Source organism: Drosophila subpulchrella, chromosome X (genome assembly GCF_014743375.2).
Source record: "Drosophila subpulchrella strain 33 F10 #4 breed RU33 chromosome X, RU_Dsub_v1.1 Primary Assembly, whole genome shotgun sequence".
NCBI lineage: Eukaryota > Metazoa > Arthropoda > Insecta > Diptera > Drosophilidae > Drosophila > Drosophila subpulchrella.
In genome coordinates, this window is record NC_050613.1 from 7731115 (window position 1) to 8307830 (window position 576716).

General features: G+C 37.9%; 48 protein-coding genes and 1 long non-coding RNA gene across 94 annotated transcripts; 23 read left to right on the forward strand and 26 right to left on the reverse strand.

The window, feature by feature from the left end:
- Positions 1 to 513: 513 nt before the first annotated feature.
- Positions 514 to 140843, reverse strand: LOC119558173 (high affinity cGMP-specific 3',5'-cyclic phosphodiesterase 9A). The gene is made up of 11 exons (XM_037871439.1): positions 140298 to 140843; positions 127101 to 127169; positions 108187 to 108217; positions 51265 to 53999; positions 26158 to 26483; positions 18189 to 18340; positions 18017 to 18124; positions 5216 to 5342; positions 4858 to 5153; positions 3299 to 3728; positions 514 to 2292 (listed from the first exon to the last, which is right to left on the reverse strand). Exons 4-11 carry the CDS (start codon positions 53291 to 53293, stop codon positions 1081 to 1083), a joined length of 4680 nt encoding a protein of 1559 aa, XP_037727367.1. The 5' UTR covers positions 53294 to 53999; positions 108187 to 108217; positions 127101 to 127169; positions 140298 to 140843; the 3' UTR covers positions 514 to 1080.
- LOC119558175 (neprilysin-3) lies at positions 11072 to 13163 on the forward strand. Its single transcript, XM_037871441.1, has one exon. It carries the CDS (start codon positions 11106 to 11108, stop codon positions 13068 to 13070), a length of 1965 nt encoding a protein of 654 aa, XP_037727369.1. The 5' UTR covers positions 11072 to 11105; the 3' UTR covers positions 13071 to 13163.
- Positions 84414 to 86920, reverse strand: LOC119558174. The gene has a single exon (XM_037871440.1). It carries the CDS (start codon positions 86843 to 86845, stop codon positions 84716 to 84718), a length of 2130 nt encoding a protein of 709 aa, XP_037727368.1. The 5' UTR covers positions 86846 to 86920; the 3' UTR covers positions 84414 to 84715.
- A 2155-nt stretch (positions 140844 to 142998) lies between the features above and the next one.
- On the reverse strand, positions 142999 to 144242 carry LOC119557065. Its single transcript, XM_037869619.1, has one exon. The coding sequence runs from the start codon at positions 144151 to 144153 to the stop codon at positions 143104 to 143106; it is 1050 nt and encodes a 349-aa protein (XP_037725547.1). The 5' UTR covers positions 144154 to 144242; the 3' UTR covers positions 142999 to 143103.
- A 1751-nt stretch (positions 144243 to 145993) lies between these two features.
- LOC119557431 (atypical kinase COQ8B, mitochondrial) lies at positions 145994 to 148471 on the reverse strand. The gene is made up of 2 exons (XM_037870183.1): positions 146890 to 148471; positions 145994 to 146831 (listed from the first exon to the last, which is right to left on the reverse strand). Exons 1-2 carry the CDS (start codon positions 148323 to 148325, stop codon positions 146279 to 146281), a joined length of 1989 nt encoding a protein of 662 aa, XP_037726111.1. The 5' UTR covers positions 148326 to 148471; the 3' UTR covers positions 145994 to 146278.
- Positions 148472 to 149774: 1303 nt separating this feature from the next.
- On the reverse strand, positions 149775 to 153060 carry LOC119557822 (probable FAD synthase). Of its 3 annotated transcripts, none has more exons than XM_037870764.1 (3): positions 152882 to 153060; positions 151940 to 152578; positions 149775 to 150322 (listed from the first exon to the last, which is right to left on the reverse strand). In XM_037870764.1, the coding sequence occupies exons 2-3, from the start codon at positions 152504 to 152506 to the stop codon at positions 150017 to 150019; spliced, it is 873 nt and encodes a 290-aa protein (XP_037726692.1). In that variant the 5' UTR covers positions 152507 to 152578; positions 152882 to 153060; the 3' UTR covers positions 149775 to 150016. The 3 variants fall into 3 exon arrangements, with proteins under 3 accessions (XP_037726692.1, XP_037726690.1, XP_037726691.1); XM_037870762.1 differs by having other exon boundaries at positions 152886 to 153059; XM_037870763.1 differs by lacking the exon at positions 152882 to 153060 and adding an exon at positions 152696 to 152832.
- An 864-nt stretch (positions 153061 to 153924) lies between these two features.
- LOC119557632 lies at positions 153925 to 157062 on the reverse strand. The gene is made up of 2 exons (XM_037870462.1): positions 156705 to 157062; positions 153925 to 155216 (listed from the first exon to the last, which is right to left on the reverse strand). Exons 1-2 carry the CDS (start codon positions 156871 to 156873, stop codon positions 154399 to 154401), a joined length of 987 nt encoding a protein of 328 aa, XP_037726390.1. The 5' UTR covers positions 156874 to 157062; the 3' UTR covers positions 153925 to 154398.
- Positions 157063 to 158665: 1603 nt separating this feature from the next.
- Positions 158666 to 159413, forward strand: LOC119557716 (probable 39S ribosomal protein L49, mitochondrial). The gene is made up of 2 exons (XM_037870598.1): positions 158666 to 158810; positions 158875 to 159413. The coding sequence occupies exons 1-2, from the start codon at positions 158754 to 158756 to the stop codon at positions 159355 to 159357; spliced, it is 540 nt and encodes a 179-aa protein (XP_037726526.1). The 5' UTR covers positions 158666 to 158753; the 3' UTR covers positions 159358 to 159413.
- A 473-nt stretch (positions 159414 to 159886) lies between these two features.
- LOC119557715 (breast cancer metastasis-suppressor 1-like protein) lies at positions 159887 to 161844 on the reverse strand. The gene is made up of 3 exons (XM_037870597.1): positions 161481 to 161844; positions 161174 to 161418; positions 159887 to 160531 (listed from the first exon to the last, which is right to left on the reverse strand). The coding sequence occupies exons 1-3, from the start codon at positions 161668 to 161670 to the stop codon at positions 160184 to 160186; spliced, it is 783 nt and encodes a 260-aa protein (XP_037726525.1). The 5' UTR covers positions 161671 to 161844; the 3' UTR covers positions 159887 to 160183.
- Positions 161845 to 162457: 613 nt separating this feature from the next.
- On the forward strand, positions 162458 to 165551 carry LOC119557851 (protein YIPF1). 2 transcript variants are annotated; one of them, XM_037870839.1, is made up of 4 exons: positions 162461 to 163048; positions 163985 to 164191; positions 164249 to 164341; positions 164855 to 165551. In XM_037870839.1, the coding sequence occupies exons 1-4, from the start codon at positions 162575 to 162577 to the stop codon at positions 165152 to 165154; spliced, it is 1074 nt and encodes a 357-aa protein (XP_037726767.1). In that variant the 5' UTR covers positions 162461 to 162574; the 3' UTR covers positions 165155 to 165551. The 2 variants fall into 2 exon arrangements, with proteins under 2 accessions (XP_037726765.1, XP_037726767.1); XM_037870837.1 differs by having other exon boundaries at positions 162458 to 163048; positions 163985 to 164341.
- A 7866-nt stretch (positions 165552 to 173417) lies between these two features.
- Positions 173418 to 204033, forward strand: LOC119558348 (ELAV-like protein 2). Of its 8 annotated transcripts, none has more exons than XM_037871832.1 (8): positions 173418 to 173718; positions 174507 to 175525; positions 197535 to 198614; positions 199255 to 199299; positions 199373 to 199630; positions 199924 to 200167; positions 200688 to 200732; positions 201672 to 204033. In XM_037871832.1, the coding sequence occupies exons 3-8, from the start codon at positions 198416 to 198418 to the stop codon at positions 201994 to 201996; spliced, it is 1116 nt and encodes a 371-aa protein (XP_037727760.1). In that variant the 5' UTR covers positions 173418 to 173718; positions 174507 to 175525; positions 197535 to 198415; the 3' UTR covers positions 201997 to 204033. The 8 variants fall into 8 exon arrangements, with proteins under 8 accessions (XP_037727760.1, XP_037727757.1, XP_037727761.1 ...); XM_037871829.1 differs by having other exon boundaries at positions 173419 to 173580; XM_037871833.1 differs by having other exon boundaries at positions 173419 to 173576.
- A 3003-nt stretch (positions 204034 to 207036) lies between these two features.
- On the reverse strand, positions 207037 to 228547 carry LOC119558346 (calcitonin gene-related peptide type 1 receptor). Of its 4 annotated transcripts, none has more exons than XM_037871825.1 (10): positions 228376 to 228547; positions 213034 to 213252; positions 211816 to 212119; positions 210781 to 210871; positions 210626 to 210717; positions 210421 to 210547; positions 209836 to 209937; positions 209445 to 209563; positions 208670 to 208743; positions 207037 to 208609 (listed from the first exon to the last, which is right to left on the reverse strand). In XM_037871825.1, the coding sequence occupies exons 2-10, from the start codon at positions 213239 to 213241 to the stop codon at positions 208230 to 208232; spliced, it is 1497 nt and encodes a 498-aa protein (XP_037727753.1). In that variant the 5' UTR covers positions 213242 to 213252; positions 228376 to 228547; the 3' UTR covers positions 207037 to 208229. The 4 variants fall into 4 exon arrangements, with proteins under 4 accessions (XP_037727753.1, XP_037727752.1, XP_037727754.1 ...); XM_037871824.1 differs by lacking the exon at positions 228376 to 228547 and adding an exon at positions 216137 to 216320; XM_037871826.1 differs by lacking the exon at positions 228376 to 228547 and adding an exon at positions 216076 to 216320.
- LOC119558347 (flocculation protein FLO11) lies at positions 218773 to 220793 on the forward strand. The gene is made up of 2 exons (XM_037871828.1): positions 218773 to 219058; positions 219389 to 220793. Exons 1-2 carry the CDS (start codon positions 218776 to 218778, stop codon positions 220315 to 220317), a joined length of 1212 nt encoding a protein of 403 aa, XP_037727756.1. The 5' UTR covers positions 218773 to 218775; the 3' UTR covers positions 220318 to 220793.
- Positions 228548 to 229606: 1059 nt separating the features above from the next.
- On the forward strand, positions 229607 to 236462 carry LOC119558392 (mucin-5AC-like). The gene is made up of 6 exons (XM_037871920.1): positions 229607 to 229840; positions 230015 to 231357; positions 231428 to 231753; positions 232472 to 232728; positions 232804 to 232962; positions 233507 to 236462. Exons 1-6 carry the CDS (start codon positions 229615 to 229617, stop codon positions 236362 to 236364), a joined length of 5169 nt encoding a protein of 1722 aa, XP_037727848.1. The 5' UTR covers positions 229607 to 229614; the 3' UTR covers positions 236365 to 236462.
- On the reverse strand, positions 236359 to 237141 carry LOC119557670. The gene is made up of 2 exons (XM_037870533.1): positions 237039 to 237141; positions 236359 to 236979 (listed from the first exon to the last, which is right to left on the reverse strand). The coding sequence occupies exons 1-2, from the start codon at positions 237057 to 237059 to the stop codon at positions 236659 to 236661; spliced, it is 342 nt and encodes a 113-aa protein (XP_037726461.1). The 5' UTR covers positions 237060 to 237141; the 3' UTR covers positions 236359 to 236658.
- An 824-nt stretch (positions 237142 to 237965) lies between these two features.
- Positions 237966 to 238803, reverse strand: LOC119557523. Its single transcript, XM_037870296.1, has 2 exons — positions 238673 to 238803; positions 237966 to 238613 (listed from the first exon to the last, which is right to left on the reverse strand). Exons 1-2 carry the CDS (start codon positions 238691 to 238693, stop codon positions 238098 to 238100), a joined length of 537 nt encoding a protein of 178 aa, XP_037726224.1. The 5' UTR covers positions 238694 to 238803; the 3' UTR covers positions 237966 to 238097.
- A 492-nt stretch (positions 238804 to 239295) lies between these two features.
- Positions 239296 to 241323, reverse strand: LOC119556757 (mucin-5AC). The gene is made up of 3 exons (XM_037869178.1): positions 240948 to 241323; positions 240209 to 240373; positions 239296 to 240091 (listed from the first exon to the last, which is right to left on the reverse strand). The coding sequence occupies exons 1-3, from the start codon at positions 241321 to 241323 to the stop codon at positions 239391 to 239393; spliced, it is 1242 nt and encodes a 413-aa protein (XP_037725106.1). The 3' UTR covers positions 239296 to 239390.
- Positions 241324 to 258819: 17496 nt separating this feature from the next.
- On the forward strand, positions 258820 to 259341 carry LOC119557506. Its single transcript, XM_037870279.1, has one exon. It carries the CDS (start codon positions 258909 to 258911, stop codon positions 259257 to 259259), a length of 351 nt encoding a protein of 116 aa, XP_037726207.1. The 5' UTR covers positions 258820 to 258908; the 3' UTR covers positions 259260 to 259341.
- A 9593-nt stretch (positions 259342 to 268934) lies between these two features.
- LOC119556455 lies at positions 268935 to 384489 on the forward strand. 8 transcript variants are annotated; one of them, XM_037868695.1, is made up of 19 exons: positions 268935 to 269517; positions 320443 to 320815; positions 321318 to 321423; positions 323133 to 323660; positions 324562 to 325487; positions 326296 to 326399; positions 342838 to 342947; positions 343860 to 344025; positions 372992 to 373211; positions 373388 to 373651; positions 373749 to 373860; positions 373927 to 374119; positions 374462 to 374670; positions 375152 to 375282; positions 375376 to 375974; positions 378683 to 378906; positions 379830 to 380136; positions 381487 to 381699; positions 383866 to 384489. In XM_037868695.1, exons 2-19 carry the CDS (start codon positions 320745 to 320747, stop codon positions 384462 to 384464), a joined length of 5082 nt encoding a protein of 1693 aa, XP_037724623.1. In that variant the 5' UTR covers positions 268935 to 269517; positions 320443 to 320744; the 3' UTR covers positions 384465 to 384489. The 8 variants fall into 8 exon arrangements, with proteins under 8 accessions (XP_037724623.1, XP_037724624.1, XP_037724627.1 ...); XM_037868696.1 differs by having other exon boundaries at positions 379830 to 380130; XM_037868699.1 differs by having other exon boundaries at positions 375376 to 375557.
- On the reverse strand, positions 287369 to 288152 carry LOC119556458 (V-type proton ATPase subunit F). Its single transcript, XM_037868704.1, has 3 exons — positions 287958 to 288152; positions 287818 to 287896; positions 287369 to 287768 (listed from the first exon to the last, which is right to left on the reverse strand). Exons 1-3 carry the CDS (start codon positions 288117 to 288119, stop codon positions 287542 to 287544), a joined length of 468 nt encoding a protein of 155 aa, XP_037724632.1. The 5' UTR covers positions 288120 to 288152; the 3' UTR covers positions 287369 to 287541.
- LOC119556459 lies at positions 309705 to 310500 on the forward strand. Its single transcript, XM_037868705.1, has one exon. It carries the CDS (start codon positions 309767 to 309769, stop codon positions 310217 to 310219), a length of 453 nt encoding a protein of 150 aa, XP_037724633.1. The 5' UTR covers positions 309705 to 309766; the 3' UTR covers positions 310220 to 310500.
- LOC119556457 lies at positions 351622 to 354203 on the reverse strand. The gene is made up of 2 exons (XM_037868703.1): positions 354050 to 354203; positions 351622 to 353388 (listed from the first exon to the last, which is right to left on the reverse strand). The coding sequence occupies exons 1-2, from the start codon at positions 354201 to 354203 to the stop codon at positions 352022 to 352024; spliced, it is 1521 nt and encodes a 506-aa protein (XP_037724631.1). The 3' UTR covers positions 351622 to 352021.
- A 27-nt stretch (positions 384490 to 384516) lies between the features above and the next one.
- LOC119556460 (homeobox protein B-H1-like) lies at positions 384517 to 386183 on the forward strand. The gene has a single exon (XM_037868707.1). The coding sequence runs from the start codon at positions 384546 to 384548 to the stop codon at positions 384915 to 384917; it is 372 nt and encodes a 123-aa protein (XP_037724635.1). The 5' UTR covers positions 384517 to 384545; the 3' UTR covers positions 384918 to 386183.
- A 3335-nt stretch (positions 386184 to 389518) lies between these two features.
- LOC119556065 (dual specificity mitogen-activated protein kinase kinase hemipterous) lies at positions 389519 to 404457 on the reverse strand. 6 transcript variants are annotated; one of them, XM_037867875.1, is made up of 10 exons: positions 403344 to 404457; positions 399111 to 399598; positions 398862 to 399041; positions 398159 to 398379; positions 397929 to 398084; positions 394899 to 395413; positions 394259 to 394711; positions 391851 to 392414; positions 390827 to 391334; positions 389519 to 390642 (listed from the first exon to the last, which is right to left on the reverse strand). In XM_037867875.1, the coding sequence occupies exons 1-10, from the start codon at positions 403780 to 403782 to the stop codon at positions 390504 to 390506; spliced, it is 3663 nt and encodes a 1220-aa protein (XP_037723803.1). In that variant the 5' UTR covers positions 403783 to 404457; the 3' UTR covers positions 389519 to 390503. The 6 variants fall into 6 exon arrangements, 5 of the variants coding, with proteins under 5 accessions (XP_037723803.1, XP_037723804.1, XP_037723806.1 ...); XM_037867876.1 differs by having other exon boundaries at positions 390827 to 391259; positions 403344 to 404456; XM_037867878.1 differs by lacking the exons at positions 397929 to 398084; positions 398159 to 398379; positions 398862 to 399041; positions 399111 to 399598; positions 403344 to 404457 and adding exons at positions 396334 to 396355; positions 396605 to 396856.
- Positions 404458 to 405374: 917 nt separating this feature from the next.
- LOC119557036 (dual specificity mitogen-activated protein kinase kinase 6) lies at positions 405375 to 408457 on the forward strand. The gene is made up of 5 exons (XM_037869583.1): positions 405375 to 405768; positions 405841 to 406231; positions 406315 to 406447; positions 406508 to 406710; positions 407639 to 408457. The coding sequence occupies exons 1-5, from the start codon at positions 405713 to 405715 to the stop codon at positions 407855 to 407857; spliced, it is 1002 nt and encodes a 333-aa protein (XP_037725511.1). The 5' UTR covers positions 405375 to 405712; the 3' UTR covers positions 407858 to 408457.
- Positions 408458 to 408730: 273 nt separating this feature from the next.
- LOC119557037 (probable alpha-aspartyl dipeptidase) lies at positions 408731 to 412059 on the forward strand. The gene is made up of 3 exons (XM_037869584.1): positions 408731 to 409378; positions 410603 to 411163; positions 411767 to 412059. The coding sequence occupies exons 1-3, from the start codon at positions 409278 to 409280 to the stop codon at positions 411825 to 411827; spliced, it is 723 nt and encodes a 240-aa protein (XP_037725512.1). The 5' UTR covers positions 408731 to 409277; the 3' UTR covers positions 411828 to 412059.
- A 94-nt stretch (positions 412060 to 412153) lies between these two features.
- LOC119557461 (ATP-sensitive inward rectifier potassium channel 11-like) lies at positions 412154 to 425267 on the reverse strand. The gene is made up of 5 exons (XM_037870226.1): positions 424993 to 425267; positions 424498 to 424690; positions 423737 to 424129; positions 423554 to 423660; positions 412154 to 412678 (listed from the first exon to the last, which is right to left on the reverse strand). Exons 1-5 carry the CDS (start codon positions 425196 to 425198, stop codon positions 412285 to 412287), a joined length of 1293 nt encoding a protein of 430 aa, XP_037726154.1. The 5' UTR covers positions 425199 to 425267; the 3' UTR covers positions 412154 to 412284.
- LOC119557463 lies at positions 415681 to 418257 on the forward strand. 11 transcript variants are annotated; one of them, XR_005220077.1, is made up of 4 exons: positions 415687 to 416221; positions 417434 to 417550; positions 417615 to 417920; positions 417980 to 418257. It is a non-coding gene; the product is annotated as an uncharacterized LOC119557463 (long non-coding RNA). The 11 variants fall into 11 exon arrangements; XR_005220082.1 differs by having other exon boundaries at positions 417717 to 417920; XR_005220083.1 differs by having other exon boundaries at positions 417733 to 417920.
- An 895-nt stretch (positions 425268 to 426162) lies between the features above and the next one.
- LOC119556881 (chondroitin sulfate glucuronyltransferase) lies at positions 426163 to 448252 on the reverse strand. The gene is made up of 6 exons (XM_037869357.1): positions 447488 to 448252; positions 433366 to 434019; positions 429969 to 430124; positions 428764 to 429366; positions 428210 to 428705; positions 426163 to 427786 (listed from the first exon to the last, which is right to left on the reverse strand). Exons 1-6 carry the CDS (start codon positions 447896 to 447898, stop codon positions 427449 to 427451), a joined length of 2658 nt encoding a protein of 885 aa, XP_037725285.1. The 5' UTR covers positions 447899 to 448252; the 3' UTR covers positions 426163 to 427448.
- LOC119556882 (soma ferritin) lies at positions 442303 to 443556 on the reverse strand. Of its 2 annotated transcripts, none has more exons than XM_037869358.1 (2): positions 443313 to 443556; positions 442303 to 442777 (listed from the first exon to the last, which is right to left on the reverse strand). In XM_037869358.1, exons 1-2 carry the CDS (start codon positions 443445 to 443447, stop codon positions 442352 to 442354), a joined length of 561 nt encoding a protein of 186 aa, XP_037725286.1. In that variant the 5' UTR covers positions 443448 to 443556; the 3' UTR covers positions 442303 to 442351. The 2 variants fall into 2 exon arrangements, with proteins under 2 accessions (XP_037725286.1, XP_037725287.1); XM_037869359.1 differs by having other exon boundaries at positions 442303 to 442785; positions 443313 to 443447.
- Positions 448253 to 449643: 1391 nt separating the features above from the next.
- LOC119557063 (protein maelstrom-like) lies at positions 449644 to 455076 on the reverse strand. Its single transcript, XM_037869617.1, has 6 exons — positions 455059 to 455076; positions 452396 to 452491; positions 451961 to 452055; positions 451077 to 451196; positions 450827 to 451016; positions 449644 to 450397 (listed from the first exon to the last, which is right to left on the reverse strand). Coding segments are annotated over exons 1-6 (564 nt in total). The 5' UTR covers positions 455060 to 455076; the 3' UTR covers positions 449644 to 450335.
- Positions 455077 to 458963: 3887 nt separating this feature from the next.
- On the forward strand, positions 458964 to 469352 carry LOC119557174 (phospholipase A(2)). Of its 9 annotated transcripts, none has more exons than XM_037869782.1 (6): positions 458964 to 459100; positions 466388 to 466779; positions 467413 to 467529; positions 468103 to 468389; positions 468445 to 468604; positions 468945 to 469352. In XM_037869782.1, the coding sequence occupies exons 2-6, from the start codon at positions 466571 to 466573 to the stop codon at positions 469105 to 469107; spliced, it is 936 nt and encodes a 311-aa protein (XP_037725710.1). In that variant the 5' UTR covers positions 458964 to 459100; positions 466388 to 466570; the 3' UTR covers positions 469108 to 469352. The 9 variants fall into 9 exon arrangements, with proteins under 9 accessions (XP_037725710.1, XP_037725712.1, XP_037725711.1 ...); XM_037869784.1 differs by having other exon boundaries at positions 458977 to 459106; positions 466385 to 466779; XM_037869783.1 differs by having other exon boundaries at positions 458977 to 459106.
- Positions 469202 to 476791, reverse strand: LOC119557175 (type-1 angiotensin II receptor-associated protein). Its single transcript, XM_037869789.1, has 4 exons — positions 476215 to 476791; positions 473743 to 473889; positions 470042 to 470111; positions 469202 to 469944 (listed from the first exon to the last, which is right to left on the reverse strand). The coding sequence occupies exons 1-4, from the start codon at positions 476260 to 476262 to the stop codon at positions 469730 to 469732; spliced, it is 480 nt and encodes a 159-aa protein (XP_037725717.1). The 5' UTR covers positions 476263 to 476791; the 3' UTR covers positions 469202 to 469729.
- A 972-nt stretch (positions 476792 to 477763) lies between these two features.
- LOC119558397 lies at positions 477764 to 478660 on the reverse strand. Its single transcript, XM_037871925.1, has one exon. The coding sequence runs from the start codon at positions 478658 to 478660 to the stop codon at positions 477764 to 477766; it is 897 nt and encodes a 298-aa protein (XP_037727853.1).
- Positions 478661 to 481908: 3248 nt separating this feature from the next.
- On the forward strand, positions 481909 to 486230 carry LOC119558161 (regulator of telomere elongation helicase 1 homolog). 2 transcript variants are annotated; one of them, XM_037871423.1, is made up of 7 exons: positions 481909 to 483016; positions 483424 to 483971; positions 484039 to 484702; positions 484766 to 484908; positions 485386 to 485518; positions 485580 to 485789; positions 485853 to 486230. In XM_037871423.1, the coding sequence occupies exons 1-7, from the start codon at positions 481967 to 481969 to the stop codon at positions 486063 to 486065; spliced, it is 2961 nt and encodes a 986-aa protein (XP_037727351.1). In that variant the 5' UTR covers positions 481909 to 481966; the 3' UTR covers positions 486066 to 486230. The 2 variants fall into 2 exon arrangements, with proteins under 2 accessions (XP_037727351.1, XP_037727352.1); XM_037871424.1 differs by lacking the exon at positions 481909 to 483016 and adding an exon at positions 483300 to 483360.
- An 892-nt stretch (positions 486231 to 487122) lies between these two features.
- Positions 487123 to 489016, forward strand: LOC119558165 (general transcriptional corepressor trfA). The gene is made up of 2 exons (XM_037871427.1): positions 487123 to 487285; positions 487475 to 489016. Exon 2 carries the CDS (start codon positions 487480 to 487482, stop codon positions 488254 to 488256), a length of 777 nt encoding a protein of 258 aa, XP_037727355.1. The 5' UTR covers positions 487123 to 487285; positions 487475 to 487479; the 3' UTR covers positions 488257 to 489016.
- Positions 489006 to 490400, reverse strand: LOC119558166 (protein lin-52 homolog). The gene is made up of 4 exons (XM_037871429.1): positions 490244 to 490400; positions 490018 to 490188; positions 489836 to 489940; positions 489006 to 489328 (listed from the first exon to the last, which is right to left on the reverse strand). The coding sequence occupies exons 1-4, from the start codon at positions 490281 to 490283 to the stop codon at positions 489174 to 489176; spliced, it is 471 nt and encodes a 156-aa protein (XP_037727357.1). The 5' UTR covers positions 490284 to 490400; the 3' UTR covers positions 489006 to 489173.
- An 865-nt stretch (positions 490401 to 491265) lies between these two features.
- LOC119558164 (N-acylneuraminate-9-phosphatase) lies at positions 491266 to 497344 on the forward strand. The gene is made up of 3 exons (XM_037871426.1): positions 491266 to 491890; positions 495566 to 496051; positions 496119 to 497344. The coding sequence occupies exons 1-3, from the start codon at positions 491741 to 491743 to the stop codon at positions 496518 to 496520; spliced, it is 1038 nt and encodes a 345-aa protein (XP_037727354.1). The 5' UTR covers positions 491266 to 491740; the 3' UTR covers positions 496521 to 497344.
- A 637-nt stretch (positions 497345 to 497981) lies between these two features.
- Positions 497982 to 502956, reverse strand: LOC119558163 (MAP kinase-activated protein kinase 2). Its single transcript, XM_037871425.1, has 4 exons — positions 502819 to 502956; positions 500215 to 500799; positions 499211 to 499626; positions 497982 to 498805 (listed from the first exon to the last, which is right to left on the reverse strand). The coding sequence occupies exons 2-4, from the start codon at positions 500771 to 500773 to the stop codon at positions 498707 to 498709; spliced, it is 1074 nt and encodes a 357-aa protein (XP_037727353.1). The 5' UTR covers positions 500774 to 500799; positions 502819 to 502956; the 3' UTR covers positions 497982 to 498706.
- A 772-nt stretch (positions 502957 to 503728) lies between these two features.
- On the forward strand, positions 503729 to 535177 carry LOC119556125 (centrosomal protein of 162 kDa). Its single transcript, XM_037868011.1, has 7 exons — positions 503729 to 504762; positions 529287 to 529920; positions 530486 to 530699; positions 530769 to 531442; positions 533232 to 533422; positions 533492 to 533644; positions 533805 to 535177. The coding sequence occupies exons 1-7, from the start codon at positions 504079 to 504081 to the stop codon at positions 533928 to 533930; spliced, it is 2676 nt and encodes an 891-aa protein (XP_037723939.1). The 5' UTR covers positions 503729 to 504078; the 3' UTR covers positions 533931 to 535177.
- LOC119556126 (carboxypeptidase B) lies at positions 505215 to 510862 on the reverse strand. Its single transcript, XM_037868013.1, has 4 exons — positions 510485 to 510862; positions 507167 to 507596; positions 506946 to 507099; positions 505215 to 506233 (listed from the first exon to the last, which is right to left on the reverse strand). The coding sequence occupies exons 2-4, from the start codon at positions 507570 to 507572 to the stop codon at positions 505456 to 505458; spliced, it is 1338 nt and encodes a 445-aa protein (XP_037723941.1). The 5' UTR covers positions 507573 to 507596; positions 510485 to 510862; the 3' UTR covers positions 505215 to 505455.
- LOC119557172 (zinc carboxypeptidase A 1) lies at positions 514457 to 518194 on the reverse strand. The gene is made up of 4 exons (XM_037869777.1): positions 517792 to 518194; positions 516145 to 516483; positions 515442 to 515805; positions 514457 to 515255 (listed from the first exon to the last, which is right to left on the reverse strand). The coding sequence occupies exons 1-4, from the start codon at positions 518192 to 518194 to the stop codon at positions 514457 to 514459; spliced, it is 1905 nt and encodes a 634-aa protein (XP_037725705.1).
- On the reverse strand, positions 519272 to 524741 carry LOC119556124 (microtubule-associated protein futsch). The gene is made up of 5 exons (XM_037868010.1): positions 522195 to 524741; positions 521944 to 522132; positions 520649 to 520790; positions 520054 to 520579; positions 519272 to 519565 (listed from the first exon to the last, which is right to left on the reverse strand). The coding sequence occupies exons 1-5, from the start codon at positions 524644 to 524646 to the stop codon at positions 519272 to 519274; spliced, it is 3603 nt and encodes a 1200-aa protein (XP_037723938.1). The 5' UTR covers positions 524647 to 524741.
- LOC119556127 lies at positions 535177 to 536599 on the forward strand. Its single transcript, XM_037868014.1, has one exon. The coding sequence runs from the start codon at positions 535255 to 535257 to the stop codon at positions 536338 to 536340; it is 1086 nt and encodes a 361-aa protein (XP_037723942.1). The 5' UTR covers positions 535177 to 535254; the 3' UTR covers positions 536341 to 536599.
- A 1241-nt stretch (positions 536600 to 537840) lies between these two features.
- On the forward strand, positions 537841 to 540394 carry LOC119557795 (trichohyalin). Its single transcript, XM_037870698.1, has 2 exons — positions 537841 to 539981; positions 540040 to 540394. The coding sequence occupies exons 1-2, from the start codon at positions 537925 to 537927 to the stop codon at positions 540089 to 540091; spliced, it is 2109 nt and encodes a 702-aa protein (XP_037726626.1). The 5' UTR covers positions 537841 to 537924; the 3' UTR covers positions 540092 to 540394.
- Positions 540395 to 556483: 16089 nt separating this feature from the next.
- Positions 556484 to 557367, forward strand: LOC119556861 (larval cuticle protein A2B). Its single transcript, XM_037869332.1, has 2 exons — positions 556484 to 556495; positions 556945 to 557367. The coding sequence occupies exons 1-2, from the start codon at positions 556484 to 556486 to the stop codon at positions 557365 to 557367; spliced, it is 435 nt and encodes a 144-aa protein (XP_037725260.1).
- Positions 557368 to 563546: 6179 nt separating this feature from the next.
- LOC119556943 (fibrinogen-like protein 1) lies at positions 563547 to 564852 on the forward strand. Its single transcript, XM_037869435.1, has 2 exons — positions 563547 to 564487; positions 564547 to 564852. The coding sequence occupies exons 1-2, from the start codon at positions 563556 to 563558 to the stop codon at positions 564680 to 564682; spliced, it is 1068 nt and encodes a 355-aa protein (XP_037725363.1). The 5' UTR covers positions 563547 to 563555; the 3' UTR covers positions 564683 to 564852.
- Positions 564853 to 566151: 1299 nt separating this feature from the next.
- On the forward strand, positions 566152 to 568370 carry LOC119556945 (proteasome subunit beta type-7). Its single transcript, XM_037869438.1, has 3 exons — positions 566152 to 566331; positions 566388 to 566567; positions 567468 to 568370. Exons 1-3 carry the CDS (start codon positions 566237 to 566239, stop codon positions 568171 to 568173), a joined length of 981 nt encoding a protein of 326 aa, XP_037725366.1. The 5' UTR covers positions 566152 to 566236; the 3' UTR covers positions 568174 to 568370.
- A 6800-nt stretch (positions 568371 to 575170) lies between these two features.
- Positions 575171 to 576159, reverse strand: LOC119556721. Its single transcript, XM_037869119.1, has one exon. It carries the CDS (start codon positions 576091 to 576093, stop codon positions 575443 to 575445), a length of 651 nt encoding a protein of 216 aa, XP_037725047.1. The 5' UTR covers positions 576094 to 576159; the 3' UTR covers positions 575171 to 575442.
- Between the last annotated feature and the right edge of the window lie 557 nt (positions 576160 to 576716).

The window sequence follows — 576716 nt, forward strand, 5'->3', positions numbered from 1 at the left end:
TTTTTACAAGGAATTACTAATATCTCTTTGAAGATATTTCCATTTCCCTCTGAAAATGATGTACATTGGCCGTATATTAATTGAAATACACGTGTGGCTAAGATAATGCTACATTATTTGAAGTCCCTGTTTGGGCGCCATGTACAGTAGTGTTTTTTAAAAGAATTTACAAAACTCTCTTTGAAAATGAGTATAACTAAATTTAATTTGTGTTACTCAAAATCACTGGGAAAATGATTGAAAGAAATTGAAATTGAGTTGAATACTAAACCACGAGCTTTAGTTATTTTAAGTGTCTATCTCAGTAGTTCCTGTTTGGGCGCCATGTTTATAAGAAATCGTTGATTTAAATACTTTTGAACAAACTTGCAATATATAAAATACTTTTGTTGGCTTGCCATGTTTAGCTAAATACATAAAAAAGATTTAATCTCTTTGGCAGCATAAATAACCGAAATATTCGCTCTACTTGCTTGCCACTTCGTTTTGGACCACAAAAATAAATGCAATCAATACTAATAATATGTATATATTTGTGTGTGTATGTGCGTGTACATAAATAAAAATACTTAAAAGGTAAACAAGAGAAGTATATAAAATAATAAAAAAAAAAGAAAAAAACAAGAGAGTAAAATCTGTGGAAACTTAGTGTAAATAGTTACGAGCTAGGCTTAGACTTAGGCTACCAGGCAGAGACAAAGTCTGTGGGAGCCAACGAACCACCCGCAGCTGCTAAAGATGATGGGGGGTAGGTGCTTTATAGCAAATCCCCCCTTTTTACCATCCAACCCCACCCGTTTAGACATTTTCCGGCTCTGGTAATTTGCGTTCGCAGCAATGACAGACGAGGGCGTTCAAACGTTGGCCAATGGCCGACCACACGGTCATCGACATGGAGGACACCTCGCAGCTGGAGGTGGCATCTGGTTGCTGTTGCTGCTGGTGGTGGTGCAGCTGACGGTGCTCCTCGTCGCCCACATCCCCATCATCGTCCTCCTCCTCCTCCTCCACCGGCTTCTCCTCCTCAACGTGACCATAGCCCTTGGCCACCGTTGCATCCTCCCTGGTGCTCCCCTGTTGTCAAATCTTTGGGCCCGCCTCTGATGGCGATCCGCTGGCCAGGCCCAGTTCCACACTCAAGCTGGGCGGCACTCGCTGGGCGATGACCTCTAATCCGCCAGCTAATCCTGCGGTGCCAGTGCCTCCTGCTCCACCTCCGCCTCCCGCACTCTGCAGCGTATTGTTGCTGGGATGGCGACTGCTGTCGTTGGAGGAGTATCGCATCATGCCGGGCACATCCAGGCTGTAGGCGCGATGTCGCTGATGGGCATCATTGCCGGTGGTCAAGGTTCCTCCTACTCCTCCTCCTCCTCCTCCTGCGGTTCCTCCGCCACCAGTCTCACCCTTTCCCGCATTGATGGTGCAGCATATACCCGGCTTGGCTCCTCCCTCCTGATTTTCACCCAAGCCATTGGCATTGTTGTTGGCCCTGCCCGAACTGGAATTGGAACCGGGACATGGACTGCTCCGTGTGCTGCCAAAACGCTTGTTGCTCTTATCGAAGCTGAAGCTAAAGTAATCGGAGAACTGGCGCAGTCTCGATTTCCAGGAGCTGCCACCACCAGTCGAGGGTCCTGCGACACCACTACCACCACCACCACCACCTCCGGATCCAGATCCTCCAGGCACTCCAGAGCCACTGGCACTGCTCCGTGTACTGCCATTGCTGGGCAGGATTTGCTCGATGACCACCGGGGGCGGCGATATATTACCATTCGATGAGGTGGCCAATGGCAGCAACGGCATGGCGGTCAGCGGCATCATCTTCTTGCCATCGCCCTCGCCCTCCGAGTCCGCCTCGGTCCTGGCCAGCAGCTCCTTCAGTTGACATCCGCCCGGATGATTGGTATTGGCATTGGTGTCCTGCGGAGCACCAACCACTGCACCACCGCCGCTGGTCTCCATGCTGCTGCGATTGTGCCGACCGTAGAAAACATTGCTGTCCGAGATCACCTGAGGCAGTCCGTCCGACAAGCGGCGATTGTTCCCCCCGCTACTGTACTGATCCAGGCTGACCGCCCGGTTGTTGCCAAAGTGACAGCGATTGCTGTGATAGCCATGGATGTTGCCATACGAGTTCCGGATCCGCTGGCCGCCGCCGCTGCTGCACAGCTCGCCGATCATCGAGGGACGCTTCTCGCGCGACGACTTCCGGGAGGTCGAGTGCGAGGACTTGCTCCGGTTGCTGCTGCCCTCCGTGTCCACCTTGAACTTGGACGTCTTCTCGGCCACCTGGTGGGGAAAAACGGAAGCACAAACAGAAAATTAGCTTGATATCATATGCGGAACAGCAGCGCTTTTCTATGGTACCTGCCGGCGCTCTGCCGACGCGCACGGTATACATTTGTGGTGGTCAGCCCACGCACTCGTGTGTTAGTCAGGAATTTCGAAATAAATTCTACTTATAGGGTTTCAAGAAGACTAAAAAATGAAATGCAAGAGCATTATTACACTTTAAAAAAAATTACTTTTCATTGCATTCCATAATCTAATAATGACTGTATTAAAAATTTAAAAAAAAATTTTACTGGAACATCATTTGATTTTATATGAATATATTAATATTTTAAATTGCTATATCAACTATTTTTGTAGATATCTTTTAAACATTTATGAATATAATATATATAATTGAACCAAACATGGGCGTTATTGCACTGGGCGTTATTACACTGGGCGTTATTGCACTGGGCGTTATTCCATGCAGCCCTTAAATTACAGTAAAAGTTTATTTAATATATATTAGCTGTTCAAAATAATAATTAAAATTTGTTATATGATTTTGAATGGGACTTTAAGTAAATCAAAACTTATTTAAAATTTAATAAATTTATATTATATGTGTATATTATGTTATATTTTTTAAATCAATATTTTGAAAAAAAATTTGCTGTTCAAAATAATAATTACAATTTGTTATATGATTTTTAATGGGACTTTAAGTAAAATAAACTTATTCAAAATTTGATATATTAATTGTGTTATATTTTTTAAATCAATGAAAAAATCAATATTTTGAAAACAAATTTAACTGTTCAAAATGATTATTACAAATTGTTATATGATTTCGAATGGGACTTTAAGTAAATCAAAACTGATTCAAAATTTGATATATTAATTGTGATATATTTTTTGAATCAATGAAAAAATCAATATTTTGAAAATATTGAACGCAGAAAAACCTATCTGAATAAATATCTCTATGAATACATAGAATGGCAAGCCTTGGCCCACTTACATCCACTTCGGTGGCCGTTTCCGAGTCGCCGCTCTCGCTGCCCTCCGGCAAATCGTGTAGCTCCGCCGCCATTCCGCCGGGCTCATCCACGGACGTCCTCGAGGCGGACTTCTGTGAGGGAATGCTGCGACGCGACTTCACACTGATCCCGGACCCGGAGCGGGGCATTTGTGGCGAGACGCTTCCGGCGGCATTGTTGCCACCGCCGCCGGATCCGCCGCCCCCTGCCCCGCCCCCGCCGCCTCCTCCTCCGCCGGAGCCCTGCGAGTTGCCCTGGGTCTTGTCCAGGCTCAGCTTGTCGCTGGCCCCGCCCGGAGTGCTGACCATCGCCGCATTGGAGTCGATGGTGCCGCTGTTGCTGTCCGAGGTCGCCGACGTGTTGCTGTCCGCCACCGATTTGCGCGTCTTTGTCTGGGCATCGTTGAGGCGCCTGCAATTGGGTCAGAAAATTATTATATAAAAGATAATACAGAAAACAAAAGTGAAATTTGGGTATCTCTATAAAATTGTATAGTAAACTTATTAATCCAATGAAAAAAGCTTAATGTTGTACCGATCCCTAGGCAATTGTATAGCACATCTAAAAAGTTAAATATGATGATACATTTGTGGCAAACATTTTATAAACAGATATATTTGTACTTCTTTTTAAAGCTTTATAAAAATTATAAAAACTATTATTCAGCTTTATAAAATCCTAGAACATGAAGGAAGTAAATTAAAGTAGCCTAACATATTTTCAGTTGTATTATTCTGATAGTGTACCAATTTTAAATAGATAATAATGCTAATACCTTTTTGGAAATTATAACTTTTTTTAATTACTTGCATTAGTTTATTGTACGTAAATTAATAAAACAAACTATCTTAAACAGATCTATCAAACCCTGGAAAGTAAATTACTCTATATATTTGAATGGTTGATTGACCTAACAACTAGTACTTTAAGTTCCTATGTTAGTTTTAGATTTGTAAACAGTCCGAACATAAAAAAAAAATAAAATAAAAATATATTAGCAATGACTTAAAAAATGTAAAGTTCAATATGTAGTTGTAGAATGTTTTCTAGATTGTATTACAAGAAGCTGATTAATAATTTTGTAATGTATGTATAATTATGGCCGGTTTCACGAGTGTTTGCTTACATTTTTGGGACGTATAAAATCCCTGTTAAGTAATCTTTGGTTTTCTCGAGTGACAGTCAAAATGATAGTTTGCTCAATTTATATTTTTATGATTTGACAAATGCTCAATAGGGTTTTTTTGACCCTATTGGACTTAGCTTTCACATAGACATTCTGGAAAACCAAAATTTTGTTAACAGGGACTTTATTTGCCCGTGATATGTTACCCGGCACTCTAGAAACTAGCCCATACCCTTGTCAAACGCTTTCAAAAATGTATGATTTGGTGTTGTGCTCGAAAACGTTTCATATTTTAGGTTACATATTGTTTTTATATGATTAAAGGAAATACCTACATGTTTTCTTTAAAATTAAAATGATGGTATAACATGAAAGAAGCACTTCCTTATTTTCTGTTATTTAAGAGACTAGTACCTGTAGTACTCCAGGGCGATGCGCACGGGTATGATGATGAGGTCGGTGAGCTCCGGCACCAGTTCGCCAAGAGCCTCGAAAAGTGGCAGGAGGACGAGTCCTATGAAGCGGACCTGCGAGCCCGGCTTGCTGACCTTGTCCGGATCCATGAAGGGCGTCACCGGCAATCCTTCGGACTTCTCGGCGGCACTCTGGGCGAAGAACTCCTGGAGCAGGCGGTCCAGCCAGGGTTCGGCCACGTCCATGGGTCGCGCCTCGTTCGAGATGTCCGCCACCTTGATTAGGATCATGCAGAGCTGCAAGATGAATTCCCAGCGGATTAGTGATGGTCCTTTGGCAAGGGATCCTTGCACCTTACCAGATTGATGTGCGCACGGTTGCTGTAGTCGAAAACGGGCGTTATCTCCATAAACTGGGTGAGGATCTCATTGTGACGGGCCATGTCCGTGGCCAAAATGCACCGGATGATGCCCTCGCGAATGTTGCTGAAAAGATATAGACATAATATAGACATATTATATATAATATAGATATAGACATAAGTAAGCTTCATACTTAATGCTTTCTAAGACTAGCAACATTATTAAAACAGGAAAAAATTCCCGTAAAAATGTAGTTCTTAAATATTCCTGTAGGGTTTTATTTGACTGTAAGCTTTTAACTATAGGTAATGCTCTGGTTAAATTTGTCAATCGAACGAATTTCCTACGGAATTGTGTGATAACATACCCCCTAAAGATTTGCCCTTCGGATTATTAACAGCACATTGAGAACACGGTTTTGTCTCTTGGAACAATTTAGCTTTATGTTAACTTTCTCTGGCAGATAACAAACTAAAAACCCTAACATGACATTGAGAAAGCAGACCAAACTTCTGAAAAATGGGTCCAACTTGTTCAAAGCTTTCCAATTTTCTAAGAGTTATTGTATTTGTTTCCACAACAACCTGGTATTTAGTTGTTCATGCTTATTCATTTGCTTAGATCCTTGATTCATTCAAATGAAATTGTGTAGAAGATGCCTTAAACTCACGAATAATGAAAACTCATTTCCCTAGAGTGCATCTTAATTTCGAGCATTTCTCCCCGGGAATCAAGTTGTAACAGTTTCAAAAGTTCTGCCCTTTTGTTTTTGCTGAAAATTGGTTTGCCCGCCGGCGAGCTGGAACTCTTCAACTCGAGTCGAGATTGCGCCTTCAATGGCCAAAAGGTGCCTCTCATGTGGGAGCCGGAAAGTGTTTACGGGGCGAACAAGGCCAATGAAGTGCTTTTCTGTTTTTCCCCGGAAAAACAGGCCGGGAGACTGACAAATGCAGCGCGTAAAATATCAAATTGCATTTCGTTTTATTTGAAATCGAGGCACCCAAGAAGACAAGAGTGTCGGGTGCAGCGAAAAAGAAAAGCGAATGGAAAAGCGCGCTGCAAATTGAATTTTTCATGTCAAGCTGCATTGACGTGGAAACTCCAAACTCCAGGTGGAAAATTCAACACCGCCTGCCACCTGCCGCATTTAAACTGCAAATAGAGCAACGCATTTCATCCGACGCCGCCTTCTGTCACGACTTTATATATATTTATTTTTATTATTATTTTTCCATTGGAGGCGACATCAGGCGGATTAATGCAACATTTTGCAGTGGGGTGGAAATTCGTGAAAGTTGAGCGGAAAATTGCATCTCCATCAATAACTAAACAATTTCTGACATTTTGAAGGCTTCAGGTGGTCGTTCTCATTCCTTAAAACGGAAAAATAGACACTGGTAATTGAAAAGCCTTCACAAAAATAAACAAAATAGGTCACCTAGAAAAGTATATGGTTTTATTGCAATTAAGTTGTCGCGGACTTAGTTCAGTCACGAATTTCTCAGGTTGCTCAAGCATTCCATGGTCGTGCTGCCCATTAACCATTTATAACGCCCTTGATTGTCCGTAAAATAATGCAGGTTGTTGGATTAAAAATCTAACAGCAATGAATAGAAATTTTAAACCACTTATAAAAGTGCCTAGAAGTATGCAATAAAAATGATAGTATGAAAAAAGTAAGTCCGATGGCGTTATTCTGAAAGACAATGGTATTTTTACTGCATACTTTTGTACAGCTTAATAAATGATTTGTATGTTTTAGTGATTTTTGTGCAAATCCCGTGTATTTAGAGTGTAAGTAAATTTAACGAATTTAAATTTAATTTAATTTTAACGAAATTTGACATAATAAAATAACAAGACCCCTGGTTATTCCTTTGTGGCAACAAAGTACCTTGCAATTTCCCCAGAAAACCCTCATATGCAACATTATCATAGAACTTGGAATAACCTCGGAACGAACTGCTTCTTGTAATGCCTTTCACTTAATTAATATCTGATGCATATGTGTGTGCCCCCTTAAATCGAGATTTAATTAATACCAATGAAAATACCTGGAATTTCCAAGCACTCAGAGTTTGGAACTAGACGGAAAATGATTTGTGACAGCAAAGGATTTACGAATGCGGTAAGGACTCGGGTTTGTGTGTTAAGCAAAACAGACAGCTACCGTTCGTGGAAATTCGCTTCAATTAATGTGGCAACTGCAGTGATTATCTATTGCCGGCATTATCCTGCCACAGGAGCGGCAACTTCTTCATTCTGGCCGCCGTGATGATGATGAATTGTGAAAATGTGAAACAGCAAAATGGGAAATGGCAAGTGGAAAGTGGAAAATGGCGCGAGGACTGCCAGATGAGCAAAGTTTTGTGCCAACGAAAAACGGCAACTATTATGCGCTAATTATGACTAAATAATTGCATGAAATGCGCCAAGCGCCAACCAAAACTCAACTCGAAACTAATTTGCAAAGCGTCGAGTGCCGAATCTGCCGCCAGCAGATCCTTCTTCTTCTCGCACACTATACACTGGGGAAAATGTGGGGTGGGTATGTTTTGGTAATTGTGATTATGATGGTTAAAAAAACAGGATAAACGGTAAGCAAAACGTAGAAATCTATTTATAAAATGGTTGTAAGTATTTACAAAGGTGCATGTTACAGAAAATGATGTAGTGACTAGAGACATGGCTTCATTTCTTAGCACTAGGAATATTAAAATAATTATTATTTAGCTACTATGTATTATTATAACGTCATTTCAATTTTAAACCTTTTATTCTGGTAGTTAAGAATGTTGAAAAATATTATTTTTATTATTATTTTAATTATTTTAATACTTTAAAAAATTTCAAAAGACTACATTTTTTTGTTGTGTATATAATTATGTGTTTAATGTACTATATAGTATTACACATTCCAATCAAACTTCTTTGTTTAAAAACTTATTTAGAGAAGACACATAGCCCAATAAAATCAATGAATTCCTAATTTTTTTCAGTGCATCATCCTTATCTTGCCCCTGCCGCCTGCCATCTCCTTGATGATTTATTTTTGGTTCAAGTGAAGCAGCTGGCTTCAAGCTTATCGCCCCGCCCCCTATAAATTTCGCCCACTGTTTGGCTTCGCACATCCTTCATCAGTTTGTTTGTTGAATTTTAATTGAATCTGTATTTTTTGATTTGATGCCACAAAACCGGCGATGGGCGGTCAGAACTTGATCACAGAGCAAACACTCCTTGTGCAGATAGTTTACTTACTTAACAGGCATAAACAAATGGGGAAATCCCAATTAGCCGAAAAGGAAAGTTGCAAACGAAATGCAAAAACCTATTTTCCACTCAGTCCCTTTGCAATTTCTAAATGCATGTTATACCCTAATTGCAATGGGATTTTGAGACTGGCCAAATAGCAACTAAATAAAGAACGCCTCAAAGGAAAAATAAGTCAATGTAGAAGGTCTCTTTCTCGTTTAGAATTGTGTGAAAGGTAGAGTGAATGCTCTACAAAGATTTTAAAGAGCTATGTTTATTTTAATTGAATATATTAAATAATTAAATGGTGACGACCTTAAATTAATTTAAAAGAAGTACATGTATTTTATAAAATAATGTAAAAAGGTTCATGAAACCATCATTTAGTTATATTTCAATTAAATAAAATTCCAAGGATCTCTACAAAATAAATAGAAATCTTAGAGTTTCCGTTAATTTTAATCCCAACTTAACCATTAATTGTGATCCAATTAATTTCCCTTAATTTTAATCACAAATTCAACAAGAAATTGTAATCCTCTTAAGTGAGACAAAACTTCCCTCTACTTTGTTTAGTTTATTTAAATTCTTATATTTCACACAGCTACAATCGAACTGTAATCAATCGAAAAGCTAATCTGTCGTTCTCCCTCTATTATTCTGTATATTTTATTTTCCTCTACCCTCTCATTCATTTCCGTGCCATTTTATCTCCTTCTCAGGCAGTGTACACTTGACTCTCAACATTATTAAAATCCCGTGCTTTGCTCACAATCAAATCAGAGGGCAGAATACGTCCGCCCTACACAGAGAATTTTCACTTTAGAATTTGAGAACAGAATGTTCTTGAAAATATTATTTAAACTTTTTTTTAATGGTATGTTGAATTGCTCTAGCATTTATATTTTGGGTAAAATGGAACACAACAAACTGAATCGAGCTTTTGACAAAAGACTTTGGCCAACCTAAATAAGTTTTAAATATTTAATAAAATGGTTTATAGTAAAAATTTAAAAAAATATGTAGCAGGTATTTTAAAAATATAAATAGTTGCTTAAATAGGTAATTATATTTAAGCGGCTAGTTATAATTTTAAAGATATACCATAAAATATTTTATTTATTTAGATGCTACTTGAGTATATTTTTTTTCATTCCATTCTTGAAAAATGTAATTTAGAATATTATTTTATAATGATGTGTATCAAATCCTTCTTCAATCTGACGAAAATTGAAAATATTGCACTCTAATATTGACATTTTTCATACATTATTGTTTAGGTATTTTTGTAAACTTAAATATATCTGTTACATTTTTTTTCAGTGTACCCATGCCTGTCTTTGTAAGAAGGGCGATTCATTGAAGGTGGTCGGCTAATTTGGTTTTGCATGGCAAATTCAGTGAACGCGGGTGGGGGGAGAAGGGGATTGGGGGAAGATGATTAATTGATTACGCGTGGGCTCTGATTTAACGGTAAATGCTAAGCCCAGTGACTTTTAAGAATCGGGGTAAAAGTCGGGGGTAAAATCGGGGGGCGCCTTATCTCCGGTTTCATCTTAATGATTTGGCCTTGTGACGAGCTCATTTACTACACACGTTTTTCGATTCCATTGAGTGGAAATTAAAGTTTGCCTCGGGTTTTCATTGTATAATCATTCTTCATTGAAGACTTAAGTCAATGAAATAGAACGCAGGACCCTGTGGAATTCCTTTTCAAAATAAATGGTATTATTATGTTTTAAATAGAGTATTGGCTTATTTTTAATAATTTAAATTTACTTAAATCATTTTTAGCATGTAGTATTTTTACTTATTCTTCAATTTGTAGAGGAATACGTAGGTAGAAAAACACGATTTATAATAATTAAGTGACTAATTCATAACATACGTTTTGTAAAAATTTCATCATTCCATCATTGCTAGAAGACGTACGACTTGGGATGCTCTCTTTTGAAAAAATTTCACTTTTCCAATAAAAGAACAATTTTATTTATTTTCAGAAACTAAACTTCTGAATATATTATACGTTTTTCTATCGGTTGTGTTAGATGAACTTATGTTTTAAGAAAAATATATTAGAAAATTTAAGATCCATTTTATGAACGTTCTAGAACATTCTTATATAGTCTGTATTTTTAAAATTTGTTGCATCTCAAAGTTCAAAATTATTGGCAAAGTGCTTTATAATTTTTTTATTTTGGTTTTTATATCTTAATACATACACATATAATCTATCTAATCCAAACTAAGAATCATCCCTTTAAATTACACAAAACCAAATTGCGTATCATCCTCGACGGACCACTCTATATGGATTTGCTAAGGGAAATTGGGGAAACCCAAGACGACACAATCGCCTTGAGGTGCTCAAAAAACCATTCAACGGTTATATACACTTACTTGTTTAGGTATACAATCGCATCTTGGCATTGATTATTTCTATGGGGTTTTTGGGATTCTGGGAAAACATTAAAGTCACCCCTCGTTGGGCTGACATCGGCGGATTCACGTTGAATGTCAGGCGCGGTTATCGGCGGCTTATCAGCGCCCCGGACTTGGGTTCGGAATAGAACTTGTACTTGGTTGGGAGAGGTGAGAGCGAGGGATTCAGTAAACAAACGTCGCTGGGTAAAGATGGAGCCACCTTCCTCGATCACCTGGCTGGTGGGTGCCATCCTGCTGGCCCTGCTCCTGGAAAGCGGGCGAAGCCAGGACTGTCAGCTGATCTCGGAGAACGACATGGATGCGGAGGAGGAGCCGTGCGAGAACTTCCATCAGCATGTGTGCGGAAATTGGTATGCCACCAGTGCGCACCGGAATCTGGGTGCCCATGATATGCGATCGAAATGGGTGGCCAGCCTGAAGCTCCAGCTGATCCGGCATTTGGAGTCGGAATCGGAGTCATCATCCTCATCCTCCTCCTCCTCCTCCTCCTCCTCCTCCCAGCTGGCCACCTTCTATAGAAGCTGCCTATCCAGTGGCCAATCTGTGAGATCCTACACCGATGCCCTCGCTAGAAGTGGTGCCAACTTTCCCGTCTTAACCAACACCACTGGGCCCTTCGATTGGGTTCTGGCCAATGCCGCCCTGCGAACCTACGGAGCTCAGGGTCTTTGGCGACTCTTGGTCAAGGAGAACTGGCAGTTGGCCGATCAGAGAATCTTCTACATCCTAGCACCCCATTTTGACTTTCTCGGGCAGAATGATGAGATGAATGAGTTCCTGTACCAGCGTTATCTGAAATTGTTGCTCATGGAAATGGGCCTGCGAGTGCGTAGAGCTGCTATGTTGGCCCAAAAACTGGTGGAGTTCGAGAAGAGTCTACAAGATCTGCTGCCCAATGATGTGGAGAACACCTTGGTGCTCCGGCAACCTCAGAGTCTGAAGGAATTGGAGCTGCAGTTTCCGGGATTGGAACTAAAGAGATACTTTGAGACCATACTGCAGGGTGTGGATTGGGACCCATCGACACTTTTGCTTGTGGTGGACTTGGACTACCTGCAGGCCTTGCAGAGATTCCTGGCCAGGAACACCACAGATCCACTGACCCTATCCACCTGGTTGCTGCTCCAGTTGCCCAGCCACTTTGAATTGCGGCTCCATGATGATGATAAGCTAAGCAGCCAGCGAGATCATTGCCTGGAACGGATGAGGATACTAATGCCAGGACCTTTGGGTCGACTGCAAATGCAACTGGTGCTGGGTGAAAACTATCAGGATGTTTATGATACCAACATACAGCAGATAGCTCTACTATTTAGGGATCTCAAGCAGCAGTTCGAGTTGATGCTGAATGAAACAGAGGTGTTTGAGGTTGAATTGGCCACCCGGAATTTGGCTCGCGATAAATTGAGGGCCATGCGATTGCTAACGCCTCGTTTGCAGGATCCCACGGGGAGTCCCTTGGGCACGCCCCTACTGGGCGAAAATTTCGATGAGAACCTCATGCAGTTATCGCTGAACCAGGCCAAACTAGCCTTCCGGCAGGTGTTCGGTGAACCCGTGACCTCCGTGCCCTCGGATCCCCTGGCCGTGAATGCCTACTATCGCCTCAAGTTGAATCGCATCGAATTGCCGCTGGGCTTGATGGCCACGCCCCTTGTCCAGCTGCCCCCGTGCTCCAAAGAGGCGGATATCAGGGCCAAATTGTCCGCCGGTCTGGGCTACATACTCGCCCACGAAATCCAGCATGCCTTCGACTACGATGGCATTAATTACGATGCCAGCGGCCAGTTGGCCAACAATCAGTGGCCAGCACGGGCCATCATACGTTTTGGCCTGAGAGCCCAGTGCTATTTGGGCGACCGGTACAGTAATGCCACGCTAACCATCAACGATAATATCGCGGATAGCGAGGGCCTACGCCTGGCCCTGGACACCTATCGCCGGCGAAATAGCACCCAGGACCTGAGAACATTCTTCGTGGCCTTCGCCCAGAACTGGTGTGGCTTGGCCAGCTCTACGACCGGTTTGGGCCAGCATTCCGGCCATGCCGAGAGGGTCAACAACGTGCTCGGCAATCTGCCGGAATTCGGGGACACCTTCCAGTGCAAGGCCACCAGCCGGATGAATCCCGCCGACAAGTGCCGCATTTGGTGAAGGACTCAATCGACCATCACTCTATAATTTGTATTTCTATGTAAACTAATGTAATAAACAAGTTACTGGAAAATGTTCTTAATTTTAACATGACATTAGCATTTTGGTTCAAAATTTGTATATATACAAATTTACCTTCCTATTGATGTGCGCCTTAAAAATTATTAAATATTATATAAAAATTTTACGAAAACTTGAATTTTTATTGATACATATTTATAAAAACCTATCGCATTTGGTGAAGCACTCAATGAAGCATCCAAAATATAACTTTTAATTGTCATGCTAGGGCCGAGATAACTCTTTCATAAATTTTAAAAAGAAACATGTTTAAAATCTATACAGATTTAAAAGCAATAATATATGGCAATCCATTATTTTGTAAAATTGGTTGAAGAAATTTTGTATTCAAATTAGGGTGCTTAATTAGTAAAGTTAATATATTTCCAAATATAAAAAAAATTTAAAACTATAAGATATAATAATATAATTTTACATATATTTGAATTTTTTGAAAAAAATAAAAACAGTAGAAATTTTCTTTTGATCGCATTTTGTGAAGGACTCAATCAACAGTTTATGTATCAATTTTAATGGCTATTTTAAAAAATATATATAATAAATTAGACAATCGCCTGAATGTAATAAAGAAGCTATTGGAAAATTGTTGTATATTTTGGTTACATGGTTTTTTGAATATGTTGATTTTTTGTATAAAAATTAAGACTTACTTTAGTTAATGCCTTTATTACTATCTATTCTTTATAGATGCAATAGAAGGCTTTTTAAAAACATTAATGAAAAGAAAATATTTTCTATAAATCTTTTCAAATTTTAAAGCCTAGATGTAAATATTATATGAACTAAAAAAAACATGATATTTTTATGCAGCTTGATTTAAACAAAAAAAAAAAAAAGTAAACTTTAAAATTGCTTAAAGTTTATGTTTCAATAAGAACCGCAATAGATTTCAAACAAAATGTTTGAAGGAAAATTGTGTTGTACAAAAATCAAATATGTTCGATTTAAAAAAAATGCTTTAAGTATTTAAAACTATTTTAACATAACGTTCTTTTTCAGTTGTTTGGTACAAATCGATATATATACAAAATCAAATGTTATTTTAGACTTTTATTTAAAGAAATATTTAAAGTTTGCAATTGAATTATAAGCAAGCTACAAATATTTACAATGTTATGGCAACTTTAGGATTTATCATTTTTTTAGAAAATCGAAAAATCTGTATTTATTCTCTCTTCATTTGTTTGCCGTTACTTGCTTTTCCATCAATAAATATTGGCATTACCGACTTTTCAGCCAATCCTTTACATTTTCACTATTCTTTTCAGAAAATGCAAACAAGTGTAGCGCTTTTTTGATGAAATTTGAGTTTGGCCGCAATCAAATGAAATGAATCCCGGCCAAAACAGGCTTTTTTTATTGCCACGCCAACATCCCTTGACTGTATCGCCCACATGGGTGAAATTGAAGTGTCTGTTCATATATGGTATATATGTGCATATACACCAGCAATTGGAGAATCTGCCCAACAATATGCAATAAAAATGGTAAAAAATCAAATCATTGCATTTCATCACAGTGAGGTTTTAAAAATGGAAAAAGAAGTACACAAAAAGCTAACGAAAAAATAGGGACTATCAATCGGGGATTTGCCAGCTAAAATGCACTTGAATTTGCGTAGAATTGTAGGAGATTTAAGGCCGATTAAATAACTGGTTAACATTATTGCTTTACATTTTCTAGCTTTTCCAGACCAATGCAATGCAGACTATTAAAATTGGCCGTTTTTTAAGCTCTTGACTAAATTGATACAGCTTGGAAACCGTATTTATTTATTTATTTAATATATTATATATTATAAATTCTAGACCAATGCTATTCAGACTATTAAAATTCGGTTCATTTAATCTCTTAACTCAATTGATACAGTTTGGAAACCGTAATTAGTCCTTTTTTTAATATATTGCATAGGGAAATAAAGTAAACTAAATGCGTTTGTTTTAGGAAATGTATTTTTAATGGTTATATTTCTCAAAAGGATTTTAAAGGTCTGTTGATTAAATGCCTTTCTCCACTATTTTTAAGGTTTTACTTAGTTTAAACTATAACTTTGATCGCAAATGGAATTTTAAGGATGTGAAAGTTCTTTAATAATATATTTTTGAAACTTTTGGAAATTGCGTAGTCTTTAAAAGCAATATTAGCTGTTTTGTTGACTAACATTTTTATTTCATTCCAGAATTTCCCAGTTAATTCTCATTAGCAAGTCAAATGAAATAACCATATTTGCCAATTTCAGTTGGATATTGCACGAACAATGCCCAAAATTTATGCACATGCCCCATTCAATTCCCTGGTAATAATCATGCTTAATAATCGCAATGACAACTGTCTTCGAATTGCTGGCAAGGGCCAACATTTTCCCATTTTCCACCACCCACTTTTTCCCGCCCAGCTATGATGATGATGCCTGGCATATTGTGTGCATTTGCCGACAAGTTTTGCCATCAAAAACTCCCAAAAGTATCCAATAGTTTATGCCCACAAACTTGCCAAAGGAAAATGTTGGGTGGGGGAAAGTGGGTTTTTGGGATTTGCAATGTAGCGCAAGGTCGCGACTTTCCGTTGATTGCGTTTCTTGTGCATAATGAAGCTTGTCATCGGGCTGATGATGATGATGATGAAGATGCCCCAGCCTCCCATTTTCCATTTCCAACTTCGCATTCCTCACGATTTTCCGCATGCTTTTCCAACCCACATCCACGCTCATCCGCAAGTCAAAGTCGAGAAAAGCATTTCGCCGGCTAATTCACTTAATTAGTGTTTGTGGAATATTTTCCAGTATAAAATGCATACGGGATAAAAAAGTACGAGGAATAAATGAAATTGCGAGAAAAGCCGTGGAAAATGGGTAAACGCTGCTTAAAATGCGAAAAGCCAGTTGCGGGGGGTCAGTTAATCGCGGGAAAAGCTTCTCTAAGCCATCAAATAGCTTTATTATATAAACGTATAATCTGCGGAAAGCAAACAGCACGCTTTTTCTCAGCAGTTTCATTAGTTAATCGAAAACAGCTAAGTGGTATTTCATATATCTAGCCAAGAAGTGATATGAAATCGGGCGAAAAATCTCGATCATATGAGTTTATATGGAATTAAATTAATTATAATAAATAATAAATAATTGTAATCATACATATTCAAATGGAATAATGCAAGGTAAGACTTTATATAGTATTTTATGAAATATAAAAAAATTAAAAATAATTTTAATCAAACAGATTCTTTATTTTCTGAACCACAATTAAAGGATGATGGAGTTGGTTATATTAATCTTAAAATTGACTTTGTATCTAAGAATCTTATATTTTATTTCGCGATACAGGAAATAAGAAATTGCAAAATCACTCGTATTTTCCCTGTTTTAAGATGATGATCAATATAGCTTTTAGCAAATGCTAACTTTAAATGCATTAAAATTATTAAAGCTTTCAGTTTTTAAGTCAAGTACATATAGTCATTTTCTGCAGACATTTTACAGCAAGCGAAACCAATGGAGATTTATTTTAATTACACGATAAATCGATTTGCAATTGTTCGATGGATTTTTCAATTGCCCTCGATTGGCGCATTTTCTCGAATTAAGTAAAGTTATAAGCGAGCTGAACACTGGGATTATGTCGTGTCCGGGCCAATTACAGCTTAATCTTCATTGCACTGCATTCCCGGCTGCATTTGTAAGCAGGAAGCCCAGAAATACTCAGGAAAAACCAGGAAAAGTCCAGGAAAAAACCAGGAAAACCATGGAAAACAACAACAGCAATGACATTCGGTGGCGAACTGTGCTCTGTTTCTGTTTCAACTTTGTTGCTTTTCCGCGCTACTTATTTTTATACCCAGGGATATCGGTGTGATGGGGTCTATAGGTATTTATAAGTAAACAGGACCCGCCATATAATAAATAATTTCATTATAATAAATAGTTTCATTATTATTATATGGCGGATCGAAAAAAAATCTTATTGAGCAATAAATAATATCTTAATAACTTATTAAATATTTATATAGAGAAGAAATAGGCCTGGCTTATTAATACTTTAATTTGTAAATATTCCTAACTAATTATGTGTATTATTATCATTATTTTAAATGTCTTCATGTTTTCTCTTATTTCAAAACCCACGTTGGCTAAATATATGTTTTTGACTAGTGCTAGAGAAAATATTGTTTGAATTAAAGAACAATAATTGAAAATATTTAGACTAGAGATGTATAGTTTAAGTTCTTGACTTAGGAGTTTCTTAAAATATTTATAAAAAGATATTATGAAAATATTTAGATCTGGATTTGAAACATAACTATATATTTCATTAAGATTATTTTATTTGAGATTAAGGATAAAGATATGCGAAGAAGTTCTTGAAATGCTTATGTAAGATTTAAGATCAAATCGTGGGAAGATGTTTCTGAAATGTTCATCTAAGACTGAACCGTTCCCATTTTTATTCAATGATTTATAGTTATTTCACTCGTTTATCATTTAGTTACTTTATAGAGAGGTATCCCCCGGTCGAAACTTTGCCAAGTTCAGCGGAATTCCTCTGTTCCTCGCTCTTTAAATACCAAATCAATGGATTTCGCAGTCGTGCCTTGGCATGGATTTCTGGTTGGGTCAGGACAATGGGCGGGTGACGGTGGGTGGCTGTGGGGTTGGAGGTCAAGTGGGGTGGCAATGGGCGGTGGGCGAGGTGCGAGGTGCGAGTGCAGTGCAGCTGGTAGCTGTTAATTACCACGGCAATGGGGCGAGCGTTTAATGCAATGCCATTTGGTACGTGCCGCGCATAAAGTGGATGCTCGGCAATTAATTGACCCACCGTCACAGAAACCAAATCCCCGGCAAATAGGACCTTAAATCGAGGTGAACTCACTTGAAGGTGTCGCGGCTGAAGTTCTTGAATATATTGCATTCGGGATGCTCCAGCAGGCGGAATGCTATCGAACAATGGTGGTTCTCCAGCGGTGAGATGTCATTGTATCTGCAAATGATTGGTCATATATAGTTATGTGTAATGAACCTGGTTTGCCAATCGATTTACCCACCTGAGGGCCAGCTCGGTGCGGGCATTGATCTGGTAGATATTGTTGTAGCCAGGATGGTCGAGGTCGTGGCAGATGCAGGACACCAGCAGGATCAGACACTCCAGGTCGCCCAGGCGGCTCAGAAGATTCGCCTGGCGCGTTATGGCATACATCTGTAAATAAGGTTTTAATCGTACATTAATGTTTGATTCTATCTTTCAGTTTAAAAAAGTAAAATATGCATCACATCCAACCAAATTTACCCTTAAAGCAAAACTTGATGTCACAAAAATCGTTCCAAAATCAAGTAGACGATTTACAACCAGCCAAATAAAAGGCTTTCAACGAATTGTTAATTTTAAGTTGATTTCATTTAATTTGAAACAAAAAACCAAATTAAAAAAATCAGTCATGAATCGAATATCAGACCAACCGTCCCGAAAACCTTTGGAGATTTTTGTGGCACTAGAGAAAACACAAATTTTGTAGTTTGGGCATTTATAAATTATTTTGAATTTAGACAAAGCTAAAAAGATACGAGTATATTTGAAATATTAAATCTCACTCCATTTTAAACAGGGTTTGTATGCTTTATGAAGTAATAAGTAAACGTATAGCAATATTTTCTCTTAAGATCATTTTTCAGAACAGGAAATCGTTGTACAATCCTACCATTTTATAGACAGTTCTCTATTTGTAATGGCTTTTTTTTTCTCCAGTCTGACAAACTGCTTTTAGTTTCCCTTTTGGATTCAGTATTCATCCCCGCAAACATTTGCCATTTTTCTATCCCTTGAAAGGATGCACAGCATTATCTGACGCTTGAACATCATCGATCTAACCATTTATCTTGATGCTGGCAATTAGTCTTCGTATTTTAACATTTAAACTTAGCCGTTCAGCTAAGGCAATTGAGACTTTAAGCTGCCTTGCATTTCCCACCGGGTTTATTTTTACCTATTTCTACACCCATTCGATCCGATATGCCATCTAAGCCCCTTATTCCCTCGCGCCTTCTCCCTTCTTTGGGCCAACTCAATTTGTCTGCTGCGAAACCTTTGCAATTACCAGCCAAAGGACCTCCTCCAACTCAAGTCCCCCTCCTCTGGCCGCACTTTACCCTCTTTTTTATACCCTTGCAGAGGGTATATTGATTTCAGTCAGAAGTTTGCAACGCAGTGAAGGAGACGTTTCCGACCCCATAAAGTATATATATTCTTGATCAGCATGACTAGACGAGTCGATCTAGCCATGTCCGTCTGTCCGTCTGTCCGTCTGTCCGTCTGTCCGTCTGTCCGTCTGTCCGTCCGTTTCTACGCAAACTAGTCTCTCAGTTTTAAAGCTATCGGGCTGAAACTTTCCCAAAAGTCTTATATCTTTTGCAGGTAGTATATAAGTCGGAACCAGCCGGATCGGACAACTATATCTTATAGCTCCCATAGGAATAATCGGACAAAAAAATGAAAAAAAATTATATCTTTGGTGTTTTTTAGCATATAAACTCCTAAGCTTGGAAATAACAATTTTTAAATAATTTTGAATTTTGAATTAAATTTTATCGAAATCGGACGACTATATCATATAGCTGCCATAGGAACGATCGGAAAATTTGTGGAAAAATAATATGAAAAAAATTTTAGCTTCGGTGTTTTTCAACATATAACCTCCAACGCTTGGAAATAACATTTTTTAATTAGTTCTGAATTTCGAATTAAATTTTATCAAAATCGGACGACTATGTCATATAGCTGCCATAGGAACGATCGCAAAATTGGTAGGAAAATAATATGAAACAAATTATAGCTTCGGTGTTTTTTAACATATAACCTCCTACGCTTGGAAATAACATTTTTTAATTAGTTCTGAGTTTCGAATTTAATTTTATCAAAATCGGACGACTATATCATATAGCTGCCATAGGAACGATCGGAAAATTGGTAGGAAAATAATATGAAACAAATTATAGCTTCGGTGTTTTTTGACATATTATCTTATACTATTGGGAATATCATTTTTTGAGTTTTTAAATTTAATAATTATAGCTGCAAGGGTATATAAGCTTCGGCTTGCCGAAGCTAACTTCCTTTCTTGTTTACCTTTAATGCTTGTTACTTATAGTGCAAGGTATATAGTGCAATAACGCAGTACTACAAATATCATTTTAATAAAACAAAAAAACAAACATTAGCTAATTTTTGCAATGCATACCAAACTAGGAATAGACATTTTTACATAATACGAATGTTTTTTTAAATCGAGGTGAATATTGTAAAAAATTATTTTTTGGTACGAATCATTTCCGTAATATTTCTTAGTGTTTACTTATGAACTAATTCGGAATTTCGGTTTTTGATTTTAGATTTATATGTCCAACCATTTTTACTGCAGACTAATACCGCCCAAAAAAGGTGTCTTTCTTTTATAATTATAACTAGATGTAGGAAACTGGTAAAATAATACATTTTTTAAATAGTCATATTCAACTTGGAATGCAAGATATATCCAAGTACTAGGTATTCCATAGTTGGATCCCTGGATTATTGAGCTGCCTGTCCTGTTGGACCTGCAAAATCGTTGGCTGCAAATGAAGATGACTAGGCGGCGGAGACCCTCGAGGAATTTCAACAGCGTTCAATTGAAGCTCTTCGGAGTACGAAAGCAGCACAAACTTTACTCAGTCCTCTGTATTATAGTTGCAAGTGGGTGGTGCAGGGTGGTGCAGGGTGGCTCAGGGTGGTGCTGGGTGGTTCTGGAAGGGTGAATTCCTGGGAGGTGACACTTTGGGGTCTCTGGTCGTAAAAGTTGTTGCACAACTTTCGCCGCCATTGCGTTTACTTTGGCATTAAGTGCGAGTGAAAGGGGCGGCAGAATCGGAGTTGTGAAAGAGAGAGGGCCATATATATATATATATATATATATATATATATATATATATATATATATGTATGGTGTGAAAACACAGTCTATGTGGAAGAAAAAGGGGGGGGGGGGCTGCATGGGGCGCTATAAATTTATGCAAATGCAAATGCTATTTGCGTTTCGAATTTCGCAAGTTTATCTAAATTCATTGTCAACAAACAAACGCAGACAACTAACCCCCCCAAATTCCAAATCCCGAATACCGAACCACCCACTCTCGAGGGTGGGGAGCTGTTTGTGCATTTTCCGCTTGCTGGAAAACTTTTCAGCGGACTAAAATACACCAAGGAAATCAACTGCAGCGTCAGATGAAAAGTGCAGCCAATGGAAACTAGTTAAAGTGTTTGGTCACGCCCCGTTTGTGGAAGTCGGGCAAAATTCTCGGAGGAAAATGAAGTACAACAAAAAAGAAAAAAAATGGAAATGGGGTTTTTGGGCGGCTTCCGTTCAATAATTTAAATTTACGCTCTTGCCGCCGCCGTAATGCTCAGTTTTTGTTTCGCCTGTTTGTAGGTTGAACGAAAGCCGCTTAACGGCTTGACTGTCATGTCCTGCAAACGGCTTTTGAGTCCTCGCACACGCACACACATGCCAAATCACACACACCAGCGGAGGCAATTACACGCACTATGTGCACTAACAAGTACTCACAGTTGCGGTGAAATGTATAGTACTACTATCAGATTATAAAAATAGAATCAACATTTTTATCAAAATAGTATAAGGGGGTTTTGGAAAATTTGGTATTAACATTTTTATCAAAATAGTATAGGTGGTCTTGGAAAATATGGTATTATGGAAAATATAACTAAAGAAAAAGTTCATCAGCCCGAAAAACCTTTTTGAATATATTCAGAAATATTATATTATTAAAGATTGTTCGTAATATATTTTGTAGTTTTCTTAAATAGTCAATAAACCATATTGAAAAAAAACGTTGCGGTGAAATATATAGTACTAATATCAGGTTATAAAAATAAAATCAACTTTTTTATCAAAATAGTATATGGAGGTTTCGGAAAATATAACTAACGAAAAAATTAATCAAACCGTAAAACATTTTGGAATATTTTCAGAAATATTATATTATTATAGATTGTTCGTAATATATATATTATATATTATTATTATATTATTAAAGATTGTACGTAATATATTATGTAGTTTTCTTAAATGGTCAAAAAACAATATTGAAAAAAAACGTAGGTTAAGAAAAAACCTTGTTAAAATGTACTAATAATTGTGCATGTTATTAAAAATTCTAAAACTGATGGGGTATTGCTGTTGAGGTATTTAAATATAAATTTAACATAAAGTTTATGTAATAAAAAATATATTTATTTCTAGTTAGAGGTCAGAGAGGTCCTATTTCATCCACCGCTGCCGTACCGCCTATGCAAATGGGTGGCCCCATTGAATTGTAAAATACGTAACAACGCATATGGATCGCTGGAAAGCTATAAAAACGGAATGAGTGGTGTGGGGGAATTGGGAGAAATCCGCTAGCCGGAGGTCGAAATTCGAACATTCTGCAATCGACTCATATTTAAAACGGAATTTTTGCATAGCCAATAATACCAGAAGATTTTTAGTCCTTGTGGGAATAAAAATATTAGTCGCAGGCTTTCGATTTCAAACCATTCGTCGACGGTTATTTTATGAAGGACCAACAATTAAAGTCGTATTAAAAACAAAACAGCTTTTCGTTTTAAAAATAATCGGGTAGATGGGAATGCAAATTTAATGGATTATAAAAAATGAGTGGTTGATTTTAATAACTATTTATAATATAGTTGAGAGTTATTTAGCTTAAGAGTGATTAAATTATTTTATAAACAAAAACAATTTAGACAAATTATGTCGAAATACATTTTCATGTGGATAAGTTTTTATTTTTATTTATTTATTGAAAAAATCTAAGTCTAATCTAAATCCTAAGACTGTCATGATTCATAATGATTTACAACATTTAATAATATACGAGGTGTCATTGAAATCACTTATAAGTGTCTAAAATAAAATAGTTGAGAGTTACTTAGCTAAAGGATGAATAAATTATTTTATAAACAAAAACAATGTAGACAAATTATGACGAAATACATTTGTATGTGGATAAGTTTTTATTTTTATTTATTTATTGAAAAAATCTAAGTCTAATCTAAATCCTAAGACTGTCATGATTCATAATGATTTACAATATTTAATAATATACGAGGTGTCATTGAAATCACTTATAAGTGTCTAAAAGTATGAAAGAATATTTTTTAAATTCGAAAGTGATTTCTTGTTGCATTCTTTTAGTCACCTTTATAAGTGATTAAAAACAGTGACTGTTAATTAGCACATTTTCTTAAGCCCAAAGTGATTGTGGGATATTTTTCGCGCGTGTCCTTCGGGCAGTGCAACGCAGTTACGTGGGCGGAATAGTCATAAAAATAGTGCACACAGGTGAAAGGCAGGTGAATGGCAATGACGTGGACACCGATGGCGAGGACGATGACAATGGGCGCTCCCCTATGTTATTTTTTTGTCGGTTTTTATGGCCATGGTTTTGTTTTTTTTTGTCTGCCACATAATGCGGTTTATGGCAAACATATTTAACAGCAACAACGGCAAAAATAATAATGCGATTGTCATAGTTGCGCTTGTGGCAGCAATTTTGCAATGGGGCAACCGTGCGTATACTTGATGCCTCGACTATCTGACTTTCTCCCGTCCTTTTGTCGTCCTTTCCCCCGCCCCTTACTCCCCCCACCCCCTCGCATATTGTTGACTTCAACTTGCAGCCTGCCATTGTTGCCACGCCCACCCACTTTCAGCCGCCCTTTACCTGTTAGCCTTTGTTGCCTGGAAAAATAATTTATTAAAGTTTTCGTTTCGTTTTTCTTGTTATTTTTGCATTTTTTCCCTCTGTGCCAAATGTATCTTTGTCTTAGTTAGTTCTCGAAAGTTGAGCTACAGTGGAGCTCGACTAAGTGCAGCTCTTTTTGGCAAACTTTGCCATTGAAATAAGCTGGGAGTGACAATGCATTTCAATTTATTTCAACTTATATTTATGTCGGACCTTAAAACGAGCAGCTACGAAAAATTGTGGTATACCTAATGAAAATGGAGCGGGATCTTATGGGTATAAAGTAAAGAAAATGGAATATACCATACTGCAACAAATAGTTAATAAATAAAAGGATAGGGAATTTGTTATTTAACAAATCCTGAATTCACAAAAAACTTAAACCTAACCTAACAATGCAGGGGTGTACTTTCTCCAACTTTCTGATCCTGTGGCTTATACCCAGAACTAATGGATGGCTGGGTGTATTTTGGGAAAGTAAGTGAAAAGAACTCGCGGTGGAAGATGCAACAACACCAGGCAACTTTCATTTGCCAAAAATGTAGGTTAAAAAATGTTCCGCTGGCACTTGAGCAGCCAAGTGGGTCGCTGTTCTAAGTGCTCGGTGGGTGGTTTTTGGTGGATTCCCCTTTTTTATTTCTTCCATTTTTTTGGACAATGTCGGGTGAGTGACCAGTCAGTAGGTTCCTTTCTCTCTCTCTTTTCCATGGCCAATGTGTCGCTACTTAAAAGAGAGATACAAATTCCTTGTATCTTTCGCTTCTTGGTTGTATCTTGGCAGCTAAAAATAGGTCCTGCTCTAAGCCACATTCGCACACAGGGCCATTCAGACGCGTTTGCAGTTGTATGCGAGAGCGTTTTGGGTGGATTGCCCTTTGGCGCTTTAGTCTATTTTTGCACTGCATACAACTGGGCGTCGTTTATTGTGCGAACTCACACACAACCGACACACACACAGCATACACAGCATAGAGATTCGTATAAAGAAATACTCATGTGCTGGCTTATAAAAATTCGCACACTATATCGATTGCATGTTTCTGGCATCTATTCACATTAACATGCATTCATTGTGAGCATACACGTCCGTTATAGATATTGTAATTATATTATATGCATACATACATTATTTGTATAGCTGCTACGCTCAAGTATTTTATTAATAAAATGCGACACGAATTGGCCCGGACAATGGTAAAATATTAGATCACAACTTATGTGGCCCAAGGGGAGCCCATTAAGAAAAAAAAACCAAAGCGTATATCCGATTTCACTTCAAACTATTTATACTTGCTGGCAAAAAATACCCACAGACGAGCACAAAAGACGAGCACAGCTGCCCTCTGTTGGAAACTTAAGACCACTTACGTTGAAGAACTATTATATTTTTAGCAATCAATCAGAAACCAAAATATGAAAAGGATGTCCAGCAAGCTTTTGTTTGCCTGAATGAAATGTTTCAAATTATTATTAAATAAATTAAAAACATGTACGGCACGCTTGGTATACTAGTGAAATAAAATATCCAAACAAAAAGTCAGTCATCTTAAGAGATCTTTATATTTTTGAAGGACTCAAAAAGATTGTGATGTTTATGTTTTTTTACCACTCAGAGTCTTAAGGAAACAGATGAGAATTAGAAAAATAGGAAAGCATATGATTGCATAGACAAGGGATTGAAAAAGAAATCAATATAATGTACTTGTGGTAATTTTTGCAAATCAAATAAGTTTGAATTGAGTAAATATGAAAAGTATGTACAAATGGTAATTTATGGGATTTTATATAATATAAAATTTAAAAAAACAAACGTTCTGTAATTTTTCGGATATCAAATAAGATTAAATTAAATAAGTTTTCCTCTTTAATAAATTTAAGAAATAAGAAAAGTAAGTTTCCGAAATATTTACAATTTCTGCACACACAAAAAAATTTGATTTTGTAAAATTTACCAATATGGATAGTTATGTAACTATACAAAATAGTTTGCATTTATAAAATGTATTTTACTACTATTAAAAATAGTAGTACGTATTTTTTTGTTGACTGGCTTACTATTTATTAGCAAAACCACTATTTAATTGTGAAGTGAGTGTGTTTAGTTTTCGTTAGAGCAACTATTTCATTGGTGAAATTGACAATTGCAAGGGTTGGTTGAACAATTACCTAGGTAAATTTTACCAAAAGGGTTTTTTAATTTAAAAACGAAAACCAACTCACCATTTGGGCAACGCAGAAGCAGTGCCGAAAGTTGTGGAAGGGCACCTCGTTGTAGTGCTTGTAGACCTCGTAGAGCCATTCGCGCAGCGTGTCCACCGGGATGCTGAACTTCTCGATGAAGCCCAGCTCGACGAACATGGTCTGCATGAGGTGGATGACGTCGGCGTCGCCCCACTCGTAGGAGTCGAAGGCCGGCAGGCGCAGGGCGGCCCTCACCTCCTCCGAGAAGGTCGTATCACAAATTTCCAGGAAGCGGCGCTTCACCTCCTGATGCTTTGGTAGACTGCTTTTACGATGCGGCGGGCCCAGCGGTCGTTTGGAGAGACCTACAAGGGAAACAAGAGTTACGGCTTTTAGCAGGATGCGCAATTTTCTTAAGAGATCTTGAGCCTAAGTTACACTATGCCACATGAGAACATTCTGGGATGAGAGGTATTGGAGCTTAGAAACACATTACCTATAACTGATATTTGAGACCACATGCTGTTTTGTATTTATTTTAAAATAGTTTTCTCTAAAGAATATAATTGACAAGTAAGTACAGCTATGAGTGACCAAATACTTTACACAGAGAAAACCAAATAACCGTTTTTATTGCCATGTTCAGAGTATGATTTTATCAATTAAATTACCTAGTAATTTATAAAGGTTTAATTTATAGTTTATTAAGAGTTTGTCAAGCCATTTTACAATATTAAACTAAATATTTCATATATTTATAATATTCTAAACATTGCATATCCTAGCTTAAATTTGAAATAGTTTTCAGAACTTGACACACACTATACAACATGAAAATAATCTGGGATGGGAGTACGTAAAAGACTATGAAAAAGGGTATCTCGTTCAGAATATGCTGAATTTATCTATGAAAGTTTTTTTAACCTAGTTTTAAAATGTTTTACTTATGGTCTATAAAGCCATTGATATATATTATGTTTTAAACATTAATATATTAAATTTTCTTATTTTTAATACTGCTACTTACTTAATTTCTAATATGTTTTGGAACTTTATTAAAACTCAACTGATTTCCCTAAGTTAACATTTAAAAATATTATATTGTTTATTAAAACTACCAATTTTTAAGACCAAGTTGAGATATATTTTGAATTTCAACTTTATTATATACCTTTAAGTCTCCACCTGCTTTTTAATCCCCATCACAATTTGTTCTACCCCAGACTGACAGAAGTCAAGTGGAAATCTGTCGAGCTGCTCGGCTGTTCAATAAATAAATCAGGCAGTCGAAACCGGAAATACAGTCTGACGAATCGACCCATGGCAATTTGGATTATTGCAAATAAAGCGGTGGAGAACCAGTCCAAATCCGACTCCAGATCCGAATCAAAATCCACTTGCCGGAGCTCGAATATGAACGGAAATACATTGGCCTGCTCTAAACCGGGGGCACAGCTTCCTTTTCACCATTTCCCTCCACCTAAAGATTTTTTTTTGATTCTGTTTGGTTTCGGTTTTTTGTTTTTATTTCAACGCCATAGGCGGGAAATTAGATTTTCAATCGGTGGCACGCTTCAATGGCTGAAAATGAAGCACCGACCGACCGCCGACCTGTGGACCTCTGCCAGATAGTTCACCTTCACCGGCGGAAGCTGCCACGCCCCCTGCCGCACCGCCCTCGGGCCAGGTGCGATCCAGGAAAAGTTGAAATGTTTTGCCTCAATTTAGCTTGCAAATGAATCAAAACATTTTATGATTGCGGGCCACCCTTGAGAGGAAAGCGAACTAGCCTTCATGTTTCGCCCGCCTAATGAAGTTGGCCAGCAGTTCACTTTTAGCGTATTTTCTCGGGCCCAAAGGAGGTCAAATGCGAATAGAGTTTGTATCGATTAGATAGCAATGCTGTAACATGTATATATTAAGGATACCATAGGAGTTATTTTTGCAAAACAAATATTATGCTTCTTAAGGTTAAGATATTTCATCTAAGCACTAACTACAAGTTGTTGTAGGAATTTGTAGCATTACTATAATATTTTTACATTAAAGATACTTATATTTTTAATTAGTAGGTACCGCAATGCATACATTGATTTTCCTTTACTTCTTAAGATTAAGATATATCATACGAGTATAAGCATTTATCTCTAGCAAAATAAGGCTGTATATAAAGCAAATCTTTAGAGTTCAATCTTATGTGCAGGGAATTTAAAACTATTTGATGTTATACTTTAATTTTGAAGTTAAGTAAAATTGTAATATTTATGAAATGGTTCCTTTTGTTTGTATACATCGATATACACTGGTCGGCATATGTATTTTGACAAAATAAAAGTTAAGTATACTCATAACTTGAATTTACTTCTTGTAAACTATAGGCATCAATGGAAAGGTAATTTCAATGCCGTTTGAATGATACAATACATTTCTTTACCCATTCAGTACTTATTGAAAAGGACGAATTTGTGTAAATCAACTTTGAAATTTTTAAAAAAAACTTTTTTCCTCGACTTGAAAACTTAAACTTTTTGATGCAAAAAGTTTCTTCAAACAAAAATAATAGTAACTGCAAAAAGAATTTTTCAAATATCATTTTGCTTATATTTTTTATGATTTTTTGAAGGTGACAATGTCGGAAAAAATTTGTATGAAAAAGACAAAAATATGGCTCAAATGCCTGTTTTTAAGCATTTTCAAAAATTCATAAAAAATATAAGAAAAATGATTTTTGAAAAATTCTTTTTGCAGTTACTATTGTTTTTGTTTGAAGAAACTTTTTGCATCAAAAAATTTAAGTTTTCAAGACGAGGAAAAAAGTTTTTTTTTAAAATTTCAAAGTTGATTTACACAAATTCGTCCTTTTCAATAAGTACTGAATGGGTTAAGAAATGTATTATATCATTCAAACGGCATTGAAATTACCTTTCCATTGATGCCTATAGTTTACACGAAGTAAGTTCTAATTATGAGTATATTTAACTTTTGTTTTGTCAAAATACTTATGCCGACCACTGTATGTGCTAAATACCTATAAGTATATATAGTAATATACTCTAAAAATTGTTTATAATCAGCCCACTTAAATTATAAATAAAAAATGTGGTGCTACTCTTAAGCTCATCCATGAAACCTACTTTAAACCTTGAAGAATGGCCAACCTATACCTATATTTGAAATTCTCGGGGGCTTAGCATGGCGTTCCAGGGTGATTTCGAAATTGCTTCCTTCCCATCGGGCGACAAAAGAATGTCGCCATCAAAGGCCGTTCCTTGAAGGCCTCTTTCATTTGTCGTATTTCCAATTTCGAGGTTCATCGCATGGACCATGGATTATACCTATACAATGCCGGTTGGGGAGGGGTTGGTGGGGTTGGATATTGGGCATAGACCCCCCTCGGGTTAAAAAGTATATGTTATATGTATTTTATTCCAAATTTAGTGATATCTACTAACAACTACTACTAACAATATTTTGTTATATCCCCCCTCCCCACACGACCAAATTCTGGATCCGCCACTGACCTATAAATAGATCGCTTTTGGGACAAGGGACCCAACCTGTCTACTTTCGGGCGCCGCAATTTTCAAGGATCTCATTGTAATGAGAGCTGACTTTTCTGACAGTTTTGCCACACCCCTGCCCCCTTCCTTTCCACTGGCTGGGGGTTTTCCTCTATTCGGTTTCACCCACATCACAAGCGGTGCCACTCTTCGAAATTTGATTAAAACGGTTCCCTTTGAAGTGCACATCTACCCCCCAACCGCCCCGCCACTCACACACAGATACTCGCTCACACACACACACACACAAAGTAGTGGCTGGGCCACGCCCCCCGCTGACGACCGCCCACATGTGCTGCAAGCCAAACACTTTGCGGGCAACGGTTATAATTAATTTACTGCCACTTACAATTTTTAATTAAGCCGCCATCGCGATTCTGATATGCTGTATATATAGACCAAGTACACTGGCCGAAAAAGGAGTTAAAAAAAAAATAGGTGACTCGTTTTTATTGGCTTACAGAATTTTTTTTATGCTGCATTAATTTCTTTAAATTTGTTTTATATACTTAAGATTATGTTTCTGATTCATTTAGAAAGGGTGTTAAAATTGTTTAAAAATTAAGATATAGTTTTTATAAACTTTATCGATGGAATGGAAAATGATGTTATTGAGTTATAGAGATTCTGTGTCATTTATGTTCAAACCCTTTTTTTGGTCACAATTAAACATTTATTTTTAAGTTTTTATCATATGTGTAATTGTGAAATAATTGTCAAGGCTTTTATTGAATGATTTTTCATTTTTTATTTTGAGTCTATTAATTTTTAAGTTTTCCCTTTTCACAAATATTTTTTTACCTAAGTTTAAAAAATTATATTGTTATGATTTCTACATTCAAATTTGAGGCTTATAAATTTTTATAATATTTTTTTTTTATTTTTTACTAGCTTAAAAAATGCAAAATGGTCTAAATTTATAATATATATTTTTTTCTTTGGTAAATGATTTTTACTTTTTAGTTTTAGGTCCATAAATTTCAAATTAAGAAAAAATTTTGTTTTTAAATAATTTTGCTTGGTATTTTCAAAGGTAGTATTTTTGTAAGATTGCTACTTTCAAACACACTTATTTTTGCAGTGCCCATTTTGTTTGTCCGCCTTTCTATTTGCACACGCTTATTGCTCGCCCACAGAAAGAGAAAGTGGAAGAAAGTGCGACGGCGGCGAGGAGAAAGTCAGGTTCTGCGAAGGGGTAATAAAAGGTTGCTCCGTTATTAACTGACAGATTGATTTACAATGAGTCTGGGGTCAGGAAAATAGATGGATAATGAAACTCTCCTGCTGCTAATTACTCATGACGAGCGATTCGGGGTAAAATTCAGCTGAGGAAAGGCCATTTAGAAGGGGTAAAATAGTGTAACGAAAATACTGAGTGGGAGTAATGGCAGGTTCGACTGGTAATTGGCTAATTGGACGTGTGCATTTTCAAGAGCCAATAAACAGCTAATTGGCAAAGATGTGCAGTGATAAATCAATGGATGCATCAATTAAAAAATGTTGATTTTCAGATATTTGATAGCTAAGCAGGCTGCAAAAAAAATAACAAGTGTTGAGTGAAATTAATGGAGGGGAAGCAAGTGGTGCGAAAAGTTGAATTGAGTTGGCGAGTGCACTTGTATGTTTATCCAAATTTCTTTTCTGTTTGATCAGGAAGTGAAATTAAATTAAAATTTTTCCATATCCGGAGACCTTTTCCTCTCCATTCGGCAGGTGACAGCTTGATCGATGAGTTCTGCCAGCGACTTATCCCAAAATCCTTCACCGGAAAGGAAGTGTCTTTCAATGCAACTTTGATGCATCGGAATATGCAAGTATAAAATTGAAAATATCACTGGGCTTTCCTCTTATTTCCCCATACATTTCCTTTCGTTTTTCCGGTATATCCGTCATTTTTCCGCCCTTTTTTTTTCCCCCACAGCAACGGCACAGTCACAATTGCAAAAATATAAGCTGTCATTTGTGTTTGCCGCACTGACAATAATTCTGTGATGATTGATTGAAAAGTGACAATGAGACAAAGAGTAATGCTTATTGATAGTTCTGGTCAATATCCGGTTGATTAGCAATCAAAGTAATTGTGCCAAAAGCAAGGTTTTTTGCAGTGGGGTTTTTTTTTTTTTTTTTGAGGGGGCAGCAGTTTCGTTTGCCAATTTTCTGGCAGGACAGGCCGCCACACACACAGAGGACCTGATAAATGAAGTCGATATTTTGTGCCGGGCCGAGTGGGGCAATAAAATTTGCTGCCAAATATTGCAATTGTTGCAGTGGGCGGTCGTCCTTTCGTCCTTTTGGTCCTTACGGGTGCTCTCACATTGCGCATACGCCGTGTGGCCGGCAGCTGCACTCCACTTTCGCTGGGCGACCACCTCTTGATGGCCATTTATCAGACCAACGCTCCATTCCTATCCACCCTTTGTGCAGTTCGGCCAAGTGACGCACATTCTCCTCACCAGGCCCATAATTCAATTGTTTTTACTTGGCTGCGGCCTTCGGTGCGAAAAGTTTCCCCCCTAACCACGAAGTTCAGCATTAAGCCATTCCTGCCAATAGCCAATCGCCAATCGCCAAACGCCAATTGCCAATTGAATTTCATGGCCAACGTTAAGCAAACCGACAGTTTGAATTATGCTTTGACGCATAATCGATGCCGTTTGACAGTGGAGAGATGCCGTGTGGAGAGATGCTGGCTGTGGAGAGTCGGGGTCCAAAAATACAAAACTGTCATTGGGGAAAATGTCAGCGGGTGGCCCGCTGCCAACTGAGAAAATGTCCAGGCGAAAATGCATCACATGCATTTATAATGCACAATGGACGGAAGGTATTTCCGTGACCCTAATAAATATTCAATTTGATGGGGATGAAATTAGATGGTAGACGGCACATCCATGTGCATACGAATGCGAATGTAGTTTGTCCAAAAGTTTGAGCAAGTTTTCCGCTTTCGTGGTTGCTGAAGTTGAAAACTTGGACATTTTTCAACTCATGAATAAAATAAAATATAGGGTCAATTCTTAGATTCTTAATAACTATTACAAAACAAATCCATTCACTTTTTTATTAATATTCTTTAATGCTTTTATATTAATAAACATTTTAGTATTATTTTTAAGAAGTCTTGATCAGCATTAAAGGTTGTCCTTGTAAAGTTTAACTAAATAAATTGTCTTAGATTAAATAACTAATGTTTTTGTATCCAAATGTGTAATAAAACAAATTAATCAAGCTTTTATATCAATAAAGATTAAAGTGATAAAACAATGTGTTAAGTTCAAAGATTTTATATTAAATTTAAATATTTGCTTGCTATGTTTTTCATTCATGTGTCATATTTGTAAACATGGAAATTTAACAAGTATAGTTAATTTAAAGATATTAATCTTTGATTTTTGTATGAAATTCTTTTCTCTAATGACATACATTTTTTTTGGTAGACAATAATTTTTTCTATTATTCTTTCTATAATAATTCTAATATTTTCAAATTAAATCATTCAATTTAATATGTTCAGCTTGAAACTTTGAATACAATGTGCTGATATATATTTTAACAATTTTTTTTTTTTGGCGAAGGATTCCACCGATTAGCTAGCGAATATTTAGCCCAGTCAACAGGTGGGATTTATACCTAACTAACTTTCTCTGTCGAATTCCGGATGTCAAGTGGTTAATTCAACTGCCAAAGGGATGTGGGATTATAAATCAATGCCCATGAGGGGCAAAAACTGGCCAGGACTTTCGACGAATGCCATTAATTATGGCAACTGTTTGGGAAGATAATTTCACGCCTAGCAGGATGCAATAAAATGTGAGTACTGCCCCCTTTTTGGAGATACAATGGAAAAAAGGGGCCAAAAAAAGGGGCAAAAAAAGGCTGTTGATTATGGCCGCATTATGTGTACAAGCTGTCGTATCAAATGTTTTTTTTTCCCCTCAGTCTTTGTTTTTTTCACTCTTCTGGTTTATTTTTTCTTCAGCTTCTCCCAGTGTCCTTTGTCCTTTGGCCTTTTGCCCCCGTTTTCGTGGCGCTGCTTAGCCTAATGACCCCCTCCCCTCGCCTGCGTTGTCTAATTAATTAATGGATTGTAATTAATTATTTAACACAATGCTCCCGGAGTCGTGCGTACGTGTTCTACAAGCTCCATTTTTATGGGGACCTCTCCTATCAGGCCCCATTCAATATGCATGTTAAACGCACAACAAATGACAAATTTTGGCCACAATGCGACACGTCGACAATCCACAATCCGCCGAGTCCCGAAATGTGGGGGCGTACCAAAAACCAAATAATAAAAGGGGGCGGGGCAATGCCAAGAAACAGATTAGGGGGATGCAAAGAAGGAGTGGGAGATTAATGACGAGAGTGCCTCCCAGTCGTCTCCCCACATTATTTATACCCATACTCGTGTATATACTCCCAGGAATTACGGAGCGCGAAATAATTAACCGAAAAGGATCATCTACGAGAGCAGCGAGTGAATTAATTTTTCACCAACCTGCTATCTGTAAGCCCCAGACCAAATGATTAAAGGTTCTTTCTTTTCCCATTCTTTATTTCCTGGCACATTTTATTGGGTCCCTGCCTGTGCATTTGTGTAATTGCCATTCATGGAATTACCTCATGATTGATTTCAGAAACTGTTAAATAATTTAAGGTCATTTTTTTAAACATCTGTGAATATCGGTGTGTTTACAATGTATTTCAATAAAAATAAAATCTTTATGAGGGATTTTGGGAACTTGTAAATTGTTTGTAGCGATTTTTTTTTATGTCTGTGAATTTTGGTCTAAAAAAAATTAGATTTATGAAAATATCTTTTATGGTTAAGTTAAATATAAGTATAAATTATAGTAAATTATTAATTAAAATTTTAAACAATTTAAAAGCATTTTTCAAAATGTCTGTGTATATTGATATTTAAGATATCTATTTTTAGATAAAAAAGGTTTTAAACTATTTTCACCAAATATTATAATATATAACTGTCTTTGCTAAAATAATAGCTTTAAATCTGTTTAAATTCTATAATAGAACGCAGAAAATATTAATGCTATTTTAAAACTCCTTAATCACTTAAAAGTATACTCCTAAGTTTAAGTAGCGGGGTTAATTTATTAAATCAACTAGAAAGTTTAGAAGTTTTTATTGTTACCTTTGACTTAAATTTTGTAATCCTAAGTCTACTTTTGTGATAAAAATAATATTTATAATGTTTAGATGTACTGGTGAAACTGACAGTTTTAAAATATTTAGCTATTTGAATATACTTTTTATTGATAACAATATTTAAACGCTTAAATATTCTTTTCCAATTCAAATTGTTTAAATATTTATAAATATAAATAAATATACTTTTCCTTCATTTTGGTGGATCTATTTGTTATTATTGGCTTATTAAAATATTTATTTTTATAATAACGAAAAAACCGCTGTGGCTAAAAAAGTGATTCAACAGATGCGGTGAACGATGACCATCTGCTTAGCGTATGCACACAATCGTATTGATTTTCCACTAATGGTGATCAATATGCTTGCCTTTCCTGCCACTAAACACTCGAATGTGTAGGGGAAATAAATCAGAGCACACGCATGATATATGAGTGGGATATGCAGGGGCATAAATGTAGCTTAAAGGCCCTGTTGCAGGTCTGTGGCCAAAGAGAAGTTTCAATTAGGGGCTTAGGCAGGGGCGCACGGGAAGAGGGGGCATGGGCCCAGGAAATTGGCAATCGTAGTTCGCTGCTGATTCGTTTCCCTTTCATCCTCGTTTCATCTTCACCTGCTTCTGCTGTTTGTCCATCAATTTGGCTCGCCTGTCTTACCTGTGTGCATGGATGTATGGGTGTGTATGTGTGTGGCGGAAATACACTGCAATTGATTGGGAGTCTACTTCTAATTGCATGTCCCGAGTTCATGTACAAAAATCAAAAAACAAAATAAATTTTCTAAATAACTTGTATTGTATTAAAAAGAATTCTTAATTATTGTTAAATAGATATGTATTGACAAAAATATATATTTGGTATATTTATATTTCAGCTATTAAAAAAAGTGTTTACATTTGTTTGAACAGAACGAATTAAGGAAAAAAAATATAAATATTTTTAAAAATAAAATAATTAATTCAAAGAGATTCCTTTACTTAAAAATATACATTTAATATTTTACAAAATTTCATATTAGATTTTTCATTGTACTTAAATATTGCAAAATATATTTTATATATTTGTGTTGAAAATATACAAAATATTTATTAACAATTATTCTTTAGACAGCTATTAATTTAGGAACTAAATATATATAGTTTAAAAAAAGATAATACTGATTTTAAGAGGTCCCTTTTAATAAGGTTAATATTTTTAGTAATTTAAAAAAATGTCATATACTTTTTTAATTGTAAACATTGCACCCTAGGATTAAGGCTATACCTAAATATGCAACAGCTACCTCAGATTTCCTTTTTGTAATGTTTATAAACCTTCTGACTTAATGGATTTCGGTTTTGTATTATATTTTCTCTTAGAATCATGATGATCTAAGGGTTATTACAGCCTTGAAGTAGAGTATCCAATGAGGGCACTGGTTTTCGGAACTCTGCGCTTTCGCCGTTCGCACCGCAAAAGGGTTTTAATCGCCCAACCGCAGACGAAATGGTCTTGCAGGCTGCAGCGAATTGGCTACGGATTGTCGCGTGCAACGCGTCGTATGCGTAATGTGCGCCTCGCAATTCCGCGCCACACGCAATTCCATCCGAAATGCAGCAGTGCGGCTGCCATAGCAATCATAACGGCTAATACAAGGTGAAAGCAACTGGGGTGGGCTATAAATAAATACCACAAATATACACGGTGTGGAAATGGGTGGGTCGAAATGTGGCCCATAAATAGCCGAAGGGCTAACGCCATGGGTAAGCCCCACCATTGCGAACCCAACTCAGTACTTCGATGATTATGATGATGACGGGGAACGTTGGCATTTATGGGGATCATCGGATTGAACGTCATTAAACAAGCAAACAAACGAACAAACAAACAAACAACAAAGTGACCAAACCGGCAGTACCAACATCAGATATTAATTACACGTCAACGGAGGTCAATTAAAAATTTGTGGCCGATTAAATGGGTGACACGGGGCCAGGTCACGACATGGAATGGATAAAAACAGGACGAAATAGGACCAACAGGACAGTATCCCTGGCTAAAAGGGTGGTGGGTCAGGGGAAATTGTAGGCGATTTATTGGGTAATTGGGGACAGGTCAAGCTCGAACGTATTCTAAATGGAAAGTGGGCGGGTGACTGCAGGGGTCATATTAAACGAGGCACACATAACATGCAATTGGGCCGAAAAGCGTTAAACAGGGCGCTTAACAAAGATGTAATTGTAGGTGGAAAAAATACAACAAAAATGTAAGTATATTTTAAAATTGCTGATTAATAAAACAAAGCTTCCTTGATTTTCTATGGCTGTATTTGATAGTTTTTACTGCTACAGTTCTTAATTTTGCTAAAGTATTTTGTGAGATACTTAGGTGACACAAAAATCTCATTAAAATTTGATTTGAAGTGTCTAAAAGTATGCAAGAATATATTGTAAACTTAGAAGTTCCAAGAAATCATTCAGAATGGCGACCATCAGTTGTTCACCTCATGGTTTTAGACACCAAAAATAACATTTAAAGGGAATCTCAAAACATATCTGTTTTGTGTGACATGCCCCATATATAAATTTATTATTATATATATTCTAAGCCTGCTTAACAAATATTAAAATTTTTTTGATTTCGCCTGACTTTTTCTTTGAATAATTATAGCAAGATAACCAAGAGTGGGCCTTCTATTTACGTAATTTCATAACCAGTATCTGTTTTTACAACCTCTTTGCAATATGGCAACTATTATTTAATAAGGAACTACCTTATTTGAAAAAAATTAAAACAAATTACCATGTATATCTGTTTAAATTTAAAAAGACTTTGAATTCTCGCCTGACTTTTTCTTAAAATAATTATAATGGGAAATCCTTCATTGTTCTACACCCATTTAAGTTCATAACCAGCTACTGCTATTACATTCCTTGGTTTCAAAATCCGTTGTTCCCGCTGCTATTTTGCCCACCCTGTGATTTATCGCAGTCTTTGTGCTTTTTGCTCGGAATATTTGCGATTTACATTCCATCGATTGAATTCGAACTGTGCGATGTCATTGGCAGCGTGCGCATCCTTTGGATTCCTATCGAGTTTTTCAAGATATCTCGCATGCCTCGGTTTACAGTCGTCGTGCTCTTTGTTTTTGCTTTGTAAATATTCAATTGACTTGTGTAAATTGCTCTTGCCGGGCTAATACATTTTACATGCCTGTCATTACTTACTTTTCGACCCCACTCCAACGGAATCCTAAGGCTTTTCCACCCTTCGAGCCAGAGGAGAGTCCATTAAGACCATGATGAAGTGCATTATAACTGATTAAATTTGCACGGTGGTTGCCAGGATACCCAAGCACACACACACACATGAACCCGGTGTATATGCTGATGTACTGTGTATGTAAACGGTCAACACTGATTGATATGTGCCCGCACCTTTGCCCTTGTGTGGGTTTCATACGTTTAGCGAGATTAAACGCTTTGTGCTGATTAAATGAGTTTAGAGAGCATCCAGCCGGCCAGCCTCTGCAGTTTTCCCTCGCGTTTTTCACACAACCACACACACGCACACACAGGGGCGGTTGACATTTTCCGGTTAGCCTCAGACTTTCCCCCCTCGCCTCGTCTTCATTCTTGTAAATTAATAGCTTTGCGAAAATGAAGTTTCGAATTAAATACCTTCCAGCGGTAAAATTGGATCTTTGATTTAAAGAATTATTAAGTATTTAAAATGCTTGCTTTATGGTCTACAATATTTTTCTGAATCGATTTAAATTATAAATAAAGTATTATAATATATTATAATAAAATATAAATTAATAAATATTATTATCTAATTTAAATAAAGTATTATAAATATTTTTTTATTTGCTTTTAATAATATTAAATGCTAAAAGTTATCCTTCTTTAAGCTAACCTGTTCTAAATACATAAATAATACACTTTCAAAAATCCGTTTTTCTAATTAAACTCCCCTAGTTTTAAAGATTGGTAAATCTATTTCAATAATATTTTGAAACGTTTATTTAAATATACATTACTTGAACTTTAAACTACCTAAATTAATTCCTAATTGACGTGTGTCTTTAGACAAATTTTCTTTCAAGCTAAGCACAATATTAGGGTTTATATATAATCTAAAATTTAACTAAAATCCAATTTAATGCAAATAACCGTACAAGAAGTCTCCAAATGGGTCGGGGACCTTGGGTTCGGGATGTGGGACTCAGTTTAATTGCTTTAACTGTCAGTAAATGAATTATTGACGCTCTGCTGGGAAGTCGGTTGTGCAGTCAAGTTTTGACAGCTGTCAAAATTTCGTGTTGAGCCACCAGGGCGGGGAAAACAATTGTTTTATTAAATACTTTTCTGCTCGTTCTGTGCTCCCCAAATCCCTCAATTGTTAGCAATTCTCGCAGCGTGACACAAACAAGGGAAAGCCAAAAAAAAAAAGGAAAAAAAATTAGCGCAAATTTCTCCCATTACATCAATGGAATATATATATGTATATCTGCCAAACCTCGTATATATCCTTTTGTGACTCGACTTTCTGGCTCGTTCTGTTCATCAAAGACCATTTCCTTGTTGATTTTTGCTTATTTGCGCATCTAAATGGATTTTTATCGCAATGTTTTGCAATGTCCCTCCGGCAGCAATCAATACACATAAGGGGCGTGGCCCGGCCCTAATTTCGACTGATTTTCGTGTCCGCATTATTATTATTATCATTTCTCCTGTTCGACTTGCCCGTAATTTGTATGTGCAAAAGGGCAGATGATTGGTAAATCCTTCGTCAGCAGTTAATAAAAACAAACTGGAGAAAGGCTGCCAAAGCATCTCGGCCAGGATAGCAGCCAAGGATAAAGTGGCCGGAATATTTTTGTCACACAGAGAAGTTGAAGATCCGGCTTATGTGACTGACTATCTCATGTCATCCGGATTTATCATAGCACAAGTGTCAGCTATGTGCAATGACTTATTTATTAGCTTTTCAAACTGCTTGTAGATCTGGGCAGGCTACAAATAAAATTGTCTCCTAAGCGGTTTTTAAGAATATATAAGACTCACAAGATTTATGCAATTGATTATTACTAAAACAACAATACATTTTCCACATTCCTAAGAATGCCAATCATGAGCTTTTAAAACAAAGTAAATTAAATTTGCTAATTTACTATTTAGATTTTTTGTGAAAATATTTCGAAATCGGTAAGACTTTAATACAAATATCGATAACGAGCATGTATTGTCGATAAGTTCAATGTTCTTACAATCATCTGCATATTCTAACAGAAGAATTTTGCCTTACAAATATGCTAAATGTAAAATATTCAGAGTTTGAAAGTACTTCAAAAAGAAGGTTAAGTTACTAAGCTACTTTGCAACCCATCTCTGGCTTAGCGATGGCACTTTGCGGCATATGTTATCGATAACTTCGATGGGCTTACAATCATCTGCATATTGTTGCCGCCTTTCACTTTTGCCACTTTCTCCCCATTGCGCTTGTGTGTGTGCGCCTCTGTTTGCGTATGCACAGTAATTGGCAACGTATTGGCTTGCCCTCGGGCTGTGTGAAAGGGGGCGTCAGGGCGCTGGAGTGGGCGTGGCAGGCTAGCAGTAAATTAAAAAAAAATATACATAAGCCACGTACCGAACGCTTGAAATTCGTTGGGTTTCCATTGCTTTGCTTGCCCTTCCCAATTTTCAACGCCTCTGGTGCAGAAATTGGAAGAAAAAAATAATGAAAGCCCAATGCCCCAGAAAACACACACACACCCAAACAAAACATACAAACATATACGTAAAAACGCCAATGGCGTAAATACCTGCAAAAAAATAAAATTTGATTTCTCATCGTATCGCGTTTTTTTCTTTCATTTAAACGCTAAGCGAATTTTAAACTACAGTTTGAGTTGGTGTATGGTATATGTATTCGAAAAACCAAGCAATACATTTGGATCAGCTAAGATTTATTAAAGAAATATTAAAAGTTTAATAGATAAATATTTTTTTAAGTTAATTTGATTTGATCGCCTCAAAAGAGTCTAAATTCTTTTATTTAAAAGGGAACATCTTTATCGTGAAGATAAATGCTTAAGTTATACACACACAAAAATTTTTTATTTCTGATCGAATGATTATATTTACATGAGAAAAAAAGCTTAACCATCGCAAGAAAATAACAATATGATTTCTTTTTAGCCAGACTACTTTTTTAAACAGAAGTATTTAATTTATTTCGGTGTAAGGCTTATATTACAAGGGTTGCCCTATAATATTAGATCATACAAGATTGATGGCCTTTAATTAACATTTAAAATATGTTAAGTCATTGTGAGGAATATTAAAAACGTGATATAATTTGAACTAAAATACACCTTTTGACAGAAGTTTTAATTATGCTTCTATGAAGAGTTTATATTAAAAAAGTTGGATAGTTCTGAAGATGTTTTCCCACCTCAATTGACCAATTTAATTGGATCCTATGAGTATATTTCAAATTGTCGCCCTTCTTTTGTTTTTCCTATTCCAAGATATTTCTTTGAATCGCTTCATTTATGCATCTGAATTAATCCCATTGAGCCCTCTGGATGCTAAACATTCCCCAGTAACCCTCTTCGATATCCTTGGCTTTTTTGCTCGCAGCCTGAATAATTGGCAAGGACATCGTTGAACGAGACATCCAATCCGGCAGCTGGGAACTTTTTGTTCATCGGGGGAAAGTGGGAGAAATTGGGGAGCTCTGTATATACCCAGAGCTTTTAATTAATATACTAAAACGATTTTATTGGCAGAGTTTTTTTTTTGGGGGGGAGGGATGTGCGGAATTTTTGTCCGCGAAATTTAAATTCAAAACCGTTTGCCGAGCACCTGAAGTCGAGACCGCAAACAATTTTTGCCGTTGACATCTTCAAAGTGTCTAACAGGATCTTCTTTTTTTTTTGAGTGGGGGCGAAAAACCCGACTTTGGCATCCAGCTGGCTGGTATGAAAATGAACAAGAAAAAAGAAAATCGGAAAAGCAAACTGGCAATCCGGCAGCTGCTGCGAAAAGTTTTCGTAGAAGCGGGTGGAAATATGTTAATTTTCAGCCGGGCCAATCCATATTTTTGCTCTCTTTTTACCGATTCATAATCCTTTATGATTGATATCAATGGACGAGATGGTCTTACAGAGTATTTTCTTATTTTCCATTTGAAGTGCAAAGCGTCCAGGTTGTGGAATTCATCGGATATGGGATGTACATAAGTGACTGGGCGCTTTTAATTATTTACATTTACCTAGGCAACGGAAGTGAATTTCAACTTTTCTTGCGACTTTGCTGCCTTATTGCTTCTGCTCGGCTTGGCTTTCGTTTGTATCTGATTCTTATTTCACATTATTTTCATTTTATTTGGCTTTCTATTTCGTTTTGTGTGTTTTGCATCTTCGGTTGCCAGGACATGGCCTGAATGGTGATTAAAATGTGTGGCTGAAATGCCCAGGAAAGGTGTCTCCCCCCTCCAACGGCCACAAATTCCATCCTGATAAATGGAATGCTTTGAGCCACTGAAAGTGGACTGATCTCTTTACAGGCAAGTGAAGTGCAGGCCAGGTATGCGTTTCCCTGCTGGTTTTTGCAGGAATGACACTCGAATTTATTACTGCACCGCAAAAGAGGCGTGGGAAGAGCTCGGATATTTCCCTTGAATTTATTTAGTGGCAAATGCCACATATAGCAGCGATATATATAAAGGTAATGCCATTTGTAGCAGCTTAAATGTTTTGACTTAAAAATCTGAAATCTAAAACATAAGGTCGAAAATAATTAGTAACTTTTAATAATTAATTATAATGTATTGGCCTGATAGTGTGAAAATGATTATAATCATTTATAATCAATCATCAAGCACTGCTAAGCTAGTATAAAATAAAGCTAAACAGCAAACTACCTGTTATAGAATTGAATATGAAATACATTTCAAATGTCATATTAATCTTTATAAATTATGTTTTCCACCTTTAAAGCTCGTGTATCCCAAGATCTCCCCTGTTGACTTTAAGCCAAATAAAATGATAAAACTTTTTCTGCTGCTTCATCTGGCCAACATCTTTGTATCTGTATGTGTATCTACCATCTGAACGTGACTACATGTCAAATGTTTTAGTCCAAACATCCACAAACACTCACATGTGCATATATAGTTGCATTAAATTGGTATAAAATAAACAACACGTATAAATTACAACACCAACAACAATACATCATGTGTTGTTATGAATAAAACAAAAAGCCAAGGTAAGTACGAGAATAAACCAAAAAAAGAAAACAGAAAGTAAAGCGAAATGATAATAAATAAAATTTGTTGTATGAGCTATGAGAAATGTGGCAGGTAAGAGAAAGAGAGAGGTATATATGGAGAGAGAAAGAGACGGCACGAGCCACACTCCACATGACACGGCAATAAAAGAGGGAGACAACCAGGGGTGTGAGTGAAAGAGAGGGTCCGAGGTGCGTGCATAACATAAATACTCACTTTACGCATATTACACGGCAGAAATATTAAAAATAACTGACATTTCGGGGGGCTCTTTGGATATGAATACACCCGTGAGTGAATGTGGGCTCAGGCGGCCAAATCGGAGGATTGCAAATGACTGGGCCTTAAAAAACCTTAATCTGGGTGGTTAAAATACCCACTACTTTTGATTCTAAGGAGTTGCACTCTAGTCCTAGATTTGTATAATCTTACTTTGTATCTTAATTGTATTTTTTTCTGGTATTCTGTAAAATTGTAAATCTTAAAATGTACTAAAATGCATTATTTTTTACTTATACAGGTTACGCAATATTTCAAAGAAAACTACAGATCTTTAATATATTGGGAACATTATGTGAGTTTTTACTGTTCTATACATACGAGTGAGAAACATTAATAATATTTTTGGATCTGAATATGAGAGTGTAATGTTAAATTATAAAAATAGGTTGTTTATTGGTTTCAATTTTATAAAATTATTAAGGTAGATTTCATGTTCTCGTTATCAAGTAAAACGGTCATATCAAATTCTTATAAAACTATAACTAAATCATATATTTTCTCTTCACATAACCGAATTATTTATAATTTCGGATCTGAATATGAAAGTATATAAATATATAAGTAAATACTGGTTTCAATTTTTAAAAAATATTAATATATTATTTCTTTTTCTCGTTAGCAAAAAAAAACGACCTTATCAAAATGTGATAAAATCATCACAGGATAATATATTTCCTCTACACATATGCGAATGCCATGCCACACCGATATTCCGATTAAAATACAATGGAAAATTCCGCCAGGAGTGGCGAAAGTGCTGGCCAAACCAGCAGGTGCTAGAATTAATTCTCTTTGTGAAATGCCATCTGGAAAATTGACACAATTATTTATCTGGGCAGCTTCGTTTGCCGCACATCCTGCAGTTGCAATTGTTGGCTCTGAATTATGTCCTGCTGTGAGTATCTGTGTGTGAGTTTCCTTTGCCCCCAACTCCTTTTGTTCTCCGCTCACCTGACGGCCTTATCTTTTTGGCCTTTGGCCCTGGGCCCTCTACACCAACCTTCCTTTCGACAGAAACCCTTTCTCGGTGGCGAAAAAAGAAAGTTGGAAAAAGTTTGCTCATTTTTCAGGAATAATTCAAGTTAAATGCCTGTTTATCAACAGTCAAACAATGAACAATTTTCATTTTTCAAGGACGCAACAAAGCATTATAACCGCTCTTTTCCAACACCCCCTCCCGCCTCCCCAAAAGAAAGTTGATTTTTGTTTGGCAAGTTTAGAGCATTAAGCATCTCACACAAACACCTACACACACACACACACACTTACGTCCATAAATATACAAATTCGTTTGTGTATATGCTCTAGTTTTTCCTTATTTTTCTCGCCACCATGCGGTCGCTATTGTTGCTTTTTTACTTTTTGTCGCAGCCGCCGAATTTCCCACGTTTGCCCTCTTAAGTATGCAACACTTTATTGCTCATTAAAATGATTGCTTAAACACGGATATGCTCACACACACAGGAGGATTTGGTGTGTGTGTGTGTGCATTTGACACGCCCACACATATGTAGGTCAAAGAAAAAATATGCGAATGAAGTAAACTCACTGATTTCACTTTTTCATACAGTCAATAAAACATGAATATGTATTTTGAAATAACATTTCATTACCTAATATCTTAAGGTATTAAGAAATATGTAATATATGCATTCAATAAGACACTAATTCTTATTTTAAAATGCCATTTCAATACATTATATCTTCAGGTACTTTGATAAATGATATATTAGTTTAATATTTCGAATTTATTCGAATCGCAGACTTACTAATTGATTTCGTAATAAATATTCCAGATAAGCATTCAATGAAAAATTACTTTGTATTTTGAAATATAATTTCCTTTTCATTATATCTTATCCTATTATCTTAAGATAAATGTATATTCCTATCACAGACACAGACTGATTTCGTAATAAGTATTCCCGATAAGCATTCAATTGCATCAATTGAATTTCAATCCCAATCAGATTAGTCTCATCGGAGCTAATCAAGGCAATGCTGAAATCGAATTGAAACATGATTGATGACATTTAAAAAGTCAATAGGCCAAGGTATGTATGTATATCCCTTGCTATATAATGATATTCTCTGTCATCAGCTGCCTGATTTACCACTGAATCTATCTATGGCCAATAATCTCGTTGGCCTGGTCTGTCAATCTGTCAACATGCCAATATTCGCCATCGCACTTTCCAGGATGCCTTTGTGTGTGTGTGTGTGTGTGTAAGGACGAGCAGGAGTTGGTAGTGGTGAAGAATCCAATGCTAATGCTAATGCGCTTAATAGACAAGTCAGACAAATTTCCAACACAATCGGCTGTTGGCAGATTCACTTTGGTTCTTTTTCTATAAATTAAATTTATAGCGATCAAGGAAGATTTAGAATGAAAGTCATTAGATACTTTGGATAAAGAATACATGGTATCAATTTTTATATGGATACCAACCCATCTCTTTTAAACTATACAATTATGTGTTTTTAAACTAATTTTACTTAATTTTTTAAATCATTAGATTTTTATTTAAGAAGGATTTAAGTTTGTTAGTAGATTATATCTAAAAGTTTCAAGATTATGATTTAATGGTCTGAAGAGAATTTTTCTTCATAAACTAAATCGATAAATGTGAGTAAAGCTGCCTACTTAAAACTAAGAATGCACAGTAAAATAAACTAAAAATACGCTGTGTTTAAAACTGAATATGATTAAAAAAAATTTTAAAATATTTGCCTTCAAAAGCAACTTTTTAATTATGTAGCTGGTTTAAAAATTAACTTAAAAAACTTTAACGACATTACCAGGTTCGTGCACAAAAGTTGTCTCCTTGCGTTGTCTCACTTTAATTTGGAAATAGCTACACTCAAAGAAAAAATTACTTTGTGCTTTAATTAAGTATTTTCAGTGTCAAAACTTCACCAAGCAAGGAAAATCAAAATCTTGAGAGCAAAGTACAGCTTTCAGGTACGAATTTCTCAGACAGGAAATACTCGATTTCAGTAGGTTTTCAGAGACTTTCGGTCTACAATCAAGAATGAATAATTCTTAAATCTAGTCAAGTACGATTTATTAATAAAGTAAGAAAGTTGCAGGCATGATTTAAGGACGAATAGTTCATGCTAAGTTCAATATGCTGAATGTAAAACCTTTTTCAGACTTCAAGACTGTTTGTACTTGATTTTAGCAACTCCTTGAGTGTACACCTTACTAGTTTCACCCCTGGATTTTCTCTAGACCAACTCCCCCCCAACAAATTTTCACCCCCCTCTTTGCCACTCGACGACGAGCGAGTTATTATAATTAATGGGGCAAGAAAAGTTTCGGGTACCGCAAAATTTTCTCTAGTCTGGCGCAGAAATTTCAATTAGGCGACGACCTCGCCTCATTAGCATGGAGGATATATGGCATACAAACGAACATATAGAAAATGCAGTGACACGTGCGGTGAGTGGAAATAGAAATGAATTAATTTCCACCTTTTGTTGGGCAAATATTATCCACTCACCGAAACTCGAGTGGATTTCGAGGTCAGAAATGGAAATGGAGAACCTTCGGCATTCAAAAAAACTGCCATTTTGAAATGTCAAGTGCAGCCGATGATGATTGGAGTGATGATGACGATGATACAGCTCGTCCATCAACTGACAGGACATCATTTGACCATCTGGACGAAATTTGATTTGATTTCCGTTCTCAGAGTACTGATTTCAGAGTCGTGAGTCCAGACCCATCCACAGGACCTCGTCTCCTGGACGAGTCCTGTCCTTGGCGAGTCAATCGTTTATATTCGCCAAACACTTTATCACTTAATGTTCGTTTGTGGCAATTTATTCTTTGTACAACAGTTTAGCTACACACCGATATGGTTGCACTGGAAAAAATCAGCGATTTTAGTTGGCTTTTGCCAAAATTACAGAATTTACCCTGTACAAGTTTATAAAAATCTCTAAAGCTAAAGAGATTTAGGTTATTGGTTAAGTTTTCTATGTTATTATAATTTAGTACTCCTTTTTTTATAGTATCTTTTACATAGTATCTCTTAAGACAACGTTTTTTTGGTATTTAGCACCATGTATATCTCATATTAAAAAAAAAATCATATGCCTTAAGATGATAAACCAAATGGGCGTTATTTCACTGGGCGTTAAAGCACGCACTCCCTTAAAAAATATTTTTTTTTTAAATTTAATAGATGGGCACTCTGTGAAACTTTTTCTCCCAGTGCTCTCGAGTCCATCTTAGCCGCTTATGTACGCAGAATCTGTCTGTCGTGTTTCCCTGGCTTTGTGGCTGCGACTTTGGCCCGGCTCTTGTTAAGTGAAACAATTGAATTGTTAACCGAACAATAAAGTATTTTATTATTATTAGATTTTTGCTGCCTGCCCGCCAAGCAATCCCATTGCCATTTGCCTTTTGTCACATCTCGCTTGCGGTCTCTGGCATTTTCCTTTGATTTTTCCGACTTTCCGACTCTGCGACTCTCCCTTTCCCTTACCATTTCCCTTATCCAAAGTCTTAAGTGCCTTTCGAGTCTGATATGGCTGATATGGCTCATGGTCGCTTGGCTTTTTCGGCGACTGTCTCGAGTAGATTTCCGACATATTTCCCAACTCCTGTTATATGTGATTTGTACGAGTATTATGTTCGGTGCTTTTCATTCCCGCCTCTTTCCTCCTATTCCAGGGCTTTCACTTTCTTGGCCGGCCTTCTCTGGTTCCTGGTTCCCCTTTGTTTGGATTTTGAATCAGTATTGCCAAAGCCATTTAGGTTTTTGAATTTATGACCATTTTGCGTTTTGTGGCTCCTTCTCAAATGGCTGGGCAATTTATGATTCTTGGCCTTTTGGCACACCCTCTACTCAGTGTCTCGATGCTTTTGATTTACGATCCGCAAATATGGGAGGCCGAATGGCCGGAAGAGGCAAGGTTGGCAATGTTGGCACCCAAAAATCAAAGTCAGGCCATTTGTCTCCCAGTGACAGTGTTGGGCACGCACGACGGGTAATAAATAGTGTTGTGAATGGCAAAGAAATTAAATGGAACAAGTTTGTTGATGAATACATATGATTGGAGATGTTCGTTTCAGGGTGGTCAAAATAAACAGCGAATGAGTTGATGATGCGGAATTGTAGAAGCCAAGGTTTTTACTTTTTTTGTACTAGCATAGTGTTGTAAAATTTGATTAGATTCACATAGTGTTGGCTAATTAATTTGAGACTTTAGAACTCTTAGGGCAACTCAAAGTACTTCCTTGATTTAGGTTAGTGTCAAGTCAAACAGAGCTGTCAGACGATGAACAGTGCATAGTGTTGATAATTACAAAAAATAATTTTATTTCTATAATAAATCAAAAATACAATTTCTTGGAAACATTGTTATCAACTGGAAGGACTAACGGAAACTCTGAGGGGTATGTGTGGAAAAATCCTAGCAACCAATTGAACGGAAGGCAATCAACAGGCGCTTAAAAGTGGGACAAACATTGTGGCAGGCCGGCTACAATTTTATTGAAATGTTTAAAATGCGACAGTGTGGAAAAAGGCCAAAAGGCACCAGCGCACTCACACACATACACTCTTTCGGCAGGGAAAACCAGGGAAAACTTTATAAGTGCAAGGACGTATGGCAAACAGAGGAAAAGCGGCGAAAAAGCAAAAAGAAAATGCAGCAAAAAGCGAAGAAAAACGTGGCGTCGATACAAAGACAACTTTTAATGCCATTCAACAAAGTTGTGATAGTTTTTGTACACTGGAAAATATGGTCGGCGGTTTGATCATCGGAAAAATTTGAGAAGATTGTTGTTGAAGCTTGACAATAACTAGCTTTATAACCTGACTATAAGCAAATAAAGATTTTGAAAGAATACATACTTAAATTGAATTTAACAAAAACTTTAATTTATTCGCTTTTCCTTGCCATGAAAAATTACAGACTGCTCTGCAAATACTTTTATGAATTTGAAGTTGGAAAATATGCAAGGGGTTTTATCCAGCCGTTTTTTTAAGTGCAAAATAAGGTCTTATATTTTGTATAGTCCTTTGCAGGTCACATAGTACACATAAAGGGCGGATTGCCGTAAAGGACCACAGGCGTTGGAGCAATCAAGATGCCGAGGAAAGTGCAGAAAGTCAGTCGAGAATTGAAAGTTTTGATGGGTTCGAGGAGTGCCAGGATCTATGTCCTTGCAATAATATTTGGAGCACGCTTTTCCTGAGTTTTTGCACTCTATTGGACAATCGGCTCTTACTTATGGCATTCCATATTTCATATTTAGTTTACAGAAAAATCAATCAAACACTAATCCAGCTGCAGTCATAAGTTATTCATTTACGTTATACAACATTTGTTTGCTCTGGAGCTTTGCATTCATGCTGGAATATGCAAAATGTGGAATTGTTGAATGCCTCCTGCCGTTGCATTTTATATTTTACATCGCCAGTCGACCCGCACACACACTTTTCCGGTTGGAAAAGCCAATGCCCTTCTAACCCATCGCATTTCGTTTTGAAATGATTTTTCCATTCCATTGTAGTTGCATTTAAATTTGTCCATTTGATTCCATCCCATTGTTGCAATTGCTCATGCCTCATTTGAGGCGATTACACGCAACAAAAAGGCAGTGACGAGGGGGAGAAAGTGGGGAAAGCAGAAAGCAGACCGGAAGTGGAAGTGGGTGAAAGTGCGGGCTGGGCAGAGGGCAAAGCACTTGACCATTTGCCATCGCCATTTGTCGGCGCGGGATCAGACCATCAATTATTTCGGTCAAATGAGTGCTGCAATAATATCGCCCTTTTCGCAGGAGAATACCCGGAATTGCATTGAATTAGCTACCGAAACAGTGAACAGAGTTAAGTATTCAATTAAAATTTGTAAAAAATGCCCTAGGCACTATTTGAATGAAATTTACACCGGTTTTTGGTGAGTATCGTATAAATAGTAAACTTGTATTTCCAGAAAATGAAAGCTAACAAATTAGCTTACTTGTTCTGGAGCAATGGGAAATTATTATTATTACTGACATTACAATGCATGAAAAAAAATTCTTGAAATTGTCAAAATACGTGGAGGAAAAGCTTACTGATATAAGTTCTTAAAATGTTTTTGAAGCTTAGTTGGACCTAATATGTTGGGCAAAATTATCTTAATTTCTGAGATTTTAGTGAAATATGACAAGTAAATAGACAGAACAGAATATTGTAGGACATTGTTTTGTAAATGTTTTGGTATGTTAATGCTTGAGTCAAGACTTAAAACCACGACAAGCTTGATAATCAAATGTACTCAGCAATTTTTCGATATATTTTTTGTTTTAACTGCCGAAAAGACAGGTCTTTAAGGGCCGTTAACGGACTATAACTGTCGGAAAATATATAATTTATTCGAAGCTTAAATTGGTTTAACACAAGAAAAATTAATATTTACTTACTGACCTAAGACTTAAGTTTTCTGCCATTACAATGTCATGAATTCGCTCGCCTACGAAAGTTTGCTTTAAATCATAATCTGGTCACTCTGTAAAAACTAGGTGGCAACGCCGATCGCAAGAATTAAACAAATTCGCCTTGCCGTCAAGAGGTTGTTTCTCCATTCAGAGAGTGATGATTATTCTGATTATTCTGATTGCTTAATAACAAACCATTTATGAAGAGGTATATATTTACTTTAAACATTATATGTCATTAAAAAAAGGGTTTTAATATTAAGATCAAAGTTTAAAATCTTCAAATGAACTATAATTGTTAAATGTAATATTTCCTTGGTGGAAAGTATTTAAATTGATATGAAATCTTTGGACTAGCTACATTTTTTTATCAGTGTGTTTGGTAATAGTAACGATAGGGTTATGCAAACGATCTACTCACATAGCCAGTTCATGCGCTCCGTGTACTCGACCTTGCGCTTGAGGTCCTTGACGAGGGCGCGGAAGTCGTCGTCGTTGAAGTGGCACTGGATGATCGTGTTGTTCAGCTGCAGGATGCTGTACTCGTTGTTGCCGTTATTACCATTATTCCCATTATTCGAGGCGGCCACAATGGCATCCCTGGCCGCCCCATTTAGGGCCATATTCGTCGACTCGATGTCGGTGGCACTGGCCCGCATTTTAATACTACCCCCGATGCCAGCTGGAGTCAATGCCGCCGAAGCGGCGGTGGTGGCTGCTCCTGCCACATCGCCGTCCACATTGCTGCAGGACTTGCTCAGTATAATGGTGGCCCGATTGGCAATCGAATTGGCGGCCAGCAGATGCTCACCGGCGGCACCGCAACTGCCGCGATGGAAGGGCAGTGCCTTGCCGCAGTTGTTGTTCTTCAGCGTGATGCAGTGCAGCTGATTCTGGAGGGCGGCCTGGACCGCCGAGCAGTCGCTGGCCCGCCGGCGTCGGGGATTGTCCCGATTATCGCTGCCATCGGGCAGGGCGGTGGGTTGCAAGTGGGTGGTGGTTGTGGTGGTGGTGGTGGTATTACCGCTCGATGTGGCCGGTTGTTCAACGGTTGGCATTGTGGTTGTGGCTGCTGCCGCTGCTGCAGTGGCACCGCCTGAATTCGACATGTTGTTGTTGTTCTGTATGCTGTTGCAATTGTTGTTGTTGTTATTGTTGTTGGTGATCCGCTGCTGCTGCTGCTGCTGCTGTTGGTGTTGCTGATGTTGCTGCCTGATCACGGTGAGATTGCTGCGGTGATCCTGCTCCTCGTAGAACTTAATGAGCAGCTCCTCGAGCAGATTGATATTGTTGGAGCAAAAGGACTGCGAGGCGGAGGCGGAGACCGAAACGGAACCGGAAACGGTGGCCGCGCCGCTGATGGTCGAGCTGCTCGACGACTTCCGGCGCACGGTGGCCGTTGTGGTGGTGGTGGTGGTCACGGCAATCGCCGGCGGTGGCTCCTCTTCTGTTTTCTCTAGCTTCTCCTGGTGATCCTCCTGCTGATCCTCCTCCTCCTCCTCCTCCTCCTCCCGCTGCTGCTGCTGCTGCTGCTGCTGATCCTCCTGCTCTGGCTGATCTTGCTTATCCTGCTGGTCCTGGTGATCCTCCTCCAGCTCACTGCTGCGACTCCTGCTGCTGACCGCCTCTAAACTGATGCTGCTGCTCCCACAGGCGCAATCCAATATGGCCGCCGTTGCCGCTGCCAGGACAATCGCCCGCTGATGCTCCTTGCCAGGATCGAAGATCGAGTGCCGCAGCAGGATCTCCTGCAGCTGGCGCCTCTGCCGGCGGGCACTGTAGGGATTCACCAGCCGGAAATCGCCGTAGAACTTGGCCAAACAGCGCACACGCGATGCAATATAGCCGATTTTACGCAACAATCGCACGTCCGCCTGCTGCAGCTGCAGTTGCAACTGTTGCTGCTGCTGCTGCTGCTGCTGCTGCTGCTGCTGCTGCTGCTGTTGCTGTTGCTGCTGCTGTTGCTGTTGCTGCAGCAAGGCCGCATTGCCGCTGCTGCTGGTGGTGCTGCTGCTGCTCGGCGAGGTGCCCTCCTGGACGGTCGTCTGGCAATCGATCTCGATGTACTCACACTCGGCGGACTCCTCGCTCTCCACCGGACTGCTGTCCTCGATGTCGCTGGCGTTGCCGGTGTTGCCGCTGGCAAGTGTTGCTAGTGTGGCTAGTGTTGCTGTTGCCGCCGTGGTCGCCGTGCCGCTGGCTATAACCGTCGTGGTTGTGGTCGTCGCATGGATATCGCTCTCGGTGATGGTGGTCGTTATAATGGTCAGGGTCTCGAGGGTTTCCTCGTCGCTGCTGCTGGTTGTTGCTGCTGCTGCTGCTGCTGCTGCTGTTGCTGCTGCTGCTGCTGCTGTTGCTGCTGCTGCTGCAGTTGCTGCTGTAGTTGTTGCTGCTGCACTGCTGCTGCCGCGTCGACTGCTACTGCTGCTGCAGCCGCTGTCCTGGTACATTTATAAGCAACCCTTGCTAACCGGTTTTTCAACACTCTGTTTTTCTGATTTTTCTCAATTATATTCGCTGCACTTTTCCCCGAGCTTTTCCGAGCTTTTCCCCTCTTAATTGTTACGGCCTGCGTTTACTTTTTATATTTCTTCCCTATTCGTATTTGATTTGCTGCATAAATTAATTTCAGCGCTTGGTTTTTTTTTGGGGGTTGGGTGTAATTTTTACGTATTTTTACGAGGCTGGCGCCGTTTTTATGACCGTTGTTTCCCTTTGTTACTTGCAATTTGTTTTCTGATGTTTATGCCACGCCAGCAAAGTTATGCAAATTTTCCAAACAGCCGCTCCCCCGGCGCCCAACACCCCCTTTTGCCCTGTAGTAGTACCCTATGCCCTATACCCTATATATCGCGTATACGTATATCGCGCATACGCTCCGTATGCCAGCGTACTGGCTGAAATCGAATCAATTCAGTGGAAAAGTTGCCGCCACTCGCATTTTTTGGCCTGTCATACGGTTCGCTTTCGCTTTCGCTTTCGCTATTTCTTGCTCTTTTTTCACTCCGTACGCTCCTTTCGCTCGGTTGTCATTTGTGTTTTACATTTTATTGTGTTTTAATTTGCATTATTCAGCCGTTTGTCCTGCCCCTCCGGCGCTTCCTCTTCTTCCCCCGGGGCGTCACTTCCGTTTCCGTCGAAGAGCGTTGGGCGAATCTGCAAGGAAAACAATAGGGGAAGCTTTATGAGTCTCCAGTCGGCATTGGAAAGGCCAAGGAAAGTGTTTCCTATGACGATGCGAAAAACTGACGACATATTAAGGTGCTAATTTCACAAACTTAAGGGGGAATATAATGGATATGGTTGGTTTAATTACCCTTTGGCTGGCACAGATAACAAAGGATTTTAAAATATCAGTGTATGGTATATCATGAAAGCTACATTATTGTAAAAATTTCCATTTTCGGTGTATATAACATATGTTGAATCGCTAGAGGACCACTTCTTTAAATGTTATCAACTCAAAAAATTATTATTTTAGTGACGGTTATAGTAATAGTTAATTCAAAGAGCCAAAAAAGAAAAGAAAAGTATTGAAATAATTTTAAACATGGACCGAGAAAGTAATAATAATAACAAGAAATTGCACTTATCAAATTGTCTGATAAATGATAAAATATCACCGCTTTTACCTGCAACCAATTCGATGGCTGTCATTTTTTTGTTTCTTTTTTGATTTCAGTATGTTTTTGATTTTTGAAGAAAAGGAAAAAAATATCCAATTATGTCAAATATGGATTATATTTTATAATATATGTTAGTAACATTTTAATTTGAAGGATCTGCAAGTGTATTAAATTTTGGTTTGCCGGAGTTAGCTTTCGTTCTCGCTTTAATTATGTTTAACATTATTTTAGAATAAATGTTTTAAAATAGTTTAACCAAATTATATCGAAACAAGTAAATTTTTGTTATAGCGAAAAACCCACTTTTTTAGCTTTATAATTCCCAAAGTGCTGAACGAACTTTATTCCAGATTAAATCTTAAAATTGACTTTGGTATTTATTAATCCAATTTAAAACATTTCTAGTGCTCTTTAAAAACAAAATTCCAAAACCATAGGCAACTCAAAGGAAATAACAAAAAGGCCATAAAATTGCCTTTTACGTTTTATTATTTTAAACCACAAAAATCCTTCAAATTTGATTGCTTCAATGAATTTGGTTTAGATAAACGAACTGATAGAGCTGTTATTACCAGCAATTTGCAAAGATTGAATCAAAAGAGATATACCTAAAGTTATGTGCTCCTTAATCTGTGGAATTGGTCAAGGATCTCCGGTGCTTGAGATACTCTGACTGCAGAGTTGCTCTAATTAATACAAAATCAATCGGGCTGGCGGCCAAGGAGAAAGCCAGAGAGAAAGTACAAGGACCAACAAGCAAACAAATGAATGAATAGGAAAACAGCAGCAGAAGCAGCAGCAGCCACACAACATTGTAAATATTTTATGAAATATTTTTACTACTTGCTCGGTACTCTACGTTCTGTTTTGTTGTGACAATCGATTGCAGTTTGTGTGTGTGGTGAAAGTGGGTGGCGTAGTGGGGTGGTGTAGTTGGGTGGTGCAAGGTGATTTGGGTGGCCACTCGACAATCCCAATAAGCAGACTTGCTCGACCGCAGAGACAAAGGCGTTGTCCACTGGCGGTCAACCTTGCGACCCACTGATGTGGGTGGCTCTCTGGGTGGCTGGGTGGGTGGTTAAGCGGGTGACCTGGTGGGTGGTGCAGTGGGTAAACAGCGCGCAATTGCACAAAGCAACGGCGGGCGGTGACACCACCAACATCAGCGACTGTCGCCGACGTTGACAATGACGGCAAATGTCAAACAGTCTTTTCCACTTGCCCACCCACTTGGGTGTACCACCCCCCCCCCCCCCCCCCTTTTTGGACCACCCACTGCCCCATTAAGTGCTCTGCCTTCTGTTCATCTGTCAATCAGTTTATCTGTCTTTTTTGTTTGGCCGGCAGCAACTCGTGTGCAACTTCCACAATGCGCCACCGAGACAAAGGGCTGCAACATGGTAATGGCATTGCCGGGATACGAAAGAACCCAGGACCCCAGGATACCAGGATACCAGGCTGGGAATGTCCTGTGGCAGGGAATACAACCACCACCACCACCAAGCATTCAACCACTTGACCACGGCTTAAAGGATTGCAAATGGTCAAGGGTGGGGCTTCCGAATCGAAGAGATTCCGCGGATATCAAGTCATTTGCCAATTTCTAAGATGTTTTTAAAGGAAAGATCGAAATTCTTTTTTAATTTTTCAATAAAAAATATCATTTACTTATAATAGCCGGAAAACCAAATAAAAGTATTCATTTTGTAACTAATAAGATAGGCTTTTCAGAACAAAATCAATAAAACAAAATAAATATCCAGAATCTTTTGAAACAATAATAAATCAAATAATATAAAATAAATAATTAGAAGACTCATCAATCAAATTAAAATTAACAAAACACTATAAAATCTAAAAAAATCAAACCCAAATTTAAGGTAGGATAGTGGTTTGTAAAACATTTAAAGTAATATACCCTTAAAAGGCTTGATCTTTTTGCTGTATAATAAGAGTAAAATAAAAAAAAAATCTTATGAGAAATAATATATAAAAATATATATATAATGATATATATAATATTTGTCCAAGGTCCAAAACAAATAAAACCTCTACCTAAAATTACAAAAACTTGCAGAAGCTATTTACATATTGTCGTTACCTTTATAAATTTTAGCTAAATTTATTTGGTAGTGCTAACTTACAGACCGTCCTAAGCTATAGATTTCATTCCTAGAAACAAACCAAACATATTTATACTCTATACTTTAAGCCGAAAGCGAGCTCTTTTTAGAAAGTTGAAGCTAAACTAAAAGATTTATATAAATTGCCACCCTGAATTCCCGATTTTATAACATGAGCTGAACATCTGTTATGGGGCCCCAGAAGCGCTGACCTTATAAATTCTTAGTTTCCATTTTGTATTGCCCGAATTGCTGGCGTGCTAAATTCTTTATTTACACTTGTGCTCCTGCTAGTTTCACACCGTAGCCTTCTTAGTTTCCTTTAAAAGGATCTGCGACACACACACACACAGAAATATATATAGTTAGCTACCATATATAGATACATACACATCGAATTGGATTTTTCCAAATTCCAAACGCATTGCGAACAGCTAACGTGGCGTATCCGTTCGTGCGTTTCTGGTATGCTGACGATTCCGGCACGACAGGAAGTGAAAATGGGGAAATGGGAAAATTGGGGTGGGGCTTTTGGGTGAGCGGAAAATGGAAACCGAATGGTGTGCTGCTGGTTTTCAAGAGACCAAGAAACGTCCAAAACGAAAACGCTTCAAAAAGATTCAACTTTGTAGCATCTAATTATGGGCAATTTGATTAGGGCTCATAAACAAACAAGGTCACACACATTATATAGACTTGGTTGAAAACCCCCCCCCCCCCCCCCCCCCCCATACTAACACACACACAAGTGTCAATATGGAGCCGCAGGTGGCGCAATTGCCAACGCTGTCATGGCTGACAAAACGCAAACGCAAACAGAAACCGCCGCGGCCTTGTCCCAAAACCCCCGCCAAAAAACACCCATCACCCCCAGAAAAAAAACACCCGAAAAACCCCCACGAAGCCACCCCAAAACCTCCCCGAAAATACCCAAAAACCAGACCGAATCGAAACGAACCAAGACAGCCACCAACTGTTGAATGGTGGCAACAGTTTCTGGCCACCATATTCGCTGAATTTCATTTATTCACAGTGACAGCAAGCAAAATACAGTCACTTAAATATGTCAAAAACTTCCAAGGATCCGTAAAAGGGAACAAGGATTTATTTAGATAGCTATAGGTACTAAAAAACGTTTGGAAATAAAGTCATTCTATAGAGACCACCAGTTCAACTTTAAATATTATTTTTTAGAATTATGTATGCCCATCAAGAAATTGATAATTTAAGATCTATTTCAATTGTTGATTGCAAATGGAATTTTTAAAATTATATGTTAAGTGAATAAGCAAAATAAAAAGCAATAATTTTAAAATATATTAAACAAATACAGCATTATTTTTATCGCAAGTTCTCAAACCCCATTAGTTTGTTTAGTTAGTTTATATATTATAATCGTAAGTAAACTTTATACAAATAAATTAATATTTTGATTAAAAAACTAGCATGAAGTTATTTTTTCAAACTATGTACCTACGCCAATCAAAAAAGCGTAAGTTTCAGATTTAAACTTTAAACCTTTAAAAGTTGTAAGCCAAGTATAAAATAGTATTTATTTTTATACAATAACCATAAAATTGTATTTTAAACCCTTCCGTTACGTTTTGAATAATAAAATACTATTATTGAATAGGTACACACAAAAAAATGGTATGGGTAAAATTGAATGTAATTGTAAAAAAATTCAACGTGTATTTAGATGTTGTTTTGGTTACTATTTAATTGTAGAACTACTCTAAAAATATTTTATTAGTCACGTTTAACTATTATATTGGCCAATTTTAACAAATAGTTTTATTGTATACATTTTGAAAAGAATAAATGGTTTGAAATATTTATTTAAAATGAAACAAGCTTTGAAATTTGTTGAAAAAAGGTAAAAAAAAAAAAAAACTAAAACAATTGCTTAAGTCTTTTGTGTAGGAATTATTTCATTTTTTGAGAACCATTTTGAATTACACCTATTCAATTGTTTTAGTTCAAACAAAGGCGAGTAAATCAAGCCAAATATGGCAAGCAGCATATATTTTTGGGCATTATTTAATTGCAAATGGACAAAATGCAGGCATAAATAAGTGAACTAACTTTAATAATTCACGGAGCTGAATCAACATGTTTATGGATATTTGGGATTTTTGGAATTTTTGGGTAAATAATGTTGGTTGAGAGGGGTTGTTTTGGCCCCCCGGTCGTTTGGCCATTGTTGGCGTTGACTTTTCACAATGGATCCAGGCGTTGGAGAATAAATAAAATTAAAATGCGCCGCCGCCGTCGACAAATTGCGAGCACATGTTGTCCGTGTCCCTGTCCCTGTCCCTGGCCATGTCCTGCCTGCTCCTTTAAATGCATCAAAATGTGCAGCCTACTTTTAGGCCTTCGCCTGCTTTTCCGGTGGAAAACGCCACACCCATGCCTCTCGATCCCCGCAAAAACAATACCCAGGGAAGGGAAATAAAAAAGGCTGCTACAACGACAGCGACACACATTTTGCGGTTGATATGAATATCGATTCGACCCGTTAACTGTGCCAGCTTGCTGCCCCCTTTTTTGCCCGCCCCTGCCCCCCAAAACGACCCCCTTTTTAGCCTGGTATGTAAACTAGAACTTTGTATAAATTTATGTGCACAACAATGTTTATGTTGTTGAATAAACGAGCAGTTTTGCATGCGGCGAACGCCAGGACCACTTGTTCTCCCCTCTCGCTCACTCCCAGGATACATGTGTGTGTGTGTGTATTTACGGGTGTATAAGTGTGTGTGTCCCTGTGTCTGTGTAATGGCAGGATGCAACATGAAAATGGCGTGTGGCTAGCAACGTTTTATTTGCTCGTTCTCTGGTACTTTCCCCGCGCTCCTTCTCTCCTTCTGACTCCATTTTGCCACACTCCCTTCCTTTGATTGTGTGTGGTTGTGTGTGTGTGTGTGTGTGAGAGGCTTGCACTTTAAATAGAAATATGCCACACACACACACTGGCACTTGGGGGCAGTGAAAACATTCAATTTCAGTACGGAAATCGCTTAACAGCCCTAAATAATGGTCAATATCTGGGCTTTTGGCTCACGAAGCGATACTTTCCCCATCCTGATTTTCCTTTGGCTTATAACGCCAACTGCCAACCCATCCCCCTCCCTCCTCAACAAACCCAATTAGGCACTTACCACATTTACCATTTGGGAAAAGGAGACTTTACGCACTGAAGGAACAGACATAAATAGAGATGCTCTTGTATGTAAATAAAAACATATTGCATGTCTTGTTATATTTATTTATAATTGTACTAATTAACTAATCAGAATTTATTTTGATAAAGTTAAAAAAAATGTTAGCCTTGGCAAACTTAACTTTATTATAAGAGTTTTAAAAAGAGACTAAAATTTATTTAAAAATTAATTTCATAAATTGTATCTTATAGTTCCATTATTAAAGTCCAATTTAATATTTTAATATTATTATAGTAGGTTTAAACATAATCCGAACATTTTTCCTGTTCTGTAAATAAAACGAATTCTTAAATCACTTAAAAAAGCGTCTAAAAGTATGCTATAAAAACAGGAAAGTTGTTTTTTGGCAAGCGTTCAACGGAAGTCATGATTCTAAATATGTATATTATAGCATACTTTAAGGTATCTATCGAAACACTTGTGATTTCTTCGATACCCTTGAATATACGGTAAAAGCTTAAACTAAAGCATTTAAAAATGATCTTGAAAAATTTGACTCAAAATCAGATAGGTGTGTTTTTTTTAGAACTTATATTTTGGCATCCCAACGGGAACAGCAATCTGTTGGCTGGCCAATGACCAACATCCAGACGCAATGTCTGATCCTTTGATTTAATGGAGCCCTCACACACACACACACACGGAAATAGGGGGGGAGAGAGATAGATGGAGCCACATACTTACGAGCGTTCAATCAAACTAAGCGCAAACAAGCCTAGAGACATGAGACAGGACGGAAGGACGCAGGACGTCAGGACGACAGGACGAAAGAGCGGAAAACCAAGCCAACGAAGCGTACGAAAATAAACAAAAGCGTGGGAAGTCTGAGGATTTTCGAGGGGGTGCAAGTGAGAACGCTGTACTGAGAGTGAGCGAGATGGCATGAGGTGTTAGGTTATGGCCGCCAGGACCCCTCTCACACACACACACACACACACACACGTGGAGAGAACTTACTTAAGCGAGTGATTTTCAGATTTTCCGCCTGGGCTTGTGTGTGTGTGAGAGTGCCCCCAAGTGCCTTGGTGTGCGTAAGGGGCCCATTGTGATTTTAATTTTCATGGCCCGTAAATAAAGCATTGATCATGCCATCAGAAGTTATAATCAAAATGCTGAACAAATAGGTGATCCAAAAGCAATTAGGTTTATAATCTAAATTGCATTTTTGATACTGCTCAAATTTGTTTAGTTAAGCTTAATTGGAATTTTGGCTTGATTGTAGGCATGCCAATATAATCTTATTTATTCATCATACGTTTTAGTACTTGGTTAGTGTTTCTGCTAATGAATAATGTTTTATGTTAATAAAGAAATAATTTTATTCAAATTATATTTTTGGTTTGAGATATTTAAATACTAGTAATACTAATTAGTTTAATGATTTATTCATTAACTTATAAATGTATTTACTTATAGATATTTATCGCTGATTGTCTCAGCAAGGAAATACATAACTTTTATAAATAGTATGTGTGTGAGAAGTTAAATAATATAATTTTTTCCTTTGAGATGACTACCATTCCAAGACAAAAAGCTAAGCGTAGGAATTTGAATGCTGATGAGCTCTGGGCATTCGTCCTTTGTTCCTTTATTCAGCACGCGGCTGTGTGTGTTGGTTACCTTGGTGCTAGTTCGGAATCATTCATCATTCCCCGACAACATAGTTGTAAATAATGTTACCCACAAGGATTCCTCTCGGCGATTATTATGGCGATAAATCAAAGGCAACCCCCTCCGCCTGCCGCCCACCTTTCTAGCGACTTTCTCCTTTTCCAATTTACATTTTCCCTGCTCCACCTACAAGTTTGCTCTCTCTCGCCCCATCAAATCCTGTGACAATATTCCTCACCTATGGCCACGCGTTTTGTTTGCTTTCGTGGGAGGGGCACAGTCCATGGATGGGAATATGCAAATTACTCTGGTCCAGCTTTGTGGGCTGAATGACCGAACGACCAACTGACTGACTGACTGACTGACTAACTGAAATACTGGCGAACTGACGTCGGGACAATTGCCAATGCTATTAAGCTGGCCAAGTTGATGGCATGCTCAAAGCCCTCTGTGGGCCAATCTATAAATAAGTTTAGCAAACAACAAGAGCGCATTGGAAGACTTCAATCTACATCCGCCACCGATATGGAAATAAGGGGTCGCCTACGCAAGTGTGTGTCTGTGTGCGGAAAACAGGCACACAGCAAAAAAAGAAAAAAATATATATTTATATGAAAATATCAATGAATCAGAAATATCTAGCGTTTTGAAATCCATTACAAGAGTGCCTAAAGGTATGCTACAATATTATCTTTCGGGAATACAACGTTCTGATTTCACTGCATACTTTAAGACACTTTTTATTAATTTAATTTTTTTCATTTGCATTTGTTAAGATAGTTTATCATATTTGCTATATATAATTCAAAAAGCAACTAAATTTTAAAATGCAAAGTATTTTTTTGTTCAAGAATTCTAGTTTTTAAAATTCTATAAAACGTTTTTCTTAATGTTGCCACTTTTTTGACAGTGGACATGTCCTGCTGACCGTCAGCCCACGACAATGAGCTAATTCATTTTTAATTCATTTTTTTCATTTAATTAACAGCTGATAAGCTACAAATAGCCGAAAGTTTAGAGATGAATTCATAATATTTGCGATGTTTCAGATTCAATAAATAATTTATTTTGTGACAAATTCGATGCATTCTTTTGCAATTGTTATAGCTGAAAGCCCTCACCATTTACTTTAAGGATTCCTTTTTTAACCCAAACTGCTCACACATTTGTTCATTTAATATTAAATGCATTTGTAACTAATTCAAGTAAATCTTCACGCAAACTTTCTATTAAATAAGAGCAGTATTAATCAAAAGATCCCTGGGGCGGGGGAAAAAAAACACTGAGGGGAGGGGGTGAAGGGTCAAGGGTGAAGGGCAAGACAGATGGCCGGAGATGACAGGTAAGCAGTTTGCGCTTGTGTGCGGGCACACACGTGTGCAAATAACAATAATCAGGACAAGCACACACACACGCGCACTCGGTGTCATCGGACAAAACAAATGATGATAACTGCGAGTCAAATGAAATGTCCACGAGAAGGGGAAAAGCCCAGGAAAAACAAAAAAGGAAAATGCAAGAAAAAACGAACCAAAATGAGGCAAAAAATACATAAAAAAGGGCATTGAGTCGAGCAGCCAGAAAATAAAGATAATATTTGTAAGGCACACACACACACACAAGCTTTATACGTGGGCAGAAAGTGTGTGCAACAAACTTCAAGAAAAAAATTCAAATTGGCGATAGCCGGATACGGAAATGGACCCTTAGACAAACCAGTTTGAAAACCCAATCCTAAAGCTAGAACCAACCCCATCGACAATTGAAAAACTATTCAGTGGCAGATGATTGTGCACTGAGCGAAACCGTTAAAATAAAATAGATGTAATTTTAAATTTGAATGTTTATATGGTGCCAAAATAATAATGAATGTAATTTTTCTTTTATTAAAAATTATAATATTTTTTAAGAAAGTGCCATTAATTTTACATGTGCTTATAATTATGCCACAAAAAACACTTGATCTTTTGGAATAATTCCAGAAAGCTTTCTGATTGAACAAAATCTGTTGCCTACTTTTAGGCACCTTCAAAAATGCCATAAGTATGGATGTTTTAAAAAAATTTCCATAGACAACTTTATTTTAATTTTCATTAGTTAATACGAATAGTATATATTAATAATATAATATTATATAATATAAAAGTATTTAATATATTTCCCCATCTCAATCAAGCAGTTTTAAAAATATTTACATTTATTTTTGTAATTTTTCCTGGTGCTGGAAAACGCAATGGATCAAATCGAACAAAGGCCAGCATTTGGGAAAAGGAAAACCCTTGGCTGCGGATGGGGTTAAAAACATATTTGCGAAGGACGTTGGTCGGACGTTGTGACCGCCGAGCAAACAGTCGGCCTAATCAAAAGTCACAAGCACAGTCAAACACACACTCACACAGATACAGAAGGGGGCAACCGACACACAGACAGGCGCACAACGTCTTGGCCAGAAACAGAAAGCAAGTCAAGCCAACCAAAAGCAAACTATTTGTTTGCCAACCTACGTGTGCCAGTGTATGCGTGTATGCTTTTAAGGCACCCATTTTCCGCCCAATTTTCCCTGTCAGCCAATTTGACAGTTAGCAGTTACAACATAGTTACAGCCAACCACACACACACACACACACTCTCACTCTCTGGCAAGTGTACACTGTACACAGAGTGCGTATGTGTAAGTGAAATTGCTGGCAATTTAAATTATTGTTTAGGCCATAATACAAGGCATTGTTATGGGATCGTATCGAATTCCAGTTCAATATGCTTGACCCCTCCTTTCAGTCTATTGCCCACGGAGACAATGGCATTGTTAATATCGCTTTTAAATTGGTAATCACTCTAAGTCCAATTATGAATCTACAGTGGTCGGCATAAGTATTTTGACAAAATAAAAGTTAAGTATACTCATAACTTGAATTTACTTCTTGTAAACTATAGGCATCAATGGAAAGGTAATTTCAATGCCGTTTGAATGATACAATACATTTCTTTACCCATTCAGTACTTATTGAAAAGGACGAATTTGTGTAAATCAACTTTGAAATTTAAAAAAAAAACTTTTTTCCTCGTCTTGAAAACTTAAATTTTTTGATGCAAAAAGTTTCTTCAAACAAAAATAATAGTAACTGCAAAAAGAATTTTTCAAATATCATTTTGCTTATATTTTTTATGATTTTTTGAAGGTGACAATGTCGGAAAAAATTTTTATGAAAAAGACAAAAATATGGCTCAAATGCCTGTTTTTAAGCATTTTCAAAAATTCATAAAAAATATAAGAAAAATGATTTTTGAAAAATTCTTTTTGCAGTTACTATTGTTTTTGTTTGAAGAAACTTTTTGCATCAAAAAATTTAAGTTTTCAAGACGAGGAAAAAAGTTTTTTTTTTAAATTTCAAAGTTGATTTACACAAATTCGTCCTTTTCAATAAGTACTGAATGGGTAAAGAAATGTATTGTATCATTCAAACGGCATTGAAATTACCTTTCCATTGATGCCTATAGTTTACAAGAAGTAAATTCAAGTTATGAGTATACTTAACTTTTATTTTGTCAAAATACTTATGCCGACCACTGTATACAGGTGCACAAATAATCTCTCACCTCTCATTGAACTCAACTTATTGCGAAGATATTGAATTACTGTTTCCTCGGCGTGAACACAACAAAAGGATTTTGGTTAATTCAAATTGTTCAAGAATTCCATAGAAATAAGTAGGGCCTTAATATAAATTGTGAAGGCGTTCAAAAGTATGCAACAAACTATTTTGAGCCAATCATTTTGCTGCATACTCTTAGGCGCCTTTAAAAGTGATTTCAAGGCACTCATAAAAAATATCAGGATAAGGAAAAAATCTTATAGACCTGAGTTTATAAGATTTATTTAAATTAGTAAAATATACACATATACCAATTATTTGTTGGCCCTTAAAAAATGTTCATTGCGGAATACTTCTGGGAATGAAACTGTCAAAAAGCGGACCCATCCACAAGAAACAAAATATGAAACATGAAGGGGATTTTTTTGATTATGCAACACTGGAAAACCAAAAATGAATTTCCATTGAAATCGTTGAGGTGTAAAAAAGAACAAATTTGTTATTTTATGTGAGGCCGGCACAAACAAAGGACGACAAAGAAAAAACGAGCAGAAGCAATGATTCACTCCCAAGATATTGAAATAATGAAGGTGGATGTGTGTGCTGGGATGTGGCAATAAATAATATTTTTTTGCATCAATTTGTCAGACGGAGGAAGTTGCCCCCGCCACAGAGATAGCTCTGAAATACAGAGACGCACTGACGCACACACACACACACACACGCGCGCGCAGGACATTCAGGACACATGAAGTTGACAGTTAATGGTCTAATGAAATGTCTTTGGGTTATCGCAGCTGTTTACCTGGCTGACCGAATCAGGACTTTTAGCCACATTAAGCTTCCAGCTAAGTCCCGAACAATGTCCTTGCCATATGTCCTTTCCCCAGCCCTCTGTCCCCCTTTCCGCGCAAAATCCTTAGCCCCTGCAGTTTGTATTACACTTTAAAAAGATTAAAAAATACCTAAAAAACAAACTTTGTTACTTTGTAGTTACTACAGTATAGTATTATTCATTACTTTTCCATTTTATAAAATACCTCAAACCTTTATTTTTATTTTAATTACACTTTAAACTCAATCTTTGTGAATGCATATTTAATATACTTCAGTCTAATATCTTCATATTATTCCTCTAAGAAATCTAAGTATGTAATACATTTTTAGATTTCAGTGTGATTTGGTAGTACTTGAAGATATTTTCAGACTATTTATCACTTATGATATTATTCTCAGTAAAAAAAGTTTAGAACCTGTAGATGAATACTAGAATATATTGTTCTTATTTATTTGACTACTACAATTTTCATTGCGGTCAGGAAAAAGATAGCTTCTATTGAATAAAAATCAGCACAAAATATATTTCGAGGATGCTGGGTCTTAAACAAAAATATTTATAGACGGACATGGAAAATACAAAATTAAATTAAAATAAACCAATTATAAAATCTTGTAAGACAAAAACTAATTTTCAATAAAATGCAGAAAAATATTTAAAAATTAAGATGTCAATATGATGCCTCATGATATTGAGGATGCTAAAAATATTTTTTATATACTTATAGACAGGTTGTATCATTGAAAATACAACTATTCCAATTATCAATTTTTGGGGATATTAAATTATTATCCAGAGAAAAAATGTTTCAAAAATACAGGAAAATGTGTAAAACTTAAGATGACTTTAAGAGACAGATGTGGAAACCCTTTTGGCTCAGTGTGCTATTGTGTAACTGTGGGGGGTGGGGGGTAGGGGGGGTGAGGGCAGGACTCCACGACACACACAGAGGCACACACGCACGCACACACATACCCATGTCGGGCACACTCCGCAGAACAATTTACAACTGCAGCTACAAGATGTGACAGCTGCAGCTGCAGCGGGACACTGGGGCATCCGAACTCAAGTTGTGGCACTTGCAGATGATGACCGGCAATTGCGGTGGATAACTGGGATAATCGCACCGCTGGCCAGGAAGAGGACACCCTGCGCCAGATCAATAAGTCCTGGCATTAAATTCAGCCCACTCGACGATTTTTCCAATTAAAATGCTTTATGGCCCGGTGAAGTTGCGCTTCATGCTGGCTCTGTTTGTTTAATCTATCCATAAATATGTATAAAATATTATGCATTTGATAAGAGAGTGAAAAACAAATAAAAAAAAGTATTAAAAAAAAAAAACGGCAATGGAAAATCAATATCAATATCAATATGCCACAGCCACTTGCAGGCGAAAAATGCAAAAATGTTGAATTGGCCACGTGGTTCGTGTATACGTATATACTTATATTTGCACAATTCACAAAATGGGGAAAGCCAATTAAACTGGCCAAGAGCTGCGAGGAAGACAAGAACAAATTTGCATAACTGATTAAAAACTTTCACCCCCCCCCCCCCCCCCCCAACCAGATTTTCCGCCCGGCGAAAGGTGAAAGCGGAGTGGAGAAGTCAAAGTGTGAACATAAATCCAATGCCCAACTTTAAGCACTTCGGCAAGGGACCAAACTCAAACTGAAATTCAATTATTAATTTAACTTTTCATTGAATTTTCCTGGCCCGTTTCTGCCTTCTCCACTCTCCATCAAGCTTATTCTAGCCATTGTTCAATCTATCAATCTAAGCGCTTAGCAAACTGAAAGGAGGCTAACTGGCTTGTTATTAATTTGCAGCTAAACTTCTCTTTGACTCGATTATAATCTAAGGTCATTCTTGGAAAATAGATTGCTCTGCAGTAAACTGTATTTTAAATTGGTACGTAATTAGCTAATACTTTATCTTATACTTAATAGTAACTGGGTGGTTTTTATTAGCCTCGATTTATTTTAAGAACCTTTTATATTTAATGGGACTATTATATGATTATTAGTTTTTTTACTTGACATATCGATCTAATTATCTCACTAGCTTATTTATTAATAATCGACTGTTATTCACGTAATATTTCAATATATTACCTAATACAACAGCTTTTATTTATTAGTAGCTTAGTTTTATTTTTAAATTCTTCTACTATTATATGAATAATACTACTTTTACTTGACACATCGAATTCATTTCTCTCACTATCTTATTTTTCAATCATCTACTTATTTAGCGTCAGTGATTCTTAAATATTATTTCAAGATCGTTGTATAATGTTCTAAAAAAATCCATATTTTCCAGTACTACGATCATCGGTATTATTAAGGGTAGAAGATTTTATAATATTATTTAAAGTGTGTAATTTAATATTCCCAAAAAGAATAATTCTATTTAAATTCTTAAATATATTTTTTTGAATTATAAGAAACAAATTTTGTTTTTTTCCATTACTAAGTAATCGTTCGATAATGTAATTTCAACGTCTGACCTTCAGTAAGCATTTGCCAAAGGTCCCTTTGTCTTTATAACGACCTCAAACCTGCAGGATTAGAGAAACCCTATCGCCTGATTTGTGTGATTCCTATAATTTCCCATAATTTCCATCGACATTGTCATCGCTGAACTTTGTCGCCTTTGAAAGGCTTTGGAAAAGTCAAAGGCCAAGGGAGAAATTCATGGCACATCAGCTTATTAAAAATCAAATTCCCTGGCAGTGATTGAATTGACCGTCGATTGAGAGCTCTAAAGGAAGTCCGGGTGAAATCCTCTTAGCTGGCAGCCAGGCAAAATGCAATAAAATCGATTAATGCCATGAGCATAGCGTTTCGGCTCGGATATCACAATATTCCGCGCCATCGGCCATCGATCCACCAACTACTATCTACTATCTACCATCTACCATCCTGCATAAGACATCGTCATCGCAGGGCGACTTCCTGCCTGCCTTCTCCTTGTGTAATCCAAAACCAAATCCTCGCTAAAAAATGCATTGTTCGCTATTAGCGGAAATAATCGGTGGAGGCACTTCTGGATTGGATTGGAGGGCTTGGGTGTACGTACGTTTATAGCATTTTCCATAGATATATAGCCGCCCAGGGCTGTAAACCACTAAGCCCGCTCCCTTGGCGAAAGCCAACTAAAATGGCGGATTAATTTCAAGTATGGCCAAGAAAGGTCGCATTATAAATGGCATCATTTAAGCCAAACTCAGCGATAATTTGCCAGAACTTATCTAGCAGGTAAGTATGGAAAAAGTTTTCAGACTCCGGAAACCCACATTTACAGTAAATGGCCCAAAAGTTGGCAATTAAATCAGTTTTTGGGATTGCCACAAGCAAATCGGAGCTCTTTTTAAGCTTAGGATTGCACTAAAAAGCTAAATCCCAAAAAGTTTTAGGTGCTTCCACTTCAATTCAATTTGAATTCAAAAGTTGAAAGTCCAAACTTTAAGAAAATAGTAAAGAGTCCTACAAAAAATGTCATGCCACTTTTACATAAATATTGTGAATGATATATTATGAGTACGAATGTAAATATAAGTTTAATGTTTTCAGATATTTGTATTTCTCAGTAAATAACTATATATTCTACTAGGAAATATGCAATTATTTTCGGAAATTAGTTTTCTGAGAAGAGTAGAAGGTTTTTCTAATAAAATCCAAAACACATCAGATAATATCCAAAAGGTCGAGCCTAATAAAAGACTTTATGGCCAGCGGTGTCTCAGTGGGATAAATCATAACCCATCCCGAGAACTGGAAAGTTTTCCTTGGCCGGAACTAAGCTTTGCTCTCGGTATCTTGGTATCTGAAATCTGTGGTAAATCGATAGAGAGATTAAATGTCTCCATGCCGCCCAAGCACTTGACGGATTCATTGCCCGCTCGTGTCAGCCACTTGTACTTGTCCTTCCACTCGCAGTGTACTTGTACTTGTAGTTGTAGTCGTGCTTGTCCTGTCGCCTTCAAGGACTAGGGCAGCAGGGAGGGAAAGGGGGAGGAGGGAGGGGGTCGGGAGAGGGTGAAGGAGTCTATGACTCAATCCTGCTGTCGACGGCTGTGGCGATGTTTAAACAGAAACCAGTTAAAAACACTAAGCAATGTGGCTAGAATGCACCGAGAAAAATGCTGGGATATTTCCTAAATATGTTACGGGAATTTTAACAACAATTCAAAGTTACTTCCAAAAGAAGTAATAATATGATATAGTAATATATATAATATTTTTATATAATAATATTTTTATATAATAATATTTTTATATAATAATATTTTTATATAATAATATTTTTTTTTTTAAATATTGCAAATCTTTTTTTTAAATTTTATATTTGACTCGTTTTAGTTTTGTACTTCGGTGAATACTTTTTAAAAACCTTTCTTAGTGATTAACTACTAGTTGATTCCAAACTTACATTTTTATTCTAAATAGCTTAAGCTCAGGACTGAACTCGCAGAAAATATTAGTTACTGTTTTATAGTTTTCAATAAGTTTACAATCGCACTCAGCATTATTGCTTAGTATTTAATATAATTGAAATAAAAATCAAAAAGCTCTGCTTAAAAATTCTTGTAAAATCTGAAATAAATAATATCCTGGAATTCCAAACATGAAGTTGAAAAAGAAAAAACCAAACCTCACTAGAAATATTTATGAACAGACTTAAAAACTCACACACTGCCACTTTAGCACACTTTTCTCGTGTTATCTAAACAAAAACTATTTCGATTCGCTAGTTTTTTTCCCAGTGCAGGGGGAGGGTGAAAAAACAGGGATAAAAAGGGGATCGAGGCGGCAAATGGAGGCGGACGAGGAGGCGCATAACGAGGCAGGAGATGAACAGCAGTTGCAGCCATAAAAAGGCAACCCGCCATGTTGTAACAGTTGTAAGCTGACAATGACAACGACAGAGATGGCAATGGTCGGCCAGAAAGAGACGGCGGCACAGAACTAGAAAGAGACAGCTGCAAAGAAAGCAGCGTAGACGAAGCACGCACAACAACAACAACAACAAGAGCCAGTGAGTGCAAAATGTAATTGAATTTCTGTTGACAGATTTTAACGCACAATATCCTGCAGCGACATTGTCGCCAAGGGCAATAAAAAAAAAATACGCAGACCAAAAAAGAAATATAGAAAATCAAAAAACGAGAGAAAAAAAAAGATAAGACCGGCGAATAAGTTACGAAAACCGAAAATAAAAATCGCAAGAGCGTGAAAATTACAGGGGAAAAAGCGAAAAAATCACAACAGCATGAACGCTCGAAATTCAATATAGACGTTCTATACAACCGATTCGGGTCAACATCCACGCTTTATGCTTTGTTTGCCACCAATAAAAAACTGCATATTGCCAGATTCCTTGTGCTGATTGCTAGTTGCCACTACTCATTCAATTATGGATGACAAAAGATCGACAAAGGAATAAAAATAGCTGTGGCCCTGCGGGTTTAACCGTATTAAGTGGTTTTGAGTGGATGCCAATAAATTTATGGGACTCGGTTTGAACATAAAAAAAATGGACATTAATTGAAAAAACACTCTTACAAAGGAATTTTATTGGCAGGAATTATCAAAATTGACTTATCTGACTAAGGGGTTTTGCTATACAGCCTTTATAGTTTTTCAAATTCTTTATGCTATTGATAACTACTGTTAATAATATTCTTTAATGCATTTCAGTCATTGAATAAACAAGAATACTCGTACATATTAATTGTAACTCAATAGTGAATAATAATAGGTACCAAAATAAGTTATTAATTAATAGCAGTTCATAAAAAATTAATATATAATTTAAGTCAAAAAAATGATTTACTTTTTAAATAATATTAAAATATTAATTCCGATTTTTTTTTTAAATATTTAAATCAGCGATCTTGTATTTGTGTATTTTTTTCTGTGACGACTGCTGTTGAACTCTGTATGTGTGCCGGCAGAGGCTAAGCAGAGCCATTCCCTATGCCCACCCACCGCTGATTTAAATAAACGATAGGTTCTTTTTATAACACTAATTGTGAAACAAATACAAATATATAAATAACCAAGTAAAGTTATAAGTAACGACGAAATCTGCAACATTTACAGCAATTAAAACTTTAAAACTGCATTATTTCAAAATGTTTTCCCTACCATCTGTCGTGTAGTTTTAAGAGAAAGTTTCGACGACAGTCGCGTATTTGTTGGGGATATGGAAAATGACAAAAGTTTTCCCGCGGTAGGCAGCGATGTTTTTCACTTCCTGTTTCCCCTGCCTTACCCGCTTTTCCTCTAAGATCCCCCACCACACCCCCACCAAAAAACACACTCGCTAAAAGTTATGCAATTCAATTATGTCCTTTTGATTGTTTTACAGTTTTTCAGTTCGACAAGGAACGAAAAGTAAAATAAAATGAATACTTTGCGTCTTCGCCATCCTCCATTTAACTTGATGAGACTTAAATACACACACAAACACACCCACACACACACACACTTGAGCGGCGGAAAAACGATTTTCCATGAAGCCAGCACTTTTCTCTGGCCGAGCACACAAGTTTTCATGTTGTCCTGTAATAACAGTCATGGAAACTGCTTGACTGCCTGGCTGGCTGGCGGGCTAGCCTGACTGACTGATTGACTGATTGACTGATTGATGAACTAACTATGTGAGCCACAGGCAAATTGCGAAAACACTCTTAATGTGCTTACATGGAAAATCAATTCGCTGCGAGACGTCGAGGACCCAAAAAATAAACGAGAAAAGCGCGCCACACCAGCAGCACTAAATATTATAGTTCATTCGGGACGAAAAGGATTTTTTGCAGCAGTCGCTTACACCGAAAAAAAATATTACTTTATTGATTTACTAACTCCATCTCTATTTCATCTATATATATTTCTCAACTTTTTATTAATTATTTAATTATTGCATTTTTGATTTATAAACAAAACGTTTATCTCTCTCTTTCTCATCTATAACTATTATTTTTCTAAGGCAGTGTAGATAGTACAAAATAGTTAGGCAGAGAAATTAAACTGAGCTAACAAGCTCCCGGATACTTTTTCCTTTTCAGTCAGACTTCTTTTTAGCTTTAAGACCTTGCCAAAATTAAATTGAATAATTATTGTTGTGGCGTTGAAATTATATTCTTTATTCGTATATATCCCAATAAATTGTTTGATTTATTTTATTATATTATCAAAGTACCTCTCGAAAATTTTTTGTTTTGGGATTTAGCCAAATAAATAACAATAATTATAATTATTGTTATTATTATTATATATATTTATTATTATTATTATAATTATAACAAAGATAATTATTTTTGTTATGTTGAATTTATATTCTTTTTTAATATAAGTCCCTATAAAATAATTGATTAGTTTGTTTATATTATTTTTCTAATCACACATATTTTTTTAAGTGCACTCCCACTTTGTGGTCCTGGAAAATGTGTGGCTTGCTTTAAGTTCGACATAGAAAAGATGGATAAAGTTCAACGCAACGGGAGACTTCAATCGATTCGCCTTCAATTTCTCTTTGGTGGGAAAACCGCACAGACTTTAAAGGCAGCGGGTAGGTGGGGGGTGCGGAAAATTGGCGGGGGGTCGGGGAAAACTCAGCTGGGTGCAAACGACAAACCACTTTGATCCAAAGGCGCCGCAAATATGTGTGATGTACGCCATAAATGTGACAGCGAGAACAGCGGGATGTCAGTAAAAATTACAGCATTTGTACCGCTTAAGCGATTGAAACTAAAGTGAATTTCCACTCACTTCAATTACAGATTTTATTTTGCGAAAAAACATCAAAACGCATTAAGTCCTTGGCAGTTAATCAGTTGTTTATTTGATGTTTTTTTCTAGAGTTCCCTCATTTGCATGCAATAACCAAATTCTCAGCTCATTGCATTACACATTCCAATGATTGCATTGCAATGTGATTTAAAATTTGATTTTTCAATTATGCTAATAGGTAGAAAAAAGCAATGAAAATATGCCACTTTTTGTCAGGTGTATTTTATATTTAAGTGCAATTGAATGCTGATTAACAGAAAACATTGAGATGTGTAATGGAATGGCATGAAATAATTTATGTAAATATAAAATGGTAGCTACAGGGGATATTGGAAATTACATGAACATTATAGAATCAGATTAATTGGCAAAGGCTTAAATAAATGCAAATAAATGTTGAATTTCTTTTTAATTAAATTAATTAAATTAAATGTTAATTAATTAGTTATGAGCTCAAAGGAAAATAAAAAGAAATAATTAGTAAGTAATTTTATTGAGAAATACTATCAAAATCAAAGGAGAAAAGAAATGTTGGTTTATAAAACTGTAATAAAACATTAAGTGATGCTTAACGCTTTAAGGATATGGTAATCAGTGTACCCTGAATACATGTAAACAATATTATGGTTTCCACTCCATCTGACTTCGGTTTCAGTTTCTTGCTTGAAAATTTAATACATAAAAGCTGGAGAACGAAAAACGAAAACTTCGCCAAGGGGGGTGGCAAAATGATGTGGGTGGCAGTGGAGTCCAAGGCCTTTTCCATCCTCTCAGTGTGCGTGTGTATGGGTGTGTGTGTGGCACTTGAGTAAGGTCAGTTTAAGCGTCTGGGGAAATTGTTATCCTTATTGCATACTTTGGCAACAATGTGTGTGTATTATGCGCGAATACGAGGATACGAGGAGAGTTCTGTGTAAAAAGTCGCATATCAGTTGCCTTGGAGGCTCTTGCGATGGTCGCCTTGTTCTCAAAGATAATCCCAAATCATACTAAAATTTGTGTGCTTTTGGAGGCATTTGAACTGCCTTGGAAATGCTAAGTCTTAATGATTGGGAATAATTTAAAAGGTTTTTACATTATAAAGAAAATGAAACGATTTTCATGTGTGAACAGCGCCTAATTCAGTATATACTGAAATATCGATAGTGTGAACGAACCACTTTTTTGGTAGTGTTACCAGATTCTTTTCTAAGTCCTAGCCAAACACCAAAACGATAGCATGAGCAGAAAAATAATTTTTCAATGTAAAGCTATCCAACTCTATTATCCTAAATAATAAATAAACCTACATTTCACACTTGTCAAAAAGTTATCAAAATAGTCAATTAGGGTATTCAATTGCGTTGCAAACGTTGGAAAAGTGTAAGCAGTTCCAACAGCCATTTGTATACAAAAAAGTTTTCAAGGCCTACAACACCCCAGCCTATGTATACAAATCTGTTATACTTGTGTAGAAATAGGGGGTTAATAATGGGTATGAATTTGATCTAAAATACTAAAAATATACTGAAAAGTTGGGTTTAAATCCATGGTAATGGCAGTGAAAGGAAAGAAACAAATTGAATTTTAAATGCAATAGAAAAAAATTTGTCTTCTATAAAGCAAAATCATTGAATAACAATTTCAATGGAAGAAAAACCCTTAAGGAAGCGAGCCAAGGAGGTCGAAACTAAGCGATGGTCTGAGAGCGAAGTTAATAAAGTCCTAGATTATATGTTGGAGCAATACAAACATTTTAAAGTTATCTTTCTTTTGTACGTCAATTTCCTGCAACGATGTTTTAAAATAGAGGGCGTTCACAATTCTCGTCTGGCAAACTTACACTTTTGCAACGCAATTGAATACCCTAATTGACTATTATGATTAGCTTGAAAATATTTGTAGTAAAGTTAAGATTTAAAAAGAAATTTCAAATATTTCCATTGATAAAATTTATAATAAGAACTCTTCAATTTGCTATTCAATGCAAACTTTTCATTGGAGTACGGATTGTTTTGCATCGTAAAGCTTAAGCTATTGTACTGAATTTTCCGGCAGCTTAAATATCCAACAGAGGCAAACGAGAATTGAGCCAGTTACCAGGCTTCTCTGAATGCCACAAAACATTCTGTCCCGCCTTTGCCCTTTTTTATGGAGGCAATTAAAATTCGCTTACTTGCCGAACAATCGCGGGGAGAATACATAAATGAAATCAAGTGGAGAATAAAATATGTACGACAAGCGTTTAAATACGCATTTTCCTCGGCTCCCATAATAAAGGAATTTTCTTTGCTCTTATTCTGAGCTCTAATTAAATTCTGTCCGGCTTTGTTCTGTCGTCTGGCAAAAAGTGGCATTTTGAAAATCTCTGTTTGCTCATGGCGAATATGATACCATTTATTTTTTTCCAGACAAGGACAGCAAACAAAACGTTTCATTTGACAGCAAGTAAATTTTGGAAATTTACAAAGATTTTCGGCTTCATTTCCAAATGCACAGAATCCTACATTGATAATCTTTGGCCCTCGTATTACTTTGTGCAATTTTTGGCAGATTTTTACCTCTATACAAATCCAATTTCATGTGTGTGTGTGTGTGTGGGTGTGTGGGCATGTGTGCTTGTGTGGGTGTAGCATTTATAAGCCACAAAAGAAATAAAAAGGACGAAAGCCCCAAGACCGTTTCAAGTTGCTGAATGTGTGCTTCCTTTTTTTCTGGTTCACTTTTGTGTATGTCCGTTTGAATTAATATTACAATGTCCTTAAGGTTTATTTGGCTTGATATTCCTTTTTATCTTTGTATTTGCTGGCCCGCCCTCCTGATGCTGATTCTGATTCTGATGCTGATTCGGATTCGGATTCGGATTCCGATTCCTTTTCGCTTTTGGCTGTTTGATATTTATGCTTTCTTGGCTTCTTGGCTCGCATTGTTGTTTTATTCGTTGGCATATTAAAAATTCATACAAATGTAAAACGAAAATCCTCAAGACAATCATAAAAAAGAGCAGACCCGGCAAAGGGTTTCCCATTTTCCTTGTATTTTTGATTTTTTGATTCAGTGGGAGTCGCAGTAGCACTTGCAAGAAAAAAAAGGAAATATAATTTCAGCTCGCAAATCCACGTGTTCTCTTTTATTTTTTGTATCTGTGTGTGTGTGCCTGTGCATGTGAGAGTGTGCAAGTATCTAAGGGAACTAAATCAAAGCTGCTGCCGCAGAAAGCTGCTTAAAAAGCGAAGGCCAAGCCGTGCATTCGCCTGGGCCCAAAAAAGTAGGCAACGATTTTCGCTCGGCGCAACACACACTGCGTATGCGTGATATTGGCCTGCGCAAGTGATGCTAAAAACCTCTTGCTGGCAACGGAATGGCAAGGCCCCTTGGCTTCTGGGACATACAGTCCGTATCGAAGTGCATTTTCGAATGCATAATCTATGACTCCCAGAATATATTCAACGATTTAACGCAGGGTCAGTTCATTTCGTATGATAAACTCGAGGAATGGCTAAATAAATCGTTGAAAATGAAAGAAAAATTATTGCTTAGCCAAAAATGCTATGAAATTATAAATCAAGCAAGGACAGAAATTTTTAGAGATATGTCATTGCAAAAAAAAAAATATATATATATTTATTTTCAAAACGGACATTTAAATGGCTAATCTTACATTTAGTGGTGCAAACATTTAGGCAATTGTCGGTTTTGCTTGTCCCATGTTATTTTGATGTTAGCCATAAAACATATTTATCTAATCTGGTTCCGCCAGCAATTAAATCGACTCACTCTCAGCTAGTAGGCATGAAACGCACTGTACTGCCAGCAAGGCGTATGCGTGATTTGGTGAAACGATTTTCGTGCCCACTTGGCGACGAACGTGCCAAGCGTTTGGCTATTGATCTCTGGCTTTTCCAGCCCACCCTCCTCTGTTGTTTTTCTTTTTTTCCGCTCGCTTGAGAGGAGCTCATAAAAATTCTAAAAACAATAAACGTCAATTTCTGCTTGGCAGCTAATTCGAAGGAAGCTGCCTGCGGGCAGCATAAAGTGGCCTTCCACGGGGGAAAATCTGTTCAGTGGGACGGCTTTTAGGGGGTCCTTCGGAATGAAGGATAAGCGTCGGATGTTTAACTAGGTTGACACTTCATCCAGCCCCGAGCCCTAACGATTCATACTTGTCCTCGAATCGCACACCGCTTACCTGTAAAAAAAAAAGAAGAAAATGAGATGGAAGCTGGATTAGACTTAGTATATATCAACTGGAAATTAAATTAGAAATTTGTATAACATCCAAGAATGAATATCAAAACAACTCAAAGATCTTACAAGCTATACAATCCTCCCAAAGTTAGGTCAAATTAATATATTGCTCCTTATTTATTATTTTAATTCATATTATAGAGAACAAAAAACGGCAATAAATGTATTTATGCACTACTGACTTTTAGTCGTCAAAACAATCCCTTCACAACTATTAAAAAAATCGAATGACAATGATATCTTGATATGATATACAAACGCATTGGCATTTTTTCGAGTCCCCAATTAAAATCAGCAATATGTGTAGGCAAATATAAAAATAAAAATGCCAGCAGTGTGGGTTAAATTAATTTATAGATACAATTACGGCAATTATTGTGGCAGAAAGAAGGCATACGTCTGGATCCATGGAATAAATAAATCAAAAACATATTGCCAACAAATGCGCGTGTGTGTATCAATTAAGGCGGAAAATAAAATCAATTTATTTATTTATTTAGTGGCCAATCGCATGTAAAATGCATATGAGGCTATGCACCTGGATTTGTGTGATCCATTTATTATTTATTCGCTCCCCACTCGCTTTCCCCACCCATTTTCCCATTCATTTCTCCTTTCTACCCACCACTTTAATACTGTTTGCACTGCACCCACACCTAATTAATGCGAGTCCTTGTGCAAGGGAGTGCAGGTTTTCCACAGGCGGTGAAAGAACAGGTAAAAAGGGGGTGGAATAGGGGTGGAAAACGGACAGACAGACAATTATTGGCGAAGGTAACTATTGAATGCTTCGGGAGGGTGAGTAAAAACTACAAGGGTTAGCCAAGGGTTAAGCGGCAGACTGGCAAGTAAATTGGATGAAAAATTGATTCGGAAGGGTGGCCAATTTAAAATCGCTTTGTGTCAATAGTGGTTATAGGATAATTGGAGCATGATTTGAACTAATTTTGCATATTGGTAATAGTGAAGACATTAAACTTGCTGACAATCACGTCAAATCGTTAGGTTTAGTTATTTTTGAAGGTAGTTAGGATTAATACTTTGGAAATGTATGTCATGCACAAAGGATTTTTATTAGTTAGGCTGAATTTATTTATATTATTTGTAGGAATCAAATTCAACCTTAAGATATTTTAGAAGTGGCCTTATACATTTCATTTAATTTAAAGATAAAGTAAAATACCTATAGATATTTGATAAAGTTCAGGCCTTTTGAAAGATTTTTGAATAATATTTTAATTCAAAAAAATGAAATTCATTTGTTTCCGAATATTTTACCTATTAATTAAGTTCATAGATAATATTTAATTATTATATTTGTAGGAATCAAATGCAATCTTAAGATATTTTACAAGTAACCCCATCAATTTAGTTATATTCAGGCGTTGACAGCATTTGAAACAAGTTTAATTCCAATACATCTGGACATATTACTTGTTATTTAAACGAATACATACTATACCTAACCGAAATAAATCAATAAAAATCAAAAATCAAGTGCCATCCTTGTTTGTGTCTACGATAAACGAAATCATCAAGTGCTTTTTAGCTAAATCCCCGTCCATGCAATCAAATCAGTTTGTATGTTTTTCCATCCATTTTCGTTGCTGAGCTCAATTAGTTTTGTTAAAGCTTTCAATTTACACACAATTTTGACTGGCAGCAGAAAGTGGGCGGTGGCGAAGGCGGGGGCGTGGCAATCTGGTAGGTGGATAGCCAAAGCTGCTGTCGTGGCAAGTTGCCAACATCTTGTGCCCGTCTGTACAACATAATTAAGTTTAATTGACAACCGCTGACTGTTTGATTGGCTTCACTTGTTTTTTTTTATTCGCCTTTCTTAATTTCTGTTTTTTGCCGTTGCTGTTGCTGTTTCTGTTATTGTTATTGCCCCTCATTGTTTGTTGTTATATTTTCATTACTGTTGTTGTTGCTGTACTTCTCCTTGAATGAGCGACTGCCTCCATTTGTGCCACTTGGCCAGGCTCAACAATGATTCCCCCCCCCCCCCCCCACCATCCTCCACAAACTCATCCCCACTCAACTCGACCACCCTCATTATATACATCATTTTCGACCAACATACGTCTGTATGTTTATCATCGTATTAAGTACAATATGCAATTGTTGCTGTGGTCACACGGGGCGTATACTTAATGTGCGCCACTGAATGGAAATGATCACTGAAAAGCAGGGGCGTGGAAGCGGACGGGGATGGGGGCGGAAAGACAGCACTTAATAAATCATTCGGAATGAGCTCTGCTGCACGTTAATCACAGAAACAGCACCGGCATCGTACAGTCCGTATCAGAACAATAGGGCAGTTGAGAGGATTAAAGTACACGAGTAAATACTATAGTTTTCAGAACCTTGTTTCGTTGCGAGACCCCTAAAATGTATTTACAAAATATTTTAATCGTCTGAACAATAAAATTAACAAAACAGTATTATCTTGTATCTGCAATCCGTATCAGAACAATAGGGAAGTTGAAAGGATTAGAGTATTTCAGAACCTTATTTCGATGCGAGACCCCTAAAATGTATTTACAAAATATTTTAATCGACTGAACAATAATATTAACAAAACAGTATTATCTTGTATCTGCAATCCGTATCAGAACAATAGGGAAGTTGAAAGGATTAAAATCCACGAGTTTTCAGAACCTTGAATCACTCGATGTAAAACCCCTAAAATGTTTTTACAAATTATATCAATGGATCCTTTTATTAAAATTGTGAAATGTATAAAAAACTATTAAAAACTTCTCAATACCACATATCAACACTAATATTAATTGAAGAAAAAATTTCTTTAAAGCTAGTTTGTTATTATATAGCCATACCATATAAATAAATCAGCTGGTATATCTAGAATTTTAAACTGAGATGTTAAGATAATATATCCCGTTGAATATTTGCGATTAATTAAAAGTTTGGACAAGCATTTTGTATTCTCCTTTCTGCAGTAAAATGAAAACTTTTGCTAGACTTTGGATCCCTGTGGTCACAGTTTAAAATTTTAGCCGAGCTAAAGTTTTTGAGCATTTCCCCTGCCAAATCTAGCACTTGTGTTTAATCAATTAAACTGGATAAGCCGGCGAATTGTAATGGAAATCCACTAGATTTGGTGCTTGATATGTGGAAAAGTTCCACCATTCCCACACCCATTTTCCCCATCCCTGCCTTTATTTTTCCTTTTCCCCGTGGAACCAACACGATATCGAGGCGAGGCCATGTCTTCTGATGAATCAAGCGAACCCGTTGCGCTGACAGACGGAACATTGTTGAGTGTAACAGAACAGAACAGAACAGAACGGAGCAGAAAACTTTGGAATGGATTAAATGACAGGAGAGGGGCGACTTGGGCCAAGCCCACAGTTCAATGCACGATTTTCATTTCGCTTGCGGTAGACAAAAGTTTCTCCTTTATCAAAGTTGCGGCTTGAGGGCAGCGGGGCGGGAATAATCGGGGAGCTAAGGGGTAGTTATATCGCACCGAGCTGCTATACATTACCGCTAACGAGAAATATCAACTGGTAAATTGCAAAAACTGCCACAATGCGATGGCGGAATAAAGGGATACGGGAACCAAATGAAAATAATCAGCAGTTATATATAATCCTCATCGAAATAATTCACAAAAAACTCTTTGAAAAACCCTTTAATAAATCTCCAAAGGGAATCCTAACCTCGATTCGCTATGATTTTCAAATCCAAAAGCTCTCTTAAGATAAAATATATCACAGCATGCTTTTAGGGCATAAAAAAGGTAGAAATCTATATCATTTAGGACTCCCCTGAGCACTCTACTCAAAATGAAGAGTCCCAAAGATGATCCAAGTGTAAGGCAATAGAAAATAGTCAACAATTAGAACATATACTTATCCAAAATATTTCACGACAAATCTTTCAAAAAAACCCTAGAATAAATACCCAAACGGAATCTTAGCTGCAATTCCCTATGATTTTTAAAAGTTAAGCCTCTCTTAAGATACAAAATTTCATAGTCCACTTTAAGGCTATAAAAAAGTTGAAACTTAAATCATTTAGAGCTCTCCTGTGCACTCTACTCAAAATGAAGAGTCCCAAAGATGATGCCAAAATACTCAATATACCCAACACTTTACGAGCGAGTAATGAGTATAAAAAACTTGTCTACAACTTTCGTGTGGATTTTCATAAGCAACGGCAATGGCCAAAAACGAAGCAAATGATTTCGAAATGGAAACAGACGGACGGTTGTCAATTGGCGGTTGGATCAACCTGTTGCCCCGCAAGTAATCGAAGTTCATTCTTTACTTTTGCCGCGGGTCACGAATAAATTCGGGCATTTAAGGTGCTCACGCGATTTGCCAGCAATAACAAAAGGAGAAGACGTACACGTCCGAAATAAAACAAAAATCAACCCAGACCACGGGGCGTATGCGTGTTACAGAAATAAAAATGGCTGCTTCACATACACATAAAGATACAGATACAGATACAGCTACAGCTGTAGCTACTGCTACAGATACAGATACACGTGCACACAAGTGCGTGTGTTTGCCATTGCTTCATTATGATGGCGTCGTTAGGTCTATTAAATTTCCCTTTGTTGCACTCGCCCGACGTCTTTTATATTGTTCTCCATAATTTTAGTTACGTATAAAACAGTCGGATCGGGTCCTTGAACTCCACGCGAATGGGATTTTAGTGGGGCTTCAGCAGCGACAATTGACCCAAGGAACGGGTATATATAGACCATTATTTAGTGAGTTTAGTGGAAAGTTTCCATTAGTTTGGCTTACAAGTTAGTGATAAGTAACTACGCATATATTTAGTAAAGATTACATTTTTAACGCAAATAAAATAGTATTAGTTGGTGTCTAATAAATGCCACAAATTTTAATTGGTATTTTCCAGCTCGTTTTTAATATTACTAAAGGCCTCTCTAGCTTAGTTTTAAAAATAAAATGAAATATGTAAAATCTAGTTAACTAAGCCAAAATATTATTTCTGTTCCCTCCTAAGTGCTCAGATTTATAAAATTATTATAGAATAAAGGCGAGCAAAGAAAACTATGCGTTTAAATGTACACAAATGTAAAACAATAGGTTTCCATTATAAGTTAAATGTTGTTAAAATTTAAGTAAATAGAGGTAACTAAGTAAAAATATTATTTACGTTTCTTCTTGAGTGGTTAGACTTTTTAAAATTGTTATAGAAAAAAGGCTGCTCAAGAAACCCTTACTTTAAAATGTATTTATTTCACATTCCACTAAGCCAAGGAAAAACAAAAGTTTTCCATTATAGATTAACCCGAAACGTATGGATGCCATTTGAAAAGAAAATTGCAGGAAAGTTTGAACAAACAGAAGAAGACCACACGTTCGCAATGCGATTGACAGTGGGAAAACTTTGTTTCCCAGCCACTTCTCCGAAAACATTGGCCGCGAGCAAATCTCCTTCGAGGTGCTTACCACACTGGCTAGTGTCCTGTTTGTTGTCCTTTTTGGCCTCTCCTGCTTAACGGCTTATGTGCAAAGTCGCTAAAAACTTGAGAACTTGAAAACTCGCGGCAATGCCATCTAAAATTAATGCGGCATGACCTTTTCAACAAGCCAAACAAGTTGTACGAAAACTTTCCTCGCCAAACGGAGAATGAGTACGAGAAAGGCGGAGAAAGTTGTGGGCGGCAAAGGGGGAGGAAGGTAAAACAAATGGGGCACTACCTGAACTTCGGCCCATTGATCTGAGGGAAATAGGTGGTCGTGGGCATTTAATGTGCGCATAATTGGCTTGCTGCATATTTTATCGCTTAATTGCCGCACATCGGTTGTGGGGATAGTCGACATCATTCACCACCGCCCACTCGAACAGCCAGCATCCCTGTTACTTGGCAGGTGGTTCCTCTTAATTATGCCCCAGCAGCACTGAAAACAAAATATAGTGTCTATGGCTCCCGCAAATAGAGCTTGAAAATATCGATATCTTAGTCTATCTATATTTTCGATATTTTACTCTATCAATATTTTTGATATTTTCACAATATCGTATCGATAGTATCGATGTTTTCTAGGAAAACACAGAATATTTGATTTGTCATTCAAGAGTTCTCAGAGATCACAGTTGATACCTTTAAAATCGTTATTTTGGGTTGTGAAAATTGGCATAGAAAAGATTAATAACATATATATCATAATCATTAAAAATGTGTATATATTTTAATTTTAATAAATTCTATACGAAAGGAAGCATATAAGCATAACAGAATATATGTAGAATTAAATATATGTTTATTTTTTAGCATACTTATTCAATACATATTTAAACTATTAAACATAATAACAATAACTACTTGGAATTTTAACATAACAAAATATGAATATACCAAACAACATGATTATATTTACTGTTTACTAAATATATACATATTTTCAAATGTATTTTACATGTTTGTTAATTTTTTAATTTATAAAAATATACGTTAAAATATTTCTGAAACCGTATTCATAAAATGTCCCCAACTAAAATGTATTATTTCCAGTGCCATATTAAACCAAAATGAGTGTCCACCGTGGCTTTGGTCGAGTAAAAGTTGCGCTGCCAGCGGATTAATCAACTTTGAGGTGTGCGTCTTCTTAGCAGTTTCCAACCGAGGTCCTCGCATTTATTACGCAATTAAATATATCGTTAAGATGAATAAGCAACAGGCCAACCACACATGAACCACAACACAGAAAAAACACCGATTGTCGAAATGAAATGAAAACGAAACAATGAAACTGAGAGGTTTGACAAAAAAACTAGTGTACAAAAGCTCTCTATTGCCTTTACAATCCAAGGGATTTCGAATTAAAACCTGGTGTGAAAACAGTTCTGGTGGTGGCGATGTCTATTGGAGCAGAGTGGGGTCGAGGTCTCGATGGCGCAAGGACCTTCAGTTCTTCGTGCTGATCGGATCCTGGACATCTTGTTGGGACCCAGCAGCAGCTCCTTGTTGACCGCAGCAAAAGCTGGACTTTCTCGCTGCGGCCTCAGATGATTCGGATTCGGATTCGGATACCTCTCCTGCGTCATTATCTCCTGGATTCGCGGACGATGGTTGTCCAGAGTTTGACGCACGCCAGCCAAATGTGTGCGAATCTTCAGCATGATGCACCTTTCCGTGCGAGTCCTTTGGGCCATCAGCTCGCCAAAATGATGGGTGGCCAGCAGGGTCAGCGAATCCACGCCCAAATAGTGAGCGGCCAGGATGAGCTCCACCAACTGGTAGAGTTCACTGCCCAACAATCGCTGCTCCCACGAACTGAGTTCAGAGGCCTCACTTTTTAAATTCTCAACGATGGGAACTTTTTGTTCACTTGCATTCCTGTTCTCGTTTGCATTTCCATTTCCATTTAGATTTATTTCACTGAAATTTGGCTTCCCACTGGTACGAAATATATTTTCACTTAAACTACTGCCTTCGATAGTGCCCTTTTCTTTGCCATTCTCAATACCGTTTCCACTGTTCTCCCTGAAAATTCCAGTATTTTTGGGACTAATTACAAAACGATCTTGACTGTTGTTTTCATATATATTGTGAATAGTATTTTCCTTGTCACTACAGCTGCCATTTGCATTTTGCTCATTTCCGCTTTCCGTATTGAAGTCATTTCCGGTTCTGGCTTTCATCTGAGTGTTCCCAGTGTTTGAGGTTATGTTCCCTGCATTTCTGAAATGCATCCCATTTGCAAGGTCCGCAATTTTGCATATATCATTTAGTATACAGTTCTCGACCTTTTCATTTCCGCCTTCTGTGTAGCCATTAAGTTTCTTGTATATTACATTTTCAGCATTCTCGTAATTTTCACAACTATTCTCGGCAGTTTTATATCCTCTTTTATTATAGACCTTAACAATTCGATTATGCAATCTTTCTGTCCTTTTGCAGCTGTTCTTGGTATTCTGATATCCGTATTTTCTGTAGCCATTGCTCATTTCAAAGTCGATACTATCGGCACTATCATTTTCCTCACTGCTCTCACTGCTTTCAGAACTGCTCTCAGTAGTTTCATCCTCGCTATCGCTGTATGCATTAAACATTTGGTTTATTATAGATTGAGCATTTATAGTTATGCTTGCATCATTTTCTTGAATGTTCTCAGTGATTTCACAACTGTTCTCGGTGTTATTTTCATTTCCGTTTCCTTTTTCCTGGTTGGCGCAAATGCAACTCTGCTCGAGTCCGGCAGTCAGCACTTCACCGTTTCCGTTCAGGCTCTTCTGATGCATCCACATGACCACCCGGAGCAGGGTCACCGATCGGATGGCCCGCAGCTCGATGGGCTGCTCCTCCATTTCCAGGTGGCACATAATTTCCGAGTAGCGGTACATCAGGCGGCTGGGCACATTGATCAGCCGATGATCGCTGCACAGGAAGCGCATCATTTTCATATCCGGTTGCCATTTTCCGGCCACCAGTTCGATGAGGCTCTTCGCGGACACCACCTCGTCCTCGGTGCGCTTGCGTTTCACCACCACCGGGGCAACGGGCTGCTGCACCGTGTGGGGTTTTTGGGGCGGACTCAGTGCGCTGGCATTCTGCCATCGGTTTTGGGGCTTCATCGTCAGCGAGACACTGGCCACCTGGGGCGAACAGTGGGCCAATTGGATGCGACGGAAGGAGGTGCGATTGCCGCGTACCGCCGGCGGAATCGAGCATCGCACTAGCGAGCGGATCACCGCTTCGGTTTCCCTTTCCGTTTCCGGTCTCCTGCTGCTGCTGCTGGTGGCCGCTGCCGCTGCCGCTGCTTCCGGCGGTACCTCCCTGACCAAAGCGGTCAGCATCCTGATCGGCAGCGGCAACTTAGAGCGGTACAGTGTACAGCGATTCGGACGAGCGATGCTTCGCGAGCGCGTAACCCGCGAATTTGGCCCATGCAGCGCCGTCAGCGAGTGCTTAACGCGCTCCGGAATTCTCGACTTAAAGCTGGTTGACATGTTTTTCGGGTTTTCCGGTTTTTCGGGTATTTTATCTCTTGGCTTAGATTCGGGCTCGATATTGGCTTGTCAGTGTGAGTGTGTGACTATGCTGAACGATTTCCCTTCGGCGGCTCGATCGAGGGAAAAGCGAGTTGATAAGGACCAAAAGATGTTATCGAAAATATCGCACTTCAATCAATATCAAAATTTAAGTTATCGAAAAAATGTCGTTGCTAAATTTAAAAAGGGCAATAATATTTTTCAAATATTTTTTATTTACTAAATAATATTAATTAAAATATAAATATATCGGAAATGTCTCATCGCTATGTATACATGTATATATGTATGTCGTCCCAAATTTAGAAAACCAATAATATTTTAAATTTAACAAGTAATAGTAATTCAAATAAAACCAGAGAAAAGGCTATAGTCGAGACCTTTAGCTGTTATAACTGTTATAATTATCGAAAATGTCCCATCGCTATGTGTATATATCGAAATATATCGTTTCACATTTTTATGAATTAATTAGTTATCGTTATCTTCAATGAAGAAAAACCAAACTGAACTTTGTATAATAACAATATCAAAAGTGGAGTTCAATAACATAATCGATAAAATACTATTTATATTATCTTTGCTATGTGTGTATCGAAAGTATTGCTTTTGAAGCAAAAATATGTACAATAACAAACCATAATAATTAGTTGGAAGTACGAAAAAATATTAGTTATTTTAAGGTTGTGCAATTTTTTATTACTTACAGTTTCTTACGAAACAAATTAAGCTTGCTTGAATTAGCAATTAAAAATAATTTTCTTAGATGCTTACTTAGGGGAAAAATACCTAAATATAAACAACATTTATGCCAATTGCAGAATCCCGACTCGGCTAAAATGTATTTAATTAGCTAACACATGCAATTATCTGTTCAAAGTTAAATTATTATGGTTTTCGGGTTTCTGCCAAATTTTTTTTCCTTTAGGGCATGAACTTTTATTATAGCCAGCATGCCACTGCATTTAGGTAATCACTATTGATCGAAAAAGTATGGGAGTTAAGCAGAATATATGTACTTATCGCAAGGCGGCAAAGGCGAGCAAATAGTCAAACGAATTCTGTGAATAAACAAATCTGCCCTTTGGCCATTCGGTTTATTCCTTTGCAAGAGTTTTGCAAAAGGACGACGTTTGACCCAAATTAAATGCACTTTTAAACAATTTTCCAGCCTTCCCTTGGTATTTGTTTGCTGTGGGTGTGTGTGTAGATGTGTGTCTGTGTGAGCACAGGACATTAAAAAGTAATTTAAATTGAATTTCTTGGCGCGCTCCACGGGAATCCGAGGAATGGGTTTTGGAATCGAGGCTGGAATAAAGATGGGCGACATTCCCACGCACAGTGGTGGGCACTGCCTTATTGTAATTAGAGCGATGAGACAATAAATCTCAATATAGGCGAATCCGTCCGTTCAGTTCCGCTTCCGTTTTCCGTTTCAATTCCATTTTGTAGCCGGGTGCGTGGATTTAAATTGCAATGACAAAAGGGTAGGGAAAGGAATCCGCGAAACAAGCCGAGCACCATGGCAATGCATAAATCTAGCTCTGTTCCCCCCTGTTTTTCCCGGAAAAATCAAGCAAGGTGTGCCGAGTACAGAGATAAAAAAGCTCTTAAAAGAATCTCATGAATGATACAATTTACTGTCAACTTTAAATATTCTTTATTGCCGTTTATCAAAATGCTGCCTCCAAAGTTAAGTTGGCTGCGCTTTCTCGATATCTCTTGCTTAACTGATATTTTACAATCGATAAGTTCACATATTATATAAATTATATATATTCAAAAAGCTATTTTAGTTCATGAGTGTTTATTTTATCGATATTTAAATCTATATGCAAGTTTATTAAATTAACCCTTTAAAGATTTACTTAGTTTTAAGTTTTTAGGTAAAGCACGATATCTTTTGCTTTGCTGATATCTTACAGTCGATAAATAACATGAAGTAATTGTCATAAATAAGTTTTAAGCTATTTTGTTTGCACAGGATTTGTTTGTATATGTATAATGTAATGCATGAATGTATAAACCTTTCAACTTTTAAAGAATTTGTTAAAATTAAATAATCTAAAAAATCATGTTCTTAAAAAGAAATTCCATTTTTAAGCAGAAGATATAGTTTTTCCATTTTCACATTTTCCGGCAGTGTATAAAGTACCAACTAACGATAAAAACTGTTAGGGGAATCGTGGCAAGGGAGGTGAAAGTGGAGAAAGCGGCTTCGTCGTCGCAGGAATTAGCTCAAAATTGCAAAACTTAAGCCAAAAGCTGGCGAGGAAAAGGAGGAAAAAAGCGAAACGGAATCGGGCTAAAAGGAAAAGCACAGAGGGGGGAAAAGCGAGGGGAGATCAGGAGAAGGGAGGTATGAATGTAGGTGCAAAAGGGAAAATCAAAACCACGAAACCAGACGATGGAAGGTGGCCCGTTCTTTGTTTTATACCATCTACATAATAGATGGCCCAAGGAAGTAATAGAGGGAGATGGCAAGTGCAAGTGAAAGAGACGGCTGGAGAGGCAGAGAAGGAGACGGCTAGCAACGGAAACAAGTCAATTTGCATTCCGGCTTAAACGAACATCGCCGGGTTAGTTAATGTTGCAAAAAAGTTCGGATTAAAAAGGGCAAGAATCTAAGGCTAGCTGAAGGATTTCGAACGCATCAGCAATTTCGAATCAAACACTAAAACTATACAAAAAAACAGCAGGCCAATCATTATCGCTTGTACTGGCTGTCCAAACTTATTTTATTCATTCAAAATTAAATTAGCACCCGACCCCGGTACTAATCAATCAACTTACGTGAAAACTTCGACTAACTTTCGCCTGGACTTTGCTCGGCAGCAATTAACCTTAACTTTGTTAATGAATCGGACAACAAAACAACTTTTACTAGGGTCAATCGCAACATGGGGTAAAACCAGGGCATTCTAAGGACCGTTTTCTCAATGTCAGGTTAAAGTTCTAGGTTGTTATCTGCCAGACGAAATTAACATGAAGTTAAACTGCTCGGGAAGACATAATCGTTTTCTCAGCGTGTATATGACAAACCTATAAAATAAAAGTTGGCGAACTTTTTGCTGTCGAACTGACCGACAAATTGAACTAGTACATTTTCTCTAGTTAAGAGTTTTTAATTAGGTGACAGGAAATAAACTCAATAACAAAAGTTAAAATGATATCGAGAATTCGGCCGCATAGAATATTTAAAATTTAAATACAAATGAAATACTATTATCAGAGTTCTCATTAAAATCAGCAGAGGTTATGTAAATTATATGGTACTAAACCAGATTATTTGTTTGAAAATGTTGCATTTTAATTAAAGAGTTTGGCTGCTTCGACTTTTATTTTTTGCCTTGGTAACAAGAATATTTGATTTCCTCATTAAATAAATTCAATGCAAATCAGCAAATCGATAAACAAGAGTCAAATATCGCTGAGGGATTATTTTATTTATTGAAATACCTATGAAACTCCCACAGAGCCCTTAGAATAAAACTGCGAAACTCATTAAAACGCAGCTAAACAAAATACCTACTGAATGGAATAAATAAATATTATTGACTCTGGTTTATTGCTTTCAGTTGTGTAACCGGCAGGCTATTATAAAATTAATTAAATTACACACTTGCACGGATGCAAAACATAAAACCCAAAGAGACGGCCATAGGAATGGAGATAGAGATAGAGAGATAGAAATAGAGATAGAGATGCACACATGCCAATGGTAATTATAAAACCATAATTCGCACACGCAAATACATATGTGTACACTAATTTTTTGGCTCTGCCCCTGGCTATCGAAATACAATTTAATGCCAACACTTTAACATTAGTTGTACTAGTCACTAATTGAGCGGCATGCAAATGCATGTCAAACAGCTGGAAAACCAAAGGGAATGTATCGACAACCGATAAAAGTTTAATTAAATTAGAGTGAACAATTATATCTGTCTAATACGAACAGGAATTTTCGATTTAATTATGACTTATCGGCATATTATCGGGCATATTATTCACTTCAAAATATTTGCCAGACAGCTAATGGATAATATTCAATGGACATCAAATGCAGTACCCCTATTAATTGGAAAAAGTTTAAAAGAAACCCCTTATAATAGAATAGAAAATATAAAGACTGTTACTGTTTAAAAAAAAACTTAGAACTTGTATTAGTCATGAGCTTTTATTGTTTTTATGTATTTCTTTTACATTTTGCTTTAGAATTATTGGTAAATCTCTTGCCTATGGCCAGCATCTATTTTAGGCCCCCATTAAATCCGCCTTACAGCCATGTAAGACACTGTACTTGAGGGTTGTTACCCCGTTAAAGAAGTAAACTGTTTCTAAGCCCCCAAAAGGGTTCGAGCCAATCCTTTCGAGTGAATTTCATGGACCCCAAGGCAAACATGGGCCACGGCTAATAGTGTGAAAACAAAACAAACGAAGGGAAATAAAAAGGAAAGGAAACGAAAATACAAAGTGAAAGCAGGGGGAAAATATCGTAAAATGCTTAGGTAAACAAACATTTATAAATAATGAACATTGATTGCTTATTTGAACAATATGAAGGCGGACATGGATACGGCTAGGGTTACGAATTCACGTTCAAGGATGAATAAGCAGGCGGAAGGCGATGAACTGCACTCCATAAATGTAATTGTGACTGTGAATGGGTGTCTAATCATTGTGGCCTGGAGTGGGCAAACTCATCAAGGGACTTAATTGATTTGGGTGTGCGAAACTATCGGGAGACATGAATAGCCTCAAGTACAGGCAAACCAAGTGGAACTGAAGGTGCCTAGGCTGTTCCTTAAATACCTGAATAATTTAAGTAAAACTGAAATACAAATATAAATGAAATAATAGGTACTGAACAATTTTATTAGTAATAATTATTACTCACAAACAAATTAATTGCTAAATCTTTAATTGTTTTAATATGTTAGGTTTTAAGATTAAACAAAATATTTTTATCTTTGTCTAATACCTATTATTATTTTAATTAAAAATAAAAAAATAATTTTAAATAAATTGTAAATGTTAAGAACAGCCATTAAAAATTGAACATTAAAATTTCAGTTTTAATTTAATTTAAACGGTTAAATAAAGAACTCCAACTTTTAGTTATACACTTTTAATTCTCCTATAAAAAACTAAGTTTTAAATGACATCAAAACGATATATGTAGATACAATTTCATAGAAAAATCCCCACAAAATCCCCACTATGTTATGAGAAATAAATAAATAAGTAAGAGTAAATATCATACATTTCAAATCCTGCAGCTTTGGCAACTGTTTGAAATTATATAAAATAAAACAACATACTCGCATAGCATTGAGCGGGCTTAGGATACCATTAGTTCACTTTCTCCGCCTGGGAGAAAAGAAAGCTGCGAATGTGTTTGCTCCATTACTCCGTGTCTCCGCTCATTTGGCCTTCATTGAGTTGGGTTTATGGCTTTCAATTTGAGTGTTTCTGGGGCCTCCTCTGTCATGCATACGTCCAAGGTGCTTAATAATTTAGAACAGGCATCCCACACCCCTTGGCCGCCCACACGCACACAGGTGCAGCTGCACGTGCATGTGCATGAGGGAGAGAAAGCCTTTCTCCGTGCTCCACCCATACAATCAATGGCATTATGCGCGTGTGTGTGCCGTGCGGTGTGCTATGCGAATTTAATGCACTTCTTGATGCAGCTGTGCATAAGAAATCAGGTGCGACCTGCGAGATGTCACATAGTCTTACATTTTCCACATCTCAAATGACGGTGGAGACATCTTTCGCCTTGGATTTTGCACATTTTCTCGGATACTTTTCCGCTCATCATATAAACAATGCCACGCCCACAGTTCCGAGTGGTAACACGCAAAAAAATATTGGTCACGAAAAGGATAGTTAGTTTCTAATTATTAAAATATGAACTGTTTTAGACAAATAATAACCTATTTTATAGCTTAAGGCCACAGTTGTTAAAGCTACAATAATATTTGCTGCAGATAATTTACACTTGCCTTTAAACAAAATAATAAATAAATAATAACCTATTTTACAAAGTAAGATAATTTAAAATTCACAAATGGATTGTAAGTTCCTTAACAACGAAAATATTTAATATTTATTGCCTAAAATATTATAGTATTAAACAACTAAGCAAATTATAAAATAAAATATATCTTTAAAGCGAAAGCATATAAAGAAGTCTTCGAAAAAAATAAAAATTCGATGCAAGTCATATAAATATGTTAATATATTATTACCCATAAATACATTAATGTATTATTTTTATTTCACTTCTCTATAGTTGTATTTCTTTGTGTAAAGGGGGTACATTTATGTGAAGTTTCTGGGGCACCAGTTTTTTTTTCTGTGCCCTGAACGTTGACAGCCGGCAAATGCAAATGCGGTTTTAACATTTGCATGACGTACCGTACGTTATTTACAGAATGGCTAAAATGGCAACATGGCTGCCATTCACAGCTAATGACATTTTAAACAAAGACTTCCGATCTCCCCTGCTCTTTCGCACCCACTCGCCCCATCCTTCTCTATTTGCCCATCTCGTTGAGCTGCTGGGGTTTCTAAGGGTTTTTTTTTTTCAAAATGCTTTCAGCGTAAAATATGAAAATGTTATTAGCATTAATAAATGCTGGGGAACGAAATGGGATTTTATGGAACAGCAGGGATCGCCACTAAGTACGCAATGCCATTTGCCCAGCGCACATTTTCTATTTCCCATTTTCCACTTGCCATTTACCATTTCCCATTTGCAAAGGGCCACTCTCCGCCAGTGACACATTTCAATGTAATAATTGCCTGCGACAGAAACACTTTCACAGCATACTTTTAAGGGCTAAAAACGTTAAAAAATTAACAAATAATAAAATAGTTATAAATAATTACTAAAAAATGTATAAGCCATTTTAAGAATCGCTTATAATAGAGAAAAACATTTTATTGATTTACAAGAGCCATGGTTTTTAGCTTTATTCCTACACAGCACTACGCAACGCTACACAACACTACACAACACTACACAACAATTCAGAGCACTACACAACAACGCACAGCACTACACAACACTACACTTTCTCTCCACTCACATATTTGGCTAATGGAAGCAAACATTTGCTAAGCCATTTAAAGAAATCCTTATAACGGAGAATTAAATTGAATTATTTTACTAGCTATTATAACAATTTATGATATCTATGATTCACAACACTACACAACACTGCACAACACTACAATGACCCTGCACTAACATGTTTGGTAAATTAAAGTAAGAATTTTGGCAAGCTCACAATTGAAACACTTCAAAAAAGAAAATAAAAAAAACCATTGGCAATAAACAGACAATGCCAGCGCCTAATCCACAATCGACATAAATTCATCCGAGTGCACAATCCATCTACGTGTACCCTTAACCCGCCAGTGCCCCCCGGAAGCGGCGTGACCCACCTTAACCCACCTCTTAACCCGCTTTTACACCACCACATGCAGTTTGCTCCACATGGAGAGCCAGCGAAGCGAACAACTTGCGCTGTTTTCTCATTATTTATGCGCGACCTTGTTTTGTGCCATTTTTATTATTTTGCTAATTTCGCGCATTATAAAAACAGGAAAAAAGAAAACCCTAAACCAAGAGCAGCGAAAAAAAGAGAGATAAGCATAGCCCAAGCGGCAGCCATGTTGGTTGTGGAAGATTTGAGCTCGTTTAAAACCAAATAAAAGTACCCACTCAAATCTGGGACTCGTAAAAACGCATTCAAAAAAAAGTGTTGAAAAAATATATAAATATAAACGAAATATGGAAAAAATACTCCTAATTAAAATGCTATGGTATAGAAATTAAAGCAAGTGAAAAGCTCAATAATGGTTTATAATTTATCAAACATCTTTTCTTATCTATTCAATCTTTAGATAAGATATTTTTTTATATTAATTATAAATTTAAAAAAAAACATTCTTATTTTTTTAATTCATTAATTATTATTAATTTATTTATATAATATTGTATTATATTTTAATATTTGTATTTAATTTCTGCAAGAAAGAGTATTTCTTAGGCGACTTCAACTGGATTCCGTTTTCAATCTTCCGCTTTATTATTTTTTCGTCGGTTCTTTTTCGTGGCTTAATTTTTAGAAGGGAAACTTATGGTTTTGGTCGTCGTCAGTTGAGGGCTTTTAACCTATTTTCCCATTTTGGCGCAATTTATCAACAAATTAATGTAAGCATGACGCCTTCCTCACCCTCACACTCATACACACACACACTTCTGAGTGTGGGTGTGCACGTGTATGTGTGTGTGCGGCGTTGTCAAGAAAATTTGCATGTTCTCCCACAGAGACGAGTCCCCATTTTTGTTTTGTTTTTGATGCATGTAATTAACTTGAAGCGGGTCTTTGCCTTCTACTTATGTAGATCTATGCTGATGCGAGAAGGTGAGGGCAGCTATTCATGCATGTGAATATATATATAATATAATGTGTATATTATATGCGAGTGTGGGCGCAGGCCTATCATGTCCTTGTAAATTCAAAGAAAATGTCCTCGCTGTGGGCAAAAGATCACAAGTGCCAACTTGTCTGGGTTTTTCACAGCGACGGTTCAATTTTGGGTTCCACAAACTCTACCAAAAATCTGCTTTTACCATATATATATTTATATATATATATATATTTATATATTTTTAAAAATTGTCTGCACGATTTTAATTTTAGAAAAGTGTCATATATAAAATATATTTGATTGGGTTAAACTAATTTTCCTCTTCATGTTGTTTAATGGGCTTGATAGCCATTAAATGTGACCCGAATCAGAATATTTTTTGCTAACCAACTCCATACTACCACTTTTTCTGGGAAATCCCTCAGCTGCTCTGTTAACAGAATGTTTGCCGGAAAAAAGAGCGCACTTTGTAATTAATTGCTTCGTCGAGCAATTATAGAAAACTATTAAAATACTCACCGAATAAGTTAGTTTTGAAAAAGTTTCGAGTTCGAGAGCAGCTGGAAATTAATTTGTACGAGTGGTGGGAAAACGCAAAAGTGAGTTGGCACTGAAAAGCAAAAAAAAAAAAAAAATGTGCTGAGGTGCAATTAAAGCATTTTACGTTCTTCAGCTCATTTGGGAGCCGAACGCACATTCTCGCACCCACTCAATGCAAACTTTCGCCTTTCCATTAACATCCTTTGGAAATAACTATTTTAGTAGCGAAACTAAAACTTTGTACGCACTCGTGTGCATTTCTGTGACTGCTCTGCACGGAAGTTAACCGCTTTCGCCCACTTGTCCATCACCTGTCCCCACAATGTTTCCCCGTGTTTCTGGTATTCTGGTATTTTTGCTTATTGGTTTTGTCATTTATTATCTTTGGCACAAAAAATTCACGCTTGACAGGTCCTGCAGTCGCAGTCGCAGTCGCAGTCGCCGTCGCGATGAAAGTTTATGACAAAGCCCTCGGCCACGCCCCCGCCCTTGCCACCGCCCACAAGCCGGGTGATTGAGCCCACCTGTCAGGGGGCGTGTCTTCACCTGGCTGGCATCATTCAAACGAAGGGCACTGCGGAAAATGCCTAGTTTTCGAAAAAGGAGTCACAGTGTCTCAGTTGACAAGACAGTGTTGGAAAATAGCATATTACTCAATAACTTAACAGGGTATAAAATTAAGAGATCGAAATCCGACTCAGTGTAATAGGGTTTTGATTATAGCCAGAGATCTCTTAAGAAAAAGTCTTTTTTCCTAGTAGTAAAAATAAATTACATAAAAAATGTCTAGTTCTTGAAAATAAGTTAAAATGTCTCAGCTAACTAGACAGTGTTGGAAAATGAAATATTACTGAATAGTTAAACACGAAATAAAATTCAAAGATCGAAATACCCCTGAACGATTGAGGTTTTTGATTATGGCTAAAGATCTCTTAAGAAAAAGTTGATTTTCCTTGTGGTAAAATATCATACGTATATTTTAGCTTTAAATACAAATTAATATTCAGCAGTGTTGATAAGGTGTTATAGATTTTGTAAAGATTGCAGACTTTAAATTTTGAACGATCAAATTTTAGTTTCTAACTTTTTATAGCATTTATGAAATGTAGTAGATTGAGTAAATAATTTTTAAAAGTAAAAAATGTAAGTGTTATTTTTAATACAAAATTTAAAATTTAAAATTTGTAAATAACTATAATTTGTTTGCATTATCCCTTTTCTCCCGGTGCCTGAATACGTTTAGTTAAGGTGGCGAATCGAAGTGAGCCGCAAAATAGAAACAAATGCAAAACTTTTGATTGGCAGTTGCCTTTGTTTGTTGGCCGGGAAATTTAGAAAGTTTGGCAAGCCGCAACTTTAGACAGGTGCAAAAAAATGGGAGGGAAAAAAAAAGGAGAGTCTAACCGCATTGAGGCCCCTTATGCCCAAAACACCTTTCCATTTTGGGTTTACAGCCTGGGAAAAGTGACACCACGATGCTATAACATTAAATGCCTAACAAGTTACTCAATTTCAATGGTCAGTGGATGTGGATGTGGATGTCTGCTGGCTGGGCCACCTGACGATGCTCTCTCGCTCTAATGGCCGGAAAAGGGCAAGAAAATTTCCATAATTTTATGGGCTTGACAAGCTCCCAGCAACACGGACACTGGGCCGTAAAGTGGAATTTTCAAGAACATCGGAAACCACACGGACCTTCTCGCTACTCGCTGGCGTTTTAATATTTATGCATAAAAATTTATAGGTGCTAAAGTACGCATCAGTACATACATATGTATATGGCTGTAGGTTCGGCAACACCCTACCACCTCCCCCACCAAAAAAAAATACTGGTGACTACGTTTTTCGAGCCACATTTTCCCAGATCAGGGACACCATCCTCCGGCTTGTCCTCCGGTTTTTCCCACCGTTTTCCCCACTCGATTTTCCGCCAGCAGAATAGTAGAACTATCATTGCAGCAGATCGAAAGCTTTTATGTGTCAAGTTAATGAAACCGGAGGAGCAAGTGTCCACCGGGGGCAGGCATCGGATGGATATGGGGGGCAGGATGGCGGGATGGCGGGATGGCAGCGGGGATTCCGACAGCTGATTGCATTGGATTCCCTCTTAAGGTGACACTTTACACAGGGCTGCCTTTAATCGGGGATTTAACTTTATGGCCCCGCCTTGGTCTCATTAAATTTTTATGTTTTCTGTGCGCTCTATTCCGGGTCTTAGATTTTTATACGGATTTTAAGGAGGCGGCAATGACGTCTGGACTTTAAGCCTAACATCTTTTGGAATTTCAGGATTTCAATTTAAATATAATATATATAACAAAGGTTTGTAATGGTTTCCTGGTCTTATATTAACTTCGGTTTATTGTATATATGTTTTTTATATTTAATCGCACTTAAGAAGTGCAGAATAATACAAATTTAATATCAGCTTTTGTTTTCACAGAATAAAAATGAAACTTAAATAAATTCATTAATGCTTTTATTTGCATTTAAATGGTCACAAATGTATAAATGTCGGACTTTTAAAGATCATTTTAGTGAAAAATCCACAATGAAAGGCAAACAAAATAAAAAAGCTGCTCTCAATTTAAATCGAATTTTGGCATTTCTGGGTCGCCGCAATTGTGTCGTTCGATTGTCGCTGCAAATCGAAAATTTGCCATCCATAAATTGAGCAAAATAAAGCGAAAGAAAATTTGAAACAAGAAAACTAAGCCGCAGCCTAAATAGAGAAAAGCTAGTGCTTGCCATATCCTCAGACACAGATACAAACACACACAGGCGCGTATGCATTTTCATTTTCATTACACAAATGAAATTTTTATGCTAGTGTGTGTGTGTGTGAGTGTGAGCGACATGGTACTGGCGCAAAATCATAACTTGAAATGCGTTAAAATGCATATAAAAAATTTATAGCCTACACTTAGGCGCACATTAAATGACATGCCTGTCAAAGGCTTGTCCAAAAGCAGGGGGTATAAAATTGGCCTCGAAAGGGTGTTACAAGGGGTTTTGGCAGTTGGGCTTACAAGGACCTGCACTGAGAAAAAAATCATCGTCCAATGATTGCAAATCTCTTAACATCGCATAAATTCAATTAACATTTCTCTACATTCCGCTTCAAAAAGATATCAGCATTTGTATTTTTTCAAGCTCTGTTTAATACTAGTAAAAAATCTACAGACCCAAGCAATTTCACATTATTGTAATGAGTCTAGATAAATAATAAAAAAATTATTCGTAATGGATGAAATATGAAAAATGAATTTTTCAATACCAACAAACTTTTTATAAGATGGTTAATTGCATAATTATTACCAAAATATAAGGCTGATTACAAACATTGTCCCTCTTTTGGTCCATTTTTGCAAAATAAAGAGTATAAATGGTCACCTCATCCACAGAAGAATCCCTTTTGGCTAAATCTAGAATTTCTAGCAGTGTGCTCTGATTATTTAGTGGCCAAGCATAGCCTGTCTCTGATTGCTCTTGACAGCGCTGACCCCAAAAAAAGAAAGGAAAAATATAAGAGCAGCAGAGAAAAAAAAAATTATGAACCAAAACGTGTGTAATGATGATGTGTATTTTAATGTACAATTTGCGGCCTTTAATAGCACTCTCTCACACACACACACCCACCCACGGAAACACGCAAAATGTCCCCCTATTTCCATGGATTTAAGAACGTAATCACAGCCTTTCATGCCGTGCATTTCATACCTTCCACATACCACACATAACTCACACTCAACCCAATGCCGAACAATATAAAATGGATGGAAAGCAGACATAATAGATTCAGTTTTTCTGATTAAATCAATTTTGTTAAAAAAAAATAAAAGTTTTTTATTCATTTGACCTGTCAGCGACAGCAGCAGCGGCAGTAGAGTGTGGAAAAACCATTAAAAATATTATGAAAAAGTTTGAAGAACTCTTTGGCCATAAAGAGAGCGTTCGCGAATAAAGGGGGAGCAACCAGGTTCCGTCGTCAAAATGCAAATTATTTGTTAATTATTTGCGCTTCGAATAGCTAAAGCGAATTACATTCTGCAAAATTCAGTGCCTTTGTCTAAGGATTTTAACCTTTGGCAACGAGAATAATGGCTAAAATATTAAAAGAGTTTTTTCGAAAAATGCACAGCAGCGCAGATGTGGTTGAATAAATCTTTAGCATTTTTAAAACCATTTTTTTGATATCGACATATGCACAATAAAATACTTTATATATATATTTATACTTTAAACTTTATTGCCAAACAATTATTCAAAGACTGCTAGTGTTTTTAGTTTTATTTTAGTGACATGGTGACATATCAACATTGAAATATCAACCCAATCCAAAGCCTTAACCTCTTAACTTTCCACAAAAGATCTGCTTGATTTCCTTGAATCCTTTTTACATAGAGACCTAGTTCTAGACCTAGATCCCGCACACATAGTATAGCATGTATTCTATATACTAAGCACAATCTAGAACTGCCGCAGCACTTGACTTGAATTTCTTGTTCTCGTTTTTGTTTGCGTTTGTGTTTGGGCCCCTCGCCTTTGTTAATTTCTGTTGTTTGCCTTTAACCCCAACAAACAAAGGGCCAACCGAGCGGCGAGCAAAACAAAAACCCAAAAAAATGGGTTGGGAATACGTAAAAATAAAACGAAAGTGAGGAATATCAATTGTTAGATGCAGTATATATTTATATATATATATATATGTGTTACTCATACGAAGTGTGGTCACTTGCCTGTTTATTTTTTTGTGGTAATATGATTTGAAAAATTCTGATCGATGGTTCTGCTGCGGATTTCAATTCCGATTTCGATTCCCGATAATGATCTGTCTTTCTTCCCAACTTCCGGTCGATGGTCTCGCACACTTTCCGTTTTGTAGCACTCTTCGCTCAGATATTACACATACGCACTGTGGTTGCACCAAAAAATAATTCGCAAAAAAATTGAACAATTTAAATATCCGATATGACAGCGATTTGAACAGCAATTGCCTGACAATATCAATTATTATTTCCCATTATCATTTATCTTTACAATTTTTTATTACGGTTGCCGACGCTTTGTTTTGTTTGATTTCGTTTAAGGACCTTCGGTCCGCTCCTTTGTAAATATATGTATGTGTGCGTGTGTGTGTGTGTGTGTACGTATGTTTGGTGATTCGTATTTGTGTAAGATACTGATATATGTGAGATGTACGCGCGTGTGAATAGTTTTTGTAATCCGCGCAAATCCGCTGGTAAATTTGAACTGACTGAGTTCAAAAGCTAAAATGAGTTTGCATACCCCAAAAACGTACTATCCAATGCCCGAGACCGATTTGCCCAGCCGAAGCCAAAGCCGAATGCCGATTCCGAGCCGAAATGTAAACCCGAGGGCCTCGAGATGGGAAAGTTCGCTCACAGTTGCGGCAAGTGAAAGTGTCCTAAAAGCGAAGCCCAAACTGTGCGAAAAGCTTTCACATAGCTGGCTGTTGAGCTTGAAGGATTTTCAAAAATCTTTACTTTACTTAAGGTCTTTTGAAGGCATTTTGAAACTTATTTCAAAACCAAAAGGTATATATTTGAAGGATATCAAAATATCACTAAGGGCTTATTTTAAAATTTCGGTTTTAAAAGCCGGCTCTTGGCGAATCCTTTGATGTTATACCACATATGTAAGTAGCACAGTTTTAAGCCTTCGACCAGTTTTCTTGGGCGCAACATTGAGAACCTTATTTGAAAATTGAAACTTGAAAACTTGAAATATATTATTTTCCATATCCTTTAAGAAAGAAATCCAGGAATACTTTATTTTATTTAAATCAAATACCTATTCCATTTTAATAAGCAAGCCGCTTCAAACATTTTCAGTTTTGAAAAAACTCTATCAATTTATCAAGTAAAAATATTTTAAACATATTTTCGAAACACGCATACACACACACACATATATATCCTTAGACCCAAACAAAAACAAACTCAATTCGCAATGGCTGTTCAATTTTCAGAAAAACACTTTTCCAGGGAAATATATTCGAGACCAACCGCTTCAAAACTCAATCGAACTGAACAGAACTGAAGTGAAGCAACAACTGACCGAACCGAGCGATTTCAAAATCGTGAAAAGCCAGCGTATAACGGTTATCCAGTCAGCTGAGAGCCCCTCGAAAGGAGAGAGAGCGAGAGAAGAGCTTTCGCATCGCATCCTGAGCTTACAAGGCTGAAAATGGCAAAAAGGAAGTCGTATGCATATAAAAAATATAATGCTTGATAAAAAAACTCAAGAAAATTAGTCGAAAAAAATATTTTCGGAAAATCTAAAGCTTTCCCCGCTCTCTTGGCGCCTGCGCGAAAGAGAGAGCATGAGCCGAGTGAGAGAGAGAGAGAGGGAGAAAGATGATGGGGGCGATGAAGTAGTTGCCTGCTTATGTTGCGATACCCTCTCAAGGGATGCTGTTATCTTTTAAGATTCTTTAAGGTATCCTTAAATAATTATAGTATTTTTTAAAGATTAAGTTTGAGTTCACAATTGTAAATGTTAAACAAGGAAGAACGCCTCAACCATCAGATACCCGTTACTCAGCTAAAGGAAGCAAAAGGGAGATGGAGATATACAAGCAGCAAAGCGAGATTACAATGCGCCACCTGCGAGATTTAAGAGTTTTGGGCGTTAAAGTGGGCGGGGAAATTTATTTTAAAGTAAATCTATAGGTTTTGACAAGACTAATACATTTCAGTAAACATTTTTTTTCTAGCATGAAAATTGTGGGCGCCATAGTTTTGAGCGGTTTGAGGTCGTTATAGTGGGCGTGGCATGTTCGCGTAACAAACATGCACTGCGTACGAAAATAAGGAATCTAAATCTGAAATCTCAACCCTCTAGCTCTTATAGTTTCCGAGATCACAGCGTTCACGCGGACAGAGGAACATGGTTAGATCGACTCGACTTGCTGATCAAGAATATATACTTTATGGGGTCGGAGACGCTTTCTTTTACCTGTTACATACTTTTCCCCTAAGACAATATACCCTTTTACTCTACGAGTAACGGGTATAATTAGCAAACCAAGATTATCTTAAATGAATTTCGTTATTTCTTAATACTACTATATCTTTTTTCTACAAATTTATGCATTCCTTATAAAATATTTTTTTATAAAGTAAAATAATTTTTAATGGCAAATAAAAAAAAAATAAAACAATTGACCTATTAATAATCTAACATAACTTTTAATGGCTAGAAAAAAAACATAATAAGTATATGTATGTATTTCTGCTTTGCATCTCTATTAGTACTAACTAGATTTTAAATAGAAAGTACAAATACATAATCTACAATAGCTTAAAGCCTAGGACCTTGTGACATTTGCCTGATTTTTGACTGGACTCTGACTGGATTTGTTCGAAAAAGTCATGGCAATCAAAACATAATTTAATATATCAATTCATACAATTTAATTAATCTATGTTGCCATGACTTTAAAAAAAAATCCTTAACTTAATCCTAACTTTTGTTTTTACAATGGTAACAAAAGCCAATGGGATTTCAACAGAAGAACATTTCTTTAATATTATAATAATATATATATTTTTTAAAATTTTTTTAGTGTTTCTAATTTTGTTTTACATTTTTCTGTTGATGTAATTACAGTTTGTTTCTTTTTTTCTATACTGAGTGTAATTTAATACTTTATTTAACATAGTATGCAAGACATTGGAAGGGTATTCCTTGGTTGCCCCGAAATAAGCTATCCCTTTTGGTTTTTTGTCGGTGTTGTTGTTGCTGCCGTTGTTGTTGTTGGCGCTCCTGTGGCCATTGTTGCACACCTGTGATTTAGCGAGGACGCCGCCGAGGACGAGGACGCTTTCGTGGCTTCTTGCCGCTGGCAGTCCTCGTGTGCCAGCTGATATTTACCTTATTCCCCACATACCAGCTAACAGCTAAAATAACAGCAACAACTACAACAACAACGGCAGCCAAGGCAAGAAAATGGAAAACTGAGAAAGGAAAAGCTGGAGAAACACTAGACATGGCAACAACAAGGAACGCACTTAGAAATGATAGCCCAGCTTTATGCTAATGTTTGCCATTGCTTTAAGTACTCACTCAGTTGGTGAGTTAGTCAGTCAGTCAGTCAGTGAGTCAATCAGTCAGTCAGTCAGTCAGTCATTCAGTCAGCCATTCAGTCGGTCAATCAGTCAGTTGGGTCAGTCAGTTTTTGGCATGCAGATGACAATACTATCGGGGTTGGCTCAACTCTCAAATAAAACCGGATTCATCGGAAATGGCTGAGCCCACACATCTCCATGTCCTTTTTTTGGATATCTGTGTGGGTTTTGTGTTTTTGTGTGTGTCGTGTCCATTTCATCAATTCCACTTGCTGGTTAATAAAGCAACAACATTGGCCTTACACAGGAATCCAATGGCCAGGCAAGATTTAACATCGAGTTTCTTGGTCCCTCTTGAAATAAATCAATCAGGTTTCGGGTTATTTAATTAAAACGTTCTCTAGAAATAACCAGTTGAAAATACAAAGTCAATGGTGTCCAAAAAGTATTGTGTTTGTTTTTCATTTTGTCTTATACAACCAGTAAAATGATGGACTACATTTTAAAAAATTTAAAATTGATTAAAAATGTAATTTTGGGTTATGCACTGCCTAAAGATTTCAATTTTTGTACTTTTTGACCCACTTCTTAGGTCATTACTGCATCTTACCTAAAAATATTTGACAGCTAAAAACCTTTTAAACTTAAATAGTCTTTTATATATTTCGGTTGGACCTAACCAAATAAAAATTTTACTGTTTATAATTATTTAATCAATTAGGTACTATTTTAAGAAAAATGAACTGAGCCGTATTATAACAAAATTGAACATTTTAGGCCATATATGGTATGCCCTATAAATTGTGTATTTTCTAAAAATAATGTTAAATGTTTACTCATGATATTAATACAACTTATTTATTTTAATTCGATATTATAGTGAATATTAGAATAAGTTATTATTTTATCTCCCTAAAAAAACTATTTTTATTTTGTGAATCAATCCGGGGGTCTTCCGCGTGAGAGTCCAAAGCGTCATGACGATGACTTATGCCATTAGATGCCTAAAATTTGAGGTCATGGAATCCTAAATTTTAGGCCAAACATGGACTTAGCTCCAGGTTTAGGCAATTCAACCTAAATTCTAAGCAACTTTGGACATTTTAAGTATTTTCCAACGATTCTGGTATACTCTTTTACTCTACGACTAATTATAATTATCGGCTTTACTTCAATGTATGAAAAGTATTTCAGTTCCAGCTATACGCCTTGAATCCTATATTATCTATTAGTATCTGCTCAGTTGTTTATGAAGCCAATGAACTCGACACTCGAACACTCTATAAAAGGCGATAATAGTCGAAGCCCATGAAAATGAGTGTTATACGGTAATAAGGCAGCGTCAAGTATTCCGACGACAGCCACATAAGAAAATTGTGATCCCGCCGTAAACTCGGTCCCGTGTTAATTACATGAACTCAAGCATGACACCATTTTCCTTAACCCCCCCTCCATCTCAGAATTTCCCATTTTCCAACCCCCTTTTTTGGGCCTCGTGACAGAGCCTAACGACAGAAATCGACATCCATTGCGGGCCCCAACATGCAAATCAAATTATTTTGGCATATAAAATGCTTATTAACAGATTATATGCTCACTCAATATTAACTGACTGACTGATTCGGCTGAATGGCAGTGGGTGGAAGGGCCTTTCCCCCCTATTTACCACCCCCTAGAATTTGCGAAAGGGTGGCGGCGTTCCTCCTTTGTTTTGGGTCTTGGATTTTAATACCCTTTGATGGTATCGTGGGCGCAATGAGTGCCAAGCACTTTGGCTCGCTTATTTATATTTATGGCCGATAACAGTCGACAGTCGACACTTGGCCATCAGCAAACAGACAATGGTGAGCCATCCGCGGATTTTAATATTTGTCAGTGTCTTTATCTGTATCTGAACGATAGCGGCAATAGGGTGTCACTGGTCTTGGGTTCGATCAAATGCCTTCGATTCACCCCCAAGGCGATTAAATAATTTACAAAAGGTATTATAAAATATATATTTACATACAGGTCTATTTGCTTATGGTATTTCAATTGGATTATTGTGAACAATGTTTGTACAACAAAAATATCAAATCAAATATTGGAGTTCAAACAAATTTCTGCGATTCACCTCGGGCAATTACATAATTTAGTATAGGTACTATAAATACCGCATATATTAACTTTAAGTTTTATTGGAGTGTGGTTTTTCCGGTTGTCTCAATTAGATTATTGCGAATAATGTTTACTCCCCAAAAAAATTCAATCTTCGGTTCATTCTAGGCGATTAAATAATTTCCTAAAGGTATTATAAAATATATATTTACATATAGGGTCTATTTGCTCATGGTATTTTCCTGGTATCTCAATTAGATTATTGTGAATAATGTTAGTACGATTATAGGAATAAGTATAGGTATTATAAATATTATATAGCTATATTTACTTAAAGATTTATTTGTGTGTGGTTTCTCCATTAGAATATTATGAGTAATGTCTACTCCCCAAAAATATTCAATAAAAGTCTTCGGTTCATCCCAAGCGATTTAATAATTTTATATAAATTATATATAGGTATTTTAATAAAATTATGAATAATGTTAATTCCCAAACAACATTTATAATAAGTAGTATTTAATAATATTCTTTCATTGGTTACTTAGTTGAGGGAATAAGGGTATACACTAAATTAAATTTTTACTTTATGCATTTGTATCTTTAGAGAACACTAAATTGGCTGATCTTAAATTAATAAATGGTGTCAACTTTATTTTTATATTTAGATGCCTTTTCTGAACACAACGATTTAAAAAGAATTTACATTGACCTTAGCAAATAATTAAATTCCTATCCTTTGCTTGTTTTGCCCCTCTTTTCATTGTTTTTCCCAGCAATTTCTTCAACTTAGTTTGCTGTTTACCTTCTAGGTATTTTTCCCATAAAAAATGCGTGTTTAGTGTCTAGAAAACTATTTCATCACATTTACTCAAGAGCCCTCCATTCAAGTGTACTCTTCAATTGCTTTCTTTGAAATCTGCCCAAGAAAGGTGCGCACCGTTTAGGATTAAGTTAACTTTGTTCTTATAAAAATCTTACATTAAACTAAACATATTTATTTACACACTTTGAGCAACTTTATGCCATAAAATAAATTAGATTCTTATGACCAATTGCTATTTGGCACTTCTCTTTTATTATTTAAGATATTTGGCCAATGCGTAATTTAAATTTGATGGACGGCAGGTCATAATAATAATAATAATAATAATAATAATGATAATAATAAGCAAATACCCCCCGAACTTGCCCTTCTCCATTAGGCATTTCATTTGCAGACAGCCACGCAAAACAAACCTAATTACACTTTACTTTCACTTTCTTTGCCAGCAACAGGAGCCAGGAGAAAGTCGAGGTGAAAGTGGGGGGAGAGAAAGTGGGAGGGGGATTTGACTTTGGTGAGAAAAACTTCAAAAGCTTCTGGTCAAAGCAAAGTTTGTCCGCCTTGGCATATTTTGCGTAAAATAAATTTTGCTGCCGGTTTATGTGCAATATTCTTGGCCTTTGGCCAATTTGAAAAGCCAATAAAAGCGTTTAAAGCGTTGTCACAGATTCTCCACCAATTTTCCACTTTTCCTTTTTCATATTTTTTTTTGCGCTCGCAAACAAACAATGGGAAAATAAAGAAAGGAATCTGAGAGGCGGCATTGACATTTATTGTTCATTTGACAACATAATGAACATTTTTTTATGCAAATAATGCTGGGCGTGTGTGTGTGTGTGTGCGAGAGAAAGTGTTATAAAGCGCTTTTCGAGCGCTTATTTGTATGTTTTTATTTAAATAATAAATGGGCAACCACAACCGCCTTGTTTCGTTCGAGCCGCTCATAAGTAGGCAATGATTTTTGCTTTGCTTCTGAAAGGTAACCACCCTGGAATCACCCAGTAACCACCCCATCCCTGAAAACGATGGCCCGTAATGAGCGTGTCATTAAGCGTAATTTCCCTTGATTGTTATGGCACTACAACAATGCCCAAAGTACAATACACACGCACAACAAAAGGCGCCGAAGAGTGTAGAAGTTTATCTTATCATCGCAGGCTCCGCTCCTGGAAAATTCACGGATAATTCGGTAGGTAAACTGCGGGGTGCATATGCATAAATTATGAATGGCCGAAGCATTTTGTTGCTTTTTTCTGAAACGCTTCTCTTCGATTTTCTATACCAAAACTCACCTGTTGTATTGGAAAATGTTCACAAGGCCTCCTGCAAACAAGAAAAGGAATCGCGTGTTATTTATATTTATTTATTCAAGAGTGATCTATACTTTAAAAAGGTTTTAACATATTTCTCCCTTGAAAATCGTTGTACATTTTGCCATTGTCTTTTGAAACAGTTAGAAAACCAATCGATCTGCAGAACTAGTGAAAAATTGCTAAGAAATTATGGCTTTAAATATATTTTGCAATGAGGAGAATAAATTATTTTCCTTTTTGCCTTTTTAAAACTGATTTTCAATATAAGTTATTTGCATCATTGTAAAATAAAGGTGAGTGAGTATATTTTTCTTTCTTTTCTTTTCTTTTTTAAATTGCCCCAAATTATTGGTTGATGCTAAAGTAAAATTGTAATATCAACGCATTCATTTATTAAGTTGCCCCTATTGTCAAATTTAGTTCCAACAAAAAGCATTTCAAATATGAATATATTGTATACACACAAAGAAAGTAGGTTAGATTTAAATAAAGGAAAAAAAGTTATGTAAGTTCTATCAAAAAACATATATCTTCTAGCCTTTTTACCACTTGAATGACAATTGAAGTTAAAAATTTTGTATACACACAAAGAAAACTGACTCGTTCTTAATAAATTAAAAGTTTTATATGAATTCTATAAAAAAACAGCCAATTTTAATGATAAGTATTTGAGAAATAATCAAGTTAAAATATAAAATGTCTTATAATATATTAATATATAAGATAGCTGAAAAAAATATAAATTTTTAATTCAGATAATTGAATTTTTACCATTTTAATTATATATACCCGCTGAAGATGCTTCTTTGCTTATACCCGTTACTCGTATAGTAAAAGGGTATCTGTTAGTCGAGGCACTCGACCATACCGTTCTTCCCTGTTTTGTTTTTCTTTGTGTAGAGTTGACCGAATTTTGTGCTTAATTCACATAGAAATATATGACTCCTCCATTATGATTGACTAATTTAGTTGAGTGTCTGTCTGCTGGTGCATCTACGTGTCCATTTAGCCTCATGTTATATAAGTATGATATATGTTAGGCAGTTGTTTTGTTTGTTGATTTTTCCAATTCGTTAATTTGCCGCTGCTGTTTCGCATTGTCACCAAATTAATTGGCTGCTCCTGGAGCTGCTCGTGTCCTTCTTGCTGTTCGCTTAAGTGAATATTTCAGACACACACACACTCACACACACACACAATGGCACTCACACACTCTCGTGTTCACCGATAGGCGTACATGTGACCCGTATTAAGCCATCAATGGGATACAAGCAATTTCGTTTAATTAAAACATGCCAATACACACATTGCCGTCCGAATGATTATGGCGACGGGTACTTTTGGGTGATTTTGGCCATATTCAGAGCCAAAGAGCCAGCTGCCGGATCGAAGAGCATATATACATAGAATAGAACGGACTAGCTGCAAAATGCACACACTCAAATTTTATGCACGAATTGCAGCAAATGAAGCGTTCTGCAGCTTCCGAGGAAACGGAAACGGAAACAGGACCTCAAAAATCAACTGAAACCGAATCATAAACAGACACAGAAACATACTCAGAGGTAAATGCAAAAGCAGAAGAGAAATCAACAATGACAGCCTCCTCCATTTTCATCACACACAGTTGAAGGTTTGTCACCTAAAAGTTGGATTTTTCTGAATTTCAACAGTTTTAGTTAGATCCCTACCATTGGATATTTTGTTGAAATGCATTTTAAACTGCTTTATAGGAGTTTTTTCTAGTTTTTGCCACGTTTCTTTAGTTAGTTAAAGATATCTTTTAAGGTTTATAGTGGGAAACTAGTATCAATTCTTAAGAAAAAAAAATTATTTTAGTTTTATATTTATTTTATTAAATATTAATATTTACTATTATTAAAATAACCAAACTGTGACTTTTTTCATTATATCCACAAATCGTATAGTTAAGCTGTCCAAAAAATCTACCCACTTTCAAGCCGCATTCCTTAAGTTAGTTAAGGATAACTTTTAAAATATATAGCTTAAAATTAATACCAATTCTTAAGAAAAAAAATATATTTTAGTTTAATATTTATTTTGTTAAATACTATTATTTACTCTTATTAAAATAACCAAGCTGTGAATTTTTTTCATTATATCCACAAATCGTATAGTTAAACTGTCCAAAAAATCTACCCACTTTCAAGCCACGTTCCTTAAGTTAGTTAAGGATAACTTTTAAGGTTTACAGTGGGAAATGAATACCAATTCTTAAGAAAAAAATATATTTTAATTTAATATTTATTTTATTAAATATTAATATTTACTATTATTAAAATAACCAAGCTGTGACTTTTTTCATTATATTCACAAATCGTATAGTTAAATCTACCCACTTTTAAAACAAATGTCATCAAATAGTTCCAAAAGAATCTGTCATCATCTAATTACAAAATTCAAATTTTAGTTTCCTTACCGTCAGTTTCTGGCAGCAAAAGGCTAAATGGGGTTACATTGAAATAAAAGGTAAATGGCAGAGGGCCAAAAGCAATTTAAAAGTATGGCAAAAAGAGCTGAAAGAGCCAAGAAAAGAGCGTACTCTGCCATACCCATTATGACAATTTAATCGACCGGAAATAAAGTTCTTAAGCATCATAAACAAGATTTAATGTGACAAAAAGGCAAATCACGGTGCCAGACGAACGAAACGCGAAACGCATTTTGGGAGGGGGGCGGGGGTGGCAGAAATGTCAAATGGTGTTCGCCTCGAGGGCGACAGAAAACCCTCCGTATAACCCAATTTCAGGGCCCCATCCCATCGCAAAAAAAGGTATCACGAATTATCGCGGTCTAGTTACAACTTCAAGCGTTTCCTTTTGGATTATGAAACCGTAAAAAGTCGCCCTAATCTTCATTGACTGGATTCCCTTACACAGGTACACTCGCATATACATATATTCTATATATACGTGTACTTATTCTTGGCTGTGTGAGAATGTATATATTTGCCAAATACTTAACACATTCACCGAACCCCTTGGTTATTCGTCAAATATGTATAAGTACATCAAATAAAAAGGGGATATCAGTTGGAATTAGCCTGTAATGATATGACTGTGAGGGTAAAAGATTTTTGGGATTTCTTTTTGCAATATTTTAGTATATATGTACATATGTATCACATAAAAAACCATTTCTTTTTTGCTTTTAAGAATTATGCTTTGCAGAATTATCAATTAGGATCCACTATTAACTATTTTTTATTATTTTAATAAATAATAATAAAAATAAATAATTAGAAATAATAAATAAATAATATTAAAACCAAATATTTAAGAAATAAGTTGGTGCTAAAATTTAGAAAGCATCGATGGTAATAGTAAATAATATTGTTTAAAAAATTAATTTTTTTTTATTAAATTTAAATAACAGTAAATATTTGGTTGTTTTCTTTAATAAGTTAATTTAGATTCCAGCATTAGGATTCTATTTTTCTCATTTATTTTATATTTTCACTGATGTTAAACAATTTTCGATAGTATCGATAATATCAATGGTGCTCATTATCGATAACCAAACTTTTCGATTGGGTCCACAATTGTTATATTCCAAACTATAGTAAGAAATGAAATAAATAAATAAAATTTAATTTGAATAAGATGTTCTTCATGTTGTCTGCTATAAGACTTTAAGCGTCAGAAACACAAGCATTAAACTATTTTACACAAAATGACAGAATCGATAACTTCAATAGCGAGCCAAGAGGTACAGGCAAAATCCATTCGATCCAACATTCCGTAGCCCGAGTTTCCCAAGTGTTTTGTGGTCGACACCTTTCCGGCTCATCCCAAATATTTGCGCTGGCAGTGTCAATAAGGCGGAGAAGAAAACAAGGGACACGAGCACGGGAAAAGTGCGGAAAATGTGGAAACTGTGGCAAGATGAATGCCTTGGATGGCCGACACGCTGGGGCGTTTGGCAATTAGTGCGGCTCCGCTTCCATTGGAATTTAAACCCGAAGTTACACGCCTGCCTCCGACTTTTTCGAGCGAGATATCAGCCGGCAATTAATCAACGGCAATCAAACCGACGACTGCGAAAATTACGCAATGTCTCGTCGCTGCGACAAGTAGCTATCTAAGTAGTGTCATCAATAAAAGTCCCACCCAGTCGGGCACTCCATCAAAAAAACCCACTATCAACAGTAGCTGAAAAGGGAGAAAAAACCAAAAAAAAAAAAAAACAAAGGAAACAATGGGTCCCCCCGATGTTCAAATGTTCCGATATCGAAGGCAAAATACGGGGCAAAAATCAGCAAATAAGACATTAGAGCAAGGGAAAAGTGCAGGCTGTCAATCGGCTTATCGCAAATGCAATCAAATCAAATCGAAATTGAGCAAAATATAAAACTTAAGGCGAAGAGGTCTTATCGGCGATAAATCAATCAAATCAAAGTCAATGATGGCAAATAACAATTAGGCTCAACTTGACTTAATGACCTGTGAAAAAAAAATAAGCCGGTTCGTTTAGTGCTAATATTTAAAGTTGTATTTTTTTATAAATATATGTCAAGAATATAAGTTTTCCGAAATAAAATTCTGATATAAGAAAAACACTATTAAAATTCTGATTATGTAAATAAATCTTAACCTTAAAAAACATATTTAAAAGTTGTTTTAGTGTGTTTAATTTGAAACTTTTTTTTAAATATAATTCCAAAAATTTGAATTTGCATAATAAAAAAGAATGCAACAACTATTATGGTTCCTTTATATTGGTAAGAATATACATTCAATTCACTTTAAGTTTAATTTTCCCTTTAAATTACTCTGCTGGAAAATCTAAAACCTGAAATAAAAAATCTTCTCTTACTTAATTATGTGAGGCTTTTAAACAACTTGTACACTTTAAACTCAAACTAAAATGACAATTTAGTTTCCATTTATTTGAAAATTTAACCTGGTCGCACAATCAATAAAATCGCCAGAGATAAACATGATATTCGGATTAAAATTATACAATATTTATCAAAGAGCGTGTCAATTAAGTGCTTGGCCGAATGGCAGAGGCAAATACAAATTGCCGGAGCATAATTAGAGATTGTAAATTAAATTGTTGGCCATGCCGGACAATTAACAAGTCAGTTGACTGATGTTGATTTAGCGCAAATCGTTTGGGGTGTAAAAATACATCCCCCCCCCAGTTTTTCTCTAATCGATGGCAATTAGAAGGGGCTTGCTTAAGTCGCTTATTTGCATATGATTGATAGGCAACGATATGTGTGAGGGGTGTGGAAAAATGAAGACATTTACATGACAACATTTGCTGCTCGTCACTGTCCCATTTCTCAGTGTGTGTGTGTGTGTGAGTATCTGTGTATTTGCATTTGTACCGCTGACAGTGCCTAAGCGGCCATTTTATCATGTCTTCCTTTCAACACACTCATACACTCACACCCCAACACCCACACACTCACATAACTCACATATGTGGCAGTTTTATATGACAAATGACTGGTGACACATCGTGTCTTGCCTCCTTTTCCTCCACTTTCCCTTTCCACTTTCTCCCCCCACCCCTTTCCGCATTTTCCATTTTCCATTTTCCACGCCTAAGCAAACAACAAACCAAGCGAGTTGCAGATTTAAACAGGAATCGGATTAGTGGCCAAATGGCAAGGATAAAAAAGTTGAAATGGGTAAGACGAAGGGGGAACAAGTTGTTGGATTACCCAGAATTTATCATTACTTTGAAGGCTAGCAAAAGTGTATATGTTAACAAAAAGAAGATTAAAGTCATTAACATACTAATTAGTTAGGAAAAGAATGAAAGAAATGACCTACAATAATTTCAGCTCTAAATGTTTACCTAATTTTATATGAATCTCATGTTTAAAAAAACATGATATAGCTCAAATAAATAATTAACATTAATCTATACAGAACATAATTGTATAGGTAAAATTGACCAATGTGGATAGTATACATATGTAGACGTAACTGTAAAAAATGTTAAAATCTATTAAAAATAGTGACGTATTATTTATTGATTCGTTGGTTACTATTTAATAGTACGACTACCATAATATTGTTAGTTAGGTGTATTTTGTTATTGGAAGAGTAACATTTAACTATTATATTGGTACGTTTTACATAAAAGTTACTTTGCTTTAAATATATATTTCGAAAATACTAGTATTTTAATTACAAACACATAAAAAAGTCTGTTAATTTAAATGTACTGATAAATAAAGCAATATTTATTTAAATGTTGGAACTCGAACTCAACCTCAAAAATTTAAAATGCTGAGCTCTAGCGATGTTTAAAAACTATTCTTTTGCGTTTTTCAAACATAATAGACTTTAATCGCATATTGTGTGGCAATTTCCTGACCTTCAATGGAAATTCTCTTCATAACTGGAATGGGGATATATTCAATGTCATATCAAGTCTGAAAAAATGATGCTCAAAAGAGAACGTATTTCGCATATAAGTTGAAATGCCTTTAGTTTGTCACATCACTTGCAGCATTCACCGGAAACTGGGAAACTCGGAAGATGAATGTGAAGGAAACTTTTATTTTTCCATATCCTGAATGGCATAGCCTTTGACATTTTTCCCCTTGCCGTGTTTTTATGTCACTTTCCAGGAAAAAATGATTGCAGCACCTATGGGTCACTACACACAAAAAAAATCGATTAGTAAAATTAGTTCCCAACCATCGAATTGTCAATTTTAACCATGAAATAGTTACGCTTAAGTTATACGTAAACGTAAGGGTTACTGTAAAAAATCAGTATGCAACTATAAAAAGGGTAACCAACCCATAGATTGTAGTTAAGTAACTATTTTTATTTATTATTATTTAGTGAATTTTTTTTAAGCAAATATATATCTTTTAAATTGTTCAAATTAAATTCATTGATACGTTACTATAGCATGGTAACTTATAAGCAAAAAAACAGGAATTTAAAATTACACCATGAAATTTGCACAGTGACTTCCAGCTATTGTGGAAGTATACTAAAGAATATATGTTTAAAGTAAAGTTTTTAGTTTTCAGAGACGCTAGACCCAGTTGGGAATTATAAACATCACATTGGAGAACATTTTTAAAGTTATTATTGCATACTTTTGTGTGGATGACATTACGTTAGGATAACTATTTTTGATAGTTAATCAAATATGTACTATTGCACTACAGAATACACACATCACGTGAACGAAACTATGTTAATAGTGGCTTAACTATTAAATAGTAAGCAGAGCAAAAACAAATACAAATACAATTATTTTTAATAGTAAAGTACAATTTTTTTATGGTTTCTAAACTATCTGCATTGGTCATCTTTTTTTTGTCTGCACCGTTTTTATATTTCTTTTTTTTGCCATATGTGTTCCCCTTTTGATATGATATTGCTGGCCAGATACGGCTGCTTTTGCAACTTTAATGGCGGTTTAATAAGGTTAGCCGGCGGAAATTATTGAATTTTACATGAGTGCATTTTCGATTCAATTAAATGGAGAAGGATGTGCCAGAAACGCGGTGCGACAAAAATAAAATCGTGGAGAGCCGCGAAAGATGCACTAATTAAATTGGACCCCACCATTAGTGCAATGACAATGTACGCGCCATTGGAATCACCAACAACTGGTCATCTGCATGGGTAGAAATCGGGGAAATAGCCAGCTTTTTCGGATTCATATTTATCGTATATTATTTCCTTAAAAATATAAATATTACAACCAGTGACTTAAAACAGATTCTGAAAAACATTTAAAATAATTGACCAAGAACTTGCAAAATAATCATTTTGAGTTTAATCATGTTTAATTTGTTGTCACACATTGACATAAAGTAAATTATTACTATACAAGAAGTTTCGTGCAATTTGTTTAAACTAAAAGAGCGAATTTACTTAAACTTAATAAAAGTCTTTCAATACTAAAAGGAAAGATGGAAAAAAAAAATTATTTAATTGGATTTTTATTAACCTTTACCAATGTAACAACTTCTTAAAATACATTTTGATACATTAATATTCCCTTTCGAAAATTGTTAAGTAACCACTAATCAAAATCATTAAACTAGTATGTCTCTAATGTTGGCAACAGTTCATGTTTGTAAGCGTGTAACCTCCAAATTACCAAGAATAAACCAAAATCGGACAACGGACGTGGTCCTGGCAACGGAAAATCGCATTTTCAGATTTATGCCTCTGGGTCCAATGCAACGAATAGCCCCATCAACACTGCAGGTGGCATCTTACCGTAATGAGACCAAAATCCATCAGCGGGGGATTGTCGATTTCCCGATTCAAATCAGCAAATCTGCCTGCCGTGCAAAGTAATAATCTGTTGGGCGAAATTCGCCTGAATCAATTATGAATAGGCGGGAAAAGCCTGCAACAGGATTCGAATCGAATTGCTATCCAAACATTAGTAAATATAAAGGAGCGTGCATTTTGTACATTTTCTTTCTTTCACAAAGCACTCAATTTGAAATACATTTAAGTACATACTAGATAAAGTATGGTAAGCTTAATCTTTAGGCTTTAGAATTCCTTTTGTAAAGGTACCCAAAAGTATGCAGGTATTTATCTATTGGACTTTCGGACTTAAAATATATTCTTGCATAGTTTTAGACAGCTTTTGAGTGATTTTAAGACCCAACATTTTGCGAATACATATTATTTAGAAAAAGAAAAGGAGTAAAAAAAGTTTTAAATAATTTTAACAGTCAAGGATTAGGTTGCCAACGTAAAAATGCTATTTTGTAAAGAAGCCTAAAAGTAAGCAGTTAAAAAAGGATGTTAAATTTATCGAACTTTCGGACAGCTTTATTGGTGATTTCACTACCTTTGTAATTTTTGTGGCACCTTCAACATATTATACTTTTCAACAAACAATAAAATATGCCAGAGAACAACATTTAAAAAATAATTAAAGCAGCCTTGCGTATTTTTAATAACAATATTCGAAAGATCCTTGTCTAAAATATGCCAGAGATCAACATTTAAAATATAATAAATTGCAGCCTGACGTATTTTTAATAACAATATTCGAAAGAACCTTGTCTTAAAGCCCTTGTTATATTTATTTATTTTTTCGGTGAATGTAATAAACGGAATAGATTGCAGCAGTGCAACGCGATCCCGGGTGGAGTCAACAAGTCAAGTTGCAAGGACCTCCAATTAGAAATAGTTAGCTGCTTGTGCATGTGTTGGTGTTGGTGTGTGTGTGTGCGAGTGTTTGAGGGTGTGTGTAGGGGATTGTGTGAAATCTAGCACGCCACACAAACACATGGAGAGATACCGATTTATGCCAGGCCGTTAGCAAGGAGCCAATGGAGCAAAAAAGGAGCAAGGTGCAACAGTTTCACCTTTGCGCCATATTTATGTTTGGCACCGCACAAACACACATACAGCAACACACACTTACACACACAAGCACAGATACACCAAGCGGTGCAAAAGAGACGGGTAGCACAGGTGCGAAAAGGAGAGGGCAACCTTTGCACGCGGTGACGTTGCTTTTGACCTAGTAAAATGCAACAGCGTTAAAGTCAAAGTGCAATGCTGTTGCTGCCTGTAACAAATGCAATCCCCACCATCGCCACCAAAACCAAGCACACCACCCAAGCCACCATATTTACACACACACACCGTGGTTGGAAATGACAGCAAATGCATGTGGCAGACAATGGAAAGTCCCTTTCTCCATTCGATATGCATAATGTGACTGAGGACTTGCCAAAATCAAGTTAAGGGAAAATGGGAAAAGCGAAAACTTCAAATTAAAAAGAAAGGAAGTTGCTGAGAAAAGTATGCGGACATCAAGCAGCCTTCAACTCACATTATATAACAATATTTTATACAATACAAGTATTGAAAAAAAAACATTTCCCAAAAATCAGACCATCTCAAATGTATCAAAATTACAAATATATAAGTCACAGACTTTGAATATGTCTATTATATTTTAATTTTAATTTGAATTCATGAGTTATGTCCTTCAATTTTAGCTTATATTTGAATTTCAAATACTTTTACTTTACTTTTAATGTATATTCAAGAAATATTTCTTTCCATTTTATTTTATATTTGAATTTAAGAAATACGTCCTTTAGTTTTAGTTTGTAATTGAATTTAACAAATATTACCTTTACTTTTAATTTATACTTGATTTTATAATATGTTTCCTTTAATTGTTGTTTATAATTGAATTTATTAAATATTTTACTCAATTTTAATTTATATTTAAACAATTCACCATTAATATTACAAATTAATATTTTAATTTAAGAAATTTAACTAATTTTTATAAATATTTAAACAATTTACAATTTACAATAACAGTTAATATTTTAGTTTAAAAAGTATAACCGATTTTAGATTGGGTATTATCTTTAGTTTTAATAAACATTTATAATATACATCCTTCAATTTACTATAACATTTTTTATAAAATTTACCAGCATGAGGTTTGATGTGGTTGAAAGTATTTTATTTACCAAATAAAACCTTCTCAGTGTTTTCTTTTACATTTATAAAAGTGTGTCAAGAACAACCTCTACGACGTCACATGAAATATTAAGCCCTGTTGGAGGAAAATAAAAATGAATAACTTATGCTAGACTTTTTTAGGCAACCAATTATCTCGTCAACTAATCGAATAAATAATTTAACAGCATTTGTTGTCCTTTTGGATACAATTTGTTGCAAAAGCGTGCTACTTTAGCATTGCCATTAACTTTATTAATTGTTCACATGCCTATTCTGTCTTTCTAAGTATCTTCCTACTCGACTTCCAAATGCAGTCATTTTTATACCCGCTACTCGTAGAGTAAAAGAGTCTACTAGATTCCTCGGAAAGTATGTAACAGGTGGAAGGCAGCGTTTCCAATCCCATAAAGTATATATATTTTGATCACAATCACTAGCCGAGTCGATCTAGCCATGTCTGTCCGTGTGAACACTGCGATCTGGGAAACTAAAAGAGCTCGAGGGTTGAGATTTTAGATTTAGATTCCTTATTTTCGTACGCAGCTCAAGTTTGTTACGTGATCATGCCACGCCCACTCTGACGCCCACTCTGACGCCCACAAACCGCCCAAAACTGTGGCTCCTACAGTTTTCATGATAGAAAAACAATTTTAACTGAAATGTATTGTTCACGTCAATACCTATCGATGGACCTCAAAAAAAATGTTGCCACGCCCACTCTAACGACCATAACGCCTAAATTTGTCTGCCGCCCAAAAAACCGTATACTGAAATCGGGAGTAGGTGGCGCTATTCAATCTCGGCTTTTTAGCTTGCATTTTTCATCTCCCTTTTGCTCCCTTCAGCTGAGTAATGGGTATCTGATAGTCGAGGCACTCGACTATAGCCCTCTTTCTTGTTTTTTTTGTTAATTTCCCTTTTTTTGCAAGTCGCGTGCGGCAAGGCAACCATCTTCAATGTGGCACTAACTAACTAGTTAGACACTAACAGCTGCCATTGTTGCTGCGCCTGGTGGAGCACATGCAAATTTAAAAATGCATTACATGTGAGTGTTTCCACCGCCGAGTGGGGCAGGGTTGGGGGTGGGTCAGAGGTCAGATAGTTGCAATATATATCCAGCGAAAGTGAGGAAGGAGCCCGGTCGAAAGACTACAAAAAAAGTAGTATAAAAAGGGTAAGAGTGAAGAAAAACAACAAGGCCACTTTCTGTGTGTCTTCATGGGTCAGGCAAATAAAAAGGGTTTCCTTGTGAGTGTGAGTGGAAAAGTGCCCGAAAAGTTAAAGGAGGGAGGAAAAGGCGGGGAAAGGGCGGCCGTAAGCAACCCTGACACAATGCAATGAACTTTAAACCCCACAGAAATGTTTGACTTGGCCCAATGTTTACCCATGTCAAAGCCAAACGAAACCAAAACAACAAAATATTATTCATTATGAAAATGTCCGAAATGGGAAAAAACTACTGCATGTTTGCGAACATCTTTTTCAGGGGGAAAAACGGGGAAATCCTGCAGAAGACTTCCACATAAGCCCGAACTTTTCCAAGAGAATATAATAAATTGACGAACAATTTCAAGCAAACAACATAATACCAAAGTGAATGAAATAAATGGAATAGTAAGCAACTTTAAATGCTACACTATAAACATTTTATGTTATATGTATGTCTTATAGGACTTTTACAAAAATACTAAATTTTTTTTGAAAAATCCGAAACAAAACAAAGTCTTGTTTATACTTTCCTTTGATAGAATAAATAAATATTACATTAATTTAATGACCTGATTTAAAACAAAACAAAGTCTTGTTTATACTTTCCATTGATGGAATAAATAAATATTACATTAATTTAATGACCTGATTTAATGACCTAATGAAATATTGGAAAACCTTTTTGATTGAGGGTATAAAGACTCTTTTTGAAAACTACGAATAAAATCAGATAAATTCAAATTGCAAAAAAAAAAACATGAAGTGAAAAAGTGTCACAAATTATAAACATGCTGTGAAAAATACACTAAAACTTAAAACAAACTTTATTTAGTGATTTGAGATAGTTTTTTTGTATAAGTCAAGGTAGGAAGTTATCGAAAAGCTCGCTGTCAAAACCACAACAAAGGAAATCTTTGATAACGTAACTCAATTAACACACACATAGGCGCCAAACACACACACACCGACAGACTAACATTGACATATATTAAAATAACCTTTTGCATGTCCTGTGACAGGCAGCAAAAATTAACCGAAACAACGCTCCGGCTTGGTTCCTTAAATGTGAGTGTGTGTATCTGTGAGAATGTGTATCTGTGTGAGTGCGAGGGCAAGTGTGAGTGTCGGCAGTTAGTGCTGTCTTTGTTGTTAACACAATATTTCACCTGCTTTGCATGCAATCTCAGAATTAAACCGAAAATAAGCCTATCAAATCAAAAACATTGATCAAAAACACAATCCTTGAATAATAATAAACCTATTTAGAGTCAGAAATAAATAGATTTTATAGGAAACTGACGAAGAAAATTTGTGCTATTCCTCAATTACCAAATATTACAATTTTAATTCGAATCTATAAGTACAATCATTAAACAATAACATCTTTAGTGTTAAAATGTTAAATAAAAACTAAAAAAAAATTACAACCAAGTACTTCTAACAATTTAAGTATTAACAGTTTAAATTTAAATGTAGATAAAATCTTTATACAAATGCACTGCATAAGTTATTAAATTTGAATCTGTTTATCTGTTGGTTTTTATAAATTTCTACCAAATAAATTCAAAAACATAATATAAATATTTAATATATTAATATATTTAATATAAAATATTTTTGCCAAAAATGTAAAATGATTCTATGTCAAAAGCTTAGTAAATCAAACTTAAAACCGTAAAATAAAAAAATCTTTGTGAAACTGCACAGCATAAATCGATTTTATTTACCATTTGATATTTGTTATGCTTATTTACATAGCTACGAAATGAATTCAGAAAAATAGTCAAAGATGAAACAGCACCAGGCCAAAATTCAATATGATGCTGTCAATATATATTCGTCTACAATATGCAAACTAAATAGGATAAACTACGCATTAAATAAATGTAAAAACTAGAATATCATCAAATTAAATTTCAAAGAAATGGCACAGCATAAGTTATTAAAGTGAATTCATATATTCATATATTGACATTTTGAGTATTTACCTAGCAACAATATGCATTCAAGATAATATCAAAAAAATAGTAGAAGAAAAATAACCTTGCATTAAATTCAATATGATGCTGACGACAAATAATGAAATCCGTATAAATACTCGTATGATAAACTATTTATAAAATAAAAGTAAAAATGTGAATTTCATCAGATTCCATGAAATTGCTTACCAAAAATTAAAGGGAATTACATTTCCTTAATAAATATGTACCTAACTACAAAATGAATTCAGGAATATATTCAAAGGAAATAATTCTAGCAAAATATTCCGGAGCACAGGCGAGGCTCAAATACTGCCTTTGAATTCCTATGTTCTGGTATTTGCAACCCAATGGAATCGAATCACATCGAATCGAATTGGTCAGGGAAAGTGGCTTATTAAACTCTCATTGACTTTGCCCTATTACAAATTTTGGCTAATACAAACGCACACAAACTCACACACACACACTTTCACAGTTAAGTACACAAAAGTCAAAAACTATTTGGGCCAAAACATTTTTGAGCTCGGTATTCTGAGCTCTGTTTGACTGCATTTCTTCTGCCCCCCCCACAACAGCCCCTTTCACTTTGGCACTATTTCACTTAGTCAGCTTTCTCCGCACACCCACACTCTTACGCACACTCAAACACAGCCATCCTGCAATATCCTTTTTGCAGCATTCACAATCAAATGGCCGGATAGAGAGATTGCATCTCCTGTGGCACAGAAATTGCGCATACGCAATATTGTCACTGTCGTTTTTCCACAAAGATAGGTATCAGCAAACCCTAGTATACATTTATGCCTTTCAATTGTTCATGATGAGCACACAAATACACATATTCCTTCACTTGTGCAATAAAATATTTTCGAAATCAACGCCAACGGGAGAATTCATTAGCCCTTTAATATTTCCTGTATATATAGCTAATTATAATAACCATTGGACATATTTAGCACGGTTACTGTGGGAAACAACTTTCAATGTTCTTAGGTTGGAAGGAAAACAAAAGAGTTTTTAATAAGTAATACATTTTTCGTAGTATTTAAAAACAAGCTCAGAACTTAAGAGTCTATTAAATGAAAAAAAAACCAGCTTAATCCTATCTTTAGAGTTTCTTAAATGTACATATAATAATAGTTTTTAAATAAAATAATATAATATACAAGTTTTCAAACTCATTACTATAAATGCTTTGTATATTCTTTTCCAGGAATTAAATACATGTTTTTAATAAAGATATATATATTTATTTATATCTAACCATATGTCCAGAAGACGTGAATCTTTCTGTAATAATTATTATACTATATTTGCCTAAATCATAAAATTATGGTATCCATAATAATCTCACAGCAGATTTAAATGATATATGATATATCAAGAAATTGTATTTTATATTTGATTTTTTATGAATATTTATTCGATATTTTATTTGCTTTTAATTCTAATTTGCTTGTTATAAAAAAGTAATATTATAGCTATTATATTATATTATTGCAAAATGGATAAAAAATACAGTATTTATTTTCTTTGCGGAAATAAATGAGAAAACATTTTTTAAGGATACTAGAATAGAAATACAAATATGTTAATAAAGTACTTCCGATTCGTAAGGCCTGCTTTATTGACCTTACCGCGTTCCCCGGGCATTATCATCTGTCATTTGCGGCGCATCAAGGAAAACACGAAGGCAGGGGTGGCGGTGAAAGGGGGCAAAAGGGGGCCACAGAGGGGTGGCTCAAAAACCGAAACCGAAATGCAAAACGTGACTTTTCCCGGAGCCGTCGACTGAGGCGTTAACTGCCAGACTTGCTGACTACGGACGGACTGACTGACTGACGGACGGACGGACAGCCAGTTTTGTAAATTTGTTTGCTTTTCCTCGCGCGGTCTTGGCAATTATTAGAGGGGCAAGTCAACAAGCCGCACACCGTGAAAAAACCGGAAGGGGCATCCCCATTTCCATACCCATTTAAGCCCCAAAAAAAAAACCACTTTGATATCAATAAGCTAGAGAACAAGGGAAGTCCCCAGTTGACTGATTTCGGTTTGAAAAATAAATAGCAAATAAAAAAATATTCATTTTAGCTTCTATATAAATAAAATAATAAAATAAGCAACACTGTTACGAATTTAATTTATAACTATATATATTTATATATAATTGTATGTACATATATAATTTATTGGAGATAATTTAAATAAATATTGCGCGATGAATATTTAATCAGTCTTAAATTTCAATATCATATATCAAATAATAAAATCAAAATCGTTGTAAAAATACATACAACAAATATAAACAACTATTGTAGATGGCTTAAATAAATATTTTACCATGAAAATCAAATCAATCCTCAATTTCATAATGAAATATTCAAGTAATACAATTAAAATCACTCTAAAAATGTAATATAATTAAGTCTTGGAGATAATTTAAATATATATTTAATAATTTTACGATGAAAATCAACTCAATCTTAAAAATAAAATTATAAAACTAAAATCATACTAAAAAATATGATTAATATAGTAACTACATCTAAAATTTTAAAATTGAAAATTAAATAATAAAACTAAAATCATACTAAAAATATAACTTATATAACCAGAGATAATTCAAATTAGAATTTAAAGATAAAAATTAGGTGAATATTAAATTTCAATGTTAAATATTAAAAAATAAAGTAAAGATAATTTAAGAAACAACAAAGATCTTTGATTTAACTTGACATTTGATATTACGAAAATAAAGATACTTTTATATCTTTAAAGCAAATCATTTACAAATGTTAAATACTTTTTTATTTAATACCATAAAAATGTTATTTAAAACTATTTAAATTTTTGTGATATGGTTAACGATATTGTTTTCATTTTAATTGGCTCTTTGTGGAAACGAGAACCCTGTTGGTAAATTATTGACTGCGGTCCAAGGATTCGGATGCGGATTCAGCTGGGGTCCTCCGGTTTCATCTGCAGCTTCTGCTTCATGCATATTTATTTATTTATTTATTTATTGGCTTGTTTGCCAGTGCTCTCCGCTGGCAAATGTATTTGGTTAATTGAAATTGATTTCTTGGTCACACAGAAGGCAACACCTGGACGCCAGGAGACTTTCATGAAAATCAATTTCAGTTTTCATCCAGCGGAAAGTGTGCGAATTGAATTGCATAATCGCGGGTTTGGGCCTGGGCTTGGGTTTAGAGAACTCGAACCAAACCGCAGGCTGACCGAGTTGGAGTGTGGGTGGTGTGCAGATGGGTGGTGTGCAGATGGGTGGTGTGCAGATGGGTGGTGTGCAGATGGGTGGTGTGCAGGTGGGTGGCTCCGTTCAGGTGGTGGTGCCTTCGAAGTGAGTTAAACCGCTAGAACCGCTGACCTGCTTACTTGAGTGCTGGACTTAAAGTGGGGCCACCATATTGTTTGTGTGTGCGTGCAACATGCAACACCAGCACCACCCCCCATCTGCCCCATCCCCCCACCCCCTGTGACGTCAATGAACACGCAACCCAACGCTGACAACAATGCAACAGACACAACCGACAACAGCAACAGCAACAGCAACAAAAGTTGCAACACAGCAGCAACATCAGACAAAGACAGCGACAACAATGGCAAAACTTCGGTGCAATGCTATGACAAATGATTAAATACCAGGGTGGAAAATAAAATACATAAAAAAACAGACTAAGGGGGAAATAAACTGCGAAAACAATGCAGTTTCGCTTAAAGTTTTCCCCCCTGCCATCAGCAAAACGCTGCGAATTTATTTTCAATAAATGTTAGCCAGAAACACATGGATGTTTAAGAATATTAGACTAGGGATTAAAAATAAAATAAAAAATAAAAGATTAAATATATGTCGAGAGAAAACGCTATAGTCCACGGCCTGGACTATCAGATACCCGTTACTCAGCGAACAAAAAGCGCCACCTATCATTCATTCCTATCAGCTGATTTCAATAACACGCCACTTGGCGCTAGTGAAATTTTGACGCCAATTTTCTGTATGAATTTATCTCCATCCCTCTCGCACTCTATTGAGTTTGCTTATTATTTAGTATTGTTTGGTAATAACTTTTTAATGAACGGTCCGATTTGGAAAATGTATGGCATCTAGATGGATATTGATAATAAGAACAAAATCTCATTTAAATTTTTACTACATACTAAAAAATGTGGGCGCTAGATGGGTTTTAGTGTTATGGTCGTATGTGGGCGTTAGAGTGGGCGTGGCACCCTGCTGAAAGAAACTTGCGATGCGCAGGAAGCTCAAGAATCTACATAACAACATTCTAGATCCTAAAGATTGTGAGATCTCATGGTTCATACATTCGGACATGGCTAGATCAACTCGGCTAGTGATCCTGATCAAGAATATATATACTTTATGGGGTCGGAAACGCTTTCTTCTACCTGTTACATAATTTCCGACGAGTCTAGTATACCCTTTTACTCTTGCTCTTCTACGAGTAACACATTTCACATTTCCAATCCCCATGCTTTAAAATGATTTATAAAAAACGCTTCCAAAATGTTACCAATAAAATAACGTAAAAACCTTTTATAATAACTTTTCAAAGGTAAAAACCTTTAAAAAATTAATTTAAAATTTTTCCCCCATCGATCAACCAATTTGCTTAGTATATATCTTATAAAGATGAATGTTGCTTTGTTTTTCCACCTACTTGTATCTCCATTTTCACATCTCTCATTGTCACAGGTGAGAACCTTATCGGACATATTCAAAGCGAATTCGAAAACGCCCTTGATAAATGGGTGTATTAAGGTGCATTACCACCCGACCACTCGATGTATTTGCTGTTATTGTGGGCGCAACTATGTCAATCGGCGGGATTTACTTGCTTAACGTATGCATTAGCCGAACTTAATTAATTACTTTGTCCGCGCGTAATTACATAGTCAGTTTGAAGGGTGGTGGCTAACCACAAAACTCAATTTAACTGTTGTCGAAGGCGGTGAACCAAAATTGAAGGCAAGCGGAGAGTTTCTATTGAAACCAATTGGCTTAAGGAATGTTCAAGTACTGATTTTAATTCGATTAAGTCATCGCAAAATAAAATTCCTTCACAAAGTATAGATAAGTGCTTCACTCAAATTTGGTCCTTCGAACCGGATATTCATATGGATATTTATAAATAATGCAAAGTAAAACAGTTAGGCATTTTAATAACGCTTAAATCACAAATGTAATAGTCTGACTCACCTCTAAATGGTTTTCCAAGATACCATCTTTATGTGCTGGCAAAATTGATAAACCCCTTCAAGGTGTTAACTGAAAAAAGAAGAAAAACACGTTGAGTGTGTGATTACAATGAGCAACAACAAGTGTGCAAATAGATATCGATTCTATTTGATTAATTGTTACAGACAATCGAAACTGTAAACAATATGTTAACAGCTTGATTATCGCACACGCATTCCGATATGGGGGCTTTTTGGGGGTGGTAATTCAGGTGAGACCTCTATAATTCCCGCGGTAATTAGACCAACAGTTCAGTAGTGCAGATAAAACCAAACAAAAGCGGCAGAAAAAATAACAATTTAAAATAAAAACATAAAATGTAGAAGAAAGAGGTGAAAAAAACCCATTTGCCATTTAGCGAATGCGACGATGCCGGCGTAATTAAAAAATTCTTATCAATTTCAATTGTTAATTGTTGTGGCTTATTCTACACACTGTAAGTACCGTGTTCAGGTATCTATATCTATTGTACATAAATTTATATGGGGGCACATAGGTATGTACTATATACAATGTACATATACTGTGCTTTATGGGGCTGAATACGGAAAACGAGGGACTAGATCGATAAACACCGAAAAAATCCCCTTAATGCAGTTAAACCTTGGCACGGGCTCTTAAAACAAATACAAAGCTAAATTACACAATATTTTGGTAATATTAGTTCAACTCGGTAAATTTAATTACATATCCATCGAGAAAATTGATTAGAACCTTCCACAAGATTGCATTTCAAGAGCTGTATCGATTTAAAATTTCTACAGAATCCGGAAGAGGCATTTGAGGACACAAATTGGGATTGGGAATGCCAGCACCCAAAATGCAAATCAAAATCATAACGTTTGTCTCTCTTTTTCCCAGGTAAAGTAGCCCCCACATTCCCTCAAAGCTAGCACTATACACGCAAAAAAAAATTAATTTCCTCATAGGAAAATTCCACGAAAAGAGTTAAAGAAAATTAGTTAATTAAATCTATTGGTAAATGCCAATATTAATTTGTTTTTCTTTTTGGTAAAAAAAAACATTTATACATTTTATAAGGTTCCTTTTTAATTAATTAAAAAATGTTGTAGGGAAATATAAAAATATTATCGGTATTTGAAACATCAAAACATCGGTATTTTAAACATCGAAGTATCGATTTTATATATCGAACAATATTTTCAACCAATAGTGTATTTCAAAGAGTAACACATATAATTTATTGAATTTGTACGTACAAACGTCTTATTTTCAATTATAAAATAAATAATATTTATCGATTATTTAAATATAAATCAATAATATGTCTATTATTAAACATTAAAAAATTACTGATTAATACATACAATAATACAACAATAATACTCTCTATTATTAATAATACACATATATTATGAGGCAACCTAAAGAATAAAAATTGAGAAATCCTCTATGGTGTAGAATATTTTTTCAGTGCACCAAATAGTGAGGATTATTAGTAGCCTTGTCTTTGGCCCGACCCCTGGACTGAGTCACCTCCCCGAGGCTAGCAAATTGAGCTGGATGTTTTCACTTGCCATTTCCGGGCTCCGACAACAAACCACAAGCTCCCACACACTCGCACACTCGCACACTCGTGCACTGGGGGAAAATGAAAATTTAGGAAGGACATGTCATTATTCCAACGAATCCTGTTGTGGCCAACAGAGAAGCCATGAGAGCTGCACTCAAATGGCATGCGTATTCGGACTCGTATTCGTTTGCGATAATTACTATCATCATCTGGTTGTTATGGAAGGACTTATCGCATGAAGGGGTGAAAAGGTTGGGCGCATTGTGGTATATTAAATTAATTCAAAGCCAAATGGAGGCTCTCGATTGGGATGTGTACTTATGTAAATTGAAGATTACATGTATGTTTTCCCTACTAATAAACTGGCAAAACAGGGCCACTAAGCTATAACAATTTAAAGGCATATTAAGCTGATATTACTGTTAAGTATTTTTTAAATCACGGATAACGTATGTAATTTTAAATTGATATTTGATAATTTATAGTTGATATTTAGGTACATCAAGCCCATTATCATTTATATTTAAAAGGAACATGGTAGTAATTAAAAAACATTTTTTTTAATACTTTGTGTTCTTTCAAAGTAGTATAAATATATAATTTGTATGGTATAACATAAATTTTTATCGTTTATTTCAAGCACTTTAAAAATATGAATTTCGGATATAGAATATATAACAAAAAGCATTTGTTGGCTTATTTAAATAAGAACTTCCCCAAGCTTCCCCGATTTTTTTTTGGCAGCAATTCCATTTTATTGGCAATGACAATTGGGTTTTAAAATTGGTTTGCGATTTTCGTTGTTTTTTCGTATTAATGCCAAGGCACTTGTCACAACATGTTGTGCATGCCAAAGATCTGGAGATCGTATCGGATCGGTATGGGGCATTATACAACTTCGATTCCAGAGCGGCACGCGACTTTGCGCCTGTGCATTTGAATAAAAACAAAAAAGGCAATAAAAGCCCGGCGTATTATTTGGGCAATATAATGCCAGTCATGTAGCGACGTCAGTGTGAATTCGTTTATTTTATTTGTGCCGTATTTTTCAGCCGCTGACAAATTAAGCCAAAATGATAAAGCAAGCGTAGAGGTGTTAGCGCTCAATCGAATTCCAATTTTTTTTGTTAATGATCACAATAAATTCAATGTCCGCATGTGTGATCCAGACTTCTGGGTTTTATTTTTTTATGATTATTTCTCTCGTGTTTTTTTTTTTTTGGCGACAAAATTGTTTTGTGGCGCTAATTGGTTGGTTAAAGATTCGATATGTATTGAGTAACCCATAGACCGTGTATCTCTTAGTTAGCCAACGAATCAATTATCTTTCGGGCCTGTTTGCGTGGGGCAAACAATGGAGAAGTATGTAGGGGTAAAAAAGAAAGAAATACGATCACCACCATTTGGCCCAAATTAAGTTCTGTTCAAACACCGCTCAGAAACCTGTTATTCAAAAGCTGTTGACAACCTGTTGCCCGCGGGCAAACAGCGCTAATATTTCCCAAGAATGCGAGATCACCTGTTGCCACCTCCCACACACATTATCCGTATCTTTATCTTCAGCTCTATATCTTTTTATTAGGGATATTCCCCCTGGCGCAGAGTCGGCTGCTTTGAAGCCACGGGGTAATCATTGGGAATCATCAAACAATCCACTCTATCTCAATTCCAACAATTTGTGACATTCCGCAAATATTTACGCCTTCATTTGACCAGCTCCAGATCCACGGAATATGTTTGTTTTTATTCGTTTATTTTAAAGATAATAAAACGAAAACGCAATCTGAACCTATGGTTCGATTTCGAGTCAAATGCTTACAGTCAGTTCGTTTGGATTGCATTTCATAGGGATCAAATGCCAGCATTTTTTACAGATACCCCATTGTATATACCATTACCAAAAATAGCTGATGATAATATCACCTGGCATTTGTTTATGCCTATTAATTTGAAACTATTTCCATTTGATTGTTTTGTTTTTAGGGTCAAACGATCGTCAGCAATCCCATAAATATTCATATTAAATACTTTTGGCTGAGCTAGTAATAAACTTGATCCATAAAATTAGTTTTATGCCTCTCCTACAAGTTCATTATTAGTTTTAGCCTACTTGATTTGACAATGTCTTAAGTTTTGTTAGCATTTGTTGAGTTTATTGCTATCGTAAAAGCATAAAAATATAATCTTATAAAAGATTCAGGATTATTTATTTCTTTAATTACCCTTAAGCAACGTGATATTTATATAAGCCCATTAGAAATACTATCTAATTTATGTTGTGTTGACAAAAAATTAAATCTGATTGAATTGACACCTTCGAGAAATCTGCAATACATATTTCCCCATTTATCGCTCGGATTTACTAGATCGCGAAGGCTTCTCAAACGAATCGTACGACGTAGATATACGTATATCTAGTTCAAATTCGATTCGCAAACAGGTCGGCGACGAAACATTTGTGTGATAAAACCTTATCGGCCATGGGGGTCTCTGACACCCGAATAATATTACCACAATGGAGAAGTCTGGGGAATGGAGTGGTAAAACGTAGCTGGAAGTGGAGATGGTCTAAATTTGGCAGCGAATTTTTGACAGTCCATCGTAGCGTTACGTTGATAATATGATGATTGTGTGTACTTGGTCTGGTTTTTTTATCATTATTTTCCTATTTTTGGTAGCCAGTTTTGGCCGGCTTTAGCCAACTTCTTGGCCACTTTTCTCTTCGATCCCAAGTCGCAGCACGTGCAACTTGCACTTGGGCCTACTCTTTCTCTGGACGTCTCTCTTTCCCCGATCCTCTCTTCGGGATCTTTCTCTTGGGAACTCTCTTTTATGGGCATGACCAGCAGACTTGTTTGTTATTCTCGCTCGCGGGCAAAGTCCACCAAGTGATGCCAAAGTTCATCGGCGATCTTAACTTCTTCTTCACTATCTAAACAAAAGAAAAACTCCCTAAGCAGGGGCTCAAATCACAGAAGAAAGTCATCAGTTCGATAAAAAAAGAACAAGTAAACTTAAAATCACTCAAAAAAAATCCTTACCTATCTAGCAAAAATATGTTTATAAAGATTATACAAATACTGAAGCTCAAAATATTTGAAAATCCAAAAAAAAAATTCCTATTTTTGAAAAAGTTTATAAAGATTTATAATACAAGCCAAGTAAAATTTTTATAATAGATGATATTACTGTTAGTTCAAAAATCTATCATTAGCATCATTATTATATCATCTATACTGGAATAAATATTACACATTACTAAATACTAAAGGTAAACATATATTTTATTAGTATAGTATATGATATAACGATATTTTTCCATGTCCAAATATTGTTTTCTTTATTTTTGGTGACGCCCGATCTCTGTAATCTTTGTCTTCCAAGGATGATTGCTTGAATAGTTCAAGAACAAATACTCTTAATTTTCGCCTGCCTCTTCGCACACTCTTTTTTTGAAAAATTTGTTGAACTCTCCGCCTGTCGGTCTTATCAATAACGTTTTTCTGGTTGACTTTTTATACTTTTTTTTTGTATATTTTGTTTTCATTACGTAGAACTGATATGAGACGACCGGGCGTAATCAAGAGTCAAAGCCAGTCCCCCACTGGACGACCTTAAAATGCGGTAAGTGAACTTTCGTAGGAATTATGGCGAGTTTAGTGCCTCCATTCGGGTGACCCCCTGCATTAATTGAACACAATCAGAGCCGAAATGCTGAAAATGTTAGAAACGTGTAAATATGAATTCGCCTTATGTAAGCCGCATTTCCAGCGGAGACTGCACCGATCCAGAGTCACGAAAATAGCAACAGACCAAACCGAACCGGTTGGGAAAAAGGAGAAAAAAACCGAAAACTATGCGGCAACAGGTCCGCAATATGGAGCTGGGCGATTGAAAAGCATAAAATACACAGGGAGAAATAATACATAAATATTTCACTTACTTTCAGGGCTTTTTGAACAAGCTTTGAATGCAAAATATTGTATTATCTTTAAGAACTGTATAAATATTTGTTTAAATTTCTTGCCACACATAATTTAGCATAAACAACAATTTCAGATAATATGAATTTGAGTGATTCATATATAATTTGAGCCCAATTCTTTGTTTTTCTTTTATGTTATTCCACAGAAAAGTTCTTTGTTATAAAAAATAATCATCAAAACTACATACATATATGAGTAATTTGAAATTTTTTTTTTACTTTTTGTATTACATATTTTATCATGAAACATAACCAGTCACCTTATCTTTATTTTAAAAAGACTAAACTAATTCTCCATATCTTTAGTGATATCATACTAAATTACTCAACATGTAGGTTGACTTTTCGCGAGGTGTACGAAACACAAAATGTGGTTTGCTCCAGTCTCCCGACTGGCCTCCCAATTCCCCCTCTTAAGGTCGTCTGTAGAACGGAACCCCGGAGACAAGAGTCCGTACAAAGAAAATAAAAGATGAAAAAGAAACGTATACCTATTTAAAAGCTGGCAGCCAGCAACCGGCACAACAGCTTTGGCATTGCGTTATGCCAAGGCAAATCGCGATCATCATCGAGCCGGGCTTATGCCACTGGAACCCCATCATGACCATCTTTAATATGATCATCATTATTATCATTATCAGCATCATCGATGACGCCGGTCGAAGAATGCAACCAAAAACGGGTTTTCCCATCCCCAAAGCCAGAAATATATGAGCGCATCGCAATGCGCTCAAGTTCACCAAGATCGGAGGATTGGAAGATTGGAGGATGGTATGGTATTGCATAGTACGGTATGGTATGGTATGGTATGGTATGGTATGGTATTGTGTGGCATGGGGTATGTGGATTGCATGTGATGTGCCATCTGTTGCCTGCTCGCAGGCTAATGCAGTCAATTATGTGGTACATAGGCGGGCAATCAGGTTTAGGTTCGAATCGCCGATACTACAGTGATTTCGAACGAAGATTTCGAAGAAATATATAGGGTTACAAAATTATGAGTTTGCCTTATATACTTGGTACCCTAAATCAAAAATTCATCAATCAAAATTAATCAATTATAACCAACCATGACCTTGAGTTTACCAAGCCTTTTACAATTTAATATTTTTATTATATTATTATAAATATATATTATATATATTATTTTGAAAACTATAGTGTTTTACAATGCATATGAATAAGATTTTAATCTTATACACGCAAAAGATTTTTATGGAATTGGAAGAATTGACCAATACGGATGGTTAGGTTACTGTTAAACAAGGTTAACAACTATTAAAAATAGTAAAGTGTATTTTATTGATGCCTTGGTTACTATTTAGTAGTAAAACTACCATAAAATGGTAAGTTTTGTCTGTTTTGCTTTTAGAAGAGTAACTATTCCTTGATAAAATTGACATTTCGATGGATTGGGGCCATTTAACTATTATATTGGTCAATATTACCCAAAAGATTTTTTGTGTGTAGAGTATTCCAGTTTATTTCATAATAGTTATAAGTCTAAAGCGACAAACTCAGCAAAAAATTCAATCGTGCCTGTGGCGAATTCTTGAATATTTGCCCAATATTTGGGAGGGAAAAAAGTAAGCATTCTGCTAGAGACTTTAGTGCCTCATTGTTTAAACACTTCTTTGCAGTTAACTAAAAACAAAAAAAAACCAACAACTAAAAAGTATAAATATGAAAATCTAAAACGTATTGGCAAAAATAAAAACGTTGCAAACAAATTATTGTTATTAGTTTTACTAAGTAATATTTCAAGAATAAATTCGGGATTTGTTTTGTTTCAACTTTGTTTGTTTTTCTTGGTGCGGCTAAATGCAAACAAAACATGAATTTTTATTTACCATTTAACCAGCACAGATCAGCAGATATATTTTTACAAGCAATGTGTGTATGCTACACATCGGCGTACATATGTGCATTTATGGAAACTAAATTGTAAAATTAAGAAAACATATGGTATTTGGAAACGAAAGTCGGAGTTATCAGACGAAATGATTAGCCAATTAAAATTGTTTAAATTATATATTTAATTCATTATGTTTGATCCTAAAAAATATTTAAGCTATTAATACTATAAACAAAATATTTGGATATTTAACAAAATATTTACAATTATAAAGAAAATATTGTTTCAAATTTAATTAAACCTGGTTTAAATATAATTTACATATTTTCTTGATAACGTTTATCTTAAAAAATATTAAAACTATTAACAATAACAAGAAAGTATAAGGATATTTAAAAAAAAATATTTAAAATTGTCAGAAAAATATTGTTTTAAAAATAATAAAATATTTTCTTGATAACGTTTATCCTAAAAAATATTTAAACTATTAACAATAATAGGAAAGTATAAGGATATTTAAAAAAAATATTTAAAATTGTCAGAAAAATATTGTTTTAAAAATAAACAAGCTTTGCAATTTTCTTTTTTTCTTTGAAATTTAATCAATTTTCCTTTCACATTTTTTATTAAGTTATTTATTGTCAGAGAAATATTGTTTAAAATTTATACAAGCTTTACAATTAATACGTATTTTCTTTGAAAGTTAATCAATTTCCTTTTAATATATTTATTTCATTTGTTTAATAAGATATTTATACCCGTGGAAAATAAATGCAATATTATTTAGAAATGGGATAGTATTCTTTTCCATTTAAAAAAATTATTATTTGGTTTATATATTATTTAAGAGGTATTAAAAAGTCGCGATGACGAACATTCCACTTTCATAGAACTATTTTTGCGTATCTTGGCGCCAGTTATCTGACCACATAAACCAACAGCAACAATAATAACAAGAGCAAGAACAACAACAACGCAAGGCACTATTAAAAACATAATTTATCAACAATTTACATGCCAAGTCCAAGGCGTTTGTTAAGTGTTATTAAAAAATTACAAGCGTCGTCGGCCAACGAGTACATGTGTACATAGGCCCCTGTGCGATGGTATCATATGGTATCATTTTGCCATCTCATGAATATGCAAGCGGAGTGCCGAGGACCGGGGAAATTGCAACTAATAGCAGGCCAAAGGATCCAGCGGTTTCAAATGCGAGCCACAATTATATGGGGCCATTGCACAATCCCAAGAATTCCACAATCACAATTACGGATCTCCTATCTCAAGACCCGGCAATTATCGATGGGCAATTTGTGTCCGATTCCAAATCCAAATGCGAATAACGATCGTATCGAACAACATCTCAATTCGATTGGTAAACTTTTCTCTTTATTTTTAATTCGAGTGCCAGAATAAAGTAAACAGAGATCCGGCTGCATGGAAAATTTCACTGGTGGGGTTAAAAGTTTCCGAGAAGTTTCACTTATCTCTTTTCAATGGCATGGAAAAGTTTCCGAAACAAAGCAATTTTTGATACAAGATTAATAATAATCATTCCGTTCGTATGCGCAGCATAAATTATACCTATCAACACCTTATCGATTGAGCAAAGTCATTGCAATATGGGAATTTCTTTCTTAAAAGGGAATTCCAAAAAGATTTCAAGCCCTACCAAGATTTTGAAAATAAAAATTTTATTTTAATGTACTTAATATTCCTAACCCTAAAAAAACTTTATGTTATTTTTACAATATTATGGTTTTATTTTATTAAAAATTGTTTGTTTTAATTTTATTTTTATTTTTTTTTAATAGAATTGTTTGGCTGCTTAGCATTTTAAAAATATTGATTAAAAATAAATGCAAAGCAATTTTTATTTTTTACACATTTTTAAAATTTTTCAAAAGCTTAAAAACTTAAAGTTATTTTTACAATATTTTGGTTGTATTTTTTTAAAAATGATTTGTTTTAATTTTAAATTTTTTTTTAAAAGTATGTTTGGCTGCTCAAGTTTTTAAAATAATGAATAAAAAAAAATCAAAGCCATTTTTAAGATTTAAAAAAAATTTTAAAATTTTTTTTCAAATTAAAATTATTGTTTAAGCTGATGCATGTACTATTTCAACATTTTAATGAAGAAAAACCAATGTTCAATACCAAATCTTCAAGGAAACTCTTGAATATTTCCCCAATGATTCTGCCCAAATTGGGAATATCTTATCTGCAATCGCATTCCTCACAGCCACTTGACGAGCGATCGCTCTTTATGGGGGGCAGAGATTGAAGATTCAAGATTTTTGAGAACTGAGAACTGAGATTCGAGATACGTATCTGAAGCATTTGGCACGTGGGTGGCCGGCAAATGCGGAAGCGTCACTTGACGATGGCCAATCTGGATCTGAATCGCGCGGTGAGCATCTGCAGTGCCTCATAATCATTCAAGTGGGTGTCTTCAACATGAATGAAATGGAATTGGATTTGGAATCAGAATTGGAAGAGCAGCAGTGCGGCTACAAAAAATCTCGTTTAGTCACTTTGCGAAAAGCACAAAACAGAACAGCACCGACACAAATGTGAATGTATCTTCGCATCGGTATCTGTATCTGTATCCGTATCTCTATCTGTATCTGTATCCGTGTGCCTGCAGAGCAATCGAATCAAGAGACAAACTGGGTAATTGGTTCATTATATAGTAGAAGCCAACGACATCCGCTCGTTAATGTAAATTACACAATAGTTTCGAATCATTTTTTTTTTTCGTCTGCGCTTAATTTATCATTTCATGTTTCTCCGGCTCTTTTGAGGCGATAATAACCTGTGAATAGGGATGTATTTTTGCAATCGATAGTATTAATATCGAAAAAATCGAAAACTAGGTAAAACTGTTATCAAAGAAAGTAATTATGCCAAGAAAGTAATATAATGGTTAATATATGAATTATTTGTAGTATTCCTAACTTCAAGATTGGCAAAATATAAACGGAATATTTTTGTTTTGAAGGTCTTTAACTGGAATTACGGTAAACATAAGCACAAAGATCTCAAGTTATAATAGAGGTACATGATTAATTTTCTAGGAATTTGCTTGTGACAAATACCTAAGAGGGTTGGCTCAACTTCATGTAAACACAAACAAATTGATCAAGCAAAACTATTCAGAAACAACAGGGAACTTTAATTTCCTCAGAAACTGAAACCACTAGGCGCCTTTAAAATTCTTTCACAAAGAAGATACACATATCATAATCGATTTATTTGTCTAGTGATCTTAAATTTCTCTGGACTGGGGGTCTAACACCATAATTTTCTCCCTATCAAACAAAAGGGAGCTCCGATTTCCTTGGAAACTCAAACAGCTAGGCACCTTAAAAAAGAAGATATATCATAATCGATAAATAAACAAATCGCGAAGGGGTTTCTAATTTATTTGCCCAGTGATCTTAAGTTTCCCTGAACTGGAGGTCTAAACCATAATTTCCTCTCCATAATCCCGCCCGATGTAAACACAGTCTGGAAACTTTCCATTAGTCCGGGGGATCGGAGATAAGGGCAAAGTAATGCGCAGAGATCGCAGAAAATTGGAAATATAATAGGACATTTCTTTTTTTTTGGCTGGGGTATGAAAACCTCTTATGAGGCCCCACTGTGGTCTAAATTTATTAAACAATTATTGGACATTTTTTGTGTGATCTGTGTTTTTATTTATTATTGTTTTAACCACCCACACCCCCCAAAAGAGAGTCGGCGATCGCGAAAGAGAGGCAACGGAAGAGAGAGAGAGAGAGAGAGTGATAAAGAGAGGGGCTGATAAAGCAGGAGCTACAACAACAGCAAACAAATACAATGCGAATTATCAGTGGACTGCGTGATATGATTATCAAAAGGTTTCCCATTGCTGTTGTTGTTGTTGTTGTTGCACTGGCTGCTGGCAACGGCATTTCTTAACATACATACATACACGCACATACAAGTGTGCATATATATCAAGAAATATATAGATGGACATACACACGCACATTCCCATACCTGCGAATTCGGAACAGTTTATTCATCCAATCCATATATAATTAAGACGATTCCAACGTGCTTGATAGCGCCCAAAAATCAGACAACAAGCCGCAAATACTTAAGGAAATATTTGAATGCCAAATAATGAAATATGTTAACTGAAATCCATGCTAAATAAAGTGTAAATGTTTATTTGGGTGCGTAAATCAGTCAATTAAATCATATTTTTACTAGTCTACAAAATATTATCTATTTTGTAAGACAAAGGCACCCAACTATCCAATTTTATATTAGTTCTTTAGTTAATTCCTATTAAGTAAGTATTACTATAGTTGGTTTATATTTGCTTGCAGCTTATAAGAATCATACAATTCGAATTTAAAATAATACTGTTGAAATAATTTATAATAAATAATTATTTAAAGAAAGATCAACTAAATCTTGGACCGTTAATTGTATAAATGTCATATGTAAAAAATGCATAGTCCTAATCCAAATCGTTCGTTTCTAAATAAACTGTCTTGCAAATATGTATAAATATCTAGTTTCAAGATTATTATTTAATTACTAATTTCAAAATATAAGATCATTTCAAGCGCCTTAACGTAGGCAACATTTTTGGTCTGGTCTCTTTTTTTGCTTTCTGGGTTTTTCAACTGGTTAGGCCACTTAGTTTAATAACAGGATAAATAATGATCTTCTTTATGTCTTGTTATCACCTTAAATTTTTCCAAATATTTTTTAAAATATTTTTTTACTTTAAATGTTATTTTCCCCCCGCAGCATCCTTACAATGAAATATTGAGACACTAGAAACTATTTATTGTAGGGCTTACTAATTTGCTGGTGAATAAGATGATAAATATATTTTGGGGATATGAAAATATAATATCAAAAGAAACTATTATTAATAATAATTTCGTAGAAACTATTTTATGAGGGGGTAATAATAAGATGGTAAATTTAATTATATATATTATATTGGGTTATAAAAAAGTTACAATATTGAAAAGTTTATAGTGTTAAACTGTGGTATTGAATCGATATTGCTTGATATGTAATATTAAGATATTTCAAGTTATATGGTAATTTGGCCAATTTGTAATCATTTGTTGAATAGTAGAAACTATTTTATGAGGGGCTATGAATATATTTTAAAATTTAAAAGTTTATAGTGTTGAACGGTGGTATAGAATCGATATTCTTTGATATGTAATATTAAGGTATTTCAAGTTATATGGCAATTTCGATGTTTTGTTTTGTAACCATTTGTTGAATAGTAGAAACTATTTTATGAGGGGGTAATAATAAGCTGGTAAATTGGATAATATATATTATATTAGGGTTATGAAAAAGTTGCAATATTGAAATGTTTATAGTGCTAAATCGATATTGTTTGAAATGTAATATTAAGATATTTTAGGTTATATGCCTATTTCGATGCTTTGTTTTGTAACCATTTGTTGAATAGTGCATTCTAGAGGGGGTTATTAACCCCTATTTCATATATATGTAATTAATATTTCCACAATGAAAGTGAGTTCTTTTGACAAGTAAGAGTTTGCTGCTTAAAGGGGAGTGGAAATTTCGGTTAATTTCCTCCTTTTTTCGGCGGGGGGCTGTTAACCCCCGGAACCCCCCTTGGGCTGCGCCACTGCCCACCCACACACACACACACACTTGGGAACGGAACAACTCCCACAGTTCACTTTCATTGATAAACTCGGCTCTTCGCTCTTCTTCTTCGCCATGCAAATCCAATTGTCTGCTACTTACTTTATTTTTTACCGTGGTGTGTGTGACATCAATCAGCATCACTTTGTTGTTTTTGCTATTGTTGCTGCTGCTGCTGTATTATTTATTTTTCTTTTTTTTTTTTAATTTTTTGTGTTGCTCGACAATTGAAGCTAACCAACATTAAACTATAACTTCCTCACAAACACACACACACACACTGCACTCTCAACAAAAACAACAAAAAATCAATTTAAAATGCGTTTTATCATAGCGGTTAAAATATTATTTATTTTATATTTAAATTCTAGCAATTGAATTTATTAATTTATTTGTTTATTTTGCCATAACACTAAAAAGAGAACCCCAAAAGTGCGCAATTTAATTATCCGATTTACTGCGATCACCAGCACTTTATGAACTTTATAATTCAATTAAATAATTAACGCCCGATTTGATTTGTTTTTTTTGTCATCCCCGCGATATTTGGTTTTTTTTATTTTGCGTTTCTTCCGATTCCGGTGCGATATTCAAAATTCACCTGCCGGCGAAGAATCGAAGAATCCGAAGAATCGGACAGAGCAAACACAATTTTCGAAATGATTCAAAAGTCAGAGCGAGCAGATACAGATATACCGAACAGAGTGAGCGAAATTCTGGTATTTTTACGAGAGAAGCGCCGAATGAGAATCTGCTCTCGGAGAGCAGAGCAGAGCCTCGCGTTTTTAACACAAAAACGTAACGTAAGTGTCGGCAAACGTAAGAGTCAGTGAAAAAGGGAGATAGCCTCAGCGTAAGTGTAGTGAAAAAGGGAGATGCAAGATCAGAAAGAGGGCGCAAAACAAATTTGATAACCGACACAGAATGAAAATGAAAATGAAAATGAAAATAAGCGTGCGTGCGTTCAATTCTTCAATTCGGCGCTGATATGATACTCGCTCTTTGCCCTCTCTTCCGAATCGGCTCGCCCTCTTTGGCTCTCTTCGGCGTGCTCTTAGCTCATTAGGCGACGCGTCGTTTCGTCGCTCTGATTAACGATAAACTCTTAAACTAAAGGATCGTCGCAAAGTCACGGTAAAATGTCCCCTGTGCTGTTGAGCCCATGTTAAAAAGTCCCTGTGTTAACCAAAAGCCAGGGAAATGTGGGATAATGTTAAGCAACATATTCAAAGATATTTGCTTTGTACATATATAACATAAATACTAGATTTAATAAACATTTCCGTTTACAATTGTTCATTACAAAAATAAAAGTTAAAAAAAATGTTTCATTAGGGATCATGTAAAAGTCATCTTAAAAAGTCCTTAATAGTACTAAACGCAAGTTAAAAAGTCCCTGGCATGTTAGCCAAAAAGCAAGGGAAATGTGGAGTAATGTTAAGCAACACATTCAAAGATATTTGCTCTGTATATACTAGATTTTATAAGAACTTCCATCTACAATTGTTCATAAAAAATAATACAATCTTAAAATTAAGGATCATGTAAGAGTCATCTTGAATAGTCCCTTATATTGCTGAACGCATGTTCAAAAGTCCCTGGCATGTTAACCAAATGCAAAGGAAATGTGGAATAATGGTAACGTATTAATATATTCAAAGATATTTGCTCTGTGTATACCAGATTTTTGCGATCATTTTCTTTTACCATTGTTCATCCAAAAATAAATAAAATCTTTAGCATAAGGATTACTTTAAAAGGTCCCTTATATTGCTGAACCCCTGTTAGTCCCATGTTAACCAAAAGTAAACGAACCATAGGATCATGTCAGGTCTCTCAAAGAATGAAACATACTTAGATAAAAAGTATTTCATTCAATGCTATTTGCTATTTATATGTAAACTACATCTTTCAAATCATTTCCATGCACTTTTATTTAATCCAAAAAGATAATTAAGGATCATCTTAAAATCATGTTAAAGTCCCATTTTTAACTAAGAGCATGCAAAAATTTTGCAACAAATATGTATGTTTAAAGTATTCTATTTTCTTTTAAATCATATCTATCTACTTTTTGTTGATTGAAAAAGTAATAACATTTTTTAAATCAAGGATCATATAGGTCATGTCAAAAAGTCCCAAATATTTGAAAGAAAAGCAATGAAACTATAGGATAATGTTACGTCACTCTCAAAAAATCAAACATACATAGATTAAAAGTATTTTATCAATTTTTCTTCTAAAAACACAATATTTATGTAACCATTTTAATCGCTTTCACTTAATCGAGACAGAAAGGGACTACAATTAAGGACCACGTCAAAAAATATGATCAGGGATGTTTAATGATTGTTCAAAAAGTCCCCGATATGTTAAAAACAGGGAACCTAATGATTGTAAGTTGTATCAAAAAAATTGTCTTCTGGGGACTATTTTTTGAGTTTTATTTATTAATCCAAAAACAATTGTTAATTTTTTTAGGTTTATATAAATCTAAAGAAATAATGGTAATATATCCAGGTTTGTTTTTAAATCTAGAAGTAATGATTATTCTACGAGTAACATTTTCCGCTTGACAAATAACGCTAACCTTTTGATATTTATTTTCTGATTAAAAAATTAAAACTCATTTCTTGAGTTTAACTTTTTTGATTGAAATTTAATTTAATTTTTTCCAATTTAAGACCGATGACTGTAAAATCGGGGAATATTTATTATCGATTTACCAGTCCTTAATTCTAAGATGCGGTCTGTAAATGCCAAATATTTAAGTTTGTAATAGTAATAATTTGAATTCCCTTAATACAATTGTAAACCACTTTATTAATATTTAATTGCATACTTTTGAGTGCTTTTAAACCCCCCTTAAGCAGGGGAAAACCTAGGATTTCGTGATGAACTGTGGAAATCATCTAGCCTTCGGTGGGTTGAGCAGCATGAAGCGCATCTTGCCGTACCAGGTCTTCTCCACGGGCGGAACGAAGATCGGCAGACGGAGCAGCTCACCGCGGGCGAACCGGACGGTGCGGAAGGAGCGCCGCTGCCAGTGATTCTCCATCACGATGACGGGATGAACCTGCTCCTCCAGCCGGTGGATCTCGCTGCCGGCCCCCGTAACCGCGGATCCCTGGCTGTCCTGATGGCGGGAGGCCACCGACTGGACCCGCGAGAAGCCCAGTGGGGCCAGGCCGAGCTCCACCTCCCGCACCCGGGTCAGCAGATGTCGCGTGGAGCCCAGGCACTGCTCGTGGGCCACCGTAATCTCGTCCAGAGCCCGCCTCTTGAACTCCACATACTCCAGCCGGGACTGAGTGCGCTCCAGGGTCTTCTTGTAGGCCTCCTTGAGGTGGCGACCCATCTTGAAGAGCTCCCGCCAGCTGGCATACAAATCGCGAGCATATCGATACCGCTGGAGGCACTTGCCCGCCTCCAGCTGCTTGGTCAGGTGAAAGGAGAGGACGCGATCGTGCTGCTGGCGACACATGACCAGATCCTTCTGCTGCCGGGAATACAGCCGATCCAGGGCCAAGATGCGTCCATCACCCAGCTCCGAGCAGCGAAGTAGGGCATCCAGCTGGCGGTGAATGCGAAGGTTATTCAGTTGCAAGTCCCTAACACTGGGATCCCGGCTGCCGTGTAGCACCATCCAGCGGGAGTCCTCCGGCTCCAGGCCCACCTTCTCCGCCGCCGCCTCGTCCGCTTTGGAGGCACGCTCGTAGGGATCGATGGCCAGGTGGGCCTGCATCTCGTCCAGGGTGCGGTTCATGGCACCCATCTCGCGCCTCATTTCCTCCCAAGGAATCTCCTCCACGACCTCCGGCTGCCCATCGCCCTCCTCCTCCTCCTCCTGCTCCCCCTCCTCCCCCTCCGAGTCCTTCCACTCATCAACTTCCGGTTTGCAATCACGGTTGAACACTTGGTCCTTCCTCTCTTTCACGGTTTTTACATGTTTCTTCATGTCTGGACTTGCAAAAAACAAGCAAAAGTCTGTGGAGAATGTGTTTCTTGGGGCTCAAACTAAAATATATGTGAATGATACATAGTAAGTGTTCCTTGAAAGCCTACTGAGGGTTTTACAAAGCAGTTTATTAAAAAATAAATTTAGAAAAAAAATTTCTTATTCAAGGAAAGACAAAAACAAGAAAGGAAGTTAACTTCGGCAAGCCAAAGTTTGTATGCCCTTGCAGTTATAATTTTTAAATTTAAAAACACAAAAAAATAATGTTCCCAATAGTATAAGATAATATGTCAAAAAACACCGAAGCTACCATTTGTTTGTTTTATATTATGTTCCCTCCAATTTTCCGATCGTTCCTATGACAGCTTTATGATATAGTCGTCCAATTTTGATAAAATTTAATTCAAAATTCAAAATAATTAAAAAATGTTATTTCCAAGCATAGGAGGTTATATGTTAAAAAACACCAAAGATATAATTTTTTTTAATTTTTTTCCGATTCCTATGGGAGCTATAAGATATAGTTGTCCGAACCGGCTGGTTCCGACTAACATATATACTACCTGCAAAAGAAATAAGACTTTTGGGAAAGTTTCAGCCCGTTAGCTTTAAAACTGAGAGACTAGTTTGCGTAGAAACGGACGGACAGACGGACAGGCGGACATGGCTAGACCGACTCGTCTAGTCATGCTGATCAAGAATATATATACTTTATGCGGTCGGAAACGTCTCCTTCACTGCGTTCCAACCTTCTGACTGAAATCATAATACCCTCTGCAAGTTTATAACAATTTACTGAGAAAAAACATAATAAATTCAATGATTTCATAGATACTCAGAGAGGGCCATTTACTTACTAAAAATCACACTAAAAAAATGTTTTCCTCATCAATAAAAATTGAAACCATTAACTGATAAAAAAAACATAATAGCTCCAATAATTTTTTATTTGATTTAAAGACTCAGAGAAAGGTTTTTAGTTTAGTTTTTAGTTTTAGTTAATTAAGAAAAGCAAAAACCTATAACTCATAAAAAACCAAGTTAAATCCAAAGATTTTATATTCAATTTAAATATTTTTTACTGTTTTCCATTTAGTTTTATTTAATGTAAAAATAAAAATAATAAACTTTTTAACTGAAATAATTTAATGACATAAAATCTTTAAAATAAAAACAACAAATTCAACAACAATTAGTTTAAACCAGGACAATTAATAAGAATATTTCAATGACATATAATTTTATTTGTAATGCTTCTAAATAAAAAATATCCACAAAAAAAATATACACCAATTAGTTATAGTTAAGAAATTAAACAGGAATATTCCAATGACATGGAACTTTCATTTTTTTATGCTTTTCAATAAAAATGTTCCACAAAAAAGTCTCATTTCCTTATTGTTTTACTATGATTTTTGTCCAAAAAGCTAAAATGAGGCGTTAAGTGTGAAAGTTCAGTTTAGGAAAACGTAATCTCATACCCTTTTACCTAGGATACACAACAAAATAACCAGTCGGACGATAGTGGGAATTATAGACATCTTCACAAGGGGAAAGATACAACTGAGAAACATACTAAAAATCCTGACACTCCACTCAAAATCCTTTTTTTTCTTCTTATAAATTGTTATTTATAGTTTTATCTTGATGTACATTTGCACATTGCTTGGACTCATAAAGAATAAACCAGGATAATAATAAAATAACACATATATAATATGGTATCTGATAGTTAGTACCTATATAAACAGATATATCTGCTAGTTAATAACAAACTTTAAAATCCCTTTTGATCCGATTTCAAGAAATCCCTAAACCAGATCACCAAGTTGCTTCAATATTTTTTAGGTTTATGTTAATAGATTTATTATACCATTTCGCAAAAAAAAAAAATTAAAAATAAATCAGCATCCTTAACTACAGAGCTTGGCCCATTGTGCTAAGTGTTAGTATATTAATTCAGTAGGATATGGAGGATCTATGGGTGCCATTTCGACAAAGAGTCCTCATCCAAGGATTAGCAATCCAGTTATTATATCAACATCTGCAAATTGCTTTCACAAACTAAGCGCACTTGAGTGTAACCACTGGGATGGGATTAAGAAAACCAAGTGAAGCCTCCCCGTTAGTCCTTGAATTTGCCCAGAACGATGTCCTTGTAGAAGGGAACGCAGTTCATGCGCACATTGAGTCTCGCGCACAACAGGAAAATGCCCGAGAGCTTGCGGTGAATGGAGTAGATCTCCTCGGGCGGCGGGCACAGACGATGCGCCACCATTGTGGGCACCAGGGCGGCCAGCCGCTCGGTGGTGTTCTGCTTGCCGAAATCGAAGTCCCCGTCGTAGCGGAAGATCTCGCCCAGAATCATCACGGCGTCCACGTGGGCCTGCTCCATCTGCTTGGTCTCGTAGCCGGTGAGGAAGCCCATTTGCCGGGACATCTCCAGGACGCCCTGCCGGTTGTCCTCGGCGGCGCTCATGATCACCTGCCGGTAGTTACGGATGAACTCGTGCCGGTAGAAGCGCGTCGAACCGAAATCGATCAGCATGAGCCGGCGACTGGGCGCATCGTACAGGAAGTTGGACCAATTGGGATCCGTCTGCATGCACTCGATCTCAAAGAGCTCCCGCAGACAGAGCTTCAGCACAGAGGCGGCTATGTGGGCACGATGCTCGTAGCTGTAAGAAATTAGACTTAGAACAGGGGTAAACACCAGGAAAAGCTTGATCCCCTCACCTTAAATCAAAGCACTTGTCGAGCGGCACGCCGGGCACCAGTTCGGTGGTCAGCACACTGGAGGTGGTCAGATCGCGCACCACCCGCGGCACATAGTACTCCGGATAGGGCGAGATCATCTGGCGGAACTTTTCCGTATACTCCGCCTCGCGATCATAGTCCACCTCCCACTGCAGCTCCCGCTTGGCCACGCGCACCACATTGTCAATGAAGAAGCCCTGCGGAAAGACGTCCCACACCTTCAGCATGCCCACCAGGTTGTCAATGTCGCTCTCAATGCTCTGGGCCACGCCGGGATACTGGATTTTAATGGCCACATCCATGCCATCGCTGAGGGTGGCCCGGTGCACCTGGCCAATGGAGGCGGCCGCAAAGGGTTTGTCCTCGAACATACGCAGCCGCTGTCGCCAATCCGCACCCAGCTGGGTGTTCATCACCCGTTCCACCTGCCAGTCGGGCATGTAGTCCGCCGCCTGGCGCACTCTCTCGAACGCCTTGGCCAGCTGCGGCGACACCACGCTGGAGTCCTGGATGCTTAGGATCTGACCGATCTTCAGGGCAGCACCTCGCACCTTGCACAGGGTATCCACAATGCGCTCGGCATTGGCGGGACTCAGCAGGGCCTCGCGCATGGTGGTGGACCCGCCCAGACCCAGGGCACCCTTGGTCAGCTCATTGAGCGTGCCAATGCCCAGGCCGGCGAACAGGCCACCAAAGGAGGCCATCCTGCCAATGCGGGAGGAGGGAACCTTCCGCTGTTTGGCCACTTTGCTCAGTTCGGGGACATCAATGCCCGGCTGTGCCGTCTTCTTCTTGACCTCCGTATCGGGTTCCTCCTGCGCCTTGGCTCCCGCCACAAATCGCAGCACATTGTTGACATATTCGGTGTCCTGGGTAATGATTCCCGGATCAACCTGGCCTTCCTTCCCTTTTTGGGGCATACTCTGGCTGCTTTTGGTGGCCGCAGTGCGAAGACTAACACTGCGATCCTTGTTTCTACGCGAGAGTATGTCCTCGAACTCCTGGAGCGTTATGGAGGATATGTCCAGGTTGGCGGCGTCCCAATTGACCTGGTTTTGTGCTGTGGCTGAGGTTTTTCGCGGACCACTGGCTGGTGAGGGATCAGAGGTGGCGGATTCCTCGCGTGACATCTTGATTTTGGTCTCCAGCAGCGAGCAGAGTCCTTTGGCCACCACGTAGCCCCGTTCGCCGGTTTCTTGAAGGGATTGCTGCAGTTTCTTCAGCTCCTCGGTGGGATTTTTGCTGGAATTCCTCACCAGCTGCGAGGTGTGCGCGGCATTCTCGGCGATTAGCTCACGAATGCTCGAGTTGCTCCACAGATGGCGGCCGTGGGCGAGTTGCTCGCGCCCACACGCCTCCACCAAAATCCGCAGTCCCCGCAGCAGCGCCGCCATTTCTTGAGCGGATCGCGACATCGCCGCCGAGGAAATACTGGTTTGTTGAGCGCTCGCGTGGGTGATTCACTGGCGATCTTCGTCTCGCTGCCTCCGAGTCTCCGGATTACGTAAATCGCGTACAAAAGTCGCAGAGAGCAACCAAAAAAAGAAGCAGCGCGCAATGTTGTGAAAGTGCGGCAAAAACAGCTGTGCAATCAGCTGACCGACCAGCTGAGTGCTGCCATTCTAGACTTTTTGCCATTGACATTGCTGAGCTTTCGGCGATTTCAACCCATTACTAGCTTTTTAACTGTGGTTTGCTGCTGTGATGAGCTAGCTTTTCATCAATAAAAGTACCTTCACTTTGGCTATTTCAAGCTATTTCTAGCTGTTTTACAGCTGACTTTACCAGCTGAGTGCTGCCATTCCGGACTTTTTGGCCATGACAGTGCTGAGCTCTCGGCGACTTCAAACCATTTCTAGCTTTTTAACTGTGGTTTGCTGCTGTGATGATCTAGCTTTTCATCAATAAAAGTACCTTCACTTTGTCTATTTCAAGCTATTTCTAGCTGTTTTACAGCTGACTTTACCAGCTGAGTGCTGCCATCCCGGACTTTTTGGCCATGACAGTGCTGAGCTCTCGGCGACTTCAAACCATTTCTATCTTATTAACTGTTGCTTGCTGCTGTGATAAGCTTTTTATCAACAAAAGTACTGGCCATTTGGCAATTTCAAGCTATTTCTAGCTGTTCTATAGCTGACTTTACCAGATGAGTGTTGCCTTTCTGGACATTTAATCAATGACAGTGCTGAGCTCTTGGCGTTTTCAAGCTTTTTAACGCTTGAATGCTGTTGTGATGCGTTTTTTATCAATGATTGTGCTGCCTCCTTTGGCGATATCAGCTATTTCTAGCTGTTATACAGCTGATTGGCCAGCTGAGTGCTGCCATTCTGTCCTTTTTAAGAATGGCAGTGTTGAGCTCTTGTCGTTTTCAATTTGGCGTAAAACGACATTGCACTTTTGGCTGTTTTGTAAGCTTTTCCTAGCTTTTAAATACTTAATGTATGCAGTTGTATATTTTATAGATCTGTCCTTTTTAGCGTTTAATAGCTGATTGATGCGGTGCTTTAGCTTTTTTTTTAAATAATTAAAAACTATACATATATAAAAATATTTTTAAGTTCATATCATTCAATTTTTATGTAAATTGTTCAAAAAAAATTGTAAAGCTATTTTTTGAAAAGCTTTAAAATTGTTAAAATTAAAAAAAAAACCGAATAGAGTAGATTTTGGAAATATATCCATGGTGTATTTGAAGTACTTATTTCAGCTAATCTTCAGGTATGCCGATTCTTTTTAAAAGATCACCCACATTTACGAAGATAGTTTGCATAAATTTTTTTTAAGCAATTGGATGGGTGTATTTTTTTGGCTTTACGAAACTATTTAAGTTAGACCCCATATTTACCACATGCACTTGCAATCACTTCAAAACACAGTGAGCCCTGCTTAAGTGGTCCGATGACAGGGCCCACGTTTATTCGGCAGCCTAGCTTAGGTCGTAAAAAATATTATAAGATTAAGTTTGTATACCGATAACCAAATCACACGCGAATATACATATCTTCTATATACAATTTGTGACTAACTAGAGATTAAGCTATAAAATTGCACTACAGCCATGCGACAGGCACTGCGATTTCCTTGGGGATTCCGAGTCCTAGTTGTCCTACTTCCTGGGCAGGCGACCAGCACGTTCCAGGGCGGGATCCTCCAGCTCCCAGGCGGGTCTGAAGCCACCCGGATCGCAGGAGCAGGCTGGATCGGAGCTGCAATCACAGTCGCACTGGGAATCGGGGCGTCTGAGGTGCGGATTGGGAATTGTGTTGGAACGGTTGCCGATGGAGGTGTAGCCCCGGTCGTACAGACTGCAGTAGGGCACCGAGTTCAGGTGGATGTAGTGCCAGACGTCGTGGTAGCTCCACTCCAGCAGGGGATTCAGACGCATCATCGGCGGCCAGTCGTTGTCCGTGGGCTGGAAATGAAAAGAACATTCATGTTATTAATTCAACTTCAAATATTTCGACGTAAATTACAATTAAATTATTAAATTTAAATAGGTAAACTTTTCCCTTTAAATAATTCCGATACGAAACATATTTAAAATGAGTTTTGATGAGTTATAAAATCATTTTGTATATAATATATAATTAACATTGTTTTCTTTTGATTTTAAATTATGTTACCTAGCTGTATTTTAAACTTGTAGTATTAGTTTCTAAATAAAATCCAATGAAAAATATTTTCTCAATAAAATAGTTAGTTTTATAAAGAAAAAACTTGTGTACTATAATCATATCTTAGTCAAAATCCTCATTAACAATCGTCTTGTTCTCAAGCTTAAATTGTTTCCCTTAAAAATATATAAGTATTATTATACAATGTATTAAAAACTAACTATAAGAGAGTATTTGTAAGTATCTTGCTCGATAAAAAAACTAGAAGTCTTTAAAAAGTTTAAATAGTATTTGGAATACTAAGAGATTGTTATTCCAACTACATAGTTTCTTTAAAATATATTCTACTAAGAAAATTACCGCATAAAAAACTGCATTTATTGATGACCCACAATAAAGTCATTAACCTTGGAGGGTTCTCAAAAATCAATTAGTTCTTAAAACGATTATAACGCAAAAGTGTTGTTAAAGCAATTTTTGTTGTATAAGATAGTTGAGCTGATTTTACGTGCTAGATAGGCAATAAACCACAGACCCTTGAACTAGGTAATGATTACGCCCTTATCTGCAACTTGGTAACATGACATTCTGAAATTCTTATCAGTTTGATATTCGAAAAAGGGAATATACACATATTTTTAATATTAATTATGGAAAACTTTGGAACAAAGGGCTATGATTGTTTTGATGTATGCTAATTCTTTTAGAAATTTTCTGGGTATTTTAAATTGGGTTCTATTACTGCTGTTTTCTAGATATTTAAGTACAGACAGATATGTGTATGATAAGGTCCATGTTTCATCATAGAACATTCGAGTATGGTCAAGGTTATAAACATATTTTCCTATCTATTATTCGATAGTCTGGATAACCGGAATTAATTTATATTGTTTCAGATATTTGACTATTTCTCATAGAATATAATTGAGTATAGACCTTTACGTGTATGCTATTGCCCAGATTTTATTATAGGACATTCGAGTCTAGGTTGCTAACAATTTAGCCATCTATTTTTCTATTCCATATGCTTAGTCATTTCGAAATATTCTGGATATCTAGTAAGGGAATTACTGCCTTTTACGGAGACTTTTTTAGATATTTGACTAGGTTTTCAATAATTTATAAATGAATAGTGAAGGTTACTATCATATTATCCTATCTATCAATCTATTATATATGCTTATTCATAAAGAAATCTTCTGGATATCACAAATTGGTTCGTCTTACTAACTTCTACAAAGAGTTTATAAGATATTTGACTATTTCTCATGGAACATAAATGAGTACACACAGATATGTGTATGATATTGTACAGATTTCATCACAGAACCTTCGAGTATGGTCAAGGTTACTAACATGTTTTCCTATCTACTATCCTATGCCCTTATCACTCGACTATGGCTTTGTGGCTTCACCTGCATGGGCGCCAGGTGCTGGCAGTAGGGATCCGTGTTCCGGCTGCCCACGAAGACGGCCCGGATGCGCGGCATGTCCGCGGACATGTGGGTGAGGGCCTCCTTGAGCGAACCCTCGTACTCCACCAGCTCCACGCGATAGTTGCGTACGCAGCGCTCGACAAAATCGTCGATTTCCGTGAACGAGTCGCCGGACTTGATGTACAGCATGGGAATGTCACCGCTGGAGATGTTCTCCTGGCGGAGGAAACGCATGAGGAGATCGAGCAGGACGGTGCAGTCCTTGCCGCCGTTGAAGCAGAAGATTAGCTCCTCGACGCCGTAGATTTGCAGGGTTTGGCTGAAGAAGGTGAAGGCCTGGCGTTGTCGCTCCTCGATGGCCAGTCGCTCCTGGGGGGTGATGGGCGGATAGCTTGGGCCATCCTCAGGGGTCACCACATCACCGGAATCCTCGCCAGAACGTCCCGACATGCTCCTTTGCTCCAAAAACAAATGCTTTTTGCTCAATGTTTTGGTGGCTATTATGGTGTTGCTGGATGTTTGGTTGATTTGGCGGCATTGGTTCATGGTGCTCAGTGGGCGGGTCGATGGCAGGAGGCGTGGCCTTGCCCTGGCCAGCAGAAACGATGACGTCACAAGCTGTTGAAGGAAAGTGATTTAGCAAAACAAACAGAAAACTTTCTCTCGAAATGTATGGGCGCTTTTGTGTTTGTGTGGCTGTCTTCTTTATGTAACTTTGTTTGGCCAGAAACTAACTTAAGCCTTGTTAATAACGTGGTAAATGCTTCAGTGGTTGAAGTGCAACTGATTTGGCTTATCAGCCAGCCAAAAATTACATCACATTCGTATCGGAAAAGTAAGCAAAAAAAAAGCCAAAACCTCAGCCACACACACACACATGCGAACTGAACACATGGCGCTCTTAGACACACACACACGCACTTACGTTCGCCCAACCGCGCATGTATTTGTTGTTGCCGCGGCAATTACTGGCACATTTAACTATTTTTTCGCAGCGACGATAATGCAATTATTTCATTTTGTTAATTGTTATTCCGCGCCAGTGGTTTTCCTTCCTTTTTTCGCCCTTTAAATGCAACAACAAGAGAGCGGCGACCACAACAACAAATGCTCGAAGCTTCGCGGACTATCGGAAAGTCAGCTGTTCGCGTGGGACTATCGATAACACGCGGCGAGAGCGGTAAATAGCTAGATATTCAAACAAGTAGCTAAAAGTATTAGGTGTACTTAGCTAATAAAAATGTGTTATTATAATTATTTAACGATTCCTGCAAAATACTTAAACAATATTTATATTAATAGCTTTAGGGATGAAATTTCATTACTAGCTTTAATTTAAAATGCGCTAAATTGTTTATTATAAGGGACCAAAATAATAAAAAATTATTTTAAAACTATATCCAAATACTAATTTTATCTTTTCAGTTAGAAGCCCAGTTGCAATACTATTTAAAATCGTTTTGTAAGTTGTTATAAGAAATTAAAATTTTACAAGAAATAAACCCTTTTTGTTCATATGCATTGGCACTAAAGAATTTACCATGAATTGTCTATAAGCTTTATAGTTATGTACAAAATTCTAATTAAACTAGAACCTAACACAAAAATTTTAAAATTCATTTAATTCTAAAAAAATGGAACCGAAATGTTCCAAAAATTTTTATAAAATCCAGTTTACCCCGCCTTTCATTGTTAATATAAATCTTAAGAATGTTTCATTTTTTATATTCTTTATTTTACAAATAACAAATTGGTTTGTGTGTTTAACAACAACAAAAAGCGCAATAAAAATACGCTCTATACATTCAATAAATGGGCACTGTTGGCGTTTTCCTGGGTGTGTTTTTTTCAATTCATCCTTGTTTTTGTGGTTTTTACTCAGTGATAAAATATCACAAAATTGGCGTTTTGTTAGCTTATCAATGTGGTTCTCTTAATATTAAAATGATGTTTTTTTGTATAAATTTCCAATTTAGTATCAGCGAATAAGAATGAAACCCATTTAAATTCACTTATCTTAGACATAAATAACTAAAAACTAAGTGTTTTTTCTAGAAGGTAGAATTATAATGGCCAGCAACTCCCCAAGAATATAATTTGAAACCAAAAATATGTATGATTCAATAGATTTGATATTGACAAACAGGTATTTCAAACTGATCAGAGTATAAATTGTTCATCTTTTGATGGGTCTAATAGTATTAGGTCCAGAAAGATCTTAGCTTTGTTGTGCAAACATTTAAATATTTTAAGTGCTCTTGAAACCGATTAAGATTTCCTTCAGGTACCAGCTGATTGTCAGCTGTTTAATCAGTGTGACCTTGCTTTCAATTAAAGCAAATTCCATATTTTTGTTAATGGTGTTTTGGATTTATCATTTTTAGGCTTATCACTGGGACCAATTGTAAGGCATTCTTTTGGAGTAGATCCACCCGAAGTTAAAGATCTATGTTATCCAGGATATTGTCGATGAGACCGACGACTTTCTGGCGAAATCGTCGATTTTGCTTGCCGCTCATTTCCTTGAGGTACGGATGCAGGCTGATCAGAAAGGAGTAGTCGGCATCCGGTGACGAGCAAATGGCTCCCGATCCCGTGCCCAATCCTCCGGTTAAGGCTGGCGTGGCCGGCGGTGGCGGTGGTGTGGTTATCTTGTGGTTCAGGTGGCTGCTGTTGCCCTTGAACCACTGCGACAGATCCGTCCAGTCCAGGTGGCTGCCCAAGGCGGCGGCGGGCACGGTGACCAGCGACTGATGGTTCACGATCCTCTCCAGCTGCGGGCTCGTATTCTGATTCGCATTCTGGGAGGGCTGCTCCACTTTGATCGCCTGAAGGCGGAGCGGCAAACAGGCGGTGGGTTGCTCATGATTCTCATTCGGATCCTGCTCCCGATCTCGCCCTGGGTGATTCAGCTCCTCCTCCTCCTCGGAAACCTGCACATCCAGTGGCATTTCGCTATCGCTCTCTTTGGCCTCCTCCTCGTCCTCCTGCCGATTTGAATCTGATGGATAGCTGGGCAGACTGGACGTGGCATTCCCGGGTTTTCGTAGCACCATTCCCGCCGTGGGACTGCCAGTGGTGGCCATCGCAGGCAGCTGCTTGTGACAGGATCGCGACTTGGTGTAGGGAATGAGGAACTGCAGGTACTTGGACAGGTAGTATTTGCGCTTCCCGCGGCCCGTTTGGGTGCGTGCCAGCTTCAGGGATCGGAGGAAGCTGCTCCTTATCGTGCGCCACCTCTCGCGACAGTTGCGCACTGAAAATGTCAAGCGGAAGTGTGTTTTTCTCTTCAATTAATCGGTTTAATATATATTTCGAGGCTAGAGCAATAATCCTGAAATGCGAGCACTGCAAAGGGATTTACATATATATACTTTTTATCAGAACTTTAGAGCGCACTCAAGGTGACTTTTCGTAATATTATAATAATTGATAGAAAATGACTGTAGTATAACCTTTTTGTTTTTTTATCATTATACTAAGCTACTTGAGATTTATTCATTTATTTTTTCTACAATTTTAAAAACACTGTTTTAGTTTTACAAATCTTTAAAATAAATATCACTGATGTAGAAACAACCGGATTAGTACACAAATCAAGATGTTAGGGCAAATAGAAAATTTTATTTCGTTTATATCTGGGATTTACAATGGGTCCTACAATTGGAGAAAATGTAAAGTTACTGTCTTTTATTATTAAAGCCCTTTAAAATTGCACTGATATAAGAAAATGTATTTGTAAATCTTTGCGAAGTGCATATTAAAATAAACATGGGTTCGATATCTAAATTAGGTTCAAGCTTTGTACATTGAAATATTCAATTGCACTTAACCGATATGAGTAAAAACAAGCCTTATAAAAACAACACAAAGACACCGAAATTGTTCAATGACAAACCTATTGAAATTGATAACGTTCATCAAATGGATTTGATAAAAGGAAAAATAAACAAAAACTTAGATCAATTGTCGGTGCTATTATTTTGACAGCAATGGTACTATGCTTACAAAAAGGAATGTATAAATTGGGAATTTTAACATATTTGATAAGATTATATTAATTAAATAAAAAAAATATATGAAAAAACAGTTTGTAACCAAAAACACAAAATACCGAAATTCAAACCTATTTAAATTAATAACGTTTATTGAATTTAACTGAGCTTATTATTAACTATTATAAAAATGTGAAGTTTTGATTAGTTTTTTATTAATTTGATAAAATTATATTAATTTAATAATAAAAAATATATGACAAAAACTGTTTGTAACAAAAAACACAAAATACCGAAATTCAAACCTATTTAAATTAATAACGTTTATTGAATTTAACTGATAGTAAAAATTAACTATTAACTATAGTAAAAATGTGAGTTTTTGTTTATTTTGCTGAGTGTATCTTCGCAGTGCAGCAATTGCTGGGCAAAGGCAAATGACAAATGCAAAAGCAACAGTAAACCGAAAGGCAAACGCAAAAGCAGCAACAAATTGCAAGTAAAAACTGCGCGACACAGTGACACACCTACACAAACAGAGCGAAAGCAACAACAAAAAATCAGCAAAAGAGCAACAACAACATGCAGTTGATGCCAATACCAGTGCACAAAAGCTTGCATCATAGACACACACGCACACACACACACACGCACAGCGAAATGAGCACGCAATTGGCGGCGTAGAAGAAGAAGAGTCATGCGGAAAATGATTTGTGTGTGTTTTCTTCTCTTTTTCAACGGCAATTTACCCGAGTCCTTGATCTCATTGGCCACCTGCTGCCACGCCCTCTGCACCTCCTCCTTTTTGCTGTACCCCGGATGCGTGTAGTTCCACAGGCAGGGCTGATTCTCCACGAACTGCACGAACCGCACGTTGAAAACGGGATCGTCCTTGCGGGCCATTGTGACCCAGCACATGCCGTCCCGCTCGCACGCCAACGGTAATTCACGCGCACATGCAGCCTCTCCTCCTTCTCCTTATCCTCTTCTTCTCTTCTATTCTCCAGGGGCTCAGCCCAAGGGGGGCTGCTAATTAACACAGGGGCGCCGAAAAGAGGGTGAAGCAGCAACAACTGCTCGCAACGGACGCGCAACCAAAACTGAGCGTAAAAAATCCCATTGCGCGCAAATTGCAAATTGCAAATAGCAACAAAAGCTGCAACGCAAACACTTTATGCTGGCACAAAACAGCAGCAACAACAAGTGGTAATAGATTTCGCGAGGGGGAGATCTAACGACCAAAAAATACCCTACACGGAAAAAAACTAAGCTAGCTGGGATCTACAAACATTTACAAAAGAGATACCTAATGGCAATGGATTTTTAAATTAAAGAACATATCACATTCTTACATTTGCTTAAAAAAATGATCAGTCATTTTAAAAAACATTTTTCTGACTGTTGGAATAATAATCATCTGAAAAATAAGACTGACTCATTGGAAGTTCCCCCATTTATCATATAATTTTGAAATGTAAATATTTTTAGTTGAAGTTTGTTAATTTTTTTACTTTAAAAAATACAGTTTGCATTTATTAATAATCACGTTTAATTGTTTGAAAGTATAAGCTTATCCTATTTAAGGTATCAAATCAAATTTGCCATATAACACGTTTTCTTTCAGTATGCTTTTTAAATGATTAATTGTGGACTTAATATTATAATTGTTCTACCAAACTCTTGCGTTAAATATAAATAAAGGTTTGTATTTTTGCTTGTTTGTTTAGCAACTTTTATAGATTTTTTACAAAAATGTTATTCTTTGCTTTGGGAGTAATTTTCAACAAAAAATATAAAAATCTGGAATAATTTAGTTAAAGAAACACCCGTATTTAAAATATATTTATCGAGAGGTTTCAAAATGAGTTCCGATACCAAATTTCCGACTATTTTGATATACCCCGATCACACCGCGATTACCGCATATCGAAAAAATCAACGGCAAACAACAGCTGCAGCAGCGCAATACGAATTGTATAAGCAATGCAATTCAAATGCAGCACTTGCAGCGTATGTGTGTGTGCGGGTGTTTTCGTGTGTGTGCGAGATGAAAAGCTTTGCCCATGACGTCACATGCTGCATTTGTTGCATGCGACGCGAAATATCACTAGAAAGCAAAAATACAAATATAAAAGGCTGTAAACAGAATAGGAAAAAAGTTTTCTCCTATGATATTTGCACTCAATTATAAGCAGCATATAATGTAGTAATTTCCCAAGGACAGATTCTGAATAATATCAAAAAAAAAAATTACATGCAGAACAATTTAAGAAATTATAAAGGCTCAGTATTCAAGCAAACAAAATTCCTTGTTGACAACAAAAACTTTTTATATGAAATGGTTTTATTTTAAATATATTATTTAATTACCTTTTATTAGTAGCTATTCATTATGATTTTTGCATGATTTTAAAAGTAAAGTTATAAAGTTATAAATGTAACCAATTTGATTGGAAACTGAAAAATGTTTTAGAGAGATGTCTATAAAAAGTTAAATTATTACCTGCAAGAAAGAACAATTTTGTACATCAAATCTAAGTAACCATTTTTTTTATTTAAAAATAAATTTTTGAATTAAATTTTAATATATCCGCCTTTAGTTGTATCTTATTTTAAAATTCAAATAATTTTTAGCTTGAAAATCGAGAATTTCTAAAATAAAAATCGATACTTCCCCGCCAAGTTGAACAATCGAAGTGTATATCGATGCATTTGCGCATCTCTAGTTGCCCGGAGCATATGTAACAATTGGAAGTTTTTATTTTTAGGGAATAACACTTGATATTCTCACGAAAAACATGGCAGCCAGCGGAAAACTGATGCTGAGCAGCGGCCTCTGCCAAAAGCTGAGCCAGGTGAGCAGTTATCACCATCTATTCCAGTGAAAAAACCCCTAAAATCATAAATTTTTCCACACAGTTCACCAGGCACATTCACATGCAACCGGCACTTCTGTCCAGTTTTCGGTCATCCCGCGAGGTTCAGGAGCTGGACAAGTATCCCGACGTGGAGGTGGTGGCCAACCCGCCCGAGTGGCGTTTCGTGGAGCGTCTGCTGCCGGCGGAAACAGTCCCAAAGCCGGTGGAAAAACCAAAATACCCATCCGGCTGGCGGCCACAGAAGGAGAACGGATCGGAAACTGGGTACTTCGTGGCCAGGACAAAGAATCACATGGTGCCGGTGTATCTGCACACCCGGTTTCGTGGCCAGCGCCGAATCACGGTGGTGCGCCGCGTCCAAGGGGACATCTGGTCGCTGGAGAAGGACCTGCGGGCGGTGGTGGAGCAGTCGCGAAATGGCAAGCTCTGCGCCACGAGGATCAACGAGCTGAGCGGACAGATCCACTTCCACGGCGACCATGTGGACGTCCTGCGGGACTATCTCAAGGAGAAGGGCTTCTAAAGATCCCCAATATGTCCTTTCTGTGCCGCAATAAACTCTGTTCTGTTGATTTAAAAGGGTTCTTTGCGTTATCACTAGTTAAGGTTCAATGAACTATGACTAGATTTACTTATGTATGTCTAAACGGAAAGACAAGCTTTTAGGATACCCTTCAAAAACATAAAACTTGCCTTGTATTTGATTTTAAAGAATTTTGTTATTCGACATGAAAACACAACTATTTTTTGGATTTTGTTGAGACATCTGTTTATCATTCATTATAAACTAGATAGAAGAGAAAATCTACAGTTTCTTAGTATTTAGTTTGGGATGCGTAAGCTTCATAGATAATTATAGAATTATCCCAAGGAAAGTCCACTAGCGACACTTAATAGCAATAAATAACTAAATTAATCAAAATTGTGAGTCTAGGCCAATAGGGATTTTCCATTGATTGTTATTTACAAATCAGCATCATATCTTGTTTATCTTCTAAAAATACATCGTTCTTTACCATCTTTGCGTTGCCAAACACACACAACTTGTAGAATTAATTTCTGTTGACCGCACATCCACTTGGCTGCAGTTCTCTTTTATTTAGCACTTAACGTTTAACATAAATTACATCGTCCGGATGGGGGCATTAATCTGAGAGTGGTGCGCGCAAGGCTCTACAACTAACATCTAGAGGAAGAAGGTGAGGGGCCGAACTCAGCCACGTAAGTTTAATAAGTCTGGTTCGGGCTCTGGGGGAGCTCTGCTACAACTACGTCTACGGCTGCTGCTTCCTCGGCCGCGGCCGTCAGGTACGCGTCAGGTGGGCGTAGGCAGCTGCCACGCCCCATCGCTATCCGCTGGCCCCGGCCATTGCCGGCAGTCCGGCCAGGCTGACGCCGACGCCCACGCCGGATGTGGGCGTGACTGTTCCGGCGGTGGCCGACGAGGAGGATCGCTTGAGGGCCTTGCGTATGATCGTCCAGTCCTCCATGATGTCCTCCTCGCGCAGCATGTACACCACATAGGGCCCTGTGACGGTCACCGCCTTCTTGCGACCCGGTCCGCGCACCTTGCTCTGCCGCTTGTCGGAGCCCCAGTCGGCCCACGAGATGTCCACGTTGTGGCGGTCCTCCTCCAGGCGGCGGATGCGGTCCACGAACTCATCGCGCAGATTGTCCAGTGCCATGTGTTTCTCGCTCTGCAAAGGGAAGGGGAGTTATTCGAGTATTCTTTAACTATTCTTAACTAAAACGATAGTTTAGTTTCGGGTTTTGGCAAAATGTCGAGACTTAGACCACTAAAACTTCTTTCTAACAATAAAAAGGTGGTATATAAAGCCAATCCTTGGATAGTTTGGTGTTATATATGGCTTATAAGCATCAATAACTATGCTAATAAAAGGGTTTAAAGTAATGTTAATGAATTAATCAATTTAGTACTCATTAAAATAAAGAAATTCTTAAAAATCTATCATACATTAAACAAGGAAGGTAATTAGTAAACAAGATATCACTTTTTTAACTGTTTTGTAAAGTCCCTTATCAACATAACAGCTTAAGTTGGAATAATATAATCATAAAGTAGCATTAAAAGATAAACGATAATCATAATTACTCTAATATTAAAGCAATCTTCAAAGAATAAAGCCTAAAGTTTAACGCAAAAGCTAATCTTTTGCTGAAACCACAAATCTTGAAATGAAATCTGCCATATTCTGTTGAAACTAGCACCTAGGTTACACCTAAATTCCTTATCGACATGAAGGCTAATCAGATTCTAGCAACATGATCGCCAATTTGCCCTTGCAGTTTTTGGCGCCAAAAAGCGGGGTTGGATGTACCTCAAAGTGCTGGACGGCTGCCTGCTCCTCGGACTGGAACTTGTGCTCGATGTTCTGCAGGCGGTACTTGCGCAGGACGTCCGCCACCTCGATCCGGGTGCGATAGACCTTGTCCAGCTCCTTTTGCGGCTGCACAAACTCCTCGGAACGGCCGGAGCGCACCTCGGCCAGCTGTCGTTCGATGAGATTGATGCGCTCGAAGTAGTACTGCTCCCGCAATATGTTGAACTGCCGCTCCAGGCTATCTGCAAGGGAGGATGTTCATCATCAGAATCGTAAGAAGGACTAAGCCCCACTTGGTACCCACTCAAATCCTCCTGGTGCTCCGCCCGCCTGCGTTCGATCTCGCTGGCATCCAGCTCCGAGGAGTCGTCCGAGTCGCACTCGTTGGCCTCCTCCTCGTCGGAGGTGTCGTGTGCCTGGCTGGAGTTCGAGTGCTCCGATTCTCCGCCAGAAACGTCGCCTTCGCCATCGGATTCTCCGTTCTTCACGGGCATCTTGGCTGGCCTATTGCGGTTCTGCAAGCTTTCGGGGATTCTGGTTCGTCGACGGTCTGCAGGTGGCCGCCGGATTGAGCGCAAATCGTTTTTTGTTTACTCTGGAGCGCCAAGGAGTGCGGAAATTGTGGAAAACTTTGCGGAAAAACACAAACTACGAGCTGTTTGCAAAAATTAGAGATGTGTAAATAATCTATCGATAAGTCGCTTGCTCAGGTTTGGGCAACATTATCGAATACTTTTTTGAACAATATCGAATATGTGCGGGTACAAGCAAAAAGTCCTGTGAATTAACGCCCATTTTGTTTAATCTTTCAATTTTAATAAAATAAATATCACACATTTTAAAATGAAAATCCCAACAAGCATTATTTCAAGCAATCAATTGTGGGATAATAACAAACGTTAAATCAGCTTGTTTTTTTTCTGGAAAAATAAAATATTTTGTAAATAGACAACTTTATTTTATTAACTTTACAACTAAAAAACTCTATGGTTTATAATTTTTAAAAATCTGAGACTTAAATATAATCAAAACTAAATCAATAACCTTTGTACTCTTCATTGTAAAAAACCTTTGTAATCTGTTGTGTTAGCAAAAAATCGTTTGAAATAATAACCTTAGTAAACTTTTTCCAAAAACTTAATTTAAATGATTTAAAAATATATATTAAGAGTTATTTGATTTGAATATAAATTTGCTAGCTAAAAATAGCCAGCAACTATTCTGCCCCACTGCCATCACTAGCTGACGAACGCAGCCGCCAGCTGATGTGTGGCCAACTATCGATAACCGATAGCCCAACGTTGCCAGCAGATATTTTTTTTGGGGCCAAGTGGTGGAAAATACGTGTAATATTTACAATAAGCGATCCGAAAACCATATAGTCCAGCCGAAATCCCAATGGAGACGCCCACGGCCGACGATCTGTTGCAGTTCCGCGACTACAGCGGCGGTGCCCCGGCCCAGATCAACGTGAACTCCCCGACCCACTCATCGGGCGGCGGATCTGGTGGATCCGCTGGTGGCGGTGGTTCCAACAATGCCAACGCACAGCGTCAACGCGGCGATCCGCTGGCGGACCTCATCTACGACATGACAACCTCGGCGCAGGGCCTGTCGGGGGATGGGGGCCAGCAGGCGCAGAACTCCTCGCTGGACGGATCCGCGGGAGGTGCAGGCGGTGCCGCTGGTGGCGCACGACTCTCCTTCCTCACCATCGAATACTACCAGCAGTTCTTCAACGTGGACACCTACATGGTCCTCGAGCGGATCGCCAACTCGATGATCCCCAAGCGGGCCGCAGGAAACTATCTGCGCATGAACATCGGCGAGAATCCGGATCTGTATGGACCCTTCTGGATCACCATCACCCTGGTAAGTGGCCAAAAGTTGGGCCGGATATTCTTGAGGGATTTTCGGGGTCTTTATAATTAAGTAAAATCCAATCTTGAGGGATGTTTTAGTTATATCTTCTGTTTATCTTACTAATTTTGGAGTTCAAAACTACTTTTAAAAGTGCTCTTTTGCTTATCTAAGTAATTAGTAATCAAAACTACGTTTTCAACCTTTTTTTGAGTATGCTATCTGGTTAATTTAATGATTTTCAAAAGCTACCTTAATTCTAAGCAAGGTTGCAAAAGGAAATCCTCTATTAAGCAACTTCATAGATAGGGAGACACCTCATAAGATGGTAGTTATTTGCATATTTACTACACCTTCTTGGAAACAATTACCTTTTGTTCAGCTTTTAAAGGCCTATTTTAAAATCTATTTTGTATAACCTCATATTAATCAACAAATTTATATTTTATACGCTGAAGCCCCATAGGAAGGTAGTTTTTAAACATTTTACTAGATTTTCTGAGAAAACACATCCCTTTTGTGCAGCTGTCTTGAACTTACGAAGTCCATAATATTCTTTATAACTAGGTAACTAATAATACGTTTCCTGGCATCATTGGTCATATCCTGTATAGCTTCTAGTTTATAAAGCCATTTTAATGAAGTTGATTACTTTAAAAAGAGGAATATGAGTTTAGAAGGCAAATTTCAATCAATCTCATATAAAGAAACCGTTTTAAAACTATTATTTGAGCATGGATTTCTTTGCAAATGACTTTGAAGAGAGATATTCTATATCAAAATGTTTTTTTTTATTGTGTTAGCATTTTAAAGGATATATTTTGAAAAGAAGAAAACAATTTTTTAGATCATCTAAGGAAGAAAAGCCACATCATCAGTCAACATCTAAGCAGTTTTATCAATTTGATTGTCTCTTGATTAAACTCTATCTCTCCGTTTCCATTTAAGATCTTCTCCATAGCTATTAGTGGCAACATAGCCAGCTACTTGCACCATGCCACCGATAGCTACCGCTGGCACTACAACTTCCACCTGGTCTCCTATGCGGCCACCTGCATCTTCCTGTACGCCAACATCTTGCCGGCCGTTCTGTGGGCCTTGTTCAAGTACAGCCTGAAGCCCGTGGACTCGGCGGACGCCATCGAAACGGATAGCGTAAGTTTGAGTGGCCTTCCATCCATCTATCTCGCTCACATTCGCGTCTGCTTGCAGGCCACCTACACTCCGAGTCTCCTGTCGCTGATGTGCATCTACGGATACAGCCTGGCCATATACATACCAGTATCCATTCTCTGGGTGATCAATGTAAGGAATTATCTGAGTAAATGTAAATTATAATATGGGATTTATTTGGGTAGAAGTGTATTGAAGCTAACTGGCTTAAATTTTAATCTAAACTGTAGATTTTTAGAACTTTTAATAGATTTTTATACCTCTTTAAAATGTATCTTATATTAATAAGGTTGTTTTTAAGGGCTTCAAAGGTAGCAGCATTTTTAAATTAAGGTTTAGTAATTAAGATTTATTTTTTATTTAATTTGTAATTAGTTGCATTCAGGTTTGCTTGTCTGCTGAAGGTTAGGAAGCTAAATGTTTACTCTTCATTTCGATGGAAATTATAAGAGAATGTTAAAGAGGATGTTTGTCCTTCATATTGCTTACTGCTTAATAAGATACAAAAAAAGAGTTGTATAAATCTAATCAAAGCATTTTTAAGATGTTTATGGCTTATTATGAGTTACCATAACGTATTTACTTATGTTATATTTTATTGCTACCTCAGTATTAAAGATATTAATGTTTATTAATTCCCCACAGATCTCTTTGCTGCAGTGGATCTTGGTGATCACCGCCGCCCTGCTCTCGGGCACGGTTCTGATTGCCGTGCTGACGCCCGCTCTGCGGAACTCGCAGTTCTCGCTGTTCCTCATCATCGGAATACTGAGCGCCCATGTGGTGCTGGCTGCCGGATTCATGCTCTACTTCTTTCACAATCCCTCAGACTCGCTGGCTGCTGCTGCAGCTGCTCCGGCACCAGCTGCGCCTGCTGCTCCGGCTGCCCTGAAGGCCGTGACCCAAGCGGTCCTCAACGCAGTGCCCGTCAATCAGACCCACTAGGAAGCATTCCGCAACAGCCAGTTCGTCAACGTCGCTGACATTTGTTGTACCTTAAGTTGTCCCCATTATAATATTCGTTAGAGAGCTATGCTAGGGCTCAGATGCTTCGGGATTAATCCAATTCGTAAACCCCTGCCACATCTGAGCCCAAGCAGTCAGCGTTTCGTGCTTTATATTGACTTTCTTTAACATTTGGCGACTGTATATTTATATTAAATTAGCGGTAGAAGTACGTGTAATACCAAAAATGAATCAAAAAAAAAAAAACAAAAATCGATAGAACTTTTCGCTGGTGTAGTAAAAAATGTAAAATTTGTGTCCAAGATTCGAGGAAGACACAAAAATATGATAATCATGCCATCATTAAAATTGTAAATATAATCCAATGTACTTAAAATGGTTCTTTACTTACTTCTTTACTATTAAGGGTATTTTTTTTTAGAAATTTGTTTAATTTGTGATTAAACTATCTATATACATTATATATTTACCCATCATTTAGTGGTATACTATATCAACTTTTCCCGATAATAGGTTTCTTTTTTGGCACCCGCTATCTTGGCTAAAATAAATTATTCATTTCCCACCATCATCCATATGGTGAAAGTCCTTTCAGAGGAAGAAATGGAATAGAAAAGGTGGTGTGGAATGGGGATGCAGCGTTTGGTTTGGGTTTGTTTTTGGTTTTAGGTTTTCGGGGAAGTTGGGTGGTTTTTACGCTTGCTTTTTTGGGTGGCTGGACGGGTTTTTGGCCAGTCACTGTCGTCACATACACAGGCACTCGTACATATATCTATATGCTGGATTATGTGGACAATATCGAGGACCTCGGGGGCTTTTCATCGTTCTTGCTGCTGTTTTTCATGTTTCGGGCTTGCTTTGAGTTTCATGCGCTTGGCGTATTTATTCGGGCAATGTGAAAATTATTCGAAGCGGAGGATGCTGAGAACAGGGTGATTTTTCAAAATGGTTTTGAGTTATCCTAACACGTTGTAGAGAGATAAATGTGATTAGATCTAAAACATTTAAGGTATTATGGAATTTATATTTGGTTTAAATTATATATTTAAAATATTCTTAAGTCCTTTAAGGTTATATTTATTTAAACAAAGCTAAAATGTTATTTATAATCAACTTTAGTTACCATTTTCTTTGCTAATTTATATGTTTGGCAACTTGGGGACACCCCTTATAAGGTTTGGTATGTAATTCACGTACATAGGACTCTATTACACATGTGTGTGTAGTATTTACGCATGTATGCGGGCGTCTGTTTTTGTGTGAACAAAACATACAAACGTATGTATATATTCAGAAGGCTTGCACCCACGCACATTTATAGAGAGAAAATTTCTCAATTTCAAATGCAAATATTCGCATAACGCATCGTTAGATTTGACATTTTATTTATTCGTTTTATGCAAGTGAGATGGGTGTACATGGCTCATCTCTCTCACACCTTTCGGCCATTTCTCTGTGTAAAAACAAAACCCATTTACTGACGGCGTCAAATACATATACTGTGTTTATGCGATGCCGAATTCACGCTTTCATTTCGCGATTTCAGCCGATTCGTGTGTGCATAAACGCCATTTCGTGAATTCGGCAACACACGAAAGTTGACTATGAATTCAACCTCAAAGCGTGAATTGGTGACAATTAAACTCCGGTAACTCTATATAATTATCGGAGTTGCCATAACGATATAAATACATAAATACACCTTACATTTAACAAATTATTTGTTCATTTAGTGCCAATGGAAACTAGTTTTCATCTTTTATTTTGACGGTAAATAGATGTTATACTGGCTTCCACATACTTTATCTTTAATATTAGCAAGATTATTTCATGCGAATCGAGAAAAAATAATCGGTTTAATAATCGCTGACACCTTTTTCCACCGGTCCGGCACCTCTGTCAGCTGAGATTGATAGAATGCATGAATTCGGCGGTGTCGCATAAACAGGAGCAAATTTTATTTCACGCTTTTAAGAAATCATGAAACCCTTAGCATAAACATAGTAATAGACATGGTGGGCCATAGTTTGGAGTTCGGGGCGTATACTTGATGTCAGAAAAAGCTTTAAACACGATATTTCTGGTGCAAAAATTATAGAATTTCCATATTAATAGAAAACAATTCAGCGAAATTGTGTGATCTACACTTTTATGTTCAGTTTTAAATTTAAAAAAATTAAATATGAGAAGTTCTTTTGTTTTAAAAGGAAATTGTTAAGAGTTTTATCAATGAAAATAAAATATTATATAATTGTTTTTTCTTTCCTAACTCGATATTTTTATTTTTAAACATTTTACTTAATGAGTATATCTTTCATTGAGGAATAAATAACAACGTTTCATACGTTTCTCGCAGTGTATGTGTGTCGGAATGCATAAATATCTCTTTGCCGTAATATATATAGCCACTGATTCGATCGATTTGTGGTGGCATATAGATTAACTGATTTGCCATTCAGCTGATTAGCATTCAAGTGGTTGGAAGCGGGCGCCGGAAACGGAAGTCACTCGATGGCTGTTAAAAGTTTTTCGCCTCGTTCTCTGTCTTTTGTTCCTTTTATTTATCCGCTGGCACTTTTCTTTTTTGGGAAGGAGTGGAATTAGCTGCTGTGCAGCGACTTGTGTGATTCCTTTTTTGTTGCCTCTTAATGCAATTACGCCATCCTTTAAGCTCTCCATCCCTTTAAAATTCCTCTTTCTCTTTCCACACGGATGTGTGCACTGCAAAAAATTGTGTACAGCTTTTTTTTTATTTCTTTGATATTTCTTATTTAAAATCTTATAATGTTTTGGGTGATTTAAAAATCTTCTTAAGCTTAAACTAATTTACTCAAGTAAATAAATGTAATATGTAAATACTACATCACTTGATTTGGAAGTAATAAACCATTATCTACAAAACTTTAAGATCACATATTTTTCCCGCCGTGTACTCTTATGTAAGATTTAGTGTGTGTGAGTGACTTAGCCCTTTTGAGCCGCCCTCGTAATGCATTTGGAGCGTTAAAACGCCACTTGAGTGAGGATGTTTGGTACCGGCAAGGAACTGCACACTGTATGGACCCGGGGATGTTGGGTGTTAAGGGGCTGCAGGGTCAAGGAGGAGGAGGGTTAAGGGTGCCTGCAGAAGTGCATATGCTAATTGGTAAGTGCACGGCTCAACGAGCACCTGTTGAAGTCAGCATCGCTCTCCTTTAGAATTTTACAAGCAGATACGGACTTGAAGAGCTTATATGCACACATCCCCCAGTTGAAAAAATCTTTTAATAGAGATTTCCCTTTACTTCACCAGTGACCAAAAAATAAAATCGAGAAAATGGTGTTCTATAGAATGCAACTGAATATTATATGTACCTGACATCTTTTTTGGTTACGCTTTGAACAAAATAAAAGCCCAAAAAGTAAAGTTTCAATTGACCAGTGTTAAATAATATTATAAATATTGAGAATAATAATAGCTACAGTAGCTATGTTTTTCAGAACAAAAGTACAATTATTGTTGGTTTTGATAAGACAAAATTGTAAATATACTAAATCAAACTTGAAAGGTACATTTAAAATGATTTTACGTTTTTAATCCTAAAATTAAAATATAAATAAATATATATTTATTTTTAAAGGAAATTACAGTAGAAAATTTATAGTAACCTAATTAAAAGTTATATATATATTGCTATAGATATTATAACATAATATCTATATAAAATATATGAAATACATATTTAAAATAACGACATTTCTAATTAATTGTTTTACTTTTTCCTAGTTTTCCTAGGGTAAATATGGTATCACGAAAGACTTGAATATTACGAAGCATTTTATATTGAAAATTTGTACCAAGAGCTTACGTTTCCTGCCGAACGATTCGTAACCGAAGTGATTTCTTTATGGGATAAGGAGTCCTTTGAATCATGTAAGATTATTGATTTATTGTGTTTGCGTTCGGCTTAAAGGAGCTTAGTGTGTGGTGAGAGCCTTAAAAAGCGGGGGATTGGATAAATAGTTTATATTTGGGATCCTTGTTACCGGTTGTTATTGGGTTAATTCTGCAATCCGTTTTCCCCATCCTCCCGTTTTTCCACCTTCCCTTTTCCCCGGTGCCAACGTGACTGCTCGTTCTTATTTCCATCTATTTTGTGAATATCCTGGGGCCTCACCACCACATGCACACGATGCTCAGCAGGATGTGCTGTGCCACGCCCCCATGCACTCAATTAAGTGAGTGTGTGTGGGTGGGGAGTCCTCTGTTGACTCGAGAACTTGGCACAACTTTTGCGTACGAGTTGGCCGACTACGTGACAGAGGTCGCAAGTGCCCCTTTCTGGGCTTTCAAGACCCCCCTTTGCTTACCCAACCAGGCCTGCTATTTGCACAACCGACACACCCCAAAAAATAATAGTTGTTATGATAGCAAGACTCGCAACTTGTTTGCGTAAATATGCTCTCTATTAAAGAAAAACAATTTTGGAATTTAAGTAAATATCTTCAGTAAATTTCGAATGTAAACCAATGTTAGCCAAACTAAAGATATAAATAAAATATTTATTTATTCGATTGGGGCGTAAGTTGAGTAAGTTAGAGTTCTATATTTGAGGAATCTTTTTGGAAATCAGTTTAAGAATCATTTTATATAATATAATATATAAAATATGCCACACAAGGCACTAGGGCTATGAAATCCCTTTTAAATGTCATTTTAGGTGTCTAAAAGTATGCAGCAATATATTTATGACTCAAAATACATTGAATTCCTCCAGAAGGAATGCTATAAACTATTCACTGCATACTTTTAGACACCTAAAAATGACATGTTAAATAGATTTTAAAACCATAGTGATTTGTGTGCCACCCCCATAAATAAATAATGTTTTTTTTTATGAATCTGTATGAAGCTAAATAAAATAATTATAACTTTTTAATATTAGTAAAGAGTTTTCAACGTAAAATTTTTAATTTATGATTTAAGATAGCTATACTTATATACGTCTTCAATTTAATGTTGAGAATAGAGTTGATCTATATTTTTGTAGATTAACTTTAAACAATTTTCTCTAGTTGAACATTCACCGCAGAAGTTTTATCTACTTTTTTAAGGGCAGTCGATTAGTATTTTCTAATTGTTCTTAAATAAACTGAATGAAATAAATATAAGTGGTCAGTAATAATATAGTAGATAACGATAATATCGGTATAAGTATTTTGTAAAGAGAGTCCTAGATACGATTTAAATTTAATGTTGAGAATAGAGTTGTTATATATTTCTGTAGATATTCTCTAACCCATTTTCTCTAGGTGTTCATTCCCCCCTAGAACTCTTTTTTATTTTGACTTTAAGGCAGTCGTCTTAAAGTCGTTGCCCCCACCTCCATTGCCATCTCCAATCTCCGATTGACCATTTATGGCTACATATCTATGTCTATAACTCCGGGGGTGTGTACGTGGGCAAAGTACAATCTGCCGGCCGGCCGGTCTCTGTGCTTTTGGGGCGTGTTCGGCGCCCAGTTTGACACAATTTCGAATGCCGCCGCCCATATGCAGAAATTGCTCCATTTTCGCAGCGTTGGATAAGTCTACACGACCCCGGGAAAATTCTCCAGCGGGACAGCGCCCCTACGAGAGCTTTTCCTTCGCGAAGAGCTTTCTTCGGGGATGCCCAATTGTCCCACACACATATATCCCATATCCCCATCCCTGCTGTGTATCCAATTCGGGATTTGGCTTAGATAATCACGGGGATTTTCCGAGTATGGGCGTATGGTGGGGGCACATGCACACATAATATCATTATTTATTTTAATTAATTGAAAATGTTTAAAAGCCGCCGCCCTGCGATGACCCTAATTCAAAGTAAGCTCACTAATTGCAACTCACTTTGAGGGAGCCCTCAACTTTAAGTGGTATAGTGCAAGTGGATTGTCTGAGGATGCAATCCATGTTTATATTTTCGTAGCTAAGTACTCGGTAGTTGAAGATTATAAGTATAATTGTATAAGTTTCATTTATAAGATAAATTGCAGTTACTAGCCCAAGCGTTTGTGTTTCATTTGTATATGGATGAGGGCTTATCTATTATTTTTATACATTTTTAAGGTTATAAGTTTATCTATTATTTTTATACATTTTTTTTGGTTAGAAGTATTTTAAAGCGCTCTTATATCTAACTAACTCATATACCATGCAAATTTAATATGAGTGCCACAAAAATCGCTGGGGCTTTAAAAAATTTTTTAAATTAAGTTTTAGGTGTCTAAAAGTATGCAGTGAATAATTGATAGTCGTCTTTTTGAATGTATTCATTGCACTTGTAAGTTGAAAATATATTGTTGCATACTTTTCGACACCTAAATATGACACTTAAAAGTAATTTTAAAATCCTAGCGATTTATGTGGCACTTTTGTATAATAATTTATCTTTTAGCATTATATTTTAAATTTTAAAGTTATACTTTTAATTCTAATGCAGGTTCTGTTTTTATTATTATTTTTTTATTAAATATAAGAGCTATAAAACTTATAACAAATACCAGAATAGAATTTTTTAAATTATATTAAGAACATTTCTAGGAACAATTTAAGTGTTGCATTTGAATCTTAAAAAAAGGGTTGTACAACATATATTCCCATAGTATAAATACATTTTCAACTTGAATTTCTGCGGGTATAACCATTTTGCTGTTTAACCTAAGCCAACATTTTCCAATTTGTTTTGTGGTATATCTCACAATTTATTTAATATTGCAATATTCTGTGGCAAGACTGTTAAAATCCAGCACATTATGAATTCATTTGTGAATATTAATATTTGATCAGCTTCTATTTTGGCAAATTGAGTCCTCGGATGAACATGAATTGCACAGCAAATATTCGCTCTGTCACCGTCTCTTTCTAAACGCATCAAGCCGTCTCTTTTTACTGCGCCCGTATCCTGAGACAAAGTCTTTCAATTAATTTCAAATGGGAATGCACCGAAGCTCAATGCAAACATTTGCACAATTTCAAATCGCTTTTGCCGCTGCTTTTGCTCTGCTTTATTTCCCACCCACTGTTTTAACTCCCCACCTTCGTTTCCTCATTTCTTGCACATAAAATATATTTCCTGGAGCTATTTCGGTTGGAAATTAAAAGATTTTAAGCACGAAAATAAAAACTTAATTTCGTTTTGGTCTTGGAAATAATAGTTTTATTATATTTCTTGCAGGAAAAATAAAATAGAACTATTTAAGTTAACATTTTACAATTTTATATGTGTAATATTTTATTTTTGGATAAAAATCTTAGATGATTTAAATGTTTTTTTAAAAAAGAAGATATCAAGTAAAATAATTAAAATTAAAAATATTCTTTGATTGAAAACTATAACTAGTTACTATTATTACCATTTTTGAATATTATAGCTCTTATTTAAAATTAAAACTAATAAATGTAATATATAGTTAGCAAGAACTATAAAATATAGTAATATGACTATAATTTCGAATTATTTTAAATTTTTTTTCACGTTCTCTCCAATTTTTCCTCATATATTTTTGGTTGGTTATTGTATTTACATACCATTAAATTAGCTCAGCTTTTCGGTTTATTTTTTTGAAAGATCTTACTTTTTAAATTAATTTTGGCTCATTCCCGTGTTTTTAATTATAGGAAACTGAAAGCTCGACTCTATTTTGCAAGTGTTCTATCCTGTTGTTTTTGAGAGTTGCGAACAGCTGCAATTACACAGATTACAAGGGATATAGACGACGAGCTGCTGGCACACATTCTGTAAAACCACCTCGTTGCCACGCCCCCCGGTGTTCGAGGAAAATGCATTTTCAAATTATTTCAAAGCCGCGCTTTTGGAGAGAATTTTCCGCTGGCCCGGAGAGTTGGAGCCGAGTGGGAAAATCGGATCGAGGAGGTGGGTGGGTTGGTGGGTTGGATTGTCGGAAAAGCTGTGCCGAAAAGCTCTGCTCCCGCTTGAATTGTAGGTGCGCTGCGTTTTCCGTGAAAAGTCTCCTCTAAACAGGATGCGTTGGCTTCGCTGCCGGCGTCGCAGTCGCTGCGGAAAAGCGCCTCTCTCTCTCTCACATTTTCCTGGAAAATTCAGTACGAGTCAAGCAGTCTTCGGCGCATCCAGCAAACGCGGTTCTTTTTTAAGCGCGTTTTCGTATTATTCTACTCATATGATTTATCATTTGCGTCGCTATATGATTTCTCCTTGTTTCCGTAGTATGAAAAGCCATTACTACTAACAAATAAATCAACCAAATAAAATCCAAAAAAAATATTAGGCAAGAGTTTAAGGATTGACGAGGACGTAGACGAAGAAGGCGGAGGAGCACTAAACACGACCGGCTTGAGAGAGAAATATTCCTGGGGAATACCGGCCTACAAGGACCTCCGTTGTCCATCCTGTCAGTCAGTCAGTACGTCCCCAAGCACTTTTTTATATCTTTTTGTATATGTGTGTGAGTGTGAGAGTGAGATCTGCGATCGCTAAGATATATGTATCCCAAAAGAACCGGCTCTTAGAGATCACATTACTTTGATAAGCTCAAGCTAAGGTTAGTAAGATCCTTGAAAAGGTAAAGGGAAATAAATTGAAAGTCGATCAAGTGAGTAAAAAATGGTTCACCGTAAAAGAATTTCCGCATTATTACACAGCAAGAAGAGTATGACTACTTATACAATTACATTTTTATTATAATTACTCAAAGGGGATTTAAATTTCAATAGATATAACTTCTTAACTTATGTAAAATGAGTTTAAAGTTAGTTACATACTTGAAATTCTTTTCTAACTCATACAAATGTAAGCAAATTGTAGATAATATTTTTAGGTTCAGCAGAGGTAATTGCTAACTGAAACGAATTTAAAAGGATTTAAATCTCATATAAAAGGTATTAAAGTAATATTTATTTTTATTATAAATATTACGTTATATAGATAATCTAGCTTGAGCTTGAACCTAAGTCTTGTAATTTTTAAAAATATCTGCCGGTATGGATTTTTTGTGTCGCTCAATATATATTTTATCTCTAGTTGTAAAAAATGTATCCGTTTTGTACCCAAGTTACCATAAATCTAATGTGTAATAGAAACATAACAAAAAATATTTTACTTGAAAGATAATAGATGAGAGCTTTGGTTTTGCAAATAATTAACATTTTTGTTAAAACCTAAAAATACAGCAATTTACTTATTCAAATTTAGGTTAATTTTGATTTGTTTTCTTCCAGTGTACTTATTTTGTGTGCACGTGAGAAAGGGTGTGGCATCGACCTAATTACCTGTATCAAAATTTTGGGTACCTAAAATTTATAAAAATGTTTACTTCTGATTTCTTTGCAGCCAATTCAGAGCGTATTAACACAAAAGTCTGCTGGCAGCAATCAACTTTAAGCCAAAACTAATAAAATTCTCAAACAAAATTGTTAAACAAGAAATTGCATACAACTATCATCACAATTTTTCAATGTTTTAATTTTTGTGTTGTTGACTGATGCAAAGATAAAAGACCAAATTCGTTAAGGAAAAGCAATTCTCCCACAGTATATTAAAATACAAATAAACAAGTATAAAGTAACTAATTTTTATTCAAATATAAATTTGGTTTTGGTAAATGTGCGCTAGCTAGAACCATATATATATATATAAATATTATATATCTAGTCGAATAACATTTGATTACCTTCGTCGGTGAGTGTCTAGCCAATCAATCTATACCCTATAGGAACCATATATACCACAAGGTTTTATACTGAATTTATAAAATTTGGGTAAGGGCGCAGTGCGCATCGAAGGCCCCATCAAAAGCAGAAACACCAAACTCAATATAAACCAAGAAAAATACCATAAGCAAGTGTTTTTTTGTCGTAAATAAATAAATATACATATTTACACTTAAATGAAAGAAGTTAAACAAAAGTAACATTAAAATAAAGACTTGAATTTCTCAAAGAAATTAATATTTATACAAGAACAAGCGAAGAAGTATAAGAAAAACGGACTTCCAACGATTTCAAAACACGACGAAATATTTTTAGAGCAAGAACCCTGCAACAAGCTATGATAACGAAAACAATTCAAATCGGTTAACAAAATATTTGCCAAATCCATGTATGAATCAAAAACAAACAAATAATACGGAATAAACGCAAACTTAATGAAAAATCAAACGTCGAGCTACAAGAATTTATATTAAAAAATAAAAACAATGGAATAAAGAAATTGAGAAGAACCAAAAAAGGACGAGTGCAAAAAGCGGATTTAGGGGAAAAGCGAGGGAAGGATCGAGATCACCATAGATCAGCTGTAAAGTGATATTTTATAAAAACCGAAAATATCAGTTAAGGACAACGACTTATAAGGTAAGATTTAAATTTAATATTAACAATATTTGAAAATAACTAGAGGTATTTTATTAAAAAACTTTTTGTAGAGACTTAAAACAAAATCACGCTTAAGCCTAAAAGCCTAAATGGAAATCCTAAATTCAAACATCATTATATTAAAATTATTACAAATTTTAGGAGAGTTATAATAGTTGTGCCTAAAGGCAGGACATCGAAATGTATAACGTTTTTGAAATCTCTTATCAAGGTGCCTAAAAGTATGCAGCGAAAAAAAGAATGTGGTGTTTCGAAATGCTTGCATACTTTTCCGTGTGGCTTCCTCGTCATTGTTTATGACAGACCGATAATGAAATAATCAGCGATTGTTTAATTTTCGCTTGTAACAATAGACCCAAAACAATTGAAATTGTGAAAATTGCGAAATTGGCAATTGCAATTTCCCCCATTTTGCGGCGGCCTGTCTATCGCCATTCCACTCTCTCGCATCGCTGTTTACACTTGAGCTCTTCGACGAGCAATTTGTGCATTAATTGTGTTCGCTGATTGCATTGTTGTTTCATTGATGATGATTGCCCCGCCCCACCGCCTACCCGCCACGCCCCCACTCAATCAATCATTCCCCCTCCCTCGCTCCCCACCCGCTGCCATGATTGCATCCACACGGACACGGGCCCAGACACACACATATATATCCTCGATATCCTGACAGGAGCACAATCACATAATGGCCGGGCCGCCATTTTCCCACACTCTGCACCCTCGCAGATTTCATGGCAATTTTATCGATTTTTAAATTGGCACAAATTAATCGAGAAAATCGCATTTGTGCACTCGGAACTGGCAGTCACGTTGAAAAATTGCATATTGCATGTAGCAACATCAATAAGTAGATTTTCTAATTTTTAGGATTTCAATTTTATACCTTTACAGAGGGTATTTTGATTTTAAAATGAAGTGAAGGAGATCTTTCTGACCCCATGAAGCATATATATCCTTTCCGTCCGTTTGTCCGTCCGTTTGTCCGTCCGTTTGTCCGTTCGTCTGTCCGTTTCTACGCAATCTAGCCTCTCAGTTGTAAAGCTATCGGATCGAAACTTCCTTCTATTGCAGGTAGTATAAAAGACAGATCAAGCGGGATCGGACAACTATATCCTATAGCTACCATACAAAAGATCGAAAATATAACGGAAGAAAATACTAGCTTCGTTGTTTTCCATCATATAGTCTTCCACTAGGGGGAACAGCTTTTTCTTAAGATTACAAAAGTTTGTATAAATTTGTTTTTTAATCAAACGGCTAGATCATAAGTCTGCCATAGGAACTAAAAAAAAATTAATGAAAACAAATATTTAAAAAAATTCTAGCTTCCTTATTTCTGATCATATTCTTTCCATGCTTATTTTTTTTTATAGTAATTTTGTTTAGTTCTTGAATCTCATTATTTATTGGTCTCTTGGACTGTTGTTATCAACTGCACAAAAATGAAGAGACACGCCTCTTCATTTCCAAATAGAGTTTAGAATTTCTTGTCTAATCCCAAAATGTATTAAAGTAAAAATCATATAATAATTTCCCTTTTTTTTTATTAGTCGTTTGCCAACCGCCGACGTTTAGGGGGCTTACGTGTGGGATAGTTCGATTTTGATTAATCGAAAATTCTTGAAAATCGTGCCAAGTACACCACTCTCCGCAAAGGCTCTAACTCAAATGCTTCCAACTCGGCGGCTTCCAATCCAAAATTCAGATGGCACAATTGCGGGGTTAAAGTCGATTTGCAGTTTCCAAAACATGAATCTAATTACATGCTCATTTCTCATCAAGTGCTCTACGTCCTCGGCGGGGACATAGGTCACTATCTCACAGTTCTCAACATTTCTATAGACTACTTTCCGCACGTATTCTTCACCGTAAGGTTTTAAGGCGGTATGCTTGGCCAAGCACCATTTATCCACATTTAAGCCCTTGTTTTGGTTTTGGATTATCTCAAAGGACCGTTTTAGATCTCCTTTATCCAACATCGGTATTACAAATGATATGGCCTTTAGTTCGATGTAACGAACAAATTCTTTCGAATCACTGGCGTTGAGCGGCTCCATTGGCAAGTGTTGATCAGAAAATTTTGAACCAAATTATATTTGTGATGAAAAATTTTATCGAAATACAAGTTACAAAAATACTCTTGAAAATTTGTAAACTTAAACACACAAAAGTATAATAGTACAAGTCTGTACGGATGCTTTTGTAAGAATGAGCCTGAAAAGTTCACAGCCTAGGCAAATAGGGAAACGGTGAAGTCACAGCTTACTTTTCACAAAACTCTAAAAAGTGTAAGACACTTGGGAACTGAATAAGACTTGGGACTATACGTATTTTTTCTGAATTCAAAGCGGGTATTCTAAGTGTTAGGAAACCGCTATTAATCGAAAAGGATTTTTACAAATTGGCTAGTACCTTTTTGGATACCAATTTGTAGTTTTAGAAAAATGAAAGATGTGTATACTGGTCACGCGAATTCTTGAGAAATCGCCGTCCATGGACCAAAAAACACAAGAAAAATGGGTCCGTTTTGGTCCGAGGCTCTTAAATTTTAGATAAAAAGTGTATATTATTGGTCGCGCGAATTCTTGAGAAACCGCTGACCACGGAGAGCATATTAGAAAATTTACATTTTTCACGAATTTCATATTTCAAATATCTATACTTCTAAAGCGAGTCGTAGCGGAAGCGATCATTTATTTTTCGATTGATCTATATTTCCCTTTATATTTATTGAGCCGCATAACTAGTCTCTGCGTCTGAAAATATTACAGACTTTTATATTTGGAATTATCTGAACAAAGGTGTCAAATTTTCCAATTCAGTTCCAGGTTTTTTGACTCTGGTCCCAAAGAGCCCGAAACTGATTGCCCAAAATATAAAACTAAAATTCAATAAGAAATAAGTTCTTTTATTATTAAGCGTTTGCCAACGGCTGACGTTCGGATCGAATTAGATTTAGTGAAAACTTTTGAAAAACGTGCCAAATAAGCCGCTCCGCAATCTCTCCGCATCAACTATAAGCTAAAAACAATAAGTTTTATTATTTATATTATTTTTTTAATTAATCGTTTACCAACCGCTGACGTTTAGATCGATTCAGGGGGCTTCCGTGGGGGACAGTTCAAATTTGAATAATCGAAAATTCAGGAAAAACGTGCCAGATACACCACTCTCTGTAAAGGCATCAAAAGTTTCCAACTCGTCGGTCTACAAACCAAAATCCAGGTGGATCATATCCGGGATTATAGTCAACTTTTAGTCTCCAAAACATGAATGCGATAAATCCTTCGCTCTTCAAATGCTTTATGTCATCGGCGGGTACGTAGGCTATAATCTCACAGTTCTCGTAATCTGGGCTAACTACTTTTCGCTCATATTCTGGATCGTTAGGATCTAAAGGGGTGATCTTCACCAAGCGCCATGTATTCACATTAATGTTCTTTTTTTGATTTTGGATGATGGTAAAATAACGGTATAGGGCTGCTTCTGTGACCATTGGTAGGACGAATTTAATGGCCCTGAACGCGATATAACGAACAGTGTCGCCCGCAGCATTGCTGGTGAGCGGATCCATTGGCATTGTTAGGCAGAAATTTGGAAACCGAAAATGCGTAGAAAAATGTTATCGAAATAAAAGTTACAAAAATACTCTTGAAAATTTTGTACCTCAAAAACACACAAAAATATTATAGTACTAGTCTGTACGGATACTGTTGTTAGAATGAGTCTGAAAAGTTCACAGCCCAGGCAAATGGGGAAACGGTGAAGTCACAGCATACTTTTCACAACATTTTTGAAAATGTAAGACACTGGGGAACTGTCTAATTCAGTTCCCCAGGGTCTTACATTTTTGGGGTATTACGTATTTTTTCTGGATCTTATCATCCACACATTCAAAGCAGGTATCTTAAGTGTTAAGAAACCGCTTTTCATCGAGAAGGATTTTCACCAATTGGTCTTAGGACCAAAAAACACAAATGAGAAGTGGTTCCTTTTTGGGCCGTGATTTTTAAAGTTAAGGGTGAACATTTTTTATCCCGAATTTACCCGAATTCTTGAGGAATCGCTGTCCATGGAAAGTATTTTAGAAAAATATTAATTTTTCACGAGTTTTATAATTAATGTTGAAAAGTCCATATATTTAAAATATATATTTTTAAAGCGAGTCACGGTCACCTAAATTCTTTATCTGATATCCCAACTCTCTAGCAATATAAATCCCTAATAAATCTAAATAACATTATTGATCTAAACCTTCTGAAAACCATTTTAACTCCCTAAATAATATGAAATTTAATAGAAAGCACTCTTAAAAATTAGTTTAAGCAAATATAATCGACCTGATAGTGGATATTTGTGTTTTTTAATAACATTTATCCCAACTTTTATGTAGAAAGGAAGGAATGGCAAATTTCCCCTGTCCTGTCCTCGAAAAAAATCAATTATTTAAATGCGACTTTGGCTGAAAAGCGATAGAAAGGGGGCTCGAGTTACGTTCGGTACTTGCGATGACATTAAATTAAAATAAATTGGGTGTTGTTATGGGTTGTTGGAGCTGGATTATATCACAAACGGCAACTGACAATGCATATATTGTGCAGCATCCATATTTTATACGTTATACGTACATATAATTGAAAATGCAGTCTGTATCCCTTTCCCCCTGACTGTCTATGTTTATCAACCTGCGAATGGCATATAGAATTTATTATATGAATGGCATATAGAACATGTAAATGCTGGCAGAACTTTGGATGAGTGTCTGCAGTTTTTATGCCCATCCACCCTCGAAACCAGATGGAACTGGCCACGAGCCACCACCAGTGGCTTGGAACCACCACGTTCCCCACGTGCAATATCCATATATCCATATACCAGCAACGGCATCGAGCATCCCCACCACTCAAGTTCGGCCACCCACCATCGGATATCTTTTAGCCGACTGACTCCAACAGGCAAAATCAGCTTTAAGATAAGTTCCCCGGATTAGTATCTAGACTCTTGATGAAATACGCTTAGGACTTCCTGCAAAAAGTAGCTCAAATAAGAAAAAACCACTTAGATATGAAACTCTTTCAGTTCTTAAAACAAACCAATATCTGAGGTATCAACAAAGTTGTTGTTATATCTTTAGGTTCTATAGAAAATCACAATCTTATAAAAAATAAATAAAGGTGTCTTAAAGTATGCAGCAATATCTTGTAACATATGACGTTATATTTTTACTGCATACTTTTCGTCAGTTTTCATTTGTACTCACTACAATTTTTAGATACAATGAAGAATATAAGATCTATTAGATATAACTTTAATACAAAACAGAATCTGAAAGCTCATAAATATATTTAGGTTTATATTAAAATAAAATATGTTGAAATTTGATAAATCATGAAAAAATGTACAAATTTTTTAGCTGTAAATTTCTTGACTTCTTATTTTTATTCTGCCATGATATTTTTTTGCCAACTTTTGCTAACTTTGTAGCTTATAGCAACTCTATGTGTGCAGTTACATATACACATCTGCAGCCCAACGGATTTTCTTTCTCGTCACAAATTGAATTTCCTTTTTCCACTTTGCTGCTTCCATAGTGAAATTGAGAGAAATTCCATTCAACGCTCACTTTTCTTGGGGAAAAATCTTGAGATGAGTTTCCATTTTCCTTTTTCCATCTGGTGCGCTCTATTCTCTGGCCATTTTCTTTTGCGGATTCTGTAAATTAAAACGCGTTGCCACGCCCACGCCCACGCATCCGCATCCGCATCCGCATCCGCCGCCTACCAGCCAGCACTGCACTAAAGTGAAGTAAAATTCTATTAGAACTTTTGCGTCGAACAAAAAGCCGTCGAGGTCCATGAAAATTAAGGCTTTCAACGGAAGAAATTCAATTTCCAAAGAGTTATTTTCCTGTTTTCTCTGCCACCCCCGGAAACCCCTTTTCCCTATTGTGTTTTCCCCCATTATTTTCTCAACTACACTTTGTTTTCCTATTCTTTGACATTTTTTTTTCGACTTTCTAGGTTTCTGTTTGCGATTTTTACTGAGCTCCTTTAGGGCTTATGGCTGAGTTCTCTTGTCAATAAAATTTGTGTGCAATTCCCGGAGGAAGGCAAATTGCATTCCATTTATAGAGAAATGATTTTATTCCGAATCAAATTGTTACTCATTAGTTGCCGTTTCCATCAATCACTCTTTGAATGGAAAATTGAACCGAATAATTGCCTAATTTTGCAATACAACTCGTAATTAAGTTGAGGGGACAATTTGATGGGCACAACGTGGCGTATGAGCAATGCCCATAGACCGTATTCAATTTCATAGACCATTTGGCCGGGTCAAAAAGTTAAAGGAAAACTCCTAGATGTGTGGGGCCAAATGGATGGCCATTTCGGATATTGCATTTTGGCAAATTGGAGGCTTCCCTTTGAAGTTGCGAGCCGGAAACGGCAATCGGCAATCGCAGGCGGAAACAAAATCAATATGACGCATGCGCTGCGTTTTTCACGCCTTACCACTGCCACTTTTTTGTTTGCCAGCGGGGAAAAGCAGCGGGAAAATTGCCACGGAAAAGTCGGAGAAAGGCAAAATGCAGCTGCGGTAAATGGCACAGATTACACACAGCTGGCAAGTGGATGCAGGCGGGCCAGAACTTTCCCGATAATGATTAATTTTCGCGGACATATTGCATGGGAAAAGCGCTGCAATATGTTTCCGAAACCGGATCATATGGGAAAATAGTTATTGGCAGGTATAGTTAAGGTTTTAATAACGAAATACGAGGTAAAAATTTCTTTAAAAATGGTATCTGTATTAAAAGTGGTAGTAAAGTATCAAAATATAAATTAAAATAATAATGATTTAATAAAATCCAGACTAAAAACTGCACAGAATTTTTTCAAATAGAAAATATTGTAGCTTAATTATTTATTTTAATAATAGCAATGCGTTTTTCAATAACCAAAATTCAGATTTTAATATATGAAATGACAATGATTAAATATATTTATTAGTCTAGAAGTTGTTTTTCTAACAAGATACACAAAACCGGCTGAATAACTAAACTACTTCAGTGCTGTTTTACCTATCCAAAGCCATACCCAAACAGGAAAAATACTTAACTAATCCTCGGATGACATCAAAGAGGAGGGATTTACACATCTGCAAATTACATTGAAAATGTTCAGCTTAAATCCCCGCCCATAAAAGTATGCAAGCGATGCAGATAAAAAACTGCATTGGATTCTTAAAATATAATAGCTTAATATTATTTAATTTAAATAAACGCAATGAGTTATTTAATAACCTAAATTCAGATTTGAATGTATAAAATGTTAACGATTTAGTTTATTCAGAATTCTAGAATTCATTTTCCCAACAAGATACTCAATATCTGCTGAATAACTAAAGTACTTCAGTGCTTTTTTACCTATCCGAGTATGCCTTTACCCAAAACAGGAAAAATACATAACTAATCCTCGGATGACATCAAAAAGGAGGGACTTACGCATCACAGAAAAGTGAATTCTGCAAATGAAATTGAGAAGTTTCTGCCGAAATCCCCGCCCACAAAGGTATGCAAGGGATAAAAGTTTATTTGCGAGCCGCTTTTGCTTTTCTTTAATTAATGCAATTGAAGTGCACTTCGGAAAAGCGTGGTTTCCACCACCGAAATACACCACCACCAACAAATACACACGAAAAAATATTGATATTTCCTATTATTAATAGAATGGTTTGGTTTTCCGTAAGCAAGAAAAGCTCCTAAGAATAGACACAAAATCCTATAGTTTAGTTCATAAAATAGTGGGAATAATTTAATTAAGAAGTAATCCTTTGCGCTTTTGCTTTGTAATTATGCCTAATTTTTTCCTGTGCATCTGGCGGCTAACTAAAAAGCGGAGTGCAGTAAACCACCACCAAAACCGAAAAAAGTTGCTAAAAACAAACCGACCACATGGAAATCCATAAACAAATATTTCAATCGCCGCTAAGCTTCGGCCAGACCCTTTGGGCGATGAGCTACACACGAAAAAATACTTATTTACTTCTACAAAATGTTGTTATTTTATTTGATATAAATAAAGGTAATGGAATAGATAAATGGTGTAGTAGAAATGTATAATTTAAAAGACAACAAACAGAAAAATGAAAAATAGTTATATTTTTTGTATTTGTTACTAGTATGGGTTTTAATCGGTGGGCGTTGAACTACACTCGAAAATGACTAAATTACTACCATTAATTTTTTTATTTTTAATTTACTTGATATACAAAAGTATAAAACAGTTTAATAAAGTGACGACATTTAGTATTTAAAATACAAATTAGCAGTAACATTTCAATTAATTTTATTTTGTATAATCGTTATTAGTATGGATTGTAATCTACGAAACTAAAAAAAAGTTTTTGTTAATGTTTAAAGTTATGTATTTAACATCAAAATTAAAGGTGCAAAAAATTTCTTTGAAAAAACAACGACTAAAGATAAAATTTTAAAATTTTGAGAAAAGATTTCAATGAAAAGATAAATTTTTTTCAGTGTAAAGCTGCTGAGCTATAATCGCTCAGGTAGAGCATTTTCTTGGCCGTTGCTATACCCTTGCAGAGGGTATAATTATTTCAGTTAGACTATATCCTATAGCTCCCAAAGGAATGATCAAAAAATATTAAGAAAAAAAAATTTGAAGAAATTATAACATTGGTGTTTTTTGACATATTAACTTTTACTCTTGGGAATATCATTCTTTTAATATTTCAACATTTTGAATAAAATTTAAAAAAAATCGGATGACTTTATCATATAATGCCATAGGAAGGATCGGATAAATAATATCTAAATAATACAATGACCGTAATATTTCGTTTTCGGTAAAGATATACGGTAGTAAACTAAAATTAAATATTGTCTTAATATTTCTATAATAAGATTTTAGTTTTCTAAAAATCTGAAAGCTTTGTACAATGTAAGGGTATAGAAACTTCGGCTTGCCGAAGTTATCCTCTTTTCCTGTTTTTGTAATGCCTTTTGGGAGCATCAAGTATTCACAAACTGACAAACAGCAAAAAAATAGCCAGCGGAATACACAATGGATGTAAAAATTCAAAATTCAAGCACCACTCCAAAGGGCCCCGCGTACGATAATTGAAATGGACAGCATCCGCTTGCAGCGAAAAAAAAGGGGTGGGATTACTTGGGAGGGGTATTTTGGGGGGTTTTAACCATCAGACGATGTGTATACAGGCGGGACCAGTTTTTTGTTTTTTCGTTTCATACCCAGCGAAATGTGTATAGAACCAATACTACGCTAATCCGAACCATATACACACATAGTACATATATATCATGTACTTATCCCTACACCTGTTTAGGCAATCAACGGGGATGGGGGCCTTTTCAAAACAGATGAAGTGCTAAACAATTAATTAGAAAAGTTTTTGCTTTCTTTTTGCCGCGATTGGGGGTTGTGTAAAAAGCAATTTTAAAGTTGGCAAGCATCAACAAAAAACAAAAGCCACCACCCAACATCGTTTATTTGGTTTGGGTGGCGGGTGAAGGAACTCCCATGACTCTTTCTATTATTTTTGGCTCGGGGGTGGTTGGGAGAACTCGAATTTAAGGTTTACTTAAAGTAATCTCTTGCAAAATAATGCTGCAACAGCAGTTCCATTCTCGTAATAAAAAAAAATGCTTTTAGGGAGATCAAGTTTCATGGCGGAAACGCTAGTTTTATTTATTTTTTGTCACAGCTGGAGACAACAATTCCTAATGTAGAAAGTAGTTAATGTTTTAAGAGTTTCTAGAGAAGCACATCTGCGGTCCAGCTTTAACAAAAAGTATTTTCTCCAATTTTTATAAGAAAATATAAAAATCCAAAGTTTTGCTATATTAAAATTGGAAAATTGTAAATTATGTAAAGATGGTTCCTCATTTGTTACAAGTGTATCTTCTTAGTCACAACATTTTACAAAAGTGATTAATCAAATAAAATTAGTTACAATATCATATGTACATCTTGAAAAAACCTTAGAGGTTGAATACATTAATATTTCCATAGTCTGCGGCTTAAAGAATCTATATTTCATTTTTAAATACAAAACCTTATATAAAACTTTATATTTTGAAAGCTATTTACATTTAATCTTAAAGAAATATGAGTGATTCCTCGTGAAACGTATCGAGATTTTCTTTATGGTCTCAAAACGGTTTCATAGTTTTATCACGATATTATACCATTTATATAGGATTTAAAATTTGACAGAAGCAAAGATATGGCGATGCCTTTTTTTTGTTAAGATTATGTATAACTTTAAATTACATGGTGTCAAAAAAAAATACTCCTTAATTATTATTTTTGCCAACCTTTCAGATAAAAATAACTCCCATAACAGTTTCCAAGCAACTTATAGTCCAAACTCATAAAAAAAAATGTTTAAAGTATTCTACGATTTTTGATTATATTTCAGTAATGCACTATTTCGTAGCACTTTTATTTTGATCTTCCTTGAATGGCAAAGCCATCCGCAACTTTTACAGGGTGACTCGTTATCAGTCTCAATTATGCAAATTAAGCTTTAATTTCTCTTGCTTTTGTTACATTAATGCCGGCGTTCCACTGCTCCCTCTCTCTCTCTCTCTTTCTCTTATCCCTTATCCCTTTGTCTCTTTCTATTCGGTATTCCTTGTCTCTTTCTAATCTCACTTTGCTGTTAATGTCTGCCTGGACAATTAAAATCATTTCTATTCAGCTGATTTTGCTGTTTCCCATTTCAGCTTATTTTTTTTTTGTGAGTACAAAGATGTGTACTTACTAATACCATTTGTTATGGCATGTGAACACCTACACATAAACAAACTCATACATACAAAACGCAAAAAAAAAATATCTGTTGCAATTTATGGAAAAAAAATATTAAACAAGGGAAGAGGAAGAGGGAGAAACATCAAAAACCATTTTATGTGCTAACGGAATAACAAAGCCAAAGCAAAAGCCGGTCGTTATGCTACACACACACACACACACACACACACAGAATCCTAAAAGAGAGAAACGCACACACATGCGTATGTACACACATAATGCAATGGAGCAGTTTTCGTTTTTTTTTTTTTTGCTTTTTTCCTAGTCCTTTTTGCCGCAAATTCAATTTCCGCGCTTTGTGCGCAGGACTTAGCCACCCACAAAACCACCCACTTCCCCGCCCCTTTTCTCACCCACACACATGCAGGCCAGCAAGGGAGCACACATACATGCGCAGTAGAGAGCGAGCTCTCTCTTTAATTTCGCATTTCCTGGTGTTGGATAAAAAAAAGCCGAGTTCATGGATTGCGCAATCTAGGAAAATCAAAACAACGCCCCACAAACACAGACAAACGACCAGTCACACGTACACGCGGAAAGAGAGAGAATAACGTTTAGGAAAGAGAGAGAACAAAGGGGAGAGCATGCGAGAGAGAAAAGGACTTGGAACGGAGTGCAGTGAGGAAAACCAGTTTTCCTGAAACCAACTCCATTTGGTCCTTTGTTTTAATAACGCAATGTTTTTCCAATCTAAGCTGGAAATATTTGTTTTTGGGTGGGGTGAAACCGACCCGAGCTTATGTCTATAAATAACATCAACAACTGTCATTTCTGATACAGAACGTTAATATCATTTTTTGTTATAGTAATATAACCTTTTGCAAATTGCTTTCAAAGGGTTTTATTTATGATAACATTTATTCGTTTTCTGAAGGTGACAAAATATTGCCATCTTTTTGGGGCAAGAACTTTTTTTACCTTATTTTTACTGTGAAGAAAAGTTGGATAGTACTGTATTTTTTTCTTATAGCCTACTGTTACTATAAATAGAAATTATGATACAGTGCGAATGAGGGACACCAATAATAAAAGAAAAGCAACTGAAAATGATCATGGTATAGTGTACAAAAATGTATCAAGTGTTTTTTTAATGATTGACCTTAAAATTCAGTCCTATTGCAGAAGGTAAGCCTTTTAAATTGTTTTTTAAATTGTATTATTATCAGATCATTAAGACCTCGTTAGAATAAGACGATAAAAATAAGATATTTAATAAATTTAAAAAAAAACTGAAGGGAATTTTTAGTTTTAATAGTTTTTAATATACTTTATGTACCTTTCAATTTGAGGGTCGGTTTTCCCCACCGATCCTTAAAAATTAAAACTTAAAATAGTGCATATTTTTCGCCAAGTGTGTGAATGGGTGGTAAAGGATGCAGGACCGCATGGCCACCGGCCGGCAATTGTTGTTCGTGTATGTATAGCATTGTGTCAGAGTTCAATATCCTACACAGACACACGCGAGATAGAGGGGGAGAGAGATAGGTATAGGGAGAGGGAGAGGGAGAAAGAAGCAGTGCGGAGCGAAAGAGACGGGCGAGTGCGAGCGAGAGGCAGCCAGCATGCAGGTGGTGCCCGTACGTGTATTATCCTTGTCTGTCGTTGTGGTGGTGCGCTGCTGCGCTTTTCCTGCTCCTTTTATCTCGTTACGGTTAGGTGACAAAACGGTCCACATACATGGACAAAAAAAAATATGGCTGAATATATAGATGGATATGTGATGATATATATATTGCCATTTATGTTGGCCAATTCAGATGGGGTAATTCATTTATCGCAATAATGTATTGTTAAGCATTTTTTTTATACAAATTGAATTTACACTAAAAAGAGGTCTTTAATTTTGAATTTTTATTATAAATGCTTTGTATAAACTGCCAATTAATTTTTTGGTTATTGAAGCATATGTATTGTACTTTTCATAAAATTTAAAAAAATGCTAAGTACCATTTGGCTTTCCACACATGCATTTTTTTCACTGGACTCAGCTTGTGGTTGGAGAATTTTCCTCATTTAAACTCGTTAGCTGCATTAATTAACCCCAGACTGGCCGATTGTCCAATTATGAGACGAGCGGTTTTCGTAACGTCTCATTTGATGGCCACCCTTATCGTCGGGACATTGGATATGAATATGTATGCACCTCACGGATATACATACCTCGCACAAGGCGCACGCACAAATTACCAAAACTGACCAAGCTAAAAATGTTACATTTGATGTATTTGCTTAATATAAAACAAATATTTTATAGTATAGTATTATGAAAATATAGTATACTTAATATACATACAAAAAAAATATTTTAGCAATAGCTTTTTTTTTTAATTATTGAAAATATCACTGGTCGACAAAATCTTATTAAAATGTTTTCCTTTTCCGTTGAATTTTACGTCGATGAGTCCAAAATTTCAATAAAAAAGTTATAAAGGGTTATAAAGTTAAAATGGGTACCTTGGCATTTTTTTTAAAGACAGGTTTGCGTAAACTTCCTCTAGATTATCATACAATAAATACGACAGAATGTTAAGAATGTTGGTAAATAGACTTACAATATTAACCATTTGTATTTTATCTGGGCATTGCCATATTCTGGACATTAAAAAGCCAATTTATCATAATGACACAATTGGGGACCTCGAACTACTTTACCTGACTGGAATAAGAATGGGATAATTTTCAATTCCAATCTCGAGTCCAATTGAATGCCGGGTGCAATGAACCCTTTAAACAATGCCGATCATTTGTAGCGAATTCAGGGTGCAAATTAATTTGAGGGCAATCGAAAATGCAGCGCCCAAGGGCGTGACATCCCATACGCCCATTTCCCATTTTCCACATAAAAGGAAAAGCCCGTACAAAAGGGGCTAACGAGTGAAGGAACCAATCCAGCATGGTAAAATGCTTTAAAAGTTAACAAATGCCGTACTACTCGAATAAATTTTATTGTATGGCTTTAAGTTGAACGGACGATTAATTTAAATGTGCTTTCATAAAATTTATTTTTTTTCTTAAAAAATAAATTATACAATTTACTTCTTTCATTTTAATACCAATAAAAAACCTTTGTTTAATATTAATAATAATATAATTTATTACAAATTATTTGGTTCAAATGTAGCCAACTGAATGACTTTTTTAAAAGTTCCCCTTTCCTAGTGAATTATAAAATTCTAAATTTTCTCTTAAGCCGTTGTCTTTGAGAACCAATTTTCCCTCGGGCTTGGAAAAACGATTTTCCGGGCACAAATCAAACCCACCCTCTTTGAGGCTTACACACCGGGATTACACGACAATTTTCTCAGTGTTTCGTTGCGTGTGTGTGCCAAAACAAAAATGATTTTCCAAACGCACGAATGTGCAAAATTCTAGACGGCAAAACCCCTGCGAAATCACAATAATGTCAATAAGTCGCCAGAGCCATAAATTGCAGCGAGTCGAACCAAAGTTCAAGATCCTTTTGGAACAGCAGCTGCAAGGATAATGATGCTCGATCGCATTGGTGGTGGTGCCAAGCTGTGGTGGTTGGACCTCCCCCTTTTCCCGTTTCCCTAACGAAAGTGTTACATAACTTGGGAAACGGGAAAATGCAAATCGATTGGTTCTGGTTCTGTTTCGGTTTTTTTTACTTACCTATTGTTCCCGGGAACGGGTTAGCTTTCTGTGCGAAACGGGTTATACAGGTTCTTCGGACGAGCTGTCCAAAAGTTTTACAACATTTTGACACATCCGTGTATACTTTAGAATTGGAAAATATTTTACGAAAATTAAGACATATGGCACCATATTCATAACGAAGGGTTGACCTGTGTTTTGGGCTGACTTTTAATTATGTGCACGGAAAAAAATGGAACCTACGGTTTTTGTAAGTTAAAATGATCTCCATACCTTAACCAAATATTTTTACTGATCTTGAAATCTGTAGGTTAAAATAATACACCGAACAAGTATTTATTTTTCTTTATAATACACATTTGTATTCCGTCTATTATAAAACACATATTTGGAACTTCAAATAATTAAAATATTTCAAAATGGTACTGATTATAAAACCACGATATATACCATTCCAATGTTTTATTTCTCAGATCGGAAAATTAAACAAAAGAATGTTACATTTTACAAAAGACTTTTGATAAGCATTTAACAACTGTGCCACCTTTAAAAATATTATAAGTACCGAACTCGTATCAAAATGCTTAAAATAAACCTTTATTTAGAATTAAAGAATTTTTAATATGTTCAATAAAATAATGTTTCAGTAGGTTGAAACTAGTTCAGCGCAATATTTTTTCTTTGGCAAAAAATTATCTGTAGAAATAACTCAAGGCCCAGCCACGCCCAAACGCCCACTTATAATTTCCCCAACTAAACTCGGAAACCGTTTATCTCTAGCTAGCAAAAAAATAACGAGCTCGAAAAGTAAAGCAACAACATCAACATCAACTCCCATCAAATTAAACGAATTGGGTCAAAGGATAAACAGAATTATCTTCAAGAGCCTATGCAAAAAAAAACAGAAAAAGAACGCCAGCCAAAGGAAATTCAAAGAAAATAAGGAATAGGGCGAAAAAGTACACAGAGTCCTTAAAAAAGAACGAAGCAAACGGTTGCCACTCCAGTGAAAGCCACCCAACCACCCACTCACCACCCACTCCCCGCCCACTCACCACCCACCCCTTGCGAAAAAAAACACCCAAAATTTCTCTTTGCTGTTGTCAAGCGAAATGTTGAAATTTCATTATTTATAACACGGAAGCTGTGTGTGTGAGCGGAATTTGCACATGTGCTTGTGTGAGAGAGAAAGAGAGATGCTGCATGTGTGTGTAAAGGACCCTTTGCCGCTGTGTGTGTGAGAGGCAAGTGTATCTGTGTGTGCGCCTGATTAATATTCCTCGGTTGCAAGGTGCTCTCTTTATTTTTTCTCCTCCTAACCTCAACCCCCCGAAAAGTTACTCTCTCTCCCTTCCTCTTCTTCTCTCTCACTCTCCCTTTATCTTAAAAAAACAGGAAAAGTGGGAAGGGAAAGAAAAGCCCAGCAGAAGGGGGAAAAACTTTTTCGTCTGTCTGAGTCTGTTTTTCCAGAATTTATCTATAAAAGTTGTCTATCAAGTTGTTTTTAAACTCGATGCTAAACTTATAACGATTTATAGATCTCATCAAATAAATTATTACAAAATAACGGCTGTAAATCGAAATCCGTAAGATACTTTTAGTAATTATATTATTTTTATAAATATGTTGGTAAGCCTGGAACTTGTTATTTTTAATTTTATAACGAGCATCTACGATTTGAATATGTTAAAAAATTACTTTTACCTCTTTAGTGAAAACAAAACTAAAGCTGCGGCTTATATGCACAGAAATAATTCATATACTCCAGCTTAAATTATTGGAAGTGCATATTTTCGACCGATTATTTTAAGCTAATCCTTACAATATAACAAAGCCCAGATATATATGACCATTAAGTCCCACACTTTTACATGTTTTCCTTGAAGCTCAGACAAAAACATTGGGTGAGTTTTTCGTAGGGTGAGAGTCCTGTCCCATTATCTCAGCCTGATATAATTTGCATCATTCACATTGAGTCAAGTTTTCGAGCCCCTGCTCATACCAACAGCTAAAAGTACACTTCAAGTATTTTCTAGAAATCATATATGAAGTAAAATTAAATAAATATGATTTTTATATATTTTGGGTTAAAATAATAATATTATTTCTAATAAAATGGATTTTATAAGCTTTGGGACAGCTTTAACAAGTTAAATAAAATCTTTTTACCATTCTTAGTAAATCTTGAAACTTATTTATTTTAAAAACATATTTATAAGCTTCTCATAAAACCTTGGATTGCATTTTTTATATCCCAAGACAAAACAAAAAACTTTAGAAATGAATTGAAAGCTGGCAAGGAAAAATATTATTTCTGCCAGTTTGAAAATATACCCGTTACTCGTATAGTAAAAGGGTATATTGTATTCGGGGAAAAGTATGTAACAGTTAGAAAGATGCGTCTCCGACCCTGTAAAGTATATATATTCTTGATCAGCATCACTAGTCGAGTCGAAAGTATAAGAGCTAGAGGGTTGAGATTTTAGATTTAGATTCCTTATCTTCGAAAGCAGCGCAACCTTGTCACGCGAACATGCCACGCCCCCTCTGACGCCCATAGACCGCCCAAAACTGTGGATCCTACAGTTGTTACGCTAGAAAAAAAATTTTAACTGAAATGTATTGGTCTCGTCAATACCTATCGATTGACCCTAAACACGCCCATAACGCTTAAGTCTGTCTGCCGCCCACATAACAAAATATTGAAATCCGAGGTAGGTGTCGCTTTACAATCTCGCTTTGCTGCTTGCATATCTCCATCTCCCTTTAGCTGAGTAACGGGTATCTGATAGTCGAGCAACTCGACTATAGCGTTCTTCCTCCTTTTTTGTTTAGGTACAAGGCAGTGGCGGATCTAAAATTTGGTTGTGGGGGGGTGAACAAAAAACATTTGTTAAGAAGAAATAAAAAAAAATAGAATAAAATACATACTACCTATACTTTTTGACCCGAGTGGGGGGATCTGTTTCCTATATACCGCCCCCCTTTGGATCCGCGCATGGTGCAAGGACTCTTTCTGCCCCACCTCGCTTAATGATCCACCCCATCAATTTTTCGCTCTCTCTTCGCTGTCTGTGTGTGCGTCCTGCGCTCTCCCAAAAAGGGTGTGTACCGGCAGGACTTTAGAGAGGGACAGGGATAGCGATAGAGAGAGAGAGAGAGAGAGGAAGAGGGGGAGACCGGTGCAAGGACATTCGGTGGTGGTAGTGTCCTGTGCTCTCGTTCGTTCCGCCGGATCGCTCTGTCTCTATTGCACCCATCGCTGCCTCTGGGGGCCGGCGACAAGGATGCAAGGTTACCAGGATACATCTATATCACACATATATGTGCGGATTTCGGGCTGAGGCCCAAGTCCTGACGCCGTATTCCTCCATTCGATTCAGTCGTACGTGTTCGTTCGTTGCTTTCGTTCGGTTTTGATTCCATTCGGTTGTGTTTCTCGTTCGAGAACATTCATTTATAATTTTTTACTCCTCTGCACCGGTTTTTGTGTTGTATATATACTTCTATATATGTATGTTCAGTTACGAATTTGTTGTGTTCTCGGTTTTTTACCCAAAACTAAAAACTATATGCTAAAAACTAGAAACTAAAAACTAAACAAAGCAATAAAACCGTGCAATTTCCCGGGACTCGACTTCGATAATCGTGCAATATATTATAGAACACTTGGGCAAGTCACTCACAGACCCTAGTCAAATCCCAATTTCTTTCCCAATTTTTTTCGAGTGTGTGCCTCGAGTGTCTGACCATAAAACTACGCGAGATTTAGATCCCCCCAATCGGCCATATAAGTTATATATATATACTATATAGCCAGGAAATCGTTGGACAAAGGAGCGTGCAGGCCAAATAAAGAAAGAGAGAGAGAGAAAGCGAGTGAGCGAGTCGACGCGAATGAAAGTTTTTTTGTGCAATCAATATACATCTATTATATAGTCAGTCCCCCCCTCAAACTCACTGTATGACAGTGCTACTTCTCAACCGCACCTCGCTCACCGAATTTCTCGATTCCGCCTCGCCGACAAAGCACGTAAGTGGTAAATGCCATGATCTAATCAAGTTTATCAAGCCGTCTATATTTATTCCTAGCCAAAATAAATCGATAAGGGGGCGCCATTGAAAATTTCCATGACATCTTTTATTTGTTTTTCTTTCGTTCTCGTTGCGCTGCAGAAAATGGCAATAAGATACTTATTGGGTGGCTCGAAAGACTTATGGAAAATGTTTATAATTTATTTTAAAGGAAAACACAACAATTATAAGCTTTATTTTTATAATAGCCTATTAGTATTAAATGTTGGAAAGATTTTTAAAGCTTATAATAATGACTGATGAAACATAGGTCGAGAGTGTCTTAACCTTAACAGTACATTATATATTATTATAATATTATATATTATTATAGAATATTATTATTATATATTATATATATAATAATATTATATACAGTATTATATAACTGAAATTAAAAACAAAGATATGATAATAGGTCGTACAAGATATCACAAGTATTTTAGCAATGAAATATATGTGTCTTAAAATTCTAGAATTTCATCATATCTGCCTTATAAGTATTTCTCTTCAGGACTCCCCCATGGGACGGCAGGGCCTCGAGGAGTCATAAGTGTATCCTGACCCTCCTCAAGGCCCTCGACAAATGCCAACCGACACACATTCGCAAATGAGGTCACAGATATCGGCGCAAAAGTGTCAATTACACATTTTTTGCTTCTCCTTCGTCGTTTTCTTTTCAGGGGGTTAACCAAGTTGGGGGGCGGGGAAGATTGAGGGGGCGGTAAGCATTATCCAGTGTCACGCCATGCTGTGAAATTAAAGGATGTCCCCGGCTTGAATCCTGCATCCTTGTGGGCGAGGCGCCGCCCTCTGCACTGCCAATGCACTTCCTTTTGTGCGCGCTGCCTTTTGTGCAATTTTCTTTTTATCTCGGTCCTTAACTTCAGTACTACACAAGAAAAAACCGACAACGTTAAAAAATATTCAGCAAACTTGAGCATTTTATTGCCACTTAGCAAGAGCTGATAAATAAATTACTTGGATAAATTTATACCGTTCTTAAAACACATTTTTATAAAATAATATATTAGTATATATTATATTAATTATAAAAATGAAATAATATTATTTGAAATATTTATTAATAATATTACCGTAGAACAATTCTTGGAATAATTTCGCAGTATAAATGTTATTACCCTGATCAGGTTAAAAATTATAGGCAACCGGCCAAATATCCTACAGCTGCGATAGGAACAATCGGTTGGAACATAACAAATTCCATTATTTTTAAGGAAATTAGGAAAAAATGTATTTTTTATGTATTCCTTGGTCGTGGTAAAAATTCTAACCGTTCGGGTGACTATATCCTATATAATAAATATATTATTTAAATTTAATTCATATTATTTTAGTCACATTTTTCATTCGTGTAAATGCAGGGGTATTAAAACTTTCTTTTTAATTTACATACCCATGGTATTTAGTCCATATCCAACACTTTTTCGCTCAGTGCTTTTGGCTTTTAACCCAGTATCGCACCTTTTATCGGGTTCAACGAACGCGCAAACAGCTGTTGGGAGCCAAACCTCAATTAACGTGCCACGATCCTTGCACAGAGCGAAAAAGGCAACCGAATGGGAGCGGGAAATGTGGAAAGGACACGGGAGGAAAACTGGGAAATCCAAGCCTAAGCCCAAAACACAGGCACACGGGGGTTCAATGAACCCGGACAGGACAGGACGTTATGACAGGACACGCGGCCCGTTTGTTTGTTTTTCGCGTCAGGTTTTTACCCTATTTTCAATGCAGTCCTTTTACACACACACAGATGCCGAAGGCCAGGATCTAGGAAGTCCTTTTTTTTTGCTCTTTCAACCCCTAAAGAAATTCCAATTGGAAACAAAAGTATACAAATTGGAAGAATGTTGTTCTACTATTCCAATGTGAACTAGGAAATTCACTATTGTAAAAATTAAATAAATAGATTAATTTTAATTTTGGACAACCAATCAAGCTAAACTTTAATTTTTGGATATATTAACACTTGTATATTTTATAAAAGTAAGCCCGAATCAGATTTTTTGAAAATGCCATGGCCCATCGAACTTTTTTGTTAGCTAAAATAAAAATTTATGAGACTGATTAAGAAAACACATATTTTTTTAAGTCCTACAAAGAATACACCAATCTTGAAATATATTAAAATGTAAAAAACATATTTTAAAATTCCTAAAAATATACAGTAATTCTAAAAATATTTCTGTAATTAAATTAAACATTTTTGGTTTCCCATGTCACATTTGAATCATAAATGATTCAAGCTTTAATCTTCGTTACAAATGTAATTTCCGCAATGTTGAAAGAAATATGCACGTGTGAGGCATTTCCCCCGTTTTGTAATAAACGCAAGTTGCCATTTGACACGTATTTTTTTAATGCGATTCGGTTGCCATTTGCCATTGTTCCCAGCCGTTGAAGGGATCGCCAAATGTGCAGGGTTAGCATCTTTCGATTTATATCATATATCACATGGGATTCCATTTGGCATTTACCTACAGCGATTTAATTAAATTCCAAGCCATTAGGCGAATACTTTGTGCCGACAAAAAGTGGAAGAAAAAAATCGAGTTGAGTTGCTTTGTCGTTTGATAAACAGATTTCGGCGCTGACTTACCCTTGTCTGTGGTATGCCAGTGGGGGTGGGGGTGGTGTTCACCGAGGGTGCTCACTGTAGTGGTAAAGGTGGTGATTATGGTGACAGTAGTCATTCGATGTCCTTGCCAAGTCGTGTGTGAAACGCGCTTATCGGGCACTTTTCATCGGGATGGCAAACATATTGTCAAATTGCAGGGTCCGCGAAAATGAGATGGCATTTGAAAAGGTTTTCCAGCTAAAAAGTGCTAAAGTGCTAGTGTTATTACCCTCGGAAAAGATTACACAAGTTCGCAGCTAATTTACAACATTTTTTTTGGAAGTCGAGCGAAATCAATCGAGATAGAGAGGGCTATCCCATAACCCAATAAACTCTTAAAACTATATTTTTGTATATTAAGGGGAACTTTTATTCAACAAATCTATAGTATAAACAAACTGTAAAAATCTCTGAGTTAAAACAAAATTAAAAATGGTATAATACAACAGCTATTTACTGAAATTAACCATATAGGCTAATTTACTTTTTGTAAAAATCAATATGTACTGATTGTCTACTAAATAAATAGGGCTATTCCATAACCCAATGGGAAGAACTTTTAAAACAATTTTGTTTTATATTTAAGGAAACTTTTATAAAACAAATATATAATATTAGCTTTCTGTAAATATCTTCTAGTTAAAAAAAAATAAAAATGTTATATCACAACAGCTTTCTTCAGATATAAAACATGTTAGACTTACAATTTTTATTTCATTTTTTAATTTTTTTAGAGAATAAGTAAAAGTCAGAAGTCGATCTTTTACAAAACTTGAAATTTTCCCATTCTTTCTTGCAGATTGAGTGAAAACGAGCGAGCAATCGAACAGCCATCATTTATCAAGGAAAAGACACGGATCACCCTCAAAAAAGGCAGATTTTTTAACTGAAGAGGAAAAAGCAAACAGACGAGGCAAAAAGAAATAGGACGGAAAGTAAACAAAAACCAAACACCACCAAATAAAACCAACTACTATAAATTTAAAGCAAACATAAACGAATAATCATATTCAAGCGGTATATGTACTTATATACAAGAGGATAACGGATAACACAACTAACTATATATATACGATATATGAATGTATATTTGAAAACCAAAGCTAAGTTCCAGTCAAAGAAAAAACCAAACACCAGCGCAAATTTAGTAAAAGAATAATAAAAGGAAAAACCAAATTATTGCTATCTTTTTGCATTTTTGCAATTTTATAAAAAATAACAAAGAAAACGAAAAAGAATACCAAAAAAAAAAAAAAACTACAACTAAAGGTCATAATAAACTTTAACATTCGGAGAAGCAAAAAAAAAAGAAAAAGTAAACACATTTAGCAAAATTTACTCTTTTATCTAAACGAAAACCAAACAAAAAACACAAATCAAAGTAAAACCTAACTCAAGCATAAATAAAATTTTAACGTTTTAGACAGAGAACGCTCTAAACTTAACATAAAAAAGCAAATACATTTTTTTCGCGATCGTAGTTGATCTAAAAACCCCCCCAAAAAAAAAGAATAAAACCAAGTAAGATCGGCGGGAAAAAGCAGTTGTGCAAAGCGCAGGAGCAAAAAAAAAAAACGCATAAGATACCCCGACAAGCAGCCCCGTAACTTTTAAGCGAAAAACCAACCAAGCAGTGAGATTAGCTACTAACCAAGAGGACTAAATCAGGACAGGATCAGGATGACCAACGCCATGGACATAGTGAAGAACGGCAGTGCCAATGGCTCCGTGGACGGCAGCAATGATGAGTCGCGCACCAATTTGATCGTCAACTATCTGCCGCAAACCATGACGCAGGAGGAGATGCGATCGCTCTTCTCCAGCATCGGTGAGCTCGAGAGTTGCAAACTGGTGCGTGATAAAGTCTCAGGTAATTTGGGTAAATATTGACCAATGCTTCTACCACTACTTTCCTATTTTTCGGCCCCTTTGGCTGGCTGTAAACGGTGCATGGGCAGCGCAGAATTTCTTAAAAGTATCTCGGCCTTGCCATCTCTAAGTACCATATATCTAAATGTTTTTTTGTAATTGATTTTATAAGAGATTATCCCAATTTTCGAAATTTCGCGAGGCTGCCAATGCACCGTCTACTTCCAGTTTTTAAGGGTGTGTTTCTCAAATACTATTTAAGATGTTATTTTAAAGTTATACAATTTTTTACTACTATATTTTGGCCAATTTTAATGTGTTGATGTCTTAAATAAATCGAACAATTTTGTTTTTAATTATATGTTAGTTCTAAAATATAAATATATTTTAGTTGTATGCTTGTAAGAATTTGAATAACAAAACTTTAACATTAAAAAGTACATCAGTTACCCTTGTAAGAATTTGAATAACAAAACTTTCACATTAAAAAGTGAAACTTTTAGTACATCAGTTACCCAAATGCTTTTTTTATTTATATATACCTTATTTAAACCTTTGACTAATTATTTTAAATGAATACCATGCATGTTTTGTTCTAAAACTGACTGTATAAATATTCAAAACTCATGTTTTTGTACACTCACTTTCAGTCTTGCCAGCATCGTTGACCGCTCTCAACCCGGCACTGCAGCAAGGTAAGTACTCCGAAATAATCCCTAAAATATTTGCATTATCATGTGCCTAACATTTATCTTCGTTTCGATTTAGGTCAGAGTCTGGGCTACGGCTTTGTTAATTACGTACGGGCCGAGGATGCTGAGAAGGCTGTGAACACCCTGAACGGTCTGCGTTTGCAGAATAAGGTTATTAAAGTATCATACGCCCGTCCAAGCTCAGAATCCATTAAGGGTGCTAATTTATATGTATCGGGTCTTCCGAAAAATCTATCACAACCAGACTTGGAGGGGATGTTTGCTTCGTTCGGCAAAATAATTACATCTCGTATACTCTGTGATAATATTTCTGGTGAGTGTTGGTGTTCATATTAACGATAGTTAAGTAAAAATAATGGTTGATATGATATCATATGGGACTAAAATATATATTATAATTTAATGCAGATCAACTTATTATTATAATATTATTATCATAATAAATCATAAATCAAAATCATATTAGTTTTATGATTATAATAATGAGATTGAAAACATATTATATAATTATTATAATATTATGATAATAATAATTCATGGACCCTTTATAATACATATATGTATATATATATTAGTTTCATAATAATAACTTAATTTAATTTCTAGGTCTATCGAAGGGCGTCGGTTTTATCCGGTTCGATCAGCGCAACGAAGCCGAGCGGGCCATCCAGGAGCTGAATGGGAAGACCCCGAAGGGCTACGCCGAACCGATCACCGTTAAGTTCGCCAATAATCCGAGCAATAGCGCCAAGGCCCAGATCGCCCCGCCCCTCACCGCCTATTTGACTCCCCAGGCGGCAGCGGCCACCCGACGTTTGGCCGGAGCTCTGCCCTCCGCCGGTCGCATAAGGTTCGTATTATAACCCCAGACAAGGAGAAACTGAGTGATACTATATAGGGAAAAACATATCGTAGGACTCAGTATTAATGCTAACAAAAATTATATGTATGCAAGTATATTTTGCGAACAAATAAATTCATCATATCATAATTCTTGAGGAGTGGTTAATCAATATCATCTTTATAAAAAAAATGTTTTAACGATATTCAGTACTTAACTAATTGAATGAAGAAGAAATCTATAAAATTTAACTATGGCACAATTTCTTGTGAGCATAAATACTGAGTTCCTTATGTACCATAGAGATAAACAATACGCTTAAAACTATTATATAATTAATCCTGATGGAATATTAGTTTCCCGATTATATTCATAAGTAAAAATTCCTAAGTTAACATAAAATAAGTTCTTAATTTCTGTTGGTGCGTACGTATATTTTGCCATTTCGTTGACTAATTAATTTAATCTTATTATCCAAACAATTTTGCTACTTCTTTTTTCTTTCTTTGTCTATTATCATCATTTTTAGCATTGGAAAGAGTTCCTTGTTAGCGATTAACAGGGGTCTGCGAAGGTGAATTATTTGATCTTGTTTATTTTATCTGTGCGAGTTGCTATTTTGTTAATCTATTAATTTGGCTGAAACATAGAAATATATTCAAAAATATATAAATGTCTAGCAATATTGTTGATACATATATACAACGTTTGTATATATTTACACTTATAATTTTCTTTCATTTTCGTACACAGATTTGGCTTCTTGTTTGTTTCGTTTGCATGTGAAAGTTACCTTTGATTCCTAAACAATGTTTATTATCCTGATTTAAACATTCTCAGTATGATAAATTATTATCAAAACATCATATTTATAATGTTATTTTAATTTTGTTAAAATCAACTTTATAATTATCAGTTTTATTTTAGCATGTTCCATAAAATGAAAGATGTCAAAGGGGCTAAACCTTGAAATTTTATTGAACTTTAATAGGAGGGAAAAGAAATATATTATTTATATGGTTACGTTTTTATCTGTTAGTTACATATATGAAAAGGACACCAACATTAATATTTAAAAAAAATACCAAAATAAATTCATGTGTGCATGTACCTTAAACATCTAGAGGTAAGAGTATTGGGTGTACAAAATTTATTTTTCATCGCTCATACTGGAAGCTCTAGGACTAAACAATTGAATTTTTTTTTCAAAGTTTAAGTACAATGTAGGAAAAATACTAAAATTAGTACCTTAGGTACTTTAACGAATACATTTTTAAAGTTTTTTTTTTAAATTCTAAGAAAAATATGAAAATGGATAGAAAGTTTTTACCATGTAACTCAGCATGTGCCTTATGAGAAACCCAAAAATCGAAAGACAACCCATAGTTAAGTGTATAGGAGGGCATAGGAGAGTACCTGATATTCATATTGATGTAATGCAATGGCACCTAATGCACTCAACTAATTTAATTTGTTTATCTCACCACCGGCTTGAATCGCAACTGCACTTTAGGTACTCACCGCTGGCTGGCGACCTACTGGCCAACTCAATCTTGCCGGGAAACGCAATGACCGGATCGGGATGGTGTATATTCGTCTATAACCTGGCCCCGGAGACCGAGGAGAATGTGCTGTGGCAGCTGTTTGGTCCCTTCGGGGCCGTTCAGTCGGTGAAGGTGATCCGGGATCTGCAGACCAGCAAGTGCAAGGGATTCGGATTCGTTACCATGACCAACTACGACGAGGCCGTGGTGGCCATCCAGTCCCTGAACGGATATACCCTGGGCAATCGGGTGCTCCAGGTCAGCTTTAAGACTAACAAGACCAAAACCACTTAGGCGAACCCGCCAATCTGGACTAGACCTTTCCAATACTCCACGATCTGTTTGATTTGACGACACCTAGACTATAGATCGTTCTGATCTGATATGATATGATCTAATATGATATGGGACAATGACAGTGTAGTCGAAATTGCGAAAATTAGCGCGAGTTATGATACGTCTATCATTTGATTTGTACGCTAAACGAAATTATTATGATTGTAATTCTAATGAAATCTTAGTGAAAATTGATTTATTTCCATCTATATAATTTAATTTAATTGACTAAAACAAGAAACCAAAAAACAAAAACGAACAAAAAAAAAAAAAAACAAAGCTTGAATGAGGCAACCAAAAAACACAACACAGAAACTAAGGCAAACTTTAGAAAAAAGATGAGCAAGACAACTGTCTATAAATTGACAAATGAGAATTATGAGAAGGTAATAGGGTCAAGGGAAAACAAAACAAAAAACGAAAAATAAAAAACCGCAAAAATATGAATGAAAATGATCTAAGTCGCAATATATAGTAACTATTTTTTTTTAAACTTATGTATATGTAATTCAATTCGATTATATTCAATTAAACAAAGTATTTAAACAAGCTAACCAAATGATTTAATGTCTATTGATTTAAGATTTACCTACATAACTCTCTCAGCTTACCTAAGTACTTATTATAATGGATATGCATAAATATATTGTATTGTATTGTATTGTATTTTGTGTTCGTTTCGCAACCTTACCTTACATTACATTACATTACATTAATTCTAGTGCTATTCAGCTCTTATATTTAATTCGATTCGCCATGATTTACACTCGAAGACGAAACGAAAATCGAAGATAAAGCCGCGATATATTCTCCAAACGTAACAACAAAAAACCCCAGCACCCATACCCACTCACACGTAACCATTATTATATATATGTAACCAGATTTAATTACCTTTTTTTCGTCGTCTAAGATTCGTATTCGTATTCGTCAAGTGCAAACCAAAGTAAATGAAACCAAGAAAACTTATTATATTATATTACATTATATATTATTACGCCTACTTATTATTCCATTTTTATAATTATTATAACTTATTGAATGCAACCAAGCGAAACCAAACAAAACCAAACAACAAAAAAACATTACTACAACTAAAAATATATATTTATTATTAAATAAATGTGTGACTTATTCCAAAAACTATGCAAAAAAAAAGAAAAAAACACAAAAAACTAAAACACAAAAAATTGTTTTCTTTTTTCCTCACATATCCACACACACACACCTAAAATAGAGCTGGCAAGATATCGATTGTTCTATTGGTAGCATCGATTGCGATTTCTGAAGCCAACAATCAAGGTTTTTCTGTCACAATCGAAAATTGTGGTTGTATAACATACCTGATAACTTATTAGGACCAGATTTCTTATCTTTAAAGTTTTCGATAGTCCGTTCGATATTCCCGATGTTTTCGATAACACTATCTATTTACTGTCGATGCTCTGTCAGCTCTAATCTCAACCCACCTGAAAATTGGCAATATTGCAGGAAAAAACGCTTTCATAGTTGAAGTGATCATTGAATAATTGGATCGGATCGAAGGTATATCGAATTATAGCCAGCCAAAATCGGAACTTCAGCCGTGCAAATCGCTCCACACCCCATACCACACCGAACACACAACAACAGCACTCGCATTTATACAAACATAATTAAAATACAAACTATGTTTCAACGCTCTCTAAAGTATAACTAAGTTTTAACTAAGTTTTACGCCTATATAAATAAATATCTAACTGAACACGAACTATATGTACGCGCATCTATATAAATTCGATTTCCCAGTCCGATATTCTAGTTTTCAAATCCGAGATTATTTAGTAGAGTCCACTAACAATCAATGTGTGTGTCTGTAGTTTAACCGATGGCGAGAAATCCAAGTGGAGATATGAACATTTTTAGCAAGCAAAACTTTTTTTTGTGTATTTAGGGCTTAAGGGTCAGGCCACATCTACATGGCAATCGGCCATGAGGCGATAAAACACTACAAAATAATAAATACAAGAAAAAAATAAATCTAACTTTAAACTAGGGAAAACCAAGGAAAACCAAACAAAAGCAAGCAACTGAAGTTAAGAGGTAGTTGCGAACGCAAATTGAAAACACCAAATTTTTAAATATATAATATAAATGATGTAAAATTTTTTAAACAAAGATTTATAGTAAAATTTATTAAATATATATATACATATATATATTTGTATTAAGTATGTATAACGATATACACAAAATACACATGGATAAGAGAATCACGAGGATCCACTACGGAATCACGAAATTCAAAGGAATATGAGCAAAGTAAAATGTGAAATACATTAAAAAAATACCTAAAATTACCTAGAAAAGAGAAATCAGCAGAAGACCGTAAGTCCTCGAAATAGAACTGCATGCAAGCAGTTAACTGCTCGCTAGCATAAGCAGTTCGCCGTTGTGACTCAAAGCGACAGAGAAAATAAAACGATCTTCAAACGAATGCTGATTCGTTTTCCACTTCCCGGCGACTAGTTAACCTACTTAATACTCAATATGGCATATGGAATAATCAAGTAATCAAGTAATATCCGCAAAATAACCGCCGCAACGCAGCTGCGCAGGCGTGTGTGTCATTCACAAAAGCAATATGGAGATGTGACGCGAGTTGGCTGTTTTGTCCCATGCTGACTTACTATATATATATATTTATATATATATATATCGGATGGAGGGAGGCGAACGGAACGCAGTTGTACAAATCGCAACTCAGCGACTCGGTCACATTCATTCATGGCACTTACGCCGCCACTTACAATTTACCCAAATAAGAAACAAAAACAAATAAGAGACCCATATTAACCGAAGCATATTAGTTTAAAGTCAGCTAAATAAAAACCGAAAAGCACACGCAGAAATATGAAAACCCACACACCGATCAGTTGACAAAAGTACTTCGATATTAATTTTAGTCAAAAATAAAAACAAAACAATAAAAACAAACAGCAGAATGCAAAACTAAAACTGAACCCAACAATGAAAATCATCAACTAAGCATGAAATGCATTTAAAAATTAAATACAACAAATACATATTTATATATATATAAATGTACATGTCTATTTGTATGGCCAGGATAGCGAAAATATGGAATTATAGCCCCGTTAACAGAATCGAAAACCGTAACAGAGCAACACCAAAACGAAGAATTTGAAGATAGAAAACCGTAAAAGACCCGAAAGCGAAAGTGAAGCGTTTTAACAACGCCCAAAAAAGCTACACCCGAAAATCAACTTCCAACATTTTTATTGATATACACTAAAATCTAGACACGTAAGACGATTTCATCGATACCAAAATCTAAGCTAAGAAGACGATTGCATGCATATTAGCGAATATGAAACTTCAATCTAGTGTGTAAGCATCGACAAAACATGCGACAGATTATGCAAAAATACAGAAATAAGCGAAAAACAAGCCAAAAAGCGTTAAGAAACCAGAAATACAAAAATATTATGGTCGCCTAAGGCAAATGACACGGTAAGCAGTGCAAGCAGTGCAAGCAGTCAAGGGACTTTTTACAAGCAGTTGGCACAATGGAAATTGCTTTAGATTTAAACAGTAAAAAACGTTGAATTATTTGCAAAATTCAAGAAATTAGTTTAAAAAAGTAATAATATTAATAAGGAGAAGACAAAACAAACATACGTAGCCGCTTTGTCAGACGGAACGCGCCCAAACCAAACTAATTAACTAAGTAAACAAAAATAAAAGTAAAACAAAAAATCGAAAGAATATTTAAATAAATTTTTTGCATAAGAAAATCGATAACCGTTATGCATATATATACATACATATATATGTAAGCCAACTTTATATATATGTGTGTGCGGAAGAACAAAGATCCATGAATCAAAATAAAAAAAAAAGTCAGAACTCAATTTCAAACTTAATTAATTATTATCTATTTGATTGTGTATGCTAATTATTATTGTCTATAGCGTATCGTACAAATATTAATATACTTTTCGTGCAAATCCAAGGGCAGCACCTATTTATGCATTACCCTGCGATCGTACTTATCCAATTAGTTAACCATATACCGCATACCCATGTACTTACCTTACTTTATATATGTATGCTTACTTAATCACATTTCGATATTGTATTCGTAGTCCCTGAGTAGAACTGTTTACATTTTTTTGTACACCCTCCAAGTCACACAATCCACAACCCAAACACCACCCAGCAGCAAAAACAATGCTCTAACTTAATAAGTAATATATAGTAGAGGCCAGCATGGATCTAAAGAGGTTTCGATCAGAGCTAGGTACTCACGAAACCTTCTAACTTTTAAATTTCGCAAATTCGAAAAACAGCGCGAGTTCTTCAGATCCAGGAGAATTTGTTATCGAAAAAGATTTCTTATTTATAAATTAAAAGTGTTGATTACTAAACAATCATGAAAACAATTTCCAATTGCCTGGGTTATTGAATCGTTCTGACTCAAAGCTCTTTCGATTCCTGCGTCTCAGATAAATCTAAATGGATAGGCGCATATTTGTATGTATTTACCATAAATATAGCTAACTTAACACAGACACAAACAGATCACACATACACCCACTCACACAGCAAAGGAAATGATACCGAGGAGACACAAATTTAGATGCATATTATTATATAACTTATATTGGAAAACAAAAGCGATAAAATGAAAACGTAAATTTTACTATACTCGTACATATAAATTATATGAATGTATGTAAATTATTATTATATTTGTATTTTATTGTATGAATTAGTTTTGTTCTACGCTCTTTTGCTCTTTCATAAAGAAAAAAAAAACAAAAACGAAATCCAAACGAAACTCGATTACAAACTAAAACCAAACAACAAAAAGCCGGCAAGCAATGGTATACAAAATAAAATAAAAATATGACAAAAGAAAATCGAAAAAAAAATAAAATAAAATTGAATGAAAAATTTACCAAAACAAAGAGTTGTTTTTATTCTGTGGATCTCTGACAATTATACAATTATGATTTATTCACTACGTATTTATTGGTTAAGTGGGATAAACACCATAAATATCTGACATTAACAGCATCAAAACATTACATATGTTTATTTATAAATATCATTATATCATATTTATCTTAATGAAATATAAAAAAAAAACATTTCTTTAGGTACGCGGGTACGTATGTTTCATTTTGTGCCTCTACTTATATCCTCTCAGGACTTGTATTTGACTATATATCATATCATAAAATATTACACATAGTATTTTGTGTTAAAATCGTTTGGGGAACATTTATATTGTTGACACTTGATTCCCGTAATTACTCTGGATATGAAATAAACAGTTTTCTTTGTTTCATCAGGGATAGCTGCATGAAACCTAGAAGGGCAACCCACTATTTAATAATTTATATGGCTTATATAGACATTAAAAACTTTAATGTTGTTATCTATTTTTTTTTGGAAAGTCCAAGCTGTGTATTTTGTATGTGTATTTGTATATTTTATATTTAAAATAAAATAAGTTTAAGTACTGCCTTATACATTTACAACTTGTTTAACTTTTTCATAATTAATTTGAAATTTTTGAAAAAGTTAAATTTGTTTCCGTAAATTTTTTTGAGGTATTTTTGAGGAAGGTGTAGTAATTTCTTAAAGCGTCTTAAATTTTTTTTTTCAAACTTTTTAACATTTCATTTTAAAGCAGCGACTAGATTCTTTCATGACAAGAATGCCCATAGGGTAATCTGGGAATTTATCTGATTATATGTTTTTAAAAATTATAAATTTAGGAGTTTAACAGTTTTTACTAAATTTAAAAAAAAAAACTTATAATAATGCTTACAGTAAGCATTTATTACCATTATTCAATTAAAGTACTTCATCAGTATTTAAAAGGCAATAGAAAACAATTTGATTTGGCAATCATAAAAGCACAGGTAATGAAAACTCGTTTCTCCTTTTAAATATTAATGCCCAAAGTGATTTTTTTTACCATTGTAAAAGGTAATAAAAATTAAATTAGATTCCATTTGACAAATTACTTGACAATTAAGTCAACCACCCTAATCTGTTCTGAAGTTTTAAATTATTTTTTAAAAAATACTGAAAGCATCTCTATTTTCCTGCGAGCTGTTCAAAATCTTTGCGTGGCAATGTGATCGACATTTCGATCGACCCTGGAGCGGTACGTCTTAAACGCCCAACTCGCGGCTGGGCGTGGTGGTGGCCATCTGTCCAGTATTACTCCCGGCCGGCGGTGGGGTCACCAGGCTGGGCAGCAGCTTGTTGAGCAGGGTGCGAATGGCAAAGGTGACATCGTGGTTGGCGAAGCAGAACAGGAAGGAGACCACGAAGCCCTGCAGACTGACCAGGATCACGGATAGCATTTGGTAGAAGTGATCCAGCTGGGTCCCGGCATCCGGCCGGTAGGGCAGCAGGAAGTGCTGCAGCCCGAAGAGCGGTACCAGGATAATGGTGGCCCGTACCGCCTTCCGGATGGCCAACGGAGCGGGCTGGGCGGACTGGGGATGCAACTTCCTCACGATCACCCGCAGAACGTTGATCAGAAAAACTGGCGGAGATATTAATTGGTTAATAACATTGTTGCACTTAATAGACTTCTATATATTACTGAAACTAGCCAGCAGCGAGAGGGTTATGGGCACTGAGAAGATCCACAGGTAAAGACAGTCATTTATCCAGCAGCTACAATTGGTCAAATACATTTATTTTAATTATTACTATTATAATTTCAAAGTATGTTAATGTATAGATAAATAAACTTTAAAAAATGTGTGAGTACTGCTTAAGTATTTCTGTAGAAAAGAAGGAATATCGTTGGAGTAATATTGGAATAATTTTGGTGTCATTTTGGAGTAATGTTGGAGTACTGTTGGAGTACTGTTGGAGTACTGTTAGAGCAATGTTGGAGAAATGTTAGATATATGTTGGAGTAAAGTTGGAGTACTGTTGAAGTAATGTTGGAGTAATATTGAAGTGTTGTTGGAGTAATGTTGGAGTAATGTTGGAGTAATGTTGGTGTAATTTTAAAATAATATTGCAGTCGGGTTAATGGCGGCTAAGCGTTTTCTTAAGTAAGGGTAAGCTAAACCAAAGTTTTATGCAGTGGGGTCATATTGTTCAAGTTTCGTTACAAGCATTGATTTAGGTGTTGATTATTTTAAAAAACTTCCCTAAAAAGTTGTAAGTGAACTCAAAAGAAAGAATACTGTATTAATAATTTAATAGAATAATTTTAAACTTTAAGTGAAACTAAATCAGGATTCTTAAATGATGCTAACGCATGGACTTGTTATTATTCATGAAGGCTTGTGTAAGCTTAAGGGGAGCTACTCGTAACAATAACACCACATATTGGATTGCGAAAAACTTTCTCAACGGCTCACTGTTTATTGTCCGGGCTGCTGAAATGCCTGGCCAATCCGTAGACGAGGGAAATGGGAATCGGCGAGAACCAGCTGATGACCATGAACCAGCGCATCACAACCGTATCCTTCACAAAGACCTGCAAAATAGATGGGGGTTCGGTTAGTGAGTCGCCGTACACTCCTGACATCTCAGCTTGACGGATACGAAAGGCAGTTGGCCAAAGTTGCGATTTCCTCTCAGACAAATTGCTAGGGGAAAACCATTGCCATGTCAGCGGCTGCTGGGAATCACATCTGCCATGCACAGAACTCCCTCATAAAGAATGCAGACTTATACGGCAATTACAGAGATTTGCATGGCAATGTAAGAGGAGAACGGATGACTTGAGTGCAATTTCGGCTGACTTACCACAACGAGCACCAGGTGCAGGTGTAGACCCTCGCAGAACATCCAGAAGTAGTTGACCAACATGAAATAGTGCACCACCAGATGCAAGCCGATGCACCAGAGCTGCAAAGTACATTGTAAGCGAACAACACGAAGCGAAATAAGTAATTCTCAAAGTATTTTAATTCCAGACTAGAAAATATAATTTAAGTGCTAAAATAAGAAAGAGTTTATAGATTACTGTGATATATTGGTTGTTCCATTACTATTGCTTGTGTAAATTTTAAGGAATGATGAAGAATTGTTGGAATACAATTAGTCTTGTGTTGAAACACATAATTGGAGTACTGTTGAAAATATGTTTTAATATAGGAATTATTTCTATAAGCTATTAAAAACGGTGAGGTACTATTGGAGTAATTTTGGATTGTTGGTGAAAGATTGTTGAAGTGCTGTTACTGCTTTTTTATTGTTATTGAATTGTTATTGGAGTACTGCTTAATTTTTACAGCCCGAATAATAATGAAAACCAAATCTCTAATTATAATCTAACATCAGGGTAGCTGTAGTATTGTTTTTACAGAATTTTTTCTCCCTGCAGCTTACCGGATTGTCGGCTATGATTTCAGGACGCTCCACCACAAGGCGGTACCACAAAATCCAGGCCACACAGGTGCAGGCCAGCGAGGCGAACAGATGCACATGGATCCGAATGCGGGTGCAGCGCAGGGATCTGTCAACGGGATATCCGCACATCAGTATCAGAATGGAGAACGGAATAGCCCCATGCAGAGCAATGGCAAACACTTACTTGAAGCCCAAGAAGATTATAATCGATATGAGTAGGGCCAGCAGGGAGAGGGCGTAGCCCCTCACGTACAGCTCGTTGACGAACTGGCGAAACTGCAGTGGCAACTTTCTTGATTAATGTCCATGTTCCCCCCGTCATGTCGACGGTGCACTTACCTCCAGGTCCTCGTAGTCCACGCAGTTGGTGTAATTGGACCAGGTCTGATTGCTCTCCGGATGACGGAACCAGGAGCCATTTTCCAGGCAGCTATGAATGCGAAATGCTTACGATAATTGTGACTGACTAAGTGCGAGCACATGGGGGTTTTCAAACAAAGTCCCCGACAAAGCAAAAGTCACTTAGCTTGGCCATGCTCAGCTGGTGCGTAAAGTGAGTCTCACATAATCAACTTGGTTCGGAAAATATAAAGTATCGAAAGCCTATAGAGAAACTTAAAAAATGCATACTGCTTAAAAAAAATACTTTATTTTAATGTGATGTTGTAGTTGCGGTTATTGTTGGAATAATTTTTTAACAATTTGTTAGATTCTGAGGTAATGAAAAATATTTAAAAACATCTTAAACTTACTTTGTCAGAAAAACTGAATTACGTTCGTGAACAATAAAGTAATGTTGGAGTTTGCATACTGTTGGAATTATTTTATAACACAGTGCGAGATTTTGGAGTAATGGAGTAAAATTTTTTACAATTTCTCCAACAATACTTCAATTAGTATTGTCGGAGAAGCTACAATTATTTAAAGCAACGTTATTTAAAAGTCAGAATAATTCTATAGCACTGTGTAAAATTTTGAAGTAACGGAGTAAAATATTTTTATATGTACTCCAACAATAGTCAATTAAATTTTGTCTAAGAAATGTTGTTACGAAAGCGGAAATGTCTCTTTCAGTGTGGTACGAGTATAAACTTAAATAAAATATGTGTCGATTTCAGGGTCACAAATGCTTTTCATAAATTTTAGATCAATTTGTAACCCTGAACGGACTTACTGTGGCTGTCTCATAAATAAATATTGCATCTTGTAACACACGAAAAACATTGTAGTAAATGTCAAGGAATTTCCGCATTTGTGCCTTGAAGAATATTACGAATTGTGGAATGTATTTGACCATGCAAGACCAGGCACTGAATGAAAATCTATCCTTTCCCGGAGGCCGTAATATTCAGCCGTTTTGCGCATTTAACTCACGTCTTGTGGGCCAGAAATTTTTTGTTGAATCCCTCGACGAAATCGGGACAATATTGACTCAGCACGGTGCCGGCCGGAGTCCTTGGCCAGCAGAGATATCCGTCAAAGTTCAGGGGGCAGAAGAGCCGTGGCTCCGCCCGCTGATTTGTGGCCATCGTGGCACTGACGACGGTGGCCACCAGCTCCTCCTTCTCCGCCAGCTCCGCGTCCACGTTCCGCATGTCAATGGCGCCCTCGTTCAGTGCGGCGTTCTCCAGATAGCGCGGCACCGGGCTGAAGCTCTCCGGCAAGTCGAAATCGTAGTCTGTGCACGGCAAGAAATGTCATGAGGATGGGATTACTACATAAAATATTATAGAGTTTTGTGGAATTCAAAAAATTGCTTATTCAGGTAACTCATCTGAATTTTACGAAGCCTCATGTACTTTCAATAATTTATGTATAGTATTAGATTTATTAAACTATGCCATTTGATTATAAATTTTATCATTTATTGGAACATTTTGTTACGATCTCACAGTTGAATTAATGAAAACATTATGCACAATACCACAAGATAATAATATTATATTCCACAGAAGGATTTGTGCTTTTATAATATTCATATATTTATTTATAATAAATCAAATGGCTTGGCCACAAGACACACATATCTGGCTTAAGAATACATGTTTTGTTTAATTTTTAAATTAAATGATAAAGTATTTAAATAAATAATAAAATGATTAAGCATTAACTGTTTAAGCAACGTAGGTGATTTAAATAAATTTAAATTAATATATTTAAGTGCTTACAAAAATCCAAATTTGAATTCTAAAGGAGTAACATATTATATGGACTTAATGCATTAAATGGACTCAGATGGAATACAATTTAAATTAATTTCATTTTCTTTGTGCTTATTAATTTATGTCTATTTAGCACCAATTTAATTACAATTATAACGTATTGCCTTTCTTACTTAAACGAAATATTAAAAAGATTATACCATAACTGCGGAACCATTCATTGACAGCAGCAATCCAAGTTTTAAGCATTCCAAAGGGGTAACTTATTGTATCCCTTTAAATGTATATTTATAAATGCGTTAAATGAAATCAGTTGGGGTCTAATTGAATTTAACTGGATTTTTCTTTATGCGCCTGCTGTTCTTCTTTTATTAGCTGTGTGCACACGGCATGCGGCAAATCACGTATACGCCCGGTGGCAGCCACTCACCTGTTGCTGCCCCCAGCGAAAATGACGGGTCGTCCGTATCGTATGTGACATTCTGGTATCGGTACACGCACTCCGCATACAAATGTTTTAAAAATATGCGCAGATTATCCTGCGTTTGGGTCTGCGATGCCACTTCCACATTTTCCAGCTCTGAATCCGAGGCGGCTGTTCCCATCGTGGGTGTTTCAATGGGGCTAGCTCTGGTCATAGGTTAATGTACTGAAAAAAATACCAAACCAAAAATTATTACTGATATGTTTACAAAACAGAAATATAAGTAGTAATTTTTAGGTTGTATATTTAAGTACGTAAATCTATTTGGTTTTCGCATAGAAAATATGAAAACTTTGTGCTTCCAGCGTAAGCAAATTATAATTTAAAAGTACTACTATATTACAATATTATTATACTTACATAAAATTAAATTTTTGGTGTCATCGTAAAAATATTAAAATCACAATATAATATTTTATAAATTCAAAATTTATTTTAAATTCTTTTAATCAAATCTGTAAGGACTATTTAAATTGATCCTTTATATTTTCTTTTTTAAAACGTGGGATGCTCTGTTTCTGATGCTTTGAAGACCAATTATATATACAAATTATAATTTTTTCAAAACTTCTTACTTAATTAAAATATTTAATGTTAATATTTAATAAATTTAATAAAAATTTAATTTTATAATCAGTTAGTATTTATATATTTCTAGCAGTATTTCGCGATAACGATGGGAATTTGAGTGGCTTGTGGCTGGCCATTCGTGTGTGCATTTCTAATTTGGTTGGGCTTCAAAGAGTTGCCTGAGTCGGCTTCGTATTCAGTGGGGAGATGGTGCCAAAGGTAATGGAATACACATGTAGGGAATAGGGCATATAGGGTTCCTGGGATGGAATCAATTCCAGAGCGATGACAGCCTTCTGGGAGTGTGTGCACCTATTCTCCCATGTTGTAAATCAGTTTATTGTCTAATTAATGGCGATGCTTAACTGTGGCGCTGTTTTTGCAACCATGGTTGGGCGAACTTAATTGCATTTCGTCACAGAGTGACAAAGCAAATGCCACGAGGCAAAAGCTCAAATGAAATGCACATCGATCGAAACCGAGAAAATGGGAAGGGCACATGTGGCAGTAGGCAGGATGAGCTGCAAAGTCCTTGCCTAACTTGGTTATATTTTTAATCAAAACTCATTTCGCTTGATTGAGTTTCCACAGAGTTTCCTGACTGCACAAAACACAAGCTGGCAAAGTAAGAGGATTTTCCCGGGCCCCGGAATAAACTTTAATTTGCGGCATTAATTTATTACAGAGAGAGCTGGGACAGTTTCCATGATGGAAATGGCGCCTGGCTAAACATTCTTGCATGTTATTTATTTTTGCAAGTGCCTGGGCCAGGCAATTAGTCCTCAGGTAAGGAGGACAGGACGATGGAAGGTTGAGGCAGGGGCAGGCCCTTTGTTGGCCATCAATTCAAATGCCTGTCCCGAAGCACTAATGAGCATTAATTGCATTTACAGTCTCAATGGCCGGCGACCCTTCCTTTGAGTTGAATCCGCTGCAATATGGTTGTCATGCCATTCTATCGCGGGCGATATGAAAAACGCTGGTTGTCATAACTATATGGGGGTTGTAGTTGTGTTGATAACAAAATCTCCCATACAGCAAGCTCGTGCTTCAAGAAAAAATTCCAGAATGAGAACTTCTCCAAAGAATTTAATATAAATAAATTAAAAAACGAAAAAATATATTAAAAAAAGGGAATTCACGCTGCTTGCAATAATTAATCATAAAGTTTAAGGGCTGCGTTGAAAGAAAGAACTGCTTTAAAGGATATTGTTTCCAAAAAGGGATATACGCCGTAATAAATAATTATAAGCTTAAAGAATTGATTTTCTCAGCAAAAGAAGCTAGTAAGCAAAAGCTAACCCATTTTTTATTATTATTCGCTGTTAATAAAGCCAGTGTCAAAAAAACTGGGTTCCCTAGCCATATAAAAGTGAAGACGCGAATTTTCTCCGTCCTTATAATTTTACGACTCCTGAGTTGACGAAATAAATCTGGAACGCACTGTACGTTTCCCCCAAAAACTAAAGAAGCCCTACAAGAAATACGCTAGCATCTGCAACATTCTTGGCAAACTGTTTTGTTTTGCATAGTTTTGTTGATACTTGATACTTGGAAAAGAAGGGGAGTCACACGAAAGGGGGCTCTCATGTTGAAGAATCCATAAAACACAAATAATTGGAAAACGTTTGCCTGCATAAATTATGCACGAAATTGAAATTTATTGTCAACAACGGGTGGGAAAAGAACAAGGACTCTTCTTATTGGTTTTATTGGGAAAGAAAGGACCTCCCGCTGCATAAGATAAAAATGGCCAATCAACGGGGGTGGGTGCAAAAAGCTGGCAAAGGAATAATTATATGTACAGTGTACATTGTACACATGCTGAATATTGATGATGAATTGTTTTGTCTAACAGCCCAAAAAAAAAAAAGAAACAAAGAAAAGAAATTAATAGAGGCGCGGGAGGGAGGATAAAAGCCGTCAATGCGGTTAATGATGCCAGCGCCATTTGCAGGCCGGAAGCGGAAATGCCACGCGCCCACACAAAGGCGGACATGCGAAATAATGCCATATTATTCGGTCATTCTTGTCGGATCAATTATAATAACAAATTACTTCAGCCACAGCGTCCGGGTCGCCAAATGCAATTACCCACGCCGGACTAGCCACGAATCCTCCGGAATCCCCCCAAGGATTTGCTGGGCATAAAAGTTGCCAACCTTGCGAAATATTGCATTCATTTCCCGCCCATCACACCACGCTGTTTTCCTTCCCTTCGTAGCGCACAAAACTTTTTGCATGAGCCAAACACAATTAGAGTGCGGCCAGAAATCGAATTATTTATTTGCACTGTGTAGGCAAATATTTAATTTGATTGTTTACTTAATATAACCAGCGATAATGAGGTCTCGTGTGGGGCGCTAATTATGTGAAATAATAATTTTTCTAAAATATATTTTGCTTTAATATTTTCACCTGATATTTATACAGTTGTAGTCTAGAATTTTCGAAAAACAGGTCCCAAAAGATCACTTACTCGGTCGCCACCCCAGCCAATTCAATTCATTGAATTGTTTGCCACTGCCATTCATTGAAAATTTCAACAATTGATTCGATTTCAGTTCACCGCTCGTCACGTACAACAACAAGACACAAAAAGCATTCGAAACACGGGCAAAAAAATCGCGTTCTGTTATCGGCGGGTAAAAGATGACGCTCCACTCCGCTTTTCGCACCGCTCTGCTCTGCGTTCCGTTGGAAAATGGTACGGCATCCAGCGAAAATTGCCTGCCGAGGCTGCTGGGCGACCCCCCACATTTTCCCCCATTTTCCCGTCCTTGCACACACCGCACACTGGAAAAAATACCTTGTAAGGCGCTTAAAATCGGGAATTACTTATATGTTTGCAACAAATCATACTTTATATTTAAAGGTTTTTAAGAAAGTCCCGTTGTAGTATTTTGATAAAATTTTTGTATTTTTAAAAGTAATATATTATTAATAATAGTATAAATACTTCCAATAAATAAGCTTCAAATATACTTTTAATAAATTACCGTTATCCCTTAAGGTGGTGTTCACAAAATCATACATTTAAAACTTGTAGAAAATTAGTTCAAAAATAAATAAATAAAAATGGAGCTTGAACATTTAGATTAGACATACGAATATAACCCAATAATTGATTAAACAATAAATATTATTGCAACTTTTTTTAAATAATATAATAAATAAATAATATTTTAAATAATATTTTAAACTACTTTAATCCACAGATATGGTGAGCATAATCGATGTAAGTAATATTAAACAAATATATTTTTGCTCAGTGCACTAGCACTGCTTTCATAAGCACAACTTGTCAGCAACAAGTTGTTGGTGAACTGCTTGCACGCTTTGTATGCCAAGTAAATTGGTTGTTGTGGGCGTATATAACAGTTTTCCCGGTGGGCGTGAACCACACTGCTGGACCCACAAATGCTTAAAGATTTTGGGATTAGTAGAGAAAACTTATTTAACCCAACAGGCACATACGTTTTCTATAAAAAAACACTTATTAAATTTATATTATTTTTAAAGACTTAACAAGGATATTAGAAACAAAAGTTAATGTTTCTAAGAGATAAAAATATTTTAAAAATGTTGAAAAAGGACACAATTTAAATACATTTTACGGAACTGATTTCCCTTCTATTAGAAAATGCCAACTGATTTAAAAGATATTTTTGCCACTTGGAATTAAAGGGTTAAGACCCCGTAAATGCAAAGGAACTCGAGTTTGTTTCACTTTGAAACTGCAGTTAAGAGCATTTGATGCGATTGCAAGACAACTTTTTTTATTATCCTGAAAAAACCTCTAAGATTGAGCTACATGGAATATTTCCTCCCACTTCAATATTTTTTCACTTCAATGTAAACTTTCTCCACAAACTTCCATAAAATTTATTCCTGAATTTCTGATGTTGCATGGCGAACGAGAATAAATATTTTATGCGGTTCTTTGACGTATTTCAGAGAAAATTGGCATCGACTTAGAATTGATAAAAAATTCGTTACAAAATGTAAGAGAATTTCATATAAAATGCATTTTGCAATTAGCAGCACTCTGTGGTGTGAAAATTCCTGGGCTTTAAGCACAAGCCAATGTGTTTAGCTCGGAAAAACCCATGCCCATAGAGGTGACTTTAAGGAAAACTGCTTTTGCAATATAATTTTCTGCACATGTCCGCAGATATATGTATGTTCGTGCATGTGCCTCCTATCCCTTTGGAGTTTATTTTATGAAAGGCCAGGAAAAAGCACCAGAATGGGTGAAAGTTTACACAAGGGCTTACACTTTTTAATTGTTTCTTTATTACATACTATTTCTTGGTTACTTGGCTCGAAGTAAAAGTAAATTGACTGCAACTGCCTTGGCTGACTGTATAGATGATTTTAATGTAATTAATTAGTTTATGTCTGCATAGACTTCAGAATTGCTACCAATTTTAAAGGACCCATTTATTTATTCGATTCGTATTATATTTTATCTCCAAATAGCTTAACCGGAATTTAATAAAATTCAATCATATTTTTTATACTTGCATTTAGTTCATATTTTATTTTTGTTGAAAGACTAACTTTAATGGAATAGAAAAGAATTCTTTTATAATTTTTTTTTTTAGGAAATTTGACTTATTGTTTATTTAATTATATACATATATTCTGAATATATAAAAAAGCTATAAGCTTATGTATGTAGTACCTAACCTGTAACTTTTTCCCTTTTAAGATTCTTATTAATTATTTCTTGTACTAAAGTTATATACCTTTTTCGCCACGATTTCGACATGCTATCGGGTTTTATCAAAGTTATTCTAGTTATACACGAATAATAAGAACAATCTGGCGCCGGCTGATAGAGTTTAAGCTAAGTTAGTTCGAGATTTAGGCAGTGGCGGATACAATGATTTTCTTATTAGGTAATGTCACTTTATTATGGTATAATGCCAGCGCTCTTTGGTCGCACGTTCTGGGTCGATAAGGTCCAAAGAGACGGGCTTTAAAAAAAAAAAGACTAGAGAGTGACGTAAAGTCCGCAATCACATGCACGTTCTAGACCCCATTTCGCAGTCGAGTCGCTGACCCATAAAAGCGGAGATACCCGTGGTCAGAGGCATCAGTTCCATCGACAACATGTTCCACTCCAGGCCTCAGTCGCAATCCAGCTCCTTGGCCAAGTTTGCTCCACTCCTGACCTTTGTCTTGACTTTTGTCGGGGCCAAAGGGGACTACGACTGGTATGGCGACTATTCGGGCTCTGAATTGGACTACATTTTCGCGGATGTGAACTACGATGCCGTCTGCCCACCGGGTGGCCATCCAGCTTGTGCCTCCGATGGCTACAACTACCATCCGTTTTCGAGCAAGTGTCGCCTGGACTCGCAGAACTTGAAGCTACTATTCGCCGGCAAGAAGGGTAAGTTCTGGTCTCATATTATATTATATCATGTTTAAATCATATAGCTATCCAGCATTTTTTGCTTTCATTTGGCCAGGTTTTCTAGGTGAAAACAAATAGTTCACAACTAAAACCAGCCATATTATTTGAATTACAATATTTCAATGAAAAACATTAGATAAGTATTTTTTTAAAGATAAACATTTTGTATTTTTTGATTAAAATAGGTTATAGGTAATTTGCAATTGCCTTTTGACCTGAGGATAAATATATAAGAAAATTTTTTGATTTAAAAATCTATGATTTATCTTAATATTTTGTATTACACTTTCTTCCTTTGATTTCCAGAACTTATCCAAACCGATCTGAAGTACTGTTCCTCGCATCCCGGCCAATCGTATGGGCCCCCTGCTCATGCCCAGGTTTACTATCCCAAGAACTCGCCCGTCCAGAGCTATGCCCCGGTTCAGTATTCCTCTTCGTCTGGCCAGAATTCGTTTGCCTATGCCGCTGCCAGTGGTCCCTATGGCGCCAAGGCATCGGCCGAGGCTCCTGGTCCGTATCCTGTGGCTGCTCCTTCCTACTCCGTTTCCTATCCTTCCGCTCCTGTTCCCGTTCCCGCTCCCGTTCCCGCTCCCGCTCCCGCTGCCTATGCCCCACCCCCAGCCAAGTATCCTTCCCGTCCAGCCAAGTACCCCGTACCATTCTCCTCCTACCCCGCCTATGCCGCTGTTCTAAGCTTTGAACCACCAAGCACCACCAAGGCGCCATCTAGCGGATCGACTGCGACCTCGGCCACCAGCTCCACCACAAAAGCCAGCAGATATCCAGCATACCCCACAACCACTGCAGCAACAACCACGGCGGCAACAACCACCGCAGCAACAACCACGGCAGCAACAACCACGGCAGCAACAACCACCGCAGCAACAACCACGGCGGCAACAACCACGGCAGCAACAACCACTGTGGCAACCACCAAAGCGGCAACAACCACAGAGGCAACCACCAAAGCAGCAACAACCACAGAGGCAACTACTAAAGCAGCAACAACCACTGTAGCAACAACTAAGGCGGGAACAACCACAGTGGCAACCACAAAGGCAGCAACTACTGCAGCAGCAACAACCAAGGCGGCAACCACTGCAACAGCAACAACTAAGGCAGCAACCACTGCATCAGCAACAACCAAAGCATCAACCACTGCAGCAGCAACAACCAAAGCAGCAACCACTGTAGCACCAACAACAGCAGCTCCTTCTGTAAGTATACCCTAAACCACCAATCCGACCATTTCAGAACCCCTAAAAACTGAATGGAAAACACATCGATCAGCACCACCACCCATGAACGCCACACTTGAAGGCCTAGGAAAACCACCGAGAAATCACTTAAAGATATCACCCAACGAAATATTAATTTTAGCCTCAGCAATGTGTAGAGTGTTCAATTTAGCCAAAATGAAACAATCAGTACAGCACATAAACAACTTGATTCGATAGCATCTGTTGTTTGGATTTTTGGAGCACTGAGAGAAAGTATTACTACACAAATATATATCAAAATGTGTTTGATCTTATTTAAAAGATAAAATATCAAACTTTTAAAAGGTATACAACATTTTTGGTTTCATACCTTATTAAACCTTATATGGTTTTTTGTTATTTAATTCTATGATGATTTTACAATATTAATAAAATCTAAAAGCCTCTAGTTTCAAACTAAATAAATATTTCAAACACCACAATGTTATATATATATATACTAAATTTTTTTCTTAAATATTATTAAACAACATTAAATTGTAATACATTTTTTAAGTGTGCAAAGTTTTCGAAGCCTCTAGTTTAAAACTAAATAAATATTTCAAACACCACAATATAATACAAATAAATAATAAACTCTTTTCTTAAATAATATTAAACAAAATTAAACAGTAATAAATTTTTGAAGTGTGCAAAGTTTTCGCTATGAGACGTTCAAAGCTTTACAAAAATGTTTTACTTCAGTAAATTCTTTAACATCCCATTACAAAAATGAGTTTAAAGGGATAAGGCTTTTCGCAAATACCTTGAAGGGATGTTGTTAGATATTTTCTATGTGGTGTCTAGATATTTGGGTGGTGGGTGTGGGTGGTGTGGGCGGTGTGGGCGGTGTGGGCGGCACTTATCAGCGCCTCTCACCCCACACACGCGAACAGGTGTTTGGCATTGTTTGCGGGCTGCATAATTTTCGCTGCGGCTTAATAGATTTTTTAAGCAGTTTTCCGCTTTTGTGCTAGCCCCTATCTTTTGACAATAAAACGGCATTAGGAGCGGTTCGGAAATCGGTGGCGGAAGGGTCGAAACAATGGGCCACAATGGATGTGGGTGGGTGCCCATGCCTGGCGGGAAAGCGGAAACGGAAATTAACAAATGCCCCAGGCAGCACTTGGCATGCCAAACAACAAGGACAACCGCCCGGCTAAAATAGCCATTTATATTCAAATTGTCTTAACTTGGCTCAGATTTTTGTGTACCCACGAGCCAACATTTTTTTGACAGTATTTGTGTTTTATTTTTTCTGCCTCCGAGGGCGGGCCAAAGTTTAATGTGGAAATCTGTTTAATTAAATGATAAACATTTAATTTGGGGCTCCAACACTTTATTTATTTTTTCCAAGATAAAAGATGTAAGATTGGAATTTATTACAAAAAATGTTTAAAGGGGGTTTTTACCAACACTTGAAATACAGCCGAGGGTAATTTAATGTTTACTTTATTGCTTAAAGTGTTGAAAACTGAATATGCTTTTAAATTATATACAGTTTCTTTATAATCTTTTGATAAGAAAGAATTTTATTTTATTTAAACGATTTGTAAAAGTATATTTTTTAATTACTAAAAAATCATATTTAATAACTAAACTTTTTTTCAGTTTTCATTTAATTGCAGAGAGTAGAAAAATATCTTTAATCATCTGAAAGTAGTAAACGCTGACGGAAACGCTTTTTCTTGCTTCTAAAAAGCTGTAATCAAACCAGACTAAAATGTAGTACACCAATAAAAAGTGTAAGATAGCTGTTCGGATTAGTAACTTTAACATTAAAGTGATTAGGTAAATTTGACATACAGGTGTTTCTCAGTTAAACGATGAACTGCTAGACTTGCTAGAATAATTTTACTGCTGAGTTTTGTATGTTTCTAAGTTTTTGTCTTGCCAAATTATAATTTTGCCGCCCCCCCCCAAGCTCGTGCAAAAACATTTCACAACTTGCGCATATTTTGTGTAAAATAATTTGTAAAATTTCATTTACTTGATGTGATTTACCCAGCCAGCAATGTTGTTTTTTCCCCGGCAACTCGGTGTTTTCGCTTTGCTCATTAAAAGTTTTCACCGCGTGTAGTGAGTGTGAAAAGTGCTGAGCAGGCGAAAAGATCCGGCACAATTGAATGAACTCTTTCTTTATGTTTTTTTCAACATTTTTTCCAAGCTGGCGCCGTAAAACGCTGAAGTGAGACTTGAAAGACAGCTGTCCGGGAAAACTCAACCACCCCAACTTCAGATGGCCGATAGCAGATGGCAGTCCCAGCATCCTAAGCCAATTATTGACATTCCCTGGCAGCTCGCATAAATCAAAATTTGCACAGAAGCCCACGAAGGGAACTTGGGAAAATGGGGAAAAACTCGGGAAGGAGATTAAGTTGGAGGAGCTGTTTCGGATCGGTCGTTTTTAAGCGGATTTAAGTGCTGAATACCAGTCGATTTAGCGGGTCCATCGAAAAGGTTATCCATCAGTTGAAGTTTCTAAAGTATTAAAAGTATGAAAACAAGGAATCCAAATAATTTAATTTTAAAAAAATATCAAAATAATAATAAAATTATTGTGAATGCTATTTAAGGTAAGCCTATTTTGAAAAATGAATTTTTATTCAATTTTGTTTCGAAATGTAAACAATATATATAGTGAAATATAAGCTTTTTAAAATGTTTTTAGGGGGTTTTAGAGGTTTTTTTTTTTGATTGTACCTTAAAACTAAAATTAATAAACTAAAATAAGATTAAAAATCTTTGTTAATTCCTTAAATTGTATTAGTGTAATTGTGTTTTTCAGGGAATATGTGCCTATTTTACCACCGAATCAAACTAGAACCAATTAAAAGTCAAAAGAATTCGTGTTCAACAAATTGGAGTACAAAGTATCTGACAGTCGCGTCCCCTGAATAAATCACAGCTCTCGTTTTTTAATAAATTTGAAGCGGGACAAGATTTGTGGTGGCTTAGTCGCGGGCAAATGTTTTATTTAAATGCTGCCACGCCCTTGCCGCATAAATCAAATACCGTTCCCTTTTGATTTTCATCGCTTCTTTTTTAACAAATATTTTTTCTGGCCGCTCTGCACGAATTGATATTTATGGCCGTGAAATCGGCTTATAACATTACCCATTCCCCCCAACCACTGCACATATATGGGCTATATATATACCAGCGGGTTGTTTATAATTCAACCGAAAATCGCACCGAAATCAGATCGCACTTAACGGACGAGAACAATGTGTTGGTTATTTTTATTGGATTTAATTGCTAGTGCTTGAACTTGGCCAAGAAATCGCGGGTATAAGGTCTCTGCCGGAAGCGAAAAACCTCGGAAAATTCACTTTGCCCAAGAGTAATCAAATAATGAATGATATACGGGCGTTGATTCTGAGGGGAGGTGGCCAAATTTGGATTCCATCAGACGGTCGGATTTGGCATTGCGGGAATAAACAAGCTACCCATTTGTGTTGAATTTATGGGGGAATCTCGGGCAGCTTTTCCACTTAACTGACAGCTCTCATCCAATATTCATAGATTTCAATTAATTAGCCACCTGACGATTAATGGGAATTAAGCTTCGTTAATCAGGCGTTTTTATAAATGGATAGCTATTCATACAGGTATCACTTTCATGTATGCAGTTGGAATTTTTATATCGTGTATATAATAAAAACTTAAGCATGTACACCCAGAAAAATTGAGAACAAACAAGACCGGGATCGGTTCTTATCAGTTTGAGTATTTTGTCTTCTCACTTTTTCTTCTCGATTTCGAGAAGAAAGCGATCTCGGTTTTCAGGTTGTTGAGGAGAGACGTAAGGGGAAGGCGTAGAAAAAATGAGAGTGACAGAAGAAAGAGACCGAACTCCTCTTTTGAATTTATCCGGAAGTTATAGAAGTTCTTCGAGTTTGTGCAAATGGTGCGGTTAAGTTGATAAGTGGAAAAGAAAGTTAAAAAAAATTGGCGGACTTGCTCTGCGAGTTCAACTTATAAAAGGCCCTTCGCCACCTGCAACGCAAGTAAAATTATATTTTTACAATTTGAGTTATTTTAATCTGTTTTTATTCTGAAATTGGTAATGCGTTGTATGAACTCCTCTTTTCATACATATGTATGTATATTTACGTATGTACATATTGAATAATAAACTACATTTATAAGTTATCCGAAATTGAAAGAGTACCCTTCCATGTATAACAACTCTATAATGAAATGAAAGCCATAGGGCTATAATGTATGTAATTTTAAAAAAATTAGCACTAAGATAATGTAATCTGGAAGCGATAACGATTAAAGCCTAGGTCCGAGAACGATTCATCTCGATATTGAGAGCACATATTCTCAAAAGCCATTAGCAAGCCAAAAAGACTTCGATCTCGGATTAGAGAATTTCAGTATGAATCGATCTTGGCTCACTTTTGAGATCGAAAACACTAAAATAGAGAACATTGAGAATGGTTTTTCTCTGAGTGTAAATTTTTTGCTTACGAGGATTGTCCAACTTATACATAGCACCTTTAAATAGGGTATTTTAAAGTTCAGTCAACATTAATTAAGTTTATTTTCGTCAACAAGACATCCGTCACTCAAATTTGATTAATTCTAAACTTTTCATTTCGGTATTCCTAGATCAAAGCACGAGGAAAATGAGGAAAAGATTAATGAAGCATTAATAATGCCAATGAGTGGCTTACTTATCGAACAAACTTAGCTTGTTTGCGTGGAATGAGTATATTTGAGCTCCTATTTGTAATTTCAAGATTATCATTATTATTATTTATCTTTGGTAAACCTAAGTTTGAAAATAAAAGTCAAAGCATAGACGTTGAGAAATAATATATGAATTATTTTAGTGTATCTGAATTTTATTAAATGTATATATATTGAATTTCGACTTCATATATAGAAAAAATCATAGTGTATTTTTTCCGGACTGTACGTTTTGGCTGTTATTAATTTTTTTTAAACCTCTTTTATTTCGTATTATGAATTTCCTATCACATTTTGACAGATATTATTTAAATTTTTTCTCGACCGTCTGTGGTAAAAACATTAGCTGCGGGCGAACTGTTTTGTTTATTCAGCTCAACGAATATTGGTTATTAATAGCCAGTGACAGGGGATGGAGTCACTTCCACACCGCATTAAAATATTTAAATGTCCCAGGCTAATGGACAAAAAGTACGGAGAGCCAGAGTCGCCGGCTCCATCGAATATGTTTGTTTGCAAAATTAATCAAAAGCGCAACTGACAGCTCAGGGAGCGTCGCAAGGAAAATAAATTAGAAATGCATAAAGCGCTCAATTATGAAATTTGGTATATTTAATTTGCAAGCCAGGCAAGGACTCGAGTCTGGGCCAAAAAAAAAGCAATAGAAGTGGCCAAAAGCAGTGTCAGTGGCAATGGAAGTGGAATTCCATTTCCATGAATTTTTTTTAGCCCGCTGCCACTGCCATTTTCTTGTTTTATTTTCTTTTTCGTGTTTTTCTTGCTGGGCTTAATATTTTTTTGCTGCTGGTTTTCGGTTGTCTACTGTTCCGGGAGCAATATAAAAATTTAATATTCGCCCAGAAGTCGGCTGCAATAAAATGCCTAGCAGAATGTAGTGGCGCAAGTAACTTCAATGTGGCATCATAAACCATGATCCCGACCCCGGAACTCCCCGAAATTATGTTGTAAAAGCGGCGAAAAACAAGCAAATGGCGACACTTGAGATCCCATTTCACTGCCATTTTCCTGTACATTTTCCCGCGGCAGAAAAGACAGGCTGACAGTCAGACAGACAGACAAACAGTCGCCTCATTAGTGGAGTGGTCAGTGGGCAGCTTTAAGTCTCGCTGGTGGGGCGGTAACATGTTCCTAAAACGCATAGGAACAGCGGCCATGGAGGGTGTGAGTTATAGGGGTCCTATCTGAAATGGCCCGGACCAGAACAAAAGCATATGCAAACTCGTTTTTTGGTGGGACCGGGTCCTTCATGACCGAAATCAGGCATAACTTATTTGCAGGCTTATCGAATGACAGCCCCAAGTGGAATTCAAAAAGGGAATCTTTTTGTGGGATAGCAGAAGTAACCATTTCTATGGCTGTGGGGTGTACCTGACCTACATGAAGAGCTCTTTTATAAAGATTTTTTTGGAGTTAGTTGGAATTTATCTACAAGTTTGAGGGTTTTTGCTCAATATTTAACCAGATTTTTAATAAAGATGATATATATTAATTATAATCTTAATTTCAATTAAAAAATACAATATGCCTAATATTATTTTGATTTTTGATGGGACCCTCTCCTGCCAATAAATTGTTCTTCCTAAAACAAGTACAATTATTTTGTATCTTTTTTTTATTTATGTTAACTCTACCCTTAAGATCTCAGTTGCATAAGGTTCTCGAAATTCCTACGAATATCTAGGATGGCGCGAAAATTGTTTCCTTACATGATTTTGAGAAGATACAAACCCTTCTCCTTATTTACTGTCGCTGTTTCGCAAAATGTCTGTCCATTTTTAATTGGCCTGTCTATTGCGGTGTAAAACATTAGTTGAGTGAAACACCAGTTAGCATTTGGGCGGCCCATGTCGACACTTGTAAGGCCTTTAATGAAGAACCTGTCATCAATGTATTTGCGGTTGGACGCGACTCCTTGTGCCCTGGGCTGTCAGCTGTCATGTACACAAGTGCCCCCATTTGTCCCGCCATTTGACGCCCTTTGACCCCAGCCACCGCAAATTTTTGCCTGAGTTTGTGTGAGCGGTGTAAACATGGCCACCAACTAATGAGCCCTCGTTTAGCAGCTGTAGATATGTCAACCAGCGTCGATCCATCGAGAGGGAACATTTAAATAGAAATCAACGGAGGTGAGTAATTGGGGAATTTCTTTATTCCGTTGTGTTAAAATTAAATTACTGCTTTTGCAGACATTTTGAATATTGATTTAAACGGATTAAAGTTCCTAACGTAACAACTTTATGTAAAAATAGAAAAATCTGTAGGGATTATCTAAGAAAAAATATCAACGGGAATTAAATTGGCTTTCAGAGTAACCGATTAATTTTGATCATCATTTTTGTAGCCATTCTTGATAAATTTGGTTTATAAAATATTTGAGTAACACTTTTAACGTTGTATACTGCGTTTTAGTTTTTCTTCTTGTAAATTTTAAAGTTAAATTTAATTTTCATTCAGTACACAAAACATACGATTGCTTTTCGCTTTTAAAAAATCATTTAGAAAATTTAAACAGGACGCCAAACTTAATTTACTTGGTAAGAGCAATGATGAACATGTCAAGTCCGGAAATATTAAGCTTGACAGATATTTGCCGGAAAACACGCTTCGCAATCGTCTTGAAGGTCGGGTGACGACGTGTAAATTGAAATTGAAATGGAAATGGAAATGGAACTGAGACCCGTCGAACTTCCCCCAATGGCAGCACATAAATCAGCTGCCAGCCCTTCTCGCATAACTTATTGCACACTTTGAGGCAGCAATATTGCAATTGTGGTTGCCACACAATCGCCAGTCATTCCGGGAATTTGTATTGGGTCTTACTGCCTTAAGCCTGGCAGTAACAAACAAATACACAAATGCCACATATTCTAGGCCCAGCTAATTGAATCAGAAACCGCAGCATGAAATCGACAAACAAACGAAACGGCCCACGCGGCGGATGCGCAATGCGAAATGGAAAAGGGACTATTTTAGAGCCCAGGCAAAGGATTGCTGACCAGATTGATAAATCCCCAGGCGACAGCCTTTGACATAAAAAGAGAGTGGAGCATTCATTTATGCGATTCCTGAATAAATCATTTTCTTGCAGTGACGTTCTTTTTTATTTTTGTGGCTATACCCAAAATAAATATGCTTCAAGTGTGTGTGGGGGCATGACAGGACGCCTATTTTTTTTCCGGTATCCACGACGTATGAGCAATATGTGTCGCGCGTAAAATAAACAATATTCACACTGCGAAAGCCGCACGAATTAAGGAAATTCAGGGAATGACGCGTATAATTAAATGGAATTTAATGTTTTCTGTTTACCTCGCCGACGGGGTGCCCCTCAACCTTTTTCTTTTGGGATCAAAGTTCACAGCTCGTTTTTGGCCCCTCGAATGCTGAATGCCAAGAAGATCAAACGGCCGAAAAACGCGCCAAAAATCGCGGCACTCGAAAATCGAAATTTAAATGCCGATCCCGAAATCCGCAACCGTTGTGCTCGCCACAGCCACCGGTTGGCAAGTGAATAGAAAATTCCTCAGCGATGCAAAGGAAACCCACGCCCAGGATTTGAAACGAGCAAGCAGTTCTTCCCGCACTGCTTGCCGAAAACTGTTATACGCCGGAAGTGCTCGGTAATATCTTTTTTTTATTATACATTTATTTATTTACTGCAAGCATTTATTTTAATTTATATGTCATTTATATGGTATACTTATATAATTGGCAATATAATAGCCTTTAACAGGTTCCTACACTCTTTAATCTATTTGACTTTATACGATATCAATGAAATGGAATTTTATTATTTTAATTCTGTTAACTTTTCTTTAAGACTTTTCACTTTGAAAAATGATTTCCTTAAATACTGTTTCAACTAAATTTTATTGTTATTTTTACTTGCTTACTTAAGAAAGTTATTTCAGTTTTGTTTTTACAATGGTTTCTTAAAAATCAGTTTTTGTACCGTAAATTCTGAACATTTTACAGGAATTTAGCAAAAAAGTTGTCTTACTAAGTTTCAAAACGAATTCTTTAGTAGTTTTAGTCAGTACAATGCTGAGCAGTTGAGTTTGAAATAATTTTACATTTATTTATCGTTTAGTTCTGGTAATAGTTCGAATATTTTCTACAGTAAATAGAAAAAGTGGTATCCAGTCTTTCAACCAAGAACGTTTGCTTTCTCCTGCTTAACAGAGCTTTTAGCATAAGCAGTGCAACTTCGTGGCAAGCAGTTTTTTGAACTTCAGATTGCGTGGTTTTGGTCTTAACATTTTTCTTTGTACTCCGATCCGGGACTATCAAAGCAACCGAGTCGAGACCAGAGAATGAGAATCCGAGTGGGGGCTTTCGGTTTAAAGGTTTTTTTTTGGATTTCTGGTGGCACTTACATTGGAAATGGTGCTCTGGCACGTATACTTCCGATAGACAGGCGCCGTCTGGGTCTTATTTATGTAGTTATTGTTGTTTCTTCAGAGATTTACCTTAGAGAAGAACAAGTCGGACGTATAAATAGTTGTCAAAGGGTAAGGTGAAGTCATCAGTTACCCACCAACCTTCGAAATGTGGAGAGTGCTTGCCTGTTTAGTCCTGATGTCAGCTTTGACCTTCTCCCAGGGTCACCGAGGGGATTACCCGGGATTTCTACGTCTAAAAAATGTTCGGAGCTATAACCAACGACCCTGTGGCCCCCGAGTTTGTGGCAAAAGCGGGCTTTGCTATCGCAGTTTTGAAAGCATCTGTGACCTCAACGATTATAATGTAAAGCGGATATTCAGTGGCCAAGAAGGTGAGAAATATTTCGGTTTTTGAATTACATTTTACATAATAGATTTACTATTTTTTCGGAATTTACTTTGACATATTTAGTTTCTTAAAGGAAATACAATTTTATTTTATTTACTTAATTTTTTTTTTTTTCAAAACTAGAAAGTAATTATAACTTATATGTTTTTCTTTATAGAATTTGATTTGACAGACCCTATTTATTGCCAAGAGCCATCGTCGCTGCAGCAGCCGAAGCTTATTGACGTGGGCTACTATTATAATCATCGAAGCTTGGTGGTAGCACAACCGCACCGCTCGCTTTACCCTCCCCCTTTTCCCAGACCCAGAATTTCTCATGATACAAAATATATAAGAAATTACGACGCAATTCCAACATCAGATACTTATGATACAGTGCCGGATTACGATCTTCCGTATCCGGTATGGTCTTTAAAGAGGCCTCAAGCTCCGCGGCGAAGGAACCGAGTGAGTTACAAGCCTCAATACTGGAACTATCCAACGAGGCGGCCCGAAGAAACCAAGCGGACATGTTATGAGACAACAAGAACCACAACAAAAGCTCCTATATCAACTAAGGTCCCTACACATTCAACAACAACCACAACAACAGAGCCATCTACAACAACGACTGCAACTGAATCTACAACATCTACTAGTACACCATCTACCACAACAACTAGCACTGAAGCTTCTACAACAACAAGCACCGAGAGAACAACGACAACTACTAAGCCGACAACAACCACCAGAAGATCAACAACCACAGAACCAACGACAACGACTCAGTCAACAACAACTACCGAAACAACCACAGGACCATCAACGACAACATCCACAGAACCGTCTACCACGACAACGAAAGAGCCCACAACGACAACAACTAAAGAATCATCCACTACAACGACTACGGACCCGTCCACAAGCACATCCACAGAACCTTCTACAACGACAACAACAAATCCAACAACAAATTCAACAACAAATTCAACAACAAATTCAACAACAGATCCAACAACAGATCCAGCAACAGATCCAACAACAAATCCAACAACAGATCCAACAACAGACCCAACAACAGATCCAACAACAGACCCAACTACAGATCCAGCAACGACAACATCGGATTCAACAACATTTACAGAATCTTCCAGAACAACAACCACTAACGCTTTCACAACAACGACAACCGATCCTTCCACAACGACGACGAACGATTTTTCGACATCGACAACGACAGACCCAGCATCGACAGCCACTTCAGAATCTTCGACTACAACGACAAAAGTTCCATCCACGACGACAACTTTAGCGTCTTCAACGATGACAACAAATGATCCAACAACAACTACAACAGAAACCTCCTCATCTTCTGCAACAACAACTACAAAAGCCTCCACAACAACGACTACCACAGATTCTTCTACAACGACAACAACAGATCCAACAACGGTATCAACGACAGATCCCTTCACGACACCAACAACGGATGCCTCCACAACATCAACCACCGCCGCATCTGTAAGTAAAATAATATATATATAATACATTACCAGAGAAGACTAGTATTTATAAACACTTTCTATGGCAGGCTAAACCCTTGACTGTTGAGGTCAGAAATGAGGTCGAAAGGCTTATAGATTTTGATTTTGAAGCCTTGGCCTTGAACTCGGATACGGGAGAACCAAACTGCACGGAGGTCACCAAAGTCCTGATAACCACAGGATCAAGGATAGTTTTTCAGTTCTCTGGATGCATTGTGGCAAGGACTTCTACCAGTTCCACCAGAACTCCGACCAGCACCACTACAACTCCGAAAAGCACCACGGTAACAACATCAACTCAGGAAACCCCATCGTACCAGTGGAATGGTCAATCCACGGACTATGCCCAATCTCATGTCATATATACTTACTAGTTGGACATTGTTATTTAGGACCCAATAAAGAGAATCTGATACTTTAACACAAATAAACATATTTTTTATACTATGGTCCTTAAGAATCTTTAAGCAATAAACGAGACAAAAGTTTTAGATAAGAATAAGAACCAAGACAAATATACGGGTATTTAGAGAATTTATAAACTGCAAAATACATACAATTCCAATGATCGGTAGTCCATTAAAGTCGACGGAACACGTTTCTATTTTTATTCGAACTCAAAATACAAGTACATAGAGTTAGGTCTAGTGTTATATCAAGGGAAACGTGATCTTCGATCGTTGGAAAGTGCCTCACGTGAACTGCGCAACGCCCTTCAACCCGTCGTCGAAGTCAAGTGCAATTTCCAAGCTGTAAGATTCCACATTCTGATTCTGCTGACTCATGTCTTAGCTCATTTCTTTCCCAAGAACTGCGGCTCGCAGACAATTTCACATGACTCAAGGTTAAGCTAAGCCACCGCGATAATAGCGGTAATAATAAATTTCATAATGAACTGCAAGACAGAATTAAAGTGGGAGAAGAGGCGTCTGGTTTTTGCCGATTGATACGAGTTATGGAAGCAATATTAAAATAATAATAACTCAAACAGAGTCCGCGACACGTACACGAGCATTGCAAGTGTATGAGAGCACCGAGTGTTAGGATAGTTGGACGTATATAAACTGGAATCGGTTGGGGTCATGGCATAGTCGTTTTCGAATCGTTTTCAGTATGACAGCCATTCTACTTCCAATTGGATTCGCCCTGCTCGCCGCGGTTCAGGCATGGGATTACGGGGTTCCTTACTACCCAGCACCGCACTATTTCGAGCACCAGCAGCCATACGATTTCCCGTGTCCGCCGTCGGGTCCCGAGAGTCTGGTTTGTGCCGGTGCTCCCGGTGCCCAGCCATCAACCTTTCCCAGTCCCTGCGAGGTCCAACGTTTCAGAGCTCTGACAGGCATAAGTGAGTATTGCCCCCGGGTCCATATATCGTTTATATAGTCACTCACTAAGTCGAAATCTCTCTCTCTCTCTGCAGACTGGGAGATCATCCATGAGAATAGGTGCGAAACTTTCGAAGTCTGCCCGGATAACTGCCAGGATCAGTACAGTCCCGTTTGCGGAAAGTACAAGGATACCAGGCGAAACTACAGGAGTGAATGCGAACTGCAGCTGGTCAAGTGCCGCACAGGACATCGTGAGTATATCAGAACAAATTAAGATAGACTCTTACCATCATAAAAGTAGCAAATAGTCAGTGTGTTGTGGTTTACTATACCAAACAAATATAATTTTAATGAACTTAAAATATCTATTTATTTCAAACATTACGTTACATGCAACAGACATTTAAAATAAATGTATTTAATACATTATTTGATTATTATAAATTATGTTTATTTATATATAAATGCGCAAATATTAAACCGTTTAAAGCTTATTTAGAACGGCACGTTTTAGTAAACAATTTGTCAGTAAATACATACGTCGAAGCGTGGATTTTTATTTTTAAAACTGTACATAAGTCATGGTTATAGAGACCTAAACTTAATAAACTTAATAAAAAACTTTTATTCAAATAATGTAACTTGTGAAAAGTGTTTTATAAAACCAATTAGAATTGTTTTTAAGATAAGACCTATAATTCCATCAAAAGTTTTTGATTCAAAACTATAAATATAAGAATAATATATATAACAAATTTACAAATGTTATGACTGTCACCAATATATTTATTGCAGCTTGGAGAAAGCAGCACGATGGCCTTTGCGAAAGTAGGTATCCAGTCGCCCAATCACCTCGCGCTCAAAACTACAATCCCTATGCGATCAACCCATACCAACCGAACTATGGATCGTATGCCTCTTACGGACCAATTGCACCCCAAGGACCCTACAGATCCCAAGGACCTTATGGATCTCAAGGACCTTACGGATCTTATAGATCGGCTGGACCTTACGGACCATACGGTCCATATGGATCGCAATCTCAGCCCCAAGGTTATCCACAATCGTCATTTGTATCCCCGAAACCCTCCTATGAGGCTCCAGTTTATCAGCCATACGAGATTTCCTGGGAAAACATACCCACTGAGTCCGAGTACTCCACAACCTCCAAGCCTTACACAAATTCAATCTACGAGGAAGCACCAACCGCTTCTCCCACCGCTACTTCCACTACAACCACTTCCCCCTCAACCACTTCCACCACAACCACTTCCACCACAACAATTTCTACAACATCTACAACAGAAGAGGAAGACACCACAGAGGCCCCAAGTGTAACTTCGAACCCCAGGCAGAATATAAAGGTGAATGCTGTGATCGAAGGACCAGCTAACAAAACCACCCAAAAGCCCTCCACGACGGCTGCACCGACTGAAGCCCCAACTACAGTGGAAACACAGACAGAACTACTCACGGAGACCAGTTCCACAGAGTCCAGTGTCACTGCTCCTCCTTTGAAGAAATACGCGACGACTGCTCCTCCACAGCATGCGACAACCACAGCAAAGCCATTAAAGCCTTCTATTTCCATAAACGCCGTAAAGGATTCTAAACAGAAAGCTGAAGAGACCACTGAGCAGCAAACTAGCACAGAATCAAGCACACTTAAAGCTAAACCCACCTATGTATCGAAACCACCTTATCAATCCCTCAATATTTATAAGGCATCCACAGTCTACAGCACAACTGAAAGTCCCAAGGACGAAGGAACCACACAAGAGACTTTAGATAAGCTCATCAAAATAAATGCAGTGGAAGTGAGTACCGAGAAGAAACCTGAAGAGACCACTGAGGCTCCGACTACCTCGGCATCTAGCACTCCAAAAGCGGCTCCGACTTACCCGTCATATCCATCATATCCATCCTCAAGTGTCTATAAAACTCACCCAGTATATGGCACTACTCAAGCTCCTGAGGATAAAGACACCACTCAAGAGTCTTTAGATAAGGTTTTCAAAATAAATGCAGTTGAAGTAAGTACTGAGAAGAAACCCGAAGAGACCACTGAGGCGAAGACTACCTCAGAATCTAGCACTCCGAAAGCGGCTCCGACTTACCCGTCATATCCATCATATCCATCCTCAAGTGTCTACAAAACTTACACAGTATATGGCACTACTCAAGCTCCTGAGGATAAAGACACCACTCAAGAGTCTTTAGATAAGGTTTTCAAAATAAATGCAGTTGAAGTAAGTACTGAGAAGAAACCCGAAGAGACCACTGAGGCGAAGACTACCTCAGAATCTAGCACTCCGAAAGCGGCTCCGACTTACCCGTCATATCCATCATATCCATCCTCAAGTGTCTACAAAACTTACACAGTATATGGCACTACTCAAGCTCCTGAGGATAAAGACACCACTCAAGAGTCTTTAGATAAGGTTTTCAAAATAAATGCAGTTGAAGTAAGTACTGAGAAGAAACCCGAAGAGACCACTGAGGCGAAGACTACCTCAGAATCTAGCACTCCGAAAGCGGCTCCGACATACCCATCATATCCAGCATATTCACCCTCAAGTGTCTATAAAACATATTCAGTCTATGGTTCTACTGAAGCTTTTAATGAAGACACCACTCAAGAGTCCTTAGATAAGGTTTTCAAAATAAATGCAGTGGAAGTTAGTACTGAGAAGAAACCCGAAGAGACCACTGAGGCGAAGACTACCTCGAAATCTAGCACTCCGAAAGCGGCTCCGACTTACCCATCATATCCAACATATCCATCCTCAAGTATCTATAAAACTAACCCAGTCTACGGCACTACGAAAGCTCCTAAGGATGAAGACACCACTCAAGAGCCTTTAGATAAGGTTTTCAAAATAAATGCAGTGGAAGTAAGTACTGAGAAGAAACCCGAAGAGACCACTGAGGCGAAGACTAGCTCGAAATCTAGCACTCCGAAAGCGGCTCCGACTTACCCATCATATCCAACATATCCATCCTCAAGTATTTATAAAACTAACCCAGTCTACGGCCCTACGGAAGCTCCTAAGGATGAAGACACCACTCAAGAGCCTTTAGATAAGGTTTTCAAAATAAATGCAGTGGAAGTTAGTACTGAGAAGAAACCCGAAGAGACCACTGAGGCGAAGACTACCTCGGAATCTAGCACTCCCAAAGCGGCACCGACATACCCATCATATCCAACTTATCCATCCTCAAGTGTCTATGAGACTTATCCAGTCTATGGGTCTACTGAAACTCCGAGGAATGAAGAATCAGAGGATGATAAAACTACTGAAAGGTCTTTGGACAAAGCCATAAAGATTAACGCTGTCTTGGACTCCCATAACAAAACATCGCCAGAGCCCAGTCAAAACTCAACCTCTGCACCGACTGTTTCCGGGAATACCACCTCTGCTATATTCCCAGAAGTGGAACAGGGACTTACAAAGGATACTCAGAATGTGGCCAATAGCACGGAGACTGAGTTAGGAGAAATCCCGGAAATCGTGAGGACAGAAAGTGTCAGTAAGAACGGTACGGTGGTAAATTTGGAGGTGACCTGCAAACGAGAGTCCAAAAAGCTAAGACTGGATACATCTAGTTCCGACAATCGTAGCAATCTATATTTCATATTCTTGGGCTGCTAAAATAATTGTATCCAATAATTCAATAATTGTATAATCCATTATCCATTGCTGTTTATGTTAATAGTGTAAATTTTATAAAAGTTATTAAATATCGTTGCGTTGTGAAAGTGGTTGGCTTTTCTTATAGTTTGGTTGCGCAGTCTGCAGCGGGGCAACTCCATGATAGTGATATGGTGATCTTGTAGTTTCTAATAACTCCATCGGGATTGTAGACTAAACCAAGGCTCAAATGGGGCGATGTTCTTGCCGTTCTTCTTGCGCCGAGCAAAGTTCGGCTTTTCATCCTTGTTGGTCTTAGGAATCCATCTCCCCGGTGATCCAAGCCTTGCTTCTTTTTACCACGTCCAAAGTTGTTAAGTACTCCCATATAATATCGCAGTCCTTCAAGCCATTTTTCCCTTCATCGCAAAAATACTTGAAGGGCCAAACTATTATCGAATTGAGCAGCTCTATTTGTCTATCCAATGCTTTCACTTCACCAGAAATAATGGGGTCCTCGTTAAAATTTATGGGGTCGGGCTCCGAAGGCTCTTCACGAGTCTTGTTCAGCATGCACTTAGGTTCGGGAGCGGCCAATATCCAGTCGCATATTACCAATCCATATAGGCAGATCAGCTGCGGTAAAGCACAATTAGAGATAAAAGGTTGATTTCTATTCGCACAGTGCTTCTTACCATTGAATTAAAGAGCTTCATATTTCAGTCTTTATTTTGTACAATCAATCTGATTTTTTATTAGTCAGTCGCCTGATGGTAATTCACATGTCAGACAGCAAAAGCCTACTTTGATGAAACAGCTGACTGGGCCTATCGGTCCTGTTCCAGTGTTTAACTTCGACAGACCAGAGTTGTCGTGTACCCAGAAAAGTAATTCATTTGTTGAAATGAATTTTAAACAACTTATTTGATCTCCTCTTCTCTATCAATACATTTAATGAATTTGAGTTGCCGAAAAAGATATTTAAATGTATAAATAAAGCGAATCGCTTTTGGCAGGGCTTTTCTATTTAGACAGCAGCAACTCCAGAACACTTTTGCAACACTGCTTATGATAAGTTGACAGTACTGCCGTACAACATCTATATAAAATTAGGTAATACATTTGTTTTTGTGCCACCTTATCTTGTTATTTTCACTATGAACTAAATGTTTAGATTGTTGATAGATTTTTCAACTAAAAATTGGCACACAGGATCACGACGATACTATTCATTTATGATATAGTAGTATGAGCACTGTTCATTGAGCAGTTTTCTGTACAGCATAGGTGAGGAGAATCCAGACAAAATTGGGTTTGACAAAATACAAATATATTAAATTCAACACTTTTTTTTTATTCTTGTTGGGCTGGGTCGTCGTTAAAGAACCCCTATCTCTACGAATTCACCTTCGTCTGCAATATGAGCTGGAACATACAATATAAATGCGGTGAAAGTACTGAGAAAAAACATGGAGGGACCACTAAGGTAAAGGAAAATAGCGCTCCCCAAACGAACCCCACTCAACCATCACATTTAGAGGATTAGAAAACTACTGGAAGACCTTTGGATAGAGGACCGCAACCGAGAGTCCAAAAATCTGAAGCTGCATACAAGTACCGACAACCGTATATTATATTCTTGGGCTGTTAACAAATTCATTAGCCAGATATGTCAAAGATGCTGTTTATGTTAATAGTGTATATTGTATAAAAAAATATATCGTTGTGCTCGAAGGGTGTTGGTTCTCTATGAGTTAGTAGCTGGCGATTAGAGTTTGGTTGCGCAGTCTGAAGTGGTGAATCTCGATGACAGTGATATGATGTTCCTGTAATGGCATAAGGTTTTCAGCCGGGGATTGTAGACTAAGCCAAGGCTCAAAAGGGGTTGTGTTCGCGTTGTTCTTCAGGCGACGATATGATTTCGGCTCCTCGTCCTCGTAGGTGTTCAGTTGGCCTTCATCATCCTCTTGCTTCTCCTTAAGGATCTTAAGGTTACGACGTTCCAATTCGCTAAGTACCGCCATATTATCCCGCAGTCTTTCCAACTCCTCCCTTATTTGATTACCGAGAAACTTAAACGGCCAAAGTACTATCGAATTGACAAACTCTATTTGATCTTCCATTGCTTTCACTTCAGCAGAAATTATGGGGTCTTCATTGAGATCAATGGGCTCATAGTCCGAAGGATTAATAGTCTTGTTTAGCTTGCACTTAGGTTGGGGAGCGGCCAATATCCAGTCGCATATTACCAATCCATATAAACAGATCAGCTGCGGTGAAGTCCAGTTAGAGATACAAGACTTAATTCTTTTCGCACGGTGTTTCTTACCATTGAGCTGGAGAACTTCATGTCTTAGTCTTTATATACCTATTTCGTTTTATAAGTTAGTCGTCTTACTGAATGAAAAATTGAATATTACGTGTAAATATAACACGTCAAGCAGCAAAAGTCTACCTTGATAAAACAGCTGCCCAGTCAGCTATCGGTCCTGTTCCAGTGTTTAACTTCGACAGACCAGGGTTGTCGTGTAACCAGAAAAATACCTTTTGTTGGAATGAGTTCAACGAAATTCTTTACTTTTCTCTATTATTAGTCCTAGTTAACGAAAAGGATGTTCCAATTTTAAATACCGCCTTATTTTAGATAGAAATTGGAAATAACGCTTCTGGCAGGGATATTTTTTCCGACATCCGCAACTGCAGATTACTTTTGCAACACTATTTATGAAAATATCACAGTACCGCCTTACATCACCTTATTAAAGTCTACGAATACATTGCACCTAGATTTTATTCCTTTCCTTTCATGCATTAAATGAAAAAATTTCTATTACGCATAGATATAAGACAAAGCAAGGCCAAGAATAGCGAGCCAACATTTTTGTTAAAAGACTGCCTCTAATGGATTTTTTCTAAGAAAAGCCCCAGAAATTGTATAAAACTAGTTTTTCGCAATTGCTTATAGTTTTACTGTTCATCTTAAGCAGCTATATAAATAGTTTCAATAAATATTAAGTAGCTGAATTTAAAGAAGCCGCAATCATCGATCAAGGAGATTTTGGCTGGGGAATTGTCGTGGAAATGGATTGCTGAGTGGTGCTCACTGCCTGGGTAATGACCTCCGAGTCCTTCGATGTGGATTCTTTACTTATTTCAGTGGTGCTGGGCATCAGTGTGGTGGTGTAACTCTTGATGGTGGTGGTGCCCGAAAGATTTGTGATCCTTGATTTCTTGGAGCTTGTGGTTAAAGCTGGTTTGGGTGTGGTGGAGGTGGTGCTGCTGGAGGTGGTTTTTCTTGGGGAATAGGGCTCCGTGACACGACCCACTTCCGGCAGAAACATCGAGAGCGAGGAGTCGGTTATCTCGCCGTAATCATGACCCACATCGGGTATATTGTACACATTGTAGGCATCCACGGTCCGGGAAACGGAGACCATGGGATTGGCCAAGCTCAACATCTGCTGGAACTGCATGGGCGAGGGTTTTGGTTTGCTGGTGGTTTTGGTGGGTCTCATCCTGGGTGTCTTGGTGATCCTGGAGGTTGTGCTGGTGGTGGGGCTCCTTGGGGTGGTGGTGACGCTCCAAGGAGCAGGAGTGGCCAGCATCAGATAAACTTTCTTTGGACTATTTTCGAACTTTGGGATGGATGCGGGTTTGATGGGTCGCTTATGTTTGTTGCGGCGCAGCTTCTTCTTGCGACCGCTTTTTGTGGGAGTTTGGCAAGGACCCGCGTGCAGGATTCGCAGGACTAAGCAGTAAGAAGATGGGATTTCAAAATGTAAGTGGGTTTTATAGTTTCACAATGGTTAGAGATTTTTTTGGGATTTTTTCCCCATTTTATAGTGGAGTTATAATTTTAACAGACCTTGTTTCGTGTGGCACTCGCGACGCCGCATTTCGCACTCGTTGGCGAAGGTTTGGGGCACAGCCCCTCTGATCTCGGCCAGCGCGCAAACTGGTCGCTCCACCTGGGTGCACTTCATCGTCTGGCAGGTGGGCAGGCATCGCTCCATCTCCGTGGGCTCAAGTTCTGCATGGAATTCACTCAGGGCAATCGATAATGATTGGGTTTTCCAAATAAGCACAGAGAATGATGGCATTTTAAGCAGGCATGCCCGTGCGAAATACATTCAAAGGGTTTAAAGCACCAAAAAATGTATAATTAAGATACCATATTTTTGTTAATAAGTAAGCGTAAAATGAAGACTCCCTTACTTGATTTACAAATTATCAAAAAATAGATCTTTTAAAGAAATTGTTATATTTTTTCTTTGCATTTTTTATGATTCCATAACATATAAGTTTAAAATATCATTTAAAAAATATTTCTGTAAGTCGACGTATTTCATTAATATTTAACTAATTTTCTGAGACCTTGTAAAATTAAAATAAAATTGATTTTAAATGATTTGTTTAAGATTTTTTTTTTAAATAATATAAGTTTGAGCTTTATGCCTGAGATCTAAAGATTTAAAATACTCCAAGTACATATAGACTCTTGTTGTTATAGACTCTCTTGTTAATAATAAAATAGCTCAAAGAATTTTATGATGTTTTTTTTCAGTGAGTAAGTGACATCTGATTATATTTTATTTCGACCTCACCTGTGCCGTACTGGAAGAGCATCTTCATGTTGGCCGCCTCCAGGCGGCAGTTGTTCTCGAAGTAGAAGCTATGGGTTCCATTGGTGGCGCAGACGGGCACTCCACCTGGCTGGCAGTTGGGCTGGTAGTCCACATACTGGATCTGCATGGCACCTAATCCTTTATTGTCCTTCTCGTCGGAATCCTGACCCAGTCCCGCTTCGCCCAGGATCTTGGCGTACTGGTCACTCGTGTAGTGCGGATCACCCATGTGCCAGTTGGCAATGGGCGAGTATTTCTGGGCCGCCAGGGTTCCTAGAGCTTGGAGCAGGATCAGGATCAGGATCATGGTTATAGCTCTAGTGCTGATGATTGTGCGCTTCTGCTGCGGATGCATCTCGAGTTGTTTGTGCCCTCTGTAGATCGAATCCAGAGCTTTATAGTGTTTGCCGGACCACTTATCGCCTGAGTTCGTTGCATTTTTCCACTGACACAGCATTTATCGCTGGTGTATTGCATATTTTATTCTGCGAAGTCGATAAGCACCACCCCACCCAAGCAGGTGGCTCTTGAAAGCACCATTCATATCATATTTATTGCTCTTCAAACTGTGGGTCATTCACGTGTCTGCCTATCAGCCAACTACTCTGAGATCAAGTGCTGGTTAGCTATCTGGTGACGAGGCAGTACGTTGAAGTAACCGATTTTATGTGTCCAACAAAATGAGAGACAACACCTGGCTTTAAAAAAATAAGCTTACTTTTTTCCTAACGATTTGATAATTAAATTGTGTATAGTAACTACAACTTTGTATTTGATTTAAATTGAAAAGTTTTATTTAATGCATTGAATTGGGTTCGAGATTTAGGTGTAAGTTTTTTACCATGGTACTAGGTATTCGTAACTAAGGAAAGCTTAAAAGCCTATTCTCCTTAGGAAGGAAGTAAAAGCTTGGAAAGAGCTTATATTTATTTTAGAACACAATTTTTTCAAATGGACCAGCTTAAAGCTACTAAGATTTTAAGTTAGCTTTAAAGCTTAAGATTATATACAATTTTCTTTTTGTTTTTAATATTTGCATTTAAAATTATATAATTAAATTTTAATTGGAGACACATTTTTTTGGTCATTTCTACTTGTAATGTTATCTAAAAATGAAAAAAAAGCATTATATATAAATAATATATAAAAAGCTAATATGAGTTAGATACTTACAGTACTTGGGTTTAAATAAGAAAACAAATAAGTTATCTTTCAAATACGAATTTCTTAAAAATATTCGAAACAGTAGTGTACATATAGTTCATACAGATAAACAACGTATAAGTATATTTTAAATACAATTTCTTTAAAATTTTAAAGTTAACATTTTGTGTTAAAATGAATCATGTAGGTTTGTATTTAAAACAATACTGTGTTTTTAGGTATATGTTGTATATTTGATTCCATCGATGATTTAAAAAAATATGAGTTATAAAGTTTGATTCAAGTGAGTACTGAAAGCAAGTTCAAGTTTTGCAAGGAAATCTGTGGTTATTTGCCCTCAAGTTTATGAAAGGAAAGGTGAAAAATGCATATTTATACACAAAAGTATTATACATGCAAGTACAAACAAATATTTAAATAAGTCTTCGCCTTTACGATGTCCTTGGGACGGTATCCTTCGCTCCATTCCATCCTAAATCCCAGGAAAGTTTCCAATGTGGTGCCCAGTTTTGAGCGTCAACAAACAGCCAACTTATTTTTGGGCAAGTTTATTGCTTTGTCGTTATTGAAAATGAAAGAGCAAGGGCGTCTGTCCAATCCGCCCCCCCCCCCCCCAGTACTTTTTCCACCCCCTCTTTGAATGTCCTGCAGCATCCCTTTCCGCACTTTCACCCAAACTCACAGAAACACACACACGAAGAGTAATCTGCATATGCTTATGGGTGCGGGCCAGAAGATACAATTTATTAAACTCTCCTTACACACACACACACACACACACTTAGCTAAAAATGGGCAAGGCAAACAACAAAAGTTTCCTATTTCCTTTCAGGACGAAGGGTCCTGAGACTTTCAAATCCATTCTGTGCTCGAACAATGCAGTGCTGTGGCACGGAAATAAACCAAAAGACGGAAGTCAGAGAAGGGAAGCCGGAAGAAAAGGAGAATGCAGTGAGAAACCGGATCGAACCCATGAAATCTTCGGCTAGAACCAACTTTTCATGCTCCAAAAGAGACTGAAATAATTAAAAAGGTAAATTGAATGCAGATCCTTAGATAAAACCAAATTTTGGCAGTATGCCACATTGAAAGCGGACTTTGAAAGGTCTAGTTAGGAGGTGACTTAACAAAATGTTAAATTCTTATGTAAGGGTATTAAGCCAAAAACTGTTTAAGTTGTTATACTTAAAAATCGGGATCCAGTTGCTCAAGCAATAGACTTTACAAGTATAGTTTTTGGTCACATGTCTGCAAAAAAATACTTGAAATGGCCACACAATTATTTAATACCGAAACTAAAAATATAAATGCCACTCAAACACAAGTTACTCTGGTATTAATGATTATTATTGTTTTTTAATGATGATTAATTATTAATTTATTAACACTTTGGAGCGAGTATATATGTACAATTAATTCTACATTTTACTTTACTGCGTTACCTCGCTATCTTAGAAGTAGCAAAAAATGTACAATCATTTAAATATATGATTTTAAATTATGTGAAAATTTGGTTTCACCTTATTTTCAGTAGACAAAAATTAAACCAAACTATACAAATTATAATTTATTATAATAATGTGCAAAGTTGTATAGAGAGTGCAAAGTTCCATGTTCTTTCCCGTTGACTGTTGATTTTGCATTCAGTTTGCTTTCCCTTTCGGTCGCGCACAAAGGAGAGAGGGTGAAAGGTCGAAAGGGGGCTGAATGTTTGAGGGGGTGTGGGCCGAACAATAAACAAAAGTGTCACACATTCATCATACATTGCAATATGCCTGTGGACCGGGCCACAACATCCGGCATCCATCCTTCTGCCAGACTTGCCCAGTCACTGGTCACTGTCACCGTCACCGTCACCGGTTATCGGGCCCTAGTCACTGGTTAGTGGTTAGAGGCCATGGTATTTTTCTCTGCCGGATTCTGGACTCTAAGGCTGGGTATGGTGGGTACAAATCGACAAAGTCGGGCAATCGCGGGCTGCCAACCAAAGCCACATAAGGCAAAAAACATTTTTTTGTAGCTTATCACTAGTGCACTAAGAAAAAATTTAACTAGCATAAGCGAATAATTCAATAATTAGAATGAAGGTTTAAGACGGGTAAACAATGGAACGTGATTTGTTATATAATATTAGAAATTTAGAATTTCTTATAATAACCTCTCGATTAAATCTTATATTTATTTCTAAAATATTACATATTTTTTTCAGTGTTTTCCAAATACTTAATATTTTTTATCAATTTTATTAGCTTCCTATTATAATAATTTTGAAATATTTCATTTTTAGTAACTGATAAATATTTTATTTACTATCATCATTTGCTATCATTTAATTTTTAATTTAATTTAAGTTTCTAACCTTTAGATTCTTCTCTCAGTGCATTATGGTGGGCGTAGCGCGGGGGCGTAGCGCGGGGGCGTGGCAGCGTGGGGAGGTGCTGTTGCAAAACTATGGGAAAAGTGCAAAAGGTCAGTAAATTAATGTGCAAAACGGTCGCTGGATAAACGTTGAATGCGTCGTATGTGTGTGTGTGCACACATATGTGGGTGTTTGTGCAGGGCTGAACACTTGCGTGTGTGTGTGTGCGTTTGGCAAAGCTAACGGTGGGCGTGGCTGACCCGCCCCCAGGCTGACAGTGAGAGAAAAGGGACAGTCGGTGGGGAGTTTGCTTTGAGGTACGGCCTCCGCTGTTCGCAAAAGGCACTCACACAAGTAAACAAACCAGCTCACACAGATACAAACACACACACACACTGGCACAGCACTTTCATTTGCACAAACAGTATTCAGATTTTACCAAAGGGTTCTATCGAGGGGCAGGAAAGAAAAACATAATAAATAGAAGCCGCATTTATTTTTCAATTTATGCGCACAGGGATAATGATAAATTCGTTAGCTCTGCCGCATAAATTCACTTGTAGTTGAAGCCGCCCTTCTTAAATTAGATGCTACATTTTCAACTAATAAATCAATACTTTAATAATTTATACAAATTGGGTATGTTCCTGAGTTTACCCCCTATGATGATCGATTACCGCACGACTCCCTGTTTTTTATTTTTTTGGTTTGGTGTGGGTTTTGGCTTTGGGGGTTGCTCCCACAATTTTGGCGACTGATTGCTTGGGGTTTTTATTCTGTGTTGGGTTTTATGTGATTATGATTATGATGTGCGGTGTCCTGACAGGGGAATATGCAATCTATGCGAAAGCAAATTACTTTCAAATTAGTTTCCACAGGTGCGGCGAAACGAGTTGGAGTGGTGAGTAATTCACAGAGGAATCCCTCATTTGTGAGTAAATACGATGACATTTCTCCGGCCTCACTAACAAAGTTGCTGGAAACTTTTTAAAACCTATTTCACTCATTACAGACCATTGGACAATTTAAATAGATAAATAAACTTTAATTTTTAAATAAATAATGATGATACGATTGCTAAAATATTTAAAATATTTATTTATGGTACCCTTATAAAAAATAATAATAATAATAAAAATAATATAAAATAAAAACCTTGAGCTATTACTTTAAATCTATTATATTAAGACAGTTTAAGCAAAGGTAACGTGCTTAGCAAATAATATTACCTTTTCAGAAATATGTAGCACGTATCTTTAGCATTAGTTGTTTTTCAACTATAAGCCATTAAAATCTAGCTATTTTTTGGATTTCCCGCCAAACTAGCGGGGTTTTTTAACAGTCGTTGAACAAAAGTATTCTAAATCGAGCTCTTAATACACATATATAGTCCCCAAGACCCATAAACCAAAAAAGGATTCATACAAACCCACAAACAAAGGAAATAACTTTTGAACGGAGCATCGGACTTGTACATATGAGGTGTCATTCAACACGTACTCTCTAAGAATAGAACTAGGTTAATAGCCTGGAGCATTTATCCCCACCGGACCCAACAGCTCCAATTCTCTAATTTTTACACTTTCACCGCTTTTTCTCCCAAACCAATAAAGATTTCTAAAGTCATTCGTTAGTATCAGACCATCACTGCAGGTTTTTTAATTATGCGGCTATATAAAGTAGTCGCCTTCGCACACTGGAGCACTTCGTCACTACGTGGACTGCCGTTCACAGTGATAATTAGCAAACTCAATAGAGTGCGAGAGGGGTGGAGATATGTTCTTACAAAAAGTCGGCTACTTGCGATATTTCACTAGCGCCACTTTGTTTTACATATTCGATGTGCGTGTACTCAAGTTTTTTGTGGCCCTGCCTTTTTCAAGAGTTGATATGCTAGCATTTGTTCATCTTGGACACTAGTTAAATAACCTAAATGACCACTGTGAGCTATGGCTTCGACTGAAGGTTCTCCCTTTAGAATCTCTATCTGCTCACCCTGTCAGCCATTTTCAACTGTCAACAGTTGGGGGACTCAAAACAATTTCGTAGCTGAAGTTTCTTAACATGATTACCAAAGATATAAAACATACAATGTTTTTTACACTAAAAAAAAGCTTTAAAAAATGTTGAAAGCATGCAAATTTTCTGGATAGTTCAAATCAACTTCTAAAATGTAACCAATTTCTAAATTATCAGTTATTGCATTCAAATTAAAATTTGTTATATGTTCTACTTATGAAAAATTATTAATAGGTAGAGTTTATGACAAAATGATATCCATATAAATTATAAATATCCAAATGTACTAAGAAGTTGGATTCATTTTAGGCATTTACATAGTAATTGACAATGGGAACAATGGAACCCCTTATATAAAATGCGAAAATTGGTCAAAATATACATTTTCTTTAAAGTGATTGGGATTGTTAGCACAGCTAGCAAGCTGCGTAAGACAGTCGGTCTGAACAAATAATGACCGAAAAACATCCAGTCAAAGGGTGTGCTGGAGCAGCCCTATTTGCACCTCTCTTTTCAAGTGAAACACAAAGTTCCATTCCAACGATCTATCAACCGTATACGGCGTGTCCAGCTTATGGCGTTATGAATGTCAAACTGAAGGGAAGGAGTGGGAAGGCCGGCGCTTTTGCCATAACTTAAACGGAGGTTCTAATGGCACCCTAATGAAAACTTCATCGTTTTGTCAGATTCTCGAAAACAATTTGCATAAGGACGGGGCAGGCAAACAGCCATAAATCATTTAGCACTAAGACCCCTGGCCAATACCAGACTGTACCCGTCTCACTCTGCACATCCCCCCCCCCCGCCCCAGATAGGCCGTCTCTTTCTGCTACTCGTTGTCCGTCTCTTTCTACGGCTGTCTGGATGCTGCTGGCTTCATTGTGCTTTTAATTCCAATTTTAATTTCACACCAAAACTTTGGTCCTTGGCTGGAACTCCGTGGACTATTCCGCCTTCTGACAGAAGAGTCCCTCGAAGCATGGGACCCCCCCCCCCCCCCCCCCTGGTCACATTTCCTTGGGAAAACCCATCCCTGTTGTTGCAATTTTCTTTTGAAAGTTTCCTCTTGTCCATGTCGTGTTGTGTTGTGTCGTTCCGATTGCGGTGAATGATAATGAACGCAACTGGACCATTGTTTGCCAGGGAATTTCATTTCGATTCCCCTACCATCATACATTTATCCCTTGAATTTCCCCAAAATAACCAACGTCCAATTAAAGACCCCAATGATGCGGCCAGGTGGGTAAATAAAACCGCTCGCACTCAGCTCGATGATTAAGGACATAAAACATGTAATGAATCCTTTGAGCCCTGAGTTGATTTTATCCCGATTTTGCCAAGGGCTAGTCCAACATCAAATCAATTAAGCGAACAATTCGAGGTCGAGATGGGTGAACAGAAACCCTTTTGGCGGGCGTTTTATTTTCTTTTAGGATTTCATAATAACTAAATTATTAGGGTAAGGAATCAGTGCAAAGTGTTCACCGATTTAACCTGTATGTCAGCGTAGCAGCAACCGTTTTATTTCGTTTTTATTTGTTTATCAAATTGATTTTAAACAAGGATTGACCTTTAAGTATAAATATAATGCAAAATATGTAGCATTTATCATAAAAATGCAAAAAGGGGTATTGATTTTGTATCTTTTTTCCTTGGAATTTTAAAGAGGTACAAATATCTGTTATTGGAAGTATTTTATGTACAGTTAAACTTAGATTTTTGGCAATACCAATTGTTTTTTTCTATAGGTCAAATTTTGCCAGGAAGAAATTAATTTTTCCCGCCAGAAGTATATACGGTATGGGACTGTTAATGTTTTTATGAATTACAAGGGCGTTCAGTCATTTCTGACTTTTTTATTAAAATACTTTAAAAGACTAGCTACTTTTATTTTAAAACTTAAGACATTAGGCAAATTATTTAATTGTATATCCATTAACATGTGTGATTATTTATTTAACTGGCATTTAAAAAATGTATTACCAAATGATGTTTTAAAATGAAGTTAAAGTCACTTTACTTAACAACATTTCTTAGAAATAACCAAGCACTTAATAATTTTCCAGCTGACATCATTAAAAGTCACATAATTAGTTAGCAAGCTTAGGATAATTATTTATTATTTTTAAAGCCTTTTGATTGAATTTGCTAATTATGCCCAAGTAGCTAGGCAAGTGAGTCATTTCTGACTGATTAATCAAAACACTTTGTAATTTTATTATAAAAGTTAAGATATAAAGCAAATTATTTAATTGTATTTCCATAAGCATGAGTGTTTATTTATTTTACTGGCATTTAAAAAATGTTTTGCCGAATGATGTTTTAAAATTAAGTTAAAGTCACTTCACTTAACTACATTTCTTAGAAATAACCAAGCATTTGAAAATTTTCTAGCTGACATCATTAAAAGTCACATAATTAGTTAGCAAGCTTAGGATAATTATTAATATTTTTAAAGCCTTTTGATTGAATTTGCTAATTATGCCCAAGTAGCTAGGCAAGTGAGTTTATCCGATCGAACGCAATGTATTCAATTAACTCAAAATGTAAATAGCTAGCCCTCCCAGTGGAGTTCTCGCCAAAGTCTCGTCCTGACTTGAAATTCAATTTTAATGTGGTCCTGTGGGCCAGGGGAAAATCCGAGATTTTGGGCTCAAAAGGGGGCCTTATACCGATGCCGGAAACGGAATCGAAATCGGCGGTCTTAAGTGCGATTAGGCAATTAAATGTGAAACGGAACGCAAACGTATTTGGTTAGCGTAAGTTGTTGGTGGTCGTTTTCCCCACTTTTTCTCCGCCCAGTCGCTCTGTCAACACTTTGTTTGCCATCCTGGCATTATAATAATAAATAAATATAATGGCAGTAAATTCTGGCTCACGCACACACACACACACGCACAAGCAGTAGCATACAGATACACAGGCAGCCATCTTGGCGTCTGTCTTATAACGGTAACCAAGTCAACTGTGCCTGTGTGTGTGTGTGTGTGTGTGGCAAGCGGAAGTGCGGCATATTTTCCGCTTAAAACGCCACAATGTGCTCCACATTGTGTGTTTTGCGAGGGGGAAAATATGGAAAAGATGGAAAGCGATGGCCCAGAGATGGGCCACAGCCACAAAAGAAGGAGTCACAATTTATTCGCATATCCTTTATTATTTTTCTCTTTATTGTCCCGGACATAAAGCTCATGTGAACCGTCGCACACCTTGGTAAACCGGCAGTGGGGCATTCAGGAGCTTGCAAGTCGCAGCAATTAAATGCTTTAAATTCAGGTTGAATTAAAGTAACGACGGCCAATAACCATATTCGGAAACTGTGGCTCATTTACGCCCAGATTGCGGCATCTTAAGGGGATTTAATTAATTTAAACTAATATTTTCTCAGCTTTAACAGAAAAATATAGTGGAGTGCAGAACATTATGGTATTTATATATATATTTAATATTCTTAAATAGCTTTAACCAATTCAAATTAATATATGTCAGCTGCCATTACTTGAATTTTAAATATGTTCTTTAATGCTAGCAATACATAGGAATAGGTATAGGTATAGGTATTTGTGGCAATTACTCCCACATCTGCTGCCTTTTCTTGAAGCTCCTTTGGCAGCATCTCAGTTGCTGATTGCATCCTGCCCCAAAGGAAATATCTTGGCCCTGTGATTAATCAGTTGCCCAGCTGCCATTTGTATCAAATCGCCAGATTTCATTTAGCAAATCCTGGAAATGTCCTTCATCAAAGGAGCTTATGCTTTGAAATTGCATCCTTTGCATTCTGCTTCTGGGTAAGGAATTCATCTTATATTTCAAAATCGAATCCAGGAATCCAGAGGATGCTGTCTTCTAATAAGCAAAATGTGCCACAAGCCTTAAAAATTGCTGTACATGCACATGCAAACTTATTATGAGTTTCTGGAAACTAAAAGCAAGGTATATTTGCCAATTAGGAACGGGCTAAGCGTAGCAACCAGATGCTTTTCGTATTAAACAAAATTCACGAGAAAAGCCTGCATGTACTTGAAAAAGGCCACATTAAGCTTGCATGACTTTAAGCTATCTAGTTCTAAGTTCTCAATGTTTATTTTGCAATAAACTGTAATTTAAAATGTATATTTCCTAAAAACAAATCTTGATTTATATCGAAATCTTAAATGTATTTGCTGAGCAATACAAAGGTGTTATTAATCTGCTTATTTCCTTAAAAATGGTATTTGTTCTAAGAAGTGACATAAAATTAAAATGTTTGTTTTGCATATAAGTATATATAAAAATATATTTTATTTTATAATTTAAAGTAATAAATAATTTGTCACTGTATGGTATATATTTTAAAATAATTGTGTAATTTTTAAAAATTTCTAGGAAAGCCATAAAACTGGGAACATGTTTTAAAATTGCGGGAGATATTAATTAACTGTGCAGGCAATACCAAATTGCAGCCTATTTGGCCGGAAAAGCGGCTAATGAGTGGAAAATGCAAAATGTTGCACTTTGTGCTTATTTGCTCTCGTGTCCGGTGTTTCTGAGAAAACTTTAACAACCGACTAACTTTGTTTGGCCCGAAATTAAATTAGTTGTGACCTTCGCCGTGACCGGCGATGCAGTTGTTTTGGTGTCGACTTGCTGTTTTTGTCCATGACAGTGTGTTCAATTAGTGCCTTCCGGTGAAACGTTGAGCGTGGCTTTCATCCGGTGTGGTTAAAGTACCTCTCTGCACTGGGATTTTTCTATGAATTTATTTGCTTTGAGTGTCCAATTATGGTGTATTAAGCAAAATAACACGAATGCCATTTCGGAGCTTTTAAACTATTAAATTTTGTAAACAATTTGGAGTGATGTGATTTAATTATTCCAGTGACAAGAATTTTTTGCCTGATTAGGTTATGGATACACAAATTACGTTTTTAAAAGTATTAACTCAAAATTTGCTTTTACACAGCGCCAAATTTATTTAAAAACAGTGTAACTGTTCCTCGATGCCTTAATTTTTGTAACCTGTGAATACCTATGAATATTTCTAGCAGGAAGCCATTGGCATTGGCAGGCTTGTCCCTCATTGAGCGGCTTTAAAGGGCTTCAAGGCTACAACTCGATTTTCCGTTCGTGACATTGGAATTGGATCAGAGAGTTAATTATTTGTCTTGTGTCGGTGGACACGACCGCAGGACATGGTGCTTGCTGCCATTGTCCTCGTGCGAGTCAAATGAGCATCCAATTTTCGATGTGCATTGCCATTCATGTTCATCACAATGCAGGCTATAATTTGATTAGTGCCGGCGGGAAATTCCGCGAATCTCTCTTGCTCTGGGAATAGTAAAAAAAACGTGAAAAAATTATGTTTTCTGAAAATTTATTGTGTTCTTTGGAACCCCATTTATTCAAAATTTAAAATTAATAAACTAGATGAAGGGCAATTGTTTTAATATTTAAAAATAATATTTTTTATTGCCACAGTTCAGTTCTTTAAATTCTTTGACTTAACTTATATACCTTTTATAATAGTTACTTATATACTTTTATAATATATACCTTAGTAAGTGCGTTTTATAAGCTAAAAGGCCACAAACAAGGGCAGTTGACGGAATCTGAAAAATATTGCAAAAATCAATTTAATTAACTCAATTAAAACTTTTAAATAGTGGAGTGTAGTGAATGGTAACGAACTTGTCATCTGATATTTGACGTCACGTAAAAAATTTCAAATAATTGTATTGTAAAGCATTTACAAAAACATTCGCGTAATTTGTTCGTGAGATAATTATACCCGTTACTCGTAGAGTAAAAGGGTACAATAGATTCGTCGAAAAGTATGTAACAGGCAGGAGGAAGCGTTTCCGACCCCATAAAGAATATATATTCTTGATCAGGATCACTAGCCGAGTCGATATAGCCATGTCCGTCTGTCCGTCTGTCTGTCCGTCCGGATGAACGCTAAGATCTCGGAAACTATGAGGCTATTGAGATTTGGCGTGCAGATTCCTGAGCTTCTTACGCAGCGCAAGTTTGTTTCAGTAGAGTGCCACGCCCACTCTAACGCCCACAAACCGCCCAAAACTGTGGCTCCTACAGTTTTAATGCTAGAATAAAAATTTTAGCTGAAATGTATTGTTCTCATCAATACCTATCGATTAATAAAAAAAAAGTTTGCCACGCCCGCTTTTACGCCCATAACGCTTAAGTCTGTCTACCACCGATAGGTGGCGCATTATGATACAGTCGTCCGATTTTGATAAAATTAAATTCGAAACACAGAGCTAATTAAAAAATATTATTTCCAAGCCTAGGAGGTTATATGTTAAACAAGGAAGAACGCTATAGTCGAGTACCTCGACTATCAGATACCCGTTACTCAGCTAAAGGGACCAAAGGGAAATAGAGATATGCAAGCAGCAAAGCGAGGTTGAAATGCGCCACCTATCGGCGGTAGACAAACTTAAGCGTTATGGGCGTTAGAGTGGGCGTGGCAACATTTTTTTTGGATCAATCGATAGGTATTGACGAGACCAATACATTTCAGTTAAAATTTTATATCTAGCATGAAAACTGTGGGCCCCACAGGCTTGGGCGGTTTGTGGGCGTTAGAGTGGGCGTGGCATATTCGAACAACAAACTTGCGCTGCGTACAAGGCTACGGAATCTAAATCGGAAATCCCAATTCTCTATCTTTGATAGTTTCCGAGATATCCGCGTTCATACTTACGATTTTTTGAAGTTTGTAGGCGGTTTGTGGGCGTTAAAGTGGGCGTGGCAAACTTTTTTGATGTCAATCGATAGGTATTGATAAGACCAATTCATTTCAGTTTAAACTTTTACTCTAGCATCAAAACTGTAGGAGCCACAGTTTTGGGCGGTTTGTGGGCGTTAGAGTGGGCGTGGCAGTCTACTGAAACAAACTTGCGCTGCGTAAGGAATGTGCACGCCAAATCTCAACAGCCTAGCTCTCATAGTTTCCGAGATCTCAGCGTTCATCCGGACAGACAGACGGACATGGCTAGATCGACTCGGCCAGTGATCCTGATCAAGAATATATATACTTTATGGGGTCGGAAACGCTTCCTTCTGTCTGTTACATACTTTCCGACGAATCTAGTATACCCTTTTACTCTACGAGTAACGGGTATAAATATAAAATGACAAATTAAATCCCTTTTGCAAAATTCTAAAGCTTTATTAAGACATTTGTCAAGAATAAGAGTTTAAGCAATTCCGCGGCGCTTTCTGCGCTTCTGAGCATGGGCGGGGTGCTCTATATGGACTTAGGGAAAGGTGGCTCATAAACCCCTTTTCCTGAATGGGGGTGATATCCTTCGACACCGGTCAAAGATGGGTGCGAGAGTTTCTTCCGCTTCTGGAGCGGGGATGACAGTTTAAAACTATCATTTGGACGGGACAGGCCGCCGCTCGTGGAAGCACGCTCCTGGCGGGGTGACGGATCCATAATCTCCTTCGAGGCCTTGGAGCTCTGGTGGACCACTTCCGGACGTACCCGCTTGGTCAAAGATGGGTGCGAGAATTTCTTCCGCTCCTGGAGCGGGGATGATAGCTCAGAACTATCATTGGGACGGGACAGACCGCCACTAGTGGAAGCACGCTCCTTGCGGGAAGATGGATACTCATTCTCCTTCGAGGCCTTGGAGCTCTGGTGGACCACTCCCGGACGTACCGGCTTTGGGCGGAGAAACATAGTGCCTACCTTGGGCACCACCAGGTTATCGGTGGGATCGGGAGGCTTGGTAAGAGATGTCTCCAAGACTTTCTTCCGCTTCTGGAGCGGGGAGGATAGCTTAGAACTATCATTTGGACGGGACAGGCCGCCACTAGTGGAAGCCTTGGACCTCTGGTGGACCACTCCCGAACGTGCCCGCTTGGTCATAGATTGGAGCGAAAGTTTCTTCCGCACCTGGAGCTGGGATGATAGCTCAGAACTATCATTTGGACGGGACATTCCACCGCTTGTGGAAGCACGCTCCTGGCGGGGAGACGGGTCCACATTCTCCTTCGAGGCCTTGCAGCTCTGGTGGACCACTCCCGGACGTACCCGATTGGTCAAAGATGGGTGCGAAAGTTTCTTCCGCACCTGGAGCGGGAATGATAGCTCAGAACTATCATTGGGACGGGACAGTCCGCCACTAGTGGAAGCCTTGGACCTCTGGTGGACCACTCCCGAACGTGCCCGCTTGGTCATAGATTGGTGCGAAAGTTTCTTCCGCTCCTGGAACGGGGATGATAGCTCAGAACTATCATTGGGACGGTACAGACCGCCACTAGTGGAAGCCCTGGACCTCTGGTGGACCACTCCCGAACGTGCCCGCCTGGTCATAGATTGGTGCGAAAGTTTCTTCCGCACCTGGAGCGGGAATGATAGCTCAGAACTGTCATATGGATGGGACATTCCGCCGCTTGTAGAAGCACGCTCCTGGCGGGGTGACAAATCCATAATCTCCTTCGAGGCCTTGGAGCTCTGGTGGACCACTCCCGGATGTACCCGCTTGGTCAAAGATGGGTGCGAGAATTTCTTCCGCTCCTGGAGCGGGGATGATAGCTCAGAACTATCATTGGGACGGGACAGTCCGCCACTAGTGGAAGCCTTGGACCTCTGGTGGACCACTCCCGAACGTGCCCGCCTGGTCATAGATTGGTGCGAAAGTTTCTTCCGCACCTGGAGCGGGAATGATAGCTCAGAACTGTCATATGGATGGGACATTCCGCCGCTTGTAGAAGCACGCTCCTGGCGGGGTGACAGATCCATAATCTCCTTCGAGGCCTTGGAGCTCTGGTGGACCACTCCCGGACGTACCCGCTTGGTCAAAGATGGGTGCGAGAGTTTCTTCCGCTCTTGGAGCGGGGATGATAGCTCAGAACTATCATTGGGACGGTACAGACCGCCACTAGTGGAAGCCCTGGACCTCTGGTGGACCACTCCCGAACGTGCCCGCCTGGTCATAGATTGGTGCGAAAGTTTCTTCCGCACCTGGAGCGGGAATGATAGCTCAGAACTGTCATATGGATGGGACATTCCGCCGCTTGTAGAAGCACGCTCCTGGCGGGGTGACGGATCCATAATCTCCTTCGAGGCCTTGGAGCTCTGGTGGACCACTCCCGGACGTACCCGCTTGGTCAAAGATGGGTGCGAGAGTTTCTTCCGCTCTTGGAGCGGGGATGATAGCTCAGAACTATCATTGGGACGGTACAGACCGCCACTAGTGGAAGCCCTGGACCTCTGGTGGACCACTCCCGATCGTGCCCGCCTGGTCATAGATTGGTGCGAAAGTTTCTTCCGTACCTGGAGCGGGTATGATAGCTCAGAACTGTCATATGGATTGGACATTCCGCCGCTTGTAGAAGCACGCTCCTGGCGGGGTGACAAATCCATAATCTCCTTCGAGGCCTTGGAGCTCTGGTGGACCACTCCCGGACGTACCCGCTTGATCAAAGATGGGTGCGAGAATTTCTTCCGCTCCTGGAGCGGGGATGATAGCTCAGAACTATCATTCGGACGGGACAGACCGCCACTAGTGGAAGCACATTCCTTGCGGGAAGTCGGATCCTCATTCTCTTTCGTGGCCTTGGAGCTCTGGTGGACCACTCCCGGACGTACCGACTTTGGACGGAGAATCATAGTGCCTACCTTGGGCACCAGCAGATTATCGGTGGTATCATGCGGCTTGGTAAGAGTTGGGTCCAAGACTTTCTTCCGCTTCTGGAGCGGGGAGGATGGCTTAGCCCCATCTGTTGGACAACTTGACAGCTGGCGATTGGCCAATGGACGGGACGGGCCGCGGCTTGTGGAAGCTACCTCTTGGCGAGGCGACGGATCCAAATGCTCCTTCGCAGCATTTCGCTTTTCATTTATTTCCTTCCTGGAAAGGCGGATGGGCTTACGAGTGTCGATCTTGATGTTGAATAGCGAATCGGTATCGGGATAACTGGGCTTACGGCCAGGGCCCGACAGACGGGAAAGCTCACGGCTTGTGGAAGCTTGTCTCTGGCTGGAGGACGGTTCCTTCAAATTTTGGCGGCGCACTTCCTGCACTGGCTTCCTCTTCGGGGCCCTTTTCGTTAGTTTCTTACCCATTTTCTGATATTAACTGACTTCTGTCAACAGCCAAGGCCTCTATTTATACTGTTCCAAGTGATAGGGTTTCCACCCTTACAGTTTTAAGACGCCTACTTTATCACGTTTTGGTAATTAATAAATTTGGTGATTTATTTATTTACTAGCAAGATTAAAAAATTTGCAAGTACATCGGTTATATCTTGTACCCTAATTCCCTACCCTAATGCACCATTTCTGCAAAAATCGTTATGAGAAAAACAATTCTTTAGTCAAGTTCAGATGGCTTTGAGGTCGATTTTCTATTTTAGTTTCATTTTACCATTTACAATTACCTAACAGATACCTTTTTATACCCTTGCAGAGGGTATATTGATTTCAGTCAGAAGTTTGCAACGCAGTGAAGGAGACGTTACCGACCCCATAAAGTATATATATTCTTGATCAGCATGACTAGACGGGCCGATCTAGCCATGTCCGTCTGTCCGTCCGTTTCTACGCAAACTAGTCTCTCAGTTTTAAAGCTGTCGGGCTGAAACTTTCCCAAAAGTCTTATATCTTTTGCAGGTAGTATATAAGTCGGAACCAGCCGGATCGGACAACTATATCTTATAGCTCCCATAGGAATAATAGGAAAAACAAATTTTAAAAAATATCTTTGGTGTTTTTTAGCATATAACCTCCTAAGCTTGGAAATTATACTTTTTAATTATCAAAAAATCGGACGACTATATCATATAGCTGCCATAGGAACGATCGGAAAATTGGTGGAAAAATAAAATGAAACAAATTATAGCTTCGGTGTTTTTCAACACATAACCTCCAACGCTTGAAAAAAACATTTTTTAATTAGTTCTGAATTTCGAATTTAATTTTATCAAAATCGGACGACTATATCATATAGCTGCCATAGGAACGATCGGAAAAACAAAAATTTTTTTTTCGATTATTCCTATGGGAGCTATAAGATATAGTTGTCCGATCCGGCTGGTTCCGACTTATATACTACCTGCAAAAGATATAAGACTTTTGTGATAGTTTTAGCCCGATAGCTTTAAAACTGAGAGACTAGTTTGCGTAGAAACGGACGGACAGACGGACATGGCTAGATCGACTCGTCTAGTCATGCTGATCAAGAATATATATACTTTATGGGGTCGGAAACGTCTCCTTCACTGCGTTGCAAACTTCTGACTTAAATCAATATACCCTCTGTAAGGATATAATAATCACAAAGTAAAGTTTCAAATTTTTAAAATTGAAGCGTGTTTATAAATAAACACAAATCTTACTATGCTATGAAATTGTTAAATAGAGCCAATAAATAAATAACAGGTACAATAAATTATAAAAATTTGTATATACATCAACTAAACTTTCCCCCCTCGCTGCGTGGGCAGGAATGATTAATTTTCGCCGGAAGCCGAAACAGAACAAACACGAGGTATCATAATACAGTGAATTCAAATTATGACATCGCCTCCTGTCAGATCCAATCAATGTGCATATTGTTCGGGCAAATACAATGTAAAAGAGGGCCACATCTCGTTAATAAACGACACAAATTTAATTTATGGAACAGCATTAAAAACTAAATTCAAGTATCCATGCGTGAAATAATGTGCAAGCAAAAAAGCCTGGTAAATTGTGGCACATAATTAGTTGGGGTTTTAATTAAAATGCCAAATGCGAAACGCTGAAAAAATAATTTCCAAGTGAAACTGTAATCCAAATTTGTCAGCTCATTAATTTCAGCTAAGCCCGAAAAGAGATGGATATTGATATCACTAATTTGCAGCAAATGCACTAATTACGAAATTTATATTAGCTAGTGCAAACTCATGCAGACAGCTTAATAAGCAAGTTTTAGGTATCAATTCACTAAAATCATTTAATAGACAGTAAAGCAAAAGGAAATAAAGTCGATAATTGGCAATTGCAGGAGGCTTACTAAAATATTCAGACCTTTAAAACCATTTTTTATTTCACAATTATTCAAGGAGGCTGAGTGGGGAAGAAAGTCCATTTGGTGTCTTCCCAAAATCTACAGCTAGGCAAAAATATTGAATTGTAGTTAAAGTGGTTCTAGAATCTCTTAAGGTTGGGTGGGTCATATGTTTAAAAAGATGTAATGGGTCTGTAAACAACTAAACAATTAAAATTAGAACAAAGATAAATAAACAAAAATATAAATTACCTATAAAGTTTTGTTTATGTTCAGGATATTTCTTGAAAAGTAGGCCTTGTGATATCTGTTCAATGTAACAGAACAATCTCAACGAGTTGAAATTTATATAAGTTGCTTCCCTTTTGATCAGTGCTTGCAAAATTTCAGTGGAAAAAGATGTCCCGCCCCCAGAACAGCATCAATGTGTATGTGCCGCCGGTGAGCAGTTTCCCGGAACCCAGTTTGCTCGGCGGCTATGATCTCCAGGACTGCATGGAGTTGCCCAAGCCAGCGGAGGTCCTTGAGGATGTGTCCGAGGACCGGGAGCCGCACTTCCTCTACGTAATCGACAGCCGGGGCAGGCTTTTGGAGCACATCCGGTACTACGGAGACGATTACCGGATGGCCCTGCGGGAGGCCTTCGCATCGAAGCTACTCGACCATCCGGATAATGGTGCAGACTTTGGAATGGGACCCGGACCCAATCGAGAATTGCAGACCGAGGACCCCAGTCAGTTTCAGCAATAAATAATATTTACTCTTGCAATTAAGCCACTTCTTTTCTCAATTGGCCGAGATAAAATTCCTGGCTTATTTGGCAATATAATTGAAATTTTATCAAATATAATTTTTAAGCGATTTGCTGCAAATATGTACTTAAGCTACAGTAAACAATTTTCATTTTAACACAGTTCTTACCCGCTGACCAAACCAATTTAACGTGAAAACAATGCCATTTTTTTGCAACATATTTGTACAACAGATGGACCACTTCAACGAACTTTTCCCCCCTATTTCACTCGCATGAAGGGCTGATAAAAATATTTGTATTTACTTTCTGGTCACAATTTGTGAAAAACGATTTTGTTATTTTTTCCCCTGCTGTTGGCCAGAATTGAAAGTTGAAAAATGAAATGTGGAAAGCAAATTACATTTGCATCGGAATGTGTTGGGCATGCAGATGGGATATGCATCTGTTTTTGCATCTGAATCTGCATCTGCACCTGCGAATGGACCTTTATCTGTATCTGGAGGTATTTGCGTGAGTTACTTCGTAGCATAATGCGGTTTTTATAGCCTGAGGTTTTAATGCTTTACTGATTCACAGTTGAAATATGTTAAGCCCGGTTTTTTTCACAACTGAAAGATTAATATTGTTGGCAGGGAGATGACTGTCCATTTACAACATGTTCGTTGAATGGATTTCAGATAATTTAAGCTAGTTTGAAATAATTTATTTGTGAATTTAATGATGAGGAAATCAATATGACTGCCAAAATTTGACCAGTTAAACATAGATTATGCTAATTAAAAATTTTTAAGTGCCCGAAAATATGAAATTGAACTGTTTATAATGTAATTTCGATAAAAGTAGGGCTTTGTCCCCTTTTTTAAGCCATTTATGATCCCTTGACTAATTCCGATAGTTGAGCTTGCACAGGTATTACGTATTCGACCCATTACACCTCGACCTTAGCTTGGCGCAATTTATGACTTTTTTGCATGGCTCCCAGCTCCCCCATTTTAAAAAGAGGATCTTAAAGAGCAGGGTTTTGTTAAATTTGATGTGTGTCCTCGCCATGGCAACAGGTCAAGAGGACAGGACATGAGATGGCCAGGATATCTGGTTAACTGGATTGGAATGGCCTCGCCTGCACCGCACTTAAAGCCTTGCGAATTATTAAAAAAAAAGGGTAAGAACTCAGTTCCATTGGCATGGCAGCCAATTTGCGCGCACGTAAACACCTGAGCTCCCATGTTGCTAACTCAGTCGAAAGCCATTCAGCTCCCTAATTGGATAGGTTACATAGCATTTTGGGCGTAAATGTGTAGCAGGACGGATTCGATGTTGTCTCGTTTTGAATGACTGCTTCAACTGAATGGCGAATGCAATATCGCACAAACACACTCGTATCGATTGAGCCGATCTGCAAGGAGGCTTCATTAGCCAAGCGAACCACAACACAAGTTTCCATTTCCCTTCAAGCGATAGGCCAATCCCTCAGCTTAAGGCATTTCGGCTTCAATAAATTGGATTTAGTAAAGCATATATGCACAGTGCATTGCGCAGTCAACAAGTAAGGAGATGTTACCTTAAAACCTGCTGGTTATGATAAGATATTATGTTATATTCTATTATTTGCACTAACACAAGGTAAATTGTTTAATTATGCCCAAGTTTTGATTTCTAAGAACATAATAGCCATGATAAAATAAATAATATTCGGTTCAGTGAATTCAGTTAACCTAAGTAAACAGTCTAACAATGTTTAATATTACCATGAAATCTATTATTGAAACTATTTCATTAAATATATATTTCGGCTTCAATAAATTGGATTTAATAAAGCATATATGCACAGTGCATTGCGCAGTCAACAAGTAAGGAGATGTTACCTTAAAACCTGCTGATTATGATAAGATATAATGTATGTATTATCTATTGTATTATTTGCACTAACACAAAGAAAATTGTTTAATTATGCCCAAGTTTTGATTTCTAAGAACATAATAGCCATTATAAAATAAATAATATTCGGTTCAGTGAATTCAGTGAACCTAAGTAAACAGCCTAACAATGTTTAATATTAATATGAAATCTATTATTGAAATTAATTCATTAAATATAGTAGGGGAGTGTAGGAACGACTCGTGTTTTGAATGTCACATTTTCAAAAACTAACCATTTTCAAATCAAAAAGTTGCTGACATCTATTTAGCATATTCCTGTAAGAGGTCGATGGTGAAATTCCACCGGAGTGAAATACTTCAGCTCTTGGCGTAAGCCAATATTTTGTTCACTTTTTAAAGTTGTAGGGTAAGGTGACGAACTGATAAATACACACTTATACTCTATGCAGATGTGAAAATTATTTTTTTTTTCAAGAAAAGTTAAAAATGTACAATAATGGATACAAATTTAACTGTACACTTAAAAAAACGTCTACTTCAGTTCTGTGTTTAAATTGATCAAACTAAGTTGTTCAATTTCTAGTTCTCGAAAATCAGCAAAAAATAATTGTTTTTTTTTTTGCTATCAGCTATAAAAAATAATCAAATAACGATATAATGTCAACAAATACCAATAAAATTAAATATTCAAATATTCGTAACGATACCCTGCAAGGTACTGTTGGAAACATTTATAAGGCGAAAAAGAAAAATCACAAAGTACCATAAAGTGTTGCCAAAAATCTTATTAATACTTGTAAATATTTATCAAACTTGGTTTTTCACACTGAATTTTTTATTTTTGCTTCAATTTTTTGGTCAAAATTATCTCACGAACAAACTACGCAAACTCTTATTATATGATATTATAGTAAATACATTGTTGGCACGATAAGAAAAATCGACTAGAATTATTTTTTGATGTGACGTCACATAAGAGATTGACGAGTTCGTCATCTTACCCTACTCGACACCTTGCCCTAACATCCCCTAACATTTAATATTATGAAATTAAATTAATATATTATATAAAATTAATTTTAAGAATTTATGTACATTTTTTTTAAAATTATATATCAGAAAACGAAAGAAAATGGATTTTTTTTGTAACTTTGTAAAAACATTTTGACTATGAAAAAGCGATGCATTACTATTGTCATCAACGGAGTTTAATTTATAACTTTGAAATTGTGTAAAAGACGCTAATTAACGAAGCTTAATTTTGAAAGGTGCTTATAAAGATTATAAAGCATTTCAATGCTTGGCAGACAAATAACAAAAAATATTCGAGATGAAAAGTTGCTACCTTAAAAGGACTGATTTTTAGAAGAATCGGCCGCCATAAAAGACTAGGCTATCGGGCAGATTCGCCGAATCTCGGATTCTCGGGCTCGGATTTCCCCTAAAAGATAAAAAGGCCAACCACTGGGGGTGCTGAATTGGTTGGGCCAATCGCGTTGGTTTTGGGTACTCTCCGCCGGACTTTCGACGCCTTCGCATCTGGGACATGCGCTGAAAGTGCGCCGGGTGCGAGAGAGATGGGACGTGGGGTGCGAGCGGGGCGGCAGAGTAATCGGTGTCCTTGGCTGGGGCACAAGGCTCTGGGCTCAAGGCTAACCTGTTGACGAAGTGCATATTGCGCATACGCCCCGTACGGCGCACAGGTCCAACAGGTAAGTCGCTGGCGTAGGCGTTGCACATCCACACGGCCCACCGAATTCATCAACACGCCACACCCACCCACTGCCGCCCACTGCCGCCTACAGCCGTCCATGGCCACCTCCTACCGCCCACCCAACCACCCGAAACCTTGCCGTGGGCATTCGGACCAAGGCTGCCAAGGCGCCAATAGCAATGATCTGCGTAAATCAAGTTACCAGAATTACTGGCAGCGAGTTTCGCACTGGATGCAATATGCAATTTATAGCGACGCCTCATTCAGCAATTCCCTTAATGATAGTGGTTATGGCTGAAATTTATGAGCCAGGCAGCAAAAACAAACGAATAAATAAGTTCAATAAATGTACCTGCATTTAACGAGAATAATTTGCACTGAATTCAGGCAGAAGAATAATTACGAATTAGGTCCCCTATATTAGAAACTTGAATTTAATCTTACAATAAATTCACAGTGTTGGGGAGCACCTAGAAAGTACCTAGGCAACATATTGAGGTACCTTGCAGTCAATATTATCAACGATGCTTCATTCAGCAATTCCCTTAATGATAGTGGTTAAGGCTGGAATTTATGAGCCAGGCAGCAAAAACAACCGAATAAATATGTTATATAAATGTACCTGCATTTAACAAGAATATTTGCACTGAATTGAGGCAGAAGTATAAATACGAATTAAGTCCCTTACATTAAAAACTTTATTTAAATTTTACAAAAATTACAGTATTGGGGAGTACCTAAAAAGTACCACGACAACATATTGCGGTAATTTTTAGTCAGCCTTGGTACATGTTAATATATACATATATCATTCAGCTTTTCCCTTAATAATAGTGGTTATGGCAGGAACTTATAAGCGAGGCAGCAAAAACAAAGGAATAAATAAGTAAAAAAATAAATGTACCTGCATTTAACGAGAAAATTTTGCACTGGATTCAGGCAGAAGTACCTTACAATATAAGCTCGATTTTAATTTTACAATAAATACAGTGTTGTTACGGTGTACCTAGAAAGTAATTTTACAATAAATACAGCGTTGTTACAGTGTACCTAGAAAGTACCTAGACAACATATTGCGGTACCTTTTAGCCAACCTTGGTACAGCTTAATATATATTATCAACATCGCCTCATTCAGCAATTCACTTAATAATAACAGTTAGGGTTGGAGTTTTTAAGCCAGGCAGCAAAAATTATCACATTAATTAGTTCAACAAATGTACCTGCACTTAACAAGAATAATTTGCAAAGAAATTTAAACACGAGTTATGTCCCTTAAAAACTTGTTTTTTACCTAGATACCTATTACCTAGGCAACATTTTGTGGTACCTCTTACCTTGCCTAGAGACACAAACAAATGATTTACTAGTTACTTTCTAAGGTACAGATTTTCAAATATTATTAGTAATATTCAGCAATTGCCTTTAATCAAAATGATTGGAATTTAAGAGCATGAAGGCAACAAGAATAAACTGAAATGTGGCTTATAAGCACTGAAATTAGGCAGAACAAGAAAGGAAGTTAGCTTCGGCAAACCGAAGCTTATATACCCTTGCAGCTATAATTATTAAATTTAAAAACACAAAAAATGATATTCCCAATAGTATAAGATAATATGTCAAAAAACACCGAAGCTATAATTTGTTTCATATTATTTTCCTACCAATTTTCCGATCGTTCCTATGGCAGCTATATGATATAGTCGTCCGATTTTGATAAAATTAAATTCGAAATTCAGAACTAATTAAAAAATGTTATTTCCAAGCGTAGGAGGTTATATGTTAAAAAACACCGAAGCTATAATTTGTTTCATATTATTTTCCTACCAATTTTGCGATCGTTCCTATGGCAGCTATATGACATAGTCGTCCGATTTTGATAAAATTTAATTCGAAATTCAGAACTAATTAAAAAATGTTATTTACAAGCGTTGTAGGTTATATGTTGAAAAACACCGAAGCTATAATTTTTTTCATATTATTTTTCCACAAATTTTCCGATCGTTCCTATGGCAGCTATATGATATAGTCGTCCGATTTCGATAAAATTTAATTCAAAATTCAAAATTATTTAAAAATTGTTATTTCCAAGCTTAGGAGTTTATATGCTAAAAAACACCAAAGATATATTTTTTTTTTTTATTTTTTTTGTCCGATTATTCCTATGGGAGCTATAAGATATAGTTGTCCGATCCGGCTGGTTCCGACTTATATACTACCTGCAAAAGATATAAGACTTTTGGGAAAGTTTCAGCCCGATAGCTTTAAAACTGAGAGACTAGTTTGCGTAGAAACGGACGGACAGACGGACAGACGGACATGGCTAGATCGACTCGTCTAGTCATGCTGATCAAGAATATATATACTTTATGGGGTCGGAAACGTCTCCTTCACTGCGTTGCAAACTTCTGACTGAAATCAATATACCCTCTGCAAGGGTATAAATATTAATACGAGTTCATTTTAACAAAATAAATTTTATTTTTTAATGATTAAACATTTGTACCTTGGTAACATTATGTTGTAAGCAAGCATTATGTAGTACTTTCTTATATATAGAAAAAAAAAGCCGTTGCAAAAATAAGGATTGAAATTACATTTTAGTGATAAATGATAAAATTATAAAAATAATAGTAAATAATTCCAAATTCTAAATCGTTTTAATTAGAGGCTTCCTAATTTAAGACAAGTAAATTAAACTCATAAAATCAAGCAAAAACAAAAAAAAAATATATAAATATATATATTACCTTTACCTTTACCTAGGAACTAGGTAAACAAATACCTTGTACCTTACCTAGGTAATCAAAAGTTGTACTATTTTCGAACACTGAAAATAAATCGCCTCTTTGGGAAATTGCCTTCGATGATAATGGTTGCAATTGATATGCAACGCAGCTAAAACAAATAATAAGAAAAAATAAAATGATAAATTAAGTCCCCTTTGCAAAAATGCTAAAGCTTTATTAAGACATTTGTCAAGAATAAGACTCTAAGCAATTCCGCGGCGCTTTCTGCGCTCCTGCGCATGGGCGGGGTGCTCTAAATGGACTTAGGGGAAGGAGGCTCATTAAAAACCTTTTCCTGAATGGGGGTGACATCCATCGGCACCGGCAGGTTCTTGGCGGAATCAGTCGGAATGGTCGAAGATGGCAGCGAGAGTATCTTCCGCTCCTGGAGCGGAGATGATAGCTTAGAACTATCACTTGGACGGGACAGGCCGCCGCTTGTGGAACCACACTCCTCGCGGGAAGTCAGATCATCATTCTCCTTCGAGGCCTTGGAGCTCTGGTGGACCACTCCCGGAAGTACGGGCTTTGGACGGAGAATCATAGTGCCCACCTTCGGCACCAGCAGGTTATCGGTGGTATCATGAGGCTTGGTAAGAGATGGCTCCAAGACTTTCTTCCGCTTCTGGAGCGGGGAGCATAACTTAGAACTATCATTTGTACGGGACAGGCCGCCGCTTGAGGAAGCACATTTCTTGCTGGAAGTCGGATCCTCATTCTCCTTCGAGGCCTTGGAGCTCCGGTGGACCACTACCGGAAGTACCCGCTTGGTCATAGATGGGTGCGAGCGTTTTTTCCGCTCTTGGAGCGGGGATGATAGCTCAGAACTATCTTTCGGACGGGACAGACCGCCGCTAGTGGAAGCACATTCCTTGCGGGAAGTCGGATCCTCATTCTCCTTCGTGGCCTTGGAGCTCTGGTGGACCTCTCCCGGAAGTACCGGCTTTGGACGGAGAATCATAGTGCCTACCTTGGGCACCAGCAGATTATCGGTGGTATCATGCGGCTTGGTAAGAGTTGGGTCCAAGACTTTCTTCCGCTTCTGGAGCGGGGAGGATGGCTTAGCCCCATCTGTTGGACAACTTGACAGCTGGCGATTGGCCAATGGACGGGACGGGCCGCGGCTTGTGGAAGCTACCTCTTGCCGAGGCGACGGATCCAAATGCTCCTTCGCAGCATTTCGCTTTTCATTTCTTTCCTTCCTGGAAAGGCGGATGGGCTTGCGAGTGTCGACCTTGATGTTGAATAGCGAATCGGTATCGGGATAACTGGGCTTACGGACAGGGGCCGACAGACGGGAGAGTTCACGGCTTGAGGAAGCTTGTCCCTGGCTGGAGGACGGTTCCTCCAAATTTTGGCGGCGCAGTTCCTGCTCTGGCTTCCTCTTCGGGGCCCTTTTCGTTAGTTTCTTACCCATTTTCTGATATTAACTGACTTCTGTCAACAGCCAAGGCCTCTATTTATACTGTTCCAAGTGATAGGGTTTCCACCCTTACAGTTTTAAGAAGCCTACTTTATCACGTTTTGGAAATTAATAAATTTGGTGATCCCGCAAAAATCGTTATAAGAAAAACACTTCTTTAGTCAAGTTCAGATGGCTTTGAGGTCGATTTTCTATTTTAATGGCATTTTACCATTTACAATTACTTAACGGATACCTTTTTTCATTAAATATCCGATTGGAATAGATTTATTCGCGCATTTTCTTTGTTGCATTAAATGACTTTTGTTAATATAAAAAACAAAAATACCATTCCAATGGGGTTGTGAGTGTGGTATTTCCTCTACGGCATACTAGGGTCATACTATAAAAATTTTAATACGAAATTTTAGCTAAGGACCTTTATCTCTTTCTTCCTACCTAGCACGTCCTTTTCGATGACGTGCTACTATAAAACCTTTGAAAAATTGTCAGTACTTGAAAATAATTTTAAGCTTTTTAAGGATGCAATTATACAGACGTTATTTTTCGCCTTAATTTAAGGATGAACCAATTTCAAGTCGAACCTTATCTTAAAACCGCTACTAAAGTTTTGCGGGTATTATATATAACATTATATATCATTATTGGTTTATGAAAATGATACAGGTGAAGTTTACTTTGTGAAAATATCGCATTTGTTACTATGATTTGTCTTGAAAATATAACTAATCTCTGAATAAACAAAAAAAAAGAAGATAACTTCGGCAAGCCGAAGTTTCTATAACCTTGCAGGTCGTTTCCGTGTTAGCATTGTATGTACAGAGCTTTCCGATTTTTAGAAATCTTAAAACTAATTAAATAATTTTTAAGATAATGTTCCATTTAAATTTACAACCGCATATGTTACCGAAAACTAAATCACTATTTTATACAGTCGCCCATTTTTTTTACATTTTTTTCATATTCCGAAATATTAAAAGAATAAAATACCCATGAGTATAAGTTTATATGTAAAAAAAACACAGAAGTTATAATTTTTTTACATTTTTAAGAAAATATTTTTTTTTGATTTTTCCAATGGGAGCCATAGGTCCGATCCAGCTCGTTCCGGCTTATATACTGCCTGCAATAGAAATAATACTTTTGGGAAGGTTTCATTCAGATACCTTTAAAACTGAGGGACTAGCTTGCATAGAAACGGACAGGCGGAAATGGTTAGTTCGACTCGTCTAGTGCTGCCGATCAAGAATATATATACTTTATGACGTTGGAAACGTCTCCTTCACTGTGTTGCAGACTTATGGCTGAAATCAGGGATAAAAAATTCCTTTATGAAGTGATCCAATCTGAGGATCTACACATTCGTACCCATACACCGAATTTTCCTAGACATTTGCGATGGTATTTGAAAGAAGGACGTCGCTTGCAACATCAGGCGAATACTTCCCCTAATCAGCGATTCAGCGAGCTGAGCTGCCATTAAATTTCCCCTCAAGCGGCAGCAACCCCCGAAAAATAAACCGAGTATTGGTAGTGCCACTCCATCGCATCATCGTGTCACCTGGGCGCCACGTAAGCCTGTTGCTGTCGCAGCTGCTGATGTTGCTGCCGTGCTGTTGCTGTTGCTGGCGTGCTGTTGCTGCTGCTGCTGCTGCTGCTGCTGTTGCTGCTTCGACTGTTGCTGCTGTCGCCGTCGTCACGGTCGTCGTTACAGTTACACACTTTCCACTTGTTGTTCCCGGGGGTTGGAGTGGGCGGCGTGGGTGGCCTTCTTCAGGGGGTGGGCTTATAGCCGAAGTGCCGAGAGCCCGCCATACGAGGTGGCTTCGTCAGTTGGCCAACAGCGGAGCAACAGATGCTGTTCAACATCCAAGCCAAAAGGTTGTGCGCCTCGCAACAGCAACAGCAACAGGAGCAACAGCAACACTGGCAACAGCAACAGCACGGCAGCAACATCGAGAGCTCAACACTCACAGGAGCCATTAGGAAACGTGCAACAAGTCACAGGACAATAGTTTTTTTTTCAAAGTGCCAATAACAAAGTGTGTTTGTGTCTCGAATTACTATAATACATTACATGTACAAGAGTATTTTTTTTATTTTTTTGTGAACCGAAAGCAATGCAATAGTTATCCGAGCACCACCATCGAATCACTCAAACTACCTGATTACCACGGAAGTACAACAATTCAGAAGTCATACATATATACCTGATCTACCCACCACTGAATCCTTAAGCCATACTCTGTGGACCTGATTAGCAACAGATGCTTTAACATTGATCATATAAATAAAACAAATAGAAAAAAGGAGGTAAAAGCCGCAGATGCCAGGTTGATTTTAAATGCCTAAGCCCGGGGAGAAGAAAGCATAAGCCAAAAAGGTACCCAAAACCCAGGAAACCAAGCTCAAACAAGGAAGCAGCCAGTTAAGAAGACAAAATCAACATGTAAGTAGAGAAAGCACTCTGTGAATTACGCATAGTATATCTAGATTTAGGCGTCTAGTACATACGTAAACATTTGGCCAAATTGGTTTCTTGTTTTCCCATTTTGTTTTTGTATTTTCATTTGGTCCCCTGCACTTGCAATTAACGTCCATGGTTTGAAATGCCAATAGATTTGGCAAATAGCAATGCGCAAATAAATCCACATGCCACCATTGTTATTGGCAATTAACAATTGAAATTTTAGCCACAGATGAAACATTAATTATATTGCGTTTGTTATGCAAATACATTAAATAAATTACGTTTTTTGTGTAAGGCCATATTTGTTTATCATGCCAATAATTATTTACTTTTTGATTAACACTTTACCACCTCCCCTAAAAAAACACACAAATATGTTTTGCACCAAACCAATGCAAAAAAATAAACGAATCGATATTTAGAAATTGCAGTCGTAAATAAATTACTCTATATTTAGTTCTGACAATAAAAAGCTAATCCGAATCAACGTTTAAAATTCAGGAGAAAATTAAAATAAAATCAAATCTTCATTATGTTCCCAAATAAGATTGCCCGCAATTCAAATAGAATATTTTGTCTTAATTCACTTAAAGAAAACTAAAACATGAGACACAAATTTTCCACAAATTCGCATCAGTTATCTTTATAAAGAACTTAAACCCCCCGAGTGATTTTTACATCAAAGCCAAAACTGATGTAAACTTTCTAGTCTCAAGGGCATTTTTGCGAAATCGTTGAGATTTTTGTGAAAAGCAATCATAGTACAGTAAGGCCTCCTAAATATTGAGCCAATCTATTGGCTGCTGTTTATTTGCCAGTCCAGGAAACTTTGTTTCGAACTGAAAACAACTTGGTTACTTAGTAACTCATCGGAAACGGAAGCAGGTCTCCGACATTTCGCTCAGATAGTTTTCACTTCTCCACGAAGTTAAAGTTCCAATTGGCTCAATTCTGTTTGCCATTTGTTGGTCTCTACGTTCGAATTGCTGTCACCTTTGCCCAGGTAAGTACATTTCAAACAGTAATTAAATGTGGGAACTTGCTGTCATAACCATTGATGCAGGCTTACACGTTATATTTGTGCAAAGTAAATAAAATATTAAAGCTATAAATTAAGTTCTGTTTTAAGGGAAATTTTATAAATCAAACTGCTGTCATTTGTAATTAAAATCCATCAGATAGTAATTTTTTTTAAGTATTCAAAGTACCTACATAAGGTAACTTTAGGTCAACTCAATTTTAAAGTATAACCAATTTAAAACCATTAAATATATTCCATATTGAGTAATATTGTATAAATCAAAGAGTTTCTATTTGTCAGAAATGCATTCATTTATTTTGTATTCAAAAAGAATTCTAGGTCAATTTAAATTCAGAATATTCCACTTTATTACCATTGAATAAAGTAATAAAGAATTGGTCAAATCCTTTTATACATATTTTTAAGACATAAGTAAAGTGCAACTTCTGAAGCAAAAAGTTATATATTTAATGACATAGCACTCTAAACTTAAAGAATTATTTTGCTCAAGCGCAATTAGTTGATTGGTTTCCAAAAATATATCAACTGATTAGATGAAAAACGTCTAGGTATTTTGACAGCTCTGTAACTTGCGAGTAAATTTCTGATTTGGCGTGGGCTTATGACTCTTGTGTTACGTTTTTGCTGCCTGCTTTTAGGCTGGACCAATTGTTAAAACCGTTGAGGGGTCCTTTTGCCACAACACCACCATTACCCGAGTAAAACCACCTCGACGGGGGCATTGTTCCTGCCCCCAAAGAAATGAGCATTTATTTACAGAACCTGTTTACACAGACACACGCCCCGCAATGATTGAATCGACTTTCTCTGTGTGTGTTCGTGGGTGTGTGTGGAGGCCGAGTGCCAAGGTGGGCACACATGGGTTAATGGGTGGGGGTATTTGTTCGACAATCATTTGAAAAATCAGGGACATTAGGCTCCTTGATGCCTGACTGCCGACGCTTTGGGTACTGCAAAAAAATATTGTATAGTTATTCCACAGCGATTAAGCAAATTCCAATTAAGAACAAAAGATAACCATTTCTAGTTTGAACGTCTTAATATAATAGATTTCTCAAGATCCTTATTCCAGCGTATTCCACTATAAGCTACATATATTAGAGCTAGTATATATGGCAATATTTTACCTTAATTTTGCCTTGTTTAAAGCTATAATAATAGTGTAAAAGGCAATTATTTAAGTATTACTATAACTAAATTTAATCGAATTGGATTAGAACATAGTGATTTCGCAAGTTATCATAAACATTTATTGAAAATATGAGACGTACGTAATCTAGTTGTTTGTATAATATTTTATGCTGTCAGTCCTTAAACTGGTCCAGGATATTTTTCTCAGTGTAGCCACTCCTCGCTGTGACTTTTCTCCTGCGCTCATTAGTAGCACATTTACAGAGTACGTGATTTAGCTGTAAATGTGCAAAGGACCGTCGGTCCAACTGGCTGACTGACTGACTCGCCCCAGCATAATGATAACTGTTGCTTGCCCTTGTTATAGTCCCCCGATACCCCGATCCCCCCTATAGCCTTTATACCATATCCCATTTTCCATCCAGACTCCTAGCATCCATGTGTGCTTCGGGGAATTCGGTCACATTTGCATTTCGTAGGTGATGCAGTTGCAGGGAATGTGGAAATGTGCAAAACGGAAGTGGCTGCCATCCAACTCTACAGGGGGTGACCATACATCCACACACCCAGTAAAGGTCGTACTTCATAAATGGGAATGTACTTACAGTGGAGATTTCCCCTTACTTAAGTACCTGAATTTCAATATAATTTCGAAACTGTTCTAGATTTGATTTAGGAAATAATTATTTACAGGTTTAATCTGGTAAAAAATAAAATATAAATGTAATGGTGGTAAAAATTGAATAGAATATATTAATATTGTCATATTGAATTTAAAATTTCTTAATTAATTTGAAATTTCCGTACATAGAACATTAAGATAAATACAAAATATTTAAAGTCCATGACTTAAAAAGAAAATTTTTTAATTAAGGTAGCCAATATTTTATACAATGTTAGCTATCAGCATTTTATGAAAATATTTTTTCTATAAACAAATTTTAAAATTCAAATCTATAAATGAACTTTAATAGTTTCATCAGTCCAAAGGTGCCTAAAAGTATGCAGTAAAATAAAGATATACTTTTGTAAACTACTGAGTTATTTTTGTGGCATTCCGTATATCTTTAAAATATTATTTGCAATAACTTAGCTGCTTGTTCAGTTTAATGACATTTAGTTTCAAATAGGAAAATTGTAAGTGCAAAAAAGATAGATTTTCGAACTTGCAACTTATAGACATTTGAAACTACCATATGTACCACTACCGCATGAGTTCCATTAAATAACAATTTTTTTGCGACATTCTCCTTACATTGTACCTTTTCTGGGACCAGTGTGGATGGTTCCCTGCCCGAAAACACACTCCCTTTGCATTGTATTCCGAGTGACAGTATCTTTGGGTCTCCGTTCGGGCGAGGGCATTCCTTTGCCGCCAAATAACTGCCATTGATAAGTGGCACGGCACTTTTGCATGAATGAGTTAAACACACACACAGACAAACTGATCAATGGCTGTCACATTTCCGGTACATGGCGGAGTTTCCGGTGCAGAAAGTAGATTTACACAGTCCCTTCCTTCCGCTGGCCACACGCACACACACACACACATGCGCCCCTGAAAAAAGAAAGCAATAATAAAAAACGCACCCACCGAGTTACGCTTATGGTTCAATGAAAATTTTCACTCAATTACGCTTTAAGACTTAATTCTCCAAATTGAAGCAAATGTCGTTAACGGAAGTGGGCCAGTCAGTCGGCTAGCCCACACGCACACACACCCAGGCAAATACCAACACGCTCGCACCCTCACACTTTCAGACACACACAGGCTGAACAAACATATCCTTTATCACGGCTTCCTCTCACTCGCTTTCCCCGCTTTCACCGCTTTCTCTGCTTGCTCTGCTTTCTCCTCCGTCTGTTCCGCCGTGTAGTTGTGTGTATTTTGGAGTATTTTCTGCCATGCAATGTTGTGGTTTTCATTTGTCCACAGGAGCGCCAACAAGCGTTTTCTGGTTAATAGTGCTTTCTGCCAGCAGCCCGACAAAAAATGGCAGAAACTAATTATGGTTAATTGAGAAGCATTGACAGTCAAATGTGTTTCAAAACCGCAATTTTGCGGTTTGCAAATGGTATATACTCACATATCGCTTGTGGCTGTGCCACTACATCGATTCTAATCAAATGATGGTGTCTCATAAATTACCCCTTGATTGCCTTTTTGGTTTGTCAATAGATTGGATTAAATGCACACGACTAACGTGGGGGTTTTGATCCCAAAGCAAACTGAACTCTGCTTTGAATAGGTTGAAAATATAAAGTTCCTCAGCTGATAACTGTTTTATAAAATTTGGAGTAGTAGGACAATGAAATATATAACACATATTGCTCCTAACAAATATATATGCAAGTTATAAATATAAATTTAATTCTCCGAATAAAGAAGCTATCCTATAAATATCAATATAAGATATATGATTTGGTATCATTTCTTACTGCTCTAAAAGAGTTTTGTGCACAGACAGAGGCATTACTTTGAGTTCTTATAGACATCCGATGAAGGAATTCTCAGAAAAAGGTGGCCCCTAAGATTATATCAAAATGGTGTTGTGAAGAAGTCCCAAAAAATGGCAAACTGATCTCGATTCATTCTGTGACCATTTCTCTTTAATCTGTTTGAGTGTGAAGCCCTTTTAGCTAAGTACTGGCTGGGCAAGGACCACATTAAGCCACAACTGAAAGACCTGGGCTCAACAGTTCCCATTAAAGCAGCCCACACACACACACTCGGGCAGATGTGCATAATAGATTCCCTCACACAGACAGATGCACTACGCAGCACTGACAAGTTATTATTGCCAAGGGGGAACAGGACTCACACACACAATCGCAGTTGCAGTCGCAGGACAAGGCCAAAGTCCAGTGGCCACACAATGGTTTCCTTTTCGATTTGCAAATGGACGGGGAGATTGTAGGGGACTGTTGCTAGAGCCTATTGAGAGGTTTGTAAGGAAGTTATGATCGGGACTTAGATTGGTGCCAGTGGAAGCCCAAGACCATGGCAACGTAATCCCCGGCAACAGTAGGATGAGCACCAATGTAAGCCCCGAAACACACTAGCTGAAACACAACATTCTGGCAGCCCCGGAAAAGACTAAAGGCTATATATATATATATCCAAGCCCAGCGTTTGATACAAAAGAGATATAATCAATTGAAATGCACCTTCAGTGAATTTATTTTTCATATTACTTACGGAAACAGCATCCTTGATATCACCATTTTTCAATAATTTAAAAAGGTGTCTAAACGTATGCAGTGATTTTGGCGCCCTTTTGAAAATTGTGCCCTAAAGTATGCAATGATTTATTTTCCAGTCAAATTTCTGTAAGCAAAGCTAGATGGGATATTTGGTTACTGGAAATGTAATACATATTTAGTTATCACAACTGTTCAATGCATTATTGCGAAATTAAACTTTGTTCAAGCTAAATTATATTTATCCTTATAACTCTAGAAGCTCAAAAAATATGTTCATGTCCGTTGGAATTTTATTTTCTGAAAACAACACTATTTGTTTCTAGAGGTAATGCAAGAAATGTGTTATTTCGATACTCATTCAATTGTTTCTTTTAAATATGTTATTGCCTACTTGAATTGCCACCAATTCTCTCGAGATATCATGCCATTTAAATCCATTGACTACCTGACTTTGATTTGCAATCTGATTGACATCTACCGTTTGCTGTCTCTGTAATTTCATTTGTATTCCCCATGGAAAACTCGCATCCTTTTCACGCGCTGTCCAAAAACTCAAAAACCCAAAGTCTCCTTGTAATGCTCGCGGTAATGCTGCTGTTGGTATAAATAAATAAACGAGGCAGCATCCCATCAATCCACCCTGATGCCAGCATCCTCAACATCCTCGGCATCATCGAAACATGCTAAAAGATGCACTCAAGCGTTACAATCCTATCGATTGGATGCTGAAAATAAACAACCAGGGAGACTCGTATGCACGTAGTAGTGGGTTAAACTCGCAAACGGGAGCAGCCAATGGAGTACAGAAATTCCACGGAAGATCGGTTAATGACTTCTGGCGGCGGCAAGAGCATAAGACTCGATTTTTTAGTTGTTGGTATAGCATGAGTTAAGTCCTCAGTGCTTCAAAGTCGCTTCTGACGGTTTCTGAAAAACTGGGGGGCTACAAAAGTGGTTTCTTGATAAAATGATTTCAAATAGAAAACTGGGGAGCTATAAAAGTGGATACGTGATAAAATGATTATGAATATTGTTTTTCATCTCATATAATGAGAACCATAAGTTTTACTGTTAAGCTCGTTGGTCAGAAAGAGCAATACTAGCATGAACAAAAACCGCGAGTTCTTTAGAAGTCTATAACTATGTATGAATAAACTGAAAAAAGGCGAGTTCTTCAGAGTAAGATGATATATTCGTGTGTATGACATCACTAAAAAATCTTCATCTTTTAAACGTGATTTATTAAACTGCAAAATTCAGTGTTACGAATTTTTCAGATTCAACCGTATGTAATAATTTTTTAAACAAAATCCGATTTTAAAGTGTACTTTATTTTTAAAGCTTAAGGAAAAGACCCACCATTTTGATATGTACCATAGAACATACGTAGCTTCAAAGGCATACTTTTAACTTTGCCTCTAAAATATTTTCAAGAACAATTCTTAAATACATTTTTTAGTGTTAGGCACCTGTATAAACTTTCTTAGTTGTATAGTCAGTTGTTTATTATTATGGAAATGCAGCAAACAATGTGTGGCTGCCGCTGAAATGGCTCCGTCTCCTTAATGGTCATTAAATTTCAAGTGTGCCTGCTCTCCTTTGAAAAGCAGACACTTAGGCGTCTGGCTCATTCGTCCATACATTGCTGCCCACTTGGCGGAGCCTGTGGAATGCAAACCGCTGTGGAATTAACGAGGCTCGATGCCTCAAAGGCCGCGTCGAAGCATTTCGCAGGTGATGGTGGTGTCGCCCTACCCAGCGGTCCCAAGGAGCCACAGTGAAACCACACGAAATGCCACCCCACAAGCCACCCAGAGGCCACCCGAAATTCAAACCCACAAGCTAGCCAGTCACAAAGGGTGTATTCAAGTGTGTGGCATAGAATTGTGAGGTGCATTCAGCCTCATGTCATGAATTGTAAAGGCTTTTGCTCACGTCACACCTGCCACGCCCCCAGGACCACAGACCGCCCACCACCCACCAGCTGCCCGAGGCCCAAGGTCGCCGTCATCAATGGCAGCTTAATAATAGCAATGCCAGCGATGACAAGACCAACGCCAAGGCTAATTACATATGAAATCCCAGGCTGACAGCTGAAAAGTAAAATCGCGCAATGTGTGTTGTTAACTTTCATTCCGCACAAGGACTTTTCGCCCCTGACCACTGCGAATGAGAAATCCTTTTGAATTTAACCAATAGCGGTCAAGGATGTGAGCTATTGACATTTTACCTCGACAACTCAATCAATCAACTTCCAAAGAAATGTCATTAAATTAAAACAAAGTCGATTGAGTATGCCGATGGAGATTAAATGTTTAATTTAAATTCTAATATTATGGAAAAAGGTAGGCTTAAATCCCAAGGGTTTTAAAGTCACATTTTAATTTATTTTCAGGTGTCTAAAAGTATTCAGTGAACTAGAGATTGTCGCTTTCTCAAACGAATTCATTGTAATTCTGAGCTTAAAATAAATTGTTGCATACTTTTTGACACCTGCAATTATATTTAAAAGTGATTTAAGTCCCCAGTGATATGTGACAGAATTTTGTTAGCAAGGCCAGCCAATATTTCTTGGTTTTAACTTAAGCTAGGATACTTCTACGAAGAAAATATACCATAATAAAAATATTTACACATCTTACCAAAGGCTAAAACAAAAATATTATACAAATCAGAGGTGGATCCAAAATTTGGTTGTGGGGGCAGTAGATAACAGAAAATGTGGAATTAAATACATAGTACGTATACTTTTCAACAAATTCTAAAAGAACAGAATTCCTGTGCTGGAAAATACTTATAAACGGCAAAACATTTTTTTCCCTGCTATGTAAAAAAAGTTTAATTAATGCATTATGCACGGAATTGATGAGAAATAGTTGCGGAGCAGCAGGTATTTGCGGTGGCAGCAGTATATAATCCCTGAGCAAAACGCTGGTCGTGTTAAGAATGCATTCCTCTGGCCAGAAGCTAATTACAATATTACCCTAGCGCAAATTCCCCGATAATCCTCGGGTGGGCCAAACACCCTCCGCTTGGGGGAGGTGGGAGCTTGTGCACCCGCTCACGGTGTTGCAATAGTCCAATGCGGCTTAGCTCCCATCACCGATGGCATTGGGTAAACAAAAATACTAATAGCCAGCTCATGTGTGCGGGTATGTTTCGCTTTCGATGTTAATTTAGATGCTGTGTGTGGCACTTGAGATAATTACAAAATGGAGACGGAACATCTGCGACACCATCGGAGGAGCAGGGTCCCTTGCCAAACAGTAAAACATCTCATTTTATGTCGGCTCCTGGGAACTGGGAACTGGGAACTGGCCACCTGCACCTGTTCACAGTTTAAGGGACTTGCTGTGCTCTGGGTTAGGGGTTCCCCACTCCATATGTGAAAACACAGCTTATGGCAACCCATAGTTACTTACTTACCATTTCACCATTATATTTATGTTTCACTACAGCGCGCAGCAAGCAATTGAATTTTATATATCCACTAGTGTATATCAAATATTAATTGTAAGTTCGATACTCCTTAGCTTCTCCCATTAAATTACACCCAATATGGGATCATTTTGTAAAAATAGCAATACATTTTTGAAGTTCTTGTTATGAAGTTGTGGTGGATGAGTTCGTCGTGTCTCCCCAAATAATTATTAATTATAATTAAAGGTCTTAGAATTTTTGCTATTAATTATCAAGCACCTCTACTCACTATTTATATATATACATATATATGCTTTTTCTGAATTTTAATAAGCAAATATCTTTCAATCAGTCAATATCATACTCCTTTGATTGGTTCAGCTCTTTTACTCCATACAAATATTTCTAAATTGAATGCATATACTTGGAGTTCAGCATTTTCTTTTAAGTTCAAATATACAAAAGAAGTTTGAGGGAATTTCTTGGAAGTGCAAACTCAAACGTACCCAAGGTGACCAAAGCAACGGGTTGCATTCACCGTAAAATAAATTGGCAAGGAGATGGTCGAATCAAATGGAAAATGCAAGGCGGCATCAATCAGCAGTGATAAAGGACTTCGGTGGGGGGTCAACAAAGGGCGAAATCAGGAGCCCATATGATATCTGGCTGGTTATTATGTAATTATACCGCCTGCAGCTTGTTTGCTATTTAAATTCAAAAATGCCTTTGTAATTTCGACATTTTCGGACGCGATGTATTTAAAATATTCAATTAACGAGAATGCGATGGCCCGAATAATCGGTGATTCATATTTTATTTTTCCCTTTTTAATATAAAACCCCGGCATGTTTGGTGGGTCAGAACTCGGTGGTCTTCTCTCTTTGCCAAAATTGCCTCAAAAGCAAAATGCCAATCCATCGCAACAGCGTTCCCGACTTTGCGACCAAATATTTTGATTTAAATATTTTTGCGAGCATATTTTTTCAGTCGATGACGTTGTTTGGCATTCGCACACTTTTTTATACCCTTGCAGGGTGTTTCATCAGTTTGGTGAGAAGTTTGTGAGGCAATGAAGGAGGAGTTAGTGTATATAATACACATTAACTTTCCCAATCATCAGAACATGTTTTTATATCAGCATATTTGAGCATGATTGCATTGCGAAACATTGACTTGTTTCAGAACTTTTATTTATATTGGCATATTTGAGCATGATTGCATTGCGAAACATTTACTTGTTTTCGCTTGATCGCATTCATGTCGAATTCATTTGAAATCACATTCCCATGTAGACTGTTTTTCGCCTGATCGCACTTTTGACATGTTTGTTTTTCTGCTTTAGGAATTGAAAACAGACTTCTAATGAACTCGTTTAGGGCAAACCTAATTTGAACTAAACATTTGCTTTTCAGAAATCCAAGTGGCCTTGATATTTCGGCATATAAATGAAAGTTCAAAGAGTCGCCCAGTAAATTCCGGGAATCTAGAAATAAATAAACATATGCGGAGTGCAGTCCACTTTGTGCCAAATTGTTTGCCAATCGCTTTTGTGGCATGTGGCCTATGTATTGTATATTCCAATTTCATTCATGTCATATCCTGGCGCCTGTGGCCAACATGCATGCGAAATTGATGGATCAGTTTCAGTTTCAGGTCGGTGCTGTGTGGCATATGCTGAAGCCTTTGTTTTCACTGGCTGCTCTTTTCTGGCCTCCACTCCACTGACATGACCGCTCCGAGTGGCTTCTGTTCTGATATTTGCATAACGTTGCCATGTCCTGGCAGAAATTGTGACAGCAATGTGAAGCGATGTCGACGGGGGCAGAGGTCGGGGCTCTGGGTCACAGGATCCGGGGACAGTCGGGATCGAGAGCCAGCTATAACGAGAAATAAAGTGGGTCCCCGGATCTGTTTACTGCCCCGCATTTGGCAACGGGACACCGCAATCAGGGGCAACAGTTTGAGCTGCTGAACCACAGGAAGTTGCCAATGAAACCATATTGTCAATGCACCAGATAATGCGGCGGGAAATGTGGAAAAGTGTACAAGCTTTTCAGTAAAGTTTAGAAATCGCATTAAAATGTGCATAGAAGTATGCTTTAAAAAGTTATAGTTGTCCAAATTTAATAGTGCATACTTTTAGGCACCTCTTGAAGTGATTATAAGTTCCCATAACACTAATAAAAGATAACGTAATGGGAATAACATAATTGTCCTTATGAACTAACTCGTTTAATAAACAAAAAAAATATCAAACAACTTTGTTAAAAGTTTTGAAGTACATTAAGCAGGGACAGTAACAGTTACAACTTATAACTTCCTTTAAAAATCATTTTTTAATCGTTATTCATCGCTTTTTAATAATAAGTCATGGAGTAGCCTTTATTTTCCAACTTTTAAATAAAAATACAATACAAATACAAGTTATTTTCTGACTGAAAAAAAAGTCTTCCCGTTACTTTTATTCAATGAATAATAAATAACTATAACAATATTTATAATAATAATAACTATTTTAAGACTGTCAAAACAAAAGTCTAAATATCTGTTATTTGAATATTTTTAATGAAGAAATCAGTAAATAATAGTTATTCAATGGTCAAAAATATAAAAGTCTTAAATATCTGTTGCCAATGGGAATAACACAGAGCTCGTCTGTTGGAATTCGTTTGGTTCCTCTTGTTCTAAAGAATTCGCGGATTCATATATTTGGGAATTCGGGGATGGTTTTAAATGGTTAGCACTAACAAATTTGTTACAATGGTCAATAGTGGTTCCTCCTGCTCTAAAGAATTCGCAGATTCATATTTTTGGGTATTTACGGATGGCTTTAAATGACCAGTACTAACACATTTTTTACCGTGGGGAATAGTGGTTCCTCTTGCTCTGAAGAACTCATGTGTATAAGCACAAAATTCAATCTTAAGAACATTAAGTACTGCTTATATAATATTTTCAAGCCAATTTAGGAATCAATGTCATCCACATTACCTGGCATACATATAAAATGCCCTCGCTAACAAGTTGCTGTTTGCAACTGTTTATTTGCGAAGATTGGCGATGTGTCGAGTGATTCTCAGACTTCTTGACGTTACACTTCGAGGACCTTTTTTCCCGCTAGTGTGGGTGACAGGAAATGGCATGGCGAAGTATATATGTGCGAGAATTTCTCCACATGTGTGTGTGGTGTGCGTGACGGCAAATGCGATTATTTGCTTTGTCGAAAGTGTTGCATACTTTGCTGCGGAATGCCATTGGCCTTTGTGCCACACACAGTTTTTTCGCCTAACTTAATTATGAAACTTTCAGTTTGTTTTAGATTGTTGCCACCGCTTTGTTTGGCTTTCAACCATGTTTTCCTTGCGGCCACTCTGCTGGAAAAAAAACAAGTTTTGTTTGCTAATTAAAAAGGTCAACACACAAATGACTGGGGATGGAAAAGTACGAGGTGAGCGACAAATTAAGCTCACACAAATTGCGTCACTTTAACGGGTCCACAGTGGTCACCTGGTGGGTATTGCCAAAATGGGCCTGGGCTCTCCAGTGATTGATTGGGGGTCGCCTCAGCCCCAACCTCACTGTCTACCCATCTCCCCCCCTGATTCAATTCGCCTCAACTCATGTTGAAAATCGCGTCAACGTAAAAGCAGTACCAACACCACTCCGCAGAACTCCCAGAAAAAAAATTGGGATGCGGAAAGCAGGAAGACTGGTCCAAAATACGAGGCTGTCGGTGAAGTACCCAGAAATCCAACCACCACCCACCGCACCACGCCCCTGACCCTGGTTGTTAACATGTTTCACTCCGGGCCACTGAAGGTGGGTCACCACACAGCAAAAAACAACAGCCACATCTGTTTTTATAAGAAAAGGAAGTTAGGAAAAATGCTGGTTTTTAAATTGGGCTTTTTTTTGAGAACATTTGTTTCAAAGCGAGTTTTTTATTGAATTATATATTTAACTTTAATATTACGGGAAAGTTTTTTAAGCATTTTTAGCATGAAAAGGACAATTGTATGTAAATGAGCATAAAATCAGTTTGAAAAAGTTTAAGCCCCCTTTGAAGTTTTTATATTAAAGACATAAAAAATTAATCTTTTCAAGGCAATATCTGGATTTAAAAAATATTGTTGCATACTATTACACACCTAAAAACACAAGTAATTTTTAGTAGAAGCGAGTTCTTTATTGAATTATACATTTAAGTTTAATATTACGGGAAAGTTTTTAAAGCATTTTTAGCATTAAAAGGACAATTGTATGTAAATGAGCATAAAATCAGTTTGAAAAAGTTTAAGCCCCCTTTGAAGTTTTTATATTAAAGACATAAAAAATTAACCTTTTCCAGGGCATAACTGGATTAAAAAAATATTGTTGCCTACTTTTAGACACCTAAAAACACATGTAATTTTTTGTGAAACCAAAGAACCTGGATAATTTTTATACGCAAATGTGATGGAAAATTATGTATTTTATGACCAGTTGCTGTGCTGGACTTCGTTTTTGTGTATTTTCTGTCTGCATCCCTCGGATGTTCCGCGTGTGGGTTGTCATACGAAAGGCAAATTTTAATGCCAACATTGACAGGTAAGCGGCATATGTGTGTGTGAGTCCTGTGCCCTGTGCTGGTGGGGCAGGCAACCGAGCGTATAAGCCTGGCTAAGGGGAGGGGATGAAAAAGGACTGCAAGAGGGGGTGGGACGGTATGGCAGGACCTCCCACGCATGACCCTGTATCCAGGCACTCAGACGTCGCACAGCTTTAGAGCCAATTGTGCCAGCTATGTAAGCGTGTGTGGGTGTCGTCCTGTTCATCCTGCCAGCGTGTATATGTATTTGTCATTATTGGCAGCTTAGGCGGCACACGCACACAAAATAACACACAGACAGAGCGAAAAACAAACCGTACGAATATTAACAACTTATTCCTTTTGATTTTTTATTGGGCCATGTTGCCACTCTTATTTGGCCAGAATACGCATGTGTGAGTGTGACTGTCGGCTTATCTGTGTGCCATTTAAAGGCTCTCAGTTTCAGTCCTTTCATTTTTTTTTTTTGATCTGGCTTGAAATGGCCACTGGACCAGGGACACGTTATCCGGTCAGCTCCATTAGAAACTGACTGGAATCGTGTTTTTCAGGGGATTAGGAGGCAAAGTACATTTGTCACTCGGGGCAAGCACTTGTAATACAATTGAAAACGATACACAGTGCCATAGAAACCCTGGGAAGGATACATTTCAATATCAAGTCGCCACAAGCATATTTGGAGAGGTATTTTTAATTAAAGTTAACCAGATATAGTAGATATATATGCATCTGATAGCTTTAATAGATTGATAAAGGTGATTTATTTAAAATTAAATCTTTTTGTAATTCTATATTCATTTATTCAGCATTTCTATGGCTGTTTCTCATTTCTGAAAGTTTGGTTTTTTTTTTAGGAAAGTTTGGTTATTATTTTTCTTATTGCAAAGTATTCAAAACATGAAATTCAATCTGAAACCTTTCGTCCTGCCCCATCATGCATACATATGCGCTCATTTCACGCCTCGGTTTAATGGCTTCACACACACACACATCCACTTATGAAGCAGGGTGTCAAATATCGAGGGGAAAATCGAGGAAAACCCGAGTGAGAGAGCCGAGAAAATGGAGCCACAACAAACAGCCAGGCATGAAAATTAATGATATTTTAATGTAGAAACAATACCAGCCACTTAAGCCGCATTCGTATCAATGGCGCAGGTTGCGTGTATTTCAATTTTCCGGGAAAACTCGCGAGACTGAAGCCCAAATCCCGGAAAACTGATGAGCAACCCCCAAAAATTGGCGCACACACACACACATTCTATCCGCCGATTTTCCCCTTTTCTCGAATCGCTGGATTTGCGTTTTTTTTTATTTTCCACCGATAACACGGCGTATACGCAATTCTACTTTTATGCGCCCGGGTATATTAAAATTCAACGTAGTTTCGCCCCACAAAGGACAAGGGGCATGTTGTATACAGTGAACTACCGACGGAGGGAATGTTCAAAAATCAAATTATTACTCTGCTGTTTTTCAGTCTTTTTCTTTTTATCTTATATATTTTCCGCCTGCCTGTTGCAACGAAAAAAAAAATGAAATATGCAATATAAATATGGAATATTACTGGGCAGCGGGAAAAAGGTGGCTGGAATATACATTTCAAGGCTGTAATTGTTTGCTCAAGGACCCCCACTTGCCGCCCCCTTGCTTTTTTGACGCTGCTTTGTTTGTTCGCCCGAGTCTTTTGTTGGACGAAATTGAAGTTGAAGCTTTGTGCAGCATTATCTGAGCATTGCCTACGGAAAAACCTTTCTACACAGGCAAAGAATAAAAATAAATACCAAGAAAAAAAAAAAAAAAAAAACAGAAACAGATAGTGCTGCAAAAGGTCTGCCAATTACGAATGGAAATGCAAATAACAAGGCTGCCCTTTCAAGGAATGCAGTCTGCGAATCAATAAATTTATATATACATTATAAATTCCAAGCATTGTTATTACTATTATTATTATTCTCCCTTCGCCTGTCGTACTTTTTGAGCCAGGGCAAATCAGTGTTATTTGAAGAAAGAGCCTCTCCTCCTGCCAGCTGGCAGCCCAATCACTGGAATCCCCTTTTAATAAAGTCCCAACTCGGCAGCTCCTGTCGCCCGGGGGCCGCTTTGAGGTGAATCCTCACCAAATCGGGACATGAGTTGGGTGCCAAGCAAACTTCGTCCACGAGCATAAGTGTAATTAAATTTACGCATGCCGTGCCATCTCTTCATAGCCATCTTGAGCACCTGTCCTCGAGAGGCGGGCAACCCTACACCGGGGAAAAATGTGGAATCTTAAATATGGAAAGAAAATTTACTAGGTTATAGCCAACATTTCATATGAGCTGTGAGCTGCGCAATTGGAAAATGTCTCCTGAAAAGTATTGACAATCTAGGGTGCTTCAATTTACAATTTTAACTTTAAAACAAGTAGTTTAATCTTTGAATAATATACTACCCCCAATAAAATGATAGGAACAAGGTAAATTTGGAGGGGAAAATATTTAAATGAAAGCTTAAGAATAGCCATGGCCTTTTAAGTGAACAATTAGACTTAAATTATAATTTATTTTAAAGTTTTTGTAATATAAATATAATTAAATCAAAGTCAAGCAAAAAATCGAAATATTTTGAAAGCAGGTTTATTTGACATTAATAAAATAATTATATTAAATATAAAAATAAAATTTAAATTTGGAAAATGTAAGAAACAATCAAATTATTATAAAAAACAATTTATTTTATCATGTAGCCTATCTTTGAACTCCTTAAGACAAATAAAAAAGGTCAATGAAAAATATTTTTAAAATACCTATCAAACATTTAGAATTAACAAACATTTTATATTAATACATTTTATATAAAATGTGGAAAAAACATGAGTAAAAAAACACTCTTTAAAATTTAAATTTGGAAAATATAAGAGCACTTTTAAATGAAAAATAAATATATTTATTTATGTGTAGTCTTTAAAGCAAGTAGAAAAGAGTCAATGAAAAATATTTCTGAAATACTCCTGTTTCCCAGTAAGTTAGATGCAAAACTGATTATTTTGTTGCTTGAACTGCGTTTTCCTCACTTTACTTTGCATGTGTGTCAGTTAAGACTGGGTGAACCTAGGGCGTTTTAACGGCAGCTTTTCCTTGAATTTCCCCACCCTAGAGCCCCATTTTTGATGGAGCCTCAAAGAGCTCTTTGATTTTCTCACGCCGATAAAATCAAAGAGCCCAAATACAGACAGCAAGATTTGCGGATTAAGGAGGGCGCGATTTCGAGAGACAGATTTGGCGCTAATTCACTTTGCCGCAACTAACCCAATTAATTGCTGACAGTTTTCGCCAGCCTTGTAGCAAATACGTGCTTTTGATTTGGCCCACACTCATTTGGCCACAAGCCAAAAGCGGCCCAAATGTATGCGCATAAATTACGGACTCAAGTAGTCGAGTTTCCGGCTGCTTGACTGCCCAACGATTCAATTAGATGGCCCCGAGAGCTAATCGCCCATTTGGCGATTGACTTCGATTGGCAGATGAGGAGATGTCGATCGACTTTAAGACCCCGTAGCCACTTTTTGCCTGCTCGGGACAGGTGAAACTACTCCGACATGGAGCCATCAGCTCCATCAGATGCCCAATTTCACATCCGGTATCGGAAATTCAGAACTTCAGAGATCCCCTTTGAAGACGGCCAATATTCCGTTTTCTGTTTCAATTTTCTGCGAATTTTTGGCCAAATAACTTTTCCCACTCTGCCAGTGACAGGCTTTCCCACACACACACAAAGTTTCTGGGAAAGTCGAGGAAAATCGTTCGGAGAAAACCATTCGCATTGAAAATGCTTTGCGGACATGTCAAAAACATCCGCCAAGTGCAATCGAACGGAGGTAAAGGTAATTGTAATTAATTCGCTAGAGCAACTGAAACCAAAATTGAAAATAAAACTGAAACTGAAACTGAAACTCGATGGCCAACGAAAGCGCCAATCCGAACAATCCAATTGATGTCTGCATAAAATTCCGATTCCCGGATGGTTGGCTTTAATTCGACAAAGTCTATTCGGCTTTTATTTGGCCAGAGCCACATAGAAATTATCTGGGAATTGGTTCTGTGAAACCACTAGGAGTAAATCGAGTTGGTGTTCGCTAGCAAATTGAGTGCACAGAAGATAAATATCGATTCGAAACTGAGGCACTTAGGTGATTGAAATACTTTAAATAATATAAAAAATTTAAATTCTTATCTTAAGCCTGTACATTTTTAAATTGGACATTTGCAGCTTTAAAAAAAATAGTTCTTATGTGTATTGGCGGTTCTGTTTTCTAAAGAATATAAATTAAATTGAAGTAAATTAAAAAAAAAAGGGATAATTGGTTTTCTAAATATATTAGTAAGTTTTTTTTCTTTTTAAGTGGTAATTTTACAATATAGCTTTATCATAAATTTTCAAATTATAGCCTAATTTAATATAAGTTCCCCCATGGGATTGCAAACAAATCTTATTCTTATATACAAATTTAAAATATTTAAACCAAAAAAACCTGGCGACCACTACTACAAATATATTCTCAATGTCTCTATTTATTTTCTAAATTTTGCGGCAGAGCAAGGGGGCATTTTTAGATCCATCATCCAGATACCAGGTCCTAGTAGGCGTCCCGCTGGCGAAGTCGCCGGTTGCGATCCTTTTTGTCCAGATAGGTGGTCAGTGAGGATTTATTGGGCACTGTGACCAGCACGGGGAGCAGTTGGTGACATCGCTGTATCAGGGCGCGCAGTCTTTTGGCCGTATTGTAATCCAGGATGATGATGCCAATATTGGACCGCCTATAGATCGACAGAAAGAACTGCTCGAGATCCTCCTGCAACGTTTCTATTGGATCGAAAATGAGTTAGTTGCTGTTAATCGATGGGGCACCCACCGCTTTCCACCATCATATAGTTGCGGAACCTGTCCTTTTGATAGCCAATGCCGGCCAGAAGAAAGCCCAGTGTAACCTCCTAAAAGCGATGGTACAAGGTCAGTTGGGTAGCTAAGATCAGAATGAAGTCCTGCACCCACGGGATCAGCCATGATCGCAATTCGCAGGACATTCGGATCGTCTACAAACGTATACGCTTGCATGTCGACATCGCTCATGTCGCTATCGCTGCCCGATTTATCGCCTTCCTCGGACATCCTTTCTTCCTGCTTTTGCAGACTCCTTTTCCGACTGGACGCCATCTTACTATGATCCCTGGAAAATCTAATCCCCCTGCCTCTGCTGAAAAAATAAAACAATGGGACAGAAAATAAACAGATGTTGGGATTATCATAGAAAGCCACAAAAACAAATCCAGCAGTATATGAACGTTACTACCCTTTTCTAAAATAAAATATATACCTTAATCAAAACATGTATAAAAGTATCAAGCAATTAAATAAGTTAGTTACTAAATTTGAAAATTAAAAAACATTTCTTTGTGCAGCTAACTCCAATTATTTAAGTCTATAATATTTTCAACTGCAATTAGAGTCTAGCTCTGCAGTTCAATAAATAAATAATAAAATGTACGATAAATAAACAAATAAAATATGGCATCCGCTACCCGATTTATCGCCATATTTTTTCAAAAGCCCCGGTCTTTGCCTCAAAATTAAATAATAAAAATTTACAAATGTAAGTAAAGAATTTAGGTGACCATGACTTGCTTTAAAAATATATATTCTAAATATATGGACTTTTCAACATTAATTATGAAATTCGTGAAATATTAATATTTTTCTAATATACTCTCCATGGACAGCGATTCCTCAAGAATTAGCGTGACGAATATATAAAATTTTCACCTAAAACTTTAAAAATCACGGCCCAAAAAGGAACCACTTTTCCTTTGTGTTTTTTGGTCCTTACACTAGCCAATTGGTGAAAATCCTTCTCGATGAAAAGCGGTTTCTTAACACTTAAGATACCTGCTTTGAATGTGTGGATGATAAGATCCAGAAAAAATACGTAATACCCCAAGTCTAATTCAGTTCCCCAGGGTCTTACATTTTCAAAAATGTTGTGAAAAGTATGCTGTGACTTCACCGTTTCCCCATTTGCCTGGGCTGTGAACTTTTCAGGCTCATTCTAACAACAGTATCCGTACAGACTAGTACTATAATATTTTTGTGTGTTTAAGGTACAAAATTTTCAAGAGTATTTTTGTAACTTTTATTTCGATAACATTTTTCTACGCATTTTCGGTTTCCAAATTTCTCCCTAACAATGCCAATGGATCCGCTCACCAGCAATGCTGCTGGCGACACTGTTCGTTATATCGCGTTCAGGGCCATTAAATTCGTCCTTCCAATGGTCACAGATGCAGCCCTCTACCGTTATTTTACCATCATCCAAAATCAAAAAAAGATCATTAATGTGAATACATGGCGCGTGGAGAAGATTACCCCTTTAAGTCCTAACGATCCAGAATATGAGCGAAAAGTAGTTAGCCCAGATTACGAGAACTGTGAGATTATAGCCTACGTACCCGCCGATGACATAAAGCATTTGAAGAGCGAAGGATTTATCGCATTCATGTTTTGGAGACTAAAAGTTGACTATAATCCCGGATATGATCCACCTGGATTTTGGTTTGTAGACCGACGAGTTGGAAACTTTTGATGCCTTTACAGAGAGTGGTGTATTTGTCACGTTTTTCCTGAATTTTCGATTATTCAAATCTGAGCTGCCCCCCACGGAAGCCCCCTGAATCGATCTGAACGTCAGCGGTTGGTAAACGATTAATTAAAAATATAATATAACTAATAAAACTTATTGTTTTTAACTTATAGTTGGTGCGGAGAGATTGCGGAGCGGTTTATTTGGCACTTTTTTCAAAAATTTCAATAAATCGAGTTCGATCTGAACGTCAGCGGTTAATACACGCTTAATAAAAAAGGAAAACCACTTATTTCTTGTTGAATTTTACTGTTTTAGATATTGGCTGCTCACTTTCGTGCTTTTTGGGTCCAGAGTCAAAAAAACCAAAAAAATAATAATTAAAAATATATATTTCAAGCAAATGGATAGCCATTTGTTTTTCGGAATCGAACCCAAGAAGTTTGAGGCCAAACCGATGAACTTTTGAGAAACTGCCTTTGCTGGAGAAGGGTTCCACGTTCTTATTAAGTTTTCGATAAATCAAATTCGGGCAGCTTAAGTCGTAAGCCCCCTGATTCAATCTCCATCCCAGCGAGATAGCCCACAATGTGCAGCCTTAATAAAAAAACCAAATTAGTTCTAATTTTGCATTTTATTCTAATTATTCATTTTGGGCGCTTGGCTTCGGGATCGCTGGGACCAAATGAAGCCCGAAACGAAAATTCAATTATGACATCAGCTCACATATTTTGGAACTGTGTGTGTGTCGAGGACATATTCAGCAAAATTGTAAATATCTTAAAGAGACTTGATGCCTTGGGAAAATGCCTTTATTAGCATCTAGATATTCAGTTCATTTTGGCTTATAATTACTCAATAAACTGGCAAGCCGTAAGCCCAAGTAATGCAGTTATTTCACTTAATTTGTTGGTGTTGATGTGATTGGCAGGAGCTTAGCCCCTTTCCCAGACACACTGTCAACAATGGCGAAGTGAAGTGAACGGACTTAATGGACTTAAGTCCCCTCTTGCCTGAAACGGCATAAGTCCCTCTCAATGGGCCAAAGCACACACACCGCTCCAGCTTAAACTTAAACTGAAACTCAAATGCCCTGGGAAATACATACACTTGTATGCAAATCCCTGGCATGTCCGACAATCGGCGAATTATTGCGTTAGTAGTGAATAATGCGTTAACAACGACAGGGCCAAATCCGATTGTATGTGTGTATCTACGTTCGATCCGAGCGAGGAGACCCAAAGATATGTGCAGTTGGTTTGGCCCGGCAAACACAAAAATGCCACATTCTCCGGATATTTGCAGACAGCATGTCCGAATGGCAGCCATCCCGGCCAGAAATTCAAACAGAAATTAAAACTTCATTGATTTTGGCCGAATCGCAAGTGCACACAAGGGGCAAATGGAATTTTGTTGATTTTTGGGATTTGGCTATCTATTTATAGTACTGTTTTACCGAGACGATAATTTACCCATTCAATATACGATTTACAGGTGTAAAAACAACGAAGATCTCTAGGACACTTGCTTACAAATAGAATTGTATATAATCGAATAGAGTAAAATATAATTTATATATATTCCAATATAAAATAAGAAACCATGGAGAAATGCCTACAAATGGAATTGTATACACTGTAATACAGTAAAACTATCTATATTCTTATTTTAGGGAGGAATTCATTATAGCAATATAACAAAAAATATAGCTAAAAATTATTTTAAATTTATTTTAAGCCAAGCGGATATTTTAGTATTCAGAATAACAAGTACTTGAATTTGAAATAAAAAACAATGATGTTCTTTAAGACACTTACTCACAAATAGCATTGCATAAATTATAAGGAGAAGGACATAAATAGTCTTTCAAATTTTTTGTAGTAATCCATTAATATAAAACAAAATATAATAAAAAGGCATTTATCTATATATTTTTTAAAGCGTTTTTGAAAAGATCTGAATTTCTTATTTGTCATTGAACAAGTTCAGTTTACGAAAATGTGGTCTTGAATTTATAGCATTAGATAGCCTAAAACGGCTTGCAAACTATTTACTAGAAGTCCAGTTATATAAAAATCTCTTCTCCTGAGATTACTTTTTGAGGGATTTAAATACGAACCTGAGATTTTTCGCTAAGTGATTTCAAATCAAAGAGACTTCAGTGGCCGGCCGCGCACTTATTTATTTACTGCACTTTTTATCGCGCACTTCCTTGGCCGGCAATCGCTTTGTTTTCGAGTCCACGGCTGATTGGAACGAGGAATTCTCATTAAGGACATGTCTGCGGTTTACGGCGAGTCCTTGGCCACAGGAAAAGTTAAGCCTGGCCCGCAGACACACACAGATGCTGCACTGCACACTGGTGTCCTTGCAGCACGGCTCATCCCCATCCCCATCCCCATCCCCATTCCCATCCCCACCCAAAGCCCCACCCACAGTCCCATCCGGCCACAAGGCAATGCAGCTTTAATAACAGCACAAATTGCGTAAGCCGCCAAAAACCATTAATAACTTTTCGTGCACCTGCAAATGGCGGTGGCGCCGTAGGTTCTCGCCTTTTTTTCCCACGGCCAGCGGTGCGTATGCGTGATATGGCAGCACGAGCAGCTGTTGTCCGTTTGCCGTTTGCCGTTTCCCTCGTGGGCTGCCCTTTAATTATTGATTCTCGCTGCCTTTGAAGTGATTAATATTTTCCGAGCAGCCAAAACGTGGCCGCAGGACATTCGGACCGCCATCCGTGAACTGCGGACTCTGGACTCCAAGGACTCCAAGGACTCCTGTACTTTAGACTCCTGCAATCGGAATCGCAACTGGACTCGAGTTCGCACTGGACCACTGTGGCCAGGGGCTTCCCAAAGCGATTGCCACTGATTGTTTTATTTCGCTCCATAATTGCATTTTCTTGTCACGGCCATGTGTGACTGTGTGTGTGTGAGTATCTGTGTGTGTGAGCAACTGCGGCTGTGTGAGTGCGCCAATACAAGCGCACATTTGCGCAAATTTGCCCAGAGAGTTGGACCCACATTTACAGTCCTTCCATTTCAGTTGTTAAGCGTCTGTCAGTGGGGAAAACAGGTTAAATAATTAAAAGCGAGCATGTTCATTGCATTTAAGAGCAGTCGAAATGGTCGGTTCGGAGGTACTAGCCTTTTACATTACTCCACAACACTGGAAGCGAATTTCAAAATCAAAAGGCATACCTATGTGCAGTTAATCGAAATCACTTATTTAAGTTGTACCATGTCCAGCAGTGATTAGAGACTAATTCTGTAATCCAACAACTTTGCCGCTTGGGTAGCCGGGGGTATTGGATATAACACTATAGGTATATGGGTTTTAAAAATAATAATAACATTTTGTACAGGGTACAGTTTCTTTATACTTAACATTCCTGAACTGAGTATGCGGATGCAAAAATCCAGACAAACAATGTTTTACCTCAAACTCTAATTCAGTTTTCAGCTTTCGTTTATTTGCAAACGTTTTGTGATAAAAAGCTGTGTCTTCACTGTTTTCCCATGTGCTCAGGCTGAGAACTTTTCGAGCTCATTCTAACAACAGCATCCGTACACTCAGGGAAAAACACCGTGCTAAAATCAAGCGCAAGCAGTCTTGGTTTGAGAACGATTTCATGCTTACCATTTTAAGACCGTTCGTTTTGAAAAAGGTCTTACATTGAGAACATTTTAGATGAACTATTCCTCTTTAAATCATGCCGGCAACTTTCTTACTTTATTAATACATCGTACTTGTTTCTAGTACAAATATGACTAGATTTGGGAATAATTCATACTTGATTGTAGACCGAAAGGTTCTGAAACCTAGTACCTTCGGTCTTCAACACTCGTGCTTGAAAGCTGCATTTTGTTCTCGGTCTTTGTATTTTCCTTGCTTGGCGAGTATACTAAAATATTATCTCAGAGTATACTAAAATATTTGGATTATCCTGAAAGATTGAAGAAAACATAAATAAAAACCATTATACAATTGAATTCCAAAGGAATTCATCTTAAAACGAATATAGGCAAGATTAATTTCGATTTAAAAAGGAAACTTTTAAAGTGTATTAAAGTGATGTAATATATGCCTATGTATATTGCAAAATTAAATTATATCGAACAAATCTAAATAGGATTAAGTGTTTCCTCTACAATATTTTCATTACCAATATTCGTGCGTATCAAGAAAAGGTCCCCAAGCGCGTTTAAGAATATACAACTTTAATAGCGCCCAACTGTTTTCGATTCCCAATGATACATCTTGTGGTGGGGCTACAAAAAGAAATATAAAGTGCTGCGGAATCGAAACAGGGGACTATGCAACAATTTGCTCAACTCGAATGACACTGGGATATTGGCAAAACTTTGGCAAATTTAATGTATACACAGAGAGAAACTAAGCCAGCAAATGCGTAATTTTCTTTATAGCCAGTGAAAGTAACTAGGAATGATTAAAAATTAGGAGCTCCTAAAAACGCCATATCATTGTTACCACCAATGACTTTGAAACTTTTTGAGCAATCGAAATTGGAGAACTGCTACAGGAATAGATTGACAATAAGCCAGTGATATTGGATCCTGTTTTTGTTCTATCTGTTTTCATTTTCGGAGTTTTTCCTCAGACACATGTGTGTGTAGTTGGTGGCGATGTGCTGTTTTGGAGGCGGGGAAAAGGCATCAATCTTCCTCCATCATTGTCAGTGGCCGATGGCGATGACGATGACGAAACAAGAGCGCCAGCAAACACAACATTTCCAATCCCCATCCGATTTTCCAAAGAACCTATATAGTATTTTCCACCCCCAGCCCCCCGCTGTTTCCCTTTCACATTTCTTATTTCCGCAGCAGGCAGCACAAAGTAAATGAAATATCATCGCCCTGCCTGTCATTTCATAATTTTGAATGCCCAACGCAAAAATGCGAAATATATATCCGCATATATGTATACATATGCCATAATATTTGCAATTTTCCCTTGCTGTTTTGTTTGTCAATAAAGCCGCCGCGTGTAATAAATTAATTATTTATTTGCCATCAACATCAATATTATTTAATACACATTTTTGGCGGTGTGGAAAGAGGTGGAAAAACATTCATCAAAATTTATGGGAAAGCGGTTGAGAGCTCAGGTAAAATCCAAAATTATATTGAGTAAATTAAGCTGATGTTTAGGTTTCAAGCTGCATATGAGTGGTAATACATCATGCCAAATAGGTATGGATTTTTCATTAGGAATAGTAGGTATTTATTTTTTATTGTCCATTTCCGGGCCGAATTCATTGCCAACCCGCATTTAAGTCCATTTAATTAAGAAAACCAGCTGCATAAATGTTTCAAAGGCTATTTGGCGAACTAAAACGGTTTTGTTTTGCTGGATTGGACTCCAGGACGAGTCCGACTCATATTTCTAATGCAATAATTCACTCATCTGTGTGCTGGATGCATAAACAAATTGAAAAACTTTCGCCCAACTTTCACTTTGCACTTTCACTTTCCCCCGCTTACTTTTCCTTTCGCCTTTTCCTACCAAGAATCGCCCAAAGCGACCGCAGGCAGAGCTATCTTCTTTTTTTTGCCTTTCCATTTTCCATTTCCCTCACACAAACACACACACATATGGAGGAGAAAGGGCGGGGAAAGCCAGTCCACAGCCCTCCGAAAACAACTTATATTTGAACAGTTTTACGGGAAAAGTTTTTCGCAGCCATCTCGAAAGTGTGTTTGGACAGGAGAAACCGCAAAAAAGGAGATGACGGAGAAATCCAAAGTCCACAAAATATGAAACGAGGGTCTAATCCTAGTAGTTGAGTGTTTCATTGGGCTTCCACTTTGTTTTCAATATTTTTTATGACGTATTGGATTGGAGCACAGCAAATCTTGTGCCCCACAAAAAAAAAAAACCAAACAGCATTTTCAGAAGCAGACATAAAAAATAAATGCAGAAGCGACTCGGCAAACAAATTCCAAAATGAAAGTTTTGGAAGGAATCTTTGTTTACTTGAACAATGGAAGCCAAGGTAAATTCTGGAGCAAACATACGGGCAACTCAAAATTTGGACAGTTTATTAAGTTTTCCGGAAGTTTCAGCATCTTTCCTCCTTATTATCCCCCCTGCTCTTCTCCCTCGGTGGGTCTTCCTTAATTTAGGTTAGCATTTGTGGGCCAAACTTTTGGGATCCTTAAACTTCGCTCAAAACTTTGAAAATCACTTTTGCTTCGTTTACTCAAGTTCAAGAGATGATTATTAAAAAAAAAACCAGGTTAAATAAGTGAGTTTGTTCGCAAAGAGTTCTTAAATAGTTCAGCTGTAAGGTAAAAGGTTGATCATCTATAATTTTTGATAAGGGGGTATCTTTCTCCTTAGACATTTTATAAAATTGAAAATGTTAGATTTACAAGCAAAAATAAACCATAAGACAATTGTTTGTTACTAAGATATTGTAACAAAATGTTTCAAAAGGTAAGCAAGCAAATTTAGAAATATGTTATGATCTTTAAAAATTTACCAAGAGAAGAAGACACAAAATTTCAAATTGTTCATATGGCAAGCCACATTCTTTTGTAACTAATTGCTTTAAAAAATTAAAGATGTCTAAGAATTGAAAATAAGCTTTTCTCTATTTATGATATGAATATGATCTTTAAATAAACTATGTAAGTCCCCAGCTTAGCCACATCCAAATATGTTATTGAATATTGAATAATTGTTTTTAAGAGCTTAAAAATAAAATCATATTTAGTAAAAATTCAAGTTCGAATTTTCTTTGCTTAAAAGGTTGGTTTGCACATGCAACGAATATGCGAATATGATCTCAAAATAAATTAGGTAAGTCCCCAGCAGAACCATATTGCGGACCCATTCGGCGGGGCCCAAAAATAAAAACAAATTAGCCGGGACATTAAAATGCAACTCACACAGAGCCGGTTGGCTAATTGAATTGTTTGCCTCGCGTCACTCCGCTTTTTTGCGCCCCGTGGCCAGACTTTCGGCACTCACTGTGCGCCACTCACCTGACTCGGCAACATTTTAACGTTTTTGTGTGTATTTTAACATTTTGTTTACGCTCGAGCTTAGGCCATACGCCGCACAAACAGCCGTGGAAAGTGGGTGCTTTTTGGTAAATCCCTCTAAGGCCCCCTCACACACACCATTTCGGAAAATCCCCCCAGAAATATCGCCCCAATCCAAATCTGGGCTGCGCACGCAACAGAGTATAACTCCCCATACATACATAAATAATTCTATCAAATTTCAATTTGCTGAAATTTTCCAACCCCCGCGTAATTATTTTGAATTTTTTCCCGGCTGCCATGGGGAGACATAATTAAGCCGCATCTGAAAGGAACTTCGGCCGAAAGCCCACAAAAGCCCCGTCCAAGAGGCTGTCGTAATTAGAAATCTACAAAACAAAGCCGCCCCCCTCTTTCCGTCAAAACAAAAAAAATCCAAAAATTGTTTAAGTAAAAACAAATACAAAATGCAAAATACAAAGCTGGAAGCTGGGACTCACGGCGAGATTTGCGTCGTTCTTAATTGCTTTGTGGCGTAGAAACAAAAAAAAAAAAAAAAACAGAAAATACAAAAGTAAAGAAAGGAATTTCTTTTTTACATAATTAATTACCCCAGCTGCCAAAGTAATGGGCTAGCTCATGAGCCCCGACTGTCGGCTTAAATGCCTGCAAACTTCTTCGACTTTCGGTCCATATACACAAATATTTATACTAATTAGGCAGCTGGTGGGTGGAAAATTATGAGCCCCATGAAGTGCGGATTTGGTTAACACCCTCACTCGACGGAGTGGAGTATCCAACTAGCTAATTTGCTTGCCTGGCACTCGCACTGGGTCCACGTTGCGGTCCACTTTCACTTTCACTTTCCCCCTAGCCGACGACAGCTGGCCAGGCCAGCAGTTCTGCATGGCTGGTAGTTACACACATAGCTTCCGGAAACCGTAACCCCCATGGTCATGGCAACAATTGAAAATGTCCAAACGGAACGGAACGGAGCCCCAGTCCACAATTTAATCCTTGGCAACGCAGCGGTCCTGCGTCTCAAAATCTGTCTAATGATGACCAACGGTCGGTCAACCTAGTGCCATGGCCGGCACTGTACTGGACAGCACCTTTCCAATGGAAGCACTGGGAGAAAATTTACAAGAGAGTCTTGAAAGAATCAAAGGAAAATAAGAAATGAAATATTTGTCTTTTATATATTTAAATTTCTTGGTATTTTAAATCCTTGGTATATAAAAGGCAATATTATATAAATTTACCTTTCAAAAGCTTACACTGTTAAAGTTGAGAATCTTATATATTAATTTTAGCCACTATTATTATTTTCAGACATCATAAAAGTAAATAATTAATTGAGTAAAATATGCATTAATTTAAATAATCTTCCCAATATAAAGGAAATATTTTCTTTAATAAGAAATGAGAATTAGAAATAATGATAATATTTTCATTTGTTATTATATTGCCTCTTATGGGCATGGAAGTTGCAAAATCTTAGCTAATGATAAGACGATAAATTTAATATAAAATCGTTTTCCTTATATACGATTTACAACCCTTTTTGATTGGTTGACATTTTTTAAAATCAAAGTTATATAGTTTTGGATTTGTTGAAAATATTTTTTTATAAATAAAAGATGGGTGAATATGGTTGATATAAAAACAATTTCACATAAAATCGGACATCTACTTATAACTTATAAGTTATAGGATATTCATAGTATGTTTCAAGTACAGGATATGAATATATTAGAAATTTAATATTTATTAAGGGATCCATTTTCATAAGTAGCATAATTCGCAGTGCACTTGAAAGGAGGCTCACCTGGAATGCTAATTGCTTCGTTTGGGATTTCGGCGTAGGACTTTCATCTGGCCACCAGACGTGCATCATCCGGCTCCCTAGCATCCATAGCATTTCGGCATTCCTGACATGCTAGAATTTTCAGCATCCCGGGGATCTGCGTAACCACAGGCAGTGCTTGGGTTGCGGATCCGGTGGGGCATTCACTTATTTATGAGTCGGACTGCTTCTTTATTGATTGCCCGCCGTTGGGATGTGTGTGCGACGTATTTATGAGTTGTGTTTTTCAGTTAGCGGGTCCTTGACAATGACATGTTCATGGGTTTTGAGGCGGTAAAAGCGGCGGAGGTTGGGGAAAAATGGGGAGTGGAAATGGAAAATGGGGCAGGGTGTGGGCGTGGGCGTGGGCATGGGATCGGCGCTCTTCTTTCCGTTCCGTCTAACCGCATTTCTTTTGTGGCACACCGCCTGACAGGCTCTAACTTTATTACATCGTCCTTGTCTGCGTCGAGTGGTTTGCCATCTGTTCGAGCGCAGCCCCATTTTCCCACCCATTTTCCAGCTTTTCCAGCCTTTCCGCCCACTTTCAGGCCATGTTTCTGCTTCTGTTTCTGTTTCTGCCGAGCAACAGGCAAAATGTGTGCGGCATTGCGGCAAAATGTTCAATTTATGTATAGTAACGAAATGGAAGACCGCAAAAAAATTCTGGCTGACTGGGGGGGGGCTGGGCGGAAAATGGGGGTGGAAATGGTGTAGAGGGGGCTTGGGGGTTGTTGGCAAACATCGTTGGCAACTTGACGCCTGTTGGTCATAGTTTTATAGCAGAATTTTCCCGGCACAAATTACCATTAAAGAGCACGCGAATGTGTGAATAAAATTTGATAGCAGGCTCAAAAGTTTGTGCTGTAAGAACTCAAAAAAAAATGTAGTTGGATTAGAAGAAGGACTGGGCAAACAAGCAACAGGAGAGGGTCGTGCAAGAACCAAAAATGAAAAAAATAAAGAAAAGCGAAGCAAAGAAGTCAAGTTTAAAAGCTGGAAAATGTGCCCCAAAGACCAACATTGCCATTAATGGCGTCAAGTTGAAAGAAAAAGTAAAGGCGGCTGAAACGGGATTCAAATGGGATTGAATTGGATGGCCCGGCCGGAAAAGCCCCCCGGAAAGGCACCGGAAAATCAAATGTGGCCCGAGACTAGGCTTTAATTGAGACTAATTGATGGTGCGCGGGGCATAAATTGCAAACATCTTTCAAATTAATTAAACTGACAGATACAGGCACTCAAAATAATATGAAAATTCCCATCCATTCGGATTTTTTTTCGTTGTGCCTGCAATTAAAGGCGATACAAATCCATTATGTTTGCTGTCTAACTGGTTGCACTGAATAAAATTCTAAGCTTTTTATAAAATGATGTAATAACTTAAACAGATTTAGCAAAATGTTAAAAGCCTTCTTTTCTGGCTTGCAAAAATAATATGAGAGTTATTTTGCCATTGTTAGAAATCAATGAATAACGCATTATTTATTTTTCTGAATTCTTAAAAAAGCACTCTCCAGCTGTTTGGAAAATATTTCATATTTCCACACATGAACAAACTTTAAAATGTCATTTCAGGTGTTTATTCACTGCATACTTTCAGGCACCTAAAATAAAATTTACCCTAGTGATTTATGTGGCATAGATATCTTTTTAAGTATAGTTAGCAAGACCTCTATGGTAAAATCTATTATGGATATGTAAAAGTAACTTCTTATTTAGATAAGATTATCGGCAAAGCAAAAACACCGTTTAATACTATTTTTAATAGCGCAACGGTTTCTCCCAGTGTGCAAAGTTCCAGAGGCCACCCATTTTATGGGGCAACTATAAAAAGGCGGAATTGTTCCGCCGGAATACGGACGTATAAACGCGGCCCGGCATTCATTAATTGCCGTCCGGGCACGTGAGTGTTTCAGTGTTTGAGTGTTTGAGTGCGATCATAAAATTTGATGATGCGCCGCTGGAGTTAAGGCCAAAGCTGCTGGACGCCGTTCCTTACTCTATATGTTCGGCCGATCCGGCTGACAGCCCACGCGCGTTATTAAAAACTGCCCCTCAAAAGCCAAGCTCAAACACAAATACCAACACAAACACAGCGGCACACACACACCAGCGCACACAAAGACAAAGGCAAGCGGAAACGGAAACAATGCGGCGAAACAAAAAAAAAAGAAACAAATAAATAAAAACGTAGGAAAACAAGTGCTAAGCGCGTCGGACACAGCCGGTGGCGAAATTGGCAATGGCATTAACCCATCGTTGCCGACAACGCCACCAGCAGTGGCAATAATAAAATCGTCTCCGGTACGTTTAAACGAGCCACGTTCTGGAAACGCCCAGTGGCCGTTGTTCGGGAAACTCCTCCTAGAGGCCCATGAATATCCCAGAAACCATTCAATCATGTCGAGGAGAACTGCAATTTAATTTAGTTTAATTTAATGGACACCAAGAACTAATAGTAGTAAAGGAACTTTACCAAAATAAACCTGAATCTGCTAATAACACACTTAAAATTTAAGGTTGAGATACAAAGACTTACAAATTTTTAAATAGGGATGGTGTTTTCCTAGTGAGAGAAATAAAAATTCATTTTTTGTCGCTTTTTATAGTTGGTTAAAGCTGTTAATAACATTTTAAATATACGACTTAGATACAAATATTTTAAAATCATTAAAAACCTTTACATAACAATATATCTTATTAAATTGGTATTGAAAATTTAACATTAAGGGAATACACAAGCTCCCTTTTGTGTCTGTATTTCAAAATGGATATTTATCCAACTAAAATTTAAGTTAGGCAGTTCCAAACTATTTATCTAAGCTACTTACATTTACTTCCAATAACTTACTGCTTACTTTCTTAATAAGCTTTAACAACTTTACAAAACTTTAAGGCATTAATGTGCGGCATTCGGGATGTCGTAAAGTAAACGTAATAATATTAAGTATTTGCCAACATCGGGATTTTCATATCGTTAAAGCACTTCCTTCCTGCTGCGACTGACTCCTGCTTTCCGCCGCCCGTTGTTTTTCCACAACCTTCGACCCGCTTTCCCAGCATATCCGCTTTTCCTAGACGCTGTTGTTGTTTCCCCCCCCCCTCGCCGGAAACTCATCCACTGCCATGGCAACCGTTTAAAATCCCCCTCGACAGGAAACCCATTTTTATTGCCCGCCGGAACGCGCATCGCAGCTAATTGCCTCAGTCTCGGAACCATCCACCTGCAGTCCCGGATTTCGGGGTCTTATTACCCGACTGGCCACTTAACACCTTCCCATTACATTACGGCAATCGATTAAGCAATTAATGCCGCCGCCTGATCTGCCGCAAAGCCATAATCCGTTGATGTACGACAACAAATAGTGTCGGAGAAGCACAAACAATTCGATACTTGTAGATACAAGCTCCTTTTCGAGGATAAAGGGGGAATATCCAAAGACCTTGCAGATTACAGATTTTCAACAGATATTTTTTAATTCCAAGCCATGGTTTAATGCATATTCATACTATAGATGCATGTTTAAGGTAAATTTCAGCAATTTTAAAAATATTCACAAAAGCCTGACTTAAAAAAGAACTTATTTTTGATTCTTAAAATTAACGTATCTCTAAAATGTTAAAATTTTCTGAAAGTAGACCCTGATATGGCCCACATTTTTATATCGAGCTTTAACCAAAGACAGCTTTTGAAAAAACTTCTTTAAAATTAAAAAGCATTGTGAAATAAAAATGAATACTAACTTCTTTGACATTTTTTGTGATTTATGAAAACGCTTTGAAATATATGCAAAGGTCACTTTATGGGTAAAATTAAATGTGGAATATGAAAAGAATCTATGGGTCATTCCTTTCAAGTGAAGCCCAGTTTTTGGTGCGTTTTTTGTCATTGAAAATGCCTTTTTTGCTTGGCATTCGTGGACTTCAAATAGAATTTGGGCTTCAATCCATTCCTCCATTAGCACAGAAAAATCGGATATTGTGAAGAGCCCCTTAGTTTTTTTTTCCTGCATTCTAGACTTTTCACTGGTATACCCTTTGCAGCCATGAAGGTCGCCCGATGGCTTTGCGATTTTCCCCTGAAGTGGCACCCAAGGGTCCCGTTGGACCATCGACGTTCCGCCGTTATCCATTTTCCGGACGGAGGAAAAACGCCAGGGCATAGAAAATGGGCTGATGGTGGGGGGGGATTTGCCAGTTGACAGCTGTCAAACAATGCTCCTCGCATTGCGGAACGCATGTGAATGCATTTTATTGGCCCGGCACAATGGGAGACTTTTAGTTTTACATGGCCCTCTGATGCAGATAAGCCCGGAAAAGCGGGTGGAGGGAGGTAGAAGGGCTGGGGAAAAGCGAAAGCAGAGCGGTCGTAAAGGCGGGAAAAATGCTGCCCCTAGCGTGGCGACATTAAGAGCCGTTGTCGTAGATGTTTATTTGTCGTAAAGCAAAAGTAAGCTCAAATTGCATGCATTGTACACAGATACACGCACATTGGGATAGAGGAAAATTCCCTCACACACACACAGAAATATAGGGAGATAGAGTTGGCAAAGGAGCGACATCAGCGAAAGTGCCAACAAAGTTGTAGGCCAAGGAAAAGCGCATTGCAAATTCCATTGTCTGTGGCATAAAACACAAATTCAATAAAAAAAATGGTGCATTTTAGTATCTGTAAGGGGGATATACTTTATAGCTAGGTATTAACTTAAAGCAGATTGGGACAATCAAATCAATACAATAAAGAATATGGTTTTTCGACAACATTTTAAATGTAATTGCTGTTTTTTATTAATTTTTGCAATTAAAATGTATTTTATTTAGTTATAATTGACAAACTTAAAATTTAAGAATAAATTTTAATTCGCTTTTACAAATCCAATCCAGTGAAACATTTTTATTTATATTCAATTTAATGTACATATGCTAATAATAAAGATAAGTCAGACCATCATTATCCCATAGTTTCATTAAGTTAAGTATGCAGCGTTTTTCCTGTGAAAAGAAAACACGCTTTTATGCTTGACGAAGCAGAAACTGAAATGTACATTTTCCAGGAAAAAAAGTTTAAGTGGAAGCTTCACTGTTCTACTTATCATTTAATTAACCCATCTACATATTTCATGTTTATTATTTAAAACTTTGATCAGCATAAATTGCACACATCAAATAAGTTTCTCCTGAACTTTAACTATTTTTTTTAATGGGAAACATAGTTTTATAGAAATTATTTGGGCAATGAATTTATCAGGAATCATGAAAGTAAAAATCAAAGCAGAGCATATATTTAAAAAAATATTATCAAATATGGAATATTATTACTTTCATGGGAAACAGCACTTCATCAAAAATATTTGGATATTAAATCTATCTTGAATCCCGAAGCAACTTAACGGCCAAGCAAATCATGAAAGTAAAAATCAACGCTGAGAATATATTTTAAAAAAATATTATCAAATATGGATTATTATTACTTTCATGGGAAACAGCACTTCACCAAATATATTTGGGTAATAAATCTATCTTGAATCCCGAAAGCAACTTAACGGCCAAGCAAATTGCTTGACTAGGGAATTTAACTGGAAAGAATCTCAGCGCTGAAGTGAATTTTCGGCGAAGTCTGTGACCATTCCCCATGAATATTTATCACGAAATTACAAGGAATACTTTATGCCTGTGGCTTCGGAATAACTCCGGCATAGTTGGCCGGATAATCCAGGTAAGGGCATCCTATCCCCGGTTCATCCCCGAATGCCATTAGCTGGGTGGAGTATTCGACTTCTGCCCCCACTCCGCAGCTCAACTTTGGAATAATGATGAAGGTAATGAGGGAGCAGATTTATTTGCATTTAGTCTGATGGACTAGAGCCCCTTGTACGCCTCCCATTACAATTAGCCATAGATTTTAATTATCATAATGATAATTGCCTTATGGCGAGTGTTGTCGCAGTTGGTTTAGTTTTTGTGCCTATTTAATATTTGATCGTCCTGAGAGGCTTGGTCGCCTGGCTTTGATGTTGCCCGCTCCTAATTGGATTGCATCCTTATTAATTAGGCGGAGTCGGAGTGGTAAAATGGATGCTGGATGCTGGATGCCTGGCAGGATGTGGGGCATCCTCGGCATCCCTGGCAGCTTTCTCTATGCAAATCGAGGCGAAATAACAAAATAACGAAATAACCTAGAGGATGGCGGGGATGTAATTAAAATATGTTGCCAAAGACAAACAACAGCAGACAAAAGCCCCTCAACAGAAACGAGCCAAAAGCGAAAATAAACACCGAAACCGAAACTGAAACACGCACAACAAATTGATAAATATGCAAATTTAATAGACTCGCAATCCATTTGCATAAATCTTGATAAATAAATGAAATTGCAAACGCAAAACAAATTAAGGGGTATAAAGGCGCCGGAAAAAGGAGAAAGTCGACCATCAGAGTCGCTTTTGCTCGGCTTTAAAATAGAGTGCATTTAATCTGATGTAAAGGGTTCAGGATCTCCAAGCTTATCATTTTGGATTTAAAAAAAAAAATTACCGAAATAAAAACTAAAAGAACTTTACATTTTATAAAAGCTTTTCGCTAAGGACTACTTTGTATTTTTTATAAAGCAAATTACCTCAATCACAATCAAATAAAATAAACATTTTTTTTAAAAGCTTTAAGCTTATAAATATGTTCCTTCTTTACTTAAAGATAATTACATAAATTAAAATTAAATGAAATTCCCATTTTATAAGAGCTTGAGTCTTTGAATTATTCTTCAACTTTTTAGAAAATTACCTTCATAAAAATCAAATTAAATTCACATTTTATAAAAGCTATTAGAGTTAGGACGAGGTGAAAACGCTGTGTGTGTTACTGACATTGATTAGGAATGTTAACGAGCCATGAGATGATTATTGTACATTAAAAACCATCAATAGTTTTCACTGCTATTTAAACAATTATCTGGACGAAATTTATTTAAATTTGCGACCTTTTCAAAATATAAAAATATAGAAAATGAAAATTTAAAAACTCTTATATATTCTTTAAATGCAGGAAATAAAAATATAGAAAATGAAAATTTCAAAACTATTATTTATTCTTTGAATGCAGGAAATAAAAATATTTTTATTATGAAGCTAAAAAATTCAATGCCCGTTCTCACGACCCCTAACTGAAATTTAGCGCGAAAAATACGCTAAATGGAGTTCCAGCCAGACAGAAAATAAATCAAAGCTGGTCCACAGCAAAACGAAAACAAGAACAGGGTAGGCGAGAATGAAATAAATAAAAAAAATAAGGAAAATGGCGAAAACAGCTTGAACATCACGCTGTGTAACTGGCAATCGACTGCTAACAGTTCTGCATATAAATTGGGTAGATTGAGATGCAAGCGCTCAGATGGAGATACACCGATATATATGTTTGTATCTATATATAAATCCAAAGTGGGGGGTGGGGCGAAAGTGACAGCCCCGAAAACGAGATCAAGATTTGTTTCGTTTCCATTTCCGTGACCATTCGCAACCGTTCTCCCTGGTGTTTATCCACCTGCCACTTTCCCCGCCTTTCTTTCTCCGCTTTCTCCTCGATTTTCCCGGTCCCCAGCTTTTCCAGCGACTTTCCTTCCGTTTCTGTGCGTGTTTATTTGCCTGTACATTATTTGTACACACGATTGCCTTTCGCATATTAAAGGCGAATTCATAATAAATACAAAGGCATTCCCATGGTCATATCTCGAGCTATAATCTGTTGCCTGCTGAGACTTCCTGCTTATAGATAAGAAAGTGGCTTTGTCAGCCCCCAGAAAAAGAAATCAACTCTTTATGCTGGGAAATGTTATTTTCGGCAATGTGGAATTCAGTTTATTATTTTCCAAGGAGTGTGTGAGCTGTAGATGTTGAGGAAAAATAATTACATTTATAAACTTATCTTAAGTCTTCAAAGTAAAATGGACAAAGACCATTCTCAAATCCTACGAAAATACCATACTATTATTTAAATTGTCTGATAAAGAATATTTAATTTACAGAATTCGGCAAAAATCTTTCTCTCCTAAAAATCCAATAATTAAAGATTAAATTCCATTAATGGTACAGAACAAAAAACTGCAAAAATGCTTGATATTACTTAGACATGTCTGAAATGCCTGTTAGAATCCTGAGTCCAGCTTCTCCCATTTTTTCTTCGAAAGAATTTCAGGATAACCGACATGCAACATGGCCTAATGAGATGGAAAAAAGCCAAGCAGGTTCTCAAATTACTGGGACTGTCCATAAAGACAGTCAGATGACTGAAGCCTTATTAGTAGTTGGGTTTTTTGTATGCGAGGAAAATGAAACCTAATGCGTATTGCTTTAAAAGATTAATATCTGGTATTATTTTAGGAATATCTTCAACTTTTGGGTTAAGTTCAGATTTTTATAAATAAGCATGTAGGGCACAGCGGTGATGTATATCTATATAAATCTTTAAGCTCTTTTCTCGGCGGAGTTGTTGCCAACTAATTTCGAGACGCCGAGCCGTTCAATTACAAAAGTTTTGCCAGCCAAGTTAATAACATTTATCGCTGCCCATAAAACATATCCTGTTCGCTGTGTGTGTGTGTGAGTGAGGGTGTTTTTGGCTCTGGGATGTGGGCCCTTGGAAAAGTTACTGCAACAAGTTTAACCTTTTTTCCGGTTCGGCAAGGCGAATTTCTTGGCCCTGCTTGGCGCTTCCGGTTTCCCGGCCAGCGAGCCAACATTGACTTACTTGGCGCATATGTATATTGAACTCAGTGGTACAGTGGTGGAGATAATACAAAAATAAAATATTTCTAATTTTATAAATAAAAAATATTTATAATAATATAATTAATAAAAAATAATTCAAATTCATAACTTCAAATTTTGGCCTTGGTATTTTTTTAAGCAAAGGTCATAGTGTATTGAACTTCTTTCTCTGAGTCCTCAGCTAATTTATAAAGCAAATTAAATAAATTTTGTCATTTTAGACGTAAAATTACACATATTAAATTATTGGCTTTTGTGGTTTTATTTATTTCTTTGAGTCATTAGCTAATTTTTAATATAAGTTAAATACAATTCGGTTTTATTCTGGCGATAAATTGAAAATTTTGAAATACTATTATTATATTTAAATATTTATTTAAACTAATATTGTTTCTAAAATGAATTTCGTTTATTTATTCTGAAATTTTTCCTTTGAATATGGGCGCCGAGGGCTAGACTTACTTTGCCTAATAGTTCAGCAATTCCTTTAAGTACTTGTGCGTTCTGCGCCACAGAGCGTTTGAGTAGATCCATAGATACATAGATAGAGTGAGCTGTTGACACACTCATCCTGGGAATGCCTCGCAGGAATGCGTCACTCCCACAAATGCATAGCTGAAATTGCAATTCAATTTAACGATGGCTTTAACTTCATTTCCCTTTTCCCGGGACCGTTTGAGAGTCGATAACTCATAAATAGAATTAGTTTAATCTCTTCCGATCGAAATATCCGCTTCTCATTTTCCCCCACAGTGAAGTCTGGCTGGGATTTCTTTATAAAAATGGGAAGTCTCTAAGATTAAATAAAATAAAATGGTTCCCTGTTTTAAATTAATAGTTTAATATTTTATATCAGAGCTATGCCTTAAAATAAATTCTTATTGATAACATTTTGCCTTGAAACACAAGATAATTGATTACAATGCTCTTTGGGTCTTCAAAAATGATTTATAATTCTTAAAGCCTCCGATAAATTAAGACCTGCCAGGTTTTAATTAAAACTAAGATCAAAGACGCCATATTTAAATATGGGCTTTAATTTATTGGCTCTCCAATTTATAGCCCTAATCAATGCCATACTAAAGCATTCAGTTACAGTCCATAAATAATGTCAGGCATTCGCTAGTCAGAGGACCCATAAATAAAGAGCAGAGTCCAAAGTATTTCGCATTTGGAAAATCCCAGGCCCTCCGCCGAGTTTACAACTCAACTTGAGTTGAGAAATGGTTGAAATATTTGGCATCTAACGGCGTTTTAAAGAGCCCCGAACGATATGCAAATGGTTGGGGGAGATGGTGAAGAGCACCTCAAGCAGGTGGAAAAAAAAAACAGGGGGTAAAAAATCGCATGCCTATGCATCGTTCCATTCTGTTTTATGGTTCATAAACTTTCGCTCCTTGGTGAGTGCTCTTTGCCCTTTTTTTATGGGGCACGTTGAATAAAAAACTGATTTGTTTTGCGCCCCCTTGCCGTTTGATGTTGCCGGCTGTTTGGGCTGCGTGGGCTGTTTTGGCTGATTTCAGCCATTTGTTGCCACCGAAATGCGGCTCAGTTTTCGGGGCTAACATATGGCACTCACTTCGGCGCAATCACATCATCATCAGCATCGTCATTATGCTGACGAGTTGTTAATGATGAACATAATGACGACACGGAGCGCTTTGGGCCAACAAAGTTGTTAACATTAAATGGCTCGCTGCACACATGTACACCCACAATTTGCTCAGATTTCCCTGGTATGCTGTGTGTGTGTTTAACCACTTTCACCTTTTATAGTCCGCATCTGTCATTGCAGTCGTTTTTCACCTGTGAAAAATGTGAAGGGCAGAAAAATGGGGCCAAATCGGAAATAAAGCGCACGGCAAAAAACGAATCGAAACTTCCACCACAAACAGTTTAATCCGCTTTATGGGAATTTTGTTATACAACTAGTCACTTAACTCTATTTAAAAAGCTAAAAATGTTATGCTATTATCCTCTTAACTGAGTTAAGACCAAAATGTGTCAAGTTTAAAGTGATTTCAAAGCGTTCTTGCTCCAAATTAATTATGTAAATTTAAATCAGGCCTTTAAAATCCTTATAAAACTGTATATATCTTAAGGAGAAGGACTTCAATCAATAGATAAAAATAAGAAAATAATTATCTTCCCTGCACACATTTTTTGGGGAAAACTTGCACTCAAAAGAGGAATATAAAATTTCATTAGATTTAGCATTTGAAAAAGGTAGCCGGAGGAGCAAAATGAGAAAACACCGCCGTGAGATTGAGGGGTTGTTTGTGCTAAGGGGTGCGAGACCCAGTCTTCAACTTTGGGTAAACTTTTCATGTTTTTTCCCTGGTTTCTCCCAGTTTTCCCAGCTTTCGGGGCTTTTGTGCCGGCCGCAGGCGATGGATGATTCTGATTTTGATTTAGCCCGTGTTGTTGTGGGTTACTTTTCGGCATACGCCACCCGGTCGTATGAGCAATGTAAACAACTTTCCCCCACTTCCCACTTCCCAGCATGGATTTTCCATGATGAAAAGCAGGCATTTCCCCACATTCAAATCAGATGCTCTGACGCACAGGCATTTTTATTCCAGATCAAAAATTGTGAAATCCAAAAACGGATGCCAGTTCTGAGACTTTCCAGCTTCTTTACCAAATTTTTTCCATCCAAAAGAGTGCGTGTTGACGAAGTGGAGCGAAGAAGGCAGTTGGCGAAGTGCCAGGAGCAGCGAAAAAACCCCATGATGAGCAAAACTCCGCGAGTGGACTTCAGTGCGGATCCCATAGTGCTGCCGATGCCCAGGAATGTGGCCAAGGGAAAGCTCCGTGGCAAGCATGTGATAGGCAGCTTCCAGCTGAAGGTCGAGCATGATCCGTTGGCGAAAAGGCTGGAGATCACGGCCACGCTGCCCAGCCCGCGACTTCCGCCGGAAACGGCTCCAGCGCCCCAGGACGAGCAGCTCTACGAGCTGTTCGTCTGCAGCAGCCAGGGTAAATTGCTGGCCAGGATCCCCTTCCTGGAGAGCGACTACCGAAGGGCAGCCCACCAGGCCATCGATTCCATGTCCGACTAGTCGCATCCCCATACATTCTGGCATTTCAAAGGCCCATCCCAATCCGCATTCCCTTTGACATGCGGAGGAGGCACACATCTGCCTGCAACCGTCAAAATGTCAGCCTTCATTTACCAGGTTTACCCATCCTGTCAGGACATCCGGGTATCGATTACCTGCCCTTCCCTGCTCCATTCTCATCTCTATCTCTTTAATTGGGCTCTGGATTGGATACTAAATTAGACAAAAACTGCAGGGCTGTAAAATGATCTTTGGGCTTCAATAAATTTAATGTAATTCACTGCCTTTGGTGTTTTAAATAATATACATATATTAGCCATTCACATATTAGTTACCTTTAAATCCGATAATCACTTTGTTTCTATTAGCAAAAGTAGTCTTTAAATGGAAATGATTTTAATTCAATTTGAATTATAACTAAATTGGCAATAAAAGCCCAATTAAACGATTAGGAAATATAACTGATAACAAAAGTATTAACTTTATTTGAACGGTATCAATTTCCAGCACTCCATTGCTCTTCAAAAAATAGTTATAAGTAATTTAATGAAAATTTGTAAGTAAGTAAGATTTATTTAACTTGCTGTATTTAAGAAAAATCTCAAATGTTAGCTACATATTCTTTTTCTGAAAAGTAAACGTCATTTGCAAAGCGCCTTACCGAAGTAAATTGAAATAAATTTGTGGAATATACAAACTCATGCTATTGACATGAAATTAGCAATCAGGGCAATGCAAACTTTCCATTCAATCAATGTTGTTTTGACAGCTACCTGGTTTTTGGCCTTTCATTTAAGCTCACATTTTCAAATTGGAAATCAAGACACGAGGATTTTAAATGTGTGTTTTTGTCGTGCAACAGAAACAGATGTGAAAGGTTTAAAAATTGCACAAATTTAACCGAATAAGTTCCATTTTAAACTCTTTAACATCAGAAAGACCTCGCAAATGTATTGTAATATTTAAATGTGGCCCTTATCCTGCTGAAATTTTAATGGGACTTTTCCGCTTCAACTCCCGAAAAACCCATAGCTGTTTAAAATCAACAAATCCAGAATGTAAAGTCATAAGATAAACCACTTTGATAATCCCTCGTAAGCGATAATTGCAATTGGACGGGATCTGCGGCTGCTGGGATGGGCAAAAAAAGGGGACCGCCAATAATTCCGACCATATATCCACTTACCACGCTCTCGCACATACACATATGCAAATGAGCGCGTGTGTGTGTGTGTTTGTGTATCCTGCATGAAGGACGACAAGACCCCAAAGAACATGCTATCAATTTTATTTTTATTTATTTTACTCCCCTCCACGAGCCCATTTTCCATCGCATTTGTTTACTCTTGACTCAGGCTGAGCATATTTTGTAGCTCGTAAAAGTTTTTTATTTAATATGTAAGCAAAGTCGAAATGGGACACGGGACGCACACAGCCGGAAAATTCTCGGAAAAGTGAATATGTATGTATGTGTTTTTGGAAGTAGTAGAATATTTAAGCATTCTCAATTTAAATACTTGTATCTTAATAATTAAAATATTAAATGGGATTACTTAAAGGTGCCAAAAATTCCTAGTGCCAAAAATGCACAATCTTGAAAGGGGTTTAGTTAAAGTGATATTTAAATTTGAAAAATAACCTTCGCTTTGAATATTTTTAGCTTTTATATTGTATGCACTAAAAATAAAAATAAATAAGAAAAACTGTCCACAAATTATTTATATCAAAATAAATATTTTGCTGAAATTAAGAATTCTTAAACTCTAATTTATTCAAGCTTAACTTTAGCCTTAAATTAAAAATGTAAAGTTCTTAGTTTCAACAGCTAAATGATAATATCTTTCGCTCAGTGCAGGCAGCTCAAAATTATGGCGCGTTTTGTAACCAGCAAAAGGCCAAAACGAGTTTCGTCTTGTTTTTGTTGCGGCTTCTGCTTTTTATGCCGCCTTTTTCCGTTTCCCTTTTCCGCCATTTTGGACAGCCATTGTGGGTGGGTGAGTGTGTGTGTGTGTGCGAGTGTGTGTGTGTATGCTGGGCCTGTGTATGTGTATGTAAAAGAGAGCGTGCCCAACGAGCCCTTTCAATTCTCGATGCTCACGCACTTGCAAGTATTAATTAAAAAGTTCAGGGTCAGGCCAAGAGACAGACATCAGCTGGCCAAACAGGGTCAAAACCAAGGGGGCTGGGGGAAAAGAAACGCTGGTCAAAAGGGGGGAAAGGTAGGGTCAAAGGGGGCAACCCCTGACTCCGTTATTTTTTGCCAGCCCCGGCAATGTTAGTCAAACATTTCTCTGTTGCTGCTGCATAATTTGTTTACTTTTTGGGCTCGGTTTGCGGCCCTCCAGTTTTTAGTACCCTGTAATTTTCGACCATCATGAGTTTCTTTTCCCACAAAATGCAAGCTTTCATTAAGAACATTTTAAACAAACTCATTATTGTGTTGTAATTTGTAAAAGGTTTTTTACTGTGCTGTAAAATTGTAATTTTAAACCAAATTAATATTATTTATTGAAATGTTTGAAGGATTATTCCTTGATTTAATCTTAGTAAAGTCTGAAAAAACAAATATTTCCTTATTTCAAAGAAAGCATCACTTTCTTTAAGGTAATTCAATTTTTGGTAAGCTCTCAGTAAAATATACTAAGAAATATATTCACATGAATTCCTACAAGAAAATGATTGAACTGTTAAGCATAATAGTCCATTTATATTACTAATTAAGTTCAGCTTAAAAATAACTTTTGTGAATAACATTTATGACCAAAAGAAGCGCAGAACAATAGCAGCTATGATTGCTAGGAATATTTGCGGTCGAAACACAAAAGTATTTTTCACAAAAACCGTTGTACACTAGTTGACTTGCCATTTATCAGAAACAGGTCTCCAGCAGGACTTTCCCCGGACCACAAAAAATTAGCAGCCGAGGAAAGCTGAAAACAAAAGCGTGAGACGGAGAAGGGGGTGGTAAAACAGGGGGTGGGCAAAATGGTGGAAGTCCCTGCGGGTCACGGAAACTGTGCGTAACTATAATTAATTTCATTTTAGACTGGTTAGCAAATAAACGAGCAAACGATGCGGTTCGTTCGCTGGCTGCTTGCTAAGCTCTGCGAAGGAAGAACCTCCAACCACCCAACCATCCAACCCATCCAACCATCCAACCCCCCATCGAAGCCCCTAAAAACATACCCACCCCCAACCATCGACTCGTTTCTGCCCAGTTGAGACACTATTTTTGACATCGTCCTTGTTGCCATGTTTTTGGCTTTGCTCTTTGCCAGCACTTGACTGGCCAACTTTCGGCCCTGGACCACCCGAAAACCACCCGACAGCCCCCCAAAAACCTCCCCAAGCGCCCCAAAATTACCCCCCCAACCACCGCCCACTTATGGTATAACTGTTGCTCATGTTGCTGGCTTTCATTTCGAGTCGGTTGTCGAGCGTTGAAGTCCTTTGAAGGACCCGAGAGCTCAACCCTTATCAAAAACTCAACGGCATGATTTTATATCCCTGAAATTATTGATTCAACCTGAATGCCGAATCACTCCCCCGTTTTCCTTTTGGCCCCCACAGAAAGTTATCCCTCAGCCTAATCGCCTGGAACTCATTACCTTTCGTTCGCTGTAAATATTTTGTTTAAATTTGCTAGTCAAATGAATTTTTCCGGGCTTAATTAGGGGCCTTGGTCAGGGTTTGTGCCAGATTTTCCTTACTCGCTTTTTTCTGGAGACACTCGAGAAATTTAAATCTCTTTTTGTAAAAAAAAGGCAACCTGAAGAATATACCCATTTATGTTTATATTTTTCTTTAAATCAATTATGTTTTTAACGGTTTTAATTTATATATATATTTCTAGCTGTTCTTCTTTTTGTATATATAAATTTAATTTTTCTAATAGCAACGCTAAAACACTAACTAGCCAGTAAATGCTGCCAAAAACATTAATCACAAGAAATCTCTAAAAATGTTTTGCATCTTGTGTAGACTGGCATTTAAGATGGAAAGTTGTTGGTTTTGCGCCACAGCAAAAGAACCACAAAAAAGGAAATTCAGAGCAACAGTATAAAGTTCGCTTATTAAGCCTCAAAATAGTTTGGTTAAATCTTTTTTTGGTTGAGCAACTTTTTTAAATAAGTATCTTGTTTCATATGTTAGTCTCTTTTGTTGAACTTAATTGTTATTAATATTTTATATGTAGAAAACCAAAAGCGAAAATATTTTTAGTTACTTAAGCTGTTGCCAGTTAAATCTATGTTATAAAATATTATTTAAATAAATGTAAAAAAATTGAGCTGTCAAATAAACGTTTTAGTAACCAACTTTATACCTTAATTCTTTTATTAAATCTTAAATAATTATTATTATCCAAAATAATTAATGATTTCTCATACACTTCATAACAAAAAGTTTGCAAGTCCAAGATAAAATACACTAAAATTGTTATCAAAACATGGATAGTCCAATAAATATTTTGTATATTGTTAGATGTAGTTGATGGTTTCCAAAAATCCAAGAGATACATATAGATATATAGATTGTTGTTTTAGTAGGGAGAGAGTGCTGCCCTCCTGACCTGGCTTAAATAAATAAAAATGACGAGGTCCTGATCCGAAAGTACGCCACAGTTGGTTGGGCCGTAAGTCATCCCGAGATGATTCCATGAAATATGCATGGCCCATCATCATCATCACCGTGATCATCATCCTCATTGGATCCCAACCAGAGCCGGGCAGTCCATTTGAATTATACATGCATAGACAGGAAAACTGGGTGGAAAACGGGCGGGAAAACGGGTGGGAAATCGGTGGGAAAGGGGGTTGTCAGCGCCAGGAAAGCGCAGCATGGCGCCTTCCAAGGAAATTAGATTTCCCAGCAACAATGCCCCCTGGTGGGCGCCGTTGTGTGTGTGTTAGCCAGATGGACAAAACGGCTTAAGTGTTTTTGCCAGCGCCTTTTCACCCGATTTGCATAATGGTCGCCGCGGACGCCTGAAAAGTATGCTACAACTTTTTACCAACTTTGTCAGCGGAAATTATGCTCAACACGAGTCGGTGTGTTAATGTGTGAGTGGTAGTGTGAGCAATGGTGTAGGTTTTATATACACACACACACACCGGTCAGTTACGGTTCAATATCGCAAATGATATATGTGCCAGTGGCCCCCATAAAACTCACTTTAATTATTTATTTATTTAAATGGCTGGCCGGGCTTCTAAGCCGAAAAGCCCTTTACAAAGGCAGCCAGAAAAGAGGAAAAGCGTTGGGAAAAGGGGGAAATGGAAGGGCAAAGGAAGCGGGAAAAGGCAAGAGAAAAAGCCAAGAAGGAGGAAAAGCATTTTTCCAACTTTCCCCAAACGTTTCCTGCACGAAATTGAAAGTGGCACACGCAAATTACTTAATCCTACTTTCCAAGTACTTACTGCGTATATATATTTACACAGTGAACTCTCGACAATGAAAAACAAAGAAAACCTTTTGAGGTTTCACCACACAAAAATATGAAATCACATTTACCCTAATAGTTATGGCTGTACTTTTAAATGTAACATTTAAAAAACATAATTAAGAAGATTCTTATACTCTTATACTCTCTATTATTAAGCATAAAAGCCATATTTTCCTCAAAGCTTTTTCCTTAAACTTTCAAAATAAGTATGTCAGAAAAAAGAATGTTTTTCTTGAATATCACAGTACCTATTAAATATTTCAAAACGTCACACAACAGAGCCTTCACTGTGTATACACGCAAATTTGCAGGCTAGGCGGTAAATGCCTACACGTCTTTGCTGGTCCTTTGATCTAATTTACCAAGCATTTCCAGGTATTCCAACTTTGAATGCCAAAAACGAAACCCAAGATGACAGCAACAACGGCTGAAAAAAAAGTGACAAAAAAAATAAAAAACCTTAAACGAAGACGAAAATTAAAATGGAAATGTTAAATGAAAATGGCCCCAAGAGCCGTCAGGCAAGAGCGTCCCCACTTCTCACGTGTCTCCAGTGAGTCCTGGTAGTAAATCAATGAATAGCCGCACCCAGCTGTCCCCGCGCCTGAAGGTCCTGATGGGGCTTCACCCAACCCCTAACTTTGGATGCCGGACAAGGAGCACCAGGACCGCCTCGCAATTACATCAAAAGGAAACTGCCGGCAGAGAGCCCACGTAATATTTCAAGGGAGCTGGCCGACAGACGCTCTAAAATTAACTAAATAGCAGACGGCAGCACCCCAAGGAACCAAAAGCCACCCAAAAATACCATTCCACCAGGACACGAAAAGTCACTTAGAAGACGGGGAATCAAAAGAAAGACGGCCAATGTCCGCCAGGTGCCAGCGTCTAAAATGCTCGCCCTTTTTATAACCGTTACTCGTAGAGCAAAAGGGTGTACTAGACTCGTCGGAAAGTATGTAACAGGTAGAAGAAAGCGTTTCCGACCCCATTAAAGATATATATTCTTGATCAGGCTCACTAGCCGATCAAGCCATGTCCGTCTGTCTGTCCGTCCGTATAAACGCTGAGTTCTCGGAAGTTAAAGGAGATGGAGTGTAAGGATAAAACATGCAGTTTCTTGGGCTTCTTGGGCGTAAGTTTGTTTCAGCTGAATGCCACGCCCACTCTAATGCCCAAAACGCTAAAACCCGTCTAGCGACCACATTTTTTAATAATTTTTAAAAAGCTAAATGAGAATTTGTTCTTAATAACAATACCCATATACATGCCAAAAATGATTCAAATCGGACCATTCATTAAAAAGTTATAGCCAAACAATAATAAATAATTAGCAAACTCAATAGAGTGCGAGAGGGATGGAAATATATTAATACAGCAATTCGCTTGCTTTCGATACTTAACTAGCGCCACCTAGGTTTCACGTTAATTGGCGTATTAGTAAAATCTCGTAAACAGAATGAACGATAGGTGGCGACTTTTTAGTTTGCTGAGTAACGGGTATCTTATAGTCGAGGCCGTTGACTATAGCGTTTTCTCTTGTTTTCTCCCCATTCCTAGGAATTGCATTTTATTGCCAGTACAACAATTTACAACAAAAATGAAAGCAAAAATAAAAAATAAGAAGGAACAAGTGAATGGAACCGCAAGTCGTGGCAAAACGTAAAATGCTCACCATTTAACTAAATTGTTTCATTTAGCGGTGGAACAAAGTGGATATCGGGGAAACGGGAAGGGGACACTGTCGCAGGAGGGGAGATAAATGAGTTCTGAAATATAATACAGATTAATGGAGTCAGGGGATTTGGTTCATCAAATCCCCAGAAGTCGCCTATCTGCGGGGGAGTATACATACATAGAGTATACACATAAGATTACAAAATACAGTGGATTGTGTTATCCAACAAAAAATAGTTTACGCTTAATAAGATTCTTGATTAGAAAATCTAAGAAAATCACTGACTTACTTGCTTATATTTTTAGAAAAAGAAAATATTATATTTATAATAATATAAAAATTTTAAAGTGATCTTGAATTAAATGTTTTTCGATCTAGATTTTATTCAAAAATACGATTTTTTCCTTGCCGTTTTTAAAAAGCACTTGCTTTTTTTAACATTGACAACCTGTGGAAATAAAATGCACAGCGACTCAGCATTTACTTTTGTAGATTAAATATGGATCCCTGGAGTAAACTTTTAATTCGCCCGCAGTGTCGAGTAACTTTTTAAGGAGTTTTTCGCCAGCGAAAGTTTATTAAGTTTGCAGAAAATTGCAATCAGTTAGAGGACTGTGTCTGCACAAGGAGCCAAAGTGGCTGCCAGGTGTTGGGGCGTGTTTTCACACCGGTGCTGGGCGATTGGGCGTTTGGGCTGATTGGAAATGTAATCGGAGTAGAAACAAATGCAGCCTCCCAATGGCCACTCCTGCACTTTTCCGCTTTTCCCCGTGACCTCGACAGTTGCTCCGGCTTAGCCGCAAGCGGACCGAAGGACACACAGGGATGGGTGGGGGAAAAAAGTGGGGAAAATTGAGTTGAAAATTGTTCGTGGCACACACTTCAGAGGCAAGGCAACGCAAATTGACAGCTGTCAATCAACCGGTCGCCCACTTGAGCTTCCTGCCAGGTGCCACATCTCCATTGCTCCATCCTCTATCTCCAATTATCCTCCTGCAGGTCCTCCAGAGGACAAGGCTCCACGCCGGCACTCCTCGAGGATAAAGTCATGCTGCAGCATCCTGCAGATTGCCAGCTGCCATTGTGCACCTGAAATTGATTAGGCCCTGGCCCGAACTTTCCTCAGGTTCAAAAATCGAAAAGCCATAAATAATGGCAAAGTGCACTAGCAAAAAATACTTCAAGTAAATAGTGACTAAATAAAAATATTAGCAATAATTAAACTTACATCAATATCGATTTCTACGAATTCTGTTTTAACTTTTAAATCATTATATAAAAAATCTTCAATCTTTTGTAACAAGAAATAATAATTCCGCAACAGCTAGAAAGACTTAAAACTAACATTCATAAAGGCTAAATTATTTCATCTAAGAGGGACTTAAACAAAAAACTTTTCTATTATTTATTTATATTCTAAAAACAAGCATTTATAATTCTCTTAATGTCTAAAATTTTTTTTTTTAATTCAAAATTAATAAAAAGATTTTCGAGTTTCAGCTAAAAGTTGTCATTGTATGGTAGTTATTTATTATTCAATACTTACAAACACTCGTTTTAAATTCTTCTAAATAATCGTGAAATTATTAAGAAATACCTTCAATCCAATATATAAAAAAACTGCAAATGATATCTCAGCATTAAAGAAAGCTAAAAGAATTTCAGCCTAAGGCATTCCAAACGAAAAGCTTAATTGCAAGTGCCTGTAAAATGCGGAAAGTGAAACATCACCATGCCACTCAAAAATGTTCAATTTGCCGGGCTTCAATCGAAATGTGTCCACTTGTTGGGTTCAAAATTGCTTTCCCCCTGAGCATTTCACAAATTTTCCACCGAGCAGGGTAAAAAAAAAAGTGGGGAAACTCGGGTGCCTGGAACTACTTTGACCAAGTGTTTCATTGACTGGCGGGGGAACTTGAGCTCGAACTTTTATGAACCTGCCACACACTCGACAACTTCCGGTGTCCTTACACAAACACACGCACACACACTCATGGACACATTGAAACACCCTTGAGGTGGGGAGAGGGGAGGTGGAGGTCCTGCCGTCTGGCAGTTATTGAGTTTATGACCATAAACTTGCGGCCAAATAAGTTGATACTCCATTTTGATTGCCTCGGGCATTAACTCATCTAGAATTCTGCGTCGAGGGTTTCCATTTGGCGTCTGGCTCAAGTGGCGCCATCTGCTGGCCAGAAATTGTGCAGGCAGAGCATAACCACATCATCCATCAGCAAACAAAAAGAAAGTCACAGCTGAAAATGAAATACTTGACAGGCATTGCTAATAGGTAACATTTTTTTAAATGTTCCTTTAAAAACGTATATTTAACATTTTTTAGATGATTACTTGCTTCGAGTGGATAGCTTTATATATATAGAAAACACAATATCGTAAAACTTATACCAACAATTTCTATAATAATACTTAAATCATATTTTTATCTTAAAGAAATACATATTTAGTAAACTGAGATTTATACTCCTTTTTTTTTAAATATTTCCACATTTTCAAGCCATTTTCTTTCAGTATACAAATTCACGAGTCTGCTCAAAAAATGGTCTTCAATTATTTGTGCATTATTTGTACTTATATTCTCAGTTATAAGTACCAACTTAAATTGTGGCAACCTTCTGAGAAATCAAGCATTGTACTTGGGGCCCTCTTATATTCCTGAGGAAATAAATACAAATATGTATCGATTTCTTCATAAGTTTCTTAGGGCAATTTGCGTATAAAGGATTAAATCAATTAAATTGAGCAAGGAAGGAGTTGAAATGGGAATGGAAATGTTTCAATATGCAAAAACAAAAATAACTAAAGAGTTTAAATTAAACCAGTATCCCAAAACACACACTAAGTTTATTTAGTTATTTTACTTTTACTTATATTAGTACATCTTCTGTTTTTACCTAAGTATGGCAAATAAATATTGAAAATATTAAGTATTTAATAGAATATTGTTATACCCCAACTTAACCTGTAGTTTGACCCATTTAGTAAATCCTTTTGTAAATTGAGATTTGCCAACTATTCGATATATGAGCCCCATCCAAAGCGTTTTAAAACCACCAACAACTATTTTCTTCGATTTTTTTCCAGTGTATCTCTGTGTCTCTGTGTGTGTAGCAAACCAATCAGAACCCCCCTCCCAAAAGCCCCACTAATCAAAACCAAAACACAGACCTAATCACCGCACTTTCGGCTAGCCGAAAACCGAAAATCGAAAACCCCGAAACCGCATAAAAACCGCATCGAATCGAAAAAGGGAGGACTTAGAAGGCTGAAAAGAGGAGGGCCGCCGGGGCGGCAGGAAACCGAAGCCGAAGGATACCCATACCAAAACCGATACCGCTCACTTCCGAGGATCGGCGGGCGCTGCCACAGAAACCAGAACATGCGCCATGTCAAAACTGCGGCATTACCGGTCCATGGATCAGCCCTGCAGCAGCACCTGCGTGGTCATACGCAAAAAGTTAGCAAGCCAAGCGTCGAAAATCAGCGGATGCGCTTTCACTTTTAAAAACCTAAAAACCATATAACTAAATCAAGCTTTCCTCTACTCTACGCTTTCCTCTAAGACACTGCACGCCAAACTGTGAAAACAGAGAAACTTTAACAGCAAGGACCATCACCTTGGAGCTTTCATGTCCTTGTTCATGTCCTAGAAGCTTTTCACCGCATGCCACACACACACACAGCTTTTCCAACTTTCAAAGCTTTTCCCTCTGGCAAACTTTGAGCCTTGGGCTTTCGCATGCAAAGCTCTCTTCCTTGCAAAAGAGCTTTTCCAGCCAGCTAAACGCCGATCCAAAAATAACACCTGCCATTCAGCCATTCTTCTCCGCATGACTCTGTCCATCCTTCTATTTTCCTATTTTCCTCACTTCTTTTTAACCGCATGCCATCTTTGAAATACCAAGTGACCCATAGGGGTTTTTCTAGAATTTACTAACCAGTACTTTGTGTTTTTCCAGGACGATGTCGGCCATTTGCTTCGTGTGCAACCTGCCCATCATGTCGCACCAAGTGGGCTTGGTGTGGCAGGGCGGCAACGGCTGGGACGATCTTGTGCGCGAGCAGGTGGGTCCTATCAATCCTTAAACATATCAAAAATGTATCGTAATATATTAAATATATGTATGTTCAAAAATACCCAAGAGCGGATAAAACAATCATGTGCTATCTAAAAATAGTTATAAATAACTGACTGTACGTTGGGGCCCTTGAAAAATTGTACAACAAGTCGTACAGCTCCCTATGGCCATCAAAGTTCACCAGAAATGCTTTTAAGTGGGCGTTTTTTATGTGCTATAGAGAAGTATAAAGAAAACCTAATGCAATGTGTTGCTTTTGATGCAAAATAAATTAAGTTAATATATATATTTATATAATTTATGCTTACAACTTTACTTAAAACTCTTTTGTAACATTAATTGATCTTCTTTTTTCTGATACAAAAATGTAACTGCATGATTTTACATGAAACATAATTCTTAAAACAAATATTTCCACATTTCAACATACAAAACATATTTAAGTCGAATATAAAATATTTGGAATTTCTACGTTTTTTGTCAGTGTATGAAAAGTAAGATGAAGGCTGAAATGTCCCGCATTTTTAATTAACAAATTTAAGAACCCTCAAAAAAATAAATAAAAACTTCAAAAAAAGGAAAATACATATTTTAACAAGCTTAAATTCACTTATAATTGTTAAAAGAATATAAGAATAAAATATATTGCAAATGTTTTGCCTTAATAAATTATCAAATGTAATGTATTCTAAAAAAAACGCACCTTTTGCTCCGAAGAACTGTTGAATATGGCCACTAAAAATAAATTTTAAAATGTTGTATCTCTGTAAATTTAAAAAAAAAAAAGAAGAATGCTATAGTCGAGTACCTCGACTATCAGATACCCGTTACTCAGCTAAAGGGATAAAAAAGAGAGGGAGATATGCAATCAGCAAAGCGAGATTGTAAAGCGCCACCTACCCGCGATCGCAATATATAGTTATGTGGGCGATAGACAGATTTAAGCGTTATGGGCGTTAGAGTGGGCGTGGCAAACTTTTTTTTAGCTATATCGATAGGTATTGACGGGACTAATACATTTCAGTAATCATTTTTGATCTAGCATGAAAATTGTGGGCGCCACAGGCTTGGGCGGTTTGTGAGCGTTAAAGTGGGCGTGGCATATTCGCGTAACAAACTTGCGCTGCGTACAAGGCTACGGAATCTAAGTCTAAGATCCCACTTCTCCGTCTTTGATAGTTTCCGAGATATCCGCGTACATATTTATAATTTTTTTAAGATTATGGGCGTTAAAGTGGGCGTTGCGAACTTTTTTTGGGTCAATCGATAGGTATTGATGAGAACAATACAGTGCAGTCAATATTTTGCTCCAGCACTAAAACTGTAGGAGCCAGCGTTTTGGGCGGTTTGAGGGCGTTAGAGTGGGCGTGGCACACTGACGAAACAAACTTGCGCAGCGCAGGAATCTCTAGAATCTGCATGCCTAATCCCAGTACTGCAGCTTTTATAGTTTCAGAGATCATAGTGTTCATACGGACAGACGGACATGGCTAGATCGACTCGGCTAATGATCCTGATCAAGAATATAAACACGTGATGCGGTCGAAATCGCTTCCTTCTACCAGTTACATAATTTCCGACGAATCTAGTACACCTTTTTACTCTACGAGTAACGGGTATAAATATAAGGAACCTACCTTTTTAGTTTTTTTAAACATGAAAGTTCTATAAACTACCGTCTTGTCCCGCTTCCAGCTGGAGGAGTCGACCATCCGGCAGCGGCTGGGCGGGCGGCGGGACTCGGCGGCGCAGATCACCACACCGCCGAGCACCTCGCCGCCGCCGGGACTGCAGCGCCGGCGGCGCAGCTCGCTGGCCCAGCTGACGGACATCCTGCGGGAGTGGAGCGGCGGCACCAAGACGCAGCAGCACCAGCACCACCAGCAGCAGCAGCAGCAGCTGCAGCAGGCGTCCCGCTCGAAGGCGCAGCTGAACCGCCGCGAGACGCTGGCGGACCTGGCCCGCAGCCTGCCGTGGCGCACCTCCACCACGACGGACGCCAGCACGGGCGGGGGCTCGGGCGGCGGCGCCTGCACCACATACATGGCGCCCCGCAAGCGGCGGGAGTCCTCCGCGGACTCGGGCATCCGGAGCATGCGGTCGCGCCGGGACTCCAATACCGCCGAGTTCGTGCGCCACTGGAATCGCCGCGAGAGTGGGGGCGTTGAGGAGCAGCCCAGCAGCTGCGTCGTCGTGCCCGTCGTCGTCGAGTGCTCTAAAAGCGTGAGTACCGGGGGATATGATATGGGTCTATATTGGATCTATACGGATCCATGAGTTGCAATACTGTCCGGGTAACAGGCAAATACTCTCGAGCGGAGGTCCTAACTCCAGAACTAACAATTAACAAACACAGTAAAGGTATTCGAATTTCATGTATTTGGAATACGAAATATTAGAACAACTTTCAGAAATATTTAAGAACCATTCTGAACGTTTCAGAATATTTTTAATACTTTGATAATAATAGTTTGAACACTTTATAGACCCGATAAATACATTTGAATACCTTTTCTCTAATAAAAAAAAAATTTTAAGGCTTATTAAATAAAGTACAGTTTTTATAAATATTTACCAATTTATATTGGTATATTTTTAAATTCACAACAAAATATATTTGAAAAGACAAAAACACTTTTACTCAAAAGCAAATTGAATATTTTTAAATTCTTTGATACACAATTAAAAATTAGTATAATATTTTTAATACATTTTTAGAGGCAAATACATGAATACACAAATGTATTTGAATATTTTCGAATTACTTGAAAAATATTTCCAAGGTAATCAAATATTTTCAAATACTTTTATAAATACAATTTTGAAAGCCAATAAAATATGTATGATATACATTTAAAAGTAATTTGAAAGCATCTCAGATAATACTGAAAACCGGAATAGAAAATGTTGTTAAATATAGAAGCACCTTTATAACTATTCTCCAATCGAGAGCATTTGCAAGATGACCCAGTGGGATCGCCAGAACCTTTGACTCCACCTTGACCACCACCTCGACCCCTAACCCGTGGCGATGTTCTCTCTCTCTTCCCAACCACTCCACTCCACACCAAACCACTGCACATCCTGGCCTGCACCGAAACCAATTAACCACCGAAACCACCAGGCTTCCCGGCGCGGATCCGGGGAGAGCTACTTGTCCGGCAGCCGGCGCGATAGCAACGTGGCCGGGCGGGTGACCACGCCCCCGCCACCGGGCAAATACCAGATTGCCAAGAAGCGCGACTCGCTGGCCGCGCCGGAGTTCCCCAATTTCCGGCAGGAGCAGCGCCCGTCCACCAGTTCCGCCGGCTCCTGCTCGGACCACTCCATGCCCCTGATCTCGACGCACTCGAGCACTCACCACCTGGCCCACCAGCAGGTGGACTCCGCCTGCCAGGCCCTGCCGCCGCCGACGATCATCACCAGCTCCGTGACGCCGCCGGCGACGAGTCCGACGGCGCCGAAGGGTCGCCGGGACTCGCAGACGCAGTGCGGCCGGGTGAATCGGCGCGATTCCAAGGCGGGCGTCAGTCCGGAGAGGGCGCCACGCCTCCAGCGGCTGCAGCGTCAGGCGACCGCCTTCGACGAGGGCTGCCTGCCGGGCGGCAGTAGGCGTGGCTCCCAGCCCGCCCTCAGCCCCGATCCGCCCGACGACTGTGAGCGGCGGACCTCGCGGCGGGACTCCCTGTCGCCGGACAGCGCATCGCGTGGCGGTCGGCGGGATTCGAGGACCCACCTGTCGCCGGATCGGAGCCACGAGCGGGACGGCAGTCCGCGGCGGCACACGCTGCGCCGGCAGAGCAGCTCGGCGGCCAGGTCACCGAGGTCGCCGGACTCGAACAGCTGCTGCTCCTCGCGGGATCCCAGTCCCTGCTCGCGGCCACAGACACAGACCACCGTCGAGCAGAACCAACGGCCGGCGATCCGGAGGCAGTCCACCACCGAGGAGATCCTCATCGCCCGGGGATTCCGGCGACAGTCGACCACCGAGGAGATGATCCGCTGCAGGAACTTCCGGCGACAGAGCTCCCAGAGCGACGACGTCTGTCGGTGAGTGATAACTGAATTGGTTTAACCAAAATTATTTAGCAACCAACATCTACACAAAAATAACATACTAAAAAAATCAAAATAGTCATAAGTAATATCATTGTGGCACACAGATAAATATTAATAAGATATAATGGTCATTTCGGTGAAATTCAGTATCCATTCTGTCTAGATACGATGCGTATCCCTTTGATATGTTCGCCATCTTGGTATTTGCTCTCTTTTTCCGTTTCGGAGATCTTCGAACATTGCTGTCTCGCTCTTATCCAGATTAATTTTAGAATGCCTTTTAATATTGGTTAACCTTAGATTCCGAAATTATACCTTTCTTTAATATTTAGCAAGATCACATAGAGAATTCCGACGTTGTAATCTGAGTTCAGAATGTTCTTAAAAATTGAACAAAACTTTCGAAGATTAAAATGTTTTTATTATGTTTTAATCCAGATGAATTGGCGGTATTTATATTGAAAAGTTGTAAAATAAACTCAATTGAAGTTTTCCCTTCTCACCATTTCGTTCTAATATAGAGATTACTCATACCAAAATGAACTTACACGCTTTTTAAGAACGAATGTTCTCAAATCAAGAACAATGTACTTGAATATTTTTCTATTTGTAGTTAACTTTCGACTATAGCGTTTCTTCTTCGATTTCTTAGCGCCATTTCCAGAGAAGAGCGTAACACTATTAAAGATTAAGCACTCCACAAGCAAACTGACTTATAAAATTAGCATTAATTAACTTTTGATGATGACTATAACTTGTATACCAATAATAATAACATGGCACTTTTATCCTTTTATAGTTATCGCGGCAGACGTGACTCCTCGGCGCAGATAATCGATGGAACCATCGGCACGATGACCGTGGAGACGACCAGTACATTTTTCGACTCCAGCACCCAGACAGGTGAGTCCGTTGGCCATCGTTTATTTGAATTTATCCCGCACTTGGGGGTCCTGCCAACCGGATGCAGAGCTTTCCCCAAGCTTCCTTTTTCCCGTGAAGCTCCTGAGCTTTTGGCCTTTTCCCATGGTTGTTGGGGCAAAAGCTGCGCACAGCTGTTTGGCGCCACGTCAGCTGTTCGCTGGCCAGGACCTGTCCACTCGGCACTCACTACGCGTCCTTTCATCTCGGCGACTGCCATTCAGTTGGTGATGAAGTCGCAGACGTGCCACAAGCACCGCAGCAGCCAGTCGAACCAAAAAAAAAACAAGCAGCCGGCGAAACAAATAAAAATAATTAAAAAAAAAAAAGTTGAAAGGATACGTAGAAAGTAAATACGGGTCGAGCGGAAGAGCCAAGGACCCAGAGGCGCGGAAAACTATGCTACGATTTTTGGCGAACTATCGTTATCGCCTTTGCGCATAAGTGGCTGCGAGTGTGTGTGCGTGTGCGTTGGCTGGCTGCGTGTGTGTGTGTGTGTGTTGGCTTGTGTATATTTGTCAAAGAACTTTTTTTTTGCCTGTGCGTGTGAGAGTGAGTCGGTGTGTGAACACTTTTCATTGTTGTCCTGTTGCAGCCAGCAACATCGCATCGCATCGCATCGAACCGCATCCGCATCCGCCGAATAAATCCGACTAAACAACAAACAACAGCAGCGACGTGGCCGAATACGTCGATGTCGTCGGCGGCAGCGGCGCAGGCAGCGGCGGCGGTGGCGGCGGCGGTAACGGCGGCAGCGGCGGTACCGCCATCGTCACCGCCCCGCAGCGCAGTGGCCGTCGGCAGCCGTCGAGCAGCAGCGCCAGCAGCAGCAGCAATCGCAGCCGCAGCGGTCTGTATATTTGTATATCACCATATCATATCTGGGTTAAATATCTTTATACATCTTATTTGGCATCTCGGGCAACTCTTACTTGTTGCATGTGAAAGTGGCTGCTTCTAGGGCCAAGTTCACACACCCAAACAAACAAGGCCCTAACTCTCAGAATAAACAACTATCTATCCAAATAAACAAGACCCTAACTCTCAACATAAATAACTAACATTTTCCTTTTACAAAGTGTAGAATTTACAGTGCTCTTGAAAATGGCAAAGTCAAGATTATAATATACAACACGTTTTAATATAATCGTTATAAAAAATATACATGCTAACAGCATCAGATGTGAAGCCCCATAAAAAAAATGGATTTTGTTGCCAAATTATGGGTTCTTGGGAATGCTGTTGAAATTTCTTAGGCCAAAGCTTCAATAAAGAGGCTTTAAAAGCTAAGTTCACACAAAAAAACATTTCCTAAATATTATATGCCAACCTTTTGTATTTCTCTTGAAGATTTTTAAGACCAGTTCTTTAAAACAAATGTATTTCTTTAAATAAATATAAAATTCACTCCAACATCGTAACCTAAAATACTAAAAAACCATATTGCAAAAAAATAAATTCACACAAAAAAGAAAAGGAGTTGTATAGACAATATAAACAATGTTTTTTTTACTCTTAGAGATGCTTAACATAAAACACGCTCCTTTTCTATTTTCTCTGCCAAAATGAATTTTTATAAAATTTTTTTAAATATTCTAGGCAGGAGTGTTAATATAAACATTCATAAATATGTCCGTTTAAGACCCTAACCAACACTTTTAAGATTATCAAGAGTTGAAAATAACAATAACTTTTAATTTTTCAAATAAAAAAACCCTGACAAGAAAAATACTTAGAAAAAATCCAACTATTCCATTGACATTATTAGAAATTGTGTTTTACATAACCGCGATAATTTGTACTTAAAACTAATGAAGTAATCGTTATTCAGTGAGTTTTATATCAAACTTGACAAATGAAACTTATTCGCTGAGCTGACATAAGTATTATAAAGTGATTTTTAAAATAAAACTTATAACAGCTACGATCCCTAAAGATTATACAAGGTATTTGGGTCTCATTTTATACTGAGACCTCGTATTTTGTTTTTCCATTTATTTATATTTCATGGCGGTATTTTTGTTCCTTTCTCTTCCGCGTTAAATGACTCAAATAATAATTGTTGCTTACACTAGACAGTTTTCAGCAGTTTAAGAGGCAAACAGTTTTTCCGACAATTTTCCGAGAGTTTGCCCATTGAGTGCCAAAGGAGTTTGCCTTTTTGGCAGCCGCACAAGGCGCCACGCCCCCTCCTTGGCCTCGCCGCCCCCCAAATGGGTTTTAATGAATGAAAGTGCACTGTCTGCGTGCATGAGTATGTGTGTGTGCCAGCTAATGTGCTGGTATTTGTGAGTATCTGTGTGACAGTCGGGAAATGAATGAGTGCCGACTTCTGGCACGCTCTCTCCCCTCCGCTCTCTGTGTTATGAATGAAATGCGAAGCGAGTTTGGCCATTTCCCACTTTCATCGCCCCCCCGCCCCCCGCCCCCCGGCCACGCCCCGCAGCGCATTTCCCAGCTGGCGGTGCAACAAGTTTTCCTTCGCGATGGCCAGCGAAAAACTTTGCTCGCATTGAAATGCAAAATTTATTGATTTAACTTGTTGCCAGACGGGCGACATTCAAAGCCAATCGAATGGCTGCACTTGGGCACAGGAGCCCTCGAGGTCAGAGTTGAAAAACATGGGTGGCGGTGTAAACATTAAAGGCCGAGATACTTTTCTAAACTAACCAAAAATGTAGGGTTGGACCACTCCCCATTTAATTACCTATTATAATGTCTAAACACAAATGGTGTGGTTAAAAAGCTTGGTAATATTTTAGCTATATCAGCCAGCATTTCTAGGTATACGTTTTGGTTTGTTTATTATGTTCCTGATTTCAGAGAATTCAAATTAATTAATTGAGTTGCCTTAACAAAGGATCCAATTCCTAAAATCCATTATAAATATTTTAAAATTAGTAAAAGCGCAAGGCAAAATACTTTTGGGTAAACAAACCTTAATCACAAGAGCTAGGAATCAAGTTTTAAAATAAATTTCTTTGATAAAAAGTTCTGCTCCATGCATTAACATAAAAATGCAGCCAAAAATTGCACTCCTAAAATAAATACAGTATAAAAAATGCAATTACATTAAACGTACAACAAACAAATAGCAATTATGTTGAATGATGCTAAAAAAAAGTTTAATCCTATACATAGTTCCAAATATCAGGGACGTATTTCATGAAACTTAAAAAATTACTAAAGAATGTTAAGTGCACATACCACACACACATCATTTTCCAAAATGAGCTGACAATGGCACGGCAAATTACCATATCCATAGTTCGAACTACTCACTTTTCAACCATTTTACATCGCACTATATTGGCACATCGGGACCCAGTATGCTCGCCAATTAAGGGCAATTGGGGTCCTGGAAAGGATTTACGGCACGTGGATGGCTGCATGTCCTGCTGTCCGTTGTACACTCACTAATTAATATTGAGTGTAAGCTCTGCAGGGGTAAAAAGCTCAAGCACTTGATTTAATTCAAGCAATTAGTCCCTGGTTTGCTATAGCCATTGTCAATTAGGCGGTAATTTCATTTCTATCTGTCTTTAAAAAGACAGACATCGTAGCAAATACACCAAATGAGGGAACACTTTGGAAATACATTCGTAATTCATAGAAATGCGCTACGCAATAGTCAATCCATTAGGCAGTAGCTCATCAAGGGAGCCCTCATAGAATTATCCACTACAATTGCCAATTGCCGGACTGTAGACCAATTGGTATCTCAACTGCCCATCGATTACATTAATTTTTATAATTGCGTTTTTACGATACACACGAAAGCGCAAGGCAAACAAGCGAGGATGGCCTTGCGGGGTCACGAAATTAATGTTAATTTATTGACAGAAAAGGGGACAATTTTATTACCGAACTTGGATCGATGGAAGTGCCTTACAAAACTGTAGGTCCGGTCATTATAATCCACCCGAAATTAGAATCATATATTAGTTATCTAACTAGAAAACTAATGGTGCAGCAAGGAGTTCATGGGATTTAATTTATAAAGAGATAATAGGTACCTTTGTTTATTTTGGATTAGTTATTATGAAAGAAGATTACTGTTAATTAGCTATTTTTCTTAAAGAACCTTAATTCTATTATCTATTTAAACAATTTAAAATCTATAATAAATTAAGAACTGATCTATTAAATGGTAATTTCTTTTAAATATATATTTCAATTAATTTAACCCGTTGTAATTTAGAAAACAGAAGAATGCAACTCAAAGGATCATGTCTTGCTCACTGAAAATTTGCACTTTGATCACTTCTTATGCCAATGAAACGCACTGTCCCATAACTCACCTCTCGCCAAGGTCAAGCTGTGGCTATTTTGCCCAGTTATATTTTTATGAACGCATCAATAATGGCACTGAAGGAGAAATTGTTTGGCACCCAATTGATTGGCCTGTTAAGATTGATTAAAGTTTCGCGAAGAGGGCCGAAAACAAGATGTACACATGTTTGTTTGCGATTCGCGAAAAAGTGTTGCGTGCAAAAAGGCTGGGGGGGGCTTCCAAAATAAAATGGGCCGGCTACTGTTTGCGATCCCTTGATTGATGGGCGGCTGATTGATGGGCTGACCTAATGGCCGTGTGCTCCGCTCATAGAACAGTTCGTAATCGAGGGAATTAGCAGCTGACGCCCCGGGCCAAATCGATTCGAAACTGGAGACTCTAAAGTTTTCAAATCATCGTGGGCCATAAAATGCAAATCGCTATTGGCAACAGGCCATGAGAGAGGGCCAAATAAAAAATATGAAAAAAAGAAACACTGAAAGACCTGCAGTCGATGATGGACTCGCCACCTTAATTGGGCCCCAAAGAGAAGTGGGCGTGGCCGCCGCCACAAATGTATAATGCCATTAACAGCTGTCACTTTTGGGGCTGTTGAAATATTTGACAGTCAAACACGAGTGTCGCATAAAAAGTGGCGAAAAAAACAGAAGGAAAAGAAGTGAAAGGCGGGAGAAAGTAAGGAAAATAACAAGGAGCCCATAAACCCACAAAGACAGCCGAGGGCGGATGCCATAGAAATGATAATAATAATAATAATAATAATAATAACAATAATATTGAGACAGCATTTTAGTTTCGTGGTAATGGCTCGCGTTTATTTGCCAAACAAGATGGTTGTCAATTGTTGTGCCATGTTCGCCGCCTGTTCCTTGTTATTTTCTCGCTTTCTCCGTCACTTTCATCATGCCTTTGTGTGTGTGTGTGTGTGTGTGTCTGTGTATGGGGAGTATCCAAATTGCGTAGCCGACTGCTGGAGCCTTTCGTCAATCATACGCACCGTTGTACGCACACCAACCCCCTGGCCACCGCAGGCTATAAGTCGGCCTAATGCCGCAGGAAATCAATATCGCCCTCGCCTTAGAAAAGCTCGGAAAACTCGGGGAAAGCTCCTTGGCAGCTGTTTGGGGTCCGGGTTTGGGGGAAAAACTGTCAGCCAGTCCACGAACTCGCTCAATCAGCAGCCAGGATGGGTTATTAATCCAACCAAGTGGGTCACAAAACGGGTAATAAATATCATGTTTTCATCTATCACCAGCTTTATTGACAAATACTCACAATTATTGCCCTCTTTATCAAGACAATTCATTGAATTTTGAGGTGCGCAATGCCCTTGTAGAACTCTTAAGAAATTTAATAACTACAAGGAATTTCAGCCAATTCCAAAGCAAACTTTATTAATAAAAATGATCTCAATTTGTCTTCTTCTTATGACTCTGAAAAATCAAATTAAATCTTTGCTAAGCCATTGGACTATAACTGCAGAAAAACATTTATACATTGATTTAAAAATGATTTAATTTGTATAAACTTATAAACTGAACTTAAATGAAGTATCGAATCGATCATTGTTTTTGATCAAACTATCTTCATAGTTTCATAGGGACCATACAAAAAGTAATGTTAAAAAACATAAACAAAATGATAGCATCGTGGTTTGTGATTATATTCCCTTCCACTCTGGTATATATCTCATTTTGTAAATTCTAAAATTACCTAATAAATGTATTTTTACTTTCTTGAAACATTGTTAAAATTAAAAATGTATTAAAATAGAAAAGGCTTCTTTCAAGTTTTTGATGTTCCTTTTATTATGAAGGTTTTATGGTAATGCTACCATGTATTTTAAAACTATGGACTCTGCTGGAAACTAAAAACACACCTGCTCACCGATCACCTATGAAATCGGCAATATCCTTGGCCTTTTCTTGAGGCTATTTTCATAAAATCAAATTAACACACAAAACTCGAAGCACGCGAGCCGCAAAATAAAGAAAGTACGCAAAGGGAAAAGCCTCAATGCGGCTGGGCACTAATTGAAGTGGGGTGGGGTGGGTGAAAGTGGGGCGAAAGGTGTGTGGTCGTGGTGATGGGTTAGCTGTTGGCCAGACAGAATGTTTGACTTTGGCTCAATTAACACCGCACACTGAATGGTCGACTCATAGATTCATTAAAATACAGCAAACAAGGCGGGACAAAATGGGGGATGTGGCACCACCACCACCACCACTAAAAGTATCTGCCACACCCACCCATACACACACATGGTCTGTGTGTATTTTAGTAATTTGGATTAAACATGCAGGCCGGCGGGAAGAGGACAACCGCGAGGACAATAGAAAATCACCTGACCCATTAACCAGCAATGCTTACAATGTCAGTGCGTCTCTTTCTTACCACGTAGTGCCATCTCTCTCTAACCCAGAGTGCCAGAAGTTAGAAGCTATTGCTTTCATTTCCCTGTTGTCGCTCCCAGACGCAAAGAATTTAATTAATTCCCAACTTGGCACGATAAGCCAAGCAGCCAGTACGCATCGTTTAAATACGACAAGGATTTAAGGTCGATTACTAATTCCATTTCATTAAACTCTCCTTAATTTAATGCGATCAGAACTAGCCAAGCTGCTTAAAGTCAGATAATGTCTTCCAATTTGAAATTTCAATAGCCTAAGGTGCCATAATTAAATACTTAATTTTATTATATTTCTAATGACTAATAAGGATAAATAGTTTCTCCATTACCATTTTATGGTACTTTTACTTTTAAATAGTAACCCAAGCAACAAAAAAATGCACAACACAATTTTTAATAGTTGCTAACCTTTTTTTACAGATACGTAACTATGCGTATTGTTAAATTTTACTCCTACAATTCTTTTATTCGTTCGTTTTTTTACACACATATTTAAAATGTCTAACATGCTTTCCCAAGCTTTAATTTTAAGTGCCCTTAAATTGCTTTAAAAAAATGCTCTTACAACGTTTAAAAAAACTTTTCAGTTTGTTTTGACAAAAAGAATCCCAATGATTACCTCTCCACTCAGACCAAACGAAAAACTTTCCTTTATTTACTACCATTTTGGCCCAGCCCAATTTTCCAACTAAGCCGAGGCCCCCAAAAACCGAATCAAGCCAACCGCAAAAAGTCAAATCGATGAGGTTTCTCGGCCAGACGACTGTCAGCGAATCTGGCCAAGTATAAATACGTATCCACCGAATACAATGTAGATGTCTGTACAGATTCTGGGGGCTGGGACCGCAACATGTTGTCGCTTTTTGCTAATTGGGCCGGGGATGAGATGGAGTCGCATGACGTGGCATCTGATGAAAATAATTACAAAACAGTTTGCTCAATAAAATTCCAAGTGATTTAACCAGAGATCCGAAGTTGTGGAGCTGACATTGATTGAGCGAGAAGGATTTGGGGATGGGGCCAGGATGGCCGGCCAACTAATGGCCAGGACTTTGGGGAAAGGACTCACCTCCGCCGCTGACAGCCACACGCAGGTCTCATGAATATTACCCGCACGAAAAAATGGGTGAAGATGGCAGAAGGACAAAAAAAAAATACAAGAAAAGATGATACAGGGAGCAGACAAATTCCTCAACCCCCGCTAAGAAAAAGAAAAACTTTTGATCGACGAAAACTTTGACGGCTTCTATATATTTTGGGTTGTTTTTTGTGCGGTTTTTATATATCGGGCCAAAACTTGCACGCTCACAAACGTTTCAAAACTGAATTAACTTTTGCTGCACTTTGGGCTACTTAAGAAGCCCTTCCCGAAAATCTACATATATGTATCTATATATGTGTTTGCCCCGCACACTCGACTTTTTAATATGAATCCTTCGTTGGCATGAAAAGTTTTTATGTAAATTGCCCAGCAGCCAGCGGAGTTTCAGTGGGGTTTTCCATTTTTGCGCCAAAGGTTCACGGATTGATTCACACTTCGCTTGTTCGACACTTTGGGGCCAAAGGCATCTGGGGATTCGGGGAGCTCAGCTCCTGCTAATTCGCATCTAGGGATCGAAGGGAACTAGCAAGTTGGATTGGCTGAAAAATGTGGCAGGGGAGATATTCAATTTTAGTATCGAAACTTTTAGGGAAAAATAACAGAAAGGTTTGTTCTTTCCTAGCTCATAAGCTGGCATACTAATTTCCATTTTTATTAAAAACCCATTAAAAAAGTTGAAGGCCAATGGACAGATAATAGTTCCCCTTTTCTTGGTAACAAAACATATTTTAAATTACCAATGACTTAAAAAATGGCATTATTTCCCTGTATCTTTTGTAGCAAATATAATATTGATACATTTTTAAATATGTTCAATGACCATTGGTCATACAAGAAATTTCAAATTTCCGATTACTTACAAAAAGGTGACCCAAACCCAATTTTAAAAGTCCATTGCTGTATCCATAGTATGCCAATTTTAAAGGAGCATTTCATCAAAATGCTCGTGGCTTAGCTTTATAAAATCTGCATTTAAATTTACCTTTCATAAATATTGCCTAGTTTCTGGCTTAAGGGTTACCCAAAACTGCACTTTTAATCATTAATATTCCATTTTTAAAATGTGTTTATGTTGTTAACAGCTTGCACTTAAATGCTGGGTAATTTTTAACCACTTTTAAGTTAGTTGCTTAAAAGGTTTTAACTATCTTAGGCCAAGGAACCAATTTGTAGACCCATTTTTCAATAAGTAGACCCCAAAACCAGTTAAAAACCGTCTTTATTTGACACCCCAAACGAGGCGAGTTGCCAGCACCACTCGAACCATAAATCCATCGAAAACTCCGATTAACCATTGCCACTTTCGAACCGATTGACATATGTGGACTCGTTCCATTAACGATTATCATCGCCTGGCACGCAAGTTGCCTGTTTTTCCCCGCAGATTTGCCCGCTTTCCCATTTCTCAAGCCAACATCTTGTCTTTTTTCCGGCAAACGACGGCATTCAACAAGTGCGAAAAGTGCGGCTCATGTTTATAAATCAAATCTGCGGTGCTCGAAATCGGCCGCCCCAATTCTGTCGGGCCCAAAAATTAATCACAACTCAGTCGTACATGGTGTGCACTGAGCCCCAATATCCATTTCGATGTCTTCGGCCTTCTCATTGCCACATGCGGTGCTGCTGGGCGGAAAATCCGGGTGGAAAGTCTGGGAAAATGGGTGGCCAGGGGGCGGTAGTATTGCTGAAAAGTGGGCGGGGCTGCGAAGCATTTAGGCGAAGGCAGCGAAACATTTTTGCGCACGTTAATTCCATTAAAAGCCGCATTATGCGCGCCTGGCGATGCTGCAAAAAATCATTTTACGTGCCGACTTTGGAATTTATGCTGCATACTTCGTCTCCCATTTTCATTCCTATTTTTGTGGCTTTTTCCCTCGGCTTTTTGGCGTCGAGAATAATGAAATCTGTTGAGTGTCTTGTGTAAAATCAAGCGATTCAAAACATAAGTGTCGAAAGCGTAAGCTCCGCGGATCAATATCTACACTTAAAGATAATTTATTTTTAAATTATATAATGTCGGAACTGATTTTATTGAGTAATAAACATAAAAGTCTTTTCCTGTTTTTAGACATTATATTTTGTATATTTTTGAGTTCCAAATAGGAGGTTTTTCTTTAGAGAATAATTTAATAATACAGTTCCTATCACATAAATGGTCTTACTACTTATAATAATTGATTTATATTTAATTTAAGAATATTTATTAATACATTAAAGAACTTGTCACCTAAAAATATGGCACACTTTTTGAAGATATTATTGATAAATAATTATTTACAATTTAGTTTTAATTTTTAGTAGTTCTAGATTAGAGGTTATTCCTTAAAGATAAAATCTTTAAAACAAATTTTTTTCTTTGGTTGTGTCTTTTTTATTTAAAGTTACAATCTATTAATACAATCTTTTATTCGCGGATTTCTTGTTTTTTTAGTATTTACTAATACTCTTAAAACTGAAACCTGAAAATATTGCAAATCTGTGGAAGATATTATTATTTTATAATATTTTGAAATAGGAAAAGTAATTTATTTAATAATTTAATATAATACATATACAAAAATATGCAAATAGTTTTAGATTCTATACCTTTTCATTTTGAATTTTTTTATTTATAAACAAGATCTTTTTCTTCAAAGACAAAATGTTCTAAAAAAATCTTTTCCTTATTATTTTTTTTTCTTTAAAGATACAATTTGTTAATAAAAATTTCATTCCCTTACATAAATTTTTATAAATTATTTACTAACGATCTCAAAACTAAAACTACAGATATAGCGAATTTTCTAGATATTATAGTTTTCCGTGCCATTCAGAAAATGTAGGCAAATGCATACACACCATTTGACGAGTATGCACTTTCTGCCCAACGCGCATATTTAATATTATTGATTCCATAAGCTGGTGGGACATCTGCAGATGATTTATTGTTTGATCTGTTTGACAGATTTCGCCCAGCATGCGTCGTAAAAAAGTCACGCTAATGCTGCAGTTTTTTACTATTTTTTATTTTCCAAGGGTAAGTGTGACAGTGCCTGCACATCGCGTGTGTGGAGGAGGGTGGGGCGGTCCTTTGGTCCCGGTTGACCCATAAATACGCACGTACGACTGTCCTGACCGCCGTGACCCCCCGCTGAAGCCCCGCTGACCCCGCGTTGACCCCGTGTGACCCACGGTGTGACAATGCGGCTGCACACAGGGGAGAACCGCTCGCAAATGATATGCTCCAATTTAATTGCACTGCACTAATCAGCAAAATGCGACAAACCGTCGTTCAACATGCAAACTGCGTGCTGCGGTTCTCACACGGCTAATGACAGCTTACCATCGCCGGTAATTGGCCAAAACGCTGGCCACAGTTGGCCAAGATAGATGGCTGGATGTATTGGTTCCCGCACTCTAAGTAGCCACCGCTTAAAAGGCCAAATCATCGCCTTAAACGGCAATTTATTTCCCCACTGAATTCTGGACCTGCATTATAAATATTCAATGAGGGTCTTGTCACGAGTATGCATTTCTCCATAACTTCATATTGCCTTGCAGGTTTTTAGATGACTTCGAAAATTTTAAATTGGTTTCATAAATTGCTGACTTAATGCAACTTAAGTGACGCAAGGAACTTAACTCACTCAGCCACCATAATTATCCTCAGGTCAGCTTATTATAATAATTATTGAGAAATCAGGTCAATGAGGACAGCTGCAACTTATTATTGTTAAGAACCTCTTTCTGTAATATTTTAAAATGCAAGTATTATTGTTTTTCGTTTATTGGTTTCTTGAATTGCTGGAAACAATTAAAAACTTGCCTTCATTACAACAAACTTTAAAATATAAATTAGGTAGATTTATATTGACGTATGGTTTAGATTTTACTTTCACCTGATTTTTCTATACAATGAATATGAATTATAACAATATGAATATAACAAGGCAAAAATAATTTTGATATGTTAGGCAATTGCTTATATATTTTTTTAAATTCGAATTAACTTGCAGTCTTGTTTATATTTATTCATTAAATATTACATAATCAAAAACTACCTTTTGAGGTTCCCCTTTTACAGAAGCGAAAACCACGACTTTTCCGCATAAATAGGACTTCAAACTGGGTATGGCTTTCGTGGCGAATTAGTTTAGTGGCGCACTAAAAGTTGGAAAATTGATTAGTACAGTTGCATCGAAGGGTTTCCCTGGATGTGAAAGCAGCCAGGGGCATTGCACTGGCAGCGAGGAAAACGTGCAGCCGGCTACAGGCAAATTTCCACCCAGCTTCCCCAATTTCCCTCCGTTTTTCCCCGACATACTGTGTAATTTTAATGAAAGTGCACTGAAGTTGACTGGTTTCTGTGCTGCATCCGTGGCTGCTCGTGTGCTACCTTCCACTATCCCTGGTCCAATATTATGTACGCTCAATTAAGCCGCAGCCCATCCCCCCTTTGCCGCTTGCCATCTGGATTTCCCCAGCTTTTATCACCCGCAATTTTCCCATTTTCCGCAGCGAGAGCTACTTATTTGCAACTAGTGCGCTAAACAAATTGCATTTGCAGTCAATTTCTGCTCCTCAGTCTGTTGGCTTTGTCTGACAACTGCCACGCCCACCGCCCTTTTCTTAAGAAAGGGGATGGCAAACAGCTGGAGCTGAAAGGGTTTATAAAGGTAGATACTGCTTTTAAAATCACAAAGAGATTTATTCCTACACAGAAAACAAATATGGTTTGCTGAAATTCGAACAAATATAGATAACTACCATTATATTCTGGCTGAAAAATGCATATAAAAATTTGTTTTTCCTTAAACAAAAATTTGAAATATATTCTTTCTCTCCTACATCACAAAAATAAATTTTTTATTGAGTATACTTATAAGTACCACTGTTTTTTTTTATTTTTTTCAAACAACTCACACCAGATATTATTTTAAAACAACTTTCGAATGATTTCATTTGTATACATTTTCCAAAATATTTATCATGGAATATATTTTCTTGGTCGCTGCTGTGAAATACGGCTTAGAGCCCCTGTAACGACCCATTAGGCAGCCATTGTTTTGGACTGGCCCCGAAAAGCTGGGCACACAATAAAAGCCAAATTCCGAATTCCAACCTCTAGCTTCTGCCCCTACTTTTCCACTGCCCCCTCGACAAGTTAACGCTTGATTTCTGCACTAAAAACCAGAAGTTTGCCATTCTTTTGGGTCATTAGATGGTAATTTATCAAAGTCATGAATTTATATTATATACCCGCTTCAGGCCACGCCCCCCGAACGCCGCCCCCGCCCCCGGCAGCTGCAAAGTGCAGATGCAAAGTTTTCAATGCGGCAGCTGTCATAAAAGCAAATGGGAAAAGCAGGAAGCCAGCCCAGAAGCGAATTCAAGTCAAGTCGTCTGAAGTCAACTTAAGGCGGGGCAATAAAATATCATTCCGTCCGGAATCTGGAAACTAGAATCGTGGTACTGGGTGGCCGCCAGAAATATTGGACCTCCATTCTGTCGTCTTTCAATTAGTCAAATTTGTAGAGCGCTTCTGATTAAAATTCGCCCGAAGCGTAAATAGTTTTTCCCATTTTAATGGTTCATTAAACTCAGACAATAGAGGGTCGAATCGTGCGAAGAGGTCTCCTTTAAGGAGTGAAGTGCTAGCCAAACACAGAAAGAATCAGTGGGGTATCTTCCAATATATTGGCAAATATTCAATGTTAATTTGAGAACCTTAAAACAAGTTGCTAAATATGGCACGTTCTTTCAAATTTAAATATATGTTTGCTAAACAAATTTGCTATAATATTTTTTATAAACATTTTTCAGATACAAAAACTACTTTTCCAGTAGCTGAACTTATTTTAATAATTAAACTTAATTGATTAAATTAAACTGAATTTAGTTAGTCACTTAACACATTTTAAATTGAATTTATTTCATGCAAATTAGAAAAACCCGCTTAAAAACAAGTTGCTATCGTTCTTCCTTTTTATTTTATTTCATTGCAAATTTAAATCTATTTTTAAGCTCATTTAAAAAAAAAATGTCTATACTATTTTTTTAAAACTATTCATAAACAAAGAAAATGTTTTTCTAGTAGCTTAATTTATTTAAGTTATGTATTTAATTTATTAAGCTTTTTAAATTTACATACAAGAATAACATTTTAAAACTTAAATTTTGACTATAAACTGAGCAAAGTTCGACGATAAACATAATTTCTTGCCTGATCAAGGAAATATTGATAAGTTTTTATGATTTTCAAAAGTGGGAAATAGCTTAATAAAAAGATAAATGTCCTCAAGTTCAATGAAGCATTTCTATTTTCTAGAACACATTTTAACAAAAATTTGCACAAAAAATCAGTTTTAAAAGAATTACCATTCCCAAGCCCAATTTCGATCCCACTTTTGCGCAGTGCGGCACAGGTGAGCTATGTCTATGACCTGAACCCAGCCGAATGACAGCCCTTTTGAGTGTCCTGGCCATCTCTACCATCCCTATCAACCTGGCCATTTGTGTTGCTCAATTCGGTCGCTTGTCCTGCACTTGACAATGCAATTTGCGGCAGATTCTAGTCTGCAGATTGCTGCAATGAATCGCCAGCGTTTTTGCCACAGGCACCAGCCCGCTGGATATCTCGACATTCATTGCATTAGTTTGCAGTCCAGTTTTTGGCCAGCAGACCAATTAGGCGGACTGCTCCGCCATCGATTGCGAATCCGAATGCAAACGCCAATGCCGCAGAGGCACTCGGTTCATTAATGCAAAAATATGCGTAGACTTTCGGCCCGCATTCGCAGTGGCCAGGAATTCCTGGGAACTTTATGTCCGGGCCAGTATCGAGTGCTGGAAAATTAAAGGAGCCAAAAGTAATTTAAGTTGGGGAAAACAATGCAGGGGAATTACAAATACGATTGTATGTGAATAAATGTACTTAAAGAGGTTTTTTTGGGTAATATTTATTTAAATATTTTCAACGATTTATTAAAAATCATATTAATATACGCAATGTATTAAAAAGGCATAATATCTATAGAAGATATATTGAAGAATAATTAACCCTCTCTTTGTTTATGATATTTGTGTAGTTTATTAAAGACTGATTAAATATAAAATCAATATTAAAATGACAATTAAGATTTCTATAATCATATTTCAAATATAACTCATCGTCACAAATATTTTCCACATATTATATAAAAAGTTATGCAATTACGTTACACATACGCCCAGTGCAACAATTATATAACAATGCACTCAAAAATAAACCAATAAATCAGGCTCAATGGCTAAGCTTTTTGGACAGCTTATAAATTGTGAGTCACAATAGCTGATTGCCCTAGAATTAAGTGATTTCGGTTGTTTCGAATATGAGTTGCTAACGAGGACGATGACAATGATGATGACGGCGATTTCCCCTCTCGCTGTGGGCTCATAATGTGTTTCCGCTTGCCTGACTCATTTAATTATGATTTCCGGTGTCGAGGCGAACTGAGTGCTGAGCACCGCAAATGAAGTCCTGCCAAAGGAGCCAGGCACACGGGCTCATTATAACAGCTACTTGATTGCTATGTCCTGCCTGGCAGTCAAAAAAAATATAAGCCCACTCCAAAAAGAAAAGGGATATGGGGAAACACCACTAACGGATTACTCTTGCCCAAGAAAAAAACCCAAGGTTTATGGATTTATGGGGAAATAATGATTACATTTTTAGTCACTGAGCCCAAATTGTCAACAAATTATTAATGAATATAATGGCACAAAAAATTATTATTTTAAATTTAGCTAAATACATAAAAATGTGAAAAATTACTTACGAATTTCCTATTTAAAAAAATATATACCCTTTCTTAGTTTACTTTAAGTTATAAATTAATAAAATAACACAGAAATTAAATTAATAACATTTTGTGTTATAGTAATTTTGTTCTTTTTTTTATTTTAATGGAAAGTATAAAGTTGTTTAAAAAAAAATGACTTAAAAATTGCATAACTTTAATGAATAATATAAAGTTACTTAAAAAAAAATGACTTAAAAATGGCATATCTTAAAAATTATATTTTAGAATCCATTAAGCTTAATTAAAATATCCCTTTTAATTCACTTTAGGGAAAAACGGTAGTTAAGACTTGTAGTAGATGGAAAGCATTTTTCACCATTTTCCTTGCTGAGAGAGAAGCCTTAAGCTGAGCTTTTCCGCAGCTGGGTCCAGATGGATTATGATTGCTGGGTTGGCCTCTACAGTTAACTAAAAATGAGGGGACAGGGGATGGAGTGTAGGGTATAGGGTATGGCGAGGGCGAGGCGAACCCACCAACAGCCATTCATCAACTCGACGAGCAACAATTTCCCCCTTCAGCCAGGATATCTATCCTTTTGCAATTTGCTTGTATTAGAAACTCATTTCCGTTTGTAATTGAGTCTTTGCTGCCAGCTGGTGCATGTGGTATGTACTGAAGTCTCCCCATGGAAACAAGCTGAAAGCTGAATTCTGAATTCTGAAATTTGAAATCCCACCCAAATTATGCCGATGGTTATGCAAATTAATGGGCCTGCCAGCTGGTTGGCCGCGTTCGCTTTTTGGCTTTGGATTTCCCCAACTGAACCGAGTTCTATTTCCGCTCCATTTTGCAGAACCATCGCCGCTCTATGACAACAATCACTATCATGAGGAGTGCCTGCGGTGCAATTCCTGCGGCCTGAACTTGACGGGGCCCAACCAGAAGCGGGCCAGGAGATTCAAGGTGAGTGGATCCCAAAATGATGGGAATAAAAATATTATAATAGTATATGATAATAAAATGTACTAGAAGGGAACAAGCAAATATTTCATCCCATTGCATACGAATTTTCATTTCCATTTATTTTATTAAAATTGGAATAAAATATTTTTAAAATATTGGCATCAACTTATTATACTTAAAAGCAACAAGTCTTGGGAATATATTAAATGACTTCCTTTTTATTTATATTTATTATTAAAACGTGTACTGCCAATCTGCAGCACTAAAATCTTTTTATTTTCTCATGCCATATGAAAGAGCCTCATCCAAAATTAATTGAAATAAGAAATAAGCTTTGAGCTTTTTTTGTGTCATTGTGAGAGACAGAAATAAATAAGTAATGAGTTTGGCGAATTTTCTTTTTGCCTGTTCCCATACTTTTCTAAAATTCAAGACAATAAACCAGTAACTCCCACTTAAGCAACTCTCTGAAAACATTTTAAGAATAAAATAAATAAATGGAAATATATTATTAATTGAAATACAGCAGATAAGGCAACAAAATAATGGGGAACGAGGAAAAATAATTGCCAATTTGGGCCGTAAACTCGAGCTCGTATTTATTGGTTTTTTTTTTCGGCCCACCCTGAACTCATTTGAAATGCATTCGGCCATTTCGGCCCCATAAAGGCGGACTCATTACGGATGACGGATGCATGTGCGGCAAGTGGCTTAATCAAAATTACATATGAGTACCGTCGGTCGAGGAGGGGGGGCCCAAATAAAAATACGGAAAAAATCGGAGCGCGAATAAATCATTTACGGCAGGATCCAGGCAGGAATCCACTGAAAATACAGTGAACATACAGTGAAAATCCAGCCAACTTACGAGCCCTTTCTGATTTAATTTTTTGGCCTTCTTACATCCTGCAGAACCAGATCCTGTGCGACCTGCATTTCGCGGACGTGGCCCTAATGGAGTGCTCCGATTTCATGCAGCAGCTGCGGAGCTTCAAGCCGCAATCCTTGGGATGCGCGGTGGCCAGGCGCAAAAGCTCCACCACGCTGATATTCCCGCTGCCACCGCAGGCCTGCTCAGGTATGTACCAGATACTATATGTGCTATGTGTGCTATGTGTGCTACATGTGCCGAATCCCATATGCACGGCGAGCAGTGGGCACATTTCACGGGTATTATGGCCAAATCGGTAGTGGGAACCAAACTGGGGTACTGCGCTCAGTCCAGCTGATACCCCGTGAGCCCCGCTGGCAGGGCATATCAATATACCCATTACATTCAGCAAATTATATCGTATCTTATGGTTTCCCATAATCAGTGCTGCCAATAAAATATGATTATTAAATAAAAAAAGCGAATAATTTGTTAAGTAATAACAAAAAACCGAACTATAATACAATTTCCTCGGTAATCATAAAATATAACTTACAAAAAATAGCAGAAATGTCCTAAAGGCTAGATATGGAAGCTCAGCCTTTTATAATAATAACCACACAAATGTTTACTTGAAGTTAACAATCGAATTTAAATTAATAAAAGAATTTTAAGTAGTAGATTCTCAATTTGTTCTTATCAAAAGAATAAGTTCATTTGCGTATGGCCATAACATACTTTCTTGATTTTTGTCTAATTGAATATATTTAAAAAAAACAAAGAAAAAGAGACCTACAGCTTAACAATAATTTTTTTTGGGTTGCCACAACTTTTTAAAATAAGTCCAGTGAGTTAAGTTTATTATCCTTATATGTACATTTAAAAACCTTTCGACCAAAAAAATTCAAAAAAATCGCTTCAGCCGCATTTTCATAAAACAATGTCTTGACAACTTCCAGTATTTTTTAAAAAAATCTATAGTCAATTCTTTAACCTTTTTTTAAAATAATATTTTAGCCCGATCAGAAAAATTTACTTGAAAATGTTTAAAAATCATATAAAAAAGGGCATAAAAACATTCACATTTTGACGAAATCTATAAATAATTCTTCTATCTTATTTTTTTAATATACCTTGTTTTCTGATTAGAGAATGCCTGCAATGTATTGGTGGTGTGATTAAATCCTAATATATCTATTGCTAAGTGGATTTTACGAGGGATATATTCCATTCGAATACGCGAACAACCCTTCTACGGCATAAACTTCAATTTTTCCCTCGATTTTTTGTGTATTTCGTGTGTGTGTGTGCGTAGCGTCATCATTATAATTCAAATGAGATTTGCGCGCACAGCAATCTACTCACCCACACACGTGCCACCACTCCCGCACACAGACGCGGAGAAAGCGGAGAAAGGGGAAGAAAGAGCGGCGAGAGCGCCACGTCTACAAGTTGGAGAATGTTTGGCATTTTGCATAATAAAGTTGTTCAAACATATTTGACGTCGGGTTGCGCACTCACACACTCGCACTAACACACACACACACGCATATTACGATACACACACACACACACAGACAGATAGAAGCGCCATTTTTCGCTGACATAAACTTTCAATTCGGTTTTTCCATTTTCCTTTATTTCCTTTCCTTATTTTTTTATTATTTTTTTTTTATTTTGTCGGCACTCGCAAACGATTTAATTAAAATCCCAAACAAAAAACAAAACGAGCAAAATACGGAACATTTCTTAACATTATTTGTCAGTTCTCTTATATGAGATTCTGTATCTGGATGCGCGAGCGGGCATGCAAAGTTTATTAACTGAATTTTTATTGCGAAACTTTTGGCCCGCACTCGGGCGTCCATTTTAATTACATACAATATGCCGAACCGAAATAAACGGAACTCGGTCTCGAATCGGTTGAATATTATTGCCGCACAGTCAACGCGTCCAGCGATGATGATGGAATTAACTTGGCATCCGGCATCCTTGATTTTATTCAATGACTTCACGACCAATTAGGGCAAATTGCCAGCGCGGCTATGGCGATTCTCGGAATCAGCGACCTTTAAATCAAATTGCCGAGGCAAAATAGATCGATTAAAATGCCCCTCTAACCCATAACAGAACGTGTGTTATAAATAGATATATCCAATAAAATTTAAGTCTTATAAATACTGCTTTTATGTGTGACTAGTTAAGTAACAATGGGCTTATAGAAAAATAGTATAGTATAGTATATAGTATAGTATAGTATTTAAAACCATTTTTTCATAGAGACTTTGATTCACACCTTACATAATACCTTTACTTAAAAATAAAAATAAATAACGTGACAATTGTTTAAATATCTTTAATCATATTTAGCAGCAGCAAAATAAATTAAATAATTTTAAAATGCATAGATGTGTTGCTTAGGCATGACACATTAAAAATAAAACATACATAGTTTTGTTACCTTGTAGAATCATTCAACAGTAAATTTATTAATTGAAGCCATTGTAAAATTTGATTAACATTTAGCTTGGCATTTTAAAATAGGTGTTCTCACATTTAAAATGGCATCTTAATTTGAAACCTTTTTAAAGGGAGTTTCAAATAGTTTTCTGCCTTAAGCCTGACAACTGTTGATGACTTGCAAATAGTTTCGTTCAGTTGAGTGACTGTCATCAAACTTGACATGTTTCGCCTGCATTCAACTTGGAAGTTTTCCCCACAATGCACCTACATCCGCATTCGCACACACATCCGCATCCATATCCTCATTCGCATCCTTATCCTTATCCCCATCCGCCATCCCCATCCGCCATCCCCGTCCACCATCCACCATCCCCGTCCACCATCCCCGTCCACCATCCACCATCCCCATCCGCCATCCCTTAGCATATGTATTAGTGCTCAGCTGCGCTCATTTGAAGCGACATTAAGTGTGCACTCGAGTTAAGTGATTTGATGCGTGTCACATTCGAGTGCAGCCCTTGCTGCTTAGAAACGACATCCCATACTTCCCCGGGCAAGAGAAAAGGCCAAGATAAAAGTATACAAAATATGCGAACAAGTGTTGTTTAAACTTCTTTCCTAACATCAAAATAACTGACTTTAATTGAGAGGTTTTCAAGACATTGATAAGCATATCATTACTGAAAGAACTTAATGACTCATAAAATTAATTGCCAGCTTTACTAAATACTCACTAAAATGTAATTTTATCTCTTCAACACAAATGAATAAGTTCAGCTTCCTTCAAAAGGCTTAAGTTTGATTTCTATTGAATTAACTGGGATTTAAGTAAGAATAAAACTTTAAACGCTTTTAAAGGCAACCAAATTATTGGTCAACAATATGCAATGGAGAGAAAATCAATAATGCAAATATAAATGGAGGGAAAATATTCACAAAGCATATTTAAGCAAAAAGTAATGGAAATTGTATGTTCACTTAGTTTTTCAGCATTGATTGCACCGAATCAATTAGTCGACTAAAATATTGATAGCAAACCTAATTTAACAAATTATCTTTTTGGCTGCGAACGAAACCCTTAACGTTTTTGGGCCAAGATCGAGGGCCTAGGGTCATCAAATAGATTAAATAAATACAGTAAATAAATCATTTAGCGCGCCAGAAGTAACGTATACGCCACGTAGGTCACGGAGCAAACGTTTATGGCCTAAATCGCGCAACAGAGTTATAAACACGTATTATATGCCATCCCAAATAGCAGCCAGAGATCCATGTGAGTACGTGACAATTAAATTTATGAAATACTATGCAGCCCGGATGGGAAAAGGCCAAAAGAGCCAGAGAGTCCTAGTCCTTGTCCCGGTCCAATTCCAAATCCAAGTCCGAGTTGAAAAGTCAGTTCAAGGGCCATCCGACGCGTCTCGAATTATCGCTGCGAAATGGGCGCGTGACTGCTGCCAGGATGATGCCAAGTTGGCCCATTAGCAGAAGTCGGCCAATACAATGAAATATCACCAAAAAAAACGCGGAAGTCGGGCCAAGAGCCATGGCCTTGGGATTACTTTAAATGTATTTCCAAACAAACGCCACAAAAATCATTTAGGCCAAGATGTCGATTTATTACAAAATCTATTGCTAAGATATGCATGTGAATGGAGACAGTAGATAAAAGAATGCGTATGCTTCAAAATTTTTTTAGCAATGATATAGTGATATGATAGTTTACACATTTAATGAAAGTTAAAGAGCATGGAAATCATGTAAGTGCTTGTGAAATTCTTTGAATAGAAGCCCAAATATTTAGAAAAAGCCTCCGGGAAATAACTTCGTGAATTATGCGGGAAAGACTTTCTCCCTTATTCATGCAATATTCGCTATAGGGATCCTTCGCTATAGGGATCCGCATTAATTTGGCCCGAGTTACGACTGGCAATAATCAGGGCTTTCAGCTCGCAAGCACCCGCATATCTTCTCTTATTCACTGCCTTGTCATCTGCTGTTGGCCATAAATTTGAGCCATGGATTCGGCCACGCCCCCATCGCACACCTGGCCGGGCATTTACATTTTAATATGCATTATTAGCGGGATAATTGTTTGGGAATATGGCCCAAAAATAGACAGCCATAAAAACACGTAGCCTCCGGGAGGAGGACTCCCATCCACTTGTCACTTTGCCATTCCATTTTCGGAGATTTGGTGGCAACGCCACCGTTGTCATTTCTGTAATAATAAATTCAAAAGGCCCCCGACATGAAAAAGGTAAAATTGTCGCGCACTTTTAACGTTCATTTGTCAGCTCAAGTTCTTTTGCAATTTCCATGTGTTTTCCCACCTCCATTTTAATATTTTAATATATCCTGGCACGCATTGTTGTCTCACTTGTTCAGTGATAAATGATTTTAATTTTAGCCCGCGCCACGGTTGTGTGGATTTTAATAAATATACTTGTAATAAGTAGCCACTCCGCACTGCCTCCAAAATGAAAATTAATAAAACAAGCCGCCAATTTACAACCAAGTTCGAGTTTGGCAAGAAAAATGCCAAATAACCAAACGGTTTTTCATATCACATCGATTGCAATTTGGTCAGAATTTTCGTCTTTGGCTTTCTAACTTATATGAAAGTGAAACAACATTGGAACCACAAATCCCAAGCAAGGTTTTCAATTTATGGATGCAAAACCATGCACTTGGACATTCTTTTTTGCAACATGTTTACAACAGTACCCTGTGAATATCGTGATGAACATTTTGTAGGGTATGTTGTTGATTTTGTGAATTAGAAATTGAAGAACTTAATCTGTTCAATTTAAGCGCAGATAGATAAGATTTGTATTAAATTATTGTGCATTTTCAACCATTCTTGAAGAAAAATAAAACATTTTCACATCTGCATAGAGTTTTAGTGTGTATTTGTCAGTTCGTCACCTTACCCTACAATTTTTAAGAGTGAAAAAAATATTGGTTTACGCCAAGATCTGATGTATTTCACACCGCTGCAATTTTACAATCAAACTTTTACAGCAACTTTCTGCTTTGAAACCTTTGAAAATTGTTAATTTTTGAAAAAGTGGCATTCAAAAACGAATCATTCCTCACTATACCCTACACTCCCTTACTAAAAAAACAGATTTGTTTACAAAGTGTTTTTTCGCAAGCAATCGTAACAAATTGAAAAATACAGTTGCCATTTTATTAGCACTTTCGGAGCATATATGCATTTTAATCCACCCACAGCCAGTCTTCGATGTTTGTTTCCTTTTCCTCCGTTCTGGTGTTAACTCAAAATCAATCCTTGCAATGCGAAAATCTCATAGATGTCTAATTGAAAAGCCGTGTTACAAATGCCAGAAAAGTGTTGCACAAGCCTGGCTTGAATTCAGTTTTATTTCTCTGTACTCCCTCAGGCTCACTTGCCACTAATTGAAAATATATACTGCCGGCTTGATTGAAAACGCTACGGGATGTTTGCGAATTTTTGGAAAAAAATTGTGTGCTCCTTTGATAAATCAAACAATCATACAATATATATGCATCATCGGCCATTGAAAAAGCTCCTGAAAGATATGTCAAGCTGTCAATGTAAAATCAGAAAAATATTGCATTGGTAAACCTACAAAGAGATTTTTTTATTAAAAATCAGTTAAATTCATATTTTTCAATACAAAAAGGTCTGTGAATGAAATTAGTCCGAAACAGGAGAAAACGCTATAGTCGACGGCCTCGACCCGTTACTCAGCCAACAAAAAAAGCGCCACCTATCGTTTATTCCGCCGCATAAGGTGAAACCGATTTTCTGCTTCAATATATCTCCGTCCCTCTCGCACACTATTGAGTTTGCTAATTATTTATTATTGTTTGGTTATAACTTAATAATGAAGGGTCCGATTTGAATAATTCTTGGCATGTAGATGGGTATTGGTAATAAGAACAAAATCTCATTTTAATTTTTACAAAATATTAAAACATGTGGGTGCTAGAGGGGTTTTAGCGTTCGGTGCGAGGTGCAAACTTGCGGTGCACAGAAAGCCCAAGAATCTACCTGCTAAGTCCCAAAACTCTAGCTTTTATAGTTTACAAGATCTAAGCGTTCATACGGACAGACGGGCATGGCTAGATCGACTCCTGATCAAGAATATATATACTATATGGGGTCGGGAACGCTTCCATCTACCTGTTACCTACTTTTCGAAGAATCTATGAGTAACGGGTATAAGTATCCTGCAGGTAGCCCATGACAGTGTTTTTTTAATTCGTTCGCTGCAGTCAATAAGATTCTTATCAACAATCAAACAAATTTCAGCTTTACTGCAGCCATACAACAATTATAAATGAACAACCGGGCGTGTATGCACTTGCAAAAAAAAAAACCCGTAGGAGGGCTATAAAATCTCCGGAAAAATCAATTGGAAAATAAGCACCCTCCTTGTCAATCAAAAAACTGATAAGTGGCCTATGGAAACGTCACAATACAGGCTCTGTTTTCCAGTTTTCCCAGTCTCATTCGTCACTAATTAAAATGCTGCATTGTCAACGGCGCACTGGGCGTATACGCAACATGAGGCAAGCCTGTTGTCCGCAGGAAATCTTTGAAATTCGAGGCTTTTCCTTTGCTGAATGGAATGCACCGGATGACCGAATCAAAAGTCTCAAATACCAAAGTTGCCTCTCCAGACAAAAGGAGATTGCAATAAAATTCTATGGTCCTCTTCAAAAACTGCAATGTAAGGCAAATTAATTTTTGCCCGTTGCAAGAAAAAAAATGTGGGGCGGAGGGCGGTGAATTTCGGAATGGGAAATTGGAGTGGTTGCTTTACTGCGGTTTCTTTTGTCATTGAATTTTGAAATACCAGGACTGCTGTTTAATTAAGCTGAGAAGACATGGCCGCAAGAAATCTCTTAGTAAACTAGCTTCATGGACTATTTGTTTTCTATTTGTAAGATGTGCTATTGGCCATTTAAAACAGCATGCTTTTACCTTAATTTTTTAAAGAAAATCTTAATTGTTTTACCTAGACGGAAGATGTGCCAAAGGCCATTAATAAAGAAAACTTGTTTCTTATGTATTAAAAAAAAATCTCAAATATGTTTTACTAACTTGTTTCTGAATACTAAAAAGGTATTTATGTATTTTTATCCAACGTACATATTACTTCTTAGAAATAAATAATATATAAACGTTATTCAAATTTTTTTTTGGGCTTAATAGAAACTACTTATGACAAAATTAATATTATCGATGAAAAAAAAGATTTAAATGTATTGTTATTATAGTGATTACATTTTTTAGTAAGGGGTTAAGTGATAACTTATCAAATATTAAAAACCCCCCACCCCCCAAATTTTTTTTTACCATGTGTGTCCTTAAAAATGATTATTCATTGTCATGGTTATTAATCATAAAATATAATGCCACCCTCATATATTTTGTAGTTCGTTATTTTTTTAGTAAACACCTGAGTGACAACTATATTGAAAGCCCCCCTCATGCATTTTTTTTGACTACGTGTGCCACTATTCCGAGACCGAAAGTGAAACTAAAAGTGGAACTACGCCCCTGATGCGGCTAAGCTAAATGGAAAAAGGAAACTTTTGTGCCACACACTCTGCAATAAGCAATTATTATCCTGGTGACGTGGCCGGGGGTCAAAAGGTGGCACGTACAAAGCCCGGTGGACGATGGACACGTGGCCGCCAATTTAAGCCTCTTAAATGTGCCGAAGAAGCAATTAAAATATAATCAATATGCTGCTCCCCAGCCCAGCTGTCGATGGACGGCCATCGAGTTGTGGATGAGTTGCTGCTGGAATCGCCGGATATTGTCATCCCGCTTGGGCGCCGGTTCCTCCAGGGTCTTCACATTGTCCACATGCCGATAGTGCTGCAGCTGGCCAAGATCGGGACTGACATCCTGGGGACCACACGCGTCCATCCATTGGAGGGCGAAGTGGTTGTGCAACACACTCGCATGGCCGGTGCTATGAAAGCACTTGATGGCCAGGGCGGGATTCAAGTGTTCTGCCACTCGAACCACATGCCGCAGCATGTAGAATGAACTGGGAATGCTTGAATCCTCGGGCAGTTCCTTGGGAAAGTACACGTTCCGGAAGCAATAGCTACTGCGGGCGGTGCAATTCACATCCCTGATTTGCAGTTCCCTCAGTAAATCCGACCAGCTGAGATACTTGCCCAGCGGCATAATCACCTCGTCCACATCCATCATGGCCACAAAGTCAAAATCATATAGACTGCGATAGAAACAGTCGTTGTAGAGCAGCACTTCGCTGATGATGTGCTGGAATCTCTTGTGTTCCTTGGTCTCAAGGGGAAACTCGAATTTCCTGAGATCCAGCAGACCATCCCCAGATCTCGAGTAGTGGGCCAGGGTTCTCGAGGTGTTCGGCATCAGTTCCCCTATATCATAGGCCGTAACCCTGCCCGCTCCCAGTAACCGCATTAGTTCCAGCCATTCGACCAATCTCTCAGACATATCGACATCCGGAAAATGCAGATACTTGACACAAATGCCGGTTCTTAGGGGCCGATATGGATTGGGTGGCTCTTCGGCGGGGGGTTGGATCACTTTCAGTGCATTTTGTGGAACGGCACAGGGATGACCAAAGACCAGGCTCACCAGCTGCGGGATCCGCGGGGACTTCAGTTGAAAGGTCAGGAGTGTGGGATACACCAGGCCCGGTCTAGTGCCCCAATCCGAGTACCAGGCCACTTTGGTCTCATGTAGACTCAGCGTTTCCGGCACGGTATCTCCATCGAACCAGGTTTGCAAATGGGTCTCGGGATAGGGACCCTCGCTCGTGGTCACCATGACGAGGACCATCACCTCGGGCATCCGGGGTCTCCGGTCGTAGTACGCCCCGTACAGGTAGTAGCTCAGGTTGCCGTGCCGCGTGAGCTGGAAGGATGGGTTCGGGAACTTGATGTCGTCGAAGCGGGGATACGGGGCGCATTTGGGTCCCTGGGCCCAGCCCTCGTCCTCGTTGCCCCGCAGCAGGGACTCCAGGTCCTGATCCTCCTGCGACCTTGCGGGGTTAGGGGACAGGTCCTGTTCGGCCTCTAGACTTAGCAGGCTTCCATGATGAACAATTGCTGGGGAAATACAATAATGTTTATAATAAATTCTTCAACTGAAAGCAACTAACCTACTAGCTGACCATAATAATTAATTTAATTTAATTTAATTTCTTTAATCAATCAACCAATATTTATTATTTTTATATTTTTATCCATAACTTTTGAGCCTTATAAAGTGTAAAGTAGATTGACCAAATTTTTAGATTTATTATATAACATTTTTGTAAATTAATTTCTAGATGCTCTCCATTTTACTCGAACAATCATTATGTTTAATATTTTTAATCAATAAATTAGCATTAATTTAGAGGGTTACTTTTTGATCATAATATAATAATATAATAATAATATATTATTATAAATACAATTTTGTGAAAGTTTCTTTTGATGAATATAATTAGTCATTTACATTTTTATTATATTCTAAATTTTACTTTAGAGCTCATTATGATATTTGTCCAATTTCTTTAGATTTTTTAAAGCAACCGAATTCTTAAACGCGGATTGTTCAAATTTTTTCATGGGCGGCGGTTTTTTGAGCTACATATTTTTTATATAAATATATATACCATTTTGTAAAGGATTAACTTAATTTTTCGATTTAATATTTGCACTTTTGATTTGTGATTATAATCGCGGGTCGTTCAAAGTTCAGATTAAGTAATATAAAATATACCTTTTTGGTGCATGGGCGGGGGCAGGGGAGAATTTTTCTGGAGGCCACCATTATTCTGGGGCAATTCGACTAACCAGAAGATCAGTAAGAAAACGAGGAAACCGAGAACACATATTAAAGGTGCCCTGAAGGACCGCAGCTGATTGTAAACCATCGCGAAACGTCCGAAGTCAACTACTAAAATGAATGCACTTTTGCTGTAGCTACTTAAACAATTCCGATAAGTGCAAATACCCGTATTCAGAAAACCATGTCGAAACACATTTAAAAAGATACTTTATTTTTGTACAGCCACCATCAAGTAAATAGCGTCAGTTCTACAAAACTTATGTCTAATTTATTTATTTATTATTTAGTTCTGATAATAAAAGCTTATAATATGTATATTTTAAACAAAACATTTTGATTCAATTATTCATTACTTTTTTTACAAGCAGCTTACCTATATGCTATATACCTTTAAATGTAGTTTAGCAAATCTTAAGCAATCAAAAAAGTGATATATTTTAATGTAATGTATAACGACCAAAGTTATGATTTGTATACTGTTTCTTTTTTTATTATTTGTGTATATTAGCTGGAAATATTCAACATTTTCAAAATTTGATCAAAGTGCTTAACCTAACCAAATACGCTGTAAAAATTTACACACCTGTTTAAAGGCAAAACAAAGTTCCACGGAAACACAATAATTTAGCCAAATAGCCCATTTTTTATTTGCAAAGTTGTGTTGGTCAAGTAGTTGACCCGATTGCAAGACTAATACCTCATTTCGTTTGAAATTCAAACAGTTATGTTAAGTCATATTAAAAAAACAAGAAAAGAAGCTAACTTTGGCAAGCCGAAGTTTCTATACCCTTGCAGGTCGTTTTCGTGGGAGCATTGTATGTATAGAGCTTTCCGACTTTTGAAAACTAAAAACTAATTACAGGAATTTTAAGATAATGTTTCGTTTCAATTTACTAACGTATATGTTTTCCAAAAACGAAATTTAACAGTCTTTATATTATTTTGACAATAATTATCCGATCGTTCCTATGGTAGCTATATGATAAGGTCATCCGATTTTATTTATTTTATTCGAAATTCTGAAATATTAAAAAAATGATATTCCCAAGGGTAGAAGTTAATATGTCAAAAAACACTGCAAGGGTATACAAATGTAGAAACATGAAGTATCTTCAACATGCCGATACGGTTGGAGATAAAAAGCTGTCGACGACTGCATAAATCTAACAAGTTTAGATAGCCATTTCTCTTATCTTATCATAAAAAAGCACAGGGGTCTTTAAAAAAATTTAATTTAATACACATATAAAGGGATGGTTTTAAGTTAACACTTAAGCATAAATATATGCTATGTATAAGATATATTAATATTTATCGCTGCCTTAGTCTTGAAAATACCAAAAATATAATGTAGAAATAAACAGATTCAAGTATATTGCTAATTATTTGTGTATTTACGGGCATAATTAAGCTTTAAAAAGTAAATTTTTCCATTCAGCCAAGATCCAAACAAATCCATCAGCTCCTGGGCATTCTTTTCATTTAGATTAGGTTGCTCATGTATCGGGAAAAGTGGCCAATCGAGGGGGAACTCACCTTAACAAGCGGCAAACAAGCCAAGTCCGATGTCGCTGGAGACATTATTTGTATTATGTACGTCAACGATAACTTGGCAATGGCCAAAATGACAAAGGCAGTGCCCGTTGGCTGAAATGCGAACGGAAATTGGGCGGTATATGTATGTATATATGGGGTATATATCTGCGGCAAGTGGCAGTAAAAGTAAACCTGACGTAGGCAGCACCTGTATTAAATTATTGATTCGATTTCGCGCGCGGTTCGTTTTTATTGTGGCCAACTTTTTGTCTGAATGAATTGTAGTCGACCGGCATTGTCAAACTTTCGAGTTTGGGTCCACCCTGGGCAGACACTCACACACACACACACCTGGCTGCCTGTCAGTCTGTCACGTTGTGTGTGTAAGTGAGTGGGGGGGGGGGCTGCCACGCCCAGAAGCAGCATAACAATAACAAAAATAAAAGGAGCAGACAGGCAAAAATTTATGTGTGCGACGCTGAGCGTTTCCTTGAATGCGCACACTGAGAGAAAATATGGAGAAAATATTTGTACACACTGGAAATTAAATATATAAAACTTGACCGAAAATATGGATTCATTTGGATTTTTTGTCAGTAGTTTTTATAATCTACGAATCTATATATTCTTAAAAGAATAATTAATTCAAATAGACCTTATAAATAAACCAAATTATGGATAAAGATATAAACTGCTTTGAAAGGAGATTTATGGAAGTGAAATCTATTTTCCTTTTGTAGTTTTACTTAGGATATTTACAATCAAAGCGCAGATTTGAAATATTTTGTTTAAGCTATTAAATAAAGAAAGATTATAAACGTACTTGAATTAATCAACTTGATAAAATTTGGAGCTCAAAAATTCATAAGATTATAAAAGATATACAAAATGTAAGCTTTTACTTTGCAAACACGAGCTCTATTTGAACTCCTTGAAGTAAACCCACCTTGCACTCTTTGTTGTTGTAATAAAACTAACGTTTCGAATTTCTCTCAGTGTACTTATGGGCACGTATACATGTGTATGGCAAACAAGACATAATCAATCACTTAACCCAAAAACGCACACCAAACGTTCGTTTCAATTAAAGTTTCGTTTTCATTCACTTAGCCCGGGAAATGGAGATGGGGAAAAGTCCAGAAAAATGGGATGGGAAAGCTAGGAAAAACTAGCGAAATCATTTCATACACTGGCCGAATTGGCCCGGCCAATTATTAAGATTGCAGGCAATGACTAATGGCTAAGGCATATTGATGAATCATTCTTATTAACTCGCATAATTTCATCCCAATTAATTATATTGATAGTTATTCTTGCCTTGGCTGCTTTACTTTCTAATATTTAGGAGTTATTTTGGCCAAACTATAACTTTATATTCAGGTTATTTGAAACTATGTTCGCTGTTTTATTTATTTTTATTACAGGAAAAGAGAAACAAATTAAATGCCGATGATTCATTTAATTTGTACCTGTTTTGTTAAAAGTTCAATGAAGCACTTTTCAAATTATTTCTCATTTTACCTTTCAATTTAATTGAACGAGAATTCTCATTTGCACTTTTCATATAAATTAAGTTTAAATAATTTCCCTTTCTCCTTCATTCACTTGGCCTCGCCTTTTTGACCAAAATCATTTATTTTGTTCGTTTTTCATTGAAAAACCCTATCAAAATGTAATTTAATCAAAATGGCTGTTACTTTCTTGCGCGCTATAAAGTTCTCGTTGAGAAAACAGAATGCTATTATCCTGTTTGTCTTGATTTCATAATTACGCAAAATGTAATTACTGATAGCCGTGGTTGTTGCAATATTGGGTTGCAATATTGCTTACATTTTAATGAGGGCAACCAATTCGCTGCTTAAAATTCCGTTTTAATTGAAGGGGTTTATATATCACAAATAATGGGTTTGACGTGCTGCATTAATTTCACACAGCTACAATTTAATGTAGGAAATTAAGTGCATTTTAAAATATTCTTGCTTACATTTGTTATGCTTTCTTTTATAATAATCTGTACCTTTTGTTGTATTAATAAGCTTTCACCAAGGCTATCGTTTACCATTTCATTGATATGTATTCATGTCGCAAATGGTGATTTCCCTATTTAATTTCCCATTACGCATTTCTTTTATTTACCTTGGCCAATTGTAATTCGAAGGCCAACTTATTTGGAAAGTTTTTTCTTGCCAACACGCCATGGAATGAAATGGAATAAAGTTGGCCGCAACTTTGATTTCAGGCACACACATATTTAATACTGGTGGGGGGTGGATATTGGGGTGGTTTTTGGGTGGTTTTGGGTGGTTTTTGGGTGGTTTTCCCCTACAGTTCGCGACGGAAGCTTTCAATTTCCGCTGGCAGCACCAGCAGCCGCTTTTCTATATGGATTGGTCTGGTCGTTTCTGGTCTGGGCCAGTTATTTTCGTTGCATACTATTCGGCAGCCATAATTCGCATATCAGGGGGGGGGAGATGGTTTTGGCGAAAATCGTTGGAAATTCGACGAAAAATCACGGAATCTGTTGCGTTCCATCGCCACTGCTGCTATAATTGATGCCATGAGGCAAGTGAAACTGGCAACCAGCGCCATTTCAATGCCTTTCCCTGATTTCCCCGCGATTTCCCCACGATTTCCCCCAGAACAGAACCGGAAGATTACTCGCTTGAAAGTAATTTGTTTTCATACGACATGAAAGTCTGTTCGCGACAAGGATAAGGATAAGAAAAAAGTTAAATGCAAAACGGCAGCGAGGATGTCCTTTAGAAGATGATGACCATAGAGGGCAACCAAAGCCAGACTATCGACTGCCAAGCCTTTGAGAACGGCATTTAGATACACATACATAAAGTATATTATGTAAGGAAAATGGCAAGAGGCCAAGGGCCACCTGATCCTGCACTCAAATCACATTTTGTCGCACATTTAGCATAATTTAGCACTTCATTTGCGAGCGGCAAAAACCGCGACAGATGCGAAAAAGTTTTCAACAAAAACCCGCCTCCTTTTTTTCGGTGGCGAAAGATGTATGGATATGGGCTGGCATTTTGTTGCAAAGTGATTATGATGCCCCGGGCGACATGTCAACGGACAGCAAATCCCACCAGTAGGTATATAAGCACTGAAAAAAATCAAAATATAATCAGAATAAGATATTTAAAATAATGGGTACTAATACTACTAATAAAAATATGTTTTGGGTGTAGGTCCTAGTCGTTTAATAGCTCTATAATTTTTTAAGCATATCTTTATCTTTATATTACCTCAGCTTAAGTACCAATAACTTTATTCGAGTCAATCTTGACTTTTAGGTAATTTTGTGATATCCCCAAAACAACATATCATATTTTTTGGTATAGATATTTATCTTTCAATTTTTCTCCGTGTACAACAACCAACAAAATCGTCGAAAGCAACAAATTCCACCTGCGATGACACGAGTCTTAACATTAAAAGTACACATTTTCGAGCGGTTGGTTTACCTTACTTTCTCCCACTCTTTTGAAATTCCACAAACACAAAAAAGTCTGGCAACTTTTTCTTTTGCCGAAAGAGCCTGAAATTACAGCCCACATATGATACGAAAAATGATTAGATGTGTTATTTATGTTTCACTCATCGCTTTTTGTATGCTTTTTCTCGTTGCAGGTAAATTGAAAAGAAAGTTGAGTGGAAAGTGGAAAGCGATGCGAGGATAAGTATTATTGATATAATATCTTTTTAAGAATACAAACGGGTTGGGTGTTTATGATTGGGAATGATACATATTAACCTATTATTTCAATTCTCAATAAATTATTGTTATTTATCACCAAATTTAAAGTAATATTAAATATTAAAACATTTCATATACTATGATAATAAACAAATAAATCTAAATAATTCAGGGCATAAACAAGGCAACATATATGTTGGACTTACCATAGGTAACTATATATGTTTTGTAGGTAGTATAATTTCATTTCACAGGACAGTTCCAATGATTTTTTTTTAGATGAGCAGCTAATGAAATTCTTAAGGATTTTTAAGACGTTTGAGTTCGTCTGGGTCGCCTGAAGTGCTCTCGGAAATTTCATGTTAGTCCGAGAGTCGGCATACAATTACGATAATACAGCCTCTATTGGGGATCGTTATGCCACTCGACCACCACCTAAATTGACCTTTTGAAGAGAGAAGTGTGGGTGCATTGCGTTTGTGGTGGTGTTTTGGGTTGTGTGTGTCCGTGTCCGTGTAAGTTTGGCCGACATTTGCATTTTGGACTCTGGTCAACCGCCAAATTGCCGGCCAATGGCTCTTTTGGACGTGTCCTGTCGACTCTCTGCGGCTTATTGGCCAATTTGCAACTTGATTAACAAAAGTGCATGAGGTCAGCGGGAAACCCGATGATCATTACGATCATTATGCAACTTCAGTGGCACTTTGTGCGGCTGGAAATGGCAATTTCAACGGCGGAACAATCCGAATGCGCAAAATGCCACCACTCTAAAGGCCATAAACCTTAATTGCTGATTACGCAGACACACACACAAAAATGAGGAGGAAATATTTCAATAATCTGCCAGCTTTGTTGAAAGAAATTCCCAGTACTCAAGGAGTATCTGCGACTCAAAGAGCAGCTATAATATATATAAAAATAGGGTTCTTCCATAGATAATATATATATTTTAGACAAAAATATATATTTTCAACTTGATTTATTTTTTAGAACTTTGTATTGTGGATTTCGAGCAAAATATTATTTATAATTAACTTAAAGACTCTTTGTTTATAGGCAGAATTTTTGCGAAACATCTATAGTAAAATTTTAAATAATAATAATAAATAATTTAGTAAGTTAACTATAACCACAGGGTATCTCTCATTCGTACAGCGATTATTATTTTTCTAGGGGATGGCGTGAAATTTGAAAATTGAAATTTTCCTCACGTACAGAACGCCGGCAGCGACGCCAACGCAGCATCCACTTGTCAACATGAATTTCCAATTTTCTCTTTTCCCACTCTCGAATACCAAAAGCAGGCATTGTTCAAAATTGTATATCTGTGTGTGGAGAGAACCCTCTTCATCGCATAAGCTGGCCACAATTGCTTAAATAAAATTGACATCAAAAGTGCATCACTTACTTTGCCCAACAAATGTTTCTTTGATTTTATTTTTAAGTTTATGAAACTATAGCAATACACATAGTATAATTAATATCTGAAGAAAATATCTGAAGAAAATCATTTAGAAAGCAGAAAATTATCCGAATGGCATATTGCATGTTTTTAAATACTGATACAAATCTAAAATCCAGAGCACTCAAAACTGGAGTTTGAATTGCTTGTTTATGGCTGCTCTTTCTTTTACTTATCGCATTTCACTTTATATACTTTTGTGAGTTTGTTTTCCGGAAAAATTTGTTATAGATATCGAATCATTTGAATTCATTTTCCATAACAGTTTGGCCACTTTTATTGTTGTTGTTTGTTTCCGTGTTTTTAACTCAATTGATTATTTTGATCACGTAAACAAACATCTATAAAATATGTGGCCAAGCTGCTAAGCGATTTGTGGCTTTCCAATAATTTGCATAATTAAAATTATATAACCTTTGTATAATTAAATAATGGAAAGTGCATTAAATGAGCAATAATCGCAGCATATTTATTTGTTTTCCATTCACGATTTAATAACCCCTATTCGTTATTTTAAAACTTTAGCCAAGCTTAGTATTTTTTATATTTCCAGAGCTCGATTTTAATTGCTGAACTTTTAAAGCGCATAAATACATTCGCTATAATTTTAGGATACCCAAGGAGGTTTTGAAAAAAAATATCCTTCAAATACCCTAAAAAGATTGGTAGGAAGTATTTATTTGCCAGAGCTGGCTGTTAAAAATAACTTGTTATTTTAGTTTGTAATGCTGTTTTAGATCATTTTTGATTTGCTTAAATAAATTTTATTATTATTGTTTTATTCTATGAACAAGTTTGTAATGCAAGTTTTTGGAATATTTCTTTGCACTTGTAACTATTGTATTTGAAATATTTTTAAACCCCAGACGGATCTTAATTATAGCTGAATATGAAAGTGCGTCAAAACTTCAATTAAGATGGGTTAAAAAATTAAAAAAAATTAAATTCTTGTCGCTGTATTCCGCTGAGGTCAGCCTTAACCCAAAAAATCGGTCAAATATCCTTTTGCCAGCCGCTGGGTCAGCGTTCTGTGACCAATTATAATTTACAACGACCCCCGCCACTGGGTGGCAGGGGGTCAAATATTCCCCAGTTGCTGACACGTCAAACATGGGCCGTAGTTTACGGCGTCGAACGCAAATTTCTCGTCTTCATTTTGATTAAACGCAAACAGGGTGGCAGGAAAAAAATTAGTTGGCTTTTATGCAAATGCATGGCGACGGCCCACGGAATATTCCCGGGGCCGGGTTCTGGCCATTTGACTGCTGGTATCTATCTGCGGGGGGTCCGAGGCCAAGAGGCTGCCCTATCGCTTCCATCTGCAGGTAACCCCTTGTCAGGAATAGCCGGAAAAGCGGTAGAAAGTCGTGGAAATCGAGGGAAATGCGGGGAAGGCACCAGCTTTTTTCACCCCCGTCCTTGTTATTATCTTATCCGCTTTCTGTTATTTGATATTTGCGCTTTAATGAATTTTAATGCTATCATTTCTTTTAACGGACTATGCTTATTTTTGCTTTTTCCGTTTCTTTTTTTTTTCTTGTAAATTATTAATAAGAAAAATTTGCCCTTACGCTTCAGTTTTTCAATCTTTTTTCCCATGTTGTGAGTTTTTGGGCAAGAGATTTTAATCGTTTTAAAATTTGCTTTCCCTGACTTGAAGTCAAGGCCACAACAGGCACCCACCCACACCCACACCCACAGCCACAGCCACAACCACACCCACACACAGACAGCCACACACGCACACCATCGCTCACAGGCACCGCGGATAAAATATCACGCATACGCCGCGTTGTTTCGCTGCATGTGAGAGAATTCCGTGGCTGGCATCGCTCGCTGTAAATTGTAATCATCAAAGCGTTTTCTCAGAGTCGCTTGGTGTTACTTCTTACAGTGAGTGTGCCAGTCCGTACACACAGGGAAAACCCTTGGAATCCCCTTGGAAAATATCCCATTGAAAGACCGAAAAAAAATCCAACTTTGGCAAGCCGAAGTTTTTATACCCTTGCAGTAAAAACCAGAGTTAGGTAATTGCACCAAAAACCTCTATACCAGACTTATGATACATTCTGCGGAATTGGATACCACTGATGGTATCCTCATAAGACTGGTTTAAACAAAATAACAATAAAACTTATAGACTTAGAAAGCTTATAATATGACTGAAAGGGAATATTGTTGTCTGACTTTCGAAAAACCTTCTCATAGTAAAAATATCAAGGAAAAACGCTATAGTCGAGTGCCTCGACTATCAGATACCCGTTACTCAGCTAAAGGGGGTTCTTGAATCCTTGTTCTTGAAATCCGTGTAAGAAATGGTGAGAAGAGAGTTTTGAGTTTATTTAACAACTTTTTGATAAGTATACACTAAGGACTGAACTAATAGTTTATTTGTACATACAATGTACTTAAATACCGCCAAAAAAAAAACATTTTCAACTCAAAAATGTCGTTCTATTTTAAAGAACATTTTCAACTCAGATGAGAACGTCAGAATTTTCTCTGTGAACCCTTTAGCTCTTAAGGTTTCCGAGATTACAGCATTTACACAAATGGACGGACAGACGGATGCTGATCAAGAATATGTATTCTTTATGTTAACTACTTTTCCCCGACTACAATATATCCTTTTATTACAAGTAACGGGTATAATCATAGGAGAGTATAAAAATGTGCCAACTTTATTAGGTAAATATCTTGTTATTTTCACATTATAAAATATAGAAGTCCGATTTTGATAAGACTCATTACATCCTAATGAAATCGTTTCAAGCATCCATATTTTGATTTATAAATATTCAAACAGCAAAAACCTTTTTAGGCAAAGGATAATATAACACTTATATTATTATTAATCTTAATATTAGAACATACATCAATATAATCCATATAGTATAATACATTTACATATAAACTTCATCGGATTAAAGATAATACCTGCTGCAAGGGTATAGCGAGCATGGCCGGGAGTGTATTTGCATTTGATTTTCATTTCGATTTTAGAGCTAGGAAACTGATTTAAAGAGCGGAAGCGTCAACGGAAGCGGAAACGGAAACGTCGCCGGCAGCGGAAGTGCAAGTAAAAGTGAATGTGAAGTGTAATGCAATGGCTTCGTGATGCGATCATCTATACACGCACACACGCACACGCACACTAACACTAGCTCACACACGCACACACTGGCCAACAAAATCAAACTCACAAAAAAAAGGAACACCTAAAGTCACTGGAAAGTCGGTGACGTGGCAACGCCTGTCACGTTGCAGCCATTAGACGTGACTTGCGAAAATTTCCACATTTCCGAAAGGGTTTTATGTGTCTTCAAGAAACCAAAGAAATTCGCAACCAAAGTCAAGAAACGGTGATTTCATCTTAGATTTACAGGGAAACTAAATAAAACAATTCATTAATATTTGGTACATTTTGGGAAGTACATTAAATGGGTGCTATAGTTTGAACATTATAAAAAAATGTTGTACAAAAATGGGAAACAAAATAATATTATACTCTACTTTATCCAATTAACTAATTACCTTGAATGTTAGCTTTCTAATTACCTTTATAACCGAATTTTTTTAAAGCATTGTCGTCGGTGCGCAAATGTCTTGGCAAATAAAATAAAAAAAAATAGAATTGTTTGAACATTATAAAAAAATCAAAATGGTGAAGAAAAAATAATTGTATATTCTACTTTATCCAATTAACTAATTACCTTAAATGTTAGCTTTCTAATTACCTTTATAACCGAATATTTAGAGAGCATTGCCGGTGCGCAAGATGTCCTGGCAAATAAACAAAAAAATAGAATTTTCCCCAACTTTTGTTTGCTTGATTTGTTTTTTTGTTTGCCGCTTGTCGTTTGTCGTTTGATTCCTTTGCATCTTAGCGGAATTGGTTTCCTTTTACTTTCCCTTCCTTTCCTTTTGTTCTTGTGTCCCGATTGTGTTGCCGTGTTTATTTTCGCTTTCACCGCCCACACACCCCACACACACATATATCTATTGTTATTCGTTTGTTTTGTACCTAGGGCCAACTTTGATAACAGACTTTTCTGCAAATGGCAGCTGCGGAAAAGCCTGTGGTTGGGGAAAAATCGAGGAAGTTCGGGCGCAGCCGAAATCGAGATGAAATCGTAGCAGTGAAAAGTAAAAGCAATTTGAAAACCAATTTCCCAACTTTGCCTGGCAACAATTAACAAACAATCGAATGCAAATAAGCCAATAGAAAAACAACAAATCGAGAGTGGATCGTGTTGAGTGTTTCCCCCTTCCAAAAACCTACTTGACCCATAATGCCCCCATTGACATCATTAATGACACCCAAAGTGTCCTCCATTTAGGCCGAACAAGCCGAAACGAGAATGTTTTTTGGGGGTTGACTTGGCTAAATGCAAAGCAAATAGCCGTGGCTAAAAGGGAAATTCCTGAAAAGTCCAAAGGCAAGCCGGCCAAAAAAAGTGAAGAAACAAGAGAGAGAAGTCGATGCCATCGACTGTCAGATACCCTTTACTCGGCAAAGTGTACTGCGAGCACTCAGGGAGTGCGAGGGAAATAGAGAGTCCAAGACTGGACCCTTTAAATAAATAGCCCGAATTGAACTTAAAATTTTTGGCACATTGATAATTAAAACAAAACATCATTTAAATTTTAGCGTAATGGGCAAGAAGCTCAAGAATCTACATGCCAAAATCCCAACTTACTAGCTTTTATAGTCTCCGAGATTTAAGCATTCATACGGACGGACAGACGGACGGACGGACATGGCTAAATCGACTCGGCTTGATCCTGATCAAGAATATATATACTTAACAGGGTCGGAAACGCTTCCTTCTACCTGTTACATACTTCCCGACGGATCTACACTCAAAAAAAAACCAAGCCCAAATGCAACAGCTTTAAAATGGGCAATTATTTTCTTTCAATAACGTTTCAATCTTAAACCAGCATTGCTAAGCTGAGAACATTTAAGGGCGAAATCAAGTATGAGATGTTCTTGATTCAAGAAGTTATTTTGCTTAAATTAAGTACGAATTTTTCTTTAAAAAAGTCTGAATTATAAGAACAAAATTTTTATAGAATACAAATTTGCCAAAGAATCAAGGTTTTATTAATTTTTGTACAAATATAATCCGATTTATTCATCCATCAAGTTCAAGTTATTCTCATAAAAGTATTAAATGTGTTTTTGTACTTACGAAACATTTTTGAAAAATCACTTACCTCTCCTAGGACTCGAGCCCGCAACCTTACGCACTGCAGGCGGATATCCTAACCGCTCGGCCAATTTCATCTTATTTAAGGATATTAAAACCATTTTTTTCTGAAATTAAGTACTTGTAGTGATCAATTATGTATCTTTGTGGTTACCAAGAAAAATCTTTTTTTAACATATTATTCTTAGATTAAGTAGAAATCGTACTTGATTTGTTCTGTTTATTGAATAATGTTCTTGAATCAAGCACATTTTTTTATGATTTGGGGCTCAAGTATGATTTATTCTTGTTTCATGAACGCGCAGCATATTCATTCTTAAAACAAGACCAAAAAATATTTTCCGAAATCAAGTACAAGTCGCGGTTAAAATGTAGATTGAGTTTTTTACTGAGTGTAGTATACCCTTTTACTTTACGAGTAATGGGTATTAAGTAAAAGTCGAGTACAACGAAAAACGATGCGCAACAAATTTAAATGGCAAGATACAAAAATGTCAAGTGTTTTACTTGACACGGGGAAATGGAGGGAAAATGACACTTGGGGGGATATAGAGTGACAACCCATGGATTAAGGATAGGATTTCGAACATATATATATATATAATATATATATATATAAGTACACCGGAGTGAGGGACGAAAATGGCCTTGAATTAGTCACTTGCTAAATTATGTCCTTCTGCGAGACATTAAATTAGTGATGTCAAGCTATATATCTTATGTACCTATGGCTTTCTGAATTATATTATATCTGTTAAAATGTCATATGAAATCAAATGAAAAGGAAATATTGCAACGACAACAACATTGATGGAATCAATATTTTTTGTTTTCTCTATATAATCAGACACATAAGAGCTTCTCATAGAGAACGTTTTAAAATTTTTTGAATGTTCATATATTTGTAACTGATAAAATTTAAGTCTTACATTCTTGAAATTAAATAATATTTTATGAAAAATTTATTATTTACAAAATATTAATAAACTAGCTTTAAAAGTAAATGGAATACCTATTGATGTTCTCTTACATCTAAAGGGCATCAATACTTATGGACCATTTTGAGCACAGTAACCTTTTAAGCTCATATGCCATTTCCATGAAATATTTAACAATACAAATCTTTGCCTTTTGGTTGTATCCAAGAAAACGTACGTATTTATTTGGACCTAACTTTTATGAACAACATTTTAAAATCGCCTTTGGACCCGTTTTGTTTGACATCGGACTATATGTGTTCCCGCCCTTTTCCCACTTGATCCGACTTTCCATTATGCCGCGAGTCATTTGCCAAATGTCAGCACTTTATGCTAATGCAATGTTGCGTGATCCTTGAAAGAATTGTCATCGTCGCTGGGGAATGGGTTTCGGGTTGGTTTTGCTTGGGTTAGCTTGGGTTCGCTTAGGTCTGCGTGGGTTGGAAGAAGGACGTTAATGGCTAATGGATTTCCGCGACGCATCAAAACATAAAAAGCGCCCCAGATGAGTTGGTTGAAAAGTGGACGACCGTGTCATTTAAATGGCCAACAAATCCCGCCCAGTCATGTGGCCCAAACTGCATTGTTGGCCAAAACTACAGGGTTACAGCCATGGTCACGAGCATTTTGTGTTGCGTTCTGTTGTGTTGTGTAAGCGGATATCCTTGTGGCGAGGAAATGAATGGATGGATGGACGGCTGATGAGTGGATGACGCAGCAGGTTTCGAAAGCAGGATTATCGCGGAATGGATTTAAAATATCTGACATCCCAACCCATGAGGGTTTTGACTTTGATGTTACTGAATCATTAGGAATTTAGGAATTAGGAATATAGAACCATTTTAACTAACTTATTTTCTACTTAGAATATACAATATTCTAAAGTTTTCAGCCAGTTAATATTTTGGTAAAATGGTAAAGTTTTTGTTAATATTTGTATTATTTTGACAATAATTACCCGATCGATCCTATGGCAGCAATATGATAAAGTTGACCGATTTTTTAAAAATTTTATTCGATCTTCTGAAATATTAAAAGAATTATATTCCCAAGAGTAGAAGTTAATGTGTCAAAAAACACCGAAGTAATAAATTTAAACATATACGATAGTAAATATAAATGGAACGTTATCTTAAAACTTCTGTAATTAGTTTTTAGTTTTCTAAAAGTCGGAAAGCTCTGTACATTTATACAAATCTCCCACAGAACCGACCTCTAAAAGTTAGCTTCCATTCTTGTTTTGTATTTTATTTGATTTTCCTAAGAGGATTTAAATGTAATTTTAAATTAATATTCATTAGGCCTTCTTAACTGAAACAATTAAAGCTTGACACTTAGTTGAATTGAATGAATCTCTTTAGTTACCTTAATTCCATAAATCAATGTAATCAATGTATTCTAAAGCAAACTATTAACTGTTTCTATTTGGGTTTTAATTACTCACTGAATATAACATCGGTCTGTTAAATTATCCATTATTTACTGATTAAATTGAGCTCGAAACAAGTGGATTTTTATTTGATTGAATCTGCATAAGGGTACTTGTTTATATTTGGCGTAAAGCCCACAATCGCTCCAGTTTGTTCTTTCAATGTTTACATCTGAAACCCACTCCAATTGCGGCTCATGTGTCTAAAATGGTATTTCAATTGCAACACTCGTGCTGCCACACAAATGCACACAATCGCATCTCAATATGGGTATTGGAAATGTTTGCACTTACCACACATACCATCAGTGCTTTGCACCAGTTCCAAATTGACTGTGGAACAGGAGATGAGAATTTACCAACAATTGTGGCTATAGCTTGGTAAATCAAGGATATTACCATGATTTATGAAACAGAGTTAGCCAATAAACATAGCCACGTCTTTGGAAAAATATTTACTTATGAAAATTTCAACTCATTGAGACAATTAAAAACCTTATATAAGTAAATAACCTTTAAAGTATCGATGTCGTTTCTTTTTTTATGGTTTTGTCTTCTTAAATGTTACACAAATTTTTTGTCAAATATACGTTTTTCAGTTGTCAATAGACTAGGTCATTAAACAATGTCTGGGTTATGAACATTTTATGAATCATATTTTACTAGAATTAAACATGATAAATAATAATTTAATTGGTTTTCTATATGGATTTTATTTTGATTTGATTTTTCAGATATCTTAATATCTTATCTTATCAAATATCTTAATATCTTTAAAATGCTGCGTTAAAAAAATGTATGGAATTTTGTACACTTTATGAGTGAAATCTTTCTGTCCGTCTGTCCATGTGAAACCAATGTGCTACACTTTAATTTGAATACGAATACGATTTTTGCCATTTTAAAATTTTAAATACACTTCCAACCATCTATATTTTAGTCGCATTTTTGCGACTCTTCTTGGTTTTCAGTAGCGCAGGCCATTAAATATCTTCAAAATGAATAACATTTTAGGAATCATAATTTATTGGAACTAAAGTTTTTAAATATATACCTATGTGCTACACTTTATGTAACCATTTGACTACGATTTTTACCATTTTCAAATCCTGAATACATTTCCAACCATCCATATATTTGCATACAAGACGACTCCTCTCGGTTTTCAGTAGCGCAGGCAATTAAATGTCTTCAAAATTAATAACATTTTAAGAATCATCATTTACTGGAACTAAAGTTGTAAAATATATACCTATCTATCCATATTAAATTCGATTTTTTCCATTTTTAAGTCTTAAATACATTTCCAACCATCCACATATTTCCATAGAAGACGACTCCTCTCAGTTTCCACTGTCGCAGGCCATATCTTCAGTTGTGAAGGACCCCTGCTCGCGTTCTATTTCCACTCCGGCTGCCTGGATCTGCCCCTCGTAGAGCTTCTCAGGTTATGGACCAGCCGCAGTATCCCTATTCCCGAGCTATTTACGTATACATATTGTGTGGCCGGGTGTCAGTTGGTCTGATTTGTTTGCCTTCGCCGCCTTGACAAGTGGCCATTACAAGTGGCAAGATGGAACATTTGCCCGGCCAGCTTCCGGTTGCCTTCGCTTTCGTTTTCGTTTTCACTCCTCCCACGGGAGGATGGCCATCAATTTGACCATGTTTGTGTTTGTTTTCCTCTGTTGGTTGTGTTGCATGTTGCCGCCGTGCAGCAGCAGCAGCAGTTGCAGCTGCAACACGAGATGTTGCTGTCGGTTGGGCAGATGAAAAATTAACCGGCTGGGATGTAATTTGTATGGGGAAAGGGCCCAGAAACAGGAGCAGCAGCAAGGGATAAAGAAAAGCGCCAAAGTGAGGCGTAAAGCCGGGCTACCCAAAATGGGCCAAGAAGCGGATGCGGGGGCGGTTTAACTGGCCTTAAAAAATAAATTATACATATTGCATATCCGCGGGCGCTGCGCACGCAATTTTACACGCACACACACGAACAGCCCACGAAAAATCTGACCGACTCGAAATCCACAATCGTAACCATAGCCGCCTGTGGGGGTCTCAGGACCCTGATCCTTGCAAAAAATCACATACCCTCAATTTTGGGACCAATCTTAGTAAGGGTTTTCGTTGCCAAATTTACGTGGAAATCATTTTAAAGAAGAATTTACAAAGGATTTGTAAGTGCTATTTATGCTTTGTAAACTTGAACGTAAAATATTTACAGCAACGTAACACTAATAAATTTATTTATGTTTATATAAGCAAGGAGCCCCCAGATTTTTGGTAGTTTCCTTAAAAAAATTATTCAATTCAAAGCTATATTTTTCAAAAATTAAAAAAAAAGCCATCAAAGATAAATTTTAAATAGGTTTAAGGTTTAGAAAGTCTTGCTAAAGACTAAATAACAATCTCAAGTCTTACATAGTAAATATATGTTTGCTTGCCCTTTTTTGGATTATTAAAAAAGTATTATAAAATTGTATTTCTAAATTGAATTCTAAATTGCTTGAAATTATTTTTTCTGTTTAGTTCGTATGTCGATTTTTGAAGGGAAATTCATTAACGTAATTCATTAGCTTTTAAAACATAACTTTAATACAGACTTAAATATTTCATGTACAATTTTCGCGATGAATGGGTAATTGGAGACATATTGTGGTTATTTATACATTTTAAATGCTTATTTATTTAACTTAAGATTAAAATCTAAAAGCTAACTAACGGGGTTTGAGCACTAGGAACTATGGCCATCGGCTCGGCTCAAACATTTTAAAATCATTGAACATATCTCTCGCCTTAAATATGTCTTGAATAAAAATTATTAATTTTTTTAATATCGAATATGTTTACCAGACTATTATATATAGGGTACCAATGCCAAACCGCAGAGAAAGAGCCAAAGCAAGCGATTTCATAGCCTACTTAGCGGCGCACGATGCGAGTTATTCAAATTTGAATTAGGCAGGGCCACCATTTTATGGCTCCCACTGTCTGTCTGTCTGTGTGTGCGTGTGGGTCGTTGTGTGGTTGTGTAGATGTGTGTGCCCTTTGTGGGAGGAAACCCAAAAATATGCAGCATCTGCGTGGTACCCAAGCAAAACTTGGGGCATAAAATGAGTGGCACATGTGACGGCAACGGTGAGCGCTCCTTAATTAGATCATAGTTCCCCATCGTGACGCAGGGCAACGTTTTACTGCCATCTCGGTGAAACACGAACCAGAAACAAGAACACAAAGAGCCCAAGGAGCATGGAGGAACCAGGACCAAAACACCATCAATGTCATGCCCGCCCATCATCATCCGCATCACTGTACAGTGGGGCCAGGGGCTAGAAATTCTATTAAAAACTAATAAAATGTAACCATTAAATGAAATAACTTTTTCCTAATAATATTAATTAATATTATTCATTATTAATATTATTAATTAATCAGAAATCTCACGGATTTTAGAATCACTCAAAACCATGTCTAAAAGTATGAAAAAATGAAAAATGTGTAGCTTGAAACATTTTGTTGCATACTTTTAGACACCTTAACATTTTTCTTTAACATTTTTTTTTCTTTTATACTAATATATTTAGATCTTCTATCAAAACTCATAAATCTTTCACTAGCTCTATATTTTCCTTGGCCCTTGGCCCACTGTCCCTCGGCTAGAGAGTTGTGGCACATTATTGACTCACGCGCCGCATCGAATTTCCAACTCAATCATAGACAGAAAGCCGGCTGGGAAAAGGGCAAATGGCGGTGGGATGCGGAAAATGGGAAATGGGAAGTTTCGCCTGCTTTATGACTGGCAACTCACGCGACGCCACTCGCCAGCGTTTACGGTATTTGCATTTTAATTGAATTGAACTAAATTATTTTGTTTAGAGTTAAAGGAATTGCCAGCCATTGAAAGCCTCAAAGTAGGCAACAGTTTCGCGAGAATGTAAAAGCCACAAGCCGCTAAAAAGTTGCGCGAAACTTTGACATAAGACTCTGGCCGCAGGAAGAAAGTGAGATTGTCAGCGGGGGCTCTTGGGGCGCTAAGAAAACTTTTCTAATGGAGGGGCTTACACGCCGTAGCTGATTGGGCGGCCATCTTACCCAAACTCAAATCCAGACTGCACCTTGGTAATTCAGAGTAAAGTCCCCTCAAAAGTGAGAGCAAGCCCAAGATTGGCATAAAATAATGCAGTTTTGAGTAAATCTCTTAATGATGTTGATGGCCGGTGGAAAATAAAGTTTTTCCAAGGACTTTGGGACTTAATGCTGGTGAATAACGTTAAAACGAATGTTGATTAATTATCTCGAGTAATTAAAAATTAACCAAGAACAGAACTGAATACCTTAAGAAATTAAAAGGGAGGTGGTACTGAAATCACTAATAAAGGCGTCTAAAAGTATGCAGTCAATAAAAGAGCGGTGTCTTTCGTACTCAACAACATTGTAGCATACTTTTAGATACCTTTATAAGTGGTTACTTTGTACTATTTAATGTTTCTTATATATATACAAGTTACTAAAAAAAATCGAATGCCCCGATGACACACCCGATTTAGATGAGTTCTGCGAGGAGTATCCGCACAACCTGATGCCCACTCCTGGTTACTGGATCGAGTGCTCCCGCCAGAAGATCTCCATGCCCACGCCGCACACCATTTGGGATGAGAGCGACTCGGAGCACGAGGACATCCGGGCAGGAAGTGCCAGCGATGCCTACCTCGAGCGCGAGTGCAGCGATCTCTACGAAGACGACGAGGACTCGGAGGCCACGCCCAGGTGAGTTTAACTGGACCTGTTGCTGTTCTCAAAGAAAATGGAGATATATCACCATTGAGATTTTATTTTTTTGATGAATTTTCAATCTGAACATACATAAAAATATTTCCGAAGAACTATGTATAATACATATCTTTTTATATGATATGATACATATTTTCATATGATCCCTGTAGTCCCCGCAAGAAGACCACCATCGAAGAGCAGTGGGACCAGCAGGGCGCCTTCGAGCTGATCTCCGTGGAGCAGGAGACGTACGAGAAGTACTTCTACGGCACCGAGCACTGGAACTACTTCACCAGCGACGAGGACCTTGGTCCTGTCATCCTGTCCATCAAGCAGGAGACGCTCAACGGACGGGATCAGTTCCGCATTCTGGTGCGGGCTGGATCCTACACAGTGCATGGACTGATACCGGCCTCTTGTGTGTTTGCCGATAGGTAAGATTACTGATAAAAACACTATAAACAAGAAAGAAAACTAGATTCATAAAAGTGTAACTTCCTAATGTAATTTGAAAATATTACCATTTTACAGATATAATCGCGAGGAGGTAGTTAGATCTTTAGGTAAAGAAGTTAATTTAAATCCACCCTTAACGTTAGGACAATTACCCGATACGCCAGAGGAATTATTAAAATTAGATCAGGTTTGTACTTATCTGATGGCGTAAAATAAAGTTTGTATTTTAAAATACACGATTACCGCTCGATAGGTTTTTATAAAATCAGAGTTAAAAGTTGGCGTCATATTTGTCAAAGAGGATCAGTATACCGAAGAGCAAATTCTGGACAATAATGAAAATTCACCGCTCTTCGACGAATTCCTCACGCTTCTGGGCGATCGAGTCCGGCTGCGCGGATTTGATAAATACAAAGGTGGCCTTGATACGGTGCACGACCTGACAGGTGAGTGGAACTACATATTTTTATATTTTACAATTTCAATTTTACTTTTTAAAATTTGTTTTTAAGAAAATCTAATATTTTTTCTTATATCCAGTAATTTTAAGATTGCCATTTAATCATTTCTAAATATCATTAATTACTTTTAAGTATTTAAATCAGCAGTCGCCAGCAAATGATCGAGTGCCGACCGCTGAAATAATTGATTTTGTTTTAGTTTATTTTTATTAATACTAGATGTGCTATCAAAAATTAATATATTTATTATCTAACCATGAAAAACCCAGACATACTTAATGAAACGGTTTTAATATTTTCCATAATCTTTGTACACCATCTTTAAAGGTCTCTTCTCCGTCTATACGAACTGGCGCAACATCGAGATCATGTTCCATGTGTCCACTTTGCTGCCATATGAGAAGCACGATCCGCAGAAGCTCCAAAGGAAGCGCCACATCGGCAACGATATCGTCTGCGTGGTCTTCTTGGAGGCGGATAACACCCGCTTCAGTCCCGCCTGCATCAAGAGCCATTTCCTGCACACCTTTATCCTGGTAAGTCCTGATTACCTTTATTAATACTAGTCACACACATATAATATAAAGTATACATCATTTCATATTAATATTTATTATTACATATTATAGTTTAAGAACAAATCGTTTTTGTTGTTATTATTATTATTACTAACATTATTATTACACAGAGAGTACTCTTACGTTCTCATCTGAGTTGAAAATGTTCTTAGAAATAGAACGACATTTTTTAACATTCAAAATGTTTTCATTGTTCTTGAATCAAGTAGAATTGGCGATATTTACATTGTATATCTTAACAAATAAACTAAACAACTAAAAAAATGGTTAAAAAACCTAAATTTGACTTTTCTCTTCTCACCATTTCATTCTTAAATTGAGAACATGGATATCAAAACGTACTTACATGGTTTTTAAGAACGAATGTTCTCAATTCAAGAACAATGTATTTGAATATCTCTCTATGTGTACTAAACCCCAACTTTCTCTTCTCCAAAAGGTTCGTGTTTCGGCGAGGATCAAACACAAGCCAACGAGATACGAGGTGTCCGTGGTGACCCGCGACGAGGTGGGTGCCTACAAGCCCTACCTGTGGGAGCAGTCCGTTTTCGAGAAGGGCCCGATGTTCCGGTGAGTTTCGACTTCTGGGAACTTCATATATATAAAGAAACCCCCCCCCCAATTTCCCACGGGATATCCCCCCTAAAATCTGGTTTTCCCTAGGGAATGGCTGCTGACGAAGATCGTGAATGGGGAGAGGGCCTCGTATTCGGCACCGAAATTCGCCCGAATGCAGGAGCGAACGCGATCGCAGATGCTCGAGGATCTGGTGATGAATCTATCGAATCATGCGGAAACTGGACAGATACCGAAGCCGTATAGAAGGGGCAGTTGGCGACCGATCGGTGAGGATGAATATATCAAAATGTTGCATGCCCGAGTCCTAGACAACAACACACATCACGAACAGCAGCAGCAGTTGCTGATGCAGCAGCAGCAGCAGCAGCAACATATGCCGCACTTGCAACACTTGCCGTCGCACAACATCTGCTGCTATTGCAATAACAATGCCAATGAGTTGCAATCACACAACAACAATAACAATAAAAACAACAACAACAACACTACAGCCACACACAGACACAACAACAACAACAATTACTATGAGCAACAACAACAGCAACAGCCACTACTTGAGAGCCAACAGCAACAACAATTGGTGCCACAACAACTACTGCAACACCTGCAACATCTGCAATTGTCAACGTCGTCACTCACACACACGTCGTGTTGTGCCATGTTGCACCTGTGTGCGAGGCATAGTATGTGTGCCACGCCCCCGGACCACCTTTCACCGCCCCCTTTCACCCCTTTCCCCCTTGGTCCGCATGTTTTTTGCCTGGCTTTGATGAATGACTACTCAATATATACATTTTCCTTGGCTCACCAGGAACATTAAAGAAAATCCCAAATGCAAATTATTAAAACCGATGTGGGCCAGATCTTTGGGGATTTATCTCTATTACAAGTGAGGAATATCATAAAAAGTTAATAAAGTGTTCTCATGATAAGTCTTAAATCATATATCGAAGCCTGGAAATTTGCAAGGTTTTTGGGGTTTCAGAATTAGATAAAAAATCATAAAAATAATTTAGTTGGTTTTTTTATAGACCTTATAGTCAATCATGTTTTTGAAAGAGGCATCTAATTTATTTAGTTCTGAAAACTGTATCAGATGTATATACTTAAAACATCTTTTAGGGCTTTTTGTTCAATTAAATAGTTATTTATTTACTTAAATGAATACCAGTATCGATGCATGTTTGTATAGACAACATCTAATGCTTGATGTATATATTTACTTTATACTTTACTTCGTAAATGAGTAAGATATTATAATTGATTTTGCAAATTTAGCACCATTAGTTGGCAACGAAAAATGTCTAACGTAAATAAAAAAGTTAGTTCAGTCATAAAGTTAAAGATATCCTTTTTTGCGCAAGAAAGGAGCAAGCTCTTTAAATCAGCTTCTATCTTGCATTTCCTTTCCTTGGCCTTTAAGCAAATCGCTAAGATTTTCTACTTTCCGTCCGACTTTAAGGAGATTTATAAACAAATCGCGAGAACAAATTGCAGGCATTACTGGCAGGCGAACAAAAAATAAAAAAAACGAAAATAGAATAAAGGACATTTGCATTTGGTCCTTTGTGACACGGCTGCTGTACGAGTATGTTTGATTAATCGTTTTGTCTTGCTTTCGGTTGAACTTTCACCCGCTGAGAGGGAGGGAGAGGCAAGAGGCAGAGAGCTGGAGAGAGAGAGAGAGGGAGAAACACACACTGACACTTCCGTTTCCGCCATTAACACATCCGGCTGTGTTTGTGCCCACCGGAAACGTGCAGTCGTCGCTCGAAGCAATCACAGGGCTGTCTCACTTTCTCCTACTTTCTCCCCCTCCCCCCCCCTCTCTCTCTCGTGTCAACTCTGACCCCCCCACAAGGACAATCTGCTGGTCCTTTATCTGCGCACACCGACACTTGTCCGGCCAAGAAATATTGTTCATGTTTGTGTTATTTTATCAGTGGGGGGATATCTATTGTTCCAGCCTCCCATCACCACCCACAAAACCACCCACTGAACACCACCCAGCCTAGGATGTTGTTGCTGTTGTTGGTGGTGTGTCGTTGCTGTTGCTGTTTGTTGTGATTTTGTTTGGATTTCTTGTTATTTATTTGTTGTTATTTGTTGCACTAGACAACACAAATCTAATTTGATTTATTCATGCACACTTACACACCCACAGAGACCACCGTCCCCCGCTCACACACACAAACACACTGAGAAAACCCGGAAGTGATCCCCCAATGGGAACTATCCGTATTGATATTATGTAAATTACTGCCCCAATAGTTTGGCATTTCCATTTCAATGCGATTGGGGAACTGCATAATTTCGGGGTTCTATAAGTTTACATTGTACACTGTACGAACACAGCTGTGTTCATAATAATAGGAGTGGTCAACAAGCAATAATTATATAGATTTACCTTATAAAGCTAATGAAAAAGTTAAAAAAAAAGTTACACTAAATACGAAAATGGTTTTTAAACAGTTGATTTGCTTCATGTGGCGTGCAATCTCGATTGAATTTGCAAAATATTGATTTTTATTCGGTTATAACTTTATAATTGGTAGTCCGATTTCAATAATTTTTGGCTTGTAGATGGGTATTGTTAATAAGAACGAACTCTCATTCAAATTTTGCCAAAATATTGGACGGGTTTTAGTGTTTTAGTCGTTTGTGGGCGTTAAAGTGGGCGTTGCGCTGCGCAGGAAGCCCAAGAATCTGCATGCCAAAACGTTCTAGTTTCTATGGTTTCCGAGATCAAAACCAGACTTTAATTAAATAAATATAAAACAAATGAAGTAAGTTTAAAATCCTTTTAATATTTTCAGTTCAGCTATTATTTTGTAACTGAACTCAGCTGTATGCATATATGTATACTCATAGAACCACTCAATTATATGGTCAGTGGAGACTTTATTGAACTTATATCTCCCAGTTTTAATTATTCGATTGTGTATGTTTATTGCAACCACCTTCATAAATTCCACTTAAAATGCAATAAAACCAGCCACACAACGAGATGTGTGATTGGGTCTATAAGGGTGGTGCCTCATCTCCCTTTTATGATGTTTGCCATATGCCACATGATGCCAAGGTTCTTTCTTTCTCAAAAATAAGTCGTTAAATTCGAAAAAAATTGGTTCTATTTGTACAATACTTTAGATTAAAATTGTTAAAGAAGATTTAGAACAGTTACAACATTTTTACCCTCCCTGCACACTTAAACACAGTCTTAACCATATTTACATACGAAAATAAGCATGCCACATGCATGACTTTTAACTCTCAAAGAAATTTCTTTCAGCGACTACATCCCAATGATTTATATAGTGATTTTTGAATAGAGTTGAAATTAAAAAGTATCCGAGTGATAAGGGAATTTGTTTCTATTGTTTTTTCGCAGGTCACATGCGACCCTCGTCACCACTTCTGGATTCCGTTCGCGATCAATTCGAGGACTACGACCAGCTGGCCAAGGACTTTACCCGCGTATTCCTAAACGAAGAACCATCGTGCCTGACCAACGCCCATCTCTTCGATGTCGTATTCCTGGTGGGCCAGTCCAAGCAAAAGGCTCGATTTATCGGGGTCCGGGCGATCCTTGGTGTGCGGAGTCGAGTCTTTCAGGTTAGTTTCATGGAATTTATAGGTCGAATTGCTATTCGCCTTGAAAAACATCACTCTTAATAACAAAATGCAAACAAATTGGTTACAAACATTGATGGCAGTGCTTATGAGTGCCAAACTAAATTTCCACCCTAACAACAGTGCGTATGAGACATATAAAATGACGGTATCAAGGTTACTCATAGGCAGTTTGCCGTTATTATAGCTCCATTTTGAATATTTTAAAAACATGGCTTCTTTATAATTTTGAATTTTTAATAATGTTTGAGTTGTATTTTGGAAATACTTGCAAAAAGTATTTTGCAGTGCATAAGTCAATTCTCCCTATGATTTTTTGAACTATAAGTAACAATTACCATCTAAATACTGAGGGGTACCTACATATACATATGGGTACAAAATAAAAGTTCACATACATTTAATAGTTAAGCAGCAGAATAATCGAACATTAATTAAACCCAGCCTAACTTGTATTGTTTCTATTTAGACATATTTAGACTTTTAAGGCAACCCGGAAAATAACATTTATAGATCGAAATCTGACCTTAATTATAGGGGTGCAGTGACGAACGATTCGTTTTTGGAATGTCACTTTTCCAACAATTAATATTTTTCAAAAGTTTAAAAGCAAAAAGTAGCTGACATCCATTGAGCATTTTCCAAAAAAAAATTCAATGGTAAAATTCTAGGGGTGGTAAATACTAATGCTCTTAAAGTAAACCAATATTTTCCACATTTAGAAGGGGCAAAAGAAAAAATCACAAAGTACCAATAACTGTTGCTAAATATCTTATTAATACTTGTATATATTTATCTGACTCTTTTCTCTGGCAATGCTGAAACACATATAAATAGAATAGGTTTTTTTTTTAATTTTTGCTCCACGCTCCTACGCTCCCTTAATATATTTGTATTTTTTTTAGGAAATGCTGTATGGCATTCAGACGGGCTTCGGATCGCCGCAGATTCCCGTGGCGGAGATCTTTGCGCGGCCGGCTCCCTCGCTGGTGTCCCCGCAGAACCAGAAGCCCAAGAGCAACAACTACCTGACCGTTCCCGACTCCGACTCGATCCGGCCCAAGAGCGTGCCCTCGTCGCCGATGGTGAAGCGGGCCTTCTCCCGGCTGGGGACCATCACGGCCGGATGGGGCAGATCGATCCGGAACAAGAACACCAACCAGCTGAATCCGGACGACAAGAAGAAGTGGATCTCGTCGACAGATTGTTCGAGTAAGGGTTTTCAGTCGGTGCAATGCAACCATATCGATGCGTGTTCTTTTCTCTCCGCTCTCTTTTGTTCTCTTCTCTCCTTTCTCTCCTGTGCGATATGTGTTGATTTTCCGCATTTCCACACTACGTAAACTATACGTCCACCGTCTGCGCCCTTGCGTCCTTAAAAATCACCAACTTTGCATCCCTTAAATACCAATCTTAAATATGCAACTTGAAAAACGCACGCCGCACATCTTTGCCTCAACCTAAAAAAAAAAACTCTGCGTACTCTATATAACCATCTCACGATCTCAACTGACTTATATATAAATGTCCTGAACTCTATAAATACACCCGATCGTATGTCTTGTTTCGACCGAACACCAAACCTTATTGTTGTGTTTCTTTTGATGCCATTTGGTTAATCGCCTAAAATATTCTGGACGTTGTTCTTTCGTTTGCAAAAATTTTTACAATGCATCCCTTGTACAATTGGCCAAATAACTATTTTTTTAAATATACCCACTTTCTGTTTGAATTATACTGCACTTGATGTGATCTTTAATATACCTGATAACTCAAATATCCTCAATCAAAAATCATCTGTATGTCTGTATTACCAATGCTTATTTATTTTACCTGCCCCATATACCGTTTAAATTGTTTTTCATAATTTCTTAATTTTAATTTCAACTTTAAACCTCGAAATAATTAAAATAAAATATAATTTACGTATACTTAATATGAAATTCACCACAAAACATTCCCACATTCCACTCCATTTCACCTCTACTCACCACAACTGCTTGCATTTTTACTGTTATGTGATATTTTTGAACAATTGGATTCGACACCAAACTGTTTTGAACTCTTATTTGACTTTCTCTATTACTTTCACTACTTGACTCCTTGTTTCCACTATCCTATATCTACAATCTGTACTCTATATTTCTCTCTTTTGTTAATCTCAACAAAATTCCATTCAACGTGAAACGTAAATTAAACAAACAAACAAAATTTTGTCATTTTCTCATCTCACGTGACTCGCCAAACGCCTCACCACTCCCAAAAAAAATACAAATAAAAAAAAAATAAAAACCCGTCACTCACGCCACTCAAAACAAACTTCTTAACTTAATGCCTTTGGTTTCGCCAATTGTTTTATTGCCGACTGACAAATTATATGATTTGCAATTATAATTTGCGGCTCTTGCTTTGCAATCGATTCTTTTTTCATTTCGTTAATTTTGACGATAACCGATCACCAATAACCGACTAACCGACTAACGACTGTCGACAACCGATGACCGATTACCGATTGACCAACGCCCCCTCTTACTCGATAACACCACCCACTGGCGCCTGCAGACAGGGACAGCAAGGACAAGGACAAGGACAAGCCGGGCAACAACCAGCTGGCCGTGCCACGCCTCTCCGTCTGCGCCGACGCCCAGAAGGTAGATCGCGCCAAATTGGCCCAAACCGAGTTCAACATCATCGAGTTCGATCCGGACACGTTCCGGGTCCTGCTCGACTACCTGCACACGGGCACCTGTCCGCTGACCTGCGTCTCCATACCAGGTGAGAAAACGCGAATTCTTTAGTTCTACGCGATCCCACTGACTAAACTAGCTTGAACTGCGAATTAGGGATGTCGAAAATATATCAAAATATCGATATATCGATGATAATTTGTAAAAAAAATATATTGTCATAGCAATATTTTTTTCGGCCGAAATATCGAATATCGATGTTATTTGTAAATGACATTTTGGTCCTTTCTAATGGCTTTCGGGTTTTTTAGAACTCCTATAAATTTAAAACATTTTTTTTAAATCCTTTTTTGGAGACCGTTTTCCTGGACAAATTCGTGATTATTGCATCAAAATATATAAAGAACCTAAGCTTTCATTATAGCATTCTCGTATTTAATAAAAAATGTGAAATTGATTTGATAATATTTTCCGATTTCTTGAATTTCTTCACATCTTGTTTGTGAAAGCAAATTATTAAGGGTACTGTGCGCTGTGAATTTTAAATGAGCCGCCTGTGATGTCCTCTCCCATTAAAATTTAAAAATTTTTTGAAAAAATAAAAAATATCATCGATATATCGATATTTTAAATTGATGTTTTCAAATATCATTATATTTTTTCAAAAACCAAATATCATCGATACGATATTTTTAAAAATTTTGACAACCCTACTGCGAATAGACTTTAATTTTTTTCGATTTGTATGTGACATAATGAATAAAAAGATTGTACAAGAATTTGTATTAAAACGCTATTGAAATGTAAAAATTTTGGCTGCGAATTCTTAGCAAAGTGTTTTTTTGTTTAACCTGAAGAATGATTCAAAATATTTTTTTAGAATCTTTTATATAAAATTTTTTAAATAAACTAAAAACGAAATATAGAATTTTAGACCATAATGTCTCTTTTTTATTTTAATTATTTTTACAAATACATTATACATTCTAGCTATAAATGCATAATGGGAAATTATATAACTGGTGACATTTAGTTGTACTACAAATATTATTCACAAAGAGATTAGATTTATTTGTAAAAAACTTTGTTTAAATTTTAATAAAATAATCTTTTGGACTTTTTGAAATATGTAAGTTAAGAAAAATGTAGAAAACAATAACAACTATAAATAAATTACGTCTGAAAATGTCAATAATTTATTTCAGATTAATTATAATTATTGTTTAAGTATTGATACTTGAAAATGAAGTGCGACCTATGCAAATTATGGTCAGTTACAGTTTCTTAAAAAAAATTAATTAATTTAAATTTAATTACAATGCTTGAAATAAAAATGTTAACTGATTAAAATTTGCTTAGGCCAAATGTTTTAAGACCAATTTAGCTTATAATTATTATTAATTGTTATTAAATGTATTCCAATCACACTTACATTAAAAACTAACTGATTAGAAAAGATGAAAGATATAAATGGTAAAACATGATTTCCACTTAATATAAAAAAATAAATTATAGATGTATCGTTTCCAATTATTTATTATCTAATAATAAAACAAGAAAGGAAGTTAACTTCGGCAAGCCGAAGTTTGTATACCCTTGCAGTTGTAATTATTAAATTTGATTCGAAGTTCTTAAAAATACAAAAAATGATATTCCCAATAGTATAAGATAATATGTCAAAAACACCGAAGGTATAATTTGTTTCATATTATTTTCCCACCAATTTTCCGATCGTTCCTATGGCAGCTATATGACATAGTCGTCCGATTTTGATAAAATAAAATTCGAAATTCAGAACTAAAAAAATGTTATTTCCAAGCGTAGGAGGTTATATGTTAAAAAACACCAAAGATAGATTTAAAAAAATTTTTTTTTCCAATTGTTCATATGGAAGCTATAAGATATAGTTGTCCGATCCAGCTGGTTCCAACTTATATACTACCTGCAAAAGAAAGAAAACTTTTGAGAAAGTTCCAGCCCGATAGCTTTAAAGCTGAGAAACTAGCTTGCGTAGAAATGGACGGACAGACGGACATGGCTAGATCGACTCGTCTAGTCATGCTGATCAAGAATATATATGCTTTATGGGGTCGGAAACGTCCCCTTCACTGCGTTGCAAACTTCTGACTGAAATCATCATACCCTCTGCAAGGGTATAAAATCGAATCTTGTAGATGCATCTGGTAGATTAAACTCTTCACATTTTTAATAACTTTTTAGTAGTAATTAATAATTATTTGTAATATTTTTGCAGGCCTGCTGTGCGCCGCGGAGCACTACGACCTGCCGGAGCTGCTGCAGGCGTGCTTCCACCACTGCAAGCAGTTCCTCCGCATCGAGGTGGTCTGCCCGATGCTCATCTCGCTGGAGAACTACTACTGGCGCTACACATCCGCCTCCGAGCTGGTCAACATGATCCTGTCGTTCGTGGAGAGCAAGGCGCACTCGCTGTTCAAGTGCCCGGAGTTCCTGCATCTCTCCGAATCGATGGTCCAGATGATCATGTGCCGGGAGCTGCAGACGCCGGAGATCCGCAAATTCGAGGCGATGCTGGCGTGGGCCCAGCACAAGGTGGGCAAGCTGAAGAACCATCCCAACAAGGACACCCAGTTCGAGTTCGAGTGCATTATGGAGCGGCTGACGCGGGATCTGAACCTGTGCCGTATCTCGCCCAGCGAGCTGCTCACCGTCGTCCTGCCCTCCAAGTCGATGAAGAACGAACGCATTATGGAGACGCTCATGGTGCAGGTGAATCTGGGCACCTATCGGATGCCCGAGTTGGATGCGTACCGTCAGCAGTTGCGCCAGCAGGAGTCCGCCGAGGCCACCGTCCAGGTCCACCGGGGTGGATGAGACAGTAAGAATGTGAGTTTCGATTTGGAGCAGCAGCAGCAGCAGCAGCACCTCCAGCAGCAGCATGAGCAGCAATCGGATATGGATGCCACAGTAGTTGTCCACCAGCAGCAGCACCAGCACCACCACCAACAGAACCACCACCACCATCAGAACGCGCAACCCATCGATGCCCGTGCTTATGCCATGGCCTCCCTGGCCGCCGCCCTCGAGATGCAGCATCCGCTGCAGAATCCCCATCCCCTCCAGCACAATGCCCCACGCGACGCCACCGACGAGGAGGTGGAGCTGTATGCCAGCTTCGATAATGCCCCGAGCACCAGCCGGGTGGCCGCCCAAATGCAGGCCGCCAAGGAGGCGCGCCGCAAGAGATGGGCGGCCGATGGGGCCAGCGGGAGCAGCGGGGACGGCGGTTGCGCCAGCGGCAGCAGCGGCAGTGGTCGGCGTTACTAAACCAACCCAGTGTGACTGAGTCAAAATGTAAACCTAATATACGGAAATTCGCCAAACCTTAAATTGAAAAGAAAAACCAAAAAAAAAAAAAAAACCTCTTCAGCTGACAGCTAGAACCCGTTGGGAATTATAGCGTCGTAGAAGTAAAAAACTTCTTTGTTCTACAAAACTGTTCTTACTTTCAGACAAAATTCGCCAAAAAATAAAATTACTATGTACAAAAATCAAGTTTCAATGGCGAATTTCTAATATTTAGGATACACTTTTTAATGAATATAACGAATGAATCTGAGCAGTGATTGGGAGAATATTTTTTACCTAACATAAAAATCTTGAACCGCCTAACCTGAATTCTATTTTTAAAAAATAATTAATTCAAGTGCTTTTTTTATTTTCTAACCATATGCCTTAGCTTAAATAAAAAGTGTATTACTTTGTTTGGCACACTATGGTTCGCAAAGCGATTTGGTTAAAATGTGCATTCTTATTTATTTTAAAAAAAAATTGGTATAAACGATATTGTGTTTCAAAATTATAATAGTTACTAAAGTTAAGTAATTCAAGAAGGATGTCCTTATAAACATAATTTGGACAAAGGCGTTTTATTTTTACATTGCAAAACGTTTTGGAGTTTCGTTTAAAAAATTTCCTTTTTCATTTCAGTCACTCAACTTAAGTCGTAATGTTTGGGCGCCATTTGGTTTTCCTGTCAGTTCTAAATTATCGAAGTTTTAGACATGAAAAAGGAATGTTTCCAGAACAGGTTCCCTTAGTTCTTTATAAAATAATAAAACGTTGTAAAAGAAATTTTCGTAATCTAAATTTTCATACCTAGATAGGCCATTGCATTTGGGCAAATATTCAAATTTATATAGATACTTCTCATCACTGTGTGCGTGGGTGTGTGACTGGTTGTGAGTGATTTTTGTGTGTGAATGCGACTAACCCATCGCTCGAAAGGACGCCCGAACCATCCAAATCGAAACTGACATTGTTAACTCTTACATTCACCCCGGAATGACAAGAGCCCCCGATTTTTAGGGGGGTATTTAGGGAGAGAGCGGAGGGAGACGGCGGCCCAAAACCCACCCCCTCCCGCCACCCTCTTCAGAAGATATTGGTGGAGGATCCCAGGCAAAGGCATAAGCATTTTCTACAAGTATTACCCAACATATATACACTGGTCGGCATATGTATTTTGACAAAATAAAAGTTAAGTATACTCATAACTTGAATATACTTCTTGTAAACTATAGGCATCAATGGAAAGGTAATTTCAATGCCGTTTGAATGATACAATACATTTCTTTACCCATTCAGTACTTATTGAAAAGGACGAATTTGTGTAAATCAACTTTGAAATTTTTAAAAAAAACTTTTTTCCTCGTCTTGAAAACTTAAATTTTTTGATGCAAAAAGTTTCTTCAAACAAAAACAATAGTAACTGCAAAAAGAATTTTTCAAAAATCATTTTTCTTATATTTTTTATGAATTTTTGAAAATGCTTAAAAACAGGCATTTGAGCCATATTTTTGTCTTTTTCATACAAATTTTTTCCGACATTGTCACCTTCAAAAAATCATAAAAAATATAAGCAAAATGATATTTGAAAAATTCTTTTTGCAGTTACTATTATTTTTGTTTGAAGAAACTTTTTGCATCAAAAAATTTAAGTTTTCAAGACGAGGAAAAAAGTTTTTTTTTAAAATTTCAAAGTTGATTTACACAAATTCGTCCTTTTCAATAAGTACTGAATGGGTAAAGAAATGTATTGTATCATTCAAACGGCATTGAAATTACCTTTCCATTGATGCCTATAGTTTACAAGAAGTATATTCAAGTTATGAGTATACTTAACTTTTATTTTGTCAAAATACTTATGCCGACCACTGTATATGTGTACGTCGCGTATGATTGTCCTAGAAAGGTGTGTAGACTAGTGTGTTAAGGAACCACTGTGGCATTCGATTTTTGATACCCACAATCGAAGATACCCAAAAAAATAAAAATAAATAAAATGCAGCAAGGGAAAGCAGTCGCAAAAAAAACGGAAAAATTAGAAAAAAAAAACAAACGCTTACTGATGTAAAACAAAGACTTAAAACTAAAAAAAGGAAACCAAATTAATATGAATGTAAAAGGTAAAAGAATTTTTTTAATAAATGTTATTGAACAATATAAGCTGATCCAAAAAAAAAACTCCTCTCACCCCGCCCTCTTCCCACTCTAAGCCAGTTCCCTCAATAAAATCGAGTTACCCAATTTATTATCTAAGGAACTACTATATGATGTACTTAAATGTTCATGAGAATTGCAAGCATAATCTAACTGTTCGAAAGCTTTTTTGTTTTGTTTTTTATATTGTATGTTAATTTGTTACCACAAAAAAGCCAAGAAGGAGTATTAGAAATAATTATCTACATTTCAAGACAAGTTCGCTTGCGCTCCTGTACATTAATTACTGGTAACTATAGTTATACTAAACTGTAAAATTACCATTACTTGTTCGTACAAGTAAAGAGAGTCCAGAGAACCAGAAAACAATTACATAAGTGCAATATCTAAGTGTATGTTTGTATAGCCATAAAGTATTTGACCTAAGAAACAGTCCCTGCAAAGAAACAAAACACATATAGAACAACCTCAGACGAAGAAAACCAACCAAAAAGGAGTTACTTCCGATATATTGAAGCCGACAACCCCCAGAAAACCTGAACAGACATTCAACTTAAGGCTATAAAAGCCCAAGAAACTAAAAACACAATATTACCAATGAAAAACACGCAAATAAAAGATCCTAAGAATTCCAAAGTGTAACCTGAAATAGAAAACAAAGAAAAAATACAAAAGATCCTAAGAATTCCAAAGTGTAACCTGAAATAGAAAACAAAGAAAAAATACAAAACCTATAGACAAATTGGTGTTATTGATCCCCTAGGAAATCAGTCAGTCCTGCACTATCTAAATTTTGTATTTCCAAAGCCACTTCTCTAGGAGTAGGTTCTTAGCTTTACTTTTACTTTCCTATACCCCCATTTCATTTTATACTTTACATGGGGTCAAAACTCTTGCCCCACGCGAATTCTTCAGTTGCCAATCTCGTTCTCAAGTGAGAAAAGCCCAACTTTTAGACAACATAATAAAACAAAATCTGGTGCAACAAGAAAACTAAATGTAAACGGCAGCATTTCCAAAAGGGTTTCACTTAAATGTTCAAAGACGCATATATAACAATATTCAATATCTAACTGTACAACCAAGTTTATCAAGTGTCTGACAGGTTCTAAATATGTAAGCATAAGTGTAAGCAATTAAAATACTAAAGCCCCAAAGAAAAATCCCTAAGAAAGGCAAAATGAAACCAATAATTAAACGCTTTCAATGTGCAAAAACCGAATAACTATTAATGTTAACAAAAGAAAACCAGCTAAACTAAGACAACCGTTTTGGAAAATAGTAACAGGAATACATTTTGGGGTCTGATATGATGACGGATATTGTGACAAAAACATACATAAATGGAAACTCTTAGAAGTATTTTGAAACGGAGAAGGCCGAGGGCCATTCAATTCAGTGTGAGTTATACAAAAGTTGTACGTTTTTTTTTTTTTGTTCAAATGGGCATAAAACATAGCTGTATTTTTACTGTCGCTCTATCGACTCAAATATACTGTTTGAACTGAGTGTACTTATCTGATTAATATAAATGTATTTACCGCAGATATCCGATATACCGAAAATAAACAATAAGCGCTGTTTCTATATGTTCGTTCCGATCAGCACCGCCCCTCTGCCGTAATTAACCCACCCAACCACCGGCAGGCAGAGTGGTGCAAAGTGGTGCGAATCGGACTCACTTTTGATAGCAGATAGAAAACAGGCGGGAAACCCATGGAAAATTACCACTCAATGTAAAGCCGTAACTCCTTTTGAGCTGACGATATCTACAATATTCACAAAAACACATAAAAACCCAAAAAAAAACATTTGTTTAATTGAAAAACAAAACTCAATTGAATGCGGAATAAAGCTAAATAAATGTTGTAATTGCCAGAGCCAAGCATAACAGGAAAAATAAAATAAAAATTTAAAAAAATGTTGAATTTTCTATTGTCATAGTGGTGGGTAATTGCAAAATGAAGAGTTGGTTTTTATTATTTTTATTAAATTTTTCTCTTTTTGAAGAAGACTTGATCCATTGATCTCTTCAATAACCTGAAATCAAATTAAAACACAGTTCTCTTGTTTCGGTATATTGATTTATTGTTTTGCTTTTGTTTTTTAACTTACAAAATTTGGGTGGAAGCTAGGAACTAGAAGAAATCAAAATATGGTTTCGGATTTTCGGATACAGCTCCTGAAACTATTTGAAAATTTTTCAAAATATCATAATAATTCCTTTACTTTTAATTTCAATATGATAATCTTGACCCGCTTTTGACCCATGAAATTAATAAGCAATTCCAAATTTTCCGTATATCTGAGTGGGATTTCATCTCCAGAATTTTCATCTTATCATAGCTAATATACCATCATTGACATGGCCTCAAAAAAGAACCAATCTTTTCCACCCTTTTCAAATATAAAAAACAAAACGAAAATTGAATTTAAATTGTTGCTTGTTGCCGCTTACATAATAAATTAAACAATTATAATAATCAGTACAATAATTCCATTGTTAATGTTGTATGTGGTTGTTGTTGGTTTCCCTTCCACTCAGCACACAAGTTAATGTTTAATGAAATGTATAAACTAAAACAAATTGCAAACAGCAAATGCAACGACTTCTTGCACTTCGCCTCCTCTCTATATACAAAGCTACAAATCATTTCAATTTCTTATACATTTTGTTGGATTTACGCCATATCGATTTAGCTATTTTGTTGGTTTTTTAGAGCTACGATTAAATAATTTAGGTTGTGTAAAGTGTAAACTTTTGATTACAGAGTTGCCATTGAAGGAGATACAGACACGGATAAAGAGATATATATGTATATACGAGAGAATAGATTTGGATACAGGGGGGAGGTGGCGGGTGTTGGGTGTTGGGCGAACAGAATTGCTTTCAACTATTGCACTATTATTGGATGTGTTTATATAGATCCCTTCACATATATATGTCTATGTACAACTGGAGCTGCGCAGCGAAACTAATTGTTTAGCCAATGCTTATGCAGATGAATCGCTGAGGCTCAAGCACTTAAACGTATAAGAATTTTGAACACTTTCGTTTGTCATCAATCACATCCACGGGTATTCAGCTCTGGTCGTCGATGTTCCCGCGGTACCGGATGATCCTGATCCTGATCCTGGCCATTCGTCCCTGTCCGCATACAAGCTGGCATACGATCCGCTGGCCGAACACGTCCGACGACTGCCCATACCCCGGTTAACACCGGGCAACCTGGCGCCCAGGCCATCTGCATACGCCGGCATCGACAGCGTGTCGCCGGCTGCCGACGAGACGGGCAGGGAGATGGGCTCCAGTAGCACCTCCCCCTCCGGATCGTCGTCGTTGACAGCAGCACCGGCGGCATCGTCGTCGAAGCCGTACCAGCATCACATGACCATGATTTGCAGCGCTACTCATTGATCTATCGTGCGGTAGATGCGTCTCTGGGGCTCGGGTGTGTAATGGATGCGGGTACGAAAGTGCTGCGGCGATCCCGGCACGCTCTCAGATCCTCGACGCGGCGGCGGTAGTGGGGGCGACGCCGAAACGTATCTGAAAGTGAGAGGGAGAGCACAAGGTTAACACATCAGTTAGAGCAGGAAGACATGAGCCCTAAAGACCAGAACATCTAAGTCAAAACGGTTGCTAAAAGTTCTAGTTCTAGCATTGCGTTTACTCGATACAATGGCCACGATTACTTAGTTATCCCGGCTCTATTGGCCACCTAAAAACCCACCTTCGGTGCAGAAGCGGTGAGCCGGGCGGCTGGCCACTCAACTCCAGCAGATTCTTGCGCAGCAACAACGGCGACTGTCCGCGATTGTAACGCGGCGGCGGATCCGGACTCCGGTGCCTTCGATCCAATCCGGCCAGGATGTGCGGACTGGGCGGTGTGCTGATGCTGCCACCCCCACAGCCCATTCCCGGGCCGCTGCTAGCGTAGCGGCGCAGAAAGCTACTGGTGCCTCCACCAGGCAGCGGTTCCGTCGTCGGCGAGGTGCTCTGGCTGGTGTTGCTACTGCTGCTGGCCGCCGACAAGGTGCGATAGTAGTAGGACTTGCCACCGCTGCCGTTGTTCACGATGCTCCTGTAGGCCGGCGGTTGCGGATGCCCTGGCTCCTGATCCCGATCCCGATCCCGATCCATGCTGGCCGCCACCGGGGACGTGGCTGTGGAATTCAATTGGGTTTTAACATAGGTGGCAAACTGTCGCTTCATGGCGCCGGCGAACGTGTTGAACCAGCCTGATCGGTGGTTGGTTGTTGGTTTTTCGTTGGATGATTTGAGTGATGATGGGTGGTGGTACGTGATTCGGTTGCGTGGTAATGCAGTGCAGTGGTGCAGAGTTCGGTTTTTGGTGTGCGGTGTGCGGAAAACGAAGATAGAATGAAACGAAACGGAAATGGAAAATGTATAAATACAAGCGCAACTCAACAGTGTGCAAAGCGAAATCAAAAGAGCGACGATAGACTCAGAAATAAAATAGACCTTTAAATAGAGAAGTGGTTTAAAAGATTTATATTTAATAGACACAATCATGTTGAAAACCATTGCCATTTGTAACATTAGAAAAAGGTAGAGAAGGTGATTGTTTTAATAAGAAAGTAGAAGTAACTATTTAAACTAAAAAAAAGTATTTGAAGCAATGATTTAACGTAGTAGGTAATATATTTTTAGTAGATAGAAAACTTTTCGAAATGCATTGGTGATTTTATTTCTGAATATATTAGGTGTAATCGCTCAATTGGTGGATGGCTCACCTGCATCATGCTGCTCCCGGGAGCATCCGTCCAGGCTGCTGCTGCTCGCCCCGCTGCTCGAGCTCTGGCCCAAAAGCTGCCGGCGTGCGTACAGCTTGCTCAGCTTGCTGGCCACCATGGAGCTGCCTCCTCCGTAATCCGACTGCTGCTCGGGGGATCTGGGCAGGAGCGTGGGACTTGTCACCACCGTTGCCTCGGCGGCCACGGGCAGCGGCTGGTACTGCAACTGCTCGCCACTGCCTCCCGCTCCAAAGTGACCAGCTGCTCCTGAACCTGACCCCGGTCCCGATCCCGATCCGATGCCCAATCCCGCTATGGTACCATTTCCAGAGCCAGGCGATGGCGATAGGCTGGCGGGGGGATTGACGGCGATTTGCGAACACGTCGACTGCGTGGAGGACTGACTAGAGGTGGAGTGCGTCGATGGCGGCGGCGGCACATAGTTGCTGTGAAACGGATTCGTGCTGGTCATTCCGACGGGCGGCGGCTGGCGCTGCTGCTGATACCGCTCCGCCGCCTCCTTCTCGCGCAGCTGGTTTTGCTGGTGGTAGAAGCGCTGCAGCACTGCAAAAATAAGCAAACAAATGTGTTACTAAGGTTTAGGCAACAACTAAGTCAATAAAAAATATATATATGAAAACACCGACTCACTTTCACTAAATTCTTATATGTATTATGCTACATTTTATTAATTCCGAATATTTATTCATAGCTGCCTATGAACTTTATTAAAAACAAGAAAGGAAGCTAGCTTTGGCAATCCGAAATTTTATACCCTTGCAGCTGAAAAAACAGTTTTTCCAATTAAAATGAATATAATAAAATTCGATATTCTGAAATCGGTCTCCTCTAGTTTTCTGTAGCATTTTTTAGGTCCCTAGACTATCAAATTCGGGAAAGTGTTTCTCATTGGAAAGCGGTTTCTTAATACGTAAGACTCCTGCTCTGAATGTATGGATGCGAGAATCCAGAGAAACAACATTATACCCCAAGTCTAATTCAAATTCCCAAGTGTCGTACATTTCCAAAAGTTTTGTAAAAAGTATGCTGTGACTTCAGCGTTTCCCCATTTGCCTAGGCTGTGAACTTTTCAGACTCATTCTAACAAAAGCATCCGTACAGACTAGTACTATTATACTTTTGTGTGTTTAAATTGACAAATTTTCAAGAGTATTTTTCTAACTTTTATTTCGATAACATTTTTCTACACAAATATATTTTGGTTAAAAATTTTCTGATCATCTCGTGCCAATGGAACCGCTCAACGCCAGTGATTCGGAAGAACCTGTTCGTTACATCGAACTTAAGGCCATATCATTCGTAATCCCGTTGATGGATAAAGGAGATCTAAAGCGGACCTTTGAGATAATTCAAAATCAAAACCCGGGTTTGAGTGTGAATAAATGGTACCTGGCCAAGCATACCGCTTTAAAACCTTACGGTGAAGAATACGCGCGGAAAGTAGTCTTTAGAAATGTTGAGAACTGTGAGATGGTGACCTATGTCCCTGCCGAGGACTTTGAGCACTTGATGAGAAATGGGCATGTAAAATTCATGTTTTGGAGTCTGCGAATCGACTTTAACCCCACAATTGTGCCATCTGAATTTTGGGTTGGAAGCTGCCGAGTTGGAAGTGTTTGAGTTGCTGCCTATGCGGAGAGTGGTGAATTTGGCACGTTTCTTCTGAATTTTCGGTTATTCAAATTCGAACTATCCCCCACGGAAGCCCCCTAAACGTCAGCGGTTGGCAAGGGATTAATAAAAAAAATGAACTAATTTCCTATTGTTTTTTATATTTATACATTTTGGGACTAGACATGAAATTCGGAACTGAATTTGAAATTAAATGTAAGTCAAAAGTCCAACATATAATGAAATATGATAGTCTTCCGATTTTTATATTAAAAAATAACGAAATTAGGAAATCTTAAAGTTCTATATCCCAGATAATATGATCAAAAACATCGCTGTTTCAAATTATTTTCTTAATAGTTTTTTGATCAAAAGAAAATTTCATTCGAAATTCTGAAATCTGTGCTATACCACAGAGTATAAAAGAATATGATCAAATGAAAAGAGCATTTAGTTACTGGATATAAGAAACCATATTTTAAATAATTCCGTAATGAATTATGAAGATAAATAATTTTTTCAAGCAGTTTCGATTATTTTAAAATGATTTCTATTAAAAAGTAGCAAACCATCATACGTCTTGCAGGAAAGCGATTAACCTTTTACATTTCTCACGCTCTGTGTACTAAAGATGATACATTTTTGACACAATATAGATTATTACACAATTAAGACGCTCTTTTAATAAATGAGCGATGTGTAAATACAATATTGATATCTTAAGACTCAAACTTGGGAAATAATTTGTATAAATTCTAATACTTTTAGAGATTTACCTATGGGGCTCTGATTGCCCGGCTGCAATCGCTGCTGTTGCTGCTGCTGCAGCTGCTGCTGCTGTTGTTGCTGCTGCTGTTGTTGCTGCTGCTGCTGTTGCTGACTGGCGAGCTGCAGGGTCGGCGATTCTGTGAGGAACTGCTTGCGCGGCAGCGAGGGCGAGGGGGAGGAGAGGCCCAGGTTCAAGGTCGTGGTCGCATTACTACTACTATCACAGCTGTCGTAGGCTTGGGTATTTTCCGCTGGCAGGCGCCAAGTGGGCGTGGCTGTTGGCGTTGTCGTGGGCGCTGCAGCTGCAACATTTGGCGGTGTTTTTGCAGTCGCTGTTGCAGCATCCGTGTATAATGTTTGGTTGTTGTGCGGCAGTGGTATTGTCAATGCAGTCGCTGCTGCTGAATTGTGTTTCTTTTGGCTGAAGGGCGATGTTGTCAGATTGCGTAGAATCGATTGGCCTGCAAGAGAAGAAGTCGATTGGTAAGGAGAATCTTGAATAATCTTAAACTAACGAGTTATAGAGAATTTATTACAATACAATGTATTTTCTTTGAATGAAAACATCAAAATAATGAGGTATCATAACTAATACAAGGCATTATAGTGCTTGATCTCTTATACATAAACATATAGATCCAAACCCACCGATGCTACTGAACATGGACTCCTTTTTGGGACTCTCATCGTTGCATTTGAGGTGCGAATGATGGGATCCGTTGCTAAGTTTCCGCTGCATGAACGGCGATTTGCGATACAGCCGGTTGAGATCGCCGACGCCTCCGCTGGGCGGCGATAGAGGACTGGCGCTGCTGCTGCTGCCGCTACCATTTCCGCTCCCGCTGCCATTTCCTCTACCGCTTCCGTTTCCGCTGCCACTGCCATTGCCACTTCCGCTTCCGCCGAAACAGTTTGTCGTTGCCGTTGGTGTTGTTGTGGTTGTTGTTATTGTTTGAGGTAGTTGTGTGGCTGATTGCATGAAATACTGCGACTGTTGCTGCTGGTAACTCGGTATCTGAGTGGGTTTTATTGTCTTCTGCGGATTCGTGGAACTCTGCGCCGCATACGGCGCCGCCCTACCATATTTTATAGCTCCACCTGCGGATCCTGATTCTGCTAGCGATCCGGAACCAGAACCGGCTCCACCGCCAGTCGCCGTTGCCCTGCAAATTAATGATTGAATCGATTAGGATTTGTGATTTCTTGTTATCTATAAGACCAGTAATGAGAGCACACTCAAATGTACGCCAGTGGCAGAAGATAGGGTTGTGTGTGGGGAGGGGTTTTTTTCTCTTTTTTTTTTTGGGCTGGTAAGAGGGTGTATGTTTGGGATATTGCGGGAGTGACAGGAGTATCCGGAAACTGGAGGGTTTATAGGGTATATGTACACAGATTGACAGCGCAATGGCAACATATCTAAAACATTTAGATGAGCTGTGATCGCATTTGGAATGTGTAATGTGTAGTGAGTGTGTTTTTTGTATTTACAATTTGATGAATGTGTTTTGGGTGTATGTTGTGTGTTCTTGTGTGTAAGCGACAGGTGGAAAACACGGTTAAAGGTCACAGAAGGAGCGAAAGCGAAAGATGGCTGCAGAGAAGTAAAGGTTGTCTATCCTAAAACCGTTTCCCTAAATCAAAATCATTTTAAATATAAGATAACGCCCACGAAAAACAAATCTACAAAAATTCCCTTGTCAATTTTTAATACAAAATCTTGGGTTTAAATAAAATAGAAGCTAATTAACAAACAATTTCATAGAGAAAATGAATGACACCCCATATACTTTTTCAACGTTTAAGATTTAAATACCCCTAGATAACGGAACTCTAAGCAATTTTTAAAATATATTATATCACATTAAAATATACAAATTAACTAATACGGATTCTAAAAACATAGTCCTGGCTTTTAAGTATTTTGTACAATAGCTAGCTAGCTTTTTGGTAAGGGGAACTAAAATCCAGCAGAAAAAACACACAAATGCGTTGTACAAATGAAAAATGATAATGTTCAGCGAGACAACAAAATGAAGTGAACTTAAAAATCGATAAGCATAATAAATTATCAGTGTCAAATTACCTTTTCTCGAGTATGAGCATTTCTAGATGGGTAAATAAACAAAGCATAAATTAAATAAATACAAGAACCAGTGCCAAAGCCAAGCTTAAAGACGAGAGCATGCAACAATAAACCGAAACCAAGAAATCAGCAAAAGTCAATGGCTAAAAACATTAAATTAAAGTTAGCAGAGCGTGTGGCGTGTTTACAACGATTGTTTACGGGTTACACTTAACGTATAAAAACATAATTAGATGGCTAATAATAAGAATAATAAACTCGTCGTACTTACTGAATTTTACTTTTATTTGGGAGGAGTTTTTATAGTATTTTTGAGTAGTTATGTTTGGTTGGCATTATCATTATATATAGGTAAATATATATTTAGGTTTATATATCTGTATATAGAGTTGATGGTTGCAAGTTTTACTTGAATGCTTTTGTTTTGTTTTAGGTTTATGTCGATAGGTTTTAATGTTTGGTTTTCGTTTATAGTTTGTCTTCTTCATTTTCGTTTGCTTTTACTTTTGTTAGATTATGTTTTTTATTGGTTTTCTTTCATTGTTTGTCATTATTGTTTAAGAAATGGTATTAGGAATTAGGTAACCTACAAAAAATGGTAATAAAAAAGATGAAAAAAGAAAATAAAAACATCGCACACACACACTCAAATAAAAAATGTCAATTGAACGCAAAAAAGGAGAAAAAATATATAAAATGTTTATAATTATTTCATAATACACTTCTGCTTTCTCCTTATTGCACTAAGTAAAGGATCTAGGTGGGTTCAGGGCTGCTAGAAGATTGACAGATAGTTGCGTGGATAGCAGACTACTAAAGGGCCAAGGTCAACATGCACTTTCCAAAGAATTCGCGAAAATACCAATTTATCTATTTCGGGTTCCAAAAACATTAACATTTTTTCTAATACATTATTAGTTATAATAAATGTGTTACTGTTTATCCAAAAAAATCTTTTATAAGTGTAATCTTATAGAGGTGGTATGCAACCTCTTTAGAAAGAGCATGTCTTCTAGGACATCAAATCAGAATCTAATAAGAATGCTAGCTATTTTCCAAAAATATTACTTTTTTGTTACGTTTTTTGTTTATTAGCTTTTTTATGTGTTTAAAATAAAACAAAAAAGCGAAACATGCCAAAGGAAAGGATAGAAAAGTAGAAGCTAAGTGTAAAATTATTAGGTTAATTAGCTTTGCCAAAGAAAATTACAAATAGGCGTAGATCAGGAGTCAAACAAAATACGAAAAGGAAATAAAAATGGGAACAAGCAGTTTTAGTTAGTTGGCTAGCGTAAACGTGTGTTTGGGAAACCCATCCTACGGTTAGGTGTTCAAGACTTGGAGCTTTCCAGCAATTTTTGTTCCTCTCCTACCTGTTGAACTCGAGAAGCGCGTTAAGCAGAGAACAGAGAACGGAAAATGGAAAATGGAAACGGAAAGAAGGGGAAACACAAAGCGCTCCGCACTATCATCGGACACACCCACTATTCACACACATCCACAACAGGCACAACACATCGCCATCAGCCGGGAATAGCGGACGGGTCGTGGGAATAATGCTGGAGGATCTGGCGCAGATCACCGGATGGGCTCACCTCTGGAGCGTGGAATCGCCGTTGGCACGCAGACGGTTGTCCTTGATGCTCTGAAACCAATTGGGCACATCTACTTTGGCTATTTCGTAGGTCCGAATGAAGGGCTGGGCCAGTAGCTCCGGATACTTGGGTCGGTCCTGATGGTTCTTTGTGAGGCTGCAGGCGAAAAAGGTTCCTTATTAAATGGTTTCCTATGCAAATATCGTAGGTAACCCGAAAATATCACCCACCACTTGATGACAAAGTCGCGGAACTGCTGGGTAAAGTTGAAGCCTTCGCCGTAGGGCAAACACGGCGGCTCCGAGTCCAGCACCTTGGTGAGCACCTCGAAGTCCGTGTTGCATCCTTCGTACGGGGATCGCGCGGTGGCCAGCTCCACCAGCGTTATGCCCAGTGACCACACATCGGCGCGAATGTCGTACTTTGGTTTCTTGGGGTCGATGCGCTCCGGCTGCAAAACACAATAGCATTTTGATTATTTTAATAATATGATTTAAATATTTTACAACTTGCTTGGGAAATAAAACTGAAACATTTTTATAGTAAAAAAAATACAATCACAATTAAATGCTGAGTTTACGCTTAGTAAGAGTATTTTGCTTGCTTGGCAAACTGTTCGCCTATCGCAATACCTGCTCCGTTCGTTATTTTAAAAACAACATACATAAGTCATTACATTTATCAATTAATCTACACGGGCATATACATTTTTTCTAAGAAATTTAATGAGTTGTAAGCTTTGCTCTGCAAAACAAAAAGGTTAAGGGTTTGTTGATTTAGAAAACAAAAATCTGATTCATAAATATATATACAAAATATTTAGACAAATGATATTTTACAACATTGTATTTAATGATAGTATAGTAAATATAGCCCATTTAATTTCCAGCAAACCATAGAGTGGTTAGGTTCTGATCCTAGAGATAAACCTACCGCCATATAAGCTGCACAGCCGGCGGATCGTGTGTTGGCCTTGGAGTCCACCAGGCGACCGCTGATCCCGAAATCACAGAGCTTTATGTTGCCACGCTCGTCGATCAGAATGTTCGATGGCTTCACATCGCGATGGATGACTCCGTGCTTGTCCTTCAAATAGGACAAAGCGTTGACCGTCTGAGGGATACAAGAGGAAATGGATTTAGTTGGTTCTCTGGAAATGGTACTCTTTCTTCGATGACTTACCGCCACTGTGACCTTGCCAAGGATCTGTTCCGGCACCGGCTTCTTGGAGAGCTTGAGCAGCTTGTCGAAGCACATGGACATCAGCTCCATGCAGATCCACACATCCGGATCGCGAACGAAACACCCGAGGCACTTTACGATGTACTTGCAATCGTGCGACTTGAGCACCACGTCCAGATCCATCAGGATGCGCTTGTTCTCCTCGGCGTTGCCAGTGCGTCGCATCTGCTTTACGGCAATGACCATGTTGCTGGACAGGTGCATCATCTTCACCACGTTGCCGCTGGTCCCGTTGCCCAGATCGCCCAGGTGCTTGAGGTCATTGATGTCCGTCGGATACTGCCGTCCGTTGATGTTCAGCTTGCCGGTCTGCTCCATGATGATCTTCAGTTTCTTGTCCGTTTCCGAAACCGGAAGATGCGGCGGCGTGGGCAGCGGAAGTATCACCGGTCGCATCCGGTTGATTCCGCCACCGGGTCCGCTTGAGACTGTAACGGATAAGGAAAACATCAGGGTATAAGTATCGTTGGAATAAAAGTATAGTTATATTTTAGTATATACTTGCAGCATATTAATATAGTATATTACAATCAAATTGCTCAGGTGAAGCTAAAACTTTATCATTTGATATTATGTTAAACGATTTTTAATCGATATTACAGTCATATAACTGGGATTCCCTATAAGTCGAACTAGTTCCAGTCTCATACTTCGCTAAAATACAGGTAATTTTTTTATTTATTACCCCAAGATTCTATAACTTAAGAAAATGGGAAATAATGACATACTTAGACAATGTTAAATATAATATGATCCACCAAAACTATGAAAACTAAACCATTATAGTGTTTTTATTAAATTGAACTTAATGAATAATTAGTCAAATAGTGCAGTGGAAATTGGATCAAGGTTTTTGTGTTTATAAATTTCATATTAAGTTATCATTTTTTAAGTATATTATAGCAAGGACTTCTGATATCACAAATAAATGTACTTTATTCAACTTTAAAAATAAAGGCACATTTTTTCCTTAGCATACTTTCTGGGACCCATTCATTTTATTCTCACTGGGAATAATTTACAAAAATAAAGGATTTAACCTTTAAGTGATCAAAATATTGTATTTATATCAATTGTAATTGATTTACAATGAGACTGCAATTAAAATACGATTTTTGCCCACTGTACCATTGTACGTGCGTATGTGTGTGTGTGCGTCAAGAGGAAGAGCGAATGAGAACGAATTTGTTTTTGTTGGCGAAGTTTTTTCTCTGGCAGCAATTCAAATCAACAATTAGCAACTACAACAACAGCAAGTCATAAAAAATAACGCTATTTGTAAACATGCGAAAGAGGAGACACGGCGGAATGGCCGATGAATGTGGGTAGGGGGAGGTTGCAGACGCGGAGGAGAGGAAATGTGAGACCCAAAAAATACTAACAAAAACAATAACGGGCATATCAAGACATTACTCCGGAAATGCCAAAAAATAACCAATAAGAGAGAGGGAGAGATGGAAAAGAGAGTCGCACACATGCAAAAAAGTGAGTAAATAAATATAAAAAAAACACTTGATGAAAATCCAATAAGAAAAATATTCAAAACGAGACATAAATGTATGGATAAAAGGGAGGGAAAAGAGAAAGGGCGATGGTGGGTGGACCACACACACTTGAGGTCAAAATATTAGCAGGATTTACCATGTCCTTAATATTTCTGTACAAATATTTTAAACAATTCTATTTTCAACATTGTAATTATAAACATTTTCTTGAAAGTTTTTTGAAAAATATGTTTTTTTAGAATCTCTGGTACTTATACTCGTAGAGTAAAAGGGTATACTAGATTTGTCGGGAAGTATATCATTAAAACATACATATATATTTTAACATAGAACTAAATATGTTATTTATTTTTTGTGGTTTTTGTTTTGGATGAGAAGCGTTTTTAAGAAGGCAGAATATTTCAAGTTGATTTTATTATTATTAAAAAAGTTAGTAAATGAAAATCTTTGTATGTTGTATTTGTAATCTTCTAAGAATGGCAATACTCGTATTTGATCCGAATATTTATATGCATCGAATGTAATTTTAAATGTTTTTTAAAATTAAACTATCAATCTTATCAAGTGAGGCCCAAATCAATACATATAATCTTAATTGGTTTATGGGTTCTTTTATTCAAGGACCCAACAAAATGTTGGAACTACCAATTTAAAAATATTTGCCTGATAATGCCTAATTATTAGAAAGCCCAAGTGGAACTAAACAATTTCGGAAATTCGGTGTAATATTTAAAATGATAGAATTTATGGATCTATTCAAAAAATTATTACACTTTTATAACTTTGGTGTTCCGTTTCGGAACTCTTAAAATTCATGGAAACTATAAAAACTAATCTAATCGACTAGAAGTGTATTCGATCATTCAAAAACCCATTAAACATTTTTTAGAGTTCACGGAAAGCATTGTATATACCAGGAATTGTTAATCTAATCGGGTCGAAAATTGTCGCGGTGCACAGCTGTTCATTCCACTGTTGATTTTTTGGGCCCGACAAAAGGCCGAAAACAAGTTGGGTTCGCTTTTTTTTTTTTGGTTTTCGCACTTGGCCCGGCCCGCCTGCCTTTTCAGTCTTATCTATGCAATCGGAAAAAGTGGAAAAGGTGGAAAAGCGGGTGGGCTACGGGGTTGATGGGCCGTGCCGAGGGGCCGGAATGGGGGATTATGAGCAGCTGTTATGCAGTCGGGAATCGATAGCGGTTGCCCTTTGTTGGCGGAATTCAAATACTCAAAGGCGATGGCAAAAGCCAAGAAACGAGCACTTCCCTTATCACAACTTGAACACACACACTCGCTGCTTATTGGGCAATGACAATTTATTAACAAAATATTTACACAAAAGCGGACAAAAGATGGTTTTGTGGCTTGCGGTTGGCGTTACGGCGTATATATAGATTTTTTGCGACCATTTTTGGGGATCACGACTTTTCTCGGCCCTCTTTTATTGCCACTAAACGCAATGCCAACAGTTGCGGCCAAGATATTAGCACCAAATCTGCATGTGTCAAGCAGGCTTAATAAAGATTTCACCTGTCCAAAGTTGAAAGTAAAGTTATTGATCTTTCTAGGAATTATTATCGAAATTGGGAAAATGATTAGGGAAGGGCGAATTTATATCATTCAACGAATTGACTGAACTCGAAGAGCTCGTGACTATGCAAATATCGTAACATTAGGATTAGGATAACATTACGAGCAAAAGGTTATCCTTATTAAAAAAAATAAATTACTATTAAACAGATTTTTGGCGCGTTTAAATTATTAATTATCTGTAGAGATTGGACTTATCGTTACAATCAAGTGTAATACAAAAATGTAAAAGGGTATTAAAATGTGTAAATATCAAAAATTCATTTGGCAATAGATTTATTCTACAATATATTTCGAAGGAGAAATTTTAAATGAAGTCTGCAATTTGGTATGTATTGGGTATCAAGAATTTTTATGAGCTTTATAATTAAGATAAGATTTGGAAGGACTTTTTGAAAAACATCTTTAAATAAATAATTTTTGGTTTTTTTGGGTCTAGAGCTAATTTAGATAGGATTTGGATTTCATAAGTAAGCCTTTCTTTTTATTTCCCCAAAGTTTGGGTTGTACCCAATATATAACAATTGGGTATTCCCCTTAAATTTATGATATGTAAGTATAAGGGATTTATTTGTTCCTAAACATATTTTATATATGATTTGAAAGAAGGTCCAATAAGTAACCCTTTGTAGTTCTCCCTTTAACATTTGGAATAACCCTTTGAAGTTATTTCCCTGAAATTTGGAGTGTGTGAATATTAAGGACTTATTTACGCCTAGAGCTGTTCCCATGTCTTAAAGACAAACCTTTCTACGTCATATTCTAGTTAAGATCCAGACTGAGGACTTGAATTTGGGATATGTAAGTATAAGGGATTTATTTGTTCCTAAACATATTTTAGATATGGTTTGAAAGAAGGTCCAATAAGTAACCCTTTGAAGTTCTCCCCCTAACATTTGGATTAACCCTTTGAAGTTATTCCCCTGAAATTTGGGATGTGTGAATATTAAGGACTTATGTTGTCTTAAAGACAACCCTTTCTGCGTATTCTACCCGTTTTTTTTAGATAGTTCTTGTAGATACACTCCTATATAATCTAGCAGGTGATATTCTAGATAGGATCTAGACTGCGGACTTACGCATGGGCAGTGAGGGCGTGGTTCGCGGCACTCTGGTTGTGGGCGGGGTATACGTTCCGCCGAAGGCGCCCGTCGACGAAACTCCGGATGCGGATGAGGCAGATGCGGATGCAGAGGCGGATGCGAATGCGGATGCGGATGAGGACGAGGCGGTGGCGTTGGGCGTCGCATGAGGAACTGGAGGTGCTGGCCGCTGGGCTATGCTAATCCCGGCACCGGAACCGGAACCAAGGCCCAAGGGCGGTGCGTGGGCGGCGGATGCGGATGCGGATGTGGCCAGGGGCGGAACGCGGGCAGACGAAACGGAAACGGAACCGGAAACGCCTGAGCCGCGCGCACCGGAAAGGACGATATTGCCGTGGGACCTATTCTGCTCCTGCAGCTTCTCCTCCAGGGATTGCAGGCGACTGCCGATCGTCTCGAACTCAATGGTGGACATATTCCTGGATTTATCCTTGGATTTACCAATTTTTCGCTTGTTATTTATTTGTATTATTGGTTTTGGTATTTTTGTGTTTTTCTTCTTTGCTTTTTTTTTTGGCCAGCACTTCTTCGATTTTTCTCTCTCTCCCTCGTTCTCTCTCTCACACACACACTCTCGCTCGCTGGCGGGGGAGGGTGCGTGTGTGTGAATTGTTTTGTTGTGCGCGGTTTTTGTTGTTGTTTGGCGGCACACACGCACACACACTCGCTGCTGAACTTTCACACTTGCACAAATAACGGATCTCTGGACTTTTATTGTTTTTATTTTTTCGTTTGGCGGCCACAAAAACAAAATTGGGAAAAAGGAAAACACAGTCACTGTGCGTTAGAGAGAGACACCCTCGCACACACACACACAGACACACACACACGCGCAGCGCCCTCTCCCGCTCGCTCTCTCTCTTTCTTTTTCAGCAGCAAACGGCAACAACAACTTGCGATTTTTTTCCTCCTTTGGAGGATATTTGCACGGCTGTTTTTCTTTCGAGGGCGTGTTTCCTTGGCCTCTGGCGATCGTTTCGTTTTGCGACCGCGGGCGGCGGTACCACTGGCACAATTCTAACACTCGGTTTTGTACGATTTTGCTGCCAAATCGCGTGTACAAATCCAAACAGTGTGACCGCAGCGCCAACTGTGCGACCTGCTCTTGCAAATGCACTAGAAAATGCCAGGGAATGTGGTGAAAATACCGAGAAAATACCACATCTAGAGACGGGCTGGGGTTTTAGCCAGGAATGAAACCATGGCACATAGGTACTGAACATTTACGGAAATTGGACCAAATGTACAAGATTAGTTTCCCAATTGAGCTTGTTAAGTCCAAGCAAGCTCTTATTTGCTAAATAAATGTAGGCAATGTGCCCAACTATCGTAGTGTATATGTCTTAAAAACTATTTAACTAGGGAAAAATAATTGTACCTAGATGGGTAGATAAAAAAATGTTGTAGCTCTTCGGAACAACAATAAATTACATTTGATTTACATTTATTCCGAAAATAAGGTAGGGTATGTATCAAGGTATATTATATGCAATTTTAATATTTTAAATTAAATGATAACATGATATACCAAAAGTAGGTGCTTTTTCATTATTACAAATATGTTTTAAAAGTCCAAGCAAGGCTGTGGACTTGCTTCTATAATGCTTTCTATCTTAAACCCATTTAAGGAGAAAACATCATTTTTAAAAAAAACTAAATTACAATAAATAGTGATTTCTTAAAAATAAAAAGCAATAAAAGAAAGATTATTTGAGAGCGGCATATGATTAATTATCTTTGATAAAACCAAATTAAACAAATTAAAATATTGGCAGCAAAGCTTCCGATAGATGAAAACTATCGATATCATAGGTACCGGCTCGAAGTACCCATCGGTATTTAAGATTTTGCTCTCGAATTTATTAATAAAATTAATTAAAAATACATTCAAAATATATATTACTCCTTATTAATTAGTTGGTGAAATATAAACGCTTCTCGATTTCTTGCTATTGCCATACTATCTCCGCGTTCGATGACAAAACTATCGATAGGGCCATCGACTGTGGGCCAGCGCTAGTGGAAAAGCGAGAAAAACGAGAAGCGAAAAAGGCGATCGGCAAACAGTGCGAAAAGTGCGGACAGGAAAGCAAAGGCGAAAGCAAAAGGTTGGCTGGCAAATACCGGGCAACAGCCGCAGCCAGACGATCCCATCTTCAGCCACATCCGAACCCGATTCCAGATCCTGCATCGATCCGACCAAATGCGATAAAAATAGCCGCATCCGATCCGCCAGATCTTGCAGAACTTAGCCTAATCGAAGAGTCCGCGAGGAGAACGCCGGAGAAACGTCGAGGAGGTGGACCCACATATATATGGTATAGGATATAGGATATATTGCCAAGATGTCCCGACGTCCGCGACTGTCCTTCAACATTCTCAAGGAGCCGGAGCCAGCCATGTAAGTTTATGGGCAAAGTACCCGCCAGAATGACCTAGTACTTGGGCACTTACCTACCCTAATCCCTTCCAGAGTGCCGCCACGCAATCTGGACTCGCGGGCCACCATCCAGATTGGCGATCAGACCTTCGACATCGATGCGGATAGCCTGGAGAAGATCTGCGATCTGGGCCGAGGGGCCTATGGCATCGTGGAGAAGATGCGACACCGGCAAACCGATACGGTCCTCGCCGTAAAACGCATACCCATGACCGTTAATATTCGCGAACAGCACCGCCTTGTAATGGATCTGGACATATCGATGAGGTCCAGCGATTGCCCCTATACGGTCCACTTCTATGGGGCGATGTATCGCGAGGGCGACGTCTGGATCTGCATGGAGGTGATGAGCACCAGTCTGGACAAGTTCTATCCGAAGGTCTTCCGCCATGATCTGCGCATGGAGGAGAGCGTGCTGGGCAAGGTCAGCTGGGGAGGATGGGGGCGGGGCCTAATCTTATCTGGGAATCGCCACTACTATACTACTGTTACACGTTTACTTCACAGATTGCCATGAGCGTGGTCAGTGCGCTGCACTATCTGCACGCCCAGCTGAAAGTCATCCATCGGGACGTCAAGCCCTCGAACATACTGATCAATCGGGCCGGCCAGGTCAAGATCTGTGACTTTGGCATCTCAGGTGGGCATTGCAATTGCTTCGCCATGTTCTACATTCCCCTAAACTTGACCCTACTTGCAGGCTACCTCGTGGACTCCATTGCCAAGACCATCGATGCCGGCTGCAAGCCGTACATGGCCCCGGAACGCATCGATCCCCAGGGCAATCCGGCGCAGTACGACATCCGGTCGGATGTTTGGTCGCTGGGCATCAGCATGATCGAAATGGCCACCGGCCGCTATCCCTATGACAATTGGCGAACGCCCTTCGAGCAGCTGCGCCAGGTGAGTGCCGGAAATCGGTGGATGTACACCTCTATAAGGTATTTTAGGAGGGCCTAATACTACCTTCCATTGAATCTGCCCTAGTTAAGGGCATACACTGCTGATAAAAAAAGTATAATTAGTCATTTTGTGGTTAAAAACCCCAGGTTCTGCAAGGGCAAATAATGAGTCTTAATGCTATCGCATATTTCACTAAAGATTTTACCACAATTGGATTGTAAATCTCTAATCTAATTTCTAATCAATGAAGTTTTAGAGTCTATCCCGATAAAACGAAAATGAACCTAGGTCTTAAAAGAAGTTTCTTCATTTAAATCCTTAATATCCAACCTACGAAACACCTTACTTTGTAAGGCTATATAGGAGGGAATACTTTTGAATCCATTTATGGATGAAGAATATATTTTATTTACACTTAAGAATCCTTGTTAAAATCAAAAGCTTCTTAATGTACTTACAAATGGCCTACTTTGGCTTATTTCTTAAATAATTACGCTAGGAACCAACTACCATTACATAACTTATTTCGCTGAGCCACAAGTTACTTATTAGCAATACTAATTAAAAGTGTAACCATTTATTCTCAAATAAAGAACATTAGAAAAATTATTTATATTTATAAGGAAAGGTAGAGTTAGGTACAAGTTTCTTCATTAAAATTGTTAAGTACAAATCAAATCTATTAATCTATTATTATAATGATTTTACTGAGATAGGCATCTGTGTGGGTATTAAAATATAACCCAGTTCAAAGATTTTCAGTGCGTTTTAAGTAATGTTTCTTGTAGGATCTTTCAGGGGGTATGATAACTATACAAGTGGAACCATTTTCCAATATACTAAGATAGGCTTGTGTCTGGGAATTAAAATAAAATCTACATCGCTTTTGAGTGAGTTTTAAGTCATTTTTCGATTTGTCATTTTCCAGGTGGTTGAGGACGACCCGCCGCGTCTGCCGGCGGGAACCTTCTCGCCGGAGTTCGAGGACTTCATCGCCGTCAGCCTGCAGAAGGAGTACATGGCGCGGCCCAACTACGAGCAGCTGCTCAAGCACAGCTTCATCGTGGACCACCTGCAGCGCAACACGGACATCTCCGAGTTCGTGGCCAGGATACTGGACCTGCCCGACAACCAGCCGGCGCAGTAGGTTAATGGCCGGGTAGCTGGTTAATGGTTAACCCATGGCTCCCCCTTAACCCCCTTGAGCCGTGCCCGTGCCCATGTAAATTGCCGCCGTCTTCTTCTAGCATGCATTTCGTACATGTTGAGTGTGTGTGTCCCCCCGTCTGCGTGCCAGCAAAAAACCAACCAATATATATGAAGGAAATCCAAGGAAAACCAACAGCAATCAGCTAATCTAAAGATTCAAATATGGAAACTGCATAATTATTAATTTAAGTGCGAAGCAACAGCTGCAGCAGCATAACCGTTACTAGCAATCCTGCAACATGCAACATCCAACATGGAAACTTCGCCTTGCAACGCTCAAAAATGGATAACCGAACCGTGCCTCCCAGCTGGCGATGCTGCTGTCTTAAAAAGTAATACCATTTTAATATATATTTTTAAACAAATAATAGCTTAGTCAACGAAAAACAAGAACAGAAGCAAGCAAACAATGAATGTAAAAACGTACTAAACTTAAATGATAAATTGTAAACTTTTTGAACACCAAAATAGCCGAACAGAAAGTGTAATGGTAATTATAATTGTTTAACAAATATATATTACGTGAAATAGCTATTTATTGTTGAAGTTTGAATGACATTGTTTGAAGTATAATTGCGATTGGGAATTGCTGTTAAATCTATAATTTTACTTAACCATCATGGAAATCAATTTTGTTTTATCGAAAACCTAAAAAACGAATATAATATTAGCAGTGTAAAATGTAAATATACTTGTCCGATATCAAGTAATTGCAAATGCAACGATGCACCGACTGCAATCCATACCTACAACGTGAAATATCGTAATGAATATTGTATCGATACCTTCACAGCTGTTGTGTGCACTTTTTTGGACAGGCATCGATGTGGACAAAGGGGGAATAAGCCCCCACACATTTTTTGTTTTCATTAATCACCTTACATTGCAGTGTTCAAATAATTCGGAGAATAAAAACTCAATGGTTACAAAAATAATAGAGAGGCGTAAATGTTTTAAGAAAAGCATTCGGAAATTAAAGATTTGCTAATTGTGCCCAATATAAATATAAAATATATATATAATACAGTAAAACTTGCAATAACAAATTTTAATAGAAGTTCTGAGGTCTGCATACACAAACTGGTTATACGCCGGATGAAAATATTTTAATATGATCAAAATCGATGGTTTACTCAAGTACCTATGTTTCTGGATCTGAGTTCCTTGGTGTAACGACCCCTTGAAAAGCAATTACGCATACTTCCCTGTTCTTGCTTTGGTGTTGCCGTGTGATAAGGTTTGTTTGAAGGCAGTTATTTCGATACTTCTGGGACCCATCCCTAACGGCAGGTCATAAAACCCTGTTAATCTGCGCGACTTGTTGAACAATCCAATCCCACGATTAGATTGCTGGAGAAATGGGCAGTGCACGGAACATTTTGTTGCTCTCCTCGTCGCGTTTGCACGGCCATGGATATTTGGAGCACGCCCGTGGCCAACTCGAGGATCTCTTCAAGAGGTAATAGCTTGGAATATAAAGTACATTGAGTGCAACAAAATAACATTTTAGTTCATATTTTAAAAGCATTATCAGTGAAATTATATTAAATGTAAGAAGTTCTTAGGTACATATGTGTGTATGTATATCTAATTTGTGATTATACTGATGACCTTGACACATAAAATTATTAAAAGTAAATTATGTTGTCAATCAACAATATTAAACGGGTCAATCAATAGAGACTTCAATAAAAAAATTTAATTTTCAGAAAAAATATATACCAACAAGTGCAGATACATTTCAAGTTTTATGTTTTTCCACATTATGAGATAATTCAATTGCAAAAATTAATAAATATGTTTTTCATACCCCTTCAGGTTAAATTTAAATTGTTTCTTATATATGAAAGATTATATATAATAGATATATTTTTCATAACTATTCTAGTTAAAATTAGTTTTATAAATTATTCTATACGTACCTTAAAGCAGATATATTTGATCAAGTTTAACGGTTTTCCACTTTATGAGATGATTTAGTTACAAAAAGTAATAAATATATTTTTCATACCCATATAGGTTAAAATTTAGTTGTTTCTAATATAAGAAAAAAGTAAAATTGCAAATGAACATATATATTCTTCATACCTTTTCTGGTTAAAATTAGTTTTATAAATTAAAACATACCCATTTTCATACCCATTCACATTAAAATTTAGTTGTTTCTAATGTATGAAAATTTTAAAGTGCAAAATAAATAGATATATTTTTCATACATATTCTGGTTAAAATTAGTTTAATAATTTATGTTATACGTACCTAAAATCACATACATTTGATGATGATGATTCAATTGCAAAAATTAATAAATATATATTTTTCATACCCATTCAGGTTAAAATTTAGTTGTTTCTAATATATGAAAAGTGTAAAATTCACAATTAACATATATATTCTATATACCTATTCTGGTTAAAATTAGTTTAATAATTTATTTAATACGTACCTTAAAGCAGATACATTTGATCAAGTTTAATGTTTTTCCACTATATGAGATGATAAATATATTTTTCATACCCATTCAGCTTAAAATGTAGTTGTTTCTAATATATGTAAAGTGTAAAATTCACAATTTTTAGATATATTTGTCATACCTATTCTGGGTAAAATTAATTTGATAAATTATGTTATAAATACTTTAAATCCTTATAATTTAGTAATATACTCCCCTTTCCCTTTGCAGTGCCAGTGTGAAGACGGTGCTCTTCGTGCCCTACGCTCTGCGGGATCACGACAAGTACACTGACACCGTGCGGGATGCCCTGAAACCCTGGGGATACCATGTGGAGGGACTGCACACGAAGCCGGATCGAGAGAAGGCCTTGCGGGAGGCACAGGCCATCTTCGTGGGCGGCGGCAACACCTTCGTCCTGCTGCGCACCCTCTACGAGCTGAAGTTGCTCGATCCGATCCGGGAGCTGGTGCTCCAGCGGGGACTGCCCTATGTGGGCAGCAGTGCGGGCACCAACGTGGCCACCCGATCCATCCACACCACCAACGACATGCCGGTGGCCTATCCGCCGAGCTTCGAGGCCCTGGCCCTCGTCCCCTTCAACATCAATCCGCACTACCTGGACCCGGAGGCGGGCAGCCAGCACAAGGGCGAGACGCGGGACGAGCGGCTCAGGGAGTTCGTGACCTACCACGGACTGCCCGTTCTGGGTCTCCGCGAGGGCACCAGTGTCCGCGTCCAGGGCGAGAAGGCCACGCTCCTGGGAGAATGCAATGCCAAGCTCTTCAAGACGTAAGTTAAATTTTCATTTAGGATGAGCTTAAAATACAATATAATATTATATATATAATAATAATATAATGTAATATAATATAATACTATAATGGAATATCTTTTAGTATAGTTCATTTTGCTTATACCAAGTATGTAAACTACTAAAATAAATGTTTTATCATTAGTATAATATATATTATAGGTACTATATTATTATTAAATTTCCAAAAAAAAACTTTGGCTAATGTTCTAAAAGCAATTCGAATAAATTTATAAGTATTTCTATTTTAACCACATTAGACATATGATATCATTAAAACCAAGATCATCAAATAAAAATCAAAAATCAAATGTTCTGCAGTAGAATTTTATAAAGTAATATAATCGAATAAGATCGATACTTTAAAAGAATAATTAAAAATTTTAATTGTTTTCAGAAGATAAAAGCTCTTAACTTCGATCTTGTTATTTACCATCCTTTAATGTTTTTACATACTTGGTTAGAGCAATTAAATCAGTATTATATCATTAAAATCTATATTTCTTAGAAAAAAGTTTATCTTGGTTCGGTCTAGAAATTTAATATAATCACGTTTTAATATAAGATGTTTTCGTTTTTAGCAATGGCGGCGCCGAGGAACTGGCTCCTCAAGCGGATATCAGCTTCCTGCTGCAGAAATAAGATTCAGAAAGCATTTAAATCTATAAATGCACAAACATAAATTGTATTATTTCGCATAAACAAAGATTCTTACACCAGCAGCGGTTCCAGAAAGTATTAGAAATCAAAAATGTTGAATAAAATACATATTACATATACTTCCTATTTTTAACCCGAGTGGGGGGGATCTATCCCCACATAAACAACACTGTAATAAATGTAAAACAAAAATAAAATTATAGAACAAGAAAAAGATTATAAAAGTTTTTTTCTATAACAGACATTTGATGGTACTTTAAAAGCATAATTTAATAATAATACATCAAAATATTGTAAGTGTTGTTTTTATTTATTGATATTTGTGAGCCTAGAGAAACAGCCTCGGAAACTTACAAAGCTTCAAGGGATTTAATTTAAAAGCTCAAGGTAACATGTAAGTACTATGCTGAAAGAGAATTTTTTTAGTGGATCCATCGATCTATTTTGCAACAGATTTCAACTGATCCTTTGTCGGCAGCACCATGGGCATGTCCACCGAAATGGTGGTGTTGAAATTCTTGTAGTCCACGATGTAGCGCTCGCTTTCTTCATCGTAGTGGATTATGTTGATGAACCTCTGGCCCCAGAAAATCTCGCTTGGAAGGTAGGAGGTCTTGGCCTCAGTCAATTGGGCTGTGGCAGGGGAAGTTCCCACTATGGACACATACAGCTCGAACTGGGCAGCGTTGAAGAGTTTGGCGGTGGTGAACTGGGCCAGCGGACTGGTCTCATCGATGACATGGCACACCACATCGGGCCAGAGGATAATCTGTTCTCCATTGCCCTCCAGCTTCAGTTCCACGTGAGTTTTTACAATCTCACCCTCGCGAGTGCTGTCAATGGATTGAAAAGATAATAAAGAAAATCGTATTAAATCGAAATCATATAAGTTTTTGCTTAGCTTAGTTTTAAAAATTGCGCACTAAAGATATAAAAAATGGCCTAAAGAATGTAACAAATATTTTAAAATCCAACTGATGGAACTTAAATCCATTTTTATTAACTTTTTTTTTTATTATTTATACCGTTCACTCCATTATTCCTAGAATTAGGGTCAATTGACTTAAATCAAGGCATTTTTTTTCTGGTTATAAAGCTTTTTGCTCTAAACTAAAAATCAACGCACAGCGAAATCCACTTAAATGCCTCTAAAACCTTTTTTTCTTTTAGTTTTAAAAACAGCTAATTTAATTTCCAAGAAAAATTGGGGCTTTCTAAATAACTAAACATCGGAAAAAACGACAAGTTTCTCAAAAAATTCTGGACTGTAAACTGTTTAGGGGGTTGAAAACACTTATGTAATTAAAACACCTAATAAAAATAAAAACAAGAAAGGAAGTTAACTTCGGCAAGCCGAAGTTTGTATACCCTTGCAGTTATAATAATTAAATTTAATTCCAAATTTCTAAAAATAAAAAAATTATTTTTCTAATAGTATAAGATAAAATGTCAAAAAACACCGAAGATATATTTTGTTTCATATTATTTTCCCACCAATTTTCCGATCGTTCTTACGGCAGCTATATGATATAGTCGTCCGATTTTGATAAAATTTAATTTGAAATTCAGAACTAATTAAAAAATGTTATTTCCAAGAGTAGGAGGTTATATGTTAAAAAACACCAAAGATATAATTTGTTTTAATTTTTGTTTCCGATTATTCCTATGGGAGCTATAAGATATAGTTGTCCGATCAGGCTGGTTATATACTACCTTCAAAGACTTTTGGGAAAGTTTCAGCTCGATAGCCTTAAAACTGAGAGATTAGTTTGGGTAGAAACGGACGGACATACGGACATGGCTAGATCCACTCGTCTAGCGATGCTGATCAAGAATATATATACTTTATGGGGTCGGAAACGTCTCCTTCACTGCGTTGCAAACTTCTGACTGAAATCATAATACCCCCTGCAAGGGTATAATGAAATGAATCATACACTAAATAGTATAGTGTACATTAAGGTATTTCACGCTAACATTTCAAAGATATATGATAAGATATGTATATATCAACACGAATTCCAATCGCTCTCAGAAAATGAGGCAATATATATTTGAAACGCTTTGTTGTTTAAAACCACTATAAAAATCCCAGAGATTATTTACACACATGGGAGGAAAAGGGTCAAAGGTTAAAACAAGTTTTACTGCAAAAGCTTTGAAAAATTCCAAAATTGGAAACATGATAACGTTTGCAGTCGTCGGCTTATCGCAGCTTAGAAACACATGGTATTAATGTGTAATGTATGTATGTCAGCTTATGATTACAAATCATACACAGAGAGGAAAAACCAAGAACATTGTGATTGAATTGATCACATTTGTTCTTAAAAACCGTGTAAGCACAAATGTTCTTATTTTGATCCGAATGTTCTTGATTCTAGAACGAAATGGTAGGAACTAAAAAAGTGAAATGAGATGATTTCGTTCTATTTTCAAGTTGATTTTGGTTTTAATTTAAGAACATATTTGGATCAATATAATAACATTTTGATATTGATTTTATTTGAATTTGGGATCAAAAGAAGAACATTTTAGACTTGTAAAAGGAAAAAATGAGCTCAAATCGTTCTTGAAATAAGCTAAATACTAGATTGAATACCCTTCCCAAAAAAACGCTAAAATAATAATATTTGGCTTGTAATAGTTTTTTACTTTTATTGAATTGTAATATATATGGGATATGTATATAATATGTGATTAATTACAGGCTTAAATCTCTTATAACATTAAGGTATATATACAAGCTTATAAATATTTAAATCTAAGGTAATGTTTTTTATTATTTAATAAGTATTTGTGTAAGGGTGCACTAGAGAAAGAAATTATATTTTTAATAAGAATAGGTGAGTCTTCATTTTCATTTAATATTTCATACGCTCTATAATGGCTATCAAAAATTGAAGTTTCTGATTGCTGGCAAATTATAAATACATTTTCATTAACCAGAACTAAATCTACAACTTTATAAAATTCACAACCAGATTTCTTAATAGCTAAGTAACATCCAATTTTGTAAACCGTTCCATTGTAATTTAGTTGCTTATGTACAGTTGCTTTTGAAAAATTATAATCTGGCATTTCGGAAATATGTTCATAATATTCTTAAAAGCAAACACTTATACGAACATGTGTACATACCATACATACATACATACGTACGTTTATTTTAGCACAAAAAATTAGAGTAAAAGAGCTGATGAACTTAGGAATTAATACTAACCTTCAAGGAATTTCCTTACGGACTCCATTTTAATATCCTCCAGGAACTTTGACAACTGCTCGTCACTTTCACTTTCCATTACTTTAACTTTAAACTTTTGCAAACCAATCGAAACGCTGATGAAATGTGCCAGCCGAATGGTTCAGAAGAAGAAGAGCAAAGTAGAAGGGTCTAACGCGTGCTTGCTGTTAACCGAAAGATACTAACGCGTTATAAAAAATCCGCAACACACCATTTCAAGTCGAAATGCAACTCACTTTTCGTTCTATTTTTTGTCCCTTCCGTTCTTACTTTAAGAACATATTGAGATTGTTGGGTTTCTGAGAAGAAATTGAAATTGATTTAAGAACCACGTGATAAATGTATAACATTTCGTTCTTGATTTGAGAACAATTTTGGTTTAACCAAATTTTAAGTACAAATTCAACTTGATTCAATCACAAAGAGAACATTTTAAGCTCAAAAAATGCCGTTCTCATTTTAAGAACATTTTCAACTCAGATCAGAACGTCAGAATTCTCTCTGTGTACCTATGTCAGCTTATAGTTTCGAAAAGAACGCCGATCTGCCTATATAAGCCGCACAAATGGCCTGTGCTGAGATTAGTTTAAAGTTGGCGAATCCAGCAAAATGAAATCGTACTTCACGTGTTTTCTGTCGTTTTGACTTTTAAATGAGCTTTCTGCCACGGGAGCCCCATTTACGGATATAGATTCGGGTCAGTCAACGGAAAATCAGTGCAACGGACATTGTTTTTCTGTTCTGAAGCCCGTTCTCTACCGCAATGGGACTCTTGAGGAATTAGCAACAAAGAACGAAGATCTTCAGAATTTAAAAAACCAAATAGAGAGCAAGAAAGAACCAATAGTTGTGCAAACTCGAGAAATCAATTATCAACGCGAAGTGATCAAGACATTGAAAGGTCTGCAGGGTGAAATAGAAAACAGAGTCTCTGTTTTCTATTTCACCCTGCAGACTTTTCAATGTCTTGATTGAACAACTAAAAAAGAATAATGACGACAAAGCTAAATCTCTGACCGAAACTTTAAAAGATTTGGAAAGTAGGCTAGAAATCATGGGTTCCCAAATCAATAACACCAGTTTACAAAAAAAAATTGATGAAATACGCACTTCAGGAAACCTTTGTTTTCCGGTAAGATACATCTCCCTGATTAAGAAAAGGGCATTTAAAATTTTTTCTATGGTACCAATTTTTTTTAAAGTGTAAAAAACGTTTTTCGCACTTTTTTATTTTTTAACTCGAGTTGTGATAAACCGAATTCGGTCATTAAAGACTCATTTTACAGGTAATGGAATGCCCTTTAACTTTCTTGTACACATCGTTGAGTTCCATTCATTAGTTTAGAAGCTACACTTCGTCAAAGTTGAAAAAGTTGGAAAAAATGCAAAAACGCTGGCATAAATTGCTTCTTTAAAAATACACGCCTAAAAACCGAAATTAGTTTTATGTTGTTTTCTTAAAGGCTGAACTTTAACGGAGAATATAAGCCATTGATCACGACAATCCGTTGGTAAATCGATTTTTTACAGATTTTTAAACGTATATACCCAAGTTCAGTGTTCGGGAGCAGCGGCCGTTAAACATTATTTTAAATTTTCAGTGTTGGGGAACGTAAGATTTTGGTGCAAGTAGCTATGCATAACGTCAGTTTCTTTGCTATTAGTGCTGGGCAAGCTAAAAAGGATGCGATTGCAGTTACAAGGAAATCATTTTCATATATTTTTAGCAAGAAATTAGCAAGGAAACTGACGTTATGCACTACAACTTGCACCAAAATCTTACGTTCCCCAACACTGAAAATTTAAAATAATGTTTAACGGCCGCTGCTCCCGAACACTGAACTTGGGTATATACGTTTAAAAATCTGTAAAAAATCGATTTACCAACGGATTGTCGTGATCAATGGCTTATATTCTCCGTTAAAGTTCAGCCTTTAAGAAAACAACATAAAACTAATTTCGGTTTTTAGGCGTGTATTTTTAAAGAAGCAATTTATGCCAGCGTTTTTGCATTTTTTCCAACTTTTTCAACTTTGACGAAGTGTAGCTTCTAAACTAATGAATGGAACTCAACGATGTGTACAAGAAAGTTAAAGGGCATTCCATTACCTGTAAAATGAGTCTTTAATGACCGAATTCGGTTTATCACAACTCGAGTTAAAAAATAAAAAAGTGCGAAAAACGTTTTTTACACTTTAAAAAAAATTGGTACCATAGAAAAAATTTTAAATGCCCTTTTCTTAATCAGGGAGATGTATCTTACCGGAAAACAAAGGTTTCCTGAAGTGCGTATTTCATCAATTTTTTTTTGTAAACTGGTGTAATCAAACTGAATTGATAAAAGCTAAAAATGCCGCGGTAGTGAATTTAACATTTAACAACAAATTGTGTACGGAATCCATTAGCGAAAAAACCGATGATCTATTGAAGTGCAATCGACAGGACTTCTGCCCCAGTGAAGGTCCTATATAAAACTCTCCTCTTATATTGCCAAACCCTTCCTTATAACTATATAACTATATAAGGAAGGGTTCGGCAATATAAGAGGAGAGTTTTTTATCGGACTTGAGAAACAACATGTTATGACTCGGGAACGTCCTCGCGAACTTTACGTTAAACTTGGCAAGGTGGACGGATCCACAGGCTACGCTCATTATGATGACTTTAAGATTGGAAGTGAACTGGTATCGTATGTGTTGTCGATAGGGACATATAATGGTACAGTCGGAGACTCTCTAGGTATCCATAGGAACCACAAGTTAACTACACTTGACAGAGATAATGATGAACATAATGAATTCTGTATGAAAGTATGAAAGTTGTGGTCGCAGGTAAAAACATTAATTCACTCACAATTGATCCATATTAATATAATCAATTAAAATTACAGCGTGCTAAATGGAAAGTTTTATAAGGAGGGTCGGACCAGAGGCAACAAACTTAATGGAATTTTTTGGGGAGCCTGGCATGCTTATTTGACCTACTCGCTTACCTTTGTGGAAATGATGATTAGGCCCAAAACGTTGTGAGCATTAAAAATATTGCATTGCGGAAAATATCCAATACCATTTTATTATCTTTTGTAAATTTGTTTGTGTAAGGACAAAATTAATAAAGTTTGGATTCTATTCAATAAAATATTCTAAGAGTAAAATGTAAGTAACCGTACAGGAAAACTACAGTTTTATATAATGATAGTATTTATAATTTCAAATAAAGTTTAATTACATAAAGCTCTTAGAAGTCTAACAAAATAACTGTGTTCTACAATCCTTAAATTTGTTTTGTTTCAATAAAATATAATACAAAATCTTAAGAAAACTGTGATTTGGTGAATATCTAAGCTGTTTTGAAGGAATCTGTGTATATCTATCTACATATCCCCATATGGTCAATACTAAAAGTCAAATTTCAGGCGCAATTTTGTTACCGGCCTTACAATGTGGGTTGTGAAAATATATACTAAAATCGTATCGATAATATATAACTTAAAACAAGAAAGTAAGTTAACTAACTAATCTCTCAGTTTTAAGGCTATCGGGCTGAAACTTTCCCAAAAGTCTTCTTTCTTTTGAAGGTAGTATATAACCAGCCTGATCGGACAACTATATCTTATCTCTATCTCTCTCTATCTTATCTATATCTCCATAGGAATAATCGAAAAAAAAAAAAAAATTATATCTTTGGTGTTTTTTAACATATAACCTCCTACGCTTGGAAATAACATTTTTTAATAAGTTTTGAATTTCGAATTAAATTTTATAAAAATCGGACGACTATATCATATAGCTGCCATAGGAACGATCGGAAAATTGGTGGGAAAATAATATGAAACAAATTATAGCTTCGATGTTTTTTGACACATCTTATACTATTGGGAATATCATTTGATTTTAAATTTAATAGTTATAGCTGCAAGGGTATACAAACTTCGGCTTGCCGAAGTTAACTTCCTTTCTTGTTTTTAATTGAGATTGCTGCTTCCGATGTATGGATGCCAAAATCCAGAAAAAATACGTTTTACCGGAAATTCAGTTCCCAAGTGTCGTTAATTTTCAAAAGTGTTTTGAAAAGTATGCTGTGACTTCAGCGTTTCCCCATTTGCCTAGGCTGTGAACTTTTCATGCTCATTCTAATACCAACATTCGTACAGACTAGTACTAAAAAAAATCCAATGAGAGCTTAGTTGTTTTCTATTTTTTATTAAGCGATGCCCAGTCAAATCAGGGACTTGCGGTTCGAGTCGTTCGAATTTGACGATCGAGAATTCATTAAAAAAATAACTCCCTCTGGATTAACAGCTACTCAGAAGCTTCCTCTAAAGCGTGGGCTTGAAGTTAACTGGGATCTTCCAGAACATGAAATGAAAATGACCTGTTCTCTTTAAGAACTTTGCACTTTCCTTGTCGATATGGATCACAGTAACCCGGTTCTTTACATTGAGATTCCAGACGTATTTCTCACATTCGGGGTCTACAACGGGTTGCTCGACCCTCCATTTATCCGTTTTCAGTCCTTCGTTCTGGTTTTCTATCATCTTGAAATAGTTAGATAGGGGTTCCTTGATCACCATCGGAAGGACGACAGATACGCGCTTCAATTTGATTTGAGGAATGACAGGGGGGACTGCTTGTGAGGAAAACACGGTGTGGTTCTTGGTCTCTTCATCTGCTCCTGAGGTCACCACGTTGCAGGAACTTCCCTGAGCAATGGATGCCACGCTCGCATCCACTTTCGGAGCTTCCATGGCTTCCACAGCTTCCTCGTTCTCCTTGGCCATCGGCACCACGTTGGCTATCGATTTGTGGACCATGTCCTTCGAACGAGGAGAGTCGCTTTTCGGAAAGTCACTGACCGAAGAAGGGTAATCGCTTGAACTGCGGATGATGTCCTTAGAGCAGCAAGGAGAGCCACAACTTGAATAATCGCTGCCCGACATCGTTGATCCAATGGAACTGGACTGCGTCGCCGGAATAGATTCGATCGAATCAATTGGGTTGAAAGAATCCATTGGGAGGGTAAATGAGAAATTTGGAACCGGAAAATATATGCGAGTACAAAAATGTTATCGAAATAAAAGTTACACAAATTTGCTTAAAAATTTTTCTCTTAAAACACCAAAATCTAATTGTACTGGTCTGTTCGAATGCTTTTGTTAGAATGAGCCTGAAAAGTTCACAGCCTAGGCAACTAGGGAAACGGTGAAGTCACAGCATACTTTTCACAACATTTTGGAAAATTTAATACACTTGGGAACTGAATTAGTCTTGGGTAAAATGTTGTTTCTCTGAATTTTCGCACCCATACATTCAGAGCAGGAATATTAAGTATTAAGAAACCGCTCTCCATCGAGAAGGATTTTCACAAATTGGCTAGTGTAAGGACCAAAAATCACAAAAGAAATATTGTTCCTTGTTGGACCGTGATTTTTAAAGTTTTAGATGAAAAACTTGCATCCTGGTTATCAGTGGTCACGCGAATTCTTGAGAAATCGCTGTCTATGAAGACTATATAAAAAAAGTTTTATTTTTTCACGACTTTTATAATTTTTGATTTTATATGTTTGAAACATATATTTAAACCCTTGCAGAGGGTATTTTGATTTCAATCAGAAGTTTGCAACGCAATGAAGGAGACGTTTCCGACCCCATAAAGTATATATATTCTTGATCAGCATGACTAGACGAGTCGATCTAGCCAGGTACGTCTGTCCGTCCGTTTCTACGCAAACTAGTCTGAAAGGTCCCAAACTTTCCCAAAAGTCGTATATCTTTTGCAGGTAGTGTAAAAGTCGGAATCATCCGGATCAGACAACTATATCTTATAGCTCCCATAGGAATAATCGGAAAAAAAAAATTTTAAAAAATTATATCTTTGACGTTTTTTTTACATATAACCTCCTAAGCTTGGAAATAACATTTTTTAATTAGTTTTGAGTTTCGAATTAAATTTTATAAAAATCGGACGACTATATCATATAGCTGCCAAAGGAACGATCGGAAAATTGGTGGGAAAATAATATAAAACAATTTACAGATTCCGTGTTTTTTGACATATTATCTTATACTATTGGGAATATCATTTTTTGTATTTTTAAATTAAATAAATATAACTGCAAGGGTTTACAAACTTCGGCTTGCCGAAGATAACTTCCTGTCTGGTTTTTAATTGAGATTGCTGCTTCGGATGTATGGATGCCGAAATCCAGAAAAAATACGTTTTACCGGAAATCTAATTCAGTTCCCAAGTGTCGTTAATTTTCAAAAGTGCTGTGAAAAGTATGCTGTGACTTCACCGTTTCCCCATTTGCCTAGGCTGTGAACTTTTCAGGCTCATTCTAACACCGACATTCGTACAGACTAGTACTATTATACTTTTGTGTGTTTAAGGTACAAAATTTTCAAGAGTATTTTTGTAACTTTTATTTCGATAACAGTTGAAAAAATTATTCAGAAAAGTGGTGTTCTTTTTATTTCGATAATATTTTGTACACGAATATTTTTTTGGTTCCAAATTTTTCATTTAAACTTCCCAATGGATACTTCCAATCCCAATGATGAGTCGAAAGAGTTCATACCGAAGCAGCATCCCTTTTCCGCGGGATCAACGAAGTCTGTTCGTGACATTCAAAGAAGTGATTCGCCTCCATGCTGCTCAAAGGACATCATCCACCATCCGGTCCAAGACCCACTTCCGGAGGAGCTTACTTCCTCTACCTCAAGGAAATCAGTCAGTGACACTCCTTGCTGCTCTAAGGACATCATCCGCGATTCCCCTTTAACGGAGGGGCCATCTTCCTCGAAATCATCAAAGTCGGTCTGTTCGAAGGACATCGTCCACAAACCAGTAGCCAAGGTGATGCCAGTGGTCAAGAAATACGAGGAAATTGTGGGTCCCGGAACGGATGCGAGCGTGGCCTGCACCCTGGCATTTATCCGCAGGCACTCGCGGAGGACCGACGATATATCCTCGATAAAATTCAGCCAGTGCATTGCTCAGGACCCACCTGCCTGCAGCGTGGTGACCTTAGGAGCAGATGAAGAGACCAACAACCGCGTCCTCGAGCAATCGCACACCATGTCTCCCTCACAAACAGTACCATCTGTCATTCGTCATATTGAAATGAAGACGGTATCCTTCGTTGTGCCGATGATCGTCAAGTACCCTTTATGTCGGTATTTTAATGTTATCCAGAACCAGAACGAAGGACTTAAAACGGATAAATGGTGTATCGCGAAGCAAACCGTTCTAGAGCCTGATAGTGCGGAATACGACTCGAATGTCGTCTACATAGAAGTAGAGAATCGGGTTCTTTTGACCTATATTGACGAGGAGAGCGCTGAGCTCCTAAAGAAAATAGGCAAATTTAAATTTATGTTGTGGAAGCTCCGTGTGAACTTCTCGCCCTCGTTCTAGAGTTGGACGCTTCTCAGTAGTTGTTAATCCAGAGGGAGGTAGCTTTTTTTCATGAATTCTCGATGGTAAAATTCGAACTGATCGAGACGCAAGACCCTGATTCGACTGGGCATCGCTTAATAAAAAAAGAAAACTAAGTTCCTAATGAATTTTATTTTAATACATTTTGGGCGCACAGTTTCGGTTTCGGACCAGAGTCATGAAAATCGGAACCGAATTTAAAAATTAAAAGACGTACCATTATGCAGTTAATTCCAATGTAATACTAATTATAATTATTAATATCTAAAGAATTCACGTTGCCATATTTGCGTTCAAAAAAAAGCAATTGGTGTGATCATTTTCCCCGATGAACAGCGTTTTTTTTTATACCTTTCAGAGGGTATAATGATTTCAGTCCGGAGTTTGCAACGCAGTGAAGGAGACGTTTCCGAACCCATAAAGTATATATATTCTTAATCAGCATCGCTAGACGAGTCGATCTAGCCATGTCCGTCTGTCCATCTGTCCGTCCGTTTCTACGCAAACTAGTCTCTCAGTTTTAAAGCTATTGAGCTGAAACTTTCTTTTGCAGGTAGTATATAAGTCGGAACCAGCCGGATCGGACAACTATATCTTATTGCTCCCATAGGAATAATCGGAAAAAAAATTAAAAAAATTATTTCTTTGGTAATTTTTAACATATAAACTCCTACGCTTGGAAATAACATTTTTAAATTAGTTTTGAATTTCGAATTAAATTTTATAAAAATCGGAAAATTGGTGTTTTTTGACATATTATCTTATACTATTGGGAATATCATTTTTTGTATTTTTAAATTTAATAAATATAGCTGCAAGGGTATACAAACTTCGGCTGCCGAAGTTAACTTCCTTTCTTGTTTTATTTGTATTTTTTATTAAATGTCAATATCTGTGGGAAAAAGGAATCTTGTTAGAGCTTTAATTAAAAAGCATCTCAGCTTAAATAAAGCATTTGTATTTGTTTTTCTTGCTAAACCTCTGACATAAAAGTTATATATGAATCAAAAATGCTACAGTGACTCACCCTTTGTCCACGATAATGTAGACTCGTATCTTGGACCCAATGGACTGCTGCTCGCGGGGATCGCACACGCGGAAGAGCAAACACAGTTGTCCGTCGCGGTAACAGACCTGCGTGAGATAATCGCTATATGAAGGGTCCAAAATGGGGTACTCCTACCCACGAAAATAAAAGACGTATACTAACCACCGCCTTGTCGCTGAACTTGAGCTTGGTAATCTGCCTGGCCGGACGGGCTGTTTTGGCATAGACCACGGTGATCATACAGCCCTCAATCAAGGCCGAACTCAACATCTGCGTGACGTACAGGAATATCGTCTCCGGACACTCCTCACTGGCGTACTTTCCCCCGCCCAGGGTTGTCTGCGTCTCCACCGAGTACAGTATCATGGCCACCCAGTTTTCCACGCCGTATATGCAGGGTTCCTCGCCCCTGCCCGTCCGTCCTCCAGTCAGAGGGTCAAAGGTCAGGTCCCCGTGGTAGAAGGCCACCACGTAGCAGAGGGCGGCGAAGAGCAGCCAGCTGAGGAAGTAACTGCCCAGGAACAATGTCAGCATATATTTCCACTTCAGCTCCATCTGTGCGATTCGTAAGAAACAGCCTTTGTATAATATATACAGGAAGAACAAGACCCGAGGACCTTTATCAACGTCAAATGAACGATACATTCTAAAACGTTTCACATCACTTTAACAAGACTACAGACAACTGATGGAGAAAGTGTGATAATGATTACATTTTAGTAAACCTTTTTGATTAATTGAATATTTTATAGTTTAGTTAAGTCGTATTTAATAATATGTATGAGTATTTCAATGGTCAGGGTTCGATTAAAGTACTAAAAACTAAATGAGACATTTCGTTCTGGATGAGATTAGACTTCAAAAGATCTCTGTTGTATGTTACGATACATAGGCAAGTTCTTGGGTCTGAAATGGGATATTACCAGAGTGTTGACTAGATCCCGCATGTATCGCCAGGACTTCTCTGGAATTTTCCGGAACACCACGTTCTCCTTGCCGTTCTTCTCAATTACCCGATGTAGACTTCGTCCATTGGTTGAAAAGGTTTCCGACCCGGAACCCACATCTGGTGATAGCTCTATTGTACTACCGACCCAGTCGTTTGTACATGGGAAGCTGAAGGTATGTTTTGAATAAACGTATTTAAATATTTTCTTAAGCACTAAGAAAAATCAGTTCTCAAAACCGTATACCCGATCTGAAGGTCGGTTTAATGAAAAAGATGAAGCGTTCTCGGTTTGAGAAACTACTTTTATCTCGGAAAAACCAAATCGAGAGTAGTTCCATCTCTATTTTATAATCACTTCCTATCGAAACCAAACTTGAGAGCACGTTCGTCTCGATTTCGAGAACTTTTCTTCTTTAAGAAGTGATACGGTTTTTGAAATTGAGAACATTGAGATTTTGATTCAACTCACTTCTGCTCGTTTTGTGTTTCCAGCTGTTCCACGGCGTTGGTCGGCTTTCTGCGTACAAAACCTGGACTTTCCGGATAGTAGTCCTTCTCCTTATCGGCTGATCGAAGTAGGGGTTTAGACTTCAGTTTCACGGACATGGACGTAGATGGTTGCTTGAGAAGGGATTTAGTGGGAGCAGTTCCCAGGGGAGATCCTTCAGATCGCATGACCGAGATTCAGATTTGGCCTGCACTGGCCGAGGATTACGATACAGGGAGATCAACTAGATTGTCTGACCACTTGACACTGACTAAGTCAAGGTACTAGCTCCTAAAAAATGAAGATGTGCATTTAGATTTATTTATTATCTGAACTTTCGCGCATGTGTCAGCGCTTGTTTGACTGAGATTGTTCCGCCGAGATTAGTGTCTCAAAATGTGCCCCATGATTTTATGTAGAATTTAGCCGTTATCAGCGTATTTATTTTGCGAACGATCAAATATTGCCCCAAGTCTGGCAAATATTTTACATTTTATCCGCCAGGAAGGCAGACCGATCTTGATAGCATTTGTTGGCTAAAAGTTAAGATGTTGTTAGCTATGAACCCAGTTTGTTTTTAATTATGGCGCGTTTGTAATCGATCTTGGCAACCGTTATCGGTCTTGAAACCCTGTGGGTTACTATTTCTAAAAATATAACTATTAAAATTTTAATAAATGTTTTTAATCACTACAAGTCCCTCAAACTGAACATTATAACTTTTACTCTATTATTATTATATTTACCAAAAAAAATATTTCAACTATTGCTAATGCTCCAATAGGATATTTTTAGTAAATTAAAAATTATTTAATTTTAGCCAGATAAGATAACAAAACATCAAATAAAATACACATTAGAAATTAACAAAATTGAATAAATATTATTCCCTACTTTGGATGTTGGGTTTAATTTAGTTGCTAGTCATTTTTTAAAGATTTAGGTTTTAAACTCCTAGACTGATACATTATTTTCCTTTACAATTTTTCCAAGTTTAAGTGCAACAATTACATCAGTATCAAAGCTTCAAAATCCTTGTTCGGTCAATAAATTTCATACTATCACGTTTTTAATAATTGATTTTTTTCCCAAGCGGATATGCTGCAGAAATAAGAACTGAGAAGCACCCCAATGATTGAGTTGAAAAAACATTTACATTTATTGTACATGTGCACATATATAATTTGTATTATTCTGCAATAACAACAATTCCTACTCGTTAACAGTACAGATATGGTAATTTTAAACTATGACTAAACGTAAAAAAGTTTTTTTTGGGACAAGGGAAAGTGGAAGTGTAAATATAATAAATTGTTCAATAAGTTAATTGGATTCCCTTCGGAATTGTAATGATAAGAATTTGACTGGCAGACTTCTTATTCGATGCTAAAACTGATGTGCTGGCAAATGGTCAAATGAATGACATGTAGAAACTTACAGTGGATATCGGCTAAGGGAAACTGGCAAGCACTTAATAAATATTAATTTTTAAATACCATGTTTTATGTACAAAGAGGTTTTTATGTTATTTTGTTGGAATAAAAAAAGTACATTATCAATTCTTTTAAATAGTTGCATTTTCGGATTTTTTAAAGTCAAAATTGTTGCAGGTTTAGATGGTATTATTTTCCCTTAGCTGATACTAACTTTTTTACAACTTAACTTTAATTTTATATAAGAGGAGCAAAGTCCAAGTAAGCACTTCTTAATTTAGACCAGTTTTTGTATTATATTTCCATTTTTGGCACACCGTTTTTGAGAGAGCCCATTTATAGGGATTGTAACACTTTGAGGCAAGGCGGCATCTGGTTTCTTTCGTACAGCCACATCGTTCGTTTCACTTAGGTCGTAGTAGTATAACACTTAGCTTAACTAGTCATTTAAATAGGAGTCAATGTTGCCCGCCTAACTTACTAGGAATTAATAGGATTAATAGAGATATGTGGCGTATGCTAAGTATTTACAAGCGAAAATTAAAAATCGAATGTCTGTTGAATGGCTCGAACAACTGTCCTACATTTGTCCTACACGATTTGGCAGCTAAAACTACGATTAGTTCTTTAGTTAACTACTAACTAATTGCTGTCTACCATTTTGAGCATTGAAAGTTTCACTTTAAAGCAAGCAACAACGGGAATTGCCTAGGCCTAAAAACTAAGTAGGGGATTGAGATAGGTCCGCTACAGGTCTTATACTTGGGTCCCAGTCCCACCTTCAATATGTCCTTCTAAATGGGTTTTAATTTAAGCCTTGGGTGCGAGTATAAGAGTTGGCATAAGTCCTGTATAAGATCTATTCGACATGCACACGCACACCTGGAATCACATTCATTTCATTCACTTCAGTCACGCGCTCATGTACACATGGAAGTATGTTAAAAAGGAACTGATGATATTACAGGCAGGAGCAGGAGCTGGAAAGGAGTCATCGGATCCCTGCTATTTGTGCAGAATACTTCTGTCCTCGTAGCGAATGATGGCGTCGCCGATCTGCTTGCGTGACGCCAGGTGGATGCACTGCTCCCGGCCACAGAGCTCCGGCTGGCTCTCCGGCAGCGATCCTCCGCGTGCCAGGTGGTTCCGCACGTCCTGGCCAAAGCGCAGATTCGGCTCAACGCCGCGCAGAATGTGCACCGAGTGCTGCGCCGCCACGAACATGTCCAGGATGCTCTCCACGCCCGGTGGTCGCGTCTCCTCGCCGGGCTGCAGTAGCAATTGGTCGATGTCCAGGTCGCTGCGAATGATCGGCAGTCCCTGCGGATGCAACAGCTTGCGAGCTGGAAAAGAAATAAAGAACGGTAAGTAGGTTAAGATAATAAACCTTTGACAGTCCTCTCAATAAGAATCAATCCTAACAAGTGAGCAGGATGAGTTCCTGTCTTTTATGTAGATTCACGAATTCAGTGTTCAATCTTTTGTTCAGTTGTTCATTTGTTAAGTGGATCACTTGTTCATTTGTTTAGTTGTTCGTTAACATTAAAAAATTATCTGATGCCCACAGTGAACTAATGACAAAGCTAGTCATCTAGAAAATATTAACATGAGAAATTGATCTCCTCTTAATAAGTTCAATTTTGTCAAATTCTCTTGTTCATTTCACTAAGTAAACTCATGTTCACTTGAGTGAGTAAACAACTAAACAACATCCACCTCACTCGGGTGAAAAACAAGGATTTAAGTAACCCAACATAACCCCTCACCCTGGACATAATCCCGGCTGTAGAAGGCGATCACGTCATGGTTGTGGCGATCGAAGTATCCGCTGCTCTGGCTCACATCGCAGGTGTCGCACTCCCTGCAGAATTGCGCCCAGCGGCATGGATACATCTGGAAGCCAATGGGCGCGTACACCTGGAAGCCCTGGATCGTGTTCATGCGCACGCGGTTGAGGAAGTCGGCCTTGAAGACCATGCCCGGGGTGGCCAGGAGCACCAGGGATTCGAGACCTAGCTTGGGCAGCGCCAGATCCGCCACCACCAGGCTGAGCAGCTGGCGCGGTCCGTACATGGAGGCGTGCAGCAGCCAATCCTGCGAATCCACCGGCTCGCTTAGCTGCTCCGGCAGCCGGATGGACACCCAGGCTATCCGTGAGCCATCCGTCTTGTATTTGGAGGACAGGTCGAGGGCCAGCGTCTTTAATGCCTTGAAGGGATCCTCATCGCCCTTGCTGGGCGAGTCCAGGCGGTACATAAAGATCTACGGGAAGCAACACAATTTATTAAGGAGTTTAAATGGTTATTCTCTGTGATCTCACCAGTAGCAGGAATGTGTTGTCCTGGTTTTGCATGCAAATTCGCTCGTACTGCTCCACAAACTGCATGGCATCCGGCACTTGGTGCTCGAAGGCGGGCACCAACATGGCAATCCTCGTGCTCTCCGTGACGTACGGCGAGGGAACCACCTCTACGCGACCCAGTGGCTTCACCACCTCGAAGCTCTTGACCACAAGCCGGCGACTCCGGCCCGATCCCTCCTGCAGGCTAAGGTGCAGCTGGTAGTCCATGCCCCGGGTGGCATCGAACTTCCGATAGGCACTGTGCAGACTGTGGTAACTGAGGCGCGGATGCTTGAGGGCGGCATACTGCAAGGCTATCTCCAGGACCTTGGCAAAGTCCAGGGCCTCGATCTTCGAGAGCGGCGCCACCGCGTGCTCCGCATTGCCGTGCGGCAGGAAGCTGTGCGTTCCGTTCAGCAGCTGCCACGTGAGGATGTCGTGGCGCGTCTCTGGCGCACTGGGCGGCGGCACGCCCAGCGGCCACCGGATCTCCAGGATCTTGTTCGAGATGCTCCCGTTGGCGATGCGGTAGGACTTCTGCTCCAGCGCATAGCCCCGCTCCTGCACCTGCTCCAGGTGGTGCTGAAAAACATAGGGATTTATACAAAGGTTAATATATGTTTTATAACTACTTGAAATGCATCTATATCTTATATACATATGTACATTAGGGCGGTCCACATTTGTATTGAAGTTTTTAAGGTCCTACTCTAACCCGATAGTTTATATTTTAAGTGATATAGTTACATATTTTCTTTTTCTATTATCTAAAATTTAAAAATGATAATCGATATGAAAACTTTCTTTTTTTTAGTGCTTAGATTTAAAATTTAATTAGCTGTTAATTTTTATGTTGCTTACAATAACTCTTTTAAGAGTGAATAAATTACATAAAAGTAAAGTTATTTATATTTATATTTTTGATAAACTCTTAAACATGCATCAAACATTAATCGAAGGCTACCGGTACTTAAATTGTGATATATAGCGATATTTTCGATATAATTTCGATACAGTAGCGATTTATATGGAATGTTAAAAAGTTATTCATAGCTTTTAAGATTAATTCTAACAAATGAAATGAATTAAACATATTTATCGGTATAGTACCGATAACTAAAATCGATAGTTTTAGCGATGCGTTACTTTAGAATCTACAATTTCGATACATTGCTATCTCTCACCTTTGAGTAGTAGGCGTGCAGACGGTAGAAGTCCTCCGGTGACTGGACGGGGTAAACGGTGCTGGCGTTGCGGAAGGCCTCCTCCTTGGCCAATTCGCTGAAGTCGCGATGTCGGCGGCCCGGCGCATCCAGGGCGTAGCTATATTGCCGCATGCCCTGCAAAGCAATAAAGATAAAGATACGTTTAGATGGAGGGAGCTGGCCATGGTCAAGGTCAAGTTCAGGGCCAACGCTCGATTCCGTGGAAGGGAAGTCGGTCTGGGGATCCCACGGCTGCAATGCCACATGCTCGCTTCAAGCGATCCCTTTTACGATCCATAAAATAAAAGACCAACGACTGCCAGAACGAGCATAATTAAATTAACAATGTTGCGCTAATGGAACAAAGATCGCCCATTCGATTGCGGATTTGCTCATATCTTTGGCCCCTTCTTGCTCTGTGCATTTTTCCCCATTCGGAGCATTTTTAATTGGCCCGCGCACATTAATCAATTCCCCAGCAAATGGAGCTTTGATGACGCCGTTAAGCAAACTCTTTAGGCCAGTTAATTAAGCGAAACACACTTGCATATCTCCGCATTTGTTTAGACAGCTGCAGTCAAAATAAAAACATTAGGAACGTCTTCTACAATTAACAGAAAATATCTTTTCGCGAGAATTTATAAGATATTTATGCGATAATATCGATTAAAAACAAGAACATCGATTTTATCGATATTAAGTTGTAAAAAAAAATGATCATAATGATAGTCTATGAATATCAACAACAATTAATTTAACAAAATATTTTCCTTCATTAAGTTAGTTTACTTTTTAAGAAGCTTAGGAATTAAATATCATGTGCTTATGACTGACAAAAACCTCGATAAAATAACAATGAAAAAATCGATAGTACAGGGAACTTAAAAAGCGTAGGTATAAATAGTGACATTATTTATAATAAAAACTTTTTTATATACATACATATATAAATATTATCTACTGCACTTTTTAGTTTTAAAAATGGAACACCATGACCTTAAAGGAACAACAAAATTGACCAAGTCGTACATACTTCTTAAATCCAAAAAGTTATTATATATGTAGTAAGCTTCTATAAAAATTTGCTTTGAAAAAAGTTTAAATATGTTTTGAAAAGGGAAATTGGTTTTTGGTCCATAAGGAAGTTGACAAATAACACCTTAATAACCAAATGATTTTCACACAAACACACAGCTCATAGCTTAAATTTTCGGTGGAATATTTACCTATGTACAACTGTATGCTGATGTGCAGAGACCACACATAGGACATAAATCATTCCATGCTGCCCCACCACATAAATAAACGCAAATCCAAACAAACCAATCGAAATCAAACGAATGCGAAACTAACATCTCAACGGAAAAAGTTCCATTTACTCGCGGTTCTTCGACTGTTTATGCCAAACTAAACTGCGAGTTCAGGTAAATAGAGCAATAATCAGAAATGATAATGACGAAGACACACCCACCTGAGACTTGGATAAAAGGAAGTACAGTGTTTGTTGGCAAATCAATTGGGTATTTAATATACATAGGGATTTATTCACGGTAAAACAAATAAAGAGATAGAGTGCGTTGCAATATTATTATAAAATAAAAAATAAAAAAATTCAATTTTTATGTTTTTCAATCTAAGCTTTTAGCTGTTAAAATATTCAACAGAAATTAAAATTTATTAAAAAATATATGTATGTAGAAAATGCAGTATTTTTTTTTTGAAAATGAAAAAACAAAAGTTACGGGTATTCAGTTTTAGCTTTTAAAAATCACCAGGACACATATATTAAAAAGATACAATTAAGTAAAAATACAATTTTACTGTACCAATTGTGGTTTTCTTTAATTGAAAAAACCAAATTCTTATACCTCTAACCATTTAATTATCATCTGCAGAATTTCAGAAGTTGCTCTCAAACTGTCACGACGTAGAGCTCCACATTCACCGCTTCCCCGCCCAGTGCCACGCCCCCTTTACGCACACTTTATGGTCGGCAAAGAAATTCTTTTGTTGCTACTTGGAAATTAAATAAACTGTGTTGTCCATAAACCGAGTGATTCTGGTCTTGCTCTGAATTTGGTTGCTCATCTGCTCTTTGCGATGCGAGGCTGTTTGCCCGAACAGTGGCGCAGGAAGATGGGTTTTTCGGGGGGTAATATCAATTTTTAACTGTGTTGTGTTCGTTCAAATATTACTCCAAGGCCTATTAAACCCAGAAACTTGTATTTAAATTTACAAATATATTTTAATTTAATTTTATACGGGTATCTAACACGCCTGTTGATTAAATACTTTCAAGATCCATTACTTTTTAGCCCATTTATAGAATTTTTTTTTTAAGTTTTAAGTTCTCATTTGTTTAGAACTCATATGAGCTAACGCACTCATTTCACTCGAAAAGAAATAAATACTTATAGCACCAACACATTTTTTCTGAGCACCCCTCTTATAAAATCAAATGCACGCCACTGTGTAAGAGTACTTTTCCTTGTTGTTGGAGCTAGAATCTTTTTCTTTTATTTTCTTTGGCGTTTCAGGGTCACTATTAAACAGTGTTGGATGAGTTTTCAGAAAAAAAAGCTGCTCTTAGTGGTCAGTAATTATAATACAATGGTATGTTATTACATATGATTGCTTTTAAGTTAATGAAAATCTTAATTTCTCATCCCTTTAACGCAAGAGATCAAGATATTTATGTATGTTCAAATGTCTGAATGTCTGAATGAAAATCTTAATTTCTCATCCCTTTAACGCAAGAGATCAAGATATTTTTGTATGTTCAAATGTCTGAATGTCTTTGTTTTTTTTTAGAAGATAGCAAATTGTTTAAATAAACATGGAAGCGAGTACAGATTTCGCGACAGCAAAGAACTGAGAAAACCAAAAAAGCTGCCGGCAAGTTAATTGACGCACAAACAATATATTCTCGAATCACTGGCACTTTCAGGAATATATTGTGCGGGTTTTGTTTAATCTATTCATTGCTGAGCTATCCAGAGATATGATCAAAATATTCCCTTTTTGGATAATAAAATAACATGTCTAGTATTATATTGATTTCTAATATTTAGGATATATTATATAGATAATAATATTCTAACATTTAAGATCAAAGCAAGCTAAATCAATACTAAGATCTTACTAAATGGGAATATACATATCCATTTAGGTGATATACAAATAATATTCTAGTATTAGATCATACTTTAAACAACTTTTAAAACAATACCATACAAAATTGTTAATTCCATTTAAGTTAGTGAATAACAATTTCCGTAAATAGTATTTAACAATGGTTTTGATATCCGTAAAAGGTATTTTTAGGTACTTTTTTTTTAGGTATCTAAGGGGTTTCAAGCCGGGATTAACGACTCACCTGAAAACTCTCCTGGCATCCGGCCACCCGACTGGCGTACTTGACGCACCGCCCGATGTTGACACTGTGGTCGCCGGTGCTTCCGATCCGGACGCAGCGCTCCAGATTGTTGCGCATCTTGCGGATGACACTGCTGCTGAGCAGGATGCCCGCCTCCAGGGAGCAGTAGTTGCGATCGCTGGCCCCGGGTGCCTCCTCCTCCTCCTGGTTCCCCGGCTCCCCGTCGACGGAGGCACTGCCACCGGGAGCAGGACTCAGTCCGATGCGGGCACCACCCATGTACAGATCGAAGGTGATGCTCATGTGGTAGAGCAGCTTCACCAGCTTGCGGGCATCCACGTAGACCGTGTCCGGTACCAGCAGGAAGTAGTCGTACTCATCCAGATAGTTGTCCGCTATGTACTTTACCACATGGAAAGGTCGCCGACTCTCCCGCGTGTCCGTGAAGCCCACAATGTTCTTCAACTTGTAGTTGGTCTTCACACTGTCCGCATAGATGAAGAACTTGATCTTGTTGACCAGGTGGGCGGTGGTGCGGTTGAAGGCTGTCGCGAAGGTGTTTATGTGCTCCTGCGAGGTCATCACCCCGATGAAGAGCTTCTCGCGGATCCCCAGCTCCGAGGAGTAGTAGCGCGGACGAATCACATTTTTCACCTGCAAAAGAGGCAAGTATTTAGTATGAAATGGAATTGGTTATTGATTTAAAATTAATGGTATTTTCTTTAAATAAATGTAAGGGTAAAATCATAGGAAATAAGAAAAATGTATAGGCTTATGGTATCCATAAGTATAGTAGCAAAAGATAAAAATAAATTTGGATTTGCCATTAATTTAATAAAATTAAGAAGGGAATTTTCAGTTGATCTGTTTTACATGTTTTATAATCCGAAGAATTGAAAGTTTAGGATGAGCCTCTCCAGTTCCGGAAATTCTCTTCGTAGCCCTTCTATAGCTATTCGATCTTGAAAACATCTCCAATGATTTAGGGTGAATAAATTCTTGATATCAAAGTAGACCGATCTGCTTGAGGGTAGGGGAACAGTCCGAACTTTGGTTCTACAATTACCAAACATGGTACGTGACTTCGTTTGAGAAGCTGATTTATTTTAAAAATGAATAGCTGAATGAATGGGTTTTGTTTCTAGTACTTGAAATGGGAGAGTTATATATGGGGGTTAAGTAGTTCCAAAGAATTAGCCCATGTTTTCGGAAAATATTCCTCTATCTGCTTTCTACGATTTCTATTAACATTCAACAACTTTCAGCGAAATGAATAATATTATCTCTTTGTATTCACCTGCCTATTTTTAGCTTCTGACATACACTCAACCCAATAAAAGTGCGTTAAGGGTCTAGTATCTGCCCAATTACATCTATTCCTCCACGCTTAAGTACTCAAGAAGATTGCCCCGTAAACCGACTCGTTCAAGTGGTTCCATTTTTCCTTGCCCACTAGAGGGTAAGTTTTAATTCTTGTTTTAACGATTGGATGACTGTTCAGAGTTCGACACGGGGACGAGGTATTCCCCGTCAAAAGGCAACATTATCCACTATCTTGTGGTCATGACTGAGCTAAAAAATATTACCGATTGCGTTTCTCAGAATGCCTGAAAACGATGATAATGTCAGGTCATGGATTTAATACCATGTCATTTAAAAAGTTGACAACAAGATTCTCTGGGGACGTCATATGCAATACTTGTTATTATTTATTATGTCTTAGGGAAGCATGTGACTTGTGGCAGTGCTAGTCGTTATTTAATATTTTTAAACTTCTACTTTACCATAGTATACATTTAAATTAATGTTATTTTCTACATACTTAACTTTATAAATTAAATAAGTTCTTAAAATCGATTATACTGATTATTTTGCAGAACAATTGTTGAAATGTTTCTTGTTGATTGTAATTTGTTGCACTCGTTAAACGTTTAAATATTCTACCACTATTTGTATTCAAATAAAATGTATTTTTAAGTATGGACATTCATAAAACTGCTGTCAATAAGAAGCTATAAACAAATACTCATAAGATTTATAGCACTAAATCTTTTAATGGTTTTTGAGCTTTTGGAATACTACCTACTATTAAGAATTGGCAGAATTCCGTAGAACTGAAATATGGCTTTACGCACAAGTCGTTTGTGACTCACTGTGCAGAGTAATTTTAAAGAAACAATAAAAATGGGTAAACATACTTCGTTAAGCATTTAAGTGGGCGTTTTGACCGCCCTTCGGAATTTGCATACATGCAACTAACTCAGTAATTTATGTACGTAATGACCATTTTAACCCATTATTGACCCAAAGAGATGTGTGCAAGGTAAGTTCACCCTCATCCATTGGTTCCACCTCGATTTCCACCTGAGCTCGTTGAATAAACAATTGCAAGTTGTGCAAGCACTTTGGACCAACTCGCAGTGTTATTATACCCGTTACTCGTAGAGTAAAAGTATACTAGGTTCGTCGGAAAGTATGTAACAGGTAGAAGGAAGGGTTTCCGAACCCATTAAGAATATATTTTCTTGATCAGGATCAAAAGTCGAGTCGATCTAGCCATGTCCGTCTGTCCGTATAAAATCTTAAATGAGAGTTTGTTCTCATTATTAATATCTATCTACATACCAAAAGTTATTGAAATCGGACTATTCATTAAAAAGTTATAGCCAAATAATAATCAATCGAGATTGCACACCACATGCAGCCGCTAGGGGCGCAATAGGCTAATTGGCGCTGTAGGCCAAGTGGCGCTATAGAAGATGAAGATAGGTGGCGCTATGGGCCAGGTGTGTTAGTGAAAAAAACAGAGTTGCTTTAAGCATATCTGAGTAAACTGAGTAAAGGGTATCTAATAGTCGAGGCAATCGACTATAGCGTTTTCTCTTGTTTTCTAATATTTTTTTGCCCAGGTAAATGTTGACGAGGGGCTTGTGCAGTTTACAGGAATTATGGCTAATTAAAAATCATTCTTAATAGATTTTTAATAACGGCAAACAAGCTGTTTGCTGCCGTTTTTATATGGCATCGTAAAGCAAACAGAGTAGCCAGGGTCATTTTCAAATTATATTACTTCATTTTTTCAGCAGCTTAGAATTCAAGAGGCATTTCTATACTTTCAATGATCGTAATCAAAATACAAAATTTAAGTTAAAAAAAAAATATACAAGTAACGTTTTTGTTATTACATAAAATTTTAACAGGTTTTATGGTAAAAAAAATGTTTCAATTGCATTAAATTGCATTAAAATTTATCTGTGCTTTACAAATTTCCTTATGTATTGCATGATATTTAAACTAGACTTGAACACAAATTCAGATAATCAATGATAAAAATCCTTAATTAGAAGAATATACGGAAAATCGCCAAAATATACGATGTTTTGGTTGATCCAGATCTCGATATCTTCTGACGTATTGGGTAATATTTTGTATTTGTTGATCAGATTTGCACAGTCCTTGAATCGGAATGAATCTCAAGTGTTCGGCGATTCTGGAGGTGAAAACCAGAGAAGTGGGGTTTCGGAATGGAGTGTCTCCAATTGTTGCTAGCTCGATGAGCGAATACACTCGTCTGCGGCGGCAATTAGCAGTAATCACTTTAATAAATAAATTTAACATAAGTGAGAGATGGACAGAGAAAAAAATTAAATAAGACCACTTGCACTTAATGTTCCTAAAATGGTTTTAACTAATCAATGGTGATGTTAAAGAGAAAAGAATATTTATGTTTAGAAACATATCCTATCCATATTAATTGTTTTTAGATTTAAATATATTATTAGCTTTGTTTTTTAAATATTGATAGAACATCTAATTTATAGATTGGCTTTCAAAATAAATATTATTATTACTTTTAATTATAAAATCGATATTTTTAATGTAATTGAAAGTTAAAATGACAGTTTTCGGTGGGCGTACCCGGTTTTTTCCTCTGTGGGCGACCAATCAAAGTCGCGTTAGAGGCGATCGAGGGAACCAATTTCATTTTCGATTTAATTGAATTGCGGGCAATGCAGCGCCGAGTATCTCGTATCGTTTCGTATGCAATCGCTGCCCACTTAATGGGTCCATGTGGCGCTTTAATTACCCCTCTGGGGTCGCAGCTTGATCCGCTGATCCACGGTGGATCGGTTCAAGATCTGACCTTGCGCCAATACCACAGATATACCCCCAGATGTATTGTATCTGTGTATCCAAGAAAACGGCACGACGCACACGCACATTTGCCAATCTTCAAATGTGTAAATATCGCCGAAAGATAAACCACGGGTAAAAATAACAACACCCAAATGGATGAGATCGGCTGAGATAGCACTCGCTTCTTGTGTTTGCTCGCTTGGATATTTTGTAGCGCTTTTGGGTAAATAAAAATGCTTTTCTTATTATGAATGATGCATGGGAAATTCAATGAATAAACTTTTTTCAAGAAATCAGCATCGAAACAGTGCTCGCTGTGAGTTAAAACACTCTGATATTTCAAAAAGCAAACTTTTTTAAAAGTGTTGCAGAAATCTAAACCAATCCGAATTAAAGAAAAACAAGAAATAACAAAATATTTTTATTGGGATTTGGATTCCATTTGTTCTTCCTGTTATTACATTTTTTGTAAAGATATATTTAAATTATATATTTTAAATGGAATAATTATTAGGTGAAATGTAATCATTGTTGTTTTAAATTTTTTTTTAATTTCATACTTTTATAAAATTGTATTCTAAATTACATTTTAAAATGTCGAAACGTTTTTGGATCATCTTCTTTCATCTAACATATTTTAAAAATCAATAGATATATTTTGTAATACCAATATTTTTGTAATGAATATTTTCCCCGCCGTTGATTTTCGCTAGTTAAGCAGTGACCACTGTACAGGCTATGTATAGCAGTTCCTAAAAACTTGTCGGCTTTTAACAATTCGGTAACAAGGCCGTGCCAGGCGAATATGTGATTCACTAAAAGGTTTGTTCACCTGAAAAATGAGTTCGCATCTTTGATCCAAATTCCACATAAACCATACACCAAACGAATCGCCAATAAATTTCTTGCTAGTGGATAAATTTCCGACACCGTTCGAGGGAATCTTTTGGGGCACGTGGGCCATGTTATGGGGCGGTTAGATAAGAAAAACGCTCCCAATAACCTTGTGACGTAATATGACAATAACGGAAGTGAGCCAAAGAGTTAAGAAGGGAATTTATTGACGACCAGAACCGAAAGGCAATGGAGCCAGCTGGCTAAACTCCTTATCGATTGGGCTGCCCTATCAGTAGATATGGCTAAGACGACGTCACCATGCCAACGGGAATGGGAACAAAAGGCATTTTCAATTTCATTTTCCATTCCTAAAATTTAATTAAACACACACAGATAGTGGTTTTTTGTTTGTTTACTTGGTGGCATGCAGTAAAGGCAGCTCTTTCGTCAGATAAATAAAAAAATAGCGGCATGACAATTATTGTAAGCCCCTCCCAGCATAGATATATGGATGGATGGTGATACATACGGATTTGGTTAAAGAAGAAATGTTTTGATATTCAGAGGTTTACTATTTAAAATGTACTTTTCTGAAATCTATTTAGGAAGCGGTTAGTATTATATCAAAATGTATTCGCTGATAACAATGTTATATTATTTTTTTCAACATAATAAGAAGAAACATTTTTACTTTCAGGACTTTATTGATATTCTTCAGCATAAATTTAGTGCTTTTCCTGGGAAACATAAATATTAAATTGTAACATTTACAAGCAGTGCCAATCAAGTTTAATTAAAATATATGGTCACTTCTCACAAAATTTATTAGAACCCACGCACAACAGGTAAATCCATTGAATCCCCGCCAAAACAATGAATAACCCTTGTGAAAATATTCAAGAACTTAAGAGTTTTAACCAAGAATATTACTGGCATTCAAACACCTTGCAATATCGACAAATATTGGTTAAGATTTCGTTTTGATGACTCAGGGGAGTGGGTTAAACTTGAACTTAGAACGCGATAAAATGTTTACAGTGATTATATGGCCCTTGTCGTCGTCGGCATTCGGGTGTAATAAATCTCCAGATAGCCCCGAGGGTGTACTATTTTATATGGCCGACTACTTAAGGTGTGTTTGCCCTTTTAAGCCAAGTGTAATGAGCCGAATGGATAACATCTGAAGCATGGATGAGATTTAATACGGGGCTAAGCAAATATTGTGCCAATAAATTAAAATCAAATATTTTGCCAGCGATTACAACTGAATAATTTTCCATACTCAAGTATTAAAGCTATATTTGTACTTACAACTTGGATAGCTTTTATATTTATTAATGAAATTAATTATTAAAGCACAGATGATTAATTAACTAAGCAACCCATTTTAAATGATCTATTAATTGCTGTGAATCGATTCTATTGCAAATGATTTAATTACTGTATTAAAAAATGTAGTTGAGAATTCATGAATTGAATGATTAAATTGCTGGATTTGTATAAGCAAAATATTTTAAAGTTCAACAGGATACAAATAATGCGACCATTATGTGAAAATATATAACTTAAATAGTTAATTATATAATTAAAGAATTATTGTTTAAATTGTATTTAATTTATACATTTTTAATGGAAACCCTCAATTGAATTGACTTCTTATAGACGTCAATGAACCGCATTTAAAATCAATTATTCAAATTAACGAATCAGCTATTGAGATACCCCTCGGTAATTTATTCAATTATAAATAACATCGTAAGTGTGTTGTAATTATACGTCCGTCGTTTTATAGCTCAAATGGACGGCTTTTAGGATCGATACATCATTTAACTTGTAATGCACGTGAATTCATTTAAGCTCATTTGTTGTTATTTTCAAGAATACCAAAAAAAGAAGTTAATTAATTTAAGATTTTCTTATAAATGTACGGACTCCATACTGATTGGTTAACTTAACTGTAGATTTACATTAAAGTTTATTTAACATTTGCAATTTTTAAACCCAATCATAGACATCCTAATACCTTAGAACCCGATCTAAAATCGGTTTTAAATTGATTGCCGCAACGGCAGAACCAAAGTCGACACCTTTGCATCATAAATAAAGTATATGCAGTGCCCAGAGAGATTTGGCATACGGATCAGGTACATATAGCTTATATAGGCAGCTGGCAATCTCGGGCCTTAGGTTTTTTACATGTCCAGTAGAACTGGGCAGCTGCAAATTGTATTGGATTGGACAGAAATCTTAATTGGGACAAGTGCGCCGTCGACCAGACACCGAGTTTTTCTAACGCCCGCGGGGGAGGAATACTATGCTCTATGGTCCATCGTCTAGTCCGCTGCTTATGGCAATTTATTGGGGCCGCAAACTGTATCGCAACTGTACAGTCTGCCTCCGAATAAATGCCTCGATCCTCAGACTTCAGACCGGAAATGCGACGCGCTTTTCAATTAAGCCCCAGCCAAGATGTTACCATTCAGATTCTGCCCGATCTGAACGATCCGAGTATTCTGAGTGAGTTCAGTGGCAAATGTGGGAATGCCCCACAAAACTCCCAAGGGGATCGTCACCCATAGAGACCACATCCCGCTGTTTCTGTTCATTATGAATGACTTCGGGGATTAGATCATGGAAAATTAAATTCGAGCCTCTGCTAATAGCATAAATGGATTTAAATTATATTAATTAAGCAAATGTCTGCTAAATTCTTGTAATTACAAGACAGATTTAATCTCAAGTTAAGCGATTGTTAATGGTTTAAACTTTAAAATATTAAAAAAAACTCCCCCTGGAAAAAAAATGCTCAAAGTAAGAGCCTATATATTATTTATATTGGTATAGTAGTTTAGATAAATTTCAATTAATTATAATAGTAATTACAAGAATGATTTAATCCCAGGTTAAACGATTGTTAAAGGTTTAATCTTGAAAAAATATAATAAAATATGACTTCCTGAAGAAAGTAAGGATGTATGTGAAGTAATTAAGCAAGAAATAGATTTAAATTATATTTTTTATTCATATGCCTGATAAATTCAAGTAATTACAAGACACATTTAATCCCAGGTTAAGCTGTGGTTAATGCCCTAATATAATTAATATAGGTATAGAAGCTTGTTTATATTTTCTAAGAAATGTATATTTTATTTTAAAGTTTTTTTGCAGTCTTATCTTTATAGATTACAGATTAATTGATCGATCGCGAACACAAATTGTTACTGTTAGATCACGCAAACCCATTATAGAAAAATGCTTAAAGCAATTTGCAATTTGCAAATTAGTATAGTTAATATCATACTTAGATTCCTTAAAATATGTACGTCTCAAATGGTAATCACACAGTTTCTTTATTGAAAATTCGTAGAATCGCAAAATCAGATATAATATATAGTTATGTATAGATTACAGATTGAATATTATCTCGGCTTGCTGATCTTTCGAGGATCTTCCTCTATATAGATAACCTATTTATACGTCACAAATCCTTATCATGTAGACATTTATTATCAAGCTTCAATTGTTTGATTGTATAATCGAAAAAACAAATATTATTTTATGTGAAACTTTAGTTTTATCTTTGTAGATTCAAGATTATCATACCCTGGGTATCAAAGAGCATTTGAGTCATACAATTATCAATTGAGTGGCTGAATTTGCCCCCCAAGAGATATAGATTCACTTGTTTGCCAAACTAATCCAAGAAAGTTGATCGCAAATCGGTTATCGGACCGGGTTAACTTCTGATTCCGGGGGGCTACGGTTTCGGTTTCGGTTTCGGATTCGGTTTCGTTTTCAATTAGAATCTTGCGCAACTTCTACACCCGATAAGCGGTTATATTTATAGACATAGTGTTTTGCCAGCCAGCTGATAAGTGGGCCCATGAAAACCAAACCCATTGATCGTCCAAAAAGACGATCATTCGAAGGGGCAACGAATCTTTATTCAATACACATGGGGCAATTTAATAAACGGATTTTTTTGTTCGAACGGTGGTCCACTTGGAGTGCCTCATTTGCTTTTATGCATTCCGGAACCCATATACTTGTCGAACAGATAGTCACCCACATCGCTCGTGGCCCTCTCCAACTGGCGAATGTAGTCCGCCAGGACCTTCTGACCGTCGACCTGCTCCTGCAGGAAGTTCGCCTCGATAAAGTCGCAGAGATTCGGATCCGATTCCTTGCCTGCCAGGGTGTGCAGGTCCAACAGGTGCTGGTTGACCTCCAGTTCCATTTGCAGGGCCACCTTTAGGGCCTCCAGACTGCTGGCGAAACAGGGCAACGGCTCCGGTACACTGCTCAAAATGATCAGACCTCCGCGCTTATTCATATACTGCATGATCTTCTCCGCGTGCTCCCGCTCTTCGGCGCTGGACTTCAAGAAGAATCCGTACAATCCCGGTGAACTGATATCCGAACGATCGAAATGGTAGGCCTAAGGGACTTTGATATAGTATTTATATACCCTATTATACCCCAGCAGTGTTTTGGTCCTACATAGCGCTAAATAATATTATATATTATTTCTCATTGTTATATATTCTCCAGAAATATTTAATATATAAATCTTATACATAATAACATTAATATACAAATAAATATAAATTATTTTTTACACAATCTTGCAAATAAAACTAGACACTTCCTTAACTTTTTAAAAAAAAGTAGTATTTTTAACCTTAGGTTTCTGATAAGTTATAGATCTGATACAATTTAGTGCTACTTTTTTTATCATGGCATATTTAATTCTACGGTTTTTAAATAATTTCATTATTTTGACCTTACCTCTTTTACTTAAAACGCTTAAAGATTACTGAACCGCTATAATAACAAGTGTTATATTCAAAATGAATTTATATTGCCTATAAACGAAATATTGTCTGGGATCTATTACTAATGCTTGTGAGGTATTTCATTTCTGGCGCTTTATTATATCCCCTACCGAAGATCCCGGCTCCAGGATCACTCACCATGGCCAAATACTGGTGGCATGCCTTCAACTCCATGTTGATCTGGTCATTCAGCTTTTTCTCGCAACTTTTGGCGAAGTTCTGACGCATCAGCATGCACATGTGGCGCCTAATGTTGCGGAAGCACAACGCCATGTCTTTTCCCTCTTTTTACAATTTTTTTGTGATTTTTTTTTTCAAAAATTTAGAAACTCAAACAATTTAAATTGAAAGCCAAAACACAAACAGTATGTCTGAATGCCAACTGGGTCGGATTGGACAGGTGTCGAGAGATGGGAAAACGGTCCATTCAAGTCCGTTCAATGATCTCCAGATCCCCGGATCCCCAGATCTCGAAGAACGATCATCGGGATCCTAAAGGTGATGATCCACCGATTCGACGGCCAACAAAACTATGGGTTGAAGTTCAAAGTGCTGCCGGCTCTGATTTCACTTAACTTCCACTTAGCAATAGTGTGTACACACAATCGCACTCGGTTCGTTCGCATATATACCATATACAAGTACGTATGCTTATATAAATATATATCTGTGTCCAGATATGTTTGCTTTAACTTCAACAAGTACACACGAACACGGACACACTAAGCAAACGCAGTTATTGTCTTTTATTAAGTGAATGGAAGACGACTTTTGTCCGAGTTTTGTATGATCTCGTTATACCCTTTCACAGGGTATTGACCTGTTTGGAATTGAGAATATAGGCTGCCACAGTTATTACCGAATGTTTAGGTCAGGATATAATACACTTTTTAGTATCATGATCTTAAAGAACGTTTAAAAAAATGGTATCTTTAAATGGTACATCTTTAAGATCGGTTTTGCCCACTTCCTATAAATAAGATTGCGGGTTTATCAACATTATATTTTAACCAGAAACGAAAGGATAATATTTCCGGGGCTATAATCAATTGTCCCCGATACCATTTTATTAAAAATACATTTTTATCCTAGTTTTAGATTAAGGGTATTGGAAATTTGAAAATCAGAGTTATAGAGTTTCAAAACCTTTTCTTTGACCATCCAACTGACCCAACCACCCGTACTTTACTACAAACATCCACTCATTACGCACATTAAAAGACCAACAAAGAAATGGTAACTTGTGAGCCATGTGCGTCTCATAAAAAGGCAATAATAAAGATATAAGTGAGCATTTTCACCGACACAAAAAACCGAACCGAAATATAACTCATAAGACTTATCGTTAAACTGGACATAAGCAATTTCTAGACGGGTGTTCAAAAATAATATAACATTTTAGTACGAGCTGCGTTGCTACTTAAAATTATAAATCATTATTTTTTGCTTCAAGATATGATTTTATAGTATTTACTTTATCATAAATAATTATTTAAATCAATGTATTGAAACCATCATATCAAATAATCATATCATATTAAAATTAATTATTATTTATTTTATTAATTATATTAAATTTTGAAATTATATATACATATATTAAACAATGCATTTCTATAAATATAAAAAAATTTCACTAAAAACCCAGTTAATTACGAATTCCCCTTTGGTAGACCCATCAAATTTCAAATTGGGACATGTATGGCGACTTCGGCGACACTTTTACATCACCTCCAAAACAATGGAACAATCCAGTTTGCGATGTCATAAAAACGTGCAACAAATTATTAACATTTTATTAAGCTGCGGCGTCACAAAAAATTATATGCATATATGTATATCCGACGTGTTAAACAAAACGCAAACGTCAGCATATGAAATCAAAAAAAGTCAACATAATTTGCTGAACATGAGGTCGAAAAAAGCGTACGCCATAAGAAAATATTTAATCGATTTGAATTATTGTCGGGGTGATACTCTTTTAAAGGGTATAGAGCTTACTTTGATGGTTTGCGGCCATTTCATTTATTTTATATTTACATTTTGAAATTTAAATTTTAAATCTTTATTATTTAATAGATTTAATAAGACTGTTGTTCAGAAAAAACTACGATCTTTTTTTAATTACTTTTAAATAAAGTACTGTGATTTTTCAAGATTTTCTGATTAATCATTGAAAACTAATTTCAAGAAGTTTAATAATGTTTGAAAACATTAAAATGAAAATATTAAAATCAATATTTTGTAACTATGAAATTGCATAATAGTATTATATCTCTTGCTATACATTTCAAAATAATTATCTGATCTGTTTTTAACCTCTGATCAGATATATTTTTAATTTTAAAGCGTATTCCAAGCTCGACCTTTTGAAAACATCACGTGTTTTTTCGCGCACATAGTTTAATTCAATAAATTTTGCTTTCGATCGCCGTACCTAAATGGAGAAAATTTACCATACATACGAACGATGTATCAGTTAACATATCTTTACTTTTGCTGCGGGCCATAATTTCCAATGCGTTTATTTATTTAAATTTAATTTACGAGCAACCAATCGTCTGGAATTTACAGTCGCAGTGCATTGAAAACTGTGAAATGGGAACTGGTCAAGAAAAATAGTAGGAAAAAAGTGAGGCAGGGAGGCAATTTGAGAACTTTTCACAAGTCACGCTAGAAGTTGAGCTTTGCACGAAACAGAAAACAAAATTAATAAAAAATAAATAATAATAATAAAGCTGGAATTTGAGTTTGTGAGCGAGGAGTTCATCGATAAGTGGACAAAAAGTATATAAAGTGGTTGAAAATTGAAGCAAAATTGGGCACTGGGTCTACATAGGCTGGGCAGGCGGTGTGGAATGGGTCATTGCTCCCGGGAATTACTTTAAACAATATGTGAAACAAATGCTCGGTGTTAATTACAGTGCCCGCTCGGAAACTATAGCTGGTTGATTAAGAGGTTTCTCTGGAAACTAGAAGAATCATTATGAGGCACACGTGTTGCCAGGGAACTAAGAAGATTTTTACGACATGTGTGATGGTATGTTGGGATTTTTCTTATCAGGTAGATTTTAATTTTATTAAAACTATTTTTTTTTACGAAAAATAATGTGCACATATCAAAACATGGAGTTTCTTAATTTTCTATAAACAACGTGAGTTGTTCATTAGTTTTAGAGCCCACTTTTAGATTTATTTAAAGGATCTTTACTATTCTAGATATTTATATTCTTGTGATTATCTATCCATAATCAATGGTTCGATTTTCTGGTAAAGATTTACAATATTTGAGCTTTTAAAATGGCTTCAGATTTAATCAATCCTGAGCGAAGAAATTCAGGGTAGTCGAGTGTTGCGTTCCGGCGATAAGCAGGAAGGTCTATAAAACCTTATCAGCACTGTCCGATGGCCGAAGCCTGATATATGAGACATGTGGCTCGATGCCGGCGACGCCTAAACATTTGCATTTTTTTGGCTACCATTTCACAGCAAGCGGAGGAGGCGCCGCAATCGAGGCGGGTTGCGATTTGAGAAATAAGATATCGTGGATTCGCATTATGATTACTTTTTCAATTAGACCACCTCAACTACTAAATAAATAAATAAATCCACGGACAACATATACCTAACTTACATAAATCACATCGAAAATATTCATATTGCCATCAACACAGATCTAAACTCAATAAGCACTTCCTAACTTGGCTAAATAAAGACATCTGTTCACTATAAACAACACATAAAAATTTTCAGAATATTTTATATTTAAACTTTAAAAGAATATTTAAAATTATGCCAAGATTGCACCAACAATAGAAATATTAATTACATTATTACATCTATTCTCATGCGGAAATAGTAATAGCTATGATACAGCATTTTTTACCGTATATGAAGCAGGATGTAGGATAAATTTCCGCATCTGTAATTCAATAAATATTTGACACTTTTAGGTAATTAACTACTGTTAGAAATAATAAAAAATTATTATAAGTAACTGAAAATATAAACTTATTATTTTTTATATTAAAAAATATATATAAAAAGAAAATGTTACCTATAAGTCTTTTTTCCATGCCGAAACAATTTTTGTAAATTCCGAAAAAACAAATTCCTAGAGATATGTTACTTAATTTTTTTTAATTTTAAGCGATGGGAATAAAAATATATTCTAATATATTTCAAGGTTTTCTCTGATAAACATCCTACTTTTACAGATTATGAGCAAGGAATATTTTGGGTTCGTGTGATTTAAAGATCGTGTGGGACTGCCATCTTTTGTATGTCTTCAGTACTGGGAACAGTTGACTTACCGGCTTTTTGGCCGCCAGCGGCTTGTTGATGAGGTTCAAATGGGGCTCGAACTCCTGGCCGAATCGCTCGATCAGCAGGTTCTCGGCGGCCTCCTGGGGACACTCCTCCTGCTGCACCAGCTCCCAGATGTCCTGCGGAATGTAGAAGCTGAGCAGGAGGCCCAGGATCAGGCCGATGACGAAGTAGTGATTCCGATTCAGAGCTGTTATCGGTCTCCGCATGTTTCCAATTCCCATTCTACGCCTTCTGCTTCCGTTCCCACTTGAACTTGACCGCCGACTGTTCCCACCGCCGCGTGCGAGGGAGATGGCAAATGGCGAGGATGTGCGTGCGCTTGTGCGAGGGAGAGAGTGCGAGTGGGAGTGCGTGAGAGAGAGCGAGGGAAACAGGAGTCTTGACCAATTTGTCATTTGCACATCTTCGGCCACTTGTTGCTGTCGCTTTCGCCTCTCTCTCTCTTCGTCCGTCGTTCTCCTTTTGTTCGCCTTTCTCCTTAGCCTGTTTTCTTTTTTATTTTTGGCACTTTTCGCCGCTCGCTTCTTTTTTCGGCACGCACTTCTTTAGCAGCTCTCTTTGCGCCCTCCTCGCTTCTTTCATTTTCGATACATTTTCACACACTGAAAAATCCGCGCGCGTTCGTTCGATCGCTTTTCCTTTATTTACACCAATTTGCGGCAAGAGGCGGCGGCAGGGGCGAAAAAAAAATAATAAAAAAATTCGAGCGGTGAATTCGGCCGCTTTTCCGCTGCGCGCAAAGTGAAAAAGTAAACAACAAAGCCATCCCACCGGCTGGGGATGTGCAAAATATACAATACATCGATATTTTTAATTAAAATAAATACAAATATATATCGCGATATTTTTTCACCTGATATATCGCTATTTTTGCGCCGCAGCAAACGTAAGTGCAGAAAACGTAAGCGTCAGCAAACGTAAGGTCACGTAAGTGTCAGTAAAAGAGATAGCACAAACGCAAGTGTCAGTAAGAGGGAGACAAAAAATCCCACGGGCTTTAAGTTAGTGGTGTGAAATATATAAAATATCAATATATCGATGTTTTTTGAATAAAAATAAATATATTTATATCGTGATATTTTGGGTCGTTTTAAAATCACTAAACAGGAATTTAGGCGCTGAAATGTATAGTTAATAAATGTAAACTATTTGAGTATCCATTTTTTTTTATTTTTTATGTGGTTTTAAAAAGACACTTCGTCATACAGCTTTGCGTGTCAGAAATGTATAAAACTATACATTTTAGAACTAAAGTTCCATTGTTAATAATATAAGTCTTTAAGTCACAATAGTTCAATAGTTTTAAATATAAGTATTAAAATTCCTTTTGTTTTTTTTTCTTATAGAAATAATAGCCATTAAAAATAAATCGATATATCGGTATTTTGATTTTTTTTGTAAATGATATATCAACAATACGATATTTTTTAAAAATATTTTTACAACTCTCTGTTGTAAAAAAAGTATCGGTGCCTCGAACATACATTTTTCTATCGATATTTTTCTACGTTTTCGCTTGTATCGATGTTAAGCTATGCATCGATGTTTTGGCAAAAATCGGAGATATTTTCAAATTTTTTGAAAGCCCGCTAGTTAGATTAGAATGTGCACGATTATCTGAACTTTTTTCAACGGCTTATTTTCTGTATTGTCTAAGGGTTCCTTTTTGTCGCAACTCCCCAAACATTGATCACTGTGATTTTTATTCGTCACCTCACCCCTTTCAATATTCTCTACTAATTCATTTCAACAATACATCTACAAAATGTGGGGTGAATGTAAAACTTCCCGGCCTATTTCCAATATTCCTTCACGATTTAATTCCTCTCTCTCAGAATCCCAGATTTTTAAATGGGGCTGGTAGGAACCAGGAAGAATTGTAAAATGTTGCATTCCTGGAATTCTAAGATTTCATCCTCGAAAAGAAAGATTTGAAAATTCCCGAAGATGAAAATAAGAGAAAAACTGTAAGGAAACATGTTTATATTTGCTTATAGCTATTTATTTATTCCATAATTTATTTAATATGTTGTCCACATATATGTATTTATATAATCGCCTATCCATATTTATTTGATATATTTATTTTACTGTTTATTCGTTTATATTGTGTATGTGTTTACATTTAATTTGTTGCCATTTTCCTAAACATTATATATTTATTTCGTGCTGGTGTTTAATTCAACATACATATTTTAAGAAAGCATGAAAGGCTACATGTTAAACCCATTAATATAATTTAAAATGAGTTGAAGTGCCAGGGACCCAAGCAAGGATAATGGGCCAGAGATGCCCAACACCATTCATCAACCACGCATAATCTACCGCTGCCACCTAACGCAGTCAGTGAGTGAACGTGTACAAGCTGTACCAAAAAAATATTCACTACTTGAACAAGAGCCAGGGACCCAAGGCACAAACTGTGATCGCACCGATGAACAATATCAATATGGTAAGGAAATGCCCTCCTAACTTCTTGGACGAGAAACACTCTGAAGGCGGAGGTCAAAGGATCCAGGTTCGTGACATTCGATATTGCTAATACAGAATGTCAAGGATCTGACTCCGAATGCGTCTTTAGAGTCACATTCCCATTCAATTAGGAAGGTCAAGTATTTACCACATTACTATTACTATGATCACAGTTCATGGCTCGTGACCCTGGCTCTTACTCGAGCAGTGGATATTTTTTTGATACAACCTGTACACGTTCCTACCAAGAGCGTTAGGTCACTGTGGCAGATTGTGCGTGGTGGACGAATGGTGCAGGACATCTCGGGCTTGTTCTTAGATGGGACTTTCAGGATGGTGAAAATGGAGCGGACACCATCTTTAGGCGAGTACTCGCGGGCACATAGACTTCGGTGGTCCCAAGGCCCTGACGTCCTCCAGATCTGCAACAAAACAAGTTGGTAAGTTCAAAATACACACAATAAATAAAAAAAAACAAGAAGGAATGCTATAATCGAGTGGTTCGACTATCAGATACCCAGGTTGTTCTCTGTTTTACATTTTTATTAAAATAAAATACCAGGGTATTTTTATAGCGCCAGGCCACTTAGCGGTGGTAGCGGTACCATAGTCTCAAATGATTAATAAAATATTAAGGCGATTGTTAGGACTCTCAGCATTTGAATAGGTATTGAACAGTGAAATCACCCCACACACTTTCTAGCTTTTATAGTTTACGAGATCTCAGTGTTCTTATATACTTTATAAGGTCGGAAACGTCTCCTTTACTGCGTTACAAGCTTTTGATCAAATATATACTACCCTCTGTAACTCCACTCTAGGTCCAGGTCCCTCGAAGAGATTTCTCTTACCTTGTGACTTCTGGGCGTCCATTAATATGCTCTCGATGGTGGTATTCATGTGGTTCTCACTTTCGTCCACCTTTCCTTTGACCTGCTGCATCTGGGAGACTGGCTGGCCGTAGGACTCGTGGCGTTCCATCCTATGATTGCGTTCCTTGGCTCCTGAGTTGTAAGATACCCGCTCCTTGGTGGTAATTACCTATAAGAGCGGTAATAAGTTCCACAGATCGGATTGAGTGCGGAATCAGGCAGAACCTACCTTCCAAATCTCGCCGCAGTGCGCCACAGCCTGCTCTATGGTCATTTTAAGACCCTCGAAGTTATTATTCTGCCACTCCGTTACGAACAGCATAAGAGCATTACGCTTCTTCGGGGCCATCTTAAAAACCAAAACAATAAATTAATTTAAGTCGGAAGTAGCTGTGTTGCGAACAAAAAAACTTTTAGAATGCCTGTCTAACATGACTATCCAGAATGACTGTCAAAAATTACACTCACAAAAATAATGGTAGAGGTGTTTAAAGAAAAATGTTTATAGTGCCAAGGGTGAATCGTCTTTAGCCCCTCTCTTTCGGACAAAGTCTTTTTTCTGGGCTGTTTTAAGAATTATTTCTATGATGACTGTCAAAAATTACACTCATAGAAATTATTTTAAAAAATATTAGAAAAAAATGCACTAAAAATTTGACCAAAGCTATGGGTTTATATAAAAATGTTTATAATGCCAAGAGGGAATCTTTTTTAGCCCCTTTCTTCAAAGGGCGAGTTCTTTTTTAAGGGCTATTTTAGGAACAAATTTCTATGATGACTGTCCAGAATGACTGTCAAAAATTACATTTATAGAAATAATTTTATAAGTATTGGAAAAAATTAAACCAAAATTTGACCAAAGCTAGGGGTTTGTAGAAAAATGTTTATAATGCCAATGGCGAATCGACTTTGGCCCCTTTTTTACGGACGAAGTCTTTTTTTCAAGGCTATTTTAGGCAATCTTTTCTATAAGGCCGGGAAATAGGAAATGTTCACCGTTCACCGGGCTCTGTAAAGCAGGAAAATGTACAACTCTTTTTAAATTTAATGAGCCCTATCCGACATTAAATAAAAAAAATTATGCTTATATTATTTGGAAATAACCAGACGCACCTGCTTTGGTTGGGAGTTAGTCGGTCCTCCGGCCAGCTGATGGTAAACCGATGGATAGATGTATGGCTGAGGAACAGCCGATGGATTACGATTACCTGCGGCGGGAAAGAAATCCAAGTTCAGCATTAGAAATTTAAGATATGCTCTATTTTGGACACACTGATATTTTATTATTATTAGACCGGTTAGAATATTCGCTCAAAGTTGGATTACACACTTTGCCAGGCATTCTTTAATTTCTATTTTGTTGGCTCCTGCAAAAAAGTTGCAAGATGACTTGCAAATCTTGAGAGAAAGAGAAAGCTATATGTTGAAACAATGAAAGGCAAAATATCACTGCTTCCAAAATACGCCACTTTTTCACTCTTAACACGATTACACTTTAAACATTACAGTTTTATTATTATTTTTATTTTATTTTAAACGCAGAATTACCTTTTAACAATTTGCTTCCATGCTGCTTAAAGGAAACAGGCGAGTAATCTGCGCCAGTGCCTTTTCTTCGCATTCTGTCACAAATGCTTACCAACACTAGTGGTAAAAGAGAGAGATGGTTATAGAAAAGAGGGTAAAAGAGAGAGATGGTTATAGAAAAGATGGTAAAAGAGAGATGGTTATAGAAAAGAGGGAGAAAAAAAAAATCCCTGCCGAAAAATTCGCCAATGCCATTTTGAAGAACGTGGTGGAAATAATTTCCCGGAAATTAGAAGAATGTGCGAAGAGATAGTAACTGGACTGAATTTTTTATGGCTAGCAATTCCACGGTCAGCAAATCGAGCTGCCCCCAAGCAAATTCCCCCGTTATTATTTTCTGATTGCGCCATTTGTTTATTCTCGTGCGATTTGTTTATGAGGCCGGATATTTGAGCCCCGGTTGATTTGATTATAAAATAATTGGCTCACCGATGGATTCTAGTTTTGGGTTGGCCTTGTACTAGCTGAAGATAATTTGGCTCTTAAAAAAAAAAAACAGTTAAACACTTCACTCCCGGCTGGATTCTTATGCACTGCACTTCGAGAACTTTTCACTTCGCCGGTCTGAACGCTTCTCCGGAAACGGAAACCAACTGCCTGCTAAGTGATGAGCCGAAAATTGACAATGCGGCATCGAAACTAGGATAATCGCTATCGGTGTTATCGATGCTATCCCAGGCTTGGGATCGAATCTTTTCCCCTCCCTAAATCCACGCTAGTTTTAAATAAATGTAAATAGTTCGTTGGAACTGCTTAGGATTGAGATCTAAAGTTGTGCAAAGGGTGTATTTTATTTTGAAATCCAATAGGCAGACGAAATTCCCTTAAACTGGTGCGCATGCGCGGAACGAATTTGTGTCCAAGAATTCAAAACGGTACTTTACAAAAAAAAAAGCGCTCGACTAGAGATGGACCTTATGGTAATTGAATTTGTGTGGAACAGCTGATAAGCAGCTAATCGAAATTTAAAGATACGGCCATTCCAACTTTTTAGTTAATACCCCAATTTAGGGTATGCACAGATTGGCCAAACAAGCTATTTTTGCAAATTCTCCAAAAATTAGCTAAAATTGGGAAAAGAAAATGCAGAACAAGTCGTGGTAGGAATTAAGAAAGAAAAATCCAAAGTAAATATTTTTGATCCCAGTCTAAAAGAATAAATTATTTTTAAGCATTACTGTTTACTAGACAAAGCCGGAGATTCTAGAAAAAGTGCATTAGTGAAACGAAAAAAGTAGCTGTATTGCGAACAAAAAACTTTAAGGATGCCTGTCTAACATGACTGTCCAGAATGACTGTCAAAAATTACACTCACAAAAATAATGGTATAGGGGTTTAAAGAAAAAATTTTATAATGCCAAGGGTGAATCGCCTTTGGACCCTCTTTTTCGGACGAAGTCTTTTTTCTGGGCCTTTTTAAGAATTATTTTTATAATGACTGTCCGGAATGACTTTCAAAAATTACACTCAAAGAAAATATTAAAAAAAATATTAGAAAAAATGCACCAAAAATTTGACCAAAGCTATGGGTTTATATAAAAATGTTTATAATGCCAAGAGAGAATCTTTTTTAGCCCCTTTTTTATAGGGCGAAGTCTTTTAAGGGCTATTTTGGGAACAAATTTCTATGATGACTGTCCAGAATGACTGTCAAAAATTACATTTATAGAAATAATTTTATAAGTATTAGAAAAAATTCAACCAAAATTTGACCAAAGCTAGGGGTTTGTAGAAAAATGTTTATAATGCCAATGGCGAATCGACTTTGGCCCCTTTTTTACGGACGTAGTCTTTTTTTCAAGGCTATTTTACGGAATCTTTTTTATAAGGCCGAGAAATAGGAAATGTTCACCGTTCACCGGATTTTGCACACACTGATATTTTATTATTATTAGACCGATATAGAACATTCGCTCAAAGTTGGATTACACGCTTTGCCAGGCATTCTTTAATTTCTATTTTGTTGGCTCCTGCAAAAAAGTTGTAAGATGACTTGCAAATCTTGAGAGAAAGAGAAAGCTATATGTTGAAACAATAAAAGGCAAAATATCACTGCTTCCAAAATACGCCACTCTTTCACTCTTAACACGATTACACTTTAAACATTACAGTTTTATTATTATTTTAATTGTATTTTAAGCGCAGAAGAATAACCTTTTAACAATTTGCTTGTATGCTGCCTAAAGGAAACACACGAGTAATCTGCCCCAGTGCCTTTTTTTCGCATTCTGTCACAAATGCTTTGCCAACACTAGTGGTAAAAGAGAGAGATGGTTATAGAAAAGAGGGTAAAAGAGAGAGATGGTTATAGAAAAGATGGTAAAAGAGAGAGATGGTTATAGAAAAGAGGGAGAAAGAAAAAATCCCTGCCGAAAAATTCGCCAATGCCATTTTGAAGAACGTGGTGGAAATAATTTCCCGGAAATTAGAAGAATGTGCGAAGAGATAGTAACTGGACTGAATTTGTTATGGCTAGCAATTCCACGGTCAGCAAATCGAGCGCCCTCAAGCAAATTCCCCCGGTATTATTTTCAGATTGGGCCATTTGTTTATGCTCGTGCGATTTGTTTATGACGCTGGATATTTGAGCTCAGATTGATTTGATTATAAAATTAATTACTCACTTATTTTGGGTTGTACCAGCTGAAGATAATTCGGGTTTAAAAAAAAAACACTGCAATCACTTTACTCCCGGCTGGATTCTTATGTACTGCACTTAGCAAACTTTTCACTTCGCCGGTCTGAACGCTTCTCCGGAAACGGAAACCAACTGCCTGCTCAGTGATGAGCCGCAAATTGACAATGCGGCATCGATAACTAGGATAGTCGCTATCGGAGTTATCGATGCTGTCCCAGGCTTGGGATCGAATCTTTTCCCCTCTCTACAACCACGCTAGTTTCTAATAAATGTAAATAATTCGTTGGAACTGCTTAGGATTGGGATCTGAAGTTGTGCAAAGCGTAGATTTTGTCTTGAAATCCAATAAGGGGACGAAATTCCCTTAAACTGGTGCGCATGCGCGGAACGAATTTGTGTCCAAGAATTCAAAACGGTACTTTACAAAAAAAGCGCTGCAACTAGAGATGGACCTTATGGTAATTGAATTTGTGTGGAACAGCTGATAAGCAGCTGATCGAAATTTAAGGATACGGCCATTCCAACTTTTTAGTTAATACCCCAATTTAGGGTATGCACTGATTGGCCAAACAAGCTATTTTTGCAAATTCTCCAAAAATTAGCTAAAATTGGGAAAAGAAAATGGAGAACAAGTCGTGGTAGGAATTATAAAGAAAATCTACAGTTAAGATTTTTGATCCCAGTCTAAAATAATAAATTATTTTTAAGCATTACTGTTTACTAGACAAAGACGGAGATTCTAGAATAAGTGCATAGCATAAGTAAGTTATAAAAAGTTTAAAATAAAAAAGTAAAGTTTAAAATTGTATTATTTATCACAAATTTATTGTTACAAATTTGACGCCAACAAAATTGTTTAGTATTCAAATTCGTTTGGTGATTCATAAACATTTGGTAAAACTTAGAAATAAATACTTCTAACTACCCCTACAACCGCTTCTACAAATGAGGTATCGTAAATATGTTAAAAAAAATATATATATTTATTAATTTGATTTAGTATTTTTGTATGTGTTTTTAAAATGCATTTTATTCTTCAGTAAAAAGTAGTCACGAAATTGAATAAATTTTTTAATATTACGTACATTTCAAAAATACTTCAGATATGTATATTACCATTTATCTATTAATATTGTTATTATTATTAATATTTACAATAATAAAACTATTTACTGTAATATATTAATTGATCCATTCTTCAAAAACCAATTGCTTCTGGGATTATTTCTTTTAAAAATGCACATTAATTGACCGAAGTAATAAAAATGGTAGACGGTTTTATGATCACGCAAATCTTTCTTTAAAAACAAGTAAAACGTATTTTAATTTTTCAAAAATGAGAAGCAAAAGTCGTTTCTTTAAATTAAGAGGACCTTGCCGCCCCTTAACTAAGCCTCATTTCACCTTTCACCTATAAAAAATGTAATGAATACATTTAGGTCCAAAAACAATGAAAACAAAAAGGAAGCCATCTTCGGCAAGTCGAAGTTTCTATACCCTTGCAGGTCGTTATCCGTGGGAGCAGCGTATGTACAGAGCCTTTCGATTTTTAGAAAACTAAAAGCTGTTTAGAGAAACTTTAAGATAATGTTCCATTTTAATTAACTACCGTATATGTTTACTGAAAACGAAATATAACGATCTTTTTAATATTTTCACATTAATTATCCGACAGTTCCTATGGCAGCTACATACATGTATGATAAAGTCGTCCGATTTTTTAAACATTTTATTCGTAATTCTGAAATATTAAGAGAAGGATATTCCCAAGATTAGAAGTTGATATGTCAAAAAACATCAAAATTATTTTTTTTTACACTTAAAAAAATATATATTTTTGAAACCATCTTCTATGAGAGCTATACATAGGTTATAGTTGTCTTATCCGGCTCGTTTCGACTTATGTACCACATTCAATAGAAATAGACTTTTGGGAAGGTTTCATCACGACAGCTTTAAATTTCAGAGAAAAGTTTGCGTAGAAACGGACATACGTAAGGACATACGGACAGACGGACGGACATACGGACATGGCTAGATCGACTGGTCTTGCGATGCTGATGAAGAACATATATACTTTATGGGGTCGGAAACGACTCCTCCACTGCGTTGCAAGCTTCTGACTGAAATCATTATACCCTCTGCAAGGGCATAAAAGTGCCTAGCCCAGCCAGTATTTGCTGTACTGCCTCTGCACATCAGCACCTTCAGCATGGGCAGTGTTTACTTATTTGTGTGTCGCTTTCGGCTGGGCGCGTAAAACGTATTTTTAATTGCTTGCCCCACTGTCACTTTTCTTCGGATCCGCAGCCGCCGACATTGTAAAAGTTGTTTGCCATTGTTTTCACTTTGCCAGCGACCACAATTGATGGATCGTTTGGACTTGGAGGCCAAAACGACGACGTCGCGATGGGAAAACTTCGCGCTGCCGAAGATCGCCATTTGGCAATGCAATGCGTCTGCCGCGGAGTCGCTCTAAAATGGGTCAGCAGCAGCAGCAGCAGCAGCAACAGCAACTGCAACATCGCAGCAGCAACAAGTTGGCTCTTCAGACCGCCCACTCCATTCATCAGCGATCGAAGCTGCCAAAAGTTGCAGTAGGTTGGTGGCACTGTTACCTATTGAGTACATTCTCTTTTTGGAACTAAAAAAATATTTTAATTACTATATTATTGTATATTATCAATTGCATATGTTTTACCATGTTTTTAAAAACAAATACTTGTATTACATTTTTTTAAACATCACTTAGTTTAGTTCAATCATTCCCACATGGGATGTGAATTAAATTTTGAATTTTTGTAAAAACATAACTTTAAAAATCCACAATAAATCTATTTTACTCATTCTCCATTCTCTGGGATGTCAATTTCAACTTGCAATCCATTATCATTTTTAAACGGATTTGTTTCATGAACATCTGACATACAGTCGTGTAAAACTCACATTTTTTATCTTTGTCAAGCTCCTGTGCCAGATTTACTTGTCCCATCATATACATCTGTAAAGCAAAAGTTCTAATTTATTGACTTTAAAATTAAATTCAAGCTGACCGAATTGGTAATTACAACTTCAGATACATATTAAAGGAGATAAACTGTGCAACGTCAGATATTAAACTTTAAAAATCTTTAAAAAAAATGTTGACATTTTCGTGATCCAAGGGATTCAAATTAAACAGAATTTTACATTAACAGCTTGGAAGCAAACTGGTGATATTCAAAAATTCTGTTATTCTCCAAATGGTATGTAAAATTATAATAATAATTAAAAAGTACTATTATGGTATGTTATAATTATTTTTTATTTACTTAATAGAAAAATTAAAAAATTTATTATTATATACGATATAACCTCCTATCGTATATAAAAATATATTATATTTTATATTATATATATATTGTTATATATATATTATTATATATGTTTATTTTTTTCTGAATAATCATTTAAAGGATCGACAGGATGCCAAAATATTTATTAATTGTTGTATTTGTTTATTTTATTTATTTAAGAAATAAAAGCTAGTTTTTAATACTAATACTAAACTGAATATTTGTAGAGGAAGGGGAGCTGGAAATTTATTTTATGTATTTAATATTTTGGCCTATTTATTTGATATAAAATTTAGATTATGGGTTTTGATTTTTTCTAGGGTATCAACAGGTGTTTCACCATCCACCTGCGTTCTGTGCGTTGTTGTGATTTTTGTTGCCGCGGCGCAGCTTTTGCTTTTGACACATTTTCGCGGCTGTCTCGTTGCCGCCGACGCTCAAAGTGATCGTTTTTTTCAGCTTTTTCTTGTAGTTTTTTGTTGTCTGTAGTTTCTCGGCTCTCTTGGCTTTTGGTTTTGGCTTTGGCTTTGGGCCCGATCGATCAGTTAGTTGCTGACTTTGCGCGGCAGCGAGCGGTTTGCATTGCGATTGCTGTGTCGGTTGTTAAATCCACTTCATACATCGCTGTTGCGCATGCGCATGCCACCATCGGAATCGGTGGAAAAATAGGCCTTCTTTGGGTTTTTTTTGACTGTGAGTGTGAGTGAGGAAAAGTGAAACTGACCAGTACAAGAAACCGATAATTGAAAACCGAAAACAGTTCTGAGTGCATTATTTTTATGGTGTATGGTGCTGCTGTGTCCAAAGTTGTTGCATTCTACGTGGATACAATTGAGGTCCTAAATTATGATCTATGGCATTTACATCAAAAATTCACTTTTAGATAATATTTTAAAGTTTGTATATTTATTTTATTAAATTTTCTGATGTTTCAAGTTCATTAAGTCTTTTAAAACAAACATCGCATATCATATAAAATAAATTTTACGTGTCTGTATATTTTTTAAATGTTTCTAATGCAATGTTCTCTATTTGAATTTAGTTGAATTTCCCTAATGTCCTAAATTATGATCTATGGCATCTGCATTGAAAATGCACTTTTAGATAATATTTTAAAGTTTGTATATTTATTTACTTACATTTTCTGAAGTTCCAAGTTCATTAAGTCTATTAAAACAAACATGGCATATTATATAAATTAAATTGTAGGTGTCTGTATATTTTTAAAATGTTTCTAATGAAATGTTTTATTTAGTTATTTTTATTTTATTTAAATTTAATTGAATTCCCTAACCATGTCGATTTTGTAGAAATTAAAATACTTTATTAATATTTTATTTTTGAATTATTTGTTGAAAACCAAATTTGGTATGCAAAATTAAAACGTAATGTTTATTTATTAAAAAATTTGTATTTTTTTTTTGTTTGTTAATATTTTGTTGTTTTTTTTTTAATGTTGATGTTGCATTAATGGTTGATGTTGTCCATAAAATTGGCGCGCAAGTTCAAAAGTGCGCACTCATTGGAGATCCGCGGATCTGTGGCAAATTCCCAGAGTTGTTGTCGTCGCTGCCTTTTATGGCCGAACTTGATCGAAGTTGCAGTTGCAGAGTTTTACACTGGAAAATATAAAACAAATTAAGAGAAATTACACAAAATAATAATGGGTTAAATTCTAAATTACATGCATTGTAAATTGCATCTACTTACAATGTTTTTAAGCCATTCCTTTTACTTGTAATATGATCGGAATCTTTGAGAAAAGTATATTTTATCATTTTATGGTCTGGCAGACTTTATGGAATGCCCCTGTACCAACCCACAATTTTTTTAAAGTTATAACTAAATTAATTAACGTTTAATAGTTTCCATAGATCAAAACATCTACAAACATTAATGTGTTTTTGTAAACGATATTAAAAAAATGATGGGTAATCAGCATAGATGCAGGCCAATGGGCCCTTTTGGTTTTGACCATGATACGGATCATAGACTTGATCACGTCTGTGCCTGGTTTATATTGTAGATTTTATGTATTGTGAACAATATGACTGTTTTCTGGCCGTGCACACAATAGATTGGGCTTTGGGGTCAGGGGGGTTCGAGGAGTGGGTTCGGGAATGGGAATGGCTATAATGGCTCTACGAGACTGGCCATAATGACAATCGCGGGACGGATTAGCGGGCAGCTGTGAAGTGCGACTTGGTGGATGGATTCTCTGACGGATACCCAAGTTGCATAATCAATGGAGCTTTGGGAGCTTTAGGTGCCATTCCAAACCCATCCATGTGCACATTTCTCATTCGCATCTGGCTTTCCGTGTGCCACAAGCGCAGATCAAAACTGGAGCAAATTAACCGAGATTAAAGCCCACAATTAGGTGCCCAATGTGAAAGTTAAGACAGATCCGAAGATCCGAGCACTGGAACCTGTTGCTTCTTTTTATTATCTGTATTTAGCCGCTGGTGTGGTGGTCGTTTCTTTTTTATTTTTATTTTTTTCGCCGTGTTGTGGCTCATCTGCAGCCATGGCCACTTTTACTGCACTCCCTCGGCCGCGGGAAAAATAAAAAAAAAAAGGCAGAAAAAGACCAGCATTCAAAACCATCGTAGCAAACCGATACTTGAAATACCCTACACACAAAAAAAATTGTAGGTAAAACAGTTAAATATATAATAGTTAAGGGTCCCAAATCATCGAGTTGTCAGTTTGACCAACGACAAAATACTCACAACTTACATTTTTAAAAAATATTTTTACTATTAAATGGTAATCAAAACAACAAAAATTACTATTCTCCATTTTATTAGTTGATTTTTACAGTTTTGTTAAGAAACCGTATTGGTCTATTAAACCCTTACTATTTTTTTGTGTGTAGGAATTATATTATCTTACATTTAATTTATAAATATTTTCTAGACGTTGTAAAGCAGCAAAGTGCAATAACGTTTTTAAATAAATTAAGTATATAATATTTATAAACAGGAAAACTATTTAGGCATGCAATTATTTTTATAACTATTTTTTGTAATAAAATAAATATTAACATTAGGTACCCACTGCAAATTAATTTTTTTGTTTTGCTGAGTATTTTATTTACTTATTTTCAATTTTAGAACCGAAAATAAAGGTGAAACATTCTATAAATTTTGATCTTTTTGGTTTTTTGCATGAACTTACAGAATGATAGAAAAATAGACTTAATTAATTTTTACGTGTGGACCCTCTCCTAAGGTTTTCTTTAAAAAAATTAAGGTTATACATATTTTATTTTGTTGTGTTCGGACTCCCAGTCTTTAACAACAGATTTTAACTAGGTAAACCCTCTAACATCTGATCTTGTTTGTTTGTTTCTTGAGTTTACAGAATGATAAAATATCAATTTTAAAAATTATACTATATGTATACTATACAACCATTCGCTTTAGACTGTCTTGTAGGGTATTTTAAAAAACAAAAGAAACCCCAGCAGGGGGCTTGGGTTTGGGCCATAATACGCTTCACTGACCTATGCCAAGGCCCACGAGCAGCTGATGCCGCGTTTTTGTTTCTCTTTTGCACTTTTGAACTCGACCACAAAACTCTCGCCGGCTCTTTAAATGTTGGCTAGTAAAAAATTGCGGACCCCATGGTATACATACATATACCGACCAAGTTCAAGTTGGCCAAGTTTCGTTTGGCTTGTTTTTTGTCGCTTGAAGAAGGGGAGCTCCTCCGCCGGAAGTCTTCATCGAGAGGCCCTTAAAAAGGCAAGGGACAGCGCATTAGAGATGATCTTGCAGACCCACAGATCCATCACGAGCTGGAAAAAAAAGCACACAAAATACAGGAGAAATTAAACCGAAACACAGCGCTTTCATTATGATGTTCATCTTTTTTTTCGCCGGCATTTTCATTATCGTTGTCAGCATCTCGGGTCCCATTAGTCGCTATCAGCGATGAAAACTGTTAGAAATTTCGAGAGCAATTTCAACCCATTTATTATTTGACTTCGATTTGATTTCTTTTCATTTCCGTTGAAGCACTGGTCTTCCAACTGGAATTGGGTCCTCAATGAGTTGACACTTTTTATTTGGCTTACCAAGTTTTATATAGGTGAAAAAACAGAATCATAGGAAGTAAATGTCATTGATTTTGACCCAAAGTTAAAGGCGAACTAAAAATGTGCTTAAACCTATCCCAACCCGTTTTTAACTAGTATGATTCGCAAACTATTTTTGGGTGACTTTAATAGACTTGCAAAATAGAACTCGAGCTCGACAAAAATAATAAAAATAGTATAATTAACACTTCAGGAAATATTGGTATTCGTTTTATATAGTTTACTTCCTGATTTTTCTAAGTAACATTTCATAATTATTTCATTAATTCCTGCTTATTCCAAATTACTTTTGCTTCTGTTTTGTACGGCTGTTTATATATTTAACTGCTTTTAAAGTTCTTCACGCTCATAAATAATTTGTTCTACAATTCTTAATTGCTTAAAAACCATTTAAAATCTGACCTAAGGTAAGGTCTAAGTCAGCTCTTAATTGATGTTAGAAGTAATTTAAGCAAAAGCCAGAAGCTTTATGCAGATTTATGAAAATTCGTTAATGGGGTTTGAAAAATTGCTAATAGTAGGTTTTTGTTTAAATATTTGAAAAGAGAAAAAAACGACTGAAATATAAGTCATGATAATGTGAAGTATCATAATTTCTTACTTTATTTTTCGCCACGAATACAATAAAACCCATTGTCGTTCAAGTAATTCCGGAACTCGAGGTTTCACATTTACTTGATTGACCATTTTGTACTCTGACTGGAACTCTAATTTTCCACTGCAGATTCGTTTTGACCATGTTTCTTGGCTCGGCTATTTGCATTTTCGTTTAGCATTGAACTGACCGGTGATCAGTCGTCAACTGCTCCACTTGACACACATATCTTGGCGATATTTCGTATCTATGCACCTAAAAAAATATATTGAAACCTTTTAAAATTACGTTTTTCTGAGTTTTATTAGAAAAATATTATTTCTGTTATTTACTTAAGATTAAAATGGATGAGCTAAGTAAAATATTTATTGGGTGGTCTTATTTTAAATAACTTATGTAGGAATTATTTAAAACATAACATACCAATTCATTCTAAAATTTTAATAATTTCCCGAGCCTTTAAAATTTGTATATTTATATTTTTTAAATAAATATTTAAATATTTTTTCATTAAAACTATCTGGTAATTAATTAAAGTTTACTTAAAATGTCTTATTTTCATTGCTTAAGTTTGAATAATTTCCCGAGGCTTTAAAATTTGTATATTTATATTTATTTGGATGTATAGTATAGAAAATATTTATTTAAATATTTTTTGATTAAAACTATCTAGTAATTAATTAGAGTTTATTTATTTCTATTTCTAATTTTATTATTTCTAATTTCCATTGCATAAAGCATTCAAATTCAGATTTAAAAAAAATCTTCTTTTAAAATCAGCTTTAATAGCATTTTTACCAACGCCTTTTATTTTTATATCCGAAAAATTGTTGTGTTAATTTTTTTCGGTGCACTTAAGGGGCGTGGCAGGGGGCAGTGGAGTGGAGTGGGTGGAGTCGTAGTTTCACGCAAGGTCCATTGCCACACACGCCACTTTTTTTGGCCGGCTCCGTCATCTCATTATTGGCTTATGCATAGTGGCCATTGAAATCGCACGAAATCGGCGGCCAAGACGTTCCCCAATGGAATCACTTTCACTTTGCTCACCTACAGGGCCACCTCTTCAACCCCCCCCCCCCCCCCTTTCTTTCCGCTCTTGTCCAAAACTTGCGTAAACTTTCGTGGTTTCAAAACGAAAAATATGTTTATTCGATGACAGGTATAAAAAAAAAACAAAACAATAATAGTAATAACAATAAATGAATGGGAGGCGAGTAGAGGGACGGGGAAAAAGGTGTTGTAGGGGACATTTTGGCAGCTTTATTAGCAGGTTCGCGGTGCGTGTGTTCCAGCCGTTCGACAAGTCATGGGGGTTTCAAAAGAAGGGGGCTCCCAGGGCGTTTTTCTCTGGTGGTTCAACGTCTTGTATTCAAGTGGCTAAGACGCCAGACCACGCTAAGGTCAAGAAACAACTAGCCCATGACCTTCCACCACAAGCCATGATGTCAGTTGGCGTCGAGATTGCAAAAGGTTTTCCATAGATTAACCATCAGCAATTGCAAGCTATAAACCTTTCTTCAAGGCTCAGCTATTTTAAATCCCTTTAAAGGTTAAAGAAAGAATATAAAATCAATTTGTATACAAAAAATTATGGTAACATGGAATAATTTAAATTGCTTAAGTACATTTGAAAAAGAATAATGATTAAGCCTATGGGCATTAAACGAACTATATTCATCACAACGAGTTTTTTGTTCACTGTTATTATTATTTATTTAAAACTAAAGGCAAAAGGTTTTCCATTAATTAACCATCAGTAATTGCAAGCTATAAACCTATTCTTCAAGGCTCAGCTATTTTAAATCCCTTTAAAGGTTGAAGAAAGAATATAAAATCAATTTATATAAAAAAAAATTTTGACATGGATTAATTTAAATTGCTTAAGTACATTTGAATAAGAATAATGGTTAAGCCTATGGGCATTAAACGAACTATATTCATGGCAACGAGTTATTTGTACACTGTCATTATTTATTTAAAACTAAAATGCTTATCCAATTAGTACCCTTATAAACAAAACGAATATCAGTTATTATAATCATTATGATCATTAAAATGCAACATGACATTGGGTAATCAGGGAGTATAAAAGCTTTGATTTATCAACTAATCAAAAATGGCAAATTGAATACACCAATTGTTTCCGGAGTCACTATATAGGTATATAGCCCCAATTTAATTTAATACAACACACTATATATGCAAGTCAGCCTCGTCTGGGAGACCGATTAGTTGCAATCTGTATTCCCATGCCAACCTGCCCACTGACGAGTAATTGGCAACATATATGTCAATCCGCCCAGCCAACTGTGTTGCCACAATAATAGCCCATTGTCTGGCCGTCAACGCTGCGTATACGTAATGTGCGTTGCACGTATACGCCCTGTTGGTTTCCAGCTAATGGCGGGGCGTGGCCGATTCTTGGCTAAGGCTCGGCCTGATGCAATATGTGATATATATATGTATATATCACATATGACAGGGAGCAGTAGAGTAGAGAAGCGCGTGTCGTCACTTGCCATTGTTTGGGGCCAATAACACGATCCTCTTGCTTTTTTCCCGGGGCTGGGAACGGGGTCACCTGAGTCGCGGATTTTGGCACCTGCCACAGTAGTTCATCGCCGCCATGCTGGGAAGTTAGCCAACCTGCGGGCGGGCCTCTAGGTCTCATCATTTTTACGCCAGAAAAAATCTTCATAACTCTGTTTTGAATCGAAAATAATAATGGTATATATCTTTTCAAAGTGTTTCTATTTTAAAGGTTACTAACCACAGAAAAGTGTGAAAACAAAGGAAATTACCTTTTCTCTTAACTTAATTATAAAACAATTTCGAATTTTTTATCGCTCTCCAGCTAATAATTATGAGAAGCGCATAGAAGGGCGCCATTATTTAAATCCACAATAATTGTAATTCAGCAACAATTTTACTTTCACCAACTGGTAACAACAATTTTGTAATGCATATATTCATCCAATCGACATAGGTGGCTAACGTTAAGTTTAAACCATGCTTTTTTCACACATTGCATTTGAAACAATCATATTTTCTTTTGGTGTACAAAAATTATATTCAATTAAAAAGTCATAACTTAAATAGTTAAATACTATTTTTCTGTTCAATAAATAAGGCGAGGACATAACGATTGGTCAAGTGACTTCTATGTAAGGCGTGTGAGCGATTGAATTATTTAGAAACGTTGGGCGACGCCTTCAACTTTTGACACGCAGCCCCAGACAGCCAAACCCCTGACCCATAAACCCTATCCTTTGGTAAATAGCAGTGCTATAGACCAGCGCGAACTGCTCCAGCTGATTGATTAAAGAATAACAACAGTGGAATCCCTCTCCTTCCCACTGCGAACAGTTGGTTGGACACGTGGCCAGTGTTTTTGGGAAGCGGCTCAGTCCAGCCGGCGATGCCTTAGTGGCAGCTCCTCCAGATTGAAGCACACCACCACGCCAAGATGCCCTATAACCTCTGGCTGCGCCGGCGCCTCCAGCTCCTGGCCTCACTCCTCTTCTGCGGCCTGTTGGGGTATTTGACCTCGGAGGCAGTGGCCAAGCCTACGTTATCCTTCAGCTTGCCGCAAGGTCTGCAGGGATTCCCCTCGTTCCAGTCCTTCACCCAGCAGATCATCGAGCAGCGCAGTGTGCGCCAGATGAAGACGTACAGGTGAGTGGTGACCCTAAGATTTGACAATCCTATAATATCGCATCCAAATAAACTATCGGAATAGAGAGCTTAGGAGAGAAAAAGCTTTTATTTTCAATGCATTTCTGTACAAGTACAATGGAAAGTATAGTTTTAGGGAATATTCATTTATTGACCCGCGCTTAGCTAGTAACTTTGAGAAGCGCATAGAAAGGCGTACTAACTAGAGATAGACTACAGAGCAGCGCAGCGCGCGCCAGATGAAGACGTGCAAGTGCGTGGTGATCAATTCCATCCGGGCTGTGATTAGCAGTCAAGCAACGATCGTCTGGAGGGTTTCACTCGCCCGCCGAGTCCATTGCCATGGACGTCACGTATCCGCACGGTCGGACGCCTGGCCATGTGCCCATAACCGCGGCATGGGGCTTGAGCTTCAGCTCTCACTCAAAACCCTAGTCACACTATGCACAGTAAAAAACAAGAGCTCGATTTAAAATAAAAATGCGCTGGTCAAATATATATTTACCTTAGACCTTTACTTATCATTTTGAGAAATATTTTGAACAACATTTTAATCAAAATTGAATTTTTTTAAATCATAAAAATTGTATAAATTCAACGTTGGCCTTTTCTGTGCACTCTCTTTTTTCACAGCGGAAAGCGGGTGAGCAACGACTCCCTCATTATGATATACTATCACGATCTGACCATAGCCGTAACGGAGCTGGGACCCCAGAAGCTGCTACTCGGCTGTGAGCTGATCGAAATCTAGTAAGTATTTTCTAATAATTGTATTTAAGAAACATAAAAAATTCACAAAGTAAAAAAATAACATAGAGCATTGTGGTTTAAAGATTCACTATGGTTACAAGCCAAGATATAAACCAAATGTAAAACAAATTGACTAAGATTTATATAAAGTATTGTTTTATCAGCATTATACAAGCAAGCAAAAAGTGATTAAATTGATGTGCAAATAATGTCCACTTGTTTGTTTGGAAGAAATCAAGGTTTTCCGGAAGTAGCATTTTGAGTTATTTACTTGGACAGCTGATTAGACAGAAAATCCACAGGGTATGCCCTGAATATTAGATTAGGCACACGATTTATCACGTTTTTGAAAATCGAAATGTCCGACAGTGGTATAACAAATGTTAAACTCGTATGAATAATAAATTATTAGAAATAACATATAAAAGAAAAACACAAAAGGGGTTTACTGTTCTGATAACAGACGAAATCGTGAAAGAATGCAAATGGGCGTGCTTTTAGCTAAGTAGAGTGAGAATCGCGTAGAAAGGCTTGCCAGCTAATGCTATACCTCTCTTTCTCCCTAATCCATAGCAACGATAAGGAGGGCAAGATGCTGTTGGATGGTCTGTCGCACTATAATCGCCCCCTGGAAATAAAATTCGACGAAATGCTCAAGCTGATGGACCAGTGTGAGCATGTCGATAAGCTGAGCTACGCCTCTCGGTACAAATCCAAGTTGGAGAGCGCTGAGCGGAGCAGTGGCGGCGGAGGAGGCGACTCATCCTCGACGGGTGGAGCCAATGATGGAGTCGCCCTTAAACTGGCCACCAATATCTTTCCGCGCAGTCCCTTCTCCCTGCTGAGTGGCATTATACCAGGTAGGTTTATCGACTACATGAAGATCCAATGATGTTTAATAACTCCCTTTAACAGGCACAAAATGGTGTGGCACTGGCGATATCGCAGAGACATACAGCGATCTGGGCAGCGAAATGGCCATGGATAGATGCTGTCGCCAACATGATCTATGTCCTATCAAGATCCGAGCCTATCAGAACAAATACGAACTGATGAATGATTCTTTGTACACAAAGTGAGTGAGCAAAATAGTTACTAGTGGTTGTCTTTTTGAGTTCACTAAAAATATTACTTCATATTATAAGCTATATTCCAATCGGAAACGTTTATAAATATGATATACTATATGAACTTTATAAAATAAAATTAAAATGTTTATAATATTTAGATGATAGGATGTTTATTCATTTAAATCGCTAATTCAAAAATTAATATATTAAGTTAAAGATTGTTTTGATAGGGTTAGAACGTATAACCATGATAACCTATAAGATAGTTTCCGAGAAAAATATTTTTAGAACACAAAAGCTCGTAATCCCAAAATATATCTAGTAATTTTGTTGCATCCTCTACAGATCCCACTGCATCTGCGACGACATGCTGTTCTCCTGCCTGAAGATGACCAACACCTCGGCCTCGCAGCTGATGGGCTCCATCTACTTCAACCTGGTGCAGGTGCCCTGCTTGGACGGGCGGAGCAACCAGTACAAGTTCCGGGCGGCCAAGGAGGGATTCTAAGTAGGGGAGCCAGAAACTGGGGGTTTTGAAGCTCGTTTCACTGTACAGGAGGTGGGGACCAGAGAGAGAGAGAGATGGAGAGGGAGTCGCTCTATTTATTGTTTTACAAATGATGACGCCCGCTTTTTATTTTTCCAATATTCTGTTGGGTTTACAGTTTACAATTAGCGTTAACGTTATCTAGGATAAGTATAATGTAGAATTGCAATCTTTGTTATACAAATACAAATACGAATATAAATATATATATATATATATGTATAATTTATTTGATTAGCCGTCTTTATTTGTTACCAACGTAAAAAAAAATATATATGTATATAAGGGACAATTCCGATTCCATTTTTAACTACAATGCTTAACCTTAATCGTTGTCTCTCTCACAATATTGCACTAACAAAACAATGTTCGACAAAATCGACAGAAAAAAAAACAACACACATAATTATATATAATATATATCAAATTTTGATTCGCGTTCACGGGGAATTTTCGTCTTCAGCAGGCAGCGACACTGACTAGTGGAGTCTTTCTATATATGGGTTGTCTTTGCTGTTCCATCTGGGATCTCTAGTGCTAGCGATGTGATGGGTCTAGGTACTTGGAAGGGCGATTGGAGAGCCTAGAAGATGCTGGCCACATTGGGGCCGGGCTGCGAGTTGGTCGGTGTGGGCTGTGTGGGCCGGTCGATGTCCTGGTAGCTGCGCTGCTGGCTGGTTGGGAACACCGATCCCGTCTGCAGGGTGCCGCCCCTCGTGTTGAACTCCCTGTAGAGCAGGGCCACGCTCACCGGGCGCAGTATCAGATTGATGATGCTAAACGCCACGGCCCAGCCATCTGAAAGTGGTTGGAAAAGAAGGTCGATATCAGTTTGGAGTCTGGCAAGGATCGTATTGCGGTTCGGTGTGTCGATAGGGCGGGGTAAATGACTTACTCATGATACCATAATGGAGAGCAATGCTGACTATGTCAAAGAAAATGCTAGAAGCGTTGATGACGAGCGCCTGCAAAGAGATACGAAATGGTACAACATGAGTTTGGGAGGGAATGCTGCGATTAGGGATAAAGGGTTTGAGCTGTTTTATAACCCCGAATAGGGTTTCAAGCAGTGTACACTTTTTATATAATGGTGGAACTAGGGATATAGGGTTTAAGCTGTTTCATACCCCAAAATAGTTTATAAGTAGGTATACATTTATAAAGCGAGTTTGTATTTATACCACCTTTAAAGAATGTAAAACTTTTTTGTAGTAAACTTTTAGGCTTATTAAGCAAATGCAAGTTATTTAAAATCACTACTTAAACACATTTTAAAAGAAACCAATTACAGTTTTGAAACAAACCAATATTAAATTATATATAAACCATATTAGGACAATTAGGACAGCTAAATATGTGCTTAAAAATATAAAAAGTGTTTTGAACGCAATATAAAATTCCAGCCTATGAAATTTGATTTTTTTTAACAAGGGCAGGGGTGTAAAATCCATCGAATAGATTGATCTTCTCTTGAGACTCTTTAGTAAAGAGAGCATAAAACAATCTATACATTGATATTTTAATTATATAGTAAGCATATACAAAGTGTATTTGTTTTTAAGAAATTTAATATATTTATTTATATTTAATATGATAACCATTGGTTTCCGAAAACATCACACAACATATGTGCATACGTCCCTATTTCTGATAATAACACGTTAGTAAGCCCATATGGACAACATATGTTCAGATTCAAATTCCCAGACCGCAGGTCTTTCCGCCAAATCCTTCACCCACTTCGCCCAGGAATTACTCAGCACAACTCTTAGGGAAACTCCAAGTTGTGGCCAACGACAATTTACATATTTGAAATTAAATTAATTATGTTCATTGATTTTTCTTTTGCAGTTTGGCCAGAGGCCGCGGGAGAAAACAAATGAAATACCTTCTGGCTTTCGAGGGATTTGACATCGAGTTGCGTTGAGTTCGGGTTGGTTAAGAGGCGTTGCTAATGGCTTTCGAGGAGGCAAACATGCCTGGGAATCCTGCACAGTTCGCTGGTAGCCTCGTTAAATGGGAATCGTAGTGCCCGATTTGTATAGTCCTTACCGAGGGCCTGTGACCCGAAATGGCAATCGCGTGACGAGGGTCCTTCAAGACGGGGAAAAAACCAAACCAACAAAGTAACTGGGGCCAGTCGTGGGACTCTCAAGTGTCGGCTTTTCGGGGGCGGTGGTCACTTTTCGGTCGGCCTAAGGTCAAAGTTGAGCCATTCACCGTCTTTACTTACAGCTAACTCATCTATTAATACACGAATGCCCCCAAACTTCACACGCAATCCGCCGAAAACCAGACCTTTTATGTGAAAATATTTATATTCATTTATTCCCACACGGAGAAAGAAAAACTGAAACAATATCACATTTGTTATACATATTATACAAAAAAAGGTGCATTTAACACATATAAATTTATCATGATGTTTTGATATTTTTAAATACAATTTTGATATGAAAATATTATATTTTGATCTAGACAATGCAACTTTATCTCTATAAGTCTCTATATATTTTACCAAAAAAGAAAAGGAGAAAATAATTTTGATATGAAAATATTATATATTTTGATCTAGATAATGCAACTTTATCTCTATAAGTCATTATATATTTTACTAAAAAAAAAGGAAATCAAACATTTAAATTTATCATTAATAATGATAATAATGATAATAATAATATGATAATAATGATAATGAACTTCAAATCTATATTGCGCTGTAAAACTTTGTATATACCTTCTAAAAATTTTATTATATTTTCAAAAACTGTATATTTTAATCAAAAGTATTTATACATTTGTATACTATTTTTTTTCACTGTGTGCATTCGACTGAAATCCACTTTCATTAGCATACCTCCACGCGTTCAGATTCGGATTTGGTTCCGTTTTTTTTATTATTTTGGCCATGCCACTTGGCGGGTTAAATCCCGTCGGGGGTGGAGCAGAAAATTAGAGATTAAAGTTCGGGCCGCGGGGAAACCTGTTATGGCCAAGTTAACCCATAAGCGAGCAAATTGATTGGCCGTAAATGTGCCGTAGCTTTTGGTATTAACCAAAACAGAACAAGAGTTTTCCCTTTAGAATAGCATAGTTTTTACGCCAGTGAGTAAGAATTATATATGCCGAAATCCCAGTTGCATTCACATTGTGAAGCAACAAAGACTTTTCTACTTGGATAACCCAAATTCGTTATCTTATCTATAAGAATTTATCTGAATCGTCTTTTTTTTCTACCTAAATCTTAGCTTTATGGCCCTGCTTTTTTATTATTCTTCCTTATGATAACTATTTTAATAATGAGATTGTATTAGTTCGAATTTTACAAAGCTTTGAAAGCTACTTTTAAAATTAATATAAAGTTTTTCTGAAACTCTATAAATTTTTGATTTAAAATAGGCATGCTTTGAATCGCAAAGTCAATCAATTTTAATTGAATTTCTTTATTTTTGTAACCCAAATTACAGTGCAAGTTAGGTTAATTGCCATGATTAATCGTATTAAATCAGTGACTGCATCATCATCATCATCGCAATCAGTCAATCACTGCATTTTATTGTTTGAATCTCGATTTTCCCTCTGGCACCTGCGACTCGTCAAAACTATTTTAGTGAGAACATTTGTTATTTATATTTTCATGTGTATGCTAATTGCCGATTGGCGCTTTTTTGAACAACCGGTTTGGCCGATTTAGCAGATTTCGAGGTGATATCAGTGTGAGTCGACTGGCATTTGATCGAAGTCTCATCGCAAAAGCAAAGGGAAAGTTCTGGGCTAATATATTCCATTAATTGGATTAACACAGACGCTCACTCAGTACTACAAGAACCCTTATCTTGAAAACAGGCCGATCAACAATACTTTCATGAGTCACAAAGGGCAGTGAATGGCAAGCTATTTTATATATCAAAGTCTTAAATTCCAATGCAATCGGACTACTGCACTCTTATGATTATCATTAAATTTCAGAAGAATAACTTGAGACGCTCAAATTCGAAGGGTTAAATAGTATAATTAGTAAAAATAACAAAGTTATAATAGTAAGGACCAATCGTTCTTGATTTATCTTATCAAACATGGCTAGATAGTCTAAAAACGTGGGAACTACTTTTAGCAATATTCGGTATAAGTCATAAAAAATATCAAAACATTGAAGAACAAAAATTTAAAAGGTATTTTTTTGATAATATGTATATTTTTTTTCCAATATTTTTTAACCGTTTGTATTATTTTTTATTTAAGATCACGTTCTGTTAAAGTTTATTAAAACAATTCATTTTTAAAAGAAATGAATGTTTTTTAACTGAATATTGCTATAAATAAAAAAAAAATAAATAAAAAAAGGAAAGTTGTATTAAATAATAGTCAAGATTGATTATTTCGAAAAAACAACTTTAGAATGAAATTAGATATAATTGTTTATTAAATTTTTAGAATATTTCAATAACAAAAAAAGTATATGCACCTAATGGATCTATTATAAATGCGCATGTGCATGATACCCCTTTTAAGGGTATAGCAAGCCAATAAATGGAATTAATTGAAGGGCAGACGCAATTGTGTGAATCAGAACATATATCAATTGACCGGACTCACCGTTTGGACCGCCTCGATGGAGTCCTTGCTGTGCATCGTCCAGAACATGGCGATGAGGAACAGGAAGTTGTAGAACTCATACGCCCCGTGGCCCCAGGTGCCCAGCATGGCATTCGAGATGAAGAAGAAGTGCACAAAGGCCACCAGCTGCAACAGAGTGGGAATATGGAAGATCGGAAATTAGGCGGGGGTATTTCATGTGGCAATATGGTTATGTGTGGCCATCTGGTTAGCGCATAAGCATAATCATAAGCGGGTTAGTGCCAAGTGAAGCCCCACGAATCCGGCGGCGGAGTTGCCAATCGCAGTCCACATCGTATCGGTTGTCACTTGCGGTTAACTCGGGGCGCTAATCAACGCCCCCCGGCGACTGGCCATTAACCCAAGGAGGCCCAACAAGTGAGAGTTAGGTACAGCTGCGGGGATCGCAATAGCAGCGACGTACTTTCTTAAGCCCTATGTGAAGAATATCTTACTATAGTATACTAGATTTGTCTGAAAGTATGTAACAGGTAGAAGGAAGCGTTTCCGACCCTATAAAGTATATATATTATATATTGATCAGGATCACCAGCCGAGTCGATCTAGCCATGTCCGTATGTCGGTCTGTCTGTCCGTCCGTATGAACGCTGAGATCTCGGAAACTATAAAAGCTAGAAAGTTGGGATTTGGCACGTAGATTTTTGACCTTCTTGCGCAGCGCAAGTTTGCCGTACCCGACTAGTACCCACATATTTTAACTGTTCCTAAAATGTTTCAGCTTCTGGACTTTAAGTTAGTTAAGTTAGTTAAGATAATTAAAAGTACCTTTCTGTACTCTTAAAATATATAATGTTGGCTTGTTTTAAATTTTCTTTAAACTTAACTTATAAAAATTCATGGTGAAATATGTTAGAGTTTATAGCTATTCTGTAAATTCACTATTTAAAATATTAAAATTTTAAATTAGCGTTTTCAATTGAAATGAAATAAATCTTCATTGTGTTATGAATATATATCTCTTTGAAATGCTTAGTAGCGTTGTTTAGAAAATATATTACGCATTTAATAAGAAGACAAAACATTTCTTAGACAAAGGTATTCGTATGAGTATTCTATTCCACACAACTGAACGTAAAGTAAAAATTAAAATAATTATTTGAAACTAAATCTTCTCAAAGGGAAATATTTTTGAACATTTTTTAATGTTCTTATAGCTGTCAATTTTCAATAAATAAGTTAAAATGTTTTTTAAACATTTTTAAAAATTTTTGGAATGCAGGTGTACATTTGTGTATTTGTTTGTTTACTGAAACATTTATTTACGCCCACTGCTGTTGCATCAACCAAGCTGTGCATACACACATGTCATTTATTCTGTGGCTTCATTTTTCAGTATAAAGATTTTTACTAGGCAGTTTACATTTTATGACGGATACGTGTTTGCGTGTATCTATATTTTTTTCTTTTCATCCAAAGTATAGCATTTTTATTTGCCTAATTTCGATCGCAGCTACATATGAATACCTACTTTTTTTTGCTTATTTCGCATTCATGTTTTTGCATCTTAAATATATGTATTCTTCAACGCCCACTGCTATTGTTTCGTCCGGATTTGTGCAAAGATCTTTGCCTCAAGATTATAGCATTAGTTATCCGGCGTCATTGCTTAGACCGCTTCTCTGCAATTACTTATCTATATTTCGTGTTTATTTTTTACATCCGAAAACTAGTATTTTTTGGCCGCAGCTGTAACTTTCTTTATCTACTTTACATGCTTATCCACGGTTTTTTTTCGACCGGATCTGTACACTTTTTTATCTATTTTGTAAGCCTAACTTTTTCCCACAAGTACATTTTATATCCGCCCACTGCTATTCTGTCGGTCGCAGCTGTATCTTGTTTTATCTACTATATTATACTATAAACCGATCCACAGTTATTTTTTTGACTTCCTCTTTTCTTTTTTGGATACTGCTGTAGTGGATTTGTCCACATTTTCTTAATCTATTTCGTACGCTTCATTTTTCCCCAGAAATATTTTTTATATCTATATATCTATGTTTTTTGTATGCCATATTTTCGACCGCAGCTGTATCTTGTTTTATCTACTTTATATACCGATCCACAGCCATTCTTTCGACCTCCTCTTTCGATGTCCTCTTTTTTAGATACTGCTGTACTGGATTTGTCCACTTTTTTTAATCTGTTTATCCACCCAGTGCTACATTTTCGGCCGCAGCTGTATCTTCCTTTATCTACTATTTTTTCGACCTCCTCTTTCGGTGTCCTCTTTTTTGGATACTCTTGTACTGGATTTTTCCACATTTTTTAATCTGTTTCGTACGCTTCTTTTTTTCCCAGAAATATTTGTAATATCCACCCACTGCTATTCTTTCGGCCGCAGCTGTACCTGCATCCCCTGCTTTGTGGATGCTGGAGTGCAACAGGAGCGGCGCTTGGCCTCCCGCAGCGAATGCACTGCTTGCTCACCTTCACACGCACGAAAGGGGATCCCATTAGTTCGTTGAGGTCGGTCATGTTGTCGCTCTTTCTCTCTCTCTCTCTCTCTCTCTCTCTCTCTCAGCAGATGCAGATGCAGCGGTTACCGCTATCTCACTCGCTCCTTTGGCACTCCCACGCAGCGGCGACACGGCGAGAACAAAAACAAATAACAAAAAAAGGCGCACAGCTGTTTCGTTATTTTCGTGTGCAACAATTTGCTGAAATTGCTCCACTTCTAGTCTATTTTCACTTGCAATTCACTTTCAATTGGTGCGAAACAATGTGTGTGTGAGCGCACTTGTTGGTCTTCCCTCCTCTTCTTTTTTTTTTAATTGCGATTATTTTGCAATCACCGTTTTTTCGGGGGGGGCGTTAACAGTTAAGGGCAACAAATTAGTGGTCGGCACAGCAACAATTGTAAGACAGGCGCAAAAAAATAGAGTGTTTTTTGTTCCCCTGCAATTGTTCGGAGGCAGCGGCGCAACGGAACGAAAAAACCCACGAACAGCTTTTTGATTACTGCGCTGCGAAATGAAATTCAAAAAGTATCTGGACTGCGATAGACGAGAGAACGCGAAAAAGACAGACCAGAATTTGTACTTTCTACATTTCGCCGCGGTTGGTGGATGGTCACACCAGCTGATTTCAAATTTGTTCTCTTTCTCCTTTCAACAGAAATGTTAAGATTTTGTAATGTTATGAGAGAGAGAGAGCAAGAGCAGAAATCTTTCTTGTCGCTTTTTTACTGACACTTACGGTTTCTTACGTTTGCCTACGTCAAACATAAAAATACTGAAAAACACTTTCTCGTATTCGGTGAAAATGAAATGTTCTTTTAGCTGGATATTTTACCTTTCTTAGCTTAAAAACATTACACACAATAAAATGCTTAAATTAATTTGAGTATGGACTTCGAAAGATAAAGAATGACGAACCAAGATACCAAAAATCCGTTGGGTGTATTTGCGGTTCAAATATACATACATGCATACAAAAACAGGTTTTAATTACTGCGCTGCGATATGAAATTCAGAAAGTATCCTTTGCTAGTCCAGAAAACCTGAAATTAAAAACGCGAAAAAGACAGACCAGTATTATTTTCTACATTTCGCCGCGGTTGGCGGATGGTCACACCAGCCGATTTCAGATTCTTTGCCTCTCCGCATAACAGCTATGTTAAGATACAGCGTTTTCTAACAGCGTGGATGTTTTTTTTGTTATCGGCGTGCTAACGGCTATTATCGGTTTCGATACAAAACCGCCTATTTTATGACGATTTGAAATATTAACAATTTTAATTAGTATTACATTGGAATTAACTGTGTTTTAATTTTCAAATTCGGTTCCGATTTTCACGACTCTGCTCCCAAAAAATATTAAAGTAAAATTCATTAAAAACTTGGTTATTTTCTTTTTTATTAAGCGATGCCCAGTCGAATCAGGGTCTTGCGTCTCGATCAGTTCGAATTTTACCATCGAGAATTCATTAAAAAAGATACCTCCCTCTGGACTAACAACTACTGAGAAGCGTCCAACTCTAAAGCGAGGGCGAGAAGTTCACGCGGAGCTTCCAGAACATAAATTTAAATTTGCCTATTTTCTTTAGGAGCTCAGCGCTCTCCTCGTCGATATAGGTCAAAAGAACCCGATTCTCTACTTCTATGTAGACGACATTCGAGTCGTATTCCGCACTATCAGGCTCTAGAACAGTTTGCTTCGCGATACACCATTTATCCGTTTTAAGTCCTTCGTTCTGGTTCTGGATAACATTAAAATACCGACATAAAGGGACCGACTTGACGATCATCGGCACAACGAAGGATACCGTCCTCATTTCAATATGACGAATGACAGATGGTACTGTTTGTGAGGGAGACATGGTGTGCGATTGCTCGAGGACGCGGTTGTTGGTCTCTTCATCTGCTCCCAAGGTCACCACGCTGCAGGCAGGTGGGTCCTGAGCAATACACTGGCTGAATTTGATCGAGGATACATCGTCGGTCCTCCGCAAGTGCCTGCGGATAAATGCCAGGGTGCAGGCCACGCTCGCATCCGTTCCGGGACCCACAATTTCCTCGTACTTCTTGACCACTGGCATCACCTTGGCTACTGGTTTGTGGACGATGTCCTTCGAACAGACCGACTTTGATGATTTCGAGGAAGATGGCACCTCCGTTAAAGGAGAATTGCGGATGATGTCCTTAGAGCAGCAAGGAGAATCACCACTTGGAATGTCACATACTGATTTCCTTGAGGTAGAGGAAGTAAGCTCCTCCGGAAGTGGGTCTTGGACCGGATGGTGGATGATGTCATTTGAGCAGCATGGAGTCGAATCACTTCTTTGAATGTCACGAACAGACTTCGTTGATCTCGCGGAAGAGGGATGCTGCGTCGGTATGGACTCTTTCGAGTCATTCGGTTTGGAAGTATCCATTGGGAAGTTTAAATGAAAAATTTGGAACCAAAAAAATATTCGTGTACAAAATATTATCGAAATAAAAATAACACCAATTTTTTGAAAATTTTTTCTACTTAGACACACAAAAATATAATAGTACTAGTCTGTAGGAATGTCGGTGTTAGAATAAGCCTGAAAAGTTCACAGCCTAGGCAAATGGGGAAACGGTGAAGTCACAGCATACTTTTCACAACACTTTTGAAAATTAACGACACTTGGGAACTGAATTAGATTTCCGGTAAAACGTATTTTTTCTGGATTTCGGCATCCATACATCCGAAGCAGCAATCTCAATTAAAAACCAGAAAGGAAGTTATCTTCGGCAAGCCGAAGTTTGTATACCCTTGCAGTTATAATTATTAAATTACAAAAAATGATATTCCCAATAGTATAAGATAATATGTCAAAAAACACCGAATCTATAATTTGTTTCATATTATTTTCCCACCAATTTTCCGATCGTTCCTATGGCAGCTATATGATATAGTCTTCCGATTTTTATAAAATTTAATTCGAAATTCGGAACTAATTAAAAAATGTCATTTCCAAGCGAAGGAGGTTATATGTTAAAAAATCACCGAAGCTATAATTTGTTTCATATTATTTTCCCACCAATTTTTCGATCGTTCCTATGGCAGCTACATGATATAGTCGTCCGATTTTTATAAAATTTATTTCGAAATTCAAAACTAATTAAAAATTGTTATTTCCAAGCTTAGGAGGTTATATGTAACAAAAACGTCAAAGATATAATTAAAAAAAATTTTTTTTTCCGATTATTCCTATGGGAGCTATAAGATATAGTTGTCCGATCCGGATGATTCCGACTTTTACACTACCTGCAAAAGATATAAGACTTTTGGGAAAGTTTCGGCCCTTTCAGACTAGTTTGCGTAGAAACGGACGGACAGACGGACAGACGTACATGGCTTGATCGACTCGTCTAGTCATGCTGATCAAGAATATATATACTTTCGGAAACGTCTCCTTCACTGGGTTGCAAACTTCTTATTGAAATCAAAATACCCCCTGGAAGGGTTTAAATATATGTTTCAAACATATGCAATCAACAATTATAAAAGTCGTGAAAAAATAAAAAATTTTTATATAGTCTTCATAGACAGCGATTTCTCAAGAATTCGCGTGACCACTGATAACCAGGATACAAGTTTTTCATCTAAAACTTTAAAAATCACGGTCCAACAAGGAACAACATTTCCTTTGTGTTTTTTGGTCCTTACACTGGCCAATTTGTGAAAATCCTTATCGATGGAGAGCGGGTTCTTAATACTTAATATTCCTGCTCTGAATGTATGGGTGCGAAAATTCAGAGAAACAACATTCTACCCAAGACTAATTCAGTTCCCACGTGTCTTACATTTTCAAAAAGTTTGTGAAAAGTGTGCTGTGACTTCACCGTTTCCCTAGTTGCCTAGGCTGTGAACTTTTCAGGCTCATTCTAACAAAAGCATTCGAACAGACCAGTACAATTAGATTTTGGTGTTTTAAGAGAAAAATTTTTAAGGAAATTTGTGTATCTTTTATTTCGATAACATTTTTGTACTCGCATATATTTTTCGGTCCAAATTTCTCATTTACCCTCCCAATGGATTCTTTCAACCCAAATGATTCGATCGAATCTATTCCGGCGACGCAGTCCAGTTCCATTGGATCAACGATGTCGGGCAGCGATTATTCAAGTTGTGGCTCTCCTTGCTGCTCTAAGGACATCATCCGCAGTTCAAGCGATTACCCTTCTTCGGTCAGTGACTTTCCGAAAATCGACTCTCCTCGTTCGAAGGACATGGTCCACAAATCGATAGCCAACGTGGTGCCGATGGCCAAGGAGAACGAGGAAGCTGTGGAAGCCATGGAAGCTCCGAAAGTGGATGCGAGCGTGGCATCCATTGCTCAGGGAAGTTCCTGCAACGTGGTGACCTCAGGAGCAGATGAAGAGACCAAGAACCACACCGTGTTTTCCTCACAAGCAGTCCCCCCTGTCATTCCTCAAATTAAATTGAAGCGCGTATCTGTCGTTCTTCCGATGGTGATCAAGGAACCCCTATCTAACTATTTCAAGATGATAGAAAACCAGAACGAAGGACTGAAAACGGATAAATGGAGGGTCGAGCAACCCGTTATAGACCCCGAATGTGAGAAATACGACTGGAATCTCAATGTAAAGAACCGGGCTACTGTGATCCATATCGACAAGGAAAGTGCAAAGTTCTTAAAGAGAACAGGTCGTTTTACTTTCATGTTCTGGAAGATCCCAGTTAACTTCAAGCCCACGCTTTAGAGGAAGCTTTCGAGTAGTGGTTAATCCAGAGGGAGTTATTTTTTTAATGAATTCTCGATCGTTAAAATCGAACGACTCGAACCGCAAGTCCCTGATTTGACTGGGCATCGCTTAATAAAAAATAGAAAACAACTAAGCTCTCATTGGATTTTTTTTGTACTAGTCTGTACGAATGTTGGTATTAGAATGATCATGAAAAGTTCACAGCCTAGGCAAATAGTGAAACGGTGAAGTCACAGCATACTTTTCAAAACACTTTTGAAAATTAACGACACTTGGGAACTGATTTAGATTTCGGGTAAAACGTATTTTTTCTGGATTTTGGCATCCATACATCGGAAGCAGGAATTTCAAGTCAAAAAAAAGCAGTTCATTGAGGAATATTATCACCCAACCAAATTCGCCCTTTTTGGAAGGCAAAAATGGTGAATTTCTAATACATCGCTGTCCACGGAATATAATTTTAGTTTTTTACAATATTTGAAATATATTTCTGTAGCAAGTCATGGTCAGAGGAATTCTTCATCTTAATTATTTTTAGGAGAAAAAACAGTAAAATATTAGGAAAATATGTTTATTTCTTGATTTAGCCCATATAAGGAATATGCTAAATACATTTTTTTAATATTTAAGAATTAGGAATTAAAGTTTATTAAAATCGGACATACAGCTATGTTTGTAGCTATAATTTCAATATTGCAATTGAAAGATGTCATTACATTATCTTTAGATTATATATTAAACTTAACCCTTTAATTTCATAGCATTGAATGGTTTAAGCTTTAAAATTATTTAAACTTTTTTTTTTAATTTTAACAAGATCAATTAAAGTACCCCACCGATAGTAAACATATTCAAAGCCCACTGTATTCCGTCGATAACGATAGCGGGCACAGAACTTGCAGCTATCGTTATCGAGTGCCAACACATGTTCAGTCCGCTTTGGCGCGTAAACAAGTAAATAAATACTTTAGCTATAAACAATGCCCGAGAGCCTGATAGCCGGCATTCCGGTGCACTTCCCGTTCGAGCCGTATCCGGTGCAGCGGGCTTACATGGAGAAGGTGATCCAGTGCCTCCGTGACGGCACCAATGGAGTCCTGGAATCGCCCACGGGCACGGGCAAAACCCTGAGCCTGCTGTGCTCCTCCTTGGCCTGGATCCGCACCCGCCAGTCGGAGCACCAGCAGCAGATGATCAAGATGGAGAAGGCAGACCTACCTGGCTTCGGAGGAGGAGCACCTGGTGGGGATCTCTCCGAGCTGGCCAAGACCGTGGGTCGTGCGAATAACTGGGGCGTGCCCAAGGTCATCTACGCGTCGCGCACCCACTCCCAGTTGACCCAGGCGATGCGGGAACTCAAGCGGACGGCCTACTCCAATATGCGATCCGTGGTCCTGGGCTCCCGCGATCAGCTGTGCATCCATCCGGAGGTCATGAGGGAGCAGGGCAACTCCAACAAGACGAACATGTGCAAGCTGCGGGTGCACTCCAAGACCTGTTCGTTTCAAATGCGCGTGGAGTCGCGAAAGGATCACCCGGATCTGCGGGGACCCACCATTATGGACATTGAGGACCTGGTCAAAGTGGGCCAGCGCCTAAAGATCTGCCCGTATTTCGCATCCAGGGAACTGGTTGCCCAGGCGGACATCACCTTCATGCCCTACAACTACCTACTCGATCCAAAGGCTCGCAAGGCCAACAAAATCGAGCTGGGCAACACCATTGTGATCCTGGACGAGGCCCACAACATCGAGAAGATCTGCGAGGAGTCCGCCTCGGTGCAGATTAAGTCCTCCGATGTGGCCATGGCCATCGAGGACGTCACGCATGTGATGAAGGTCTTTGCCAGCGGTGAGTCGCAGGACATGGGCGGCGATGAGCCCAAGGACTTCACCCTGGACGACCTCACGCTGCTCAAGGAGATGCTGCTGGAGCTGGAGAAGGCCATCGATGCCGTCGTGGTGGACAACGCCATCGACGGAACCACCTTTCCCGCCTCCATGATGTACGAGTTGCTCGGCAAGGCGAATGTAAGATGCAGTGAATCCTAAGTGGGTTCTTTGGTTTCACATAAATTTGTAATTTTTATATTTAATAAGGTGAATCTTTGCAGTTTCCTTTGCATTTTTAACCAGATTTCATAATAATTTAAATTTTGTAAGGAGTTAAGATAGAAATTCTAATCATTTAGAACATATATTTTTCATTAATTTGATTTTATTTAAGAGACTTAATACAAAATAGGTTTTTCGTAGGATTTAACAGCATTTAACCAGTTTAAGTACTTGATTTGCTTATCTGTCAGGCTATAAATCTCACAGAAAAAACAACAAATTCATAAGTAATCATATTTGAAGGAAGCTGTTTCACAAGCGTAGGAAATACAATTATAACCCATTCCTTGATTGGTAAAATTAACGCAGTACCTTCTTTCCAGTTCTCCTACGGCAATGTTGCCACGATAGTGTCCCTGCTGGACAAACTGGTGCAGTACCTCCTGGTGGCCTCCCAGCAGATGAGCATCCGCAAAGGCGGCACCTTCACGATGCTCAGCGATCTGCTGACCATTGTGTTCGCCAACAAGGAGGACGTGATGAGCAAGGTGTACGCCAGCTTCAAGGTGCACGTCCAGATGGAGGAGTCCAAGCAGGGCCATGGAAAGCAGCAGGGTGCCAAGCAACAGGGCGGTTGGCTGGGCAAGGGATCGATTGCGGCAGCAAGTAGCTCCAGTAAGGCGGCCAAAATCATCAACTTCTGGTGCTTCAACCCCGGCTTCGGAATGGAACAGCTGCTCAACACCCAGGTGCGCAGCGTAATCCTCACCAGCGGCACACTGGCTCCGCTCAAGCCGCTGATCGCCGAGCTGGCCATTCCAGTGGCCCAGCATCTGGAGAATCCGCACATCGTCGACCAGTCGCAGGTGTACGTCAAGATCATCGGCACTGGACCCGATCGCCAGCAACTGATATCCAACTATACCAACCGGTGAGCCTTATTTACACCTAATCAATCATATCCTATTTCTTTAACCTTTATATTTAATTCCTTGCAGTGATAATCCGAAGTACATCAGCTCCCTGGGCCAGACCATTCTGAATGTATCGCGAATAGTGCCCGACGGCCTGCTTGTCTTCTTCCCGTCGTATCCCATGTTGAACAAGTGCGTGGACGCCTGGCAGGCGAGTGGATTGTGGGCGGACATATCGGGCAAGAAACCGATCTTCCTGGAGCCGCGCAGCAAGGATCAGTTTACCAGCACGATGGAGGAGTTCTACCAGGCGATACGTGATTCCAAGGGCGCTGTTTTCATGGCCGTGTGTCGAGGCAAAGTCTCCGAGGGTCTGGATTTTGCCGATCGCAATGGTCGGGCGGTTATCATCACGGGCCTGCCCTTTCCACCGCTCAAGGATCCCAAGGTGATACTGAAGCGTCGCTATCTGGAGGCGAATAGAACGCGGGAGAACCAGCTACTAAGTGGTCAGGAATGGTACAATCTAGATGCCACGAGGGCGGTGAATCAGGCCATCGGTCGTGTTATCCGGCATCGCAACGACTATGGCGCCATTCTGCTATGCGACTCGCGGTTCAAGGACGCCTCTCAGGTGCAACAGCTGTCCAAGTGGATTCGGGGTCACCTGGGTGACCGACCGCAGTGCTCGCCCTTTGGCCCCATCGTCAGGGAGCTGCGCCAGTTCTTCAAGAACGCCGAGGCCAATGTGAGTCTACAAAAGGGATTTATTCTATTCCATGGTGTTAATGAAGTACCCTAAAATCTTTAGATGAAACAGCCGGATGAGCGGGAAGCGGAGCCGCCCTTGGAAACGGTTTGCAAAACCGAGGATGAGCCACTGGCTGCCATTCCCAAAATTAAACGGGAGCCCGGCTCCAATGCCACCTTCAAAGCAGCCCATGAAACAGCCATGTATGTTCCCTTTTGATTTGAGATTACTGGGTTTTGTAGTATTATACCTGATGGTATTATAATTGGAGGATTGCTAATCTGACAATGGGCTTATCTGATTCGAAAGAGCTTTGAAATTAAGGGAAGGGGTTACTAAAACTGATATTTAACCCACCTCATTGAAATCTGATTATTTGACGTCGGATTTTATGGAAAATTGCCTTTTTTTTTAATACCATTTTCAGCCATTCCTAATTGGTTATAAAATTTTTATACAAAACCATAACTAGATTAAGCTTATATCGAATTATGACTTTATAAAAAAAATTGTATTTAAAGAAAACGGTTTCATGTAAAATCTACCGTCTACTAATCATATACATTTTAAAGGACATCCTAGTAAAACAGATTTTTGTTTATAACTGCTAAGGATAATAGCCTTTCGCTGCTTTACATATTGTGTTGACCCCATCAATAATTTAGTATTTTCCTTTATAGCAAAGTGGAGATGGCCAATTCCATAAAGACGTGGACGCCCGCCGATTATGCCAGTGCCGCTGGACGAAAACTGGGTGGTGGTGCGGCGCCCAATGCCATGGACTTTATGAGCCGCCTGGACTCCAATGTCTCGGTAAGCACGAGACTCCATCGAATCTTTCATTGTTGCTTAAGATACGATTCCCCCTTTCCAGAGTATCGACTTCAACTGCTGCATGGATAGCAAAAGTGGTTCCTCTGACTTGGTAAAGATTCATAAGCGGGAGCGAAGTTCCCCAACGCCGCAGGAGTCTTCCAGTCAGGTGGCCAAAAAGCGGTACAAACTAGTGGAGAACATCAAGGTGGAGCCGAGCAGTTCGCAGGTTAAAGAGGCACCCGAATCAAGGGCCGATTTTTTGCGAGAGGTATGAGAGATATATATTGGAGAATTTCGTTCTACTTCTAATCGTATGTACCATATTTTTCAGCTACGCAGCTTGGTCAACCAGGATGAATTCCGCCGCTTCGGCAAAGCCCTGCTGGAATACAAAAATGGCAGCGATGAGAGCTTCCAGGCCCTGATGACGATACTCCTAGAGATCCTTTCCGCACCCAAAATGCGCTACATGCTAGTCGGAATGCGGAAATATCTAAAGAACGAGCACAAGAAAGAGTTCGATCAGAGGCTGGCCAAACTCTAGCTTATATGTGGTTGTTTTTTAAAAAAATTTTGGAAGTTTACACATCCCTAGGATGTGCTTATCTAAGTATTTTTGATATTGGCTGTATTTTTTGTATAGGAATTAATGGGGACGATTATTTTTTTATAAAACCTAATGAAAATAAATAATGCTGTGCTATGTGTACATTGTATTTGCATTTTTTTTTATAGAAAACATTTTTGTTATGTATACAATATGTATTTTAATTATAGAAGAAACAAAGTTTGAATTTCTTTGGGGGAAAAATATGAATAAATTTAGATATGTTTAAAAATACATATATATTTAAATATATCCTCCTTGTTTATTTCGGATCAAGATTGATTTTAGGAAACGGTTTATGCATATGGGAAGATATAAACTTTATCAGGAATTGAAATCCTTTTGGTGATAAGCTGATGAGCTTTTAATCAAATCAAATATCGTTGGGTTACGTTTCAACCGAAAATATTATAAATAATAAAAGCTAATAGCTTTAGGAGCGTTTGTAATGGACCTATGGCATATGAATTCTTAAAGTTCAAATGACTGGAGAGACTATTATACATACATCCTTTAGCTTGCATACATTTTTAAATCAAATGCAGTCAATATATATATATTTAAACAAATGTCATATGACCATAAGAATATTAAATTACAAAACGTACACATGCTATTAAAACATATATGTATTAATGTTATTTTAATGTTCCACGAAAGTTAAGGACTAAACAAACTATAATATTATACCTATAGTTTGCTAGCTTTCTTATCAGCTATATATGTAACTATTTTTTACATATTTTTATTGAACAACTCTGTAGGGATACGTATATTTTATAGTTGGCGGTCTGCTTGGCAACAAATCTGCGAATTGCAGCCAGCGCAGTACGCATCCAATAAGTTCATTGCCAAACGAGCCGAGTTCCTGTATGCCTAGCCACATCCCCATCGGGTGGCGCAGCCGAGTCCGAAAATTCAGGCCGAGTGCAGCGAGAATGCGGGTCCGAGTGGCTCCGACTTCGTACTTGGGGAGGCACTCGCGTGGCAACTATCGTCCAGGGCGCACGGCACACACGCAGAGCTGCCAGGAGGAGACAGCCATAGCTTCTGGGGGCCCACCATCCATAACCCCGATCCAAGTCCGGTCCCGCAGACGACCCGCTGAACCATCCATCCGCCTCATATAATTTCCGGCGCTTTGATTGGGGCACGCAGTAAGTTGATTGCATTTGCCACGGCAGGGCCTTTGACCATCCCCCGATTGCTGTTTGTTATTTGCAACAAGTAACACGAGTGGGTGGTGGTTTGACATCGGCGCAGGGGGGGTGGTGGCTGTTCGGCCCACGCAGCGACCTTGGCCTGGTTTAGGCACTCGCCCTAATTGCATTCTGCCGTCATCGCAGCGCACATGGTGGAGGAGATTGGCTGCCAGAGACAGACGGGCATTGTGGTCGCCATGCCCAGCCAGGTGGCAACGAGCACCGGAACTCCAGCCCCATCCGCAGGCGGCATTCACCAGCAGCAGCAACATCAGCAGCCACAGCAACATCAGCAGCAACAGCAACATCAGCAGCAACAGCAACTCCACCAGCAGCAGCAACACCATCAGCAGCAACAGCAACACCATCAGCAGCAACAGCAACATCATCAGCAGCACCAGCAGCAGCAACACCAGCAGCACCAGCAACACCAACAACTCACCAGCAACATGAGCCTGCTGACCGTGAAGGGCGGTCGCTACCTTTGGACCGATCGGGAGCTGCTGATGCACCTCCAGAACTACACTCCATTGATCCTCCTCATCGATTTTGTGGAGAAGACACGCACCAAGCGATTCTACGAAAGCTCCGAGCGCTACGAGATCCTCATGCTGGTCTTCATCATGCGCAAGGGGGCGCCATTCTGTGAGAACAAGCGCTTTCCGGCGGAATACTGGGTTAATCTGTCGGTGGGACCAATTGCCGAGGCTTTTGACCGACTGCAGGCGGCCATTGATATTCCGGATCCCCAGCTGCCCATCCACATGAGCGTCACGGATTTGACCAGCTGGAAGCAGATGTTCGATCTGGCCATGCTGGATATCAGGCGATTTGCGTACTACACCGATCCCTTGCAGTTGGCCGATGCGGGTGTCTTCAACCGGATCACCTTCGAGCAGCGATTCGGAATGCAGTGGCAGGAGTAGTTTTAATCGATACAGGTTACAGGATATATGTCACGGAAAACAGGATATAAACACCCCCCAGCACCAACACACTTACCCACATCTGGATGGATCGCGAGGAATGACTGGTGGTTACACTGGGAACTATCCTTAGATCATTGCACTTTTAACATGCCTGATATTTGATTATAATTTATAAAACAAATAAGTTTATAGTTATCGTGTCAAAGTACAACATTCTTTGTCGTAAATATTTATTACAGACTTTTTTTTACGTTCCGCTTCAAATGAGAACCTTTAAATCGTCTAAAAAGTCATAGGTCATGCGAAGAATCAATCTATTTTAAGATATTCGAACACTAAATATGATTCTGTTTGAAAACCAAAGTCCATTCATGATATTATAGGTAATGCCAAGTTAAATAGACTAAACCTTTTCTAAAAGCATTTAATAAAATAAGGAATATCAGGCATAGACTGCTAAAATAGTTCCCAGGAAATATAATAATTTGAAACCGAACCATAAACGATCCATCGAATCCCACATAGACAGAGTTATTTGTTGCGTTTAAATCCCTGCATAGCGGACTCTACTGTGCCTTCACCACCACTCCCAGTCCTTCTTTTCCACCACCACAGTTCCACTCGCATTCCTCGCAACTCCTTCAACTTCAACTTGATCTATCCTCAGACTCCTCAAATGTATCTGTAATACAATCACTGTACTGTCGACGTAGGACCCAAAATGCTTTAATGGAAATAAACGTTAGTTACTGTTCAATCGAGTTTTTATCTTTGTAAAATGGTGATACATTTCTCAACATGCATTACTTACTATAAAAATAGCTTTATGTACAGTTTAAATTACGGCTAAGTTCTTAATTAGACACCGACGAGATCTTCTGCAGTCCCATTAACTGGGATCGAATGATCCTTACTCATGGCTGCCGCTTGGGAAGGCGGTCTCGATCGAAGATGCCCAGCAGCTTTCCTCGGGTCATCTCCTTTGCCTCACGCAGGCCCAGCTGATAGATCTCATCATGCATTGACTTTATTTTATCGATCAGCTCTTCGGGACTGAGTAGGGATAGTTCTGGATGGGGAGGTACAAAGTATTTAATGGAGTTTCCTTGGATTTTATACAGAAACATGGAATGCTTCCAACTCTAAGTTGTTCTTTACTTATTTTTAACATGTGTATATTATATATAAGGTAACCAAAGTTAGAGTTTCCTAGTTCTTAAAATCCGACTTCTATATTAGGTAGTCGTTTTCTTCCCAGCTTAATCTAAAACAAGAAAAGGACTTTGGGTATATAAGAAAGTGCCTACAAGTTGATAAATCAAATTATACTTAATAGAACTGATAACTACATATGTTTACTAAACAGAAGGTATCTTAAGCTTTCCTATTATTATATGTATATGTATTATTGGATCCCGAACTCAAAATACACAACTAAGTAGTCGTATTCTACGAAATACATTGAAAACAGTTTGAGAACCTTATATATTATGATATTTAAACATGTAGAACCCAATCAATGGATCCCTGTACTAGGTAAACCTGCCCCCATATGATGTTTACATGGGCTACTCACGATTGATCTTGGCCAGGTCCTCGCTGGTCAGGTTGTTGGCGTAGTCTGTGTTGCGCGTATAGATGGGCGTATCGCTCGTGGTGAGGAATTCGTCCATTCCGGGAACTAGAACACCCAAAACAAAACAAAAAGGCGTTAAAAATGGCGCCAAGCGAGGAGGGGCACACGTTTTTTACACTCACATCGCTCCGGCCATTGGACAGGTGAGGCGCGCAGCGTCTCCATGGAGATGAGCTCATCCTCCGGCGTGTCGGGCTTCTCCTTGACCTCCGGATCCGCCTCTCCGGCGGAAACCGTGCTCTTACTGGCCGCCAAAGCCTCGGCCACCTCCTGGTCCGCTTTCAAAACGGTTTCTGCAAGAAAACAGCTGTTTAAGGCACTTTTCAGGTGTTGTTGATATTCGCCCACCTGCCGCAAACAATTCCACAGTTGGTTCTGCAGCGCTCATCTTTAAAAATCTTCAAAACCGCCGAAAAACGTAAAAAAAAATATAAAAATTTCAGAAATCCGTGGGCTAATCACTTGCCACCTGGTTGAATAAAAAATGCAGCGTTGCCACCCGATAGCTACGGCTATCGCAGACTATCGATTTATCGGCTACCAGTGCTGCAAAGCACTTGCAGTTATTAATCATTTCATATTTTTGGTAAACAAAGGACTGTTGCTTTTGCTTTAGTTTGTTTATATTTATAAAATTTATAAATAAAATGCAAAAACAAGCAGGAAATAAAAGTGCCTTGATTATTTTTAAATTCGGAGTGGAGAGCAGCAAAGCAACCAGTCCCTCCCCGCCACCTCTATTGTGCTCTCTCTTCCACTCACGGTCGACTAACGGCGCATAGAGACAACTCTGCGCGAGGTCGCCAGCTCTCTTTCGCTCTCGCGCCTAAATAGCACTTGGCACACTTTGCACAGTGCCGCCGAAAAGTATGTGGCCCAGTTGTTTAAATTACAGATGGTATATTCTTTATTTACTTTAAAAGTATTTAATGAATCATTATTTATGTGTTGCCTGTTGTTGAAATAGTGTTTTAGTTTTCTTTCTGGCTTTATTAATAGATCTACTTTACAGTTAATCAAACCACCAATTGTGTTTACAAGACAATACCATTATTTGATGTGTAAAAATAAAGACTTAAAATCATTCAAAATTCATGTTTTATATACATATTAGTTATTTAGCTTTATGCTTTTAAGTTCTAACACAAAATTTCAAATATGTGATTTATAAAATAAGCTTGTTTTTTATGTTTTATTTCGTAGTTTTCTTTGTAGCAATGTGATTTATAAACTAAGCTTGTTTTTAATATTTTTATAAAATAATAATTTTTAGTTGGTAGTTTATTTTCTTCATTCCTTTTTTTATATTATGTGACCTATAAATAGAGCTTTTTAATGTAACAGCTTTGTAAGTAAAGATATGGATCACATTCGAAAGTCTGAAAATATAAAGCTTGTGGGGCGCAGACTTTTCCGCCGCACTGTGTGCCCGTGCGCGCTCGCACTTTCTTTCAGTTTTCAGTCGCTGCTCCGCTCTCACTCTGTCCACACGCCACACACACACACCCGCACTCACCTGTTCCGCTCCCCCGCCCACCCCCTCTTTCGACCTTACTGCGACCGCGACCGCTCCCGTTCCGTTTCGTCGTTTTTTTTTTCTCGTTTCGATTCAGTTGCCGTTTTAACTCCGCCGCGCGAGAAGCGGAAACTTTTGTAGGTCCGCTTTGGAAATCAAAAAGAAAAAATAAAAACGAAAAAAACGTTGCAGTGCTGCAACTCGGAACGTTTCGTATCGTATCGTTTGGCGCCAAATTTCGAATCGCAAATCCGCTGGCGGATTGAATTCATCCAAAGTTTTCCTTCCCGCCCCCCGCGCTTATTTTCACCCCCCGCGCTGCGACTCCCATGGCAGCTAGCAAATTCCATTGCGGCAAGCAAACGATAGCCACACATTCACATTTCGATGCGACATGTGCGAAAATCCGAGCCTTTTACTTTGACCTGGACAACACGTTGATACCCACGCGGACCGGCGATTCCAAGGCGATCAGAAAGGTGAGTTCAGTTAGGTTAGCCCAACTTGACCCGGAAGAGACCCAACTTAACCCCCCCAACTTAACCCACCAACGGCCAAAGCCTCGCTTTTCCGGGGGGTGAAAGTGCGCAGCACAACTAGAAAATTTTCCACTACAGCCCGCCAGTTTGTTACGTAGTCGAAAAACCCGGACGCTCAGCTGATAGCACGCGCCCGAAATTCGTTTGTTTATTTGCGTTTACCTCTTTACCCGCCCCATCCCAAGAACCAAGTGCACTCTACAAGGCCTTAACTTAAATATAACCCCGGGTATATGCACTCTAGAAGGCTGTCGTCATGATAAAAACAAAAATAAATTGAATAAACCAAAAAGTATCTGTGGGAATTGTGGAACTTTGGTTCAAGGAATGATAACAGGCACTTTAATGGATCATTTCATAGGCATATAGTAATGAAAATGATGGTATATGCACTCTACAAGCCTGTTGGCATGATATAAACAAAAATAAATTGAATAAACCAAAAGGTATCTGTGGGAATTGAGAAACTTTGGTTCAAGGAATGATAACAGGTACTTTAATGGATCATTTCATAGGCATATAATAAGGAAAATGATGGTATATGCACTCTAGAAGCCTGTTGGCATGATATAAACAAAAATAAATTGATTAAACCAAAAAGTATCTGTGGGAATTGAGGAACTTTGGTTCAAGGAATGATAACAGGTACTTTAATGGATCATTTCATAGGCATATAAAAAGGAAAATGATGGTATATGCACTCTAGAAGCCTGTTGGCATGATATAAACAAAAATAAATTGAATAAACCAAAAGGTATCTGTGGGAATTGAGAAACTTTGGTTCAAGGAATGATAACAGGTACTTTAATGGATCATTTCATAGGCATATAATAAGGAAAATGATGGTATATGCACTCTAGAAGGCTGTCGGCATGATAAAAACAAAAAGAAGATTGAATAAACCAAAAGGTATCTGTGGGAATTGAGAAACTTTGGTTCAAGGAATGATAACAGGTACTTTAATGGATCATTTCATAGGCATATAATAAGGAAAATGATGGTATATGCACTCTAGAAAGCTGTCGGCATGATAAAAACAAAAAGAAGATTGAATAAACCAAAAAGTATCTGCGGGAATTGAGGAACTTTGGTTTATGGTATGATAACAGGCACTTTAATGGATCACTTCATAGGCATATAGTAATGAAAATGATGGTATATGCACTCTAGAAGCCTGTTGGCATGATATAAACAAAAATAGATTGAATAAACCAAAAAGTATCTGTGGGAATTGTGGAACTTTGGTTTATGGTATGATAACAGACACTTTAAAGGATCATTTAATGGGCCTATTATGATAGAGAATGATGATAACTTAAATACAACCCCAGGTACATGCACTCTAGAAGGCTGTCGTCATGATAAAAGCAAAAATAAATTGAATAAACCAAAAGGTATCTGTCGGAATTGGGAAACTTTGGTTCATGGAATCATAGCAGGCACTTAAAGGATCTTAAAATGGACATATTACGATAGGAAATGATGATAGCTTAAATATAAATGATAACCGGCACTTTAAAGGATAATTTCATGGGGATATTATGATAGAAAATAATGATAACTTAAATATAACCCCAGGTATATACATATATGCACTCTAGAAGGATGAGAAACTTTGGTTCAAGGATTGATAGCAGGCACTCAAAAGGATCATAACTTTAATTTAACCACGGGATATATTTAAAAAACATAAATAAATCGAATGTACCAATAGGTATCACTTGAAAGTGAGGAACATCGGTTTAAGGAATGATAACAGGCGTTTTAAAGGACCTCATTATGGGCAAATGTTGATAGAAAATGATTACAACTTAAATATTACCACAGGTTTAGCCACTCTATAAGGTTATCAGTAAAAAAAGCTCAAATTACATCTGAGTTACTTTTAAAATTTGGAAACTTTATTATTTGGTATTTTATAGATTCCTATCACATGCATTTTATGTGCTGCAGCTAAAATATAACGAAAAGAAATAAGTTCCAAAGAATGGCACCCAAACAATTCAAAGATTAATTGATGATAACTTACATATAACAATGGGCATACGAACTGTAAGAGGTTATTGACATCTTAGCTATGATAACACACAATAGGAGACCGAAAAGCTTTACACTCAGAATATTTAAATGGTGCTAAAAATATACTTGCTGATAGATGGTATCTTTTGGCATCTTAAATCAAATGTAAGAGTAGTGGATTACACTTTAAAATTCAAGCAATAGTAATTAGTAACTAAAAATTACTTTTGAAACTGGGGACTATCTAGAGAATCTTACTGTCTATATCCTTTACATAACTAATTGTGTCTTTAGTTTTTGAATTTTAAAAGCTTTTTTCTTGAAAATCTACGGCAAAGTTTGGTAAACAAAAGCGTTGTCTTAGCTTTTGAAATCAAGAAAATATTGGTACGGCTGGGCCATAAATATCGTGTTATCTTCATTTTAGCGTAAACGAAGCTTACCTTAAAGAAAGAAAGTTATTTGTTAAAATGTTAAGTGTGTCACGTACTTACTTATTATTCTCATTACTGATAATATAATAATCTTTTAGGCTGTGTTAATTCAGGTAGATAACTTTATTATCACATTTACGTTTAGGAACGCTTTGCTTAGACAGTTTATTTATTCAGTTGTTTTCAATTACTATCTGGAGGAACCGCACCCATTTATGTATATTTTTATTTCCGAAATTCATTAAACGTATCAAGTGGTTTGAGGCAATAAGGGGATTTTCACTTTTGCTGATCAAGCTTAACTTGTTATTTTTTCACTGACTGTTTTCTTGATTCTGATGAATAAAGTTGAATACAATTGAAGCGTATTTCCCACAACTGTTGGGGGAAAAAGATAATCAATGGAAGTTTCCGTGCTATCTTTGCGCCCATAACTGTAGACCCATTTATGGATTATATATGTAATATTGATATGACATGTGTTCGACGGCGGTTGCAGTTTGATGATCAATGCGATCCTCTAATGATAACGGCATTACTTACGATTAATCAATTGGTTTCGATTCGATCGGATGATTGGAATTAAGTTTTATTGAGATATTTATGGACGTAATAGTGGGGATTTACGTTTTACTAATTATTTGAATCGGTCTTTTTGTAATCAATAATAATATTTGGTCTATAATCAAAATCAGTTACTTGACAAATTTTATTATCTGTGTTAAGTTGTTATGTTGTACACGAAATTAAGGTAAATCCAAATAAGGGGAAATAGGGATATCCCTCGCAGTCCCTCAAATTAAATAGTTTTCCTCTAAATTAAAAAATCTTTCCCCCAATTTTTAGTTCTGATACTATCATTATTATTTACAAATTTTATAATCTTTTACGAAAGACTGGTTAATTTTTTAGAGATTTAACTTAACTTACCTCTTATCATAAACAGTATTTATAGTCCTATCTCCAACGGCTAAAGTTTTGCGACATTATCATATCTATAAAGCGTATAGATCAAGCTCATTGATATTTTTTCCACTTCACATTAATTACATAACGTCTGACGCATATCTGTAAAGTTTTTACATATATTATATTTTTTATTTTTGGCTCAAGTTTGAAAAGCAAAAAAATGAAAGCAATATTTTTTCTTATTTTATCCCAGCTTGCCGACGTTTTGGAGAGTCAGTACCAGTTCAGCAAAGATGACGCCGCTCAGTCCACCCAGAACTTCCTGAAGGCCTTCCGGCGTTGTCCGGACAACTCGCAGACATCGCTGGACTCGTGGCGCACCCACCTGTGGCGCGAATCGCTTCCAGCGCGCCACAAGCACCTGGCGGAGCAGATCTATCCGCAGTGGCTGAAATTGCGTTATCGCTACTTGGCCGTTCCGGCGGATTATGTTCAACTATTGCTGCGGATGCGCCAGGCGGGCTATGCCCTGGCCCTCATCACCAATGGACCATCGAAGGCGCAGTGGGAAAAGGTGGCCAAGTTACATGTACGCGGCTACTTTGACTGCATCCTGGTGTCCTCGGATCTGCCGTGGGAGAAGCCGCATCCGGAGATCTTCAATGCCGCCTGCTATTTCCTCAAGGTCAAGGCGGAGGAGTGCGCCATGATTGGCGACAAACTGGAGACGGACATCATGGTGGGTTCAAAATGGTTTTGTCACCCGTACTCTGCCCAACTAACTGAGCCTTTTTTTTGCCTTTCAGGGTGGTCACTTGGCCCAACTGGGTCTCACCTTCTGGACGCCACTAAGCAATAGCAGCTCAGCGTCGCAATCGCTGGAGGATGTGGAGTACAAGCCGCACGTGAAGCTGGCCAGTCTGCTGGAGATGTACAAGTACTTCCCGCGCCTCAGTGCCGTCGCACTGCCGGAAACGCCATCGACCTCCAGGCGACGTGGCAGCCACATGAGTCCCAGCGGTCAGAGCTCCAATAGCGGGAGCAGCTCCAGCTCAAGCTGCGAGCCAAGTAGTGGCCATGGGTACCATCATCATCTTTATCAGCAGCAAGTGCAGCAGAGGCCGCGGCCCTATCGACGCGGCACTTCAATGCCCGCCATGGATTGTTCCAACAGCGAGGCGGAGAACAGCTGCGACAGCTTCCTTTAGGCGGGGAGCATGGGAGGAAGGATCCAAGGATCGAACGGATCAGAACGGATCGATCGGAACGATCGGGAGATTGTTGAAAAAAATGTACCTTCAGTTTACAAAACTATAGCGAAAGAGGATCGTAGAGAGGAAGTTATAATCACAGATGGACGAAGGACAGCCAGGAGAATTGGAAACGAATGCAGGAATACAAAGTTCAACTATTAGCGAGAGGAGAATCTCGATATCTGCCATTAGACTAAAATTAAGGCTAGCAAAACAGCATCGGAGCACACAAACTACAGCATACAAGCGGAGTAACTAAGAAAATCGAGGACAGGAAGCAAAGCAAACCAAATGTATTTTTCTAAGCGAATTTTCTGTCACATATTTTGTAAATTGATATAACACGCAACTAAAAGTACGTCAAGGTAAACGCAAAATACAAAAAAAAAAAAGTGAGAACGATAAAGTAAATCAGACAAAAACCACAACACGAACCTTTTGAGACACTGACGAACCAAAAAAAAATGAAAAGAAAAGAAAAAATAACAAATCTGTAGTTATAGCATGGCATTGGATGTACGTGAATGTTAACTATTGTCTTAGTCGTAGCCTTTAGTCGGGTAACACTCTCTTGGCAAATTGTTATTTGCAACCACCACCTCCCCGCCCATTTACCCACGGCCCCGCCCCCATGTCCCGCCCACAATCCCCAGGTTATTCCGCACCCACATGAAAAGCAAAAGTTGATGATATAGATGGCACATATGTATGCTACCATGAGCATGTTGAAGCACTGTTGATCTTGGATATGGAAAATAAATGACACTGCAAAAGCTGAACCTAACTGAGTTTTCGTTGGAGCCATGGGGAATTATTCTAACTAATTAAGGCATCTGTTTTGGTTGGATATCTTTAAAAACGCAATGGTAAAATGTAATTAAATCGGGTTTTCGTCCCTTACTCAAACAGGAAAAATATAAATTTAAATATAATGCAGAGAACTAATTAATAAGCTTTTAGAGGTAGGCCTCTTTTAAATCGGGACACTATGGGTTTAGTTATGGGCTCAAGAAATCTGGAAATAAAGGTTTTGAATTCGTTTGCATTCTATTATTCAGATATCTACAAAACAAACGACATATGCTTTAAATTGGAATGGAGGATTACTTATAACATCCTATTACATTAGCAGCTTATTTAAGAGAAACGGTTTTTTTCTAAACTGAAAGAACTTTGATGAACTAGCCCTAACAATAAGCTATTAAAAATGGTCTGTCCAAAATATATCTACAGATATATCAAGTTTTATCATCGCAATGTACATATAACGTAAAACTTTATTTTTCAACTATCTGTAGTCTTGCATCTCTTTCTAAAACATGCAATACCCAAAGATCAAAATCAACATTTTCCATTTTATTTTCCCTATAAATAAAGTTAAGAGCACCTTCTTGTTTAATCATAGTAAAATAAGCATGATTTGTTTTTTATTTATTTGGGGGATTTTGTTGTTTATAGACTACAAATACGCTATACGGTAAAATGGTATATCGCTTGCAGAGTCAGCAAATAAAAGTTATAACCAACACTGAATTTTTCGCAGTTTAATGCTAACGTCAACTGGCTGTATAATTGTTTGTTTTTTTCTCCTCACATATACCATACATACATATACACACGGTTATACATATACATATATAATTATAATCAAAGTCACGTACACGTTAAAAAAAAATCGGTTACAAATTACACGTTTCAAAAAGAAAGAGTCGAAAACGAAACAATTTCACGCGATACCGAGGCATATTGAAAATTCGGCTGGCTAGCTAGGCTTGCTCTTGGCTTTTCTTAAGTTCGATATTTTACGCTTTAAGTTTCCTTTCAAAAATAGAGCACTTTTCAGACTACAAAATACCCTAAGAACCCTTTACTGGAAATGGATTATACATAGATAATGGACAAAAAGAATAAGAAAACGTAACGTAACATAACATGGAGAAGTTGTTTTGTAAAGGTTGTTGTTATCGTAGTAGTTAATAGCAGTTTTTGCTTTCGTCGTAGTATAGTAGGTAGTAGTTATCGTTTCTGTAAAGCATTGTACAACTTTTCCGCTTAAGTGTTAAACCGATGGTTCACCCATCCTACGTCCTACGCCCATCTCACTCCGCGATTGGCCGTGTTAGTTGCTCTGGCTTTCTCGATTAGTTGCGTGTCGCACTGGCCGCATAAATCTCCTCGATCTTTTTCCTGCGCTTCGTGAGCAACGGATTGTTCGACTTGTCCAGCGCCTTGATTTGCATCTGAAAAATAGGTAATGATACGGATTAGTTAAACAATACTGGGAGAAACAGAGATCGGTGATTATCAACTAATTCTTATTCATACTATTGTTTCTTGTATTGCTTCGAACATCTTATAAGTCTGCCTTAGTATCCGGCATTAATCAAGGTATTCTAGGCACATTCACCTCCGAGTTCCTTGTTAGTTCTTATAATTAGTGACTTTTCAAATCACGATTAAAACAAAAGAGAGCAAAAAACAGTATACTCGCTAATTGCCTAAGCGTATACAAATTGAAATCTATTTTCCTATTGTGTAAGCAAATGAACCGCAAGGCGTACACACTTATTATATTTTATATAATAGAATCAGATGGTTAAGAAAACAAAAACCCTAAGAAGATGTCAGCCAGGAGCGAGACCCACCTGATCGTAGTCCACGCGCATGGTTGCCAGCGAGCGCGTCATCTCCTCCTGCACCTCCGGCCAGGTTTCCTCGCCCTCCTTGAGCATCCGACCCGTGCAGAGAGGCGTCTGTGGAACGGCATTGAACTGGGCGATCCACTTGTTGCGCATGACGTCCTGGATGCGCAAACGCTTGCTGGGATCCACGTTCAACATGCCCTTGATGAGATCCTTGGCCGCTGGACTCACGTTCGTCCACTCTGGATCGGGAAAGTCGTACTGGCCGGTGCGGATGCGTTTCTTCATGCCGGGCGAAATGGCCATACCGTTGTTGCTGTAGAACGGCGGGAATCCGCACATAATGATGTACATCACCACGCCCAGCGACCAGATGTCACAGCTCTTGTCGTACTTCTCCGGACCCAAGACCTCAGGAGCTGCAAAAAATAAAGTATTGTTTAAATACGAAACTTCAGAATCTTATAAAGTAATATTTATAACCCTTCTCTTCTTTAATTAGTTACTGTAAAGACTAAATTACTTGTCTTTTTTATTAATCTTCTCGAATTTTATATATTGATTGATTTAATAGGCAAACGTATCTCCCACATGTTTTTTATTTCTTTCGAAGTGAGTGGGTCGCACTTTGCAACTTTTGAACAATTCTTTCGCAATGAGATTGGGAACAAGGCTGAATAAAATTAAAGAGGCTATAAAGAAAGTTCGCACAATAAATTATAAAACGATGGTGCAATAGAAAGAATCTATGAAGATTTAGAAACAATTAGCTAGCTGCCTAAATTCATAGAGTAAACCTATTTAAGTTTTTACTATCAGCTTTCAGCTATATAAATATAAAACAAATTAAGGCCATGCAATTTCCGGTCTCGAAAATGACAAAGCACAGTTCTAAATAGGAGAACAGCGGATTTTAACAATTTAAAAGTCATTTTTCGTGACTAATGCGGTAATTGACATGCTGTAAAACTAGTAAATGATGTGAAATCCCTGCCAGAAGCACTCACCCACGTAATAGGGAGTGTAGCAGGGCGTCTGCAGCGTGTTATTGGTGAATGTCTCCTTGGCGAAGCCAAAGTCCGTCAGCTTAAGGGTCGCATTCGGCTGTGAGGTGGTGTACAGCAAGTTCTCCGGCTTGAGGTCGCGGTGTGCGATGTCGCGACTGTGCAGATAGTCTATCGCCGCGCAGATCTCGTGCATTATTTGGGCCGCTTCGCGCTCCGTGAAGGCACCATCGGCCTTGTCCTGAATCCTCTGGAAGAGCTCACCGCCCTCCATGCACTCCATGACCACCAGGAGGCACTTCCTGCCGCTATAGGTGTTCTCGTACACATCGATGATGTTCACAATGTGCCGGCATCCGCTAACCCGCCAATGGAGATCCACCTCGCGGCGCGCCTTCTCATTATCCAGCAGCACCTTGAGGGCATAGTTCTGTTTGGTGCGGCGGTGGGTGCACTGCACCACCTTTCCGTTGATCCCGAGACCCAGAACCGTGTCCGAGATCTCGTAGTCGTCCACCAGGGCGGTGGTCTTCGGTTGCCGTTGGTTCTGCAGCGAAAGCATTCTGGAATCGGCTGGTCTTTATCTAACTGCAAGGGAGAGAAGATCAGTGAAATACCATTAGTGGGGTTTTTATTTAGGGATTTACTTGGAAACATACTTAAGGGAGTGCTATGAGTTTTTACTAAAATTCTTAAATTTATTGATAATTAACCATGACTTAAATAAATCTAATGAATTCTTCACTGTACATAAACTTTTCATTTTTATGTAATTTATTATTAATATTTAACTCGCAAGAAATTGTTTACAATTTGTTTTTCCGTAATCATAGCTTAATATAGTTTGTATTAAATTTTTAAAAGACAAATTAAAATGGGTGAATTTGTTGATAATTAAATATCAATTAAAAAACACAACTGATTCACAAATTCCACAATAAATATGATGCTTTTAAATATATTTTTAATTTGTGTTTAACTTGTATGCTAATCGTTTCCAATTTGGTTTGCCTAATAAGCTTTAAATTTAGTTTGACAATGATTATTTGCCTGACTGACTACTAAATAATCTATTTCTGAATTCAATATTCAACTTTAGCAAACTCATAGTCAAACAGCAACTTTTATTTGCATATATCATAATTGCAATACCCTTTCCCCATATTAATGTGCAATAGAAGACCTTTTTTGGTTAACAATTTAAAACCAACATATTTGTTTAACGATTTTTTTGTTCATAGAAGCTCTCAAAAAGTAGCTGTTCCGAAGCAATAAATTTTATTTAATTATTATCTTTTAAAAAAGTCTAATTTAATGCTGGTTATAAATGTAAAGTTCAGTTGAGCAGGTGTAAGGCAGTAGAGCTTTTTAATTACTAGCAATTTAGTTTGCCGATCGAATTGTTGGGGGACTCCCGCTCTATTCCGACGCTTACATACCTTTTACTCTAGTTTATTAACCCATTACATTATTTAAAATGAAATAAGCAATTTGCCATACAAAAATGGGTGGGTACTTAAGATGTGCTTAAAAAACTGTTAAATTAAGCTAGAAATATTTATCTGGGATTTATTTTGTAAATTTGGAAATATGTCCAAGATAAATTCCAATCTTTCATATTTCAGGATTTTAATATACTCATTTTAATAGATTATTTCCAGCGGATAAGTCAGGTCGATATGATGAGGAACTTTCAAAATTCATGATAAGCATACATACTATCGAACGTACATAGTTTAAAGATCAAACAAATATCAACCGTTGATGTTACGATTTCCCAATAAGACAGGTATACTATTTCTGAACGTGTAGGCAAACGAGAATTAAAAGATGGACTTTTTGTTCTCCAGGTTTTATGTAGAATATATATATGTACATAGAGTATGCAGATCCGAAAACCTCGAAGCGCTTCGATCTCGACAATTCAAATGTAATGCAAATGGACTTACAGAAAAGCAAAAACAAGAAATATCAAAAAATCAGCGGTGGTGTGGGCTTACAAATCCCACACTCGCTGCATATTTTCATGTTTTTCGTTTTTCCGGGGAAAAAAAAAACGTTACACAATGTTTTTTCTTTCGTTTTTACGGGGAAAACAGGAAAACGGTGGTAATTGCATATGTTGGACGCGATATCGGCAATCGCTAATATCGATAGGCGGGTGTATACAGACTGCGTCTGTGTGTGTGCGTGCGCTGCTGATGAAATAAACGCTTCATTTTGTTTTTGTTTATTTCGAGCACATTACGCATTGCCGAAATAAAAGAACTATTTTCTCGCCTCACGTAAAATTGGTTAATTAACGCTTATTTTACTGCCCACACAGATACGCTCACGCACACCGCGAAGCCCGCACACACAAACACACACGCATACGAATGCAAACAATGCGTCATGTTTTCCCACTGTTTAACTAGCATTTCCTAGTTTTCTGGTTTTCACTGTACACGGCCGTAGGTTTTTTATCTTGTTATCGCTTTTCGGTCGCCTTCAGGTGGCCCAGATTTTTTGCTGGCCACGCGCAACGATTTATCCGCTTTTCCTTTCGCATATAACTCATTATATATCTCCCGCATTATCACCTGCTGTTCAGCTGATCGTATTTACCTTTCGGATATTTATTTTAGCGTGCTGTGCAACGGAACGAAAAAAAAGAACAACAACACAACCAGGAATTTATAGTTATAGCTAGCTTTATTTGTAAATTAGAGCTGGGCCAACGCACGATAACTCGCGACGATTGTGTTGGTATATCGAATACTATCTGGGTTGTGCGAAACGCTGTTGATGTGTTGCATTCGATATTAATCGATGGCGGTTTCACGGAGAATATGTCGTATTATTTTACATTTAATTTTGTTAAATTGCAAAACACAGGAAGGTTGCTTTAAATTTTGTCGTTGTGAGAAAGCGTAGCAGTTTTTTGCTGGGTTTTGCTGGAGAAGATTAAAATGCAAAGGTATCAACCTTATAACTAAGATACTATCGAATAGAAAAATGAAAAAAAAGAATAGAAAAAAGCTCTTCGTTTTCTCATAAGCCATTCAAATTTATTTTATCAAATTCATACTTGAAAATGTATTGAAAAGAAACAAAAAATATAACACTAAAGCAGTCAAAATGTCTTAAGATATGAAATATATCAATATTATTATATTTATTCTTCCCATTTTCTTATGACAACATTTTTCTTATGGTGTCCGTGTATTGAAAAATGAGCCAACGAAATCTGGCTAAGAATACCCAAACATTTTTAGGAATAAGTGATTTGAAAAAAAAGATTATTAACCACACTATTTTATCGGTTGCGATAGAAATTGGATTTGATAGGGCCAGACTAGAATTGTAGCCATTTGAGTGTTGTGACTTCGAGTGCTTTTTTCGGCTGTTTAGTGCAAACTCTAGGTTCCAATAAAAACTAAAGGAAAATATTCGAAAAGTGGTGTTCCCCTTCTAGAAACAATCGAATACCCTCTCAAGAAACAGCGGGACTATCGAACCACCTGACCATCGCTGTTTGGCCATCTCTAAAAAAAAAGTGGTGCAAAAAGTTGGTTTAAATGTTGTTGCCACGGCCAAACTGACGATGCGCCGCGTCCGCTGAGCCTCGTGTCCGCACCCGTGAGATCCGTGACCCCCAGATCCGTGCTCTGGTCACCCCCGGATAGCCCGGAAAACCCATATAGACCCCAACATCCGACTGCTTTCGATTCGTTTTCAATTGGTTTGCATTGGCAGAGAAGCAGAGAAGAGCAAACAAACAAACAAACAGACAGGCGCATCGGAGATACCAACTGGAAAATAGGATAAACACAAGGTGCCAAGTCATATATCCTCTGGCCCGATTTGGATACGGATCGGCGGGCCATGTCGCAGGTGCTCAGCCCCCGCAAACAGGGCGTGGCGGAGGCGGAGGGGCTGGACTACGCGAACGGCGGCGCGATCATTGAGTTCCTGGCCAAGGAGCAGGACTGCGGCGGCGGTGTACTGACGGATCCGGATCCGGAGTCCATTTTCCAGGAGGTGAGTCGCCTGTCCGACAGCACGGACATGCGATCCGTGGACGAATTGCTGCAGGAAGCCGAGCGCCTGATCCAACAGCAGCTGCGTCTGGGCGGGCTCGCCACGGATATGGAGAGTTCTAGGTCTGCTGGATCGCTGAAATCCCTCGCCGAAGAGGCAGCTGCTCCCGCAGGTGATGGCTCCTCCTCGTCACCGCAATCCTCGCCGCACAGCAGCATCCGGCTGAACACACGCTACACCCATCGCATCGAGCATTTGCCCTCAGCTCCCTTGCCGCCAAAAACCGCCGGAATTAATGGCAAAGTCCGGCCCAGATCCGGTTCCAAATCCTCGGCCTCGCCCACATCCGTGCAGACGCCATTGGACAGCAATAATGGTTGTGGCTTCGCCGCCTTTGTGGACAACCTGCCCTCAGAGTCGGTCATTTCCGAGGAGTCCACGCCCAAGGACATGGACATGGAGATCCATACGGCCATGGCGCAGCTGCAGCTGCAACTCCAGGATAACACCGATGACGACGAGGATACGGTGAGTTCTAGCTTTTCTAGGTCTATTTCCCATGTATTCCTATTGGCTTGTAGTTCGTTAAGTGTTTTATAAACCTTTTTGGCAAAATCTGTTGTGTGTGGTATACATACATAAATGATATTTTAATAAGTTAGTATTAATCTTTTGGTTAGTTTATAAAACATTCTCTTAGAGATTAAGTTCTCTAATGTCACAATAAAAGGCTTTGACCAGAAATGGATTCTTCCTGTTAAAATCCATCTATTCTACTCGGAATTCTAATTTAAATCTACTGATTGGAATTATTTGTTGGGAAGATCTGCTGGTCAAATGAGTTCTCTGAAATAAGATTTTGATGAAGAACCAATGGGTTTCTCTGTCAGGACTTGGGGAACAAGGTACATAGCTCCACCCTTTTGAAACTATCCATTGTATGCCCATTATAATACCACCAAAATAAGTGTCCCCAGCGATTTATAGTAATAAATAGCGCAGATTTGTTTATTTCAAGCCGTACAGGATTCAAAGGATACAGCAGCCCACCCCAAACACACGTTAATTCTCAGTCACCAAAACAAGCACTCAAACAAACATAAATAATCCTTCAGACACACATGCACACACAGTTCGCAAACACACAAGGTGGGGGGTGTAAGAGAAAGCGACAGAGATTACAAATTACACCGAGATGCGGGGAAGATTAGGCGGCTCAATTCAACCGGACGAACTGGGACCAATGGCCTGGGCCACCGTCTCCGCCACTGTCCAACCCTCGAGCGCCGTGTCCTTGATGAAGCGCGGCGGCAGGACGAATCCGTAGGTTCCACGATCCCGCAGCTCAATGGTGTACACATATTTGACGCCCAGAGCGGCACGGCTCCAGTCGTCGGAGCCACCGCCTGCGATGCCCAGCACCTCGTGGGTAACCGCCGCCCTGTACGCCGTGCTCGTTTTCTGGACAATCCGCTCCGCAGCCAAGCTGGCCACTCGTTGCAGCACACTCGAATCCTTCACCTTGACGGCCTTGTACGCCCATGGATAGACGATCATCTGTCCGTAACTGTGGAACGTCAGGTACGACTCGAGATTGTATTTCCTCTTGGCCAGGAACTCGGCCACCGCTCGCGTCTCCCGCTCCGAAGCTGGCGAGGATCCGCGATAGGTGTCACTGCAGGGATTCGTCGAGGAACCATAGCCATTCCAGCCGATATCAAAGTTCCGGTTGAGATCGACACCGTTGCACTGAGCCCGTCGCGATGCAGAGCGATTCTTGCGCCACAGGCGATTCGTCGTGCGACTGTACTCGTAGCCATCGGGATTCATCACCGGCATAATGTACCAGGTCAGGCCGCGAATGTACGCCGGCTGGTTCTCCCAGTTGGACATCAGTTGGTACAGGATGAAGGTCACCGTGGCGGGACTAATCCATTCGCGGGCGTGGATGCCGCCGTCGATCCAGACCTTCTTGTTCTCGCGGGGATTCTCGGAGATTCTGGAGGGTATAAAAATAATGTTTTAGTTTGACTGTTTAGCAGGAAATTGGATAGGTTTTCTGGATGGATAAGGTATATAACTTATAAAACCCTAGTTTTGCAGTTTTTTTTTTCATCGAGGCGTGTTACTTTGATATTTCTTAGTGCCTAAAAGTGGGCTTTACATTTTTACATCCGTTGTAAAATGTTTTATATGATTGCATAAGTATGGGCCTTTGGTTTGATAGGTTTAGAAGTTAATATATCAAAGAATATAATGCCCTCTTAATTTATTGATCATTAAAAATAATGGTTGTTAAAACATATATTTTACAGATAGTATTGAAAAGTCTCGCGGTTTTAATTGCAATCAATTAATTCCAAACTGTGGGTGTATACTACCTAAAATATTGTTTACAAGTAGTTAAGGGAATATATAGTTTTTCCTATTTTTAATTACTTTTTGTGAACAAAATCATTTGTTTCACAGGAGTATGATTACGTAATATTGAACAGCCCCTAATTATAAAAAATGCATTGCCATATATTATGAGCTACATTTCTAGGTATTGGCTTGAAAAATATGACTTAGGTAACCCGTTTAAAAAAGTAATACTGCTTAAATACTTTTAAGAAATCCATTAACTAACTGGTGTTACAATATCCAAGCCGGAAAATATTAATTTAAAGTGCCGGACAATGTGTTTTAGCTTAACTAATGCTTACACCTACCTGAGCACTTTCAGATCTCGACCCTCGGCCGTTTGGCCAATGGTGTACAATCGCACAATGTTGGGGAACTTGGTGCGGATCTCCCGCATAAAGCTATAGATGGTCTCCAGATCATGGTAGTCCTTCCAGTGCATGCTGCTCCTGGCCGCCTTTTCTGTGGGGTTTTCCCAATATATATTTAATAAATATATGAGATACCCATGCCGTTTAACACCACTTACTCGTTCTTTTGCCGTGGGCGAATGAACTGCCCTGGATGCCGTCGAGCAGCTCCTCATCGATCATTGATTGAATGTTGTCGGACAAAATCTGGGGATCCAGGCGATGGGCGGACAGAAAGCTGCGCGCCGCCTTCAGTTGATCCCTGGCAATGGAGATGTCCAGGAATTTGGAGTTCTCCTTCCAGATATTGCCGCCGAACTTTTGCTCCAGCATTTGACCCACGGGCACTCGGTGTTGCATCGCCTCCGAGATGTTGTAGATCCGCCACAGTTGCGCCTCATCATATCGCTGGGGAATCTCGTTGACTTCCAGCTGGGTGAGATTGGAGGGCATCGTCTCGGCGGCTGAACTGGCTGCCATCGCCGCCATAAGGAGCAGCACCAGCAGATGAGTTTCTTGCGTCATCTTTGTGTCTATCAGCAGGTTGACCTGGAAAAGCAATTCCCTTATCAGTAATCAGTAATCAGTGAGATGTTATCACTGTAAGCAGCTTCATTAATTGGGTTCCGATCAGTGTTCAAGGAAAAACAGGCCTTGGAAAGCCCCAGTCTTTGGCCAAATATACAAATCGAAAGCTTCAAACAGCCGATGTCACGATTTTCATATTGTTATTTATGGACTCTATTGAGCTACTAGTTGCTACCAACAAGTGGTAATGACCATTGTTAAACTCTAAAGGTTAAAATAGTACACGCTTGTTTAGTTTGCAATAAAAACACGCTATTTATGACCGAAGTGCTTGCTTTTTAGAGTCATCTGTAGTTGGAATATAAACAAGCCTTGAATATGTCGTTTTTTTTTTGTTTACCATCTAAACATTTCACTAGCCAATTTGCAAATGGAAAACCCTGCTAAAGTCCAATATCAGACTTTATTTCTAATATGGTTTATTTTAATGGTTTTGAAATATAACCTTGTTTAACAGCAATTGCAATGGAACCAATCGAACATCTAACCCAGCCGTTCAGGTTGCGAGAACTGAATGCAAAACGAAACTAAAAGCAAACTCCAACTGGTATCAGGGAAAATAATAATGGTTACAGAAAAAGTTCGTCAAATTACCCGCCACAAAAAAAAAGCAAACAAAAAAATACAACAAATGTTTCCGTTTCATTGTTAATGGTTAGGGTTATCTAGATGTGTGACTTACTCGTAACCCTGTTTTTTTTGTGTCTGTCATTGCCAATAAGTAATTAAACATACTAGATAACGCTAATAGTTTTGACATGTTTTTCATGAAAACACGCATGAGTTTTAGAATCTTAACTTAAAAATCCCAAATAACACTTCTTGATTAACTTAATTTGGAGATTAAAATCAGTTTATATTCGTAATGATGATCATTCCACACTAATCAAAATTTCAAAAATTTCAAAAATATATTTCAGACATTGCTTTGAAAAAAAGGTTTTAAAATCTCATCTTAAATGAAGATCCTTATATCTCAAATAATATTTTTTTTTGGGTGTATTAAAACTTGCATTTCATACAGGCAATCAATTTGGATTTTCAGTAAACAAACGAATATCTCAACCAATTTGCATTGTTTTACGGATTCCAGTGGCGATCGATCGTTTGGATCGTTCGATCCGTGAGTCCCCAGAATTCTCGAAGTTCCGGGGGCGTGGGGCTCATTGTGGATTTTATTGACTCAATCAGTGTTTCGTGTTCCTGTTCTCTCTGCTTTGTATGCACAATGATGGATGGGCTAACTACTGCGTCTTAGTTACTGGACCCTAAGATCTGGATTTTGGGCAAACAAACTTTTCCTGGTCATCATACCGATTTCGAAACGCCGTTTTTAACGCTTCTGTGCTAATTTCCCTGGCCCGTTTTTTAGGTTTTGTTTTCATTTTGGTTTATTTTTATGGATGCGTATTTGTATTTTCGTGTTTATTTTCTTTTTATTGCCAGGCAGAAAGTGGCACTTGAACGATGGAGAGGGTCGTCTCCGTTTCTCCGAGTCTCGTAGTCTCCGAACTCCGAGAACTGGTTCTCAGATCTCGGATCTCGGGAGTCGAATGTGGAGTACAAACACAGTTTCGGATTGGGTTTCAATCGCCGCTGTTCACCTCGACCTTCGTGCCCCCGTTCTCCTTCCATTAACTGAGTCGTATATACCTGCATTTCATTCCGAAATGTAAACAATTTTAGAATACATTGTAGACTTGACTCTGAAGCTGCGAGACTAACATTTTGATCTTGAATTATTTTAAACATTAAACCTTTGCGCCTTGAGATGAAATTCAAAATTAAGAGACTACTGGTCTTAAGTTCAAACCAACTAGTGTATTACCCACTTCTTTAAATCGTGCTCTATATATTTGCAACATTCAAAATAATCTCTCATATATTCAAGTATTATATCGAAAATACTGAATCCTAAACGATAAAGATATTCTGAGAGGTTAAAAAAGATGTCATTTGTTTTTGAAATTAAGGGCTGTATAACCGTAGTGTGTTCCACTTTACACACAAACAAAAAATATGGACGAAAGACGTAAAAAATTTAAACTTGTTCCGTTTAGGGGCCAAAAAATGTAAGTCAAAACCTGTTGAAAAATGAAGCCGCTGCATTTTGCACTTCCTCGTTCGCTGAACAGCTTTAAATACATTTATTTGTATGTAATCTGGCCTCCCTTTGGTTCATGGTGTCTTTCCTGATAATATTTGAAATATGTTCTACATTTCAACGTTTAAGTCTCGCTCGTTTTGCAATTCTTCCGTGTTCTCCCACATTTCTTTCTTTCTTTCTTGATTCTTCAAACTGTTATTTCTTTCTTACTACAGATTTTTTCGAAATCTCAAAATCGTTCAGACTCATCAATATTTACTCCGAATGCTTTTTCCTTTTCTTATACGGCGAATTCTTCTGATGGCTCCCATAAATTATACATTAATAAAACGCATTGTTCATCAATTATCCCTCTTCCTCGTTCTTTATTCTTTTTTGTAGAATCTCGAATCATTCTCCTTCAATGTTCATCCTCATTTATAAGGAATTCTCCCTTATTTATGCACGGTCATCCCTTTAGTCTTCTGCAGTTTTTCTTCACTTTTATTTAATCTCAATTCTTCTTTCTTTTAATAAGAGTCACCCCTCTTTCTTCTGCGGTGCCTGCATTTTCTCCTCCCCTTTCTTTGCTACTCCCTTTTCTTCAGTAACCTTCGCACTTTCTTTGATAAACTCCCCACTTTCTTCCGAATTCTTCTCCCCGCTCTTCTTCAGTCTTCTCTTGAGTTCTTGCCCTTCTTTTTTTCGTTTTTTTTTGTGCTTTTCACTTTTTTTTTTGAATTTTGGTGTCTTTTTCCCTTACCGTTTTTTTGTTGTTGTTCGGGATGCTGAGGCGCTCTTCCAGTTCTTCTTCTTCCAGTTGCCGGCTCTTTGAGAGCGAGTGCAATTTGCGAACTTGTGGGTGTGTGTTTGTGTGTGTGGGAGAGAGTGTATCGCGGCCTGAGCTTCAAACTTCGACTAAATGCTGCTTGTATGCGCTTCAATTTTATATTGCCGCTCTGTCGGCGCAAGGGAGCCGTTATCCAAAAAAAAAATATAAAAAAATTTAAAAAAAAAAACGGAAAAAACACAATAAACGAAACCGAGAATTACAAAACAAAAACCACAACAACAACAAAAGGGGGAGCCCAAGAGTGTTGTAAATTTTCGCGCTGACCGACGACCGATCTTTAAAGCGATCGTCGCGTAAATGGAAATTGGAAATGGAAACGGCAGCGACGCCGGCAGCGAGGCAGCAGCGCAGCCGCAGAGGTGGCGGCGGCGAGAGAAGAGGAAGAGTGGCTAGAGAGAGAGGGAGAGAGGGAGAGGAGCTGCTCCCCCCAAATGCTCCACGCACTCGCGCTGCCTCTTTCTGGCTGCCTGCATCCCACTCAGGTGAGAGGGGGCGAGAGGGAAAGGGAGAGAGAGAGAGAGAGAGAGGCAGAATGCAAGGCCCACGCCCACGCAAGCAGCTGTCTCGCTTGCACCCGCGACATTGACACTTTGACTCACTCACACACATCGAGTTGCACTCAAATGCATTTAACGGTTTCCCATAGGAGGAGCTGTCCACTTGCTGATACATCAGCTAAACAAACAAAGTGATCAAGGCATGATGAGTCACGGGTTCAGTCACGGAATTCTTGTTCTCTTACCAGGTATTTCCGGTGATAAGGAATGTGAGTTCCCGTCTTTGAAGACATATTATTTTTATCATGGAAGGTACATAAGCAAGTGGTCAGCCTTTGTTGGTCTAAACCAGCCCACAGGGGCTGACCACTTGCTAATACATGATAAAATCAAAAATAATAATCAACAGTCTTGAAATTCTTTTTTTCTTATCCGGAATTTTCAGCGATAAGGAATGTAAATGATGTAAACAAAAACACTTTGCACTTTGGAAAACAAAATATATTTTATCGGAAACCGGTTTTTAAAACTAACAAGGGCGATTGTGTCAATATATCAATATCGTTTTGTTAACCTGGTAATAAAGACAACATCAGTCACCGGTTTAACCTTGGAATTCTTTTTTCATATTCGGAATTTCCAGCGGCAAAAATTTAATTTCCGTGTTTTAAATTATTTTAATTTTAGGAATTTCATTACTGTTATCAGTTTTCAATAATATTATTCTCCGTCGTCCCACAATGGTTATCTTGAACTTGCTTGAAGACCCAGGGGTGGCTGCCCACTTGCTAATTTGTTTCTTGTTTATGCCCAAGTGGTCTAAACATGAGTCACGGGTTAAAGCACAGAATTCTTTTCTTGCAATGAGGGATTTTCAGAGACCAGAACTTTGTGAGACATTCATTTCTGAAGATCTGTCTATATATTTCAAATAATCCATTAGTCACGTAGCTTTGTAAATAAAAATGTGACAAAACATTTAATGGAAAGGTTTTTTCTTCCAAACTTTATTAAGGCAAAAGTTTAAAAGCTCGTAAATTAAAAATATACTGTTTAATGAATCATTTGATTTTGAATACATTACTTTTTTATGGTTTTTTCAAGTTTTTACCTATCGATGGAAACTCCCAGCGCATAAAAATGTAAAGGTGCAAAGCTGTCAATCCCGACATTCGAGCTTATCTCATCTTTAATCATTACAATCATCGACTGTAATTGCTTATGATGGAACATGAATCAAATGTAACGGAAATGCCAATAAAAAATACAAGAATTACAACGCGTTGGCAAGTGTAAAATTTACGTTTACATGTATGTACATATATATATACATCCATCTGTTTTTTTAACAGCAGCTGATTTCTGAACACAAGTGCGATTGTAAATTGTATTTTCAATTGTATCACAAACTCAAAATCACCGCATGTGTGTGTTTATTTAATGGATTGTGTGTGATTGTGTGACGGGGCGATTTTGACCCACTTGGCGAGTTTTACTTTCTTTCGCCTTTGATCACCTGTCCCCCCCCTCCCCCAACACACTTTTTTTTTGCCGCCAGGCATTATTTATTTTTTATTTGTTTCTGACTTTTTTCCGGTGTTTCACTGATTTTTTTTGTATTTTTTGTGGTACCCAGATTTTCACTTTTAACCCTTTTTTCGAGAGTTTGGCCCCACAATGGAAGATTTTTTCAGGGCACCTTTTTTTGTCTGCTGCTGGTTCATTGATCAGCAAATGCTGGTTACACAAAAAAAAAAAGAAAGGAATTGGGGCACTTTTAAAAAGTTTAAAAAAAAATGTTAATTTGAATGGAGTACTTTATTTTATAATAATTAAATATTATTATTTAAAGATGTTAAGCGATAGTTTTATAATATTTAATATTTTATATAAAAACATTTTTTTCAAACTTGAAGTCTAAGAAAAATGCTAGATAATCTAAATCTTTATCCAAAAAAAAAAATAAAATATACATTTATCTTTTTTTTTTTAAATAGCAGTTCTAAAATAATTTAATTCTTTCTGTGCTGAAATTTTTCATCGTTCTCTTTCTTAATGGTTTCTGTGGCAGAGGTTTTTGTTTATATATCTATACATATTTCTTTTAATAACTTGTTTGTTTTTTGTTTATTTTCATTATCGCTTAAATCACTTTCTTCGGTAGCTGAAAGCTTTGACTTTGACTTTGGCGGCAGGCGGCGATGGCCGCGGGCCTTTCGCTTAATTTCTATATGCATGCACAAAATAAATCCAATCAAATATGCAACAACAAGATATAACACAAAAAAAAAGATAAATATATAAAGCGGCAAGAGCTGAAAAACAAAACATCGCAAGCGTTGTGGTTCGAGCTTACTGGTTTTTGAAACGCGATTGAAAGTGAAAGTTGGGGCTCGCTCTCGTGCTCTCTTTAGCTCTCTATGGCCGCCCCTCTTTCTCTCAGCTTTCTATTTGGCCAGCTGAGCATTCTTCTTGGCCATATTCGCCTTTTGGCCAGGTTTACATAAGATCGTTAATGGATAATGCCATTTACGAGACGCGCGATTGCGAAATCGGTGATCGAAATTGGCAGCGAATCAAACACGTGGCTCCCAAATAACAGTAAACGGTTCTCTCCCTTAACCCTCCACCACCCCTCCGAAGAAGGGCCCGAAGAGAGTGCAGAAGAGAATGGCCCACAATCCGGAGAATTCGGTTTTGGGCCAACTTTACGAAACTGTTCTACGCGGGAGCTTTACCTGCCCACTTTAGCCTGAAAGTATGCAGTTTAAATATGCGAAAAATATATTTATGATATTTTAAATTGTTGATGGCTCATAATCTTTCATAATCTTTCTCTTTCTCTTGTTTAGTTTGTAAGAAAAAGCCAGCGATTTTTATTGCCAAATTCAGAAGTTCTACCCCTTTTAAAAAACAGGGTTATTATATTTATGAAGCTAGAAATGAAAACCCAATAAGAAATGCAAAATAAAAATTATTTTTTGATGGCATTTTTAAATTTTGCCAATAATACAAGCCAATCTATCTGCACTAAAAATATGATATATATTCTAGATTTTTTTGACATCCAAAATGTAATAATTTTTATAAAAATTCTTTTAAATAATCATTTGGGACTACCAGAAAAACATCAGGAAAACGCTTTACGCTATTTGTTGATGTTATTAAAAGTCCACCTAAAATGGTTAGCTGTGCGACAAAATAACTTCTTAGATATATAACTATTCCCAAAATAAATATGTTTATTTATAGAGCAAATTTAAATTAAATAAATAAATTAAGAGGCTAATAAATACAGGGTTTTTCTTGGGCATAGCCAATCCCAGTTATCCATTTCCGTTGCTGATTTAACATATGCTACATATTATTGTGTTCAATGGAGAAGCTACTCCAATTGCTGGGCGATGGTGCGCAGAAATTCGAAGACCTCTTCGCCAGACTCCACGATATAGTGCGGCGGCAGTAGATAGCCGTAGCGTCCCTGATCCTTGAGGAACATGTTGAACACCAACTGGGGTTCGATGCGATCCTGCACCCAATCGGCGGAGTTACCCGGTCGTGCCAATTTCTGGTTGTAACTGGTGCCCGAGGAGTATTCCGCTTGGTCCAATCGCCTGAGGGCAAGAATCGCCCTCCTTGCTGTCTGCTTGAGATCCCTCTGATTCTCCGTCACATAGTCCGCATCGCCCCAGGGATAGGTAATCGTCTGGCCATAGCCACTCAGGGATACATAGGCGCCCAAGTAATCCCGCATTCCGGTGAGGAAACTTCGCAGATCTCTGCTTTCCGGTTCGGAGAAGCTCTCGGCTCCACGATAGAGATTCTGGCAGGGATTACTCGTCGAGCCGGTGCCGCCCCAACCGTACTGGAAGTTCCGGTCCAGATTTACGCCGTAGCAACCGCTGGCACTGTCGTAGCCCCGATTTTTGGTCCACAGGCGATCCGTGTGGCGCGAGTATTGGTAACCATCGGGATTGGCCAGTGGCAGGAAGTACCAGTCGATGCGGCGCATCGCTTTATCCGCCCTGCTTTGCCTTTGACCTTGACCCCGACCCTTTGGCCTGGCCCACAGATGGGTCAGCTTGGATATGGCGTAGGTCAGGGCGGCGGGACTCAGCCAATCCCTTGCCTGCATTCCCGCATCCACGAATACCGCCCAGTTGTCCGGATTGCCATTGGATACCCTTTAAAAAAGAAAACAAGATTAGTTAATTGGAACCTCTGCAGATTTGAAAACCTTTATAAAGGCCTCTAAAAGTATGCATCACTATATATGGAAAATCCTAAAGAATTCACGGTCTTCTGTACCGCATACTTTCAAACGCATTTTTATCTGATTTTTCTTGAAAAGATAGTAATTTTTAACGCACCTGATTACCTCCAGGGGGCGCTTGTTGCGCGTTACCCCTATTTGGATTAGTTCCACATTTTCCGAATAGGTTTCCAAGAGAGTCTGCAAGAACTGCTGGATATCGGCATGATCATGATAACGCCGCCAGCTCATCAAAGATCCCGGTCTTTCCATCCACGGCAAAGAATTGTTACGCACAGAATCCAAGGGATGATCCGCAGCCGGAACTTCCACGTAGGTCTCATCAATGGCCGATTCGATGTCGTCGATCATTATGTTGTAGCTGAAGCCCACCTTCTCCATGAATTTCTTAGCATCGGCCACATTGCGTTGCTCGATGAGGATGTCGATGCCATCCTGGTTGATATTCCACACTTCGCTGCCTAAAATGAGTTATAAATTATAGTACATAAGTCTTAATAGGATTTTATGGGGAGCTCTTAAGAGTTACTAAAGGGTCTTGATAAAGAGCGGGACTGTATGCCATTATAACATCGGAATGTTCTATTACATACCCTGTTTCTTGGAATTTTCTTTATCCCTTATACAATATGTAAGGACAAAAACTGAATAAGGTTATATTAACATGCGATAACTTATAAAGGTTTTAGGTTCGAAACACAAATCGGATAGTGACCAATATGCTTTGTTAACATGTCTCGTAAATATTTAAGATATGACTAATGCTGTTGATATTTCAAACTCTTTCTGTGTGTCTATACCAAAGTGCCGCCAAAGGGCCCTGAGTTCGGGCAGTTCCAGTCGGGTTTCATGGATTTTCCATAGCTGATAGCCGTAGTATCGCTGCACATGGCTGCCATTCCGGTAGCGCCTGTTGATCTGGTACGAGGATCCCGGTGAGAGGAAGTCGAAACGGCGCAGATCCAGAGGCGATAGCCACTGCAGACCCTCGAAGGTGGACTCGTACAGCTCGCTGCCGTTGAGGGTCAGCAGGGCCAGGGGCAGACCCGAGATTCCGGAGATCTCCGGCACGGAGACACTCCGCCAGAGCACCAGCTTCTGGCCAAGAACCGATCCCATGAGGGCCACAAACGTGAGCGCTTCCAGTGGCAGCATCTTCAAACTAAATCGTTAGTTGGCTTACTGGGCTCTCAGCTTTGGGTTCTGGACTAGCGGTTCTCTGATTTATGCCAAAACCACAAATTTATGCGTGCGAACGCGTGCTTAGATGGCCGAATTGACCTGACCTGCCTTGAACTGACCAGATCCCGCCCTAAAACCGCCGCTCGTTATCACAGACCGGGTCAAGAAAGTTGGTGTGGGAAGATACTGGATTTGAAATCCGAATAGTGTCAGTACATGTTTAGTTTTAAATATTACCTTTTTGCAGATTAGTATAGGGAAACTCTTCTTTGTAGGATTAAAAATAATTGATAAAAGATATTAAAATTTGAAATATACAAAAAGAAACAAAATAAAGCTAAGGAATTATAATAATAGTAAATCTTCAAGAATTGTGAATTTTAAAGAATACTAAGATTTTACATTTTTATTTATATTCAAAAAAGGATAGGTTTAAGGCAGGGACTGCAAATAACAGTTGTAATTTAAAAAAAACTTACAGGCGAAAGCCAAAATCAATTTTATTTTCTTATTACTTTTCTTTTGATCTTCGTATCATCACATTTGGTTAATATTCCCTTATAAAAAATAAGATTGAATATGGGCCTCGGGTATATCATATGACAAGTATTGATCCGAAGATCAATGGTAAATTTTCAATTTTTGAATGATATTTGGTTTAGATTAAGATTCTTAAAACCATAAAATAACTGTTAATTCTAAAAATGAACACATATCACAAATTTTTTAACCGTTACGACCTTACAAAGTATATATATTCTTGATCAGCATTACTAGCCGAGTCGATCTAGCCATGTCTGTCTGTTCGTCCGTTTGAACGCTGAGATCTTGAAAACTATAAAAGCTAAAAAGTTGGGATTTGGCATGCAGAGTTTATTTCCGCATAGTGCAGCGTAGTTAAAAGTGTAAATGCAATTTTGTTCTGAATATCAATATCAATCTTCATGCCAGAAATTGTCCAGGTCGGACCATCTATTAAAAAAGTTATAAGCATATTAAGAAATCTACACTAGGTGGCGCTGTTGCGGGGTGTGCAATATTGTGAGCCACAGCTTTGCTGCTACCATATTTCCATCTCCCTCGCACTCTCCTTAGGTGAGTAAAGGGTATCTGATAGTCGGGACCGTAGACTACAGCGTTCTCTTTTGTTTCTAGCACTATTTGCTTGACCCCAAGTGTTCTTCTAAGCCTGACAATTTCTCTTTTTTTTTGTTGCGGCTTGACGGACTTCTTAAAAGCCCTCCGGGCCATTGATTTTGACTCACCGAACAAAGCGACCACCTCGTTGAATTGGGCATCCGGTGAGGCCACCACCTGTCGCTCCTCGGGCTCCACCTCCTCCTCCTCGGGCTCCCGCTCCTCCATGGATGAGCCCCGGGTGGCATTAAAGTTGAGCTTCCACAGCTGCGCACCTCGATAGCTCACGTAGTTGGCATCCAGATCGCTGCGAAGCTCCGAGATTCTTTCCCGTTCCGTTGAGGGATTCGGCGACAAAGGGTTGAGATACCTCAGCAGGTGACCCACACCGCCGCCAAAGAATGGTAACCTCGTTAGCCGATTATCGGTGCGTGCTAAATCCAAATAGTTCCTACCGCCCACCTGTTCCATTTTCGCAGCAATTAGCAGCACCACCGGCAGCCACGCCCACTTCCAGAGAGGGGGGAGCATTTTATCAGAATTTAAGTTAAGATTGTATCTTTTTTAGTTTCTAGATTGTGGTGCGATCCATTGGACAGTTGGTGCGGATATAATGCGTTCGCAAAACGATCGGCAAGACGCAGCCTCCGGCTAACGGATTCTTGCGTTCTCAATTCTCTATTCTTCGTTCTCCGTTCTCCAGTCTTCATTCTTCAAGCCGCGTTCTCCTCCTCCGCTTCAGCCGCCCCCCCCTCCATTTCCTCATTATTCACCCGATTCCCCAATTAAGGCCAATGGATTTGCATATTGACGGAACGCTGGTGATTTTGATGCTTTTCATTTCGGACTTTTACTTTGGGTGAGGTGTGCTACCATCAAGACTGTCATACTGTTATATAGGCTAGAAGAGGGCGGCTACTGGTTATCTGGGAAGTGTTTATAAAGCATATATAAATATTATATTTTGTAGTAAGGTTTGATTTGTATATTTTGTTCGCGCAATTTTGTATCTTAATAAAACAGAAAAGTACTACACAGAGATAAACTATCCAAGAACATTGTTCTTGAATTGAGAGCATTCGTTCTTAAAAACCGTGTAAATTGAGTTTATTTTACAGCCTTTTGATAAGTATACACTAAGAACTTAACTAATAGTTTATTGTATGTACACAATGTACTTAAATACTGCCAATTCAACTTCATTCGAGCAAAATAAAAACATTTGCAACTTAAAAATGTCGTTCTATTTTTAAGAACATTTTCAACTCAGATGAGAAAGTCAGAATTTTCTCTGTGTAATAATCTATTTTTAAAGAAGATTGATTTATTTTTAACCGAAATGATCATAAATCGATGTTTGAATTTTTTTTGCCACCCCCCCCCCCCCCCCATTTAAAAACAATTTTTAATTTTTTACTTTTTAATAAACATTTTTCAGTCTATTTAGATGAGTTTTTGTTTTGTTTTTGTGTGTTCTTTTGTGTGTGTTCAATTTGTCTAGTTACAAGTAGAATAAATAAATAAATAAATAGTATTCATATAAATAGCAAAAAAAAAAAATCATTAGGATGATTTACAAAAAAATCGCATTGAGCTAAGTGGGCTGGACTAGTGGCGACGCCTCCGGCTGCCACTGCCGTTCCTGGCCACCGATTTGCCGCGTCCCTGGGCAATCGCCCTGGCCACCGTGTCGGCGAAGGTCACGCCATCCTTGCCATTGTACTGGATGAACTTGGCGGGCAGGACGAAGCCGTACCGTCCAGTGTCGCCCATTTCGATGGTGTAGGCGTACTTGATGCCCGCAATGCCCTTGGCCCAATCGTCGGAGCCTCCGGCGGCGGGGTACAGGGTTGTGGCGGAGGATCCCACCGTATACTTCACTCCCGTCGACTTGGTGATGCTCTAAAAAAATAAATTAAAAATATAATTTATCATTTGCACTGAATTTAAAGTTTTGGTAATATTGAAACACACATTCTTAAATGTATAACCCACAATATGATGGGACAGTTATTGAATTTTAAGTTTAAAAGGCTACTTATAACCTCATGACACTTACTTATTTTGACTAACTGACTGGGTTTATTGTAAAAAGAGTCTTTAACCTAAATATTTTTGAGTATATTAGCTGCCATGACTTTTTAAAATAAATTCAGTGAGTATGTCAAACTTTATGGCAGTATCATAAGGCCCTAAATGTTGTTTTGGATGTATGCATTATGATTTTATAAGATTAAGCCTTTAAGAACTTCAATCAACTTCTAAAATTATAATAAGATATGATGTAGACCCCATTTGAAAGACCCTTCAAATCTTAAATGGAGTAATCTTGATAATGAAAATAGGAAAATCTAAGAAATTTCCAAATATGTGATTAAAAAATAACTCACCGTTCCCGCCTGTCGCGCCACGCGATCAAGATCGGCACGATCCTGGGTTAGCTGGTAGTCGTAGCCCCATGGGTACAGGATGTACTGGCCGTAGCTGTGGAACGAGAGGTACGCCTGGAAGGTCTCCCTCGGGAAACCGCTGATGAACTTGGAGATATAGAAGGTCTCTGGCTCGGAGAAGGCCTTGCTGCCGCGATATGTCTGAGAGCAGGGACTGGCGGAGGTGCCCTTGCCGCCCCATTTGTAGCCAAAGTTACGATTGAGATCCACTCCAGGACACTGGCGTCCATGGGCACGCATATTCTTGCGCCAGAGGCGATCGGTGGTGTGCGAGTACTCGTAGCCATCGGGATTGGCCACCGGATGGATGTACCAGTTGATGCTGCGCATATGCTCGGGCAGATCCTCCCAGCCCTCGACCAGCTGGTTGGCAATATAGGTGACCGTCGCCGGACTGATCCATTCGCGGGCATGCATGCCACCATCGATCCAGACGCCAGGATTACGGGCATTGCCATTGGAAATCCTGAATGGGTTAGAACATTGTAATATTATGAATTGCCGGAATCAATCTCTAACAGGGGACCACACTCACTTGAGAATCTTCAGGGGTCGCTTCTCCACCGAGTAGCCAATGATTTCCGTTGAGCAAATATCCGGATAGGTCTTGGCCATGTAGTCAATGAAGCCATGGATGTCCTCCAGACGATGGTAGGCCTGCCAGGTGAGACGGTGTCCTGTGATAGGTGTAAAATAGAGAAGATTTGTTAGTATGATGTAGTATAACCCCCGGGGTTCATTCAACTTGCTGTCAATTGGTGGGGAGGGCAGATAACCTGACCCTCAACTTGAACCCTTAACCCCCGAAGGTGGGCATCTTGGTCTTGGCGTCGTCTGGCGCCCTCCGTTTCGCCGGCTATCGATTAAACAATAGCGTCTTGCAAGGACCTGTCTTTTTTTCCGGGTGCGTTTTTTGAGTATTCCCCTCCCACATTTTGGAGTTGGGGCCTTCGTGGCACGTGGCACGTTCCTATGGCAAAGCCACTTTGCGCTTGATGACTTTTCACACGCCCCTCGCCGAGTGCATTAAACGCTCGTTTGCGGCGACACCTCGCAGGCGAAAAAGGGGTGGCATCGGCCCACCGCCTGATTGCACCACCTGTCACTCAAAGTCTCATACCCAGCACTCAATAAATAAATAATATATAAAAAATGGGGAAATATGCCTTCGCTCTGCGATTTATAGGTGTACACAGCAAAGAAATTCTGGTTTGAAAAATCTTCAAACCATATTTTGGAGATCACAAGGTCTTTGAATTCTGTGATTTTTCAAAAGCACCTGTTAAAGTGGCACTTTCAATGCTATACAAATTTATCAATTCTGTACAAATTTTGTATCAATTTAAATATCTCCGGAGAAATAGGGTCTGTGAGCTTTTTATCTTTCCACTTTTTAGGATTGTTTATGATAACATATATATCATTTTCCATGATTTCTTACTCCTTATAAAATCCTTCTCATTCATTTTTGGCTCATTCCGATCTCCTTTCGCATTCACTTACCCTTTCTAATCTGAAGATCTCATTTCTATTTTCTCCTTTATGAAAAGTATGGATACTAATATTTTCCATGACTTCTTACTCCTTATTAAGTCCATACTTATTTCCAAATTATTCCCAAATCATCCCTCATTCATTCCTAACTAATTCTGAACTCCTTTCGCAATAACTTTTCCTTTCTATTTTGGAGCTTTTATTTTTCATTCCCCTAGTAAAGGGGAATTCATGATATCTTACTTCTTTTCGATATCCATACTCATTTCATAATCATTCTTCAGCCATCCCAAACTCGTTCCCAACTCATTGCGATCGTGTTTTGCATTCACTTACCCTTTCTGTTCTGGAGTTCGGCGATCTTCTCCGCTGGGGGATTCTCCTTTTCGATGACGTGTTGCAGATTGTCGATGAGAACAATGCGGGAAAGATTGGCAGCGCGAATGTGACGTTCGGCGGCGGCCAAAACCTGGGGTTTCAGCAGATAGTCCACCTCCTGCTTGACCTCCTTCCACAGTTGACCATCTAAAAAAAGCGAAAAAATATGATTAGTTAGGGATTTTATATTGTAAAGTAAATGTACCCACCATATTTGGACTGCAGTTCATCGGCCATTCGCTTGTCCTTGTCGGTCTGGACCACAATGCGCCACACTTGGGCGCCATCATAGCGTCTCAGATGGGCATTAACAGGGGATTCCTCCTCCGTCTTGGGCAAATCCGTTTCCGATGGCTGTTGTTGCAGGAACGAGGCGTTCACGTAGTTGAGCACACTATCCTGGACCTGGATGGGCTGCGATGGCACCTGGGGTTGGGACACCACCATGGGTATGATGGTGGTCAGCAGGGAGGATTCGGCGGGCTTGGTTTCCTTCTCCGGCTGCTGGACTTCCTTCTCCACTTCGGGTTCGGCTTGGGTGGAGTCGGATTGGATCTCGTCTTGGGCTGGGGTTTCAGCAGGGGTTTCAGCAGCGGTTTCAGCTGGGGTTTCAGCAGGGGTTTCAGCTGGGGTTTCCGCAGGGATTTCAACTGGGATTTCAGCTGGAGTTTCAGCTGGGATTTCAGCTGGAGTTTCGGCAGGGATTTCAGCTAAAGTTTCGGCAGGGATTTCAGCTGGGATTTCAGCTGGGATTTCAGCTGGGATTTCCGCTGGGATTTCCGCTGGGACTTCATCAGTAGTTTCATCAGCGGTTTCAGCTGGAATTTCAGCGGGAGTTTCAGCTGGAACTTCAGCGAGGATCTCAGCAGGGATCTCAGCAGGGATTTCAGCAGCGACTTCATTAGAGACTTCAGCTGGCGTTTCCTCAGGTTTCACTTCGCTGATCACCGGCTGAATCTCTGCATCATTCTGGGTCTCCTCCTCTGGCTTGGCTTCCTCTTGCGCCTTGACTTCCTCCTCTTGCTTGGATTCCTCTAGGGGCATAGCCTCATCCTCCTTCAGAGTTTCCTCCTCAGGCTTGGCATCCGCAACACTTTCAGCCGGAGCCATTTCCTCTTGCACTTGCTGTTCCTGAGCGATCTCAACTGGTTCGGCATTCGAGGCTGGGACAGACTCTTCCTCTGCCTCATCGGCCAGGGTGAGCTGCTCGGGTTCCTTCTCCTTTTGCTGCTCAACTTCCGGAATTGCCTGCTCATCGATGGCTTCTGTGACTGGCAGCGGCTGTTCCTCCTCGGTTTCCTGCTCTGGCTCCTTATTCTCACTGGCCTCAGCCAATTCTTCGGGCACCAGGTTGTCCATGGCGGCGGTCAGACCATCTTCGATGCCCTCCACCAGGGTTTCCATTAGAGAGGCCTCCGTGGTGTCCACCTCGTTGTCGCTGGCTTTCTCCACTTCGGCTTCGGGTTCGGGTTCCTTTTCTGGCTGGGATTCTGCCTCGGGCTGGACTTCCATTTCTGGATGGGATTCAGCTACTGGTTGGGCTTCCTCTTCTGGCTGGGATTCAGCTTCTGGCTGGACTTCCACTTCTGGTTGGGATTCAGCTTCTGGCTGGGACTCAACTTGTGGATGAGATTCGATTTCAGGTTGGGATTCTGCTTCTGGCTGGGATTCAACCTCCGGCTGAGTTTCAGCTTCTGGCTGAGATTCAACCTCTGGCTGAGATTCATCTTCATGCTGGGCTTCCATTTCTGGTTCGTCCTCAACCTCTGGCTGAGCTTCAATCTCTGACTGAGCCTCATTCTCTAACTTCTTTTCTGGCTGGAATTCCTCTGGTTGCACCTGTTCCGGCTGAGTTTCCGATTCCTCGGGCACCTGATCGTCCATGTGCGTGTCGGCTTCCTTCTCCGTTTCCTCGAGCACACTTTCGGTGGCAGTGGCAGCTGGAGACTCCTCATCCTCTGCTTGATCATCTTGGATGGCAACTGGTGCCGCCTCTGTGGCCAAGTCCATCGTTTGCTCCAACTGAGCCTCCTGGCTAAGGGGCTTCATCAATACCACATGCTCCTCGATGGACTCGGGCTGCTGATGATCGCTGTCCACATCGTGTTCCGTTTCTGGCTGGGATTCGGCCATCATAATGTCGCTGGGCAGCTCCACCAATTGCATAGCTGGACTGGAGTCACTCTCCAGCATCAGCATGTCGGAGGAGGAGGAGGAGGAGGAGGATAAACTGGAGGGATCCGATTCGGGATCGGCTTCGATGGAGTTGCGATTCACGTGCTCGGTGTCTTCCAGTTGGCTGGCCACCGTTTCGGGCACCAGCATGTACATGTCCGAGGAGTCCGCAGAGGGAATGGAGGTGAGCTTCATGTCGTCCACGAGGACATCCTGCTGTTGCTGATGCGATTGCTCTGCCGGCAGCTCGTTCCTCTCGAGGGCCAGGCGATCCAGCGACATGGACGCCACTTGGCCAACGCCAAGGATGAGGAGCAGGGAGCCAATGGTGAGCATTCTTTTGGGGGAAATCCCCTCGTTGGCAGCGTTGCCACGCGATCTCGCGTTGTACATCTTAGCGGGATCTGACTGTGAACCGTAATGAGACATGTCCCATTGGTGGAGTGGCGCTTTTATACCAACGCTGGGAAAGTATTGCCATTTCATTTTCGATATTTCTCTCCGCGCTGCCGGCCGAGCGGCTCCGCTGCAGTCGGCGTCGCTGCCCGCTTACACTGGCCATCACAGAGTGGAACTTGTTATGTATGTTAATGTCTTCAAAGTGTCCAATCCAAAGCCCGTGGCTCGGCTCTCTTCCTTGTGAGAGACCATCGTTATGTTAATCCCCCCCCCCACCTCTGAGCAAGTGTCATCGGCATAACCATACCATACCATATCTTATATCTTCGCCTCTGATCCCACATTTCCATATCGACGGGTCACCCGCTCTCGCTTTCTTTCAAGATCGATGCAAAGCATAACCAGAAATTGTGATAAGCAAAATGTATTCAATGCTATAACAGATCAAACTAGAGATATACCCCGAAATGCCCGAGAAACGAAACATGGAATCTATGAATAACTTATGCAAATAGCCAAAATTTGTGGTCCTGTATTGTTAGGTTGGAAATTCATAATTAAATGTAATTATATTTGTAAACAAACAGGCTATATAATTTATTAATATTTAAAAAAGACTTCAAAAGATGTATAAGCAAAGTCGCAGATAAGGGGAATCATTCCATTAATCTGTCATAGATACCTATAGTAATCAATGGGTTAAGAGACTGGTTGCTTTGCATTTCCTTTCAACAATTAAGTATGCCCGAGTGTCTGATTCCGTAAATAACTTTTCCTCATTTAAATATTGATAAATACTAAATGTAGCTCTCCGTAAGTGCCATCAACTGTCGCAATTATCGACTGCTCGACTTTCTATATGCACAGCAGCTCATTCTGAAGATCCATTTCCATATCGATCTCGATCTGAACCGCTGAATCAGCTGGGGCCTCAATCAATAATCGATGTCAATTGGCAATTTCGTGTTAACCGCACTGCTTATTGTCGTCGGAATCGATGTTGGACAGGTTAATGGCTATATACCTGCATTTATATGTATTTATTGAACGAGTGCAGCAGAACGCACCCGTGATTCCTCAGATTTGGCACACAAAATCACACGCAGATCGCCTCTTATTTGTTTATTTTATTTTTTTTGTATCTTATTTCATTTTGTGTGTGTGTTGTGTTGGCGCGCTTTAAAAGTTTCCAATTCGCTCATTGACATGATTTCTGAATAAGTTGCTGTGTCGCCGGTCTGTTTTTGTATTTTGTGTGTGGCTTGTATGGGTAGATTGCCAGTACCCACGCTCTGCTCTCTAATCAACCGCACCTCGTCGGCGGGCAAACAATTGCCGGTGGTTTATTGGTGGCGGTCCCATTGCCGCTGTTACCGCTCCTTTCACTTTATAAGTGGAGTTTATCAAATGACAATTGAGGAAGAGCGAGAGTTCAAGTAATTGCAAAGCGGGCAGCGCAACAACACACATCGAAATCGCCATTGCCTGGGTCAAGTAGTGAAATTGTCCTTAATAGTTATCCCCTGTCTGTCTGTACTTATAGTTTATCGATCGAATCGACCGACATCTGGCGGTTGGCAAGTGCCACTCGATATTTACCCCACTCTTTAGCACCTGACTGCAAATGTATCTAATGGTTGCAAAAATATTTTAACGTTCATTTCGCGAATTGGTGCTAATTAATTGGCAATCAGATCTTCATTAACTATTCAAGGCTTAGACTAATTATAGGTCTAAGCATTTCGTTTTATTTATTATTAGTTCGATTAAAACCAAAACAACTGATTTTTGTTTTTTAAGATATAAAAGCTTTTTCATTAACTATTAAAGGCTTTAACAAATTATTTAAACAAAAAAGTTGTCTTATATTATTTATTAATTAACAAGAGAAAAAACTATAGTCGACGACTATCAGATATCCGTTACTCGGCCAAGAAAAAGCGCCACCTATCGTTCATTCCTATCATAGGTGGCGCTAAAATATATCTCCATCCCTCTCGCACTCGATTGGGTTTGCTAATTATTTATTATTGTTTGGTTATAAATTTTTAATGAACAGTCCGATTTGAGTAATTTTTGGCATATAGATGGGTATTGATATTAAGAACAAAATCTCAATTATATTTTTACAAAATATTAAAAAATGTGAGCGCTAGACGGGTTATAGCGTTATGAACGATGGTGAAGGTTGGAGGGGGCGTATAATCCTGCTAAAAAAAAAACTTGCACAGCGCATAAAACAAAAGAATCTACATGCCAAATCTCAACATTCTGTCTCCTATAGTTTCCTAGATCAGACGGACTCCGCTAGTGATCCTGATCAAGAATATACATATGTATATACTTTTTGGTGTCGGAAACGCTTCCTTCTACCTGTTACATACTTTCCAACGAATCTAGTATACCCTTATACGCTACGAGTAACGGGTATAAAAATGGCGTTGTACTTAAAATGGTATTGTGAGTTCGTTGCCTAAGTCTTTCGTTTATTTCTTATCAGTTTAATTAAAACAAAAAATATAAATATATGTTATAATTTTATATATTTATTTTATATAACAAGATTATTATTATCTTTTGAAAGCATAGCCTAAATAGCCCAATTAAAAAGAAGTTTTTTTATTAATTAAAGTAAAAAAATACTTATTACAAAACATGGCCTTGTGAGTTCGTTGTCTAAGTCTTTCGTTTAGTTTTGTAAAATTTGGATTATTGAAAGTACACTTATTATCAGTTATTATTTGTACCAATAAAAGAACAAAAAAATTTTAATTTAAATTTAAATTAATGGTGGATGGTTTGCTTTATTTAAGTAAACCAATATTTATTATACCATTCAAATCTCTAACGAAGTAGAACCAATTCCAATTACCAGCCCAAATAAGTTCACACACCTCAAGCCGATTTCAAAGTGGAAAGTGTCAGCTCCATAAAATTCACAAAAGCATGAATGGAGTGAATGGCGCAAACGGTGGAAGGTGTACGATGCTTTTCAGGTAGATTCTACTACCAAGTTGGCGGCGCACTCGATGAAAGCGAGAGTGGGCCGCAATGTCAGTTGCTGGCGGGTAAATGCCGAAAAAAGCAACTTAAAATCGATGCATACACAACACTAACACACACACTTGGCCACGAGTACAGTGGGACAATGGGCGATGGTGGGCGGAGTGGGCGGGGCACGAACTTTCTTTCTTCTCCAATATTTTGCTGCTTTTTTCGAGTGTCAAGTGCATTGTTGTTGCTGCTGCCGCTGCTGCACGCCCACATCATCCCAATTATCTTCTTACGGTTACGGCCAACCACGATGCCCATAGTGCCACTTGACAGTCGATAACGTTTGACGAGGGTTGCGGCTGCGCACAGTGGGCCAAAACAGACCTAGCCCAGTTCGTTGCCTAAGTCTTTCGTTTTCAAAACATTGAATTTAATTTAAATGCAATTAATTAGAAAATAGGTTGATGTTCATATTTTTATCTATAATACATTTTGTTTAAAATATTGTATAACTTCATTATGATAAGATTTGTTAAAAATATTATCCGTATTATTTAATATTTAGCATTTATTGCAATAAATTTAGGAAAGTATTGTTAAAATAGTATATAACATAAAAGAAAAACATTGTTATTAAATTGTGTTGTAAAAGGTGTTGGCTCAAAGATGTTATTTTTAAGTTCGTTGCCTAAGTCTTTTGTTTTCAAAACGTTGAATTTAATTTAAATGTAATTAATTAGCACAAATGTTTACTGTATATATTTTTCTTTAATACATTTTATTAAAATATTGTATACCTTCATTATGATAAGTATTGTTAAAAATATTTTCCATAATATTAAATATTTTGCATTTATTGTAATAAATTTAGGACAGTATTGTTAAAAAAGTATGTAAAATAAAAGAAGAAAATGTCATCAAACTGTGCTTTAAAACATTTTGGCTTAAAGATTTTACTTTTAAGTTCGTTTCCTAAGTCTTTTGTCTTGCATATAAGTTTCTTATGATCTAATTTAGTTAACTTTTTGTTATTAATAAGTAATTAACTTAAAATGCTAATAAATATGCTATAAATTTATTATAGTTAGAAGAACAATAAATGTTTCATTTCCGAACTGAACACAATTTTTTGCCCAAAAAATTACCAATTAACCCACTGTGCGGCGGGACATGAAGTTGTCACTGCGGTGTGTGTTTCTAACTGGCTTTGTTTTTCCACTGGCCTACTCAGCTCACCTATCCCTCTGCAGAGGATGATGGCGGCAGAGAAAGAAACCGCTTTGCGGACGACAAATATTAAGTATTATTATTATTCCCGCAACGTGCACCTTCACGCCTTTTTTGTGGCTCATTACCGTTAAGCTGCCACACCCCGGAGGAGTAGCAAGTCCCCCAGCACTTTCACATGTCCCCGTGGCCCCGACTCATCGAACCTCTTCATCTTTCACGGAGTCTGTAAATGAGATGTTAAGTTTGGGCCTTTAAATTTGCAAGGGAAAAACGTACCTTCTTTTTGTGGGTTGGGGGTACTTTTGGAATGCTTTTCTCAATAAGAGTTTAGGAGCTGACAAAAAAAAACGACTCCAGGTATTTTCTCCTTTCGCCAGTACCAACATGTATTCACAATTAAGATTTATTCTATAACTATGTCAAACTATCACTACATTAATCATAATTATATCAATGAAAAATCATAGCTAATTCTTAAACCTTGTTGTATGTTTCGTCTGCAGATGGAGGAGATCACCGAGGCGGAGGCTGACGCGCCAGCTCATCCATCTGGCCATTCGGTTAGGAGTTCACCTGGCAGACAGTCAAGGGTTCACTCCTACAGCCAGCCCATCAGGCCGATGGCCAGCTACTGCGAGAAGGCAGTGGGCAGCTCACCCAAGCATCTGGTCAGCACTTTGAGCTCGCCCATCGAGCAGATCGCCTGCAGTGTGTCCCGGGAGCATGCGCTCAAGCTGGAGATCGAGCAGCTGCAGGAGCGGCTTAAGGACACCGAGGAGCGGCTGGCCTCGGTGCGCCTGCAGAGCGACTCGCTGTCGCAGACGCAACGTGCCCTCCGGGAGCACAATGGCCGGCTGCAGGAGGAGTCCGAGATGCTCAAGCTGGACGTGCAGCATCTCAATGAGTGTGCCAATGTCCTGCGGGCGGAACTGCAGGCGGCGCGCAGGGATCGCAGTGAGGCGCTCCAGCTGCAGCGCTCCCTGCGCGAGGAACTCGAGGAGGCGCACCAGGAGCGGCGGCGCACTGGCGAGGGCAAGGAGAAGGACGCCCGCGTCATCCAAGACCTGCAGCGCCAGTGTCGCGAGATGGAGCGGATACTCATGCGCAAGCATCCGGACTCGGTGTCCGCCCTGATAGGTGCGTTCGGGTTAGCCCAGTATATTTTAAAAGAATTTGAGAATATAACGTACATTGAATAGTTACAAGAAAGCTTGTAGGGGTGCTATTAATGAGATCATTTTAATTCTGATTGTCTTATATATGTTTAAATTAGAAATTAACAAATTAATCTAATAGAACAAGATATATTAGGCACCATAAAATAAATTTGTTTTTAATCTCCAGAGTTACTAGAATGCTTATAGGTTTACTAACTACTTAAATCAAAGATAAACGCAACCGAATCTTTGTGTCTTAAACCTCTAATAATTTGTAATGTGGTAAATTATATATAAGGTACTATTTCATTTTAACTCTGATCGTATGATACACATTTTAATGAAAACTGAACAGTGTTCAGTGAACACGTTTTAAGCCTCATAACAATTTTAAATGCTTTTAAATGTGGTAAATGATATATAACTATAATCAGAAATATTAACTACCATTTATTAGTATATTATTTAAGTAATTTTTTTAAAATATCCATATTAATTTAGTAAAATGTAATCATAACTTGGTGCTTGTTAATAATATCCCTTAGTGGCTTCCAAGAGTCCGGGGATGTGTCCGCTAAACGACCAGGAGAACGTGAACAGCCGCAAGCTGCTGGAGCAGCGCATCGCCCAGCTGGAATCGGATGCCAAGGAGCAGGATCGCAAGGCGCAACAGATTCTGGCCAATGTCCAGGCGCGCTTCAACTCGGTGCAGGCCAAATACGAGACGCACATTGCGGACCTGGAGACGCAGGTTCTGAGGTGGGTTCTATATATCGTCTGGTTCGCAAGACGTTTACTAACTTGTTTTTACAATTTTCAACTCCTTAGCCTCCAGGAGATCAACACCAAGCTGAACGAGCAGATCGAATCTCAAGTGCGCACACTAGATCGCTATATGCAAAAGCGAGCGGATAGATACTACAACAATTGCACCCAAACGGAGCCATTGCAGCATGATGAACCGGTGGGCAGTGGAGTGAATCCGGGCGGAGCATCTACCGTCAGCTCGACCACGATGGGCACCCAAACCCAGGCGGCGAATGGAACGCGGGATCACAGCACCAACACCATTGGCTGCCCATCGCCGGCGCTCATTTGCCAGCAACAGCACCTCCACCAGCCGCATGTCCACCTCCATGGTCATCCACATGCCCATGCCCCATCCGCCAGCAGCAGCACCAGCAGCACGGCCAATTCCACGCCAAACACGTCGCGTCCGAACTCGAAGCAAAGTGGTGGTCAGCGGCGTTCGCCCCTGGTCACCGCCGGTCCCTCCAAGCTGCCCATCTCACAGTCGGACTCCACGCTCTCGCTGCTCAGCCATGGCGGCATGGGATCCAAGGAGGAGGCCCAGTTGCTCAGCTCCGTGAGGAGTATGCGCGTCGATTTGGCCATTAAGAACAAGGCAATGCAGCGACTCACGCGGGAATTGGACGAATGCAAGAAGACCATACGGAAGCTGCAGCGGGACAGGGAGGGTAGTGGCTCTACCAGCCAGGCAGGTGAGCATCTAGGCCCCGCCAATCAATCGAAATCCACCTCCACATCCACATCCAAATCCAAATCCACAAGCAAATTTAAAAACCCATCTCATAGCCCCTCTCTAATTTTGGTTGTGTTTGTGTCACTCGGTCGCCGATGGATGGCTGGTAATTTATGGACTTTCTCTGCCCGGTCAGCACGTACACTTGGTAGTTCCCCACTCCTCCCATACCCGCCTCCACCTGAACCCCCTCCGCCCGCTGGAGACCCCGCTGCCCACTTCGCTTCTAGAGACGGCAAATAAATTGCTGGAATAAATCATTGTACGGCTGTCGACGCTGTCGGCCTTTTGACCACTTTTTGCACTCGTTTCAAACGGCAATTGCAGCGCAACTAAGCGGCTAAGCGGCCGTCGGCCAATGGCCAAGACAAACACGTTTCGGCCGGGCCAAGACGTCTTAACCCTCTGAGCATCGTGGGTTACATGAGGTTCTCCGAAAAGAGCTCTGTTTTGAGTTATATGCATTTACATAAAGGTTCCACATTTTAGATCTTAGTGTATTGGATTAAATAATGAGATAGAAGCAATCAAGTAAAGGTTATAGAATTCAGATCTTAGTGTGTTTAACAGAATTATTTTAGTTGTTTGTACTTGCCCCTATGTTTCAAAGGTTATACTATTTTCGAAATTTTGGATTTATTTTTATCTATTCATATCACTTCATATTTAATAACGAAAACGAAAAAAAGGGTATTTATATTGTTTAGGCATTAATTATCCGATCTTTCAGATATATGATAAAGTTGTCCGATTGTTTTTTTTAAATTTTATTCGAATTCTAAAATATTTACAGAATTAATACTAATGGAAATACCAAGAGTAGAAGTTAATATGTCATAATCATTTAGAAATCTTCAGTTCCATATTTTAAATTAAAAAAAAGTGCCTTGCTAGGGTTAAGGCAAGCGGCCAAAATGAAACTGAATCCACAGAGTCGCAGTTGGGGACACCGACGGAGCAGCGATACATGTGGAGACATGGAGCCATGTGAGCAGGAGGGCGGGGCGGTGTTTGAGACCCCATCTCGGGCACTTGGTTATGTCACCTGTTTATTTACCTTTTGTCGATTCGGATTTGAATTTCTTGTTGCTATTGCTGTGTGGCTGTGGGGCCATCGAAAAAGAAAATTCGAAAGCGAAAGTCAAAGTCAAAGACGCGGGTTTGTTTTGGCGGCGGGTCGCTGGACTGGATGGACGCTGCTGGTGATCGACTTGGGTTGGATCAGGTCTTCTGTGCGGCCCCACCTCTTCTTTCTTCCCCCCCCCCCCCCCCCCCCCCATCTCTCCCAGCCCCCCTCTAAATGGACGTTTTATAATGCCATGACTTGTTAGCCGCCACTGCCGTTGGCCAAAAAAGCTCAACGAGGTTTTTATTACTTCTTTTTCTGCGCTTGTGATTTGTGATTTTTTTTTCGTCGTATTTCTGTGTATTTTGATGGGCTGTGCGGTTTTTGTGTGGCTAATTAATGAGCCGTCGCTCCGTCAAATTTGTTTTGTTAATAATTGTAAATGCCAAAAGCGGACGACGGCAACCGTATAAATAGCATCATCAGCGAATGTTTTAATTTGGTACGCGCGTGTAAGAAATGTAAATCGCTCTTCATAACTTTTGGATTATGCAATATGCTTTCTGTGAAAATTTCTTATAAAATTTGACCACACAAAGCTCAATGAACCCCGAATTAGCTTACATAATTATATATACCTATTAATTGTATTAAATGTATGATGTTTTTGTGTGTATTGCAGGTAGTAAACTGGATCTTAGGTCCCAGGCAAGCGGAGGATCCCTGCAGAGGCGCTCCAGTGGCTACGATCATCATCACCACAGTGACCACATTCCGGCGGCCACCGAAAGTCAGGCTCTGAAGGAGGCCCAAAACAAGTACCGTCTGCTGGAGGCCGACTATAAAACGCTTCATGACAAGCGGCTGCAGGATGTGAGTGTTTGCACCAACTTTGAATGAAAGTAACCAGACTGGAGTTAAACTTTTATGTGGAATTTTCAGCTGAAGACTCTGCAGAGTGCCCATGAAAGGGAACTGGCCTCCTGCAACGAGACAGTGCGAATCCTGCAGCAGCGCCTCAATGAGCGGGAGGAGGCCCTGACCACCCAGAAGCGGCGCAAAGTGCCCGTGGACTACTATGCGCTGAAGGCCAAGGTAAAGAAGCCATTTCTTTAAAACTACCTGAACCAATCAAGATCTCATTTCAAGTTCAAGAATATCAAGAACAATACAAGTAGAGGTTTGGTTGTTCAAAGTGCAATCATCTTTTATGAACCTGCTAACTAATTTGTTTTACTTGAACCTCTTTTTTAAGGTATCCCTTTTGGAGAGGAGACATTCGGAGCGGGAGGAACGACTTCATATGCTGGTAGAGGCCCTCAGCAAGGGACGGCTCAACGGTGCTCTCGAGGATCTGATGCAGGAGAACAACAACAAGTAGTGGAGTTCGAAGGGTTTAGGTTACTATATAAGACACATTGCCATGTTCAATGCCAGCCAATTCGACTAGAGTCCGTCTAAGCAGAATAACATCCAATGATAAATGATAAAAACAATTTTAGCCAGAACAACAAACAGGGGTTGGAAACTGGGTGTCCCGTGTCTTGCTGCCGGGTTGGATTGTGGCTCCAAAAATGAAACTCTAACTGACGCTTCTGCGATTTTCTCAAACCAAATTCAAATGTGTTCAAAATGGAAACAATAAGTATAGCGACAAGTGATCAGTTAGCCAACAACTTTTATATAGGTTTAAGATCTTTCCGAACAAAAGCCGCAATCTAATCTGGCACTCAAGGCCCTTGGTTCACCCAAGGATATTTAAAAGGTTAAAGTTATTGTAGTTCTTAGAGCAGAAAGTATTTTAAATATCAGTGTTTTGATGTAGAAATTGAATGGTTCAAACAAACAAAAACGTTCACACAACTTAGAGAGAGATAGCGATAGGGGTGTGAAAGAGAGCGAGACGGTTGCATCTTGGAAATGAAAGAGAGATGTCTTGGCAAATGAAAGTTGTACTAGAAATAAGTATTTTATGTATATAGAATATCGAAGTACAGAAATTCGAAGCGATCTCAACTTGAATATTATATATTTGATTTAGACAAAGAGTGCTTTAGGGGCACAATTAATTTTACCCACGTAACAGTCGATTTTTTTTACCTAACCCAATTATTGTGCGTTTAAGATAGAAAACTTTGAAAAAGTTAAAAAAGCTAAGAACCAGGGACCGTAAATAAAAAGTATTTATGTTGTTTCCGTAAAGAAAATCCTCCAAACATAGTATAGCTTACCTATATAAATAACAATTAAATCAGTCTGCTACGTTTTCGACCACCTATACAGAAAAATAAATATATTTCAACATGCGGGGATATACTGGCGGCTCTATCGGAAGTCATTCATTTTCTATTGATTTCTCATAGAGTGGACAGTATTTCCCAGTGAATTCTATTTTTAAGCAAAACAAAGCTCACCCAGTAATTATTATAGATAACTTTTGTTAATGTTGATATTCTTATTGGATATTTAAGGGAACACTTAACCATAATGATTACCGGGTGAGTTTTCTAAACAATTACGGTCCCTGCTAAGGACCGAAAAGAATGTAATAGATCTCCCATAAATATTATAACCCAAGCAGGCGGACAACTAAGACAAAAAACCAAATAAAAATTCACAGTATTCCAATACACACCCGTGTTCCATATGATATATATAGCCAAAAAAGAAAGACTCCCAAGCCCGATCTCTTTTTTTCGTTGGATATGTTTGACCCGCTTCGGTTTGCCTACGGTGGTTCCTTCACTTCCCGAGCATCTAGTTTCTCGGTGCTGCACCACCGACGAGTCGCACCATGTCGCTACAGGCTGTACCTTCAACGCCTGCAACGAGCCACCAGTTTGGTGGACCAGCGACCACCGCTGCTGAATACCAAGACCCAGGGCGGATTCAATGTCCTGCAGCAGGATGCCCGCAGCTTTCTGGATCGGACCAATGAAAACGTGCGCCTGCTAATGAATCTGGCGAAGATTAAGCGAACTGGCGGCATCATTGACTCCATGGAAGCTCCACCGGTCGTCCCCACATCGGCTCTTCCCCTGATGCTGCAAAGGCTGGACTTGGTGGAGCATCAGAATCTGTTATTGGGTCGCCGGCTGATGAGGATCCAGGGACGCAAGCGTACTACGAGCCATCGAAAATGGCCCAAACGGCCATCGCTAACGAGTACTGCCGGGTGTCCCAGTGTGATGACCAATCGATCGGTTCTGGCAGATAGTGAGGTGTTCACCAAGTACAATGGCTGGGATCTGGATCTGCCCACCGACAACTTCGAGCTGATGCGACTACTCCGGCCCAGAATTGTGCTGCATTTCGGGCTGATGGACGGCAGGCCATTGGGCCAGGTGGTGGTGCAGCTGTACACAGAGGCTGCGCCGCTGGTGGTGCTGCAGTTCGTCCGCACCTGTCTGGCCCAGAGGTCGCACGAGTTCGCCGTGCGCCGGATCTTTCCGCATCTCTGGCTGGAGGGCTATCTCCTGGGCAGCTGCAAGAGCCCGGCGCGCTCTATGCCCTCCCTGAAGGATCCCATGGAGTTCGATACGCGCGTGGTGAATCACGGGCGCTTCGGTTGCGTTTTGTCCTGCGCCAAGGAGTACTGCGTCCGTGGATTCCCCGGTGGGGCCATCAATTTCAGCATTAGCTTTAAGCGCCTGCCGGTGGCCAAGGGTCAGCGCGTGGGTTTCGGACGGGTGATACGCGGCGACAAGGTCATCGAGGCCATGGAGGCCCATGGCACCAAAAATGGCAAGATCAGCCGGCCATTGCTCATCACCCACTGCGATGCGCTGTAGCAAAAAACATCGGGTTTTTGGGATACTTCTGGTCTTAATCGGCAGAGAACTTCATCTGATATTGGATGATACTCTGCGGGGTGAAACCAGAAGTCTTCCAGAGGCTCCTTGAATGATTATGGCCACTGAAGACCCAAAGAAGCTGAAGGAAATCAGTGGGATTACCGATTTACTGTCCTAAGCACCAAAGTTACTTGTGAAAAACACACATTTCCGTTTAAATGTTTTTAGTTCTGATCCCCAAAAGATATCCCTTTTAACCCCCTCTAATAATAAAACAAACTGCATTTGCTTCAACGTTTGATTAGAGGTACGAGTACAATTTATTTGGTATTTGATTAGGCATACGAATGGAGGGATAACTACCGATGATTCGGGCAATCCCCATTACCGAACTTTATAATCATATGTGCTTCTTGTATCGTGCATTTCAGCATATGGTTTAGTATAGATTCTAGTTTTCCATGTGGGATTAGTGCAGAAGTTGCATACATATATACGAGTAGCTTGTGGTTAGACGAAAAAGAGAAGCTGCTCAAATCTTTTAGCTCCATGACAATACGATCCCAAACAACAGCAACATTTAACTGGCTAAGTTTAACAGTGATTACGTTTAGATTATTGGACTACGGATACAATATATATCATATTGGTTAATGCGAATACGATGCAGATATAACGATATAACGATATAAGGAGACTGTTTTGGTTACTACGCAGATGATGCTTAGCTAAGCGATATTCTTAGGGCGGCTGGGTGGGCGAACTCCATTTGCTCGGATTTCTCAGAGTGATCCAAAGATGGTTCCAATTTTTTTTTAGATCCAGTCCTTTTTGGCCGCCGGTTCCGAGGCAAACCGGGATTTCGGGGACCACTCCTTTCTCGATTATCTGGGCAACTGACAGCTCTGCGAGCTGGTAACCCCTGCTTTTATACCCAAAGTGGACTCACGGCCATGTTCGGGACAACCGGGACACAGTTGCCAAGTCGATGGGCAATTTTACGCCCTGATGGCCATCTAAGGCGCCACAGGAGTAGCCCCAATTATTGGATTGGCTCCTTTGCTCGTTGCACTCTAATTTGATTTTGATTGAATTGCGCTTATCGCAGTTGTGCACTCGCTTCGAGAGGAAAAGGAGTTTAATATCCTCTTATATGTACATGAATTGACGTCACGAGTAAACACTTAACGAGCCCCGCAAATCTATTCCCTATTTTATGTATTGTTTATATACAAGTACATACCCCTTGTATGACGTCACGGTCTTAGTTCAATTTTCATTCATAAGAAATTGGTACACTCGAATGGACAGCGGTGGCGTCTGCGCCACTTGGTGGTGCAGTGGTGCACATGTGCGATAAGCGGAATTCAATCAATCAGCTCGGTAAATTGCGTAGCAGGAAGTGCCAGCGTGGGCGGATTGGCCATTAAGTTCTAGGCCGGATTCCGCTATAAAAGCGGTCACAATTCTCTAGGACAGTCATTCCAGTTGCGCAGACTGCTGGTGAAACAGCAGCGGACTGAATCTTCGATCTTCTTCTTGTGTACCTGACGACCAAGCACCACCGCCGAACCACTCAAGATGATGAGGTTCCGGCTCAGCGTTCTGCTCCTGCTCCTCCAACTTGGCTGCCTGACCTTGGCATTGACCAACAACAGGCTCTCCCGCGGCGACACCTCGGGCAGTTCCACCTGCAAGGATAAAATTCGCCGCCTGGATGAGTACGATGAGCACATGGTCTACAGACAAGCCTCGGATGAGACACAGAGAGGAGTGCCCATTGAGTCGATAGCCCGCGATGATCGTAAGAACGAGAGGCACGAGGAAACGAGAGTCAGGTTGGACTCATCGGTGCGCCTTGAACCCCGTGAAGCTCGTGAGCAGCGAGTGGAGCGACGAGAAGTTCGGGAGGAGCGAACAGAGCCTCGTGAATCTCGGGACCAACGAGTAGAGCGACTTGATACCCGTGAGGAACGAGAAGAGCGGCGTGATGCTCTTGAGAATCGAGTGGAGCGACGTGAAGCTCGTGAGGAACGAGTAGATCGACGAGATGCTCGTGAAGAACGAGTAGAGCGACTCGATACCCGGAAGGAGCGAGAGGAACGTGATGGTCGTGAAAATCGATTGGAGCGACGTGAAGCTCGTGAGGAACGAGTAGATCGACGTGATGCTCGTGAGGGACAAGTACAGCGACTGGATACCCGTGATAATCGAGTAGACCAACGAGATTCTCGTGAGGGACGAGTTGAGCCACGTGAAACGCGAGAAGAACGCGTAGAGCGACTTGATACCCGTGAGAAACGAGTTGAGCGACGTGATGCTCGTGAGAACCGAGTAGAGCGACGTGATACTCGTAAGGAACGAGTAGAGCGTAGTGATACTCGTATTGAACAAGTAGAGCGACTTGATACCCGTGAGAATCGAGTAGACCGACGTGATGCTCGAGTAGAGCGACGTGAAGAACGAGTAGACCGCCGAGAATCTCGTGAAGAAGTGGTGGATCAACGTCAGGAGAGAGAACTGAGCAGGCGACAGGATGAATCTCGACGGGAAGCAGACAATGAGAGGCGCGATGAACGCCTTGTAGAGCGCGAAATATCCAGGCGTGAAGATTACGAGAATCGTCGTGACGACAGAGCTAACGTAGAGAGGGAACTCTCCAGACGCATGGAACGAGAATCTGAGCAGCGCAATGAACGAGTGAATCTGCAACAAACAGACAGCGAAATTCGTGAGCGAGTGGAACAATCAGAAGAACGCCGAGTCGAGCCAGACTTCTCCAAGCGCGAAGAGCGAGTGAATCGCGTGCGATTTGAAATTCGGCGAGTGGACGATGTCAGGGATCAGCGAGAAAATTCTCGGCGAAGCGAAGACCTCCGTCGGGAGGATCATGTCTCAGCCAGGCGTGAGGAGCGAGAGGAAAACCGCAGGGAGCAGCGCCTCGACACACAAAACCTGCGACGAGAGGAACCAGAAGTCCTTCGTCGAGAAGAGCGTGAATCCTTCCGTCGAATGGAACGCAATGAGCGACAGAACGCTCGTGATGTAGATCGAAGGGTTGAACTTGAAGGAGACAGGCGATCGGAAAGGCGTAGCGAAGAACGGCGAGAAGAAAGGGAAATGCTTCCCAAGGACGAACGCATCTCAGCCCGACGAGAACCTCGTGAAGCTCGCGATGAAAGAATTAAACTACGGTCAGAGAGGGATAATCTGAGAAGGGAAGATCGCGAGAATTCCCGACGAGTGGAACGAAGAGAAGAGCTAGAAGTTGAACGACGAGAAGATCGAGAGCAGCGAGAAGAAGAAGCCACTCGTCGAGACGAGCGCGCTAACCTTCGAGGAGAACGTGTAGGTTTCCAAAGACTTGAAGTTGTATCTCAACAAAGGGAGGATCTTAATCTGCGAAGAGAACAGCGCGAAGTTGAACGGCGTGAGGGTGTGGAAATCTTCCATCGAACAGATCGCGAGCTTTCCAGACGAGAGATTCGTGAGCCCTTGGAGGAGCGTATTCTTCTCACCACCCAGGTGAAGACCAAGGGCTGGTTAAGCTACGGCAAACGAGAACTACTAATGACCGGACAGGTCCTCCTCCTGGCCGCTCTCTACAAGAAATCCACGGCCAGTGGCAAGGGACTTGGGTAAGCATTTCCTGGTATTGACTGGCGAAAAAACTTCACTAATCAACTCTTTTTCTAGCCATGCTTTGAGTGAGCAGATTCAGGGCTACCTGCAGGCCATTGGCTGCTAGGCTGTACAAAGGAAATGGAGCCTCCCTTTCCCGAAACTGAACGCCCCTGGAAAAGCAAATTGATATGGATTAAGGTAAAACGGCCACACGACCTCCCGGAAAATGCAAAAGGACCCGAAAGCGAGCGACGAGCAGAAGGATGGGATGGGATGCTCTGTCTGAGCATTGTACAATTTAATCCAACTGTTACTGTAACCAAAAAAACCGAACCCCCTAACCACCCACTGTTATAGCCAGCAAGAGCATAACGAAAATATATGATGGGATGCTCGAGTAGCCGAGCATCTGCAAACTGCATTGCAATCCGTGAGTTTCGATTCCCGGCGAGCGGTTGAGGTGGGTCATCCCCCCCCCCCAGGATAATTGGAGCATTCGCATCCGAGAGACCGCAACTGTCCACTCACATGGCTGGGCATCCTTGGGATGGCCGGGATCCTTGAGGCAGCCGCACACATACCCACCGAGCCTTTCAGTACACCTACCTCCTTTTGAATGCCACAGAAACCGAAACCGAAGCTGAAAGGCAAAATTATTATTGCGATTTTCCATGCAGTTTGCCTTCGTCCTTGCAGCATTGCTCCTGAATATCCTTACTGCCTCCGTGTTTGAGTGTGTGCCTGCGTATCGAGGCTGATAAATTTCGCACATATTAGATGTTGGTCTGGTCTATTCATCTTTTTGGCTTTCAAGAGATTTCCCCTGATGGGGCCAACAGCAGCGGTACCAGAAGCAGTACCAGAAGCAAAAGCAGCAGTTTTTGGGGGGCCGACAACCAGCCAGTAAGCCATCCTTAATCAGTGAAACCAACACACAAATTTTACACAATTTTCATCTTTTGGGGATTATTTTGGGGTGTGTGTGTGTATAGAGTGTGTGTGTGGATTGTGTGGAGTGTGCTGTGTGTAGTGTGTGTCTGCTGGAGTGCTCACTCGTATCCGTATTTGTGTGGAAATATATCCTTGGGTTGCCATGCTTGAGCTGGTTCCCAGTTGCTTTACTTACTCCTGCCCGGAGATACGAGTTTTATTGGGGGGTATTCAAAATGTGAAGAGTGCGCACAGAGATAAAATCAAGTATCTCTTACTTGAAACATTGGATTCCGACCAAACAGGATATTCGCTAGCGGTTAAGCTGTTAATTTGAAAAGGACCAAAGCGAGTGCAGGATTTCATGCAGCAAGGAGTCCTGTCTTGGATATCTAAAGGGGTGTACTCTCCAGAAATTCTCAACCAGGCACGGAAAGTAAAGAGATTTAGTCTTTTTATCGAAATATTAATTAAGGTATATTATCTGTACTATTTTATCAAATATATATAGTATATAAACTCTATATAAATACCTTTGCCCAAAAGATTTTTAAAATAAATGTACATTAAAAGAAGTTTCCGTTTTAAAAGAGAGAAGGAAAATCGCTTTGATTAACAGAAGTAAAAACATATACTGATATATTTTAGCTTTTTGAAATCTCTTGTCCAAAGTCCACTTCAATAGGCCCCATTCATTTGAAATATTCCACTGTTTGGGATTTTGGTTTTTACGAATTCAATGGTATACCTTTGAATTTGCTGTGAAATATATATCGCTGTTGATGATTTTGGTTTTTATGGCTTCCATGGAATTTCCCTTTAATTGGCTGTGAAATATGAAAGAGAAATATAAAAAATATTTTACATTTTATCCATGTATAGAAACTCGCAGAATATTTCCGAAAATTCCCATAAAGGGAACTTTGAAAAACTTAATCACCGTGGCCGTCGGCAAACGCTGAAAAGAAGGCTTCCTTTGTGGTAAAAATATATATATATTAAAAACATATCCGGTCAAAAGCTAACCCAAAACATACCCTTTATTCACAAACCCAGCGGTTTGCCATCTCTCGCTGAGTTTATTCATTGGGATTTCCATGAAGGATTTAAATTCAATGCAAAGTCTTTTTATATTTTGTTTTGCCACGGATGTGTGAAATATCAATACGCAATGTCTCTGGCAAATACGGCGGTTTCGGTATGGGGGATCCTGTGGCCGTGGCCGGGGCAAGTTATGCGATATGAAAGCGCCACAAAAGAGCAATAAACCAACGGGAAAACATCATAAAAAATTGAGTTTTCAATATTTATACGAATTAAATAATTCACTGACACTGGCCAGGCGGCCAGAGAGGAGTTATAAAAAGCCCGGATACCAGATATGTATATATATATATATATATATACCAGAGGGCTAGAAAAGGCGGAAGGCATCGGAAAAAGAAGAAGTTCTTACCCCCCATGGAAAGCCGGCTACTCTGGTGGCCGGGTTGCTGGGCATTTTACGAGTATTTGAGGTTTATTTTATGCCCCTTTCCCACCGAGCCCACACACACACACTCTCGCTCGAATGCAAAACAACATAAATTCTGTGTCAGAAATCATAAATTTCAATAAAATAAAAGCAGCGAAGCGCCAAATAAATACGTGGGGAGAAAAGTTCTGGGTTTGGGGGTGCTAACTTAAGTGGGTGAGGCCATGGGGTGCAAATTTACAGCTGTGCCCAAAATAATACATGTGGGGGGTCTTGTGTATTTTAAGGCTTTCAAATGCAAACTAAAAGGGCACCTTAATTGATAAGGGTATTTTGTAAATTACATAAATGGTTGGACTAACAATGTACCTAGTTTATTTTATTAATTTCAAAAATGCAGGTGTATAAAAAGAATTGTATCTGGGGATTTAGCTACCACTGATATATTAGGTAAATTATAGAAATAGTTGTGCCAGATTTTTTTAAAATTTATAGTGTTTTTTATTTAAAAAGAAGGTATTGGTATAGAAAGAATTTCGAGTGATTTTACTATTCTTAATGAATTTTTATAAAGATATTTAAAATAAATAGTTTTTACATAACACATATTTATTTATTTAATTAAAAATGTAAATTCACTCTACTTACTCTATAAACTACAAACTATAACTTAAAAATTATCATTATCAATTAGTCATTCCTTGCAGAAAAATGTATGGGTAAAATTGACCAATACGGATAGTTGAAAATAGTGAGGTGTATTATATTGTTGCTTTGGTTACTATTTAATAGTAAGACTACCATAAGATTGTAGGTTGTGTGTAGTTTATTGCTGGGAGAGTAACTATTTCGATGGTCAAATTGACGATGGGTTGGGACCATTTAAATACTATACTGGTAGATTTTACCTAATAACCTTTGTAAGTGTGAAATAAAGTAAGGAAATATGTTTTTTTTTAACAATTATTATTTTGACCTTAGCTGTAGACACATATGTGTGTGCGTTTTCATGCTTCACTTGGCTAAGTAAAAGCAACAGCCAAGTGCAAAATATATTTCCTTTAAAGCGGGCGAGGAACACAGAAATGGAACGGAAGACACAAAAGGAAAAGTCCTTGGAAGGGGGTGTGAGTGTGTGTGCTTTGCATAATTTAATGTATGACTGGGGAGGTGGACGAGGACCAAGGATGCAGGATACACGCCATAAAGTGGCCACCAGGCTGCCGCAGGATGCTTTCTATCAAGTCAAGGTAACGGACGAAACTTGAGAAATATTTCATGAGGCGAACGCGGCAAATGTGTTGCAAGACACGCCACTAAGCTGCCGGCCAAACGGCATCCTTCTTCGCTTTTTCCCCTTTTAAAAGATTTTTTTTTTGAACATTTTTGTTATTTCCCAGCAATTTCATACATTAACAATTTCACTCGCCCGACAGAAAGGCTAAAAAGCCAAGCAAGTGCTGGCAGTATAAAAAAAAAGCAAGAAAAAATGAGGGCGCGCGCACAAAATAAATAAATGCAATAAGCGAACGCAAATGGAAAATTGTGAAATTGGGGAAAATTGGAAAACCGCAGAAATTGCAATCGAAAATCCGCCACAAGTTGCCATTAAATGTCAATCGACGGGGTGGGTGAGGGGGAAGAGAAAGGGGGGGGGGGGTGAGGGGGCTTTGTGGGATGGAAATGTGCAGTTAAATAAAAATCAAAGCGGTTTACGTTATCAGCCAGCGATTTTGCCGCCAGTCGAAGAAGTTGCGTTGACAGAATTTTCCCACCACCCACCACCCACCGCTTTTTCACTTTTCCCACCGCCCACTTTTTCCCGCCCTCGGGGGCATCTGCATTCGCTGGCAGAGCAAATGCGAAATTGGTTTATGCAACAGACTTTTATGGTGCAGATCAGGAGACGAACATCGGGAATCGAGCATTTGCCAAATGCCAAACTCCGAGTGACGGAGCCCCGGATTTTCCAAATGACAGGCCAGTGCATTCAGAAAAATCGTTTTCGAAATCTCGCGATAGATTTTGCAATTTTCGAATTTTCAATTTAAAGTGGTTCCCAAAAATACTATCTTTATAAATAAATAAATACCAAAAGCGATATAAGAAATATCTGCTATTCCTTAATCCCCAATTTTTTTTAAATTGTGTTTTTGAAAAACTAATAAATAAATTAATAAATAATATATCCTATATCTTCAAGGCAGCCATTTTAAATTGCTTCTTATTTTAAAATAGGTACATACAGATTTAATTTTTAAAGATAGCTTAAAAGCTTAATATTTTTTGTTACTTTTTTATTTTTTTAAATTTTGCAAGAAGTTGGTTCAAAATTCTTTTGAATTTTAAACATATATGAACGTACAAAACTATGATTGTAAAAGAAATCGATTCTTAAATCAGGGGCCTTATTTAATTTGTTACATTTTTCCTCATACATAAGATTTAGAAAGCTTACGGTATAGCTCAGCTTTTTAGAAGAGAATCTAAAAATATTAATTTTGGACTTCAAAAAACTTTTAAATTAAGGTCTATCCAAACAAATACTGTTCTATTTTTATTTAAACAACTTGTAGCCAATTATTAACATGATATATGTTTAAAAATTAATTCTTTAATTTGGCTTATTTCTAAGCAAGTTCAAATTTTTATACAGCAAAGTATTATCTCAGTTTTAAAAGTCCTATTTCTAGCCGGATCGGACCACTATATTCTATAGCTCCCATAGAAATTTAAGAAAAAATATTTTTTTATAATGTAAAAAACTTATAACTTTGGTGTTTTTGACATATTTACTTCTACTCCTTAAAAAATATATATTTTTTAATATTTCAGAGTTTCAAATAATTAATGTCAAAATAATACAAAGGCCGAAATAATCGATTTGTGTTAACATATACGGTGGTAAATTGAAATGGAACATTATCTTAAGATCTCTGTAATTAGTTGTTAGTTTTTAAAAATCGGATAGCTCTGTAAATACGATGCTCCCCCGGGAACGACTTGCAAGGGTATAGAAACTTTGGCTTGCCAAAGTTAGCTTCCCTTCTTGTTTTATTATAGCTTTACTAATGATTTTCAGATTTCTTAAAGCACTTGTTTTTCAGAATAATGGCTTTAATGATTTCCCTTAAATTTTTCAGTGCAGGATAACCGCTTGAAGGTCGGGGGCGTTAGGGAGCTATGCCAGCATCAATCGCAGTTGTGCAAATAAATTTGCCGTTCACGTACATGAAAGCCGCTTGCACAAGCATGCGATCATCCTCAAATATTGTCCCAATCCGAAACCCAATTGCAGCCCATCTCCTGGATTTTGGATCCCAGGCAGCTCAGACTGCATAGAGACCTTCGATTCCGATTCCGATTCCGTTTCCCATCCCAATTCGGGTTCGGATTTGGAGTTGGAGTTGGATTGGGATTTTGATTGGGATAGGCGCAGGTAGCCATCAACTCACCTCTTCGATGGCCACAATACCAATGATGACATTTACTGGGTCGAGCTGAGTTTTATGGGAATTTAGATATTTATAGATTGCAATCGCTCTGCTGGGCAGGAGGTGGGGGTGCCCCTTCGAAAGTGGCATCGAAATGGAGCCTTCGGGGGGATGAGGTGCCAGGATGCTGGGTAGCTGGGTTTCTGGGATTCTGGGGCTCTCGGCTGTCGTTGCCCAACGGAGCATAAAAAATTGCTGCACTCAGACTCAGCACTCTGGCAATGTTTGGGGCGTGGATGAATGTGGATGGGTGAAAATTGTGGGGGTGGCTTTTCCAGGGGGCGGCGGTGCACCCTAAACGATAGCAGGCAAAGTCAATTTAGTGAAAATGCGAGGCAGCAAGTGAAATGTCATAGCCAAGTGGGTCGGGTGGGCGGTTGGTCGGTTGTCGTCTTTTCAATGTGATACCGAACCTCCCACCCCCAGTTCCCCACCCTTTTACAGCCCCCTACCTCGAAATCCACCACCTCCCCCCCGCCAACAGCTGTCATTGTCAGTGGGCCACATGCTGTATTTTTACCCCCCACAAACTGCAAGCTGCACTTTTGCCTTAAAGAAAGGCTCCTCTTCGAATGTTTAACTTATTGCCATAAATACACCGCAATCCAAACTGTATTTTTAAAGGGTAAATGATTTAAAAAAATGTTTTAATATTTAAGAGAAACTTATCTCACTATTGAAATATTTAGCTGAGCAACAAATTGATTCGAAAAGTTTACAAATTCTATTTTAAGATTTAAGCGTTGAGTTTTCGGTTTAGTTTCATTGAAAATTACTCATACGACTCGTATGCCAGTTAAAATTTTGTAAGTCATTACAAACCTTGATTTCATTGCAATAATTCTTAAAAAAGGGGAAACAAAGTAACAAAAGCTTTATTCAAACCAGCGCCATCTACATTAAAATAAAGATATTTTGAAAGGCATCAGAACGTATGAGTGATTAAATTTAAATCCAATGCCCACACCCGAAATATTTATTTGTTTTTAAATTTAAATACAAACTTACCTAATTTATTAAAGGGTTTTAAGAAAGTAAGGTTTCTTAAATATATTTCCAAAAAACTTATTTATTTTGCAGATAGTATATTAGTCGGATCGAGCCGGATCGGACAACTATATCCCATAGATCACATAGGATTGATAAAAAAAAATTTTATTTTAAATGTAATTAAAGTATAACGTCATTGTTTTTAACATCTGTTCTTGGGGATATCATGCTTTTAATATTTCAGAATTTCAAATTCAATTTAAATAAAAACAGACGACTATATCATAGTCAGTAAATTCAAATGGAACATTATCTTAAAATTTCTGTAATTACTTTTTAGTTTTCTGAAAACGGGAACGACCTACAAGGGTATATAACCTTCGGCTTGCCGCAGTTAGTTTCCTTTCCCGTTTTCATTGCATTTTTGGAATAAAAAGTGACACATAATTATTACTAGAAAATTATTCTTTGAACGTACTCAAAATGAACTTATAATACAAATTAAAGGATTTGTATATTACTTTTTTTTATACATTTCTTTATATTTTTATTTATTTTATAATGCTCTAACAACACAATAAAATATTTACTTCATGTGTCCACATGTGAGTGCCATAAAATAAATATTTGTATTGCTGACAAACCTCCGGAGATTTGTACAACACCTTGAAAGCTTTGGCCAAATATTCGTTTCTGAGAACTTGAATTTATGAAAGGTACTTTTTTTTGGCAGCAGCAGCAGCCTTTCTCGACCGGCAGTCATTTCCCGCTTGGCTTCGACTTTGACACTTTTTGGAGAAAGGAGCAGCTTAAAGCCACATTTGGCAAAAAACTTTGCAGCAGTAATCCCAGAAACTCATGTGCCCTGGCAACTCGAAGCAATCAGTGGGAAAAATAGAGCGCGAAAAATGCTTTTGCATGCTGGGTGCATTCTGCATTCTTTATAATTGCCATATCATGCTGCATTCGGGGATCCCCCTGACCACGCCCCCTGCCCACGGCAATTTCACGCCCTTCCAACGCTTTTCCACCGCTTTTCCGCCGCTCTCCACCTTTTGCGAAGGGACAGTGATGAAAATTCAATTTGAAATGCGCAAACAGCAAACAAACTGGCCACGCCTCCCCCACCGCCCACTACGTGACCTGGAAAGTGGGCGGTGGGCGGTGATTTTGGGCGGCAAATAGAATGGATTTTACAGAAGGGACCCCCAAATGAAATTGTACAAACACGTTACGAAAACCAGGTGAACTTGGCCAACAAAAGTCATGTGTATTCTCCAACTAGGAAGAGATATCCTTGACTTGTTATGTGCCTAGAAAAGGAAATAAAGGTCAATATATCCAGAGATATATGGATGTGCATGTCATTTTAAAATATCTCTTCAATTTATTTAGCAAATATATGTTTGGGGTTAGACAATAGCAAATAAAGAGTAAGATAAATGAGTGAATTAAATTCGAAAAATGTAACATACAAATCCTGACAACTTTTTTACATATATTTGGGTTTTCTTTGACAAAGAAATGTGCATGTCATTCTAAAATATTTCTTGTATTTATTTAGCAAATATATGTTAAGGGTTAAACAATTGCAAATAAAGAGTATGATAAATGAGTAAATTAAATTCGAAAATTTAACATACAAATGCTTACAACATTTTACATTTATATTTCTTGAATTTATTTAGCAAATATATGTTAGGGTTAAACAATAGCAAATAAAAAGTATGATAAATGAGTAAATTAAATTCGAAAAATTTAACATACAAACACAACATATTAACATTTTACATATATTAGTGATTTCTTTGGACTTTATTTTAAAGAGACGAATTATAAAGTTTAATTATCCCTAAACGGTGAAATGCACTCGATGCGAATCCTCCAGTGACTATCCATAACGAAACCACAATCCGCTTGATGAACTTTATTTAGTGACTCCCCTTAGGACTGGTTATTTCAGCAGACCCAAAAAAAGAGAAATGCCGGAACGCATATAGTTCAGCTGTCAATCGAAATTTATGCAGAGCAGCAGAGACCGTTAAGGGCTTAATTCCGGGGGTCCCAGGATTCAGGAACCGAAATTCGGTATCCAGTTGCAGTGGCCAATAAAAAGGTGATGATGGACTGCGACATGGCAGCACAAATTGCATCGACACGGGCTTGGCATATGGCCAGAGTCGAATAAAATAGGACAGGACAGACCCCAATAGAGGTAATGGGCTGATGGGCTGCTGGGCGGGATGGGGACGTGGTCACGTTGCAGTTGCAGTTGCAATTGCAGTCGCAGCTAATTAAACGCGAAAATTGCAGCGCAGGGGAGGTGAAATTGTTGCCAATTTTACAGCCAGTAAAATTGGAGATGCCCCACTATAAAAAAGGCTAAAAAGTATGGTAAAATACCTAAATCTTTGTTTATTCGGTTAACATTTAAATTTTAGTAACGTTCTTTTTAATAAATATAATATAATGTAATAGATATATGTATTTATAAACATTTTAAAACTAGGTAAAGTCTTACAATTCTTTATATGAAGTGGAATAAACATCTTTCAAAGGTAAACTATTGCTTGTTATAAAATATATATAATATATATCATATAATATAATATAATTTAATAGAAATAAATATTAATAAGCATTTTAAAACTAGCTGTAGTCTTAAAGTTCCTTAAATGAAATGGTTCAAACACTTATCAGTGGTTAATTATAGTTGATTATAACTATTTGATATACCATGTAACTTTAATATATTATCCCTAACTATGGTAATAGCTTAGCCAAATGATATAAGACCATGTCCAAGAAACAATTTTGTTAAGTATTATATTTACAGTTGATATATGGATACTTCCCATCACTGACGTGGCCTACATAGGGAAGAAAAAGGCTGTGTGGCAATGGGGGCGTGGCAATAACCGTCTATTAGGCCAAAATGTCGTACACCGAGCATGCAACGCTACCCATTCGAATTCGATTTCAATTGACATTCAATGCAAGCCGAAACTCACGATAGCAAATTAAATATGGTAGGATCTGCGGATCCTGTGCGGATCCCATGGCCATTCGCATACTCATTTCCGTACCCATACCCCCGATCCAAAATACCGAATCCCAAATCGCAAATCCCCATCCGAACCCATGTGGTTTGCTTGGCCGCAGAGGAACTCGAATTAGAATTGAAAATAATTGCAGCTGGCGCCGTTTCAATTAGGTACGTTGCATGAATTTGCTAATGCAGCTGATTCCCTCACGTCATGCCACCCAATCCCAATCCCAATGCAAAGTCTAGACCCAGATCCAGATCCCCACCTCCGCAGTTTGCACTTTTATCCCAGTACATCCCCTTCAATTTGTTGCTAATTGCACGGCATTATGCACTGAGCGAAAAAAAACAAGAAAAATGGGAAAGTAACATACATGTAGGTACATAGGTGCACAAAAAAAATTTTTTGTTCCTAGCAACGAAAAAATCAATATGAAATTTTTTAATATTTTTAAAATTGCATACAGTTTACTCAAATCGATTAGAACCCTTTTAAGTCTTTTTGACCCCATTTATAATCTATGCTTTTGGAATAATTAACAGAAACTTTTTTTAAGGTTACAAAAACAAAGTTTTTTGACTAAGTCTAAGACAAGTATATGTTTATTTTTATTTCCTAAAAACTTTTGTTTTGGCACGCAAAAAATTAAAAAAATAAGTATAGCTTTTAACAATGTTATTATCCCAAAGAAAAAGCCCATTTAAACTATTTTTTTGTACTAGAATTTCAAATTTATTAACATTTGCAATAATATAATTTTGATCACTTATATGTTCACATATTTTTAAAATTGCTAAAATTTGTTTTTCGTTTTTAAATATTTTATTTAAACTGTTTGTAACCCTTTTAGCTCATTTTAAGCCCATTTATAAACTTGAAGTGTGGAAAGCTTCATCCATCGTCACCCATTTTTTGTTGATACTTATTTTTGGATGATTTCGAAGCCTTAATCATTTCTGACAGTGTACCCTGCAGGGCAACACCGAAATTGAGTGGCCACAGAGGAGCTGAAACTGCCTTAACCCCTGTTTGCCAGCTGCCCGTTACCAGTTACCAGTTACCAGTCGCCAGTCGCCGGCTGGCAACTCATTCCCAGCGACGTTTCCCGTGCAATTTGCCAACTGCACTCGAGGGATGCATTCTGCTGACCGAACGACCCGGCCAACTGATGACCCGCCCCCTTTTTGGCCCAAAGGGCAGGGGGGCTGGAAATTGAAATGGCAAAGGGGATCGATGGGGAGATCGAAATGCGGGTGCCAGTGGCAGCCTAAAAATTCAACTGAATAACCGGAGTAAAGTTGCATTTGCTTTCATCGACTTGGAAATATGCTTGGCCATAAATCAAGCAATGTCCTTGCCATATTGCCATTGCCAGTGCGAATGCGATTGCGATTGCCCCAAATCCAATCCATTTCCATTTCCAGTTCATTTCGGCGCCATTAGTGCCCTTCGATTCGCCATAACTCACATGAAATCGGCTCGGAATTGATAATTGATTTGGCCATTATGATGTGCCACCGTGCTAGAATGCCACATCATCAAATGGTCCAAACTCACCCACTGCCACTTCTACTTTTACTCCCACTCCCAGAGTTCATCAGTTGTCCACTTTCAGTGTATTAAAGCTAATCACAGGAAGATGGGGCTTTCACGTGGCTAAAAATGACAAAAAAATGGCACATGCACTGAGCATAATTTTTGGGTTTCATAAAGAATAAATGTATATATATATATATATTTAAAAGTCCACTTGATCATGTAAACGACCTTATACAAATTGGACATACTCTAATATAGTGATTTTAAAGAAAACAAATTTTAAAGAATCTATGAAGAAGTGGAAATTTTTAATTTCTAACATTTTTCAGCAGTGGGAAACGTATAGTGACTATATTATATTCGTATTAAAAGTTCGATAACAAATTTCCAATATTTTTTACAAATTGGAAAATGGTGATAGATATTTAAAGAAACAACATGTATTTTGGTCTATATTTCAAAAAGATATAACTTTTTTATTTAAAAATCCACCTGATCATAAAAAAGTACTTATGTAATAAAAGATATGGATTGTTTGAGATTAGTTTATGGCGAATAAGAAAATAAATGAATAAATGAAATAGTTCATAGTTTGATTATTAATTTCCAACTTTTTTTTTAGCAGGGGGAAAACATAAAACATAGTTCGAAATTAATTTCCAACTATATTTTGCACAGGAAAAACAAAAAAATTGGCAAAATATTGATAACTATTTATAAAAACAAATACCAAAGCGGTTGAGGTAGTCGTGCCACCACTTTTCGCCCTAACAAGTCCTGCGGCGAATTCGGAAAAGCTTTGAAACGGATAGAGAGTGGGTGGTTGGGCTGGATTTGTGCCCCCACATTTTTGGATTTAGGTTGAGGGAGATCTCGGCGATGTCAGAAGTTGGCAGCGTTTACTTCATTGTGCTTAACACTTTCCGCTTTGCCAGACGCCGCTTGACAGTGCCACGCCCCCCTGACCCTCTGAACCCCGCCTTTAAGGCCCCACACCCCGCACTCCAAGCCCCACCTATACACCATCTCCTCGAGTTTAGGACTTCCTGCGGGTGTTGCAAAGTTGTGCGGCCTGGCTGATGTATGCTCATATAACTTTGCCACTAACGATGAGCTCATGAGCTGCATAATAATGAGCCCAAGTCTGTGAGGCCCCACTATTTCGGAGTCTGTGTTCCCTGTGGATTGGCGCTGTGGAGGTATACGGTACCCATACCCAGAGGGGGTGATGCCCCCCCCCCCCCCCCATTCAAACTGCATTTATTGACTCAATATGCCCGGCCATCAATCGTCAGGTTATGGCCGTGAATGGCGCACGATTAATCCGCCATCTGATTTCCCGCCCCTTGACGAAACAACAATGCCGGCTAATGCGGGCCAATTATTCATATTTTCAGCCAATTTCAGTTCAAACCCAACCTACGGGGCATACAAAAAATACCGGGGGCCAAGGAGCGGGCAAACTTATGAAGTTGTACTGCCAAATGATTTGCTTTGATTAACATTTCCCTACGCATGTCTGGCTGTTCCTGTTTGTGCCTCTGACCTGCATACAAAATGTCCTCTTCGTTCTGCACCGAGGGAAATTGCTACTTACTACTGCTTAAAATTCCATTGAAATGCCAAAACCTTTGGATAATGTGTGTCAATCATCGGAATAATATAGTAACAAATATATTGGCAGAATAAACTAGTTCTGTAGGTTAACAGGTTTCAATCGACTTGCGGTCTAGTACCAGTTGGGAATTATAAGAATGTGTTCTTTCTTTGGAATGATTAGTTAAAGATTTATTGGTAAAATCAAATATAAATTAATGGTTTCAACCAACTAGTTGCCTAGTTTCTGTTGGGAATTAAAGACACTTCAGTTGGAGGAGAAATTGTAGTCACAATTTTTACAGTATCTGTACAGTAAGTCACGGTAAAAGTAACAACATTTGTGGTTAGTTTTACTTTAATCAACAATCGAGTTCACAATCGATTTAAAGCGATCTTCTGCCAGTTACAATGACTTTAAAGAAACTCCTAATTGTTTTAAACCAAAATCTAAGTTTGATGTTTTAGATTTATATGTTTATAGGCGTTACTCATAGAGTAAAAGGGTATACTAGATTCGTCGGAAAGTATGTAATAGGTGGAAAGAAGCGTTGCCCACACTTTAAATGATATACTTGTATGTATATTCTTGATCAGAACGCTGAGATCTCTGAAACTATAAAAGCTAGAAAGTTAGGAATTGGCATGCAGATTCTTGAGGTTCTGAGAATGCGCAAGTTTATGTCAGCAGGGTGCCCATACGCCCACCCAAAAACCTGTCTAGTACCCATGTTTTTGAATACTTTGTAAAAGTGTTAATGCAATTTAATTAAGTAATTATAAATATTTATCTTGATGCCAAAAACGGTCGAAATCGGACCATCCAATAAAATCTTATAGGCAAATAAAGAAATAGACGCTAGGTGGCGCCGTTGCGGGGTGTGCAATTGTGAACAGTCGCTTTACTGCATATCTTCATCTCCATCGCGCCCCTCTTAGCTGAGTAATGGGTATTTCATAGTCGATGCCATCGACTATAGGGTTTTCTCTTGTTTAATTTGTAATCGTACAAAGCTTTGTACGGTTTATAAGCTATATATTATTAAAATTCTTTTTTATAAGCAATAATTAAGAGAAGGAGAAATACTTTCCTAAGAACTCTAGGCTGGCACCTTTAATTATATCGCAGCCACCCTCTTTCCTTCGCAACTTTCAAGTGTTTAATTGCAGTTCGTGAGTGCTAAATACTTGATTTATTTTTCTGCGCATATACATGGCCGATCTGCAGCTACTTGGGGCTATTTAGCGGCGAGCTTCAAGGGGGTTTGGGGATTGGGAGGGGTTTCGCCTCTGGCCATCGTCTTTTCAATTAGCCCGATGCAAAGCATCCTGCCCCCCTGCCACCGAAAAACCCCCTTCAAAAACCGCCACCCTTGAAGGCCTCCACTAAAACTCAGACCATTGCGTTACAAGTGCAAATTAGTCGAGAGTGCCAACAAATTTAACGAGCAAATTTACACTCAGCGAGCAGCAACAGAAGGGCATTTTCTGGAGGGGATTTTCCGGAGGGGCCATGGGAGGTTTCCTGGGGCCATGACCCGAGTGCATGTCCCTGGCCCGATCTCACAATTGCCCCGGACTTTCATCCAAAGGCAGTTGCAAATTTGCCCCCCTTTTTTTCGGCTGGTGGTTCTCTCTCTGCCTGTGTTTTAATTTAAGCAACACAGTGCCGCAATTGCCAAAAAAAAAAAAAAAAGAAAATACCAAAAAGAAAAAAGGGAGAGAAGAGGGAAAAAGTGAAAAGCCTTGTGGCAGGACGAACCTTTTCCCCAATTTTTGCACCGCTTTTCTTGGGCGTTGGCCACTTTTTCTTCTGCCGCCGTAAGTATTTCCCTTTGATTCCGCTGGCCGTGAGTGTTTGTCGTTGGAAATTGATTCAAGAATCGGATGCAGGGCAAGTGGGGGACAGCTCCTGACCCAACCTGGTCGAGTCCGGCTCCTTAGACCCAAAACCTAAAGCCCAATACCAACTGCAGTCCCCGGACCAGCTGTGAACCCATGTCAACTTTAATTGAATTTGATAGAACGGATATTTAGCCAAGGCTGCGCACCATTTACACCATTAGCAAGGACCTCCTGCTGGCCAAGGATCTCCACCTACATTTCCATTTACAAAATCCATCTCCATCAGAATCCACAACTCATATTCGTAATTAAACTCAGAGTGGGCGTATGTTTGTTTTCCGTCATGTTCGCCTGTCTGCATATTTCAATAAATTCCCAGAGCTCAGTTTATTTTCACATAACACATAACCCATACCCAAAAATCAATATATGTTACAGGTGTACCAAAAATTAATAAGTTTTAGAGGATGCAGGAAGGAAACTTAGGAAATGTTATATTTTGTAGTATTAAAAATTTATACAAAATATCCATGCATATGGTAATACAAAAAATAAACATTACTTTAAAAGAGATATATTATACGTATGTATATTTATTTATTGTCCGCTCCTATTTAATAGTTTAATAATTTAAAAACCACTTTTAAATTGATTCTTATATGGTAACAAAAAAGGAATATTACATTCTAAGAGAATTATTTATAATCTTCTCCCATTTAAAAGTTGAAAATTTTTTTTAACAATATTAAAAGGGCTTTTATATGCAAATACAAAATGAATATTACATCTCAAGAGATATTTTCCAGTTGTATCTAATGTCCACTCCCATTTAAGAGTTAAAGAATTTAATAACCAATTTTAAAGAAATATTTATATGGTAATAAAATAGGTTTCTTCATCTTAAGAGATATTTTCCAGTTGTCTTTTATTTACTTTTGACCGCTCCCATCTTAGAATTTAATTATTTAATGGCTTGAGTTTCAGTTTCGGCTACACTTCCAGCAATCACTCAAATTCTCAACCATGACTCGTCATTTTTGGATCCCCTGTTTGAAGATGACAAGCCGAGCTGAGTGGCTGCCCGGAATCACAGAGTACTGATTAAAATATCAAATTGCCTGGCCGGTTGCACCGAGCTGGTTATTTTGGTATTGTAGTACCTATCTCGATTTATGTCATTGCTAAAAGCCAAGTGAGAGAATGGCTCTCATTAAGTGGGACAGCTGTTGGCCAGACCGGTTTGCCAAAATATCCACGCACATTAACCAGCGATAGCTCTTTTTTCTGTGAATGAATGTCATATCAACTGGCACATATACCTTTTATTATTATCTTTTTTTTGTTAGTTGCCAAGTGTGTCCAATGCCTTGATTTGCCCCACAAAAGGTCCACAAAGTCGGCCTTGGGCGGTACTTTGCTTGGGCTGGGCTTTCGGCTTTGGGCTTTGTGGGGATTTTGGTAATGAGTGGTAAGTACAGCGTTACTTGGTAAACTATTTCGGGTATAAAGGCGTTTGCACTGCAGTATTTCTTATCAAACAGCATCCAGCTTTCAACTCACTAACATCTCAAGACCTTAAGTCCTCAAATTAAGCTCCTAAAATGGCATTCAAGGTGAGTTCTCTAGGGCCAAAGGACTATCCTAGCAATAAGAAGAAGTAGTTGTAGTATATTCTTTACTTATGTAGAACATTAAGGACACGGTATATGACAAAAAATATGGCAAACTGAATAAAGTAAAAATAAAATTTTTAAGGAACGTTAGTTATAAAATGGTTAACTTAAGATCACAGGTCTTTTCAACAAATCCTTTTAACATTTGCAAACACTTTCATTTGATCTAAAAGACATACATTTGATCTTAAAACTTATAATTATGTTTTAAATAATAATATTATTAAATCACAATCATAAACATAATATATTTCTTAAATGTTTTGAATATGATATATATGATATGGATACTTTAAATATTGCTTGGGTATTTTACATATGATGTCGTTTTGAAATATGATCTTAATTTTAAAAGGAAATTAAATTGAATATTTTCCGAATCCTTGCAGTTTGTGGCCCTTTTCGCACTGATCGCCGTCGCCAGTGCCGGCGTCCTGCCCGCCGCCCATGTGTACCATGCCGCTCCGGTGGCCACCTATGCGGCACCAGCCCCGGCTGCCGTCCTGAAGACCGTGACCCATCCGGTGCTGGCCAAGGCCGACGAGGAGTACGATCCCCATCCGCAGTACAAGTACGCCTACGATGTGCAGGATTCCCTTTCCGGCGACTCCAAGAGCCAGGTGGAGGAGCGCGACGGGGACGTGGTCCGCGGGGAGTACTCCCTGGTCGATTCCGATGGATTCAAGCGCACGGTGCAGTACACCGCCGATCCCGTCAATGGGTTCAATGCCGTGGTCAGCCGGGAGCCCCTGGTTAAGACCGTGGTCAAGACCGTGGCCCCGGTGGCCCCCGTCTACACCTCCTACCACTAAACTACGTCTGTTTAGACCCAATTTGTTGAACTAGTTCTAGGGTTTCATCCACAAATATACGTTTTTTTTCACACCTAAAAATATTCTTTCTTTTAGAACGACTACATTTTAGTCCATTGACTTTAATTTAAGGAATAATAGTCTGAAATAGGCAAAACATGGCTAAACATGTCCTTTAAAATGTGCCTCCTATACATATATTTAAGGACTATATCGACTATAAAACAGTTAATGTTCATATGTACTGCTGTACGGACTTAAACCTCTTAATTATATAGCTATAGTGTATTAAGGCATTAATAACTTCTTCGAATTACAGTGCACTGAATGGAAAATACCATAATTATGGTATTTGGGGCTCATGACATGACTACAACTATACGATCGCGCTAACCTTCGCTGAAATAAAGATAAGGCCCAAATACTTGAAAAACCCAAATCGTCTTGGGGAGACACACACATAAAGAATCCAAAGCTTTGTGTTTTGATTATCAACATGAAGAGTTTGTCTTTCATTCATTATTAAAAAATATATAAGATTTAAAAAATTCTACACCCAAAAAAAAATCTGTGTGTGTCAATTTAATAAGTGAGGATGAAAATTACACTACACTTTAGGATCAAACTATTGGGTTCAATTTGATCCTAAATAAGTATCAAAAGTATACTACATTGTATGAAAAGTCCTATTTGATTTGATATTTGCATATTTACAATATGCTTTTTTTGTGACAAAAAGCTTTTCGAAGGAAACTTTTGCCAAGTGTCAAAGTGATCCTATATTAGGGTCAATTTGATGACTCTCGTATCAGAGATTTTTTGACACTCAAAAGTGTCGCATTGACACCTATATAGGGGCATATTGATGATGATTTTTTTATTTTGTGTCGTTGCATTTAACTCTGTTTAAAGAAAATCAGTTAGAGAAAGCTACTAAGAATGTTTTCAGTGGTAGCCGTTATAATTATTTAAATTATGAAATAGAAATAAGAAATCCGAGGCTGATTCTGAAGCGCGCTTGTTATCTCTCTGATAATGCTTGCCTCGGATTTAATGTCATCATAACGTTGGAATTCCGGGTGCTTCCAAATCGCCGGAAACGGGACCCCGGGCACCATTTGCCGCACCCGTGGAGTAAATCAAAGGCACTCCCTGGGTATATGTACCTATGTACATGGGGCATAGTCCCTCTGGGTTCCGCTTTGCTTTTTATTCCGATGCCGTTTGCCTTTGTTATTAAATTGCCAGCCACACTGCGCACACTGGGGAGTATTTATTAAGTCATAACCTCCCATATGTGGGATATATATCGTGGAGGGGGGGCGGTGTTTGTGAAGTGGGTGTAATTGTGCTAACAACACACGCGCACAGATGCAAACGACGTGCAGTTCGCACCTACACCTATATATATATATAGGTATGCGAAAGAAAGTGCAGAGAGAGTAGGAGCGAAGAAAAAACAGGAGAAAAGCTTATCGAGAAAGTCCTATGAATTTTATAGATCAATGAACTAAAATTCCTAGGCAATATCTATTTAAAGCATTGATATTAGGTATATTTATTAGTAATAAAAACAGGCATTTCAAAATTATTTCAGCGTTTTTACAAATCTATATAAATAACTATCTGGAATAGAAACCGATTTGGTAAGTACCTAAAATTGTAGGGTATTCTCCAGCACTGGATTTGTGAGTGTTTGGTTGGCCAACTGACTGCAATTGTACTGTGGAAAGTTTGCGAATCTTAACGATTTCCTTATTGTTCTTTCCCGTTATGCATTTACCGAGAACATATATGGGTTCCGTACTCAAGGACTGCCTGCTGGGTAAACAAGTTGCCAAGTTGCTTGGGCAAGGGCACGGAATTTGGGGCCCATTGGGGTACGGTGAACATTAATGGGTTAACTACATTTCTAACCGCCCGAAACAGCAGGCAGCTTGAATCGAACAAAAGGTTAAGATGAGTGTTATTACTTTGATCTCTTTAAATGCCCATGATAAAACCAATTATGTTGCAAAAATGCCTGAAGAACGTACTATTAAATACTCACAAGAACAACAAAATAAAACAATTTTAATTTGAAGTTTTTGGGATGATTTACATATTTTTAATGTATTTAGATACAAGCCTGATTTGTGATTAACTGCCTGTTATTTTTTAAGTCATGGCAAACTGCAGTTTAAGAACACTTAATGAATTTTTGTATGTATATATATTTAATCATGTCTAACATAAATACAGTCAGTTATTAAAATTTCAGGAAAGGCCCTTATTATTTTGTTTGCATAAGAATAAAATTTATGAATATAAAAGGCTTTTTTTATAAAACAGAATTTAATAAATACATTTTCAGGTTAAGAATATTAATAAAAATCTGGACATGCATTAAGTAAATAAGATTTTTTCTGGAAGAAAAATGGTGTTTAAGTTTCATAAGAATTAATCAAAGGCAATGGTGGGTAAACTGCAGTCGTTTAATCCCAGTATTTTCCATTTTCTTTTCGACTTTCATGTGCCACATGGCCCCGGCAGCTTATGTTGCTGCTGTGCTGTTGCTGCTGCCGTGGGTGTTGCTACTATTGGTGTTGCTGCTGCCACTGTTGCTGCGGCAACTTGGCGTCGCCGAAATGAAATTCCCGTTTAATTGCTGCAACAGACGGCTGGTGCCACACATGTTGCACATTGCACGGGCTGTGGCCCAAAGGAAAGCCGGGCGGAATAAGCACGACTATAACTAATTGAATTATGCGGTTGCAGCTTTACTACAGCTCTTCGCTTCCTTGAATCTATTTTTTGCGCCCCTCTGTGGCTTCAATCGCGCTTCCAGACCATTTACTGCCATTATATCCAAGCATTTACAATCTAGAATTATCTGTATTAAGAAAACTACAATTTACATTAGTTATTTATGTTGCAAGCAATATATATAGAGCATAAGTATATGTGTATTTAAGATTATACAGTATAAAGTACGTGTTTTTGCAGTCTTGTAAATATACCAAGTTAGATTAAACAACATTTCCTTTGGCCTAAGATTAGGATTTGATGCTCCTGTCCTTTGATTTACATTTTTTACATGAAGAAGAGAATTTTTTTTTTTTGCCAAAAATACCCTCATTTTTTGACTCTGGTTTTTTTCCGTGCATGGGGACTTCACCTCCGGCTTGATGGGTCCATTATCCTGGTCGCGCCTGGACGCCCAACTGCCGCATTAATGTGCCAACTAAATTCAGCGCCCCGTCGAACGACAATGGCTCAAAAGGCCGTTTCCTTTGGCGGCGGACTCGTCGGATGTGTGATGGGTATGCGATATGGATGGATGTGTGCTAATAGCGAATGCACTGGTCTACAAGGATGCACTGGCCATCCGACTGGGAATAGCTTTTCCTCGACGGCTGGCAATTGGTAAATGGACGGGCCAGGCACAACATCAAAGGACTCATCATGGCGTCGTTTTTGAAATTGGAATGGGGACGGTGATGTGGTTCTGTGTGTATATGAGCTCTCTGCCAACTGAAAGTCAGCAGAGTGTTAGGCAGAAATTCCCAAAAAATAAACCGCACTTGGGCTTCAGAGAGCAAAATGGAAGTTTTCATCAAATGCAAGGATATATTTCAACCAATCAGTTGGTCGATTAATCTATTGGAAAACACTAGAAATGTTTGTAAAATATAATATATCCGTTTGGCTTACTTTTTTTAGTTTCCTTTTCTCATTAAGTCAGCCAGAAATCAACCCGTTACTCAGCCAACAAAAAAGCGTCACCTATCGCTATTTCAGATAGGGATTTATCCATTGGCGATAAGTAAATAAATAAATAAACCTAGGTAGCGCTAGTGAAATTTCGTAAAGAGTCGACTTTCTATATGAATATATCTCCATCCCTCTCGCATTCTATTGAATTTGCTGATTATTTATCATTGATTGGTTATAACTTTTTAATGTTTGGTGCGGGTATTGAAAATATAAACAGAATCTTTTTAAAATTTTTACAATATATTAAAAACTGTGTGCGTATTTGTGGGCGTTAGAGGATGCCCAAAAATTGTTATGCTTAATTCCAACATTCTAGCTCTTATAGTTTCCGAGATTTCAGTGTTCATACGGACAGACCGACATGGCTAGATCGATTCGAATAGGGATCCTGATCAAAATATATACTTAATGCGGTCAGAAACGCTTCCTTCTACCTGTTACATACTTTCCGACGAATCCAGTACACCCTTTTACTCTATAGTACTCTATGAGGAACGGGTATAGCTACCATACTGTATCACAAACAGCTGCCTATGTATATATAAGTACTCCCCTGTAGGGGTTTCGAGGTCCTGCGGTAAAGCCTTTGGTAATAATCAATCAATCGCCAGACGACATCAGCGATAATCTTAATTATCTATGCCATTATTTACGACGAACACCAGGCTCACCCAAAAGTGCCAGAGACAAGCCCGAATAAACATCCAACAAGCCCGAAATGACTTTATAATCTTATTAAATTTTAATCTTCCAATCAGCTAAGGACGCACCCTTTGTCGAGCCCACGAAATTATGCTGGGAAAAGTTACAGCCACAAAAAAAAAAGGGAAACCCAAAAAAAGGGGGATTCCCATGGCGGGTAAAACAACCTGTTCGATTGTGTTTTTCTTTCTTTTGGGCTAAAAGAGGGCGTCAAACTTTTCCAATTGCTGTTAACAAAACAGAAATCAAAATGGATTGCCAACTTTTGATTAGTTTCCCATTTAAAGGCCTGCCTTCGGTGGTCGATTGTCGCTGAATTTTCCTCGCCAGGTGTTTGCGGGGCCGCCTAATTGAAAAGCCAACTGCTGTCCGCTGTCCGAATGGCGAAACTAAAAATCCCGGACCAAAATATTCCGAAAGGCAACGGAACGTTAAGCGCCACAAAAAGAACATTTTTCCAGCTGCATTTGCATTTGTTGCAAAAGTTTTCTGGCCCTAAATTGCTGAGCAAAAGTTTTTCGGGGCTACAGAATGCATTGGAAGAAAATCTCAGTGGTTTCGGACAGGAAGTGTTTTACCTTTAAAAGTAATGCCAAGCATAGTAAATAATGTTTAAAGAACTTGCGATCATTTTACTTTTTTTATGATTAAATAAAAAACATTAATCTTATCATCAACGCGTAAAATATGCTCTTTTGTTAGTCTATATTTATTTATATATTCTTCTTAATAAACAAAATAAATAACCTTTTGCGAGTAATCTATATTTATAAAAAATTATCTATACATGTTTCAGAATTAGGAACTGGTGATCAAAATACGAGTATTCACTTTGAATTGTAAATTGAAATGTTTAAATTGAAATTATAAAGAATAATTTGACTAGCATATAAAACACTTACTTAGCTTAAAAAGATAGTTAGATATACTAAACAAAATTTTTATTTAAGAATTATGATGATTGATTTTTTACGATGATGGGTTTTTTTTTTTTACTCGTAGAGTAAAAGGGTAGGTACAAGAAAGCGTTTCCGACCCTGTATAGTATATATATTATTGATCAGGATCAGCAATGCTGGAATTGCGAAAACTGTAAAGGCTACTAAGTTGGGACTTGGCATGCCGATTCTTGAGGTTCTTGCGCAGCACGAGCTTATCTCAGCAGGGTGTCACACCCTCTTTAACACCCACAAGCGCCCGTAACGCTAAAAAATAGTGTAAGTCGGACTTTGTTCTGATCATCAATACCCATACATGCCGAAATTAAATCGGACCATTGATTAAAAACTTATAAGCAAATAAAGGGTGCAATCTCGGAAACATCCGATTTGATGCATGCATATCTCCATCTCCCTCGCACCCTCTTTAGCTGAGTAAGGGGTATATAATAGTCGAGGCCGTCGACTACAGATTTCTTTTTTTTTATTGCTATTTTGTTTTTATAGTTCATATGTTTAGAAGGAATAGCGACATATATGGTTCTGCGATTTTAAATTTCGACTCGTTTTGACATTAAAAGAAGCAGAAATTATGATTAAATTCGTCGACCTTGATGCAGAGCTTATATGTATATAAAAATATGAAAATATTTAAATAAGCAAAGCAATCTTAAATTCCTAATCTTGGTTTATTTAGATTGTACAATGTACATACATATATGATTAGATGTTTCTTGCCTGATATTTCTTTGCTTTCAGCTTAGTTTCGAGTTGGAGCTGCTAACGTCCACAATGAAAACGCGGTTTTTAGTAATTATAATGTTCCTTTTCCTTCAGAAAGGACATTCTGTTTTTGGTGCAACACATATGGAAATCTCACACGAGTCAATGGATCAGAAAGCTAAGACCGAGTGCGACAATTATTTTTTTTCGAAATTTAAGCCTATTCTCAATCATTTTGTATATCTGGAAACGGAAATCAATGAAAATGATGAGCTGAAAAGGCAAGTAACTACTATGAGAGAGACTGTTAAGGACCTGCAAAGTCAAATAAAAATAAAAGAAGAGCATATAAACGCGAAAGAAGAAGCTCTCAAGGGTCAGCGTGATAACCTTCAGAATAGAGATGAACAAATCTCGGACCTACGAAATCACATTAAATCACTCGAGAACACTCTATCGGAACGATCTAATCAGCTTGCGGAGTGCCGTGAAACTGAAGTGAATTTGCCCGACTCATGTCCCAATGGCAGACCCAATGGGATTTACCAAATACAAATCCGTGGGATGGATCCATTTAAGGTGCCTTGTGTGTCCTCTCCTTCCGGCTGGACGGTAATTCTCAGACGTATCGACGGGTCAGAGAACTTCGATCGAAACTGGACTGATTATAAAAATGGATTTGGTAATGTTCGGGGAGAATTTTTCATAGGGCTGGAGAAATTACATCGGATGACAACTGCACAACCCCACGAACTCTACATTAAGCTCGGGAAAGTTGATGGATCCAAAAGCTACGCTAAATACGATCACTTCATTATTGGAAGCGAAAAGGAACTCTATGAGCTGAAGAAGCTGGGAACATATTCTGGTGAAGCCGGAGACTCTCTTAAAACACACCTTCACAAAAAGTTTACAACATTTGATCGTGATAATGACGATCATGATGACTTAAATTGCGCCGCTAACCGTGGTGGTTGGTGGTACTACGATTGTGCTCGCAGGTATACAGTTGAAATAAAATCGAGTAATCCCAAATGTCTTTAACCTCTTTAAATTACAGTAAACTCACTGGAAAGTTCTATGATAATGGTCATAATAGCTCGACCCATGGAATTAGTTGGGCTTCTTGGCATGACTACGACTATACGATCTCGCTAACCTTCGCTGAAATGATGATAAGGCCTAAATCACTATAAGGTGCAAATTGTGTATATACATACACATACATTTACACAACATTTATATTAAAACATAATTTCAAAGTTGATTCAAATTGAAAATGTATAAATACAATAAATTTTTTTTAAAATTACTTGTGGTAACGTAAAGTAACGTAAAAATAAAGGATTTAAGTAATGAAAGTAAATTCCTCCCAATTAAATGTTAATTATTTTCAGTTGCGAAAAAAATGATTGCAGCTTGCTGAGAATTGTTCCAATAGAATTAAATATACTTTGAATGCTTTACAGCAATTTGTAATAGTTAAAAAATTGTATGTTTTGTTTGCCGTGTGCCTTGTGGCTGGGGAACTCCCTTCCGTCCGCCCAGGCAATTGAGTTGCCAGTTGCGACTGAAATCAAGTGAAATCACAGCTGGATGTGAACATCGCACTCGCTGCAGTTTGCTTGGGCAAATGTTGATTAAAATATAATTGGATTCTAATTAATGCTAATTGATTTGTGCGACATGTGCCGGTGTCGGGGATCTGGACATGTCAAGCAACAGGGATTGCAGCCCATTCCCGGGGCTTAAGTATCCATGTCCTTGGATTGCGGATTGGGGAGCACCCACACAAATGCGAGTACCGCAGGCAGGACCTCACATAGATACACACGCAGTATCTGTGTGCAGGAGGACAAACAGTTGCAGTTACCAGCACATGCAAGCCCATCGTGGCCAAAGGACAAGTTCTCACACACACACACACACCACACTCTCAAGCAAACGCACACACATGCAAATTCATGGACTGGCCAACCAATTAAGCTCTGTCAAAATGTTTGGCATTTGAAATGCTGTCGGAAAGTGGGTGGAAACGGAAATGGTGCCCACTGCACTGATGACATTCCACACACCTTTCCCTGCCTTTCACTTTTTTATGATAGTTTTCCACTTGACTGCATATTTGAAATTTCTTTTGGACACAATTGGCCACAAAGAACTGCGTTTTTACATTATTATCTGCATTTAAAAGCCGCAAATAACCCCACAAAACATGTTTAAAAAACTTCATTAACTCTGCAAAAGTTTTTGTGAAAAATGTTCTTTAAATGTATGCAAAATTAATGAGTTTCGTTAGCTTTTAAAATAATTGCGAAACTAACTTTGATGAAATTAAATTTAAAAAGGTATACTCAGCATTTCTCTCAGTTAAAAAAAGATCTTGTAATCAAAATATTCCACCCCTAAACAGATTTTCAATGTTCCCATTTGGAATTATTTTATTTCTTATCAAAAAGGAAACAGAAAACAACGATTCATAAGTTCTCCATAGTTTGTAATACAAATATATATAACTATTGTATTGAAAATTTGAAACAGCTGGCTTTAAATTTAAGCTCTAATGTTTCTTATTTACATATAACAAAAGTTTAAAACTATTTTTAGAACATTGAACCCCTTAAAAGTTTTTCAAAGTTTCGTAGACATTCCTGTCTGGCTAAACGACAATACAATTTCCACACGTTATTCGGTGTAACACCTTGTCACTCACAAAACTTAGTGATTTTTCATAGAACACTTTCCACACCATGCTTTTCCCATTTTCCGCTCCAAAAGCGGCTCAAAGGAGGTCCTTGGATATTTCTGAAATGCGCTGCGGATTCAGCTTTGTCAATTGCAGGCGGTGAGCTATCGTTTTAGTTATTAACTAAAGAATCAAACGAATTAATTTCGCCCTAGGAATGCTGATCTATTGGCCCAAGGCTATGAGCCACCGAAAGCGATCCGCACGGGCACCTCCATTGTGGGCATTATCTATAAGGACGGCGTTATCCTGGGCGCCGACACTCGCGCCACCGAAGGACCCATTGTCTCCGACAAGAACTGCTCTAAAATTCACCATCTCCAGAATCACATATAGTGAGTAGTACTCACTATGCCATCGGGCATACTCGAACCACATATTTATTTATTTAATCGCCATTTACATATTCAACATAGTTAAGTTCATTTCAAATGGTTCTTTAAGACCTAAAGGTTTTGGTAAGTAATACTATTTGATGGCTATGTATTTGTTGGTGATCCGAAAAGGGCCAAAAACAGTGATTATTAGGGGAAAGTATGTAACAAATAGAAGGAAGCGTTTTCGAACCCATGATCTATTTTGTGTGTCAATGTAATTATTTTCTGATTATCAACCCATCCATTTATTAAATCGGACCATACATTAAACGCCAGGTGGCGCCAGTTTGGAAAATTGAAATCTGTCGCTCTGGCGACCAAATTTTTATTGCTAGAGCGCTAAAATGTTTCATGGTGCCTTCATGGTACCCTTATGTTTGCCAAAACACATATTATTTTTTGTCAGGACTCAGATTTTAGTCAAATATATTCTTTTTCAGAGGATTATCAATCGAAGTTTTGCCAAAAATCGACTTTTATGAGCAGCTAACAACATTTACTAACAATCTTTCCGGAAAATTAATTATAACTAATTTTTTGACCAATTTTCGTAAGCAGTGATTTTTGAGCTTCAAATATAATTTAATTTACTTTAATGCTATATTTATCGAAATGGTAAATAAACTTCTTTTTCTTTATATTCTTTTGTATTTGATTTTAGGTTTTCTAAGAGACTCAGACACTCACTGATATTCCTACAAAATAAACGATGAGAACATTTAGAAGACTTAATCTTGTCGCATCTTGAGTTCAAACACAGATAGCTTTGCACATTAAGATCCTAAAGATTTGGCAGCCCAGGGTTACACTTGATAATTTCTTAAACATGGAGCATTAATCGCACACCAATCACTCCAGTTGCTGTGGCGCTGGCACCGCTGCCGACACGGAGATGATGACCCTGACGACCTCCGCGGAGCTGGATCTGCACCAGCTGAACACCGGGCGGCAGGTGCCGGTGGTCTGCGCCAGCATGATGCTCCGCAGGACCCTCTTCCGCTACCAGGGACACATCGGGGCCGCCCTGGTGATGGGCGGGGTGGACAGGACCGGTCCGCAGATCTACTGCATCTATCCGTGCGGGTCCAACGACAAGATCCCCTATGCGGCCATGGGCTCGGGCACTCTGGCCGCGATGTCCGTGCTGGAGCACGGCTGGAGACCCGACTTGGATCGGGAGCAGGGCAAGCAGCTGGTCCGCGAGGCCATCTCGGCGGGCGTGTTCAACGATCTGGGCTCCGGATCGAACATCGATCTCTGTGTGATCACCAAGAAGGGGGCGGATTACCTGAGAACGGACACGATTGCCAGCGAGAAGGGTGAAAGGTTGGGCAAATATGGCATCAGACCCAACACCACCATGGTGACCTCCACGTCGGTGCTGAGTCTCCTGGTCACCGACGAGCGAACCTTCGGGGTTTCCCCATTCACCTCGCAATCCGCAGTCGATCAGGATCAAAAGCCGGGCACCAGTGGCGTCCAGGGGGCTGATCCCAAGGAAGCACCAGGGACGGAGAAGGAGGAGTTGGACCCACCTGGAGGATCCCAGAAGAAATCAATGTAGACCTTTCGCCATTTTCATTTAAATTCTAGCAAATTAACCGTTAACAAGCCACTTGACTACACATAAATGTAAATGCATTTGCAATACGCTGGGATTCCTATGGAATTCTTTCATCATGTTGTTGGTCCTGCGGGTCTGATGCCGGGAACATCAAGCATTTTTCCTAGGGGAAAGGGAATGCCATCTAGCACACTGGGAAAAAATAAATAATGGAGCACATTTCTGAATAACCAAAAAAAATTGCACAAAAAAGCAAATTAAAATTGTTTGTCTTTTTTCTTCTAATAATTATAATTATTAGAATATTTATACCAATAATAATTGAACCTAATAAAACAACAAGAAAATTTATTTACTTTTATTTATATAAAGCTAGCTTAAAGTTAAAAACAAGAAAATTATCCAAGCCTTTCTGAGTGTAGATGGTCTTAAGAGAAACCTGGTCCTAAATAAAACAAATACGAACAAAATATATTTAAATTCAAAGTTTATCTTCCAATATAAATACATCTAAATAAATATTCCGACAAGACGTAAACCATTTAAAACAAAAATACATAGAAAACACTAATAATATAAAGTTTTTTAATTTTTGTATATTTTTTTTGAGTGTAGCCGGACTTGAAACGGAGCTGCTCCTGCCGCAAAGATATCCCATGGTGCGTGGCCCAGCCCTCAGCTCGAAAATTGTTTGAATCCCTTGCCATTCCTAATGGTTGGGCGTGGGACTTCCCTCGTCCTGGCAAATATCCGGGGAGTCCTTATGGCGGAGAATGCAGTGAAAGGATTCGGAGGCCATGTGTTTGTCTGCCTGCAAACGGGATCTAACTTCACTAGCATCCCATCAGGCGATGAACTGCGAGGACGTGTAAATACGGCCAGGAATTCGAGATGGGATACGGGATACGGGAACTGGGACATGGGACTCGAGACTCGAGACTCAGGACTTGGGAACTCTGTTGGAGACCAGCATCATTATAAGATTAAATCGCAAGTCCACTCCACACATCCAAAGGTGACTTTGATTTTGTTTTGTCGACTGTTTGCCTCGGCTACCTTTGGCTTTTTCGCAACCATGCACAGGTGCTCCAGAACGCCCATCTGTTGTCTGTCGCTGAACCTTTGACCCCCCCAGAAACGCCCACTTTCTGCCCCAAGCTCCACATGTGTGCAGATTTTAAATTAGATTTCTGTGTGCACTCCCAGCTTCCTTTTCAGTCCCCTTCCCTTCCCATCCCCACCTTTCCTTCATTTCCCGGCGCTAAGCCCGGTTATTGCGGATTCCATGTGGTCCTGAATCTCCAAGAGACTCCCGCTTACATTATATTCGAGGATAACCTCGTTTACTTGATGGAACTATTTTATCATGGAATTGGCTGAACCCAAATTGAGTTACACGATGACCGGCATGTTTAACGCAATTATTTTCATAGGGCTTATTTATTTTTCAACCAATGTTTGGCAAGAGAATAGCACTATATTTTAAACTCTGTTACTTTGTTTCGTTTTTGATAAAACCAGAGAGAATGCCATAGCCGGTGCCATCGACTATCAGTTACCCCTTTACTCAGCTAATTGTACTGGGAGCACTCAGGGAGATTTAGGGTTTGGACAGTTTCAGCTAAATATTTTATTTCTGCTGGTGATTTGTAGCATTTTTAGAATTTAAATTGTTTTTATATATAATTTTAAAGTATATATTTTATACGTTAAGCCTCAGCCTTTAGGTACTAAGATTATAGATTTATTTTAGTGTTTCTAAGTTATTCTCATAATTCGAAAATTCAAAATGTGCAATAGTATCGATAAAATCACTTTTTTAGTCGAAACTATCGATATTCATCGATACCACTATCGATGTTTTTCCAACTTGAATGGCTACCTTCTTATCTTCATCTCATGTGTTTTATGTTCTTTTAACTATTAGCAATGTATATTCCTTGGAGCTTTTTTACCCTGCCATCTAGTCACCCATTAGTTTATCCAACCGAAGGGACTTTCATTCAATCTGCTATCCATCAATCCACCCATTCATCCATTCATTCATTCATCCATCCATCCATCCATCCATACTGACCTGTGATCTCTGCTGGTTGAATGACCACGACCGGCGCACTCCTTTTTTGCTACCGCCATCCTTCATGGTCCTTCATAGCACCTGCGATGAGGGTCCGAGCTTGGGATTACATTTATTATTTATTTACGGGCACTTGGCTTCCCGATGGCCAGGAAGCAGTGTTCCGGAGGACCGTCTGGTCGCTGAGCTAGGCGCACTAATTGAATCACAATGGGAGGTGTGGTGTTGGTGATGTTCAGCAGGAGTTCCATGTCGGAGGTTCGTGTCCTTGTGGCTCCTCTGGGCCACCTCCACCTCCACCACCTCCGCCTGCCGGCAAATGCGTCAAGTGCAATTTAATTTAAATCGTGCGTAGCCAAGGGCAACCGGGAGCAGGGGCATCAAGGATATCGTTGTTGGGGCTCACCACAGATACCGTTCCCTGTCCCCCGGGGGACGATGCGAGGCAGTCGTTTCATATCCGGTTGCTTATGGCCACACACATACACGCATCCTTAAGGCGGGATCATGCAGCACAGGAGCAGCAGGAGGAGCAGGAGGAGCAGGAGGAGCAGGACCTGGCTGATGGGCCACGTGGGAGTCAAAGGTCAGAGTGCAAAGTGCCTGCGAATCGGGGGCCCAAACGCAGGCGAGTGTCCAGCGCTGGGGAATGGGAAATGTGCCAACGGATGCGGACACGGATATTGACAGCCGGGCAATTAAAACGAGAACGGCGACAACAGCAGCAGCAACAGCAGCAACAGCAACAGCAACAGCAACAGCAACAGCAGCAACATCAACAACAGCAGCAACATCAACAACAGCAGCAACATAAATACGAGCAACAATCAACCCAAAGGATGCGTGAACATTTCTTATTTATGCAACACCCATGCAGATGAGCAGTCCATATATGTAAATATGCACACTCAGAGAAAAAAGCAAGTATTTCGTGCTTGAATCAAGTATTTTCAGTGTCAAAACTTTGCCAAGCATGAAAAATCCCAATCTCGCGAACAAAGTACAGTTTTCAATTACGAATTTTTAAGACAGAAAATATATGCTTTTAATATGTTTTTAGAACCTTTCGGTCTACCATCAAGTATGAATTATTCTTAAATCTAGTCATATTTGTACTAAAAACAAGTACGATTTATTAATAAAGTAAGAAAGCTTCAGACATGATATAAGAACAAATAACTCTTCAATCAATATACATGTATTGTACATTAAAATTGATTTTTAATTATATGCTAGTAAGAGAAATAAATATTCGAAACTAAACTAAACGAGATATATCTAAATAATATTAATCTTATAAGATTGCTTACGACTGGCCGCTCACGGGCATTTAGACTGTGTAATTTATGAGCTTTATATACCGAGCACTTTCAGAATATACAGTTGGGATTTTTAAGAGTTGATAGATATTTAAATCCAAAATGTGGTCAATGTAAGACCTTTTTCAGTACGAACGGTCTTAAAGTGTTAAACAATTAGTCTTTCTTAAATCATGACTGTTTGTACTTGATTTTAGCACAGGTTTTTTCCCTGAGTGTATATATATGTATGTATTTGCTGCATATGTATATCCAACATAAAAACAAGAATCTGAGGATTTGGTATTCATACCACAAGGCTCTTATTACTTTTTTTTTAAACTCTTTAATTTGCAAATAAAAGTACATAACACGTAAAATACAATATGGAAAGAAATACCAATTTAAAAATATTGGGAGGTTACAAATATGCAAAATTGCTGTAAAGAACATATTAATGAAGCCGTTAGGAGATCCATAATGAGACCCATGACTTTGAGTTTTTAAAAATTTACTTTATTATCGAAATGTCTAAATTTTTGGGCGGAAATTGGTTTTTGTAAAAAAAATGTCTACTTCTTTTTTTTGTTGTTTTTCTTTTATGATTCTACATTAATTTTAGAGAACCACGATTTATAGATTTTAAAATATGTAATTTATTCAAAGTTTTAAATTTTTTAGGAGGACTTGTGACCTTATTATCGAAATATCTTAATTTTTTAGGCTGAATTTTTTTTTATATAAATTTCTTTTATTTTTATAATTGTTTTTTTTTTATTAATCTAAATTATTTTTTAAGAACCAAACTTGTAAATTTTTAAAATGATTAGTTCCAATACTTAAAATAAAACTGTTAAGTCTTAGATATTTTATATTCACTTAATTTTATTGAACCAAGATTTTGGATTTTTTGTAAAATATAAGCAATCTTTTTTGTTCGAAATATCTTTAATTCGTATAGCGAATTTCTGAAGACTATTTCTTTTATTCAGGTTCCATTATTTGGGCCTGAAAAGTTGTCGATGCGATGGCTAGCAGCCAGTGTGCTCCAGTTTTGAGCTGATGTCATCCAGAATCGCATTACGTACCCCGCTCCTTTGAACTGATGCCGCAATCAGGCTGCTGATTCTTTGCCAGCGAAACTTGTTCATGTCCTTTTTTCTCATTGCTTTTCTTCTGTATTTTTTTGGGTTTTTTTTTTAGAGGGGGGGGGGGGGGGTTGTTGGTCAAAGGAGAAACTTGTGCTGCCGTATTTCTGTTACTTGTTACTGGTGCCTTGGCCAGTTTGCTTTTGGCCGGCAGCAAAGTTTACACGCGGCCATTTAGCATCATCGCTGGGGGGCTCAAGAGGGGCTAAGGGGAGTGCTGTGGAGTTTAGCAAAATGCATGCCACGTCAGATGGCCCCGACTCAAAGGGGACGTGCTTCACAGCTTAAACAGCCTGCCCGGCCACGCCCCCTTCTTTGTGGTGGGCGTTTGGGTGGACGTGCCCTTCGGCCAGTGGGCGTGGCAGCGGCATAATCATATATGTAGCTGAGAACTGCGAGCAGAAGCGGCTTCATTATCGACAGCTGCAGCAGCTGCAGTGTCTAATTAGTGCGTCTAACCCGTCGTATGCGCAATGAATAAGTGCCGGTTACCTAGCTGCTAAGCCCATCCCCCAGCCAACCAGCGAACCACCCATAACACCACTCAAAAGGGCCTTCTGCGGTTGCAACTGGTCGGCAAAAAAGTCTCAAGAGTGGGGTATTAATATCACATGCACACAAAAATATGTTATGGCTTAAAACTTGCCATTACGGATAGTTGCGAACTGTTAAGAGAGGTTAACAACTATTAAAAACTAGTAACGTAGCTGTATAAAAAGGCTAATAACTATTTAAATAGTGACGTGTATTTTATTGTTGCTCTTGTTACTATTTTATAGTAAAAATACCATAAAATGGTGGTAAAACTTCTGTTTTATTGTTGTTTTTGTTACTACTTTATAGTCATACCATATTTTGGCTAAAATTGACCAATACGTATGGTAACGTAACTGTAAAAAAGGCTAGTAACTATATCATTTTGCTATTTTATAGTAAAGCTACCATAAAATGGTGGTAAAACGTCTGTTTAATTGTTGATTTTGTTACTATTTAATAGTACAACTTGTCTTACCATTTTATGGGTAAAATTGACCAATACATATAGTCACGTAACTGTAAAAAAGGCTAATAACTATTTAAAGCAGTGACATGTATTTTATTGTTCCTCTCGTTACTATTTTATAGTAAAACTATTATAAAATGGTAAGTTATGTGTTTGTTGTTGTGATGGTACCTATTTAGTTGGTCAAATTAACAATGCGATGGGTTGGATACATTTAACTGTTATATTGGTCAATTTCATCAACGATTTTGTTTAGCGTGTAGGACCTGAAAACAGTTGCAGATAGAGATTTTGGTCCCGCACGTGCCCCATGCGGAATCACATGGATCGAAGCCGAGCGAGTCGAACTATTTTGGCCAGCCAGTCACGCGCCAAGGACCGACACTTATTACATAATATCCAAGAGCATCGACTGGCAAATTGTCCTAAGCTTCAGATGAAAACGAAACCTTGCCCGGAATTTTGATATTTATTTTCAGCAGTACTTGAAATGTTTAATTAAACTTAAGGGTTTTTCTTCATTTTCTATCTTTATATTTTAATAAAAGGGATTTTATTATTAAGAGAACAAGATTTGGTGCTCTTAAAATACCAAACAATTATTATATTCATATTAAGACTTTTGGTTGTCTTAGACTCTGACACACACATTAATGTCAAATTACTTTTGCCATTAAATCACAAAGCAATCGAGCAACTTTGCAGCTTAAGTTACGCTGGTATTTTGGGATTGCGGCTCCTCATTAGTGATTATTAATTAGGGACTTATTCGCCGTAGCCCACAACTGGGAACCCGGTTCTCGGCACCTGGCATCTGAAGTGGTCCTCGGAGCTCAAAAGTTGTCATGGCAACAATCCACATGCTCACCCACCTAATTCCATCCTGAGGACCGCACAAGTACGCATAACAACAATTGAATTTTCAGTTAACATCACTAATTAGTCCCAAGACACTTAAGGCGCAGGCAATATGTGGATTAATACTTACACTTCTGGAAAAGTCATTTTCTGTTTAAGAAATGTAAATGATATTCATTAAATATTCCATAGCCATAGGTTTAATTGTATATGGGCGACTAAATCACATCACAAATGCCTAGTTTAAAGGCAATTAACTAGTATTTAAGTTTTATTAAGGTAACATAAATATTGATAAGCAATTCAAGTATTATACAACGTTTGAATTGGAGATAACCTATATTGTATAATTTATTAAATGCTTTGGAAATAACGATTGTAAATGGCATTACAAATACCTAATTTAAAATGAATACATAAATATGTGTACATTGTAAATATTTCATAAATATTAATAGACCTCTGATAAACAATTGATGTTTAACAAAACGTTTAAATTTAAAAAAATCGTTTGTTCACAAAAAGTATAGGAAATGATTAAATAGTAATGAATGGTTTAAACATTAAACAAATAAAAATTAATGCATTATACAAAGATCTATTTGAAGAAATCGTTTGTTCACTTCAGAATACTTTATTAAATTCTGTGGGCAGTCAAAATAAGTTAGCTTAAGACTAATGAATAACAACTAATATGTAAGTATTAATATCAAAACACAAGAGTAACTACATTTTACCTTCCAATCGATTGACACATTGTGGGGGCTTTGATACATAGTAGCGATAAGGAATTGATAACCGCTTTAGGGGATTGGGTGTGTTATGACTCTATAGTGATACCATGATAAGATGATAAGGTTCCCCGGCAACAGGGTTTCTTTTTTTTTAGAGTTGCAGCACGAAGGTCTGGACACTTTCATGCGGCGGCGGCGGGCGGATGACCTGTTGGCCACTGGCGTCCAGGTGGTCCTCGTACCGCAGGGTGTTGACCAGCTGATAGCCCAGCCGCTGGACGAGGCGGGCGGAGAAGACGCTGGTGCAGTCAACGGAGACGAGGCGGTGGCCCAGATCCCTGGCCCGCTGGGCGACGGCGTTCATGAGGAGGGCGCCCAGGCTGCGACCTCGTTGCTCTGAATCCACGCCCAGGGCATGGACATGCAGGCTGCTCGGCACATTGAACCGCCGGCAGACATCCGTGGCGGACTCCACGGCGCTCAGCAGGTGAAGGATGCGGCCCCACTTGCCGCCGGCATGCTTCCTCGCCTCCTCGACCAAGTGCTCCGGCTCGTGGGCATCCTTGGGTCCCGCCACCACGGCACCCACAATCCGGCCATCCCGGAGGGCCATGAAGCAGGTGCCGAAGGGCACGTTGGACAGCAGGAACTCCTTGTCCGCCGGCTCTGGTTCCGGGGGACTTGTGCCCGCCGTGAGGGGCTCCTCGGGGTAATAGTGGGCCAGCAGGAAGGTCATCATGTCGCCCGCTTCCCCAGGGGACACCTGGCGCACCTCAATATCACACGGTTCCGGGTGTTCCATTCTCACTTATATGTAGGTACTTATTGTTTACGGATCTTTACGATCACCATTCCAAACACGTGGAGACTCGACACCAAACTGATAGTCAGCTGGGCAAGATCGTGAGCTTTTGCAATCAGATGGTTTGCTTGTGGATGGAATTTTGGATGTGGATCCCAAGCTCTGGCGAGTGGATCGCTTGATCGTTGAGATAGGTCGGGATTATGTGGATGGTAAAGCACACAATGGATGCCCTCTATCCATTTCTTTATATTTTTTGTTAAATTATAAAAAATATTTATAAATATTATTTTTTATTTAGAAAAAATGTTCACTACATTTTAAAAAATAAATAAAATAAGTACTGAAAATAATCATTATTTGTAAGTTGTATTTTTAAAAGACTTCTAGGAGTATAGGTCTAAGTATTAGCCCCATTGAAATGAAAAGAAAACCCAATTTACACCAGATGTGTATAAAAATCAGCCAAATTTGTGTAGGAAAAAAAACAAAATCAATTTTCATAACCTAAATTTATTTACTTTAATGTTCAAGTAAAACAAAGCATAAAGTGTAAGCCTATATAATATTTTATATTAAATAATATTTAATATTTTTAAATTAATAGTAGTTGTATTTAGATA

Bases quoted from the DNA above. Each gene is read 5' to 3' on its own strand.
- LOC119557716 (XM_037870598.1), top strand. From the start codon at position 158,754: ATGGCAGCCAGCGGAAAACTGATGCTGAGCAGCGGCCTCTGCCAAAAG. The intron at 158,811-158,874 runs GTGAGCAGTTAT...TTTTCCACACAG, and splicing joins TCTGCCAAAAGCTGAGCCAG to TTCACCAGGCACATTCACAT.
- LOC119556882 (XM_037869358.1), bottom strand. From the start codon at position 443,447: ATGGCGTTGTGCTTCCGCAACATTAGGCGCCACATGTGCATGCTGATG. The intron at 442,778-443,312 runs GTGAGTGATCCT...AAAGTCCCTTAG, and splicing joins GCCACCAGTATTTGGCCATG to GCCTACCATTTCGATCGTTC.
- LOC119557431 (XM_037870183.1), bottom strand. From the start codon at position 148,325: ATGTCGCGATCCGCTCAAGAAATGGCGGCGCTGCTGCGGGGACTGCGG. The intron at 146,832-146,889 runs GTGAGGGGATCA...AATTTCTTACAG, and splicing joins GACAAGTGCTTTGATTTAAG to CTACGAGCATCGTGCCCACA.
- LOC119557461 (XM_037870226.1), bottom strand. From the start codon at position 425,198: ATGCGATCTGAAGGATCTCCCCTGGGAACTGCTCCCACTAAATCCCTT. The intron at 423,661-423,736 runs GTTAGTATACGT...TATCTCACGCAG, and splicing joins AGTTCAGCGACAAGGCGGTG to GTCTGTTACCGCGACGGACA. The intron at 412,679-423,553 runs GTGAGTCACTGT...ATCCATTGACAG, and splicing joins TACATTATCGTGGACAAAGG to CACTCGCGAGGGTGAGATTG.
- LOC119556458 (XM_037868704.1), bottom strand. From the start codon at position 288,119: ATGGCGTCCAGTCGGAAAAGGAGTCTGCAAAAGCAGGAAGAAAGGATG. The intron at 287,897-287,957 runs GTGGGTGCAGGA...CATCGCTTTTAG, and splicing joins TTGCGATCATGGCTGATCCC to GAGGTTACACTGGGCTTTCT. The intron at 287,769-287,817 runs GTGGGTGCCCCA...TCGATCCAATAG, and splicing joins CTATATGATGGTGGAAAGCG to AAACGTTGCAGGAGGATCTC.
- LOC119556125 (XM_037868011.1), top strand. From the start codon at position 504,079: ATGTCGCAGGTGCTCAGCCCCCGCAAACAGGGCGTGGCGGAGGCGGAG. The intron at 530,700-530,768 runs GTGGGTTCTATA...TCAACTCCTTAG, and splicing joins CTGGAGACGCAGGTTCTGAG to CCTCCAGGAGATCAACACCA. The intron at 533,423-533,491 runs GTGAGTGTTTGC...TGGAATTTTCAG, and splicing joins ATGACAAGCGGCTGCAGGAT to CTGAAGACTCTGCAGAGTGC.
- LOC119557523 (XM_037870296.1), bottom strand. From the start codon at position 238,693: ATGAAGTTCTCCAGCTCAATG. The intron at 238,614-238,672 runs GTAAGAAACACC...ACTTCACCGCAG, and splicing joins TGAAGTTCTCCAGCTCAATG to CTGATCTGTTTATATGGATT.
- LOC119556721 (XM_037869119.1), bottom strand. From the start codon at position 576,093: ATGGAACACCCGGAACCGTGTGATATTGAGGTGCGCCAGGTGTCCCCT.
- LOC119558348 (XM_037871832.1), top strand. From the start codon at position 198,416: ATGACCAACGCCATGGACATAGTGAAGAACGGCAGTGCCAATGGCTCC. The intron at 198,615-199,254 runs GTAAATATTGAC...ACTCACTTTCAG, and splicing joins TAAAGTCTCAGGTAATTTGG to TCTTGCCAGCATCGTTGACC. The intron at 200,733-201,671 runs GTGAATTATTTG...ACTGCACTTTAG, and splicing joins ATTAACAGGGGTCTGCGAAG to GTACTCACCGCTGGCTGGCG.
- LOC119556459 (XM_037868705.1), top strand. From the start codon at position 309,767: ATGCCAGTTCTGAGACTTTCCAGCTTCTTTACCAAATTTTTTCCATCC.
- LOC119558392 (XM_037871920.1), top strand. From the start codon at position 229,615: ATGTGGAGAGTGCTTGCCTGTTTAGTCCTGATGTCAGCTTTGACCTTC. The intron at 231,358-231,427 runs GTAAGTAAAATA...TTTCTATGGCAG, and splicing joins CATCAACCACCGCCGCATCT to GCTAAACCCTTGACTGTTGA. The intron at 232,729-232,803 runs GTGAGTATTGCC...CTCTCTCTGCAG, and splicing joins CAGAGCTCTGACAGGCATAA to ACTGGGAGATCATCCATGAG.
- LOC119558165 (XM_037871427.1), top strand. From the start codon at position 487,480: ATGGTGGAGGAGATTGGCTGCCAGAGACAGACGGGCATTGTGGTCGCC.
- LOC119556127 (XM_037868014.1), top strand. From the start codon at position 535,255: ATGTTTGACCCGCTTCGGTTTGCCTACGGTGGTTCCTTCACTTCCCGA.
- LOC119557851 (XM_037870837.1), top strand. From the start codon at position 162,575: ATGGAGACGCCCACGGCCGACGATCTGTTGCAGTTCCGCGACTACAGC. The intron at 163,049-163,984 runs GTAAGTGGCCAA...TTTCCATTTAAG, and splicing joins TCTGGATCACCATCACCCTG to ATCTTCTCCATAGCTATTAG. The intron at 164,342-164,854 runs GTAAGGAATTAT...AATTCCCCACAG, and splicing joins CCATTCTCTGGGTGATCAAT to ATCTCTTTGCTGCAGTGGAT.
- LOC119558173 (XM_037871439.1), bottom strand. From the start codon at position 53,293: ATGTACCAGGACAGCGGCTGCAGCAGCAGTAGCAGTCGACGCGGCAGC. The intron at 5,343-18,016 runs GTGAGTTCACCT...ATATCTTTTCAG, and splicing joins TTCAGCCGCGACACCTTCAA to CAACATTCGCGAGGGCATCA. The intron at 5,154-5,215 runs GTAAGGTGCAAG...TTCATCTTGCAG, and splicing joins ACCGTGCGCACATCAATCTG to CTCTGCATGATCCTAATCAA.
- LOC119558166 (XM_037871429.1), bottom strand. From the start codon at position 490,283: ATGAGCGCTGCAGAACCAACTGTGGAATTGTTTGCGGCAG. The intron at 490,189-490,243 runs GTGGGCGAATAT...GTTTTCTTGCAG, and splicing joins TGTGGAATTGTTTGCGGCAG to AAACCGTTTTGAAAGCGGAC. The intron at 489,329-489,835 runs GTGAGTAGCCCA...CTCCCCATCCAG, and splicing joins GGACCTGGCCAAGATCAATC to AACTATCCCTACTCAGTCCC.
- LOC119558175 (XM_037871441.1), top strand. From the start codon at position 11,106: ATGGAGCCACCTTCCTCGATCACCTGGCTGGTGGGTGCCATCCTGCTG.
- LOC119557174 (XM_037869782.1), top strand. From the start codon at position 466,571: ATGCCCTATAACCTCTGGCTGCGCCGGCGCCTCCAGCTCCTGGCCTCA. The intron at 468,390-468,444 runs GTAGGTTTATCG...TCCCTTTAACAG, and splicing joins GCTGAGTGGCATTATACCAG to GCACAAAATGGTGTGGCACT. The intron at 468,605-468,944 runs GTGAGTGAGCAA...CATCCTCTACAG, and splicing joins AATGATTCTTTGTACACAAA to ATCCCACTGCATCTGCGACG.
- LOC119558164 (XM_037871426.1), top strand. From the start codon at position 491,741: ATGGCAGCTAGCAAATTCCATTGCGGCAAGCAAACGATAGCCACACAT. The intron at 491,891-495,565 runs GTGAGTTCAGTT...ATTTTATCCCAG, and splicing joins ATTCCAAGGCGATCAGAAAG to CTTGCCGACGTTTTGGAGAG. The intron at 496,052-496,118 runs GTGGGTTCAAAA...TTTGCCTTTCAG, and splicing joins AACTGGAGACGGACATCATG to GGTGGTCACTTGGCCCAACT.
- LOC119556124 (XM_037868010.1), bottom strand. From the start codon at position 524,646: ATGAAATGGCAATACTTTCCCAGCGTTGGTATAAAAGCGCCACTCCAC. The intron at 522,133-522,194 runs GTGGGTACATTT...CGCTTTTTTTAG, and splicing joins TGAACTGCAGTCCAAATATG to ATGGTCAACTGTGGAAGGAG. The intron at 519,566-520,053 runs GTGAGTTATTTT...TTATTTTTTTAG, and splicing joins TGGCGCGACAGGCGGGAACG to AGCATCACCAAGTCGACGGG.
- LOC119558174 (XM_037871440.1), bottom strand. From the start codon at position 86,845: ATGTCAACCAGCTTTAAGTCGAGAATTCCGGAGCGCGTTAAGCACTCG.
- LOC119557822 (XM_037870762.1), bottom strand. The intron at 150,323-151,939 runs GTGAAGCCACAA...TTTCATTTCCAG, and splicing joins AGCACCTGGCGCCCATGCAG to CCCACGGACAACGACTGGCC.
- LOC119557172 (XM_037869777.1), bottom strand. From the start codon at position 518,194: ATGCTCCCCCCTCTCTGGAAGTGGGCGTGGCTGCCGGTGGTGCTGCTA. The intron at 516,484-517,791 runs GTGAGTCAAAAT...TGCCACTGGAAG, and splicing joins CGAGGTGGTCGCTTTGTTCG to CGCTCACGTTTGTGGCCCTC. The intron at 515,806-516,144 runs GTATAGACACAC...AACTCATTTTAG, and splicing joins GGCCCTTTGGCGGCACTTTG to GCAGCGAAGTGTGGAATATC.
- LOC119557065 (XM_037869619.1), bottom strand. From the start codon at position 144,153: ATGAAGAAACATGTAAAAACCGTGAAAGAGAGGAAGGACCAAGTGTTC.
- LOC119557632 (XM_037870462.1), bottom strand. From the start codon at position 156,873: ATGTGCTGGGTCACAATGGCCCGCAAGGACGATCCCGTTTTCAACGTG. The intron at 155,217-156,704 runs GTAAATTGCCGT...TGACATTTTCAG, and splicing joins CAATGAGATCAAGGACTCGG to TGCGCAACTGTCGCGAGAGG.
- LOC119556460 (XM_037868707.1), top strand. From the start codon at position 384,546: ATGGATGCCACAGTAGTTGTCCACCAGCAGCAGCACCAGCACCACCAC.
- LOC119556943 (XM_037869435.1), top strand. From the start codon at position 563,556: ATGAAAACGCGGTTTTTAGTAATTATAATGTTCCTTTTCCTTCAGAAA. The intron at 564,488-564,546 runs GTATACAGTTGA...TTTAAATTACAG, and splicing joins TACTACGATTGTGCTCGCAG to TAAACTCACTGGAAAGTTCT.
- LOC119558347 (XM_037871828.1), top strand. From the start codon at position 218,776: ATGTTCCACTCCAGGCCTCAGTCGCAATCCAGCTCCTTGGCCAAGTTT. The intron at 219,059-219,388 runs GTAAGTTCTGGT...TTTGATTTCCAG, and splicing joins ACTATTCGCCGGCAAGAAGG to AACTTATCCAAACCGATCTG.
- LOC119556945 (XM_037869438.1), top strand. From the start codon at position 566,237: ATGCTTTTCCCATTTTCCGCTCCAAAAGCGGCTCAAAGGAGGTCCTTG. The intron at 566,332-566,387 runs GTGAGCTATCGT...ATTTCGCCCTAG, and splicing joins AGCTTTGTCAATTGCAGGCG to GAATGCTGATCTATTGGCCC. The intron at 566,568-567,467 runs GTGAGTAGTACT...CAATCACTCCAG, and splicing joins CATCTCCAGAATCACATATA to TTGCTGTGGCGCTGGCACCG.
- LOC119558397 (XM_037871925.1), bottom strand. From the start codon at position 478,660: ATGGATACTTCCAAACCGAATGACTCGAAAGAGTCCATACCGACGCAG.
- LOC119558161 (XM_037871423.1), top strand. From the start codon at position 481,967: ATGCCCGAGAGCCTGATAGCCGGCATTCCGGTGCACTTCCCGTTCGAG. The intron at 484,703-484,765 runs GTGAGTCTACAA...TAAAATCTTTAG, and splicing joins TCAAGAACGCCGAGGCCAAT to ATGAAACAGCCGGATGAGCG. The intron at 485,790-485,852 runs GTATGAGAGATA...CATATTTTTCAG, and splicing joins GGGCCGATTTTTTGCGAGAG to CTACGCAGCTTGGTCAACCA.
- LOC119556457 (XM_037868703.1), bottom strand. From the start codon at position 354,203: ATGGTTTACAATCAGCTGCGGTCCTTCAGGGCACCTTTAATATGTGTT. The intron at 353,389-354,049 runs GTATATTTTATA...GTATTTCCCCAG, and splicing joins CCCGCCCATGCACCAAAAAG to CAATTGTTCATCATGGAAGC.
- LOC119558163 (XM_037871425.1), bottom strand. From the start codon at position 500,773: ATGCTTTCGCTGCAGAACCAACGGCAACCGAAGACCACCGCCCTGGTG. The intron at 499,627-500,214 runs GTGAGTGCTTCT...TATTTTTTGCAG, and splicing joins CTACACTCCCTATTACGTGG to CTCCTGAGGTCTTGGGTCCG. The intron at 498,806-499,210 runs GTGGGTCTCGCT...CCTATTTTTCAG, and splicing joins TGCGCGTGGACTACGATCAG to ATGCAAATCAAGGCGCTGGA.
- LOC119558346 (XM_037871825.1), bottom strand. From the start codon at position 213,241: ATGACCAGAGCTAGCCCCATTGAAACACCCACGATGGGAACAGCCGCC. The intron at 210,548-210,625 runs GTAAGTGTTTGC...TCCCGTTGACAG, and splicing joins ATAATCTTCTTGGGCTTCAA to ATCCCTGCGCTGCACCCGCA. The intron at 209,564-209,835 runs GTAAGTCAGCCG...TCTATTTTGCAG, and splicing joins TGCACCTGGTGCTCGTTGTG to GTCTTTGTGAAGGATACGGT.
- LOC119557795 (XM_037870698.1), top strand. From the start codon at position 537,925: ATGATGAGGTTCCGGCTCAGCGTTCTGCTCCTGCTCCTCCAACTTGGC. The intron at 539,982-540,039 runs GTAAGCATTTCC...CTCTTTTTCTAG, and splicing joins GCCAGTGGCAAGGGACTTGG to CCATGCTTTGAGTGAGCAGA.
- LOC119557063 (XM_037869617.1), bottom strand. The intron at 451,197-451,960 runs GTGCGTCTGGTT...TTGGTTTTTAAG, and splicing joins CTAACTCCCAACCAAAGCAG to ATGGCCCCGAAGAAGCGTAA. The intron at 451,017-451,076 runs GTAGGTTCTGCC...CCGCTCTTATAG, and splicing joins ACTGCGGCGAGATTTGGAAG to GTAATTACCACCAAGGAGCG.
- LOC119556126 (XM_037868013.1), bottom strand. From the start codon at position 507,572: ATGACGCAAGAAACTCATCTGCTGGTGCTGCTCCTTATGGCGGCGATG. The intron at 507,100-507,166 runs GTAAGTGGTGTT...AAAACCCCACAG, and splicing joins CGCCCACGGCAAAAGAACGA to AAAAGGCGGCCAGGAGCAGC. The intron at 506,234-506,945 runs GTAGGTGTAAGC...TATACCCTCCAG, and splicing joins CGAGATCTGAAAGTGCTCAG to AATCTCCGAGAATCCCCGCG.
- LOC119557037 (XM_037869584.1), top strand. From the start codon at position 409,278: ATGGGCAGTGCACGGAACATTTTGTTGCTCTCCTCGTCGCGTTTGCAC. The intron at 409,379-410,602 runs GTAATAGCTTGG...TTCCCTTTGCAG, and splicing joins CTCGAGGATCTCTTCAAGAG to TGCCAGTGTGAAGACGGTGC. The intron at 411,164-411,766 runs GTAAGTTAAATT...TTTCGTTTTTAG, and splicing joins AATGCCAAGCTCTTCAAGAC to CAATGGCGGCGCCGAGGAAC.
- LOC119557175 (XM_037869789.1), bottom strand. From the start codon at position 476,262: ATGACCGACCTCAACGAACTAATGGGATCCCCTTTCGTGCGTGTGAAG. The intron at 470,112-473,742 runs GTGAGTCCGGTC...ATCTCTTTGCAG, and splicing joins CCATCGAGGCGGTCCAAACG to GCGCTCGTCATCAACGCTTC. The intron at 469,945-470,041 runs GTAAGTCATTTA...AACCACTTTCAG, and splicing joins TCTCCATTATGGTATCATGA to ATGGCTGGGCCGTGGCGTTT.
- LOC119557036 (XM_037869583.1), top strand. From the start codon at position 405,713: ATGTCCCGACGTCCGCGACTGTCCTTCAACATTCTCAAGGAGCCGGAG. The intron at 405,769-405,840 runs GTAAGTTTATGG...AATCCCTTCCAG, and splicing joins AAGGAGCCGGAGCCAGCCAT to AGTGCCGCCACGCAATCTGG. The intron at 406,232-406,314 runs GTCAGCTGGGGA...TTTACTTCACAG, and splicing joins AGGAGAGCGTGCTGGGCAAG to ATTGCCATGAGCGTGGTCAG.
- LOC119556881 (XM_037869357.1), bottom strand. From the start codon at position 447,898: ATGACAAATTGGTCAAGACTCCTGTTTCCCTCGCTCTCTCTCACGCAC. The intron at 430,125-433,365 runs GTGAGTCGTTAA...ATTGCTTTGCAG, and splicing joins GATGCCAGGAGAGTTTTCAG to GGCATGCGGCAATATAGCTA. The intron at 428,706-428,763 runs GTGAGATCACAG...TGCTTCCCGTAG, and splicing joins ACAACACATTCCTGCTACTG to ATCTTTATGTACCGCCTGGA.
- LOC119556455 (XM_037868695.1), top strand. From the start codon at position 320,745: ATGTCAAAACTGCGGCATTACCGGTCCATGGATCAGCCCTGCAGCAGC. The intron at 320,816-321,317 runs GTTAGCAAGCCA...GTGTTTTTCCAG, and splicing joins TGCGTGGTCATACGCAAAAA to GACGATGTCGGCCATTTGCT. The intron at 373,861-373,926 runs GTTTGTACTTAT...ACCGCTCGATAG, and splicing joins AATTATTAAAATTAGATCAG to GTTTTTATAAAATCAGAGTT.
- LOC119557670 (XM_037870533.1), bottom strand. From the start codon at position 237,059: ATGAAGCTCTTTAATTCAATG. The intron at 236,980-237,038 runs GTAAGAAGCACT...GCTTTACCGCAG, and splicing joins TGAAGCTCTTTAATTCAATG to CTGATCTGCCTATATGGATT.
- LOC119557715 (XM_037870597.1), bottom strand. From the start codon at position 161,670: ATGCCCGTGAAGAACGGAGAATCCGATGGCGAAGGCGACGTTTCTGGC. The intron at 161,419-161,480 runs GTGGGTACCAAG...CCTCCCTTGCAG, and splicing joins GGAGCACCAGGAGGATTTGA to ATAGCCTGGAGCGGCAGTTC. The intron at 160,532-161,173 runs GTACATCCAACC...TTCCCTTTGCAG, and splicing joins CAGCCGTCCAGCACTTTGAG to AGCGAGAAACACATGGCACT.
- LOC119556757 (XM_037869178.1), bottom strand. From the start codon at position 241,323: ATGCATCCGCAGCAGAAGCGCACAATCATCAGCACTAGAGCTATAACC. The intron at 240,374-240,947 runs GTGAGGTCGAAA...AATTCCATGCAG, and splicing joins GCTCTTCCAGTACGGCACAG to AACTTGAGCCCACGGAGATG. The intron at 240,092-240,208 runs GTCTGTTAAAAT...CTTACTGCTTAG, and splicing joins CGAGTGCCACACGAAACAAG to TCCTGCGAATCCTGCACGCG.
- LOC119557506 (XM_037870279.1), top strand. From the start codon at position 258,909: ATGTCCCGCCCCCAGAACAGCATCAATGTGTATGTGCCGCCGGTGAGC.
- LOC119556065 (XM_037867875.1), bottom strand. From the start codon at position 403,782: ATGTCCACCATTGAGTTCGAGACGATCGGCAGTCGCCTGCAATCCCTG. The intron at 398,380-398,861 runs GTAGGTTTATCT...TGTGTTTTGCAG, and splicing joins GCTGTGCAGCTTATATGGCG to CCGGAGCGCATCGACCCCAA. The intron at 398,085-398,158 runs GTGGGTGATATT...TTTCGCCTGCAG, and splicing joins CGCGACTTTGTCATCAAGTG to CCTCACAAAGAACCATCAGG.